General features: G+C 55.0%; 15 protein-coding genes and 2 non-coding genes across 29 annotated transcripts in view; 9 read left to right on the forward strand and 8 right to left on the reverse strand.

Moving 5' to 3' along the window:
* Nucleotides 1-142825: 142825 nt before the first annotated feature.
* On the reverse strand, nt 142826-143839 carry LOC117008235 (basic proline-rich protein-like). The gene has a single exon (XM_033081912.1). The coding sequence runs from the start codon at nt 143837-143839 to the stop codon at nt 142826-142828; it is 1014 nt and encodes a 337-aa protein (XP_032937803.1).
* On the forward strand, nt 142952-301768 carry PTPRS (protein tyrosine phosphatase receptor type S). The gene is made up of 38 exons (XM_033082031.1): nt 142952-143002; nt 200363-200530; nt 222489-222634; nt 223512-223653; nt 231183-231371; nt 235217-235225; nt 238774-238791; nt 241166-241276; nt 244777-244788; nt 255249-255518; nt 258027-258608; nt 259411-259544; nt 259692-259836; nt 266610-266915; nt 269629-269822; nt 271030-271056; nt 272881-272998; nt 275291-275881; nt 276537-276634; nt 276769-277022; nt 277405-277498; nt 277670-277885; nt 279370-279527; nt 280149-280160; nt 281838-281950; nt 284378-284425; nt 287699-287796; nt 289845-289968; nt 292230-292405; nt 292944-293063; nt 293195-293349; nt 295297-295582; nt 295943-296121; nt 296759-296885; nt 297001-297126; nt 298287-298441; nt 299068-299203; nt 299614-301768. The coding sequence occupies exons 2-38, from the start codon at nt 200443-200445 to the stop codon at nt 299680-299682; spliced, it is 5826 nt and encodes a 1941-aa protein (XP_032937922.1). The 5' UTR covers nt 142952-143002; nt 200363-200442; the 3' UTR covers nt 299683-301768.
* Nucleotides 301769-312576: 10808 nt separating this feature from the next.
* Nucleotides 312577-381235, reverse strand: KDM4B (lysine demethylase 4B). Of its 2 annotated transcripts, XM_033082029.1 has the most exons (23): nt 381198-381235; nt 372373-372523; nt 369501-369676; nt 368326-368440; nt 366917-367110; nt 351977-352026; nt 349358-349461; nt 346874-347011; nt 339076-339272; nt 338600-338632; nt 335579-335748; nt 330550-330974; nt 329495-329615; nt 326704-326882; nt 325251-325461; nt 322416-322492; nt 321723-321778; nt 321146-321254; nt 316788-316973; nt 316156-316320; nt 315357-315476; nt 314494-314586; nt 312577-313845 (listed from the first exon to the last, which is right to left on the reverse strand). In XM_033082029.1, exons 2-23 carry the CDS (start codon nt 372511-372513, stop codon nt 313660-313662), a joined length of 3246 nt encoding a protein of 1081 aa, XP_032937920.1. In that variant the 5' UTR covers nt 372514-372523; nt 381198-381235; the 3' UTR covers nt 312577-313659. The 2 variants fall into 2 exon arrangements, with proteins under 2 accessions (XP_032937920.1, XP_032937921.1); XM_033082030.1 differs by lacking the exon at nt 338600-338632.
* A 1166-nt stretch (nt 381236-382401) lies between these two features.
* UHRF1 (ubiquitin like with PHD and ring finger domains 1) lies at nt 382402-398884 on the reverse strand. 4 transcript variants are annotated; one of them, XM_033081963.1, is made up of 17 exons: nt 396343-396392; nt 395332-395494; nt 392523-392786; nt 391622-391794; nt 391024-391239; nt 390185-390291; nt 389831-390014; nt 388970-389093; nt 388789-388896; nt 387938-388042; nt 387305-387411; nt 386015-386177; nt 385781-385918; nt 385325-385433; nt 385046-385203; nt 384710-384808; nt 382402-383834 (listed from the first exon to the last, which is right to left on the reverse strand). In XM_033081963.1, exons 2-17 carry the CDS (start codon nt 395482-395484, stop codon nt 383688-383690), a joined length of 2355 nt encoding a protein of 784 aa, XP_032937854.1. In that variant the 5' UTR covers nt 395485-395494; nt 396343-396392; the 3' UTR covers nt 382402-383687. The 4 variants fall into 4 exon arrangements, with proteins under 4 accessions (XP_032937854.1, XP_032937855.1, XP_032937856.1 ...); XM_033081964.1 differs by lacking the exon at nt 396343-396392 and adding an exon at nt 394535-394589 and having other exon boundaries at nt 395332-395408; XM_033081965.1 differs by lacking the exon at nt 396343-396392 and adding an exon at nt 394535-394586 and having other exon boundaries at nt 395332-395384.
* Nucleotides 398885-404714: 5830 nt separating this feature from the next.
* LOC117008279 (perilipin-3-like) lies at nt 404715-410724 on the forward strand. The gene is made up of 9 exons (XM_042780030.1): nt 404715-404744; nt 405955-406150; nt 406665-406785; nt 406891-407437; nt 407876-407989; nt 408119-408215; nt 408617-408816; nt 409002-409130; nt 410140-410724. The coding sequence occupies exons 1-9, from the start codon at nt 404715-404717 to the stop codon at nt 410722-410724; spliced, it is 2019 nt and encodes a 672-aa protein (XP_042635964.1).
* Nucleotides 410725-411963: 1239 nt separating this feature from the next.
* On the forward strand, nt 411964-415956 carry TICAM1 (toll like receptor adaptor molecule 1). The gene is made up of 2 exons (XM_033081969.1): nt 411964-412000; nt 413584-415956. The coding sequence occupies exon 2, from the start codon at nt 413724-413726 to the stop codon at nt 415791-415793; it is 2070 nt and encodes a 689-aa protein (XP_032937860.1). The 5' UTR covers nt 411964-412000; nt 413584-413723; the 3' UTR covers nt 415794-415956.
* A 2643-nt stretch (nt 415957-418599) lies between these two features.
* On the reverse strand, nt 418600-422437 carry FEM1A (fem-1 homolog A). The gene has a single exon (XM_033081967.2). It carries the CDS (start codon nt 422399-422401, stop codon nt 420398-420400), a length of 2004 nt encoding a protein of 667 aa, XP_032937858.1. The 5' UTR covers nt 422402-422437; the 3' UTR covers nt 418600-420397.
* Nucleotides 422438-423042: 605 nt separating this feature from the next.
* On the reverse strand, nt 423043-446121 carry LOC117008236 (translation initiation factor IF-2-like). Its single transcript, XM_033081913.1, has 6 exons — nt 445908-446121; nt 445611-445807; nt 442236-442574; nt 433717-433844; nt 433343-433467; nt 423043-423169 (listed from the first exon to the last, which is right to left on the reverse strand). The coding sequence occupies exons 1-6, from the start codon at nt 446119-446121 to the stop codon at nt 423105-423107; spliced, it is 1068 nt and encodes a 355-aa protein (XP_032937804.1). The 3' UTR covers nt 423043-423104.
* An 11492-nt stretch (nt 446122-457613) lies between these two features.
* Nucleotides 457614-457686, forward strand: TRNAV-CAC. Its single transcript has one exon. It is a non-coding gene; the product is annotated as a tRNA-Val (tRNA).
* Nucleotides 457687-458054: 368 nt separating this feature from the next.
* TRNAG-UCC lies at nt 458055-458126 on the reverse strand. Its single transcript has one exon. It is a non-coding gene; the product is annotated as a tRNA-Gly (tRNA).
* A 625-nt stretch (nt 458127-458751) lies between these two features.
* Nucleotides 458752-478345, forward strand: DPP9 (dipeptidyl peptidase 9). The gene is made up of 21 exons (XM_033082400.1): nt 458752-458810; nt 460392-460479; nt 463357-463610; nt 466200-466312; nt 467001-467174; nt 467674-467842; nt 468000-468113; nt 468394-468522; nt 469001-469062; nt 469564-469664; nt 471011-471188; nt 471376-471541; nt 471619-471698; nt 473437-473589; nt 473740-473875; nt 474604-474749; nt 475241-475387; nt 475508-475660; nt 476137-476279; nt 476551-476662; nt 477068-478345. The coding sequence occupies exons 2-21, from the start codon at nt 460424-460426 to the stop codon at nt 477158-477160; spliced, it is 2679 nt and encodes an 892-aa protein (XP_032938291.1). The 5' UTR covers nt 458752-458810; nt 460392-460423; the 3' UTR covers nt 477161-478345.
* Nucleotides 478346-483480: 5135 nt separating this feature from the next.
* On the forward strand, nt 483481-486425 carry MYDGF (myeloid derived growth factor). The gene is made up of 6 exons (XM_033082209.1): nt 483481-483675; nt 484503-484553; nt 484840-484901; nt 485181-485262; nt 485807-485879; nt 486161-486425. Exons 1-6 carry the CDS (start codon nt 483496-483498, stop codon nt 486238-486240), a joined length of 528 nt encoding a protein of 175 aa, XP_032938100.1. The 5' UTR covers nt 483481-483495; the 3' UTR covers nt 486241-486425.
* Nucleotides 486426-487966: 1541 nt separating this feature from the next.
* TNFAIP8L1 (TNF alpha induced protein 8 like 1) lies at nt 487967-494376 on the reverse strand. Of its 3 annotated transcripts, none has more exons than XM_033082494.1 (2): nt 494296-494376; nt 487967-489243 (listed from the first exon to the last, which is right to left on the reverse strand). In XM_033082494.1, the coding sequence occupies exon 2, from the start codon at nt 489239-489241 to the stop codon at nt 488681-488683; it is 561 nt and encodes a 186-aa protein (XP_032938385.1). In that variant the 5' UTR covers nt 489242-489243; nt 494296-494376; the 3' UTR covers nt 487967-488680. The 3 variants fall into 3 exon arrangements, with proteins under 3 accessions (XP_032938385.1, XP_032938384.1, XP_032938386.1); XM_033082493.2 differs by lacking the exon at nt 494296-494376 and adding an exon at nt 492073-492763; XM_033082495.1 differs by lacking the exon at nt 494296-494376 and adding an exon at nt 491210-492048.
* Nucleotides 494377-518786: 24410 nt separating this feature from the next.
* On the forward strand, nt 518787-539502 carry SEMA6B (semaphorin 6B). Its single transcript, XM_033082125.1, has 17 exons — nt 518787-518815; nt 530940-531088; nt 531479-531608; nt 531852-531912; nt 532026-532088; nt 532405-532506; nt 533452-533542; nt 533616-533735; nt 533814-533902; nt 534111-534328; nt 534520-534651; nt 535526-535675; nt 536241-536435; nt 536924-537064; nt 537288-537365; nt 537523-537581; nt 537660-539502. The coding sequence occupies exons 2-17, from the start codon at nt 530974-530976 to the stop codon at nt 538619-538621; spliced, it is 2706 nt and encodes a 901-aa protein (XP_032938016.1). The 5' UTR covers nt 518787-518815; nt 530940-530973; the 3' UTR covers nt 538622-539502.
* A 1924-nt stretch (nt 539503-541426) lies between these two features.
* LOC117008347 (perilipin-3-like) lies at nt 541427-544657 on the forward strand. 3 transcript variants are annotated; one of them, XM_033082130.1, is made up of 8 exons: nt 541427-541895; nt 541971-542166; nt 542416-542498; nt 542582-542768; nt 543206-543345; nt 543400-543585; nt 543672-543785; nt 544001-544657. In XM_033082130.1, exons 1-8 carry the CDS (start codon nt 541845-541847, stop codon nt 544421-544423), a joined length of 1380 nt encoding a protein of 459 aa, XP_032938021.1. In that variant the 5' UTR covers nt 541427-541844; the 3' UTR covers nt 544424-544657. The 3 variants fall into 3 exon arrangements, with proteins under 3 accessions (XP_032938021.1, XP_032938018.1, XP_032938019.1); XM_033082127.1 differs by having other exon boundaries at nt 543206-543585; XM_033082128.1 differs by having other exon boundaries at nt 543218-543585.
* A 1289-nt stretch (nt 544658-545946) lies between these two features.
* On the forward strand, nt 545947-548826 carry LOC117008346 (perilipin-3-like). The gene is made up of 8 exons (XM_033082126.2): nt 545947-546032; nt 546282-546336; nt 546549-546744; nt 546996-547078; nt 547165-547645; nt 547745-547935; nt 548017-548139; nt 548214-548826. The coding sequence occupies exons 2-8, from the start codon at nt 546289-546291 to the stop codon at nt 548556-548558; spliced, it is 1467 nt and encodes a 488-aa protein (XP_032938017.1). The 5' UTR covers nt 545947-546032; nt 546282-546288; the 3' UTR covers nt 548559-548826.
* Nucleotides 548827-549118: 292 nt separating this feature from the next.
* HDGFL2 (HDGF like 2) overlaps nt 549119-556957 on the reverse strand; it is a 9739-nt gene continuing 1900 nt past the window's right edge. The window contains exons 3-16 of one of the 5 annotated variants that reach the window (XM_033082474.2): nt 556943-556957; nt 555183-555362; nt 554697-554813; nt 554495-554566; nt 554123-554264; nt 553293-553368; nt 552927-553212; nt 552095-552183; nt 551706-551776; nt 551318-551388; nt 551082-551183; nt 550776-550989; nt 550037-550160; nt 549119-549894 (exon numbers count right to left, since the gene is read on the reverse strand). The exon at nt 556943-556957 is cut by the window's right edge and continues 124 nt beyond it. In XM_033082474.2, the coding sequence (XP_032938365.1) occupies nt 549801-549894; nt 550037-550160; nt 550776-550989; nt 551082-551183; nt 551318-551388; nt 551706-551776; nt 552095-552183; nt 552927-553212; nt 553293-553368; nt 554123-554264; nt 554495-554566; nt 554697-554813; nt 555183-555362; nt 556943-556957 (1653 nt within the window). In that variant the 3' untranslated portion in view covers nt 549119-549800. Of the gene's footprint in view, nt 549895-550036; nt 550161-550775; nt 550990-551081; nt 551184-551317; nt 551389-551705; nt 551777-552094; nt 552190-552926; nt 553213-553292; nt 553369-554122; nt 554265-554494; nt 554567-554696; nt 554814-555182; nt 555363-556942 lie in introns of all 5 variants that reach the window. The other 4 variants (XM_033082473.2, XM_033082472.2, XM_033082476.2 and 1 more) reach the window with 4 other exon arrangements.

Raw genomic sequence — 556957 nt, forward strand, 5'->3', positions numbered from 1 at the left:
CACGTCCTGCTGGAGCCCAGGCTGGAGAACAGGCTGGAAAGGAAGCAGCTCCTCCTGCCCCAACACCAGGGCTTTGTGAGCTGCAGGGCAGGGGCAGGGGGCCATGGGCTCCCCTCACACCCCACACATCTGCTGCCTTCCCCATCCAGCTGTGGAGGGAGCTGGGAGGGCTGGAACGTGTCCGAGCGTGGTCAGCCCTGTGCCTCCCACAGGCAGGAGAAGAGGAAAACATGGAACATTCTCCTAAAAAAAACCCCTGGGACTTTGAAATTGTTTTTTTCCAAAGAAATAGTTTATTTTGCAAAAAAAGTGTTATGAAAGGACAAGTTTTTAATTTCAGGAACATTTGATCTTAGGATCTTTCTGAAAGCCTCAAACAAAAGTTGAGAGGGTGGTCTGGGCACTACTTTTCAATACTTTAAAATGAGAATTTCCGCCACCTTTCATTCCCCTCATCATAAAAGATTTATTTCACAGTCCATTTGGAAAGTACTGCTGTTTAGTTTTGCTCTCTTTTCTTTCAGACTCAGAACCATCCCCACCTCTCCACAACTCGAGTGTTCCCTCTCCTGAGCTGAGACCTCCTCGTGCCTCCCGAGCCCCTTCTCGCCAGCACCAGGCAGGGATGGAGCCTGCAGGGCAACAGGGAACGTGGTAATTCTCCAAGGATTTTGTTTAGAGTTTTATAGCATTACACACCAGCCTTATTGGATTTAAATGGCTTAAATTAACTGGGTTATTTAATGGATTGTCCAGATTAGGGAGGAATCTGCGAAGGCTGTTACTTCAAGAAGAGCAGCTGCATGGGAAGAGAAGATCTCCCAGTAACATTAATATCCTGGAGGCTCACGAGTCCTGACAGGCCACTCCTGTCCTCTATTGACATTCTCTCATACGCATTTAGCCAGGTTTGTGTTTAGTTTTATAATCTCCTGAAAGTTTAATTGTTGCTTTATTCATCCATGACCTTTCCTTCTCATCTGGAGACATATTATTGCTAATCTACAAATTTCAAGAACCAGATTTATTTGCAAAACCAATTATTCTGCTATGCAAATCTCTTCTCTTCCTGCAGCCTGCCTGAGCAGGGCTTTTTACCTCCGCCATAATATATAGACACTATTCAAATATTTAAATGTAAAATTTATCTATATTTCTTTTCAAGCATGCCCAGGTTCTGTGTGGTGCAAAGTTAATTAAAATCTTTAGAATCAAAAGCAGGTCCCCTGACCTTGATTCAGACCTGACAGACTTTAACCTCCAGAGTCCTCACTCAAGCACAGGGGACCTGGAAAGTGGAAACCACTTGGCTGTCAGTGAATTTCTGGTGGAGAAACACATCTGGGCCAGAGGTGTCAGACAGGAGAGCAGCAGTGCAGACACAGACAGGGCCTGACCCAGGGAGGGGCAGGAAAGGCTCAGGACGAGGGTCTTGGGTGCAGATCTTACCCCAGAACATTGTCCCCACGTGTCCCCAGAGTGATGCCTCCCCTCAGGCTCAGGATTTCTAATCCTGGCACAGCGTGGGATCAGGACACTTCACGGAACCCTGAACAGCCTGGGCTGGAAGGGAATTGAAATATCTTCCTGTTCCAACCCTTGCCATGGGCAGGGACAGCTCCAGCAGACCAGGTCCAGCCTGGCCTTGAGCACCTCCAGGGCTGGGGATCCTGGAACTTCATCTCCAGATCCAGGAACTTCATCACTCTTCCCAAATAATCAGTGGCTATAATATTTAACATTAGTCATCATTTCAAAGTATCAAAAAGTTGTGTCCAGACCACTCAACTTTTGTTTGGGGCTTTCAGAAAGATCCTAAAATCAAATGTTCCTGAAATTAAATACTTGTCCTTTCATGGAACTTTTTGCAAAGAAAATAAAGAAATTATTTCTTTGGAAAAACAATTTAAAAGTCCCAGTGGTTTTTTGAGGAGAATGTTCTATGCTTTCCTTTTCTCCTCCACTCTGCTCACAAAGAATCAGCTTTAGCTGTTCTGTGCCTCAATTTCCCCACATTCATCACTGGCAGGAGCATTGCCTGTCCCAGGATTTGAAGTGTGGAGCGTCACCCCTGTGATCCTCCTGCCCAAAGCCACTGTCCTGTGGCCACAGAGCCTCCCTGCCACAATTACAGGCAACCAAGAAATCAACACTTTATACTAAGCCTCATGTCAGTCAATGGCATTATCAGGGAAGCTCACACAATTAAACCATAATTCAGTGATGTCAAGGACTTTACCCATGAGCAAATTAAGGGAGCATTAGCCATGGGATTAGAGGGAGAGGCACCGTGGGTGCCAGCCAGGGAGCAGAGACATCCTGCTTGTGCTCCCTGCACTCACCCTGGGGCTGAGCCTGCTCAGCCAGCACCCACCCTGCACTCAGGGCTCTGGGACCACCAGGGGCTGCCCAGAGCCCAGGACCACTGGGGAATCTGGGGAGAAGAGAGCAGAAATTACATGGGGAGATTGTGAGATAGAGGCACAGTACATAATGCAGGGCTATCTTTGCTGAGAAGGACAGTCTTTATCCTTCCATATGAAATGTTTGCAGTCCCAGGTCTGGATAAATCAGCACGAGCTGCAGATGGATCCCGTGGGGACAGCAGAGTGCCCAGACTGCCAGGACAGGCCACGGCTCCCTCAGCTACAAATCCACTCGGACCTGGCTGAGAAAATGCAGCTCCTGAGCCCTTTGCTCCAGGTTGATAGGACAGAAATAGTTCTGTATCTCACCAATAAATCATCAGTACCAGACTGATGGCCGGGGAGCAGAGACACCGTGCTTGTGCTCCCTGCACTCACCCTGGGGCTGAGCCTGCTCAGCCAACACCACCCTGCACTCAGGGCTCTGGGACCACCAGGGGCTGCCCAGAGCCCAGGACCACTGGGGTCTCTGGGGAGAAGAGAGCAGAAATTAGAGGGGGAGATTGTGAGATAGAGGCACAGTACATAATGCAGGGCTGAGAAGGACAGTCTTTATCCTTCCATGTGAAATGTTTGCAGTCCCAGTTCTGGGAAAATCAGCACGAGCTGCAGATGGATCCCATGGGGACAGCAGAGTGCCCAGACTGCCAGGACAGGCCACGGCTCCCTCAGCTACAAATCCACTTGGACCTGGCTGAGAAAATGCAGCTCCTGAGCCCTTTGCTCCAGGTTGATAAGACAGAAATAGTTGTGTATCTCACCAATAAATCACCACTGCCAGACTGATGGCCAGGGAGCAGAGACACGGTGCTTGTGCTCCCTGCACTCACCCTGGGGCTGAGCCTGCTCAGCCAGCACCCACCCTGCACTCAGGGCTCTGGGACCACCAGGGGCTGCCCAGAGCCCAGGACCACTGGGGACTCTGGGGAGAAGAGAGCAGAAATTAGAGGGGGAGATTGTGAGATAGAGGCACAGTACATAATGCAGGGCTATCTTTGCTGAGAAGGACAGTCTTTATCCTCCCCCAACATGTGAAATGTTTGCAGTCCCAGGTCTGGGAAAATCAGCACGAGCTGCAGATGGATCCCGTGGGGACAGCAGAGTGCCCAGACTGCCAGGACAGGCCACGGCTCCCTCAGCTACAAATCCACTCGGACCTGGCTGAGAAAATGCAGCTCCTGAGCCCTTTGCTCCAGGTTGATAGGACAGAAATAGTTCTGTATCTCACCAATAAATCACCTCTACCAGACTGATGGCCAGGGTGCAACTCCAGCAGCCTCTCACTGAAATGGAATTACTTGTGCACGTGGAAACAGGGCTGGGGATATGGGAACAGCCAGCTCCTGTCCTGGGCTGAAGCAGGGAGGGAAGGAGGATGAGGATGGTTTGAAATGTATTGGAGTGAGAGCTCTGCTTTAGACATGCAGCCACAGATGGGTCTCAGACACTTGTGTTGGAGCAGCCCCTTTTCCTGGATGCCTGCAGGGCTCAGAGCAGGGACTGTCCTGTCCTGGCAGCCAAACCCTCTCCTTCACTAACTCACACCCACTGGCTTCTGTGAGCGCTGGCTCAAGCTTTCTGTATTTCAGATATGAGTGGCTTTAAGCTGTTTTTCACAGTCTGGAAATTGTTTCTCCTGCTCAAATAATTTAGCTTTAACCTGAGGCTGTGGGCTCAATCCTTGCTGTCAAGACCCAGTGTGTAGCTTTGCATGCAGCTCCTGAGGGTGTGGGGGATACAACATGAATCTCCCTGGCTCCTTCCAAGTCTTGCAGAGCTGCTTTATGTGTGCAGGAACCGGCATAAATAAAAATAAACCTGACAGGCTTTAGTCTGTGTTTCTCTGGTGTATCTGCACTGGATTTACCCGGGTTGGTTTATATGAACAGCATCGACAGGGGATGTTTACAGTGGGGCAGACTCCAGTAAATACCAGCAGGGATAAGGCTCCTCTCACAAATATCTCCAGGCCAAGTAACAAATAACGTGCAGCCCATGGCCAGGGGAGTCCCCAGCAGTCCCTCCACTGGCCCCAGCTCATTTCTGGCTGTGCACACCAGATCTGCTCAGGGTGCCCCAACCCCACTGTGCAGCATCCCAGGCAGCTGTAAATACCTCTGTGGAGGGGAGCTTCAATGCAAACCGCTCTGTTCTCACTGCTAGCTCCACTTGAGTTAAGAATTGCCTTTTGTTCTTCTTAGTAGCTGCAAAAAACTCACAAAACCCTGCAAGAGTGTCCAATTACAGCTGGAGCTGGAAGCATCAGAGTTTTAGTGAGAAAAGAGGCCACATTCCCCTGCTGCTGTGGCGTGGAATGTAATGAATGACACCACTCTCACCAATGCAAATGATGACACGGGAGCTGCAATCCAAGGTGAAGTTGAGCCTTTAGTAGGTTTATTTTAAGCTGGGACACCATTAAATAAACCAGAAACAGGAAAGAAACTTTCCCTCTGTGACATTTGGATGAAAATGTGTCTGATTCTAAATGATTCTAGGATTTTCCGGTGCCCTGCAGCTGGACTCTGGCACCTGCTTTGGGCTGGCCACAGGCACCCTGTGCTGGCACAAATGCCTCCATGAAGATTTGCTGTACCTGGTCATCCTCATTCTGCCACAGCTGTTTGATATTTTCAGCTTTTCATCACAAACTGGCTCTCATCTTGTCTCACAAAGCTGCCATTGAGGCAGAACTCCGCTGAAATCCCACTTCTGATCTGAGTGCACGTCTGATCCATTGACACTGAGCCCTCTGCAAAGCAGTGGGTAGCATCACTTTTCTCTGATGCAGATTCAGGCAACGAGAGAGCTGAGCTGAGGCTTTGGTTGATGCAAATTCAGCCACTGCATCCAGGCTCTTCTCTCCATCCCTGTCCTCTGCTCCTGCACTGTGCTGACCCATCCTGGTGTGTGGACAGGCTGGGAAAGTGGATCAGCTGAGAAGAAAAACTGGCTCTTTTTTTTTCTGGGTCGATGTTCAGGCAGAGCAGCTCCACACCCCACTCCAGACCCCCAGAGCCAGGGCAGGGCAGGGCAGGGTGAGAGGGAGCAGCAAGGAGCAGGGACACCCTCGGTCTGTCCTTGTCACCACGGGTTTTGGTGCATGCTCCAGGCCTGGCTTTCCAAAACTGGTGTCACTCTCCTCCCTTCCCAAAGTCACCTCTGAAATGACATCAGCACTCAGCTCCTCTGCCAAAAATCCTGGGACACCAGATCCTTTGTCTCCAGATTACACCCATCTTTTCCACGTCTTCAAATAATATGGTTCTTATAATTTGTCACATAGCTGGTGGTTTCCAAACATCATTTACCCAATGGAGGCTGAGGGGGGAAAGCTATTCTTCAGGTCAACTTGTGAGTCATTTGGCTTGCCAGTCAACCAAGTCTCACTCACTTGGAGACAATATATCTGAGCTATAAAACCTCAGCTCGAAACATAACTCACCAAATTTAGTGAGTAGCCTGTCATCACTGAGAGCAATGATCCTTAACCCCTTATCTAGCTCCAGGGAATCATTATCTGCAGCTGTTAATTTAAGCTTGTTTTAAGTAATAAAAAAGCATTTCTTGCTGCTAAAAATGTCTGATTCTACTGCTGCTTCATTATTCAGTTTCATACTAAGAGTTGTTTTGTTTTTTCTTTAATTGATTTCTGTTCAAATTGACATTTAAATAAATACCTAACATACTAGCCAATTAACACAGTTACTGGCCAAATTCCCAAGCATCTTTGCTAGCCAGGCAAGAGCTGGAGAAGCCTCTGAAAATAATGAAGCTGAGTTTAATCCCCCCTTGTTGAGCTGTGATCCCAGCCCTTGCAGGGGGAGCCAGGCAGGGACTCCAGGCTGCACAGGGCACAGGGCTCTGTGTTCATTGGCCTCCCCTCATCTGCACCTTTCAGCACAGAATCCTTCAAATTCTGGTTGGGTTGCAGTGCTCTCTGTACATTTATGTGCAGAAATGAAAACGGGCAGGTGCAATGGTGCAGTGCCTTGCAGGCTTCAGCTCCTATTCAGGAATCCATTCCTCACGGAGCTGCACTGAGGCTGGGGCAGCTCCTCACACTGATATCAGCCAGCTCATGGGTAACAGGGCTGTTCCCTCCCAGCTGGGCTCCAGCAGGATGAGAGGGGTCGGGCTGAGTGCTGGAATTCAGTCACTAACACACAGAGTGGGAAAAGAAACATGCCAGAAAGCAGCAAAAGCAAGGTGACCAGGTTGGGAAAACAAAAACCCCCAAAGTTCTGAGGCTGCCACAGTGACCACAAACCCTCGAGCAATCCATCTGTCAGCTGGGAAGATGTGATTCAGACAGTGAAGGGAGTCACACCAGTGGGCAGCTCTATGGGAACCAATTTACTTGGAGAAGGAAGAAACCTTAATCAGTCAGGGTTCAAAAGGCTGTAACTCATGTCAGAGCGGAGCAAATCTGATTGTACACACATCACAGGTGAACAAAAGATCAGAGAAGACAAAACAATTACAAGCAGATAATGAACTGGGTAGTCAGCAGCACAAAGAGTGAATCCAAGGTAACTGTGCCCCGAAGAGCAGGAAGGAGAAGCAGCAGGACTGGCCTCATCCCCCATGTGCTGCAGCCCCCAGCCCTCTCTGGAGCAGGGCACAGCCCAAACCTGACCCTGGACATGCTGTGGTTTGCCAGCCGCTGCTTCTCCAACCCCTCTCCTTTGTGGCTTGTGTGGCAAGCACCAAAATGTGAAGGGAACCTTGCAGGCATTTCCAGTTCCTGGGTTCCAAAGCACTGTTTTAGGATGGCTGCTTCTGCCCTTGCTGCTCTGCTGGAGACCCGACACTCGCCTGGCGGGGTATGAGCGATTGCTCTGCAAAGCAGCAGCTCTGGAGGAATAATTGCCCCAGGGAGCCCAGAGCTGTGCTCGTGGGGAGAGGCAGATGAGGGGAATCAGTCTCATTTTGCACTGGAACAGCTGGGAATGTGCAGGCACTGTGGGTGACTGTCTCAGATGAGACAGGTTATGAGCAGCTGACAGAAAGCAAAGTCTCCAACTGCTCCGTGTGCGAGGCTCAGACACCAGCAGGACTGCAGCTCCGCTCTTCCAGCCCTCTGTGGAGCAGGGAGAAGGAGAAGGGGATCTGAAATCCCCCTCTAGCAGAGGGGTGATGATGCCCCACACGAGGGGGACGATGTCCAGCCCCACATGGTGTCAGGGTCCTGCAGGGTGTGAGAGCCAGGCTGGGCTTGGGCTGCCCCCACTCACACCCAGCACCGCCTGCACAGGCTGAGGACACCAGGCACCAACTCCCCTGGGTGCTCTGCTGTGCCCATCACAGCTGGGAGCACTCAGGGGAGCTCCAGGGGCCTCTGGGGTGGGCACATAGTGAGAGGAGCCTTGCAGAGAGCAGGAGAGAATTATTTCAGAATAAACCCTAACAGCTTCTTAGAGAGCAACACTTATCTTTCCATCTCTCCTGATGATCCCTTATCATTACCCAATCCTCCTGGGCTTCACAGACATTAGCTAATCTTGTGATAAGAGATTAAGAGAAAAGCCAAGCCAGTTCCCAGCCATGAAGGCAATTCCCCCAAAGCCTGTGTGAGAGCACAGACCCGGAGATGCCTCACAGGCATTGCTCCGTGCCAAAGACAAAGGCAGAAACCTGATTGTTCCCCAGTGACCTGCTGGGTACTTAGTCATGGTTGTTCGAGTTGTTTTAAGATGAGAAAAATATTATCATGAGAGGAGCTGTGCTCGATGGTAGAGCAGCAATAGCTGGAGCTTGGTTATGCCCATGGAGAGAGGAAGGCGCAGAGGGTAATGCAGAATTCTGGGGATGTTTCCTGCATTCAAAGCAGAACCACCTCTCACAGGAAGGTCAGGCTTTCACTCCAGATTGGGGCAAACCACACTCAAACTGGTAGGCTTTGACTGTTACTCCTCAATAAGAGCTGCAGTTAAGCACATGCACTCACTGAAAATAGGAAGGAAATACAGAGCTGATCTGAGTGGAATAATTTGAGGAGAATTCCTGGTTTAATTTGGAGAGGGAGAGATAAAAGAAGTAGCAGAGGAAAGCCAAACACAACCATGTGTGTCTTGTGGGGAGGCAGAGGCACAGAACATGTTTCTGAGTCGTGTTTATGCATGAAAAGTTTGGAGCTGTTGCTTTAGGCTGTGGGATTTCCCCCCTGAGCTAAAATCCTTTGTACACCCATGTAAGAAACTTCAGCATTAGCTTTCTCCAACAGGAGCAGTCTACAATATCTCCAACTCAGCCTACAGCACCTCCTGCTGTAGTCAAAAAACCCAGAGCACTGAGCAGCAAAATGCAGAATTGCCCACCCTGGGACATCACCCGAGGTTCTGTGGAGGTTTGGTGTCACAGCACGGCTCTCTGTCCTGGGAACCAGCCCTGGGAAACTGCTCTACACCCAGAACTTGTGGCTCTAGACCAGCAGAAATCCAGGATCCCCGCCACAGCTGCATTTTCCGATGCTCCAGTGCCGTGCACTCTTTCCTGCCCACAAGCAGCGAGTTCCATTAGCCCAAATCGCTTCTGCTTTCACAAAGACGCACAGCAAAGAAGAAAGAACAAAAACAACATCTCCTGCCCAGGACAACACAATGTGTGTGTGTTTTCTGGCTCACTTTCTGCAATGGCAACAGTTTTTGAAGACAAAAATATCGCAGAGATGGTCTGTGGTGCACAGAGAACATTTGATACAAGGACCACAAACGAAGTGATGTCTTTGCTGCAGGATCAGAGGGCACTGGGGAGAGCGACTTCCTGAGACACATCCTTCTCCACCAAGAGCAAAAATAGCACAGAAAACCTCTCTCCTTGACTACATTTCATTCTGCATTAAATGTTATGGTTTCTGAGAGCTGCTACTGTGCAAAACCAACACTGTTACTTATGAAACAATGCATCAAACCCACAGATGGGAATTGGCTCTCCTGGCAGCACAGCCAAAAAAATTCCCACTTTCTCTCTTTTCCCTCCTGTAACAAATGGCCTCTTTCCCCAGTCATCTGTGTAACATTTAATGATTAATGTCGTATGTGGCACGACACCGAGTCGTTTGCCTCCTTTTAAGAAAGCTTAAAGCTCTTTGGAGACTGGGTTCCACTTTCAGAGTTATCTGTCTGCAGAGAAAACACATCTCAGATGTTCAGCCACTTTCTTTAAAGAAAAGGCTAAATGGAGAGTTACCAGGGATGATCTTAATGGACTTTGCACAGTTTCTGATTGGCTTTCATCTGATTCATCATCTCTTCTTTAAATTTGCAGATGGCTTGGGCTGTAAGGAGAGCCTTGGACTGAATTTGGACAATCTGCCTGCAGCAAGGGGGGCTGTGCTCTCTGATGGGCAGGGGACTCAGGAAGGCTGAATGGAGATGTTCCACTCCCAGATCTCTGCCTGTCACTTCTCTGCTTGTCTTACATCCATAAAACGAGGGTGAAGGTTCAGTTCCCAGGAGCCCCACCTACCAAATCACCTGGGAAAAGTACCACCAACCTTTCACCCTAAAAAAGACCAGGAATCCACGTGCTCTCAGGTCCCCACACTACTACTCACCCCCACAAAACAGGACATCTGTACTCCAGGAGTTTGTATTTCTCACCTTTGCTGACAAGGAAAACCTAAACAAGTATTTTAGGTTAAAGTTCTTAACTTCCAGCTCACTTCTACCTTCAGCACCTGCCATTCCTCGTCTTTCCCATTTGGTGCAGCTGCCAATAGCACAGGTGAAACACCTGCAGGAGCCCCAGGCACAAGTTCCTGCTGGGACATATTAAGGATTATTCTGATTATTCCATCAGAACGACAGGATGGGCTGAGTGACAAAGTCAGGCCACACACTGCCTGTTGCAGTTGCTCTGTGGAGACCTGTGGTGAAGCACAGCAAATGTACCAGCAAATTCCTTGGAGACTCCTGGATGTTAAACAAGAAAGAAAAATAAGGGAGGAGGCTGCCAGACTCTGGCTGCTTTGAAATGAAACAGTCTGATAGCTTCTCAGCATTTTTCTGGTTGGGACTGGTCTTTTCCCTTCCCTGGGATGTTTTGAAATTTACACCTTTGTTTGAAAGAGTCCACAGCTGCCCTTGGGATTTCCCACAGAGCAGAGGCTCCCCTGGCAGCCCAAAGCCTGGTGCCAGCCCTGTGTGAGCCAGGAGCTCTCCTGGGCAAGGCAAGCTGGCAGGGCACATTTCCAACCCTCCCAGCACCTTTGTAGGCTGCCAGAGTGAGGCAGAGGGGTGTAATGGAAACCCTGAACCCAGAGAGGAAATGTGAACAGAATCCTGCCCTGCCTGAGCCCCTGGGCTTTGGGGGAAGGTGAATTACTTTGTTCAGTTGCAGTTACAGGAAGCACTCAGTGAAAGAATGAAATAAAAACCAAGACTCTTTCCCTCAGAGCTCCATCTTTGTCTTGCAAGTCTGATTTCTGACAGAGGAATTGTGCTGATTCGAAATGCAGCTCCTGGAAGGATGCAAGGGTCTGCTCTGGGTTTTATGGGGACAGAGTCCCTGGTGTGCCCAGCAGAGCAGAACCTGCCTGGGCTGAGCCTGCCCAGCACAGTGCCTCAGCCTAACCCCACTGGGTTCAGAGGGTTTCTCCTGATCAGCATCATCAGAGTGGGAGCCTGGCCCTTCTCCCACAGCCTTGGCCCTTCCTAGAGCAGAGGCAGGATCAGGTCTGGGCAGGAGCTCAGAATTCTGTGAATTCTGTGAATTCTGTGAATTCTGTGAATTCTGTGAAGGAGCAGACTCAGACCTGATGCTCTGGCTGAGAGAAGGCTGCAGGATTTGCCCTCTTTGCCACCAGTGATGAAGGTGCTTTGTGGTTTTTTCCCCCCTGTCTCTTGCCATCTGGGAAAAGAAGACTTTGGAGAGTCAATGATAGAATGGTTTAATGTAATAAACACGAATCTGCCCAACTCAAGTGCCCTAAAATATTCCAAGCTGCAAATGCAGGACCAACAGTGAGCTTGTTGATACAGCCCCAGGCCAGAACTAATCAGACATAGACACCTTTTGCTTTCAATAGAAATCATATCCAAGAGGGCTGTGCTTCCTGAGGCAGGGAAGGATGGGAAGCAAAACTGTGATGTGGCACACAGAAAGGAAAAAGTTCTCTCAGCATCAGAGGGTTTCAATGTCTTCAGGGACAGAGGCTCCCTATTTGACTGGAGATCCTGCTGACTCAGCTCGTGGCTGGAGATCTTCCCGGGAAGCAAAAACACACAAATAAATAAACCAGACCTTGTCGTGTGCAGGGCTGTAAATAACAGGTAGTGAAAGCAGAATCAGCAGCCAACAGGCTGGGGCTGTAAAACTGCACGTGTTGGTGCTGCATCAGGACAAGAAAAGAGTCCTTTACCTCCTCAATCTGGCACTGAGATAACATTAATTTGCCTTTGGAGCCCCCCTGATGCCCAGGAAGGACAATGTCACTTGGTCCTGGAGTCTCTGCTGGCAGGAATTCAGTGCAGAGGCTTTCCAAGCTCTGCTACCCCAGGTGTGAATCCAGCCCAGCTCGCTGGCAGGAGAGAGGTGACTCACTCTGGTGAAGATGAGAGTGAGATCCGTTGGAAACAGCCCTGAGATGTTTGCTCTGATCTCCAGGGAGGGATAACTGAATCCCATGAGCCTGGAGCCTCCCCAGCCCCACTCCAGGAGCTGCCTCTGAGTTAAGCAGAGCTCTGACTTTGACTCAACATTATTATTCCCCAGGTGTGCTTTGCTGTGCTCCTTCCAGGACCCCTCTCCTCTCACTCCAAGCAGCACACACGTTCTGGCACTTTTCCTCTGAGGACCGTAGATCCTGGGAGTATTAAACTCCAAGACCTGTTCTTACAAGATCAGCAGCTTTGCTTTGCAAGCTCAAGGACTTCAGCAAACTTGGAGGGGATCCAGGTTCAGAGGAACTCAACATAGATGTGACAAGGGCTCCCTGGTGCTGGAGTAATAAATAATAATTAATAATAATTAATCATTTAATGACGAGGTTCCCTGATCAGTCATGATCACAGCTTCATGGCTGATATCACCATGCTTTGAGACAGATATGACAGGCTTGACCTTTCCTCCTCACTGGCTTTATGCTGTTATAATTTTGTTAAGGCAAACCTTCAGCTTGTGTAAATCAGCCCAGCTAGAGTGACTTCTGATTTATGTCAGTACAGGAAGGGAATCACATCCCCTACATATTTTACCAGCCTAACAACCTAACACATAGCAAGGCAGAGTCAGAGTAGGACTCTTTTAAACTGCTGTCTCTCACCTGCAGAGAGGAAAATAAAATCAGCTCTCAGGCTTCTAGGTATGATTGCTTCAGGGTCAGGAAGGGGAAACTCATTCTGTCTCTCCTCCTATGCACTTGGTATTCTCCTCCTTCAGCATATCACATGGCAGCTGAATTAGTACTACACTGCCTAATTACATTTTATCACCTCTGGAACATCAGATCTCAGGCAGTGAGAGAGGGGCCGTTTATTTGTAGCTGCATCCAGAATCCTACCCGACTTTACATGGGAAAAAGAATGGGAGAGAAACACTCCTTCCACCCCCTGAAAAGCTTTTAATATTCCTTTCTTCCTCCTCCTGTGGCTCTTTTCACTTTTCCGGAGGCTGCAGGAACTGCCTCCCCAATTGAAGTGAACTCCCTCTCAAGGCTTTATCTCCTGAACAGGCTCGAGATGTTCTGGCCCAGTGCTCTGCTGTGTGGGCACCCTCCCCACTCCTGATGTTCTCATTATCCTCATTGTCACTGGCCTGAGTCATCGTGGGCCCTTTTTGTTACACTGCCTGCAATGGCCTGTGATAAAGACCCTTCCACATTATTATTGCTTTTGCAAAGTTCTTTTCATTTCTTCCACGGCCAAGCAATGATCTAAGGAGCCATATTGGAGGTAAGGCACTGGAAAGTGCCTGCTTTATTATCAGCACAATATGGGCCTGTAATCTGATAATGATAAAAATCTGCCCCTTTGCTTTGGCTCTTATCATTTAATTGGAGCAAAGGAGCACATTCGTTTGTTAATAATTTTATAATTGGTGCTATCTGCTGAGACCCATCAAAGGAACCCTGCACAACAACCTCTTTCAGTACAAACCATCTCGCTGACAGAACGAGCTCCATGGCATTAAAATGTTCTGTTATTGTTTGCAGGGCCCCAGGGCACAGAGCCCCCGTGAGTGCCCAGCTCACCCCGAGCTCACCCCGAGCCTGTGCTGCTCCTGGGGTTCCCTTTGCAATCCCTGCTGCTCTGCTTCAGCCAGACATCCCAAAATCCTGACAGTGCAAGGGTGAGCTCTTCACCCCTGTGTCTGTGTGCCTCACCTGAGGGTTCTGTGCTCTGGCCCATGTGCAGAGCCTGCAGGAGCTGCAGGGGTGAGGGGTTTGTGTCCCCCAGGTGGGAACACCCAGGGCTGTCTGCCCTGACAGTCACACAGCAGCCAGGGCTGCCCCTGGCCCCAGAGCTGCTCCTGCCGGGGCTTTGCCATCTCCAGGCTCCTGCAGGTGAGCCCAGGTGTGCCCAGGTGAGCCCAGGTGAGCCCAGGGGAGCCCCAGGTGGGCCCCAGGTGAGCCCCAGGGGAGCCCCAGGTGTGCCCAGGTGAGCCCAGGGGAGCCCCAGGTGAGCCCAGGGGAGCCCAGGTGAGCCCAGTGGAGCCCCAGGGGAGCCCAGGTGAGCCCAGGGGAGCCCCAGGGGAGCCCCAGGGGAGCCCAGGTGAGCCCAGGTGAGCCCAGGGGAGCTCAGGTGAGCCCAGGGGAGCCCCAGGTGAGCCCCAGGTGAGCCCAGGTGAGCCCAGGTGAGCCCAGCTCTGTGCCCAGGCACACTCGGTGCCCCAGCAGCTCAGGTGAGCCCCAGGGGAGCCCAGGGGAGCCCAGGTGAGCCCAGCTCTGTGCCCAGGTGAGCCCAGGTGTGCCCAGCTCTGTGCCCAGGCACACTCGGTGCCCCAGCAGCTCTGCCCACCCCGGGCTCCTGCTCTGGGCAGCTCCTCCCCACCCACGGGCACTGGGCTGCAGCTGGAAATGCAGCGAAGCAAAACAAGCAGGACACGATTGCTCTTTTGCCTGAGGGTGAATAGCACTGCCTGCCCCACTGCAGCTCAACTCTTCCTCTTTCATCCTTGCTGCAGCCCGTGTCTTTTGGAACCAGGTGTCTGTCAGGAGCTGATGCCAGCCCTCTGCCCAGCCCTGGTGAGCCACCCTGGAGCCCTGTGTCTGGTTCTCCCCCTGAGGGGTCAGGAGCTGGTGCCAGCCCTCTGCCCAGCCCTGGTGAGCCACCCTGGAGCCCTGTGTTGGGTCCCCCCATGAGGGGTCAGGAGCTGGTGCCAGCCCTCTGCCCAGTCCTGGTGAGCCACCCTGGAGCCCTGTGTCTGGTTCCCCCATGAGGGGACAGACCTGGAGCTCCTGGGGCTGCTCCAGTGAGGGCTGTGAAGGTGATGAAGAGACTGGAGCACAATAACAATCTGGGGCTGATGCATTCACTTGGCTCTACCTCTAGCCAAACCCAATATATCAAATAAAGGTGAAGGATAAATCCTGCACCAGCCCCTCAAGGGTGGCACCTCAGCGCTGCTCTGCAGGAGGGAAGGGTGGCTCAGGGATGGGTTTGGAGCATCACTCTGCTCAGGACATCATCATTCCACCTCCAGCGTGGCTGCAGGTCCTGCCCACCCCACTGTTTCACTGCTGTGTCTGGACCCCAAAGTTGTGACCAAATGACTCAGCAGCCAAAAACCCATCAGCCCCATCAGCCTCCCACGCTGCAGCCTCGGTTTGCTGAGCAGAAGAGAAATCAGAAAAACCATCTGAGAGTGGTGACCAGCACCAGGCACCTGCCTTTCCGCAAGGCCCCTTTTTGAACACCTTCACCTCCCAAAAGGGAAATTTGGGAGCACGAGGCAGAGCTGAGGGCAGGATGCACAAACCTTTGGCAATGTGTCCTTTTCAGACCTATTTTAGGGCTGGATCTGATGCTGTGCTGTGGAAAATTTGCAAGAATTTTCTGGTGCTTTCCAGGAATTCCTGGGTCTAAAATCTCTTGTGCCCAGGATTTCCTGCAAAGCTCTGGAACCCCACAGTTCAGCAGTCTGTCATTAAAATTATTTGGACAGAAGCTGAGAGAAAGTTATTAGAGGTTCCCCCACTGCCAGCTTCTTTCCAACACTCTGATCTGTTTATGCATCACACAGGAATTAAAAGAAAAAAAAAAAACCAAAAAAACAAAAAACAAAAAACAAAAAAAAAAACAAAAAAAAAACCCTAACCAAAAAGTGATTAAATTTACATTAGACCTTATCACATCTGTGTAGGTCTGTTCATGCATCAGTCAAAGGGAGGGCAAAAGAAAACCAACCCCTCAATCTTTAATAACCCTTTACAACAGCTCTGTATCAGCCATCTGTGCATACAGGGATGGCAGAACGACAGGGGGAGAGGAAAAACCCCTCAAGCCTCGTGTGCCACATCCAGGAGGCTGCCAGGGCGTGGAGGGGTGTCAGGAGCCTGGTGCTGGGCTGGGACCTGCACAGAGCCCTGGTCCCCAGGCACGGAGATGTCCCTGGCCCTGCCAGCTCCCTGGGCTGGCACAGCTGTGGGTGCAGGTCCTGTTCAGGCTCTGTGCCTCATCCCCAGGAGAACTGAGCAGGGAACTCTGTGCTGGAAAGAGCCAAGCAAGGACTGGGCCAGGCAAACACAGCCCAGGTGTGCAGCCAGCCCTGCCCAGCGCTGCTCTAAAAGCTGAGCCCAGCCCACCAAAGCCCCTCCGGACAAAGGGAGGAGCAGAACTAACCCAAAAGTTCCGAGCACCACCTAATCCAAAACTCCCGTTTCCTTCCTTTAAAAATAGACATAAATTTCCCTTCCTGCCCACTTCCCAGGGCAGTTCAGAGGAGTAATTAAACTTGGACACATGTTTGGGGCTGACACGCTTTATAAGCAGTTGGTGTTAATCAGATTGGGTTTGACCAGCTCTGGCTCAGCCCTTGTCACCACTGTCACACCCCTGGCTCAGCACAGCTCTTGTCACCACTGTCACACCCCTGGCTCAGGGCCAGCCCTGGGCTACCTGGCAGAGCTGTGTCCGAGCCCAGGACTGACCCTGCAGCACTGAGCCACTGCCCCTTGGGCCACTCAGCATTTCCCCACCCATCCACGCCGTGGGATATCCACAGAACAGCCGGGGCCAGTGGAGCTGTCCCTGCCCATGGCAGGAGCGTCCCTTCCGACCCAAACCGTCCTGGAACCCCAGCTTGGATGCAGCAAAAGCCACTTTTCTGGCTGTGAGGTCTCTGCTGAGTGTGGCTGTTGGCACTGGGGGAGCTCAGCAGGGTCTGTGTGTCCTGTGTCCCCCTGGGTGGTGTGACACAACAGAGAGGCAGCTCCACAACTGCTCTGCATTTGGAGGAGACCCTGAAGGTGCCCACAGGAGTGTGAGCAGCAGGACCCCAGGGAGCAGCTCCTTTTCCATCACACAAACACAGCAGTGAATCACCAAGGGGAGCAGGACCAGCCCCCTGAGGGAATGGACCTGGGTCAGGATTTGGGCTGGAGGGACCCTCACCCTCTGCTCTTCACCCAGCTGAGGGACCTCAACAGGATGCTTTCCTTGCAGGGGACTGATGTCATTTTTCCCTGCTTTCTGTCTGAGTGAAAAAAAAAATCTTTACTGGCTGTTCTGTTGTACAGTTTCTATTGCTTCAAGCTAGAAATAGGAGAAAGTAAAACCATGTGAGGTGCCAGACTGGTGAGGGAGGAACTGGGACCTCTTTACCCCACTTTCCCCTGCAGTAAGGCAGAACAAGCTGACTTTCCCTGGCTATAGATAGACCAAGGCATGTCCTATATCCTGCCTGCAGAGCCAAGTGATGCTGGCTCAGCATTAGCCTGGCTATCCTCCAAAATTGGATTTCCAATTAATAGCGTCGACTCATCTCAGAAAAGAGGGAGCTCAGGTCTTAGTTGAAGGTCAAGGATTCACACAGCACCCAAGCTCCAAATCACCTGCAGCTCACAGGGGGATGGAGCTTTTTGGACGAGCTCAGGGGGGCTGATCCCAAACCCAGCAGCACTGCAGAAATGGGAGAGGGACAAAGACACAGAGAGCTGCACTGGCAGCCAGTGGGATGAGGAGCATCCTTACCCTCAGCCAGCAGAGGCACAAACCCCCGTGCACTGGGGCTGGAAGAGCTGTAGCAGCATTCAGATAATCTTGAGGAGGCTCCACCTTCCCTCCCTGCATGCTGAAGGACCAGCCAGGTGTGCTCAGTCCCTTGGAAACAGGACACAGCACAAACATCACCTCGCAGCCACCCTTTGCACTGGGAAGAAATTCCCGTTCTCCTGCTCAGGCAAAGGTTCACGGTTTGGGGTTGGAGGGGAGAAGGGGAGGAGTTGGTATTTTATTTATAACCGTACATTCATTTGATTAAGAGCTGTTTCTGAAAGATTTGCCTGAACAATGTGAAGGGAAGGGGTGGGGCAGCAGGGAAGGCTGCAGCACGGTTTAACCCCTGCAGCACCGCTGGGCTGGCAGGGCAGCTCTGTGCTCACACACCTGCAGAAACAGCTGGGCTGAGCTCATCTCACCAAAGGGCTCAGCAGCTCCTGGAAAACGCTCTCTTTCCACACAGCCTGGGGGCCAGGAGTCTGTTCTGCACTGAGAGGGTCCCAACCAGCTGCAGAAGAATGAAATTCCCAAGGAAAGGACCAAAAACCCACCTGAGGCTCCCCAGACCACTCCTCTCCAGCAGCACAATCACCTTACCAGTATTTCCCTGTCCTATAAATTCACACACACAAAAATCAATTAACCACCAGTGTTGCTGATTATAAATCAACTATTTACATAATTAATTACTATATTTTAATAAATGGTATGCAGGAAAGGAAGCCGGCAAAATATAGCCATTCTTTTGGTGCCATCAATTATTTGGAAGGGAAGGCAATTATACTAAATCTTTCTTCCACCTAGCTCTCTTGTCAAGGGAAATTCCTCCCCCTCCTTCAGCTGATTCAAAGCCTGGAACTGAGCCTCCAACATCACATTACTAAATTGCTTAAGCAGCATTTTAAATAACAAAAAGGGATATCATTTAATTTTTCTGAAACATGAAAATCAATAAGCTGTCCTTCAGCCTCCCTGAGTGATTGGCCAGGGTTGTCTCCCTCTGAGCTAATTCAATTTTCAGTCTTATTTAGAGGAACCAAGGTTTCAAAAAATAATCAGGCTGATCTTATGGGCCTATCTAGGATTTCAACAAGGAATTCCTTTCACTGAACTGGGTACCCTGTCTGTTTGGAGGGGAGATGCATTTCTGTCACTATTTGGAGGCAGACCCTGATCAATAATCCTCTCTGATGTTCATGGATGCTCTGTGGTGCCATTCCTGGTGTACCTGGGCACTCATGGAGGAGGAGCCCGTTGCCCTCATGGGCGAGGATCTCTCCAGGGCTGGATGCCCCAAGTGCCAGCAGAGCTCCCTCCCTGGAAATTCTCAACCTCTGGGTGCTTGTGGGGAGGAGAGCTCACAATGCTGAGCACCTTTTGTCAGAGAGCAGAGCAGAGAGCAAAGCCTGGCCCTGGGTGGAGGAGAAGCAGCAGCTGGGGCAGGGGCTGCTCCCTGCCCTGCTGAAACCCCAGAGGTGATTTCCAGCACTGGAAAACGCCTCCTACCTCCTGCAGCTGTGTGATGGAGTCCCCAAGCACTGCCCATCTGCAGAGGGCTCAGCTCCATCCCCAGCTCAGCAGCTCAGCAGCCTGGCCCCTGCTGCACCTGTGCAGAGCTGTGCTCAGGGACCCCAAGCTCAGCTGTGCTTTCCATTCAGGGAGGGGAGAGAGCCTCTGATAGTGTTTGTAAAAGTGCTCCTGACCAAAGTGCTGATGAACTGCCTTTGAGGTCTTGGTCTTGGTGCCCTCAGCCCACTAATTCAAGGCTTTGCATGTTGTAAATAAAGTTAGCCTGGCGATGTGGTTTTGGCAGCCCATCTCCAGGAGTGGCCAGCAGAGGATGCTTGGGGAAAGAATAAGAAACAAGCACAGCATGAATTTTTACCTTACCAGCAAGTCAGTGAGATGAAGGCTGAGCCAGCTCTTACATCTGGAACATCCTTTCCAGTAGTAATGCTCCAGGAATTTTTCTGATGTGGAGCTAGCATCTGCATGCCCTTCCTCCTGCGGGAGGAGTGCATCTCCCTCCCTCCGGGGCTGGTGCAAGGTCCAGATGTGACAGTGATGGGGGCTGCACCAATACCAGAGCAGGGCAGACAGAAAACAGGTCATTTCTTTACTACAGCTTATGAGATTCAGCGGGAAATGATCACTCATTAGAGATTTCACAGGAAAATCAAGCAGAAGTATAAATCTGCTCTGCAGATCTTGACGTCAGCTCCAGCATTAGGTCATGCAGCACAGAGGGAGATCCCTGTTCAATTCACTGAGATTACAGGCTCATCCATCAGAGCCTCGCTGGTTCCATCTCATTACAGCCACCCAGCCCAGAGCACAAACGATGCCGTGGCCATCACCTGGTGAGCAGCACTGCCCCACTCCACAGCTGGACAGACGGGGATGGCAAGGTCACCTCCCCAAGGGCACAGCCTGAGAACAGAAAAGAAGTCGCCCACTCCCTCTTGCTTTACCCACGTGGGAGATTTCTCCCTGCACACACACACACGTCTGTGTGTTTTCCTGAGTGTGTGTTTACATGGAGCTCAGTCATAACAGAGCAAATTTGAACATCCACCGAACCACCATAAACAACACTCGGTTTGAAACATTTTCTCCATCTTTCAAGATTATTGCAGCATCTGTTGATCACATTAAGTTGTAAGTGTGCTGTCTCCATGGAGACTGCCGAGTCTCCCTGGGTTTCCAGTTGCTGTTTGTGGCTCCAGCTGCAGGCAGAGTCACCGTGAGTCAGTCCTGGCAGGGAGGGGTGGCACAGCTGACGGCTGCCCAAGCTGGGTGGTGGAGCTGGATTTACCACTGCTCCCTCTAAAGGGACATCAGCGTGCAAGGGACACCTCACATGGGGATTTGTGTGAGGTTTTGGTACATGACACTCCTTCAAAGCTGCAGACATCCTTCTTCCTTGAAAAGATCTCCATTCATCCATGGGGAAGCTCTCCCCATGAATTTGCACAATAACTATGAAATAACCAGAAACTCTCTTGTGAAACAAGCAGCAACAGATAAAAGCCACCTTTCAAGGGGAAAAAGAGTACAGTTGAAATCCCTTTTGCTTTCAATCAGCTTGAGGGCCCCTTGCAAGAAAGGTAAGGACAGGATTTCTGAAATGGATCAGGGCTGAATGCAAGAGCATTCAGCCAGCACACAAAGTGACACCAGTAATGAGGAAGCTCAGTTAATTTGGCTCACAGACTTCATTCTGTCAAATGATTGGAAGCCCTGGAATTCTGTCTTTTAACGGTGCATTTGCTTTTAGTTCTGGTAAAGGGAAAAAAAACTCCCATCATAATATTTGAGTTCAAATCCTACAGGAGGCAAATTAGACAGCAAAGCACCAAATGACAAGAAATGAACCACCTCTTACTGCAGATGCATTACAAACAAAAACCCCCAAAAAAATCTCTTTTTTCCTGTTCTCCCAAGCTAAGAAGTCAAGAGAAGCTGACCAGACTTCACTGAGAAGCTTGATTCAAGAGGCTTCCTGCAAGAGCAGGAGAATTTGTGCTGATGAAGGTGCAGGACCCTGGTTCCTCCCCATAATCACATTCCCAGCTCGTGCATGATCCTTTTTACCCTTTTCTCCACTCTGTGCAGACCTTTCTCTGTAGTGCACCTGCAGTCCCTGCACGAATTGGGAATTTCTCCTCTCTGAATTCCCCTGCTCCAAGAGCCCCCAGTGCTGCAGCACTGTCCTGCTGGTGTGGGCAGGCAGAGGCTGCTCAGGGCCAACACCAGCCCTGCCCCACTGCCCACCCTGCCTTGGGAAGATCCTGCACCCAAAAAGGGAGCTGGCTCTGTGTGCCCAGCTGGAATAATCTCCCCATTCCCCTTCCCAATGCCCCAGCGCTCACAGCTCTTGATCCTCCCTTTCCCAGAGAAGGGATCACTCCTCCCTCACCCCTCCTGCTGCCAGGAAAGCGAGGCACAGAGGGGCTGGGGCAGCCAGATGTGCCAGGGCTCTGCCTCGTTTGTTCTCAGCCACAGCAGAGCCACGGATCCACCAGGCTGAGCCGTGCTGGAACCACGCTCTCAGGACTCTGCTTTCCCCTGCTCACCCCTCCCAGAACAGCCCCCAGTGCCCACCCGAGGACGAGGGGCCCTTGGGAGCTCTGCTGCGCTCTCAGGCTTTGCACAGAGATGATTGAGTGTGGCATCCCAAAAGGAGGGGAGGGAACACAAATAAACAAACTGCTCTGCTGTAAATGAAAGAGCTGCTGGATTTAATGTGACAGGGCCTGGGATGCTTCGTTTGACACAGACTGGCAGCAGTCTGGTGATTGGCAAGAGCTTGCAATAATGGCTCTCTGGACTGTCATAACATTGCAGGATCATCTGCAGAGCAGCCCAGCCAGCCTCCAGCTAAGTGTGGGATCTGCTGGGCTGTGCTCAAACACGGAATGAGCTCAGTGGCTCGGGACTCTCCACTGCCAGGACCTGCAAGGAGGCAGCCTTGCAGGATGCAGAGCCACACACCCTTTGGGCACTGCCTGCTGGCCACACCTGTGGGAAGAGCAGCTCCTGGGCCACTCACAACTGCAGACTTGCTGCTTCACGTGTTTCTCCATGAACAGAAAGGCAAGAAGGAGAAAAGCTCACCTGAGCAGCCCTCAAGAGCACACTGCAGAGCCCTGACTGCTGCTGGTGTAGTGGCAGCATCCCTCCTACCTGTCCCCAGAGCTGAGTGAATCTCCACCCTGTGCCCAGGAAGGTCCTGGAGAAGGGTGGAGGCTCCAGCGCTGCACACAGAGCCAGTCCCAGCTTCTTTAGCTCCAGAGGGATTAAAAATTATTTTTAGAACAGGAGCAAGAGGGAACTCCCAAACATGGGCTCTCTTGGACACTACTACCACCCCTGGCAAAAGTCTTGAATACACCAGAGCTGTGCCTTTGTACAGAGGAGAGAGCAGGAGCATGGCAAAGACAAATCTTCCCCCAAAGGTCGCTGTTCAAACCCAGCAACACCCCAAAAATCTCACAGGACTTGGAGGCAGGCCAGAGATTTCTCTGGGAATAACAGACTTGCTGCTTCTAAAACACTTCACTATCAGGAGGCTGCAAATAGCTGAAATTGCTATAAAAATGTCCACCCTTGCAGAGTTCTGGAGGCAGTGCTGGTCCTGATTCACCAAAGGGGGTGCAAACACACTGAGAGCCTTGTGGTGATTGTCCCAGCAGTAACACAGCCAGCAGGACCTGGAGGGGCTCCTGTCCCTGTGCTGGGCTCTGCTGAGGCTGTGCCTCCAGACCTGGGCTCTGCTCTGGGCTGGGGAGTGTCCAGGAACAGAGCTGGGCAGGGGCTGGAGCCCCAGGAGCAGCTGGGGGGGCCCAGGGGGACACTTGGTGTGATGATCTTGGAGACTTTCTCCAACCCAATGAGGCTGTGGTGCCACTGCTGAACCTCTCAGGCAGTCCTGGAGCTGCAGCTCTGCTGGGGCAGTTCTCTGCCTTCTGCTCTTGGCTGTGGCAGTGGAGCAGCTGTTTGGGTGGGAAACACGTGTGTGTGAGCAGTGGTGTGGCTCAGGTGGTGGCCAAGCTGTATTTATGGTTTCCAAGGCTGGAAGCTGGCACTGTCTGCCTGAACAGGCTGCTTTAGGAGCTGTCTGCCTCCAGAACCACACTCAGTTTGCAGCAGTGGATCAGGATATTTCCAAACAAGGCAGGCAGGGGCTTCCTTCTGGGTTAATCCATGCAGCTCTGCCTTGTGTTTGGGAATATTCACAGTCCCCACAGCTGCAATGCAGTGCAGCAGCTGCCAGTCTTTCCTGCTCGCCACTCTCGTGCAAGAAAGAAAATAATCAGATCCTCTTGCATTTTGATAACCTGTGGCTGCATCAGCCCCAAAAATTGCTCAAATTAGAGGGGGGAAAATATGCACTGAGGTCCAGCACTCACAGCAGATGACCCAAGGGGCTGTTTTCTTTCTCTGCAAGATGCCAACGTTTCCTCTGACCAAAGTCTTCCAAGTCAATGGGTGTTAAGAGCACTTGGAAAAACATTACTTAAAGATAAATAATTTTTTTTAAGGGCAGCTGGTGAAACCTACAACCCCAGTTGCTAAAATCAGCATCGTCTGTTATTTCCCATACTGTCGCAAAATGTTCCATTTTATCTGAACTAAAAACAGCTTTTCTCTGCTGGAAACATGCAAATATCATTCCTTCATAAAGAAGCCACCAGATGGGAACTTAATAACTGTAGACTCTAATTCGCGTTGCCTGGAGTTGCTAAAACCACCAAACTTTGAAAATTCTTGTTTATACGCTGCCTGTTCAATGGTTTAAATATGTTTCCATGTTCAGGCATCTGGCCCACAGCCAGGCTGTGTTAATACCAGGGCTCTTTCTCCACACAGGACACAAACTGAAGTGAGTGGTGGTGGTTTTCACCCTCCCTGGCTCTTTTTTAGAAAAGGGAGATGCACGTGGGGTGATTGCTCTGCAGGTGAGCTGGTGGGAGTGCGCCAGCTCTGCCAGAGCTGCCCTTTTTCTCTGTGCTTGTTATTTCACTCACTGTTCATTTTCTTAACATAAAGTCTGTTCCCCCCACATCAAAATGTCTGTGATGTGAAGGAGACATTTTTCTGCTCTTGCAAAAGTTGTGGGAGAGAAAATTTTATGGGAGTTTTATGGATGCCTAAATGGCTCTGCTGTAGGAGAGAAAGAAAAAGTGCACAGGAAGGAGATGGACAGCAAAGCACAAAGCAAGAGTGATATCCCTCTGTGCTCCAAAACGTAAGCAGAGGAATACAGAACCCAGAAACAGCACAAGAAATAAATTCTTCATGGACCCATTTATAACCAGAACAAGTGTTTGCAGTGCAGGGAATAAGAGCAGGCACTGACAGGGCAGCTCTCACATTAACTCTATCCATCCTCCAGGGCTCTCTCAGAGCATTTTGGTGCACCCAGCTGGGCAGGGCTCCTCTCCTGCTCTGGGGGCAGCCAGCCTGCCAGCACTGGCCTAGACCTGGCTCCTGCTGTGCAGGGGCTGAGATGGGCCCTTGCAGCACCTGCACAGGAGGTTTTTCCTGCAGATGCAAACACTGAGCTGAGAGCTGAGAGCTCCTCTGTCCTCCCAGCAGAGCCCTCCTGCTGCAGCAGCATTCCACTGCTGCACTCCTACAGGGCAATCCTCCAGTCCTGGTGGATGTTTGACTCTCTTGAAAGACAAGCACAGAGGAAGGAACACATAAACTCAGGTTCTCGACCAACAACGAAGAAAAACCCAGCTATTAAAAGGAGGTCCATCAACCCTCCAGCACTGAAGTAGAAACTCAGGAGGAATGAAAGGAACTCACAACTTCTGTGGGGAAATATGTGCCTCAATCACCCACTCACCTCAAGCAGGTAATGAGAAGTTAAGACCCATTCTTTAAAGATGAACCCAGGAGGAGAGGCTTGAGATTTCACCCAGGCAGTAAATGATAATTAAAACCTGCTAAATCTACCATCATTTTTTTTCTCTCTGGGTGTACAAAGAAGAAAGAAGAGAGAAGCAGGAAGGGAGGGAGGCATTTTATTCTTGCATCTAACCTGTTTTCCAGATGAGTTTTTCAATGATCAGATTCAATCTACTGTAAAAACTTCCCAGGGAGAGAAAGCCTCAGCGCATGAACCAAAAATGTAATGATCTGGGAAATGTATTCCTCTTTAGGGGGAAGGAAACTGGTTTCAACTTTGTGCTCCCACTTTTATTGTTCACAAACTATGAAAATGTCTTTGCCACAGTGTGGAGAGGCAGTGACAGAGCCGTGGCACTGAGCCAGCCACAGGCACGAGGAGATCAGGTCTGTGTCAAACACACTCCCCTCGGAGGGGCTGCCAAGCTGCATCAGATCCAGTGTCTGTCTGCTCGTTCTCCTCACATTAAACACCATCCTGTACTCTACCAGGAAGAGACTGGCCTAAATGTGTGGTGTAATAAACCTGCAGCAGAATTTATCACTGTATTTTTATATATTCTTCCATTCTGTAGCAGCTCATGCCTTTGGTGACTCTTGTCAAGTGCCCCAGTGGCTTCCCGTGGCAATGAGTTTCATGGTAATTATGCCCTATGTTAAAGAGCACTTTTAAAATCAGTTAATGCAGTTCTGGCTTCATCTGTGCTCCCAGCTTGTGCTGAAAGGTCTGGTCCCCAATTGCTGCTGCAGTGAACCAAAAATCCCCTGTGCCCACAGCAGAGCCCTTCCCCTTCCAGCACTCAGGGACATGGTGCCACTGGAACGAGGGAACTGGGATAGCTGGGATAACTAACTGGGATAACTGGGATAACTGGGATTAGGGTAAGTGCTGCAGCATGAGCAGACTCACAGGTGAGAGCTCCCAGCTCCACAGCAGCTCTGGAGGCAGAGCTGCTCACCCCCGTGCCCTGAGCTCAGGGCTCTGCTGTGCCAGAACAAACAGGGTGTGAATGCCACCAGCACTCTGTGCATGCATGTGAGCAGCCATGCAGGCTGATGAGTAACAGAGAACGAGGTCTCACAGTCCAGCCAGCCCCTGGGGGAGCTGCTGCTGCTCAGAAGGAAACACATGATCGTGTTTGTCACTTCTAAACATTGCTCAAAAAATGCGTCCTTCAGAACTTTATGACTTGGCAGTAGCAAGAACCTTTATAATCATGGCTGCAACATGATTTAACATGTGAGAAAAATTTATCAGGCCAGCTGAGGCCACCAGAACAGGCAGCTACAGAGACCTGTCACGCTCATTGCACTCAGTGCTTTCTGCAGGGCAGTGTAAGACAGCAGAGGAAAATGCAGGGCACAGGCAGGCAGGGAGGTGAGGGGTTTGGACATCACTCCCAGTTAAATAATTGAGATTCTGCCCCTGCTGATCAGACTCCACTGCTCTTTGATTGCCAGAGGAAACGCTCCTGTTCATCACTGGGCACCAGGGCAGGCTGCAGCCACTGCAGAGCCACCCAAACACGGCCAGGGTTCAGGGTCTGTGCCACTCCAGGGTTCAGGGTCTGTGCCACTCCAGGGTTCAGGGTCTGTCCCACTCCAGGGTTTGGGGTCTGTGCCACTCCAGGGTTCAGGGTCTGTCCCACTCCAGGGTTCAGGGTCTGTCCCACTCCAGGGTTCAGGGTCTGTCCCACTCCAGGGTTCAGGGGTCTGTGCCACTCCAGGGTCTGTCCCACTCCAGGGTTCAGGGTCTGTGCCACTCCAGGAGGGTTCAGGGTCTGTCCCACTCCAGGGTTCAGGGTCTGTGCCACTCCAGGGTCTGTGCCACTCCAGGAGGGTTCAGGGTCTGTGCCACTCCAGGGTTTGGGGTCTGTCCCACTCCAGGGTTCAGGGTCTGTCCCACTCCAGGGTTCAGGGTTTGTCCCACTCCAGGGTTCAGGGTCTGTCCCACTCCAGGGTTTGGGGTCTGTCCCACTCCAGGGTTCAGGGGTCTGTCCCACTCCAGGGTCTGTCCCACTCCAGGGTTCGGGGTCTGTGCCACTCCAGGGTTCAGGGGTCTGTCCCACTCCAGGGCTCAGGGTCTGTGCCACTCCAGGGTTCAGGGGTCTGTCCCACTCCAGGGCTCAGGGTCTGTGCCACTCCAGGGTTCAGGGTCTGTGCCACTCCAGGGTTCAGGGTCTGTGCCACTCCAGGGTTCAGGGGTCTGTCCCACTCCAGGGTCTGTCCCACTCCAGGGTTCAGGGGTCTGTCCCACTCCAGGGTCTGTCCCACTCCAGGGTTCAGGGGTCTGTCCCACTCCAGGGTTCAGGGGTCTGTCCCACTCCAGGAGGGTTCAGGGTCTGTGCCACTCCAGGGTTCAGGGGCTATGCCACTCCAGGGTCTGTGCCACTCCAGGGTTCAGGGTCTGTCCCACTCCAGGGTTTGGGGTCTGTCCCACTCCAGGGTTCAGGGTCTGTCCCACTCCAGGAGGGTGGCAAGCCTGGCCCCGGGCTGCAGAGCTGAGCCCACCTTGGCTCAGAGCTCTCTCCAGGACAGCACTGACCCACTTCACAAAGCACTCTCTGCAATACCCAAACGCTGCTCTGTCCTTTAGCACTGGCCATGGACTCATTTTCTCCCTCAGGGACAGCAGATTAGATCCCACAATTTCTCTCTCCCCCCGAGTTTTCAAAAGGTCTTTCAAGCGTAATAAACTCAGGTATTTATATATCAATCTGCGTTACCTGAGGCACACATTGCAGAGGCCTGGGTCACAGCAACATCATTACAGTGAGTTTTAAAGAGAGCAATGGGAATAGGAGAGATAAATAATTCTCTCTGTAGTGCCCTTTCTATTTGTATGCTGAAGCTTAGAGCAGTTCCCTGCCTTGGACACACACCTTCTGAAATACAGCATTTCACACCAGAGCTGGAAAAAATTCAAGGTAAGCAGCAACCAATCCTCCAGAGCTAAAAAACCCAGCCTTTCCCCCTTTAAATTACAGGCACTTGTACTTCACCTTGGCTCCTGTCTTCTGCTGCTTCCTCCCACTTCTTAATCCCTTGAAGCTGTTGCACACCTGCAGTCACTGCTTTTCAGAGCATTTGTGCTGCATTTTTACATTGCCAGGGATATCACAGAGTGAGAAAAGAGGTCATGGCTTGGCTGCCTTCGGGAGCAGCATCAGCCCCTCTCTGTGGCATTGGGGCTCAGCTCCAAGAAATCTATTCAATCATAGACATTGAAGGAGAGCTCTCTTTAAACACTTGCTTAATATTTTCCTGGGCTGGAGGTTGAAACTGGGCCAAAAAGAGGCCTCTGAACACCCACAGAACTCCTTGGTACAACACTTCTCTGATATCACTTCACCCAGTTCCTAAAGAACATAGTAGGCACTTCTGACTGAAGAAAAAAGCAAAGCACATGAAAGGGCTGCAGAAGGGTTGTGAGCTCTCTTGCTTACTCACTCGCTGACACAAGCAGGTCAGATCATTCCAACAGCAGCAGTTTATTGTTGTATTCAGAGGCCAAGTGAAAATCAGGTTCCTCTGGCACTGGTGAGGTACAAAACCGCTGCAGAAGCTTTATGACAGCTTGGGGCTGTGGAATTGAAGAAAAACACCGGGAGCCACCCAGGAAACACCACGGACTCAGAGGGTCTGACCTCAGCCTGGGGCTCTGGCCACGCTTTCACCTGGGACTCACCACCCTCCCCTCCAAATCCCTGCTCTCCATGTGCTTCATTCTGCTTTATAAAGGCATTTTAATGCACTGACTTTCTGAGGAACAAAGTGCCTGGTGCTTGTTTAACCGTCTTCATGAGACCTGAAACAAATACCACATCATTTAACTTTGAGGCTTTTGTTGCTGGTATCAGTCGTGTACTGCAAATCACAGACTGAGGCTGCATCCAGCCCCTAATAAGCAGCAAACTGCCACTCGTCCACCGCCCTGCTTTCCCCCAGCTGCTGTTATCTCTGTGTGAGATGGGGAATTGCAGGAAAGAATGACCCAGTGATTGTCTAAATCAGCCCAGCTCTAATTTACTGGAATATGGTTTGAGCAGCTAATGTAACACCTACTGTGAGCAAGATGGAGCTATCTCCAGGACTTCTGTAGGCTAGGAATATTCACTTAAATGGCATTGTCTGGCTGCACTCACTGGAGGGCTGCTGTACCACAGAGAGCAGTTAACCCTTGGAGTGTGAAATTAGGTCAAAGGAACCAAGCTTTCAATGGCAATCGGAAAAGTTAACTTTCCACTGAAAATTGGGTGTCCTGTTTGCCTCTGACACTTTCTCAACTCCTCGAGTAGCAAACAGCTTGAGCAATTACAGTGCTCAGGTAAATAAACAGGCACTGGCAAGGCGTGCTCAGGATGCCTCAGTCTGGCAGGATCCTTCCAGCCCTCCCTGAACAGTTACATGCCGTGTTTCCCATGGCTGGATTAAGCAGCTGGTGTCTCATTGGATAGAAAGGATGGGATTTTTTTCTCCTTTAAAATACTGCCTGTGACACAGAGAAGTCAGCACCTTGCCTGGTGCAGAAGCTGAGCTCCCCAGAAAATTACCTTTGCCTCTGTCCTTCTGCTCCTCACAATGAGGTGAATATTTCCTCCTTTGCTTATTGTCTGTGAGCATTTCAAGGCAGACACTGAATTTTGACTGAGCACTTAAAGCACCCAGGACCCCACAACAGCAGTACCTGATGGAGCAGGAAGATGCTCATCATACAAATAGCTTCAGTTTCAACAGCAAGGTCATCTCCAGCTGTTAGGCAGTCACAAACCTGCAAGTATAAGACAGAAATCCTGTTTGAACTGGGTTTGGTAGAAAATATATACAATTTGACCTTCTTTTTAAGTGGAAGGGTAGATTTTCAAGCAGCAGTGCTTTCCAATCAGGTGCTATGGAGTTTATAAATATTACTAAATATATAATTCAAAATAATACCTGAACCAAACTACTGATCCCATTTTACAGCTGGGGAAACTGAGGCACGGGAAAGTGGCGTGTAGCTCACTGGGCTGTGTGCAGGTAGCACAGACCCGTCAGGGCAAGCCTGCCTGGTGGGAAGCACAGCTCTGGCACCCTCAGCAGGCAGGAGCAGGGAGCTCCTCCAGCCTGGAAAGGGCAAGAGCAGAAATCACCCTGGTGCTGCTCCCCTTCTGTGCTGGGAGAGGCTCCTGTCCCCTGCAGAGAGGAGCCACTTCAGGAGTCATTCATGGACTGACTGATGGACTGATGGACTGATGGACTGACTGATGGACTGATGGACTGACTGATGGACTGACTGATGGACGGACTGATGGACTGATGGACTGACTGACGGACTGACTGATGGACGGACTGATGGACTGATGGACTGACTGATGGACTGATGGACTGATGGACTGATGGACTGACTGATGGACTCATGGACTGATGGACTGACTGATGGATTCATGGACTAATGGACTGATGGACACATGGACTGACTGATGGACTAATGGACTGATGGACTGACTGATGGACTGACTGATGGACTAATGGACTGATTGATGGACTGACTGATGGACTGATGGACTGATGGACTGACTGATGGACTGATGGACTGACTGGTGGACTGACTAATGGACTGATGAACTGATGGACTGATGAACTGATGGACTCATGGACTCATAGACTCATGGACTCATGGACTGAGGGACTGACTGATGGACTGATTGATGGGCTGATGGACTGATGGACTGACTGGTGGACTGACTAATGGACTGATGAACTGATGGACTGATGAACTGATGGACTCATGGACTGACTGATGGACTGATGGACTGACTGATGGACTGACTGATGGACTGACTGATGGACTGACTGATGGACTGATGGACTGACTGATGGACTCATGGACTGATGGACTGACTGATGGACTGATGGACTGACTGATGGACTGATGAACTGATGGACTCATGGACTCATGGACTCATGGACTCATGGACTGACTGATGGACTGATGAACTCATGGACTCATGGACTCATGGACTGACTGATGAACTGATGAACTGATGAACTGATGAACTGATGGACTCATGGACTGACTGATGGACTGACTGATGGACTGACTGATGGACTGATGAACCCATGGACTGATGGACTGGCTCATGGACTCATGGACTCACTCACTCCCTCACTCCCACGAGCACACGGGGATCAGCTCCAGCTGCAGGAGACATCCCTGTGTTCCCACAACACCCTGAAATTGGTGGAGGGTGCCTTGGCCAGCAGCAGATGGAGGCTCCTGTGCTGTTTTGGGTACAGCTGTGAACTATCCACCCGGCAGGACCACGGCATCTCCTTTCATTCCCTTCTGCAGCAAAGCGTTGCCTTTCCTATAAAAAGTCAATCCTTTCCTAACACTGGCCTGAAGGCAGGCAGCAGGAGATTAAAAGCCACAGGAGGAACAACATTAATGAGTGCAGCAGCACCTCTGGAAACAAGAAGAGAGAAAGCAAGATTAAAGCGTGGGAGGCAGATGTGAGGTCAGCTCAGGAAGAGCCAGAAGTGGCTCCTGATGGAGCAGCTCAGGCGTCCTGCCCTGGCCAGCTGGGTGATCCCAGAGCTCAGGGGGCAGCGGCTGTGCCCCTGCTCCTGCACAGCCAGAGCCACTGGGGAACAGCCAGAGCCACTGGGGCACAGCCAGAGCCACTGGGGGACAGCCAGAGCCACTGAGGAACAGCCAGAGCCACTGGGGGACAGCCAGAGCCACTGAGGAACAGACAGACCCACTGGGGAACAGACAGAGCCACGGGGAACAGTCAGAGCCACTGAGGCACAGCCAGAGCCATTGAGGAACAGACAGACCCACTGAGGAACAGCCAGAGCCACTGAGGAACAGTCAGAGCCACTGAGGAACAGTCAGAGCCACTGGGGAACAGTCAGAGCCACTGGGGGACAGTCAGAGCCACTGGGGAACAGCCAGAGCCATTGAGGAACAGCCAGAGCCATTGAGGAACAGACAGACCCACTGAGGCACAGCCAGAGCCACTGGGGGACAGTCAGAGCCAGTGAGGAACAGCCAGAGCCACTGAGGAACAGACAGAGCCACTGGGGAACAGCCAGAGCCACTGAGGAACAGACAGACCCACTGGGGAACAGTCAGAGCCACGGGGAATAGCCAGAGCCATTGAGGAACAGCCAGAGCCATTGAGGAACAGCCAGAGCCACTGAGGAACTGCCAGAGCCACTGGGGAACAGCCAGAGCCATTGAGGAACAGCCAGAGCCACTGAGGAACTGCCAGAGCCACTGGGGAACAGCCAGAGCCACTGAGGCACAGACAGACCCACTGGGGAACAGACAGAGCCACTGAGGAACAGACAGAGCCACTGGGGAACAGCCAGAGCCACTGAGGAACAGCCAGAGCCACTGGGGAACAGTCAGAGCCACGGGGAATAGCCAGAGCCATTGAGGAACAGCCAGAGCCACTGGGGAACAGCCAGAGCCACTGAGGCACAGCCAGAGCCACTGAGGAACAGCCAGAGCCACTGAGGCACAGTCAGACCCACTGAGACACAGCCAGAGCCACTGAGGAACAGTCAGAGCCACTGGGGAACAGCCAGAGCCACTGAGGAACAGTCAGAGCCACTGGGGAATAGCCAGAGCCACTGAGGCACAGCCAGAGCCATTGAGGAACAGCCAGAGCCACTGGGGAACAGCCAGAGCCACTGAGACACAGCCAGAGCCACTGATGCACATCCAGCCCCACTGATGCACATCCATCCCCACTGAGGGCCGAGCTGCCCTGGGAGGGCTTTGGGATGTTCTCCTGTGCCCTGGGTGCCACCACTCCTCTTCCTGGATCACCTCCACGCCCCACCCCTGGCAGCACAACAAGCTCAAGAAGGGTGATGGGTGTGAGGGGTTAAAAATCTCCCTGCCACACACCTTGCCTTGCTCTAACTACACCTAAAGCCCTAAATTTTTAGTTATTGTAAAAAAAATATCCCCAAACCACACAACCCTTCCCCCCCCCACCCCAATCTTTATCCTAATTCTCCTGGGAAATAATGACTTTCTGTTATTAAATAATGTGAAATGATTGAGGTGAGCCATAAAGCATTTGTATTAACACTAATGGATCCATGATTAATTTTTTTCTTTATTTTCTTATTATAAAACTTGTCTGTGTCTTCCCTTCCCCCTTTCTCTGTCCTCCCCATCACATTTGGTTCTCAAGGGAGGTAATCAAGACTTCACTTGAATTTCTCATTACTTGAAAGGCTCCACATCACAATATGATAATGGGACAGTTTCATAATTACAATTTTAAAAAGTATTGGAGCCAGAGAAAACTGGAGAGGTTTTCAGATGCTTTTGTCTTTGTCACCCAGAAATAAAAGGGTTGCTTTAAAACATATTTTAAAAACAAGAGGAGAGGGCAGTTTCATCTTACTGTTATGCAAAAATCATTGTGCCCAAGCTTCATTTTGGAAAGTCCATCCTCCCTTTTTATTTCCTTAGACCACCTCCTCCGTCCATTTCTTTTTCCTTTTGATAAAGCACCAGGCAACATCAGCTCCAAGATGCAAAACTGGACTGGTAATTAATTCTACCCCTATTTCCCCTAGAGGCAAGTTATTGTGCCTCAGTTTCCCATTTGCAGTGGAAGTCACTCCAGGAGCTAAAGCTATTTTTGTATTTCTATCCAGAATGCTACAGGCTTGTACCAAGTATTTCAGGGCTGCCTTTAGGAGCAGGGCGCAGGTGGCAGAGATGAGCAGAATTAGCCCTGTGCTCTGCTAACAAGCCCTGAGATCCCACAGGATATAAGGTTGGATTAGATGTGACAAATAATAATGATTACTCTTATTATTCCTCCTAGAACTGGTCTAAGGCATCATCAGCTCGGGATGTGTCAGAGTGGCAAGACATCACGGTTTATGTGGAACTCTGAAAAAGCTGGAATTTCTGTCTAAAAATCAGAGTCCTTTGCTGGATAGAAAACCACACATTTTCTGCTGAGAGCGTTGCTCCCTTTGGCCCCATTCCCTGAACAGCAGGAGCAGTGACCCCAGTTCTGGGATCCCTTCTTGGACAGGTTTGTGACACCCCTGTGAGCAGGGACACCTCGCAGGGACCACACCGTGCCTCAGTTTGCTGCTCCCTCCCCATCCCAGACTCTCAGACAGGCACCCAGGGCTGGGAAAGGCTGCAGGAGGTGAGCATCCCATCCCATTGATCCCATCCCATCCCATCCCATCCCATCCCATCCCATCCCATCCCATCCCATCCCATCCCATCCCATCCCATCCCATCCCATCCCATCCCATCCCATCCCATCCCATCCCATCCCATCCCATCCCATCCCTGTATCCCATCCCTGTATCCCATCCCTGTATCCCATCCCATCCCTGTATCCCATCCCTGTATCCCATCCCTGTATCCCATCCCATCCCATCCCATCCCATCCCATCCCATCCCATCCCATCCCATCCCATCCCATCCCATCCCCATCCCATCCCATCCCATCCCATTGATCCCATCCCATTGATCCCATCCCATCCCATCCCATCCCATCCCATCCCATCCCATCCCATCCCATCCCATCCCATCCCATCCCATCCCATCCCATCCCATCCCATCCCTGTATCCCATCCCATCCCTTTATCCCATCCCATCCCATCCCATCCCATCCCATCCCACCCCATCCCATGGATCCCATCCCATGGATCCCATCCCATCCCATCCCATCCCATTCCATGGATCCCATCCCATGGATCCCATCCCATCCCATCCCATCCCAGGGGCCACCACAGCTCCCTTCCCTTGCCCTCCATGCCTGGTGTCAGATGGGTGTCTCTGGGCACTCAGCCATCCCTGCTCAGGCTCCTGGCTCTGGGCACAGCTCCTGGAGGCAGGAGCAGCTCCCTGAGCACAGCACAGCTCCAGGGCCAGGCCCCTGGCAGAGATTAGGTGCTCCTCTAAAGCAAATAATGCCAAAATGCAAACAGCGGCAGCAGCAAATTCTTGATTAAATATGAACAAGCGCAGAGAATTGCTTATGTCACTCACCCCACTCCTCTCTGTCCTCCATCTGTCTGCTGCTCTCCTCTTGCACCACCTCTCCCCCAGCCATCTGTTCAGCGCTCTCCCTCCTTCTCTCTCCCCCTGTCCCTGCTGCCCTTCCCCTGGTGGCTCCTTGGCTCCGGGGGGTTCCCAGTTTGCTCTCCCTGCTCCCAGCTCCGGCAGGCTCTGTGCTGGGAGCTGGGGGCCGGGGGGATGTTCTGGCAGATGGTTCCTGCTCTTCTGCCCCCCTGGGAATGTCTCCCTGGCACCCTGCTGGAAGGTGGCTCTGAGACCCCGACAGCAGCACCAGCTGCCCTGCAGAGGAGCCTTTTGAGTGGCCCTGGGGCCAGAGGGTTTGATAACCAGGGATGCCTGGCCTCAGAATCCAAAGGCAAAGTAAAACTAAACCAGTTCATGTTTGGCCATACACAGAGGCAGTTAAAATATTCAGTGGACATGATCAAACCATCCCACGTGCCTGCTGCCCATCCTGCAACACCTGAGCAGTGTTTGCACAAGCTGCTCTGGAATCAGAATAATGGCCTTTTAGCCACCTTGATGGGATTTATTTGCTTTCCTCTGGAGTAAACAAAAGCACAAGGCCAAAGCACTGGATCGATGGGCATTAAAATCTCCAGAAAGGACATAAACATCATTGCTGCAGTGCCCACACCTCCCCGAGGTGGGAAGGGTTCCTGCTGCCTGCCTGGGGTGCCACCAGCTCCAGCTCCAGGGGATTTGTGTGCTGCCATGGAAGCAAAACTGCCTGCTGTCACAGACAGAGATTGGGTTTGATCCAGACTGGCAAATCCTGGGTTCCTGTAAAAGAGCTGAATAAGGGCCCTGTGTCTGACAAGAAGCAAATAAAACTATTGGACTGTTGGCTTTGATAAATCCTTTCCCTGACACATTCCTCTGTCTTTGTTTCAGCAAAGGATAATGGGAGAGAAAGGGAGAGAGACACACGGTGTCCTTTTTTCTGATAATTTAAATACAGTGAAACAATAACCCAATATCAACAAAAAGCTGTTAGAGGAATAACCTGACTGTGCACCTTTTTTCTAGAGTCTCCAGGGTGAAATCAGTTTAGATTGATGCACGATAAAGGAACGAACCTGTTGCCTGGACGGGGCTCTCAGTGCAGTAGCAGCGCTGTTATCAGCCCTGTTAACCAAATAAAGCTGTGAAGTGCAGACACATTGTCTGAAGCACACGGCTTCCCAGGCAGCCAGATCTTCTCAAGGAATCCTTGATAAAGGAACAAGCCTGTTCACGTTAATGGATATCCTCGGGTGCTGCTCGGAGAGGGAGCGTGCAGAGATTGGGGATCTCTGCTGTGGCTGCTGCTGCTCATCCCTCCCTGGCACAGGAGCAGGAGGGAGGGGAGGGGGTGTGGAGGGAGGGCAAGGGATGGGGATGTTCCACATGGGGCAGAAGGGATGGGGATGTCGTGAATGGAAGGGATGAGGATGTTCCGCATGGGGGGAAGGATGTTCTGCATGGAGCAGAAAGATTGGGGATGTTCTGCATGGAGGGGATGGGGATGTTCCACATGGAGCAGAAGGGATGGGGATGTTCCACATGGAGGGGAAGGATATTCTGCATGGAGCAGAAAGATTGGGGATGTTCTGCATGGAATAGAAGTGATGAGGATGTTCCACATGGAGGGGAAGGAATGGGGATGTTCTGCATGGAGGGGATGGGGATGTTCTACCTGGAGCAGAAGGATTGGGGATGTTCTACATGGGGGGAAGGATGTTCTGCATGGAGCAGAAAGATTGGGGATGTTCTGCATGGAACAGAAGTGATGAGGATGTTCCACATGGAGGGGAAGGGATGGGGATGTTCTACATGAAGCAGAAGGAGTGGGGATGTTCTGCATGGAGGGGAAGGGATGGGGATGTTCTGCACGGAGGGGATGGGGATGTTCTACCTGGAGCAGAAGGATTGGGGATGTTCTGCATGGAGGGGAAGGGATGGGGATGTCCTGCATGGAGCAGAAGTGATGAGGATGTTCCACATGGAGGGGAAGGGATGGGGATGTTCTACATGAAGCAGAAGGAGTGGGGATGTTCTGCATGGAGGGGAAGGGATGGGGATGTTCTGCATGGAGGGGATGGGGATGTTCTACCTGGGGCAGAAGGGATGGGGATGTTCCACATGGGGGGAAGGATGTTCTGCATGGAGGGGATGGGGATGTCCCACATGGAGCAGAAGGGATGAGGATGTTCTACATGGGGGGAAGAGATGTTCTGCATGGAGCAAAAGGGAGGGGGATGTCGTGCATGGAGCGGATGGGGATGTTCCACACGGAGCAGAAGGATTTGGGATGTTCTGCATGGAGCAGAAGGGATGGGGATGTTCTGCACACCCAGGGCAGAAGGTGCTGGGGGTGAGCCAAGGGGAGCAGCCCCAGCCCTGCCCAGCAGTGGCTGCAGAGCAGCTTTGGGTTTGAGGTCCAGGGGTGCTGGACCTCAGCTGGGCCTTTGGCCAAGGACTGCTGTCCTGGAAGAGTCATGGAGTGAGGAGCAGTGCAGGCTCAGGGTCTCACCTTCTCCAGATTCCTTGCAGAGGGGAAAAGGGATGATACAGGGTTTGGTTTGTCCTCCAGGTGAGCATCTTTCAGAACCTTCAGTCTGAGCTACTCAGCTGTGCCACTGAGCAGCTCCACCCTCAGTCCACAAACAGGGCCCTGACCCTGAGATCTTCCATCTGGGAGCAAGAACCAGATGCCAAACCTACCCCTCAAACCAGCCTCACACCTCCCTGTCACAACCATCTTTGGACTCTGTCCTGATTTGCCCCAGCCTGAGTGAGAACAACGCTGGGCTCCCTTCAACTGAACTTCTGGCAACAACAAGAGAATTGTAATTTCACTGCAATGTTTTTCCTAAGGAAAAAAAAACCAAACAAACCAAAAAACAACACAATTTGTTTGTCTGCCTGTGACAGGGAAAATTTTTCATGTTACCATCAGCCCTGGAGTTCATTCACCTATTGGAAAGATGTCTAGCTTTGAGAGATGTTTAATCTTAGTTGAAAGGCGATAATTAGGAAAACACACACAAACACATGTGCCACACACTCCCAGGCTCATTAGAGCCTCCTTCTCCTGCAGCTGAGGGCAGGGGATGGCTCTGCTGAAGGGGATGGACGTGGCTTTGTGCTGGGTTAAGGTGTGTGTGCACATGTGTGTGCAGAGCTGTAGGGGCACATTAACATCGCTGGAGGGGAGAGGTGTTTAACCTGCTGGAACCTGTGAAATTCCCATCCTGGCTCCTTTTTGGAAGCAGGTTTTGATGAGATCTCTCCCGTCACTGCACAAGAGAGGATCTAATCACGCCGCACAAAGACAGCCACAACTGACAATACATCTCCCTCTACCAGGAGAAAGGAAGAAGGGAACAAAATGAATAATTCAAATGATAATTAGCAGTGTAATTATTCCTGTTTTTAGAGTAACCTACAGGACAGAACATCAGCGCATGAGTCACTGGCAAAGTATAAACAGAAATAATTTGGAAGATGCTGTCCTGATGCTTTACAAAGAGACTTGTCAGAGAGTTTCTCTTTTGATCTCACACTGGCGTCAAGACTCCCCTCCAAGTGCTCCCTGTAAGGTCAGAGCTGGAATTTGTCATCCAGAGCTGGGCTGAGGGACAAGGCAGCTCCAAAAGCAGCACCGAGCAGGGAGGGCTTGCAGGGGGACACAGCCTGGGAGAGCAGAGCTGGATCCAGGGCAGGGAACAGCGTTCTCCTGCCTGCACAGCCTGGGGCAGCAGCTCCAGGGTTTGGGGGATCCAGGGCAGGGAACAGCGTTCTCCTGCCTGCACAGCCTGGGGGATCCAGGGCAGGGAACAGCATTTTCCTGCCTGCCCAGCCTGGGGTAACAGCTCCAGGGTTTGGGGGGATCCAGGGCAGGGAACAGCGTTCTCCTGCCTGCACAGCCTGGGGGATCCAGGGCAGGGAACAGCATTTTCCTGCCTGCCCAGCCTGGGGCAGCAGCTCCAGGGTTTGGGGGATCCAGGGCAGGGAAGAGCCTGGGGCAGCAGCTCCAGGGTTTGGGGTGGATCCAGGGCAGGGAACAGCATTCTCCTGCCTGCACAGCCTGGGGCAGCAGCTCCCAGCCCTGGCTCTGATGTGCCCCAGCCCTGCAGATACCCAGGGATGGGATCCCTGCAGGCACCAGAGACTCTCAAATCGGGGCTGAAGCACTGGGAAGGAATGGGGAGGGGTGCTGGTTGTTTCAGGTTGGACAGGGGAGAAGGTAAAATCTCAGTCTCAAGGTGTCCCACACTGTTCTGGCTCGTGAACAGGAGAGAGCTGACACAGACCTGGTGCTGCACTCATCCCTTCTGAAAGGGATTCCTGCATTCAGCTACAGTCCAGAGATCTGAACCAACAGCCTTTGCAATCCTTCCACCTCACACTCACTCTTGCTTTCCTTAAACCTGGAGAAGCTCTGGCAGGAAGCCTTGGTGGAGGAGCAGATCCCACCCAAGGAGACCCTGGGGCAGCATCCTGTGAGAAAGAGCAACGGGAACCTCTTGGCACTGCAACACAAGAGGAAGAAAAGAAAGATGTCTTTAATTTGCCTGGTGATGATCAATATAGAATCAAATCCGACCTTGAATTTTAATGGCTCTGTGCTAATAGGAGCCACTCAGGGATGGAAGAGGAGCAGAGGAGCCTGGCTGGGCTGTCCAAGGCACGGCAGGCTCAGCACCCTGTGTGGCCACTCCCTGCCACCAGAAATGGGCTTTTTGGGAGCTGGAAGAGGGAAAACCACTCTAGGGTGGCAGTAGCTGTGGTGGGCACAGGAGCTGGCACAACCCAGGGTTCCAGGGCTGCCCCGAGCTCTAATTCACCCAGCAAGTTCAAAGCACTCTTTTAAAAACAAACAGAAAATTGGGGAAATGGAGCCAAGGTTCAGCTGCAGGTCTCCCAGGCCCTGTGGCCCTTCCCTGTGACACTGGGGCCTCTTCTGCTCCCTCTGTCATGTACCAGATGCTGAACAGACAAAATCACTCAACTTCTAACCCAAGGCACTGACAGCATTTGCAATTGGCAGAGACTCCTTAAAAAGTGAAAAGGAAAAAAAAGCATAATACATTTATATATATAAATAAATAGAGATTGACCAGTTGAAATTATATAGTAGCTGTTCACATTGGCATCTTTATTTGCTGCATCAATTGTATTTGATTTAATCTTGTTCCCACAACGCTGAAAACATTTGACTCATCTGCTGGGGGTTCTTTTTGTTGATATAGAATCATTTTGACAGTTATCCTGTTGGCTGTTAATAAATATATGCACTTTCTATAATCAATCATAAAACAAATCCAATTGCCTTTTCACTTTTTATTTGACCTTAATGCTAACAAATGTCCCACAATTTTATTGAATTTACTCATGAGGCAGCAGAAGAAGAAAGAAGAAAGAGAGGGTATCCACTGATGCCTGTCCACCTGTCTGAGATGGAGAGTCAGGAGGAGCTGAGATGGAACCAGGGAAATGTTCCCCCATAGTCTGGGGCTGCTGAACCTCCCCAGGCAGATCCTTTGGCTCTGTGTGTGCAGAGAGCACACAGGGCAGGGCAGAACTGAGCACCCAGCCAAGGGTTCACAGCACCTGCAGGAAAGGGAATTGCTCCTCCAGGATTCTCCTCCTGAGCAGTGTCACCTGCAGGGTCACCTGAGGTGTCACCTGCAGGATCACCTGAGGTGTCACCCGGACCTTTCTGTGCCCGAACTCTGCAGGTTCTCCCTGCCCGGGGGCACAGCTGTGCCAGGGGAGGCTCTGGCTGCAGAAATGCAGCAGAAATGCAACAGAAATGCAGCAGAAATGGAGGGAGGGAGTGCAGGGCAGGGGTGTGGGACAGGGGATCCAGGGCAGAGGATCCAGGGCAGAGGATGCAGAACAGGGGATGCAGGGCAGAGGATCCAGGACAGAGGATCCAGGACAGAGGATGCAGGGCAGAGGATCCAGGGCAGAGGATGCAGGGCAGAGGATGCAGGGCAGGGGATGCAGGGCAGAGGATGCAGGGCAGAGGATGCAGGGCAGGGGATGCAGGGCAGAGGATGCAGGGCAGAGGATGCAGGGCAGAGGATGCAGGACAGAGGATCCAGGACAGAGGATGCAGGGCAGAGGATCCAGGACAGGGGATCCAGGGCAGAGGATCCAGGGCAGAGGATGCAGGGCAGAGGATCCAAGGCAGAGGATCCAAGGCAGAGGATCCAGGACAGAGGATCCAGGACAGAAGATCCAGGGCAGAGGATGCAGGGCAGAGGATCCAGGGCAGAGGATGCAGATCAGGGGATGCAGATCAGGGGATCCAGGGCAGAGGATCCAGGACAGAGGATGCAGGGCAGAGGATGCAGGGCAGAGGATCCAGGGCAGAGGATTCAGGGCAGAGGATGCAGGGCAGAGGATGCAGGGCAGAGGATGCTCCACCGGCCTCCTCTCCACGTGGCTGCTCCTGCTTTGTGACGTTTGCGTTTTCCCCTCACTCCCCTCCCACACTTGTGCCTGCAAAACCAATCCACTGAGCACTTGGGGACTGCCAGCGAGATGAGGTTTGCCTCTCACAATCCCGTGTCATGTGGTGGGGAGGAGGGATGCAGGAGCATTTTTCTGCTCTTAACTCAGGCGTGGGTCTGCCCTTGCTTTCCAGCGCCCAGGAGGCACAGGGATGCTTTACGAGCAGTGCTGGTACAGCTTCTGCTTTGCCAACATTTCCGTTCCTCCGCCTCCGACAGAACATGATGCAGAGTTTAGACATAAAAACACAAAAATAAAAACAACCCTGCAGTTAAAGAAGAGGAGAAAAGGATAAAAGCAGGAGAAGCAGCTCTGTGCTTTGGTGGCAGCAGCAGCAGGCTCCTGGAACCCCGAGGAGAACCGAAGCATCTCCGTCATTATCGGGCTTTTCCGAGAGCAGGGAGGGAACCGTGGGGCAGGGAATTAAAATGTGGGCTACAAATTGGAAACAGCAGGGCGTGCGGGGGGATTCGGCGGATGCCCGGTGTGCTCCCCATTCGTGCTCTGCAATGACTTTGTTCTCAAGCAGCTCGCAGGAAAAGGAGAGAGAAATACGTGTGTCTATATATAATCTCTGCTTCTCCATATATCCTGCAGCTTGCCTCGGCCCAGGAAATTCCTGCAGAAGCCAGTGGCAGGAGGGACTGCAGTGCTGTGGGTCAGGGTGATGCAGCACTGACAGCCTGCAGCCAGGAGTTCCCTGCCCTCCTGACTGGAGAACAATCCTGTGCATGAGGATGGGGAGCAGGATAGCTCAGCAGTGGCTGTGTCCCCTCACAATGCTGCAAACCCCACACGAGCCTGAGCTGACCAGGGCTGATGTCCACTCAGGGGAGCCTGAACTCAGATTTATACCTGTATATGCCCTTGGCACCTCTGAGTCTCAAATTCATACCTGTATATGCCCTTGACACCTCTGAGTCTCAAATTCATACCTGTATATGCCCTTGACACCTCTGAGTCCAAATCCATACCTGTATATGCCCTTGGCACCTCTGAGTCTCAAATCCATACCTGTATATGCCCTTGACACCTCTGAGTCTCAAATCCATACCTGTATATGCCCTTGACACCTCTGAGTCTCAAATTCATACCTGTATATGCCCTTGACACCTCTCAGTCTCAAATTCATACCTGTATATGCCCTTGGCATATCTGAGTCTCAAATTCATACCTGTATATGCCCTTGGCACCTCTGAGTCTCAAATTCATACCTGTATATGCCCCTGGCACCTCTGAGTCTCAAATTCATACCTGTACATGGCCTTGGCACCTCTGAGTCTCAAATTCATACCTGTATATGCCCTTGGCACCTCTGAGTCTCAAATTCATACCTGTATACGCCCTTGGCACCTCTGAATCTCAAATTCATACCTGTACATGCCCTTGGCACCTCTGAGTCTCGCTGTCCTGCCTTTAGAAGGGAATCAGTGCCCAACAGGACAGGATGAAGCTGGAGAGGGGCAGAGTGCTCTGGCAGGTCTGCAGTGGGGCCAGCCTGCCCTTCCCAGCGGGACCCTGCCCTTGTCGGTGCCTCTGTGGCCCCAAATCACCCCAAACCCGGCCAACAAGGCTGCCCTCAGCACGGAGGGCACGGGAGGGAAGCAGTGCCTGAGATCCTCCCCTCGACAGCCCAGCCAGAAATGGGAACACGGCCATGAATTAAACACGCTGCGATCTCTGTGTCTGCAGCACGAGGTTCAGCTCAGGGCAGAGCTCTCCTCTGCCTGGATGGACTCAGGGTGCTTGCCTGGGGAGGCAGGGCATGGCCCAGCAGCTGTCCTGCTCCTCTGGGCACTGGGAACCACTCCTGGGAGCTCCCTGTGCCACCCTGGCTGTGCTGGCACCGGGACAGGGCAGGGGACACAGGCTGGGCTCACCCTGCACTGCCCAACCCCTGCAGGCACAGTGACAGCTCCTGACGGCTCCTGCACGGCTCTCAGGGTGGCACAGGCAGCAGGAAGGGCCTGGCCCTGGAAGCACCAACCCTCAGCAATTGTCTGGATTGCCTTTGGTGGCACCGAGGAAGGAGCAGCCCTTCCCTGGGAGCAGCGCTGGGCAGGGGATGCTGAGCCCTGCTGGCAGCTGTGATGTGGTGGATGTGATGGATGTGATGGGTTTGATGGATTTGATGGATTTGATGGATGTGAGGGATGTGAGGGATGTGAGGGATGTGAGGGATGAGAGGGATGTGAGGGATGATGCCTCAGCCTGCCCGAGTCCATCCATGCTCTGAGACACCAGAGCTCACCCAGGATCAGCCCCTGTGAGCCTCTGGCCCCGGGGCTGACAGTGCCAGGAGTGACATGGAAAATGAAGGAAGTAATTTAGAGCCTAACGAGGGGAAATCCAAAAACCCTGGCTCAGCCTGAAAGCCAGTGGCTTGAGAAGGGGCTTGATTTCCTTCTGGCTTTGCAGATGCTCTGAGCACATTTTTCCTGACTCACAGAGGGATTCAGCATTGGGCTGACTTCTTCCTCCCATGTCCAGCATCACTTCATGACCTGGCCTTGCAGGACACCAGAGCTCCCAGATAAAAGGTGTTTGCTGCGTGGCTCACACCTGGGGCACATCGGCAATGCTGTGTCTGTGCCACTGCCACCCCCTCAGGCACACCAGAGCACGTCCCCAGGGGTGGCCCCGCTGCTGTCCCTGCTCCTCTGCTCCCCTCAGTGCCCACAGGCAGCTCCTGCCCGTCCTGGTGCCCATGGGACCCTGCCAGGTCCTTCCCATGCGGGCACCCCCAAAATGTGAGCACAGCCACTGAAACACCACTGTCCCACACACAGGGATGGATTTTTGTGATGTTTGTGGGTTAAACAGCCACGGGATCACAGGGAACCACAGCTGGGATGTGCAGAGACATCTGGGGAGTTTTGAGAATTTCTGGGAGTTCTGGGACAGTGTTTTGAGAACAGGAACAGGGAATCTCAGGACAGGAGTCGCAGACGCTGCTCTCTGTAGGGACAGCTGAGGTCAAGAGTCCTCTGAACCCCCAGGTCACACAGAGTGGGGCTCTGTGGACCCCGGGATTGTCTCTGCTCCTCTCCCTGCCCCTGCAGAAGCCCTGGCTGATCCATCTCCCTCCGTCTCATCGGGCTAATTGGAGATCCCAGCCCCGAGCTGTGCTCAGCAGGCTCCAGGAGCTGCTCAGGGAAGGGGTTTTACCCTGTCACAGAGGGGAAAGGAGCAGGACTTGGCTGCCTCTGATTGCTCTTTGTGCAGAGATGCCTTGTTTATTCGATTAATTTGGAGCCATCAAATACCAACACTCAACAAGCAGCTCCTGAGTGGGGGGATTTTTGCCTCTCCAGAAGGTTGGGGTATGCAAATCCCTTCTTTTCTTTTAAGCAACAGCAAAACCCCTTCCTAAAAACCTCAATTTCTGGGTCTTTATAGGCATTAAAACTCGTTGTGCCCTTAGTGGGAGTTGTGCTGAAACATGTCTGTAATTTGTGTTTTCCACTGAAGTCACCCAGAAGGAAAGGCCAGAGCAGGGGGGAAATGCAGGTCCAGACCAGGAGTTAAATCCTGGAGGCTAAAGGCCAAAGGAAATGCTTATTTCCACTGATAAATTAACGTGAAGTAACAGATATTCCCCCTTCAGAAAGGCTGCAAATCCCAGACCCAAACTCTCCCTGTGAGCAAAAAAAATCCCATCCCCTGATCTCTGGGTGACACAGCAAGGAGCCTGGCAGGGACTGGAGGACTCCCTGCTCTGAGCCATGGAAGTGTAAATCAATGAAAATCAATGTAAATCCGTGTAAATCCGTGTAAATCTGTGAAAATCAGTGTAAATCCATGTAAATCAATCGGAGAAAATTCGTGTAAATCAGTGTAAATTAGAGTAAATCAGTGTACATTGGTGTAAATCAGTGTAAATTAGAGTAAATCTGTAAATCGGTGTAAATCAGAGTAAATCAGTGTAAATCCGTGTAAATCAGTGTAAATCTGTGAAAATCTGTGTAAATATGTGTAAATCAATTGGAAAAATCCGTGTAAATCAGTGTAAATTAGAGTAAATCAGTGTAAATCAGTGTAAATTGGTGTAAAACAGTGTAAATTAGAGTAAATCGATGTAAATCAATGAAAATCAGTGTAAATCCATGTAAATCAATCAGAGAAAATCCGTGTAAATCAGTGTAAATTAGAGTAAATCTGTGTAAATCAGTGTAAATTGGTGTAAAACAGTGTAAATTAGAGTAAATCGGTGTAAATCGGTGTAAATCAGTGAAAATCAGTGTCAATCAGTGAAAATCAGTGTAAATCCATGTAAATCAGTGTAAATCAGTGTAAATCAGTGAAAATCAGTGAAAATCAGTGTAAAACAGTGTAAATCCGTGTAAATCAGAGTAAATCAGTGTAAATCAGTGTAAATCAGTGAAAATCAGAGTAAATCAGTGTAAATCAGTGTAAATCAGAGTAAATCAGTGTAAATCAGAGCAGGACCTGCCTCCTCTGCCAGGATTTCACAGCCCTCTCTGGTTAATTTGGCTGCTTGCACTCTCTGCTTGCATCCTGCTGGGAGCCTCTTCCAGCAAGGTCCAGGATTTAGCTTTTTAGAGAAATAAAAATAATACATAAACCTTGTTTCAGCTTGCCTGTTCACATCAAATTTTCCCAAGCATGGGCAGCAGCCTTATGAGCCATTTCTGTTTGATAGCTTGGGCTTTATTCACGTAGATAATGAGTTTGGCAGGAGGTTAATAAGTGTCAACTGAAAGATAATTTAAGAGTTGTAAAGATAAATTTGTTGTGGGCTCTTTTTCTGGGTCTGTGGCTAATATCTCAGTGCCTATACACATGCACACACAGAGTGCACAGCCTGGTTTCCAAGTCCATAATCCATAATGGCTTTCTTTATTCCTTGAGGTACTGTAAATATCTAAAAGCTCCAGTGAAAATCCTGCTGCATGTAAATTCCCATTGCCTTTTTTCCCTGACTTTCCTGTGCAAGGAGATTGGATTAACATGGGGGGAAGGAGGAGAAAGAGGAAAAGAAAAGGAATAGAGTTTTAGAAAAGTGGCTTTTCCTTCTGACAAGATGCTCAAGCTGAGAACTTCCTTGCAGGCTGGATGGAGATGTGTCCCTCTGCAGAGTTTGGAGACAGAAAGGGAATATTTGGCAAGGTTTAGGTATCTAGGGTTTTTTTATCCTCTCTCACTTTAAAAAAAAATCATTAAAATAGACTTTTTTTCCTTAAAAATACCCTGAGATCTGCCCCACTGTAGCTGAATTAGTGCATTATTCCAGTGGAGGTTGGTGCAAACCAGCTCAGGGCACCTGTGCCCAAAAATCCCTCAGCACCAAACCCTCCCTGCCCTCGCTGTCCGCCCCCCTTTTCCAGCCCCTTCCCAGCAGGAGGGTCCAGGGGGATCTGGATTTGGTGGATGCTGGGCAGGGAGGCCAGCAGGGCTTTGTCACAAACATCAACAGGATCCCCGTTCATGAAAACCCCGTGAAGTTAAAGATTATTTACATTTTGGGTACGGGTAACAACCATAATCTGTTTGATGAGGAGAGGCTTGGATTAAGCACCAAATTTATCTCTTTACATTGTCAAACTTAATAGTAGTTTAAAGCCAAACCTCATTGAAACTCTGCCTTCCCTGCTGGGCTAATTAACACCCATTTTAGGCTCTTAAACCTTTGATGGGTGTTTCTGCTCCAGCTCTTTGGTAATAGGGGAACTACTTTAATAAATCAGACAAAAATCTGGGCCAAGCAGTGCAGACCAAAGGCTCTGCCCAGGTGTGATGGGTTTCCAAAGCAGAAGGGGAGATAAAAGCACTTTCTTGATTAAATACTGCCACCAGGTTGAACCCCTGAGTTTCCTGGTGCTGCTACTGATACCAGTGCTAATGTGATACCACTGCTGAGTGTTTTATTTCAAGGTTGGTCCTGCAAAATGGGCCAGATTAATGGGGAAATGCAGCCAAGAGTGCTGAGCTCAGTGGGTCCTGCCTGCGTGTTTGATGGCTCTGGGTTTGGGTTCACAGCAGATTGTGATGACTTCAGACTCTCCCGGGTGGGGAAATGTTCTGGTAAAGCAGTGCCTGTGTTAGGGGGAAATGGCAACTCGAATGGCAATTCAAACAGGAATTCAAGTGCTGAGAAGCCCCCAGAGAAATCCTGTCCAGCTCCCAGTGCCCCCAGTCCTGTCCAGCTCCCAGTCCTGTCCAGCTCCCAGTGCCCCCAGTCCTGTCCAGCTCCTGATAACCCCAGTCCTGTCCAGCTCCTGATAACCCCAGTCCTGTCCAGCTCCTGGTGCCCCCAGTCCTGTCCAGTTCTCAGTTCCCCCAGTCCTGTCCAGTTCCCAGTTCCCCCAGTCCTGTCCAGCTCCCAGTGCCCCCAGTCCTGTCCAGCTCCTGATAACCCCAGTCCTGTCCAGCTCCCAGTTCCCCCAGTCCTGTCCAGTTCCCAGTGCCCCCAGTCCTGTCCATCTCCCAGTGCCCCCAGTCCTGTCCAGTTCCCAGTGCCCCCAGTCCTGTCCATCTCCCAGTTCCCCCAGTCCTGTCCAGTTCCCAGTGCCCCCAGTCCTGTCCAGCTCCTGATGCCCCTAGTCCTGTCCAGCTCCCAGTTCCCCCAGTCCGGTCCAGCTCCTGATGCCCCCAGTCCTGTCCAGCTCCTGATAACTCCAGTCCTGTCCAGCTCCCAGTTCCCCCAGTCCTGTCCAGTTCTGGTGCCCCAACCCCTCCCCAGGCACTGTCTGAGCCCCCCTGGTGCATTTGCCCAGGGCTGCAGCCACCAGCTCTGCCCACTGGAGCCCCAAAGAGCTGCCCAGACCCCAAAAGGCTTTGGGGTGCTGCCCTGACGAGCTCTGGGGGCCCTTTGGAGGCTCTGCCGCCCCAGGAAGGGGCTGGGGGGTCCCTGCTGCAGCTCCTGGAGCCCCAGAGTGAAGAGAGGAGTGAGAACAGGGCAAGGAGAGATGGTGCCACATTTAATTAGCTCTCAGCAAACCCAGATTATTCTTAACATTAAACTAATCTTCAGAAAGGGAACCCTTTAAATGAAAAGAAAAAGTGCAAGGCTAGGAAACCATTAATTGATTCCTTATTCATTAACCTTTGCAAACCACTCCAAAGAGCTGGAAAACGACTTCCTTTGCAGCAAGGGCTTGTGCAGGGGCTGGAAGGAGCCTCTCATAACCTGCTCTGCAGAGGGCAAGAGAAGGGCTGGTCCCAAACTCTCCTTGCTTTGCTAATCAGAGCCAATTCCTTGCAGAGAAATTGCTGTAAACACTGAACACGCTCTTGAAACCACCCTGAAGCCATGACAGCTTCCCTGATATTTAATCTGTAAACCTCAAATTTCTCACACCCATCCCTGAGCCCAGCTCAAATCTCATGACAGTTATTTTTCCTTTTTCAAACCAGAGCTTCTGGAGTCCAGGGATTTGCATTGAAAAAAATCCTTGATAGATGAGAGATTGTGAAAAGCAGTTTGTAAAGGGCTTTTGGGTTTGAAAAACCCAACCACCCAGAGACAAAGGAAGCTGACAACAGACACGAAAAATCAGATCTAAAAATCTCCAGTTTAGTCACTAAAATTAATCAGATGGGGAGGGGAGATGGTCACTGCCTGGTGAGCACCAGCAGTGTGGCCACTCAGGCTCAGACCAGAGAAAATCAGAGTGGTTTGGGCTGGGACAGACCTTGAAGATAATTTCTGATAAAGAACTGATAAAGATCAGATCCCGAGGGATCACCCAGAGAGTGAGCAGGGCCCCATCCTGTCCTGCCCCATGCTGTGGGTCCCTGTCCCTCCCCAGCCCCTCCTGCCCTTCAGGGCCAAGGTCTGTGCTTGTGTTTCATTCCCTGGGGAGCTCTGCATCCCTCCTTCCTCAGCAAGGCACACAAACCACGCAGTTTCCATAGCCACAGGACGGGGAAGAAAGGAAAAGCCTGCGTGGTCAACGGCTGCCAAATCCCTTTTGTCTGTGCCCAGCAGCACTTGGATTTGCCCTGATGTGAAATGACACTTTTCTTCCTCACTGGGGGCTTGTTTTCTGAGTATTTGATTCTTGTGCCAGGACTTGGACAGAAACCAATGGCTAAAAGCTTCCTCTTATAAACTCTGGAATTAACAACCTTCTTTCCCTGACCTCATCAGCACAGTGGGGTAAAAAAAAAACTAGACACATTTTCTTTTTCCAGACAGTTTAGGCAGAAGGGAATCAAACTCTGCACAGGAATGCCTGATCCAACCTCTTTCAGAGGCACAACCTGGAGATACAGTACCTGTAAAACTGAGGTGAATTTTGATGCTCCCATCAGGGGTAGCTTTTACAAAATCACGGACTGGTTTGGGTGGGAAGGAGCTCAAATCCCACCCAGTGCTGCCCTTACCATGGCAGGGACACCTCCCACTGTCCCAGGCTGCTCCAGCCCCAGTGTCCAGCCTGGCCCTGGACATTCCAGGGGTGCAGGGGCAGCCCCAGCTGCTCTGGGTTTCTCTCTGTGGCTGCAAGCATTAAAAGATTTGTGCCCTCCTTGAGCATGGGACATGCAGGTCACGCTCACCAGCAAATCTGAGCTGCTCTTTCCCCTCAGCATGGGCAGGAATTACAGCCTTGCTCAGCAAGAGAATCAACTTTCCCACACAGCCCCTGGCAGAGATCAGTGCTTGGCCAGTCTCAGCTTCTGATCCTGAACAGAACCCCCAGAGCATCCCCTGAGCACAGGGGCAGCTTCCCTGGGGCTGCTCAGCATCCTCCCCTCTGCCAGGCTCTGTCCCCCTGCCCTGGCTCCTCTGGCTTTGCTCAGAGCTGGCTGCTCTTTAAAGCAGTGTCTAATGATACTGCATTGATCTCAATTACCCAGAGACAACTCTCCCTTATCCTGAGGCCGATTAAGCAGGTTGCAGATTAATCATACCCTGCTCAGTGGCCCCTTCATCCTCCTCACTGGTTCCTTACATCTTGATTTTGTTCACAAGCCACTGTGTGCTCCTGTTTCCCAGAGCAGAACTCAGAGCAGAGCCTCTGCTCCATCTGCCTTCTTCAACCTGGTAATAACCTGGACAGGTAAGACTCAGAGGGTATTTTTATTCCTATTTCTTATTTCCATCACTAAGAGAAAAAAAAAGTCCCCAAAGAGAGTCTTTTCTCCAAATTCAGCACATTTTTTTTTCTGTTGAAATGGAAATGTTGGTGCTGGAAAATACCAGAGCCCCAGGGAATTTTTCTCCTGTGTTTCAATGTTCAGATGAGGCTCATCCCAAACTTGCACTGGGTGGTGGTGCCTGGGAGGAAACCTCAGAACCTGAGTGAGGAACTGAGGTGGTTTGGGATGCTCCTGCAGGGAGAACTCGGAAGGAACAGGAACTTTCTGGACACCTGGGCAGCACCAAGTGAGGATTTCTCCTCCAGCTCGGATGAGCCCCAGGCTGAGGCACAGCCCTGGTCGGGGAGATGCTCCCAGGAGACACACAGAGAATCCCTGGGGCTGGAAAACCCCCAAAGCATCGAGCCCAACCACCAAACCAGCTCTGCCAACCCACACTAAACCCTGTCCCCAAGGGACATCCACACATTTTTTGAACACAAGAAGGAATGGGTGACAGAGAAGGGTTATGCCATGCTTGGGAATTCAGAATATTAGGGCAAAATACAATCTTTTTACACTGAAAGAAGAGGAAAAAGGGTCACCTGTAGCACACTGTCCTTGAAAACCTGGCTGGGTTTTTTTGTTGCCTTTTTTTTGGCTCCAGTTTACCTAAAAGGAAGAAGGGGGGAAAGGTAAAAAAGGTAAAAAAGGTAAAAAAGGTGCAAAAGGTGGCAGTGCTGCCCTGCTGGGGCCGGCTGGCACAGCCAGGTGAGGGGCTGAGGGTGTCCCTGCAGCCTCCAGATTAAGCACAAGTGCTTTGTGCAGATAAATTGAAAACCCTCAGCCCTGGAACAGCGAGTGGTGGAACGGCGCTGTCAGCTTCGAGAGGGAGACAGAGAGCAGCTGCCTATGGGAGAGAGATTAAAAGCTGAGAGAGAGGCTGGTGTGCCTTTATGTCTTGAACCGTGAGCCAGAGATGGCTTTGAGACAGGAAAATGCAGAACCCTGAAACACACGTGTTTATTTGTATATCACACACCCACACACGCAGCTCCACGTATCCCAAACACAATTCCCAGGCAGCACACGAACACACAGACATACGTGCTGGGATATTCCACCCCTCAGAGCTCCTGGCTCCTGCTGGGCATGGCCTGGGCTGGCTCAGACACCACAGGATCACACCCCACGGACACACAGCCATGCTTTGGACCTGGCTGCAGCTGCTCCCTCCAACTCGGTGGCAGCAGAAAAAGCCAAGGAGAAGCCCAGGGCAGGTTGGGGATGAGCAAGAGAATGGGGGTGACATTCCAGCACCCCCAGCTGTACACCCTGAGGAGGAGGAGGAGGAGGAGGATGGCTCCTGGCTCTGTGCTTTGGGACTGAATCAGGTCAGGGAAAAGCCAACAGCACAAATGGAATTATTCCCCACCTCCTCAAGCCTGGCTCACCTGCTCACACCCAGCCCAGGATCTTGACTGGCTTTCATCATTACTTGTTCAACCTAGTCAATCAAAATCTCATTTAATGGCAGGGAGTTGTTATTCCAGCCAGCACAAAGGGGGTTTTGTTGTGGTTTTTTTTCAATATATTATAAAGTGGCTGTGGTGTTGCTGATTCCAGCTGCCCCTCAGCACCTCCCTGCCAGCACAGAGATCCTGGGGGCTCTGCCCTCCCACTGCTGCTTCTTACAGGGAGAAACCACTGACCCTGCTGATAATTTACATTTTTCCTCCATTCCTAATTTCCCTGGGTGGGATTTCTGTGTGCAGAGCCCAGAGGAAGGGCAGCAGCTCGCCCTGTGATGGTGAGAAGGAGAGGGCAGGGGAAGGATGGAGGCAGAGCAGAAGAATCCATTTGTAATTACTGAAATAAACACAAGTCGCAGAGAAATGCAAATGCCTCGTGTTGTGAATTGCTTGACAGAAGAAGTGACAGCTTTTTATTAGGGTGATAACAGCAAGGAGTTTTAAAATAGAATAATCGGTGCAACAAAAGCAATTTTCATTCTGAATTTTCATTTTAAATGGATGATCTCGTTTTAATCAAGTGAGTCATCACAAAATGCTTTTAATTGCCGAAAGTCAAGAGCTATATTGTAATTTTGATGTCTACTTTCAGGCTGATGGTTCGATTTTTATAAAATGGGGGGAGGGCGGTTGTGTTGTTGCCCCATCCCTGTTTTCTGTCATTTCCCCCTCAAGTGAACACAAGATCTGAATTCACCATTCCAAAACCTAAATGGCTTTTTGGAAAGTGCACTCACCTTGCCAAGTGCAGAACGGGCTTGAAGCAGAAGATGTTTGATAAAATCTGGGTTTGTTTATTTTCTCCCCCATCTCCTTCTGTGTTATTTGAAGCAGCTGAGCTGCTTAACACAAAGTTTGACTTTTTCTGCTTTTAAAGGCATTCTGGGATGGAGCTGGGAGCTTGGAGCACTTCCCACAGACTCAGAGGAGGATCCACCACTCTTGCAGGGAACAGGACAATTCCAGGCTTCACTCCAGGCACAAATCCCACCCCTTCAGAAGAAAAGTGGCTGAGGCTTTGTGCTGAGAGCCAAGACTGCACAGCCAGGTCCTTGCTGGCACAGTGAGGACTTCCCAGAATCTCCTCAGGTGAGATTTCAGAGAGTGGTTTGTACCATGCAGGTTTGTACCAGGAAGGAAAGGGAAAGGAAGGAGCTCCTTTTTGTCCCCACCTGCTAAAGCACTTCTCCATGTAAATGTGGAAGGTTTGAGATGGTTTGAGGAAGGTTTGAGGTTCATTTGAAGAAGCACAGCTGCAAAAAGAGGAAGGAATCCTGGCCAGCCCTGCTGGGTGTCCCTGGACTCTCCGTGCCCAGTGAGGCTCGCTCAGTGCCTGGGGGACCTGGAGTCACAGGCTGGGCTCAGCTGGGCTGGGCAGGGCTGGGCTGGGCTCAGCTGGGCTGGGCTCAGCTGGGCTGGGCAGGGCTGGGCTGGGCTCAGCTAGGCTGGACAGGGCTGCCCAAGGTCCTGGCCAGGCTGGCCTTGCTGTTCTTGGGGAGCTCAGCTGAGTCTCTGGGCTCTCTGGAGAAATCCCCCATTCTATTTACACTGGACCTGTGTGCAGTAATGTCCAACAGCAGAGATGGCTCCAGACCACGAGCCAGAGGAACTGCAGGATCCTGGGCAGCCTCAGGACCCAGCCAGGGCTCACATCAGCGTGGAGCTGCTTCCCATTCAGAGAGCTCAGCTGCAGCTGCTGGGAGCTCACCTGGAGGAGCACTCAGCGAGAACAAAGAGCCTGTGCTGAATTCATGCTTTGAAACCTTCCCCTGTCAAGTCCTACCCTAAAGTCAGAGAGAAGTGCTGTTGGCTCCTGCAGAAGGAATGGTTCCCTCACCCCAAGATCCCACCAGATGTGATCTCAGTTCAGAGGATGGCTTGAACCTCAGAGTCAGGAGAACATGCCCAGCTTTGCACCTGCTTCCCAAATCTCCCCTTCAAGTCCTTTCAAACTCCAAATATACTGCCCTGAAATAAGGAAAGGTACCTAGAACACCTTTTTCTTTTTTTACTTTAACAAGAAAAAGCACAGTGAGACCTGGAGGCCCTGGCTTTGGAAGGGGGGTGTATCAAGGCTCCTCATCCTTTGGTTTGGTGTCCTTCCCTCCTGTGCTGCCCCTTTCCCGCTGCTGCTCAGACCCAGCACGGTGAGAGGGGACAGAAGCCATTTGCAAACATGTTCTCTGAAGAAAATCTGCTTTTCCCCCACCAATTTACAAAGTGATTGCTGCTGCTGCACATTGTGTGCGTGCAGGGATTAAAAACGCCCCAGAGCCCAGAGCAGGAACGAGACATCACATCTCAAAATCCTCCACGAAGGCGTGAACGAGGACACAATGCAGAGCCAGTGCTGACATGCACAAACAGCTCATTATGTGGGAGAAAAACCAGCACCTTTCACCTCTGGCAGGCTGGAAAAGAGAAAATCCCTGCCAGATCACCTCAGCACGGAGAGGTGTGAGCCTGGAGCTAATTGGGAGAGCCTGCACCACCCTGAGCAGCAGCAGCACTGAAAACACGGCCCTTCGCTGTGAAATAAATAAAATATGCCAGCATTAGTCTCCTTGCCTGCCCTCCCAGCCCTGCCAGGCTCCAGCCATCCCATCCCTTTGGAAATTTGGGTCAAGGGCTTTGTTTAGTTTGGTCTGGAGCCATAGCTGATACTTGGAGGGGATGAACTTCAAAACTGAAGCTCTACCCAATCCTGCTCAGGATCCACCAGCCTTAACAGGGCATGTCAAGGGCTTCTTTGCCATCTCCAAAATTAATATTACTCATGTTTTCAAATAGATCCTCTGCTGTATCTGAGGGCTGGTTTGTTTTCTGGTAGGAACAGCCAAGTAGGGATCCCTCTCCCCTCATCCTGGCCACCACACTCATCTCCTGACTGAGAGCTAAGGCAACCCTCACGTCTTTGTTTTACAGAGAATTTGCTAAAGATCCTAAAATATTCAAACAGCACAAGGATCCAGCATGGAAATCAGCTGGGCCTTCAGAGGCCAGCTTTCTCCCTTCATTAATATCTATAACAACCGTGGAGCTTAATTGGAACTCTGAGTTCCCTTTGGGAAGCTCAGAGCAGCAGGAGAAGCCTGGGCTGGTCAGTGAGGCTTGGATCCCCCTGATCCCCCTGATCATCCTGAGTCCCCTGATTCCTCTGATGCCCCTGATCCCCTTGAACCCCCTGATTCCTCTGATCCCCTGATTCCTCTGAGCCCCTTGATCCCCCTGATTCCTCTGATTCCTCTGAACCCTCTGAGCCCTCTGAACCCCCTGAGCCCCCTGAACCCCCTGATCCCCTTGGAACCCCCTGATTCCTCTGATTCCTCTGAACCCCCTGAGTCCCCTTGAATCCCCTGATTCCTCTGCTCCCCCTGATTCCTCTGCTCCCCCTGATTCCCCTGATCCCCCTGATCCCCTGAGCCCCTGATCCCCCTGATTCCTCTGATTCCCCTGATCCCCCTGATCCCCCTGATCCCCCTGATTCCTCTGATTCCTCTGATTCCTCTGAACCCCCTGATCCCCTTGATCCCCCTGATTCCTCTGATTCCTCTGATCCCCTTGAACCCCCTGATCCCCTTGAACCCCCTGAGCCCCATAAACCCCTGATTCCCCTGCTCCCCCTGCTCCCCCTGCTCCCCCTGACCCAGGGGCAGGGGTCCCTGCCACGGCCCTGGGGGGAGCAGGAGGGTCTCCAAAGTCCTTTCCAACCCAAAACATCCCCGTGGTGCCTCCTCCTGCAGCTCTTACCCCAAATCTGCTGGCCCAGATCTGCAGGGAGCCGTGGGAGATGGAGAAAACTTGCCAGCCTGGGAGAGGCAGAGAGGCAGGAGAGATGAGAGTGAAATGGATCCTGCAATGGCTCTTGAACCATTTCCAGCCCTGCTCATGCTGGGGATGAGCCCTGGGGGAAGCAGGGTGGGCTGGGGCTGCCCCTGAGCCTCTGCCTTGGTCCCTTCCCACCAGAGCTGCTCCAGCTCTCACCACTGCTCCAGGCTGCAATTTCAGAACCTGTGCTGGGCTGAGCTGGCCCTGCTCTCTGGGGGAGGGCTCACGATGCTCCACAGCTTTTTGATCGAAGCAATCTCTCTCTTGAGGTGCTTTGTTCTTTGCACAGGATTTAAAAAAAAAAAAAAAAAGCCCTTTTTTCCCCTTTTTCCCATCTCTTTCCCCCATTTTCTTATTTTTGCCAAAGAGCAACAACTTGAGGTGAAATATTTTCCAGTGCTGACAAAAGCTTTGATATTGTAATGGCAAACCCATCAAGCCAAAGCTTTTAACTCTGGACTGTTCTTTTTTTAAAATATTGGATTTGTGACGTTTGTTCTCCTTGCTCTGGCCCACGATTGATCTGCCTGTCCTATTTATCTCCTCTTCTCACCGGGCCATGGCCTTGAGCCCACTGGAGACTTTGCATGGATTGCTTGGGATTCTGGATTAAGCCAGCCAGTTATTTTCCCTTCCCCTCTTCACCTCTGTTACCTGTTGTTCATCCTCTAACCAGGCCTGGGTGAGGTTATTTTCTGCATCCAATTGACCAGAAAAAGCACATTACACTTTGGTTAAACAATAATGGGAACATACCAAAGTTCTTTCAGGAGTCAAAACTCTTCCTCAGCATTTCAAAACCCAACATTTCCCATGGGAAGACGTGAAAAGCTTAACCTAGAAATTGATTACATCAATCTGTGAAGTGGCTTCCAAAGAGCATGGAGAAGAAATAATTTTGGTTTTCTCCAACTCACCAAAAAGATAAATCTCAGGTCTGTTTTAAATGATGTTTTCCGGCACACTGGTGCACCCTACACATTGGTTAGGGAATGTCAGCATTTGTTTCTCCCAGCCTGTCCCTCCAGACCTGCCACCCCCAGTCCCCAAGCATTTCCCTGAAGTTCTCCCAGCACTGACTCTTTGGTGTTTCTAAATTAACTACTTATTTTCACTACTTTTCCCTTCAGTCAACAGAGAGGAACGATCTTCCCCAGAAAACAACTGAAGCTAAACTCACAGAGACAGATAAAACCAGACTTTGTTTGGAGCAAGAAGGGGCTGCTGCTGAGAAGGAGCTCACTGCAGCTCCAATGAACCAGGCAGGGTGGCAGCTCTGCCTGCAGACAGGCAACAGCACCAGGGCTGTAAAGAGTTAGAGGTTAAACTTTAACCAGGGCTTTTGGCATTGAGGGGGTTGGAAACACAAGGAGAAGGAGCAGAACAGGTCTCTGGGGCCTCTCCTGCACTCTCACCCTCCCAGAGTCTCTCACTGGGTGTTTGCACCCATCAGCTCCTCAGGGTCATCTGGAGATCAAGAATTACATTAAAATGTTGTTTGGCAGCCACGAGTCCTGAACGAGCAGATTTCCCCTTGTTGAGCATTTCCCCCTCTCCCACCTGAGGGCTGGAACTCCCTGGGTTTTGTCCTCCATCCCTCCTGCAGGATTTCAGACAAACCCCAATGCCACACCTGATCCCCCAAGTCTAATCCCACTATTTCAGATGGGGACAAACAGCAGGGAAGTTTCTCCAAACCTGTAATTATGGATCACACAGGCTGTAGGGAGGAACAGCTCCAAACCCCAAACCTGTCCTTACAAAATGCTGCAAAACCTTCCCCTGGAAATCCTTTGAAGCCAGGAAGGGAAGTGCTCACAACGCTGACTGAGCACCCTGTGATAGAAATGTCCCTCAGCTCGTTTCTGCCTACTTGAACACTTAATTAGTATTAAAAGCCCCAGGAAGTCTGAAGATTATTTATGGAGAACGTAGCAGTGGATACGACCTAAGGAAAAAAGGAGGTAAAGCTGAACCACAGAGCCTGTCCAAGGAACTAAATCTACATTTTTACTGCTTCACTCCCTAATTTAGGTGCAAATTTGGGTTTTTTTCCCCTCTCTTGCCCAAAATGTCAAGGTATTGCAAAGCTTTTCAAGCCTGGAATTGGGACAAAGAAAGAAAGGTCAAAGCCCTCAAAACAATTTGGAGAAATATTGGCCAAGATGTTTCATTTTCACTCTGACAGGTTTTTTTATTAACTTGCACAATCATTTAAAGCAAAAATTGATCTGCTAAAAGACACCAAGAAGCCATTAGCTCTGTGCAGGGGCTGCCTTGCTTGTGTTGATCCCCCCAGCTTTAACAGGCCTTTGCTAGCATTAATTAACTCAGAAATTCCTCGTAATTTACAAAGAAGAATAATTAATTCTCAGTAATTAATACTAACATTTTTCTTCCTAATTAATATAACTATTTAACTAAGACTTTTCTTCATACATTTCTTTATAATTAAAGTCACTGAATCCCAACCCTTTCCAGATAAAAGATTAGTGGTGGGGGGGAGAGGGGGCTTTCTGTTGATTTAGGTAAAACAGAAGCTGAAGACATGGATGGTTATTTACAGAATCAAGAAAATAAATAAAAATATTCCCCTCAGGTCCCTGCTTGTCTGGAATGTGCCAGTTCCCATCTCCAAAGGCACCAGAGGGTCAAGGCATCCCCAATATTGGAGGTGTCCATCAGGACAGGCCCTGGCTGAGCCCTCCCCTGCTCACCCCTCAAAGGATTCTGCCTTCAGTGACCCCGTCCCAAACCCCTCTGGGGCTTGTCTGACCTTTACAGAAAAGCTCTAATCCACAGCCAATTTCTGTCTCGTTTTGTGACAGCTTGTTTCTGCTGCCAGTCACAGGTGAGTTCCCCAGGAGGGTGGGCAGCCTCCCCTGCAGGGACTCCAGGAATTCCACCAGGACAATGCCTGCAACACCAGGAATTCCTCTACCTGCTGTTTCCAGCTGCTGAAAAGGCACCAAGGGTTTTCACTGGGAGGAAATTGGAGAGGAATCTCTGTGGAGCCCAGGGGAAGGTCCAGGAGGAGCTGGGGCTTTGGGTGGTGATTCCTGACACGTTTTCAGTGACCAAATCTCCCAAAACCACACCTGGGATGGACCCCTGGGTGGGAGGGACCTAACAGGAGAGGGCTGATGTCACACAATCATGAATTTTGGACAAGACCCCTAAATACATCTGGCCCAACCACATGGATTGATGTGGAGCCTCCTTCCTCAGTGAAACGGTACAAAATGGGAAAAAATGTGGATAAATACACGTGGGATAGCACAGAGCTTTGAGGAATCGTTTGGGATGCTTGGGAAGGTGGAGAGAGGCATTTGGTCACGGTCTGACCCGTTCTAGGTCAGAATGGGTCACAGCCCTGGGGTCAGCACTGACCGCAGGGGATGCAGTGGGGCTGCCCAGGGCTCAGCAGGAACCTGCTCTGCTGAGAGAACTGCTCAGGCAGCTCAGGACAAGAGTTCTGCTTCACCCCAAACTCAGACACCAGAAAAGGCGTTTGTCACTCCTCCCCCCTCCAAAACCAGGAAGCTTAAACAATCTGCATCATTTATGCACCTCAAGAAGCAGAGAAAACCCGAATTGAAAACAGGCTGGTGCCTCTGTCTGCATGTGTCTGCATGAAATATTGAGCAGGAACGCCAGGTCCTGCTGTGTGCCAGGGCTCAGGAGCTGCTCTGCAATCAGGAACCAGAGCAGCTCCAGGAGAAGGAGCAGCTGCAGCACAGAGCAGACAGCACAGAGCCCAGCTGTGCCAGGATGGAGAGGGGCTCTGCAGCGCTCAGACCCAGGGTGAGACACATGGAGACCCAGGAGCTGGGTGCCACAGGAGAAATGGGATCCTGAGGGAGCAGGAAGGGTGGGCAGAGAACCCCGGAGCTGTGACTGCTGCTCTGCTGGGATTGCAGCCAGGCATGGGCAGGGAGGATGCAGCAAGTTCTGAGAATGCAGGAGCAAATGAACCCTGCCTGGGTCCTGCTTGTGCAGCTCTGTCTGTGCAGGCAGCAGCCAGCAGGTTCTGGTCCCTCCAGCACAGAGATGAGAGCTCAGATCCTCAAACCTGCCCTGGCTGCTGGCACAAATCCCCCAGGGCAGCTCTGCAGAGTCCCTGAAGGGTCGGGATGTCCCCCTCGGCAGGGCAGGGCTCCTTCTCAGGGGCAGGGCTGGATGAAGCACCAGGCATCCCCAACATTTCCATCACACAGAGGCTGATTCAGCTGCTAACCCACCCTAGGAAAGCACAGACTAACGCCTTCTGATTTCCAGTAGCAGAAGGATGCTAAAACAGACAGAAAAATCACTGACACACAGGGCTCCTGTTGAATTCCAGCGACCCAAACAGAGACCAAACAGCCAGCACTGGTTTGGCTTCTGGTGTTTTTTACAGATCACAAAGCAGCTGGGAGAAGAGAGCAGGGGAAACATCCTCAGCACAAACTGTCCCAGTGCAAACCACCCCTGCTGGCACTGCTACAACCGGGCTGAGATCTCTGCGTTTGAAACGTCAGTTGTCAAGCATCCCCTGCCTGGGAGCTGCTTCCCACACCCCAGTGCTCCCAGTCAGAGACAAACAGAGGCCAGATCTCCTCTGCAGTGAGGGAAGGGAGGCAGTTTCCCAAGGGCAACTGCAATTAAGTTTATGGTTGAAATCTGGGGTTCTCTCCTTTTAATCCCCTCTCTATCCCCTCCCTGGGACTCTGAGCATGGTTTGCATTGCCCTTGTCTGCTCTCTGTTTGGAGCCCTTCAGAGCAGACAGAAGCACTAAAAATAAAATCACCTGTCAGGTTCCCCAGTTATTATAAACAAAACGTCCTCTGCAAAAATGCAACAAGTGAAACCTTCATATTGTGTGTGCTTATTCACATAAAATATTTAGAAAGCTCCTAATGTTTTTATGGCTGTAATTAATCTTGTGTCATGTTAGGGAAGAACAGCACATAAAAAATTTCTTTGGCATTAGGCAGAAGCCTGGGCCTCCCAAGGCAGACCTGTGCCTCCAAGGATGGAGGGGACTCGTGTGGGGTTTGGGGATGTGCTGTGCCAGGAGATGGATGGATGGATGGTCCTGGGGGATGGAGGAGGGCTGTGATGTTCCCTGTGTGACTCAGATGCTCACAGCAGCTCTGGCAGCTCTGTGGCCCTGTGGAGGAAGGAGTGAGCCCATGATTTACCCTGGCTCTGCTCCCTGGGGCCAGCAGCACCCCTGTGCCAGCTCTGCTGGGCCAGCAGTGGGGCTCCCTGTGTGCCTACCTCTGGGGAAGGCTGATCCCACATGGCAAGTGCTCCTTTTATTGTCTAAAATCACAGAGATTTTAAGAAAAACCTCTCTGCACATTCACTGCAGCTGTCTGGAGGACTCTGGCTAGCACAGGAGCCTGAACACATAAACTGTCACCAGCCAGAGACTCCTGGCCCAGCCTGCCTTGCCAATAAACTCCTTGATGGGAATATTCCCAGAAATAGGATGCTTTAAAAATCTGATCCAGCCCTTGCTATCTACAGCTTCTCAACGATGAAATTTTGGCCAAGATGCAAGAGAGAAGAGCTTCCAGCAGCTCCTGTGCCACGGATGGAGCAGAACCACCCATGGGGAAGAAGCAGGTGGCTGCTGGCTGAGCTGCTGTGTGAGAGGACAGCACAGCCCTGTCCAGGATAGTGCAGACCCAGCATTTCTGGTAACTCAAATTGTGTCATCATCAGAGCGTGGGAGAAGCTGTCTCACTGCACCAGGGCCTGAAGGAGCTCACAGTCCACACCTGAGACCAGAGACAGGCAAGCATTTAACCACAGCAGCAAAGAAAGGAGGATGTGACATTTTAATCTTGATCCTTACACTTCCAAATTGCCCTTTGGAGGAGGAAGATAATGTGTGAAGCACAGGGCTGCCCATGAAATACTGACTGACATCCCGATGGAACCAAGGGCCACAGACCCTGCCCAGCCCAGGGGTTTGGGTCACCCAGAGGAGGGCTGGGCTGATGGAAGCCCTGGCAGGGATTGAGCTGAGCACTGGTACCTGGGCAGATGGTTTCCATCCCTGGGGGGAACCTGCTGTTGATCCGGGCTGGGAGCTCAGACCCAACCAGATCCAGCCCTGGTGCTCACCCCAAACCTGCTGGGGCACTGAGGAGGGACAGAGGGGTGGGCAGTCCTGCCAAGCCCTGCTCCAGGGGGCTGTGCATTCACCACGGGGATTTACAGCCCTGTTTCTTATTCAAAGCAGCCTGGTTTTTAACCCTGCCCGGAGCAAGAAGGGTTCAGGGAGCAGCACCCGTGGCCTGGGTGCAAAGCTGGCACATGCTGGCACAGAGGGACAGCAGGGAACGTGAAAGGCTCAAGGGACACAGCAGGGCAGGGGAATGGGCAGGCACTGGGCTTCAGCTGAACCCCAAATCCATCAGCTCCCTGCCGCAGCCACCCCCAACTTCTGTGTGTTTCTGCACAAGGCTTTTTATCAGTTGACTTTGAAAGCAGCTGCCCTGCCAAGGCTGCCCATTTCGCCTGCAGATGCTCTGCACTGGCGGGCTCCAAAGCCCTGTGAACAGCCCCAGCTCCATCCCAGCTCTGTCAGGCGATGCTCTATTTAACAGAGCTGCCCGTCTCACGCAGCAGCCGAGCCCAGGAATCTCCTCCCGAGTCCATTTGCTCGGTGAGTGGCAGCAATAAATAAAATCCAGCCAGTTGGTCCTTGAAATGCTACCATGGCTTGATTACTTTTGCCCAGGACTTTGCCAACTGTGCTGCAGCCTCCTGCAGATGCTGCCTCCCTCCCTGGGCTGCAGGGCGAGGAGGCAGCGCTGTGCTCAGCCTGGGGTGGGATCCCCGGGGGGCTGCAGGAGGCAATTCCAGAGGGATTTGCCCCTGGCAAAGCCCCCTGCCCCAGAGCTGTGCAGCCAAGAGCCAGGTCCTGCCCAGGAAAGCTCCTGGGCTGCTCCTCAGAGGAGCAGGAACGCTGCCCCTGCCTTGGCCAGGCTCCAGGGCAGTTAATTGCATTCTGCCTGCCCAACATTAATTAATTTGGTGTCGTGCAGAGACTGCTGTGCTGGGTGCATCTGGGAGGAAAACAGGAAAATCCAGCACGGCCCACACCAGTAAATAAAGGAGGGGGAGGGAGCCAGGCTGGCTCAGGGGGTCACAGGGCCCCAGTCCCATGGGAAGCTCCTGACAGGATTCAGGATCCCTCAGTGCTGGACCTGGCCCTGCCAGCTCTGACCCTGATTTGCTTTCACCTAGCAGTGAGCAGAGCCAAGTCACACTCAGGGGTCACCTCCAGTTTGCTCCCTGAGCCCGTTCCCAGGGCAGAGGATGCCCGTGTTTGCCAGGAAAGTGATTCAGAGATCAGCTGTGGACAGGCAGGGCTGAGCACCCAGCAGCCAGACTGGTCTCACAGGAAACTCCTGGGGCTCAGTGTGCTGCAGGATCTGTGCAGGTCCGGGGATGTTTGGGCTTCCTGAGCTGCCAAAGGAAACTCAGCCCACCAGGGCAGCCCCAGGGAGCAGAACACACAGCTCCCTCAGGGCTGGTCTGGGAGCAGAGCCCTGGCAGATCCCTGCTCACACAAAGAGCAGATGCCTGTTATTTCAAACCCTACTGTTACCTCATTAAAGCAGCTGTCTGCTGTCCCCCAAAGACAGACAAATTAGGAGTCAACTCAACCAAGAGCACAACAAACACAAAAAATATGTGAGTATGAAATGCTAACAAGGCTGCTCCCACCGTGCTGGGCCCGGGAGCTCAGACAGGGGCTTGGGGAAAGAGGTGAAAGGAGGCAGAGCAGCAGATTTGTTTCTCAATGTCAACTTAGAGCCCAGCCCAGCTGTTTCCCAAAACAAGCCAAAGTCATGAGCCGTGTCTCGTTTGATTTTTTTTTTTTTTTTAATTATTGCAACAATGATATCTCAGATTCACTTATGGGATCTCAGCTGGGATTGGAAATCTCTGTGTGCCCTTCTGCGAGTTACTTCTCTGACCTGCCCTTCCCTCCCTGGCTGGGATGATCAGAGAGGAGGAAAGATCCTCAGCCATGCCCAGGGCACACCACCCGACAGGCAGACACACATGGCACATGCACTGTGCACCCAACACAGCACAAACACCATCCCCACACGGGGCTGGGCTCCTGGAGCCACCCTCAGCATCCCAGAGCCACATTCCAGCCCCTGCAGAGCCCCTGAGTCCCTCGGCACACCTCACCCCATTTCCCTGCCGGGGTCTCAGCCTCGGTGCCCCAGCACAGCAAACCCTGCTCCGATCCCAGGCAATCAAAGCAGCATTCCCCTGGAACCCAGAGGCAGCAAGGCTGACACAACATCCCCCCAGAGCTGGAGGCACATCTTGTTCAGGCTCAGTTATTAGTCAAAGGATCCAGGTGATTATTTCCCACCTCCTGTGAGTGACAGCAGATGTTTTGGAGTGATTTGTAATCTAACAGAGACATTAACCTTTTAAAGCATCTCCCGGTGTCCCCGGGGCTGTCCAGGGACACTCCATTGTGCTGGGGAACAAAGAGCCCTGGATATTACTCAGGAGTGAACGGCAGGGATGAGCTTTACATAAAGGAGATCAATAAAAATATATCAACACCCACGCAGAGCTTGGGGAAGAGGTGGAGGAGAGGTCTGGGAGGAGAGGCAGCGTGGCTGGTTAGGTCACAGCAGTTACTGAGGAGCAGATGAAAAGATCCTGGTTGGGCTTTTAATCTCTGCTCAACACACAGGGCCTGGGCCAAACACACACTTGGTTGTGCTGCTGATGGGCAGGGGCTGCTGCCCTGCTCCTGCTGGGCTTGTGCTGCTCCATCTCCTCCCCAGGGCATTGCTGGGGGACCCCAGACTGTCCTGGCTGTCCTGCAGCCTCACCCACCCAGCTCCAGGGCTCAGCTCAGAGCTCCCTGCTCACTCACAGCAGGTCTGGCATCAGTGTCACCAGAGCTGGCATCAGTGTCACCAGAGCTGGCATCAGTGTCACCAGTGCTGGCATCCCCAGAGCCGGAGTGGTGGGGGCTGCACCGAGAGAGAACAGGGGAACCCCTGAGTCCTGCAGGGATTCCCCAGCACAGGGACACTGGGCGGGTGAGGCAGCCCTGAGCACGGAGCCTGGGGAAGGCTGTTCTATTTCTGGGCAACACTTCCCTTCAGGGAAGCACCAAATGCAGCACAGGGAGCCTGGCAAGCAGATGGTCCGTGGAGGTGAGTCCCACTGCAGTTGTACAGCAAGTCTGACACCCTGGGGACAAATCCCACAGACAGGCAAGATCCCCAAATCCTCCCTGACAAAACTTTTGACTGGAGGGACAAAACAACCTGTTCAAACCCAGATATGTTAGGAACAAGTTCCCAAGTTTGTTCAGTTTCCATGTTAATTGTTAATGTTAAATTTCAAGCCTCACCCTGTTCTGATTCCTAATTAATGTTAATTGTTAATGTTAAATTATTGGCCTCATTCTGTTCCAGTCCCCAATTGTCTCAGCTCTGTTCCCATTCCCTTCTGTTGGGTAACGCTGCTGCTGCTCCCCTGAAACGGCGCCAGTGAGGAGGGCGAGGTCATCGAGCTGCATGCAAATGAAAGGGGTGCAAAGGACGCTGGGACACGATTCAGAGTGAAAAACTCCTTAAAACAACGAGCCCAAATAGTGTCTGCAACTAAAAATAGTGTTCCCAGATTGGGAAAATAACTCAAAACACTAATTTATCATTTGGAGCTGGTTTGTTTCCTCACCATGACCTCAACAGCACCCTACCAAATGGCCCCTCTGGACTAGCAACCCAAGTCGTGTTTGTTGGGATTCTCACAAGGCTGGGAGTTCCAGCGCTGCCTGAGCGGACCAGGATCCAGGCAGAACGTGGGGTTGGGGCTGCTCTGATTTCTGCACTGGTGGGGCAGGAGCAGAGCGGGAGCTGAGCCCCCAAACCCCAGCAGCAAAACCAGCGTTGTTTTATCAGTGGGCTGTGCTGGGCAGAAAGTGGAGTCCTGCTTCCTGGGAGGGTGCAGAAAATGACACCGTGGGAAGGAGTCTGCTCGGAAATTCGACCCAAGAACGGCACAGATGTGGCATCTGCCTCTGGCCCCCGACTGGCAGAGCAGCTCAAGGCAGCAAAGCTGCTTCCCAGAACCTCTCACCACTGCATTTGTTTCCTTCTAGAGGTCAAAGCCTTTCCAAAGCTTGTGCAACACAGGGTTGTGTTAAAATGTCCATTTTGGGCTCAGCTGTTCTCTGGGGGCTCGCTCTGCCTCCTGGTCATGAAGTAGCAAAAATGAGCCACCAAAACACAGAAATGAGCACCATGAAAACCAAAACCCCTGCACAAAACCCCCCTCCTCACTGGGATCCACACCAGCCAGCAGGCATTGTCCCTGCTCGTTGCAGTTATGGTTTCTGGATGTCCTTTCCAGCCCAAACCCTTCCAGGATTTCTGAAAACACAAAACTGGGCTGCAGCAAAACCCCACATCTGACAAAGTTTCCCCCTTGGTGGAAAGGTCCCAACCAGCCACATGCCAACAACCATTCATGACACCTCTACACAGTAAATTCCACTTTCTTTCCCCTTTGAGGAGTGCAGAATCACATATCCCAATGTTCCTCCATAAACTCCCTCAGTGCAGCCCTTACCCAAACCAGGCTGAAACCCCTGATTAACAAGGGGATTGCACTGTCCCTGCTCTCACTGCAAGGCTTGTCACACCAATAATACCCCAAAACCAGCACAGCCCTTCCAGGAACCTGATTTTTGTATAAGTTGTTACAGTTCTTCTCAGTAACATTAATTTTATTCAAATGCCTGGCAAACACGGGAGGTAACGGCTGAAGTCTTGGTTCCTGCCGGACCCTTAGGGCAGGAAAATATTCAGTTAATATCTTAGCCATCCAACCAGACCATGTGCTGCAGGGGCTCCTGCTCCTCATTTTATATAATGAAAAATACAAAGCATAATTCAGAAGAAGAAATACATTTTAAAATACGGCATGAAAGGACTTCCATTCTGACAGATCCTTGGTGTACTTTGATTTGCTTTTCCTTACAAGCTCTCTCTCAACTATTATTTTCTTTCCCAGTGGTGTCATTCTAATTTTCAAACTCAGGCAAAGAAACTGTTCATTGCTTACCTCTGGCCAGCAGCCACCTCTGGGGTGGTTCCTGAGCTCCTCAGCAAACTCAGCTCAGCAGAGCCTGCTCACATCTCCCAGTCCTGAGCAGTTGTTAATCAGCAGCCCCAGCTCAGGTGCACCAAACAAAGCAAATCTGGAGACCTCCCCCGCCTCTGGCCCGGTGTGTTCGAGGTTTGCTGAGCTGGGAACGTGCAGGGAAATGCAGAACTGTGGGGATTTCCCTCCAGAAATGGAGTTTGGGCTGGGGCAATGGTTGAGGGGGCGCAGAGCAGCCTCATGTCCCTCAACAATTGGTCCCAGTTGTGTGTGCAAACTGGGACCAAGCAGGGAGCACTGGGCAGCACTGGGAGCACTGGGCAGTGTTGGGAAGCACTGGGCAGTGTTGGGCAGCACTGGCAGCACTGGGAGCACTGGGTAGTGTTGGGCAGCACTGGGAGCACTGGGAGCACTGGGCAGTGTTGGGCAGCACTGGGAGCACTGGGAGCACTGGGCAGCACTGGGAGCACTGGGCAGTGTTGGGCAGCACTGGGAGCACTGGGAGCACTGGGTAGTGTTGGGCAGCACTGGGAGCACTGGGCAGCACTGGGCAGTGTTGGGAGCACTGGGCAGCACTGGGCAGTGTTGGGAGCACTGGGCAGTGTTGGGAGCACTGGGCAGCACTGGGCAGTGTTGGGAGCACTGGGAGCACTGGGCAGTGTTGGGCAGCACTGGGAGCACTGGGCAGCACTGGGAGCAGTGTTGGGAGCACTGGGAGCACTGGGAGCACTGGGCAGCACTGGGAGCACTCGGAGCAGTGGGCAGCACTGGGCAGCACTGGGCAGTGTTGGGCAGCACTGGGCAGCACTGGGAGCACTGGGCAGCACTGGGCAGAGTTGGGAGCACTGGGCAGCACTGGGAGCACTGAGCAGCACTGGGAGCACTGGGCAGCACTGGGCAGTGTTGGGAGCACTGGGCAGCACTGGGAGCACTGGGCAGTGTTGGGCAGCACTGGGAGCACTGGGCAGCACTGGGCAGCACTGGCAGCACTGGGCAGTGTTGGGAGCACTGGGCAGTGTTGGGAGCACTGGGAGCACTGGGCAGCACTGGGCAGTGTTGGGAGCACTGGGAGCACTGGGAGCATTGGGCAGTGTTGGGCAGCACTGGCAGCACTGGGCAGCACTGGGAGCACTGGGCAGCACTGGGAGCACTGAGCAGCACTGGGCAGCACCTCCAGCCCAGCTCACCTCACACCTGCGCTCGGGGCTCCTCCAGCTCCTTCCTCCCATAAATAAAGGCTGTTCACATCTCAATCAGCCCAGTTTTGTTTCCTTTTCCCCTCGCTCTGAGACGTCCCTGGGTGTCCCACGCTGAGCCCAGACTCTCGGTGCAGGTTTGCTCCACGCCTGCTCTGACGAAGCTGCACAAAAACAAACTTGGGAGACTTTTAATTTTCCAAGCTTTAGATGAAAAGGATTCATTTAAAGCCTTTAAAAAATTTAGCCCACTTCACAGCTCCCTCCAAAGATCAGTGTTGTGCTCTTTAAATAGGAGACATGTTTTAAAGCTACTGCCATAATTTATTAAATTAGCCTCAGACTTGCAAATGCAGCTCCCTCTTATTGAATCTTGTAATATTTATTTGCCAAGTTGTGATATTTGGAAGTGCACACGTTACACACATGGGGGGAAGAAGGAGGTGACGGGGACAGGGGGAGGAAACCACTTCTACTGTAAATTGTGTAAATACATTTGCACATCCCAGGAGGGGTAGGGAAAAGGCATTGTAATTAAAATGACTGCCAGGGTATTTTAAACAAGGGAGAATAAATAGACTTTTCTCTGCATGGCACAGGCTCCTTTAACTTGGAAACTTCGTGACAGAAGATGATTAAAAATATCTTATGGCGTGTCTGAAATCTGCAAGCTTTGATGAGAAAAATGTTCTTGGGAATGAAAGGAGATCAAGTGAAGGAGGAACAGTCTCCTACACAGTGTTTTATAGGCCCAATTCATGACTGCAGATGTCACAGAAAATAATAATAAAAAGCCTCTTTTTTTGCTTCCGAACAGAAGAGAAGAAAAGCACTGAGCTCTTCTCTGCTGTAGTGAGAGGATCCCTTTTCTGAGAGGATGCTCCAGGGAACCACGGCAGTGCCTGAGGAGCTGCCACCTTGTCTCCTTCCCAAAATCCCACCCAGCCCTGCCCTCTGGCAGGGGCAGCCATTCCCCCTTATCCCATCACTCCAAGTCCTTGTATAAAGTCCCACTTCAGATTTCACCTGTTTCTCTCCAGAATCCCCCTCTAAACCCTCCCAGCGCTCGGGGTGTGAGCTCTCCCCTGTTCCCATGTGCCATGAAGAGTTTCCCCTGAAGAAGCAGATCACAGAACCATTAAGGCTGGAAAGCAGCTCCAAGATCACAGAGTCCAACCTTTGATAAAATAAAAAAGAGATAAAACAAATAAAACATTTTAAAAGTAAAATATCAAAAATATTAGAAAAAAAATAAAGGAAAGATTGAGCCTCCCACTCGATCAGAAACCCTGTCCCAAGGTGGCAATGCCATCACAGTGTCAGTGCTGGATGAAATTCCCTGGAACCACAGCCTGGCTCCAAGGGGCTCTGGGATAAAACCTCATTGAGAGATTTCTTTGAAGACCTTCAAACTGGGAGTGCCTGATTTGCAAAATGAGATATTCCAGATCATTATGATCAGGCTTTTTTTTTTTTTTCTTTTTTTAATGATTCTAATTTTTCTACTGCTCAGAGCCCTGGACCTGGTAACCACGGAAACTCAAGTTCCCAGGAAGAGGGATTCAGGAACACAACCACCAAGTACAGAATCGAATCATCCTCCCTAAGTGTGACATGGAAACAAGCATGGTGAGGCACGGTGGAAGAGGATTTTGTTGGTGTTCCCTCCGTGAAACACCCTCCCTGATAGCAGTGCTGTCGATGGCAAACCTGGAGGGTTTCCCAAGGCATGTGGGAAAAAATGTCCTGACACGTTCCTGCTGCTCAAGACAGGAAAGCAATGTGGACAAAGGAAAAAACGGCGGGAGATGTCACCAGAGAAGGTTCTATTGGCAAACACTGAATGCAAACTCGTGCCTCAGTTTCCCCAGCTGCAGTAATGATCCAGAGGCAGCAGAGCAGGAGGCACAATCTGGCCCTGCTGGCTGCTGCCACAGCTGCCCATTGCCCCCCAGAGCCCAGGAAAAACCTCCCCCCTGGCACTGTCAACCCCTGGTGTGACAAAAATCCAAGGAGTGACCCGAGTGACAGGCAGGGTGCCTGGGAAGGAGCTGGAGACACCTCTGAGCCCGGTACAGGGCAGAGCCTTCACACCTCTGCCTGCTCCCTCCCTGCTCCCTCCAAGAAATTTCATTTTCCCCCTCATCTCTCAATTTTTTAGTTGCTGCTTTAAACCTCAGGCCCAACCTCCAGCTGCCATTTAGAAAATAAACCACAAATGTAATCAAAGCAATTACTACCTCCACTTCAAACATTACATTATCAAGCCAACCAGCTCCCCATTGAAGACAATTAATCTGCACACAGTCACCAAAAGAAACTGTCAGCAATTAGAAGTGGAAGCGCAACTTTATAGTTAATTGGGAATATTGCACCTCTGATACATGTTTAATTAGTTGATGGAGTGTGTCCCTTCTCAGACATTTTTCTTTTTAAATTATACCTGAAATTCATTCCTTATCCTTCCCCCCTACTTTTTTTTTTTTTTTTTTTTTTTTCAATGCAAAATAATAAAGGGAATAAATAAAGCATGAGTAATCTGAAACCTGATTCTGGCTCTCCCTTAGTTTGCAGCTTGTAATGTGTACACAGGAGTTTAGAGACCTCCAAGAGATAAGGAGGAAAAGATCTTTCTTTTCTTTCAGAGCTTCTCTTTTTTCATTAATCTGATTTTAAGACCTTGCTTGTGCATTTTCACACTTCTCTCATAAATCTCATTTTTGTCCTGTTTCCCTCGGGATTATCAGGTGAACGAATGGGAGGGCCCAGAGCTGAGCAGAGCCAGGCACACGCTGCGATACATTCATTTCAACACTTATTTTACAAAGGTTCTAAATTTTATCTTTGCATAATGATGCTGCTTTGCATATCTATAGCTGCTTTCATCCCATGATCTCAGCGCATTCTGCAGACTGTTAATTAAGTCTCAAAACACTCTGGTGAAGTCAATAGGAGGGCTTTATTGGGGTGGGTTTATCTAATTTGTTGAAGAAAAGGGTAAACTGAGGCAGGGGGAGACTGAGGAGGTGTTTACAGGCCTGGAACAGCGCAGCAAAGGGTGAGAGGAGCCTTGTCTGGGGAACCAGAGGCAGAATCAGGGTCAGTCCAAGCCCTGCACAGCCCTGGGCTGCTCAGGGCCGGCCTGGACGGGCCTGGGGGTGCCCGGCCTGGTGCCCGGCCTGGTGCCCGGCTTGGTGCCCGGCCTGGATGGGCTGGGGGTGCCCAGCCTGGTGCCCGGCTTGGTGCCCGGCTTGGTGCCCAGCCTGGTGTCCGGCCTGGTGCCCGGCTTGGTGCCCGGCCTGGTGCCCAGCCTGGATGGGCTGGGGGTGCCCAGCCTGGTGCCCGGCTTGGTGTCCGGCTTGGTGCCCGGCCTGGTGTCCCGCCTGGTGCCCAGCCTGGATGGGCCTGGGGGTGCCCAGCCTGGTGCCCGGCTTGGTGTCCGGCTTGGTGCCCGGCCTGGTGTCCCGCCTGGTGCCCGGCCTGGATGGGCCTGGGGGTGCCCGGCTTGGTGCCCGGCTTGGTGCCCGGCCTGGTGCCCAGCCTGGTGCCCGGCTTGGTGTCCCGCCTGGTGCCCGGCCTGGTGCCCGGCCTGGTACCCGGCCTGGATGGGCCTGGAGGTGCCCGGCTTGGTGCCCGGCCTGGTGCCCGGCCTGGATGGGCCTGGGGGTGCCCGGCTTGGTGCCCGGCCTGGTGTCCCGCCTGGTGCCCGGCCTGGATGGGCCTGGGGGTGCCCGGCTTGGTGCCCGGCCTGGTGCCCAGCCTGGTGCCCGGCCTGGTGTCCGGCCCGGTGCCCAGCCTGGTGCACGGCGTCCCACGGCAAGGACGGGACTCTCATTTATAACAGGATCATCTGCAAGGCTCCTCCCAGCCCAAAGTTCTGCAGCTCTGTGATCCCTGGGTACCAAAGAGCCCGGGCAGGCTCAGAGCAGCTGTGCTCAGGGCTGGGGGCACCCAGAGCCCCTCCAGCCCCGTGCCCCCGGTTCGGTGCCACCCGCTGCTCTCGGCACCACCCTGGGAGCGCCCCTTGGCCTGGGCTTGGCGTTTGCTTCTGTCATCCTTGGCACCACTTTCCAAATGAAAAATGAAAACATTTCTATACCCAGCAGGGCCATTGCTCATCACCTCAGAGCAGCATCAACCAAGAAAAACTGTGCTGGGAGCGAGCAGGGGCAGGGGTGGCCCCAGGAGGAGATTGAGATTGGGATTGGGGTTGGGGCTGGGGTTGAGGTTGGGATTGGGGTTGGGATTTGGGCTGGGGCTGGGATTGGGATTGGGGTTGGGATTTGGGCTGGGATTGGGGTTGTGTTTGTGTTTGCCTCCCCTCTGCAGGCAGCAGGTGCAGCTCCTCAGCTGTGCTCTGCAGATGGGATCAGATGGGATCAGATGGGATCAGATGGGACCAGTTGGACCAGGATCAGATGGGATCAGACAGGATCAATGGATGGCACAAACCCCGTGCAGCAGTGGCACCGCTCTGTGCTGTGGCCCAAACACAAACGGTGCTGAGTCCCAGGGAATGGATCCACCAGGCTTTGGAGCAGCCTGCACAGCACATGGAGAGCGTGGGTGCTTTCTTTTCCTGCCAGGGACAATCCAAGCAAAGCCCAAGCTCCTTCTTCCTTCAGCTGAAAGAAAGCATCAACAGAAGACAGAAAATGTGGCCTGAAAAGCAGCCAAGCACTGCTGAATGCTGGCCTGTGGTCCTTGCAAGGGGGATAATGAGAATTGCTGAAGTGCCTTTGGAAAGTGCCTTGAGATTGTGCCATCCTGTGTGCTCCTGCAGCTCCGGGGTGAAGAACAGCAGAGCTGGAGCAGGGCCAGTGTCCCATGCTGGCCATGAGCCGCAGTCCTGCGCTGGCTGCACCACTGCACTGCAGCACTGGGGCTGCTCGCCCTGAGCCCCTGCAGGGCAGGGAGCCAGGCTGCTCTGGGAGTTGTGCTGGGGTGGGGAGCAGGGAGATGCAGCCGTGGGCTGCAGTGCAGCTCCCCCATCCCATAAAGGCATCCTCAGAACGAACCCTGACAAAAGATCCCCCTGTGCTCCTGACACTCCTTTGTGTGCAGCAGGCATCTGAGACCTCCCTTGGCTGCTCCATCTCCAGCACCCCATGGGATCAGCTGTTGCAGGCAAAGATGCAAATCCTCTCCTATCAAATCAAATACCTTTTTGAAAGTTTTAACATAATCTTCTCAAAGGAAAATTTCCATCTTGTCCCCTCCTTTAAAGCTGAGCTTGTGCCCTAAAGCAGGAGGACTTCACCTCAATTCCAACACTCAGAGATGCTTTCAAATCCTTACTTTGCAGCTCTGGCCACTCCAGTAACTCCTTATGATAAAGGGAGTCTCTTTGTGGAGAACAGTTCTGAAAGGCAGCCGCACACTCACATGCTTGACCTGCTTTTCTCACGACCTGCAAAGCCCCAGGGCTGGCAGAGGCAGCGCAGGGGGACAATCCTCAGCTCCATCCTGGGAGCACCAGGCGCAGCTCAGCTGTGGGGAGGTGATGGAGCGAGAGTGCTGTGCCAGGGGGAGGAGAAGAAAATAATCCAACTTTTCCCTTCCTGCTCCCAGTTTTGTTTTCTGTGCAGGCTGGTGCCCCTCCTCACCCACCCTGCAAGAGGGCAGAGCAATGGCATCGCCCCCAGCATCACCTGAATGTGCCAGCATCCCTGTCCCGTGGGGACATCCCTCCCAGCACTGCTGCTGCGCTCTGCCGAGCCCAGGAGCTCCCCTGAGCTCTGAAATCCAGTGCTGGGACCTGCCCCACCACACTGGGAGTGCTGGGGAAGGGGCTGCTCCATCTGCAGAGCTCTGAGCCTGGGCCCATCTGGAAGGAATTACCAGAAGAGCAGTTTGTCAGCTGCTTCCACACGGAGGAGGGGTTGGCATTTTACACCATTTGCCTCGCCCAGAATAAAAACCAGATAGGCAAGGAATTTATTACACACAAATCTCGCAGGATTACAACTGCCCCATGGAAGGAGACCTGCCTGAGAGTTTTCCCACTGGCATGCAAGAACAGAGCAGCCTTGCCAAAATTACCTTGGAGCATGGAAAATGGAGCAGATCCTTGGCTGGATTAAACAATGGCATCAGCAAATGCCTAGCTGGAGAAAGGAGGGGCAAAGTGGAGATGAGGGCTCTGACTTAGGGACCACCCAGGAGATAAAAGAGGCTGGAACTGCTGCCGAGCTCTGCAGCCTCAGCTGGTGCCTGCATCAAATCTGAGGACTGTGATGATCCCCCAGCCTGGTCTAGTTGCAAATTACTTCAATGGGATTTGACACCCCGGGGACTGGGATCTGGTCTCATTCCTCCCTTCACCAAAGATGTGTTTACATGTGAGAAATCATCCCCAGGGATGACCATGGAGTGTTTTCATCGATTTTTAATACCTCTTGTTTACCTGTTTCCAAATTGCAGCAGTCATTTTTATTTCTTTGCTGCTACAGTTTCCACAAAAGCTTTGCTAAAAGAATCAAAATTGTCTTTGAAACAGATATCGAGCATGTTTTGTTTCCTGACAACCACACGTAGAGATTCAATTTGTACACGCTCCTCGGTGGGTATGTCATACTGTGATTGCTCACACATTAACTGACACAGCAGAGCTGGGTGGGAGATACTTTATCTATTCCTCAGGAATTTCAGAGACTAATAAAAACACCAGTGCATCTAAAAGAGACCTTGATGTTTCATAATGTGTAAAACAAAAGGGTTTCCTATTTAATTAGCCAAAATGTTGGATCAAAAAAGATGCCTTAGATTTTGAAATGAGTCAGTACTGAAACTTACAACTATTTTCTTCTCCCAGTTTAAAAGGATTTCAAATAGGGAAAATGAAAAAAATAACTTTGGGGCGATGAATTTTTGTCTCATGAATGAGCTGTACCAAACTGAACATTTTCTGCTGGAGCCCAAATCAAAGCTGTGACCCTGATCCAGCTGCTCTTGCAGAAGCATCACCCCAACCACTCCTGTGCTGACAAAACTGGCTCATTTCCTCTAGAAAATACAGATAACAACCAACTTCCACCCAGTGTGTACAGACAGAGAGTAAACTTGCACTGCCTATTATCCTGCATGCAGGGACATAACTCTGCCCTTGATCTCCATTCAAGGGAGAAGGGAAATTCCACCATTCCAGAGCCTTTGTTATTATCTTGAGAGCTGGGGCAGCAACCAGAGAGAGCATCCACAAGAGAAGACAGAGGAAGGGTTTTGGAGCCAGGGCACAGCAGCTGACACAGGTGAGGCCTGTGAAGCTGAGCTGGAGAACTCCCAGCAGCCAAGCTTTCATCTGCCCATCAGCATTCTGCAGTGGGAATTGCAGAGTCAGAAAAACCAACAGAAAAGGGAAAAAAGAGAGAAGTGTAATTATCAAACCCCACATTCATGTTCATGTTATGAACACCAGGTTTGCCCCAAACACAGATCTGTGAGCAGCAACTTTCAGAGCAAGGCAGTGTGAGTTAGAGCAGGGTGCTGAGGTTCTGGGTTTGATCTAATGGGTAATTTATTTAGGAGCTGCACTCAGATCCTTGTGGCTCCCTTACTACTCAGAATACTCCGTTCTTCTGAGGCAGATTTGCCCTGGCTGCACCTTGTGCTGCCCTGTGGAGGAGAGGGCTGATCCCTGCCTGGCTGCACGCTCGGGGACAGCCCCACCCCTAATTACACAGCAGCAGCCCCACTCCAGAGTTACACACCCACCAGACCCCGGTCACCAGGGCACTGCTCTTACCCCCTCAACCTGCCCGAGCCTCAGTGCACACACGTTTGGCACATTCCTGGGATGGAGGGGGGATGCAGGGGGCTGAGGGGGGATGCAGGGATGCTCAGATGGGAAGCAGGGATGCTGAGGGGGGATGCAGGGGTGCTCAGATGGGATGCAGGGATGCTGAGGGGGGATGCAGGGATGCTGAGGGGGGATGCAGGGGTGCTGAGGGGGGATGCAGGGATGCTCAGATGGGAAGCAGGGATGCTCAGATGGGAAGCAGGGGTGCTGAGGGGGGATGCAGGGGTGCTCAGATGGGATGCAGGGGTGCTGAGGGGGGATGCAGGGATGGTGAGGGGGGATGCAGGGATGCTCAGATGGGATGCAGGGATGCTCAGATGGGATGCAGGGATGCTCAGGTGGGATGCAGGGATGCTGAGATGGGATGCAGGGATGCTCAGATGGGATGCAGGGATGCTGAGGGGGGATGCCATGCCCTGCTGAGGGCAGGCAGGTGTGCAGAGACTGAAGAGGAGGAGCAGTCCCGGTGTAGGAGGGGAGCTGAGCTCTGGGGTAACTGCATGATGGATGGTGCAGGCGGGTGCTTCACCACGCCCTGCTCTGGCCCTGCCCACGGCGCTGCTCCAGCACCAGAAATGCTGTTTCCAGGCTGCTTAAGCGACAAATGATGTTATGTGTTTAACAGACAATAACACCCACCCACGGCTTGCTCATCCTCTTCATTTATTTTCCCCTTGCAGGTGCGTGGCCAGGAATCTGCTCCAGCTTTCACCTCGTTGTGGGGAAGGAGGGGCAGAAAGAGCTACAGCTCAGGAATGAAAATAACAGGGGTCAGATCCTCCAGCAGCACCACCTGAGTGTGCTCCAACAGTTCTGGGTGCTCTGTTGGTTTGTACCAGCCATGGGTCTGCTTTCTGCAGCACAGAATCACTGAAGGTGGAAAAGCCTGAATTAAACCGGGTTCAGCACTAACCCACATCCCCAGTGCCACATCCGCTCCCTTTTGAACACTGACAGGGATGGGGACCCCAGCCAGCCTGTCCCAGTGCCTGACCACCCCTTCTGGGCAGAAACTTTCCTGAAAATCCCCCCCAAACCTCGCTTGGTCCTGTCACTTGAGAGAAAAAAGCCACCCCCGCCTGGCTGCAGCCTCCTTTCAGGCAGCCTTGGAGAGCTCAGCTCTGCCCTGAGCCTCCTTCTCTCCAGGCTATCATAAAACCGTCAGTGGAAATGTCTGCACTGGGTGCAGACATGAGATAAAAGCCACAGGGGACAGAGGCAGAGCTGCTGAAAGGGAAGAGTGATGTCCCATCTGCGCTGCAAGCTGGAGATGAAAAGGAACTGAGGGTCTGATTCCCACTCCACTTTTAGCTGTGCATCAAGAGGGCTCAGTCACCCCTTCTCCTTGGTGAGTCTGGGTACAAACAGCAAATTTTAGTGCTGGAGAAGTCTTTTCATCCAGAAATGGGCACTTCCTTCACCAAAAAAAAAAAAAATCCATGATAAAAAATAAACCTGGGAAAACCATTAGGATCTTTACCCAGGAATGGAGCAACTTCACCTGCTACAGGCTGAGGAGGGCCAAGCCTGGAGCTACCTCAGCATCTGAAATAACATTCCAGAGTCAAAAAGCAAAACACATTTTGTGGACACACACGAAAATTTGGCCTGAATTTGAAGGTCATGTGGTAAATTAGCAGGAAGACCCAGATGTCCTGAGCACGATCCTTCCTACCCTGTGAGGCACGGCCTCCCAGAACCATTTGTGCAATTGCCTTATTTCCCAGAGTGACTTACAGATGCTCTTGTAAGCACATGCAGTCAATATATTTATTTTCCTTTTGATATACAGCTACAATAGGAAGCCATGCATGAAGTTTATTAAACCTGGCTAATTTTCTATCAGTTCTGCAAAATATCGATTCTGTGCATTCAGTTTTCTGGCTCGGACTAACCTGGAAAGAGAATCATTTAAAAACAACACAAAGAAGCATCCAATTCCTCTGAAATAACCCTAATCTGAGCGTGCAGAGTGTCCCCGTCCTCATGGGCAGAGCCCTTTGATCGACTGAGCCAAAGACAACTGTGTTATTTAGGAGCCATTTGCAAGCTGGCAGATTAAACAAGGCTTCTCTTTTTTCTCCCCCTAAAGGGTGGGTGGGGAGGAGGCAACAGCTTTACAGTAGCAGTAAAACATAAACGATTGTTTTTTTTTCCTCTGACAGCCAAATTGTCCAGGTTAGATGGGCAGGAGAGCTTTGCTGCTCTGCAGGGACGCTCTGGGGCAGAGCCCCTCTGTGCACCCAGCTGTGCTGAGCTGAGGGCTCAGGGCAGGATCCTGACACAGGGAAAGCACACAGGAGGCACCTCAGGGATGCACCTGCAGCGTCCAAGGCTCACAGGGGTGTGAGCATCCTGATCAGGAGAGAACCTTGCTCTCTTCCTGGCCCTCAACAGCGTCTGCAGATGTCTGCATCTGGAGGGCACAGGACCGGTCCAGCAGGCAAGTCTAAACCTCAATCCCTGTCTCTCCACCTCTCCCAGGGAATTTAAAATCCCAGAATGGTTTGGTTTGGAAGGAACCTTAAAGATCACCTGGTTCCAACCCCCTGCCACGTGCAGGGACATTTTACATTTACATAATAAAATCAGAGACAGGAATTTTCTACCTTTAAACTGATCTACACAAAAAAACTGTTTTTGTGCCCAGATTATGATGGAAGCCAGCAATAAATACGAAGAAGCATCTTAATCTAAGCCAACATGGCAGTGTTTTACCACATCAGTCTCAGGGAGCCTGCCCTCGGATCCACACATCAGGCCAGCTCTCAGCGACCTCCTCTGCTGCAAACTCCACCTGCTGCTTCCCCGGTGCCGCGGGCTGCTGGGGACCAGCTGTGGAGCATCATCCTGCAAGACAGAACATATGCACCAGTAAACAAATTACAGCCATCTCCAAAACAACAGGCCCCTGGCTTCCTGGAAGAGCTGCAAGAGAAACTTAATCAACAGCAGCGGTGAAACGGTGGAGGGGAGGAGACGGACGGGCCTGGGCTGGGGCACGATGGGCTGGGCTGGGCTGGGCTGGGGTAGGATGGGCTGGGGGATGCAGGATGAGCTGGGGGATGCAGGATGGGCTGGGATGGGGGATGCAGGATGGGCTGGGCTGGGGTAGGATGGGCTGGGGGATGCAGGATGGGCTGGGCTGGGGTAGGATGGGCTGGGGGATGCAGGATGGGCTGGGGGATGCAGGATGGGCTGGGGGATGCAGGATGGGCTGGGCTGGGGTAGGATGGGCTGGGGGATGCAGGATGGGCTGGGGGATGCAGGATGGGCTGGGGTAGGATGGGCTGGGGGATGCAGGATGGGCTGGGGGATGCAGGATGGGCTGGGGTAGGATGGGCTGGGGGATGCAGGATGGGCTGGGCTGGGGTAGGATGGGCTGGGGGATGCAGGATGGGTTGGGCTGGGGGATGCAGGATGGGCTGGGGGATGCAGGATGAGCTGGGGGATGCAGGATGGGCTGGGCTGGGGTAGGATGGGCTGGGGGATGCAGGATGGGCTGGGGGATGCAGGATGGGCTGGGGGATGCAGCAGTGGGGACGCAGCAGGGCTGCAGTGGCAGCAGGAGGAGGGCATGGAGCCACAGCCTGGATGGGTACCTGGGGCTCAGGTTTGTCCAGAACAGAACCACAGCCACGATGGGTACCAGGAGCTCTGGTTTGCCCAGGAGAGCATGGAGCCACGGCCACAATGGGTGCCTGGAGCTCCAGTTTGACCAGCACAGAGCACACAGAGCCACAGGTGGGCTGAGTGCCAGCAGCTCTGGTTTGTCCAGCACAGAGGCACAGCCCCACTGGTTCCCAGCAGCTCCAGTTTGACCAGCACAGAGTCACAGCCCCACTGGTTCCCAGCAGCTCTGCTTTGCCCAGCACAGAGCTGATGCTGGGAGAAGAACAAGGAGCTGAGCTGGGCTCGGCTCTGGCAGGTGAGAGCTCAGCTGGGGAGGCTCAGCCAGGCCATGGAACCATCCCTGGCCTCCCCAGCTCCCTCTCCAGGGGCTCATTACGAGGATGGACCTGCAGCAGTGAAATCAGCTGAATTCCAAGGCAGGTAAATCTCTGCGCACCTCTGCTCTGGTTCAAGCCTCCCACCACCGCAGCTCAGGTCTTTACAGGAGGGACTGATGTGGGAGAAGGGAACAGCAGAAACCTTTCCCTTCCCAGCTGCAGGCAGCTTCACCCCACACCTGAGGAACCTCCCCTGCTAGAAAACTCTTTCCTTGACTCTACAGTCCCAGCCTGTGCAGTTGCTTACAACAATTCCCCTTGGGAGCTCACAAGCAGAATTACACTAAACCAAATTTTACTGCGAAGTGTGATAATTTAGCATTGAAGAAAATCTGTGTTTTTAAAACCCTGGCTGTTTGTTCCTCTCTAGCCTCACATTATGATGACCAGCTGTCCCTCCCTGGTTTTCCTTTCACCCCAAAACAACCAGACAGTCAGCCCGTGCTCCCTTTAGCAGCCCTGGAAGCCCTCTGAGATAGCAGAGTTTCTCAGGCAGCCTGACTCCTCACTCAGCATGCCAGACTCATCCCCCTGTGCCACAGAAAGCGGCTGCAGGAACAACTGGGAGCCCCAGCTCCTCCTTAGCCCCGGCCCAGCCTCAGAGCAGAGTCTGGCACTGAAGTCTCACACAAATCCCCTGGTGTGATAACAGGCAGCCAGGGCATCTGACAGCTAACAGAGAGTACTTAAAATAACTGGCTGATTTAAGACAAGTGTCTCCTTAATCCTAAGCAGTTAGAGGTTGTTTTATGCCCTGCATGACAAAGGTTTGTATAGCTAGTTTATCATATGTTTAAAGCTGCCTTGATGTACCAGCAGAGGATCTGCTATTCATCCCGGGCAGAGCAGGGGGAAGCTGGACTCACAAGTCTGTGGGAAGAAATAAGGGATGTGTAATAACCAAGAGCTTCTTATTGAACAGCCTGAGATCCACCAGAGGCACATGAGAAGAAAACAGAGATCATTGTAAAGCTGCTGGAAGTTCTTTGCTCTGTCCTCTTTGTAGGGCTCACATCTGGGATGGAAACGTGGAGAAACCTGACAGGACCAGCAGCAGGAGGATCACTGCAGGGAAAGAGAAAAAGACGGGGAAAAAGCAAAAGAAAGAGGGTGCACTGGCACTGGTCACACCTGAGTTTGAGGTGCCAGGATCCTCTCCACGGCTCCTGGGAAGGAGCTGCACGTGCAGTCTCCTCCAGAAATGGATCTGGCACTTCCCTGTGCCCAGCTGAGATCCAGCTCGGATTTTGGCTGCTGCTGCCCCATCTCACTCCCCAAGCCCAGCAACTCTCAGATCTGGGTTCTGCTCGGCTCTCATCGCTCATCAGGAGGGGATTGCAGGAGTTAAACTCCTTGCTGCAAAGCAGAGATTCCATTTTCCCCTGGTCTTAAGCAGCTTCAATCCATCTTTCTGCGTTACAGACCCGCTCCTGGCTCCACAGGGCAGGTACACATCTGCCCAGGCTCCTCCAGAGAGGGAACAGCACACACAGAAATTTGGGAGGGAAGGTGTCAGGAGTGACACCAGAGTGTGGCTGGTGGCCACGGGGAAATTGGGGTGCCCAGTCCTGTGAGGTGTGAACGTCACAGCACGGTGGGCACAGAGACACTGGGGGGATATCAGGATTTTTTCCCTCCCAAAAGCTGCACAGAAGGTTTTATCCAAAGGAATCCAGTCCCAGAGTTACTAGCTCATTTTTACCACAAGACCCACGTTGATGGAACAAACCAATCTCTACACTTTTTTTTACAAGCAGATAGTTAAAAAGAGAAAAAAGGCCCTGCTAAACAGAGATGGCTTTGCTTTATGTCTAAGTTTTGCAAGGCATTTTGCCAGAACTAGAAAAGATATTATTTCCAGCACCAATATTTAATAAAGATGTCTTCTACTGCAAGGCCAACAGCAGGAACTGGAATCCATTTCCAGACACGGGCACGAACTTGCAATGGCCCAGATTTGCTCAGCTGCCTTTTTTAATTGTGGGCATTAGCAGATTACGGGGCCTTTTGCAGCAGGTCCATAAAACTCTGCTTTGTAATCTCCTGGACGCATTAGGGTCCAGATTATGGTGCTTGTAGCTGATAATAACAGAGAGGAGATTGCCTGGACCCTGGGGATGCAGGAGAGCACCTGTGGAGCGAGGAGCACACGGGGGGACACGTGCAGGGAGGGGAGCACAGGCAGAGCAAACCTGCTGCCCACGGTGACAACACTGAGGCACAAACATCTCCATTTCCCTTCTTCCCTGCTCACATTTGGGGTGGGGGCTCTGGCTGCTTCAGCTTCCCATCCTGTAAAGACGTGGGTTATCCTTCTCTTTCATCCCAGATGAAAGGAGGAGGTTACATGCACCAGTTTCTAAATCAGCTCCTAGCAAAATAAAAATCATTAAGAGGGTGCAGGTCTGCCTTGGAGCCGAGCTGGGACTTGCTCAGTCAGCAGCAGGGAGGAAACGTGTCCCACATACCTTTTATGAGCAACTGGGAGCACTGGAAGCACAAAGTTTCCAGTGGAAGGTCACTAGATGGCCCCAGATCTTCCCCTGCAGCCAGCACAGCGTCCCAGCTCTGGGCTGCACCCACCACAGCCTGACCCCGAGGAGCAGCAGTCCTGGAGAAGGCACCAGCGACAGCCAGGGGTGCTGGCCAACATCTCCCCAGCCCCCTGACGGCTTTTTCTGCTCCCAGCTGTGGCTGGTGAGGGCAGGAGAGCCTGGGCAGTGTCTGGGCAGTGCCAGGCCAGAGGGACACTGACTTCACACAGATGGACAGAAATCTGATGGTGCACGGACTCACAGCATCCCAGGCTGCTGCAGACCCCTCCGAGGGGAAAAACCCATCTCCCCTGATTCCTCAAAACCCATCTCCCCTGATTCCTCAAAACCTGTCTCCCCTGATCCCTCAAAACCCATCTCCACTGATCCCTCAAAACCCATCTCCCCTCATTCCTCAAAACCCATCTCCCCTGATCCCTCAAAACCCATCTCCCCTGATCCCTCAAAACCCATCTCCCCTGATCCCTCAAAACCCATCTCCCCTGATCCCTCAAAACCCATCTCCCCTGATCCCTCAAAACCCATCTCCCCTGATTCCTCAAAACCCATCTCCCCTGATCCCTCAAAACCCATCTCCCCTGATTCCTCAAAACCCATCTCCCCTGATTCCTCAAAACCCATCTCCCCTGATTCCTCAAAACCCATCTCCCCTGATCCCTCAAAACCCATCTCCCCTGATCCCTCAAAACCCATCTCCCCTGATCCCTCAAAACCCATCTCCCCTGATCCCTCAAAACCCATCTCCCCTGATCCCTCAAAACCCATCTCCCCTGATTCCTCAAAACCCATCTCCCCTGATCCCTCAAAACCCATCTCCCCTGATTCCTCAGTGCTGGCTCTGCTGGAGCTGTGGCCGTGTCCTCTCTGTTTCGGTTTGAGCTGTTTGGGCAGGACCAGAATTAGATTCTGTGAGCAGCTACACGGGTCTCAATCACCACTAAATTCCACTGGATGGAGCAGATGTTTCTGTGGAGATCATGCCAAAGGAAGGGCTGGTTTTGTACCCCAGCTCCTGCCCTAGGAGGGGCCCCAAACAGAGCACAAAGTGCACGGGGGCTTTGGGAGCAGGGGGTAAGTGAGCAGTTAATAGAGGCAAATGATCTTTTCCTTCCTCCTGGCTCAGATCTTTGTTCAAGTGGTGAGATGGGACCCGTTCCCTGTAATTGCTCTGCTCCTGCACACAACTGCTGCCTCCATGTGTGGCTTGTTGACATTTAAATAAATTGCAATTATTCCGACAAAGTAAATTGCAGGGACTCCAGAGGAAATGGGTCAAAAATGCGTCCAGGAGCATCTGCAATGCATTCAACACAGGATTACAGCAGGGCAGGAGGAGGAGGAGAGTGGGTGCAGCATGGGGCTGGAGACAGCCCAGCTCACCTTGGTGGGACCCCTGGGCCAAGCTCAGCCAGCAGGAGCCAAATCCTGCCAGCCCTGGGATGGAGCAGACAGCAGAGGAGCAAGTGGAGATTCCAGAGGGGATGGGAGCGAGCAGGGCAGCCCTTGGGCTCTGAGTGAGAGCAAAGTCCTCAGCTCTGCTCTGCTCCCTCCTGCACTCAGGGCTCCCAGAGGAGGCTGAGGGCTCTGAGCTCCCACCCCACACTGGCCAGGAGAGGGGTGCCCTGCTGGCTCCCCCCAGGCTCCAGCTTCTCTTTCCTCACTCCCTGGAGCCTTCTCTGCACCCCATTCCCTTCTTCCTTATCCTCCCATCTTCTGCAGAGGATTTGTCCTTTTGCCCACATCAGTCTGAGCTCCTGAGCTCCTGCAAACCCTGGATTTCTCCTTCCCTCTGAGGGGCTCCATGAGCAGCCCAGGATGGTGCTCCCTGGAGGTGCTGGGGCAGCCAGGACACAGCAGGATCCTTGATCCCACACCTGCCCCAGCTCACCCAGACACAGCTCCTGCCCCAGCCCTGCCCCTCGTGCGGGTCCCCGACTGCAGAGCTCAGATCCGAGGCAGAGATTTTAGAGAGCACTGCACCAGGGTGGATGCCAGCACAAGAACAAGGCAGAAATGCACCTTCAAAAAGGTGTCCCAGTGTACCCCCCCACCTTCCTTATCTCCCATTCCCCTGGAAAGCCTTTGCCTTCTCCCCACTCCACAAACCTTTTCCTTGTTTTGCTTCCCAATACATCAAAATGTCTCCCTGCAAGTGTAAAACTCTTTAGATGAGGGGAAAATAAAATCGATTTGAAATCCCAGCTGCTAGGAGTCTCTGGCACACACACACACTGTCTGCTGACATTTTCTGTAGCTCTTTTCCCAGTGAAATCTGTCTCAAACAGAGCCCAAGGGGGCCAGTAACAAATCAGTTGCCTGCTACACAAGTGATTTTTTTAACTACAGGTCCAACACAACTGCACTGGAAACCACAGGTTTAGTCTCACATGGATCATTAAACAAAAAGAGCTGTTTGTTAAAAGGTGCAGGGTTTTAGGGATTTGTGGTTCTGAACCAACCTGGGTTCATTGCATATTCAGTCCTGGTGTGTTCTGACAAGCAGAGCTGCTGCATTCCCATCAGGCTGGCATTCCTCTGGGCACGGAGCAGTCACCATCTGAGTGGGGAATTGCCTGAAAGCTGGGAGCTTCTGCTGTCAAACACCCTGTCAGGGAGGGACAACACTTGTGCCTGATGCTCTCCTTTTTCAGCTTTCTTCACCATTACCAGAATTTCAAAGTCGGGTTTTCTAGATGGAAGTGAAAGTCCTTTTAGCCATTTGATTTGCAGCAGCTGAAGTTTCACAGGAAGGTGAAAATCCTGGAGTCCCTCCCAGGATCAGCCACTCCTGCTGTGGGGATCCAGGAGTGCAGAGGCTCAGCTCAGCCAGTCCCAGCACTGCTCCCCTCCTGGAGTCTGGGTGATGGCAGAGCGAGGTCACACAGCAAAAAGGGACTCTGAGCTCCTGCCATCCGAGTGGCTGATTTCACATGACAGGAGCCAGAGGGAGATGAAATGAGGAGCTGAGTGCGTGGAGCAGCCCAAAAAGGAGGGGGAGAGGTTTGGGCAGGTTGGCTGTGAGTGCTCCCAGCCTTGGGACAAAGCCAGAGGTGATGCCACAGGGCTGCAGACACCAGAAGGGACAAGTTTGTTCTGTCCTGGGAGCCTCCACACAAAACAGGCTCTGATTCCTGTCCTGCTGTGCTCCAAGCCCTGCCAGGGTGGCAGTGCCCAGCTGGGAGGGTCTCTGTGACTCTCACACCTTTCCTTTGGGGAAGGCTGGAGATCTGGATGCAGAGTGCCCACCTGCACCCAGCAGGAATGTCCAACCCCAGGACTCCACAGTGTGAGGAGGGGACCCACATCAGATCCCACCCCAGAGCCTGTGTGAGCCCCTGTCAAGGCAATGCTGCAGGAAATTCCACAGCCCCACATTCCAGGGACATCCCACAGCACTGCTCCACGATCCCAGGGGTTCTGGGCTTGGGCTGGGACAAGAGGGGCTTGCAGGACAGAGCTGCACCTGTGTGAGCAGGGACCAGCTCGGGGCTGTGATCTGCAGGGGAGGATCGGGGAGGATCCTTTGCTGCAGGCTCTGCGGTGACACCAGTCCCACATCCAGCCCTGGGAAGGCACATCCTCCCTGGGAGCAGCCCTGAGGTCACCCCTGCAGAGGAACAGGCTGGGAAGAGGCATCATCTTCCTCCTCAAGGTGTGCAAGCACAGGGAAGGGTCTGACTTGCTGGGGGACAGCACCTTTAGAGCAGTGACAGATGTGTTATCACTAAACCAAAGGAGATTTTGCTGTGCTTCCTTCAGTCCTGTGCCAGGCTGCCTTTGTTGGGAAATAATTAACACTGCAGATTTGGGTCCCTTCCCCTGGACCCACAACAAAGAAAAACAGCTGGAAATACCAAAATCTCCTTGAGCCAGAGCAACAGGGGGAAGCAAAAAAGGAGGAAGGAATCAGGGATTAAAAACCATTCGGTGTGGGAGCTGGTTTACATCTGCTAAAACGCTTCCTCAGTTCCCTCCCAAAACACACACACACGGACACAAACACAGACTGCATCTTGCTTTTCAGTGTTACCTGAGGGCAGCTCCTCACCCCGAGCCCTGTAATTCCAGCAGGAACCATTTCCCAGCCTGATGAGGAAAGAGAGGAAAAAATATGGGGCAAAATAGGAAGTGATTGCCAGCAATTCCCCCATGTCCCACAAGAGCAGAGCCTGGCAGCCCCAGAACACAGAGGGAGTGCCACAGGCTGTCCCTGAGCACAGGGCAGCTCGGATCAGTCCCTGCAAGGGAGAACACAGCTTTTCAGTGCAGCTTTGCACACTATCTCCTCAGACAGGAGGTGATGCCAGCGGGAGGCAGAGGTCTCTGCAGCAGGATTCGCTTTGTGGAGCTGGGGAGATGGAAGAGAGAATGAAAAGCTTCTGAGCGTGGCATAATTGGCTGCTCTGCCTGCTGCTGGCAGCGTCCCCGCTCCGCCAGGCTGCCGTGACAGGTACATGGAACCTCCTGCTACCCAGGTTGTTCCAGGTCATTATCCAAATGTGCCCAAGCACCTTAAGGGGAGCTGGATTTATGTACTAACACGGTGCAAACAGATCCTCATCGTTTCTGCAGGCACAGCAGGCACAGGAGCCGTGTCTGGGCAGGCTCTGGCGGCTGTTCCAGCCCTGCTGGGAGCTGCAGGAGGCTCTGGATCCCTGGGCTGGCTCCTGTGGTTCCAACACCCACTGGGGATGGGGCAGGCGGCCAAGTCCCAAACTGCACACGGGGAGAGGGAGCTGGGAACGCTCACAAAACCACTATGAGCGTTTAATCCCATATAAAAGGCATCAGCCGTCTTTAGCAAATGCCAAAATTAAGAAAATGAGCAGCTCTAACATACTTTGACCAAGACATCAAACCTGCAGAGCCGTACCAAGGCTGAGCTCCCAAATCAAAGGCTCTTCTCAAAACATAAACCACCTGGTTCATTATTTATGGTTTCTTTCTCCTGGGCACTATCCAAGGAGTGGGCTGTCTTCAGATCACTTTTGGACCACGCAACAAGATGACACAATTATGGCCATCAAGTGAGGTTCTTGTCTTGGATTATTTCCTTTTTTAGTGGTTACACTAGTACTCAAAAGGCCAGGAGTTCAGAAAAATGTGGTCTGAAAATATCATCCTGCAAAACTGGGAAGAAAGATCTCTGCAACACAGAAACCTTTGTGACTTCTGAAAATAACAGTGCCCGGGTTACTGGGCTTGGAAAAGATCCATGAATACATGCACTGGCCCTTGACAACGTGGACCTGAATCCATCACTTCTGGCCCAAGGCAATCCAGACAGCTTCAGGTGGGAGGAAGAAAAGAAAATGTAGTTTCAGATTTTTTTTTTTTGGCAGTGGAGAAGTTTCAAACCAATTTCTCCTGGAATGAAACATGACAGCATTTTCAAGGGCCTGATGGAAACAAGTCTTTCTGCAAGTCCTCAGACTGAGCTGTTTCATTTCATTTGTGGAACAAATGGGGAAAAATGATTTTTAAGTCAGTTCACAAGAAAACTGCCTTCTTCTGCAGGGTGTGGGAGCCACGAATCACCTCCCTTGCACATGAGGGGAGAGGCTGCTGTCTCCTCCTGAGGAGGCAGGCAGGTCCTGGATGGTGATTAGAGGCAGGCAGCTCATTTGGTGCTTTAATTGCCTTCTGGAGGTCACTTCTGTCAGCAGCTCAGGAGGGGACAGGACTGAGCTGCACCAGCATCCTCTCCTTGCACTGCTGAGCATCTGGGGCTGACCTGGAGCCTTCCCCGTGCTCCCCAGCCAGGTCCCAAGAGGGCAGGGAGGTGCTGGTGGCTCCCCCAGCCCTGTCCCCCTGCCCTTGCTCCCCCTGCCCAGCTCTGGGACAGCAGGAGCTGCTCAGAGCAGCTGAGAGCCAGGAGTGCTCTGGGGGTGCCAGAGTCTCACTGGGGGGAGAAGGGGCTCAGCAAGACCCCAGAGCCAGACCTGGGGATGGTTCCTGGACACAAAAAACCACAGTGCAGAGTGCTGGGCTCCAGGAGAGTCCTGGGGGAAATTCCCCAGGCTGTCCTGCGTGAGGTGAGATGAGCTGTCCTTAATATCTGTGAATTCCTTTCCATCTTCACGAGCAGCGTGTGCTCTAGATGGGCTGAAATTTTACTGAAATGGGTCAGCAGAAAAATAGATCCTTCTTACAACACAACACTGCAGTGCCTTAATTTACAAAGGAGCAGCAAAAAAAGGGAACAGCATCTGGGTGAGAGAGAAACCCTTTGCTGCATTTAATACCATCAAAGCCCTCTGTGCTGAGATCTGAAAGGTGCCACAGTGAGCCTGACCTGCAGCCCTGGAGCTGCCAGACCCACAGCCCTGCACCAGCAGCACTCCCAGCACAGCTCACTGCCAGCCTGGACACAGCCTGGCAGCTGGAGCAGCATCTGTGACTGTCCCAGCATTTAAAACAAACCACAGAGACAGCACACCAGAGGGGAGAGGGGAACAGGGCTCTGGGTCCTGCTGGGGCAGGACGTGGGAACAGTGATGGAGCTGTGTGCCCTACACCCCAAATCACCCTACATCCCATATTTATTATCCTAAATCCCAAATTATCCTACATCCCATATTTATTACCCTACACCCCATATTACCCTACATCCCATATTTATTATCCTACATCCCATATTTATTATCCTACATCCCATATTATCCTACATCCCATATTTATTGCCCTACATCCATATTACCCTACACCCCATATTATCCTACATCCTGTATTTATCACCCTACACCCCATATTACCCTACATCCCACATTATCTTACATCCCATATTTATTACCCTACATCCCATATTTATTATCCTACACCCCACATTATCCTACATCCCATATTTATTATCCTACATCCCATATTTATTACCCTACATCCCATATTTATTATCCTTCACCCCATATTACCCTACATCCCATATTTATTATCCTACATCCCACATTATCCTACATCCCATATTTATTACCCTACACCCCACATTATCCTACATCCCATATTTTTCACCCTACATCCCAGATATCCCACAGCAGCTCGGGGATGGCTCTGGCCCAGCCCAGCAGAGCTTGGCAGCCCCACAGAAGTGAAGTTAAGGCAGGTTAGGAACAGATGAGGGCTGGAAAAGGCCACGCTGGGAGGTGACACAGGCAAGGCTTGCAGAAGGATCCGTGGCTTCTGCAGTGAGTTAATTGTCACCAAATCGCTCAGAAGAGCAAGAGATGAGAAGAAAGCAGCTCCTGGGAAAGGAGCCCTGGTTTTTCTATGTCCCAGAGCTGAAGCAGAAGGGAAATGGTATATGCAGAGCTTCAATTTATGCCAAAAAAAGGATAACTTGAAATACTTGATACAAGCCCTGTGCAGAAAATTACCTGGGAGTGATGGGGAAAGGGAATGCAGTCTCATGGTTCAGCCAAAGCCCTAATGAACCCAGCACAGCCTGGCTGCTCCACACACATTTCTGATCCCAGCAGCAGTGCAATCCCTGTGGAACCCCCTCTGGTGGCTCTGCCTTGGGGACACCCCACACTGTGCTGAGCTGAGCTGCCAGGAGCCTCCCCTCCTCTCAGCAAGTTCCTAGCCCATAAACCAAGCTCCACTGCACCCACTCAGTTAAGCAATAACCAGGTTCCAGCAGGCCTCAGAGGATGACTTACAGACCTCATTCATCAGGCAGCTCTTTGCAGTTTCTTGCACATTTTATTGCAGGCTTTTCCTGCCCAAACACAGCTCAGTTTATTGCTGGGAGAGTCACCAGCCTGTGACCCAGAGGGGAGCAGCTGCTGATCCAGCACTGGGAGCTTTGGCTCCACCAGAAAGAACCAAGGTGAATTCAGTTGTCACCTTATTTAATTCACAGATCACCAGGAGCAATTGGGGAGTGCAGCCTGTCCACTGGAGACATTTTCCCCCTTGCAGAGACCAGTGATAACAACACACAAAAACCACTTTGAGAGCTGAGTGAGACTTGAGTGATCTATAGATCCTGAGCAGGAATTCTAACTTCGAGCTCTCACACTTAATATTGACTGTAATTAAAAGGAGAGAGCCAGATTCCCTGCAGCACAACCCAACTGACATCAGCATCAGAACAGAGCCTTGCCTTTGGTCTCCAAAACCCCTCTGGGATGAAGGACACAATTCACCCTTGGGGCTCTGCTCTCCAAAGGCTGCAGCAAGCCTGGAAACCTCCCCTCCCTCCCTCTCACACAATCCCAGTGCAGGATGTTCCTCACAAGGCACACTCCATCTCCACTGCCCTGCAGGACCCTCCCAGGGATGCCCCAGCCCTCCAGGGATGCCCCAGCCCTCCAGGGATGTCCCAGCCCTCCAGGGATGTCCCAGCCCTCCAGGGATGCCCCAGCCCTCCAGGGATGTCCCAGCCCTCCCAGGGATGTCCCAGCCCTGCAGGGATGTCCCAGCCCTCCAGGGATGTCCCAGCCCTCCCAGGGATGTCCCAGCCCTCCCAGGGATGTCCCAGCCCTCCAGGGATGTCCCAGCCCTCCAGGGATGCCCCAGCCCTCCAGGGATGTCCCAGCCCTGCAGGGATGCCCCAGCCCTCCAGGGATGTCCCAGCCCTGCAGGGATGCCCCAGCCCTCCAGGGATGTCCCAGCCCTCCAGGGATGTCCCAGCCCTCCCAGGGATGTCCCAGCCTTCCAGGGATGTCCCAGCCCTCCAGGGATGTCCCAGCCCCACCAGGGATGTCCCAGCCCTCCAGGGATGTCCCAGCCCTCCCGGGATGTCCCAGCCCTCCAGGGATGTCCCAGCCCTCCCAGGGATGCCCCAGCCCTCCCAGGGATGTCCCAGCCCTCCAGGGATGTCCCAGCCCTCCAGGGATGTCCCAGGTCCTGCTCCCTGCAGCAGCACGGGGCTGGCTCTGCAGCCCCATCTCACTGCAATGGGCTCAGGGAGCTCTGGGCACCAACAGCCTCACCAGCACAGTTCCTGCCGTGCAGTGAGGTGGATTGAAGCTGCTTCAGAATAGAGGAAATGGGCTCAGAGAAGGAGAAGCAGCCTGGCTCCCCAGCCCTGTGTGCCACGGCAGCCCCAGCTCACACAGCCTCTGGTGCAGGGGGAAACCCACACTGGGAGCTGCAGCTCCTCATCCCCACGGAAATAGGAGGTGTTCCCATGCTGAGGGAACAAGGAGCAAGGCTCAGCTCTGCTGGGCTGCTGCTGCTCCTTTCTCAGCAGCAGAGATCACACTCTCACTCCCTCTTGCACCAGAACAATTCTGCTCTCTGCTTCTTTTCCCTTTCAGATGCTCTCAGAAAATAAAGACCCAGCTCTCCCCATCACCTCTGCACCAAGACCTGAGCAGACTGCAAAGTCCCAGAGGCTCTGAGCTACCTGCTCTCCCACTTAATCACAAAGATTGATTCCACACCTCCCTTGAAGAGATGAGGCGTGAGCAGGTACAGCACTCCTTCCCTGACCCAAAAACATTCTTTCCCCACAAATCTCTCCGCTGCTTTCTTGAAATCAGCAGAGGCACTCCAGAAATTTCAGAAATGATCTATCAACAAGATAAAAAGTCTCCCTGTGCCAGAGCCCACAAGCCCCAGGAGCTCTGGGGAGGAGGGCACACAGGTAGAGCTGGCCTGGCACCAGAGGTGTTGGGAAATATCCTGCACAGAGGAATCTCCTGCCTGGAAAGCCAAGACCAGCATGTGACAGTGAGCTTAAAAAAAAAAAAAAAATGCTTCTGTGGAGAAGCCCAAGAGTCTGGCAGAAGGAACAGAGAGAAATCCAGGGACAGCAAAGCAGAGGAAGTCACACACTGTAGTGGTGGAACTGAGGAGAGCAGGGCACATCCAAGGCTCCCTGTTTACCCATTCCACAAAGCACCTCCTTATTACTCTTGTTTATTGACTAAGTGTAAACCACTGCAGTAGCTCAAGGATGGAGATCTGAGTGGATTTTTTCCTGACCTCTGTGCCCCTCTGCCACAAGGCTGCAGCAAAGAGGGGGAAAGCCTGACCTGGTCCCGACTGCTGCAATTAACTGGAACCCTGATTGATTTTGATATGCAGCCCTGGCCTCATTCATCAGCACATTCACCCAGACAAGCAGAGGAGCTGAGCCCAGGGGCCCTGAGTGCCCCTCTCCATGAGGAGAGACCCCAGCACCTCTCCCATTCCAGCCCCTCAGTATTCCACACCTTCCAAGGAAAATCCTGCACCCCCTTTGGGCACACAGCAGAGATAATCGGGCTCAGCCTTGCTAAACTCCAGGTTTGGCTGCAGGAAGCCTTGGCCCCAGCAGGAGCAGGGGCAGGGGCAGTGGCTGCAGGGGCCAGGTCTCAGCTCACCCCTGCAGGACTGGGTGTGCAGGAGTCAGGACAGGGAGGGCACAAACCAAACAGGAACACTGGAGACAGGCTAAAACGAGGCTTAAGATGGAGATTTGGATTCAGAGAAGGAAGGGAGAGCCTCAGCAGAGTCCTGCAGTCCAAAGGAAGAGGCTCCAAGCACTTTGCCCATTGGATTTGAAAGCCCTTTCAGCTGTCAGTTTGATTTTGCTCTCCTTCAAGCATGTGATGGAGAGAGAAAATGAATGCAAGAAAAGAGTTACTGTTGTTTTAATTGGCCATATTCGTCACTGGAGCAAGAAAAATAACCCCAGCAGCAGCCCTAGCTGAGTGACATAGATTTAATTAGTATTTGAGGGGAATTTGCTTTGGTCAATGAAATAAAAATATTAAATCTTCATCTTGACCTGACCTTTCCAGGAGAGCTCTGGTCTGACCAGCCCTGCCCAGTGCTGCTGACACCCACGGGGTCTCTGGTCAGAGGTTTCCAGCTCAGCTGCTCTGCTGAACCTTCCTCAAATCCCTCCTGGGTGGATTATTTGGGACAGAGCCCTGGAACACCCAGGCCAGTGGTGCAAAGGCAGAGCCAGCCAGAGCTGGTGGGGTGCAGTGTCTGCCCACTGCAGGAAAAAACGCTCCAGGGATCAAATTCCATGGAGCTGGAGCAGTGACACGGTGCTCGAGGAACAGCATTGCACAAATATTTGTCCAGGTCTTTGAAGAGATTGGCAAGAGGCAGAGCAGGCAGAGTTTGAGCAGTAAATGGTCAGTGTCCAGCCAGGGGGATGGCAGGAGAGCAAAGCTGAGCACTGAGCCCATCTCCAGCTCCAGGCTCACATTTCCGTGGCTCCCTGGGCACCATTGGGAGGCTTTGAGCATCTCCTCCTTCCCAAGGCTCGGGTTTATCCATCTCCTCCTTCCCAAGGCTTGGGTTTATCCGTGTCCTCCTTCCCAAGGCTTGGGTTTATCCATCTCCTCCTTCCCAAGGCTTGGGTTTATCCATGTCCTTCCCAAGGCTCGGGTTTATCCACCTCCTCCTTCCCCAGGGTTGGGTTTATCCATGTCCTCCTTCCCAAGGCTTGGGTTTATCCACCTCCTCCTTCCCAAGGCTCGGGTTTATCCACCTCCTCCTTCCCCAGGGTTGGGTTTATCCATGTCCTCCTTCCCAAGGCTCGGGTTTATCCATCTCCTCCTTCCCAAGGCTCGGGTTTATCCACCTCCTCCTTCCCCAGGGTTGGGTTTATCCATCTCCTCCTTCCCAAGGCTTGGGTTTATCCATCTCCTCCTTCCCAAGGCTCGGGTTTGTCCATCTCCTCCTTCCCAAGGCTCGGGTTTATCCGTCTCCTCCTTCCCAAGGCTCGGGTTTATCCATCTCCTCCTTCCCAAGGCTTGGGTTTATCCGTGTCCTCCTTCCCAAGGCTCGGGTTTATCCATGTCCTCCTTCCCAAGGCTCGGATTTATCCATGTCCTCCTTCCCAAGGCTCGGGTTTATCCATGTCCTCCTTCCCCAGGGTTGGGTTTATCCACCTCCTCCTTCCCAAGGCTTGGGTTTATCCATGTCCTCCTTCCCCAGGCTTGGGTTTATCCATGTCCTCCTTCCCAAGGCTCAGGTTTATCCATGTCCTCCTTCCCCAGGCTTGGGTTTATCCATGTCCTCCTTCCCAAGGCTCGGGTTTATCCATGTCCTCCTTCCCAAGGCTCGGGTTTATCCACCTCCTCCTTCCCAAGGCTTGGGTTTATCCACCTCCTCCTTCCCAAGGCTCGGGTTTATCCATCTCCTCCTTCCCAAGGCTCGGATTTACCCTGCTGTAGCTCCCTCAGCTTCACCAGACAGATTTTGGCACTGTTGCCTCTCTTTTCTTTTCAAAGTCCTTTCCTACAGCACGAGGAGACACCTGCAGAAGCGCTCTGCCTGGAAATCCATCCTGGATTGTTTTATCTCTATTAGTCCCCGTGAGCAGATGACAGGGGAGCACGAACAGAGACAGCGTGGGATGAGACATTCACCCAGCTGCTGGTTCAAAGGCACAGCATCATTTATAACACTCCCAGCTATTCCAACTCTACCCACTTGTTCTCACTTGAAAGAAGGAAAGAGCAGCGAGCTCTAGTTCCGGGTGTTTAATTTTCATGGATGTTGTTTATTTTGGTGCCTTTGCTGTCAGGTGGAGCAGTTTCCCCAGCTCCAGGGGGCATCCCTGTTCCAGAGCAGCACTGCTGAGGTGTGCTGGAGCCCCAGAGCATCCTGGCAGTGTGACAGTGACAGAGCAGGAACAGAGGGAGAGGGAGAGGGAGACGGAGAGGGAGAGGGAGAGAACAGGGAGAGGGAGAGGGAGAGGGAGAGAACAGGGAGAGGGAGAGGGAGAGGGAGAGAAAAAGGAAGAGGAAGAGGAAGAGGAAGAGGAAGAGGAAGAGGAAGAGGAAGAGAAAAAGGAAAAGGAAGAGGAAGAGGAAGAGGAAGAGGAAGAGGAAGAGAAAAAGGAAAAGGAAGAGGAAGAGGAAGAGGAAGAGGAAGAGAAAAAGGAAGAGGGAGAGGAAGAGGAAGAGGAAGAGGAAGAGAAAAAGGAAGAGGGAGAGGAAGAGGAAGAGGGAGAGGAAGAGGAAGAGGGAGAGGAAGAGGAAGCTCTCTGGGCACCCCTTGGCCCTGCCTGCACATCCCAGCTGGGGCTGTGCAGCCCTGCTGAGCTCCAGGGACCCTGTCCCTGACAAGCGAGCCTCCGCTCCCCTGCACTGGGAACGAGTTCAAAACCAATATTGAATCAATCTGCTAAAAGGTTTTCTCTGCATTGTGCCAGAATTCCTGTGGGGCCAAGCCCACGCACACCTCACTGAGATGAGTGACCCCCCCTCCCCAAAATCCAAGCCTCAGCCAGCCCAGGGCCTCTGGAGCCAGAGCAGAGGGGCAGGAAGGGAGGCTGAACTCCTCCACCAGTGGCACCCAGCCTGAGGGTCCCTGAGCACGGCTCCACCGTGTCCAGGTCAGAGCCAGATCTCGTCCTGCACCGCCCCAGCTGGGCTCAGGAGGATGGAAGTGCTGCCTCCCCACCTCCCATGGGTGTGATTCCAGTGGGTCTGCACAGCCTGGCAGGACCCTGGGCCTCGCTGCAAACCCAGGGAGCTCAGAGGAGCCCCAGGGACCCGGCAGACAAACCCCTGGAACAGCCTGGGCTCCATTCCAGCCCATCCCCGGGACTCATCCCCAGAGACTGCAGGCGGTCTGATCCCAGCTCCTCTGAACCCGCAGCAAGGCTCATTACCTCCATCTGGCACCAGCTCTGCCTCTCTGCTCACAGAGCCCTGGGAAGGAGCTCCAGCACAACCAGCTGGGGATCCCCACCCTGAACCACCCCAGCCCCAAACCCTGTCCTGTCCCCAGCCATCCCCTACCCACAGCAGCTCCCTGCCCAAACCTGCTCCCCAGCTTTGGGAGGCTCCATCCCAGCACCAACAAAACCATCCCCCAGTGAGCCAGCACTAGGGCAGGACTCGAGCTCAGGAGAGAAAAAGCAAGACATGGTGTTGAGCTGAGACTAAATTACCTCCACATTAGGGGAACTGTGAGGAAAAGCTGTGTGTTTCTGTTTGCCCCTGAAAGCAGCAGCTGACACAAGCTGGAGCTGCAGTTTGACCAAAGCAATTCCTCCCACCAGCAGCTGCTGAGCCCTGCTCAAAGTCCCGAATCCAAAGGCTTGGCCGAGAGCCTGGAGGACAAGCTCGACTCTCGCTGGGGATGGATTTGTTGTCAGCTAGATTTACACGATGAGATGATGAGATCAAAGCAGCTGCGCTGAGGTTGGACAGGATTTGCTGAGGGCAGAGCTCTGGGGCGTTTGGCTGCAGAGTTTTGCCCCATCCCAGTTCCACCTGCAGGTCCTGATCTCTGTGAAGGATGAGCTGGGCTGATTTTCTGGAGCCCTCTGCACCCTGTGTGCACCCAGTGCCGCTCACCTTCCAGCCCCAAACTGCCTCCACACAGCAATCTGTGCCAGAATATCCACAGGGAGCTCCAGGGCTTGTACTTGGTGTCTGCTCAGGGGATGGACAGACTGACACCAGGAACAACTGCAAGCCCAGGGACCCAGCAGGGACTGGACACTGGTGTGAACACACTCAGGTTATTTTTTCAGGCTGGGGACATTGCCAGCTTTGCTGTTCCAGAGGGATGGTGCTGGTGCTGGCACAGCCTGGTCCCACAGCAGGACAGCCAGTTTGGAGCCTCTCTCACATCTCACCCACTCAGATCTCGGATCTCCTCCACACAGCAAACACCCAGCGCTCCACACGAGGCCCTGGCACGTGGTGCTGGACCAGCCAACAGCCAGCCTGCCTCTGCAGTGAGGGAAGGGCTGATCCTGTGCTGGAACACAGGGCACACACAGGGCACACACAGGGCACACACGGGGCACACACGGGGCACACACGGGGCACACACGGGGCACACACAGGGCTGATCCTGTGCTGGGACACAGGGCACACACAGGGCACACACAGGGCACACACGGGGCACACACGGGACACACACAGGGCACACACAGGGCACACACAGGGCACACACAGGGCACACACGGGACACACACAGGGCACACACAGGGCACACACAGGGCACACACGGGGCACACACAGGGCACACACAGAGCTGATCCTGTGCTGGGACACAGGGCACACACAGGGCACACACAGGGCACACACAGGGCACACACAGGACACACACAGGGCTGATCCTGCGCTGGGACACAGGGCACACACAGGGCACACACACAGGGCACACACAGGGCACACACAGAGCTGATCCTGCACTGGAACACGGGGCACACACAGGGCACACACAGGGCACACACAGGGCACACACGGGGCACACACGGGGCACACACAGGGCACACACAGGGCACACACAGAGCTGATCCTGCACTGGAACACGGGGCACACACAGGGCACACACAGGGCACACACAGGGCACACACGGGGCACACACAGGGCACACACAGGACACACACAGGGCTGATCCTGCACTGGAACGCAGGGCACACACGGGGCACACACAGGGCACACACGGGGCACACACAGGGCACACACGGGACACACACGGGACACACACGGGACACACACGGGACACACACGGGACACACACAGGACACACACAGGGCACACACAGGGCACACACAGGGCTTCTAGAGCTGGTCCTACACTGGCACACAGGACACACACAGAGCTGATCCTGCACTGGAACACAGGGCACACACAGGGCACACACAGGGCACACACACAGGGCACACACATGGCACACACATGGCACACACATGGCACACACATGGCACACACATGGCACACACAGCTCCCAGAGCTGATCCTTCACTCACACACACACACAGAGCTGCCAGAGCTGATCCTGCACTGGAACACAGGAAATACACAGGACACACACAGGACACACACAGAGCTGCCAGAGCTGATGCTCCAGAGCTGATCCTGCACTCACACACACACACACACAGCTCCCAGATCTGATCCTCACTCAAACACACACACAGAGCTGCCAGAGCTGATCCTGCACTCACACACACACACAGGGCTGCCAGAGCTGATGCTCCAGAGCTGATCCTGCACTCACACACACACAGAGCTCCCAGAGCTGATCCTGCACTCACACACACACAGCTCCCAGAGCTCCCAGCTCCTCCAGAGCTGATCCTGCACTCACACACACAGAGCTCCCAGATCTGATCCTGCACTCACACACACCCAGCTCCCAGAGCTCCCAGCTCCTCCAGAGCTGATCCCACACAGCAGCAGCAGTGCTGGGAGCTGTGATTCACTCGGGGCTCCATCACCACGGTGCATGACACCCTCCCACAGCAGCTGTGGTTACACCGGGTCCACCCGAGCAACCTCCTCGGCACCCAAATTATTAGGGCTGAAATTTGGGGGAGGCGCTTTAAAGAACAGATGGTCGTGCTTTAGTATCGCAACACACTGCCAGTTAATTAATGCTAGCTGTAATTAAACTTTACACAAATTAGCTGTCAGCTATGCTAAAGGGAATCATTTCTCTCAAATGCCACCTTGAATCGCTGAGTTGTGAGACTTTTCTACAACGTAATTAAAAGCAGGAGGCTGGCGTGGAAGGGGCGGGTGGCAGGGGAGGAACGAGCAGGAGATGGAAGCTGCAGGCTGGGGGGCAGCTGAGACCCCCACCCTCACCTGCAGCAAATCTTTGGGCTGCAGGACCTCAGGGACTCCACCTGGCTTTTATCCAACAGAGAGGTTCCTCCAATGAGCCAAAGTTTGAGCTTGGAGCTGAATTTTTGACTCTGGGAAGGAGAAATGTTTGAGCTGAAGATGTGGTGGGACCTTGGCAGGATGGGGAAGAAGTTGGGTCGGGAGTTGTTGCTTCCCCTTGGCAAAGCAGAAAACAAGATATGTTCAGAGGGAGAGGGCTGGCTTTGACAAAGCTGCTTAGATGGAAAAAAAGTCTGTCAAAACAGCCATGTTGACATTTTCCAACAAGTCACATTTTCTTCTGAGTGATGATTTGGAAATTTTAGCTCATTCCTTGCTTTCTGTGTTTGCAGTGCTCGTTGAGCTGTGAGATGACTAACACAAGAGCACCATGACCAAGCAGGCAAGTGCTCCCTTGGGCTGCTGGAAACTGGGAATATCAAGGTTAATTTATCCCAAATTAGCACAGATTTTGGCTGGAAATAAGTGGGGAAACAGACAACAGTTCTCTTAGCATGGATGGTGATCAGCAGAGGTTTCCAAACAGGGTCTTGTTTGCACACAAAGGTTCAGGACACCCTGTGGGTGACAATCCAGGAGAAACTCCAGGGGCCTGAGAGGCAGGAGATGAGCCTGGAAACAAGGCAAGAGGGAATCCACAAATGAAGGAGAGCTGGAGCAAACTGAGAACAGCCCGTGCTGGGCTGAAATAGCTCTTGTGGTGAGCAGGTGGGGTTCAAGGTGAGGCTGCTCAGCACAATTAAAGCCAATTAGTGCGCTCAGGATCCATTAAGGCAAACCACAGCCTAAAGCAGTAATCTCAGGCTTAACCTCAGTTGGTCCTCAGGATTATCTCCCCACTGTCCAGTCCTGTGAGGCACCTGAGAGCTGTGCATGTGCTGTGGATGGAGCATCCCCAGCCCTGTGGGGACAGCCCCAGGGTCTGTGCAGGGCCCCAGGGCTCTGTCCCAGGCACTGCTGATGCTCAAGGCTCCTGCAGTCACAGTCATTGACGTGCCCAGATGTTTTCCACTCTGTGATACAGAGGAAGGCAAAAATCCCCGTGGTTCCTGCCAGAGCGACATGTGGAAAATTCCTTCCCCCTCTCAAGCCTGTGAATCAAATCAAGAACTTCAGGGAGATTTGGCAGGTGGGTGTGTGCTGGGGAGGAGTCCCCACCCCCCCATGGCCTCTGCCCAGCCAGCCCCAGGTTGTACCTGCCGTGGTCTGGGCACCTGGGAGCACAGCTGGCCAGATGTGCCGAGGAGCCATTCCTCCTGGGCTCTGCAGACAGCTGGAGGAGGCTCAGGATGAGTTACAGCCACGGCCTCGTGCAGAGCTCCAAGTGCTGAGAACATCTCGAGGGCAGAGCAGGACGGGCTCTCCTGCAGGGCAGAGCAGGAGGGATTGATGGGCTCGGGTCAGCAGGGGCTCGGTGCCTCTCCCTCCTGCTCCTCCCCAGCAAACGCCGCAGCCATTCCTCTCCTCCAGCAGCTGAATTAAAGCCTCTGCTCTGTAGCAATACCAAATCTCGTTTGGTAGGCTCTGAGCAGCAGTAAATCCCTGGTCCCTCACTGCCCTGCGCTGTGTCCTCCTCCAAGGTTGCCTTCCAGCAGTCAGAGCCTCTCCCCGTTTGGCTTGGCAGGCTCTGGGCTCTGCCTCCAGCCCGACACACACAGAGGAGCTCAATTCCTCTGCACCAGGGCTCTCCATCCTCTCCTGGGAGCCCCAGGCCCCCCCTGCCCAGGGAGGCCCCTTTTCCCTCTGTGTGATGAGCAGCCGTGGCCCAGCCCCGGGGCAGATCCCCTCAGTCGTGCCCTGCTCACTGTGCACGCTCAAGAACACTTCTCAGCTTTTATTTCCTTTATTTTTTCTTTTTTTTTCTATTTAAAGCTCAATCAAGGATCACATCAACTTCTCTTTCTCCTGCAGCTCTGTGCTGGGAGTTCATGATGAGGGAGCTCTACACCCCTGACCCTAAATCCTGTTCTGAGTCAGAGCTCTGCTCTCCCACCCCAAACAATCCAGCTCCTTTATTCCCAGCTGAGCCACAGTGGCCTCACACAGAGCAGCAAAGCCGTGGTTATTGCACACCTGGGGAGAGCTGCTCCTTCCCCAGATCAGCACTTGGCAGCTGTGGCACAGCTGGAGCGCCCAGCACAGACCTGGGCACGGAGCTGGGCGCTGCTGAGGGCTCTGTTCTACTGCAGCAGGGATGGAAAGGCTGCAGCTGCCTCTTGATGTGAGCCTGCACCAAAATGTTTTTTTCTTTCTGGATTTCCAGGCTCCTGGAAAGAGGAGCAGGTTCCCAGCAAGCTGCTCTGTGCACGTGTGTTCTCACGTGTGTTCTCACGTGTGTTCTCACGTGTGGGGTGTCCTGTGCTCACAGGTGTGCTCTCTTCCTGGAGAAAAGCCCAAACAAAGCCCACACACATCTCCCCCTGCCCAGGTAAAAGCTCTCAGCTGTCACAAGAGGCCCCAGACAATTTGTAGACGCCACAAATAAAGCTGACAGCGTTGACAGGGAACAACTCGAGGACATCACCTGCACAGAGACCCCACCGGAGCTGCAGGCATCAACTGGGCTGAAATTGTTCAATAAATTCCTGGGTTTAAGGCCAGGAGAGAGAGTTCAATCATCCTGGCTGACCTCATCCATCATAATTCCTGCCTTGCTCTGGGAATTGTGGAGATGGGGTCATTAGAGGTGCTCCAGAGTGGTACCTGGAGGTGACTGGGCAGGAATGTGCAGCTCTGACACCCGAGATGCATCTCCCTGCCTGAGTCAGCTCTGCCTCACACATCTCTCACTGAATCAAAGGTCCCTGTGCTCCCAGAGGGAATTGCTGTGCTGTGCTCTCAGCAGGGAGCTCCTCACAGCCCCCACTCACCCGCTGGGGTTTCTCTGAGGTCCCCGTGCCCTGTGCCAGCCCTGGGGATGGGTCAGGCTCTGGGGTGCAGGGAGGGCTCCCCCCACCAAATCCTGCAGGAGGGGATTTGTCCTTCAGGTGAATAACTGCAGGAGGGCCACAGAGGTGAGTGGAGGGGTGGAACACCTCTCCTGGAAAATGAGAGAGTTGGGATTGTCCAGCCTGGAGAGGGGGAGGCTCTGGGAAGGGCTCAGGAGAGCTGCAGAGGGACAGGACAGGGAATGGCTCCACTGCCAGAGGGCAGGGCTGGGTGGGATTTGGGGCAGGAATTCCTCCCTGGGAGAAGGGCAGGGCCTGGCACAGGCTGCCCAGAGCAGCTGGGGCTGCCCCATCGCTGCAAGTGTCCAAAAATGATCTCCTGCAATTTGGTGACTCTGTGCTCTGCCCTCTCTGCCTTTGCTTCCTGTGGTGCTCGGGGGGCTGTGGCTGACAAGGACACTATTCTTCTTCTTCTTGTTATTATTATTATTATTACTATTATTATTATTTTTGTTGTTGTTATTATTATTATTATCATCATCATCATCATCATCATCATCACTCTGTACTCCTGCATGTGCCTGCCTGCCGTGGGCCCAGGTGTCTGTGGGCTGGAATAAATCACAGAGGGACAGTGAGGGGAGATGCTGTGTTTCATTAAAGCCCTGCTTTCCGTTTGCTCTGGGACTTGCTCTGGTTAGAAGTCAAACTGCACGCCCGCCACTTGCTAATTGCGCTCTGCAGAATCAAAGGCTTTCGCCAAAGGGATAAATATATAAAATTGTCAGGAAGGAAACATTTTCTTCTTGAATTCCAAGCAAAAACTGAACTAATACGGATTTCTTTTGATAATAAGAGCAGCAGAAGGAGATATCAGATCTCTGTGGCTGAAGGCTACTTGAAACAGAAGTAAAAGATTCACTTATCAGGCCAGGACTGTTCTGAGCGACTGAAATTACATTAGGAAAATCATGTCCTTGTTTTTTTTCTATAATTGTCTTGGCTGTTTTAGCCTCTTTTCCCAGGTAACTCTGTCACTGAGATATTTGTTCAATCTCTGCTTTTCTGACAGCAAAGAGCATCGATGAGACAAAGCGTCTGGGCACCCCAAACATTTGCATTTTGGGGGATTTGTGGGATACCCCAGGCCCTGACATCCCTGGATTTCCCATGTGAGCCTTTCCCAGGCAGTGAGTGCTGCTCAGCCCAGGGCTGGCACAGGGAGATGGAGGCTGGGGCCGGGCGCTGTTAACCCCAACTCGCTGTGCTGCCGTCATCCATCACGGGCAACGGGGCTGAGGGGAGCGAGGGGAGCTGAGCTCCATCGCTGTTCCATCCCAGTCCATCCCAAATCCATCCAAATCCATCCCTGCTTCACCCCTGCTACATCCCAAATCCATCCCAAATCCATCTCTGTTCCCATCCCAAATCCATCCCAAATCCATCCCTGCTTCATTCCAAATCCATCCCTTTTCCCATCCCAAATCCATCCCTGTTCCCATCCCAAATCCATCCCAATCCATCCCAGCTCTATCTCAAATCCATCCCTGTTCCATCCCAGCTCCATCCCATCCCAATCCATCCCTGCTTCACCCCTGCTCCATCCCAATCCATCCCTGCTTCACCCCTGCTCCATCCCAATCCATCCCAAATCCATCCCTGTTCCCATCCCAAATCCATCCCAATCCATCCCAAATCCATCCCTGCTTCATTCCAAATCCATCCCTGCTTCATCCCAAATCCATCCCATCCGTGCTCCATCCCTGCTCCATCCCTAATCCATCCCTATTCCCATCCCAGCTCCATCCCAAATCCATCCCAATCCATCCCAGTTCCATCCCAAATCCATCCCTGTTCCCATCCCAAATCCATCCCTGCTCCATCCCAAATCCACCCTATCCCTGCTCTATCCCTGTTTCCATCCCGGCTCCATCCCATCCCGGCTCCATCCCATCCCATCCCAAATCCATCCCTGCTCCATCCCAAATCCATCCCATCCCTGCTCCACCCCTGTTCCCATCCCAGATCCATCCCATCCCAAATCCATCCCAATCCATCCCAAATCCATCCCTGTTCCCATCCCAAATCCATCCCTGTTCCCATCCCAGCTCCATCCCTGCTCCATCCCAGCTCGGGGCTGGTTAATCACCCGTTGCTTGCTGGGTGAAAAAGCAGAAGGCCATGGAGTTTTATTTATTTCATTCCTTGGTTCTTAAAGAGGAAAAATATTTCCATTTCATATGGGGCAGCTTGAAAGCAGATCTGCAGCACGCCAGGGTGCTCAGCCTCGGGCACAGAGCAGAACTGCTCCCAGTTGTGGTTTCAGACACTTGGGTGCATTTGGGGGTGAAACAACTCCCTCACCTCCTGTGTGTGCCCCATATTTGTGTATTCTCCTCTGGTTTCTGGATCAGCTTTCATCATCTGATTTGCTTTTTACCCTAAGAATCGAGTTAGTTCACTGATTAAAAAAAAAAACAGCAAAAAAAAACCCCTGATTACTAATTAAATAAATAAATAACAAGAATAAAAAAAGCCTCAACTGGAAACTGCAGCTTTTTGCAAAACCGACTGTGAAATTTATGGAACGACAGCTAAATTGAATGAAATTAGCAAGAAAAGGGCCTGTCTATTTATGTGAAGAGTTTTCAGAGTTATCATAATTAATGATAACAAACATTTCACATTGCACATTAAAGCTCCAGCTCTCTACTTTGGCAGGTTCCTGACACTCAGTTTGAGGGAGTTCCTAACACTCCTCCTGCCCAGGACTTCAGTGGGGTGGGACGTGGAGCAGAGAGTGCCCCTGCACTGAAACAGAGCCAGAACCGCACTAAAATTTCCTGTAAAAACTTAGTGGGCAGGTTTGGCTCAAGAAGCCAAAGCTGCCCCATGCACCCCACCAGCTCCAAGAGCAGCTGCAGCCAGGTGTGCCCAGGTGTCCCCAGATGTGCCCAGATGTGCCCCAGGTCTGACCCAGGTGTGCCCCAGGTATGCCCCAGCTGTCCCCAGATGTGCCCAGATGTGACCCAGGTGTGCCCAGGTCTCCCCAGATGTGCTCCAGGTGTGTCCCAGGTGTCCCCAGCTGTGCCCAGGTGTGCCCCAGGTGTGCCCAGGTGTCCCCACGTGTGCCCCAGGTGTGCCCCAGGTGTGCCCAGGTGTCCCCAGGTGTGCCCCAGGTGTGCCCCAGGTGTCCCCAGCTGTGCCCCAGCTGTGACCCAAGTGTGCCCAGGTGTGTCCCAGGTACCCCCAGGTGTCCCCAGGTGTGCCCAGATGTGCCCCAGGTTCCCCCTGTCCCTGCAGCCCGAGGGGTTCTGGATGCCCCCGGGGGGATGTGGAAGGTTCTGGATGCTCTGCAGGACCCCTGGAGGGGGGGTGTGGAAAGTTCTGGATGCCCCTGGAGGGTGTGGAAGGTTCTGGATGTCCCCAGGGGGTTGTGGAAGGTTCTGGATGCTCTGCAGGACCCCGGGGGTTCTTTGGTGCAGGGTTTGGTTTGGAGCAGTTCATGAATTCAGCTGCCGGCCAAGGATGCCCACAGGGACCCACAGGAAAAAAGAAAAATAAAGAAACAGAAAGTGAGATTCCTCCCAGACCAGGAACTACCTCAACACTGAAGTGAAAAAAGGCCGAGTTATGCCAATGCAACTCGACTGAAAATTTTTTACTTAATCTGCTGCCATGATTGAGCCAGATGGATAAAATTAAACCTACTGGGGAAGAGCCACACGTGCTTTTCTTCATTTGCAACCAATATATCAACTCAGCCTTCCTGCATGGATTATGAAACACAAATCTTCTTGCTTTCAGAGCCCAGAAATAAAGCAATAATGGCATAGAATTAATATAAATATTGGGGGAAATCATGTTTCCTGTCATTTAAAGAAGAAATCTTTATACAGCAGAAAAGCTGGCGGGTCCATCACGGTGCTGCCAGGTAGAAAAAATAAAATATCATTAGACAGGACCAGGAATCATGAGACTGATGCAGAACAATTCTATTTTTTAAAGCAGAGGTTAAATTGCACCCTTTGATTTGCAGCCACAGGTCCGTGGGGATTTTTGGAAGGTAAAGCCAAGGCTCCTGCTCCTACCTGGGGAGCTGTGGGTTTGCTTTGGCACCTCAAATGCTGCCTCAGTAAGTATTTTGTGTGTTTGTACACACCCATACATATGTGTAGCTATGTATTTATAACCTCTGTCCCTCCATCCCGTCCCCTGGGGCCCGGGGAGGTGACAGAGCCATCCCTGCCCCCTCCAGGCCACCAGCCCATTACGGAGATGGAGCTGCCTTTGACTCATCAGCCTGTACCCTTGATGCGTTTTGGCAGAGAAACATCATTGACTCATATCATAAATCAAATATTTCTCCCCATGAAGCTCCAGCCAGGCTGTGAATGCTTCCATTAGGGTTGGGGACACCCTGTCCTGGCCAGCAGGGCTTGGACCCAAATCCTCCCCTCCTTCCATCCTCGTCCCTTGCATAAGCACAGGGGAGGCTCTGGGGGCTCAGGGCAGCCCTGGGAGGGTGATTTGGGGACAGGGCTGTCCCTTCAAGGTGATTCCTGCAGCCCTGGTACAAGGGATGGAGGGACAGGGCACAGGGAACGGCTCCCCCTGCCCCAGGGCAGGGCTGGGTGGGGTTTGGGGCAGGGATTGTTCCCTGGCACAGCCCCTGGATCCCTGCAGGGTCCCAGGAGGGTGATCTGGGGACAGGGCTGTCCCTTCAAGGGAATTCCTGCAGCCCTGGTACAAGGGATGGAGGGACAGGGCACAGGGAACAGCTCCCCCTGCCCCAGGGCAGGGCTGGGTGGGGTTTGGGGCAGGGATTGTTCCCTGGCACAGCCCCTGGATCCCTGCAGTGCCCCAGGCCAGGCTGGAGCAGTGGGACAGAGGGAGGGGTCCCTGCCATGGCAGGATTTGGGGGATTTGGGGTTTGAGTCCTCTCCCAGCCCAGCCCATTCTGTGAATGTGCAGAGCTGGGGTCTGCAGGGGAGTGAGCCCCCCATCCCAGCCCCTCCCTGCCCCAGAACCGAGCCCACAGCTCCTCCTCAGCCCTGGAGCCTCTGCCAGGACCCAGCCACCACTGCACAGGCTCCTTCAGGAAAATTCCAGCCCAAGGCTCTAAAAGCAAGTTAGGGACAGGGGGGAAAAAAAGCAAATTAATTTAATAAGAGCTTAATTGGATTCTCCACAGCAGAGAAAGCTGCTGCTTCCCAGCAAATGTCCCCTGCAGCAGCTGATGAGGCCACAAGCTCCAGCAGCAGCCCAGGTCTGACCTTGCAGCTGGGCTTGTCCTTACCAAGCCCGGCCCAGCAATGCCCAGTAAAACCCTGGCTGCCCCTGCTCCCTGGCCATGGGCTCAGGCACAAAAAGGCTGAGTTTGTCCTCAAACACTTCACCCAGCCCCAAGCAGCAGCTGCTCCCTGCAGCCAGAGCCCAAAGCTCCTCCAGGACGGGTCAGTGGGGTCCTCATGGGTGCAGAGTGTGGGGTGCAAGTGAATTAAATCCATCCCTTCAGCTGGGATGTGGGATGCAGGTGAATTAAATCCATCCCTTCAGGTGGGATGTGGGGTGCAGGTGAATCCATCCCTTCAGGTGGGATGTGGGGTGCAGGTGAGTCCCTTCAGGTGGGATGTGGGGTGCAGGTGAATCCATTCAGCTGGGATGTGGGGTGCAGGTGAATTAAATCCATCCCTCCAGGTGGGATGTGGGGTGCAGGTGAATCCATCCCTTCAGGTGGGATGTGGGGTGGAGGTGAATTAAATCCATCCCTTCAGGTGGGATGTGGGGTGCAGGTAAATCCATCCCTTCAGCTGGGATGTGGGGTGCAGGTGAATTAAATCCATCCCTTCAGGTGGGATGTGGGGTGCAGGTGAATTAAATCCATCCCTTCAGGTGGGATGTGGGGTGCAGGTGAATCTCTCCAGGTGGGATGTGGGGTGCAGGTGAATTAAATCCATCCCTTCAGGTGGGATGTGAGGTGCAGATAAATCCATCCCTTCAGGTGGGATGTGGGGTGCAGGTGAATTAAATCCATCCGTTCAGGTGGGATGTGGGGTGCAGGTGAGTCCCTCCAGGTGGGATCTCCTGCCCCACCTCAGCCTGGGCTCTGGGCACTGCCAGCTCCTCTGTCCCTGCTGTCCCTGAGCGCCCTGCCCCAGCCAGCACAGCTTTGCTGCCTCCTGCTCCCCTCTGTGCCTCTCCAGCCCCGGATAAAAACTCGAGTGAGGCTGCAGGGAGCAGATGAGCCCAGGGGCTGCTGCTGGAGCAGCTCAGCTGCAGGGTCTGTGGCTCTGCCCTCGTTCAGAGGGCTCTCAGAGCCTTGGGGGAGCTCACTGGAGCCAGGGGTAGTGCTGGATGTGTGAGCTCCCTGCACCCCTGCCCTGCTGACACACCAGCCCTTCAAAAATAAAATGCTGTTAGAGAGGTTTTAATCAGGATTGCTCCAGCCCAGGCAGGGAACCCCTGAGTGTGGCAGAAAGGAGCACGGAGGGATCAAGCGATGATGGGAGAGGTGATTTCACAAACCCAGCCGTGTCTGTCTCTGCTGAGATGGACCTGGAGCTCTCGTGGGGCAGACCCAGGAGGACAAACCCAGCCTGGCTGGAAGAACAAATCTGGATGAGGATTTGGGGATCCAGTGCAGTTCTGCCTCTGGTGGGGTTTTTCTTGTGGCAGTTTCTCCAAGGCTCCATCCCCAGCAATCCAAGGAGTTTCTGCTCCTCTTTCCTCCTGCCCTGGCTCCCTGCTCAGGCTGTCCTGGGGTGTTTGCAGAGCTGCATTTTGATCCCAGCTCCACCAGCGCAGTGCAAGCAAGGAAGGAAATCGGGATGGCAGGCAGGGATGGCAGGCAGGGATGGCAGGGCCCCTCAGAAATCAATCCCAGGGGCAGCGTTTGAGGAGCAATCCCGGTCTGTGGAGCCCAGCTCCCCTTGGGCAGCTCTGTAGGACCAAGGCTCAGCTCAGGGCTGGACCCAACACCAGGGGCTGCATCAAAACCTCTGTTTCACCCAAAATGTGGCACAGCTTCACACACAACGAGGTTTAAAATGACATTTTAAAAGGTGATTTTAAATTTTTTTTTTTTTTTACTACACTCCATCTAGGAGTAGTTAATTTTCCAGAGCCTGAGATTCTGGTTTTATTAGGGCAAGTATTAACCTTGTGCCCTCAGGAGCCAGAGGATCAGCACAGAGCCCCCCAGCCTGGGCAGGAGGGCTGAGGGTCCCTGCCAGCCCCAAATCCTGGGGGAATATGTGGGAGGGGGGACCTGGAGTGGCTCACTGCAAACAGATGCTTCATGGCCCTGAGACACAGGCAGGCAGCGAGTGGGGACAGCCAGCAAAAACCGTTCAGGATTGCTTGAATAACCTTAAAATACACTTTTCCTTGTAATTCATAAATTGCTGTGAATTGCTTTTCTTCCTCTGTTTCAGCAATTCTGGGAGGTGTGAAGGCTCTGCCTGATCCATCCCAAAAGGAGGAGCAGGCTGCCCCGCTGCATTTCTGTGCTTTTCAGGAAATTTGGGGTCCAGCCCTCACTTTTCTCCAAAAATTCCCTTCCCCTCTCACCTGGAGGCTCCCAGTTCCCCTCCCAGGCCCAGGCACAGTGCAGCGTTTGCTGGACATCATCCCCAGCAGGTTCCTGTCCATGGAAACGTCACGGCCCCAGATTTAATTAAAATAAAATATCCCACGCCAACAGGAGCCTCGTTGTCTTTCAGGGTTGTCCTGATAATTATAAAATAAATTGCATTTCTATTGCGCCTTTCATCCCTGGATCTCCACGTGTTTTACAAGCGTTAATTAATTTAGTTTTCAAATAGCCCTTCCCTCTGATGCCACATAAAAATTGAATAAACAGGTGGTGGGAGAGGCAGGGACCTGCTCTGGGACAGGAGCTTGGGCAGTGGCCAGCAGAGGGAAAGCCCAGATCTCAGAACCTGAGAGAAATGAGTGTCAAAAAGGAGGGGAAAAGCTGGGAATTGGGGATCTGACCTCCCATTCCCCTCTGGGACCCCAGAGCCCCCCGTGGCTCTGTGCCAGCGAGGGAATTGCTGCCAGGAGCAGGGAAAACCCAGGCTGGGAGTGCCAGGAGCTCTTGAGGCACATGACATATTGATGGAATTAAAGCACATTTAGGGAAATCTCCAAATAGGGCTTTTTCTTTTTTCCTTTTTTTTTTTGTTTCCTTTTTTTCTTCTGTTTCCTTTTTTTCTTCTGTTTCCCTTTTTTTAGCTTTAAAGAATAACACTGACTGTCTCAAGCTGTGGTAATGTATTCAGGCAACACAACTGAGTCAGAGCTAATTGAATTTAAAAGCAGGTATTACATCTGTGCCTTCGGAGTGAGTACATCCTGAAAATCACTTCAGTGATGAAGTGTTTTACCCAACTACTACTTAATCTTTTTACATAGAAAGCAGAATTAACCCCGCTGCGCAGCCTTCATTAAGGAAACCAAATGAAGTTACCTGGTGAGATTTAAATGTGCTCCAAGTGGTGAAACTTCAGCTGAAGTTTCTTAAATCTGGAGGGACTTTTCTTTCTTTCTTTTTTTTTTTTTTTTTTTTGGTTAAAAATGCTACAAAGTGGTTTAAACCAGGTCAGGTATCTGGGTGCTGTTTCTGTCGTTAAGGCAGAGAGGCCACGAGCACAGCAGGCTGTGTGTAAATTTGTGTGGCTGCAGAAATGGGTCAGGGTCCTGCCCCTGAACTCTGCTCCTGCCCCTCTCCCCACTCCTGCCTCCCTCCCTCCAGGAGGAGAAAATGAGTTCAGGAGAGAACACACCTGGAAGAAAGCTCCAAAAACAATCCCAGCCCCCTCTGAGCATCACCCAGAGCCCCTGGAAATTCCTGGGACAGAGAAAAGCAGCAAGACCTGGACCCTGTGTGGGCACAGGGAAACCCACAGCTCCTGTAGAGACAGAACCATGAAGTTCTTTGGGTTGGAAAGATCTTAAAGATCATCTAATCCCTCCTATACTGGAACCTCCTATATACATATATAATATATGTATATGTATGTATGTATATATTAATATATGTATGTATGTATATATATGTGTGTGTAATTTATATATATACACATATATTATATATATAATATTTTTATATATACACACATATGTATAGATTCAAGTCTATATATACACACAAGCTTATACAGATATTTTTACTTTATATTCTATTACTTTTTATATTTGGTATATTACTATATACACACACTTATACAGATATTTTTACTTTATATTCTATTATTTTTATACTTGGTATATTACTTTATGCATATATCTGTATCTATCTCTATCTATATATATCTCTCACATGTATATATCCCTTTATATCCTTGTTCTGTCACTTCCCACCAAGCCAAGCCCAGAGCAATGAGCTGAGCTCAGACTCGTTGCTGCCATCCTGGGGAGAGGCAGATCCTCCTCTCCGGGCCAGAAAAAGAGCAGGACAAACACCCCAAAGAGCCATCTGTGTGAAACTGTTCCAGCAAACCAACATTTTTGGCTGGCTGAATTTATCCATCAGTTCCCAAGGCAGCCACGAGGGAGCTGGGAAAGCTGTGGGGATCCCCACGACGCTTCATGAATTTCAAGCACAGACAATTGATTTACATCAGCAGAAATTTGCATGGGGAGAAAAAAAAAAAAAAAAACTGGGAAAAAAGAAAAAAGACTAAAAATGAGCTCTTCACCATTCATTAATTTTCTCAAAAATTCATTCATCCAATTAGGCAGCTGAAATGGTGCGTTGTAATTTAGATACCCTGTGACACACCGTGACTATTGATGGCTCCTGATTCAAGGGGAGCAGAAATGGAATAAATCTCAGGCTACAGGCTCTTCAAAACCTAATTTCCTTCCAGTTATGAGCCAGGAAATCACCCGGAGGAATCAGGAGAGGTTCAGACAAGTTTGGGTTGGGCACCAAGGAGCGGAGCAGGTGCTTTGCTGCTCACAGCTCTAAACCCGGGGGAGTTTTTCCTGGATGGAAATCTCTTACCGTGGGTGGATCGGGGACAGGGGCACCCACCCTGAGTGCCCACCGCAGGGATCCTCTCCCACAGCATCCCCAGAGCTCACAGCTTCCATTGCCAACCTCTGCATTACACCAGCAGCGAGAGTTTATTTTGGAAGGGAAGGTGGGCACAGGTGAGTGCTGCAGTGAGCGGGGCTGATGTCGCCTGTGTGTCACCCAGAGCGGCCGCAGTTTGCTGCCCGAGGGCAGGGTCGTTATCAGGGTGATAAAGCAGCGCTGGGGCTGCTCCCAGCCGGCTCTTCCCACTCCCAGAGGTTTGACCCATTTTGGGAAGGACAGTGAAGTGCTGAGCGTGTTCAGGTTTGTCAAGGTAAGAAAGAAATCTCACAGAGACCCTAAAACAGGCGGAAATTTTGTTTTCCCCAGTTTCTCTTACTCACCTCGCTGGGAGTGGGGACACTCCGCGCGCTTGTCACCAAATTGAAGTGTCCCCATTTAGCACAGCTGAAGAGGGAAACCAGGGACGGTAATTTGGAGACCTACCAGAAATCTTCCACGAGATTTCCAGTCACAGGCTCCGGAGGATTTCGGGTCCCCCCAGGGATCCCCAGCCCGGGGCTGGGCTGCAGGAGCACGGAGCGCAGACAACACAGCGATAAATCCTGCGGGCAGCTGGCTCCAGGCTGAGGGAATGTGGAGATAAATACAGGGACGTGTTGGGATAATTGTGGGCACCTCATTAACAGAGCGTGTGAGCACTTATCGAGGTTCCCAGGTTGATGGTGCCAGGTGGAGACGGGGCGGGGCAGCGGCGGGCACACCACGGCCACGCACAGGTGGGACGGAGGTGCGTAAATACTGCCCTGGAGTCATGGACAGGGAGCAGGGCAAACACCCAAAAAAAGGGAATAAACACGTGTGGAAAAACACGTGTGGAAAAACACGTGTGGAAAAACCACGCGAGGAATAATCTCCTGTGGAAAAACACGCGTAGAAAAAAACACGCGTGGAATAATCTCGTGTGGAAAAAAACCCGTGGAAAAACACGTGTGGGAAAAACACGCGTGGAATATTCTCGTGTGGAAAAACACGCGTAGAAAAAAACATGCGTGGAATAATCTCGCATGGAAAAAAACACAGGTGGAAAAAAACGTATGGAAAAACCACGCGTGGAATAATCTTGAGTGGAAAAGTCTCGGGTGGAAAAGTCTTGGGTGGCAAAATCTCGCGTGGAAAAAAACTCGCGTGGAAAAAAACTCGTGTGGAAAAAACTCGCGTGAAAAAAATCTCGCGTGAAAAAAATCTCGCGTGGAAAAAACTCGCGTGGAAAAAACTCGCGTGGAAAAAACTCGCGTGGAAAAAACTCGCGTGGAAAAAACTCGCGTGGAAAAACTCGCGTGGAAAAATCTCGCGTGGAAAAAACTCGCGTGGAAAAAACTCGCGTGGAAAAAACTCGCGTGGAAAAAACTCGCGTGGAAAAAAACTCGCGTGGAAAAAACTCGCGTGGAAAAAACTCGCGTGGAAAAAACTCGCGTGGAAAAATCTCGCGTGGAAAAAACTCGCGTGGAAAAAACTCGCGTGGAAAAAACTCGCGTGGAAAAAACACGCGTGGAAAAATCTAGCGTGGAAAAAACACGCGTGGAAAAAACTCGCGTGGAGTGCTGTCGCGTGGAAACCCGCGTGGGATGGTCACTAGTGGGTGGCCCCGCGTGGCCGTCCCGTGCAGGTCGCGTGGCGGTCGCCCTGGGGGGGGGGGTGGTGCGTGGCTCGCGTGGTGGTCGCGTGGCGGTTGTGTGGCGGTCGCGTGGCTGTCCCGTGGCGGTGACGTGGGGGGGGGCGGGGCTCGCGTGACCGTCCCGTGGCCGTCGCGTGGCCGTGACGTGGCGGTCGCATGGCGAGACGGGGGGCTGCTCGCGTGCCGGTCGCGTGCGGGTCGCGTGGCAGTCGCGTGTCGGTCGCGTGCCGGTCGCGTGGCAGTCGCGTGTCGGTCGCGTGCGGGTCGCGTGTCAGTCGCGTGCCGGTCGCGTGTCAGTAGCGTGTCAGTCGCGTGCCGGTCGCGTGCCGGTCGCGTGCCGGTCGCGTGCCGGTCGCGTGTCGGTCGCGTGTCAGTCGCGTGTCAGTCGCGTGCCGGTCGCGTGCCGGTCGCGTGCCGGTCGCGTGCCGGTCGCGTGCCGGTCGCGTGTCGGTCGCGTGCCGGTCGCGTGGCGGTCGCGTGCGGGTCGAGTGTCAGTCGCGTGCCGGTCGCTTGGCGGTCGCGTGCGGGTCGCGTGTCAGTCGCGTGGCGGTCCCGTGTCGGTCGCGTGCCGGTCGCGTGCGGGTCGCGTGTCAGTCGCGTGTCAGTCGCGTGTCGGTCGCGTGCCGGTCGCGTGCCGGTCGCGTGTCGGTCGCGTGCCGGTCCCGTGTCGGTCGCGTTCGGGTCGCGTGTCAGTCCCGTGCCGGTCCCGTGCCGGTCGCGTGCCGGTCGCGTGGCAGCCCGCGGGACACCGCGGTGACCCCCCCCCCCCGTGTGTCCCGGTCGCTGCTGGAGACCCACGACGGGAACCAAGAGCAGACAAACGTGTGTTTGTTGTCTTACACTCCCGCTAAGAATAAAAACCCCCGAGCGGGTCCCACAGCAGCTGCCCGAGGCTGGAAGGCGATGGGCAGAGCCCGGGTGGGGATGAGGATTCCCGAGTGCAGCGTCCCCACCCGCTCCCTGTCCGAGCTCGGGCTCAAACCTGCTCTGCATCAGCTCCCTGTCCGAGCTCGGACTCAAACCTCCTCTGAATCAGCTCCCTGTCCGAGCTCGGGCTCAAACCTCCTCTGAATCAGCTCGCTGTCCGAGCTCGGGCTCAAACCGCCTCTGAATCAGCTCACTGTGGCGTTGCAAAAGGGGCTCTTACCCCGCACAGGTATCAGGGGAGCTCCTTGTTTGGGTTCCTTTGGTGCAGGGCATTCGTGGAACCCCAAGTTTGAGTTCTCGGGGACCTCAAAGCTCACTGTGTGCCTGGGCAGTCACTGAGCCCGGCCCCGAGCTCTCAGCCCTGCAGGGATGGCAGAGGGCAGGAAAAGCCAAACTCCACCCCTGGTGCTCCAGCAGGAACTTCCCCAGGAGCCCGGGAGCAGCCCCACGGCTGTGACATTTGCGATGCATTAAGTTTAAACATTTTCAATAAAGAAAAACAATCCATTCAGACTTGCTTTATGATTCATAGTAATTGCAAATAGGAGCAGTTAATATAATTGTCCAGCTGAGACCAGCAGGCTGGGAACATGTAGCAGTGAGATGTACAATCAGGGAAGGTTGGGAGGGAATTTAAGTGCAGGTTAAGCAAATGCATTACTTTAATAACACACAGAGACAGCCCTTGTAGTTATAAAGAGGATAAAATAAATATTGTACCAGAAATCTACAGAATGGGAGGTTTTATCACCAAGAACTGCCCGCTCGCTATTTACTTTCAATTTAGATTTTACAAAAGCTGCACTTGCCATGTTTTTTATGTATGGAGGACAATGACTTGAATTGACAAATGACCTTATTTCTCCATAAGTTTTACAAGGGAGCCTCAGTTTCTCAAAGAAAAATGATCACCTCCCAGCAGTCATCCTGGAGACAGAAAAAGGTTTGGTTTTTTTTTCTCCTTTTATTTTTTATTTCAGAAAGGGAGGGCTGTAATTCAAAGAGGAGAGGGTGCTGCTGCTCCTCTCTGCTTGGAGGTGGACCCGACCCCTGCTCTGGTTCTGTGTCTGAGCTTCAGCCCTTTCTTTGCCTCACTCCTGCTGCAGGTCTGGGAGGGCAGTCCAGCTTTAGGGCACGGCTCTTGTGCATGACCCTACTTCAGCTTTCCCAACCTGGAAATTAGAATTTCCTCCCTTTAAAATAATTAGCTTGAGCTGGTTCAGTGTGGAGTAGAGAGGAGGGGAGAGGAAGGAAGAAGCTCTTGAAAGGCATCATCGTCATCATCATTTATCCAGCTTAACCAAACACTGGCTCTCCAGAGAAGAGCTACAGTGCTTTATTAAAAGATATTTTTGAGGGCAACCCATTAAATTAAAGTATCTTGTTCACAGACTTAATGACACATAAACAGCCAAACAAAACAGAGCATCGGCTCATTAGAACTGTTTGTAAAATATTAAGGGTCCTAAAAAGTAACTATTTCATGCACCTTTCTCTTGGTGGTGGGGAGGATGAGGATGTCCAGGCTTGAGGGAGCTGCCTGCAACACAGAAACAGAAATCCTGTTGTCCAGCTCCTTCCACCTGTGTCCTCTGCTGTTCTGGGGTGATGGATCCCTGCAATGGATTCATTCTGGGGTGATGGATCCCTGCAATGGATCCATTCTGGGGTGATGGATCCGTGCAATGGATTCATTCTGGGGTGATGGATCCGTGCAATGGATTCATTCTGGGGTGATGGATCCGTGCAATGGATCCATTCTGGGGTGATGGATGCGTGCAATGGATTCATTCTGGGGTGATGGATCCGTGCAATGGATTCATGATGGATCCGTGGAATTGATTCATTCTGGGGTGATGGATCCCTGCAATGGATTCATGATGGATCCGTGCAATGGATTCATTCTGGGGTGATGGATCCCTGCAATGGATCCATTCTGGACTGATGGATCCCTGCAGTGGATTCATTCTGGGGTGATGGATTCATTCTGGACTGATGGATCCCTGCAATGGATTCATTCTGGGGTGATGGATCCGTGCAATGGATTCATTCTGGGGTGATGGATCCCTGCAATGGATTCATTCTGGGGTGATGGATCCGTGCAATGGATCCATTCTGGGGTGATGGATCCGTGCAATGGATTCATTCTGGGGTGATGGATCCATTCTGGGGTGATGGATCCGTGCAATGGATCCATTCTGGGGTGGCAGTGCCTGGCTGCTCTCACCTCCCCAGCCACCTGAATATTCCAGCATCCTCCATCCAGGTGATGGGGGGAAAATGCAGGATAAGACAAGGAAAAATTATCAATTCCCCTCAAAAAAACCTCAGCCAAACCCAAAGGAACAGCATCCCTTCCAGGGCCCCCATCACACCCCGTGCTGCAGGTAAACACGGAGGGATAAATTCCACCAGGAGGAGACAGGGAATGCAATTCTAAAGTCACAGAATTTAGCATAAGCAGGTAATGGGATTGCAGTGGCTTTCCAGTAAATGTCATTTCTGTAATTAGGAGAACAATTATTGTCAAGCGGCAGAATTGTCCCCTATCTGTCATTCCAGCAGGAGCAGCCAGAGCCGCAATTAAACCTCGCACGGGTGGGTCGGGGCTCCAGACCCGGCTCGGTGGGGTGGGCGAGGGTGGGGCAGCCCCCGGGGACAGGGACAGGGACAGGGACGGGGACAGGGACGGGGACAGGGGGTCCCGGGGGATCCTGGGGGGTCCCTTCCCGCAGCCTCTGCCCGTCCGGCAGGATGTTCGGACACAAACTCCGTTTATCCCAGCACCAGCCCGGGGTCCTGGGCTCGCACAGGGGAGACTTTGAGCGACTGCTCAGCTCCGGAAACAACGATGAGAACTGATTTACAAACGTGGGGCCTGGGAGGCCAGAGCTCTCTCCAGCGACAGCAGCAGGCAGCCGGAGCAGCGCGGGGAGAAGGATGAAGGATGCTCTGGGGATGGAGCCAGCCCGGGAGCCCGTTTGTGATCCCCAGGTCCCGTTTGGGATCCCCAGAACTCGTTTGTGATCCCCAGGTCCCGTTTGTGATCCCCAGGTCCCGTTTGTGATCCCCAGATCCCGTTTGGGATCCCCAGAACTCGTTTGTGATCCCCAGGTCCCGTTTGGGATCCCCAGAACTCGTTTGTGATCCCCAGGTCCCGTTTGGGATCCCCAGGTCCCGTTTGTGATCCCCAGGTCCCGTTTGCGATCCCCAGATCCCGTCTGTGATCCCCAGATCCCGTTTGGGATCCCCAGATCCCGTTTGTGATCCCCAGACCCCATTTGTGATCCCCAGATCCCGTTTGTGATCCCCAGGTCCCGTTTGCGATCCCCAGGTCCCGTTTGTGATCCCCAGGTCCCGTTTGCTCTCCCCAGGTCCCGTTTGTGATCCCCAGAACCCGTTTGTGATCCCCAGGTCCCGTTTGCGATCCCCAGAACCCGTTTGCGATCCCCACGATCCATTTTCTCTCTCCAGATCCCATTTGCTCTCCCCAGATCCCACTCTTTCTCCCCAGGTCCGTCCGTTCTCCCCGGTTCATCCCCGCACGGATTTCTCGGTTCCAGCCCATCTCGGTTCTGTTCCAGCCCATCTCGGTTCGGTTCCGGCCCATCTCGGGTTCGGTTCCAGCCCATCTCGGGTTCGGTTCCAGCCCATCTCGGTTCGGTTCCAGCCCATCTCGGGTTCGGTCCCGGCAGGTTTGGGAGGTGGGGGCTGCAGCCGTGGCTCCCCCATCCCCGGGCCCTGATCCCCAGCCCTCCTGCCCCATCTCTCGGCCCCAAATCCCCAAACCCCTAAATCCCCGAATCCCCGAATCCCCGAATCCCCGAATCCCCAAACCCCCGAATCCCCGAATCCCCGAATCCCCAAACCCCGAAACCCCCAAACCCCCAAATCCCCGAATCCCCAAACCCCGAAACCCCCAAACCCCCAAATCCCCAAATCTCCAAACCCCCAAACCCCCAAATCCCCGAATCCCCAAATCCCCAAACCCCCGAATCCCCAAACCCCCAAACCCCCGAATCCCCGAATCCCCTCCGGCTGCATCCCCGTGTGCAGGAGCTGCAGCTCCCGCGGGGCTCGGCCCTGCCCCGGCTCCCTCGGTGCCACCGAGGCCAGAACGGGCACAACCAGAAATGTCCAGCGCCCAAACCTCCCAACCTGGGCAGGGAGGAGAATTCTGCGTGAAAGGAAAAGGGGATGCAGCGGAGGGGAGGAACAGGGGGGCAATTATTCCACTGAAAGCATTTGCAGCATCCTCGCAGCTCGCCGTGATTAACCGTGGCCAGAGTGCTATTAGCAGCCCGGGATGATGATTAACAGGCTCTCCTAATAGCTGTTTTTAAACCTGCTTTAAAAAAAATAAAAAATAGAAGAGGGAAAAAAAGCCGGAGCAGAGCTGGAAGGGGGTGGGGAGGCCGGGTGGTATCTCCAAGGAAACCAGAAACAAAATGGGCTTTGGCACATCGCAGAACCAGGCGGGTAATCAAAGATTACAAGCAGTTTTAATTTAAGGTTAATTATTGTTTACTCTCTGGAGCCCGCCCCACCGGGAAGCAGCGGTCGGTCCGACCTTGAGCAGCTCCTGGAGGGCCCCTCTGGCCCGATCCCCCCGGAAAAAACCCGGGATGGAGGGGGAGCCAGGCGAGGGGATCGATGGAGGGGATGGTCCGAGGGATGGAGGCACCCGACGGGCGGATCCTGCCCCAGCTGCGGGCTGAAAAGCTCCATTCAGCTTTATTTAACTGCTTGCCCCAACTGCAGACACGGTTAATTAATTTCGGACTCCTATTGATTTTCCATTTGGAGGAATCACAGTGGCATTTTCACTCAAAGCCAGCCCCGTTTTTATCAGTGAAAATTCTGTGCAGAGGCACCTTCCCCTGGCGAGACCTTCTGCCCCCACCGAGGAGAAGAGGCTGCAGCAGGGATGGGGGATCTGTCCAGGGATGGGGGATCCTGCCCGGGATGGGGGATCTCTCCAGGGATGGGGGATCCTGCCCGGGATGGGGGATCTCTCCAGGGATGGGGGATCCTTCCAGGGATGGGGGATCCTGCCAGGGATGGGGGATTTCTCCAGGGATGGGGGATCCTGCCCAGGGATGGGAGATCCTGCCAGGGATGGGGGATCTGTCCAGGGATGGGGATCCTGCCCGGGATGGGGGATCCTTCCAGGGATGGGGGATCCTGTCCAAGGATGGGGGATCTCTCCAGGGATGGGAATCCTGCCAGGGATGGGGGATCCTGCCCAGGGATGAGGATTCTGTCCAGGGATGGGGGATCCTTCCAGGGATAGGGGATCCTGCCCGGGGATGGGGGATCCTGCCCGGGGATGGGGGATCCTGCCAGGGATGGGAGATCCTGCGCAGGGATGGGGGATCCTTCCAGGGATGGGGGATCTGTCCAGGGATGGGGGATCCTTCCAGAGATGGGGGATCCTTCCAGGGATGGGAGATCCTGCCCAGGGATGGGGATCCTGCCCAGGGATGGGGGATCTCTCCAGGGATGGGGGATCTCTCCAGGGATGGGGGATCCTGCCAGGGATGGGGATCCTGTCCAGGGATGGGGGATCTCTCCAGGGATGGGGGATCTCTCCAGGGATGGGGGATCCTGCCAGGGATGGGGATCCTGTCCAGGGATGGGGGATCCTTCCAGGGATGGGGGATCTCTCCAGGGATGGGAGATCCTGCCAGGGATTGGGGATCCTGTGCAGGGATGGGGGATCATTCCAGGGATGGGGGATCTGTCCAGGGATGGGGGATCCTGCCAGGGATTGGGGATCCTGTGCAGGGATGGGGGATCATTCCAGGGATGGGGGATCTGTCCAGGGATGGGGGATCTCTCCAGGGATGGGGGATCCTGTCCAGGGATGGGGGATCATTCCAGGGATGGGGGATCATTCCAGGGATGGGGGATCCTGTCCAGGGATGGGGATCCTGCCCAGGGATGGGGATCCTGCCCAGGGATGGGGGATCCTTCCAGGGATGGGGATCCTGCCAGGGATGGGGAATCCTGCCCGGGGATGGGGGATCTGTCCAGGGATGGGGATCCTGCCAGGGATGGGGGATCCTTCCAGGGATGGGGATCCTGCCAGGGATGGGGGATTTCTCCAGGGATGGGGGATCCTGTCCAGGGATGGGGATCCTGTCCAGGGATGGGGGATCCTGCCCGGGGATGGGGGATCCTGCCAGGGATGGGGGATCTCTCCAGGGATGGGGATCCTGCCAGGGATGGGGGATCCTGCCAGGGTTGGGGATCCTGCCCAGGGATGGGGGATCCTGCCAGGGATGGGGGATCCTGCCAGGGATGGGGGATCTGTCCAGGGATGGGGATCCTTCCAGGGATGGAGGATCCTTCCAGGGATGGAGGATCCTGCTCAGGGATGGGGATCCTGCCAGGGATGGGGATCCTGTCCAAGGATGGGGATCCTGTCCAAGGATGGGGGATCCTGTCCAAGGATGGGGATCCTGCCAGGGATGGGGGATCCTGCTCAGGGATGGGGGATCCTGCTCCAGTTCCACCTCCTGCTCCAATTCCGCCTTGCACTTCCCAGGCTGGACCCACCCTGCTTTTAGACACCGAGGCGGACTGCAGAGATGGGACATTCCTCAAAGTCTGTCCTGGAAGAGACTGCTTACCCCCAGCCCTTTCTCTAAGTGCTGTGACAGCGCTGCTGAGGAATGGCAGCTGAGATTAAGGATGGTGACAACTCCCCCGAGCTCTCCTCCCTTTGCTCGGAGACAGACGTATTTAATTATGATAGAAAGGAGATCCTGGTGCGTGCTGCAAATACTTAAGGTGATTTGAAGCGTGAAGCTGCATAAGGTTTGTGAGATTTGATGTTTCCAATCTGTTTGGGCTTGTTTAGACTGTTTCTGCTGTTTATTCCCTCTGTATTTCTACATGTTCACCAGCACACGGGGACTTCAGCAGCAGACAAGTCTGAAGAAATCAGTGCAGAAGGGTTTTGGTAACTTAATTTTCCATTTGATGCCATCACTGAGAGTGACAGGAGGAGATCCCAGAGATCCCAGAGAGAGATCCCAGAGAGAGATCCCAGAGATCCCAGAGGTCCCAGAGATCCTAGAGGTCCCAGAGAGAGATCCCAGAGATCCCAGAGATCCCAGAGGTCGAGGGCTGCCTTGGGACCAGCCCATGTCGTGTCCTTCTGTTCCTGATCCCGGCAGGAACTGACCAGTGGCAGATTCCAGAGCTTGATAAGAGCAGGTTTAAATCCTGCCTGGCTGGGAACACTTCAGGCATTTGGAGAATATAAAACAAACGGCTTTCCAGTGTTAGCATTCACCTGGGAGATCAAGTGATTAAACTACAGTCTGCTCAGAACTTTTCTTCTAAGTTGCCTTTGAAAATATTTATCGCATTTCCCTTCTGCAGCAGGGCTGTCCCTGCATCCCCCAGTGTCCTCCCATCCCAGGGAGTCCTGCCCGATGCCACCAGGGAGCTTCAGGACAGCAAAGCATCCCAATGCTGCTCCATTTCCCACCAGAAGTGGGTCCTGGCTCCTCTGCTGTCCGAGGATGCTCTGGAGCAGCGTGTGCCACCCCGGGGGGTTTGGAGAAACCCCCTCCCACTGTCACAGGGCAGATGGGGTGGCCCCAGGTGGCCTCACAGAGCCCTGTCCCTAAAAGCTGCCCAGGTCTCTGCAGAGCCCTCCAGCACAAATCCCCCCTTGCAGACTGATGGATGCTCTGTCCCCAGCGCTCACTTTGTCACTGCTCCACCTTCTTTCCCAAACCTTCATTCAATCAAAGCAAACTCTCCGTGTTCACTTCCCACCAGGTTTTAAAATACTCAGAGAAACAGAATCAGATCTTCATGGTCCTCCAGCATTTTACAGATTCATTTCCTACAGGAGATGGGCTGTTTTCCCTGCGGGATCATTTCTAGGGACACCCATTGGTTTTTATCCCCATTGACTATTACAAGCATCTCCTGGGATTTCTCTCGTAAGAACTCACTGGGATTCCCAAGGGAGCAGCTTGGATCAGTTTGAGCTCTTGACTGCAGCTCCCAGAGCAGCCCTGGAGCCTCCTCCGTGGGGCTTTCCTGGGAGATCTGGCCCAGGCTGGTGAGAAGAGAGCACAGCCTGGCTTTGCCTGAGCTGGGCATTCTGACCCAGCCAGTGAGGACTGATGAAGGTGAAAAGGGGAATATTTCCTGTTATGAAAAACAAATCTCAATTTTCAGGCAAACAAGAAGTCATCGTGTACATAAACACAGATTTGGGCCAGACCAAACACCCAAAACCTGTGGCTGTGTCACCTGATGCAGGGAGTGCCCAGGTGCATCCCTGGGGATGCTCCTGGGGCAGGGCAGAGGGTCCTGCAGGAGTGGGCACTGCCCAGAGAGCTCAGGGTGGGACACTGTGCCCTCCAGGACAGCAAGGGCTGGGGCTGGGGGTCAGTGGCATTTCATTTTTGGGGTGGGTATTTCCCCCTCTCAAAGCAAGGAGCGCACCCCAGGCTGCAGTGGGTCGCTGGTCGAGGTTTCTCCTCTGCACTAAGGAAAGTGCAGACATGGGGGGAAATTGCAGTTTTGATAAATGCACTCACAGCAGGATCTGCTTGAGGCCTGGGCAGAGGCAGCTCCTGGGGACCAGGGGGGTCACAGGACAGCCTGGGGTGAGCATGTCACCGGGCAGGGCCGGCTCCTCAGCTGAGAAAAAACAGAGAGAAAAAAACAGAGAGAAAAAAACAGAGAGAGAAAACAGAGAAAAAAAGCAGATTTCTGTGGGGAACAGGGCGAGGAGGGCGCCTTGGGCTGGGCGCTGTGGAGGAGCTGTTTGTTTGGGGATTTCTGCTGCAGTTTTGCATCCTTGGTTGCCATGGCAGCACAGGCACAGCCTCGAGCAGGGCCAGCACTGGCCACACCCAGCGGGGCCCAGCCTGCTGCCAAAACTGCGGCCCCAAAACCGCAGAGGCAGGGCTGGGAGCAGAGACTGGGCAGGGGACACAGCATCCCCAGCCAGGGCTCCTCCTCTGCCTCACGCAGGGGGTCTGATCACCATTTCCAGAAGGTTCTTGGTCACCATTTCCAGAAGGTTCTTGGTCACCATCTCCAGGTTTTTGGTCTCCATTTCCAGGTTCTTGGTCACCATCTCCAGAAGGTTCTTGGTCACCATCTCCAGGTTCTTGGTCACCATTTCCAGAAGGTTCTTGGTCACCATTTCCAGGTTCTTGGTCACCATCTCCAGAAAATTCTTGGTCACCATCTCCAGGTTCTTGGTCACCATTTCCAGAAGGTTCTTGGCCATCCCTGTCCAGTGTCTCCTTTGGCCACAGTGCCCTGCAGGGCCCAGCTGCCTCCCTGGCTGCCCCAGGCCAGACCCAGCAGTTTTGGCACCGATTGGCAGCAGCACTCGTGGAAAATCTGCGTTTTCCCATTCCCACCAGTGCTCGAGGAGTGACTCTGGCCCCTTCCCTCAGCCCCTGGGCGTTGAGGAGCCGCTCCCTCGGCTGTCCCTGCGTGGCAGGGGGATGCAGGATCCCAAACTTCATCCCCCCACATTTCCTGGCTGCTGTTTCCCCCAGCACAGCTCCAGAGCCTCTGCTCCATCTCCAATCCGCGCTGTCCTCTCTGGGTTGTGTTGAGTGTTTCTCTTTATTGCCCTGTTTGTCTCCTCTCCACAGTGTAATTTTATCTTGTTAGAGAGGCACTGGGCAGTGTTTACTTTGTTTTACTTTTGTGGTGCTTTTAATTCTAAACTCTCTTCATCTGGGGCAGCACTTTATCAGCCATGGGAAGCTGAAGGAAGCTATCTTTCATCCTTATCAAAATTCCTCTCCTTTCATTATCTGCAGTGCTGCTACAAAGCATCAAAAGGGCATCTTTGTTCTTGCAATCTAATGTAATTCCAAATACAGCAATTGGAGACTTTTGAGAAAGTTATGGACACAAACAAACATCCATTACCTGCCTGGGCGCCCCAGCACTGCTCCCACAGGAGCCCTGCAGCTGCCTGGGGGCTGCCCGGTTTTAAGGGGTGCAGAGTGGAGGAAAAGGACATTTTGGGGTTGGAGATGAAGGATGGGGATGGGTCAGGGCAGGTTGTGAGCATCTCTGGTCGTGCTGTCCCTCTGGGGGACGTGGGCAGAGTTTTCCACGGCTGATGTGCTCAGCTGGAGTCACTGCTCCATGCCAGGGAGGTGGCTCAGAGGTTTCCTCCAGCTCTGTCTGTGCCAGAATCATCTGCACTCACTGATCTTGGGGTGTCTGAGACACCTGGGCCCTACCTGGGCTGGGGGCCACCAGCAGGGACAGAGGGTGCTGAGCTCGTGGCTGGGGTGACAAATCTTCCCTTGCCAGATGTGACAGGGCTGGAGCAGGAGAGGCAGAGGCAAAGTCAGGGGGATTTGGAGTCTGGGAGCATTTTGTGGCTGGAGGGAGCTCTGGAGAGGCCAGAGGGGACTCTGGCTGGAATTCCTCCTATCCCTCACAGCCCCACTCTCCCAAGCCCCAGCCAAAGAGAAAATCCAAGTTTTGCTCAGCCACCAAACTCAGAGCCACTGCAGGATTTCCTCCACACCTCAAACCCTCTTGTCTCCCCAAGTGGTCGGTAAAAGCCATCCTGTCACTGTCCCAGCTCAGAGCTCCTCCTCTCCCCAAGCCCAGCAGAGCCCTGGGTGCCCCCAGGGTGGCACAGGCACCCCCTTCCCCTTCCCCTCCACACCCCTGGTCCCTCCCCAGCTCACCCACATTTCACTGATAACCAGGTGTGAAGGTGGAAAAGCTTTTTAAAGCTCCTGAAATTAAGGAACATGAGGGGGCTTCGATAGGTTTTGGAATAAATTGCCCATGAAAGTGCTGGGGAAAAACTATCTAGGGAAAAAAAGAGAGAAAGAGGTTGAGATAATGACATATCTAGGAAGTAGGAGAGGAGAGATCGGGAAGCGACTGGCTGATTGTTCCATAAGCACCTCTTAAAAGCAAACACAATAGACATGAGCAGTTTTTAAAATGACAGACAATACAATGGGAGATAATATATTTAAAACCCATATCAGTTGTTAACAGACCATAAAAACGCCGGTACATTAATCTGTGCTGTCTGTCATAGACTCATGAAGCAGCTGTGTTATTTTATAGTATCATTCCTGCGGGCTTCTCTGACACTTCCACAAATACATCTCAATTTATTTGGGTAAGAACAAATAGAAATATTGAATTCTTCTCACTCTGCTTCTGCTGCTCTTCTATTCCCCCCCAGCCCCGACAACTTGTGGAAGATGCTTGGTACAGTGAATTTTATCTGCCACAGTGATTGGTTCAGCAGAACTGCTCTGCAGACCCACAGACATCCCACAAACTCACTGGAGACGCTCCCACCCCTTCCCTGCTCCCTGCACAGCCCAGGAGCGAGGGCAGCTCCGGCCCCACAGCAGCACAAATGTTTAACATGAATTATTCCAGGCAGTGACACGTGGTGGGTTCAAAGCTCCGAGCAGGCTTTGGTGTGGGCCCTTCAAAGAGGAGCCATCTCTGGTTTGGGTCCCAGGGGATGCTGCAGAGGAGCGGCTCCAGGAGCTGCAGAGTGCTCAGAGTGTCTAATGAGGGTGGAGGGAGGGCCTGGGAAAAGCAGGGCAGGGCTGGAAGGGGCTGGGGGGGCTGGGGGGGCCCTTTCTAATCCTGAACCCAGAGCTCTGATCTCCCTTGAGATGTGAGCTGACCTCCGGTATGAGCTGAGTCCTGGTGTGATCTGAGCTCCGGTCTGAGCTGAGCTCCGGTCTGAGCTGAGCCCTGGTGTGAGCTGAGCTCCGGTCTGAGCTGAGCCCTGATGTGAGCTGAGCTCCGGTGTGAGCTGAGCTCTGGTGTGAGCTGAGCTCCGGTCTGAGCTGAGCCCTGATGTGAGCTGAGCCCTGGTGTGAGCTGAGCTCCGGTCTGAGCTGAGCTCTGGTCTGAGCTGAGCTCCGGTCTGAGCTGAGCCCTGATGTGAGCTGAGCTCCGGTGTGAGCTGAGCCCTGATGTGAGCTGAGCCCTGGTGTGATCTGAGCCTTGGTGTGAGCTGAGCCTTGGTGTGAGCTGAGCCCTGGTGTGAGCTGAGCCCCGGTGTGAGCTGAGCCTTGGTGTGAGCTGAGCCCTGGTGTGAGCTGAGCTCTGGTCTGAGCTGAGCCCTGATGTGAGCTGAGCTCCGGTCTGAGCTGAGCCCTGATGTGAGCTGAGCTCCGGTCTGAGCTGAGCTCCGGTGTGAGCTGAGCCCCGGTCTGAGCTGAGCTCCGGTCTGAGCTGAGCTCCGGTGTGAGCTGAGCTCAGTGCCAGCAGCGAGGGCAGTGCCACCGTGCCCAGCCCGACCCCAGACTCAACCCTGGCAGTGTGAGGATCCCTGGGGCCACTTCCAGCAGCAGCCGAAGGAGGAGAAACCTCGGCATTGGCAGAGCAGCCGAGTGCCCACCCAGCAGCTCCCAGGGGTGAGCAGTGCCCCGAACTGCTCAGCTCCCATTTGGACACGGCCCCACGAGGAGATCACTGGGCAGATCTCCATCACTGCCCTGGGAGAGGGAAAATCTGCAAACAGACGGATTGTACAGAGATGAGAAAACAAAATTATCATCATCATCACCATCATCATCACCACCATCATCATCATCATCATCATCACCATCATCATCATCATCACCATCACCATCATCACCATCATCATCCTCCTCCTTCTTGTGCAGCACTCCCCCAAAGCAGAGCTGGATTCCAGCCCTCTCTGTGCCCTGCCCCACGGGAGGAAGGACACACCTGGAGCAGGATTGCCATTCACCTGCCAAGCCAGCACAGTAACTTCCCTCTGATCAGAAGAACGCACAAATGAAATCTGCCATCCCCACAACCTCTGGGCTGTCTCCTGGCTCGGTGCTGCTGTCCCCGGGTGTTTGATTCCCAGCCCAGCCCTGCCAGCCCAGCTCTCACTGCTTCACTCAGCTGCAATTTCCCTCTCTGGGCGCTGTGAATCCCCTGACACTGTCAGGATATCATTAACCTTTGCTTTGGATGTAAACGTTCCCTTCCTGGCAGTGCCCGGCTGTGCAGGGATTCACCTCCAGCCTCCCTCCTGCACCCTTGGGGCAGCTCCTGCTTGGTCTCAGTGCAATGAGGGTGGAGCTCGCCCGTGGCCACATCTGTGCACATCTGTTCCAGCCCTGGGAACGCCCCGTGGTGTCCCCGAGTCTCTCCAGCAGCTGCAGCTCCTTCCTGTGCTGGGGGACACATTGACTGGGACTGGGGACAAAGGGGGGATGGCTCCCAGTGCCAGAGGGGATGTGGGGCAGGAATTGTTCCCTGGGAGGGTGTGAGGGCCTGGCACAGCTGGGGCTGCCCCTGGATCCCTGGAATGCCCAAGGCCAGGCTGGACACTGGGGTTGGAGCAATGGGACAGTGAGAGGTGTCCCTGCCATGGCAGGGGGGCTCTGGGGGGGATTTAAAGTCTCTCCCAACCCAATCCTTTCTGGGATTGTAGTCACGGCTAAATTGCAGCCTGGGAGTTGCTCAGTTGGGCTGCTGGACAGGCTTGACCCGTCTAATAAGAAAAAATAAGAAAGAAGAAGATAAATAAAAGCCAGAAAAGCAGAACGCAGCTGAGCTCGGGCTGTGGGAAGCAGCACGGATCAAATCTCCCTCTGGAGGGCTGGGAGGGCTGAGATCTCCGTGGATTATTGAGGGGACAGGGCTGGGCTGGCCCGAATCACTTTGCCATGGTCAGGAGAAGCCAAGCACATTTTGGGGCAGAAATTGGCAGCTGGGTGGTGGAGTCAGAGATCTCTGCCCACGCGAGCAGTCCCTGTCCCCACGGTGCCATCCTCCCGGATCGTTAGGAGAAAACAATTACTATGCAAATCTTAATGAATCAAGGCCAGAGCCCGCAACTGGGAGCATAAATATCAAAGTGCAGCCTTCGACTGAAGGCAGAGGAAGAACTGTAATTAATTCCATCACGAACCAGGAGCCAGGCTGAGACTCAGGGTGGGCAGGACAGGGATGGATGTGCCCACGGCCGGTCCCAAACTGGGGCTCTGGACCCCGTCCTGTCCCGCAGTGCCCCTCCAGAGGACACAGCTCCACGGATCTGGATCTTGGCTTCCAGTTCAGAATTAAAAGGTTATTTGAGACTTTGCCAATTGCTTTTAATCTGGTGATGAAAGACGATGATAAATCTTAAGAGACCCAAATTAATAGAGAGGAAATTGATTTTGTAACGTGTGGACTTGTTTTATTAGACTCCTGCAGGCTGGATGGGATTGGGGAGGCAGTGCTGTAGGGCTGGGAACAGCTCTGGCAGCCTTTGCCATCCCATCCCAGCCCCAGATCCCGCACAGGCAGCCCCTCCAGCCCCCCTCAGGTGGATCCAGCCCTGAATTCATCTCCAGCCCCCGCTCCAGCTCAGCCCCAGCCCTGCCCTGGTGCCTGCAGGTCCCAGCCCCTTCCCCATCGCTGCCTCCTTCCATTTGCTCCTTCAGGCTGTAGATCCCGATTGTTGCTGCCCCTCCCAGATTGCCCAGACCTGGAGCGTGACCTTCGAGCTGTGAAGATCTCAACTGCTGCAGTGACAGCCTTGCAATTAAGGGAGCTGGCAGCCGAAGGACCGGGCGCGTCTGCTTATTAATTATAACGACGTGGCTTCGTTCATTAAAAGCTGGAACGCATTTATCAGGAGAGAGGCGGAGTGGCAGCCAGCACTAGGCTGGGTTTGGCTTTGGGAGGTGCCAGAGGAGCTCAGGGGTTGGGAATGGCTCCGGGCGTTGGGCAGGAGGGAGATGAAGGGCTGGGGTGAGAGGGAGCAGATTGAGATCCATGGGAGCAAACGCACCTACACATTATTATTGCAATATAATTTGAGCAAAGCTTTTTCCTGGGATCTAGAGCATTTGCTACAGTTAATTGAGATCCCCAAGTTCAGTGCCTTTCATTATTGCAGAGCTCTGGAGCGGAATGCTCTCAGCTAATGATCAGAGCGAGATGGAAAGGGCATTTACCGGGGCTGCAGCCGGGAGGGGCGAGCGCCTGCAAACTGTGCTGGGAACCTGCAGCGGGCTGGGAATCCCTCCTGGGGGCGAGCAGAGCTGAGCTCGGCCTGCCGGGGTCAGGGGCTTGCATGGGGAACCTTCCCTGTAGATTCCCTGGGCAGGGTCCGCTCCCAAACTCTGCTCCCAGGGCGGTCCTGCCTGCTCACCATCCCTGCACTGTCCCCGGGGCTGTACCCTGCAGTGTCCCCAGAGCCCCGGGGACAGCAGCACTGCACTGTCCAGTGTCCCCAGAGCCCTGGGGACAGCAGCACTGCCCTGTCCAGTGTCCCCAGAGCCCTGGGGACAGCAGCACTGCACTGTCCAGTGTCCCCAGGGACAGCAGCACTGCACTGTCCAGTGTCCCCAGAGCCCTGGGGACAGCAGCACTGCACTGTCCAGTGTCCCCAGGGACAGCAGCACTGCACTGTCCAGTGTCCCCAGAGCCCCGGGGACAGCAGCACTGCACTGTCCAGTGTCCCCAGAGCCGTGGGGACAGCAGCACTGCACTGCCCAGTGTCCCCAGAGCCCCCTGGGGACAGCAGCACTGCACTGTCCAGTGTCCCCAGACCCGGGGACAGCAGCACTGCACTGTCCAGTGTCCCCAGAGCCCGGGGACAGCAGCACTGCACTGTCCAGTGTCCCCAGACCCTGGGGACAGCAGCACTGCACTGTCCAGTGTCCCCAGACCCCGGGGACAGCAGCACTGCACCCTGCAGTGTCCCCAGAGCCCTGAGGACAGCAGCACTGCACTGTCCAGTGTCCCCAGGGACAGCAGCACTGCACTGTCCAGTGTCCCCAGAGCCCTGGGGACAGCAGCACTGCACCCTCCAGTGTCCCCAGAGCCCTGGGGACAGCAGCACTGCACTGTCCAGTGTCCCCAGAGCCCCCTGAGGACAGCAGCACTGCACTGTCCAGTGTCCCCAGACCCCGGGGACAGCAGCACTGCACTGTCCAGTGACCCCAAAACCCCGGGGACAGCAGCACTGCACTGTCCAGTGTCCCCAGAGCCCCCTGAGGACAGCAGCACTGCACTGTCCAGTGTCCCCAGAGCCCTGGGGACAGCAGCACTGCACTGTCCAGTGTCCCCAGAGCCCTGGGGACAGCAGCACTGCACTGTCCAGTGTCCCCAGAGCCCTGGGGACAGCAGCACTGCACTGTCCAGTGTCCCCAGAGCCCCTGGGACAGCAGCACTGCACTGTCCAGTGTCCCCAGACCCCCGGGGACAGCAGCACTGCACTGTCCAGTGTCCCCAGAGCCCCGGGGACAGCAGCACTGCACTGTCCAGTGTCCCCAGAGCCCCCTGGGGACAGCAGCACCTTCCCTGCCCTCTGTCCCAGCTGCCCAGTCCAATGCACGGCCACAGCACTGCCCAAGCAACAGCTTCTCTCTGCCTTCCTCCATCTCAAACTAATCTAAACTAACCACAGGAGCAGTTATCCTAATAACCTCCACCCTGCTGGAGAAATAATTGCTGCAAGTCCAGAAATAAATGTTAAAAAAGCAATAACAGAGCTCAATAACTCATGGGATGGGAGCCCAGTGAGGGCAGCAGCAGCAGCTCAGGCTCTGAGTGTCGCCATCCCCTGCCCAAAACCCACCAGGGACAAGCTGGACATTCCAAAGGATCATCCCAGTCCATCTGGACATTCCAAAGGATCATCCCAGTCCATCCCCTCCTGCTGGACAAGGCAGCTCCAAGCCCTGTGCAGCCTGGCCTGGGCACTCACAGAGCTCAACTGAATTCATTTCATCCTTTTCTGGGGCTGGACTCCAGGTCAGGACACGCTGGCACCAAGGAGGAAAATCCCCCTGGACCCTGCTGGGGCCCAGCCCTGACCCTGCACTGAGCTCACGGGTTGTGTTTGTGCCCCTGGCACGAGTTTTACCCCAATTCCTGCCCCCAGGAGCTGCCCCCAGAGCTGCCCCAGCTCGGGGAGCAGCAAACACAAACCAAGGCTTGGCTTGGTGCAGCCCCAGCCCCTCCACCCTCCCTCCCCGACACAGAGGGGGGTTTGTGCCCAGCCAGGCTCTGACCCATCAAACTGGGGCTGGGGGAGTCCCCCCCTCCGCCCCGAGAGCCTCCCCCGGGAAATCGGAGCCCTCAATCTTTCTGATGTGTGCACCTCAGCGCCTGCCATCCGTCCCACTCCACCTGTGCACAGCAGGCTCCGCTTTTCATTAGAAATAAAAATAACCCTTGTCAGAAGGTGTTGGGGGTTTTTTCCGCGGTTGAACGCCGAGACGGCAGATGAGTGTCGGCTGAGCCGGGGCCCCCTGGCAGGGCTGGAAGCTGGAGAATTTCTCTGGAGTTTTTCTAGGTTTAGCGAGGTGGAAAATAGACAAGGAGAACACAAAAGCAAAGGCCGTCACTCAGGGTAACTTTATCTCGAATTAATCCTGCCAAACCGTGGCAGCAAGGGAAGCGCTGGGAGGGGAAGGGGAAAATAAAATCCAATGTAATATGGAGGAAGTTCTAATCAAAAGGTGTTTTTTTCCTGTGGCCGGGGCGTCGGGCAGCTCCTCTGACACAGCTCCCCAGGTGCCAGATTTTGGATTTTTTCCCACTGCTCTGCACGAGGTGCCCAGCACATCACACACCCTGAGAGGGGATGTGCCCGTTCAAGGCTCTGCAGGAACAGCTCCAGATCCTTTAGAACCAAGAGCTGGGTGGGGCGGAGGACCAGCCCCAAAAATGCAGGAGGGATGTGCTGGGGGACCAGGGGTGGCTCTGCCTGGAGCTGGGGGTTTGCACAGGAGCTGGGACACGCAGAGAGCCCAGCCTGACCTCTGCTCCTCCCTGCACCGTTCTGTTCTTTGGGAATTCGGAGTTTAAAAGCACCCAAGAGAAATAGCACTGGATGCTTTGGCACCGGGCTGCACCCCGGGGATCTCCCACTCCTCTCCTCCTTTCACCATCACTCTGCTTTCCACCAACGCTTTTATTTTATTTATTTCCCCTCTCAGCTTTTCCCAAGCACCTTCACGTGGTTGCTATAGCACCTCCTGTGCCAGAAATGTCCTCCTTGCCCACAAATCTGAATGATTGCAGCTCGAAAGGGTTTGGGGGCTGCTCAGCTGAGGCAGCCAGGGTCTCCTAGCCACTGGCTTCAGGGTGCAGTTTGTAGCTCTGGCACCATCATCCCCTCTCCTGGTGCCTATTTTAGCTAAACGGTTTCTCACTGGAAAAAAAAAACAAAACCCAACCTCCTGATTGCTGGAAAATAAAAACTCCACATCTGCCCGGGGTTAGCAAGGTGTTATTTTAAGGCAGAGTTATTTTGAGGTGGTGCTGGTGCCGGGGGAAGTGAGGCAGAGTACGAGTGTTTACGTGGGGAGCTGGGGGAACCTGAGCCGTGTCACCCAGAAACATCTGGGGTTTAATCCCCGCACCAGAGCGGGGCTGAGAGCTCTCCCTGCCGCTTCCCAGTGAGCAAACTGGGACCAGTTGTGCTGGCAGAGGGTGCAGAGTGAGGGGTGGCTCAGCTCCCCCCGTGTCCCTGTGCCAGGGAAGGTGACATCCCCACCCAGGGGAGGTGACATCCCCACCCAGGGAAGGTGACATCCCCACCCAGGGGAGGTGACATCCCCACCCAGGGAAGGTGACATCCCCACCCGGGCCCGGAGGGAAGCCAGCCTCACACACCACGGTTTTTGTTGGGCAGCACCAGGGAAGAAGAGGGTGTGAGGTAAACCCCACCAAAATCCCTTCCAGTTATTTCCTTGTCTTGGCCCGATTTTCCAGGACGTTGAGGAGGATCCCGGGGTGCACAGGGCAGCACCTGCGTCCCCTCTGCTGCCCCTGGTGAGACAGCGAGGGTGAGGGGGCAGGGACACATCTGGCAGGTTGGGCTGGCTCAGCCCTGACACATCTGGACAGATGAGCTCGGTCTGACAGAGCTGGAGCTCATCGGGCAGGGAGCATTAACCCCGTGGGTGCTGCAAAAAATCCCAGCTGGGGAAAAATCAGCAAATGCCAGGGATGGCTCAGCTCTGGCTGCTCATGTCCAGAATGGCTGGGTGACCCTGGAGAGGGGCTGGGTGACCCTGGAGAGGGGCTGGGTGACCCTGGAGAGGGGCTGGGTGACCCTGGAGAGGGGCTGGGCTGTGCACCCACCTCCCTGAGCACCCCTTGGCAGGAGTTAGAATCACTTTATTTAGAACCAAGGGCTGAAAGCCGTGCAGGTGATGTGGACAAATGGACAAAGAGCTCCAAGAGCTCTGGCATGGCCAGAGGAACATCAGCCAAGCCATTTGGCAAGCATCCAGGTGGCAACCTGGAGCTGGGAAGGGGCTCAAAACCCAAAAGATTTATGGTCACCCTGCACTCTGAAACCTTTTTACATGATTAGAGCCGTGGCCACAGGGGAGGAGCAGGACTGCTTGTACCCAGTGTGCAGCCATGGGGCATCCCAGCCCCGTGCCAGGGAAAGGGGAGACAGCCTGAAACCTCTGGGGGTGTCTGGAGGCTCATCTGGGCCAGAGAGAGCATCCTGTGAGCCCCTGGTGGCACCCAGGTGTGCTGGTGTGACTGGGGGTGCTGGGAGAACATTCCAGAGCCAGGGGGTGCCCATGCCTGGGGCTGTACCTGGTGTCCCAGTGATCCCACAGATGTGTTTCCTCTGAGGTTATCTGCAGGTCACTTCCCAGTGCTAGCAGAGAAAAAATACATTTTTTTTCCCTGCCCAGTGACCAGGCTGAACCTCCCGAGCTGTTCGAGAGCCTGTGCGTGAAAACTTCAGCTCATTAATTAAGCCCAGAAAATTAGAAACTGGCCTAAATATAGTGGTCCAATGAGACTGAAAAACGAAAGGAAAACATCCTTCCAAGAGCCTCGCCCGCCCACCCGCCTGCGCTGGCAGGGAAATAAAAGACAGAAATTCCCTTTTAAACTCTGCTTCCCCCGTGCACAAGCAAAGCGTCGGGACCCGCGCGGGGGAGAAATTCAATTAGGAAAAGAGCTGTTTGCAAAGAGCTTGGGCCTGTCTCCCTTCCTGCCGCTCTCTGGGACGCAGAAACTTCCTCCAGGATGGGGAAACTTTCACTTCACCGTTCAGCAGTTCCCAAGGAAGGCAGGAAGGAAGGAATGTGCACTCACACATTTCCTCGGGATGGGCTTTTCCCTAACAAGGCACCAGTTCCATCAGGGAGCGGTGCTGGACCGAGGGCTCTGGGGCTGGTGGAGTTTCATCTGCTCATTCCCACAGGCAGTGGCAGGCAGTGCCACCCGGGAGGTGACACCGCTCTGCCCTCGGTGCCTGAGCCCGAAAACAGCGCGGGGAGGGCAGAGCAGAGCGGCCGGGACGGAGCTGCGGCCGGGATGAGGATGCTGTGGTGGTGGGGCTGGATAAACACGGGAATCCCCCGGGCCTGACGGGCTGAGGAGAGCAGGGTGTGGGCGAGTGGCAGCCCCGGGGCTGGGGGTGCAGCTGGACCTGGAGCAGGGCACGGAGGGATCCCCTTGAGCCCTCTGAGCCCTCTGTGCTCTCTGTGCTCTCTGAGCCCTCTGAGCCCTCTGTGCCCTTTGTGCCCTCTGTCCCCTCTGTGCCCTTTGTCCCCTCTGTGCCCTTTGTGCCCTCTACGCCCCCTGAGTCCTTTGTGCCCCCTGTCCCCTCTGTCCCCTCTGTGCCCTCTGAGCCCTTTGTGCCCTCTGTGCCCTCTGTGCCCTTTGTGCCCTCTGTGCTCTCTGGGCTCTCTGAGCCCTCTGTTCCCCCTGTCCCCTCTGTCCCCTCTGTGCCCTCTGAGCCCTCTGTGCCCTCTGTACCCCCTGTGCCCTCTGTACCCTCTGTCCCCTCTGTGCCCTCTGAACCCCCTGTGCCCTCTGTCCCTTCTGTACCCCCTGTGCCCTCTGTGCTCTCTGTCCCCTCTGTGCTCTCTGTGCTCTCTGTCCCCTCTGTGCCCTCTGAGCCCTCTGTTCCCCCTGTCCCCTCTGTTCCCCCTGTCCCCTCTGAGCCCTTTATGCCCCTTATGCCCTCTGTCCCCTCTGTGCCCTCTGTCCCCTCTGTCCCCTCTGTGCCCTCTGTCCCCTCTGTGCCCTCTGTCCCCTCTGTCCCCTCTGTGCCCCCTGTCCCCTCTGTTCCCCCTGTCCCCTCTGAGCCCTTTATGCCCCTTATGCCCTCTGTCCCCTCTGTCCCCTCTGTGCCCTCTGTGCCCCCTGTGCCCTCTGTGCTCTCTGTCCCCTCTGTCCCCTCTGTGCTCTCTGTTCCCCCTGTCCCCTCTGAGCCCTTTGTGCCCTTTGTCCCCTCTGTCCCCTCTGAGCCTTCTGTGCCCTCTGTTCTCCCTGTGCCCTCTGTGCCCTCTGTGCCCTCTGTCCCCTCTGTCCCCTCTGTCCCCTCTGTGCCCTCTCCCCTCTCTCCTCTCTCCTGTGTCCGGCCGAGCTGCGATGTTCTCCCTTCGGGAATGACGAGCCCATTTCTCTTCCTCCTCCTCCCTCTCGGTTTCCAGGGCCATGAGGATGACCCCAGCGGTGGTGGCGGTCGGTGTGACACCCATGAGCACGGCAGGGGGGTCGGACAGGGGCTGCGGTGACTCAGCCACAGCAGCACCTGAGAGCCTCAATTAGCAGCAGCTCCTGAAGAAGGCGAAATGACTAATGACTAATCTGCTCGCACCGTTCCAAGCAGTTTTGTTCTCATTTCATTCAGACAAAAAGCCTCTGCTGCCGGCTCTGGCTGGGGAGGAGCGAGTCTAATGAGCAGCGAGTGTAATTCCCGCAGCAGGAACGGGGGCGGCTCCTGCTCCTGCTGAGCTGCCCAAGGGTGGCATCTGGGGGGATTTGGGGGATTTTGGTGGCAGCTCCGTGGGGTGACCAGGCTGGACGGGGTTTGGAGCAACCTGGTCCGGTGGATGATACCCCTGCATATCAGGGGGCTGGAACGAGAGGATCCTTGGGGTCGCTTCCAACACAAACCATTCTGTGATTCCAGAGCCCTGAGCACCGGGGAGGAGCAGCGGGGCCGCTGGAGCTCAGCAGGACCTTGGGGTGCGGTGGGGAAAGGGATTTAGGACTGGCTTGGCTCAGTCCTGCAGGGATCCTTCTGTGCTGGGCTGGGGAAAGTGAGCGCGGCTTGGGAGCGAGCCCAGGGGAAGCGGGAGGGTGAGGATGGAGCAGGAGGGTGAGGATGGAGCAGGAGGGTGAGAATGGAGCAGGAGGGTGAGGATGAAGCAGGAGGGTGAGGATGAAGCAGCAGGTCCAGCTGGTGGCTGGGAAGTCCCCCTGGGAGGTCCCCCCGCCGTGCTGGGGCTCCTCAGCAGCTCTGGCTCACGGTGGGGAAAGCCAAACGCAGCGTGGGCGAGCTCGGCCCCTCCATATGGAGTGGGTTACATCTGCGGCGAGGCTGTTTGCAGCATCCCACACAGCTCTTCCTTATTTAGCCCCATCCATATTTATCCCTCAGTCTCCTGTCCCCACACCAGAACCGATCCCAGCGCGGCTCCCACGGCACAGAGGGCGAGCTGCAGCCCCAGCGAGCAGCTGGGCTCCGAGCAGCCCTGCTGGAAGCGGCCCCGCAGGGGAAGCAGCTGCTGCGATATTTCCCCAACACGGCAATTCCCGGGTGTAACAAGTTACTACCAGCGCTGGGCAGGAGGATGCTCCTGCCTTCATCACCGCGCACACGTTTGCACCCAGCCAGGCTGGAAACCAAAGAGCTGCTTTAGGCTCCAAAGCTCAAAAGATTCATCAAGATTTTATAGCTTTTGCTCTGCAGTTATGAAACGGTGACCACAAGCCAAATTCCTCTGTCCTTTACCTTCCCGCAACACCGGTGACTTTGGTGCAATGGAGAGCAGAGCCCAGCCTGTCATTTTTCACTGCACGGACAGAACTCAGCCCATAATGTTCTTGATAAAGCAGAGTACCAATGACACAGCTGAAAAACATCAGCGGAGCAAAGAGCGGAGAAAACTTCCCTGGGCTTCCATATGGCACCGCTCCATCTTGGACCGCTCTGTTATTGCATTCCGCCCAGCCCCAGCCGCTCTCTGTGTGATCTGACGCGGGGAAAATGTTGATGGGAGGACTCCGGTGCAGACACTCAGATTCCTCTCCCACCGGTGCCTGCCACATTTGTATTCTCCCCAGGACTGCGCCGTTTTCAAAATGTTTTGTTAAGTTAATTTGTATCCGCAGCCACTTGTGAATTTTTCAGATTATTTGATCTGTAACTGAACTAACATGAAGAGTAACTATTGTTCTGCAGGAGCAGACGGTGCTGGAGTGCCTTCCGTGCTTGACACGTGCCTGTCTTCTCCGAACCCCAGTGAAGTCCCCAGGCACCAGTAAAGCCGCTGGAAACCAGTCTGGGGATGGCACTGGTCCCAGCGCTGCTCCAGCCGGAGCTGCCGCCCTGCGAGCCCCAAAACCCTCCCTGGGAGGGTTTGTCCCCATGGCAGAGGAGCCCAGGCGGGGCTCAGACTCATTCCTGCAGCCCAGGGAGCCGCTCCCTGCCTTCACAGGGCTTGGGGCAGCTCGTGAGAGGGGCTGGAAGAGCTGGGCGAGCTTTGCTGGGCTTGGCACAGGGACAGGAGGGTGTCCCTGCCCACGGCAGGGGGGAATGAGAGGGGCTTTGTGGTCCCTTCCAGCCCAAACCACTCTGGATTCTCAGGGACTCTGGGGGTGCTGAGCCTCGCAGGGCACCCCTGCCTCTCTTTATTCAACCCCAGACGAGGGTTTCCATTTTCTGTAGCAGCTCTGTGCTCTGTGTTTGGGCAGTGCCGGGCCGGGCTCCCTCCGTGTCCGTGTTTCTGCAGGGATCCATCCCTCGCTGCTCTTCTGTGAGAAACTGTGTTAGGGACCTGGGAGCACAAAGCTCGAGGGAAAGCTCCCGGCGGTGAGCTCAGCTTTACCCTTCAGCCTCGCTGTCTCGGTGCCGCTGCTGCGTGGGAGCCAGGATCCAGTGGGATGACAGCAAGGGAGGATTTCTCCATGAGTTCCATCAGGAGTTTGTGCCTCACAAAGACCCCAGGCTCAGAAAGGGATGCTCTCTCTGAAGTGGTTTCTCAGCTGCTGCTGAGACCTTCTCCCAGGCAGGTTCTGGAAGTCAGGGCTTGTTCTGACCTGCCAAAATCTTCCAGTGAGGTGAAGGGAAATGGGAATGGAGCAGGTCTGAAGCCATTTGGCCTCTGCAGGAGCGGTGGCAGCAGCTCCCGGGGCAGGATCCGGGTTTATGGATCGGCACCTGCCCGGTGAGCCGGGAACGAGCCGGGATCGATCGGCCCTGCACGGGCTGGAGCTGCTGCCTTGGCAGCGTTATTTAAGAACTGAATTCAAACACATCAAGGGCAGATCAATAGCTTTGCTCACAACCCACCAGTGACCGTGTCTGGGCACGGCGGCTGCAGCTCAGACTCCCTCCTCACAGCTTTGGCACGGATTAAAACCCAGCGGAAACAGAAAAGGGCTGGAGGAGAAGCTGGGAGTAAAGCTGGCTCCAGCACAAACCCCAGGCGCCAAGATCGAGCCCAACCCAATTCCTTCAGGTGATGGGAACTGGTGCTGGATCTCCAGGATAACAATGCTAAAATGTCTCAAGGCACTGGGCAGTGAGTGAGTGAGTGAGGGGCGAGGCAGGGACGGGGTTGGAGCGGCCTGGGGCAGCGAGGTGTCCCTGCCAGGGCAGGGCTGGGATGAGAGGATGTCTGAGGTGCCTCCAACCCAAACCCTTCCATGAGTCCATGACTCCATGACTCCATGATTCCATGATTCAATGGCTCCATGACTCCATGACTCCATGAGTCCGTGATTCCATGATTCCATGACTCCATGACTCCATGATTCCATGATTCCGTGACTCCATGATTCCATGATTCCATGACTCCATGACTCCATTATTCCATGAATCCATGATTCCATGATTCCATGATTCCATAATTCCATGATTCCATGGTTCCATGACTCCATGACTCCATGATTCCATGACTCCATGATTCCATGATTCCATGACTCTATGATTCCATGACTCCATGATTCCATGAGTCCATGACTCCATTATTCCATGACTCCATGACTCCATGATTCCATGATTCCATGACTCCATGATTCCATGATTCCATTATTCCATTATTCCATGACTCCATGACTCCATGATTCCATGATTCCATGACTCCATGATTCCATGACTCCATGAATCCATGATTCCATGACTCCATGAGTCCCTGATTCCATGATTCCATGACTCCATGATTCCATGATTCCATGATTCCATTATTCCATTATTCCATGACTCCATGATTCCATGATTCCATGACTCCATGATTCCATGACTCAATGAATCCATTATTCCATTATTCCATGATTCCATGATTCCATGATTCCATTATTCCATGATTCCATGACTCCATGATGCCATGATTCCGTGACTCCATGAATCCATGATTCCATGATTCCATGACTCCATGACTCCATGACTCCATGATTCCATGATTCCATGACTCCATGATGCCATGATTCCATGACTCCATGATGCCATGATTCCGTGACTCCATGACTCCATGATTCCATGACTCCATGATTCCATGATTCCATGATTCCATTATTCCATTATTCCATGACTCCATGATGCCATGATTCCGTGACTCCATGAATCCATGACTCCATTATTCCATGACTCCATGACTCCATTATTCCATGACTCCATGATTCCATTATTCCATGACTCCAAGACTCCATGATGCCATGAATCCATTATTCCATTACTCCATGACCATTTCACGCCGCAGGAGCACTGCAGAAACTTCTCTGCGCCGACCACTGCTGGGCTCGTGGGATGCCGTCATCGGCTCCAGCAGATCGGTGAAAAATCCCAGAGCGGGCAGGATTTGGGGCACATCTCCACAGGCTCCACGTGCACCTGAAAACTCACCATTAGTCATGAGGCCCGGCAGGAATTGCGCATCCCTGCAGTCATTCACGGCTTTATGGCAAGTCATGAGATATTTGGTATTTTCCTTCGAGCAAACAAAAGCAGATGATTAAGGAAGAGGCGCAGCTTGCTCGCTTTCAGGAGGAAGACAGCTTGCAAAATGCAACTCTCAGAGCTTCAATAAAACTCCAGAAAGCAAATAAACAGCCTGGCTGAGAGAAGAGCGCTCCCAGTTTCCTGAGTTTGAAGCCAAAATTGGGATTTTGGGGGGAAAGATGGGGATTACCTCCTGCAAAACTGGCACCAGTGAAATGTCAGGAGAGCGTGGATACCGAAATGCCAGGACAAATGCGTGTCACAGCCCCAGCTTGACTTTTCAGGCTGCACAGACACCAGAAACTTCCAAAGCTTTGAGTGGAAAACCATCTCCAAATGGGAAACCACAAAGAAAGCAACTGAGTCTCATCTTTCTTCTAATTTTATTTCACTTCTTTTGTTATTATTTTCGTTTTGAAAACCCTTCTTTGCCTAAGGCAACGTGTTTATACAAATTGCCTCACTCTCACGAGAAAATAATAAAAAAATAGAACTATTTGCAGACGGAAAAATATTCTGTCAGAAATTTCCTGGCCACCTCTCCATTTCATGCCAACGCTCTGAAGGGCTATAAATGACTCCAGAGCAGCAAATTTGGCTACTGAGATTTTGAACCATGGTGTAGCAGCTCTCTACGCACAGGATTTAAAACCCCCCACTTATTTTACACTTTTCTGCACAACTATCTCTCCACTATAAAATATACATGGAAACATCGATCGCTCTAGTGATCAAATATCTCCCCCTTCAAAAATACAGCCCGTCCAGAAATGCAAGCACCCAAATTAAGAATGAGTTGGAGAGTTGAATTGCAAATGAATCAATTCCTTCCTCCAAAAAATAATAAAAAAATAAATATCCAGTCAAGCAAGACCAGAATGGGCTGGTTAATAATTGATATTTACATTTCTCCCGTGTCTGATCAAAGGATTTGATTGCATGACAAATGAGGAAATTACTGTAAAATATTATACATCCATTAGGAACACAGATGCAGCAGATAGGACGTGCAGCCCCGGTGATGCAGAGTTTGCACCGGGCCCTGCGGAAATGGGCTGGGCTGAGGGGAAAGAGAATTCCTGGATGGGGCAGAGAATCAGTGATTGACCCCTGGGCTGGAGGAGAGAAGGGGAAAAGGTCGGGGACAGGCCTGGGACCCTCGCAGAGAGGAGGAGACGGGGCTGGACTCCACAGCAGCGTGGGGACACCTTGGAGCCGCTCTGGGGGTCCCTGGGGGTCTCTGCGGGATTGTACGGACTGCTCTGGATCTCTGGGGCTCCAGTCCTTGGAAAAGGCCTTTTCTCACAGAGGAGAATTGTTTATAAAAATCCAGGTGAAGGTTCCTGGTGCTGCAGGCAGGGCAGCGCTGGGTCTGGTGGTGTTTTCTGGGAAAGCAGAGCGGCTCCCGTGCCCGAGAGTCCTTCCCAAGGCTGAGCAACAGCGGCTGCTTGGTTTTGGGCTCTTGGCATGAGGAAAAACGAGCCAACCCCAGTGGATGCTGGCACCCCCAGGCTGTGCAGTGGAGCGGCTCCTCGCTGCCCTGGGAAGGGAAATGTTCCCAGATTTCTGCCGGGTTTCCCAGGAGCAGTCAGAACTCGCTGGGTTTGGTCGGTGTGAGGAGGCACAGCGGGAGCAGGGCAGGTCTGGAGCAGCACGGGGGGCAGCGACAGCTCCATGGCCCCAGCATGGTCCGGAGCTCCGGGAAACGAGGGGAGAAGCATTCCTGCATTATTGCTGCGGATGTATTAAACACGGGAAATATGAATAATCACATATTAAATGTATATTAGACATTAACCGCGGGCGACAGGGCGAGCATGGCGAGTGCTCTGACCACGGGAGTGTGTTACGGACAGGGGGTGCCGGCCATTCACCGAACGCGCTGACCGCACCCAGCACGGGGGGAGCGCCCCCCGACCCCCGCGGGCCTCGCGCCTCCGCCCCCACGTGCGCGGCCCCTTTAAGGCGCGGCCGCGCCCCACCCGCCCCGCGGTGACGTCACGGCCCCCGCGCCCCCCGCCGCGCGGGGCGTGTCCGGGGTGTCCCGCCCCGCGGTGACGTCACGCGGCGGCGGCCCGGGGAATGACATCACCCGGGCGAGTGGCCGGCGGGCGGGAGCTCGCCGCAGTGTCCCCGTGCCGCGGCCCCAGCGCAGCCCGGCCGGAGGCGGAGGGACAGCGGGAGGCGGAGGCGGAGCAGGGCGGGGAGCGCGGCCCCGCGCAGCCCCTCCGCCGGCAGCATGGCAGCGGGCGGCCGCGCCGGCAGGTACCGGAGCGCTATAGCGGGGCCGGGGTCTGGGGCGGGGGGCGCCGCGCCGCGGAGGGGCCGCGGTGGAACGGGGGACAGCGGGAGCGGCGCGGGGAGCGGGTGCCCGGAGAGGGGCGAGGGATCGCGTTCGAACGGGGAGCGCCCGGGAGGGGCCGGGCGGGCGGGGGGCTCGCTATAGCGGGGGGGCGCGGCCGGCGGCCGTGGGGGGGGTCGCGGGTGGGTGGCACCGAGAACGGGAGGCGTGTTGTGGGGGGTGTATGGGAGGGGTGCGGGGGGAAGGGGCCGCGCTATAGCGGGGGGGCGCCGGACCGCGGGCACGGGCGGCGGGGGATGCGCGGGGATGCGCGGGGATGCGGGGAGCGCCGGGGCGGCGGCCCCGGGACCGGGCGGGGGGCACCGGGATGCGCTGGAGCCCGGGGGGCGCAGCCCGGGCGGGGGGTCCCGGGGCAGAGCCCGCCCCACGCCCCGGTGCCGCTGCCGGGCGCGCCCCGCTCCGTCCCCGCCGCTCCGGCTCTGTGTCCCCGCTGTCGGACCCCGCTCCCCGCCCTGCTCGGCTCTCGCTGCCCCCGCCCCGTCCCTCCGGCGCCTCCCGAGCGCGGTCCCGGCGGGGCCGCTGCGGGTGCGGGGCTGTGCGGCTCCGGCATCTCCCCCGCGCCCGGGGCTGCGCTCCCGCGGAGCAGCGCCGGGGCCCGCCCGTGCTCGGTGCCACCGTCCGTGTCTCCGGCACCGCGCGGTGCTCCGGGCGCGCCGGGATGCTCCGCTGGTGGAGCCGGGGCATCGCCGCGTGCGGGTGTCGGAGGAGCCATCGGAGCGTCCCTGTGTGCGGTACCGCATCCTGGGGACGCCGCTGTGTCCCCCCACATGTGTCCCCCAACATGTGTCCCCCCACATGCTGCCCGCTCCCAGCCCGGACAGCGGGGGTGCCTTGTCCTCCCCCACCCCTGAGCCCCCCAACCAGTGCGCCCTGCCCCGCTGTCATCGGCTGTGGGGCGGCTCAAGGAACACGAGTCACCCCAAAACCACCCGGGTCTCCATGCTGGGGGGCACAGGGGAGCGACACAAAGCTCCCCCTTCTGAAAGGGGAATCGGGCTCCGGGGTGGGGACAGCCCTGGAGTCACAGAGGGACAGCCCCCGGGTGACAGCAGGTGGTGTTTTCCATCTGCCCTCGGGGATTTCAGCTGAAATCTCGAGCCCTGGGAGGTGGGGATTTACACAAGAGCTGGCCCCGGAGCCTCCGTGTCACCGAGCCAAAATTTGTCACAGTGAGGGTGAACCCTCCACCCCTTCAATAACAGTAATGATTTAAAATGTTGGTGCTTCCCCAGGAGGATCCCATTCCAGTCCAGGGACAAATGTGGGATGAGGGGAGCAGTGCGGGTGTGGAGGTGACGCCCCTGGGATCCTGTTGGGATCTGCAGGATGGGATCTGGACCCACAGGGGCCATCTCTGCTCTTGGGGTTCACCCTCTCCACGTCCCGGGGGGCTGTGCTCCCCCAAAAGCACTCCCTGCAGGTGGGAGGGAAGAGCAGTTTTGTCTGGGGGGTTCCAGCCCTTCCTCGGAGCGGGAACACCCAGGAGTGAGGGGAGTGTCCCTGGAGTGTCGCCTGTCCCCTCCCAGGCAAACCCCTGGGATCTGCAGGGATGTTCCCATGGCACTGCTGCTCCTGCTGGCAGCGCCGGCCGCAGCTTGGCTTGGCCAGGACAAAGTGCCAGGGATTGATGTCATTTTTCCCTATAAATCGCGTTTTGGGGCTGTGTACCTGTGCCAGGAGAGGGGAGCTGTTTGTGTGACCTGGGCTGGGGATTGATCTGCTCATCCCTGTGAGGGAGGGAGATGAGCTGGACCCGGGTGCTGGGCACGAAGGCGGCTGGGCTGGGCAGGGCAGGGCAGGGCTGTGCTGCTGGGGGGACCCTCCTGCCCTCCCCCTGCACACCCAGCACTGGGAAAGCTGTTAATTGTTCCCTGCCAGATTGACTTATAAATTAACAGGTTTGCTGGCACTCTCCTCCTCCTTCCTGTGCGTGGTAGAGGCCCATATTTCAGATGGGGAAAAGTCATAAATACTTTGAGTAATGCGAGAGGAGCCTCCAGCTGAAGCTGTGCCACCGAGGGGTGTGGGGGCACAGGGGTCCCTGGCAGCAGAGCCGTTCTGAGCTCGGGTGTGGGGTGATGGAGGGGTCAGGCTGGAGCTCCTCGTGTCCTTCTGTGCTTGTGTTTTGGCTTTGGCCTCGCTGGCAGGACAGGGCTGGGCTCTCTGTGCCCCCGTGTGCCTGTCCCCCGTTCCCTGGTGATCCTGAGCTGGTGAATGGAGCTTTGGCAAACAAACCCTTCTGTCCCTTGTGTCTCGTCCCGAGGGGAGCAGGTTTGCTCTGCCTTTTTCTGGATTCTAGGGAGTAACCAGTGTGACATCTTCCCTAAGCAGAAGAAGAAAATACGTGTTTGCTCTCTCTCCAGCAGTGTGGATTCCTGTCAGACCCTTAATTCTGCTGCTGCCTTGGGAACAGAGGTGGGAATGAGTTGGACAGAATGAGTTGCACAGACAGCTGAGGTGTAGCCAGGTGATGTCCAAGGGGATGGAGCTGAGGCTGGAGCGGGGAGGTGTTTGTGACCCCTCAGAGCCCAGGAGCAGCCCCGAGGAGCTCGGCCGTGCTGAGAGACCCCAGGGCTGACTTTGGGGGGCAGCCCCCGGCCTGAGGCTGCTCTGAGCTCTGGGGATCCCTCCTGGGGCGGGTCCCCAGGCTGGCACCGTCCAGCTGCTCTCCCGGAGCAGTTACTCCAGGTAGTAAACGCCTGGGGAGCTGTTTATGCGCTCCCCACGTGGCTCCGGGTGCGTGGGTGGCGAGTGCCGTGATGGATGCGAGCTGTGGCCTGTGGGCTTGGTTTGAACTCGCTCTGTTCCCGACTGAACAGCTTTCCTTTTGCATTGCAGAGATAAAATTGCCAGTGTAGGAATCCGAGCTAAGCGAAGGCAGCTCCAGCCCGAGCCAGTGTGGGCAGCGCGAGCGGATGGCGAGCAGAGAGGTTACTCAGTTGTGTTAAAAAGATGCTGCTAAGGAGTTTAATCCACAGTTGCTGCACTCTGAGCTTTAAATTCTTCTTATAGGAGTTGATAAGAACATACATATTATTCATAACTCTCCTCAATAAAAGGGAAATCTGTAAATGACTTCTGTTGAATATCAGTGCTTCGACAGTGTGAAGAATGTGCCTGACTTGTACTTGAAATAATCCCTTCCCTTGGCCAGCTCCCTGCGTTCTCTGCTTCCTGCACAGGCTGGTGGCAGTGGGGTCAGGAGCTGGGGGCTTTGCTCTGGCCTCTCTGGGCAGAACCCCCAGGACTTATATTTTATTTTTTTTATATTTTCAAATGGAAGGAGCCGGCTGGGCTGGGCAGCTTCTGGCTATGTCAGTATTGCTTTTTAAAAAGTGTGGTCGATTTTAGACCTGTGAGCCCTGAAGTAGTAACACTCAGACCAGCTTCCTTTCTGTGAGGTTTATTACACAATAAGCTGGAACAATCTGCAGGCTGTGTTTGTTAGATCTTTCTTTTTACTCTTGTCCTCTCTTTCTGATTATTTTCTTTATAACTTGACCAATTCTTTTTTTTCCTTGACATCAGCCTAGGAAACTGAAAATTGTCTTTTATTTCCCCCATCTTTCAACTCATAAACCCTACAGAGTTCTGGGTCTGATCCAACACAATTCTTTTGTACTTTTTTTTTTTTCTTTTGGGTATCACAGTCTTGCCTTGGTAATTTACTGAGTTTGGTGTTCCTGTTGCAAAGGCTGCCTGTGCTGGATTTTTGCTCATCCACCAAGCCTGTGTGAGCTGCAGGTCCTGCACACTGATGGCTGTGTCCCCCTGCAGCCCCAGCATCCTCCAAAAAAAGAGAAATTCTCAGAGCCACTTTGTCTTCTTGACATCACTCCTTAAGGAGCTGGTTGGGAGGTGTGAGTTTCTTTGAACTTTGTTTTGTTTTTTAATAATCTGTGAAGCCTCTTGGCTCCCAGCAGCTCCTGAGGGCTCCAGGCAGGCGTGGGGACAGCCCAGGGGGGAGGCAGAGGTGGGAGGGGATGGGGAGGTGAATCCCCCTGGCATGCCCAGGTGGGAGGAGGGAGCAGGTGCAGGGTGGAGGAGCATGGCACGGGCTGTGCACACACCTGGGGGAGCAGCACCGAGGTGCTCAGAGGTGTTCAGTTCTATTCAGAGGTGCTTAGTTCTATTCAGAGGTTCAGTTCTGCTGCCTCTGGAGCCAAAGGGTGGGACAGCCCAGCTCCTGGGAAAGGGGGACACAGCAGGAGCCAACCCAAAGCTGGGATTTCTCCTCTCTGTTCCCCTCCCCAGAGACCTGAGGCTTCACCACATCCTGATCCTGCCATCCTGCTCTGGCCCTGGCTCCTGGAGCCTCCCCTGGGCTTGTGCCTGGGGGTTTGGAAAGCTTTGGGAATGGCTTTGCACAGCTCCTGGTGCAGCAGGCAGGGTTTGGAGCCCTGAGGGAGATGGGATTTCAGCTCTCCTGCTTTCCATGCACTGCTATCGCTCGGGCTGATGCAGGGTGAGTGGTGTTGTACAACCAGGATCCATCAGAACCTCCATGCTCTAGTTCCCTGGCAACATTTGCACAAAATAAGGGCTGCTCTAGATTAGACAGCAGATATTAGTTTGTCTAAACAGGTTTAAAAACCTATCAAATTAAACTGGGCCAGGCAACTCGTACAATGTGTACACCTAAATTGGTTTAACATTTGCATAAATCAGATTAAATCGGGGCTGTGGGATGGTTTGGGTTGGGAAGCCTGTGGCTGTTTGTGCCCAGCTCCTGGAGTTCTCCCCTCCTGCTGCCGTGTCAGGGCTGTTTTTGCAGCAGTCCCTTGTTCTCAGCCCCGTTTTGTGGGGCACTGCTCTGTCAGGGCTGGATTCAGGGGTTGCAGGGACTGTGACCTCTGGCTGCTGGGATGTCCCCACCCTGTGCACGTCCTGCAGGGGTTTGCAGGAGGGGTCTCCCTCTCTCCAGGAGGATTTTGAAGCCTGTTGGGGTTTGAGGAGTGAAGGGCTCACAGGTGAAGCTGGGGAGCTCCATGGACCCTGCCTCTCCTGCTGCTGTCTCTGCAGCCTGGGGTGTCTTGGACACGCAGGGATGTGGTGGGGATGTCCCACGTGTCCTGTGGAGAGCACAGAGCCTCCCCTGCTCAGCCTGTTCACAGCACAGCAGGTGAAAACTGCTCTGCTCCAGGGAGGTGAGGACTTACACATCACCAGAGGTGCACCAGATCCAAACTTCACAGCCAAGATCCACCAGCTCCTCACTCCAGAAGGGCCCTGACCTCACCTGAGGCTGTCTCAGGGCTTTCCCCTGCTCTCCGTTCTCTCTGGGCAGCAGTGCAGGAGGTGACGTGGAGTCCCACGGGTGCAGAGGGCACAAAGCAAAGTGCTCTCACAGTGAGTGTGAGGGGCAGGACGTGCTGTGTGTGGCTCCTCAAAGTGCAGTGATCCATCCTGGGAAGAGAGCTGCCTGTTGGGAGTTCAGGGCTTTGTCTCTTTGTCGTGCCAGAGCTGAATCTCACCATCTTTCCCTCTGATCTGTCGTTTAATTGTTTCCTTCGCGGTGCCCCTGCACCCAAATCAGCGATGTGAGTAATTCCACAGCTGATTAAAGTCTGAAAGCTTTTTTCCTTGAGCTTTGATCGTGCTTCCCTCCATTTTGCTGTTGTGATCCAGCAGCGATGGACAGACCTCGCGCTCCCGTGCTGCGACGCGCGTGTGTGCGTGCGGCAGGACCCGCAGGAATTCTGCATTTTGGAGGCTTTTTGAGCCACTCGTCAGCTCTGACATCATCAAGTGTTTGTTCTGGTTCCTGTGAATCACAGATGGGTGCTGCTGCTCGGGGCTTGCACTGCTCAAGGCTTCCCTCCTGCTGTCTCTCCTTTGTTTCCCGAGGTGCTGCTGCTCGCTGGCAGCGGCTCCAGCTCTTCCCTCCCTGCTGCCGAGGTTGGTGAAGCTGAGCAGTCCCACCCAGCTCCTGCAGTCCTGTGCCCAGCACGGGTGGGGTGTGCAGGGTCAGATGGGCACTGCTGTGTCCTGCTGGGCTCCCCAGGGCTCTTCTAGCCCAAACCATCCCCCAGTTCTGGGCAGGTGCTGTGGTTCATACCAACAACTTGCTGCTCCTTGGGGTTGTTCCTGTCCCTGCAGGCACCCAGGGCAGGGGCTGAGCACCTCAGCCAGGTGCTGACAGGTCCCTGGGGCAGGCAGGGTGCTGTCACCTGGCTGACCTGAGCATCCTGCAGAGGGCAGGGGATGCTCTGGAGGGCTGGGCAGGACTGATGCAGAGCGTCCTGTGGTACCCAGCACAAACCAGCGATGGCCCAGCTGCTGTTTCTGTGCCCTGGCCAGCAGTGGAGCTCAGCCCTGTGGCATTTTGTGCTGGGCCATCACAAGCCACAGCCCAGAACCTCCCAGCCATGTCCTCCCCTCCAAGTCGCCATTTTATTTTCTTAAACCTTTATGTATAACCGTACACTAACCTATAAAAATTAGTTTAGGATGGCTGCCAAGAAAATCTCTGCGGTGCCTTGTGGGTAACTCCCAGTGAATTACCATAAAAGCTGGAGTGTGAGGCTGCGGTGGCAGTTGTGAGGATGCCAGTCATCACGCTCTGTATTTAAAATTCAGATGAATGTGTAATGCCTCCGTGGCTGCATGGCAGCAGCTCGGAGCCTTCTGGTGTCCCTGCCCTGCACACTCTGCGTTTTTAATGTCCTCTTAGTTCTCCCAGTGTTTTGCTTGATTGTGAGATGCAACAGGTAGCAAATTGTGGGCAAGCCATGCTGGGAGGGAGAGTGGTTTCTGATCGCTTCCTCCCTGGAGAGAGCAACCTCCTGCTTCCACTGAGCCACTGCAATATTTCACTTAAGGGAACAGCCACTCTGAAACCCTTCCCCTCCACATCCTGCCCGAGCCACGTCCTTATTCCAAGGTGTTCTGATCCTGGGGTGTTCTGATCCTGGGTGTGCTCTGTGGGATCGGGGCTGGGGCTCACTCATTAATTCTGGGTGTGCTCACTCATTAATTCAATTCTGGGTGTGCTCAGTGGGACTGGGGCTCTCTCACTGATGTCCCCTCGTGCTCAGGGATGTCTCACTGGGGAAGGATGTGGTTCCCTTCCCACCGAGCCAGTTGCATGTTGCTGTTTGTCCGTGTGCCCTTGGAAATCCAAAGTGCTTCTCTTTTTCTGTCACCAGTGCTTTTCCTCTGCGCCCTGAGCCGAGGTGACTGTGGGGCTCCAAAGCAAAGCTCAGCCCTGGAGCTGCTCTGAGGGGCTTGGCAGGGCTGGTGCTGATCTGCTGGGCATGATGGATCATTTCATTTAAATTTTCCTGAAATATAATATTCATCTTGGTGTCACTGTCCCACCTTTATTATAGTTCACTGATAAACATCTGTAATCTGAGAGCGATCCCACCCTGCCAGACACAGCCTGGTTGTAATGAACACATTTCTGGAGCCAGGAAAAGGTGTCTCAGGGATGTGTCCCTGCTCTCCCAGCCCTGGCTGATAAATAAAGCAAGAAACAAATCTGTTTTTCCCAGGTGTATTTACATCTGACTGTTCTGGGCTCTAAGATGGTGGCAGTTGGGTGTCAGCTGGTGTCCCTGTCCGTGCCCAACAGGGATTTTGGGATGCAGCCTCTGTCCTCTCTCTGCTGAGGTTCAGGGCACCACCCCAGTGAATCCCCCCATGCTGGGCAGCCTTTTTCACCCTGTGGTAAATCCCTGCCCCTGTCCCAGCTGGATTTTAGCAGAGGGGATGCAGCTGTCCCAGGGTGGTTTTACCTTCCCCTGCGAGTCAGAGCAGGCACAGGAGCTGCCAGGAGCCATTGCAGCCCAGGAATGGTTCAGCCCTGGCAGCTCAGTGTGATCCTGGGGGACAGGCTGCTCTGGGGCTCCAGCACAGCCTCTGTGTCCCCTCAGTGCCTCCATCAGCTTGCTGCTCCGTGCTGGTTTTACCCCAAGGGCTGAGCTCTGCCTGGGGGAGCTGGGGGTCACCTCCCTGCCTGGCACAGCCCGGTGGGCAGCACGTCCCAGCTCGGCCACCCACCCCAAAGCAACGCTGATGTGACATCTGCTGAGCCCAGGATGGATTTTCCTGCCATGGAGCAGTGGGAGGGAACAGCTGCCGGTCCAGTGCCACCAGGACTGCTCTGCTTCCACAGGGAGAGTTGTTGGCTAATCATCCTCCTGGGAGCCAGCTCCTGACCTTCTCCAGGGCTCTGAGCTTCAGAGTGGAACTGCTGTGAGTGCCCAGAAGCCTCAGACAGACCTGACCCCTTGGGCTGCTCTCCTGGAAAGGGCTTTCCTCTGCCTCTGCTTGTGCCTGCACTTCCTCCTCTGCGTTTGACCCAGGACAAGCTGAATTTTCTGCTGCTTTGGGATTTCCTACCTCCTCTGTTCCCTTCTGGCATCCAGGTCCTGAGACTTGCAGCCTTTTTCTGTCCTTTTGCAAAACTTGTCTGGAAGAGGAAAATCCCTGGCTGTGGAGTCTCCCAGCACCATCCATCTGGAATTGACAACTGCTCCACCAGGCAAGCCTGGCTCTGCTTTGGGATGTGCTCAGAGCCCCGAGGAGAGCAGCCAAGCAGGATCCTCGCTGCCTCCTTCCTGGAAGGACCTACTGCACCATGCTGATGAGAAGATTTTTTCTTTTCCAGGAGCCCAGAGCACAGCTTGGCACTCCCAGGGGCTGAGGCTGAGCTGGCAGGGAAGCTCTGAGCAGGGCTGGCTGCAGGCAGGAGCACGAGCCGCCGTCCCCACGTGTCCCAGTTGCTCAGGGAGGGATGGGGACCCAGCTCCAGCCCTTGATTCGTGTGTCAGCACCTTGATTCCAGCAGGCTGACGTGTCCCACCCCGAGGTGGGAGCACCAGGGATGCTCCTGCTGCTGGAGCTGCTCATGGGCTGCGTGCCCCAGGGGCTGAGCTGGTGTGAGGGGATGGGGGTGAGCGTCTCTGGGCTTTGGGAAGCAGCACAGACCTGTGTGCTGTCAGGACAGCCTCCCCGTTTCACCCAGCCCTCCCTCTGGGAAGCAGCCGGAGCGTCCCTGGCTGAGCAGCTGTCCCAGGGCGTGGGGAGCAGGAGCATCCCCTGGCACCGCCCGCAGCCGAGATGTGCCGAGCTAAAAATACCTGTAGGGCTCCTTTGAGAAGAGGAGAAGGGAGGTGGGAGGAACTGAAGCGTTTCTTAGAAGTGAGAAAGGTGAATGAAATTCTCCGTGGCCCTCACAGCTGAGGCTTCCCATCCTCGGGGAGCTCAGCCGGGGACACGCGGGTGCCTTGGGCTTGTGCTGTGCAGGGAGCTGGGTTTGGGCTGGGGAGGAGTGGGGTGAAGGGGACACAGGCAGGTTTCATACTGGAGTTTCCATTTTCAGCTGGCAGGGTCCCTGTGTGACCCAGCTGGGCACGGTCCCCAGTGCCACCCTGTGCTGTGCTGTCCCCTCGTGTGTGGCTGGGTGGCATGGCCGAGTCTCTGCTCTGCATCCAGGGGGGCTGGGGCAGCACTGGGGGAGTGGGGGGACAGGCAGGTCCTGTCTGCGCTGCCTGGGGTGTCCCCAGGCAGGGGGAGGGAGGCTGGGGAGGAGCTGCTGCCTTCCCTGCCCAGCTCTGTGCAGGGGGACACGGGGCTGTGACTGATGGGACACAGGGGACACACACAGGGCTGTCCCTGAGTGTGACACACACAGGGCTGTCCCTGAGTGGGACACAGGGCTGTCCCTGAGTGTGACACACACAGGGCTGTCCCTGAGTGGGGACACAGGGGACACACACAGGGCTGTCCCTGAGGGGATACACACAGGGCTGTCCCTAAGGGGACACAGAGCTGTCCCTGCGTGTGACAGACACAGGGCTGTCCCTGGGGGGACACAGGGGACACACACAGGGCTGTCCCTGAGTGTGACACACACAGGGCTGTCCCTGGGGGGACACAGGGGACACACACAGGGCTGTCCCTGGGGGGACACAGGGGACACACACAGGGCTGTCCCTGAGTGTGACAGACACAGGGCTGTCCCTGGGGGGACACAGGGCTGTCCCTGAGTGTGACACACACATGGCTGTCCCTGGGGGGACACAGGACTGTCCCTGAGTGTGACACACACAGGGCTGTCCCTGGGGGGACACAGGGCTGTCCCTGAGGGGTCTGTGCCCCACAGCCACTGTCCCCAGCGCTGAGCTGCCCAGGCCAGCTGGAGCTTGGGTTTCTCCTGTAACCCAGCAGGGCCAGGCTGTAATTAGGCTGTGCTGTAATTAGGCTGTGCTGCCGTGTAACCGGATCTCCCATCCCAGGGCTTTGTTCTTGACTTACCCTTGACGTTTCCCGTGTCTCTGAGCGAGCTGTCCCTCACCATGGCCCATTTTCCACCCTCCTTTCTCCTCCTGCACACAGATGCTCTCGAGGCAGGGCAGGGCAGCCTGGCAGTGTCCTGGGCACTGTGTCCCCCTGGGAGCCTGGTGCTCCTCTGGCCCTCTGAACCTTCTCATCCAGAGCGTTTATGGGTGGCTCAATTGCAGGTTTTCCTAGGAAGTATCAGAGGAGCTTGTGCTCCTCACATCAGGGCTCTGGAACACTCTGCAGAAAGCTTTAATCTTAAAATAAAATCAAAGCAAGGCTTTCCACTTGGATTTTCTTTGGAAGTCACTTTATTTTAAACCCATTTTTTTTCCTGAGTAGTCCTTTGGGAGTGAAAAAGCCCCATATCATGAAATCTTGCCTATGTAAATAATTTTTGAAGTCACAAGAAGAGTGTGCTGCTCATTGCCCTCTGCCAAGGCACTGCCAAAGGTGCTGGCATCACTTGGAGTCCTGTCTGTCCATCCCACTCCGTCTGTGTGAGCATCTCTGCTCAGAGCCACCGCCTGGGGTGTGGGCCATGGCAGGGCAGGGCAGAGGGACCTCCTGGGCTGCTGGCACCCAGAGAATCTGCAGATATCCCGAGCTGGAAGGGACCCACAAGGATGGCAGAGCCTTTGGAGGGGCTTTGGCACAACGGGCAGGAGACAGGAAAAGCCACAGTGCTGGGGAAGGGATGGGATGGGATGGGATGGGATACAGGGATGGGATACAGGGATGGGATACAGGGATGGGATACAGGGATGGGATGGGATGGGATGGGATGGGATGGGATACAGGGATGGGATACAGGGATGGGATACAGGGATGGGATACAGGGATGGGATGGGATGGGATAGGATAGGATAGGATAGGATAGGATAGGATAGGATAGGATAGGATAGGATAGGATAGGATAGGATAGGATAGGATCGGATCGGATCTATGGGATCCATGGGATGGGATGGGATCCATGGGATGGGATCCATGGGATGGGATGGGATGGGATGGGATGGGATGGGATGGGATGGGATGGGATGGGATGGGATGGGATCCATGGGATGGGATGGGATCCATGGGATGGGATGGGATCCATGGGATGGGATCCATGGGATGGGATCCATGGGATGGGATGGGATCCATGGGATGGGATCCATGGGATGGGATCCATGGGATGGGATCCATGGGATGGGATCCATGGGATGGGATGGGATGGGATCCATGGGATGGGATGGGATCCATGGGATGGGATCCCTGGGAGGAGGCAGGATGAGCAGGCAGCAGAGGGTGCGTGGGACAGGCTCTGGGGAGGAGGCGGTGGCAGGGACAGGAACAGCCCGTGCTGGAGCCACACGTGGCCCCTGCTCAGCTCGGTGCCAGCTGCTGCTGCCACCCCCTCCAGGAAGGGAAGGAGCCCTGTGCTGGGGGAGTGGGAGCTCCCTGCTGCCTGGGAGAGTCCAGGCTCCATCCTGTCCCTGTTCCTGTGGCACTGGGCACAGGCTGGGTGGCTGCTGAGCCAGCCCTGACCCCAGTGCTGCCTCCCAGTTCCCTGCTCTGGTCACCCAGAGCCAGCCTTGACTCCAGTCCTGCCTCCCAGTTCCCTGCTCTGGTCACCCAGAGCCAGCCTTGACCCCAGCCCTGCCCGAGGGGAAATGTCCTTGCTCTGCACCACCTTGGGCACAGAAACCAGCCAGGGCTGCTGCTGTGTGCTCCAGCACCCCCAGTGCCCTGCTGAGAGCTGCACTGGGAGCACTGGGCTGTGTGGGCTGCTGGCCTTGTCCCCAGCAGTCACAGTGGCCCTGTCTGCCCCGTTCCCCTTCCCTTCAGACTGAGCAGGGGTGACTCCTGGAGAGCTCCTCCCGACCTTTCCAGCTCTGTGCCCTCAGCTGCCACCAAGTGACATGGTGACATTTCTAGTCTTGAATGTCTGAGCAATTTTACAAAAAAAAAAAAAAAACCAAGCAGGAATGAAATGCTTTGGCTTTTTGTCTCTGACAAATTGGATTTGTTAACCTGAAGCTTCATCTGTCAGCTGGCAGCCGATGGGATGGTGGAACAGGAGTGAAAGTGCGTGGGACACGGGAGGAGGGAGGGCTGTTCCAGCAGTGCAATATTTGCTGCATTTTCAGCAGTGCATTTCTGGAGGCCCTTTTGGAATAGATGGGGCAAGGTCAGTCATGGAATCACAGGATGGTTTGGGTTGGGAGGCACCTTAAGGTGCTGCTCCCCTTGGCTTTTCCTTCTTTCTGAAGGAACAAAACAGAGAAGGGTGTGCTTGGAGGTGGGGAGAGCAGCTCCAGTGAACAGCAGCTCCAGTGGACAGCAGCTCTGTGTGGACAGCAGCTCCATGTGGAGAGCAGCTCCAGTGGACAGGAGCTCCAGTGGACAGCAGCTCCAGTGGACAGCAGCTCTGTGTGGACAGCAGGTCCAGGTGGACAGCAGCTCTGTGTGGACAGCAGGTCCATGTGGACAGCAGGTCCAGTGGACAGCAGCTCCCTGCCCAGGGGCTGCAGCAGCCTCTGGGGACCAGCCCAGCAGTGCTGGCAGCGCCAGAGCTGCTGTCCCCACTGTGTCCCTGTGTCCCTGCCCAGGAGCTGCTGCAGCTCCCTCCGTGCTCTGAGCCTCGCCCTGCCCAGCCCTGGATTTGCCCTGCAGATCCCCGTGGTGCTGGGGGCAGCTCCCAGCCCTGCATTTGCCCTGCAGTTCCCCGTGGTGCTGGGGGCAGCTCCCAGCCCTGCTGGGGTTTGCGGCTCTCGCTTGGCTGCTCAGCAGCTCCAGTGTGGGGTGGCTGCAGGCTCAGCAAGACTCTGCAGCGCTGCTCATATGGAAAACACTCTCAGCAACCACAGAGAATGGAGATGGAGCTTCAGAAATCACAGACAAAGGTCATCAGCAGGGCCCTTATGGGATGAAACTGCCTGGCCTGGTGTCTGCTGGGCTTGTGTGGCTGGGGAGCCCCTTCCTGCAGGGACTGAGGCAGGGCTGTGCAGGCCATGCCCTGTCCTGGGGATGTCCTTGGCCTGGGCTCTCCCTCTGCTCCCTCTCAGCCCTGCAGCCCCCAGGAGATCATCACAGAGCACCCCAGGGGCCTTTTCTTCAGGAGGATGCTGGGGTTTGGTTTATGAGTCCATCAGCTGCTGCTTGGAGCAAACCCATGAGAAGGCAAATAATGAACCTTGAATCCTGAACAACCCCATGAGAAAGCAAACAGTGAATCCTGAATCCTGAATCCTGATCATCCCCATGGGAAGGCAAATAATGAATCCTGAACCCTGAATCCTGATCAGCCCCATAGGAGGGCAAACAGCAAATCCTGAATCCTGAACAACCCCATAGGATGGCACACAGTGAATCCTGAACCCTGATCAACCCCATAGGATGGCACACAGCGAATCCTGAATCCTGATCAGCCCCATGGGAGGGCACACAGCGAACCCTGCACGCTCCCACATGAACAGCACTGGGACAGGAGAGCAGCTTCAGCCTGGATGTGGGCACGGGGCTGGCCCCAGCTTGCTGCCAGCCTCAGAGGGATGCACAGAAGAGTCCCAGGCCAGGGGCTGTGTTGGAGGTGCCCAGAACCTCCCTGCACTTCAGGCAGCCCAAAGCTCGGGCACGGCGGGCAGTGGATCTGTCAGGAGAAACCCAGTGGAGTGAAAATCCCTTTGTTTGGTTTTCCCATGTCTGAAGGGAGAGTGGATGGCTTGGGCACAGCTTTTCCCAGTGCAGAGAAGGAGCTGGAAACCTGTCCAGGTGCTGGAGCCGTGGATGTGTGTGGCATCTCCTCCCAGCTCGGTGAGAGGATTTGGTGCATTCTGCTGCTTAAAAATGAACAATGAGTTCTTTTGGGCCAGGAGACAAACAAATCAACAGCCACTGGATTTCCTCCCTCACCCTCCATGCTGCAGAATTAATGAAGTACCTGCCAACCCCGGAGTGATTTGTTGAAGGCAGTGATAATGATGGGCAAAATGGAGTTCCTGCCATGGTCCTGCACGTCTCTAAAACATCTCTGTTCTGCCAGACTCGTCTGCACTCTGAAAATTGGGGCCTTTTAGGTGTTTTGGGATACATGAGAAATCTGGATTATCCACAGAGTCGCTGTCCTGTGGTTACTGTGCAGTTTTTGGTGGATTTGGGCCTTTGGAGGATTTTCAAGGCTCTTCAGGAACTGTGCCCAGCATGTTCCAGTGCAAACCACTGGCCCTTTCCAGCTGGGTTCATCTGGGGGCTCTGGGTTCCCCTGTGCCCATCTCTGGGTGTTCTGGACCCTCTTTGCAAGCACAGCAACGCCTGGCCTTTGAAATGGAAAAGCTTTGGTCTGCAGAGATGGCAAAGAACAGAAATTTCACTGCTCTGGAGGAGTGGGAGTTGAGGGACGCCCATCTGCATGGATGGAACTGTGCAAGGCCAGCCTGGGTGGAGCTGGGTGATCCTAAAGCCCAGCCCAGCCCAAGCCATGGCTGTAACCTGCTCCATGCTGGGTGCCAGCACAGGGTTGGATCCTCAGCCTCATCCTTGGGCTCTGTCTGAGGCTGGAATGTTCCAGGGGAGCCTCTGGGCTGTGCTGGAGCTGCCCCATCCCACCAGGCAGGGCCCTCACCACCAGCCCTTGGTAGCCTGGTGTGGCTGCGAGCAGCCCAGCCCTTCTCTGGCACAGAGAGGACAAATTAAATAAACATACTTGATTGCTTAAACATTTGTTTTTTAAATTAGCAGCAGCTTTTTTATATTAAAGTCTGTGGGTATGCTGCTGGAGAACACTTTAGCAAGTTGTTTTTTGATTCCTGGTGCTACTTTTCCAGAGTGGTTCGTGATTTAGAAACCAAATGCAAACTGCAGGCCAAGTTTGAGGTTTAATCCTGTGGATGTTGATGGGAAGGAACTGCAGTGCTTGGAGCTGTGGGGCCCTGTTTGGATGCGTGATGGGACAGGCCTTGAAGGCAGCAGCATCTGTAAATTGTGCTGTGCAAGTGCTGGAAAGGAGTGTCTGAATTGTGGAATCACAGGATGGTTGGGGTTGGTTGGAAGGGACCTCAGAGATTCTGTTTTTCCAGCCCCCAACACCTTCCACTGGACCAGGTTGGTCCAAGCCCCTCCAGCCTGGCCTTGGACACTCAGGAGTGGCTCAGGGCGCTCCATGACTGCCCTCAGCTCCCAGAGAAAGTTTCAGTTGTCCATAAATTGTCCAGATGCTGAAATCTCCTGCAGGAAGGTGTTTGGAGATGCTGTGTGTGGGTCTGCAATTGTCTGTGTGTGGGTCTGCAATTGTCTGTGTGCTCACAGGGAGCGGATTGCAGCCCCTGCTCTGCTCTGGGTGGGCTGGACTGGGACACCAGCTGGGCTGGATGTTCTCTCCCTGCTGGCAGGGTTGGTGTCCCTGCGCCCAGCCCTGCCCTGGCTGAGCCCTGCTGCTGTTTGCTGGCAGGGTTGGTGTCCCTGCACCTGGCAGGGTTGGTGTCCCTGCAGCCAGCCCTGCCCTGGCTGAGCCCTGCTGCTGTTTGCTGGCACAGTTGGTGTCCCTGCAGCCAGCCCTGCCCTGGCTGAGCCCTGCTGCTGTTTGCTGGCAGGGTTGGTGTCCCTGCACCCAGCCCTGCCCTGGCTGAGCCCTGGTGCTGTTTGCTGGCAGGGTTGGGGCAGGGTTGGTGTCCCTGCAGCCAGCCCTGCCCTGGCTGAGCCCTGCTGCTGTTTGCTGTTTGCAGTGTCTGTCCTGACAGGAGCCAGCACTGCTGAATGGCATCTCTGCGAAGGCAGAATGCAGCCAGTGAGCAGCTGAGGCTCCAGATTGACCTTGCTTGGAGCATGTGGGGCTTGGGCAGTGTCCTGAAGCTGCTTTGTGCAGGGGATGACCCAAACCAGCGAGGCTGGGTCCCTGTGTGCACTGCAGGAGCTCCATCCCTGCAGGGCTGCCCAGTGGGGCATTGCACAGGAGCTGTGCAAGAATAAACGGAGTTCCAGAACCCCACTGCTGTTTGTGTCACCCCTCTGGGTCATTCAGGGACCAGCCTGGCTTGGGGAGCCCACGGGAGAACCCTGGGCTGGCGCTGCTCATTCTCCCTTTGCACAGACTCCAGGGCACATCCCTAATTTTTTAATTAGTGGATGCATCCCCCGTGAGCTCGGCTGAGTGTCCATGCATGGATGGAGGATTGCCTCCACGCACTGCCCCCTCCCAAAGGGGAGCAGTGGGCTTTATTGTTTTGTTTTTATGTATTGAAGGCTTAATAAATGGAATTAAATACTGTGAAACTTAAGGTAATTAAATGTGGAAGCAGAAGGAAAAGAATTGTAAAGCATCCTCTCCAGGAAACTAATAGGCTCCATGCCTCCTTATCTTAATGATTTTCATAATTTAGCTGAATGCAGAGATAATGGATCTGATGAACCTTTCTGGAGCTGATTTGAGATTTAATGGGCGCCTTGCTGGGGAGCAGGGTGGGGGCAGGTGCAATCAATGCTCGAGGAGGGAGAGGAGAGCAGGAGAGGCTGGAGGAGAGGCAGACGGGTTTTCCTTCATCGCCGAGCGCTCCCTCCTTCCCACCTGGAATTAACCTCGGGAATCATTTCCAGGGCCGCGTGTTTTCCTGCAGCTCCGCGCTGCCAGCGGGTTCTGCCTCTCCGCACAACCCCTGACCCCGCCCGGGCCCAGGGAGCCGCAAAGCCGGGATCATCTGTGTTAATCTGGTCTCACTGAGGCGGGATCAGTGAAACCACCTCGCAGATTCACTGTATTATGGAGCAGATTGAGGGACTTAGAGAGCAAATTTAATAAATATCATTTCGATATTACTTGGCGGGAAAAAAAAATGAAATCTCTGAGAGCGGCTGGTGCTGGAGCAGCCTGTGAAGGTGGCTGGTGGGGAGGAGGAGTGAGAGGGGCTGGGGCAGAGGGGATGGGACAGCCCTGGGCGCTGGCACGGGGTGCTGGGGACAGGAGGGGACATCCCTGGGGCTGGGTGACAGCAGCACGTCCGAGAGGATGCAGAGTGAGCCTGGGAAGGTGGGATGGGGAGGTTTGGCTCAGGGTGCAGCCTGGGAAGGTGGGATGGGGAGGTTTGGCTCAGGGTGCAGCCTGGGAAGGTGGGATGGGGAGGTTTGGCTCAAGGTGCAGCCTGGGAAGGTGGGATGGGGAGGTTTGGCTCAGGGTGCAGCCTGGGAAGGTGGGATGGGGAGGTTTGGCTCAAGGTGCGGGCTGGGAAGGTGGGATGGGGAGGTTTGGCTCAAGGTGCAGCCTGGGAAGGTGGGATGGGGAGGTTTGGCTCAAGGTGCGGGCTGGGAAGGTGGGATGGGGAGGTTTGGCTCGAGGTGCAGCCCTGCTCTGTCCTGGCAGGGTGCAGAGGGCTCCAGCAGCTTTGGGGTGATGCTGCTGCAGCTGAGCCTGCACCCAACAGCTTTGCTGTGCCAGGGCTGCTGGGGATGCAGAGCTGACCCAGCCCAGGTCCTGTTGGGATCCCTGAGGAGAGCAGGGACCGAGCAAAGCCCTGCCAGGGCACAGGCACAGGAGGGAGAGCGATGGCAAAGGCCACAGCTCCTGCCAGCGGGGCTGGGGCCGTGCCAGGGCAGGGATGGGCACTGGGGGATGTCCCTGATGGGGACAGGGCAGCGTGGGAGCCAGCACAGCCCCAGGGGCTGCTCCGGCTTTGTCCCCAGCAGGACCCCCTGCCTGCTGCAAAACACTTGGGTTAGGAGAAATGTGTGACCTCTTGCTAACCCTCTTCCCTTTCCCCTCTCGCTCTGCAAGATGTTAAAAAGAAGTGGGGGGGAAGAAAAAAAAAAAAAAAAAGAAAAAACAACCCCACTCTGGGGCCAATCCAAGGAGGGTGAAAGCCGGGGACCATATCATTAAAATGCTAAAAATGAGCGTGCTGAAAACAGACACAATTGGGTATTTAAAGCTCTGAATGAAAAGAGTGAGTGTTAGCGGCTTGTGGAGAGCCGGTCTCCCAGAGCCCTGGAAAATATGTGGTCAAGCCCACACCATTAACTTTTTGTTTCTGGTTTGTAAAGTAGCTGTGAAATCTTGGGGGGGACAGGGACGGGGACCCCAGGTCCCTGCCAGACCCCCGTGCTCTGCTGAGGGCACACCAAGCCTTCTGCAGTCCTGCAGTGATTTCTGTCCCGAAACGGGGGAAAAATCCCCCTGATCACACAGACCCGTGTGTCCCTGCATCACCAGGGACCCTCTGCCCCTTCTGCTGGGGTTTGCAGCACCGGGGAGGAGCAGGGGCTGGGTGGGAACAGGAGCTGTGACCCGCAGTGGCTCCTCAGCCCTGCCTCGGGCCAGCCGCAAATTAACCCTGGGTGAATCACGGCAGAGCCACTCTGGGGCCGTTGTATCGTTTGTTTCCAGCTCAGAACCGTGGCATTTTTGAGGTTGGAAAAGCCCTCTCAGACCAGCGAGTCCATCCGTTCCCCCGGCACTGCCAAGGCCAGCACTGGTGTCCCCAAGTGCCACCTCCCCGTGGCTTTTAAACCCCCCCAGGATGGGGACTCCAGCCCTGCCCTGGGCAGCTGTGCCCGACCACCCTTTAATGAAACCTGACCCTCCCCTGGCACAGCTCGGGGCTGTTTTCTCCTGTCCTGTTGTCCCCTGGGACCCCCCCTCACTGTCCCCTCCTGTCAGGAGCTGTGCAGAGCCACAACTGAGCCCCCTTTTCCCCTTCTGAGCCCCCTTTTCTCCCTCCTGAGCCCCCTTTTCCCCTCCTGAGCCCCCTTTTCTCCCCCTGAGCCCCCTTTTCTCCCTCCTGAGACCCCTTTTCTCCCCCCTGAGCCCCCTTTTCTCCCCCTGAGCCCCCTTTTCTCCCCTTGAGCCCCCTTTTCTCCCCCTGAGCCCCCTCTTCTCCCCCTGAGCCCCCTCTTCTCCCTCCTGAGCCCCCTTTTCCCTTTCTGAGTCCCCTTTTCTCCCCCCTGAGCCCCCTTTTCTCCTCCCTGAGCCCCCTTTTCTCTTCCCGAGCCCCTTCCCAGCTCCCTCAGCCTCTCCTGGGGCTCCAGCCCCTTCCCAGCTCTTTTCCTTTCTCTGAACTTTCAGCATCTTCATGTCCTTAATCCTGGATTCTCAAACCTGCACACCTTGGGCTGCTGGTGGCCACCAGCTCCGGTGCCCAGGGCTGTGCCAAGAGGTGTGAGCTCCTCCAGTGTTTTACGGTTCCTTTTTATGTGGAAATGTGGATCTTTGCAGCCCCAGCCCAGCACGTTTCTCCATCCCAGCTCACCCCTGGCTGGAGGTTGTGCCCTCTGGGGTTATTTCTGTGCACGGACACGGGTTTCCCTCCTGAGCACACGCAGAGGGATCCGTGGTGGTGCAAAATGCCCCTAAAATGTCTCCCAGGGCAAGAATTAGCTGCCAGGCTGGGCTGGGCTCCAGCAGGCAGGAACAGATGAATCAGACACTCACTGGTAAAATCGAACCCCTCCGAGGATAAAAAACATCTCAGTTCCAGCGGGTTCCTCCCGCCGACCCCAGAGCCCCAGCCTGGAGAAGGGATTTCAAACCAAACTGGGATTTTTTGGGGCCCCCCCACCATATCTCTTGGCTGCCAGCCTCTCTGAAGGGAAGTTTCACCCCGCCTCCCGCGGTCTCGGATGTCAGGTTGGCAAGAAAAATCCCATCTGTTTTCAATCTGGATCCTCACTTCCATCCACCCCGGCTCTCTCCTCCCCGCTCCCCCGCTCCCAGCCCCCAGAGCTGGCGTGTGCGCCAGGCAGGCCTCGCTGACGCTTTTTTTTTTTTTTTTTTTTCCCCTCCTCGTTTTTATTTTTTCTTCTAAAAATGTCTGTGGCCTCTTTTGCCCCCCGCAGCCCCCCTTCTGGCAGCACATGCTCCAGCACAGCCCTCTCTGCGCCGGGGCCTGCCAAGAACCGCTCTGTGCTCAGCCCCGCTACGGCCGCTGGCTCCGAGAATTCCCAAATGACCCAGGATTTTCAATCCAGAGCTTTCAAAAAAAAAAACATAACAAAAAAAACCCCCATCAAAACCCAGCAAAATATGTCTCTGTGTGGAAAAGGAAAAAAAAAAAAGGGCAAAATTGAGAGGGGAGCAGAGGGAAGAAGGAATTTTGTTGTTGTGATTTTTCGTTTTTTTTTTTTTCTGGTCGGGTCCAACTTTTTGGTATGATTAAAAGAGCAAGTACAGCGTGTTTTGTTCCTGCCTGGAGATAACAGAGCTGCTCTGAAATCCCATATAGAGTCAATGCAAAGGCGTATACGTCGTGATATCCTAATCTCCCTCTGAAGAAACCCTTTTGTTGCACACCCCCTCTTGCCGCTCCCTTTGCTGTCCTCTCACGCTGCATTTATATCTTATTTCAACTCTAAAGTCCTTAGGCTAGGAATTACCTTCTCCCTTTACAGATGGCTGCAAGAGCTCAGCACGGCTGTGCAGCTCCATGAAAAATAAATGAAGAAGGTTGTGGCTTTTGTTGATGGTTTTATTGCCTTTTATTTCCTTTTTTTTTTCCTTTATCCTTTTATTTTTTGTGTGTGTGTTTTTAGAGGTTAGAGTTTACCTCATCACAGATTGAGTGGTGCCGGGTTTTGTATGGCCGTGAGTCTCAAGGCAAGGATTATCCCAGCAGCCCTGCCGTGCCTCAGTTTCCCCTGTGGGCACGAGGCTGCTCTGGGGCGATGGGGACCTGAACGGGGGCACAGCAAGGGGGATTCTCCTTTGGCTCTGGGGAGTGCTCCGGGAGCTTTTGGAACGGGGGTTCTGAGAGGATCCAAAGGGTCTGGAATGGGGGGAGAGACCCCCAAAGGGTTTGGAATGGGGGACAGATCCCAAAGGGGGATCATTCCCCCAAAGGGTTCGGAATGGGGGATCAGCCCCCAAAGGGAGATCAGCCCCCAAAGGGTTCGGAATGGGGGATCAGCCCCGAAAAGGGGATCAGCTCCCGAAGGGTCCGGAATGGGGGGACAGACCCCAAAAGAGGGTCAGATCCCAAAGGGTTCAGAATGGGGGACAGCCCCCAAAGGGTCCCGATTGGGGGATCAGACCCCAAAGGGGGATCAGCCCCCAAAGGTTCCGGAATGGGGGATCATCCCCCAAAGGGTCTGGAATGGGGGACATCCCCCAAAGGGTCCGGAATGGGGGATCAGCCCCCAAAGGGGGATCAGCCCCCAAAGGGTCCGGAATGGTGATGATCCCAAAGGGTCCGGAATGGGGGATCAGCCCCCAAAGGGTCTGGAATGGGGGATCAGCCCCCAAAGGGTCCGGAATGGTGATGATCCCAAAGGTCCGGAATGGGGGGATCAGCCCCCAAAGGCTCTGCCGGACCCCCGGGGCGGGCTCGGGGGCACCAGGCTGCGCTGATCCCGGGGCCGAGCCCTCGGCGCTGCTGTCAGGGTCCCCCCGGCCGGGCCCCGCTGCCCCCGGAGCCGCCCCCGCCCCGCCCCGGGCCCGCCCCGGGTCCGCCCCTGCCCGGCCGGGCCGCCGTGGGCTCCGCCGAGGGGTCGCGGGGTCCCTCCCTCCGCCCAGGGGTCGCGGGGTCCCCGGGCCGCCCTCGCCGCTCCCCGCCGGCGCCGGGACGAGTCCGAGACGGTCGGTTTGATTTCAAATTTGAATTATTTAACGCGTTTGTACCGAGGGAAAGCTGCGTCCCCATGGCGCACACGCGGGGGGGGCGGGCGGGGGTCTCGGGGAGCCGGGGGGACCCCCGGGATGGAGCCGGACCCGGCGCGGTGCGGGCGGTGGCACCGGGGCTGGTGGGGACCGCAGCGGGGCTGGCACGGACGGCAGCGGGGCTAGCAGGGATCGCAAGGGGCTAGCGGGGATCGCAAGGGGCTAGCGGGGATGGCAACGGGGCTAGCGGGGATCGTAGCGGGGCTCGCAGTGAGGGCAGTGGGGCTAGCAGGGCTCGCAGGGATGCTGCGGGGTTCGCGGGGATGGCAGCGGGGATGGCTGCGGAGCGGCGCTGGGCAGGGAATTCCCTTCCCTCTCCCGCTCCCTTTTCCCCTCTCTCCCCTCTCCCCATCCCTCTCCCCCTCCCCTCGCTCTGCCCGGCCCTCTCCCATTTCCTCTCCCCTCTCCCCCTCCCCAGCCGGGGGCTCCCAGGAGCGTTTTGCTGCGTTTTGCTGCGAAGCGAGAAAATGTGAGAACCAGCCCCAGCATCCCCCTGCGCTGGGGCGCTCGCCTGCCGTACAAAGGAGCAGCTCTGCAGCTCGCCCTCTCCCCCAGATTGCCCCCTTGTTTCCTTTCCGTTCTGGAAATTCCTTTTCTTTTTAATGAGCCCAAGGCTCGGGAGTGCGCGGTGCTCGGAGCGCGGGGCAGGGGCCTGTGAGTAACGGGCAGAATTTGTTCACTGTAAACATTGCACAACTTCTGTGCTCCGCTCCCAGGATTACATCGAACTCATTTTCTCGGCTTTACATGACTTGTTCGCTGGTGCTGTTAGGCTGCTGCTCAAGCTCAAGATGCAGATTTGTCTAAAATGTGTAATTTTAGAAACATAATAGACAGGGGGAAAAAGGCTCCATTTAACTGCGGGAACTGTGTAGCTGGAACTTTCATGAGAAATAACCACATTTTATCCCTTTATTATTCTTTTCTCACTTTGGCAAAAGCAAAGAACTTTTCCGTTGCAGGTAACTCAGGTAACTTTTGTATGTCAAGGCTCCGACTTGAATTCGCAGCAGTTGGTCTGACTGGAGGCAGTTATAGCAACAGTTGAAATTAAATTTAAATTTATATTGTTCGTTGTTGGAGAACTCTCCTGCAGCTAAGGAAAGAAGTGTAAAGATTAAGCTGATCATTGCTATATATGAAAAGTGGTTTCTAACATTAACGTTATGGTTCTTCTCCAAAAAAAAAACAAAAAAACAACCAAAACAAAAAACCAAAAAAGAGAGAGAGAGAATTTTCTAGTCTGTACAGCTCTAGCTTTCTTTAGTTGCATCTTGTTATCCTTCAATTTCCCTTTTCCTGAACGCGTCACTTAGCAGAGGAAAAATCGCAAATTCAAGCGCGCTGGGATTGCCACACATGGTACAGGGGAACATCTGCTGGAAAGAGACTTTCTGAGAATAACAAACCACCTGCACGGAGAGGCTTTTCTCCTCTGGAGCCAGCTCCGTGTTTGCTGGCGTGGGGCTGCAGCCCACGGGATTTACTGCCGGCTCCGCAGGGGCTGCCAGCCCTGGGATTTTGGGGGCGAGCGCTGTGCGTTGGGGTTTATTTAGGGGTTTTTGCTTCGCCAGAAAGGAGGACGTGAAAAATCTGCGTCTGAGTGAATCAGGCTGGTTTAGCAGCTCCCTCGGGATTTGCGTGTTCTCGAACGCAAGGAGCGTCTGGGGGGGGTTTGGTGCCTTTCGGCCGCCCCCTCGCATGTTCGGGGCTGGGGATGGAGAGCGGGGCCGGCTCGGGGGCACCGGGCTCGGGAGGGCTCTGCCCGGTCCCTCTCAGCGTTCGGGGATGGGGATGGAGAGCGGGGCCGGCTCGGGAGGGCTCTGCCCGGCCCCTCTCGGTGTTCGGGGATGGGGATGGGGAGCGGGGCCGGCTCGGGAGGGCTCTGCCCGGCCCTTCTCGGTGTTCGGGGCTGGGGATGGCGAGCGGGGCCGGCTCGGGGACACCGGGCTCGGGAGGGCTCTGCCCGGCCCCGCTCGCCTCCTCCGCCGCCCATCCCCTGCTCCTTTCTCGGTGTCCCTGCTCCGAGAACCGCGTGGAAGGGAGGGGAAGGGAAGGGATCTTTATCTTTTATCACCACGGAATGTGTCGTTGGTCCCTAGCGCAGGAGCAGGGACATCATCCCCCGGGGAATCCTCCCGACCCTTCCTGCCGAGTCCGAGCGGACACTGAGGCAGGGCCGGGGCTCCAGCTCGGCTCTCCTGCTGCCCTGCAGCCGGAGCAGGGCTTTATCAAAGGCACTGAAACCAGAGAAGGCCCAGTTGTACTTTTGACTTGGAAGAGATGCACATCGGTTTTTTTGGGAGGTGGAGGTTCCAAAATAAACCGGCTGAAGGTTCAGTGTGCAGACGCAGAGTGAATTTCGTATTAAGTACTAAATTCCTGCGAAGGTGACAGTTGCAGCAGATATATGAGGAAATCCCTCATTACCCTGAAGAGCTGGAAAAGCAGGATATGGTGTTTTATTATGTTTCTTAACCTTGATCACAGCGAGTTTCAAACACCTTCTTTACCCTGGCTGTTGAGTCTGCCCTGTGGGTACAGATTCTTGTAAGGCAAAAGCTATTTCACTAGATTTAATCTCGAAGGAGCGTGCCAGGAAAACAGCCTTTGGGGGAATGGCAATCTGCTGGCTTCCTTGTCTGCAGAGTGGGAATAGCAGCGCACAGCTCCTGCTGGGAAGAGCTTTAGGGTCCCCCGGTGAAAAAGAGCTGGAGTGCCATGGCTGAATCATTCAGCCAAAAGGAGGAGACAGCAGCGAGGCGCGGCTCGCCCAGCTCCCGGCAGGTCAGGCGATGCCAGGAATAGATCCAGGCTCTGGTTCCTGCTCCCTGTCCCCGTCCCTGTCTGCGGCGTGTGGGCACAGGCCAGCAGGAGCAGCAGCGCCGGTGGCTCTGGCTACGTGCTCAGGGGAACGGGGAGGTTGCACAACCCCATCCCCGGTGCTTTTCTGGGGCTGCCCTGCGGTGCCAGGTGTAGGAGTGACAAGCTGTCTGACAGCGCTCAGCCAAGAGCTGGAGGGAAGCCACTGAGCCTCATTTCGTGCTGGCTCCTGTGCAGCCCTGGTGTAGTACCAGCTTTGAGGAGGCTGCTCACCTGGGCTGGCCTGGGACTGCTCACCTGGAGATAAAGGGTGCTGCATCCCATCACCACTGCCCCCAAACCGTCCTCTGCCCTCTGTTTGGAGACATTTTGAGCCCTGGGTGTGTTTTGTCCCCATGCAAGGCTTTGCTGTCGGAGTGGGCAGAGTTTGCAGTGCATCTCATGGCACCAGGGAAGCGCAATCTTGTTACATTGGAATTTATTTCATGCTGCGTTTGCGGGTGCGAAGAATGAACTGGTGAAATTAGGGACTGTGGAAGGTGTGAGACACCGTGTTTGTTCAAATGCTGACGGTGGGAAAACATCTGTTGGAAGCTCTCTTTGAAGGAGTAGCTGCCCTTCCAGAGCTCTTCTGTAGGAGTAATAACTGTTGTGGTAGGTGAAACTTCCTGCATCAGGAGGCACCTGGGAGCTGTGGACGTGCACAGGCTGGGGCAGGGATGGAGATCTGAGGTCTATCAAACACAGCTCTACAAGACCTTGATTCTTCTTGTCTGTTTTATGCCACTTCTGGAGTGATTTCTGCCTTAATTTTGCATGAGCTCGTGTGCACTTGGGTGAGCTTGGATTCTTGAAGAAGCTGTTCTGCCCTCCCTTGCTATTTACAGGTAACTTTTATGGGGTGCTGAGGGTAAGGGTGTGTTTCCATTTCTCCATGTACTGATTAGTGCTCTCGTTAGCACTTAGTGCATTGCACTTACAAATATTAAATCTGTGCGGAGGTAGATTTTATTTGTGTGATGAAGCCACAGAGTGCTCGGTTTCAGCAGCAGCTCCCAAATCGCAGGATGACTTACCTGCTAATTTTGACTTGCTATCTATTTCTGAGCGGGCAGGAAGCAGCCGAGGGAATTGAGGCAAAGCCCCTGGTTATGGTAATCCTTAAGTAGTTCATTTGGGTGTAATGCCTTTTTTTACAGTTGCTTCCCTATTACAAACAGATTTTCTGATAATGGCACCTGTGCCATTCAGATGGGATCATTATTATAATAGCAGCAAGTATTGTTAGGGAATCGGGATGTGGAATTTATGTAGGGTCGTTACAGCGGTAGAAGCAATACCATAAATAAAATGGTGCTGTAGCAGCCGCACTAAACCTGGGTTTAGAGGGAAGATGACAGTTCGAATTTCCCCCGGATTTGTGGGAAGGGCCTGCCTGCGGAGGTGGGAGCGGGCGGCCGGGGCTGTCCCTGCGGCGCAGGGATGCGTGGGAGGGAGGAGGGATGCTCGCCGTGCCTACAAACCAGAGCTGGAGTCGTTTCAGAGCCCAGACAGGGAGATTGGTGCAATTAATGAGTTGTAGAAACGGGGCGTTGTTCCTATTCTGGGTGTTGCTCCTTCCCTGGGTGTTGTTCCCGGCTCGGCTCCGTCAACGCAGATTTTTGGGGATGGGTTTCAGGAGAGGCTTTTGCGAGCCCGGCCCGTCCCTCCTGCGGGGCTGGGACAGTCTGTGCCCTTCTCCCGTTCCTCTGGAAATGTGGGAAAGTTTGGAATCGCATTTGTGAATTGATGGGGGCTGAGAAAGTGAGCAGCCCAGCAGGAGCTGCAGAGGAGGCTGCTGTAGTGACGTGCCTGAATGCTGGCAGCAATAGCACCAAAGTGAAGGAAAAGGGTAAAAATTTGGTGCATTTGAAAGGTTGCTGAGAGGTGGAGTGGAAATTATCCTCCTCTGTGCCGCTCTCCGTGAGCAGATCCCCGGAGATGGGTGTGTTGTCTCGAAGGCCGGGCTCAAAGGCGCTCGGGTTTAGCAGAACCCGATAATCCAGATGGCTAATCTGGAGCGTGGCTTGGCCAGCAAAGCCCTTCTGGCAGGCGCGGAGGGGGCCGGCAGCAGCAGCAGCGCTCTTTAAACAAAGTCCTTGCTAATGCAGCTCCAGCGTCGTGTGGACAGAGCACAGATGTCTTGCTCAGGGTTTGATTATTTTTTTTTTTTACATAAAATCCCTTTTGTTTTCCGTCAGTGACCCCTGGTTTAAATCCCTGATGCAGGAGGGGAGTTGTAACCCTTCGGTGGGCTCGGCGTGGCCCGGCGTTGTCCCGGCTCGGTGTCCCGGGAGGATGCTCGGGCTCTGACCTCGGGAGGATGCTCCGGTGCTCTCGGGTGCTCTCGGGCTCTCGGCTCTGACCTCGCTCTCTGCCCGGGGCCCCGCCGGGACACGGCTGATGGGCAATTGCTTTTTGATGCTTGGCCCGCCTTTGTCAGTGGACATCTGGTGCCAGGATTGCTCTGCCGGGCTGGGGGTGGGCTGCAGGGCCGGGAATTTGATGGATTAGTGTGGTTGGAGGGCTGGGGGAGGGGACGGGTTGGGTTTCAGCTCTGCCTGCAGGTAGAGAGAGAATTCGGGGATTAGGGGCACTTTGCTGCAAGCTGTGAAGGGGTGAGGATTCGGAGAGGGGGAAGGGTTGGGAAGGAAATGATGTTTGCAGTTTTCCCGAAGAAATGACATTCGTTTGCTCTGTGTCCGGAGCAGGGGAGGGAAAAAATCCACAGCAAATCTGGTGCTGGTCTGTCCCCCCAGCTTTGTCACCCTTGGGAGCCCTGGCTGCTCGTGCCTGGCTTCAGGGTCACTCAGTTCATTCCCTGCTGCCTCCTATGGATTCAATAACCTCCTTCTCTCTCCAGAGATCAGCTTAAATTAAAACTTTATCCTTTACTTAAGGAAGCACGCAGCAGCCTCTCCCCGGGCTCTGTTACAGGATCTGGGTACTTTGCAGAGCCCTGTCCATCCCTCTTTCCCTGAGGTCACCAAAGGGCACTTGGCAGCTCTGGGGCAGCAGTTCTGGGGCATCTTCTGCTGCTGATCCTGAGTGAAGGAGAAGGAAAGAAAAACTTGATTTTAAAAGCTGCCCTGAGGGCAAATAACTTGATATGGCCTGGCCTGGGAAGGGGAAGCTGTTTGCTTTTCCTGATGTGGGAGCAGCGTCCTGGTGGCATCTCTGGGATGCATCACACGATCCTTTCCTGGGGTCACTGTGCCAGCCTGTGACCATGGAAATGTCACTTGGCAAGAGCAGGAGCATTTTCATAGCCATGAAGGCCACCAGGAACGGGCCAAAATGGGGACCTCGAGGAACAGCCACGGTGAAATCCAATCTTGGACAGGGGCTGTGTTCCAGGATCCAGTCCACGTGTAAAATCTGCCCAGAAGGTTTTGTGTCTGCTGGCTTTGCCTCCTGGCAGGGCTGTAGGAGGGAGGTGACCTCAGGAGGTCAGGAGGCCCTGGACTGGTGTGGGGGTGCCCACAGGTGAGTGCTGAACTGGGATTGCTGAAGAACATGGAACAAGGAGTGTTGGGACTGTGGGAGCTTTGGTCCTTCTTGTGTTGCCTTGGGAATTTTGGTTTCTTCTCTGTGTTGAACAAAGTGTTGGTCAAGGGCCATGGCAGTGCAGCAAACCTCATCTGCAAGGTTTCTGAGGACACAAAACCTTTAAATATTGGTCTGAAGAAGACAGGGGAATGAAAAATAAGGGATAAAGTTACAGCTCCCATCCTGAAAATGTGTTTATTTAACTTCAGCAGCAAAAGGCAGAAAAATTTGGGGGAGGGGGGAAGGAGGGAAGAAGTGACTGTAAAAATGCGTGCAGGGAAGTGAACAGCTGTGTCCTGTGAAATGGGAGCTGCTGGGATTCAAAGGATTATGTCACTAACCAAGACCTGGTGTTTGCTCTGGAGCTGAAGGCTGGAGCCCCAAGCATGCAGGCAGGAGGAAAAAGCAGAGTCACGCGATGGGTGAGGCTGGAAGGGACCTGCAGAGCTTCAGGCTGCTCTGAGCTGCCCAGGTGGGCTCTGTCCTGCCCAGGTGGGCTCTGTCCTGCCCAGGTGGGCTCTGTCCTGCTGGGGAAGGGCTCCAGCAGCCAGGAGGGCTCTGGTTTTGCAGTGTCCTGTGGGTCCTGTTCTGGGAGTGTTCTTGTGCCATCTGTGCCTTGTTCCTGGAGCACTGAGCGTGTGTGGAAGAGAGAAAGCTTGGTTCTTTGCCATTCTCCATAGGTTTGGGGTCTGAATGCCACAGAAAGCCACAGGTGCCCCTCTGTGTCCCTGTCCCCTCCTGCTGCAGGTCCTGTGCCAGGCTCTGCTGGCTTGGAGCTGGGAAAAGCTTCACCCAGCCCGGTAATTCCTCTGAAGCTCTGCTTTGGGTGCTGCTGGATGAATCACGAGCCTGCAGCTGCCGTGTTGGATGGTTTGAGGGCTGCCTGCCTGCAGGAATTGCAGTCCATCCCCAGGAGCCCATTCCCCTGGGCTGGAGCGCCGGGCCCCGGCTCTGTGCCACGGAGCGCTGTGACAGCGCTCGGAGCCGTGCCCTGAGGGGTGGCCATGGCTGGTTTGTGCAGTGCCCAAGGGGTGAGGGATGGCCCAGAGCTGAGGGGTGGCCACGGCTGGTGTGTGCATTGAATAGAGCTGAGGGGTGGCCACGGCTGCTTTGTGCAGTGCCCGAGGGGTGAGGGATGGCCAGACCTGAGGGGTGGCCAGGGCTGGTTTGTGCAGTGCATAGAGCTGAGGGATGGCCAGAGCTGAGGGGTGGCCTACCCTGCTTTGTGCACTGCATAGAGCTGAGGGATGGCCATGGCTGGTTTGTGCAGTGCATAGAGCTGAGGGATGGCCCAGAGCTGAGGGATGGCCAGAGCTGAGGGATGGCCAGAGCTGAGGGATGGCCACGGCTGCTTTGTGCACTGCATAAAGCTGAGGGATGGCCATGGCTGGTTTGTGCAGTGCCCGAGGGGTGAGGGATGGCCTACCCTGCTTTGTGCAGTGCCTGAGGGGAAGGTGAGGGATGACCATGGCTGGTTTGTGCAGTGCCCAGAGCTGAGGGATGGCCCAGAGCTGAGGGGTGGCCATGGCTGCTTTGTGCACTGCCCAGAGCTAAGGGGTAGCCTATCCTGCTTTGTGCAGTGCCCGGGGGGTGAGAGATGGCCATGGCTGGTGTGTGCACTGCATAGAGCTGAGGGATGGCCATGGCTGGTTTGTGCAGTGCCCAGAGCTGAGGGACAGCCCAGAGCTAAGGGGTAGCCTATCCTGCTTTGTGCAGTGCCCGAGGGCTGAGGGATGGCCCAGACCTGGTTTGTGCAGTGCCCATGAGGGATGGCCTAGAACTGGTTTGTGCATTGCATAGAGCTGAGGGACGGCCCAGAGCTAAGGGATGGCCCATGCCTGTTTATGCACTGCCCAAAAGGTCAGGGATGGCCAGAGCTGAGGGGTGGCCATGGCTGCTTTGTGCAGTGCCCAGAGCTGAGGGGTGGCCCAGAGCTGAGGAATGGCCATGGCTGGTTTGTGCAGTGCCCAGAACTGAGGGATGGCCTACCCTGCTTTGTGCAGTGCCCAGAGGTGGCAATGTGTAAATTGAATCGTGTAAATATTGCAGTGTGTAAATTGCAATGTGTAACTTGCAGTGTGTAAATCGCAATGTGTAAATTGCAGTGTGTAAATTGCAATGTGTAAATTGCAATGTATAAATCGCACCATCCCAGTGATTTAGCCCCAGGTGCAGTTGTGATTAAAAATTAATTTCTGTCCCCAGTGCGGTAACAACTCGTTGTAAGCCAGGAGGAAGCTGCAGGTCCCCGGTGCCAGGAGGATGTGGCTGTCCCCTCTGTGTCCCCTGCCAGCCCCGGGTGGGTTTGGGATCAATCCCTGTCTGTCCCTGCGATGGAGAGACCCAAATCCGTGTCTGTGCCTGGGCAGGAGCCGTGGCACAGATTCCACTGGGCTTAACGGGGAAGATGAGTGGCACGGTAAAAGTGGCTTTAGGTTTTATGCAAAGCCAGTGGTGCTTAAGACAGCTGGGGGATTTTAGGGTTTTCAGCAAGTTTTGTTGGGTAAAAAATTCCTTTGGAAAGTGTCTCCGGTCCAGTGTGAAGTGTCGGTGGATTCAAGGTGATGGCTGTGGGTGACTTCACACCTCATTGCCACTCTGGGGAGTTGATTTTCTTCCCTCCTGCTTTGGGGAAGAAAATGTCAAAGTCAGGAGAAAAACATATTCTTCTTTGTGGCAAGGAATGAACATTAATATTAAAACTTCTGGGGATTTTTTTTTTCTTCTTGATTAGTTTTGCTCCTTGGCTGTACTCTGGTTTAGGTTGGAATTGCTGTGGAAATGCAAGTTTAGGCAAACACAGAGAAAAGGTGAAGTGTGGGCTCCTCTGTGCTGTTCTCCTGGTGATTTGCACAGTTCTGGTTCTTCTCCATTCTCCTGGCTCTGCCTGATGTCCAGGCCTTGGTTGTTCCTGAAAATTTAAAGGTCAGCAGTACTGAAAAGGGATGAACCCCAATCCCTGTTCAAAGGTTTGGCTCTCCTGACACAGACATGGTGTGGGAGATTTCTTACAAATTCTTAAATATTCGTTTCCCTCTTTCAAAGTGAAATAATTTTTTGAGAAAAATCTGCATTTGCTGTTCCTGTAACCAAGCGTGGTTTGTGGATAACCAAATAAAATTCTCAGTTCAAAGTGTTTCAGCAATGTGTTAAAGTTTATGAAGCATTTAACAAACTTTTTTAGTGTGCAATAGTTTATAGTGCCAGCAAACAGCCAAGTGTCACATCAAAGTTGTAGTCTTTTCTCACTTAATGGCTCAGTGTTTAGTGCTCTTTTGGTTTATCTTGGGTGGCTTTTCAGCCCACACTCAGAATGGCTTTTTCTTTCTTTTTTTTTCTCCCCTAGAAACTAGGAAAGTCAGATCATGGATACTGATTTAGAGCCCACAATTCAAGCCAAGTGCTTGGATTTATTTTTATCTTTAAAGAAAGAAAACCACCAAAGGCAAATAATCCCAGTGACTGCAGGAGTTCTGCCTGGGCAGTTCCCTGCTGGGCTGCAGAGCAGAGGAGCAAAATGGAATCTGCTCCCATCGGAGGCAGGGATGGTTTTACCATCAATTCTTGCAAATCTTTAGTGATTTTTCTCTTCCCCAGGAGCTGGGATGTGTCTGCAGCTGAGCCTGAACCCACTGACACCAGTGGGGCTCCAGTTTGTGGCTTTTTGCCCAGATTTTGGGAATTGTTCCCTTTCTGGACTGGAAGAGGATGGGCCTGAGGGAACTCTGTAAGGGTTTTCCTCTGCCCGGGTCCTGTGGGAGAGGAATAAGGAGAGAATGTGCAGGAATCTGAACCTGCAGAGCAGCTGCTGCCATTGGGAATGTCCTGGAGCTGGGGGCTGTCACTTCCACTAAACTCCAACTAAAAACTCAGCAACAGTTTCTAGATACTGCGTCATAAACCATCTGATTTTCTTTATTGTGGATTTAATTATGATAATGCACATATGTATAAAGGTGTCCATGCACAAGATCTGTTCAGTAGCAAAGGGTTTATGTAATGTTATAAATAATGAAAGCTGAGCTGTGCAAGAGCTCCCTGCAGCATCCTTCCTCATGCCCTGGGAGTGGGAAGTCTCCTGTTCCCTGTGAGTGCCCAGGGCTGGCTTGCTGAGCTTCAGCCATTTCCAGGGTTGTGGCAGGGTGTGATTTTCGTCACAGCGCCTGCGTTCGTCTGAGTTTGCTTTGGAGATTTTCCGTGGAGTGGAAGACGGAGTAAAATGTCTCATGAATGCAGATGGGATCTGGCACTGGCATACCCAGAACTGGTGTATGAGAGGCATGTAAACAAATTTGAAACCGAAATAATCTGCCTGTGTGTTATTAAAAACAAGCCAATATGCAGCGATAGAATGTGAGGAAATGCCATTCTGAGTTTCTAACGACAAAGCTTTCGCACGTTCCTCCCATGATTTATATAATTGCAGAATCACTTTGATGGCTTGATGGAATTACAGCTCTGCATTACAGGATGGATAATCAATCAGAATAAACGGTGTTTACCCCTCTGCTGCAGCGTGTGTATGAAACAGATAAATCCGAGCGGGAATTGTTCTTTAGCACTGGCGTTTGTGCGGAGTTTCGGCTGTGATTTTGGGATCTGATATCTGTGTAAGCCTGACCTCACCTTGCAGGCTTCAAAATCATGCTGGCTTCAGCAGGGGCTGTAAGAACTTGCTTTTTCTGTGGTGCATGTAGGAACATTTCTGCCTAAATATGCAGTGGGCTTGTTTGTTTAAATATCACAGAAAATCAAACCGCAGCGAGGAGACAGGAGGTGCCAACACCTGAGCTCTGTGTCAGGGCTGGGTGAAGCTTGTGGGCTGAAATTCTGCCTTTCTAGGCAGGCTTGGAGCTGGTCCTGGCTGATACTGAGCGGGCTCTTCTGCGCCTCGTTGGCCACACAAGTTACTGGAGTTTTAGTGCCTGGCTCTACAAGAATTTCTCACCCTATTTACCAGATGTGCTGTTGTGGAACGTGAAAACCCTTTTCTGCAGGATTTCTGGAGTAAAAATTAAACCAAATCTTTGTAGCCAGCAGTGGCTGGGATAATGTATGGGTGGTTGATATTTGTATTTAAAGAGGTGGCTGTGCAGGAGGTGCTGCTGTTTGTTTCTGCAGAGCTCAGTCCTTTCCTCCAGTGGGTCTTTCCCTCTTGCCTGCCCCTGTTTTCAGTCCCTTCCCCAACACCAGGGCTTTGGGGAGGCTCTGTGGGTTTAAATGGCACTGCAGAGCTGGACTGGGGTCCTGCTCCACGAGATCCCGAGGAGATGGAGATGGAGATGAAATGGAGATGGAGATGGGGATGGAGATGGAGATGGAGATGGAGATGGAGATGGAGATGGAGATGGAGATGGAGATGGAGATGGAGATGGAGATGAGATGGAGATGGAGATGGAGATGGAGATGATGAAGATGGAGATGGAGATGGAGATGGAGATGGAGATGGAGATGGAGATGGAGATGATGAAGATGGAGATGGAGATGGAGATGAGATGGAGATGGAGATGGAGATGGAGATGATGAAGATGGAGATGGAGATGGAGATGGAGATGGAGATGGAGATGGAGATGGAGATGGAGATGGAGATGGAGATGGAGATGGAGATGGAGATGGAGATGGAGATGGGGATGAGATGAGGATTGGGAGGAGAGGCTAGGCAGGGCTGTGGGCACAACCCCAGCCCCAGCACTCACCCCCTGCCCTGCAGTGACCCTGGCTCTGTGGTTTTGGTGTCTGTCCCCATTGCTGTCCCCAGAGGATCCCTTCTCCTCCCCCTGCTCGCCTCGCTGTAACGGGATCACAGCTGCTGAGTAAATGTTAAGATAATGGTGTTATTACGGAGTAATTATACTGCGAGTTATTGAATTAAAAGTGATGAGGCTGCCGAGGGGGAGGGGAGTGAGGCTGGGTGGGAGAGGGAGGAAGGTGCACTACGGGAAAAGCTCATAAATTTCCTCTTGTCGAGAGCCCCTCGCTGCCGGGACTGGGACTGGGACTGAGAATGAATGAAAGAGAAGCTCAAAGAGCTAATAAATAAACCATTTCCCTGAGAATAGAGGGTATAATTAGAAACCGTGGCCCTGTGGTTTTGTGTCTGCCCTGGGGTGGAATCTGCTCAGCGCTGTGCTGTGGCGATAAAACAGGGAGACAATGTGGAGATGATGTCGCACAGTTGTTAACTTTTGAGGAGGGAGATGCTTTGTTCCCCTCTTTTTCTAGGAAAAAAAATATTAATAATAAATAATTTAGGCTTTATGTTGCAAAACTTCAATAACTGACTATACCTTGGGGCCTCTCCATCAGCAACTCTGGCTGATCCTGCATTTTTCTTTCTGTGTATTTTCTTGGAGGGGAGGGTGATTTTCACTGTAGACCTTAGAAAACTTCACTTTTGAAAATTTTTCTTCTTTTTCCACTCAAGACAGCCAAACCTGTTTGTTTGTTGGGGTTTTTCCTGTCTCAAGCTGAGGTTTATCTGCAAATGGAACATCTGCCACTCCTGTCCAGCCTTGTCAGAGCCCCAGGGATGCCCAGGCTGGGATTGCTGGGGCTGTGCAGGGCTGGGGGCTGCACTGGGGATCTCTGCGGGTCCTTTCCAGCCCAGGGGATTCCATGGTGCCGTCACTGCGGTTTTTGTGCCTTTTCTGCCTTTTTGAGAACGCGGTGGCAGAGACAGGAGCGCTGGCTGCGCAGGGACGGCAGCAGCGATGAGCGGATGGAGAGAGCGGGGACACCGCGCTGTCCTGGGCTCCGGGCAGGCTCTGACAGCTTCCCGGGCTCTGTATTTATTTATAAATAACCGAACACACAGACAAACCAGCCGCCGTGTCCGTGCTGTCCCAACAGCCCCGTGTGCGCTGCGGGGCCGGAGCTGCTCCCGTCGCTGTCGGGGCTGTGCGAGGGGAGACAAAGGCTGGTGATGAAATCGGGGAGGAGCGGCCAGCCCTGCTGCCTTTCTCTGCTTTTCTCTGCCTTTCTCTGCTTTTTTCTGCCTTTCTCTGCCTTTCTCTGCCTCTCTCTGCCTTTCTCTGCCTCTCGCTGCCTTTAGCTCGGAGCTCCTGGGTGCCTTTGGATGAGCAGGGGATGATGCTCGGTGGGGAACAGGACGGCTCCCCCCTCGCGGGTGTTTGTGGAGGTTTAGTAAATCTTTCTGAGCTCCTTGGTAGGTGTTAGAGACATGTGAGGTGTTTACCTTACTTTACAGTTTAAAAAGCCCTAATAAAATACACAACAGGAGTATTAACAATGAAGCTATTTTGAGGATTATTAAGCTATTATAGAAGAATGGAAGAAAATCTGCCTGGCATTATGTTCTATGCCACTAGATATTTAAATTAATGCCTTCCTATAGCAGCTCCTTCAGAAATCTTTAAGGCACTTAATCATCTTCAGTGAATTAGATACTCGGTGGTGTTAAAAAGCTCTTCAGCATCCTCTGTTCATGGAGCCCGGGAAGAAACTGAGGCAGAATGGTTCGGGCAGTTCATTCACCGCGGGAAGGGTGAAGTGGGAATTTGATTCCCATGGGTTGGCGTGGTGTATAATGGAAAATTATTGTCCAGGAGTGCTTCCCAGGCTGGGCTGTTCCTTCCCTCCCCACCTCGCCCTGCTGCTGAGGAGCAGAGCCCTGCTGTTGGCACCAGGAATTCCTGGTGGATTTGCCTTTTGCCTGGTGGCTGCAGTGCAGTATTTACAGCTCTGCCCATCTCAGGGAGGCCCATAAACCCTGATATAATGGCATTTCCTTGTAAAAGGCAATTTGTAAAGATCTGTCTGTGGGCTGCTGTCACCATATCCATGGGATTTATTTGCAGTTTATTTACGGTTTGTGCTCATGTATATGCAGCTCTTCTTTCCCATCATAATCCAAAACTTGATTGTCCCTTGGACTTGGCTGTCACTTGCAGCATTGGCTGAGCAGGCCCCTGGGCTGCCTCTCTCACACAGGTTGGTTTTTAATTTTATTGTCTGTTTTAGAGGATAGTGAGGCATGTCTGTGGGCATTGCATCAGCCTTAGCCTTGGAATTTGCTTCCAAGACCCCCTGCCCCACAAAGGTTGTGTGTGAAATTCATGGCTTAGATTTAGGCTAATAAATTATTTCCTGACTTTGATGGTGCGCAAATTCTTTGGTTTAGGAGTGGCTGATTTAAGGGATGATTTCTCCCTGGTCTCTGCAATCTGTTTGTGATGGGATTTGGGGACTCTTTTTTCTTTACCTGTTCTTGCAAGTCCTGAGTGTAGGACGTCAATACCTGGAACTGTTCATTTAAAAATAAGGATATGGCATCCAGCAAAGGGCTGCAATACTTTAAATGACTTCAGCTGCCAAAATTTGGTGTATGCTCAAGATTTCTCCTTGCTTTCACTCATCCCACCCAAGAGCAAGGCTCAGCTCTTCTCCACACTGGATATCCCTGGTGGAAGTCAGGAAGGGGAGCAGCCAGTGCAGACCTGCAGCTGAGCTGGGAAAAGCTCCAGGATGTTCAGAATGGAGGAGCAGCCCCTCATCCACGGAGCAAACCTTGAAACAGATCCTGGCACAGCCCTGGCCTGGCAGACATCTGAGGAGCTGCTGACCCAGGGGTGCTTTCTTCAAGGAACAGCTCAGAAAAGGGACCTGAGCTGCTGAATTCCTTTGGTATGCGGAGAACACGCTGTAGATATTCTGAAAAAACCAAAATCAAATGGGAGAACAGGTAGTGGAGCTCTTTGAAAGTTGTTCAAAGAGACTCTGTCAATGTGAAACTCCTATTTATGTTTTTTTTTCTGCCTCCTCTTTTCTTTTGTTGATACAATCTTGGAAGTGGGAGGAGGATTTACAAAAATGCTTGTGTTTTTAAGCTGCTGCTTCAGACACCTTTCTTCGCTTGTAAATATTGTGTAAGAAGCCAAAACGAAAAACACAGAGAGCAAACACAGAAAAGTTCTCATTGGACCATTTCTCCAGTCGCTTCAGAACCTGAAAATCAGCTTTGCTGTGGGCTGTGTTGCAAATGGGTCCCCACAGATGCGCCAAGGACAGACCTGTAAAACTCATCCCAACCTCAGAACCGGCCTGGGGACTCCTCTGAAGGGACAGAGCAGGGGCTCAGCACCACCTGGGCTCTCAGGAGGCACCTCCAGACTCCTTTGGTCCTTCTCCAGTGGATTCCTCAGTCTCTGGCTGGAAGGATTACCAGGATTGTTATGAAATAACCTCGAAGTGAAGGGAACAGGAGCACCCAGCCTGAGCTGTGCTCGACCCCACCAGGACACCCCAGGGCTGGCAATGAGCACGGCAGCAGAGGGGAGGCAGCCAGCACTGCAAGCAACACAAGTGAGTTTTTGGAAAGTTTTCTGCACCAATTTCAGCAGCAGCACTGGGGAGGTGTGAATGGTGTACAGACCTGGCACACAAAGCACGGGGAGCTGAGGAAGATGTGAATTTACTGAAATAAGCACCAGAAGCTCTGTGGATGCTGCTTTTCTCTCTTCTTCAGGTGCTCACTGGTTACTTGGAGGCCGTGTCTGGGCTGAGCAGCCTCAGGAGAAGTTATATCAGAGCAGGCTTAGATTTCCCTGTGCATTAACAAGTGAAGGCAGAACCTGTGGGGTCCCTTGGCTTTTCCTTCCCTGCCTGGCTCATGGGAGCTCCATTGGTGCTTTGGCTGCTGGGCAAACAAGCTCAAGTTAAAGCCGTGCCAGCCCTGGGTGTGCAAGGAGCAGGGCTCCTCATGGTCTGTGTTCCTTGGGGATTTGTGTGGGTTTGGGGTGTGCAAGGAGCAGGGCTCCTCAAGGACTGTGTTTCTTGGGGATTTGTGTGGGTTTGGGGTGTGCAAGGAGCAGGGCTCCTTTTCCTTGGGATTTGTGTGGGTTTGGGGTGTGCAAGGAGCAGGGCTCCTCAAGGACTGTGTTTCTTGGGGATTTGTGTGGGTTTGGGGTGTGCAAGGAGCAGGGCTCCTCAAGAACTGTGTTCCTTGGGGATTTGTGTGGGTTTGGGGTGTGCAAGGAGCAGGGCTCCTTTTCCTTGGGATTTGTGTGGGTTTGGGGTGTGCAAGGAGCAGGGCTCCTCAAGAACTGTGTTCCTTGGGGATTTGTGTGGGTTTGGGGTGTGCAAGGAGCAGGGCTCCTTTTCCTTGGGATTTGTGTGGATTTGGCTGAGCTGTTTGCAGAGGTGCAGGAGGGCAGGGAAGAGGGGACAGGGACACTTTGCTCCGTGCTGGGCCGTGGATCTGTGCTGGCAGGGAGCAGGAGCAGGCTGTGGAGGGTTAATTAAGGCAGGATGTGGAAGGGAGCAGGGTTTGCCCGAGGTCTGGGGAGATGGAGCCGGGCTGGAGCTCGGCAGCTCCGTTCCTGTGCTGAGCACGGTGCTGCTCCTGCCGGGAAGTGGTTTTGGTGTCCACTGCCAATACCTTTACCTTGATTTTTCTGGCTGTCAGGAAACTGCCAGGGCCTGGAGGACTTGAGCTCAGATGCCTGGTGTGGATGTCTCTCCCTGGAAGCTATGGAAAGCAGAACTTGCAGTCCTGTTTGAACTTGTTAGTTGACAAGTTAAAAGGTTGTTTTGACCCTTCGGGATATTTTTTTTAAAAAAAAACATTTCTTTCACCTTCCTTCTTCCAGCTTTATGAGAGGGCCAAGCCAAGGGCTTTGTACCCAGCAGTAGGAGTGTAATTACAGCAAGTCTGGGCGAGTGGCTCTCCCCCAGGGCTGTTTCAGAGTTGGGTTTTGCTTCTCCTTTTCTCCCTCCCCTGCTCCGTGTTGTTGTTCCCGTCCCTCCGCCTCCCCACGCAGGTGCGGTACAGCTGCGGGCCGGGTCCTTGCCCGGAGCCCCGGGCCCGCGGCCGGGGATGGATGGAGCTGGAAGGGACCGGGAGCGCAGGGCGAGCCCGTGCGGGGCTGGAGCGGAGCGGGGCCGGCTCTGACCGCTGCTCCGGCCGGGACAGCGGGAACGGAGAGCGGAGCGGGGCGGAGAGGAGCGGGCAGGAGAGGAGAGGAGAGAAGCGGGGCGGAGAGGAGCGGGGATGAGCGGAGAGGAGCGGAGAGGAGCGGGTGGGCAGAGCCGGAGGCAGCGGGAGCAGCGCCCGGCCGGGATGTGGCAGCTCCCGCAGCTCCCGCAGCTCCCATTTCCCGAATCTTCCGAATCTCCCTCATCTCCTGCATCTCTCGCATCTTCCGCATCTCCCGAATTTTCCCAATCTCCCACAGCTCCCGAATCTCACGTTCCCGAATCTCCCCAGTTCCCGCATCTCCCGAATCTCCCGCATCTCCTGCATCTCCCTCATCTCCCACATCTCCCGAATCTCCCCAGGTCCCGCATCTCCCGAATCTCCCGCATCTCCCACATCTCCCGAATCTCCCCAGTTCCCGCATCTCCCGAATCTCCCGAATCTCCCGAATCTCCCGCATGTCCCGCATGTCCTGCATCTCCTACATCTCCCGAATCTCCCCATCTCCCGAATCTCCCGCATCTCCCACAGCTCCCGCATCTCCCGCATCTCCCACATCTCCCACATCTCCCACAGCTCCCGCATCTCCCGAATCTCCCGAATCTCCTGAATCTCCTGAATCTCTCCATCTCCCGCATCTCCCGAATCTCCCCATCTCCCGAATCTCCCGAATCTCCCGCATCTCCCTCATCTCCCGCATCTCCCGCATGTCCCGCAGCCGGCCGGGCAGTGCGGGTCTGTGGCACCGCGGGGCTCCAGCTCTGCTCCTTCGTGCTGCCCCGTCCCTGACTGTCCGAGGCCGTGCTGGGCAGTGCCCTGGGCACTCTGCCGTGCCGGGGTATTTTTAGCGAAGATAAGAGCGGTGGCAGGAGAGAGGTCTCCATTCCAAGGCACTCGGACTCTTTAATTATGGTTTTGGTCTAGAAAATGATGCGGTTCCTAGAGCATAACTAGAGACCACAGGGAAGGGAAGGGCATTGCGCCTCTGGGTGCTGGCAGAGGCCCTGTGGAGCTCGGGATCAGTGGGAAGAGCTGCAGGGACAGCGAGGAATGAGCTGCTGGGAATTGCCTGACGTGGCACCCCCGGTTCCTGACACCCTGTCCTGTCCCTGGTGATTGTGGGGCCCACAAGGCAAAGGTGGGGACCAGTCCTGAGTCACCCCACTGCCACTGATCCCTGCAATCTGGGGGCAAACCCGCCCTTGGGCCTCCCTGTTCTGCCCACACAAATCGTGGTTGTGCTCTGCCCTTCTGGAATTCCCTTTCACCCACTTGGAGCTGATTTCAGCACAATTGCTGACTTGGCTTTATTAGTTTCTTCCTATCTTTGGAGTCCTGCCAGCTGTCCTTGTGGCCTGTAAATTCTGCATTCTTTGCATCCATTATCAGTGGTACATCCTTCTCCCCAAGCTTTGTTAACCTCCCTCTTGGTCTGAGATCATGAGGAGCATGTCCAGCCCCAAACTTCAACAAGGCAATTCTACCAACAAGTAATTTGTTTTTCTAACACCTGGGTATCACTCAGAGCTTGTTTGCTACTCTGTTTCATGGATTAAATCTCCCTTTTTGTTGATTAGGCTTGAAAGTACACAGAGGCCAAACATCAAAGAACATTCTTACTTAAGAGAATTTTAATATTCCACATTTTGCAGCACCTGGGCACAAAGGCCTGTCCAGGTTTTCTGGAGATGGTGGAGATGTGCCCCTGCCTTTGGCTGGGCTCTGCCCTGACCTGCACTTGGCTCCTCAGGGAGGAAAGACATTTAAAAAGTGTTTCCACATTTGTAATTTCCAACCTGCTCGTGAGTGGAGAACCTGCAGGGAGAGCCTCAGTTTTCTCTGCCTTTGCTTTCCCTTCAGAGCAGCCTTGGTTTCCAGCTGTGATGCAGAAGTGCAGGGTGTAGGATGTGGGCCCCAACGTGCCTGTCTGCCCAGAATGATGTTCTTGTTCTGCAGCAGGAAGGGTGAAGCAGAACCATTTTATTCCCAGTGCCTTATTTTAATACAGTCAGGCTTAATATTTGGGGTGTGCTTTTCTTTTAAAGCATTTAATTAAAAACCCCTGGAGCTCTGTGCTGGCATTTCCTGTGTCCCCACATTTGCATGGATCCCTGTGATTGCACAAGGAGGCTCCTCCAGGTGGGACCTCATTTTCCAGGCACTTCCCTCCCCATCCCTGGAGTCCTGATGTTCTTGGGATCTGGGGCCAGTCCAGCAAACTCTGTGCTTGAGAGGGAAATCAGAGGTCTTGGTGATGGGAGGAAGCCTGACAGCTGGAGCTGGCAGATAGGAGAGGGGCTCTGGAGAAAACAACTGGGGCTGGATAAGGAAATTTGGGCTTCAAATCCATCTGCAGCTGCAGTTTGTGGAGCAGTTTTGCAGAGCCTTCCCCCAGCCTCCCTCCTCTGGTTTAACCCTGCACAGGGCAGAGTGCTGGGGATGGGGGATTTCCCCTCCTCCTTCCTCACCGTTCCCAGTATAAATACACGGAGCAAAGCCGCCAGCTCTGTTTATTGAACACAAATAGAAGATAAAATAGTGGAAAACTAATTTTTTCATGCTCATTGGTGGGAAAGATTAAAATTATGCAAATCCTCGGCAGCGAGCTTGGTGCAGAGATAAGGGGATGTTGGAGTCAGCTGGCTGCCTGCTAATTCACTCATTGAAAACGAAATGAGCAGGAGAGCTGTGAGCGGCGTCACCGGCCCCTCACGGCGCGGGGTTTCTGTGCTGGGAGGAGGCTGAACAAAGAAAAACCCTTTTTGGGGCGTGCAGGATCCCTGCTGGGATGCTCAGCCCAGAGCCACGTGCCTGGGGAGCTCTGGGATGCAGCACCTCCACCCTGGCCAGGAGTGTGCGCTGGCCTGGAGTCCCCTGGGTGGTTCTGGGGTGAGCAGGTGAGATCTGCCTCCTTCATCCCTCCTTGGATATCTACAGCAAGGCTGGGAACTGAGTGGGAAATAGGGGCAGGGCTGGTCTTGGTGCCATCTCCCCCTCTCCCCCCTCTCCCCCCTCTCCCCCATCTCCCCCATCTCCATCTCCCCATCTCCCCCATCTCCCCATCTCCCCCATCTCCCCATCTCTCCATCTCCCCCCTCTCCCCTATCTCCATCTCCCCCTCTCCCCTATCTCCATCTCCCCCTCTCCCCCTCTCCCCCATCTCCCCCTCTCCCCCATCTCCCCATCTCCATCTCCCCCTCTCCCCCATCTCCCCATCTCCCCCTCTCCCCCATCTCCCCATCTCCATCTCCCCCTCTCCCCCTCTCCCCCATCTCCCCATCTCCCCCTCTCCCCCATCTCCCCATCTCCATCTCCCCCTCTCCCCCTCTCCCTCATCTCCCCATCTCCCCCTCTCCCCCCTCTCCCCCCTCTCCCCCATCTCCCCCATCTCCCCCACCTCTCCATCTCCCCATCTCCCCATCTCCCCATCTCCCCCATCTCCATCTCCCCATCTCCCCATCTCCCCCATCTCCCCATCTCCATCTCCCCATCTCCCCATCTCATCTCCCCCTCTCCCCCATCTCCATCTCCCCATCTCCCCCATCTCCCCCATCTCCCCATCTCCCCCATCTCTCCATCTCCCCATCTCCCCCATCTCCCCATCTCCATCTCCCCATCTCCCCCATCTCCATCTCCCCATCTCCCCATCTCCCCATCTCCATCTCCCCATCTCCCTCATCTCCCCCATCTCCCTCTCCCCCATCTCCCCATCTCCCCCATCTCCCCCATCTCCCTCTCCCCCATCTCCCCATCTCCCCCTGTCCCCCATCTCTCCATCTCCCCATCTCCCCCATCTCCCCATCTCCATCTCCCCCATCTCCCCATCTCCCCATCTCCATCTCCCCATCTCCCCCATCTCTCCCATATCCCCATCTCCATCTCCCCATCTCCATCTCCCCATCTCCCTCTCCCCCATCTCCCTCATCTCCCCCATCTCCCTCTCCCCCATCTCCCCATCTCCCCCATCTCCCCCATCTCCCCATCTCCCCATGTCCCCCATCTCCCCATGTCCCCCATCTCCCCATCTCCCCATCTCCATCTCCCCATCTCCCCCATCTCTCCATCTCCATCTCCTCATCTCCATCTCCCCCTCTCCCCATCTCCCCATCTCCATCTCCCCCTCTCCCCCTCTCCCCCAGCCTCGCCTGCTTTGTAGTGGGAGCCCAGCCTCGGAATTGCCGGCACGGGCACGTTAGTAAATCCGAGCCGTGCCGAGGGGGTTTTCCCGGGATGAAAGGCCCGTGTGTGTGTCTGGGGAGGAGCAGGGTGTGTGCAGATGTGTTTGTGGTCAGGAAGAAGCCGGTGGAGCAGCACCCCATGGCCCTCTGGCTGTGACTCAGCCCTGAGCTTTGGCTGGAGGGAGCAGAACTCCTCCAGACCGAGCCTGCAGTGCTGCAGAAGCGTGGCCAGCTCTGGAGAGGTGCTGGGGTGAATCGTGGGGGTTCTGCTCGCTGTGCCCAGCACAGGCTCCTTGGGCTGTGTGCTTATTTCTTGGCGCTTCTCAAGATGTTCCAGGCACAGAGGAGACCAAACCCCCCCCAAAACCAAAACCCTGCAGAGCAGCTGAAGCTGCTGGCCGTGCAAAGGCACCCAGGAAATGATGACGACTGCTCATTGTGCTGGGAGAGGGACCCGCTGCCAGAGAGTGCTTTTGGAAGGGTTTGTCTCACTTCCTGTCAAATCAATATTTATTCACAAATCTATTTGTTTGCTTTTGTCATTGAAAACTCTTGTGGGTTTTTTTTGTGTGTGTGTGTGCGTTGTTTTGTTCCCCTTGTGTGTTTTTGGCTGCACAGTGCTGGCGAGAGAGGCTCCACAGCCTTTCCTGGCTCCAGCCGTTCCAGCTGCTGCTCCTGACCCGTGCTCTGAGCCTCTTGTGGAAGGTGGGACCTGCCTGGCAGCTCTGCTGAGCCTGGGCACGGCTCCCTCCCGCTCCCCCCCGTGTCCTTGGGCTGGAGGTGAGGATGGGTACGAAGGGCTGGCCTTAGTGCACATGAGCAGTGTTTTTCCATTACTGTTATGGGTCACGGTGGAACAGGGGTGTGGAAGAGATCAACTACCCCCAAAATCACCGGATCACAGAGTGATTTGGCTTGGCAGGACCTCAAAGCCCATCCCATCCCATCCCCTGCCATGGCAGGACACCCTGCACTATCCCAGGCTGCTCCAAGCCCATCCTTGGGTGCAGCCACAGCTTTGGCCCTGCTTGAGTTTCACCCTGCCCACCAACCTTCCCCTTCACTTCCTCTCCATTGTGCTGTGAGTGAAACAAATGATGGCTGGAGCTGCTCTCTCTCCTCAGCTGCTCTCTCTCCTCTCCTCCTCCATCCCCTGACTCATTCCTGATGCCCAAGCCCATTCTCTGCTGTTTGTTCCCTCCCTGCCTGTGCTCTCATCTCCTGGGGGTTCCTTTGTGCTGCCCTGGTGCTCAGCACTGCACAGGGATGGGGATGGAACCCCCCTTCCAGGGTAGGGATAGGGATGGAGCACCACTGCCTCCCTGCACAGGGATGGGGATGGAGCCCCTCTGCCTCCCTCCTTTTACAGGGATGGGGATGGAGCACCTCTGCCAGGGTATGAATGGGGATGGAGCCCCTCTGCCTCCCTCCCTGCACAGGGATGGGGATGGAGCACCCCTGCCTCCCTCATGAGCAGGGATGGGGATGGAGCCTCCCTGCACAGGGATGGGGATGGAGCCCCTCTGCCAGGGTAGGGATAGGGATGGAGCCCCTCTGCCTCCCTCCCTGTGCAGGGATGGGGATGGAGCCCCCCTGCCAGGGTATGGATGGGGATGGAGCCCCTCTGCCTCCCTCCTGAGCAGAGATGGGGATGGAGCCCCCCTGCCAGGGTATGGATGGGGATGGAGCCCCTCTGCCTCCCTCCTTTTACAGGGATAGGGATGGAGCCCCTCTGCCTCCCTACACAGGGATAGGGATGGAGCACCTCTGCCTCCCTCCTTGAGCAGGGATGGAGCACCTCTGCCTCCCTGCACAGGGATGGGGATGGAGCCCCCCTGCCTCCCTCATGAGCAGGGATGGGGATGGAGCACCTCTGCCTTCCTCCTTTTACAGGGATGGGGATGGAGCCTCCCTGCACAGGGATGAGGATGGAGCCCCTCTGCCTGCCTCCCTCCTTTTACAGGGATGGGGATGGAGCCTCCCTGCACAGGGATGAGGATGGAGCCCCTCTGCCTGCCTCCCTCCTTTTACAGGGATGGGGATGGAGCACCTCTGCCTCCCTCCTTGTGCAGGGATGGGGATGGAGCACCTCTGCCAGGGTATGGATAAGGATGGAGCCCCTCTGCCTCCCTCCTTTTACAGGGATGTGGATGGAGCACCTCTGCCTCCCTCCTTGTGCAGGGATGGGGATGGAGCCCCCCTTCCAGGGTAGGGATAGGGATGGAGCCCCTCTGCCTCCCTGCCCTGCCCTCTGCCTGCCCAAAGCTGCAGGGTGGGGACGGTGACAGAGCTGCAGGTGGAATGGAACTGGGATTTGAGAGCCAGCTGAGGACCTGCTATGCTCCAGGGTGTGGGGAGAGCTTTGCTTCCTCCTGGGTTTGTCTGCTGAGCCCCATAGCTGGAATATTATTTATCTGCCCCCGGCCAAATCACGCAAAGCTAAATTGAGCTGTGGCAGGCGAAAGTGTGAAGCGTATTATTAGGAACAGGGAGCTCTTGTTCCACAGCTGCTGCTGCTGCTGCCGTTGGTAATTAATGTTTGAGGAATTGCAGATCTTCATTAGGAGAACAATTAGATTAACGAGAGAACTCGAGCCGAGGCTGTAGTGGGAAAGGGCTGGGGGGAGGCTTTAAAAACAAAATAAAATCCCTCCCTGGCAGCCTGCCTCGCTGCTCCAGAGATGTGCTGATGCTCTGGGAGGCACTGGGAGGAGACTGGTCCGTGACAGGCACTCCCAGGCTTGTGCTGGGGAGGGAGCATGGGGGCTTCATCCCGGGCAGGAAAGAGGCAATCCATGATTGCCATAAATATTTCAGGCAGCCCAGCACCCACGGCTCGGCACAGCACTGGGTTATTAGCAGAGAGAGCTTTGGGCAGAGGCTGCTCAGGGCTCTGCATCGTTAAAAGCTTTAATTGGTGTCCTTGTTGCTGGAGTCACTGACCCCTTCCTGGCCACAGGTATCACCTGCAGGGCCTGGGCTTAATTCAGGCCAGAGAACAGGCCTGATGTTGGGGAAATTAAGATGCTTCTCAGTAATATTCTTTCAGTGAGAGTTGTTTGGGCTTCCCCCCACCCCCTGCTTTCTTCCCTGTGCCCTGCCCCCGTGCTGGGTCCATCCGTGAACCTGCAGCAGCTTTGCCCTCGCACAAGTGAGGTGCTCACAGCTGGCTGATGAGCAGGATGCAGCAGGAATTCACTCAGGATAAATGAACCATTTAGAGAGGTTGTAAAACCACAGAAAGTAACGACAGAAGGGAGGTTGGAAGGTCAATTAGTCCCTCTCACTGGCCCAAGGCAGCTCTGTGCGTTTGGAAGTCATTGGAGGCAGATGCATGCCTGGCCTTCCCAAAAACCTGCAGAGGAGCTGTTCCCATCCCTGGCTGTTCCCTGGCTGTTCCCTGGCTGTTCCCTGGCTGTTCCCTGGGTCCCCAGTGCTGGCTCAGCCCCACACAGCCTCTCCATGGGGCACCAGCAGTGTCACAGAACCACAGAATGACTTCAAGATCATCAAGTCCAACCCACACCCCAACACCTCCACTAGACCATGGCACCCAGTGCCACATCCAGTCTTTTCTAAAACACATCCAGGGATGGTGACTCCCCCACCTCCCTGGGCAGACCATTCAGTGTTTTACCACTCTTTCTGTGAAAAACTTTTTCATAATATCCAGCCTGTATCTCCCCTGGCACAGCTTGAGACTGTGTGCTCTCATTCTGTTGGTTGCTGCTGTGTCCCTGTGTGCCACCCCTGTGTGCCACCCCTGTGTGCCACCCCTCTGTGCCACCCCTGTGTGCCACCCCTGTGTGCCACCCCTGTGTGCCACCCCTCTGTGCCACCCCTCTGTGCCACCCCGTGCCCAGCTCCTGGTGAAAGGGATGGAGAGAGCCCAAGTTTTGCCTTTCATGGGACAGCAGATTTCTCCCTTGGGTAATTGATGGGGACAAAAAAGTTGCATTTCCTGGCGTCTCCAGATGGTGCAGAGACAATAAAGCCATTTTGTGCAATATGGTGGCTTCTGCATGTCCAGAGGAGAGATTTGTTGCTGGAGCCGTTCCTGTTTGTTGCTGGAGCTGTTCCTGTTTGGCTCGGTGCCCCGAGGACGGACGAGTCACTCCCGAGGGGTCGGGCCCTGGGAAGCTCCTGCAGCCCTGGTGAGCAAGAGGGAAGGAATGTGCTGTGTGAGGCAGAGCTCTGCTGGAGATAGAGCACAGCACAGCACCCTCCCCCCGGCCAGGCACAGCCCTGTGGATGGTCCTCACCTGCCCAGGAAATATTATTGCATGTTTAATTCATGGCACTGCAAAAACATCGCCGTGAACGCTCAGCCAGCCTCCCTGGAAAAATCTCCCTGCCTGAGCCTTCTGATGATTGACTGCTGCAAAGACACCGAGATGATCTCAGCAGCTTGTCAGAAAAAGCCCTGATGTTGGTTTAAAGGAAAATATAAAGCGACGTGCCGAGCAGGTGGAGGCTTTTCGAATGCTGGGTAATGGGAAGGTTCTCCCTTGGTGCTCTCCCAAGCTCCTTTCCTGCAGCCTGTTCCAGCAGGGATGTTATCCATCTCCAAACGCTTGTAAATGTTTGAAGCCACCTCTGGAGCATGCCTGGTGTGCTGGGCTGTGTGTGGGCTGCTGTGTCCCCTGGGAGCAGCCAGCCCTGGGCTGGGAGGGGTGCTCTGACCCCTGCACAGAGCAGGAGGAGACAATTCCAGATCCAGCAGGAGCAAACAGGGTGAGACCAGGCTGTCAGGCAGGAGCTGGGACGATGGTGTTGCTCCCAGTTTCTGCCTAGTTAGCAGCCTCCTAATTTTGCATCTTGAATGGAAGCTGGACAGGGCAGCAGAGCCCTGCCTGGCTGAGCTCTTGGCTTGGGAGCACCCCTGGCTTGTGGCTTGTGCCATCTGGGGCTGCTGCACACTGGCTGGTTTGTGGGGACTCAGTCAAGGCGTGAGGGGAATTTCTGGAGGCACCCTCTGCAGCTGGGGCTCTCTGCAAGGATGTGACAAGAGCCAGAGGCTTCCTCAGACCGACAGCCCAGAATGAAATCGGAGGGAAAGCAAGAACAGAACATGGACGTGGCTTCCTGACCCCGCTGCTGACCTTGAGCAGGGCAGCCTAAGACTCTGTCCAGTCTGTTCTGGTGTCTCCTGGTCTGCAGGGCTCCACCAGCCCAGGCAGTGACCCAGCATCCTCCCAGCTTAGCTCCTAAATTCAGATGAGATCACGACAGCAAATGATGGATGGGGTTTTTTCTTTCTCTCCTCCTTTCTTAATCTCCCCTGGCTGGTGGGTCTGAGACACAAGATTCCTGCCAGAGCAAGGGAAGGGATTTGCTCATCTTGTGTCTTGCAAGCTCAAACCCAAATCCTCTTTATGGAGTTTAACCCCCTGTGCTGGCTGGCAGGGCTGGCACACGGGGAGGGAGTGGATGCTGGAGAGGGGAGGGTGAGCTCCAGAGGGAACCAGGGGTGACACCTCAGTGCCCAGGGGTGCCCTGAGCGGGGCTGGATGGAACACTGCTGACCCTGGCCTGGGCAGGGGGCACTGCTGGGCCCTGTCCTGACACCCAGGAGCACAACATCTCCTAATAACCTCGATTAGCTTTCCTTGCTGGTCACTAATCAGCAAGATGCGAGCCGTGGTGCTGGAGCCAGCTCTGCGCCAGGGACAAAGCAAGACAAGGCTCCTGATCCTTCTTAGCGCGGCTCAGCGCCCCGTCCTCGCCTGCAGGATTTGCTGGGCTGCTTCTGGGGCTGCCACTCACCCCCTCAAAGCTCTGCCTCTTCCATGGGCTGAGGGGAGAGCAAACAGCTCATCAGCCACAACGATTTTCATTTACCATCAAATAGCAATTAGGAGAAACTTTGCGTGTTCGCTTCACTACTTTTATTTCCTGTCGTTTGTTTCTCAGTGATGAGCAGAGTGCTCTGCCCAGGGACTGCAGCCTCCCCTGGCATCTCCAGCCTGGTGCCCAGGGATGTGCAGACAGCAGTGGCCATGAGGTTTAAGGCCGTAAAAAGGAAATTTATTTATTTTCTTTTTAGTTTCCCGAGGCTCTTGGCTGTGTGTGAGTTAGGGGTGTTCTGGGACTGGAATTCATGAGAAAGGAGGGACCCTGAAGATGATAACAGGGGGTTAATTATTTCTTTGTCTTAGTGTAAATCCAGAGCAACTTTGCCATCCTCCATGGAAGATTCTCTGGGGTCAACAGGCTGAGGGGAGCAGGGTCCTTGCCAGTGGCTGGTTAAAGTCCTCCACATTGTGTTTGGAGAGAGTTTTGTATTTTGGTTTGGGTGTGAGGTGTGTGCCTGGTGTAGTTTGGGGATTTTTGGGGTTATTTCACTCATAACTCGTATTGCTGAGACCTGGGGATCAAAACGAGGTGTGAAAAATCTGGGTGAAGCTGGGACTGTTCCTGCTGGGAGCAGCAGGAGGGTGCCCAGTGCCACACCTTGCCCAGGTGGCCATGTCCAGTGCCCAGGTGGCTGTGCCCAGTGCCCAGGTGACCCTGTGACCCCCTTGTCCATCTGGCTGTGCCCAGTGCCCAGGTGGCCCTGTGACCCCCTTGCCCATCTGGCTGTGCCCGTGCCGGGTCTGCTCTTGTCTCTGATGGAGACAGCACAGGAGCGATCGATCAGCGATCGATCAGCGCTGCCGGTAACGAGCGGCTCGCCGTGGCTCTGTGACATCCCACACCCGCAGCCGGAACTGATACAGCACCCTCGTGCTCCTCATTAACTTTTCTCCAATGTTTTTCCTTCCTTTCGATTTTTCATCTGTTTTTTCCTCCTGCTTGGGCTGGCAGGAGATGCTCTGCTGGGCTCTGGGGGAGCAGGTGCCACCCTCAGCCGCGCTCCTGGCATCGCTGTGGGGCAGGGACTGGCCACAGGTTCTGCTGGCCACAGGCTCCACTGGCCACAGGCTCCACTGGCCACAGCCTCTGCTGGCCACAGCCTCCATAGGCTCCACTGGCCACAAGCTCCACTGGCCACAGCCTCCACTGACCACAGGCTCCACTGGCCACAGGCTCCACTGGCCACAGCGTCTGCTGGCCACAGGCTCCACTGGCCACAGCCTCCACTGGCCACAACCTCTGCTGGCCACAACCTCTGCTGGCCACAGCGTCCATAGGCTCCACTGGCCACAGCGTCCACAGCCTCCGCTGGCCACAGGCTCCACTGGCCACAGCCTCCACTGGCCACAGCCTCTGCTGGCCACAGGCTCCACAGGCTCCACTGGCCACAACCTCTGCTGGCCACAGGCTCCACTGGCCACAACCTCCACTGGCCACAGCCTCCACTGGCCACAGCCTCCACTGGCCACAGCCTCCACTGGCCACAGGCTCCACTGGCCACAGGCTCCACTGGCCACAGGCTCCGCTGACCACAGGCTCTGCTGGCCCAGCTGCCGGGGCTGGGAGCCCACTGCTTGTGCTCAGGGGACGCTTTGCACCCCCTGTGTTGTGAGACAGCAGCTAGGTTGTGCTCAGAGCGCTGCAGAGGGATTTGGGAGCTGCAGGAAGGCCGGGCAGGTGTCCCTGAGCTCCCTCAGGTGAGGAGCAGCAGTGCCAGCCCCAGGGAGGGGCTTTGCCCCCCACCTGCACGGGGCTTTTGGGGTGGAGGAGGAATTTTGTCATTGCCTCCTGCTGAACTCCAAGGGAGTCCCTGTGCAGAGCTGGCAGAGCGCTTTGGGGGCTGGAGAAGGTCACAAGATGCAGCAGAAGGCCAAAGCTGGAGGGACTGGCCTGGCCAGAGGGGCTGATGCCATCTGGATGGACCCTTCCCAGCCCAGGTCATCCCCTGCCCTGCTGCAGGCCAGGGAAGCAGCGGTGCCCCATCGCTCAGGGGATTTCTCACACGTTCTGTATTGGACACGCGCAGGTGTGAGGCCAGGCAGTGCTTCCTCCCCAGGAAGGTGGAGCTGATCTGAACCTGCCTTTGGTCTCAGAAAAAGACTTTTCCTTAGCTTGGATCCAGGCATGAGAGAGGCTGTTGCATTTGTGGGCAGCAAAAGCAGCTGCTTGGTTGAGTTTTTATTTTTTGTCTCTTTTTGCGTCTGCTGAGTGCAGTAACCCAGCATCACCATTGGCCCAGGAGCCAGGCTCGGGGTGCAGGTGCTCTGGGAGGGGGTGCTGGTGCTTTCAGCACTGCTCTCTGCCAGGGGATGGATGGTGTTGGCTCCCCTGGCTGAGCAGGGGGAGCTGCAGGACGTGGCTGACGGGATTTATTTACCCAGGCACGGAGATGGGATGCAGCCTGTGCCCCAAGGAGCTCCCAGCCTGTCAGGCAGCTAAGCCGGGGCTAATGATGAATGACTTCCTAAATAAATAAATAAAGCTCAGAGGCAGGGAAAGAGAAACGTGAAGCATTTCCCTGACCACAAGGCAATTCCGCTGATGGTTCGTGATGGGCTCGGCGCAGATTGCCGCGGTTTGCTGGGAAGTGCTGAAGGATGGGGAGAGGTTGTGTGGCAGCGAGGGCAGGGCATGGGGAGCGTGGTCCTGGCTCAGATCCTGCCCTTTGTGCGTCCTGGAGAGCCCAGCCTGCAGGGAGAGGCCACCTGCCCTGTCTGTGCTGGTCCCAGGGGATGCTCTGGGGGTTTCTGGCTGTTCTGGTGTTGCCTCTGTCACGATTTTCATCAGGGGGAGCTTTGGGGTCCCCTGGGCATGGAGGGTGCAGGCAGGCCTGGGCAGCTGTGCTTCCTCCTCCTCCTCCTCCTCCTCCTCCTCCTCCTCCTCCTCCTCCTGCTGCCCTGTGCCCTGTCCGAGCCGGGCTGCACCTGCTGGACGCTCCTGGCTCATCCCTGCCTGTCTCAGCTGTCACTGCTGGGCAGTGACCAGGACATTAATTGGACATTAATTCCTCCTGACCATCCAAACCCAGCCCGAGCTCTCCGCTCCCTTTGTCCTGCAGTGACCACGGCTTAACCCTCGCTGTGCCACCACAGGGAGCAGCATCTCTTGGAGCACACACAAACTGTGCCCCAAAATTCCCCCTGTGCCTGTTGGGGACCGTGCTGGGCACTTGGCACACATGGGAGGACCAGAAATGCCACGGGGGAAAAGAGAGAGAGAAAGAGAGAAAGAGAGAGAGAGGCTGTGTCTGTGTGTGTGTGCAAACACAGCGAGCTGTCTCAGTGTGCAGTTTCCTCTGGTTCCCCACATTGTAAAAAGGGATAATTCTGTCATATTAAAGCACTTGGAGATCTGGGGATGAAAAGCAGCGAAGAGGACCGAGACAGTCCTGATCAAAGCTCTTTTTTTTTGCTCCATCTGTGTTTGTTTCCCCGTGGAAGATAATACTCTGCCTCTTTCTTGTAAATATTTTTTTAGGATCTAAGTAACTCTGTGTAGATAAACAGCCATGCTTCACTCTGAAGGATCTCTGCTGCCTGCTCCAGTTGTGTTTGCCAAAGCCCAGCCTGCCTTTGGAGTGGCCAGCCCAGAGGAGAAGCTGTGTCCAGCAGCTTTGGGGTGGAAAACCCTGACTGGGAAAGGCTCCATCACCTCCTTTTACTGGGCAGGATCAGGCATCTTTTGAGATCTGCACATCCCTGAGGTGTTCCAGGCCAGGTTGGATGGAGTCCCTGGTCCAGAGGGTGGCAAGGGGGTGAAGGAGGAGATCTCTGAGGTCCTTCCCAGCCCAAACCATCCTGAATTTCACAACCTGGGCTGTGCAGGGCTCTGTCCCAGCCCTGGTTAGGCTGGGCTTGCCAAGGACAGGCTGTTGGACAGGAGCAAGCTGGAACTGTGGGGTAGTGAATTCAAATTTCATCTCTGCCCTCCCCAGGGGAGGTGACAAATGAGCTGGTGGTTGTGCTAAAAGCTTTTCTTTCTCTCTTTAAAGAGGTTGCTGGGAGGAAATGAAGTGACCCAGTGACCTCTGTTAATACAGGCACAAACTGAGCTGGTGCTGCTGAAGGAGCAGCCCCGGTGCAGCCCTCTGCCTGCAAGGTGTTTGCTCCCATTGATGTGTCTAATGGGAGCAATTCTCCCGCAGCAGCTGCCCAAAATGAAGATATTTAATCATCTCCTAGATCCGAGTGGAACTTTCTGCAGACAATTTCTTTAAAATCGCCCTTCTCCATTTCGCAGGCAGGTGGAACAGAAAAGAAGCCCGGGTGAGCTTTTTGTTTGTGATTTTTTTTTTTTGTTGTCATGTTGTAATGAATCTGAAATGAGTGCACGGTTCCTCCCTCCTGGATTTTTTTCAAATGCAGAGCAAACGTTTCAATTACCAGCTCCATGGGGGCTAAGAACCAGTGACATATGGCCAAATGTTGCCTGGGGAGGTTGTGGGATCCCCATCCCTGGGGGTGCTCAAGGCCTGAGCAGCCTGGTCTAGAGGAAGGGTCCCAGTCACAGCTTGGACCAGCACCATCTGAAATGTGCCTTGAACCCAAGGGCTCTGTGTTTCTGTGGAAATGCTGGCAGGTTCTGCCCCATGCCAGGCTCTGTCTGTGCTGGCTCTCAGCAGCATTTCCCTGAGCACTGAGCCAAACCCCTCCTGCATCCCCCATCCCCAAAGTGGCTTAAGGGAGTTAGGTGTCCAGCACCTCTGAAACGGGAGTTGCTGGGGGGAAAATCTTCAAAAGCATCTTAGCGGCTTAGGCTAAGTCCCTTTGACTCCCAGGGGAGCTTAAGCTCTTAAGAAATGTAGGTGCTTGAGAGATTTCACCCTCTGTGCCTCGCTGCCCCGGTCCCTGGCTCGGCCCTGGCTGCAGGAGCTGCTCCTTGCAAACACTTCTGGTTTTATTATTTTTAATAATGCTCTGCAAGGCCCCGTGCTCGGTGCTTACGAGCTGCACACATGGCCTTGCTCAGAGCTGGAGATTAGGCAGCACACAGGAATGAATGTCTTACAGGAGCTCTTTTACTGTAAGAATTAATCTTATTCCTGAAATGTGACCGTATCTAGCACAAATCTGACCCCACTGGGGGCCATGGCTCTGCTTAATTGCATTCTTTAGCAAGGATTGAGGTCTATTAGGTGGTTTGCTTGTGTTGCAGGGGCTCCTGTGCCAGGGAATTTAGTGGGGGTTTGCAGAGGAAAAGTGCCATCCCTTGGCTTGGTGGGTGCTCAGGGTGAGCAAACCTGCTCCAGGGAGCACAGCAAGGAAAGCTGTGCCCTGAGGGGGCACATCCCTCGGGATCCCAGCTTGCCCCAGAACAATTCCCACGGGATTTCAGCCTGGCTGGGTCCCAGCAGGGCTGTTTGGAGCAGGCAGGAATGGTGCAGGGATGAGTTCTGCTCCATCCCTGGGCAGCCAGGTGGGAGCACATCCCCACCCCGAGCGTGTCCCTGCGCTGAGGGATGAGCTGCTGCATTGGAGCTGACATCTCCTCACTCCTCTGCCAGCACTCCCTGCCTCCGTCAAGGGCTCGGGAAGCACATTAGCACTGGAGCAGAAGTGTCACCCTCTGGCATCTCCTGCTCTCATCTTGGAGCTGCTGCTGGATCCCCTTCACCAGACCTTCTCCATCCGAGCCCAGGATGTGGCATGAAAAGCTCCTGTGTCTGGAGGAGGCAGAACATTTCCCTGACATTTGGTTCCCTGCCTTCAGCTCCGTCCTGGGGGGGCTCTGGGGGCTCCTGCAGGAGCTCCTGGCTGCTCCCAGCATTGCAGGATCACTTGGGGAGCACACCAGGCTCCAGGAGATGGTTGGTGGCATTTTTGGCGCTGGCAGGGGTGGATGTGCTGCTCTGATAAAGAAAAGTAAGAGATTCTGAAATGGTGGCTGAGCCAGCGTGGCTTGTTGGATTTTATTTTAGTGCAGGCACCTGAAATAGTGGGGTGGGATCCTGCTCTCTCCAGGCCAGCCTTGCTGGTGGGAACGGGCACTGGAGGAGGAAGCAGGGAGAGCCAGGAGCTGCAGCAGGGCTCCATTTGCCGTGCTGGCACCGATGCCACATGCCCAGTTTAATTAACAGTTCCCATCACAGCTATTCACGGCGTTCCCACTCTCTGCTCGCCCCTGACAGCCACAAAAGAAACCTCACCACGCTGGAACCCTGTGATCCCTCAGCAGGGCTGGCTGGAGCCTCTCTGTGCTGCTCTGAGTGTGTCTAGAGCAAACATTTGAAGAGATTCCCAGTGACAGGACTCAGATTTTTTCTCTTTTTTGTTTCAGTATTTATGCTGGTTTCTCGTGAGCGCGGTGGATCTGGGCTAGCACAGAGCACACAGCAGAGGCTTTTTAATCCTCAAAGTGCAAGTCCAAAGCTTCCCTCTGAAAAGTTGTTCTTCAGGGCTGAGTACATATGGGGACTTCTTGTTTATCCTGGCTTTTCTTTTAATTCTGCACAGTTCAGCCTTGGAGAGTTAATGGGACAGAAAAAGATTAAAATGCCCCTTCACACCGCCTGTCCCCACCCCGATGTGTGTCAGAAAGCTTAAACAGCCTCACTATCCCCTTAGTCCTTTCAAAGCCTTTGATCATTGTACAATATCTCCTACCTGGCTTTCCTCCAGAAGGTGATAAACCCTGGGTCTGGTTTCTAATTGGAGCAACGATAGCGGGAAGGAATCTGTCAGATCTGCGCGTCCCTCCATCCTCACCCAGCCCTGGCCCATTATCCCCGGGCTCAGCTCTGCCTGTGGCAGCTGATTTCTCTCTGGGCTGCAGATTTCTCTCTGGGCTGCAGATTTCTCTCTGGGCTGCAGATTTCTCTCTGTTCCCAGCCCTGGTGGGGCAGATCTCCCTCTGGGGCTGAGGGAAGCGTTTGCCAGTGTTGACACACGGGGCTGGGGCTAAGGACTGGCTGCCTTAATGCCACTCCAGCTTTGCTCAGGGATCAGCACAAAGCTGGGCAGGGAGCTGCAGGGAGCCAGGAGTTGTCTCCATGGAAATGTGCTGGCAGGGTGAGGGCACAGGCTGGTGCTGAGCTGGACGTCCCTGCCACAGCCCTGCTGCTCCTGTGCCACCTCCTGCCACGGCACAACTGCTCAGAGGAAATCTCTCCCAGCCCCTGTGCAGGGTTTGGTCCATGAGGATCAGCTGTGGCAGCCCCTGCTCCAGGTGTCCTCTCCAGTTCTGTGCAGCTCAGTTCCTCTGTGTGGTGTGAGTGGGGAACTGGAACACCATCATGGATTGGGCTCTGTCCGGGGAACGGGGCTTAACCCACGGATTTGGGGACTTCCCAAGGATTTGGGGTGTGCCCATGGATTTGGGGTGTGCCCATGGATTTGGGATTTGCCCATGGATTGGGGCTGTCCCCATGGATTTGGGGTGTGCCCATGGATTGGGGCTGTCCCCATGGATTTGGGGACTCCCCACGGATTTGGGGACTCCCCATGGACTGGAGCTCTCCGCACGGATTTTGGCTCTCCCCATTGATTTGGGGTCTCCCCATGGATTTGGGCTGTCCCCATGGATTTGGGGTGTGCCCATGGATTGGGGCTGTCCCCAGGGATTTGGGGACTCCCCACGGATTTTGGCTCTCCCCACGGATTTGAGGTGTGCCCATGGATTTGGGGTCTCCCCATGGATTTGGGGTGTGCCCATGGACTGGGGCTCTCCCCATGGATTTGGGGTCCCCCATAGCTCTGCCCTGGGCACTGGGTGGGTGCTCAGTGCCACCGTGGGGAAGGTGCCTGGTGTCCCTGCAGTCACCCTCAGAGCTGTCCCTCTCTGCCCCTAGAGCTGTCCCTCTGTGCCCCCAGACCTGTCCCTCTGTGCCCCCAGACCTGTCCCTCTGTGCCCCTAAAGCTGTCCCTCTGTGCCCCTAAAGCTGTCCCTCTGTGTCCCCCAGACCTGTCCCTCTGTGCCCCTAAAGCTGTCCCTCTGTGTCCCCCAGATCTGTCCTCTGTGCCCCTAAAGCTGTCCCTTGTGCCCCCAGGTGCTGACAAGGCTGGGGAGACGCTGCAGCTGGCGCTGAGCCGGAGCCGTCCCGGCTGGGGCCGAGGGCCTTTGCAGAGGATGAGGATCCTTCCCAGCCCTGGAATGTCTTCGCTGGTGTCCCTCGTGAACGTGCTCTCCGTGCTGCTCGTGGACTGCCTCGCTGAAAGTGAGTGACTGCTCCTTTTCTCACTCTCCTTTCACTGCTCAGGAGCTGAAGCTCAGCCCCTGATGGAGTGTTTCATTTCCAGCACCCTTAATTTTCCCCCAGTGCTTCCCATTGTCCCCAGCCCTCCTCGAGGGACACAGGACAGCTGGGTCTGCACAACCTGTTTGAGTTTTGGGTTGTCCCCAAACTGGGTCCCCACAGCCTGTTTGAGTTTTGGGTTGTCCCCAAACTGGGTCCCCACAGCCTGTTTGAGTTTTGGGTTGTCCCCAGGCTGGAGGGACGAGCTCATGCCAGATCCTTCCCCACCTTCTCCCAGCCCCATCCCCTCCCAGCTCGCCCTCCTTGTTCCACCCTGCTCCTGCCTTTCAGGGTCTGTCACACACTGGTGGCCCTTGTCGTGTTGCTGTCTGGGGCCGGGTTCCAAACGGCATTTCAAGAAAGAGTATTATGTTTCTCCTTCCCCCGAGTGAACCAGCTCCAGTTCAACACAGTTTTTATCTTCGCTGCCTTTCAATTCCTGCTTTAAAAAATGAAAAGGGGAGGAAAAAAAAAAAAAGTGAAAATCTTCAGCGACTTGAATGTAATGTTCCTTCGACATGAAGGCTGATCGCTCGGGATCAGTGGGGAATAGACTTTTCCAAGCTGATTGAATTATGAGGTTTTTTTCCTCCCCAGCAAAGCTGCTTGAAGCTGGTGAGAGGGCTGCTGTGGTCAGTGCAGCCCTTGACAGCTCCCCCGTAATCGTTCGTTATCGGGTTTATTGCGGGGATTGAAGGATCCACAACCTTTTGTTGCTGGGAGATGTTTTTGGAACGGTGCTGTCCGTGCTCTCTGCAGCAGGCAGGTGGGGATGTGTCTGTCCTTGCCTCTCTCCTGAGTTCTGCTGGGTTCGTGCTTAATCCCTCTTTGCAGAGAGCAACACTCGTGTGCACAAAGATAATGTTTTCTTTTATTCTTCTTTGTCTCATAAGTGAGCTGGGCTCTGGGAGGTGTTGGCTGTGGGTCAGTCTGCACCTCAGATGGAACCACTGGTGTCCAGACAGACAGACAGACAGACAGACCCCCAGGGAACAGCCACAAGCCTCTGCCAAGGGTTTATCCAGGCTCCTACTCTGGGTCTTGGGGAGCACCCAGAGTTGGTGGGGGCTGCTCTGTGGGCTCAGGGTGGCTCTGTTGGCTTGTGAAAGAGGGCACTGGGCACTTCCATTCTCTTTGTGCACTGGAGTCAGGAGGAGTCAGTGGAAATCTGAGTCAGGGTCTTGTTCTTGCTGCTGGTTTCCTGTAACAAAGCCTGGAAAATCAGTTTGCAAAGCTGGAGCTCTGCAGGGAGAGTTTGGGTGATCTGCAGCTCTGCAGCCTCTCTGTAAACAGAGCAGAGCCCTGGTTTGTGCCCAGTGACACCCCAGGGCCTGTGGAAATTGGGGTCTGTGAATTTTGGGTGGGCTCAGTGCTGGAGCAGCAGAACCGAGGCTTCCCCAAACCAAGGCTGGGTGACCTCAGCTCTCCTGTGCTTTTCATTTTCCTGGGAAGGAATGAACACTTTGTCTGTCCCTCATCTTTGGGGCTTGCTCAGGGATTCCAGCAGAGATCCCTCGTGCCTTTTGGGGGAATGTGCCCTCAGGAGGGGCTGGTGCTGCTCACAGAACGCTCCAGTGCTGTGGCCTGAGCCTGCTGGAATCTGTCACTGCTCTGCAGACACCTTGCTGCTTGCAGCCAAGTTTCTCTCTCCTGTGCTTCTGCAGTGTCCTTGGATGCTTGGATGTGAGGGTTTGTGCTTTTTTCCCCTGGCTGCTCACAGATGTCTGTGCAGGAACTTTGCAGGCTGCTCTTACCTGCCTGCTGTGCAGATGTTGGGCCAGATGTTGTCTCCCCTGTTGACCTGTGGAGCACGGCAGCACCTCCCTGTGCTTTGGGGCTGCCAGCTGTGTGGCTGGCTCTGGGGCTGCTCCCTCTGCCTGGGGAGGATGGGTGGGCCCTGGGTGATGATTCCTGGCTGTGGAGGGGAGATCCCAGCAGAGCCCGGGCTGGTCCGTGTGCTCCCCACGGAGCCTGGCAAACAGCAGCCAGCTTTGTCTGCCACAGCTGCAGGGGCTGTGAGGGGCTGTCCCTGCTCTGACAATGTCCTCTCCCATCAGATGGCTCTGTCACATTCCTGTAATCCCTTGGCCAGGTTCCACTTGGCTTGGCTGGCCAGGGCTGACCCCGTTTCCTGCCCTAATTCACCCCAGCCCTGCAGCCCCCAGCACACGGGGCTGGGATGGGGAAGCCCTGGGGTTCTGGCATCACCCTCCCAGCTTTGCAGCTCCAGTGCAGCAGACCCAGGCTGAGCTGGGACCTGCTCCTCTCCCAGTGCAGCTCTGGAGGAGCTGTGGCCTCTGCAATCAAAGGACCATTAAAATACTTCCCTTGTTTCCCAGGCTAATTGATCTCAGTCAGTGATTTAAATCTTTCTGTGGCAGGAGCATTCTATTTAAAGGAAACTGCCATTTAAATTAAAAACCCCAAGCACCACACTACTTTCTGCCTGCTGTTCCTCCTTGGGAATCTGAGGAGAACAATAATTGAAAGGTGTGACACAGTCGTGTTCTTTCTCTTTTCCTTTGGTTCCATATGGACATTTTCTTTGTTTCTTCCATGTGGGCAAAGGCAGCCATGGAACTGGAAATTACGACTTCCATGACTATTTTCAGTGATGTCATTAAATGGAAAGCATTATCCTTTTCCTAAGGATTCTGTTTGTGAGCACCAGGAGCTGGCACTGCTGCAGGAGTCAGGGGAGCTGCAGAGCCAAATGTGGCCCTTGGAGCTGGGAGGAGCCCAGGGGCAGAGACAGAGGCTGGAGATGAGTCCAGGGAGAGGAAAAATTCCCAAATTGCTGATGGAGCTGGGCACAGCACCAAGCCTGGCTGTTTCATGTGCACACACCCAGCCTGAGCCATAAACCCTCTGTGGGGAGCACCCCAAAGGCTGTCATTGTGTGTGATCCCTAAAGCATCCAAAGCTCTGTGTGACCCCTAAAGCACCCCAAAACCTCTCATTGTGTGACCCTTAAAGCACCCAAAGCTCTGTGTGAGATCCCTAAAGCACCCAAAACCTCTCACTGTGTGACCCTTAAAGCACCCAAAGTTCTGTGTGTGATCCCTAAAGCACCCAAGGCTCTGTGTGAGCCCTAAAACACCCACAGCTCTGTGTGAGATCCCTAGAGCACCCCACAGCTCTGTGTGACCCCTAGAGCACCCCACAACCTCTCATTGTGTGACCCCTAAAGCACCCCAAAGCTCTGTGTGTGATCCCTAAAGCACCCAAAGCTCTGTGTGTGACCCCTAAAGCAGCCAAAGCTCTGTGTGACCCCTGAAGCACCCCAGAACCTCTCACTGTGTGACCCCTAGAGCACCCCAAAGCTCTGTGTCACCCCTAAAGTACCTACAGCTCTGTGTGACCCCTAAAGTACCCAAAGCTCTGTGTGAGATCCCTAAAGCACCCAAACCTCTCACTGTGTGACCCTAAAACACCCAAAGCTCTGTGTGACCCCACAGCCCTCTCCTGTGTGCACAGACCCCGTCCTGCAGGGCCCAGCTGATTTTGGGCAGTGCTCAGGTCCCCCCTGAGCTCCAAGGGCTCCTCAGTTGCCCATCAGAGCCATTTGCTGCATGGAAATGTGGCCATTTCCCTGACTGGAATCAGCGTGCTGGCTGTTTTCAAGTGGGTTTTTCTCATTGATTAAACCTTTGTGTTTTACAATAGCACTTTGCTAATTGGCACTTTGCATACACAGAGGGCTGGTGCGTGGCTCTCTGCACCCCAGCAAAGATTTAAGGGCAGGGAACATTATTTATTGCTTATGCTCCCTTCCTTCTGTAAATCATGGTATAGAACCCTTACCAGCACACTCTCAAGTATTACCATAAATAATTAAATCTAAATTGCAATTGACAAAATAAAAGAATAAAGCCCCTTTTATGATGCATTACCCTGGCTTTCTTCCCTTTTAATTGCCCGTGCTCCATCATTAATTTGCAGAACACAGTAATTCATGGGAAGGGGGCTCAGAGCATCCCTGGGGCCAGCAGAGCCAGCAGCCAGGTCTGCAGCACGTGGGACATGGAGATGGCAGAAAATGTGTGGGGGGTGGCAGTGGAGCTCCCCCAGCCCCACATTCAGGGCAGCTGGTGCCTTGTTAAAGATGTGTGCTCTGTGCCACAGGGCCAGGAGCTTTGGGGTGCAGGTTCTGGCAGCTCCTGAGACCCAGATCCCAGCCCTAACAGTGTTCTGGTATATCCTCAGACCCAGATCCCAGCCCTCAGAGTGTTCTGGCAGCTCCTCAGACCCAGATCCCAGCCCTCAGACTGTTCTGGCAGCTCCTCAGACCCAGATCCCAGCCCTCAGAGTGTTCTGGCATCTCTTGAGATCCAGATCCCAGCCCTCAGAGTGTTCTGGCATCTCTTGAGATCCAGATCCCAGCCCTCAGAGTGTTCTGGCAGCTCCTGAGACCCAGATCCCAGCCCTCAGAGTGTTCTGGCAGCTCCTCAGACCCAGATCCCAGCCCTCAGAGTGTTCTGGTATATCCTGAGACCCAGATCCCAGCGCTCAGAGTGTTCTAGCATCTCTTGAGACCCAGATCCCAGCCCTCAGAGTGTTCTGGCAGCTCCTGAGACCCAGATCCCAGCCCTAACAGGGTTCTGGCAGCTCCTCAGACCCAGATCCCAGCCCTCAGAGTGTTCTGGTATCTCCTGAGACCCAGATCCCAGCCCTCAGAGTGTTCTGGCAGCTCCTGAGACCCAGATCCCAGCCCTCAGAGTGTTCTGGCAGCTCCTCAGATCCAGATCCCAGCCCTCAGAGTGTTCTGGCAGCTCCTCAGCCCCAGATCCCAGCCCTCAGAGTGTTCTGGCAGCTCCTCAGACCCAGATCCCAGCCCTCAGAGTGTTCTGGCAGCTCCTCAGACCCAGATCCCAGCCCTCAGAGTGTTCTGGCAGCTCCTGAGATCCACATCCCAGCCCTCACAGGGTTCTGCTCCTCTCCTGAACCTCCCTCCCGTGCTCTCAGCCCAGGATCTGCCCCTGCCCAGCTCAGCTCTCAGCTCTGCAGGTCCAGGCTCTGAGCTGCTGCAATTGTCAGGGAAGATGGGAGCAAACATCAAGGAGGCTCCATCTCAGCACTTGACAGGCTAGGTTGACATCAGTGGGAAGGAGATGTCTCCATGGTGGGGAGAGCTGCTCCAGTTGGAGTGTTGGAGGTGGGAGTGCTGCCCCAGCAGAAGGAAGGATCACAGTGAGCTGGGGCTGAGCTCTGCCACGGTTTGGGGAGCCCCAAAAGGGAACAGGAACCTGCAGGGCTCAGGGAGCTGCTGCTTGTCCCCCTTGCTGGCTGGGCTGGAGGGGGAGCAGATTTATCAGTTTAGGGTGGGAGCATAGAGGAGGTTTTGTGGTTGATTTTTCACTTTTGTGGTGGAGTTTTCACTTGGAGTTGGACATTGTCCCTGCAGTGAGTGGAGTCTGAGAGAGGAGACAGAGCTGAATCTGAAAAGGCAGAGATTTCTGAATCCTGAAAAGGCACAGATCTCTGAATCTGAAAAGGCAGAGATAACTGAATTCTGAAAAGGCATGGATCTCTGAATCCTGGAAAGGCACAGATCTCTGAATCCTGGAAATGCAGAGATAACTGAATCCTGGAAATGCAGAGATAACTGAACCCTGGTAAGGCAGAGATAACTGAATTCTGGTAAGGCAGAGATAACTGAATCCTGAAAAGGCAGAGATCTCTGAATCCTGAAAAGGCACAGATCTCTGAATCCTGGAAAGGCAGAGATCTCTGAATCCTGGAAAGGCAGAGATCTCTGAATCCTGGAAAGGCAGAGATCTCTGAACCCTGGAAATGCAGAGATCTCTGAACCCTGGAAAGGCACAGATCTCTGAACCCTGGAAATGCAGAGATCTCTGAACCCTGGAAAGGCACAGATCTCTGAACCCTGGAAAGGCAGAGATAACTGAATTCTGATAAGGCAGAGATAACTGAATTCTGAAAACACCGAGATCTCTGAATCCTGGAAAGGCATGGATCTCTGAATCTGAAAAGGCACAGATCTCTGAATCTGAAAAGGCACACATCTCTGTTTCCCTGCCCAGACCCACCTGCTGCTCCTGCTCCTCGGGCACCAGTTGCCTCTGCAGGCAGGGGACACCTCCCTGTCCTTGTTGCTGCTCTTCCCTTTCCTCCCCTGCCTTCTCTGTCTGCCAGCTGAGGTCTTGCTGAGGCTTCTGGGCTGGTTGTTGTCTCACTCAAGGACACTGAATTAAGTTTCTGTGTCACCTTGTTTAAGTGCCTGATTAAATTAAACCCTGCCTGACTGGATCAAGTGATGTATCTTCTCTTTTCTTTTTTTTTTTCCTTTTTTTTTAAGATAACTCAAACTGGAAAGTTTGTGTCTTCTGTGGGACCCAGAAGGAAATAAATCATGTGTTAAAAGAGCATCCTGGGGACAGGGGGGCTGTCAGCTGAGCCCCACGGTGTGGATGCTCCTTGGATTAATCTCTGCTGAGGAGCCCCTGGGGACAGCAGAGTTTGGGACCCAGCCATGGGTGTCTCTGCTGAAGGATCTTTTCCCAGCCACAGGCTCTTTCTGCTCAGCTTCATTAGATGGCTAAGTTAGGGGAAAAGAGCATCTGCTTGTTGTGTAAACAAGTGGCTTGTGTGAAAATGTCACCTGCAGAGGGCTGGGGTGGAGGAAATGTCTGTCTCCATACCTGGCTGCCAAAACTGGGGCTGTTCCTCTGTGCCAGGCTTTGCCAAGAAGCCAAGACTTCTTCCTTTAGGATTTTCCCCCTGTTCAGTTCTTGCCCTTGGTGCCAGCAGGGACGGGATCGCCCTGGGGTCTCTCCCATCATTTTTCTTCTGCCGTGTCCTGTCAGGACCAGCTCAGTCCAAACCTCCTGGGTCACTGCAGGGAATCTGTGAGGGATTCCTCCTTTTTGTGGCCTGGCAAGCCCAGTGTTATTCTTAGAAGGCGAGCAGAGTGTTTTCCAAGGACGCCTGACCAGAGGAATGTCGTTCCTGCGTGCGTGGGATGGAATCTGGGCTCGGGCTGCCCTGAGAGACACCATCTCCCAAGAACAGCTCTATTTACTCTCTGCCACTCTTCCGCTCCAGTCAAGGATGTTCTCTTGCAACATAATTGGTCCCAGTTCCCACCTTAGAGAGCTGTGATGTTCTGTGCACTGCAGCTGCCTTTCATTTTTGGGGGATTGTTAAAGTTCATGAAAATAATCACGTTTTACACCATCTGCTGTGTGCGAGGAGGTAGCCAGGGCTGCAGGCCAGGGAGTCAGGAGCAGCCTCACCCTGTGCTGCACCTTCCCAAACCTCCTTCTCATTGCCTGGATTTGCTGCTTTGAGCAAGGACTTCTCTTGCTGTGTTGTCCGGGCTGAGAAACCCTGGTGTGGTGAGCAGGTCCTGGTTTGGTGAGCAACCCTGGTTTGGTGAGCAGGTCCTGGTTTGGTGAGCAGGTCCTGGTGTGGTGAGCAGGTCCTGGATTGGTTACCCCAGCCTGGTTTGGTCACCCCTGCCTGGTTTGGATACCCCAGCCTGGTTTGGTTTCCCCAGCCTGGTTTGGTGAGCAGTCCTGGTTTGGTGAGCAGGTCCTGGATTGGTTACCCCAGCCTGGTTTGGTTATCCCAGCCTGGTTTGGTTATCCCAGCCTGGTTTGGTTACCCCAGCCCTGATTTGGTCACCCCAGCCTGGTTTGGTTACCCCAGCCTGGATTGGTTACCCCAGCCTGGTTTGGTTACCCCAGCCTGGTTTGGTCACCCCAGCCTGGTTTGGTGAGCAGGTCCTGGTTTGGTTATCCCAGCCTGGTTTGGTCACCCCAGCCTGGTTTGGATACCCCAGCCCTGGTTTGGATACCCCAGCCTGGTTTGGTCACCCCAGCCTGTTTTGGTTACCCCAGCCTGGTTTGGTCACCCCAGCCTGGTTTGGTCACCCCAGCCTGGTTTGGTCACCCCAGCCCTGGTTTGGTCACCCCAGCCCTGGTTTGGTGAGCATGTCCTGGTGTGGTGAGCAGGTCCTGGTTTGGTTTCCCCACCCTGGTTTGGTCACCCCAGCCTGGTTTGGTGAGCAGGTCCTGGTTTGGTCACCCCAGCCCTGGTTTGGTCACCCCAGCCTGGTTTGGTCACCCCATCCCAGGCTCTCCCCCTGCAAGCCCCAGCACAGCCAGAGCTGTGGATGTGGCAGCGCTCACAGCTCACCCAGACCTGTGGAGGGCCTGGAGAGAGCAGATAAATAAATATATTTTGGATGCCTGCTGCTTTGACTTTGAAAGGGGGTACTGGGATGAATGATTCAAGGCACTGACAGGAGGGACTGTGGGCTGCCCTGTTTTCACAGAGCCCTGAGCCCATCCTGTCCTGGTGCAGACATGAAACGCTCCGTGCAGGGCGGAAAGCAGCGCCCTCGATTCATCTGCAATGCACCCAGTCATTTCTGTTTCCTTTTGAGGCCGAGAGGAAAAGCAAAGCTTTAAAGAAGAAAAAAAATAAATAGAAGGAGCTGCAACTGGTTTAGCATTCTACAAAGTTTCTCCGAGTCCTCCAAATCTTTAATTGACTCAGGAGCATAAAATTGAGAAGGGGAGAGAGTGAGAGAGCGTGCGAGTGGCGCGAGTGATTTGAATAATTTATTGTCCTTTGAAGTTGCAAGAGAAATTTCAGCTGCCTTGGGGAGTAATTTCTCCCCATTCTGAAAGGGTTTCTCCTTATTTTAAACTCATTCAGAGGATGATAGTTTTGCATTTTCTGCATAATTAATGAGCATAGCTCCCCCCACTCTCACACAACCTCTAAAGAGTGGTGGGGTGATGAAACTTGGTGGTTTTCTTAATTAATAAAGTCAAATTAATTTGACTGTGTCCTCATCCTCCCTCACCTCCGTTGGAAGCCATGGATTTATTCATAAATTAGTCTGAGCATGCTGCCAGGAGTGCCAACACTTACAAATCTTTAGCCTGGACTTTGATTTGTTTGGATGAATTTCTGCAAAGATGGTGTGAGGTGTTTTCCATTCATCTCTAACAGATCACCTTGAGACTGGCTCCAGTCACCTCCCAGGGAGCCAGGAGGATCTCCAGCTCTCATTTTCCTTTGTCTGTCTTTCTGGGGAGGACCTGCTCGGTTTTGAGGGGGTTTTTGTGTTTTTTTCTGTATGAGTGCTGTGATACACCCCTTTTCTTCTAGGATCTGCTACTTGTGCTTTGTTCAGTGGCTGCCCCCTGAGGCACTGAGAGGGGAGGGATGCAGGACAGGGCTCCTGGCACGAAGCCATCCCTTGGCAGGTGTCAGACATGAACACTTTTCCTGCTCCAGGAAAGCTCACCTTCCTCAATTACTGTTTGATAGACAAATTTAAGGCGTGGCTGCTGCTTCTGCACGTTTCCATTTCTCTCTCATTCACATCTTGCTCTGTTTTCTGGCTCACTGAGTCTCTAGCTGTCCCAAAGCTGAATTCATCACATTCCCACTGCTGTCAGCTCCCAGCACTGTTGTTGGAGTCTCCTTTTTTTGATTCTTTTGTGCTGCTGTTCCCACTACAAACCTGAATGACGACTAGTGTGGTTCAGAGACAGAAATTGCAGTGACTGGTGTGGTGAGAGTCGAAGTTCATCACTGTTGGAGGTTGTGTTCATCCATTAGTCGTGGCTTTATTAGGTCTTGGTTTCTCGTTTTTGAGACCTCCCATCTCGAGCTCCCTCCACATCCCAGTTCCAATAAGCAGTGCAGGATCATAATAAAATCACAATTCACTGTTTGCACCCAGGTGTTTCCAGCTTGTCTATCCAGAATTTCCTTTTGTTCCACGGAAGGTGTGGGCTGAAATCTCTCACCAGAAGTCAGACAGGAATGGTGTGAGGATCTTTTAAAAACACCCCAAATTCTGGGCTCTAGGAATTGCACCTTGTAAGGTGCAGGAATTGTTCCTGCAGACCAAGAGCCTTCCTCTGTTGCCTGAAGGAGAGAAGCAGTGAGTGGAAGTAATCCAGCTTTTATTTACAGAGTGAGAGAGCAGAGCTTTATCAGACATATTTTATTTGCCTGGTGTGCCTTTCATCCCCACAAGATCCCCACGTGCCCGTGTCAGCTGAGACCCTGGCTGGGGTCACTGCCCTGCTGCAGGGCAGGGTTTCTGTGCCCTGTGTTTCAGGTGCAGAGCTCTGTGGGGTCCCTGTCGGGGCTGGAGCTGATCCCCCCGACCCATCCTGGGCAGGACCGCGAGCTGCAGGGGCTGCAGCAGCTTGTTCTGCCCTGGCTGCTGATTCTGCTGTCACTTTGCAGTGGCACAGGACCACGGCTGGGCTGGATTGAGCTGGCATTGCCCCCTGGGAGCTGCATCTGGGCTCGTTAAGCTTTTGCTTCTTGCAGGCTCGTCCCGTAGGAAATGTTTTTCCGTGTTCTGGTATCCCCTGTGGACTCTGCTCCTTTAGTGACTCAAACAGAGCGGTGGAAGTTGAGCAAAGAGCCAAATCCTTTTTAGCTGGCTCTTTTCTGGGTGGGTGGGAGTCAGGCTGCTCCAGGATGCCAATATCGATGACATGGCTGGAGGAGAAGCTGTCGCAGCGATCTGGCAAGGGAGGAAGAGCTGCCTGCCTGGAGCTGCTCCTGCAAACAACCTGGGATTGCTGTCAGTCACGGACAAGGGCCCTCATTAAGCTGCCAGGACAGCTCCTTGGGTGCTGGCTCTGCTCTGGGTTGTTGTGCCTTGCTATGGGGCAGATCTGGGATGAGATGCTGATGGGCAGCACTGTGTACCCCGTGGTCCTGGCTCCTGTGCCTGATCCTGGGCTGCCACCCTCCATCACAGCGCTGCTCATCTCCCTCACAAGCACAAACTTCTCCTGTAGGGCCAGAAGATGAAGGAGGATCCTGGCCAGAGGCCCATCTGCCTTCCCACCAAGTTCTGCTCGGCCCTGGGGTGGGTTGGTACCAGGAGAGGGTGGAAGCTGAGAGCAGAGGAGAGGGAGAGGGGGAAGCTGAGCCGTGGGAGCAGCATCCCTGTGGAATGGCCACACGTCCCTGTGGAATGGCCACACGTCCCTGTCCTGTCCAGGCAGCAGTTTGCATCCCGTGTGTGTCACTCCACGTGCCTGTCCCTTTGCATAAATCACAGCTGCAAGAACGTTCTCCTGGGCTGTGTCAAGGTGCCACTCACTGCAGCTGGGGCTCATCCCTTTTTGCCATGGAGACAGGTGGATCCTCTCCGTGCACAGGGATGTGTGAGGGCAGCCTGGAGGAGTCCTGTGGGAACGGGATGACTTCATCCCAGCTGCTGCTCCCATGTGATAAGGAGCAGCCCCATCCCTGCAGACCAGCAGTTCCAGCAGGCAGAAGGAAGGATTATGCTTCCCCTCCAGCAGGCAGGATAACGTGGTTTTCCTCACCTTGGAGCTAGGAACAGATTTTTGGTAGCCTCAGTCTCCTCCTGCCTCAGTGCTGCAGGCTCGTGCCCCCCTTCCAAAGGGTCTGGATCCCAGTGCTCTGCAAACAGGAGCTTGAACGTGCCAGATCCCCAAATTACCAAATTACAGCTTTAATGAGTGCTGCTGCCTCATCCTGGCCAAGGGCAGAGGGGCAGCTGGCACAGGGGCTTGTTGGACATGCAGTGCTCTAAAGGTGCATTACACCAGTTCTTCCTCTTCCTCCCCCATTTTCTGTGTGTGGTCACTCTGCTGCCATCCTCCACTGCTGTCCTTCCTCCTCTGGCCCTGCAGGGAAGGAGAGGGGCTGATCCTCGGAGTGCCATTCCCCGAGGGGAACAGGCTGCACCCTGTGGCTTTTCTGAGTCAGGTAAGGCTTTGGTGGCTCAGCAGCAGGGGAACAGACAGGTGGAAGTGTTTCACTCCTAAAAAAACATCCTCGATCTTTTTTTACCTCCTCTGCCCAACCTTGCCAGTCCCGTCTCCCTGAAGGGAGCCAAGAGCTGCTGACAGTCGGAGGAAGTCTCCATCTGAAGGCTATAATTATCCTGTCTGCCTTCCCAGAAAAGGCCAGTTGGGGAGCGAGCGTGCTCCCGTTCCCCGGCCCAGCCCTGCCTCTCCTGCCTCCCCAATTACTGCTAATGGACTTTTTATGATGATAAGACGACTGGGCTGGGGAGAAGTTACTGACGGGGAAATGGAATATAATTCACTCCCTGTTTGTTTGTTCTGTCAGAAAACCCTCATTTTAATTTTATTTGTGAGGCGCTGAGGAACAGCCCTCAGAAGGAAAAAGTGCAAAATCTGTCAGTAAAACCCTGGATTTCACAGGGTCCAGAGTCTCTGCAGGACCTCTCCAAGGGGTGTCCTCAATCTTGTGGAGTGTCTCCATAGAGACTCCTCCCCAGTCCTTCTCCCAGTTTGCAGCTTTCTCACTTGTCCTGAAGAAAAATGTAAATTCTGAGCTCCCTCCCTTGCCTCTAGCCCTGCCTCAGCTCCCCCGCTCCCTAGCACGGACCCATTCCAAACAGCACATCCCTGCTCCCCACTCTCCATCTGTCTCAAATTTGGCTGCTCTCTCCTGTTTTCATCTGCTCTGTGGTTTATCTCCTCCATCTAATCTTCACTTCCTTGCTCAGGCTCTGAGCACCTCCCTCCTCTCCAGTTTGCTCCAGTTCTCTTGCACAGAATCCTGGAATATTGTGGCTATCCAAGGATCCCCAGAGGTTCATGGAAGGGCAGCTCCTGGCCTGGCACACGTCAGCCCAGGATCCACTGGGTCCCTTTTCCCTGCTGGTGGCTTCTCATTCCCACCCACTCTGCCACCCTTCCCCACTTTGCCTCCGTCCCCTGGGGTGGCAGAGCTGCTCCTCTGCCTGTGCCTGTCCCTGTCCCTGTCCCTCTGTCTGTCCCTGCCCCTCTGTCTGTCCCTGTCCCTGTCCCTCTGTCTGTCCCTGCCCCTCTGTCTGTCCCTGTCCCTGTCCATCTGTCTGTCCCTGTCCCTCTGTCTGTCCCTGTCCCTCTCTCTGTCCCTGTCCCTGTCCATCTGTCTGTCCCTGTCCCTCTGCCTGTCCCTGTCCCTGTCCCTGTCCCCGTCCCTCTGCCTGTCCCCGTCCCTGTCCCTCTGCCTGTCCCTGTCCCCCTGCCTGTCCCTGTCCCTGCTCCTCTGTCTGTCCCTGCTCCTCTGTCTGTCCCTGTCCCTGTCCCTCTCCTGTCCCTGTCCCTGTCCCTCTGTCTGTCCCCGTCCCTCTGCCTGTCCCTGTCCCTGTCCCTCTGTCTGTCCCTGTCCTTGTCCCCGTCCCTCTGCCTGTCCCTGTCCCTCTGTCTGTCCCCATCCCTCTGCCTCTCCTGTCCCTCTGCCTGTCCCTGTCCCTGTCCTGTCCCTGTCCCTCTGTCTGTCCCTGTCCCTGTCCCTGTCCCCATCCCCCTGCCTCTCCTGTCCCCACGCTCCAGTCCAGGGCACGGATCTCCCTGTACAGGCAGCACCTGAGTGTAAATCTGCTCCCTGAAGCAGCAGACAAACCCTGGGGCATGGCTGGACCCCAGCCCTGCCCTCCTGGGCAGGAGTTGAGAGCACAGCTGGGCTGTGGTGGAGCCTGGGCTCCTTCTCCAACTGGGAACCATCAGCAGCTGTGGAAAAGGGAGATGGAGCTCCAGCAGAAAGCTCCAGCCCAGGAGCCAAAGGGAAGAGGAGGAGGAGAGGGGGTTTGATCCTGGGCATGGCAGAGGGAAGGGCACCAGAATCCTTCCAGATTGCTCTGGAAATTAGCAGGAGGTGAGAAAATCAGGGAGAGACGTCTCCTTCCAGCTGACACAACTCGGTTATTGGGAAGTTCCAAAAGCTTTTGTCTAGCTTTCAGTTTTTATCTCTGTCCCCCAAGAAGCAGCTCCTGGGGAAGGTCTCTTGTGAGGATTTTGTGGCTGTTTTGTTTTTCTCTTTGCCGAGGCTGCAGCTGTGCTGAGGGCCAGCAGGTCTGATCCCAGCTGCTGCGTGTCTGCACCAGGACAGGCAGGAGGTGTGAGGGATGGGGGCTGTCACCTCCCCCTGGTGTGGCACCGCAGGGAGGGCGAGTGCCCAAGGTCAGCCAGAGCCAGGGAGCTGAATCCCAATTATGGCAGCGGGCTGCAGCCTGAGGAGAACACTGCTGGGCAACCCAAAGCAAAATAGCATCACCCATGAGGGGCTCCATGGCATGAGGGGCTCATGGCCTCAGCTTTAACCTTTGTTCTCAAAGGTGGAGGTGCACGTGTGTGTGTGTGCACAAAAAGGTGAATTTCCTTCTGCTGAATGTTTCTGAGTGAGGATAAAAGTTGGGTCTGCCTCTCATGTAGCATGGACACGCTCCCCAGTGGGCAGCTCCATGGGATGTGGGGTTCAGTTCCACAGGGAATGAGGGGTTCAGCTCCATGGATTGAGGGGCTCAGCTCCATGGAATGTGGGGCTCAGTTCCATGGGGATGTGGGGCTCAGTTCCACAGGGAATGTGGGGCTCAGTTCCATGGAATGTGGGGCTCAGTTCCACAGGGAATGTGGGGTTCAGTTCCATGGAATGTGGGGCTCAGTTCCATGGAATGTGGGGCTCAGCTCCATGGGATGTGGGGCTCAGCTCCATGGAATGTGGGGTTATGCTCCATGGAATGTGGGGCTCAGCTCCATGGAATGTGGGGCTCAGTTCCATGGGAATATGGGGCTCAGCTCCATGGAATGTGGGGCTCAGCTCCATGGGAATGTGGGGTTCAGTTCTGTGGGATGTGGGGCTCAGCTCCATGGAATGTGGGGTTCAGTTCCATGGAATGTGGGGCTCAGCTCCATGGAATGTGGGGCTCAGTTCCATGGAATGTGGGGTTCAGTTCCACAGGGAATGTGGGGCTCAGTTCCATGGGATGTGGGGCTCAGCTCCATGGAATGTGGGGCTCAGCTCCATGGAATGTGGGGTTCAACTCCATGGAATGTGGGGTTCAGCTCCATGGAATGTGGGGCTCAGTTCCATGGGAATGTGGAACTCAGTTCCATGGAATGTGGGGCTCAGCACCACAGGGAATGTGGGGTTCAGCTCCATGGAATATGGGGCTCAATTCCATGGAATGTGGGGCTCAGTTCTGTGGGAATGTGGGGCTCAGCTCCATGGAATGAGGGGCTCAGCTCCATGGAATGTGGGTTCAATTCCATGGAATCTGGGGTTCAGCTCCATGGAATGTGGGGTCAGTTCCATGGGAATGAGGGATTCAGTTCCATGGAATGTGGGGCTCAGCTCCATGGAATGTGGGTTCAATTCCATGGAATCTGGGGTTCAGCTCCATGGAATGTGGGGCTCAGTTCCATGGAATGTGGGGCTCAGTTCCATGGGATGTGGGGCTCAGCTCCATGGATTGTGGGGCTCAGTTCCATGGAATGTGGGGCTCAGTTCCACAGGGAATCTGGGGTTCAGCTCCATGGGAATATGGGGCTCAATTCCATAGAATGTAGGGCTCAGTTCCATGGAATGTGGGGCTCAGCTCTGTGGGAATGTGGAGTTCAGTTCCATGGGATGTGGGGTTCAGCTCCATGGAATGTGGGGCTCAGTTCCACAGGGAATGTGGGGTTCAGCTCCATGGGATGTGGGGTTCAGTTCCATGGAATGTGGGGCTCAGCTCCATGGAATGTGGGGCTCAGCTCCATGGGAATGTGGGGTTCAATTCCATGGAATGTGGGATTCAGTTCCATGGAATGTGGGGCTCAGCTCCATGGGATGGGGGCTCAGCTCCAGGGAATGTGGGGTTCAGCTCCATGGAATGTGGGGTTCAGCTCCATGGACTCTGGGGCTCAGTTCTGTGGGAATATGGGGTTCAATTCCATGGAATGTGGGGTTATGCTCCATGGATTGTGGGGCTCAATTCCATGGAATCTGGGGCTCAGCACCGCAGGGTTGTTTGCTGAAGGTCGATGAGCAGAAGGACGGCTGTGCTCGTGTGCAGGAGCTCATCAAGCAGCCCAGCAGCAGGAAAATGGCTTTCCTGCTGTGTCCCTGCTGCAGCCCCAGCTCCTGAGCCGCTCTGGGCCAGCGCAGAGCTGCTCCTGCCCGGTGGGATAATGAGGGTTAGTCACCAGCGAGGGAGAGCTGCAGCTTTGTGTGGGTCGTGGGCTTCCAGCGGGCACCAGGGCTCCAAAAATGGGAAAAATCCTTCTAAGAGACGTGTTTTGTAGCTGCCTTTCTTTTGTCTCCGTGGATTGCTGCCGCTGTGGGCGAGGGGCCCTTTCAGGCAGCTCCTGCTGCTCTGCTCTGAGGCCAGATGGAAAACAAGGGGGTTTGTCTCTCCTGGCAGCCCTTTGTTGAGCTGCCTTCCAGGGCAGCAGGAGCAGGGGCAGGAGGTGGTGAGGGTGAAGACACAGGTGAGGTGGGTGAGGTTTGTCACCTGCCCTCAGCACCAGTCCTGCTGTGGGGCTGGAGGTGAGGGGACAGAGCTGGGATGGGTCAGGAGGGTGCAGGGGCACCTCTGCACCCCCTCAGGGAGAGCCTGGGGGGCACAGGGACACAGGGACACAGGGACAGAGTCCCACACACTGGAAAACACACACCAAGGGTCAGGGACTGTCCTCCAGCCTGGTCCTTGCCACCTGTGGGCAGACTGAGGAGAGTGAGTGGAAGGGGACACGTCCCCATCCGAGTGGGAGCAGCCTTGGACAGCCCCAGGCTGGCAGGTGGAGGGATCTCTGTGATCCTGCAGCCCAGGGGATGCAGGAGGGATATTTCTCTGTTCCTGCAGCCCAGGGGATGCAGGAGGGATGTCTGTGATCCTACAGCCCAGGGGATGCAGGAGGGATCTCTGTGATCCTGCAGCCCAGGGGATGCAGGAGAGATCTCTGTGATCCTGCAGCCCAGGGAATGCAGGAGGAATCTCTGTGATCCTGCAGCCCAGGGGATGCAGGAGGGATCTCTGTGATCCTGCAGCCCAGGGGATGCAGGAGGGATCTCTGTGTTCCTGCAGCCCAGGGGATGCAGGAGGGATCTCTGTGATCCTGCAGCCCAGGGGATGCAGGAGGGATCTCTCTCTGTTCCTGCAGCCCAGGGGATGCAGGAGGGATCTCTCTGTTCCTGCAGCCCAGGGGATGCAGGAGGGATCTCTGTGATCCTGCAGCCCAGGGGATGCAGGAGGGATCTCTGTGATCCTGCAGCCCAGGGGATGCAGGAGGGATATTTCTCTGTTCCTGCAGCCCAGGGGATGCAGGAGGGATGTCTGTGATCCTACAGCCCAGGGGATGCAGGAGGGATCTCTGTGATCCTGCAGCCCAGGGGATGCAGGAGGGATCTCTGTGATCCTACAGCCCAGGGGATGCAGGAGAGATCTCTGTGATCCTGCAGCCCAGGGAATGCAGGAGGGATCTCTGTGATCCTGCAGCCCAGGGGATGCAGGAGGGATCTCTGTGTTCCTGCAGCCCAGGGGATGCAGGAGGGATCTCTGTTCCTGCAGCCCAGGGGATGCAGGAGGGATCTCTCTCTGTTCCTGCAGCCCAGGGGATGCAGGAGGGATCTCTCTCTGTTCCTGCAGCCCAGGGGATGCAGGAGGGATCTGTGATCCTGCAGCCCAGGGCATGCAGGAGGGATCTCTGTGATCCTGCAGCCCAGGGGATGCAGGAGGGATCTCTGTTCCTGCAGCCCAGGGGATGCAGGAGGGATCTCTGAGATCCTGCAGCCCAGGGGATGCAGGAGGGATCTCTGTGATCCTGCAGCCCAGGGGATGCAGGAGGGGTCTCTCTGTTCCTGCAGCCCAGGGGATGCAGGAGGGATCTCTGTGATCCTGCAGCCCAGGGGATGCAGGAGGGGTCTCTCTGTTCCTGCAGCCCAGGGGATGCAGGAGGGATCTGTGATCCTGCAGCCCAGGGGATGCAGGAGGGATCTCTGTGATCCTGCAGCCCAGGGGATGCAGGAGGGATCTCTGAGATCCTGCAGCCCAGGGGATGCAGGAGGGATCTCTCTGTTCCTGCAGCCCAGGGGATGCAGGAGGGATCTCTGTGATCCTGCAGCCCAGGGGATGCAGGAGGGATCTCTCTCTGTTCCTGCAGCTCTCCAGAGTGGCTCTTGTTGCTTTTGGGAAGTGCGTGGGTGGTGGGCAGGAGTGAAAGCTTCTCTTTGACTTGATGGCTTTCCATTAAGCTGTGGAGCAGGATCACAGGTACACAGCAGCCATCCGGTCTTTTCAACCTTCCCTCGGGAGACCCAGACCCTGCAGGAAGCCTCTTGTAGTAGGAAAATTCTTTTAAGCTCCAGATTTTTCCATTCCTATTTTGATACTGCACAAAAATGGGTTTTTCTACTTTGGAAGCAGAGAAAGGGGGGGAAATTATCTCTGTGACTGCTGGCCTGATGGAGCTCAGACTCAGCCTTTCCAAACCTGCCTTGCTCTCAGCTATCAGGGCAGCTTGGTGAAGTGGTGTAAAATCCCCTGGACTGTCAGTGTGTTGTCTGGAAAATGAGTTTCTTTGGTTTGTATTTATTTATTTAAAGCCACGCTCCTGCAGCCTTGGCGGACGAGGGGAAGCAGCCCAGGCCCTGTGGGTGGGCTGAGAGGGATTCAGCTGGCACCTTGTCCCTGCTGGGGAGGCTGCAGAGCCCTGGGCAGAGCTGGAGGCTGAGCTCTCACTCTGTGAGTCCCTGTGAGCTGGGCTGGCAGGGCTGGGGCAATCCCAGGCAGCACGGGGAGGTGGGCGCCAGTTTAGGGTCACCAGGACCCTGGGTCACCAGGACCTTGGGTCACCAACACCCCAGGTCACCAACACCCCAGGTCACCAACACCCTCCTGGCCAGCACCTTGGATCACCAACACCCTGGGTCACCAGCACCATGCCTGTGCTGGTCTGGCTCTCTCCCAGTTCTCCCAGTTCTCTCCAGTGCCTGTGCTGGTCTGGCTCTCCCAGTTCTCCCAGTTCTCTCCAGTACCTGTACTGGTTCTGGCTCTCTCCTGGCTCTCTCCAGTTCTCTCCAGTGCCTGTGCTGGTCTGGCTCTCTCCCAGTTCTCCCAGTTCTCTCCAGTGCCTGTGCTGGTCTGGTTTTCTCCCAGTTCTCCCAGTTCTCTCCAGTGCCTGTGCTGGCTCTGGTTCTCTCCCAGTTCTCCCAGTTCTCTCCAGTGCCTGTGCTAGCTCTGGCTCTCCCAGTTCTCCCAGTTCTCTCCAGTGCCTGTACTGGTTCTGGTTCTCTCCCAGTTCTCTCCAGTGCCTGTGCTGGTCTGGCTCTCTCCCAGTTCTCCCAGTTCTCTCCAGTGCCTGTGCTGGTCTGGCTCTCCCAGTTCTCTCCCAGTTCTCTCCAGTGCTGGTCTGGCTCTCTCCCAGTTCTCTCCAGTGCCTGTGCTGGTCTGGCTCTCTCCCAGTTCTCTCCAGTGCCTGTGCTGGTCTGGCTCTCTCAGTTCTCTCCCAGTTCTCTCCTGTACTGGTTCTGGCTCTCTCCCAGTTCTCCCAGTTCTCTCCAGTGCCTGTGCTGGTCTGGCTCTCTCCCAGTTCTCTCCCAGTTCTCTCCAGTGCCTGTGCTGGTCTGGCTCTCTCCCAGTTCTCTCCCAGTTCTCTCCAGTGCCTGTGCTGGTCTGGCTCTCTCTCCCAGTTCTCTCCCAGTTCTCTCCAGTGCCTGTTCCGGTCTGGCTCTCTCCCAGTTCTCCCAGTTCTCTCCAGTGCCTTTGCTGGTCTGGCTCTCTCTCCCAGTTCTCCCAGTTCTCTCCAGTGCCTGTGCTGGTTCTGGCTCTCTCCCAGTTCTCTCCAGTGCCTGTGCTGGTTCTGGCTCTCTCCCAGTTCTCCCAGTTCTCTCCAGTGCCTGTGCTGGTCTGGCTCTCCCAGTTCTCCCAGTTCTCTCCAGTGCTGGTCTGGCTCTCCTCCCCGAGGGGAGGGGGCTCTCAGTGGCCGGGGGTGCAGAGATGGAGAGCACGAGGGGGGAGGAATCAGATCTGCAGCTCAGCTCTTGGGCAGCTTTCAAATCAACAATCTGGTTCTGATTCTCACCCATTTTCCAAGTGAGCAGTAAAATCGAATAGGTTGGGTGGGTTTTGTTTGGATTTTTGGTTGGATTTCTGTTTGGCCCCCTGTGTCTGAGTCCCTTAGGCAGCTGGGCATGGCAGGAGCTCAGGAACAGCCTGGACAGCTCAGCTCCTCGTCACCCCACACTGAGGCAGCACCCCAAACAGGGATGCTGAGCAATGACTCCAAGTTCAGTGGTTTTTGGAGCACCATCCCTTTCTTCAGGACGGAAATAGAACCTTGTTTTTCTCCTCGGCTGAGCTCTCATCACGCAGCCTGCACCCATTTAAATGTATACGTGACATTAAGGTTTATTAGGGGCTTTTATTTTAGGAAATGAACTTGCATCAATAAAGTGTTCTTAAAAGCCCTGGATGTTTTTAGCTGTACCTTCAGAATTGACTTTGCAAACTCTTCAGATATCGAGCGGAGGTGAGGAAGGAAGGAAGTCAGGGGCAGAGCGAGCATTTATATTTTAGCCTGGAGCAAAGTTCGGGTTTTACCTTTCTCAGATGAAGACACATCCCCCAGTGCCAGTTCCTCCAGTGGGACTTGCTTGATAACCTTTAGCTGTAACATTGCAAAGAAGACTCTGACCTCTAAATATAGATTTGGGTATTTATAAATGCGGTGCTTTGTACACACAGCATTCGGTGGGACGTAAACAGCTCCAGCAAATTGTATTTACCTCCAGCATGGAAACAAATGCTTGATTGCATCACATGAGCTTGCTCAGTGCCTTTTATTTATATACTGCTGGCCACGCCAGGCAGGCAAGGGGAGAAGGCTTCCTTTTGTCTTCTGACCCCTAAAAGACCCTGGAGACTTCTCCCCAGCTCCCATTTGCCCTCCTGTGGGAGGCTGTTTGCATCTTATTTTATAGACTCTTGAGTGTGACGGGATAAATACACACATTTCAGAGTCACGTGCTCTGCTCTTCTCAAGAAAACAGACGGCAACTTTATGATCTGAGTGATTTTATTTGAACACAGCTGTGGCCTTGTGATTTAAATATTTCAATAAATTTTGAAGTAACTAGATGAGAGGAAACAGTGCAAGGAGAACAGGTTGGAGCACGGGAGGAGGATTCCCAGAGGGTGGGGCAGTGTGGGCTCTGCACAAACGCTGGTCAGGCACCCAGCCCAGCCTCCATCCCTGCAGGATGCTCTGCAGGCAGGGATTGCTGGTGGAAATGAGTGAGGGGCTGAGGCAGAGCTGCTCTGGGCTCAGGGGTTGGGTTTTGTCTCTGGGGTGGCTCAAACACAGCCCCAGCCCCTGTGTGTGCGTTTGGGCATCGCTGCTGCTGCAGTGAGAGGAGGGCAGAGCCTGGAGCAGCAGGAATTCTGTGTGTGCCTTGGGAGGAGAAGGGGAGCAGGCTCTAGGGGGTTGTGCCCTGATCACAGCTCTCAAATCGCTGTTCTGAGGGGTCACACCTGCTCTGTGTGACTGTACCTGTGAGGGCAGGGTCTGCAGGTGAAGGCAGAGGTGCCACAGTCGAGGGGATTTCACATCCTGAAGCCGCTGGCATCAGCCTCTCTCACACCTCTGTGAGCCAAGCCCTGCTCTGGCTGTTTCATGGTGCTGGTCCCACCTTCTCCCTTCCCTGGCTAATTCCTGTAACCCTCCCCCTTTCCTTGGTGTTTTGGTCATCTCCAAGGAGCTGGGAATGCAATTCGCTCTTTCTAAGTGTTGTTTTCAGCTCTACCAGCTTTTGGTGATGCTCATTAGATGGGTTTTGCAAGGGCAATTTCCCCTGTACAAAACAATTTAAAAGTCCACTTTTCAGGAGTAAAAGAGGCTTTGCAACATTGAAATCTCTTTGTAGGATCAGGCCCTTAATCATTTTCTGCTGGAGCTACTTCATATGTAAAATGGAGGTAAATGCTGTTCTGAAAAAGGCCAAGAGGTTTAATTTCAGCTGGGATCATTAAGAATAGCAGCAACAACACCACTATTAATTACAAACCGTGTTTATTAGAGTCTGTGTTCGTGACTGCCACTGATGATGTTTCCTTTTTGTCCTCAAGGTCCCCCAGTGTTCATTAAGAAGCCTGTGGACCAGATTGGTGTGTCAGGAGGGGTGGCCTCCTTCGTGTGCCAAGCCACCGGAGACCCGAAGCCAAGGGTCACCTGGAACAAGAAAGGGAAGAAAGTGAACTCTCAGAGGTTCGAGGTGAGAAATGTCCTTGAAATCTGGTGACTGACACAAAGCAGCCCCTGCTCCTCTTTGGCTGCTCTCAGACCTGATAATAAAGGGAAATTTGGAAGGGAGGAGTTTTGACAGCAGGAGGAGTGAAATGCAAACTCTTGGCCATGTCAACGGCTGAGTTTGTTCCAAAGCAAGAAAGAACTTGGCTCAATTATGTTCCTGAAGTTTTTTATTTTGTTTTATTGGGGTTTTCTCCTTCCTGGGATATAATATAACTTCCTGCTTTCTTAAAAAACCCAAACTAAGCTGGTGGTACTTCAGCCCTGTAAATGTACCTTTCATACCCACCCATGGCTCAGCATTTTAATCCTGGGACAGTCTGGAGCAAACGTTGCAGTTGTTGGCAACCAGAGCCAAGCAATTGGCATTGTTTAGATAGAAATGAGAGCGGAGGAGCAAGGACTGGGAGGTCATCCTGTGGAATTTGCTGTGGGACTCAGCCCTGCCAGGCAGCTGTGTGCTGAGAGGAGCTTTGTGGTGTCAGCTGCCCCTGCAGATGGAGGGACAGGGCAGGGCTTCATTTTTATTTTGTTTTCCTTTGGTGTGTTTCGTCCTCCTTCACCCCAGTCATGCTCTGAACACCCACCCCACACCCTGTCACTGGGGCTCGTTCTTCCAGAGCCTCTGAGATGCTCTCTGGGGGTTTGGTGGCTCAGTGGTCACTGGCAGGGGTGGCTGTGGCAGCTCTGTCACCTGCAGGTCAGTGCAGAGCCAGGCTGGACGTGTTGGTGACTGTGGGGCTGAGGTTTGCAGTGGCTGTGTGCTGGTGCCTGGGGTCTCCTCAGAAGCAGCAACCCAAGGACACTCATGGTGTGTGTCTCTCTTTGCCTCTGTCCCCCAGACCATTGAATTTGATGAGAGTGCAGGAGCTGTCCTGAGGATCCAGCCCCTCCGGACCCCCCGGGACGAGAACATCTACGAATGTGTTGCTCAGAACCCTCATGGGGAGGTCACTGTCCACGCCAAGCTCACCGTGCTCCGAGGTAAAGAACCTGGCCAGTGGCCCCTCAGCTGGGTGGGAAGGCTCTTAAAAATCCATGGCTAAGGCACAAAGCCCTCCTGGGTTGGGTTGGTTTGGTTTGGTTTGGTTTGGTTTGGTCTGGTTTAGTTTGGTTTGGTCTGGTGTGGTCTGATTTGGTTTGGTTTGTTCTGACCTGTCAGATTTGTCTGCTGTTCTTACCCCAGAGACATAAAACTGTGGTGTAAGAAACTGAGGTAAAACTGGACCACTTCAGGAGGTGTGACCTGAATTGCCCTATGACTCCTATGGTCTTTCACCCCTCCAAAAATTCCTTCCCCAGATTTAGGAACAGCACCACGAGCTCCCCACACAGAAAATTGGCTCCAGGAAAGCCTTCACTGAGGAATCACTTAATGGGCTGGGGCTAAGGTCATTATGGATCTGCATGGGCTTGCACACATTTGGTAGCAGTGCAAACATTTTTCCTTGTGCAGGATACCTACTGTGCCTTTCTGGGCTTCTCCCCTCTTCCCAGAGGTCCTTGGCTCTCTGCACTCTCCAAGAAAACAATTCCATTCTCCATTTTGTTCTGGTTCTTTTTCCCACTTGTCCCCGTTGGAGAGGATGTTTACATGGATGCCTCCCTCATGTCATCTGTTTGAAATATGCTCCCTGAACTGGGTGTGGGGGAGGGAACAATATGCTGTTGCTCTGGATGCCTCTGGATGTTTGCTGTTCTAGCCCTGGAGATCCCAAAAATCAGTGTGTGAAGTGCTGAGTGAGGCTGGGTGCTAAAGCTGAGCCATGTAGGGTTGGAGCCCCGTGAGTGATGTTCTCTGTTCCAAGCACAGGGCAGTGCAGGTGATCCTGCTGGCAGTGGGGTGGTGGAGGGAGAGCTCCCACGGGGAATTCAGCTTGGCTGGGGATGAAGCCATGGCTGTAGTAGCACTGGCAGCAAAAGCCCTTCTCTCTGCAGTGAACAGACAACAGCTCCAGGTGCCCCAGGCAGGAGCCCACAGGGCCAAGGGGTAGCTGTGCCCATGGGCCAGCTGCTTTTCCTTTTCCTTCAGCAATTCCAGCCTTCCCTCCGGGAGCAGCTTCAACCCTTTTGTTTGAACAGGCAGCGAGCTCGTCCTTCAAAGGGCAGAGCAAAGCTGGTGTGTGACTCCCCAGCGTGCAGCAGGGAATTAACAGCAGACATGAAGGGCACAAGGCAAAGCCCCAGCCTCCCTTTTTAGCTGGGAATATCCCTGCTGTGGGCTCGGTGCTGTCAGGATTTTGGCTGCCTGGCAGCGTGGGGGCCCGTGGTCCAGTCATGCCTGACAGATTTGTGTAGGTGCCTTAGATGTGTGTGCAGCTCCTGTGCCTGGCATGGCATTTAACCTTCTGTTGGAGGAGCGTGGTGGGATGGAGCTGTCAGGAGCTTGGAACAGTGCAGTGTGACAGGAGTGTGTCTGCCTGTGCTTATCCCAGAGGGTGGGAGCCTTATTCTTCACACTTATTCCCATGAATTCCCTTGGAGCTGTGACAGTCTGGGAGAAGGGCCCCTGCAGTCAGATTTAAAGTTTGTACCCCTCAAATTTAGCTACAAGCAGTGGCAGGGGAAGGTCTGGTTGTTCCTTGGGCACTTTCAGGGATGGGCACTCCAAACCTACCTGGGCAGCCCCTTCCAGTGCCTGAGCACCCCTTCCATGGAGAAATTCCTGCTGATGTCCAGCCTGAGCCTCCCCTGGCACAGCCTGAGGCTGTTCCCGCTCCTCTCTCCGGCTGCCCCGACCCCCAGCTGGCCACAACCTCCTGTCAGGGAGCTGGAGAGACTGAAGGAGGAATGAACTGAGCTCAGGGGCTGTCCTGAGAGACCAGGGCTCTTTGTACAGCTGGGATCAGCATCATCCACATCAGCCAGGACAGCTGGCAGCACAGGGGCTGCATCTGCCCACTGCCTGCCAGTGCCCCCTTTGCTGGTCCCACCAGAACATTCTGGCTGTGATCTGCTCTGTTTGCCTGATGGGACCTGCTCTGGAGTCTCCTGGGGCAGGGGGGGCAAGGCAGTGCTGAAGAGCATCAAGGAAGCAGATTTTGTAGCATATCCTCCCCTTCCCTGCTCAGCTCGAGTCTCTCCATCCTCCATCACTCCTCAGCTCGCACACAGCAGTTTCTCTCCTCTTTATCAAGTGCTGGGCAAGTTAAAAGCACCCAGCCAAATGCACTGATCTGCACAATGACAAAGTGAGCATGCTGGCATCTACTCCTCTCCTGCTCCTCCCCTCTTCTGCACCCACCCACTCTCCTGTTTGTCTTTTCTCTCCCTGCTCAGCCTCCTCCTCTCTGTCTCTGCTCTCACTTGCTGGTGCTGAGCGGAGGGAGGGGGCTGCTCCTCAGCCTGGAGATGGATGGGAGCTGTCATCTGCAGAACCTGTTACCTTGGCACACTCTGGAGAGTGGAAACCTGGGCCCAGCTGCTGCAAGCTGCACGGGGGGCTCTGGGGTAGCTGTGCAGCCTGTTGCTGTGCTGCTGTGATCCCAGACATGCCTGTGGGTACCTTCCTGCAGCACCATTGCAGCACTTCCTCAGCACCAGTTCAGTCTCCTAACAGCAAATAACAGAAAATATTTCCTCTTTCCAGAAGAGAATAGAATACATTCTTCCCTACTAGATGCAGCTGCTGGAGGGATTGAGCATAAACCCCTCTTGCTTATGCACATGATTACTCCTGGAACAGACCCGGGTAGAAACCCACATGCCTTCACTTGAAAACAGGAAACTGCAGGAGAGGGAACCTTGGGGACCTTCTGAGAACAGGGCTGTGATGGACACTGTTCAGCTCACACAGCCCCTTCTCACCAGCTCTGCTGGCTTGTTTGTCCTTCCTGCTCTGCTCCTCCAGGGATCCTGCTTTGCTAGGGCTGTGGAGGCTGGCTGTTCTTTCCACAGCTGGCTAGACAGAGTGCCTGCAAACCTGACTCCTGCAGAGAAAAAGAAAGAAAGCAGATTTGGGAAGCGTTTTCCAGTTGTTTTTGACTCCAGCTGCTGTTGTTTTTCGTGTGACTTAGGCAGGAAGGAAGGTCACTGGCACAGGCATGCCAGCTCCCCGTTGGTGTGGATTCTCTAAGCTGCCCACTCCCGAGGAAGATTTCATGTGTGTGTGTGCACCTCTGGGGATAGACACAGACAGAGAGGTTGTGGGATCCCTCCTGGGCTGTCACTGGGGCTGCTGTGGACAGACTTTCACAGCTTCTAGTGTTTCCCTCTTGGTTTCCTTGCATGAAGTATTCAGACATTGCTTTAACAATTCCAGCCTGAAATCTCCATCTCACGTTTCCGACTCCAAGAGCACATCTGGTGTGGGAATGTGTAAAGTTCTAGCAAGATCCCTGCGGTTTGTTGGGGTTTTTTTTGTAGCTGTTGGCTTTAAATCACAAAAGGCAAACAAGAAGCAGCTCTGGATGCTCAGCAGAGTCCCACGGGAGCACACAGGAAAGGAAGCTGCCCCCTCTGAAATGTTACCTTGCCATTTGGAAAATTCCTGGCAGTCTTTCTTCAAACTTGACTTGCTTTGCTTTGCTTGTAGTGACCTGAAAATTGGGTGACATTGACAGCAGATTAATTCTGTAGCTTCTGAATAACATCAAAGTAATTTTAACTGAGATGCCTGTCGAGGGAGGGTACGTGGGGACACGTCGGTGGAGGGAACACAGGCACTGCCTGCACTGCTTTGGGGTGCAGCACACACATCTATTGCCTGTGAGCCACACATTTTAATAACATTGCTAGGCTATTACTCTTTTCAGAGTGAAACTTTCAGCTCAAAGAAATGGAATCAACAGACAGAGCACATTACTGAGACTCCTCCCTGCATTGAAATTGTCTTAGGCTGGGCAGTAATAGAGAGCTGAGACACAGGTACAGACACAGGGGTGGAAATGACTTGTTGATGTAATTTCACAAGGCACACAGCGCCAGGATACCTGGGGAGAGGGCAGCTCAAGTGTTCATGAACATAATGAAAGGAACAGGGACGGGTTCAAGAGTGCTGGATTTTGATTTTGATCCTGATTAAAACTTGTGTCACTCGAGCTGCTCCATCTGTGTGTTCCTGCTTCTTCCACCCTGAATGAGGACAGTCAGAAGAGCCAGCATCCCTGTCTCCAGAGGAGAGTGAAAAATCCCTCCTCCTCTTCTCTTCAGAGCATCCTCGTGGCTTTCTGCACCAACTCCATGGCACGTCTGCTCACGCTCACACCCTCCTCCTCTAAATTATTAAACAACTGTGTACACCCTGCGGGAAAAAGAGCAGCAGCAACACCCGCTTTATCTTCCTTAATCATCCTCATTTCCAGCACTGCTAATTAGCTAAACCCAGAGCTGCCACCTTCCAGAGTGACAAGGGGACAGGGCAGCCCTGTCCCCTGGCTGGGGCTGGGGACCCTTGCTGTGTGTGGCAGCCTGAGCTGTGTCCAGGCACGTCCCCAGGCACAGAGTGTGTCCCTGGTGGGATTTATTATAAATGACAGCCAAAGTGCTCCTCTCTCTTCCCCTGCCTCTCCCCATCCCTCCTCCCCTGTTCTTTCTCACCCTCCTTTGCTCAGTGAGGCCTTGAGGTGATTCACCAGCTCGGGGGGGCTCTGAAGAGCTGGGTCTAAGGCAGGGATGAACAAGGTGTTGGGATGCTCCCTTCCTATGGCAGCTGCCCCTCAGGAGAGGCTTTGCCTGCGTGAGCCAGCACGATTCCAGCAGCAGCAGCTGCCCAGATGTGCCCTTGAAGCATCTCCAGCTTGTGCCTGGTTCTTTTGTTCCTGCAATTGCCTGAGCTGCTTTCAGAAAGAGGATTCACAACCTGAAGCATTGCTTGTTTATTCGGGGACAGGTCTGGGGTGTTTGGGGATGGATGGGGAGGGTGGCAGGGCACGTGTGTGCACGTCCTGTGGGGATTGCAGTGAGGTTGTAATTGCATTGTTGCAGGGAACCCAGCTGTCAGGGCACGGGGGAGTTTTACTTCCCTGACAGGAAGGAAATCTGAGCGCTCGAATCGGAGCAGTCTGTGATGTTCAGAGACGCTTCCTCTGCTCATCTGATCCCCAAATCTGATCACGCCTCTAGTCGCAGTTGTTTTAATTAAACTCAGAGGAATTCTGCACATTGTGCTGCAAGATTAACATTTTTGTTTAATTAGAAACACTCGGTAATAACGGTTGTAGCCGGCCTCCCCCGGCACACACACACACACATGTGCACACACATCCCACCAGGCACAGGTTATTCCCTCTGAGCATTAACTGGCTCCTGCAGGGAAGGGGCAGGGGCTGGAGGCAGGTGGAGCAGCATCACCAGGGACAGGATAAAAGCAGGGATCAATAGTGATGTCATCTGCAGCCAATGCGGCTCCGGCTCCTCACCCTCCCACGGCTGCTGGGAGAGAGGAGGGGAGGGAGGACCATTAAAGCCTGGCTGAAAGCTGTGCTCAGGCACAGCAATTCCCAGAGCCCCTGTGCTGGCCTGACAGCACTCCTGGCAGGCTGCAGGAACACACGGTTTGGGGGTCCTGCAGTGCCCCAGCACAGCCCAGGCAGCCCAGAGGGCTGGGCCAGTCCCCAGTGAAAGGTGTGTGTCAACAGCTCCAGTTTAGGATACAAAATTCTGATTTAGAGGTGCTTCAGATGCAACAAACTGGCTTTAGACTGAAAGAGTGCAGATTTAGATTACATACGAGGAAGAATTCCTCCCTGGGAGGGTGGGCAGGGCTGGCACAGCTGTGGCTGCCCCTGGATCCCTGGCAGTGCCCAAGGCCAGGCTGGACATTGGGGTTGGAGCAATGGGACGGTGGGAGGTGTCCCTGCCATGGCAGGGGTGGCACTAGGTGGGCTCTGAGGTCCCTTCCAGCCTAAGCCATTCTGGGATTCCATGGAAAGGCACCCAGCACAGCAAGGCTGCTGGGTTTCTCCCTTGTCCTGCTGTCTCTGGGTTCTGCCATTTGTATTTGGCTCCGTTCCTCCTTGCCCATCACGTGCCAGCCTCAGGAAACAGCTCTGGTGTGTTTGCAGTTGGCAGGGTGGTTCCCAGCCAAGGTCAGCCCCATCCCAGTGCCACTCTGAGAGCTCCCATCAGTGGGGGACTGGTTGTGATGGATGTTCATTTTTTAAGAATCCCACCTTTTTTAATTCCCTGCATTATTTCCCTTCTGTTCACTCACCTGCTTTTGGGATGGATTCCACACCACAGACTCCCAAGGCTGTGATTCCCTGACACGGCTCATTGGAGATGACAGAGGATCCCTCCCAAATCTCACCCTGCTGCTGGCATCCTCCTTCCAAACGTGTTCTGAGGGGGAAAATGGCACGTTCCTGAGCTGTGGCAGCCAGCATGAGCCAGCTCTCCCCATCCCACGGGAGCAAGGGGCTGTGTCAGACATTACTGGGGAAGCACTAGGGTTTCACAGGAGTTACCACAAATTAGTCAGCACTGTTGGGATTGCCCTCCTCACCCTCATTAGTGAAGGCAAAAGCAGGATTGAGAGGAGCAGGAAGCTCAGCTGCAGCTCAGTTGAGCCTCTCTGCTGGATGCTGGTGCCACTGTTCATGGAGAGCAGCAGCACTCAGAATTAATAAATCTAAAAATCACACCCTGGCTGACAGCACTTGGCATGTTGTTGTTGTTGTGGGTGTCCCCTCTGGTCACTGGTGCTGAAGGAGGAGATTTTCCTCTCCTTTCTCTCCCAGTCCCACTGTCTTTGACAGCCCTTTCCACGTGGGTCCTTCCATTATTTCTCTTGTGCAGTGTGTTTTGTGCTGTGAGGTTTGGAGGGGGAAGGTGAGCCCTCCCTTTTGGCTGTGACTGCTCAGAGTGTTCTGTGCCGTGCTGGGATCCCTGCACAGCCCCTGCTCTGCAAACCAGCCAGTGCCAGCCCCTGACCTGGCAGAGCTTCCGTGCAGCACCTGGAGAGGCTCTGACACAGTGATTCCTACACAGGAGAGGGAGCTGGGGGGCTCAGCCTGGAGGAAACAGCCTCAGGAGGGACCTTCTCACTCCCTGCAGCTCCCTGACAAGAGGGGGCAGCCAGTGTGGGCTGGTCTCTGTCCCCAGGTGACAGCACAAGGGGAAATGGCCTCAAGTTGCTCCAAATTGTTTAGGCTGGATATCAGGAAAAATATCTTCACTGGAAGAGTGATTGAACACAGAACAGACTGCCTGGTGGAGTCACCATCCCTGGATGTGCTCACAAAACGAGCTGACGTGGCACTGAGGATGTGGTTGGGTGGGCAGGGGGACCTGGGCATCTGGGAGGTCTTGTCCAACCCTAATGATTCTCTAATTCTATTCTGCTGTTCCCCAAAGGGTTTTAAAAGATTGCATTTAAATGTAGAATCTTGTGGGACGTTGAAATAGTGACACAAAATGGACAGGCTGGTCAATCTTGCTGTGCTGCGTGTTTTCCATTTGGGGCAGTCAGTGTTTGAACTTGCAGTGCACAGGGCAATGCCCGGTGCTTTCCTTGGGCTGTTGCACTGAACCCTGGCAGCTGTTTGAGCCCTGCCCTTTGTTGTCCACCCCAGAGGACCAGCTACCTCCTGGCTTCCCCAACATTGACATGGGGCCGCAGCTGAAGGTGGTGGAGCGGACGCGCACGGCCACGATGCTCTGTGCGGCCAGCGGGAACCCCGACCCCGAGATCACCTGGTTCAAGGATTTCCTGCCCGTCGACCCCAGCGCCAGCAACGGCAGGATAAAACAGCTGAGATCAGGTAAGGGCTGGGGCTGGGGCTGGAGGAGTTGAGAGCAAACAGAGACGTTTGCTCAGAGGGTCCTGAAGCAGAGGAGAGGGCTCAGAGATGCTGCTGTGGATTGGGGCATTTGGGATTTTTGGTTTTTACACCAAGAGGGGTTGGAGTTTCCACTTGGAGCCCTGCTGGTCTTCTCTGCTGCCCAGCTGGCGTGAAGGGAATGGCAGCAGGGAAGCTGGTGCCCATCCAGACGAGTTCCCTGGATCACAGTACTCTGGAGCTCAGGGGAGACTGGGGCTGGATGGGGCTGAGGGTTTGCTCCTCAGAGCACGAGCTGGCAAAGGAAGAAAGAACTGCTCTGGCAGACACGGCTTTTTGGGCCACACACACCTGGTGTAGGGCCCCTGGCTCAGGCAGCCTCTCGCCCACGGAGCCTCTCGGAGCTGGTGATGAAGAGCAGCTCCTGCAGGGTGTCCCCAGCCCCACGTCCCTGCAGCCACGGCTGGAGAGCGCTGGGGCTGTTCCGGAGTGACCCTCGGTGCCTCTGCCCATGGAGTCCATCCCCACCAACAGATGTACCCCAGCTCTGTGGCTCTTGTCAGTTTTCCATCTTTCCCCATCTGCTTGTCCATCTGTCTCTCTTGTTTGTTTTCTGTTTGCTGTTTTGTGTGTGTGCCAACGTGACATCTCTTAATAATTCACGTTTCAGGAGCTGTTTTTGTACTTGTTAAATCTGCCAGTTCTCTGTGTGAGAGTGTGTGCAGGGAGGGCATAGGTGGATTTATTTTTGAGTACTACTGATAAAATACTTCCATTGATAGCTGCAGAAACGAAACGAGTTTTGCAAGTTCTGCCTTTTGACAGAAACTAACCCAAGAAATAATCCTTTTCACAAACTGCTGGGGCTGACTGCTTTGACCCGGCCTTGAGGAAAGGTGTCCATGGTTCATTTTAAAGTATTCTTTGGCAAAAGAAAGGAGTTATAGTAGGCACAGGAAAAGCAGAGGCTTTGCTGAGGCAACTGGAGTTGATTTGTTCATTCTAGACCTTTCACAAGCTCTCCAGTACAGTTATAACCCCAACTACTCCTGCCCAGATCTCTGCTGGCCCTGGAGAAATCAGAGTTCTGACTCTGTCCTGCTGGATCTGGACAGCAAGGCATGGAAACACCTGGTTTTTCTCTCGCTCGGTTTGGCAAAGATTCTACATCAAGGTTTTTAGTTCTGTGGGCCACCAGTGGAAAGCTTCAGCATAACTCCAGTTTAATGTACCTTTTACAGACCTGCATAAATGCCTCCTTGTTCAGTGAAGCAAAGTTACAAACAGATCCTTAAACTGCTTTGTTGAATTAGAATGGCTTGTTGAATCCCACGAACGCAGATGAGATTGACCTCCCTGTTTTATCATAACAACTGAGGCAAATGCAAATAAAAAAAATCACTCAGCATAAATAATGAGAGGTAAACTAGAATTATATCATGCTCTGTGACCATGATCTGAAGTGTGAGTAATGCACAGGCAGATTATTTTTAATACATTCATCATCTTGCTAGAATGCCTTTACTCTTTAGCTCGGTTTGATCTGGTGTTTCCCTTGAAGCCACCTGAGTTCTGCCTTTTTATTCCAGTGAATTTATTAACCTCAGAGTGAACCCTTGACCCTTCTGATAAATAGAAGATACCTGCTGAGATTTAATCTCATTTACAGCTCCTTAAATGAGTAAACTGGTGAAGCCCTGCAGCATCCCTGTTGTCTTCAGGGCACAAACCTGTTGCCTGTGTCAGCCAGGACTTCCCAACTCTCCGATTTCACCCTGCAAACCTTGCATGTTCTGCAAAGAAAGTGCAAAGTATTGGCATGAGGGTCATTAATATGCAATTATTGGTCGTTAATATGCCCAGTGTCAGCACTCGTGTGTGTGGGAGGGAGACGAGGCCAAGTGTGGGCCCGAGTGAGGCCTGCTCGGGCTGCCACCGTCAGATCTCCATTTAATGCGTTCATCTTTCCAGAAAACAAACTCTGCCACTGGAAAACAAACTCTGCCACTGGAAAACAAACTCTGCCACTGGAAAACAAGCTGTGCCGCCAGGAGGGTGGCACTGGCACAGCTCAGGGCTCTGGGGGAGCTCCAGGACACTGCTGATGTCTGCGGGGCCTTCAGCCGCGCGTGCGACCCCACGAGCTGGAGGGTTCGAGGGCTTTGGCCCTCCAGAGCAGCTCTGCAGCTGCATCACTGCTGCACTTGTGCTGAGGTTTGGGAAGATTCAGGAAGAAATTGTCCCTGTGAGGGTGTGAGGGTGATTTACCAAAATATGAGTATTGGTCTAATACCGATACTCAACTGTGACGGACAAAAGACTCTCTAACAATTTAAAGTTAGAAAGGGTGTGTTTATTCAGCGCTGGGCAGCAGCGTGGGGTAACCCCCTAATACGAACTGCAAAATCACAGATGATCACAGAGTCTATTTATTGACAAAAGATTCAGACAAATACATATTCATAATACCAGCCCCTCCCATTCCCTGCTTCCTATGATAATTAGCTTGAATGGCTATTAAGCATGCGTAAATGGCTTCCTAAATTAAGTCTAGGGTCGTTTTTGTGAGGAGGGGTCCTAAAAGGAGGAAGTAAGGTGAGTCTTCCTCACCCTGAACATTCGACCCTTTTCTATTAATGACAATACAAATGATTTCTGGGGATATTCCAATTTTTCAAAGAATAGGTTTCTGGTTGCGATTGTTCGTGCTTCTTCAGGCCTACCTACCAGTTTCGTCTTTTCCCATTGTAAGCACAGCTGAGCAAACATGAGATGACAGACGATCAATCAATTATTTAAGTTTAACTAAAATCTAATTTTTCTAATATTATGTTTCAAGGGTGTGAGGGCCTGGCACTGGATCCCGGCAGTGCCCAAGGCCAGGCTGGACGCTGGGGTTCGGAGCAGTGGGTCAGTGGAGTGTCCCTGTCACAGCAGGGGTGGCTCTGGAGGGACTTTGAGGTTCCTCCCAACCCAGAGCAGTCTGGGGTTTAGTGATGTGAGCCGTGTGTGGCTCTGGTGGAGCTGGGGGAGCAGCAGCACAGCACAGACACCCAGATCCCCTGGAGATGGAGCCATCAGGATAAGGGCCAGGGAGGACAGGGGGTGGTGGGAACTGAATTTTTATCAATATATGAGTTAGTGGCAAATACACAAATGAGCTCGTTAAAAGGAGCAAGTGAAATGTCAGACAAGGAGCTCTGTGAGCTCGGGTTCCAGGCCCGGATTTGGTTCTCATTTGTGTTAAATCTGAGTGTTTGGCTGGCAATACAAACAGACCTCTGAGACCATGGTCATTATATTCCCACCATCCCAGGAACCCATTTGGAATGTGGGTCTTCAATCAAGACATGGCTGGTACATCATTAACCGCAGTGGTTTTCCTCTATCGGATGTTCCTGCTTCCCCTTTCCGTCTCCAGATAAAATTTCCAAGCAGTTGGGAATCTTTTAACTCTTGGGGGTTTGGGCTGAGTGCAAGGCTCAGTTGTCAACCAGAGGAGAATGGGAGGAAGCTCTGTCCGGGCTCCTGCTTCCCACAGACATCATCAACATCTCAGCCTTAGAGATCCAGGTTGGACAAGAGTTTAAGTGGCCTTGGAAAATGGATATTTCTGCTTATCTTGGGACATTTAAAGCAGAAGGAAAAGCCAATGTCCTCTGCTCAGCTGCCATCTAGGGGGGACATGGGAGGCAGCCTTCAGTCACCTTCCTCAACACTCAAACTCTAAAACCTTTTGTGTCTTGTGTGTGTCTTCTGTTTTCTAAATAACTGGCTATAACAAGCTTTTCTTTTCTTTTCTTTTTCACTTTTTATTTAACATTCAGAGACCTTTGGTAAGTTTGTTCAATTAAAAAAAAATTTTTTAATCATACCAAAAAACCCCAAACCTGCTAATGTACAGATTTGTAACCCTTGCCCTTTAAACTAATTCCTTTGTAACAGCTTCTTGAGAGGCATGCTCTGCATTTCTTCTACTAACTCTTTCAGTAGGGATGTTCTGCCCCCCTAAATTAATTTCTGCAGGGGTATTGCAGGCTACAAAAAAAAAAAAAAAAGAATAGTAATAATAATTCTAATTAATTTAACTATATAAAGAGATAACAGCTAAATATGAACCTCCTAACATTGGATAGATTTTTTTTTTTTGTATCTTAGCAACAGTTGTCCTGGAATTCCCCAGTTACACAATAGCTTGTACCCTGGAACTGTGATAATTGTGTTCACACCTGCAGGAGGTCTTGGAGTTTCACATCTAACGGGGTTATTGGCGTTTTGAGGAGGGAGAATTGGGGGTGCAGCATTTCCAAACCGAAGCTGTAAATCACAGGTGGCTGAGGGGAAGGGTTGGGGAAGGGAAGAGCCCCCCACAGCCCCTCTGCAGCCCCGGGAAGGCAGAGCTGCCCCAGAGCTCCTGTCCCCATTCCTGCAGGGCCAAGTCCCCTCTGTCCCCCTGTTCCCCTTTATTCCAGTCCCTCTGTTCCCTTTATTCCCCTGTTCCCCCCATTCCCAGGGACATGGGGGCTGCAGCTGCCAGGACCCAGCACTGCAGAGCTGCAGAGACCTCGGTGGTTTCCTGCTCGTCTGGAGCCCAAAGCTGCTCCAGCCCTGGGGAGAGCAGCTCAGCACACACATGTTCCCACACGTGGCCTGACAGAAGGTGGGGATGTGTGTTCTGTCATTGCCATGGCAATGGTGACTGTCCTCTCCTCCTCTCCTCCTCTCCTCCTCTCCTCCTCTCCTCTTCCCCAGGCTCAGAGAATCCGTCGGCAGCTCGCATGTGGGGAGCCAGGGAAGGGGTGGTGGGAGAGCAGACCCCATCCTCAGTGACAGAGGGGGACACCTGCACGGGGAATTCTGCCTGGCACCACCCTGGCCCTTTCTAATCCAGAGGCAAGGCCTTTAAGCTGCCTTTTGCCTCCGATGCTGAACCCCAGGCTGGCCATCTGGGCTCATGCAGCCTCAAAATTCGCCCTAAATAGGCAGATCTGGAGATCCAGGGAGGCTGTGCAAGGCAGTGTGAGAAGTCTGCACGTAGCATCTCAAAACCAGCTTTTCACTCCAAAAGTCAGCATCCAGTGTGAGCTTTTCCTCCTGCAGTCCTGCAAAGCTGGTGCCCCAGACCCTGGCAGCCCCTGCATGTGCTCATGCCCTGTACAGGACACCAGGCAAGCCAGGCACTGCAGGTGCCTCCCCTGCACCCTCATGAGCCGTGTCACAACCCTCCAGGACCTGTCAGAGCTCCTCAGAATAACTAGTGGAGTGAATATCCTCTTCCAGCCCCGCTGCTGCCCCTGTGTTGAACGTGGAGCTGGTTAGATGTGAAACTCCAGCAGTGAAAATCTCCCATCTGTGTCTGTGCCCCCACCCAAGCGCTCACTCAAATTCTGCTGTGGGGCATCATCCCAAAGCTGTCCTGCCCCTCCCCATGTGCCAGAGCTGGAGCTGGGGAGCGCAGGGTGGCACTGCCTGCCCTCCCAGAGCCCTGTCCCCAGGCCAGGCTGTCCCCAGAGCTGGCAGCCCCTTCCAGGGCAGTGCAGGTGCTCAGAGGAGCAGGGAGTGACAAACCTGCTGTGACACAAGAGATAACGCTGATGTTGTGTCTGGGCTTGCACAGCTCCAACTTCCAGCATGTTTCTGCTGTCAATTAGAGTGAACTTTTGCAGGAAACTGCCAGGCTTAGCCAAGGCCAGAGAAGCTCTTGAGCCATGGGTGATGTTGGGTTCTCTTCCCCTCCTCTACCCTCTTCCCATTAGCCTTGTTCCGTATTGGTGCCACAGATGGCAGATTTTCACTCCAATTTTGAGACAGAAGGATGTATCAGAGGCTGGTTTTATTTCCACTGAATTGATCTATAACCTTTTGCTGCTTTTTCTCTCTCTCTCTTGCTTTTTAAACCTTCCTGCCACCTCCTGGGTGGGGATATGCCCAAGTCCATGCTCCCCCACCTCTTCCAAGCGCTGTCTCTCCAACCTTTGTCCTGAGAGCTAACAACCTGCTTCATTAACCTTAGCTAGTTCCTAACCCTAACTAGATGCTAACTTTTCTCTAGCTAATAACCTAACCTCATAACTAGAAGCTGAGTCTAACTAGAGTCTAATCCCTAACACTATAATGCCTCTGTTCCCTTAGCTCCTTTGAAAAATAAAGGTGAACTCTAATTAGTGTCTCTGTATTTTTACCTTCTATCCTGAGAATGGAGGACTGAACCGCAGCAGAAGGATGAGCAGGGCTGGAGGATAAGGAGGGAAGGGGTTTTTGGTGACTAAGGCAGAAGATTGGCACGGAGGAGGCTTTGACTCCTGTTCTTGCCTCTGCCAGTCTTCCCTCCGTGACCTTGGGCAGGTTGCTTCACCTCTACCTCAGTTTCCCCGTGTGTAAAGCAGGATCAGAGCTCTGCTGTTCCTCCCCAGGGGAGAGGAGAGGGTGAGGGCCGATGTTTGTTAATTAATGTGCTCCAGAGCCCTGGCAGGGAGTGCTGCAGGGTGGCAGCAGTGTCACCACTGCTCGTGCATCTCTCCCCAAGGAGAGGCAACGCTTGGCACTGTGGGATCCGCCCCGTTCTCAGGATTGGGGTAAAAACACCAACGAAACCCCTTCTGTGATGAGTTCTGAATGCCGCTGTGAGCAAAAGGACCTGCCGTGTTTTCAAAGGAAGATGGTTTGGATGCAGCCCCGGGAGGTCAGGCGGGGGACACACCTGACACCTGTCCCCAGGCTGGGCACTGGGACACAGCAGGGTGGCTGGAAATAAAACAGCCCAAGGGAGAGGGCTCTTCTCTCCACACAGCCCCTCCTGCAGGAGGTTCCTGTCACCTTTTCAGTGCCAGACCTGCCTCAGTCCCTGTGCACAGCCCTGGGGATGGCCAGAGGTCCTGAGCAGGACATGCACTGAGCTCCCCACATCTGTGCCAAGAGCTAAAGTGTGGATTTGCTGGCCAAGGTGGGATCAAACCTGCAGCTTAATGTGGGGCAAGGTGCCCAGGTGTCCCTGTCCCCGCCTGGGCTAACACTGCCCTGATGCCAGCCCTGTCCCAGGAGCGGGAAGGAAATGCAGGGTCATGGTGTGTTCAGTGAGTAGCAAACAGTGATGTCAGCTGAGGGGTTTCTTTCCGTTCCCACAACAAAATGGAGCCAGTCTCAAGCCTTTTGAAGCCAAGAGCCACAGAGGCTCTGCCAGCAGCCAGCTGGATTGGGCTGCTTCAAAGGACACCCCCCCTAAAGTACCCCAAGCCCTCCTCAGTGTCCTGTAATTTCAGATGAGATAGACCAAGAAGTTTCCTACTGGGAACTGTCTTCCTTGACTCAGGTCCTTTTCCCACAGGCAGTGCAGGTGTTTGGGGTTTTGCAGTCATTTCACTCATTTTCTTTGTTTTCTTTGCAGAAGGTACACCGATCCGAGGTAAGACACCCCCAGCTCACTCACTCACCCACTCTCCAAACACTTCTCTCCACACAGATCCCGTTCCATTGCCCTCTGCTCAATACAGATTCGTGTTGTTGTTATGTTTTCTTGTCCTGCTTCACCTCTGGATATTTCTTTTTTTATACCTGTCTTTATTTTATCTATGGTTATAATGTCCTTTTTTGTTTGCTGGGTGCACTTGGTAGTACTGATCCTGTTATTCTAATAACGTCTCCGGCTGCGCTGCCTCAGATTTATGGCAGAGTTTTAAGAGCTAATCTCTCCAGGACTATGAAGGACTGAAGTTTATCTCGAGCATTAAATGCTATCAAAGCTTGGTAAACACTTAGGACTTTCTCTTGATTGGTGCAAAGTGCTCCCGAGCTGCTGATGGTGATGAGAGTTTTCCAGTCCTTTGCTCAGGCAGATCTCCAGCACTTACCATCTCAGCGTTCTCATTTGTTTGGCTCCAGAGCCTCTTTCCACCTCCTCCCCACTCTCTTACCCTTAGGTTTCTCTGGGAAAGAGCCACGGTAAGTAGCTTCTGCACTGTCTCTTTAATGGAGTCAAAAATTGACCTCAAGCTGAAAGGCAGGAGGAGTTGGGTGTGCACCCCTTGGAAGACCCTGCTTTGGTTTTACCTGCACTGGCACATTTGAAATTCCATAATTCTCTGCTGGTAAAAGCAACAGGAGGTGCTGTAGGTGAGATTTACGTGTTCACACCTCATCTCTGCTGGCTCCTGACAAGTGCTGAACACTCCTCACCCTCTCTGCACCTCATTTCTGCCTTTGCCTTGACCAGCAGGGGTGAGGAGGGCAGGGAGGGAGGGCTGAGTCCCCATTCCCCAGGGAACGCTTCCCACTGCAGTCCCTGCTTCCCTTCTGCTCTGGAGTGAGGCTTCTTCTCCCTTCTCACACCAGCGATGCTCATGAGCAGCACAGAAAATGTGTCTGGAACCAATGGAAACAACCCACAGATCTGTCCAAATTAACAGAAGTTTCTGGGAAAACTCACCAGCCAGCTTTCCACCCAAGTGGAGCTCTCCAGCAGCAGAGCTGGAGCTGTAATTCCATATGAAATGTGCTCAGTGGGAAGCTCCAGCCAGTTTGGGGTTTAACTCCTGCCCTGCTGAAATATCCACAGATTCTGGATTTTGTTTGGTTTTCTGGCCTGGGTGGGGGTTTGGGGGGTTTAATTCCCTCTGTTTGCCTTTGGGAGCTGCCAGGCACGGGGGATGCTGTGGGGAATCACACTCACAGCCCAGCCTGTCCCAAACCTGTCCCAAACCCTGTCCCAGTCCCCCCAGCATCACTCCCACACACGCAGAGGAACGTGAGCTCTGTGTCCTCTGTGAGCACCCTGCTCTTCCTGCCTCAAAAGGCTCTATCTGCAACCAACAATGATCTCATTTGCACTCCTCTCACTTAAGATTTTATCAATACTATTACACTGAGCTGGAATTGTTTGGTTTTCATAGTTAGGTGGGGTTTTTTTCCAGAGATGGGAGTTAGGAGTCTTACCACATGTGAGCTCTGTCCATATCTGTAGTATAATCATGTACTCCTAATACATAAAACATTTGAGAGCCTGTTGAATTATTTATGTAGTATGTATTTTAACTGGAGTTTTGCAGGGATGAAGCCTTCTGAGGTAAATGAGGCAATTTTCTTCCATGTAGTTCCATGCTGCATCTCTCTGCATATTTGCTGACAGGAATCTTTAGTTTGGGCTCTGGGTATATTCTTGTAGCCTGCAATAATATACAAGTTTAAGAAAAACCTTAATCCTTTTGGCCCAGATGATGTAAACCATGCAGGCAATTTTGAAGTTCCAATGCAGTATTTACAGGGTTTTCCCTGGGGAATATTTACTATCAGTAAGGTGCTTTTCACAGGGGCTCTTATCTCCCGTAGGCTTCCTGAGGAGCAGGTATTGGGCACAAAACAAAGGCAGCAGTGATAGAAATTCCCCAGGCAGTGGGTGACAAAGCCTTTCACTTTTATGGTCACTGCCTCAAATTGAGCAAGGGAAAGTCAACTGCCTGCTGATGGATTTCTGGGGATCACAGTAATATGGATTATTGAGGCTGATTTCGGGAGTTCTGGTGCAGAACGCCTGCATTGCAGAAGCCACAAAACTTGGTGCTTGTGCTGATGAGTTCAGGACAAAGAGCAGCACCGACTGGAGAGGGGGGATTCGATTTTCTGCGCTGTCGGGTCCGTGCGGGGCCGGGGTCCGGTGTGCGGGGCCGGGGTCCGGAGTGCGGGGCCGGGGTCCGGTGTGCGGGAGCCCGGGGGGCTCTGGGCTGCCTGCCCGGCCAGCAGAGCCTGACCGTGTGTCTGTGCTGCCGCCTCTTGTCCCCTCACAGGTGGGCTGCAGATCGAGAGCAGCGAGGAGACGGACCAGGGCAAGTACGAGTGCGTGGCCAGCAACAGCGCCGGGGTGCGCTACTCGTCCCCCGCTAACCTTTACGTGAGAGGTAGGGAGCACAGCGGCTCAGCGGCTCAGCACCCCCGGAACCTGCCCATCCCACCCTGCCGAGGGAACTCAGCACCCCCAGACCCTGCCCGGACCTTCCCGAGGGAGCACAGGGGGCTCAGCACCCCCGACCCTGCCCATCCCACCCTGCCGAGGGAGCTCAGGGGGCTCAGCATCCCCAGACCCTGCCCATCCCACCCTGCCGAGGGAGCACAGGGGGCTCAGCACCCCCAGACCCTTCCCAGACCCTGCCCAGGGAGCACAGGGGGCTCAGCATCCCCCGAACCCTGCCCGGACCTTCCCGAGGGAGCACAGGGGGCTCAGCACCCCCAGACCCTGCCCATCCCACCCTGCCCAGGGAGCACAGGGGGCTCAGCACCCCCAGACCCTGCCCGGACCTTCCCGAGGGAGCACAGGGGGCTCAGCACTCCCGGACCCTGCCCATCCCACCCTGCCCAGGGAGCACAGGGGGCTCAGCATCCCCGACCCTGCCCATCCCACCCTGCCCAGGGAGCTCAGGGGGCTCAGCACCCCCAGACCCTCCCCAGACCTTCCCGAGGGAGCTCAGGGGGCTCAGCACCCCCAGACCCTGCCCATCCCACCCTGCCCAGGGAGCTCAGGGGGCTCAACATCCCCCGGACCCTGCCCGGACCTGCTCGGACCTGCCCAGACCCTGCCCCAGCCCATCCCACCCTGCCGAGCGAGCACAGGGGGCTCAGCATCCCCCCGACCCTCCCCAGACCTTCCCGAGGGAGCTCAGGGGGCTCAGCATCCCCCGACCCTGCCCATCCCACCCTGCCGAGGGAGCTCAGGGGGCTCAGCATCCCCCAGACCCTCCCCAGACCCTGCCCAGGGAGCTCAGGGGGCTCAGCATCCCCCCGACCCTGCCCGGACCTTCCCGAGGGAGCACAGGGGGCTCAGCATCCCCCAGACCCTGCCCAGACCTTCCCGAGGGAGCACAGGGGGCTCAGCACCCCCAGACCCTGCCCAGGGAGCTCAGGGGGCTCAGCACCCCCAGACCTTCCCCAGACCTTCTCGAGGGAGCACAGAGGGGCTCAGCACCCCCAGACCCTGCCCAGACCCTCCCCAGACCCTGCCCCAGCCCATCCCACCCTCCCGAGGGAGAAGGGCGGCTCAGCTGCGCTCCCCTCCCCGAACCTGCCCCGGACCCCTCCCGGGGTGCCCCCAAGTCCCTTTTGGGGCCCCAGGGCCGAGCAAAATGTGACCCAAGAGAGGGCACCCCAAAATCTGCCAGGGTCAGCCCTCAGAGCAAATCCCTTGGGCTGAGGAGGGTTCCCCTTCCTCCCGGAGCATCCCCGCTCTCTGCAGCAGCTCCTTCTGGTTCTGGCTCTGGTTCTGGTGTGAGAGCAGGACCCAACCCTGCCAGCCCTGCCAGCCCTGCCTGCCCCCCTCGGGCTCTGGATCCCCCCAGACCGCAGCAGAGTGCACTGGCACTGCTGCCCTCAGCCCCAGCTGCTTTTCCCTCTGCCCCCAGTCACTTGTCCCTGGTTCCCTGGGCACAGAGCTGGGGCCACCAGCAGCCACCCCTGCCCCAGGACATCCCCTGCAGCCATCCCTGTCCCAGGACAGCCCCTGGGGCCACCAGCAGCCACCCCTGCCCCAGGACAGTCCCTGGGGCCACCAGCAGCCACCCCTGCCCCAGGACAGTCCCTGGGGCCACCAACAGAGCCATCCCTGTCCCAGGACAGCCCCTGCAGCCATCCCTGCCGCAGGACAGCCCTTGGGGCCACCAGCAGAGCCACCCCTGTCCCAGGACAGTCCCGTGGGGCCACCAGCAGCCATCCCTGCCCCAGGACAGTCCCTGCAGCCATCCCTACCCCAGGACAGCCCTTGGCCCCCACAGGGGACACAGGACAGGGCTTGGCTTCTGCTCGATGCCCCTCAATGTTCTCCCACCCCGTGGGCCAGCAGCCTCTCCACCTTCTCTCACTTTGATCTCTCTGACCTGTAATATTTTGTGTGTAGCTTTGGTTTAACATCTTTCCACAGCAAAAACGCTTTTGCTAACGAGAGAGCAGGGCTGGTCCTTCTCAATTAAAAAAAAAAAAAAAAATTAAAAAAATATCCTTGGGAGGAAAAAAGCAAAGTTCCATCCCAGCAATGTTCCCATTTCCATCCCATCGACAGAGGAGGCGCCTCCCACCCACACTCCCGTGAATCTGCAGTCCAATGCAGAGCCATGCTCCTGTGTGCACTCCTTTCTCTCTCTCTTTCTCTCTCTCTCGTGTCTCACGCTCACTAAATCACATGCACATGGAGAGAAGGCTTTTAATAATTTAATGTTTCCAAGCTAAATTTTTAAATAGCCTTTTGTGGCCAGCTGGAAAATTGCGTTTGAAATTTGCCCTGTCGCCTGGGCCCCGAAATTCTGCTTTTGAGAACATAAATCTGGATCTGATACTAATTCAGGGCTGAATATCCATTGCAGACAGCTTAGCTGGAATGGTTTGGGTTCTTTTTTTGTTTAAAAAAAAAACAACTGAAAAGAAATTAAACAGGAAAAATGCGGGGATTTTTCATTACTGTTTTGTTTATAAATTTCCTCTACTTTTCTGGCCACTCGGAAACTGCCCAGGAGACAAAGGTTGTAACTCGGTGTTGTCTCCACACCTGCATGGGAGGGCTCAGGTGCAAGCCCTGGTCCCAGCCCAGTTAGGCTGAGTGTCCCTGGGCCTGCCTGCAGACCAGCAAAAGCTGCCGAGAGAGTGCAGAAAACAGCGAGTGCCAGCTCGGCCTGTGGTTTGGGTGCTTCTCATGCTCTTTAATTCCTTGTTTCTTGTGTGTTAATATCGTGGAAAGGTAACAAATTTCTGAAATGGATTTGCTTTGGTGGGAGGGAGAGTTCATGCACATTTTTTCTTCCCGTTTTTTGTTTTGGAAGAGTCCCGAGCACTCTTGTGTTTCCAATTGACTTGTTTCTCCCATAACATGCTTGTCTCTATAGACCACCTGGGATAGGAGTTGTAAGTTTGAACATTGCAAGGAAATGGTTTGGTTTGGTTTGGTTTTGCTTTTCTTTTCCTTCTTCTAATGATTTCTGTTTTTTTCCCGGTTGAGTCCCGTGGAGGAGGCAGGGCGAGCAGGGCTGGGCGCGGGGCTGGGGGGAGCTGGGGAGCGGGGGCTGCTGTGCCCAGCTCCGCTCCTGCGCCGCGGGCAGGGCTGCAGGCAGGGAGGGACAATCCTGCCTGGGCTCAGCACCCCTGGGGCTGGCTCTGAGCCAGGATTGCTCCCAGCCCGGCCTCCCTGCGCGGGCCCAGGGGATGGGAGGGGGAGCCGTAGGAAGGCAGGAAGGAGGGTCGTTACTATCTTCATTTTTTTTTCCTTTCTTTTTGTTTTGGTTAAGAGAAAAAAAAAAAAAATCAATCAATTTGCAGCTGACAGCCTTGAGAAGGCCTTTTTTTACTCTCTCTGTGTTTCCCCTATTTTTCTCTTCTCCTCATGTCATTGTGTTCCGCATCAAACCCCCTTAACATCCCTCAGAGCTACGAGAAGGTTGGTGTGGTTTTTTTCTTTTTTACTTTCTTTACCCACATTTTTACATTCGTAAGAGAAAAAAAAAAAATGAAAAAAAAAAAAATTTAAAAATGAAAAGAGAAAAAGCAAGAAATCTTTAAGATGAGCGAGACCCGCGCATTCCCGGGTCTCACGGAGATGAGTTGAGTTGCATTGTGGGCCTCTCTATGCATCCTTTGGTAATGTTGCTGAGTTCTTGCACTTTTTTGTCGTCATGGTTACCTTGCCGTTTGGACATTGGGCCTGATGCATGATAGGAGAATGTAACAATCTTCTTTGCATGCCACTTTTTAAATTTATTATGAATTATTTTTTTCGGTATATAAATATGTATCGTTTCTTTTCGTTACACAATTCTGGTTTCTTTGAAGTGGATTTACTCTTACTTTCCAAATTTTGGTTCTGTTGGGTTTTTTGCTTTCTCTTGATTTCCCGTTTCTGTTTTGATTGGTTATGCTGTGCTGTAGTTTATTCCAAACGCATTGTGAGAAGCCAGTGTTCCTGCCCACCCGGTGGTAATGAACTCCTCAATCCCTGCAGGAGGAAAGGAGTCACACAGCTCTAACGCCTGTCCATGGAAGCCCTGCTATTTGGGACAAGCCTTTGTTTTGGGGGAGGGAGGGATCTGGGAAGTGGAAAAGATGGTGAGAACCCAGGGGGTCATTCCAAGAGCTAGAGCAGACCCTGGGTCACGAATTCTTATTTATTTCTTGAGGTGCGGCTCTTGTTCCGCCTCCTGCACACAAAGAAAAGCCCTGACCCTGCTCGAGGGCTTCCCCAGCCATGGGAGCTCTCCCTGGTCACTGCCCAGTTCCCTGCAGGAACAGCAGGAGCAGGGGCTGCCAGCCCAGCGTGGCTCTGGCAGAATTCCTGCTGCTCCCCAATCCCTCTCCTGGAGCACACGAGTGGCCAGGCAGGGCCCCAGCCCCAGCCGGGCAGAATCCCGGGCAGAAGGTGGCACCTGGAACTGGGAGTGCTGGGAGGGAAGGGCAGCTGCCTCCTGGCTCTGCCTCTCCCCGTTTTCCTGCTCCCCTCCCTGGTTTATTTGGAATCCCAGGCAGGCACAGCCCAGGCAGAGCGTGGGAGCAGAACGCAGCTGTGCCGGCCCTGCAGCGGGGCTGGGGCACATCTGGAGCTGCAGCCACTGCAGGCAGCAATGTGGCCAGTGACAATGGAGCTGAAAATGCCTCTTTTCCCTCTTCTCACCTCCCTGTTGTCCCCACGAGGCTCCTGTTGGCTGCCATGTGAGCATCCCGCGGGGGAGGCACATGGAGCCCAACAGGGGCCGTGCCGTGTGTCGGTGGTGCCAGTGGTGCTTGGTGCTCCCCCCGTGCCCAAGTGAATGCCAGCCCTCCCCTGGCCTTGCCTTCCCCTGCCCTCACCTCTCAACCAGCTACCAAAGGAGTGGCTCTCCTAGGGCACAGGTATTAAAGCTGTGTGATTTTTGAGAAATCCAGTGCAGTATTGACACAGTTATCTGTCTCTCTCTTTCTCTCTCTCTCTCTTTCTCTCTGTCTGTCCTTCTCTTTTTTCTTGAAATGCTGAGATTTCAGTGCTCGGACCCTCAGTGCTGGTATTCTCCCCTCCCCTTCCGAGTCTCCCCCTCCCTGCAGGCACCAGGGTTCCCCTCCCAAATGCTGCACTCCTGATCACTCTCTGGGAAGAGACCAGCTGTGGCTCTTCTGACCTGGATACCAACAATAGCCAAAAACCATCCCCCAGTCCCAAGGCTCTTTTTAAAGAAAGAAAAAAAAAAAAAGAAAGAAAGAAAAAAAAAGACAAAACGCTTGTTCTATTAAAAAACAAAGGAATAGCATTTGAAATTAGATTTTCCCATCCCACCTCCCTCCTGCCTAGGACTAAAAGGTGATAATCACTCCTAATTACAGGATTTTCCTTCATGACTAGGAGTTTGAGTTTCAGGATTCAGGTGCAATTAAAAAGGGATTTATACACCATTATTTTTTATTTGTTTATTTTCTCTTGTATAAAGTATTTCTAACATGGCCAAACTGCACTGCTGCTGCTAAGAATCTCTTGTGATCTGAGAAGGCTTGAAGATTAAATTCTTCCTCAAGAGCCAATAAAAATAACAGTAATGATAATGATATCAACAACAATAAACTAAAGCTAAATGGGATGCAATCATGATAGGCTGGAATGACACTGGGTGAGGAAATAGAGACTTGATGCCTGCCTAGAAGAGGTTGTGTGGTTTGCTAAAGTTACAGACTCTGGGCAGCCTGGTCTAGGGGAAGTGTCCTGTGAGAACTGGACGGGCTCTAAGGTCCTTCCAGCCCAAACCATGGGCTCACAATGACTGGAGAAGGGTTTGCCTGGAGGTTCTGTCAGGTCAGATCATGCTCCAGAAGAACAGAGTGCACCAGGGGATGCCCAAGGTCACAGCATCCTCCTGGACACCACAGAAGCAGGGCAGAAGCAGGTGAGGTGACCTCTGTCCCCAGCCCAGGTGTGTGGCAGGTCAGGCAGGGCCAGGGTTCACCTGTGGTTGGTGCAAAGGCAGCTGCAGTTCGAGGCAGCACCTCGCTGGAGTCCTGCTCTTATGGGAGCCATTCAGCTCACCTGGCTCCTCTGTATCCCTGGGGACACAAATGCCACCAAACCTGTGACCCACAGTGATTGCAGGAAAGGATGGATTCAAAATCCTGCAAATCCAGAGCTGTCTGCCCACGGTGGTGTTTGAGAGGCTGCCCCTGCATCCCTGGGATGTCCAGGGCCAGGCTGGACAGGGCTTGGAGCAGCCTGGGACAGTGGGAGCTGTCCCTGCCATGGCAGGGGTGGCACTGGACGGGCTTTAAGGTCCCTCCAGCCCAAAGCACTCTGTGGTGTTTTTGTCTGGAATTACATGGGGGGCTCAGCCAGGATCTGTGTTCGTCCCCTCAGCCAGGACCTGTGTTTGTCCCCTCAGCCTGGACCTGTGTCCCTCACCAAGGACCTGTGTCCCTCAGCCTGGACCTGTGTGTCCCTCAGCCAGGACCTGTGTGTGACCCTCAGCCAGGACCTGTGTGTGTCCCTCAGCCAGGACCTGTGGCCAGAGCTGCTTTTCCCCCTGGAAATGGAGCCTTTGCTGCTCTCCTCTCGATTTGGGGAGCTGCAGGCACCCACCTGGATGGCTCTGCTGTGATCCCAAATCCAGCTGGGCTGGAGCTCTGTGTGCCAGGACCTCGTGTCCCTGCTCCAGGACCTGGTGTCCCTGTGCCAGGACCTCGTGTCCCTGTGCCAGGACCTCGTGTCCCTGCTCCAGGACCTCGTGTCCCTGTGCCAGGACCTCGTGTCCCTGTGCCAGGACCTCGTGTCCCTGCTCCAGGACCTCGTGTCCCCGTGCCAGGACCTCGTGTCCCTGCTCCAGGACCTGGTGTCCCTGTGCCAGGACCTGGTGTCCCTGCTCCAGGACCTCATGTCCCTGCTCCAGGACCTCATGTCCCTGTGCCAGGACCTCGTGTCCCTGCTCCAAGACCTCGTGTCCCTGCTCCAGGACCTCGTGTCCCTGCTCCAGGACCTGGTGTCCCTGCTCCAGGACCTGGTGTCCCTGTGCCAGGACCTCGTGTCCCTGCTCCAGGACCTCGTGTCCCTGTGCCAGGACCTCGTGTCCCTGCTCCAGGACCTCGTGTCCCTGTGCCAGGACCTCGTGTCCCTATGCCAGGACCTCATGTCCCTGTGCCAGGACCTCGTGTCCCTGTGCCAGGACCTCGTGTCCCTGCTCCAGGACCTCGTGTCCCTGCTCCAGGACCTCGTGTCCCCGTGCCAGGACCTGGTGTCCCCGTGCTCCTGCATGTCCCAAGGGCAGGGGGGATGAGCTGGGTGTCCCAGATCCCCCGAGTGTGCAGAGCTGCTGCTGTACAGTTCACGTTGTCGTGGTTGAACTTAGCAGAATTCAGAACTTTGCCCACTTGCACACAATGTGGTTTACAAGAGGCAGCAGTTGTGATGCTGCAGGGATAATCCTTCCTGCTCTCTGCTCCAGCTTCTCTTGGCTCTGCTCTTTTCCAGCCCAGGGAGCTGTAAATGGCTCTCAGGCATTTAAAGCAGCCCAGCCCCTGCTCAGGCCCTGCCTTTGCTGCTTGTCCCCATCAGCTTTGTCACCCTGGGCCAGGCTCTGCAGCCCAGGTCCTGCTGAGAACATCCCCAGGAACTCCCAAGGCTCCCTGGAAAACCTCAGCTCATTGACAGACCAAAGATGAAACCAGGCCAGGGCAAAACATGTAAGAGCTGAACTAGTGGAAATCAATTAAAATAAAAACCCACAGAAAGGGCAGGGATAGTGTGCTGAGCACCTCAGGAAATAAAGCTTCAAAATAGATTAAAATGGGACTAATTTAAGCAATAATTTAGCCTGTAGCCTGGGTCAAGTTTGGCACATGAATAATTTGACCATCAGAGCAGAGCTGCTGGTTGGTTCCAGGTGGAACCATTGCTGAGCTTTTCCCTTTCAGACCCATTTAGAGGGTGAAGGAAATAATTCCACATGCACTAGAGATTTAACAAATATCCACAAGGTCAAGACAGTCACTGGTATTTTAAACTGTACAAATTTTAATACCTTGTTAGACTAGATTGATAAATTCTTTCGTGGAGAAGGAGGGAGGCAGAACCACCACTGGGTTGTACAGCTGCCTCTGCAGTGCCCAGATTCCAGGTGGGAAATTGAGGGATGGAGAGTTCTGGGATGATTTTTAAGGGTTATTTTAGCACTTCTGTGGGTGGGGGAGCGCCCTGTCCGTGTTTGGGGTGTCCTCAGCTCTGAAATTCTAGTTCCAAAGCAAACAAAGCAAACAAAAATTCACTGTGTTTCTGCAGAAGGATTTCTCAAGGGTATCAGGAAATGGAAATGGATACAAAAAGCCACCCCAAAAAGAAAAAAAAAAGACCAAAAAAAAATCCAAACTGTGTATATATCTATGTATATACATGACTATCTCTCTATAGAGGGCACTTTGCAGGAACACTGTGCTGTACTGATCTCGAAATCTCTGCCTGCCTGTGTCTCTTACACCTTTTGCATCGCTGTTCTCTTTGTTTTAGGGGAAAAAAATTAGATTACACCTTGTCAAATTAAAATAACAAAAACTAAAACAGTCAAGTCTGTGTTTAAAATTACAGAGCTGTTTCAAAAACAATTGGAGTCTGATTATTTTCTGTTCAATCCTGTAAAAAACAACAGAAAAAAAAGAAAAAAAAGAATTGCAAAAAGACCAGAGATGTTCAGCCAGCCTGTCGCTCAGCTAATGCGGTTTTTTAAGTGAAAAGTAACAATTATTGGGAAGGTAATGGATTTCCTGCAGACCAAGTCCAAGCCTTGGTCTCATTCTTTATTTATCTACCTATTTACGTATTTATTTCATTTACTGTGAAGGAAATGAGGAAGGAGCTGGGCAGGAGGAGGGAAGCTCGTCCTGTGGAGGGGCAGAAATCCGAGGTTGGAAATCCAAGCCCCGAGAGGTCTGAGCCCAGGAATGAGCCTGGAATTGGGAGAGGGAGGAGGCAGAGGCGGCTGCACGGACACAGGGACAGGGACAGACCACATTTGGGAGGGGAGGACAGGTGTAATCTAAGCTTCACTAATAATGTAGAGGCTGCACATTATTTTGGCACCCTTTCCCCTACCCCTCCTCATTTTGGAGCAAGACGGAATGACTCCTGTCTCCCCAAAATGGCCAATAATGTCCGCCTTCTCACCTCATTTGGAGCAGCAGCTTGCTGAGTGTCAAAATGTTTAATACCATTTGGTTTTGTTTGGTGCTTTCAACCAGTCACTTCACTTTCTTTTGTTTCCTTTCTCAATTGATTTCTTCTTTAAGGTATAAGATGCGTTTCTCTTTGAGTTGGTTTAATGTGAATCGGGGTTTGAAGTGACAGGTTCTTGTCCAGGACATTCTCCTTTCCCCACCTCGCTCCTCCTCCAACATTTTTTATCTCTGAGGGAATCTGGAAGGGGCTTTAAAAGAGCAGCTGGAGGGGTTCCTCAGCACAAACTGGTTGGTCCTCAGGTTTCTCTCATTAGCAGCATCACGGGAACACATTTTAAAGATGAGTTCTGGTGTTGCAAAAGTCAACCCTGGATCTCCCAGTGTCTCTTCCAATCAGGTCTGTAAATCTTTGCAAAAACACCTCTCACCTTGTGGACCCCGAGTGGTGGTGGGGAACCTGAGCCACAAAATTGGGACCACAAAAGCCAAAAATGCCACTCACAGAACACAAACTGGGTCAGCCTCTGCCTCCGGGAGCAGCAACAAAACCAATTGGATCCCAAGGGTGTGAAAAGTTATGGATCTGTTCTGTTTCTAAAAGAGAGCACAATTTGGTGTGCAGATTTGCAGTGTGAAATGCTTTTCCAACGATTCAACAGACTCATAACTAACTGCACTTCAGAAACTTTCCTGTGCCTCCGAAATGGCTTCTCTGCATTGAAATCATTTAATTGCATCCCAAACACCCAGCTCCAGTCCTGGAGTCGGGTTCTGTCCGTAACAAGCTGTATCCTTGTTTGAAAAAAAGCTCCTGAGAGTTTTTTGGCCGTGGACAATGTCTGTTTGTGTGTGCCTGCTTGTGTGTGTCTGTGGGGAGCTGCTGCACATGGAGCATGCACGTCCGTGTACGCATGCGGGGTCTGCCAAAGCTGTCCTGAACCAAACACCCCCGGAGCTCAGGGAGGGTCCTTCTTGTACCAGAAACTGGGAAAAGGGGTATTAGACAAGTGTCCATAAAGCAGAGCCCTGACTGCCCCATCCCAGCGTTTCCCTTCCAGACAGGGCAGTTCTGTTCTTTGAAAGTGTTGGATGGCAAAATGGAAGGAATCTCTTCACACGATTTTTTTTTTCCTTGTAAAATTCCCCTCCTGCAGCTGCTGTGGAGCTGGACCCAGAGCTGAAATTGGTCTTGATTCCATCTCCAGCTTCCTTTCCACCACAGCTCTCTGCCTCCTGGGCCTTGACCTAAAGGCTGACCTAGAGATTCTCAACTCGACAAATTCCCTGTCTGCAGCCAAATGCAAATGTTGCAGCAATTAAAATAAACAGCAGCCTGATGGCCCTGGGTAGCCAGAGATGAACCCTGTGCCTGTTGTGGTTGTCACAGCCCTGAGCCATTGCAGGGCTGTATCCAGGGAACTCTCTGAGGTCCCCAACATTTAATTGGAGTTCTTTTCCCATCCTAGATCAGCGTGTGGATGTTGGTATATCTGTGCACACAGGAGAGCCTCGTTTTTTTTAAACCAGGATGCACCAAGGAAGTGCTGCTGCCTGTTTTGGGCCCTATCAGCCCTAATCCAAATTCTGCCTCCCTGTGGAGCGGGCGGTGCTGGGGCTGGCACCCGGAGGTGCTGGGTGCTCCCCTCGGAGGGTGATGCCAAAGTCAGGATCCCTGCACCCCCAGGGCTGAGCTGCACCCCTGGGACATCGGCAGGAGGGCAGGGCTGCTCTGCAGCGTTTTGGGAGCGTGCTCTGCACAGCCCCTGAGTTGTGTTTTGTGAGTGGATTTCTCCTCCCTGCCCAAAAGCACAGCCAGGAACAGTCGGTTCCCTTCAGACTCCGATTCTCAGCACTCCGCCCTACATCAGATGATGCTTTTCAGTTATTAAATTCTGGTTTGTTCTTTCTTTTTCTTTCCTTTTCTTTGTTTTTTTTTTTTTTTCCCTTTCTCTTTCAGTTGGGTTTCATTTCTTTGCGATTAGCTTCGGTTTGGATTAATTGTCTTGTTCTGTTCCCATGACAACTCAGTGTTTGCATCCCACCTGCCGTTGTTTGTTGCTGTTGATGCTGTTTGCTGACCGGATCTTGTCCGGATGTGTCTCCCCATTCCTCCTCACCCTTCCCACCTTGCCTCCCCTCTCCAGAAGGTCACCAGCCCCCCTCAGAAGAGTCATCCCCACCCCAGATCTGTCTGCATGTTGACCCCACTTGTTTCTTTCCGAGTTCTCTCCATCTTGTCTCAGACTGTGACAGGCGTGGTTTCCAGCTGGCTCCATTTTCTGCAGTGTGGTACCCCTGGGAGCAGTGGGCAGCAGGATGGAGCAGGAGGCAGGGATGCACCCTCTGCTAGGGCAGTGTTCTCCCCATAGCAGGAGGGAGCAAGGTTGCCTGGGGTGGAACAAACACCGTGGTACCCCCTGTCCCTCTCTGCAGGTAGAAAATCATCTCCTGGTGTCAGTGACCAGGTGAGTTGGCAGCTCCCCCATCCCCATCCTTGTCCCAGCTGAGGGCATGTCCCCGTTCTCTCTGCAGATCCGTGCATGCAGGAACTCCCCTTTGCCACCCCCGAGCTCCTAATGCCACCAGCCTGGAAGATTTCTCCCCCTTCCCTCCCAGTGCTGGTTCCTGGCTGCTCGTTCCCAAGAAAAGGGTCTGACAGCCCGATGGGGATGGCAGACCTTGCTGTGACACTGTCCCTTGTCACCTTGCAGGACGATGCAGGGGCTGCAGGTGGCTTTTGTTTGCCAAAGCCCCACGAAAAGGCAAACAGCCTCCACCTCTCCTGGCAGTGCCCTTCCCCTTGGAAAAGATCCACCAAGCTGGAAGATAAATACTGGCAAGCCCCAAGGCAGTTCCAGGGGACACTGCAGGCACTGGGAGGGACAATGGCAGGCTCAGCTCTGCTGTCCTTGGCTTTGCTTTGGCATGAGGCAGCCCCAGCAAGCTCTGGAAGGTTGTGCAGAGGTTCCCTGGGAGCAGACAGCAGGGCAGGGGGCTCTCAGCCCCCCAGCACTCCAGACCCTCCTGCCCCTCGCCCGCCCTGCCTGCAGCAGGTCCTGCATGGCTGTCCTGAAGCTGCAGGAGTCCTGCACTCCTGCTCCCCTCCAGCTGCTGCTGCTCCTGCATTTTCCCCGGGTCCTGCATCCTTTTGTCTTTCTGTGGGACGAGACCCTGCCCTCAGCCCCCTGCCCAGGCCCTCTCTGACCCACACAAGTTCTCCTTTGTCCTTTCCCCTGCTCTGCCCCCCTAGGGAAGGGCACCCACCGTCCCTGCAGCCAGCCCAGGGAGCTCAGAAAATGGAGCCAAGGAAACCACAGCCTCCCCCTTGCGTCCATGTTCTTCCTGTGTAAGGTCTGGAAGCTGCATCCACCTCTCTGCTAAGGAGATGCACAGAACATGTCACTGTTTTCTCAACGTTAAAAGTTTCATTACCTTGTTTTTCTTATTAATTCTATTCTATTTATTATTCCGCCAGGGCTGAGATGTGACAATGTGAGCCACCACATTGAGTCACATCAGCTAGAAAAAGTATGCAGCATTAAAGTGGGTTTCCCCCTCCCCTCCCTCTCTCTCTCTTCTTTCTCCCTTCCCCTCTTGTTCTCCTTCTCCTGGTCTTCCTTCCTTTCTCTGTCGCTCACTTTCTATCCAGTATCCATGTGGGCATTTGCTGCCGCCCAGAAATTATATTTCTCTGCATTTTCCTCTCTCTTTCTCTCTTTCTCTCTCTCTCTTTTTTACCTATTTTGCATGATGTTTGTGACTCTGAGAGCTGCATCTATCGATGGAACCGTGTCAGATCTTAAAGAGGCTTCGTTAGGGTTTCTATACCCGAAAACCACAAAAATTTCATTAGAGTTTCTCATCTTTTCCACACTGTCTCTCGCTCCAGGGGGGCTGTGTTCCCCTGGACGCTCCTCACACACAGACACCAACTAAATTCTGTCCCACTCCGGGGCTCCCTCTCCTCCCTCGTTTATCCTTTTGCCTTTCGCTTCTCAAGCGGAGCGTCTGGAATCGGGGGATGCGATACTTCTCTCTTTGTTGAATTCTCTGGGTCCAACAAGGCAAAACGTTGAGAAGTTTCCATCTCCATCCCAACCTTCTCCCGGCCCCACCCCAGGTGTGCAGCAGCCCCGGGTGGGAGAGGGCCCCTCCGAGGGCACCTGGACCACGCCGGGGCCGGGCTGTTCTGGGAGAAGGGAGCGGGACCAGACCCCGCTGGGGAGGGAGGAGCAGGCTCTGGGCTGGGAGAGCGGAGCTGGGGGCCCCAGCGGCCGCCGAGGAGAACTTTGGGCGCTCGCCATGCCAGTAAAGATGAGAAATTGCTAATAAATTTTTGTGTATTTATCTGTGCTGTGATGGGTCTAATCTTGATCAATGGAACCCTGTTGCTATGAAATATCGCTTTTATGTCTATATTCTATATATTGTTTGTGAAGTACAAATTTATTTGGAGTTTATTTTTTTGGTTTTTGGTTTTTGATTTTTTAATTTCTTTGGTTTTTTGTTTTGTTTTTAATGAAGGAAGAAAATAAACGATGACAAACCCCATCTATATTTAAATTATCTTTTACTCTTTTTTCTTTTTCTCCTTTCTTTTTCTTTCCTTTCTTTTTTTTTTTTTGGTTTTGTTTTGTTTTGTTTTCTTCTCTTTGTTTTTTTGTTCGTTCGTTTGTTTTGGTTTGGTTTTCCGTTTTGTTTTTTTGTTACCTCTGTGCGTCTCGTCCACAGTTCGCCGTGTGGCCCCTCGCTTCTCCATCCTCCCTGTCAGCCATGAAATCATGCCCGGGGGCAACGTCAACATCACCTGCGTGGCCGTGGGGTCCCCCATGCCCTACGTGAAGTGGATGCAGGGAGCAGAGGACCTGACCCCCGAGGATGACATGCCCGTGGGCAGGAACGTCCTGGAGCTCACGGACGTCAAGGACTCTGCCAACTACACCTGCGTGGCCATGTCCAGCCTGGGAGTCATCGAGGCCGTTGCCCAGATCACGGTGAAATGTAAGGGAGGGGGAGCAGGGTCCTGGCTGCACGTTGGGAGGGGGCACGGCCAGAGCTGAGTGTGAGCATGAGAGCAGGGCACGTGTCCTGCTGGTGCATGGGAGCGATGGTGGGACCTGCCACCACAGAGGGAATGTCCCATGGCTTGTGCCTGTGTCATCGTGTGTCTGCATGGGGAGAGCCTGGCACTGCCTGACCTGCTCAGGGACACAGCTCTGCATGTCCAGGTGCTCCTGGGATGTGTGTGCATGGACAGGGACAGCTCTGCATGTCCAGGTGCTCCTGCACGAGTGGGATGTGTGTGCATGGACAGGGACAGCTCTGCATGTCCAGGTGCTCCTGCACGAGCGGGATGTGTGTGCATGGACAGGGACACAGTTGTGCATGTCCTGGTGCTCCTGCATGACTGGGGTGTGTGTGCATGACCAGGGACAGTCCTGCATGTCCAGGTGCACCTGCACGAGTGGGATGTGTGTGCATGGACAGGGACAGTCCTGCATGTTCTGGATCCTGTGCCTGACTGGGATGTGTGTGCATGGCCAGGGACAGTCCTGCATGTCCAGGTTCCTGTGCCTGACTGGGATGTGTGTGCATGGCCAGGGACAGTCCTGCATGTCCAGGTTCCCGTGCCTGACTGGGATGTGTGTGCATGGCCAGGGACAGTCCTGCATGTTCTGGTTTCTGTGCCTGACTGGGATGTGTGTGTGCATGGCCAGGGTCACCATGGCTGTGTTGTGAGCACCTGGCTGCAGGAGTGTCAGTCCCTGTCCTTACCTGTGTGCACACCTGGAGCTCTGTGAGCACGAGCAGCAGGACACACCTGTGCACCAGGAGTGCCCCGTGCTGGGATCTGTGCATGTGTCCTTGGGGATCCCACACTGGGAAACCCACAGTGGAAGGGAAGCTGATGGCTGAAGACCTTCCCTCACTTTAGGACACCTGAGGTGGTTGTTATGAAGAAAACTGTGACTAAATCCCCGCATGCTGGGTCTGTGCTGACACGTGAGGCTGGCTGGGCACTGTGCAAGGAGCCTTGGATGGCTTGAGCCTGCATGCCATCCTGTTCCAAGGCCTGAGATTCAGCCAAGGCCCTGAGGATCTCTGGCATGTGCACCCTTGCAGTAGAGCTTAGTTCCAGCATCTCAGTGGCCGTTGTTGCCTCAGCAAGATGGGGAATAAGCCCAGCTTCCAGCTAGTGATCCCCAAGAGGAGCACGGGTGCCATCTTCAATCTATTCTGTCCTCAGCAGGGAGTATTAACCCAAGCAGGAACCCCTGAGGTTGGGTGAGTGTAGAGCTCTGTGTGAGCTGGTGTCTGCTCCAAGCACTGGTGCTGCCCATGAGGGATCTGGGAGAGGGGGGTGGGAAAGCATCCATGGGTGGGGGAGAGGAGAAACACTTGGGAGAAAGGGAGGGATAAGGAAAACAATGTGTGAGAAGACAGGAGAAACGAGCAGGGACTAGAGAACCTCAGCCTGAGCCGTTCTGAGCTCCTGCACAGCAGTGGGGCTCTCGTGCCGGCCGAAGGACTCCTGGGGCTGGACTCACGTCCCTTTATTTTCCTGAGTATTTCCTTCCTTCCCTTTTTTCCCTGTCTTACCCTCTCCATGTGAAAAGCTGCTGTGTAGGGCAGATTGCTTCTGCTTCCAACTCCCATCTCCTCACACAGGGAATCTCTGGTACCTTCTGTCTTTTGTAATTTTGTTTGGATCTTGTTCCCTGCTCTGTTCTAAGGGTGAGCACCTGTGGCTCTCCTGGGAGGTGAAAGGAGAAGCTGGAGCTTTACTGTGATCAGGTCTAGAGAAGTTTGGTTTCAAGGCCAGGTTGGACGGGGCTTGGAGCCACCTGGGCCAGTGGAAGGTGGCCCTGCCCGTGGCAGAGTGGCACTGGATGGGCTTTAAGGCCCCTTCAACCCAAAACATCTGGGATTCCTTGATAAGAAGAGATTGAAAAGGTCTAAAGTGTGCAGTGAGGACGCAAAGCTCGAGAGCAGGTGAAGTTAGAACACATGAGGTGCAGTTGAAGTGTTGAGCAGCGTGCAGTCCCCAGCAGGCTCCTGGGGACTCCCTGGCTGAGGGAGAGGGCAGATGGGGATTAACTCAGCTCTGTGCTTGGAGGGGAGCCCTCCCAGCATTTCTGGGGGTTTGTTCTGGGGAGCAGAGCCCGCCCTGTGCCGTTCCCTGCCCGTGAGGCTCAGCAGGGAGATGTGACGTGCTGGGAAGGAGGTGCTGAGGAAGGAGCTGCTGTCCCTCCCTGCCCCAGGAGCTGGGGATGTGCAGCTGAAGCTTGTGCTAATGGTTCCAGATGTTCGGCTGAACACTTTGCCTTTGATGGAGCAGTTTAGGAGGATAATAGGGTGGATAACTAGGTTCATCATATTCCAGCAGCACTTTCCTGAGCTGCCAGGATTGGTGCTGTGCCTCCGGCTCCTGCAGCCCGAACCAGACCAATTAGGCACCATTTCAGCATCTGTGGTTTTTGTTAAAATCCTGTTCTTCCTGATTCTCAGCACTTCCCAAGGCTCCTGGGACGCCAGTGGTGACAGAGACAACAGCAACGAGTATCACCATCACCTGGGACTCTGGAAATCCAGACCCCGTGTCCTACTATGTCATTGAGTACAAGTCCAAGAGCCAGGACGGGCCCTACCAGATCAAGGAGGACATCACCACCACGCGCTACAGCATCGGGGGGCTCAGCCCCAACTCCGAGTACGAGATCTGGGTCTCTGCAGTCAACAGCATCGGGCAGGGCCCCCCCAGTGAGTCAGTGGTCACCCGCACTGGGGAACAAGCTCCTGCCAGCGCCCCCCGCAACGTGCAGGGCCGCATGCTGAGCAGCACCACCATGATCATCCAGTGGGAGGAACCCGTGGAGCCCAACGGGCAGATCCGCGGCTACCGCGTCTACTACACCATGGAGCCCGACCAGCCCGTCAGCAACTGGCAGAAGCACAACGTGGATGACAGCCTGCTGACCACCGTGGGCAGCCTCCTGGAGGACGAGACCTACACCGTGCGGGTGCTGGCCTTCACCTCCGTGGGGGACGGGCCCCTGTCCGACCCCATCCAGGTTAAAACACAGCAGGGAGGTGAGCACCTGTCACCTGCTGGTGATCTGAGCTGGGCTGTGGGAAGGAGAGCTGCTGGGTAGATCTGGAGATTTAGATTCGATGTTGGGAAGGAATTATTTGCTCAGAGGGTGGGCAGGCCCTGGCACAGGGTGCCCAGAGCAGCTGTGGCTGCCCCTGGATCCCTGGGAGTATCCAAGGCCAGGCTGGACAAGGCTTGGAGCAGCCTGGGATCATGGGGTTGTCCCTGCCCATGGAACTGGATGAGCTTTATGGTCTCTTCCAACCCAAACCATTCCATGATTCTAAATGTCTTTAACAAATGTAAAACTGCCCAGGCAGTGGTGACACTTTAACTCTCCCTAAAGTACCCAGGAGCTGCTTTGTCAGAGATGAGTGGGGAATGTGTTATGTGTTGAGCTGCAAACACAAGGTGCTTTACCATGGGCTGTCACCCAGCACATTTTTGCTGTGGTGTATGGAAGGAAACCCTGTGTCCTCAATGTGCTACTCATGGGCTTCCTATTTCCAGAATCTTGTAGTTGATGGGAAGGGTTGTATTCTGCCCTGCTGAGAAAGAGGAGATGATCCACTGGGATCCTTCCATCTCCAGCAGCTCTGGCCATGCTGGAATCCTGCAGTGGGATGTAACTCCACAGCTTTAGAGGCAGGACCTGCCCACGCTGCAGTGTGGCATTTTGCTGCTGACGTGCTCTTCCCACACAGACTTTGAAGAAAACAGGCCGAGAGCCTCCTGATTAGCCAAGTTAACGTGGTTTCTCCTGTTTCTCATCTTGCCTCCTCCGCTCCCTGTCCGCGCCAGTTCCAGGGCAGCCAATGAACTTCCGAGCAGAGGCCAAGACCGAGACGAGCATTGTGCTGTCGTGGAGCCCCCCACGGCAGGAGATCATAGTGAAGTACGAGCTGCTCTACAGGGAAGGGGAGCACAACAAGGAGGTGAGCGCGCGGCGGAGCAGGCCCCGCGTGTGGGAGCAGGCCCCGCGTGTGGGAGCGAGGGCGGCGGGGCCGGTGCGGCGGGGCAGGCCTCACCCCTGCTGCCTTTGCTCGGGTTTATTCCTGCTCTTCCCCCCTCGCCCACCGCAGGTGCTGAAGAACTTCGAGCCCACGACGTCGTTCACGGTGGAAGGCCTGAAGCCCAACACTGAGTATGTCTTCAGGCTGGCCGCCCGCTCGGCCCTGGGGCTGGGGGCCTTCACCCCGGAGGTCCGAGAGCGCACCTTGCAGTCTAGTAGGTGTCTCTCCTTTGCCAGCCTTCTCTGAGGGGACCACGGTCAGGGAGCCACACGTGGTGGGCACGGGGTGCGAGCTGGGGGCTGGCCCTTCACCCCTGGCACCTGCTCCCCTCTCCCTTCACCTTCCAGCTAGCTGAGATGTGAGCCAGGAGCAGAGCTGGGCTTTGGGGGGCCGGCAGTGTGAGCTGGGCTTTGGGGGGCTGGCAGTGTGAGCTGGGCTTTGGGAGGCTATCAGTGAGCTGGGCTTTGGCGGACCAGCAGTGTGAGCTGGGCTTTGGGGGACCAGCAGTGTGAGCTGGGCTTTAGGAGGCCAGCAGTGTGAGCTGGGCTTTGGGAGGCTAGCAATGAGCTGGGCTTTGGGGGACCAGCAGTGTGAGCTGGGCTTTAGGAGGCCAGCAGTGTGAGCTGGGCTTTGGGAGGCCAGCAGTGTGAGCTGGGCTTTGGGAGGCCAGCAGTGTGAACCAGGAGCAGAACTGGGCTTTGGGGGACCAGCAGTGTGAACCAGGAGCAGAGCTGGGCTTTGGGGGACCAGCAGTGTGAACCAGGAGCAGAGCTGGGCTTTGGGAGGCTAGCAGTGTGAGCTGGGCTTTAGGAGGCCGGCAGTGTGAGCTGGGCTTTGGAGGACCAGCAGTGTGAGCTGGGCTTTGGGGGACCAGCAGTGTGAGCTGGGCTTTGGGGGACCAGCAGTGAGCTGGGTTTTAGGAGGCCAGCAGTGTGAGCTGGGCTTTGGGGGGCCGACAGTGTGAGCTGGGTTTTAGGAGGCTAGCAGTGAGCTGGGCTTTGGGGGACCAGCAGTGTGAGCTGGGTTTTAGGAGGCTAGCAGTGAGCTGGGCTTTGGGGGGCCAACAGTGTGAGCTGGGTTTTAAGAGGCTAGCAGTGAGCTGGGTTTTAGGAGGCTAGCAATGAGCTGGGCTTTGGGGGACCAGCAGTGTGAGCTGGGCTTTGGGGGGCCAACAGTGTGAGCTGGGCTTTGGGGGACCAGCAGTGTGAGCTGGGCTTTGGGGGGCCAACAGTGTGAGCTGGGCTTTGGGGGACCAGCAGTGTGAGCTGGGCTTTGAGGGGCTAGCAGTGAGCTGGGCTTTGGGGGGCCAGCAGTGTGAGCTGGGCTTTGGGGGGCCAACAGTGTGAGCTGGGCTTTGGGGGACCAGCAGTGTGAGCTGGGCTTTGAGGGGCTAGCAGTGAGCTGGGCTTTGGGGGGCCAGCAGTGTGAGCTGGGTTTTAGGAGGCCGGCAGTGTGAGCTGGGCTTTAGGAGGCTAGCAGTGAGCTGGGCTTTGGGGGGCCAGCAGTGTGAGCTGGGTTTTAGGAGGCCGGCAGTGTGAGCTGGGCTTTAGGAGGCTAGCAGTGAGCTGGGCTTTGGGGGACCAGCAGTGTGAGCTGGGCTTTGGGGGGCCAGCAGTGTGAGCTGGGTTTTAGGAGGCTAGCAGTGAGCTGGGTTTTGGGGGACCAGCAGTGTGAGCTGGGTTTTAGGGGGTCGGCAGTGTGAGCTGGGCTTTGGGGGACCAGCAGTGTGAGCTGGGCTTTAGGGGGCCGGCAGCACCGTCCACTCGGGCTGGGAGCCGCGAGGGCTCGCGGTGGCCACGCTGGCCGTGTGCTGAGCATGCTCAGGGGATGGCAGCCACAGCCCGTCCCCACAGCCCCAGGACGGGGACACGGTGGGGAAAGGGAGGGAGAGGAGAAGGGAAGGTGATTGTTGACAGGCCCGACCTTACCCAGCCTTTGGGGAAGCTGTCCCCATGCTCTTTGCCATGAGCACTCCACAGCCAAGGCAGGAGCGCCTGGAGCTCTGGGAATGGCCCCGTTTGGGCTCCCAGGGTGGAGAGAGGAGCCCTGTGGAGGCTGGGAGGGGGATATTGATGACACCAGGATGGAGTGTGTGCAACCAAAACGTGCTGGTTTTAGTTTAATGGATTGTCTCCCTTCGCTGTTGCCCTGGGGACAATAACCCTGGATGGCAATATTTCAACCTGGGCTTTTCACAGATCTTTGCTTTTAAATGAGGTGTTTTTTCACTGCATGAGTGGCTGTGGCAGCTGTTCTTTGTGTTTTCTGTCTCCTCTCATCTCTACTAAATCACTCCGCTGCAGTTTGGAGTAGCCAGGAGCAGAACTAACTCAGAAGTGGCTCTGGTCACCAGTGTGAGGAGGGAGAGCCCTGCTCCCATCCCTCAGAGTCCCTAACAAGGGGGAGCAGCAGGCTCTCAGCTGGGCTTTTTAATTGTCACATCCTGCTGTCTCTCCCTTTCCCTGTCTCCTTCTCTTTCTGTCCCCTGAGGAGTGGGAAGAAAGAGGAGTTTGTTTCTGCACAGACAGAATGCCTCACTGGGGCTTTCTCAGGCCTCCACTCCATTCAAAGATTTTTTGGTTTTTCTTTCCTTCAAATGTTTTCCCCCTTTTTTTCCTTCTTTTCTTTTTCTCCATACTGTCTCTACGTTTCATAGGAAAATCCTTTCCTGACTCTGCTGCACATCTGCTGGCTCTGATCCCAGTGTGGTACTGTCAGAGGGAGCATCTCTGTGGGGTGGGGGAAATGAACTGAAAGGACCTGAAAAATAAGTGTTAAACTTACACTCTGCTTCTGTTTTCCAAGGGGTTTCTCTCCTTGAGACCTGTGGGGATGGGAGGCAAAGATGGGTCTGTGGATTTGTGCTTTCTGGTTCAATAAAACACACTGGAAGAGGGGTGTGGGAGCTGGTGGCAGTAGGGCTTAGTGAAAAATTGTCCCTTAAGGGTAAGGAAAAGGGGATCTGGGAGAAGGGAAGGCTTTGGGGCTTTTTCTAACTTGGCATCTGCCCAGAACACGGACGGGTTTCTCTCTCTGTAGCTCAGCTTTCATAGGGAGAGTTCTCATTAATTTAACGCTCTTAAGAACATCAGCTGGGAGCTGTCAGTGTCCTGTAACACGGTGAAACATTTTTTCCTGGCTGGCTGTTGGAGGAACGAGTCAATTCTCCCTGGTCCGGGTGACATCCTGCGGCTCACAGACCTTCTGGCTCGGGACAGGCTTTTGTGTCTTCCCTCCTCAGCTCCTTTTCCGTTCAGCTCCTCCTTGGCCCGCTCCATGCCTCTTCTTTCTTCTCTCTTCTGCTCTCTGCTTGCCTGCCTGCATGCCCTGCACCCGATGAGCCAGCTCCCTGCTGCCCCTGTCCCTCGCTGGCGATGTCACACCACGATGGCATCTTGTCTCTGGAATGACAAAGCCTCTCCCCGGCCCTCCTGCGCTCCTGCTGTCCCCCCAGCACCCACCCGCATGCGGCAGCCCCTCCCTGCACCTCCCTGCCAGGGTGGCTCCTCCTGAGCATCATAACCAAAGTAAAATCCATTAAACTAAAGGTAAAGTATCTTTTTCTTCTTGAAGTAGCTGGGTTTTAACTCTTCAAGTACCAAAGACATAGCTTGTAAAACTGGCGGGCTCTCATGGCTGGGAGAAGCTGGTCTGCCCTTCCTGGTTGGCCGTGACCTTCCCGGGCTCCCTGGCAACTCTCCCGCTGGGAAATTCCAGAGGGCAAAGTGTGGTCAGCAGGCAGGGGTGGCAGGGTGGGTGCTGGAGGCTGCATGTGCAGGTGTAGAGGAACGATGAGGATTTCTCACCCTCTGTTCCTGCCCAAGGAAGGATTTCCCCCCCATAGCTCCACTCTCCCTCCTGTCCCCCTCCTCACAGAACGTGAAGTGAATGAAATACCCAAAGTCTATGGTACCTAAAGGGTTAAAAAACATGATATTGTGCAAGGTCAGTAAGGGTCATTCTTGTGGCTTGGACAGTCAACTTTAAAGCATGTAAAATGTGCAGCTCAGGTGAGTACTGGCTGGTCTCAAGCAGATTCACAAATACAGTCCACCCTGTGGCTGCAGACAGTCCCGGATGTCCCGGAGCCCTGGGAGGGTGGGGAGGGTCCCAAAACGCTGCTGGAAACAGCCAGCAGGCCAAGGCAATGCTCTCCTGGCCGGGGGCTCCCTGCCCAGGGAAGGGCTGCTGGCAGAGCTGAGCTGGCACAGCTGGGGTTGGTGGCACTGGGCTCCTGCCGCAGCTCCCGGCTCCGGGCGCTGTCCCCAGCGTGCCCAGGGTCACACAGGGTGGGCTGGATTGTGAAGGAATCAGTGCCATGAGCTCCCAGAGGCGAGTCCAGCCAGCAGCCCTGGCACAGGTTGGGCTGGATTGTGAAGGAATCAGTGCCATGAGCTCCCAGAGGCGAGTCCAGCCAGCAGCCCTGGCTGTTCTCCTCCGCTGCTGCAGTCCAGGGGTGACGGGGAGGGGGCCGGGCAGCACCTGGGCCTTCTCCCCCATCACCCACACCCCCCCACCCCACCTTTTTGACCAGAGAAAGTGCAAAACCCTGCCAAAAGGAGGCCTGACCCCAGGGCCTGTCAGTAGGTGCCTGTGCTGGAGCGTAGAGGGTGAGTGAGCGAGCGTGGCAGCGCAGACAGTGCCCCCAGTGCCAGCTGGAGCTGAGCTCGGCCCCTGGGGCTTTCAGAATGAGGTGCAGGATGAAGGGTAGGTCAGGTCAGACCCTCTCTGCAGTGGGTTTCTCAGCTCTGGTGGCTTTGGCTGGAACTAAGCAGGAAAGGTGGGTTTTAATATGCCCAGCCTCTGATGAGGATGAAAAAAGAAGGGAATGGCACCATGGCAGCAATGGGAGAGGGCTGAGCCTGCCCCTCCATACCCTGAAACCATCCCTGAGCTGGTTCTGGGACATGAGCAGTGCACCTCTGTCCTGGAGAGGTGCTGCAGCAATCACAGCAGATGGAGAGCCAGAGGGGAGGAGATGTGTCACTGGGAATGTGCTGGCCTGCTCTTCGTGCTGACAGTTTAGCAAAAGAGAACAGATTGGGGTCCAAAATTGCCATTTCTGCAGTAGCTGGGGTTCTGCTGCTGGGGGTGGGCTGGGGGGGCTAATGAGCAGAGTGGCATTTTAAAAGCCAGTCATGTGCAGAAACCCACCAGGAGCTTGGTCTGGCCTCGTAGCTCAGTTCCTCTGGTTCTCTTGTAAGAAAGTCTTATAAGTTAGCAGTTGAAACGTGGAAGGTAGGTAAAACAGACTGGGAATGTTCTGGAAGGAGTCACTTTTTATATCAGTATTATTTTATTATTATGATTTCCTTTCTGGTGTTTTTTTTTGTTTGTTTGTTTGTTTCAAATTATTGGCCTGATTTATGTTTTATTTTCCAGTTTGTTCCTTTTGGTTTGGTTCATTTGACATCTTCTGTGTTGTTTTGCGTGGCCAGCCATGGCCAGGGCTTGTCAGCCTCCTCACTGGGAGTGCTGGGGAGCAGGGGGTCATTCTGCCAGCTTAAAGACAGCAATAGTGCACAAAAATAGAAGGAAAACACCCAAGATGTCCTACTGGGCAGGGTGCTCAGACAGCAGTGGAAGGATTATCTCTGCCCTTTTTGAAAAGCCACTTGCCTCTGTCTCCTGGAGGCTCCTGGAAAGTGTGAGGCTCTCACTGCAGTGCCAGCTGGGCTAAGTGTGAGTGGATTTAGCAGAGTCCTCCAGGCAAACTGGGCCTAAACATCTGGGCTTGACTCAAGGATAGGAATAAGAGGTTTGAAAACAATCATTCCTCACTAAAAGAGCTTTTTGTTGATTAAAAAGCATCAGAGGAATGAGAAGCAGTGACCAGCCCTGATCTAGTGCTCCTTGCAGGTGATGCTTGGGGGGCTTGTGAGTTCAGCCCAGCCTGCAGAGAGTTGAAAGCTCTCCATGGCAGTTGGGTGATATTGGATTTATTGATTTGCCCTGAGAATGTATCACACTCTGCTTCCCTGGGCTGATCAGTGGTCATTAGTGACTGGCAGCAGAGTGATCTCATCCCTGGCAGTGCTCAGGGCCAGGAAGGAGCTCCCTGGATGGGGGAAGCTGTTCCTGCCCAGGGCAGGGCATGGAACGAGAAGAGCTTTAAGGGACAGCTCTGGGTTCCACCTTCCCCACCCTGAGAAGGTGCCTGGGCAGGGCCACAGCTCCCGAGGTTTTCTCAAGGATGTTCAGAAACACCCTGGGGTAGTTCAGGCAGAATGCAGTGGGAATTGGACCTGCTGCTGCTTTGGAAAATCCCCTGGATCCCTGAAAACCTCACCAAAGCCACTGCCTCCCTCCTCCTGCAAGTGTTTTCTCTGAACCCTCCTCTTTAAACACCATGGCTTGGCAGTGTCCTGGGCATTCCCACTGTGGGATTTGGCCTCCTCCAGTCTGGGGACAGCTAATCACTTCCATCTGGAGGTACAGACTCTTACATTTAAGCGTCCTGGCAAAAGATTTGCTTTTCTTGCTTAATTTTCACAGAAACTTCAAAGAAATTCAAGATCCCAGAGACTGAGGTTGGACAGAAGTGCTTTCCCAGCCAGAGCAGCATTTGCCAGGCTGCTGTAAAACAGGGAGCCAAGGGAAAGGGCTTTTATAGGGTGCAGCTGGGTGTGTAGCTGGTGCCAGCTTAGTGGAAGCAGCAGGACCTCTCTTGGCTGGCCCGCTTGCTGGTTTAGTCCTTTGCTTTACACCATTTCAGTTTTGATGCCCCATTTAATTTCTGTTGGCTTTTTTTTTTTTTAAATACCTCTTCATTTCGGAAAAAAAAAAAAAAAAAGACAACAACAAAAAGCTCTCTTCTCTTTTAATTTTATCTTCCTAAACCAAACTTTCGTACGTTTTATTTTAGATTTTTTTGTTATCATTTTTCCTTTTTTTTTTTCTTTTATCTTTCCCATCTTTTGTTTTTTTTTTCCCCCTCCCCTCTCCCTTCTTTCCCTTTTCCCGCTCCTGAATTTTCCCCCCTCGTAGAACCGTCAGCCCCCCCTCAAGATGTAAAATGTGTCAGCACCCGCTCCACCGCCATTCTGGTAAGTTGGCGGCCGCCTCCGGCCGAGAGCCAGAACGGCGTCCTGGCCGGCTACAGCGTCCACTATCGAGCGCTGGACTCGGAGGACACGGAGCTAAAGGAGGTGAATGATATCCCCCCAACCACCAGTCAGATCCTGCTGGAGTCCCTGGACAAGTGGACCGAGTACCGCGTCACCGTGGTGGCTCACACGGAGGTGGGGCCGGGCCCGGAGAGCTCGCCGGTCATCGTGCGCACGGACGAGGATGGTGAGTGAGCTCCGGGGGGTCCTGCTGGGCTCCTGTCCCTGGGGGTTGTTCCTGAGCTGGGGGGACACAGCCAGGCCCTTCCCGAGGCTCTCAGTTGTGCCAGACAGGGATCCAGGTCTGCATTGTGCAGCATCCTCTGGTGCCATCACCCCAAGCCCTCTCAGCCCCCTGCTTTAGGGCATTTCCTGGGTTGATGGTTCTGCTGGGGGTTCCTGTCCCTTGGGGAGTTGTTCCCATGCTGGGGGACACAGCCAGGCCCTTCCCGTGGCTTTCAGTGGTGCCAGAGAGGGATCCAGGTCTGCATTGTGCAGCATCCTCTGGCGCCATCACCCTGAGCCTTCCAAGCACTGTGGTCTGTAGGGTTCTCCTGCCTGCTTTAGGGCATTTCCTGGGTTGATGGTTCTGCTGGGTTCCTGTCCCTTGGGGAGTTGTTCCCATGCTGGGGGACACAACCAGGCCCTTCCCGTGGGTCTCAGTGGTGCCAGAGAGGGATCCAGGTCTGCATTGTGCAGCATCCTCTGGTGCCATCACCCCCAGCCCTCTGAGCCCCCTGCTTTAGGGCATTTCCTGGGTGGATGGTTCTGCTGGGGGTTCCTGTCCGTGGGGGTTGTTCCTGAGCTCAGGGGACACAGCCAGGCCCTTCCCAAGGCTCTCAGTGGTGACAGACAGGGATCTGAGGTCTGCATTGTGCAGCATCCTCTGGTGCCATCACCCCGAGCCCTCTGAGCCCCCTGCTTTAGGGCATTTCCTGGGTTTATGGCAGCTTTCTTCATAGCTCTGAGTCTTGACTGCACCACTCCCCATGAAACGATGCTCTCACTGAGCCAGGAGCAGCCAAGGCACCAAAACTTTGCTCTGAGGAGTCCTTTGCTGCCAGAACTTGGTTTCCTGGAATCGTTCTATATCCTGAGTTGGAAGGGACCCACAAGGATCAGCCAAGTCCAGCTCCTGGTCCTGCATGGGACAGCCCCAGGAATCCCGCCCTGTGCCTGAGAGCACATGTTTTACAATATTAAAGAGTTCTTCCCACGCATTCCTTGTTACTACCTCCTCCTTAAGTCTGAGTTTTTGTCAGTTGTAGAAAGGAGGAATCTGTTAAACTTTCAAAAATCTTGAGTGACAACAGTTCAGTGGCCCCTCTCAGAGACTTGAATTTTCCTGGTATTTCTACAGTAAAATAAAACCAGAGGAAAACATTAATGGGTGCATGAAAGGAGAAGAGCACCCTCACTGTGAGGGCAGGACCTCAAATAATATAGGTCAAGTAAATAACATATGGAAATCCCGATTTTTTCAGGTATTTAATAAAAGGAATCTTTAAAAAGCAGCAGGTTTGTCCCCAGTGTTGGTTGTTTCCCTGAGCTTCTGCCCACATCCAAATATAACAGTGTACCCTGCTCAGAAAGTGTGATTTCTGGTAGAAGAAGCTGTCATGCCCTGTAGTAGTAGCAGCAGTAGTACTAGTAGTAGTAGCAGCAGCAGTAGGAGTAATATTTCCAAAGATTCAGCCCAAATTCCATCCAAGACATCGCTTGTTTCCTGTCCTGAGATTCCACGGTGGTTGTAGCCACCAGGCCCCTGTCCTGAGAGATGAGGGAGCTCCAAGGAGAAGCCCTCTCTTGATCCTCTCCACCCTGACCTCCCACAGGCAGGACCAGAGCTCTTCTGGCTCACTGGACATTGGCTTTGCCCTCGGAAGGAGACCTGGAGCTGTAATGGTTCCTTCCATCTGAGCAAACTGGGCACAGAGGAGCCTGTGGAAGGCTGGGTACCCCATCCCTGTGTCCAGGCCATAATGGGATGATGAGAGGAGACTGTTCCATCCCTGTGTCCATCCCTGTGTCCGGCCATGACAGGATCAGATGGGGCTGTTCCATCTCTGTGTCCAGGCCATGACAGATCAGATGGGGCTGTTCCATCCCTGTGTCCAGGCCATGACAGGATCAGATGGGGCTGTTCCATCCCTGTGTCCAGCCTTGACAGGATCAGATGGGGCTGTTCCATCCCTGTGTCCAGCCATGCCTGGGTGATCAGATGGGGCTGTTCCATCCCTGCGTCCAGGCCATGATGGGATGATGAGAGGAGGCTGTTCCATCCCTGTGTCCATCCCTGTGTCCAGCCATGACAGGATCAGATGGGGCTGTTCCATCCCTGTGTCCAGCCTTGACAGATCAGATGGGGCTGTTCCATCCCTGTGTCCAGCCATGCCTGGGTGATCAGAGAGGGCTGTTCCATCCCTGTGTCCAGCCTTGACAGGATCAGATGGGGCTGTTCCATCCCTGTGTCCAGCCATGCCTGGGTGATCAGAGAGGGCTGTTCCATCCCTGTGTCCAGCCTTGACAGGATCAGATGGGGCTGTTCCATCTCTGTGTCCAGGCCATGACAGGATCAGATGGGGCTGTTCCATCCCTGTGTAGAGCCATGACAGGATCAGAGAGGGCTGTTCCATCCCTGTGTCCAGCCATGACAGGATCAGATGGGGCTGTTCCATCCCTGTGTAGAGCCATGACAGGATCAGAGAGGGCTGTTCCATCCCTGTGTCCACGCAGATCAGGCCCCACAGAATTCACCCCTGCTCACTGGGACACCAGGGACAGGTGAGGGGGTCTCAGGTCTGCAGTGTCACCCCGAGTGATGCCCCAGACCAGCAGGGACAGGCTCCAGCCAGAGCCCCCAGTGACTGGAGCCCCTGTGTTGCCTCCCGTGCCCGCAGTGCCCAGCGCTCCTCCGCGGAAGGTGGAGGTGGAGGTGCTCAACTCGACGGCCATCCAGGTGTTCTGGCGCTCGCCGGTGCCGAGCCGCCAGCACGGCCAGATCCGCGGCTACCAGGTGCACTACGTGCGCATGGAGAACGGCGAGGCCAGGGGGCTGCCCCACATCAAGGACATCATGCTGGCCGACGCCCAGGTGAGGCTCACCCGCCCGGCCCCAGGGCTGGGAGGGAGGGGATGGTCCAGCCAGCCTGGCTCACCTGGGCAGTGTGACTGCTGGGGGGACACGGGGACACATGGAAACATGGACATGGGGACACGGGGACACAGAGACACGGGGACGTGGGGACATGGGGACACAGGGACACGGGGACACGGGGACACAGGGACGTGGGGACACAGGGACACGGGGACATGGGGACGTGGGGACAATGGGGACATGGGGACATGGGGACATGGTCCCTGTGACAAGGACTGGGTGACATGGGGACATGGTCCCTGTGACAAGGACTGAGTGACATGGGGACATGGGGACATGGTCCCTGTGACAAGGACTGAGTGACACGGGGACATGGGGACATGGTCCCTGAGACCAGGTGACATGGGGACATGGTCCCTGTGACAAGGACTGAGTGACATGGGGACATGGGGACATGGGGACATGGGGACATGGTCCCTGTCACAAGGTGACATGGGGACATGGTCCCTGAGACAAGGTGACATGGGAATATGGTCCCTGTGACAAGGACTGGGTGACATGGGGACAGGGGGACATGGGGACATGGTCCCTGTGATAAGGTGACATGGGGACATGGTTCCTGTGATAAGGTGACATGGGGACATGGCCCCTGTCACAAGGTGACATGGGGACATGGTTCCTGTCACAAGGGGACATGGGGACATGGTTCCTGTCACAAGGGGACATGGGGACATGGTCCCTGTGACAAGGACTGGGTGACATGGGGACGTGGTCCCTGTGATAAGGTGACCTAGAGACCTGGTCCCTGTGACAAGGACTGGGTGACATGGGGACATGGTCCCTGTGACAAGGACTGGGTGACATGGGGACATGGTCCCTGTGACAAGGTGTGGCTGTGTCTCTGCAGTTCCTTTGTGCTCCCAGACAATATTACTGTGACAGAGTGTGAAGTGTTGTCCCAGCACTGAGATAAAATCCCTCCCGTCCATCCTCACTGTGCCTGGGAAGTTTTTTAACCCAGGCCAAGGCCACAGTGGAATCTACTAATTTCTCCCACTCTACTTCTTCCCTCATGCTTGCCTGGTAACTTCTGACCTTGTGTGGCTGCTTGCTCAGGGATTCCTTCCTCATGCTGTGTCTCTGTCTTTCCCTTCTTTCCCCTCTTGTATTCTCACGTGCCAAACCTCTCTTGTTCTCTGCCCAGTGGGAAACAGATGACACTGCTGAATACGTAAGTAAAAACATAAAATCCTCAAATCCTCCCATGCTGGTTCTGCCTCTTCCCTTCTCCCACTTCCTTTTGTGGTGTGATATTTTCCTTTTCTTTTCTTTTTTTTTTTTTTTGCAGTGCCAGTGTGCCTGTTTTAGAGCCTGTTTTTGGTGTTCCCATGCATTGTCCCCTCCCTGTCACTGCTCTGTGACCCTCTGTGACCGTGTCGTTCGTCAGCACGCAGCAATCCCACAGGGTTTTCCCTTTGGCTCTGAAGGAAAGCTGGATCTGCTGCTCCTCCATGGGGAAGCAGATGGAATATTGAATTTGGGACTGCTTTGAACAGATGAGAATCCTAAAATAGCCTGGATTGGAAGGGACCTTAAAGGCCATCTTGTTCCACTTCCAGCCAGGGGCAGGGACACTGTCCCCCAGATCAGGGAGCTCAGATGGGCTGAGCTTTGCAACACCTCTGCCCCTGGAAAAGATAGCCTGGGAAGCACTGGGAGAACAGGATCCAGAGTCCTGAGCTATCCCTGCATGAACAAATGCTTTGTACTCTCAAAGGGCCAGGATTCTTAGAAACTCATTGATGCAAAGCACTGAGTCATTATTGCTGCTTTTACCTTTGAAGTTCCTTAAAATCAGCTTGGCTGTTTGGCATTGGCTATTTCTGTTAAAATTATAAATGTTTTCCAAAATCCTGCAGCAGTACAGCAGTAGGAGAAAGCATTTTCTCCTTGGAATGACAACACAGGACTAAACTGGCTGTGTTTGTGTCCCTTTGAGGGATGGAGAATGAGTCTCAGGGGAGGCAAGGCCCCTTGCCTAAAATCTTAATAAAACTCAGAGGCAGGTGTGAGAGCAGACTGGTTCTGGTTTCTTGACTTCCAGAAGCCAGACCTGTCCCTGCAGCTGAAATCCTCCAAAGTCACTGATCACAATCCCCCTGTTCCAAAGTCACTGATCACAATCCCCCTGTTCCAAAGTTCTGCTGTTCCAGCTCACCACTGGGGAAATAGTTCTTTTCAGGACTAACCAATTCTTCCCAAGTGCTGCCCTGAGATTTAATATTGAAAAGCACAGAGGGGTGAGGAGGGGGGAAAGCCATAAAACATGCACAACATTGCCATCTCCCTCCTTTCTGGGGCCTTGGGGAAAACCCTGCTGCATGTGCTGCCATCCTGTTTGATTTAGCACGGGTGTTCCTTTTCCAGCACAGCCCTTTGAAAGGCTGCATCCCTCCTGGGGGAGGGCTGTTCTTGAGGCCAGTGTTCCAACAAAAGCTCCTGGGAGCCAGGTGTGGGGAGGCTGATAGAGGATGGGGAAGGAGGGGGTGGGAGTTAGCAGGGAGCTTTAGCGTGAGCAGAATGTGTCGTCTTGCACTTTGCATTCAAGCAATCTCTTTAATATTATGAAGGCATTAAAAATATCTCCGAGGAGTGAAGAGAGGGGTAATGGTGAAAAAAATGTAATCTCCCTGAAACCTCTGAGCCTCCTCTGAGGCTGCACAGTGGAGAGGAAAGCTTTGAAGGGAGCGACAGCATTTGGATGCTGAAGTGGTTTTTGTGAAGACAGGGAGTGTGTGAGAGGCAGATGAGGAGGAGGAGGAGGAGGATGCTTTGCTCAGGGCCCTGCAGAGCCAGGCTGTGTTTGCAGAGCTGGGAGTGCCCAGGGGAGCGGGGCTCTGCCCCTCTGCACTTCCAACAGACACCCAGAGTGTTTGTCCTCCTGGATTCGGTGTTCCTGCATGCTGGAAAAGGGCTGAGACTGCAAGGAGGAGGGAGCTGCTCCTGGGTTGGGTCTGAGTATTGACTCGATTTCCCTTTGGCCTGTGGCAAACAGGAAATGATCATTGCTGGGCTGCAGCCGGAGACTGCCTACTCCATCACCGTGGCCGCCTACACCATGAAGGGAGATGGAGCTCGCAGCAAACCCAAAGTGGTCACCACCAAGGGTGCAGGTGAGAGCCTTTTCCTCAGCCAGCAGGATTCACCTGCTTCCTAAAGCCAAGGAGCTTCTCCAGACTCACCTTCTTTCATCCCACTCCCTCCTGGAAGGACAGACTTGCAGTAAGAGCCAGGCTCCCCAAAGGCAGAACTGGGTTTAGTAAGGCAGAAACCCCTTCATTCCTCACATGCAGCCCTCACCAAACGTCACCATTTTCTGTCCAGTGCTTGGGAAAGCCCAGGCAGACCCAGAAACACAACAGAGGGTGAATTTGTCACTTGTAATCTCTTGGGCTGTAAATTCCAGTGCATCAGGAGGAAAGTGGCTCTTCCTGGTGTGGCTTTGCAGGTGGCCCAGGCAGGTGCCTGGGGACAGGAGAGCTCTGCTGGCAGGGTGTGACTTGCACAGACCTGAGGAGCAGCAGACAGACACTGTAACTTGTCCTGCCCACTGTTCTCCTCTGGCACCATGGCTGGATGTTCCTCCCCTGTGTTCAGCACTGGTGGAGGGAGAAACTCTGACAGCAGTGACCTTTCCTGGCTCCCATTTCTGCACTAGCAGCCAAAGCCTTTCCCTTCACTCACCCTCTGCTCTTCCCCTCCAGTTCTGCCCATGTTTCTCCTCGCTGACTCCCTGGTTCCCTGCCTGGCTCCCGTGTCACTCTGCCTTGTCACCCTCCCTCATCTCTTCCCATTAGGGTTTGCAGTGCAGGTGATCAGCCACAGAGGGAAATTTTCTCCAGCACAGCAGCTATTACCCAAAACTTAATTTCCCCCGACTTGAAATAGCCATTTTTTTAAAAAAAAAATCTTTCAAATGGCTCTGTAACATTCTTACCTTTGCAGTGTTGAGTCAATACACGCTCTGAGAGGAGAGATTTCTTTCTTTATCATTCAGGGCTGGGGGCTGAATTTAAATACAATAATACATCTAATTTTCTCCTTTACTGTCCAAACCAATTGCAAAACAAAGCACTTCCCCCTCTCTGCACTTTCTTCTCACCTTTATTCTAAACAATATTTGTTGTGCAGATGTAATACTTTCAAGCTCAGCTGATTACAGTAACATTTGTGATAAAAACCGAAACATAAAGGTAATGGCACTCTTTTTCTCTTTAATGTGTTGCTTAGGCATTCCCAAGGGAGGAGGCTGGCTCTCCCAGCCCGTCCCTGCCGTGCCTTGGCAGTTTGGGAGGAGAGCAGGGATTGTTTAGAGACAGCCCCTGATGCCCTTGGGGCTCCCCAGTGTGACCCTTTGAGTCCTGCCCTGCTCCAGCCTTGCAGCCTCACCCCCTGCCCCTGCTCCTGCTGTGGGAGTGGGCTGGGATCTCTCCAGCTCCATTTCCTCTCCTCCTGTCCAAGCAGCAGAAATACCGAGGCGGAGAGAAGGAAATGAGATCTCTAATAGCGGAGCTGAGTGTCAATGACGCGTGAGCTGCTGGAATTAATGCTCTGCTTTCTCCGGCTTTGGGGATCTCAGGGCCTGCACGTGTCATTTAACTGTGGCTGTGGGCTTGCTTAGCAGTCAGGCAGTGCCAGGGCTCATTAGGCAGAGACACGGCACTGCTGAGCTCCCCAGAACCCCCAAATGTGGGGCAGCTCACTGAAAATGCAGCAGCGCCGAGCTCCCTTCCTCCAGAGCAGCACAGAGCCAGCAGCAGCTCTCCCTGCCCTCGGCCTCACACACATTCTGGACTCTGGCTCCTCTGCCTGTGCTTCCTTCTGTACCCAAGTGGGCGATGAGCTCTCTGCCAGCCGTGGGAGCTGGCCCTGTGCCTGCTGCTCAGGACCTGGGGCTGCCCAGACCTCCTTCCATCCTTCATTGCTCCATCCTCAGCTGCTCCGGACTTCCCAGCCTGGGCCAATCTGTTCCACTCTCTTTCTGCATGAGTTGGGCTGTGTAATGGAGAGAGGGAGGGAGGTTGGGGCTTTGGGGACTCCAGGTTTGTTTTTCCCTGCCCTGGGAAGCAGCTGGGACAGGAGGCTGGAGTCAGGACTGCCGAGCCTGTTCTTCCCAGCAGTGGGAGGGTGAGCAGTGCAGGGACAGGGAAGGAGCTGTGCACATCTTTCCATCCTGAACAAAGGGAAGAAAATAAATGTAGGGATGTGTCAGCACCTCTCAGCACATTGGCAGTGCTCCTCGTTTCCCAAACTGTTCGGGGCCCATCCAGCTGTGCAGGGTGGCAGCAGTTTGGGTTCCAGGGAGCCGAGCTGCAGCACTGCTGCTGACCTGAGGAGCTGGAGAGTCCCTGCAGCTCCTCTCCCCCGCCCCAGGCTCGGCTGAAGGTGTCTCTGTTCTCTCCCAGTCCCAGGAAAGCCCATCCTGTCTGTGCACCAGACAGAGGAGAACACTCTGCTGGTGAAGTGGGAGCCCCCGCTGGACGCGGAGGGCCAGGTGCTGGGCTACCGGCTGCAGTTCGGCCGCAAGGACGTGGAGCCTCTGGCCACGCTGGAGTTCTCGGCCCTGGAGGATAAATACACGGCCGCCAGCATCCACAAGGGCGCCACGTACGTGTTCAAGCTGGCCGTGAAAAGCCGGGCTGGCTTTGGGGAGGAAGCCGTGCAGGAACTCACCACCCCCGAAGACATCCCCAAGGGCTACCCCCAGATCCTGGAGGCCAGCAACGTCACGTCCATGTCGGTGCAGTTCGGCTGGCTGCCCCCCGTGCTGGCCGAGCGCAACGGAGCCATCGTCAAGTACACCGTGGCCTACCGGGAGGCCGGTTCTCCCGGGAACCTGCTGGAAAAAGAGCTGCCCCCCTCCCCAGAGAACTCGTACACCCTCAACGGCCTCAAACCCAACACCGCCTATGATGTTAAAATCCGTGCTCACACCAGTAAAGGCCCCGGGCCCTACAGCCCGACCGTCCAGTATCGGACGTTCCAGCTGGACCAAGGTAGGATTTACCGGTTTCTGCTCCCTCTGTCCCCTTGTATCCGGGGCTGTGCCGGGAGGCAAGAGAGCTGGAGAGGTCAGGCCGGGCTCAGCCAGGCTCGTGAGTAAATGCAGAGCACTCTGGTGTCACACTCAGTCCCTCCGCTCCTCTCTGCCTTGGGCCAGGTAAGTCCCTTTACCGCTTTCTTCTAAGTTAAGTCCGGACACCTTCTGTCTCTGGCGCCTGAAGGGGGGGGCCAGTCGCTGTACAGGTGGGAAGAGCGTTTTCTTCAGCTTTTGCAAACAGCCAAAAGAGCAAAAATTCTAAAAAGCGAACCCTCAAGCCGTGACCTGGGATGGGTTTTTCCTCACCTGAGCATGCTCAGCCAGGCAGCACCTCGTTCCTGCAGCAGCCACCCAGGCCCAGAGCGTGGGGGCAAAGCCACGAGCCCTCCTGGGGTTAGGCATGGGGACAGGGAGCACTGGGAGATGCACCTTGGCAAAACTCAAGCACAGTGTGGAGGAGGGAGCAATCCCTTCCGTTCCTGCAGCCAGACCCAGCCTGGCAGCCCCTCTTCCAGCACTTGACATTCTCTTCCTTCTCTTTCCTGCTCTTCCTTCCCTCTGCTGCCTTTTCTTCTCCTTTCTCCCCTTCCTCCTCACTTTTTTCTCCACAGTTTTACCCAAAAACTTCAAGGTGAAGATGGTGACAAAGACATCTGTCCTTCTGAGCTGGGAGTTCCCCGAGAATTACAACTCTCCTACCCCATACAAGGCAAGTGGAGTGCCGGGGTTTTGTGCCCAGCTCTGCAGGGCTGGGTGCCCCTGTGCCCTGCACACTGAAAGGTGGGGAGGAGGGGGCTGGAGCAGTGCCAGCCCCACTCAGGGAGCAGCCTGTCCCCTCCCCAGATCCAGTACAACGGGCTGCACGTGGACGTGGACGGACGAACCACCAAGAAGCTCATCACCCACCTGAGGCCCCGCACCTTCTACAACTTCGTGCTGATGAACCAGGGCAACAGCATGGGGGGGCTGCAGCAGAACGTGGCAGCCTGGACTGCTGCTGACATGCTGTCCAAGAAGCCGGAGGTGACCCACAAGCCTGATGCTGATGGCAATGTGGTGGTGATTCTCCCCGACGTGAGGAGCTCTGTGCCTGTCCAGTAGGTTTCTGTTTTACTGCAGGGGTGGGGTGCTCAGTTCATGGTTTGGGGTCAGCCCTGGTGGCTGGAGACCATCACAAACCCACAGGGCAGTACCAGGAGGGTGATGCCTGCATTCCCAGCCTTCCTGACCGTTCCCTTTTGGAGGCACTTCCAGAATAAACAGGGAAAGGCAAAGGAGGGTGAAGGGAGTACACAAGGAGACGTGGAACTCCCACTGAATCCAGCTCATTGCAGGAGCTGTGGAACATTCCAGAACTGTGCTGAATGAAAAACAGGGAGCTTGGGCCAGTGGGGCAGTTTGGGCAAACACATCAGTGTGTGCACTCCCTTCTTCCATGGCTAACTCCCTCTGTTTCTTCTCATCATCCCCAACATTCAGAGCTTTCTACATCGTGGTGGTGCCTCTGAGGAAGTCCCGGGGAGGACAATTCCTCAACCCCCTGGGCAGCCCTGAGGAGATGGACCTGGAGGAGGTGAGTGAGGTGAAACTGGGCTCAGCTTAGGGGGAGAGAGAACAGCCGGAATGGGATGGGGACCTGAGGGCTGGGAGGGGATTTGGGGTCCTCATTGAGGGCTGGGAGGGCTGGTCTGGCTTTCCCTGCTGCTGCTCTGCAGGCTCTCAGGTGTTGCTGTGCTCCCTGCAGCTGGTCCAGGACATCGCGCGGCTGCGGCGCCGGAGCCTGCGGCACTCGCGGCAGCTCGACTTCCCCAAGCCCTACATCGCCGCCCGCTTCCGCTCCCTGCCCTCGCACTTCATCCTGGGCGACATGAAACACTACGACAACTTCGAGAACAGAGCCCTGGAGCCAGGCCAGAAATACGTGCTCTTCATCCTGGCCGTGCTGCAGGAGCCCGAGGCGGTGAGTGCGCCCGAGCCCAGGGGCTGCCACAGCCCTGGCGCCCTCCTGCCATCCCCCAGCGCCTTTCCTGCCCAGCTCTGGGGCTTTTGGATGTGCCTCTGGTGCTTGGTGAGCTGCTATTTGTGCCTGCACCAAGGGCACGAGCAGCTGCCATTGTCCCAGTCTTTGTGGACAGAACTGGTGCATTCGTGGCTCCAGACTGGAGCCAGAATGGGGAGGAACTGAACTGTCCCTCAGGACTGCACAAGAGTTCAGAGAGCCCTGGGTCAGACCCCTTTTTGAACAATAATTTCCTTTAAAGGCTGTTCTCTAACTCCTCAGAGCAATGACCCAGACATCCTGCTCCAATGTCACACTCTGGGCATTGCCCAGTTCCTCTCCAAGCACAGAGGAGAGCATTTTCTTATGGAAAACTACAAATTCTCTCTACCAATTCAGCATCTCTGCTGTTTTCACTGTGCTTGGCTTTATGAAAACAACTGTTTTAATATTTACCTGCCTCCTCCCTCACTCACAATGGGAAGCAGCCTAATACTTTGTTGTTTTTAAATCCCCCTACGGAATTGTAGCAGGGAGCTATTGGAAATTAAGGGTTTTCAGAGGTTTTTCCCCCAATAAATATTTAGTTGTGTATTTGATATTAAAGGATTAGGCTGACATGCTCCTGAATGGGTTTCTCAATCGGATTACTGCTGCTTGAGGTAATTTCTGCTTTAGAACAAGGTGCTGCAGACTCACTCCCAGTGCCTGGATCCACAGCAGCTCCTGAGTGTGGAGCAGCACTCCAGCCTGCAGAGCTGATGGAGTTCAAGGACCAGAGCCCCTGTTCTGGTCCTGTCCCTGGCTGCTCTCACAGCCAGTTCTCTGTGCTGTTCCGTTTCTGGAGTTCCTGTGTAGGATGGGAGTTCATCCTTACTCAGGACTCTGAAGGGTTTGAATGTGCCTCTGATCCTGCTCAAGAACCCAGCTCAGTGCAGAGGCAGCAGAGGACACACACAGTGTTTTACTACTTTATATTTATTGTCAGGGTTGGTTTTCTCAGTCACCAGACCAAACGTTAATTCTTGTTTCAATTCCTTCCCTCTTGCTCTGTAATCCCATCTGAGTGCCAAAACCCAGATGGTTGCAGGAGAGCTTGGGGAAAGTGTTTGTGTGTTTGTGGCAGTGGTGAGGGCTCAGGGCTGTGGTGGAACAGGAGCAGCTGAATCTCTCAAACAGGCACAGGGCAGCTACACCTTCACATGAGTGTGACCTTTCCATGCTCTGATTCACTGGAGCTTTGGAAGTGGAAGACACCCCTGATGTGAGGCTCAGGAGCAGGGCATTTTCTTCAGGCTGAAAAGGGCATTTCCCTGTTACCATTTGGGCTGTGCTGCAGAGAGCTCACATCCTCCCCAGCAGCTCCTCCTGTGGAATTCCGTGTGCTTGCCCACTCTTCAGTGCCCATCCCAGCTCTGAGCTGTGCTCTGCTCCCTGTCTTGCAGACCTATGCTGCCAGTCCCTTCTCTGACCCCATCCAGCTGGACAACCCTGACCCCCAGCCCATCATCGATGGTGAGGAGGGGCTCATCTGGGTCATCGGGCCCGTTCTGGCCGTGGTCTTCATCATCTGCATCGTCATCGCCATCCTGCTCTACAAAAAGTAAGAGCTGCTCCCTGCCCACACCTGAGACGGTTCTGAGTGTCCCCAGGGCTCCCCAAAGGGAATTTCTGTCCTGGCCAGCTGAGGGAAACTCCTTCCTGGGGCACAAATGCTGGAATGGGAGAGTGCCCAGCACAGGAGGGATCAGCAGGGGCTTGCAGGGTTTGCTGTTGCAGATTCTGCCCCGTGGCACTGCCAGGAAAGCTGTGCCTGCCCCAGGACACTGTGCTGGCCCTGTGTGCAGTGAGTGTGTCAGGACTCCAGCCTGGCTGCTCACCCCTCTCCAGGCTCCCTGTGGGCACTGAGGGGAGGCAGGGAAGGCACCTCTCAGCCCCCACTGCTCCCAGAATGGTTTTCTGCTGGAGCTGGGGGTGAGTCCCCAGGAGACAGAAGGGAAAACCCCTGGAAGTGTCTCCCTTTCCCTTGGCTTTCTGAGCAGCTCCTGGTGTGTGGATGAGAACTGGGGGTCCTGCTTGGTGTCCCTCTGGCTGGGGGACGTTTGCTGGTCCCACCTCTGCTGCCAGGGTTAGAGCTCAGCAAATGCTTCCCCCTCCCTCTGCAAGTCCTTTCTAACCTGGACATTTGTCTTGTCTTCTCTCCATTTACTGCTTTCCTGGACAGCAAACCAGACAGGTAAGAGCACCAGATTTGCCATTTATTCAGGTTCTTGCTTGCTGTGTGTTAAGCAGTGCTTGCTGTGTGGTGTTGGGACTTTGTTGGTGCAGTTCCCACCTCTAGATCTGTCCTCACAGAAACCCCATGTCAGACTACCATGTTTGAATTGAGACAGAAAAGGCAAAGCAAGCCCAGTTTTCTCCTGTTTGTCCATTCCTAAATAAAACCACTTCTCAGGTCGAGCAGCAGTGGCAGTAAATGGCTCACAAAGTGTCAGGCTAATGGAGCAGAGGAGCTCTCATTTGTGTGGCAGGCAGAGGTGAGAGTGGGTTTGTGCATGCCTGGCTGTCCCTGAGCCCCTGGCACTCTGCAGGATTGTCCCCAGCTGAGCTGTCCTTGTCCCATGGCTGAAGCTGCTCTTGCCCCTCAGCCAAGGGCTTCTGACAGAGTCTGTTTATGGCTGCAGAAATGAGACTTTTCCCCAGCCATTTCCAGGACTGGAAGAGCTTTCACTGGAAGTACCTGGTGGGTTCAGTCCATGAACTGTTAACAGCAGTTTGGAGCTGTGGCAAAAATAAACTGCTCCCAAACTGCAAAGTGGTGTCATTCCAAAATGCTGCCCCTTGCAGTGCTGGCAGGGCTCAGACCACTTCTTCTGGCTATTAATGACATCAAGAGACAGCTAAAAATGTCCTGAATAACCTCCTCTCTGCCTAAGTAATTGCCATTGCTGCTGCAGGCAAATTACTGGAGGCTGCTGTGCCCCCTAAGCAGAGGAGGTGAGGAGCTCCAGAGCCCCTGGCTGGAGGGGCTGGGGGGGCTGCACCCCCTGTCCAAGCCTCAGAAGTTCAGCTCCCAGCAGCTCATCACTGTTTCTTTGCAAGGAGTTATCACATCTCGAGGTCAGCACTGAGCTTTGCTTCTAAATTCTCTTCAAGGAGAATGAGCCAGGTCAGCAAAGACTTTTTCAACTGCCTAAGCTAACCTAACCCATTTGAGGAGATGTATGAGGAAGCAGTTCCATGTGCAGCTCAGCTGGCAGGCTGGAGCAGGCTCTGGCTCCTGGCAAGGAGAGGTGGATCTCAGCAGGCACAGCTGTGCTGGGAGAGGATGTGTCTACACTGTTTGTTGAACCCAGATTTTTAGAGTTCCGCAGTTCAAAAAAGATTGAAAACTGCTGCTCTGACTTCTCTGTCTGCAGCAGGGCAGCTCCTGAACAAGCCAACAGCAATATCAGAGCTTGACACCCAAGGACACAGCCAGGAGATTCTGTACTTTTCCAAATGATTCTGCTGGCTCCGGTTCTCTCAGGCTGGAAATGGCTTGGCCAGAGTTGGAACATTTTTGCTCTGCAGAGTTCAGTGGAGTTCAGAGCAGGGAGGGTGAGGTGTGAGTTCACAGCACCTCAGCTGCTCCTGGGAGAAGGGGGGAACTTGGTGACTTACCTGAAAGCTGCTGAGGGGCTCCCAGCTCACTGTCAGCCCCTAAAACACTGCACTGGCAAGCCCCCCAGACCTCAGCCCTTTTCTGATGTGTTTTATGTGCTTACACCTTTGGCTGCACCTTTGGTTTTCGGTGGGAGCTTTGCTCGTGCCTGAACATGAGTAGCTGAGAAGTAGCTAAGATCACAAGGCCCAGAATTAATCTGCTTTTTCTTTCTGGTCTCTTTTGTTTCTTTTTGGGTTTGTTGTGAAGCAAACGGAAAGATTCAGAGCCACGGACCAAGTGCCTGCTGAACAACGCTGAAATCGCCCCCCACCACCCCAAGGACCCCGTGGAAATGAGGAGAATCAACTTCCAGACTCCAGGTAAGCAGCTGCTGAGCAGCCTCTGTGCTGGGAGGGCAGGAAGGAGCCCCTGCCCCTCCCTGAGCCCTCCCTGAGCCCTCCCTGAGCCCTGCCTGCAGCTGCTGAGGCACTGAGGACACCCAGGGCTACCCCTGGGCACAGCTGAGCGACCCCAGCCCTGTCTGTGCTGAGTGGCAGTGCTGGAAGAGCCTTTGCTGGGATCCTCAAGGACCTTGCACAGGCTGTGCCCAGCACTGGCGAGTCAGAAGAAGGGTTTTCCTGGATTTCCAGATAAATTGGTGCATTCTGGGCTGAGCTGCAAGCACCATGGCTGTGCCAGAGCTCCAGTGCTGCCCCGTGCCCCAGCTGGGAGCTCCTGGGTGGGCAGATGGAGCTGGGCAGGCTGCCCAGCACCCAGTGCTCCAGCCACAGCTGGACCTGCTGCTTCTGGTGCCAAACCACTCCTGCTGGGAGCCAGGCCTGCCCCTGGGCCGTGCCAGGAGAGAGCTGCTTGGTGCAGTGGGACAGCATCTCCTGGCCTAGTGCAGATGCTGCCATGGAATCCCAGACTGGTTTGGGTGGGAGCACCTCAAAGCCCCCTCAGTTCCACCCCTGCCGTGGGCAGGGCACCTTCCACTAGCCCAGATTGCTCCAAGCTTTGTGCAGCCTGGCCTTGGGCACTGGCAGGGCTGTCCCTGCAGCACTCCCCTGCACACACGTGTCCCCATGTCCATGCATGTCCCAGCTGCCTGCATGGCACCCCTGCAGCCACCACCCACCCGGCCTCACGGAGGGACCATGGCCACGCTGACCCCGTGCTGTCCACGCCTCTGCCTCCAAGCTCCTGGTGCTCGAGGATGTGGAAGGGAATTTATTGTGCTTTTTGGGGCTGGCTGTTGTTTTCAGTTTGTTTGTATTTTTTTTTTTTTTTGCTGTTTGTGCTCGTTAGTAATGTTTCTGTAGCTCCTGTTTCCCCTCCCATCCCAGTCCTGTCCTCAGCGTTGTTTCCTTAGGCTGGGGCTGGCAGCAGGGACCCCGAGGGCAGGGGTTTGTAGGGAGGCACAAAGGCAGCCTGAGCTGAGGGACTCTCACCAAAATGAGTTGGGAAGCACCCCTGGGATCAGCCCAGGCCCAGGAGATGCTCAGCAGGTTCACTCCAGGGACAGCAGTCCAGCACAGGTAGGTTCCAAACCAGCCCTTAGTGCTGCAGGAGAGCCTGAAGGTGCTGGAGCTCTTTGGAGTGCTCCCAGCTGCAGTTTGTCCTTGTCTGGGTGCTCCCTTCAGGAGCCTTCTGGGGTGCTCCAGCTGGAGGGAGGTGGGAGACCCAGGAGAAGGAGCTGCACTCCCTCAGATGAAAGGACTGTGCTGAGATAAAAATAAAACCTTCCAGCTTGGTCTTGGTGCCAAGAAGCAGCTGGAGGTGCTGGTTCCTGCATTTCCCTGGGTGGGAGTTTCTCTCAGGACAGCAGAGCCAGCTGAGGGTGCTCCCATCAGGAGTGGGGTCAAGGGAGGAGGGAGCCACTGACCCTGCTCTGGTCATGCTGTGCCTCTGGGTTCTGCCTCTGGGAGGTTTCCAAAGGGCAGCTCAGACACCAAAACCTGCCTGAAGGCTCTGCAGATCCCAGATGACACTGCCTGTGTCCTGAGAGGTTTCCAAAGGGCAGCTCAGACACCAAAACCTGCCCTGAGGCTCTGCAGATCCCAAATGACACTGCCCACATCCTGAGAGGTTCCAAAGGGCAGCTGGGACACCAAAACCTGCCCTGAGGCTCTGCAGATCCCAAATGACACTGCCTGTGTCCTGAGAGGTTTCCAAAGGGCAGCTCAGACACCAAAACCTGCCCTAAGGCTCTGCAGATCCCAAAAGACACTGCCTGTGTCTGGTCTGGCTTTGGGGGATGCTGCCCTTCCCTTCCAAGTTTATCTGGCCAGAACTGACCTACCTGTGTTACTCTGCTCTGTAATTTGTGAAGCACTCAAAGATTTTAAAGGGTTTGGGGGAGTTGATCACCTGCCTCCCACAGAATTTTGGAAACATTGGGTGAAAACTGAAATGGGTGGAAAGATGAGCTTGGAGTGTGCTGGTGATGATGGAGAGGTTGTGGTGCAGTTTGCAGGGGAAGAGTCCACAGGTGCTCTCTGAGTTAAAGGCATTTAAATTCAATTTATTGTGGTTCAGAAGGGGCCTGTAGGCTCTTCTCCAGACAGGTGAGCCTGTGTAGAATCTCCATTGTGTCCCCAGCAGTGAAACAGAGGAGGGACATGGGAGTGGGAATGTGCAGCTCAGAGAGGGGAAAGCATAGCTCATCTTAGATATCCTGTCCTAATCAGCACAAAAAATACCTTTCTTTTCCTCTTTAGATTTATGTTGGTTTTTGTTTTTTTATTAGCATGAAATTTTTACAAAAGTGTATCTTTTATTTATTTATTTTTTACTGTTTTCTGCAGATTCTGGTCTGAGCAGCCCTCTCAGTGACCCTGAGTTTGACTTGGAAAGTTAGTTCCTGTGTGTTTTTGTTCCTGTTGGTTTCATTTTTCCCCCCATTATTATTTTCCTCTTCTGCCACTTTCCTTTTCCAATTCTTGTTCCGTTCCTGTTACTATTTTTTGATTTTCTGCCGAATTCTCCGTGTTCCTGCGGTGTTTGCCCATCTCATCCCTTTTCTGTGCCATCTGTTTGTCTGAACTGCGCTTCCAGTTTTACAGTTTGCTGCTGGAGGCCTTTGGGGGCTCAGAGCCGGGGGCTCCCTGCACCCCTGGGTGTCCCCAGGGCTCTTCCCCAGGGGTGATGTTCCACAGCTGCTCCTGCTCAGTGTCCTCCTTGTCCCTGTGCTCCTGCCCTGATGTCACTGGGGGCTTTGGTGTTTGCAATGCAGGGAGAGAGAAAACGGAGCTGCAGCTGCTGCTGCCCCTCTGGAAGGCACACAGCCCCTCGTCAGCCTGGTCAGCCCTTTCCCAGCTGGGCAGTGCCTGTCAGGAGCACCAGGAGCAGAGGCCAGCCCAGGACTGCCCAGCCCAGGAGCACCCAGCAGAGCCACAGCCACCCTGGCTCTGCTGCACAAACGGGCTCTGCCCCACGGAGCAGATGTCAGGGTGACGTTTGTGGAGACTTGGCTGCTGCACACAGAATCAAGTCTTTTGTGATAAGATTAGAGAGATTCCAGTGATTGAAATGTTAGATGAGACTGGCTCGAAAAGATTTCATCCCATTAGGAGCCAAGATCCCAGCCTTGCTGGGTGGTTTGGGCTTGGATTTTTTTTCTAATGCTGGGCAGGGAAGGATGTGAGGTTTCAGCTGACAAATGTGAAGAGTCACAGATGCTGCTTGGGCTCAGAGATGTGAGGGCTGGGATATTTCCCTGAGTAGTTTAATCCAAATATTGGTCTCTTTGGTATGGAACATGTCACAGTTGTCCCCTCATTGTAGCAGAGGGGTTGTGGGTATTTTCCTGGCTGAACTCAGCCCTTCCTGCCCCAAAATGAATTTCTGAATTAAAGAAGAGCAGCTGAGCTGAGGCAGTGCCACTCCTGCCTCGTTTCCAGCAAACCCCTGGATCCTGTTGGAACCCCATGCACTTGGCATTTTGACCAGGGAGGTGTTTATTGCTGCAGAGGTTCTTTTATTCCAAAGTGCCCTAGAAATCAATCCCAAAAGTGGTTTCTGTCCTTAACAGCAGCAGAGCAAGGTGAGTTCCATGTGCTGCCAGGCAGGCTCTGTGCAGGGAGGGCTGGAGGGAAGCAGGATGACAAGGGCAGAGCTGCTGGGCACACTCTGGGTTTTTCCAGAGCTTTTATGAAGGAAACTCGTGAAATTCCTTCAAGGGGAACGTGAGTCCTCATCCCAGATTGGCACAGTGGGTGTTTCCCACGCTGCCCACTGGCTCAGAGGTTGTCACACGTGTTGCTCCATGAGTTCTGAGCCAGGGACAATCTGGGGCTTCTCTTGCTTGTTATTACTGGGGTTTCAGAGTGTTTATTTTCTCCTTTTAACCTGCATGTCCATCGAGTGTTGGTGGTGTTAAACTGGTTTGGTGTGATCTGGAGCACCCCAGCCAGGGTGGCCTCCCCATCCCACAGTGGGAGAGGAACAGCTCCTCCCAACACCCAGACTGGGGAGGAGGAATAACCCTCCAGGTGTGATGGGACAGGACAAGAGACTAAATGGGAGATTTATTCCATGAGCTGAGAGCTGATCCCAGCAGGCTGGAATGGAGCCAGCACAGCGCCCAGGATAGTTCAGGGTTGTTTTTTGAGCTTTTTTGCTGTATTTCCCCTCTTTTTCTATTTTCAGCCGTATTTCCTTGTGCTGAAAATAGATGTGTGGTGAGCCTAGGAGAAAGCTGTGCAGGTATGGCAGGCTCATCCCGTGCCCAGGCCTGGGGGAAGCAGCACCTCTCCCGAATCACTGTAAAACTGAGGATGTCATGCTTGCTTTGCCATCTCTGTGCTGAGTTTTCAGAGTATCTGACCATGCTGCTGCCACGCCGCTGCTTTGTCACCCACCAACACCACGGGGCTCGAAATTCTCCCTGGCTTCCATCTCTTCTCCACTCCTGTCCTTCTCATCGGGGGCACTGCCCAGGGCTTCTCAGGATGCTGTTCTCCAGCCTGCAGGGCTGGCAGACAGCATGGGAAGCCTCTGGGAGAACACCAGCGATGCAGATGAGCAAAGCACGGAGCGCTTTTCCCCCGCAGCCACTCAGGGACTGGGGCCAGGGAAGGTCCCTGCTCCTCCCAGAGCTCCAGCTGCCCCTTCAGAGCAGGATGGGCAAATCCCAGGCTGAGAGCTGAGTCAGCCTGGCTGCTCACCCAGGGGTGGCTGAGCTGTGCCCCAGTTGGACCAGTCTGACCCAGTGGGACCTCCCAGTACAGCTCCAGGAGTTCCCTGCAGCTCTGGCTGCCTCTGCACCAAAGTGCTGGGGGGATTGCAGGGGCAGCAGCTGAACCAGCTCAGGGGCACCAGTGCCTGCAGCAAATTGTTCCAGACCTGTCTGAGGGGGATCTCCTGCCTGTCCATCCCAAAAGGTGACAGCAGTGACAGCAGAGCCTGAGGGGCCGGGGCAGCCCGAGCCACCCGGGGCACGGAGGGCTGTGCTGGAGGGGGGACATCACCCACCCAGCCGGGTGCCCCCAGGCCTGGCTGCACTCTGGGAATGCTGGAGGTCAGAGCTCAGAGTCCATGAGCACTCCAAGAACCTCCAGAGTTGTGCTACAGACAGCCCAGAGAATCCCTGAGGTCGGGAAAGACCTTGGAGATCACCAAAGAGATCCTGAAAAGCCTCCCCTGCTTCCCCCCATCTGCATATCCCCATCTCCCCATCTCCTGCCCACGCTCCATGGCTGGCTGGATCCTGCCCTGCCCTTTCTGCTGGAGCTGTTCCTGATCCTGGTGGGGCTCTGCCATTTGCTGCGTAGGTTCCTCTGGCAGCGTTTGCTCATTCCAAGTCCACTTTGGAATCGCTAACACGCATCTGCTCTTCGGATTTTCCTTTTTGTTTTGCTCTGATTCCCACATTGAAAATGGGGCCATCACGGGAACACTCTCATTTTACTGTTATTTTTTTTTTTATTTCCTTGATTTTTATTTTTTACTTCCAAGGACACAATTTCGAGCCCTGAATTCTTCTCTTCTAACCTCCCTACTTTCATTGCAGATCTTACATTGTAATTTATTTTCTTTTCTTGTTCCTTCTTTCTTATAAAATGCGCAACGGTTGTGAATTTTAGTTATTATTAAATGAGATCCTTTCCTGCTATCTTGTCTTTTAGGTATGCTCAGCCACCCACCCATCCCTGTTTCCGAGCTGGCTGAACACACAGAGCATCTCAAAGCTAATGATAACCTGAAATTATCCCAAGAGTATGAGGTATGAGCAAGAGTGAGTGCTGTGCATGGGTTTGCAGAGCCAGGAATTAGGGAATTCAGACAGCCTTCATCCAAAAGAACACCTTTGTTTTAAAGATCTGGTTAGCTGACATTTAAAAGCTATTTATATATTGGAAATTAAGTGCTTGCTGAACGCTTTGCTGGGTTCAATTCTTGCTCATAAAAAGAAAGAGGTTGGTCCATGAGCTGCTCCTGTTGGGGCAGCAGAGGCTGAGCTCCCTCGGAGAAGGGGATGCAGTCCTGGAAGGGGGGATGAGGCTGTCCTGGGGTCCCCATGTCTTCCATGGACACAGGAGACCAACAAAGGGCTGTGACACCCAGTTCATACAGCTGGGCTTGGGTGACAGGAGCAGGGAGTGCTCCACAGCTGATGCCACCAGCAGCCACGGAGCCAGAGAAGGGAAAAGAGGATGATTTGTGCTTCCTTCTCGTGTCTGAGGGGGTTGTGCACATTCTCCCCATCCTGGTGGTGTTTGGTTGCCTGATCCCAGACTGGTCTGGGTTGGAAGCACCTTAAATCCCCCCAGTGCCACCCCTGCCATGGCAGGGACCCCTCCCACTGTCCCACTGCTCCAGCCCCAGTGTCCAGCCTGGCCTGGGGCATTCCAGGGATCCAGGGGCAGCCACAGCTGTGCCAGCCCTGCCCACCCTCACAGGGAGGAATTTCTTCCTAATATCAATCTAAAACCTCTTTCAGTTTAAAGCCTCTTGTCCTATCGTTCCCTGCCCTTGTAAAAAGCCTCTCTCCACTCTTGCTTTTGTCGTTGAAGGCTGTCAAATGCTGTGATATTTTTAGCCTAATGAGGAGTCTAGACTGCCCAGGTGTGTTCGCAGGCAGGGAGCAGGGGGATGTTTTCCAAACCAAGGGATGCTTTCCCAACAAAGGGATGCTTTTCCAAACCGAGGGATGCTTTCCCGACAAAGGGATGTTTTCCAAACCAAGGGATGCTTTCCCCTGCCCTGACCCCGGCTCTCCCCAGACCCAGAGCAGGGCTCACCCCTTGCAGAAGCTCATTTTGCTCTGCCGGGGTCGGGGGGCAGCAGCAGCTCGTTCTGTGCTCCATCCACATTCCAGAGGCTGATGTGCACAGTGCCACATCCCTGTGCCCTGGCTCCGAGCCAGCCCATCCTCCTCCGGAGGGAGAGCCAGAGCTGAACAAACATCGCTAATGAAGTGAAGGCGAGGCATGATTAGAGGGATGGAGAGCAAACAGACACATTACAATAGTATAAATACCCATTAGTTAGGAATTCTCCGCAGCCAGAGTGTTCTGTGGGAGGTTTTGTTCCAGCTGTGCCCAGGAGCTCCGGGGTGGGCACGGGCAGGGAAGGCAGCAGGGCTGGCCCAGAGGGGTGGGTTTGGGCTCTGGGACCCTGTCCCCAAAGGGTGGCAGTCAGAGGGAGAGCAAGAGCAGCAAACACAGCCTGGCACGTTCCTGCCAAGCCTTCAATTGAGGCAAACCCCAAGGGCTCTGCAAAATGATGAAGGAATTAAGCCCTTGTTTTATTTAATTCTCTGGCTGAGGATTTAGAGGTAAACGTAATTAACCTAATTTCCATATCTGGGACAGCTGGACTTCAGAGAGAAAAAAAAAAACCCAACCACCAAACCTGGCATAAATCACTAGGACGGGCAGAGGGGATTTTTTCTCTCCAGTGCATTTCATTGTTTATTCCTTCATCCCTTCTAGGAAAAATCCACATTGATTGAGTGTCCTAGGGCCGGGTCCTCACCCCTGCCTTGTGCTGGGGGATGCACTCTTGTCCCTGCCAGGCTCCCGTGGGGCTCCCTCCCCATTTGCACTGGGAATCCTTCAGTGCTGAGTCCAGAGGGAGAATGACCTCCCCTTGGGGCCAGGGAGATGGGTCAGGAGCTGTTCCAGGGGCTGAGGGTTCCCCACAGCAAAGCTGGGTTCCTGTGGGATGCGAACAGCCATGGCTCCATCCTCCCCCAGAGCCGTGGGGAACAGAACTGCATCTGCTGCTGCCCTCCCCTCTGACCCTCCCTTTTCTTTCCCAATCCTGCAGTCCATCGACCCCGGGCAGCAGTTCACCTGGGAGCACTCCAACCTGGAGGTGAACAAACCCAAGAACCGCTACGCCAACGTCATCGCCTACGACCACTCGCGGGTGATCCTCCTGCCCATCGAAGGTAGGAGCAGCCCCACGGCCAGCAGAGCTGCCATGGACTGTGCAGGGAGCACTCCACACACTCCCCTCTCATCTCCATTTATTTCCTTCTCTAACTCTCCCTGGGGTTTGGCAAGCAGGAGGCACCTCTGTAAACCAGGCATTTGTTACGTTCTGGTGACTGACACGTTCCCCTGGAGCTGCAATCCCTCATTTCAAGGGCTGCTTTATCAAGAAACTGCCTTCCCTTTGCTTGGAGAAGCCTGTTTGGTACATCTCTAAGAGGAAGAATTCAGCCCACACCGAGCTTTAGAGGGAGCAGGGCAGGCAGAGAGCAGTGGGGCCGCACAGGGAGCACGGGAGGAAAGCCCAGGGCTGGTTGTACAAATGTGAGAGGCAGAGATGTGGCTGCTGAGCTGTACAGGCTCAAAGAGCACTTGATATGCAGCCCCTGCTGCAGCCCTGGCCCCTGCAAGGCTCGGGATAAGAAGGGGTTAGTGAGAGCCTGGCGGGTCATAAATCGTTTCCTGAGCTGCTTATGTGAGCGATGGTGCAGTCAGAAAATTTACATTAAATTTCACAACTCGTGGCTCTTGACAGAGCTGCTCCAGCGCACGCCAGGATAAGAGGGGCTTGGATGGAGTTGAACAGGGCACCTGCTTGGGTTGCTGCTGCTGAGATAATGTTGGAGTTTCATGGGCTCGGGATGAGGCTGTGCCGGGTGGATAAAGCGCTCAGTGCCAGGCTCGCGTTGCCAAGGGCTGATCATCAGAGCAGAGAGGATGTGGGATGTCCTGGTAACTGCCTGGTGAATGGAGAGGTTAATTCCGAAGCCTTTGAGACCAGGCAGTTGCTAAAATAATCTCCCTGTGGCACGGCAGCTCCGAGGGGAAGGGGGAGAGCTGAGGCAGCAGCGGAGCATGGTGATTTGCCAAAAAACTGCACAAATCTGGATTGCTCTGGTCTGCTATTAGAGGGCTTTAAATGTTTCTCCCTGTGAAGCTGACTGTGTTCTGCCTTGGTTTAATTCCGAGATTAATATTGTATGAGCCAAGGAAAGCAGAGGCTTTAAAAAGTTGCTTTGTCATTCAGGGGAAGGGAGAAGAGCTCGGGTGTGGGAGTGAAGGACACTTGGGCTGGTCTTGGATCCAGGGCTGGATGCAGGCAGCAGTCCCAGCTCTGCCCAGGGCTCCATGAGGGACCAGCAGTGCAGGGCTGATGGGCCAAGGTTGAATTTTCAGGCATCTGAGAGGTTCTGACACGTCTTGGCCGCTGGTGTGCTCCTTCCTACCAGGCTCTATTTTATGCTCAAGGCTGGGAGATGAAAGGAGCTGGAGGAATTAAGTGTTGTTGCTTTCTCTTTGTTTTAAATCTGGATTTGTCAAGGCTGCAGATTGTCACTTGCTGCTTGGTCAGGAAGAAGTAGTGGCTTTAACTCTGTGACTTCTCTTGGCTGCCCTGGAGAAGGAGTGCAGGGCTGTGCACCGAGTTAATCCTGGCTTTGCAGATCCTGCCAGCCCTGCCAGGCGCTCGCTGTGCTTGGGAGCAGCTGAACCAGCCCGTGCCAGGCGCCAGCTCTGGAGCTGAACCTGGGCAGCACCGTGTGCCAGGGCTGTTTAAACTTCAGAGCAGCTTTCTCCTGCCACGTCCCAATCAGCCTCTTCACTCTGGCAGTGCCTCCTGCTCATCCCAAACCCTCAAGCAGGGAACCAGGCGAGCAGCTGGAACTCAATAGCCTGTAACTCATAAGTAGGGAGAAAAAACACTCTTAAAAATGACAGCGGGCAATTTACAGCCAGTCTAAACCTGTAATTTCAAAGCCTTCATTGGCTAAATCAAGCCTGGCTTTATTCTTGACTCTGTCCAGCTGTAGCTCAGTGCCTGGGATTAGACTGTGGACCACACAGCCATGGACCAGGTGCGTTTGCTGCCTGGGCTGGGGCAGGCTGGGACAAGGACTCGGGTTTGTCCTACGGGACACTGATGCAGCAGGAGCCCTGGGCCAGGACTTGGCTCCTGTTAAGCACATGAGTAAAAACACCACGGTTGCAAGGCCTGATATTTGATCTCTTTAATATCTTTTGCAAGGAGTTTGTCTCTCTGCAATGCAGGAGCTGGAGCTGGGGAAGCCTTGAGCCTGTGTGGTTCTGACCCACCGAGCCACCAAGGCTCTGGTGCTTCTGCAGGGGGCTTCTCTCTGACAGCATCCCTGCACAAATCTCCTCGAGCCTCCAGCTGTGTGAAGTCCTGTGCAGTGCCCTGATTTTTGCTGCTTTGCCACAGGGATTGTGGGCAGCGATTACATCAACGCCAACTACATCGACGGGTACCGGAAGCAGAACGCCTACATCGCCACGCAGGGCCCCCTGCCAGAGACCTTCGGGGACTTCTGGAGGATGGTGTGGGAGCAGCGCTCAGCCACCATTGTCATGATGACTAAACTGGAGGAGAAATCACGGGTAAGACGCATGAGAGGGATGACTGGTTAGTCATAATCCAGGGGGATTGCAGGGGAGAGTTGGGGGAGCAGCAAATCCCTTTGATGTGCAGCCAGGGGGGGATTTCTGCCTGCTCTGCCAGCACCCTGAAAGTTCAGTGATTCATTGCTTTTTAAAACACAAAGAATTCACTCTGGAAAGCTGCAGCCTCCTTGGCAACTCCAGGAGGAGAGGCTGCAGGATCCCACTGGATGTCTGTCTTGGAGTTAATCATGTGGCAAGCTTCACATTCAGTTCTCTTGTTTAACAAGCCCCAGTACATTCCCTCTAATCTTCAGGATCATTCCAGTCTGTTGTCTATGGGACTGATGTACCATCAGAGTCTGTGCTTAGTGTGAGGTTTTTCTGATGGTCTGTCCCTGAACTGGTGCTCTGCAAAGACTCTTCTTACTCCTCCCTGCCACCAGCCCAGCTTCCCCAGTAACAGGGCACTTTGGAATGAGCATCCCCTGCAGTGAAGGGTTTGTCCCAGCACTGAGCCGTGCCTCGTGCCTTGCAGATAAAGTGTGACCAGTACTGGCCGGGCCGAGGCGCAGACACCTACGGGATGATCCAAGTGACCTTGCTGGACACCATCGAACTGGCCACGTTCTGCGTCAGAACCTTCTCCCTGCACAAGGTGAGCTGGCCCTGCTGCTGTGGGCCCTGCAGCTGGGCTGTGGCACCTGTGCACACACAGCACAGCAGGTCTGGGTGCTGCTGCCCTGACCCTGACCCTGCTCCTGCCCTGACCCTGCTCCTGCCCTGCAGAACGGCTCCAGCGAGAAGCGCGAGGTGCGGCAGTTCCAGTTCACAGCGTGGCCCGACCACGGCGTGCCCGAGTACCCCACGCCCTTCCTGGCCTTCCTCAGGAGGGTGAAAACCTGCAACCCCCCGGATGCTGGGCCCATCGTGGTGCACTGCAGGTACAGCTCCCTTCCCCTGGCTCGGGGCCACCTGGGAGGGAGGCAGAGCTCAGCAGGGTGCGGGTTTACCTGGGGACAGGGACAGCTCGTAGCCAGAGGAGGATCCCTCTGAGAGGGAAACCTGGGGATTCCATTGGCCACAGCATTTCCTGAGATGTAATTTGTGCCAAATCGCTTGGATCGAGTGTTCCAGGCCAGGGACAGGGCTTGGAGCTCCAGTGGAAGGTGTCCCTGCCCATGGCAGGGGTGGGACTGGAAGGGCTTTAGGGTCCCTTTGAACCAAAACCACCTGGGATTTGATGATCCTGTTAATCAGTGGGAGGTGCCTGGTGCTGTCCCAGTGCCTGGTTCTGTGTGGTGGGGCTGTCTCTGGTCACAATGTGGAAGGAGGATCAGGTGTGACCTCGGAGGGTTTGGAGCTGTTTGGGAGGCAGAGCTGCCTCAGCAGCTCAGGGCAGAGCTGACAGTGATTGACAGAGGGTTCCTGAGTGCTGCAGCCTCTCTGATAATGCCAGGCTGAAGGCAGGTAACATCCCCTAATTCAATTTACAACCCAGTGAGGAATCCTTGAAGGCTCAGTGCAGATAAATCCCTGTGTTCCTCAGGAGGGTGTGCAGGAGCCTGCAGGTTCCTGGGCACTGGGGGAAGATCTGAATTGTGCAGGCTGCTGGGGAAGCTAATCCTGCCTCTGCTGGAGGATGCCATTTAAACAGTCTTTGTGAGTGGGCAACTTATCACTACCCTTGCAGATGGCAATTATTGTGCACCTCAGAAAATGAATAAAGAGCTGTCAGCTCACAACCAGCTCCCAGATCCGCTGTTAAATTCTTGCCAAAGCTCCAGTCACCTGCTTGGTTCAGGTGTTAGGCAGTCTAATTAACAGAGATCAAGGGGGCTCGATGAAGAAAGGGACAGCACTGGAATGGTAAAAGGAAGCCCTTTATTAGCAGTGGCACCAGAGAGCACAGAGCCCTGCTGAGGCACAAATGCCATTACACACAGGTCTGATGTTACCTGATGCACAAAACCATTGAGGGAGAGAGGTGACGCATGTTACTCATTACAGCATCAGAGCTTGTTCAGCTGCTGAGATGGGAGAGATTAAAGAGGCTTTTTCAGCCTTCAGATCCTCCCAGCCCTTTGCTGGAGCCACAGCTGTGCCTGGCCTGGGGTGCCACAGGGGAGGGGACACAGGACAGAGCATCTGGGGGGGACAGAGTGGTGTGGAGGGGACACAGAGCAGTGTGGAGGGGACACAGGACACAGAGCAGTGTACAGGGGACACAGAGCAGTGTGGAGGGGACACAGAGCACTGTGCAGGGGACACAGGACACAGAGAAGTGTGGAGGGGACACAGAGCAGTGTGCAGGGGACACAGAGTGGTGTGGAGGGGACACAGAGCAGTGTGCAGGGGACACAGGACGCAGAGCAGTGTGGAGGGGACACAGAGCAGTGTGCAGGGGACACAGGACAAAGCATCTGGGGGGGACAGAGCACAGTGGAGGGGACACAGAGAAGTGTGGAGGGGACACGGGACACAGAGCACTGTGCAGGGGACACAGGACAGAGCAGTGTGCAGGGGACACAGAGCAGTGTGGAGGGGACACAGAGCAGTGTGCAGGGGACACAGAGCACTGTGCAGGGGACACAGAGCACTGTGCAGGGGACACAGGACACAGAGCAGTGTGGAGGGGACACAGAGCAGTGTGCAGGGGACACAGAGCAGTGTGGAGGGGACACAGGACAGAGCATCTGGGGGGGACAGAGCAGTGTGCAGGGGACACAGAGCAGTGTGGAGGGGACACAGGACACAGAGCGGTGTGGAGGGGACACAGAGCAGTGTGCAGGGGACACAGAGCGCTGTGCAGGGGACACAGAGCACTGTGCAGGGGCAGTGGGCACCTGCCCAGGCCAGGACAATCCATCACCTGGCGGTGCCGTCCCCAGCGCGGGCGTGGGCCGCACCGGCTGCTTCATCGTGATCGACGCCATGCTGGAGAGGATCAAGCACGAGAAGACCGTGGACATCTACGGGCACGTCACCCTCATGAGGTCCCAGCGCAACTACATGGTGCAGACAGAGGACCAGTACAGCTTCATCCACGATGCCTTGCTCGAGGCCGTGGCCTGCGGCAACACCGAGGTCCCGGCTCGGAACCTCTACAGCTACATCCAGAAGCTGGCCCAGATCGAGGCCAGGGAGCACGTCACGGGCATGGAGCTGGAGTTCAAGGTGAGCTGGGAGCTGGGATGGGACAGCAGGGCCTGGCCAGGTGCTCACACAGAGCTGGTGGCACCTTATTCCATTGCTGAGCTATGCAGTTCCCAGGGGACACCTGCCTGGCACCAGGCAGCATCCCTGCTATTCCAGATGCAGACTGAATTCACTCCCTCCCAAACTGGAGGGGTTTTTAACATTTTTAGTGTTAGTACAATTTTCTGAATGTTTTGCTTAGGGAAAGGCCTCAGTGTGAGTGCCCAACCCCAAAAGCAAACCCCAGGAGGGCACAGGAGGGTGGAACGGGCTGGGCTGAGGGGCTGGCTCGGGGTCAGGAGAGCCCCAGCTGAGGGTGGCGGCTGTCCCTGCCCGCAGCGCCTCGCCAACTCCAAGGCCCACACCTCGCGCTTCATCAGCGCCAACCTGCCCTGCAACAAGTTCAAGAACCGCCTGGTGAACATCATGCCCTACGAGAGCACCCGCGTGTGCCTGCAGCCCATCCGCGGCGTCGAGGGCTCCGACTACATCAACGCCAGCTTCATCGACGGCTACAGGTACCAGAGACAGGGGTACCAGGGCCAGGGGTACAGGTACCACAGCCAGAGGTACAGGTGCCAGAGCACCTGGGCTCCCTGTGCCCTGGGCTGGGCTGGATCCTGCTCAGGGAGCCCTGTTGGCCATCACCTGTACACCAGGAATAACCCCATGGGTTCTGTGTGCCCTGGGCTGGACCCTGCTAAGGGAGCCCTGCTGGCCATCACCTGCACACCAGGGATAACCCCATGGGCTCTGTGTGCCCTGGGCTGGACCCTGCTCAGGGAGCCATCACCTGTACACCACAGATAACCCCATGAGCTCTGCGTGCCCTGGGCTGGACCCTGCTGGGGAGCCCTGCTGGCCATCACCTGCACACAAAGCCAGACCAGCAGTGCTGGACATAGCTGTGGCACTGGGATTAGGGCAGCTCCATGCCTGGAGGTTGGATTTACCCCTTAAAGGTGATATTTAAGAGAGTTTCATTGCTGGCTCTGTTTTTTCTGACCACTGGCACCAAAGACATCCCAGCCCCTTTAAGCCTCATGCAGTTCTAGCCCTTCCCCAGCATTTCCATTTGCTCTCCCACTCTCCAGCCTGTCCATGCACTTCCCAAAGCTGTGCTCCCCTGACCCCTCCTTGCTTTGGGCTCCCCAGGAAGCAGAAGGCCTACATAGCCACCCAGGGGCCCCTGGCCGAGACCACCGAGGATTTCTGGAGGATGCTCTGGGAAAACAACTCCACCATCGTCGTGATGCTGACGAAGCTTCGCGAGATGGGGCGGGTGAGTGGGGCTGGGACGGGCTGGGAGGGGAGTCCTGCAGGACAGGGAGTGACAGGGACTGACAGAGAGTGACAGGGAGTGCCAGGGACTAACAGGGACCCGTTTGCCCTGGCAGGAGAAGTGCCATCAGTACTGGCCCGCGGAGCGCTCGGCACGGTACCAGTACTTCGTCGTGGACCCCATGGCTGAGTACAACATGCCCCAGTACATCCTGAGGGAGTTCAAGGTCACGGATGCCAGGGTAGGTGCTGGGCTGGGCTGGGCTGGGGCAGTTCAATGGGATGAGAGGGGCTGGCCCAAGACACGGGGTTTGTGGGCTCGGCTGAGTGTCCGGTGTTCTCTGGGATTGTCAGTGGGGGAGAGCTCATGGAATATCCTGGCTGGAAGGGACCCACGGGGCTCATCGAGTCCAAGCCCAAGGTGTGGGTCAGACTCTGCTCCCAGGACAAGACAAAGCAGCCTCAGGCTGTGCCAGGGAGCTCCAGTTGGACATAAGCAGGAATTTCTTCTGGAAAGTGTGGCCAGGTGGTGGAAGGGGCTGCCCAGGGAGTTTTGGGGTCCATGTGCCTGAGAGCTCAGTTGTGATGAAGAACAGAACACACACACACAGATTGTACTGGAATATTTGTTGTTACAAATTGAAAGTAGTTTCAAACCTCTCTCACTGCCTTGAGTGGCTTTGTTAGAGATGTGCCTGGCTTTGGGTTTTAGCTGCAGTGAAAGCAGAGTGAATTTCCCCCCAAAAGCTGATAAAAATCTTGCAAAGGTTTCTGTTCACCCCACAGAAAATGAGCACTGCTATGGCTGGGAGAGGAGCCACTGTCAGTCATGTTCAGAGGGACAAATTCACTCCAATAATCTTCGATTCAATGTCAGGTTCCTCATCCGAAGGAACATTTCAATACCTTCTCGAATTTCTGTAGCAAACATAACCCTCCCTGTCACAGCACAGCTTTTGAGGTTGCCAAAGTATTCCAGAACCTGATAATTCAATTTGCAAGGTTGAGGAGGAGGATGCCTCATCAGTCCTCGTAGAACAAGATTTATCTTCCTGTCAGCTGTAATTCTGACACTGTGGCAATTCTTTGTGAAGATTGATTAGAGAGGCCAACACCTCACCTTGAACGTTCCTGTGCTGAAGACTCCATCTGTGCTGTCTGCAGTGGTCAGAGCTTTCAGCACCTGCCAGGATATGGATCTGTGCTGACAGCCTGGCTGCAGCACAAGCAGCTTCATCACCGTGGGGCTGGCCAATAAATACGTGTGCACTCGACTACAACACTCACTTGCCTCAACTTTCCATGCCCTTTAACAAACCAGCAGCAGAACTGGGGGAGTTCTCTGCCTTGCCTGTGTGTCCTCACAAGTGCAGCTGTGTGACTGCTGTGTTTTGTCCCCCAGGATGGTCAGTCACGAACTGTCCGTCAGTTCCAGTTCACTGACTGGCCCGAGCAAGGTGTGCCAAAATCAGGAGAAGGTTTCATCGACTTCATTGGGCAGGTACACAAGACCAAGGAGCAGTTTGGCCAGGATGGCCCCATCTCTGTCCACTGCAGGTAGGCACATGGACACCCCTCACCCATGGGATGGAAGGAGTTAAAACCCAGGTATCCCCCCTTTCCCACTCATCTTTGCAGGGAGATTTCTCAGCAAACACTTTCCTGTGCCAGCCAAACTCATCTCCCTTCAGCCCTGGCACTGCCCACAAGGTTTGAAATGCTCTGTAGGAGATGAGAACCACAGTGTTATCTGCAGCATATCTACAGAATATCTGTAATACTTGACCTGCAGAACTAGAAGTATTTTTTGCCAGCCCAATTTACACTCCAGCACTGCTGGGCTGTTTTTGCTGCTAGCAAGGATTGCACCTCCTTACCCACAGGCAGGACAGGATGATCCATTCTTACTAAAATTGTTTAATTTCAAAACCCCAGTATTACATACTAGGAATAATTCTTCCACTGAGTGCTGTTTACCCAAAGCTGTTAACTTTTTAAATCTCCCTTTCCCAAACATTTTTTGGGTCGCACTCTGGCACTTGGGTTATTTCTGGGTCTCTCTCCTGGAGCCTGACCCAGGCTCTTCAACGCTCCCAGGGCACAGCTCAGCCCCCCAAGCAGCATTTACAGGACATTTGGGCTCTGCAGCACACAATTCCCTGTTTGTTCCCTGCCTCCTGCAGCGCTGGCGTGGGCAGGACCGGAGTGTTCATCACCCTGAGCATCGTCCTGGAGCGGATGCGCTACGAGGGCGTTGTAGATATTTTCCAGACAGTGAAGATGCTGCGAACACAACGACCTGCAATGGTGCAAACAGAGGTGAGGGGGCCTGTCCTGTGCCAGGAATCATCACATGGCTTGGCTGGGCAATGGTTTCTAACCATTACCAAACCCTCACCTGAGCTCGCTCAGCTGCACTGCTCACTTCACCAAAGAAATACAAAATTATTTTTTTAAAATAATTCCTATTGTTGGAAAGTCTCTTAAAGATTCCATAACAGTGTGCAGCCTCAGTTCTTACCCAAGAGGCAGAATCTGGCTGTGGGGCTGGTGGAACAGTGGGGGATGTTCAGGCTCAGACACAAAGGGAAGAGCAGGAGCTTCCCTGTGCTGGGAATTCCCAGCTCTGAGAGCCCCAGAGGCTCCTGCTCAGCCTGGAGCTGTGTGCAGAGAGCACAGGGACCCTGGGAGCCATCCCACCTCTGAGCCTGCTTCTCTTCTGTTGGCAGGATGAATACCAGTTCTGTTACCAGGCAGCTCTGGAGTATCTGGGAAGTTTTGATCACTATGCAACATAAAAAGCCATCGTTGTGCAGACTCTACCAACCACTTCAGTCCTGGAAGGCCTCTTCTGACCCAGGAGGAGCGCTTGAACTTACAAAACTGACTCAGAAGAACCTTTTCATCTGGACAGTGCATCGGGAGCAGGGGGGAGGATTGGAAGGAACACCCCTTGGGGAACTCCACGTTGTGACCTGGCCCTCCAGGGGCAGCTCAGGCTGCTCAGAACTGCTCTGGACCCTCAGGAGGTGTTCGCTGGGGATGGACACGGGGAACTGATCCAAAAGCTCCAACACACCTTGGGAACTGTTTCTGCTGGAGAAGGGAAGGAAAAACCGACTTTGGTTACATCATTAGAGTTCAGTTTATTTACTAATATAGTTGGCAGTCTTTAAAGGAAGTCACTTGCAGAATTGGAGGTGTTCTGTGAAAGAAAAGGAACTAAATCTCAACACTTAGGCAAACTTAGGGTCAGGAGTTCTTCTAGCTGGAGTCTTAATAACCTCAGTATCAGCATTGGGATGATTCTGGGCTTGCAGGCACCTTGCAAACAGCATTCACGGGATGCCCCTGCCATGCCAGAGGTTTTATAGCTCACATTTTGAATACTTGGAACATTCCTCATTTCTTCTAATTCCAAAATTTATTTTTTAGGATATTTAAAAAGGATAGAGAAAGAACGAGAGTTACAACCCCCAGAGCTGGCTGTGGGGGCAGCCCCTGCCCTTGGGTGGGGTCTCTGTGCTGGGTCTGGGGTCTCTGTGCTGGGTCTGGGGTCTCTGTGCTGGGTCTGGGGTCTCTGTGCTGGGCCTGGCCCTTCCCAGCACTCCTGGCTTTCCCTGGAGCAGGGTGGGGAGGAAAGCAGCCCCGTGCCCACTGCACACCCAGCCCTGCTGCCCTGGGCTGTGTCCCTGGCCCTGCAGGACCCCCAGGAGCTGATCCCAAACCCAGCTGGTCCCTGCTGAGCCTGCAGCTCTCGGGAGCTCTCTCAGGACTGGCCCAGCACCACGGCACCCCTTGCACACCTCCCACATCCCACTGTCCCCAGCTGTAAAGAACTGGGAAAGATCCAGGAAGGTGAATCCAATGGCAAATACTGTGAGTGGCTTTCTTTAAAGTATCGATGTAACTGTAACAAGTGACATTACCTTTTTTTTAAATAGTGTATTTTTTCCTTTTTTTTTTTTAAAGACAAAGAATATCAGTCAATGAATTTAAAAGAAAAATTTGCTTATTTGTTCATATTATGTTCAAAGACAGTCTATTTTTTCACTGTAGAAATGTTACGTGTAATGGCTGTGATATATAAAAATGCAGTGCAAATTGCTACTTCTACATATTGCTTTTCTACCATTTAAAAGGTTTAACTTGCTCATGTAAGAACAAAATGTCCTTTCTGGATTTTTTTTTTTTTATTATTAATTTTTTTGGGTCTCTTGTTTTCGGTCACAGACATATCCCAGGTCCCTGGCAGGTGGGGAGCAGCAGCTGGGGGTGGTGGCAGTGCCAACCCCTCCCCTCCAGCTGTGGCCATCAGGGCCAGGCTGAGCTGGGGCATCCAGCACCACCAGAGGCTCTTGCTGACTGCAGACTGAGATGAGATTTTGGAACTTTGGCACCACCAGGTGTTTGAGCATCCCAGCCTGGCCTGGCTCTGCTGCTCTGGCTCTGCCCAGGACTTTTCCTGCACAGAGCACAGGAGATCTCAGAAAAGCCACCCTGCCCCAAACTCTGCTCACCTCTGCCCTCTCCTTTTTTTTATTTTTCTAGAAGGGGTAATCATGGCCATCAAGTGCTGCCCAGAACCCCCCACACAACTCATTTCCTGTCTTTAACTGAAAAAAAGAAAAAAAAAAAAAAAAAGAACCGACTGAAAGGCTTCTTCGAGATTTTACTTATTTGTGTGAAAGTTGCCCAAATTTCTAAGTATGTTGCAGCAAAATCTTACTGGACGAGTTGGGGGGAGGGGGGAGGTTTTTTTCTTTGTATGAGAGCAAAGTGCTGTTGCTTTCACACTGTTATTTCAAACTGAAACAGTAAGTGGTTTTCATACCACGGTGTATGTAGATATATTGACTTTGTATTAAAGGAAGATTGTCTGAACGTGCTGCAGCCCTGTGTGTGTGGGAGGGGCAGGGGCTCCCAAATCCACCCTGGGGCTGCTCCTCTCCCTCTGCTCCCCCAAATCAGCCCCTGCACGTCCCAGACCTGGCTGCAGCAGCTGCTCCTCTGGGGACCTTTGGGCCCAGCCCAGGCTGCTGCTTTCAGGTCCTTCCAGCCCAAACCATTCTGGAGTCCCCTGAAAACCCCTTGTCCCTCTGATCCAGACCCTAAGCCCAGCCAAAGGCTTTCCTAAGCCTGGCTCCTGCTCACAGGTTCCCCCCTCACCCACCTTGGGCCAGGCAGGAGCAGGCAGGGTCTGGAGAGTGATGGAAGAGCTGATCTGGGATCTGGGATCTGGGATCTGGGATCCTTCCCTCCCTCCACAGCTCCCCTCTCCCTGCTGCACTGACACCAGCTGAAAGAAAACAACAAAAGATGAATTAGCATGTTCACAGAGAGCCATGCTCAGCACCACGAGCTGAGAGCCCAGGCAGTGACACCCCCAAAAATGTTTAACTCCATGTGAGAGACGGAGCAGAGGGAGCCAAGCACACATCAAACAGCAGCAGCCCTGATGGCACAGCAGGAAACAGAGAGGAATAAAACCCAGAACCCTCCTGGTTTCCAACCACATCTCGTGGACCCGAGTCCCTCCAGGCAGGCTGGGAATGGTGACGAGCTCTGACTTCAGCTGGGCTCAAAGGACATTTGAGCACGAGTGGTGGCACAGGGGACAGGAACCTCAGTCCCTCACATCAGGAGGGGATTTTTGATGCTCACTTTATGTTATCACTGAAGAGTAGAAAGGAAAATCTGATTCTTGTTCTAAGCTCTGTTCCTCAGCCCTCCCTGCACGCCCAGCTCTGCTGTCCTGACTCTCTGTGGTGATAATCACTCCCATCACTGCTCTCCAGGCTCTCACTGTTCCATCCTCTCTGAGCTGCTGGGTTGAAATGCAAACCCCTCTCAGAACTGAAATTAATTCCACATGGAGCACAGGAAGGTGAGTGCAAAGAGAATTGGAACAACAGCTGGGAACTCAGTAAATCTTTCCAAAAATCCAAACCTGCTCCAGGAAGCCAATACAGGATGAGATCACAGACTCATGGAGTATCTTGAATTGGATCTCACAGGGATCATCCAGTCCAGCCCTGTCCCTGCACAGACCCCCAAAATCCCACCCTGAGCAGCCCTGGAGCTCCTCAGGCTGGGCCATCCCAGCAGGAGGAGGCTCACAGGGAGCAGCCCCAGGAGAAGCTGCTGGAATTAAATCCTAGTGACAGGTTCTGAATGTGACAGGTTCTCAATGTGAGAGCCTGACCCAGGAGCCCATCCCAGCTGCAAAGAGCAAACAAAACAGGAATTCCTGCCCTGAGCTCCGTCCTCCAGCTCTGCTGTGCCAGACAGCACCAGCCTGAAACCTGGCACGGGGCTGCCTTTGGTTTTAATTAAACTCCAAGTGATGGCCCATTAATGCCCGCTTACAGCAGGGCTGGGGGAGGGCTCTGGTTCCTTATTGATCCCAGGGATTTTTCCCTCTCTGGCTCTCTCTCCTCTTTCCCTCACACGAGCTCCACATGACAGCTTTGACAGGAGTTTATTGGAGATGAGAGCAGGGTGGAAGGAGCAAATCATTGCAGGAAATGTTCTACAGAACAGGGCTGGCACAGGGCTCCGGGTCTGGCTCTCCACAGAGACCATGGACAGGGATTTTAGGTTTTACAGGGATCTCAGAGCCTGTTTTATTAAAGGTGAGAAGGGCACAGAGCAGAGCCAAGCCCATCCCTGTGCTGGGATTTTCCTTGGGGAGTGTCCAGGGCTCAGCAGGAACGTCCTGGAGGGCTCAGGGCTGCTCCTGAGGAATCCCTGGCGGATTCTCCTCACTCTGATCCAGGTCTCCACAGCCCAGGCTCTGCCCAGGGCTCACCCAGGGCTGCTCCTGAGGAATCCCTGGGGGATTCTCCTCACTCTGATCCAGGTCTCCACAGCCCAGGCTCTGCCCAGGGCTCACCCAGGGCTGCCCCACAAAGCTCAGACCAGCAAAGCCCTGCCCAGGGGCTTGTCCCAGTTTACTCCACACTGGGCAAACCCAGTTTGTGCCTCAGCTGGAATGTGCAGCAGCCTGGATGCCAAATCCCTGAGGGATTGATTTGCAGAAGCCCCCAGGCCCCTGCACAGCCCTGAACCAAGAGCCCCAGTGCCCTGCAGCACAACAAAGGCTTTAAAGCAGCTGGAACCATAATTTACATTCCAGAGGAAAAGGAAAAGCTTTTCTTGGTTTACAGAATTACCCAAGTGGCAAAGCAGTTCCCAGGCCGGGAGAAATTCCTCACGTTGCAATATGCTTTAATTATACCAGGAGCAGCAGTAACAGAGCGAGAAATCAATTCCTTCTCCTCAATAAGATGGTTGCAAGTTCCAAGTCGGCAAGTGAACAGATGTAGATCTGAAATGGAAAAAGTAAATACCCTCAGAGGTGCTGGGAGAATTGTCTTAGTGTTGCTGTAAGTTCATCCTCTGGGAAGGGAACTCGGGGAGCTGCTCCCAGATTTCTCAAGGAGGGAACCCCGAGTTCATCACAGCTGGGTGTGATGGGGAAGTGACAATTCCTGGCTGTTTCACCACCCTGTCCCAGCCATGGGATGTGTTCTGATGTATTCACCATCTGCACTCACCCAGCCCAGTTCAACCTCCCTGGTTTCCCTGTCTGTGTCTCCCCTCCACCTGCAGAGCAGAATTTGGGATCTCTGAGTTTGCCCAGCCCTGGTGCCACCGAGCCCCTGCAGCCCCAGAGGGAGGAATTCCAGGCTCAGCTCCTGAATTCCAGGCTCAGCCCAGGGAGGAATTCCAGGCTCAGCTCCTGAATTCCAGGCTCAGCTCCTGAATTCCAGGCTCAGCCCAGGAAGGATTCCAGGCTCAGCTCCTGCAGCCCCAGGAATCCCAGGCTCAGCTCCTGAATCCCAGGCTCAGCTCCCAAATTCCAGGCTCAGCTCCTGAATTCCAGGCTCAGCTCCTGCAGCCCCAGGAATTCCAGGCTCAGCTCCTGAATTCCAGGCTCAGCCCAGGAAGGATTCCAGGCTCAGCCCCAGGAATTCCAGGCTCAGCTCCTGAATTCCAGGCTCAGCTCCTGAATTCCAGGCTCAGCTCCTGCAGCCCCAGGAATTCCTGCCCAGGGGCTCTGGGCAGGGTGCAGATGGCAGCCCCAGATTAATGGGTTACACAAGGGCTTTAGCCTGGGTTTACTGGGGATAATAAACCCCTCAGGAAAAAAAAACTGTGTCCAAATGATTAAAAAAAAAATCTCTTCTCTTTAAATGTGTTCTGCCTGAGCTGTCAAGGTGTTGTTCAGGAAATTGCTGAGCATCAGGGGTTGGGTTCTCCTGCTCAGCCCAGGGAATCACAGCAAGTGGGGACGGCACCTGGGGCTGCTGTGGGCAAACAACAACCAGAGATGCATTTCTGCATCCTCAGCACAGTGACCAGAGATGCATTTCTGCATCCTCAGGACAGTGACCAGAGATGCATTTCTGCATCCTCAGGACAGTGACCAGAGATGCATTTCTGCATCCTCAGGACAGTGACCAGAGATGCATTTCTGCATCCTCAGGACAGAGAACACCCTGCCCAAGGCTGGGCTGGAGCAGTGGAAGGTGCTGCAGGGTGAGGAGGAGGAGCTGGGAGGGCCCAGGTGAGAACCCAGCGGTTCTGTGAGCTCTGGATTCACACCTGGAGCCCCAGGCTGGGCTGGGACAAAACTGCTCCTGCAGCTCCTCCTGCAGCTCCCAGGGCTGGTCCCTCTGCACAGAACAAACCCTCAGGGGAACTTCCCACAGGTGACCCCTGCAAACACAAATCTGACTTTTTAAGCAGCAAGAAATGTTTCCACAATTTCTCAGCCCCAAAGGTCTCACCCCCCTCTCCCACCTCCCTCTCCTCAGGGCTCTGGGGCCTGCAGGAGGGGTCAGATTTTGGGGCATCCCCTTTTAGCTGCAAAGAATTTTTTATGTTGAAACCTAAAGATAAATCAAATCAAATTACTATTCCCTTAGGAAAAGAAGATTCAAATTGCTATGCAAGTTTTTATCTAAATAATGTTTAAATTTTAAAAAGGGGGGGAGAAAGAACTAATTACATCTTTGTGTGGAAGATCATAAATCACATAATTACAATGGGAACCTCTGCATCTTTCCAACAGACCAAAAGCAGACTACACAAGTTCTTATCTCATTACTGTTTAATTAAGAATTATGTTTGAGCATCTTCTTTTTAATTATCACAGAGCCCAGATGACTTCTAATCTCCTTTTTACCCAAAATGAGGGAAGGTGCAGTCCAAAACGGGCACTAATGAATTTACAATTTGCTCTTTGGGGAACTTTAATAAAATTTACTCCACACAGAAGATGAGCACTGATAAAGTGAACTTCCAGAGAGAACATTTGGTTCCTTTCAGCTGGCACCAGTGAGTGTCACAGAGGGGTCACCGTGAGTTCCACACACGTTCTGCACCCCAAAAATGCAAAAATACCAGGGGCAGCAGAACCAGGACCAGAACCAGAACCAGAACCAGAACCAGAACCAGAACCAGGAGCTGTGTCTCACCAAGGCAGGGGCAGCTCCAAGCCCCAATGTCCAACCCTGGGCACTGTGCCAGGGCCTGACCCCTCCCAGGCAGGAATTCCCTCCCAAAATCCCACCCAGCCCTGCCCTGGGGCTGTGGGAATTCCATGGCCCCCCTCTGAACATCAGGGGAAACCTTTCCCCTCCAAACCTTTCCCATCCCAAACATTTCCCATCCAAACCTTTCCCATCCCAAACATTTCCCATCCCAACATTTCCCCATCCCAAACATTTCCCATCCAAACATTTCCCATCCAACATTTTCCCCATCCCAACCCTTCCCCTCCAAACCTTTCCCATCCCAACCTTTCCCATCCCAACCTTTCCCCCCCGAGATCTCTGCTGGCCCTGTGACCCCAGGTGACCAGAACACACAAACACACACAGGTACAAATTCATAAACATGTGAGGAGTTGTTTAAGCCCAGCACACAGCAAATACCTTTTAATTCAATTGGCTGAATCGACACAGAGAGATTATTAGTTTTCAGTAAGATTTGATTCAATTAATTAGCCTGAAAATATCAGCACAGCCAGGCGAGCAAAGGAAAACAGAGATAAATCCCTGCCATGGTGCTGCTTCATCTTTTAAAGGCAATTAACTCTTAGTTATTAGCTTTTAATTAGGGAATAATAATGACACCATTAATACAGTTTATTATAGTTGTCAGCAGACAGCTGTTCCAACCAGATTCCATTATCAGATCCTGGCTTTGTCTGCTCCTGGCAGGGGGAGCAGGGCTGGGGGTCCCTGAGCTCCCACCCAGGCTGGGCAGGAGCCTCAGCTCAGGGGGCTCCAGAGCTGTGGGATGACAATTCCCAGAATTATGGAATGACAATTCCCAGAGCTATGGAATGACAACTCCCAGAATTATGGAATGACAATTCCCAGAGCTATGGAATCACAATTCCCAGAGCTATGGAATCACAATTCCCAGAACCAGGGAATGACAACTCCCAGAATTATGGAATGACAACTCCCAGAGCTATGGAATCACAATTCCCAGAGCTATGGAATGACAACCCCCAGAATTATGGAATCACAATTCCCAGAGCTGTCAGAGCCCAGCCCTGGCTGTGCCTTTGTCCCTGCCCCTGATAATTCCTCAGCCTTCCCTCCAGCTGGGCCAGAGGAGATTTCACACCTGAGATGGATCCCAAGCCAAAACACCACCAGAAACTTCCCTGCTTTATTTTCTTTTCCTCTTTGGAAGTGCTGAGCAAAGCTGCCTTGGAAGCAAATAATCACCTTAAAGAAATGAAGGACTTGGAATAATTCACCATTCCTAATCTCATTCCACCCCACTGCCAGGTCCCTGTGTGCAGGCAGGGTACCAGAACCACCTTGGAATTCTTTCTTTTTGCTCCAGATTTATTGTGGAACTTCAAATCCTGCTGTAAGAGCAGCAGCCACGACCTTGGCAGTGGCCAAACGCCTCAAGCTTTCATTTCTGTGTCTGCTGAGTCACCAAAATAAAATCTCCAGAGGCCAGTGATTACACAGCAAACCACATTTCCATTATTTTTCCCATTATCCTGTTTCACCGTGTTCTAGCAGAGCCTGGAATCCATTCCCAGGCACAAGCCTCTTCACTGTGGTGTTTTTATTCCTTTATCACACAGGAATTAATCTTACCCCGAATTATGCACACAGGACGCTCCAGCAACACAAGAACACAATGCCATAAATTTCTCCCATCTACTCTGGAGTTAATAAATCACCAGAATAAGTGTAAAATATTCTGGTGGGTTCCACCACCTTGGTTTTAATTTGTTTTCCTTGCTCTGGACTGGAGGGAGCCCTAAGGGAAGCATCAGGAGCTCCTTGAATTTTCCTCCTCCCCTCCCCACCAAGTGCAGTCAGATCCTGAGGAAAGAAATGAGCGTGGAGCAGGAACAAAGAGCTGGGGGAGCCCATTTGCAATTTTCCACAGGAAAGCAGAGTTATTAAATTGAAAGCAAAGCTGTACAAAAGGAAAAACTTCCCCCACTGAGCGCTGACATAAAAATAAGAAGGAAGAGGATGAGAGGAGTGGAACCAGGAGCAGCCAGAGCTGGAACTGCAACAGAGGGGCTGCACTGAGGGGAGAAGGAACAGGGAAAGGGGAAAAGGGAAAGGGAAAGGAAAAGGGAAATGGAAAAGGGAAAGGGAAATGGGAAAGGGAAATGGAAAAGGGAAATGGGAAAGAGAAAAGGGAAAGGGACAAGGGAAATGGAAAAGGGAAGGGAAAAGAGAAATGGAAAAGGAAATGGAAAAGGGAAATGGAAAAGGGGAAATGGAAATGGGAAAGGGGAAATGGAAAAGGGAAGGGAAAAGGGAAATGGAAAAGGGAAGGGAAAAGGGAAATGGAAAAGGGAAATGGAAAAGGGGAAATGGAAAAGGGAAATGGAAAAGGGAAATGGAAAAGGGAAATGGAAAAGGGGAAATGGAAAAGGGAAATGGAAAAGGGGAAATGGAAATGAAAAGGGGAAAGGGAAAGGAGCAGAGGGCTGGGAAGCTGCAGCAGGACACGGCAGCTCCTTGGTTTGGGAGCATCACAGAACTGAGAGAAATTGCAGCATTTAACCAGCAGCCAATTGTCTCTAAGCTGAATTAGTGAGGGATGAGATGATGAATTGCTCCTGTTACCAGCCCCATCCCCAGCACGGGAATCTCAGAGTTGTGCTCAGGCAGATTTTTCACTTTGTGCTGACAAAAATCTCACACTAATCACCCAAGCCAGGCCACAAAGCTCCTGATTGCAGCGTTAATTCCGTGTTAGGGCTGAATCCCAGATTAACCAGGCACGGCTCTGAGCTCTTCAGGTACAGAGAAGGGAAATCCTCAGCAGAACCAGAGGAATCAGAGCCACACAGGGCCCGTGGATCCTGCACAAGAAAAGTGCCCAGGCACCTCCTGCACCTCGGATCCATCTCTGACTCAGGCTTCTCTTTATTCTCTATTACCTGAACCCACATCCTGGCCTGCACCGTGGCTAACTGGCCATTCACTCCCCAAAGACAATTTGCTGCATTTTCCAGAGCTGGCTCTGTTCAGTGAGGCAGATGAGCAGCGGGTCTGGCCATCTCTTTATTTTTAAACCCTGATCTGGGGCACAGGGAGGGGATCACTCGAGTTTCAGAACAGACTGGCTGCTGGGGGGTATTAGCAGCTGGCACTGAAATGGCAAGGCTGGGGTGGAGGGGTAAGCCAAAGTGAACTGTGCTGAAACTGAGCCCAAATCCTGTTTGTTCCACAGGAAAAACGCCGAAGCTGTGGTCGCTGTGCAATTCCAAACAGTGTTTGCACAGTGACCTTTACATTTCCCCTCTTGGAAACCAAAAAATTTAATTGTTTTGCTGCTCTGATGCAGAATAAATAACTCCCAGTGATTTTCTATTGGTGAGCAAGTAACCCAAGGACTCCTCTCCTTCTGCTATCAAAGCTGCCAAATGATTCTGTGTCAACAGCTCCAGCTCATTTGAGTCTCACGGCTGTGCCAAAACTGCTTTTTGTGGTGCCTGTGCCAGCTCTGCTGTTGATGGGACAAGAGCTGACCTGGAATCAGCAGCCCAGGGAATTTTCCCCCGGAGTCCCGAGCGATTTTTCTCTGTTCAGCTCCGGGGTCACCGCAGGGTGATCCTTCCCTCCCTCCACTCCTCCATCCCTCCCTCCATCCCTCTTTCCATCCATCCCTCCTTCTCTCCATCCCTCTTTCCCTCTTTCTATCCATCCCTCCTTCTCTCTATCCCTCTCTCCATCCTTCCCTCCTTCTCTCCCTCCCTCCTTCCCTCCTTCCATCCCTCTCTCCCTCCCTCTCTCTATCCCCCCTCTCTCCATCCCTCCATCTCTCCATCCCTTCCTCCCTCCATCCCCCTTCCATCCATCCCTCCCCCCCTCCTCTCTCCCTCCCTCCTTCCATCCCTCCCTCCATCCCTCTCTCCCTCTTTCCATCCATCCCTCCTTCTCTCCATCCCCCCTTCCATCCTTCCTTCCTTCCCTCCCTCCCTCTCTCCCAACCTCCACCCCTCCCTCCCTCCATCCCTCTCTCCATCCCTCCATCCCTCTCTCCATCTCCCTCTCTCCCTCCATCCTTCCATCCATCCCTCCTTCTCTCTATCCCTCTCTCCATCCTTCCCTCCCTCTCTCCCTCCATCCCCCCTCTCTCCATCCCCCCCTCCATCCTTCCATCCCTCTCTCCCTCCCTCTCTCTATCCCCCCTCTCTCCATCCATCTCCCCTCCATCCATCTCTCCCTCTCTCTCTCTATCCCTTCATCCCTCCCTCCATCCCTCCTTCTCTCCCTCCATTCCTCTCTCCATCTCTTCCTCCCTCTCTCCCTCCCTCCCTCCATCCATCCATCCCCCTCTCCCTCTCTCCCCCCTCTCTCCATCTCCCCCTCCCTCCCTCTCTCTATCCCCCCTCTCTCCATCCCTCCCTCCTCTCTCCCTCCCTCCATCCCTCCCTCCATCCCTCTCCCTCTCCCGAGCAGCTCCGGGCTCTCCCAGCCCCGAGTCCCTCCCTCCCTCCTCGCACCTGTCAAGGCCAAGTTGGAGATTTCTTTCCTTCCACACAACCTGCAGCATCAGCCTCATCCTGCAAGAACTGGAATTTATCAAAAAGCTCAGGGTGGGAAATTTAAGGAGTTTAAATGAAGTTTCTGGGAGATGCTGTTGGAGGAGGTTCATCGACCTCCTGCTGCACAAAAGACTTTAAACTTGGAAATTAAGAGACTTAAACCCCCAAAAAGTGTCGTTCTGAAATGCTCAACAGCCTTTAATTCATTTTGAACCTAGAGGCAGAGAAAAAAAATGGCAAAAAAATACATCACAGCCTTAATCTAGGGGGAGAAAGAAAAAAAAAATCATTATTTTTATAGCACATAATCAGACACAAACATATTTCACTGGAGGAAGGGTAGGAATGTGCATTTCCTATTTCCTTTTCAATATGGCCACTATCCTGAATCTGCACAAGTCATTCCCAAACCAAAAAAAGGATTTAAAAATCAACAAAGAGAGAAAAACCCTTGCACTAAGGAAGGGCATTCGACAGTTCCAGGTTCAAGTTTCAACAAAACTCAGCACCTGAATGGGGAGAGGGCACACACTTCTGTTTGTACAATGTAAATGGGATTTGGGAAGGTTCTGCTGTGGCACAGCAGGACTGGAGCATGCAGAGGAAATTCCTCATCGCTCACAACCACCCAGCCCACCCCTCCCACCTCAAAAAAAAATCCTCTGCTGGTTAAATTTCTCTTTCAATTGTTTTAAATATTTCTCTCGTGGCCTGGCAACATTCTTAGTCTCTTATACAGCAAGTTTTCTATTTAATCACATTTCAACCGACAGGAGACAGCTCTGGAGGAGGAACAGCCGAGGCTCGGGAGAACTTTGCCAATTTTTTAAACTTTTGTAAGTCTCAGTTTGGTTTTATTCGTGGAGACATCTACTGAAACATCAAAAACTCAGAAATAAAAACACCCAAAAGCAGAACCCCGTTTCCAAGGCCTGACAACCACACACAGGGAAAGGACCCGTGGCAGAGGCAGGAAGGGAACTCCAATCCCCAAGGGAGAACAAAACCAAAGTTAAAAAAAAAATTAAATTGCTTTTATTCTATCTCCACTCTTTCACTAGGACAGTTTAATACCCATGGAGTCTCTTAAGATGCTAATCTGCCATCTGCCAGCCCACAAATCCTTCCCACTTACTCCTTTAAGATCCAGCCAGAGCGTTGCTCAAGAGCCTCTCCCAGAACAGCGACCAGCTCGCAAAGGGATCAAAAATAATCCTGAGAACGAGAGCAGTGTCTGCCTGCATCCAGCCATTTCGGGAATTTAGTGGGAAAGATTCCAGGTGGCCTCTCCCTGCACCTGAACCTTCCCAGCTCTGCCTCCTCCTCTCCCTCTGAAGCGCCTGAGCTCCTCCAAAGGGAGAGGAAAACTTTCAGTGACTTCCCAGTGACTGTGCAGAGAGTTCCCAGTGACTTCCAGTGACTTCCCAGTGAGTTCCCAGTGACTGTGCAGAGAGTTCCCAGTGACTTCCAGTGATTTCCCAGTGACTTCCAGTGACTTCCAGTGACTGCAGCAGGGTGGCACCAGCCTCCTCCCCAAGCTCTGCTCCCCATCAGCTCTTGGGGCATTGCCAGGGTCCCGCTGCCCCTCGCCCCTTCAGGCTTCACACAAGGAAAGGATGTCACGACAATCAGATGTTTGGGGAATTTCTTCTTTAATAGGATAAAAGTAAAACATACAAACACCTCCCAAGCTTCTGTCATGGAATGATTCTCACACTGTAAGGAGCACAACTCAAAAAAAAAAAAATTTAAAAAATAAAGAGACAAAGGAAAGAGAAAGGTTCCTAAGGGAGAAGTGCTGTTGGGGCAGCCCCTGGAGCTCTCCTGGGGAAATCACACAAGGAGCAGCAGAACACCTGCCAGACCTGGGGCACACAACTCAAAGCCATGCTGATCCTCAACTAGAAAGCAACTGTGATGGCAAAGATGGGGAAGGGAGATGACAGGAATGAGCCAAACCTGGCATTTCTTGCCCAAGCCCCTCCCTGGTGACGTGGCAGCGACGCCAACATCCACCCCAGGGCTGGCAGAGACTTCCCAATGTGAACATTTCTCCCCCACCTTCCCCAGCTTACACAGACTTTTGTTTCTTTACAAAAGAAGAACCCAGAACATCCCAGGACATCTGCTCTTGCTGTCCCTCTCCCCGCTGTAACATCAGTCATGATTCATTTGGGGGTGAGGGGGGAGGATTTCATTTATTTTCTGTTTTAAAGCCATAATCTAGAAAAATGTTTTGTGGAAACTTTCGTTTTCCTGTTTTTGCTTGCTTTTTTTTTTTAATAATGCTCATTCATAGAAAACTTCACAAAGGTGGCGTCTATGTACAGAAAACACGATTCCAAAGGCTGCTTCAGTAGTCAATGTAATAGCACCTTGAAAGACAAAAGTTTGACAGGTTTGAAAAAGTCATTTTGTTAAATTTTAACCCTTTCCTCATAAAAAAGAACCAGTCACAAAGCTCCATCTGTAGAAACTCTTCCAAAGTCTCCGTGTGAAAAGCTGAAGGGCTCCCAGGCTCCCCAGCTCTTGGTCAGCAACTCCTGGCAAGGTCGAGGTAGCAGCCAGACAGGGATTTCCTGCAGTCCAAACCCAGAGGAGATGAAAGAAATTCACAGCAGACTATTGCACAGGGCTGGTCTTCCATTCCACAGTTTCCTATTTATGTTTCCATGATCTCAAAAAGGGTTAAGTGAATATTTCGGATGAATCCTGGTTAAAACATGTTGCTCTGAGTCCCAGGCTGGTACTGTGTCTGCAGCAGGCTCTCCATGAAGGCCAGGTAGTCTGGGCTTTGTCCATATTCCTCAGCACTTCTGGCATTCCCCAGCCGGGGACGCTTGGCTGCTCTCACTTCATCTCCTGAAAATGCATCTTCCTGAGGGGCCCCAGTGCTGAGGGACTGCAGGAGACACAAACAACCATTAGGGGCACAGGGACAGACCCCCAGACCCCCTGGAGCAGCCTGGGCATTCTCCAGCCCCAGCAGTGAAATGGCTTTAGAGGACAAAGCACCAGGTCTGAAATCATCCAGCAGGTCTGGAACCAAAACGCTGTGAAATAAATCCCTCATCTCCTCTAGGCTCAGAAATTCCACTGTGTGCACTTAAAGACAGCCTGATCTGGTAGATTAAGAGATTTATAGGCAAGAGCCACACTCTAAATCTCCAGTTTGGTGAGAAAAGGGGGTTTGGTCCCACAGTGATAATCTGTTCTCCAGAAAGCCCTGAGCTGCAGCCCAGCTCACCTCACACTTGGACAGGTTCACTCCACAGAACTGAATTCATGTGGTGTAAAATGACCTGAACTCAATCTTTTAACCAGAAAAAATAAAACTCTGAGCTGAACACATGCAAGGGAAAATCATTTCTGTGCCTCTCAAGCATTCATGGCCAGCATTTCTTCCACTCTGTGTGTTTTGGGAATGACAAGCAGATTTACAGGCACAGAAATGGGAGGCTACATTCACCTAATGTCTAAAAACCACATGAAGATGTGAAGGGGCTCTGCAAGCTGCAGCTGGTTTGTTGTTTGCTATTTTGGTACCCACCAGGCGAGACTTGACTCTCTTGGGAAGCTCTTCCTCCAAGGTATAAATATCCCCACGCTTCACCATGAGCTGAGAGCCATCTTCAAACTCCACCTGCAGGGAGGCACAAGGTGAGCTCAGAGCATTTGCACAGCCCATTCCCATCCTGAGCCACAGCTGGGCCCCCCAGGAGCCCCAGGGGCAGCTCCATGGACATCTCCAGGGCTGCAGTGCACTGAGCACTCCCAGGCTCTCTGAGGATGCTGAACCCAACAAGTTCTGCTTTCAGTGCAGGCACCTCTGCCTCATCCAAGTGGATTCATTCAGTGCTCCATGGATCCCAAAATATCTGTACTCCAGCTGGCCCAGCACCTCACATTTCTACTGATTTTTGATTCATATCCTGAAAAAAGCAGCTTTTCACTTATAATAAAAGCAGTCCTCTATTCAGGCCAATATGGTAATAAGAATTTCTTTCATCTTAAACAAAGCATTTTCACAGGTCACAGGGAAACAACTCCAGCTACTAAAGCACATTTGTATTTCAACCAGCAGAAATAGTCAGCCAGGTACAAAAAACTCCTCCCATGAAACCCTTTTTGCTAAGCACTGATTATATCATGAATTATGCATCAGATGTTCCAGGGATGTTTATTCATAGAAACGTGCACAGCAAAATGTTAAAACTATTAAAAGTTTTTAAGGGATTCTTATTTCCTTTGCCCAAGACTTTAATACACTTTTCTGTATAAGGCAGAAGGACACAGAGCACAGTTTAATGGGGGTGTCAAGTTCAGGCTGGACAAACTCAGAGGGAATAAATCATCTGAGCTGCCAGATCCTCCTGCTCTCCCACCCAGGGTGGGTCCCTGTGCCCCACTCACCTGGTAAATCTGGCTGATCTGGGCTGCAATGAACTTGGCCTTGTAGATGATCCCGTCCGTCCACTGCAGCTGCACCAGCTCCCCCTCCGGAGGGGGCCCCAGCTGGATGCAGTCCCTGCTCTGGGGACAGAGAGAGAGGGTCAGAGACACAGCTGCAGCCCAGCCAGGAGCCAGAGGTGTGCTAGGATCACACAGCATGGCCATGAGCAGCAAGAGACATTTCTGCACTCGTGATTAATCGCGGGCATCTCAAACAAAACCAGACTGAGAGAGCAGCAACCAACTCTGGCAGCTCCTTCTGCTGCCAGCTCCCAGCTCATGGACATTTCTCATTACAAACCCCACAACATCACATCTCCTGTATCTCAAAAACAAGCAGGGCAACTCAGTGAATCAGTGGCACAATCAGGAAGGCAGTGCATGAGCTGACAAATCAGCCTCTTCTAGACATTCCCTCTATTAAGTGAATTCCCTGTTTTGCACCAGATCTGCTTACGGACAATCTGCTTCCCCCATGAATCACACTTGTCAGTTGAAAAATAAGATTATTCAACCACAAAACAAATAGGATGGAATTTAGAACAAACACTGCTTTCTGTGAAGTCATCTGCATTCAGCAAGACCACATCTTTGTAAAGCAACCAAAAAATAAATGAGATCATGTCAGAAACAAGATCTGTCATGAGGAGCAGGATGAGATTTTCTAGGCGAGCAGCAACTCAAGAATTAAAATGAAAAGGAGAAGTTTGGCTTTGCTGTGCCCCAGGCACAGAGCAGTTGTGGCCCAGAGCTGCCTTACAATGATGCTCTCGGGGTAGACGTTGTCGCTGTAGGAGCCGTCGTCGAAGTTGACCTCGTAGAAGGTCTGGGTGCTGCTGCCGATGACCCTGCAGCGATAGTAGAGCCCGTTCCTGTTCTTGGTGATCACGGCCTGCCCCAGCGCCACCTCCCTGCGGGACACGGCCTGCGGGACACAGCAGGGTCAGCTGCCAGCCACAGCTGCCAATGGCCCAAATTCCACGGGCTCATGGAATGGGCTGGGCTGGAGAAACACCCAAAGCTCAGCCCAAGCCAGCCCTGCCATGGCAGGGACCCCTCCCACTGCCCCTCTGCTCCCAGCCCAGTGCCCAGCCCCCCCTTGGGCACTGCCAGGCACCCTGCTCTGGGCACCCTGGGCCAGTGTTTTCCCCTCTTTACAGCCAGGAATTCCTCCCCAATATCCCATCCAAACCAGCCCTCTTGCAGGTTAAAGCCATGCCCAGCAATGGCTTCCTGGGCAATCCATCTGCATTAAATGCACAAAACGTTTTGAGCCAACACAAGCGGGGAGAAACTATCTTAAAAAACCCCAGAAACAAAACAGCCCCACAGAACCCCAAACCCCAAACCCACCCCCCAGGCCAGGAGCCCCCAGCCCAGCCCCCAGCCTACGTTCTGGTTTGCTGCTTTGTGCTTGAAGCAGGTGATGGACACGACGTAGGGCCAGTCGTCGGGCTCCATGGGCACCCCGGCCGCGTGCGCGCACGTCACGTGGAACGACGTGGAGCAGTGCTCGTAGGAACACTGCACACAGGCCCCAGAGACCTTCTTCATCCTCTTCCTGCAGTACACACACCTCTGCAAGGGAGCACAGCTGGGGTGAGAGACAGCTCTGCACGGGAGCACAGCTGGAATCACACACACCTCTGCAAGGGAGCACAGCTGGAGTGAGACACAGCTGGAGTCACACCCAGCTCTGCCATGGAGCACAGCTGGAGTGAGACACAGCTGGAGTCACACCCAGCTCTGCCATGGAGCACAGCTGGAGTGAGACAGCTGGAATCACACACAGCTCTGCCATGGAGCACAGCTGCAGTGAGACACAGCTGGAATCACACCCAGCTCTGCCATGGAGCACAGCTGGAATCACACCCAGCTCTGCCATGCAGCACAGCTGGAATCACACCCAGCTCTGCCATGGAGCACAGCTGGAGTGAGACACAGCTGGAATCACACCCAGCTCTGCAAGAGAGCACAGCTGGAGTCCATCAACTGCAACAGCAGCTGCATCCTCACAGCCAGCACTGCACCTCCACTGCATCAACTGCAACAGCAGCTGCATCCTCACAGCCAGCACTGCACCTCCACTGCATCAACTGCAACAGCAGCTGCATCCTCACAGCTGCACTGCTGCAAAACACCATTTCCATTTTCTGAAAGAACAGAGCCCAGTAACTGGGTGCCAATCTGCTCCACTGTATTTAATGGGACATTGTATCGATTAGAGCTCCTGGAATACAAAATCCTATAATGGAACAAAAATACTGTGTGTTTATTTTAGATGCATAAGCGTATCAACCATAAATATTTTATTGGCATCCATGTCAGATAAGCCACTGTAGATAATTCAGTCAGTTTTGCAAACAAAAGAAATAAAAACATTGCACAAAAACACCGGATTTATGGGGGGAAAAGGTCTGAAGTCTTGGAGACATTTTCACACTCATTTTCTGCAGAGCAGACCCAGTTATTAGGTAAATCAATGTAAGACATTTGACTGCTTTAAAAAGAAATTACATTTTCTCAAAGCTGGAACTCCTGAGCCTGCTGGCACTGACAGTGAGCAGCAGCTGTAGAGGGAACAAAATAAACTTCCTCACTCCCTATAACAGCACCAGCTCTTGTTTCCAGCCCCTGAGAAATACAGAAAAGGAGATTTTGGGAATCCCAGGCTAAAGAACGGATGCTTGGGTAATGTTTCCAGGGATCCATTTGGAAACACCACCCAGTTTTTAACGTTTCCAGGGATCTGTCACTGATCAGCAAATCCCAGAAGGGTCTGGGCTGGAAGGACCTGGACACCCTGGAGCAGCTTCTTTACCTTATTTGAGGCTGGGAAAGGCAAACCAGGGCAAAATTAATATCACACCCACGAGACAAATGTGCCTTTGAACTCCAAAGCCTTCAAGGTCCCATCCAACCCAAACCCTTCTGGGATTCTGAGATTCCTTCTCCAGGAACACTTCTCTTCCTTGAAAGCAAAAGATGCCAAAGAACAGATTTGCTCTTCCTTATTCCTGAGCAACACCCCCTCCCTGCCTGGCTCTGCCCCACATTTACATGAAATGAGTCCCAATCCTTCCTCTGCATTAACTGAGGGCACTTTGTTTACACCAAAGATTAATTTGGCCTTTTTTACACAAACGAACAAAAGCCAGGAAATTCAAAGCCAGAGCCTGAGTGCTGCCAGAACGTGGGTTTAGCCTTTAATAAGCTGAGCCTTTATCTCTCTGCAAACCATGTTCCAGAGCAGATAAGCACCAGGGGAGTGCCCAGCAGGACTGAGGGGAGCCAATAGCACAGATGCCATCATGAACCTGGCGATATCCCGGTGCCAGCAGCAGGGACAGCTGTGGCACACAGGGCTCAGGGAGCATCAACCCTCCCAGGACAGGGATCTGCCCCTCCTGATGCCAAGCCAGGACCAGCTCCCACCCAGAGCCACCCTGTGCCCACACACACTCCCTGTGACAGGCACACAGCTGCCCCAAAGGGACATTCAGAGCAAATATGATCAGAAGATAAATGTGAATGACAGTGAAGTGCAAGGAGTGGTGGAGGAAGTGACAATTCTTGGCTGTGAGGGTGGCACGACACTGGCACAGGGTGGCTGCTCCACCCCTGGAAGGTTGGGATGGCTTGGAGCACCCTGGACAGTGGGAGCTGTCCCTGCCCATGGCAGGGGTGGCACTGGCTGGGATTTAAGGCCCCTTCCAACCCAAACCAGTCTTGGTCTGTGAAAAATGCAGATCTGGAAGTGTGGGAGATGGGATGGACAGGAACAGCAGTGCCAAGTGCTGTGGCAAAGCTGCACAGGGAGATTTAAAGGCATTTTCTGTGGGAGGGAAAAGAGTCCAAAGCACAGGAGAGAAATCTTCAGAATAAATGCACACCAGAGTCAGGTCACAGCTGAGAGTAAGAAATGGGCTGTCTGCTGCATGATGAACACTGCAATTCATTTACTCCACTGAGGAATGACAGCTAATTATTCCAAATTTCCACGTCATAAATAATTTACGTGCACAGGCCTGTAATGTGCCATCAATCTGGGAGCAGGAAACTGCAGTGCTGAAAATGGTGCCACAGCCACAAATGGACTGAAGGGTCTGTGCTTGCACAGGGACACCTGGGCCAGGCTCAGAGAACAGGCTGTGCCTTTCACCAGACCCCTGGGTACCTCAGCCCTCATCACAGCAACTTAACACAATACAAACATATCAAAAATCAAACAAAAACCATGGATAACCCTTGTCCCTTCTCTCCTCCACTGCCTTCATCCATTCACATCAACTGTCCTCACATCACATCCCTTCACATCCCTCCTTCTCCACATTTGCCAGCCACAAAGGTCATCCTCCCACTTTTATCAAGCACTGCACCAAGCCCATCATTGCTGGAAGAAAACACGAGGTGCAAATGGGATACAACAGAAGAAATCAAACAAAATTTCCTTCCAGAGCTCCAGGAGCGTTTGGACAATGCAGGGTGGGGTTGTTGGGGGTCTGTGCAGGGCCAGGAGTTGGACTGATGCTCTTTGGGGACCCTCCCAACTGAGGATATTCTGGGATTCTATGAACCTTGGCGGTTTTAATTGAGGAATGAAGGAGAAATGGGTGCAGTGCAGAGGCTCTGGTAGGCACAGGCTCTGCTCTGGAGCAGTCAGACACACACAGACACTGCCCTGGCCCTGCAGGAGCACAGGCAGCCAAGGAAGGGTTAAAGAATTAAGTCATGTTTCCTTGTGAGGCTCCATTAAGCAATACAAGTGAGTGTTGTGTAAAAGGATTTTAAGTTCAGCGTTACAAGTGCTGGTAATGAAGAGGATGCACGTTGGAAGTGTCAGCTGATCCATAAAGAGCCAGGCTGCAAGATTTATCACCCTGGCATTGCACTGCCCCATCACTCCTGCTGAATAATGAATGCTTTTTACATTCACATTTGTGTACAGAACCCATTTGCACAACAGAGAAATAACTCTGGAAGCAGGGATAGGTTCCTCCTAATCTCTCACCCGGGCTGGCTGCACTAAGTAGCAGCTCTGTTAACGAATCCATCAGCACTAACCCATCTATCACTGCTCCAGCACCTTCCCCATCCCACACTGTGTCACCCAGCTGACTTCTGCACCGAAAAAAGCAGCAAAAGCACAATTTATTTTGCAATAACACACTATAGTGATGGAGCATTAACTAACATTAAGATAAATTGCTCTGAGCTAATGAATCGTCCATTACTAATCCCTCGGATGAGGCCACACAGCTAAATAACAACTTGGAGCTGGGCTTCTATTAAAATCCTTGCAGTCTTGCCTTGCAGTCAGGGTCACAGAAATGTTTATTCATTTCTGCAAGAGATTTCTTGATAGAAAAAGAGAAATTGAAAGATGAATTAGAGGTGAATAAGTCAGCTTCTCTCCAGTCACCACACCCTTTGCACTCCTGATGTTAGTGCCTGGAGTAAACGGAGCTTTCAGGCAGTTTACACCTGAGTGCAGGTGGGAAGGAGTCCCAGGCTCTGCCCAGGGCACAGCACACTCCCAGAGAGTAAAGGCACATCTGGAATCAGAGCTGGCTGTGTGTCAAAGCACTGACACAGAGCAGACACAAACAACGCAGCTCCTGTTTGAAATGAGAGCGAGAGCCCCTCCAATCTCAGCTGCTTTGTGACCCCACACAATGATTTCTGTCTAGTTACAGCTTTTCCCCTCTGGCTCTTGTTCCCAAGCACTGTCCCCAGTAAGAGACACCCACCAGTTTCCACCTCTGCTCAGGGATGGCGCTGATGTCCACAGGATGACGCTCGATGACATTGAGGAACCGCGCCTCGGGGACAGCGATGGCACAGATCACGTGCACCCACCTGGGGAGCCAAGAGAAGACACAAATCAGGGCCTGCCATGACTGCAATGCAATGCTCAGGAGGGCAGTTAACATTTCCCTGCCTCCCTCAGCATCCAGGCAATTTCCAGGGGCTGGCAGCCTTGGCAACGCTCCCAATCGACTGCTAATCAGGGTGGCACAAGGTAAATGTCTCTGCAACAACAGAGAGCAACTTCCTTTGCACCTGACTTTGCACAATGCTAAACGTTCTCTGAGAAGACTTTCCTCTGAGAAACAACCACATCCAGCAGGATTCAGCAGCTCTGCTGTTGAGCAGCCTGGTGCAGCAGGGCAGTACAGGCACTTGGGCTCACCCTGCCCCATCAGTGAGGAGCAGTTCCCTCCAGAACCCCAAAATTGCTGCTACACTGAGCACTAAGACCAAATTGCCAAGACAAGGAGATTGGGTGCAGTACTGAAGGAACATCCACCCAAAGGCAGCACTCACCGGCCATCAGTGGTCATCTGGAGAGCTCCTCCCCTGAGATTGCACAGGCAGCATTCCTGCAGGAACACAAATCCTTCAGAGAGGGACCCAAGAGCTCTGCCAGGCTGCTCATCCTCCCCACAAAGTCACTGCACCCCCTGGGATGCCAAAGGCAAGCTGGAGCTCCCCAGCCATCCCTGGCAGCAGTTGGGGTGTCAGTCCTGTCCCTGTCCCAGTCCTGTCCCTGTCCCAGTCCCAGTCCTGTCCCAGACCCACTCCTGTCCCAGTCCTGTCCCCATCCCAGACCTAGTCCCACTCCTGTCCTGTCCCAGTCCTAGTCCCAGACGTGTCCCAGACCCAGTCCTGTCCTCAGCCCAGTCCTGTCCCAGTCCTGTCCCCGTCCCAGTCCCAGTCCTGTCCCAGACCCAGTCCCAGTCCTGTCCCAGACCCAGTCCCAGTCCTGTCCCCGACCCAGTCCTGTCCCAGTCCTGTCCCAGACCCAGTCCCAGTCCTGTCCCAGACCCAGTCCTGTCCCCGTCCCAGTCCTGTCCCAGTCCTGTCCCAGACCCAGTCCCAGTCCTGTCCCAGACCCAGTCCCAGTCTTGTCCCCGTCCTGTCCCTGTCCCAGTCCTGTCCCAGACCCATACCCAGTCCTGTCCCAGACCCATACCCAGTCCTGTCCCAGACCCAGTCCCCCTCCTGTCCCATCCTTACCGCTGCCCAGGCGCCGGCCGAGCACCGCGAGCACGCCCAGCTCTCGTTCACCAGCTCCGGGCGGATCCCGTAGCAGCCTGCAAGACACAGAGCCAGGCTGGGCACTGCAGGGCTGCACTGCACTGCTGCCCTGCACTGCTGCAGGACCTGCACTGCCCTGCCCTGCTGCACCCAGCACTCCCCAGCTCACAAACAGCTCCAAAAGCTTTTCAGGGACTGCATTCAACAGGCTCTGACTAAATCGGAATTGGGACCAGCAGGCCTGGAAACAAAAACGTGAAACTCCCCACAGAGGTACCCTCACACTGGTTTTTCACTTTTCTAAGGACTGCAATAGCAAGACTTTGTTTCTCTAGGCTGGAAATGGGCTCCAAGGTGTTGCCACCACTGCTGGAGTGCTCTCACACATCAAAACAGGGAAGGACACTCAACTGTGGCAAGGCTGAAGTTCCTTTTGCTGTGTGGTGTTAAGAGGAAGGACAAGCCCAATAATACTGCAAGGAAAATAAATACCTGCATTCCACATGGTTAATAGTATTTAATTTATGGTTATAGGAAGTGTTAAAAGCATCTCATTTTACAGAGCATCAACTACTGTAATATGCCAGTACCAAATCCTCCTACACCACCACCAAAACAGTAAAGTGGCATTATAGAGACAGGGAAAGAAAAACAAAAAAAGTCCTCAAAATTCTATAAAAGGCACTGAGTTTTGTCACTGAAAACAGTGGGGAAAAGACACAGATCCAGTTTTGGAAAAGTAGATCTATGTGATTCCTGCAAGCTTGGAAAGTGAATGGAAAATTTAAGATAAGAATCTCAACTAACACACAGCTCATTCCACCCATTCCATCCTTCCCAACAAAATCCCATCCAGCCCTCACCTGTCCTAACAAAGTGACCAGAAAATTTCAGCTAGGAACAACAATCTCAAATTACCAAATTAAACTTAAAAGAAGACATTCAAAAAGCACAGGGACTGCCACCACAGCCTGATTTATAAATATCATCCACTTAACCAGATAAACAGCACGTCAAAAAAAGTCAATACTATGGATCTGCAGCTGCTCTCCACTTCTGAGGTCTCTTTTCATCATATGGAAAATCAGGGAAGCAAATTCCACCCAGGCCTAGAACAGGGACAGGGGTGTTCAGTCCAAAACTGAGCTCAGGGAGAGCCAGAGCCTGAGCACAGCCTCAAGCTGCACCAGGCAAGGTTTAGATTGAAAATCAGGGAAAATTTCTTCATGGAAAGGGTTGTAAAGCATTGGAACAGCCTGCCCAGGGCAGAGGTGGAGTCACCCTCTCTGGAAGTGCTCAGAAAAGTCATGGATGTGGGGACAAGGCTCAGGGTGGGCAGGGTGGTGGTGCTGGGCTGATGTTTGGAATTAATTGACCTCAGTGATTCTGTGATTCTGGGAGGGCAGAACAATCCCATTTACTGAACCCCAGGCTGTCCCATGAGGATAACTCAAGCAGACCAAGAAAAATTTGCAGGTTTTCTGGATTTTGTCAGTGCCTCAAAAGCCCAGAAACCTCCCCAAACCTTCCCCTGGCTGCTGGAACCCAGCACAGCTTGAGGGCACTTCCCAGGAACACACAGGCTGCCAGCTGGTTTTACAGCCAGCCAAAACACACCTCACCACTGCAACCCTGCAATAAAAGCAAATGGATTCTCTGCAGCAAAGTCAAAGGGATGTCACAGACCCAGGGAAACGAGCAGGCACTGGAGCCCCCATCAGACTGAACACCTGGGCTGTCCTGCCTCAAGGGGAGAGCACAGCCAAAACAGAAAACTGATTTCTCTAAGAAAAAGATGGCTCTGAGGTCTGAGCCTGCAGATACTTCACCTTGCTCACACCCCTCTGTCCTTACACAGAATTTGGCCACAGAAACCATTCTGATAGACTGGACTACTGCAGGCCTAAGGCTGGACAAGATGCAGCAGCCCTGGGTTGTGAAGGCAGGATGGAATCTTCCTCCTCACACCCACTCTGCATCCCATGGTTGATTAGCCAGAAATGACCATAATTAGGGATTTAGCACAGAAACAAAAGTTGCCTTCCAGTTCCCCAGCCCTGCTGAGCTGCACGGGGACCTGCAGACTCTAAAATTGGAACAACAGAAGTAATTCCAGCTGATGCAAGTCAAATAAGATTCCCCATCTGTCAAGATCAAACAGCTGAACAGTAATTCGTCACAAATGTTAACTGGATGCTGCACAATCTCCACTGAAGGTACACTCCACCAGGATTAATCAGATCTTCTTTAGACATAACTATCAGGGAAGCAAACAGACATATGTTCCCTTTTGTAATCAAGTGCCATTACTACAAACACTATCAGAGCACTAATAAAATATATCTCAAACTACCCCATAATCTCTGCTGCACGCAGAACAATACAGCCTCCCCCAGCAGAACAATATTGGAAGGAAATATGTGAGAGAAAAGAGTGCAGTAAAGCCTTTGAGTTCTGCTTTATTACAAAAAATGAAAGGTATCAAAAGAATCTTTTCTGTGAGACAGAGAAGAATCAGCCCACAAAATACGCAGTACAAAGAATATTGGTGTGTATTTTTAAGATCAGTGAGTGCCAAGATGGACTTGAATCCACAGATGTGCTTTGACAGAAAGGTTCCCTGCCCATGGCAGGGGATGGGAACTGGATGAGCTTTAAGGTCCTTCCAACCCAAACCTTTCTGCTCTCCTCGTACCAAGGAAGATAAAAATGGGAGTGACAGGATACAAACCTGCCAAGAAGGAACTCAGCCACAGGCACACACACTCCTGAGCTTGTCAGGACCCAAAGGCTTTGGGAAGGTCAAACACTCACTGGCATGGACCTGCAGGCAGCACTTGGCACAGGAGATCAGGGGGCTGGTTCCATCCTCTCCAATGTAGGAGTTGGAAGGGAGGGGCTCGGTGTTCTCTCCACTGGAGGTGAAGCACATCTCTGGGATCAGGGGCTTGCTCCTCTGCCCACACTTGGAAAGGTGCACGAAGGAGGGAGGCTCCCCTGCAGCTTCCCTGTCCACCTGTGAGGACTGCAGAGAAAACCTCATCACTGAGCAGCCTGGGGCTGGCCAGGGCTTCCCTTGCAAAAATGTCACCCAAAAGTCACCAAAAGTGGCCTCAAATCCTGACTCCCACCCCTCCCTTGCTTCTCCCCCTCCTCAGGCATCAACTGGGATCTGTGATTTGTTGTGAAAGCTCCAAGAAGCTTTCATTCTTCGTTAGAATAATGAGCAGCTTTTCCTGTGTTTCTTCTGCAAAAATCTAAATTCCTAAATTGCAGCTGAAAACACCAAGGAAAAATAAAAAGGGAAATATTACTAAAAGCAAGACCTTCCCTCCCCCTCTCCCATCCCTCTGGCATCCTTCCCTACTTTTCCTGCACGAGGTTCTCCTGAAGGACATTTCAAGGCTTCTGGTAGCAGACAGAGTTAAAAGCAATGGATAAAACCAGCTCAGCTGCACCCAGCTCTTCTCACAGCAGCCAGCAACCAGAACAGATATTTTATTTTCAGTCCATATAATGAATCAAGAGATTTTATTGAAAGGGGAGGTGGGTTCTGCTTTCCTCAGGAAAAGCTTCCAACACAGCTACAAGTATCTAAGGCACGAATTCCTGGTGGGCACACAAAGCCAGATTTGGCTTTATGTGAGAACAAATCAATGCACAACTGCACAAATAACTAATTCATCTGATGAATTTCGCCTTTCCGCTCATAACATCTCCCAAAGCATATTGGTAGTTTCCAAAAAAAGGTGATGGATGTGCTTACTCAGGAAATTTGTATTTTGTGGCTTGTTTGCATAAATTCAGCAACTCGGGCCCGCATGGAAACAGGACCTGGTGTGACTTTTCTCTGCATGGAACAGTGTTTGCAAAGCTCCTCCAGTGTGATTTCAAAATGAACACTGAGCAAGCCAGAGAAGCCAGGAAAAATAACAAAAAAGGCTCCAAGCACTGCCAAATCCAAACACATCTCTTTGGTGTGCAAATTTGTATGGGTTTGTCTCTATCAGAAATGTCTGCATCCTAACCCATCCCTCTGAGCAGTGCCAGAGGTTTAGCTGAGACCTCAGGGGAAATCTCTTCAGGGAAGGAGTGCTCAGGCTGCCCAGAGCATCAGTGGGGCCACCATCCCAGCAAACACCAGGATGAAAACACAGGGGTACAGACTGGGGACTGGCTTTGGGGTGAACACAGAGCTGGGGGATTCACAGCTAGACTTGATCCCAGAGGTTTTTTCCAACTGCCTGGCTCTGTGAGCAGGAATTACCTGGTTGTAGGGGTAGAAGAGGGTGCAGACAGCACAGTATGGCTCACTCAGGGCTGCAGCTGCATTGAACTTCCTTTCAGCTGGGAAGTTAAGTGCTTTGTTCTTCCACTGGAAGGAAAGTAAAGATTTCAAAGCCTCTGGATCACTCATATCTTCCTCTCCAGAAAATGGAAACATTTCTAGAATGAAAAGGAAAAAAAAAATCCCAAAACAATGGGCAGTCAGTAAAGGCAAAAGACTTTATGGTTAGAAGAGGCAAAAGGAGCAAGGGTGAGATAAAGAGCTCAGGTCTCAACAACACAAGAATTGCAATAAATAAAAACACTCAACTCCTCCATGGTCTCTCATATGCCCCAAATGCTTCCTTAAATATCAGAATCTCCCCTTTGAGGACAGGATACCCAGACAGGGACAGCAGTGACCAGAAGGAACTGGCCACAAGGAAGCAGAGGATGGAGATTCACTCCCTTTGGAACTCCCTCTCCCTTCTAGCTGTGAAACCTCCACCATCCTTTTGATGAAGACTGAACTTCAGCAGGTTCAAAACACAGGATGCCATGCAAGGACACATCCCTTCCTGCCCCCAGCAGGGAGCTGCATGCTCTGGGAGCTGTGCATTGCATGCAGCTGGTGCAGCATGCCAGGTTGTGCCAGGCTGTGCCTGGGGCTCAGGGCTCTGCTGCAGCCACTCCCACAGCACTGACCCCCATCTGAATCCCCCTCCCTCTGCAGAGCTCTGCCAGGGACTGCTCCTGCTAATTAGTCTGCTAATTAGTCTGCTAATTCTCTATTTTATAAACCTTTAAAAGGTCCTTGGCATTTCACAATTAAACCACTGCAGAATCCATTTGTGGCAGTCTGGGGGTCCAAGTTTCTCACCCTTCCTTATGAAGGACTTTTGAGTCACTCTAAGTGTTAAAGAAATTTTCCACACAAGGTTGAGTGTAAATCACTCCCTGCATCACCAATCTGCAAAGTTTCCAAAAGAAGAGGGAACTCAAAACCATCTTGGAAGAACATTATCCCCAGAGCTCAGCACATTAAACCAAATTGTTCACTGCTTCACTGTTAATTACTGGAAATAAGCAGTTTATGTTCTGCACTACAAGTCTAAGTCTCCTCCTCAGTTCTCCCTCCCTTTGAAGATTTTCTGACTCTTGGGTCACCTGAAAGGATAAAAGGAACTTGGAGTAAAATGTTAATGGCTGAGTTTACATCTCAGATTTTAAATGTTGCCCATATTTGCCAGACAATGTGGAATTTTTATTGTGTTTAATGAATCCCTTTTTTGAAATGATGAGTGCTGGCTGTGTGGCTCTGTCACATTTCATATGAGGGTTACTTCCTGAAAAGTGTCTTATCTTCTTTATTTTTAAGACATGAATCAAAACCCGCTTTTCTCCAAATTTCAGTTGAGGCCCATCAGGTGACAGGCCAGGATTTCTGATACCAGAGAAATCAGTGAAAGCAGCAGCCTGATGCAGAGTGACAGAGGGAGAGAAGGAAGGGAATGACTCATGTGCTGTCACCCTGGCTCCTGCCAGGATGGATCCAGGGGGACACAAGGCATTCAGGATGGCTCCCACATGGCCAACTATTTGTCTGGGCTGAACCTTTGTGTCACATGTGCCTTCCCTTCATTTACAGGCTCCCTGTTCCTGCTGCAGCCTGCAGATCACTCCCTGGAACAGCCCGGGGTGCAGGGAGCTGCCTCCTTTCCCTGGAGGGGAGGGAAGGATCTGTTTGATCAGACTTTGCCCAGCAGAGCTGTAAATCAGTCCCCAGGAAATGCCAGTTCCACAAGAGCTGCTCCTGCTCCACCAGCCAAGTCCCCAAACACCATCCAACAAGTCAAAGCAGTGAGAAGAATTTGCCTAATGAGGATCCTCCAGCACAGAGCTGGTTCCAAGGTCTCACACCACAACAAGATAAGTCTCAGCTGCCTCTGCACACTTCACTCCACATTACACACTTGGAAGGCACCAAATGCACCCTCCTTGGCAAGGAAAGGAGCTCTGGGTGCTCAGGAGAAGCCCTTCCTGCAGGAGGCTGCTCCAAAATCAATGCATGCATTCCTGATGAGAGTGAACAGGGAAGATGTTGTCCTCTGGATGAGGAGCTGTGAGCAGGGACTGCCTTGTGCCCGACCCAGCACACAAAAGCTCCTTCCTGGGGCTTGTCCATATTCTGGGTAATGTGGGAGAGGCCCCAGAGTGGGAAATCACACAAAACAGAGTGAGGGGTAAGAATCTTTTCTTTCCCCTTGGCCCAGACTGTTGGGGCCTGGAATGTGGGAATAGAAGAATCAGTGATGTACAGTCAAACACCAAAAACATTTTAATTCTCATTTCTGCATCTGCCAAGGAAAGCTGGACCCCAACAGTGACGTGAATTAGGAGCCAAGCAGAAGGTTAGGACTGACCTTCCTCACACGAGGGCAGACCTGACCTCCTCTGCCTCCAAGGGGAACAGATCTCATCCCACTGCACTGCCCAAGACACAGCTTTGCCTTTAAGATATTATTTTCTGCAAACTCTTTTTTCCCTTTGCCCAAAACGCTGCCTCATTCTGCAGCCAGTAAAATATTTTTCTTGAGTGAAAAAAGGGTGGGAGGTGAGAAGTGACACCTCCCACGGAGGAGTTTTGTTTCCAGCTGGGTTATCAAAACGGGAACACGCTGCATTCCCTACCAGCTACGTGTAACACAAGAGTTTCAGGACACCCAGTTTTGCCAAAGGTTTCAGCAGTCCCCAGGTCAGACAGGACCCCCATGCCCATGCTGCTCACTCACCCTCGTCACTGGAGGTCTCCTGTTTGACCACGGACAGCGGCGAGCGCGTCGGGGGCTTGCCCAGCGGGTGCCGCCGGCTCTTCTTGATCTCCATCTTCATCTTGGAGAAGGCAGAAGCAGCCTGGAAGGAAGCACAAGGAGCTGGAAGGGCACCCCGAGGGAGGGAACGGGAGAGGCAGAGCCCCTGCCATAGAGGGCTCTTGGATTCACACAGCAAACTTTCCTCTGCCTTTTGGCTGAACCACTGAGGCCGCCTGAGCCAGCTCCTGGAGCAGATCAAAGCCAACACTAACTCTTCAGAAGTTGGGTAAACTGCAGAGTTTCCTTCAAACCAGGCCAGCCTCAGAACATCTACAAGCTGCCAATTCCATCAGCTCATGAAAAGTCTGCTCAATCACACACCCAGCTGGGGACTCCACAGAAACTGTGAACCACGGAATCCCAGCCTGGTCTGGGTTGGAAGGACCCGAGAGCTGATCCAGCTCTAACCCTGCCCAGGCCAGGCTGCCGCCCTCTAGGCCAGGCTGTGCACCCAGTCAGCCTGCTCCTGGAGCCGTCCTCATGCCGGCCACTGGCCATTAACACGGACCCTGGCCCATTAACATTGACCCTGGCCCATTAACACTGACCTTGGTCCATGACCACTGACCTTGGCCTGTGACCACTGGCCCTGGCCCGGGACCACCAACCCTAGCCCATTAACACTGACCTTGGTCTGTGACCACCGACCCCGGCCCATTAACACTGACCTTGGTCTGTGACCACTGACCCTGACCACTGACCCTGGCCCATTAACACTGACCTTGGCCCGTGACCACTGACCCTGGCCCATTAACACTGACCTTGGCCTGTGACCGCTGACCCTGGCCCATTAACACTGACCTTGGCCCCTGACCCTGACCACTGACCACCAACCCCGGCCTGTGACCGCTCACCTTGGCCCATCACCACTGACCCTGGCCTGTGACCGCTCACCTTGGCCCATCACCACTGACCCTGGCCTGTGACCGCTCACCTTGGCCCACTAACACTGACCCCAGCCCCTGACCACTGACCTCTGTGGTGAGCGGGCCGTGCTCGGCCTCGGCGCCGTCCTCGTCCTTGGCAGGGCCCGGCTCGCGCCAGCCCAGCCCCTTCTGGGTGGCGAACTGCTCGAAGGCCTGCTGGCAGGACATGTGCTCCTTGTCAAACACCACCTTCTTGCTGCGGGGCACCACGTACAGCATGGGGATGATGGGCCGCGGCCTGAAGTCGTCCTCCTCGGCGGGCGCCTCCGAGGGTTGCACCACGTTCAGCGGGGCCGGCGGCCGGGGCTGCGCCGTGGCCGGGGCTGGGCCGGGCCCCGGGGGCCGCGCTGGGCCAGGCCCGGCCTCGGGGGGCTGCTGGGGGGGCAGCGCAGGCGGCTGAGGGGGGAACAGCGGTTGCTTCTTCTTCCGCTCGCCCTTGGCCTTGGGGGGCCGCGCCCGGGCCTTGCACTCGCCTGGAGAGAGAATAGGCAACAGCTCCTGGGAACTCAGCATTTCTGTGCTTCCCCAGTGGGCCAGCATGGAATTATTGCATTTCTGTGCTGCCCACTGGGCCAGCATGGAATTACTGCATTTCTGCGCTGCCCAGAGTCCAGTGCTGGGCTAGCACGGAATTACTGCATTTCTGTGCTTTCCCAGAGCTCAGTGCTGGGCTAGCACGGAATTATTGCATTTCTGTGCTTCCCACTGGGCCAGCACGGAATTACTGCATTTCTGTGCTTTCCCAGAGCCCAGTGCTGGGCTAGCACAGAATTATAGCATTTCTGTGCTTTCCCATAGCCCAGTGCTGGGCTAGCATGGAATTATTGCATTGTCTCCTTTCTCAGAGCCCAGTGCTGGGCTAGCATGTTCCAGCATGGAATTATTGCATTTCTGTGCTGCCCACTGGGCCAGCATGGAATCACTGCATTTCTGTGCTGCCCACTGTGCCAGCATGGAATTACTGCATTTCTGTGCTTTCCCAGAGCCCAGTGCTGGGCTAGCACACTCCATGGAATTATTGCATTGTCTCCTTTCTCAGAGCTCAATGCTGGGCTAGCACGGAATTATTGCATTGTCTCCTTTCTCAGAGCTCAGTGCTGGGCTAGGACGGAATTACTGCATTGTCTCCTTTCTCAGAGCTCAGTGCTGGGCTAGGACGGAATTATTGCATTTCTGTGCTTTCCCAGAGCCCAGTGCTGGGCTAGCACACTCCGTGGAATTATTGCACCATGGAATTATTGCTTTCCAATGGGCACTCTGAAAGCTGCACACACTCAGCTGTGCCTCAGCACTGACCTAGAGAAGAAAGAAAATACTTGTGTCATTTCTATGGACTATTAAATTCCTGACTGGAGCACAAGGGCTGCTAAAAAGAATGTTTCCTGGAGGGAAAATATCTAAATCCCTGGGAAACTGGACAGTGTGCAAAAAAACCTTTAATATGTCACATGAGCCATGACTGTGTTTCAAGGTTTTAGCCTCCAAAGTCAGGGGTACAAAACCATCCACCAGTGCAGGAATGAAATCTTTTTGTACCATTCATAAAATAAATATTTTAAACAGTATATTTTTTATCTTAATGCCTTCATTTTCTAATCTCTGTTTTTCTGTACATTCATAATGAGCATATTATGCTATATATGAATAAATGTGTAAATAAATAAATAAAGACATACATCAGGAAGCAAGCTCAGATGGTTTTTGCTGATAAGGAGGAGCAATCAAGGAGTTTGGAGACCCCCACTCTGTATCAGTAGCTTGCTGCTCCCTGTGTTTGCAAGCACAGCTCTTTTCTGGGTATTACTGTGTGTCAGTGCACCCAGCAGCCCCAGGAAATGAAGAACTGACAAAGACACCTGGATCATTATTACCCAAAGATTTCTGCTATCAAGCTTTTTTTAAAAAATGCTTTTAAGGCATAAATCAGGTGCAGCACTCAGCTGGATCCTGAGATATCCTTTACTCACACCCATGTCCTTGTTTCTCCCAGCTCACTGCCACTCCATTTATCTGCTCAGCCCTCCTGGATGTGACAACACCTCTTGAGCAGATAAACATCTCAGTATTGTCACCAGAGGCAAGACTGCCCTGTCAGAGGCTTCCCCACCTCTCTTCCCTGTGAAGGGATCCACACACTCCCATTTTACAGCAGTGATTAAAATTCCTGCTCTCCACTCAGGGGAGACTCCAGGCTGGGAGAATCAGGGACAGCCTGACCCAGCCAGACCCCTCCAGGCCACACCAAACCTGACCAGCCCAACCCACGAATGGAAAATCACAATAACCATCACATAATGGAGAAAATATCCAAAATAGGATAAAGTGCCAAAATCCCTGATGAAATCCCCCAGGGACCACCTTAACCCCAGCATTCCCCAGAAGTCTGATCACTTTATTTACACTAACTTATAAGAATGGGAACAAGTCCAGCTCCAATAATTATAGTTGTACTCGTGTAGGCAGTGCCTCAGATAAACTGGTTTGTTCTATCACAGAGAAAGGAATATTGAATTTCCTTGGAGAAACAAACATATTGAATGAAAGGCAAATTGGATTTCTCCCCAGTTGCACAAAACCAGATCATATTTAGTCTCTATACACTCCAAGAATTCTCTCCCCAACAGCACCACAACTGCCATTCACCAGCTTTTATTGACTTCTAAAGGGTAATTTGACAGCAGCTGGCACAGAGAACTGTGCTTCAAAGTTTTTGCATTAAGATGAACAAATGAGTTTGCAAGTGAATCTGTGGAATCAGAAGCCAGGAAAAAGGGAGGCAAAATTCCAAGAGCCCTGAACACTCCCAGGAAGGAAAAGGAAGTGAAGGCACAGGTAGGGGAAGAGAGGAATGTCTGTCTGTCCTTCCCCAGGAGGGACACCAGGGCTGTGCTGCCTGCAGGGACAACCTGAACCCTCAGCAGGGCTCAAGAAACTGGGGAGAAGCTGAGGGAGCTGGGAGGGGGCTCAGGGGGGAGAAAAGGGGGCTCAGGAGGAGAAAAGGGGGCTCAGAGGGGAGAAAAGGGGGCTCAGGGAGGAGAAAAGGGGGCTCAGGAAGGAGAAAAGGGGGCTCAGGAAGGAGAAAAGGGGGCTCAGGGAGGAGAAAAGGGGGCTCAGGGAGGAGAAAAGGGGGCTCAGGGAGGAGAAAAGGGGGCTCAGGGAGGAGAAAAGGGGGCTCGGGGGGGAGAAAAGGGGGCTCAGGGAGGAGAAAAGGGGGCTCAGGGGGGAGAAAAGGGGGCTCAGGGGGGAGAAAAGGGGATTCAGGAGGGAGAAAAGGGGGCTCAGAGGGGACAGTCCCAGGAAGAGCTGCTGGCCCAGGAGGATTCCTGCTGCAAGGGCAGAGCCTCAACACTCTCCTTCCTAATGCCCCAAGACAACCTGCTAGGAATTCTACATATATTAATAGCAACATCATAAATTATGAATACAAAGCTGAGTCACAAAAACAAAAAGTAAACACCATAAGGGATCTGGGTCAGAAATCCTGAAAACCTCGAGTTATAAATACTCAGCTTGTCCAAATAACCAACAAAGCACAAGACCTACTTTGGAACCATGGTTACTCTGAAATCTCGTTCTTTCTCCTTCTCAAGGTCATCTAACAGAAAATGAAGTGAAATTAAAACCAGAGGAATAAAGAAATGAAGTGCAGGAGGTGGGGAGCAGGACTGCCATGAGCAGGGCCATCCAAACAAATGCTGTTTTCTTCTTCAGGATGGAGCCCTGAGACACTGGTGAGAGGCAATGCAGACAGCAGGATGTGCAAAACAAGAGGAGCCACTGGGATTTAATTGCTGGATTGCAGCAGGAAAGCTGAATATTCACGAGCAGCCACACCAGGTTGGAGTTTGCTCCAGTGGCACTGAAAATAAGCTTTTCCCTCCTGAGCCAACAGTCACAGAGCTCTTAAGAAGTACTGGAAGTGTATGATTTGGAAGCCACTCAGCTAGAACAGAGTTTTTATTATTCCTGGGCCATTCTAATGATCTCAGATCTGTCCTTGTCACTTATCTCTCTCTCCAAAGAAAAATCAGCATTTTCGGGCCATTTATTACAAGCATCAAGTGTTAAACATGTACAAGAGCTAAGAGCAGACAATTTAACACACTGCTGATGCTCTCCAGCTTAGGGCAATAGAAATTAAATATCTGCACTGTGCAACAATGGTTCTCCAACTCCTTATTTCCCACAAAAAGAGAAAACACACTGTCTAGCTGAAAGAGTCTGAACAAAGCCCTCAATTCTCTTCCCAGAGCTTCCACAGATTTCCTTTCAGATCATTATCGAGGTTCTCTCAACACTTTGCAGCATCAGTTTCTCCAAACGCCAAACAAATAATGGATATATACAATAGATGTAAATGGATTCCCTGTAAGCAGTGCTGGAGAGGGAGTGAGTGTGTCACAGACACAAAAACCACTTCAGCACACGTTGGGGAGAAAATCAGCTTTTTCCCAGCAAGAACTCAACCCTTTCCTGCACACCGAGGAAAAGGTGCCACAGGAGAGCCAAGGGTGTGCTCAGGGACTGGATGTGCAGGAGCAATCCCCAAGGACTGGGAGCTGTCATGGCCTGTCCTCATTGTCAGTAAAGTTTTATATTTCCAGCAGAGGAAGCTGAAAAGCCTCCCTGCTCCAGCCCAGCTTGAAGAAACCCAAGAGGGACTCGTGCAGCAGCTGTGGATCCCACCCAAACCCTGGATCCAGACTGAAAAATGGGAATAAAGGGAGGGGAAGAGGAAAGATGAATTGCACAAGGCAGTGCACAAATCATTCTTTTTCTGAGCAGGACACAAAAATACATCTATTTGTTTCTCTGTGAAATAATTTAAAATATTCCTCACATAATATATATTTTTACAATCCTGTAATAGTTTGGGCCTATAGAATTTTCGAGCCCTGCCAAAAAAGCTATTTGGATTGAATCCTTAAAGAGAGGGAAAAATCAATTGCTGCTGTGAATGATGACATATTTCAGTGAGCAGAGATTTAATACTGGGGAAAACTCTGCTGATATTTCAACAGCAATAAACAGCAGTAGACAAGTTATTCACAGAGGTGTTCTGGAGCTCTGGCCTCACCTTCTCCCTCCATCCCTTTGCTCCTCTCCTCTTCCTCCAGATCCTGGCCCCTTTTCAGCTCCTCTTTTACTTTCACATCCTCCAAGGCAGTTTCAATAGCCATGACATCCCCAAGGGACTTCTGATCCTCTGTTTTGTGTCTTCTGGGTTGACTCCTTTTTCTGTGAGACCTGGAAGTACAGAAGTGTTATTTGACATAAAAGAACAGCCTTCAAAATAGAAAACCATCACTGGTTTAAAATACAAAACAAAAGGATCTTCTTTGGAGAGAAAACACAAGGTAGCTAAAATAGCTACAGGGTAAAAGAGATATCTGAAAGGGAGCAGATGAACCCTGCATAACACAACATTTAAGATCCATTCACAGCAGCCATTAATTGTCTGGGTTTCCTGAAGAGCTTTTTCCTACCATTACTAATGTAAGCTCACAAGCTGCAGTTAAAGTGATTTTAATTGTGTTTTCCATCTACTTTGCTTGTATTTCAAAATACAGATGAAAACTTGTTTAAATCTCTCTTTCATCCTCTGCCTCCATTCCATTATTTCCTTTCATTCTGCCCGTGCCTCCCTTTGGCAAACTGCTGGAAGTCTGCAAAACATCATCTTCCAGCTCTGAGACATTACCCAGCACTGCCAGCTCCCAAAAACACCCCATAATGAATGCTCAGGGCAAAATCAATAGGCAGTCTATGGTTTTGCAGCAGTAAATTCAGAAGGTCCAAGGCCTTGAAGAAATCCAACTAAAAATATGCATATTAATAAGAGCAGACAAATACTAAAGAGGCCACAGCAGTGCTGTTCATTCTTTTTAATCTCAGTGCCACTAAGGCAAAGATTACAGGAGCCACAGTGCAAAGAGAAATGGAAACTCAGAAGTCAGGACAAGATTTTTGGGTTGGCCAAGCACCCTCAGACACTCCCCACTGCTCAGGAGGGACAGGGAGGGAAAGTTGGAAGAACAAGAGCCAGAACCTTGCAAGTCAAGACAAATGCAGTTCAATAGGTGAGGGAAAGAATAAAAAAAGGAAGAAAGAAGCCCAGGAAATCCACTCAGCAGCTCCCAGGCAGAGCAGTCCCCAAACACAGCACCTCAGAAACCAGACCCCTCCTCTCCCCCAGATTTTATTGCTCTCTGTGAGTTTTATGGCACAGAATTTCCCTTTGGCCACTCAGGGCCAGCTGGGTCCCCTCCCCAGCTCTGCCCCAGCCCCAGGATGCCCTGGGCCAGGACAAAACTCTGGCTCTGTGCAAGCAACAGCCCAAACCTGTGAGCCCAGTGAGCCCTGGGGCAGTAATCCAGCACAGCACAGGATTTACAGAATCTGCAGAACTGCTCCTTGAATTTCAGGTTTAAATCTAAAAGTTCTCCTTTTCCAGAAGGACTGATTCAGAAAGTTGTGATTTTTACCCCATTTTTAGCATGTAGGCAGCTCTTCTTTGGTTGAAACAGCATTTTCCTCGTGGCCTCACCTCCACCATCGTGTGACAAAGACTAAAACACACTTTACTCATCAGTCCCAAAGTCTAGAAAAGCCAAGAAGCAGCTCCCCATCCTCAGAGCCCAGAAAACTCAACTGCTAATTAGATTTGGAGCACAACACAGTTAAGAGCCCTTAATCAGCCTTTAAACTGACAAAGGAGGGGGAAAAAAATTCCCCCTGAGATGAATGATGAATAGAAAAGCAAGTTGATCCATATGCACAGGGAGCTCTAATTGCCAGCCCCTGAGCAGATGGTGGCCCTGCAAGAAGGGCTGGAGCCTTCACACCTGCAGGACATCATTAGCAGGAACAGGGGCTGAGCCCAGAAGGATCAGCTCTGCTCCTCACCCCTGCTCCAAGCACGCAGCACCTTCCCTGCCAGGGGAACGTGGGCTGGGAGGGGAGGATAAAGCTGTAAGACTTTGCCACTGCAGCTGGAACATTCCAGAGCTGAAGGAGGAGCACAGTGAAGTGTAACAAGCTGGTTTTAGCAAAGTGTGTTTTATTCCTGTGGTGTGGAAATGCCAGGCAAAAATTACAGCACAGAGCTTTGTACTCACAGGAGAGAAAAAAAGATTTGTTTTGCAGTGCTCTTCTCTCTCAGGGGTGTGGGGGAGAGAGGCAGAATGCTCAGCATTTAAAGGAAGTGCTTCCAGAACTACAGGCTGAAGGCTGAGCACTTCCAGAAGAGAAGCTGTTCTGTGTCTGACAGAATTCACACATCAGAAATGGGCTGGTGGGGACTGGACTAAAACAGCCTCCTGCTGAAGGCAAAAAGTAAACAACGTTGGGTTTTTTAAGGTAACCAAGTCTGGCTGACCTGAGAGAAGAAATAACACCTCTCTGCAGAGTTTAAAAGCTCCCTTTTTCCAAGAGAGCTGACAAAAAAGCAGCGTTTGTACTCTTTGAAGAACAGACCACAAAGTGATTTAAATTAAGTAGCTACAGCTGTGAAGGTTTGGGCAGAGGTGAATCCCATCCCTCCATCCTGCTGAGAGAAGTCAGGCTTCAAGTAAAACCATGTCTTGGAAAGACACAAGCACAGGAGAAAATGCTGCTGAGGAGCAGTGAACAGCTTCAAAACTGCTCCAGGATAATGCTGGAATAATCCAGGAAACACTGAACAGATAAGCAAAAAAAGTACCTGGATCTTTAGCAATAGGCTCAGGCTGAGAGAGAGGCTTGGTAATAGGCTCAGGGAGGGAAAATAATCCCTGGTGTTCATACAGTGCCTTCCACTGTGCAAACAGCAGAGCATCAGCACCCTGAGCAGCCACAGAAACACAGCAGCACTTCCACAGCCCAGTTCCCCTTCCCAACCAGAACCACAAGAGCCAGGACACAGCTGAGGTTCTGCAGAGAAGGAAGAGATCACAGAAATCCAAACCAAGGTGAAACCTGAGGAACCCCGAGGCCTGAACATTTCCTGGGGGCTTTCACAAAATCCTCAGTGGCAGAGGAAAAGAGTCCCAGGGCTGCTATTTTAAGACACTTGCCAGGAGAAAGAATGAAAGATTGAAGTTGCTGGGAAGTCACATACCGGTGTTTGTTGTCCTCTTCCTCATCTCCTATCCTATAAAGCAAGATTCCAACAGGAGAAGGTTAGCATGCCAAATTTTCAATTCAAGCATGCTGTAACACACAAAAATCACAGACTTGTAGGAAATTAATACAAAGATCAAAGGAAGCACAGAAAGGCATGCATAAAATCCCCTTTGCAACTGATGGGCTTTTTTAAACTCCTGCTTTCTGATCAGTGAAGCTCTAAATGCTCACTACAGATTTTTCTTGGTGTTCCAGGGTAAGAGATGAGAGTGAGGGGGCACAGAGTGTCCCACTTGGAAAAACGTGCTCTGATAACACGGGAAGGCAACAGGACCATGAGGGACACACTACCCCAGACAAATGGCAGAGGAACTGCATGAAGAGAACAAAGGAGGGAAAGAAAAGAGTTTGAGTTTATTTCCAACCCCAGCTGGGGCCAGGGCAGGCTCAGAGCAGCCCTGCCCTCCTCACCTGCGCAGCAGCTTCGCCTTCAGCTCTGCCTTGGTCTCGTTCCAGGCGTCCAGCTCGGGGCTGCTCAGGGCCGTGGGCTTCATGTGGTCCAGCACAGCGATGTCCTTGCCCTGCTTCCAGAGCTCGTAGCGCTCGGGCTGCAGCACCCTGACAAACACATCCATGGAGATCTTCACCATGTCCTTGCGGCACGTGCACTGCGAGGGAGAGAACAACACAGCTCTGAGACCCCAAACACCACAGCTCTGAGAGATCCTAAATATCACTGCCAGAGACCCCACACGTGCACTGCGAGGGAGAGAACATCACAGCTGAGACCACAAACATCACTGTACTGTGAGAGACCCCAAATATCACTCTGAGAGACCCCAAACACCACAGCTGAGACCACAAATATCACAGCTCTGAGACCCTGAACATCACTGCCAGAGACCCCAAACATCACAGCACTGAGAGAGACCCCAAACATCACTGCCAGAGACCCCAAATATCACAGCTCTGAGAGAGACCCCACACATCACATCACTGCCAGAGACCCCAAACATCACAGCACTAAGAGAGACCCAAATATCACTGCCAGAGACCCCAAACTTCACTGCCAGAGACCCCAAACACCACAGCTAAGACCCTAAACTTCACTGCCTGAAACCCCACACATCATAGCTCTGAGACCACAAATATCACTGCCAGAGACCCCAAATATCACAGATGAGACCCCAAATATCACAGCTCTGAGAGAGACCCAAACATCACTGCACTGTGAGAGACCCCACACACATCACATCACTGCCAGAGACCCCAAACAACACTGTACTGTGAGAGACCAAACATCACAGCTCTGAGACCCCAAACATCACAGCACTGTGAGACCCCAAACATCTCCAAATCTGCCAGGCCAAGCCTGAGGCTCTCAGGGCCAGAGGTCTCCAGAGCAGTTTCCAAGCAGCAGCAGCTTCAGGATCTCCCCCAGCTCCAGGATCCTCCCCAGCTCCAGGATCCTCCCCAGCTCCAGGATCCTCCCCCAGCTCCAGGATCCTCCCCCAGCTCCAGGATCCACCCCAGCTCCAGGATCCCCCCTTGCTCCCCTGGCAGAGCTGGAGGAGCCCACCCTGAGCTCTGGGGCTGCTGCTGGGCTGGACTCAGCACTGCCACCGTGGCCCCCACATCCCACAGCAGCCAAGCTCCTTTCTGTCCACAAATCTACCATGATGCATGTTTATACTTCAGTTTTAATTTAATTCTATTGCTTTCACACCAGCCAGCATGAATAATTGACAAAGCCTCTTTCCTCTGGGGCTCCTTCCAGCCTGTGCAGGGATATTTCCTCACAGCCACACTCCCAGCATGGCCAGGACTTTTCTCCATCCCCTCCCCATCAGCAGGAAAAGGGGAAGTTCCTGTGTGGGACAGGGACAGTTCCTGGGTGGGACAGGGACAGTTCCTGGGTGGGACAGGGACAGTTCCTGGGTGGGACAGGGACAGTTCCTGGGTGGGACAGGGACAGTGGGGAGCACCAGGGGAGAGGGAGGGGAGAGAAGGGTCAGAAATTGCCTTGGCCATAAATTCCCTGCCCTGCTCCATCCCAGCAAGGCTGTTCCCTGGCATGGGCTCCAGCCCCACACCCTTCCCCTGCACAAAGCTGTCATTATTTCAAAGCATTTTGCTGTTGCCAAAAACACATGTATTTCCTAAAAGACATCATGCCCACACCCCCATCTCTGCCCATTCCTACCCCAAATTCTGCAGGATCTCTCCTCCCAACATCCCTCAAACTCTAACACTTCCAGATTCCATTATTATTAAACCTTATAGAAAAAAAAAAAAAAGAAGAACATGTCAACACTAAAACAGCAGCACTAAGGGGAGACACACAACCTCATTTCCTGTGTGTGAGACCAAGCTGAACCACAAAGCTCCAGCCTGGAATTCACAGAATTCCTCTGGATCAGCAGCAGGATTCCAGGGTGACAAGATCCCAAAGCAAACAACAGGAGAGGTCCAAACAACAGGAGAGGAGCTCCAGGAGCTCTGAGATCTCCCCCAGCTCCTTCCCCTCCTCCATCACCCCAGGCTGGAGCCAGACCAAACCCAATCAACAACAGAATATTCACACCAAACCCAATCAACATCAGAATATTCACACCAAGGACCCACTGAGAGTCCTGGCCATGGCACTGGAACTAAACCAAAACTCATCAGCTCCAGGGTCAGCTCTCTGCCTTTGGTCACAGGGGAGCAGCAAGGGAGGAGATTCCACATTCACCAAATCTCAGGAACTTTCCTCATTCCACCCCTGGAGGCTTTTCCCAGCCCCATCTCTCCTCTTCCATAAGTTCATGCCTTTATTAACTTTATTAACTATGGAAAAACACTGTAAGGAAATGCACAATTAAACCTTTTTCCAGCCTAAAACCCCGACATTCTTCCTTTCCTCATTATTTTATTATCTGCAACCCTAATTTGGAGCCTGTGGTAAAATATCTGACCACAGCAGGAGCCCTGTCCCATCAATTCTAACTGCAAGACTGATAGGGGGGAATTTGTGGCTATTGAGTGTACAACCATTATCTTCTTTGCAATATTTTTTAACATAAAAACACAAATAAGTCCATATAAAATAACAGTCAAATAAAATGCCTGTCTCCTCGAAGTCATAAAATCAAAAGATTTATGGAAAAGTGCAGACTCACTCAACTCCAACCTTCAGCAAGTTTTGTGAGGATATTTCCCTCAATTCCCAACTATTAACACTCAACTGAACCTCAGCAGTTCCAGCACACAGGAAAGGTTAATGGAAAATAAGCCTTTTCCTTATGCAGAAATAGTCACCAAAATTACATATTTAAAGTGGCACCTCTGGTTTTCATGGAAAAAATGACTCAAATAAAAAAAAAAAAAAAAACCTTCACATTCAGATAAAAGCAGTTGGGAGACTCAGTTGAGCCTCCCACTTGGCCTTAATGGAAATTTATCCAGCACAGAAAACCTGACGTGCTCCAGACTGAAGTTCTTCAATGCCAGACCAAAATAATCCCTGCTAAAAGCTTTCCTGCCTCCCACAGCAGGGAAGGAACTCCAGCTCTGGGGAGGGGGCTCAGGGGATGGGGCAGGAGCTCTGGGAGGAGCTCTGGGGATGGGGGCTCTGGGAGGGGCTCAGGGGATGGGGCAGGAGCTCTGGGAGGGGCTCAGGGGATGGGGCAGGAGCTCTGGGAGGGGGTAGGAGCTCTGGGGATGGGGGCTCTGGGGATGGGGGCTCTGGGGATGGGGCAGGAGCTCTGGGAGGGGCTCTGGGGATGGGGCAGGAGCTCTGGGAGGGGCTCAGGGGATGGGGTAGGAGCTCTGGGAGGGGGGCTCTGGGGATGGGGGCTCAGGGGATGGGGCAGGAGCTCTGGGAGGGGGCTCTGGGGATGGGGCAGGAGCTCTGGCAGGGGCTCTGGGGATGGAGGGCAGCACAGGGGCTCTGGGAGGGGCTCAGGGGATGGGGCAGGGGCTCTGGGAGGGGGCTCTGCTGTCACAGGACTCACAAACCTCCCCAGCTCCCCCTGCCCCATCCCAGCACAGAGCTCCTACACCCCCAGTACAAACCAGTGCTCAAGGCACAGGAGCCCAGGCTGCTCCCACACTCCAGATGTGCTGCTGGGACCCAGCCAGGCTGGGCTGCAGCCTCCTGCTCCTGGCAGGTGAAGGCAGCAGCTCTGTGGGACAGTGAGCAGCTCAGGAGGAGGAGGAGGAGGAGGAGGAAGAGCCCCGAGTGCAGATTTGTGTTGAATGGCTGTGGGGAAGATGAGCCTTGGCCCCCCGTCTGCAGAGTCATTACAGCATCAACATCAGCCCAGCTCATTAGCAAAGCCACTGGAAACCCTTCCCAGAGCTTGACAAACAAAACCATCAGCAAAGATTCCCACGGGCTGGCTGTCCCTGCTGCAGGGCACCTCCCTCCCTCCCTGCTGCCCCTCTCAGACACAGAACTGGGGACACAAACACTCTGGGACTGCTCCCAGCCCAACACCAGCAGGGTCTGGAGCCCAATCCAGCCCAGGGACACTCACTGGACATCCCAGCATCCAGCCCTGGACATCCCAGCAGAGCAGGGACTGACCCTGCTCACACAGCTCTTCCTTCACCAACAAAAACTCTGCCCACAACCTGGGAGCAGCTCAGGAAGGAGCTGATAAAACTTCCAGACAGCTCCCAAAAAACAAACAAAAAAATCCTTAAAGTTCCTTTTTCTTGCACAGAATCAACAGCAGGGCATTAGGGGTGTTTACAAATAATATAAAAATATAAATATGAAAAAAGGTGGAAGAATTTGTACAAGAGCAACTTTGAATCTGTCTGATGGAAATAAACCATGGAAATGTTGCTCCATAATAGATTTCTTTAATGTATTCTAAGCTTAAAAGGTCTAATTAGACTAAAAGAGCAATTCTGAATGTCTGACAAAAATAAACTATGGAAATGCTATTTCATAATAGATTTTTTTATGTGTTCTGAGCTTAAAAGGTCTAATTAGAGTCAGTTGAGGCACAGACACAAAGTGATGCAAAAATACAATTCTGATTTGCCTTATTTTGGGGACCAATTTTGCAGTATCACCAAACAGGTTTCTGCAAAAACCTCACAGGTTTTATTTTCGTGGGAAATGCAGATATACTGAAGGGAAAAAAATCTACTAAAATGTAAATTTTGATGAAAGCTTCAATTTTACCTGGAAAATTATATGCACATTAAATGAAAGAAATTCCAAGTGTAAATTTGAGATTATCTCTATATTGTACATATGGCACAGAAAAAAAAGAGTGAGCAGAAGGTCTGGAAGGTCAGAAACAGGAAACCAGGAACTGCAGCCTCATGGTGCAAAATAAAAAGAAATTAAAAAAAAAAAAAGGTAGAGAATGAAAAGTATAATTTCCTGCCTTTCACTCAGCAGTTTTTTTTCAACCACCAAACACAAAAAAAATCTGACAAATGGAAGACAAACGACTGAGGGACTCCAACTCCAGAGAACAAAGGGAAATATTTCTCCCTAATTTCTAAGCTCTGCCTATGCAGGCAAACATTAACTGCAGCATATACAAATAAACCCAGCCCTCCTCAGCTCCAGCACTGGATCTGGAATGCTGAAGGCCAAAGCAAATATTTGGATTGCAGCTGACTCTGAAACTCTGTGCCAGGATCTCCAGAGCTGTGAGAGCCCTGTGAACTCCTGAGACACCCCAGGAGCATCCCCTGCCCTGAAGAGGGGCTGGGACCTGGGGGGATCCCCAGAAGAGCTGGGACAGACCAGGAGGGTCCCTGGTGGCCCCAGGAGGGTCCCTGGCTGCCCCCACGAGGGTCCCTGGCTGCCCCCACGAGGGTCCCTGGCTAGCACAGGAGGGTCCCTGGCTGCCCCCACGAGGGTCCCTGGGGGCCCCAGGAGGGTCCCTGGCTAGCACAGGAGGGTCCCTGGCTGCCCCCAGGAGGGTCCCTGGTGGCCCCACGAGGGTCCCTGGCTAGCACAGGAGGGTCCCTGGCTGCCCCCAGGAGGGTCCCTGGTGGCCCCAGGAGGGTCCCTGGCGGCCCCAGGGACCAGCCCTGCAGATTCCTGCCCTTGGAACTGGTTTGTCACAAACCAAGCACTGGGGAAGGATCAGAAAATCAGGCCCAGGAAAAAAGTCCTGCTCTAACTAAAAACCCAAGGGGAGAAAGAGTCCAAAACCCCCCAGCACATCCTCAAAGAGCTTTGACAACTCAGATTGGTGCTCACCAAACCAATCTCCACTGGAGCTTTTAAGGATCTGCCCATCCTGGTTACAAATTCACAGACACAAGTGGATTTACCCCTGGTACTTTCCCACACTACTCTGCAGCCATTGCTATTTTTTTTTTTGCTAATCCTGACACTTGTTCTACAATTAGAGCAGGACCAGTGTCCCAGAAGCAGATCCTCACACTCCAGGCTGCTAATTGTGTGTTTTTACAGCCCAGGGAGGTTCTCTGTGGGATGCAGAACATTGCACCCATCTGGCAGCAATCAGCACAGCCCTGCTGAGCCTCTGCCTGCCTCTCCTGCCCTGCACCAAACACACAGCTCAGAGCAGAGCACCACGTCCAGGAGATCATCACACACTGATTCCCATTCTCCTGAGTGCTGGCAGGACAAGGGAAGGAGGGAATTCACCAGCTCAGACTTCCCAGGAACTTTTATATGGCAAAAAAAACAAAACCCAAACCTGCCTGCATGTGAGCAAGGATAATCTAATTGTGCCTGGGAGCACATAAATCAATAAAGCCATTTTTGGAATATAGGAAAGCTGTAGTAGTTAACTAAAAATCACACACTTGGGAATTGGGGAATGGTGTGGGTTGGGATGGACCCCAAATCTCAACTCCTGCCACCCCTGCCATGTGTCCCACACTGCCCCAGGTGCTGCAGGGGACAGCCTGGGACACTCCCAGGGATCCAGGGGCAGCCACAGCCTCCCTGGGAATTCCAATCCAAGCCTCCCCACAGAGCTGAGCTCAGTGGGATTTAACCCAAGCTTTGCCCTCCCAGTGTAACAAACCCCCAGGCAGGCATGCCAGGGTTAATTATTAGGGTTAATTAATGAGCACGTGCTTCAGAGCCATGTGAGGCAGGCAGCTCAGAACAGACAAGTGCCAGAGTGCAGTGGGAATAAATTGGGCATCTCCTGCCACACTTGCAGTCTGTGTCCCCAGATCTGCTCCCAGCTCTGCTGCTGCTTGTTCAGTAATTTCACGCTACGCTGCCTGACAATGTAAGCATGGAGGCTCCATCTAAAACTGCACTTCCCAAATGTCACTTGTTTGTGAACACATGGCTGAACCCAAAATTGCTTTTAATATTCGAGTGGTGCCTGCTGGCTCTGTTGTAGTTAAGGGTCTGTCTGAATTTCCATGATAAACCCCATTTTCTGGGGTGTAATACCATGACCACAGGAACCTGCTGTACAAGGTCACAGCAGGCAAACACCATTTTTTACTTTTTTAAACCAAGGCTGCTTGGCTACTTTGAGATTCAGACACTTGACACTGATTTGAGGCCTCTTACAGTTTAAGGTTTTTCTTTCCATCCCTTTAACTCCAGAACAAATCCAAATGTCTGCCTCATCCCTGAAGTGCCCAGGGCCAGGCTGGACAGGGCTTGGAGCAGCCTGGGAGTGTGGGAGGTGTCCCTGCCCTGGTAGAACTCCCCAGGTTCTCCTGAAGGAGCTTTGCTGGTTCTTCTGCAGACTCCAGAGCAGGGCAGCACCAGTGCAGCCACAAACCAAAGCACACCAGGCACCTGCCCTGATGAGAAATAACACAACTCTCCAAACTTAACTGAGTGCACAGATTAGAGGAATTCAGGTATTTTCAGTGTTATTACCACAGTGCTAATAAAGTATTTCCAGCTTGTTCCTTCCCCTCCAGCGTGCACCTAATGAGTTGTGTGAGGTGACATCAGTCACCTCATCCACTGTGAAACACAGCCTGGATGCACAGAAAAACAATTCCAACTTACCAAGCCCAAAACAACCTCTAATTCCAACTTACCAAGCCCAAATCAGCCTGTTCAAGGTGAATGCAACACCTGAGAAAGTCACCACTCCTAAACCCTTCGAATAAACAAATTACCAAGAGGGAAAACGGGACACAGAGAGCACAGCCCAAAGCAGGGCTGGTTCCCATGGTGTCCTCGGGACCAGGGGCAGACTGCAGCCCCATCCATGCCCTGGCCCAGCCCAGCTGAGCCCAGGTGAGCCCAGTTAAGCCCAGCCCAGCCCAGCTGAGCCCAGTTAAGCCCAGCCCAGCCCACCTGCGTTGCCATTTTCCCGTAGTCGATCCAGCGCAGCGTGGCGAAGTTTGTGGACTCGGCGCAGTTGAAGCCGTGGTTGAAGCCGGCGTGGTAACCATAAGGAAATGTGATCATGAACTCCCCGGCTTCCTGGGTGATCTGAAACACACAGGGAAAGCAGGAGACACCCCACAGGTCACTCACTGCAGCAGCCTGAGAACAGGCACCCATTAAAAATCCCCACTGCTGAATCTCTGCCCGCTGCAGGGTCGGCACTGCCAGCTCCTGGCTGAGCCTGGAACGCTCCTGGAGCTGCAGGACACCCAAGGATTTCTCTTAAGGGAAAAACTCACAACAGTGGTGGAAGGGGTCTCATGATCTGAATCATTTACACCTGCAGGCTCCAGTTACAAAAGGGTCTCAGGCTGATCAATAAAGATCAATAAATCTCTGATGTGGTCACTTTGGCTCGTGGGAGCCCCAAGCCTTCATTCCCAGCCCCAGCCAGAGCCTGGATTTCCCTCCTAACAATCCCTCTGCCCAGCAGGGTCCTCCTGAAGCTCCTCCTGCCCTTCCCTGGGGTTATTTCCCCACTCACATTTATCAGCCTCACTCACACCTGTTCACCCAAAACTCAAACACCCCAAAAATTCCAGCCCAGCTTTTGTCTGTTTGGGAATTGTGGCTGCCCCATCCCTGGGAGTGTCCAGGGCCAGGCTGGGCTGGGACCACCCTGGGACAGTGGAGGTGTCCCTGCCCATGGCAGGGTGGCACTGGATGGCTTTAACACAAACCATCCTGTGACTCAACTTTGATAAAATCAAAACAACAATAAGTGTTACAGACATTACTAATAAGGGCTGAACTCTACAGATCACAGCTAGAACCAGAGGCAAATCAATCTCAATGCTTCTAAAAACCCCTCTTTTTATATCTTGTGCAGAAAAAACATTGGGAAAAAAAGTTTAATTGTTCAGAGCATGGCCTGAAACAGGAGCAGCTCCCAGCCCAGCTGCCCCTCCTGCAGCACCTCCCAGCATGGGTGTGCAGGAGGCAGAGCTCGACCTTCCCTGTCCTTGCAGGGCTGGCAGAGCCCTCCCAGCTGCACAGCCCAGCAATTCCAGCTGGATTCCTTCCCACAGCCACAACTCCCAGCTCCCAGAGGCTCCACTTCCAACCCCACCGTGGGGAAATGCCAAATGCAAACAGACACCAGTTCAAACGCTCCCCCTCAGCTGGGCCAACAGCTCAGCTTGCTGATGTCATTAATATCAGAGGAACAACTTTTAAAAGAGGGAATAAAAGCTGCTGTGACACACAAGGAGTTCCTGCAGGGTTTCAGGAGGGGGTGCTGAAGTCCAGCCTGCAGCCAGCTCCACACACCCCAGCAGTGCCACCCTGCTGCTCCACAGGACAGCAGATGATGTTCCTGTCACTGAAAGCACATCCTGGTGTCTCCATTTCAAGCCCCCTTCATCCATGGCACTGCTGTCAACATTATCCCACAATAAATTAGAGAACACTCCAGATGATGGATAGGCCATGCAGAAAAGTAATAACTATTGAAGGAAAGCCAGCACAAACTGCCACTCATGAAGAAAGCCCCAAATTTACTGACTTCTGCAAGCTCTTGAGGAATAAATGGAGAAATCAATAGGAGATTACAGAAATACACATTTTTAATTATTAAAAAGCCCTAGTATTGATCTGTTTCTTCTTTTCCAGAACAGCATTATAGAGATTTATAAATGCTGCCTATTTCAACTTCATTGAAATCTGCCAAGAATTCGGATGAAGGGATCCTATCTCTGCTCCTCAGGAAAAGTGGCACTTGTTCCCAGTTTGTGAATAACAGGGATGTTCCAGGACAGGGCTTGCAGCAGCCTGGACAGTGGGAGGTGTCCCTGCCCATGGCACTGGAGGGGATTTAGGGTCCCTCCCACTCCATGGAAGCAGTTTTGAAGCTCTGACACTTCCCACATGCCCAGGCAGCTCTGGCTCCTGTGCTGGGAACAGCCAGCAGCAGCAGCAGCAGTTTGAGTGATTCTGCACAGATACAAATCCCTGTAACCACCCTGGGCTGAGGAGATTTACTTCTTGCCACAAGACTTTGAGAATAAGCACATTAAAACGATCACACCAAACAAACATGACCCCTCTCTTCAAATCAGGGCTTAAGAGCTGCAGGGATCCTTCCAGGCTCAGAGCAGCTCGAGCTCTTACACAACAGCAACCAGCACAGCCAGCTCCACTTTGGGTCCTGCTGGACCCACAGGAAAATTAAAAAGTGTTTCTGAATCACCTTGGTGAGCCAGAACATCCTCACAGCTCGTCCCTCCCTACCTGAGAGGATCCCCCATGGCCAGACTGTCCAGTGACAGCTTTTCTTCCCTTCAGCATCCCAGGCAAACCAAACCCTCCTTTCTGCAGCAATGCCCTGGAAATGAAGCCATTCCCCAGGGGTGCTGAGCTGCTCCTCAGGCAGAGCTGCTCTCCTGCACCTACCCTGTCAAAGGGGATCCCATATTTCTTCAGGATGGAGGGAGAGATGAGAGTCATCTTGTGCCGGAGGAAAGCGTCACAGCCCTGAGAGCTTCCTGGGAAAAATCCTGTGGAGACACCAGAGGAGGAGCATCACTGCTGGGCTGCTCCAGGGAAAACAACACGACTGCCAGAGCCCACAGCAGCCTGCCCCACACACCCCCTGAAGGGAAAAAATGTCAATGGGGAAAGGGAAAAAATGTCAATAAGGGAAAGGGGAAAAGAGAAGGAAGGGGAGAAGGAAGGGGAGAAGGAAGGGGAGAAGGAAGGGGAGAAGGAAGGGGAGAAGGAAGGGGAGAAGGAAGGGGAGAAGGAAGGGGAGAAGGAAGGGGAGAAGGAAGGGGAGAAGGAAGGGGAGAAGGAAGGGGAGAAGGAAGGGGAGAAGGAAGGGGAGAAGGAAGGGGAGAAGGAAGGGGAGAAGGAAGGGGAGAAGGAAGGGGAGAAGGAAGGGGAGAAGGAAGGGGAGAAGGAAGGGGAGAAGGAAGGGGAGAAGTCTCCATCCCCACAGTGGTCACCAACCAGTGGCAGAGGCAGCAGGACCTGACCCAGTCACCACCTCAGCACCATCAATGTGTTCAATTCTACCCAAGGTCCACGCTGAGTTATTACAACAAATCACAAATAATTAATAAAACTGAATCAGTGGTAAACACTGACCAAAGCCCTCCATGGCAGCTCAGCCAATGGAACCTGATTTCTCTCAAGATCCTGTCCTTCCCTCCAAGTGGTGCTTCCATAACAAATTGTGTGTTTGTAGGGACTCAAACCCAGCACAGTTTAGGAAAACAAATAACCCAAGCTCTGGAACCAAAACTAATTGATGAGACATAATGGAAGGGGTTTCAGAAAGTCAAAAGGATTACTGGATTCCAGGTTTTCTTATATTTTTGTACTAAAAGCATTTCAATTAAAATTATGACTGTCTGCTACCCAGTCTGTCGTCCCTCTCTGCAGTTCCTCTTTTTAATGCACAGTTTAAGTGGCTCTCATTAAAGCCACTAATAAAGAAGCACATTTTAAGTGATTAGCACCAATAACATGGCAACACATTAACATTCTCTCCATGGGCTCCATGGCTCTCCCAGTGAGCCCATTTACAGCTCAGCTATTCATTTTCCATATTAATTGCACACTCATTTCTCCATAGCAAACTTCTCCCCACTGATGCACAGGACAGGGGAATGGCCAGGCAGCAATTCTGGCTCTTTGCAGAGTTAAATCATCAGCCACCCAGCTTCCAGAGAGGAAGTTAAAATAAAGACCAGATCATTGATAATTTGCTCCTGGTTTTACAGCACAAGCCATCTCCGTGCCTCAAAATTGATCATCCGTAAAAATTAGTTACAAACAGCAAGAAACTTATTATTGCTCCTGTCAGACTTGGAGTGCTATTTCAGAGTCTGCAGAACACAAGTCATCTGATTGATTGACTTCTTATAAAAATTACTTTTTTCATCTATTAAAACCTGGCAAACGACTGAGCTGCAGCTTTGAAATGCAACATTTCTGAGCAGCCATTTGCAGTGTCGTTTGTATTTTGAGTGCCCAGGAAAACAACAGCACCAAGCCCCAGGACACTGATCCTGCATTTACCCCACAGCAGCTGCTCCCCCTGACACCCTGGGGCTCAGCAGGGATTTGGGTTTTGGGGAAATCAGCATTGGAACTTCTCCTCTCCCTGCCTGCTCCCACCCTCCCCACCAGATTTAAACCACCCCAGTTGCCTCTCTGGAGATAAACCACAGAGATTTGGAGTTAATTACTCTGGGACAGCAGCTTTTTTTAGCTGGGCAGCTCCTTGAACCTATGCAAGTGTGAACAGAAATAGAAACAACACCAACAAATTAAAACTTCCCCACTTCTGCAGCCAGACATCCTCCCTGGAGCTCGAGGGGGGGGAGTTGGTCACTGCTCCAACAACTCTGCCCTCCCCCACCTCCACTCCCCTTTTCTTTTTCCCTCCCTTACACTGGTTTGGGTTTGGGGGTTTTTTTAATATTATGGCACTAGAAAATTTTTATTTTATGGCACTAGAAAATAAAGGAGGATGAGGATAAAATAAAAGGAAAAACACCAAACATAGCCCAGGCTCAGTCCCAGTCCATCCCAGGCTCAGTCCAGAGTCAGTTCCAGTCCCAGCCCAGCCCAGGATCAGTCCCAGTCCAGCCCAGGCTCAGTCCAGAGTCAGTCCCAGCCCCAGTCCCAGCCCAGGCTCAGTCCCAGCCCAGTCCCAGCTCAGTCCCAGTCCCAGGCTGAGTCCAGAGTCAGTCCCAGTCCCAGCTCAGGCTCAGTCCAGAGTCAGTCCCAGGCTCAGTCCCAGCCCAGCCCAGCTCAGTCCCAGTCCCAGTCCCAATCCCAGGCTCAGTCCCAGTCCCAGCTCAGGCTCAGTCCAGAGTCAGTTCCAGTCCCACCCCATCCCAGGCTCAGTCCCAGCCCAGTCCAGTCCCAGTCCAGGCTCAGTCCCACCCCATCCCAGGCTCAGTCCCAGCCCAGTCCAGTCCCAGTCCAGGCTCAGTCCCAGCCCATCCCAGGCTCAGTCCCAGCCCCAGCTCAGTCCCAGTCCCAGTCCCAGTCCCAGCTCACCTTTGGCCAGGCGTTCCAGCCTCTTGCCGTGCTCTGGGGGAATGGCATACCTGGGGGGACAGACAGAACCAAAAATCAGATTTCATGTAAAAACAGTGAAAGGAAAAGGGGGCCATAACCCTGAGCACAGCCCTCCATGGTGGCAATAAAAGCACAGCTCTGTGTGTCTGAGAGGCAGCAGTACCACACATCCATGGAAATATCAGCTTTCCACACAAGCCCTCAGACATCTTACACCAAGTTTGTTATTTCCCTGATGTTTTCTCAAACAGCATCACCAGACTGCACAGGGCAAAGGAAAATCGAGGAGTCAGAGTGATGACACAGCTCTGGAAACCCCAGAAATAACTGAGTGCAGGGAACAGCAGGTGTGCTCTCATGGGGGGAATATCTGCAGAATAAAACTGTGCTGGGTATTAATAAGCAAGAAATGGATGGGCTGAAAAGGTGAGAAGGAGGGTCTGTGTGCTATGGAAAATAAACCTCCTTTTATTCAAAAAAGGAAATATTCTTCAGCACAGCTCAGCAGTCATGGCTCAGTCCTTATGTCCATGCTGGATTTTATTGTCTGATGTGAAATGATGGAATTAAAGTGTTCAGTAATTTTCTTGATGAGGTGACCCTGAAAATGCAGGGTGTGCTGATGAAAACACCATCAAAGGCTGTAGGGAACAACTTCTGCACTTCCTAAAGACAGTTTTTTACATTAGGGGTCAATAAAGTACAAAAGAATTTGACTGGAATTTTTTTTTTTTTGTGAATTCTTTTTTTATTATTGAACAGATTTCTGGAAAAACAATCAAGGGTCCCCCAGGTCTGAGACAGGGCTGGGTGTGCCCAGCACGTACAAACAGCAGGGAGGTTCCAAATGATTTTTTTTCTTCCCAGGAGCTGGGAGTGCTCTGAGGTTCACAATATCCTCAGGAGCAAAGCCCAGGTGACAAAGATTTATGTGCTCCGTTTGCAAGAAGGGAACTGAATACCAGGACACATTTAAACGTGTTTAACATGATGACACACAATAATATTGCCAATGGAAATTTGTAAATCACTGGCTACATTCTGCAGCAAATTAAATATGGCTCTCCCTGCTTTTTGTGACAGAGAATTCTGAGAATTTACATTTGTGGGAATGGCATTTATTGCCAGCTATAACTTCTCTTCAAAGTGAATAATAAAAAATGCATTATTTTTGCTATTTCCAATAAAGATGTCAAACCCATCCCTCTCAGAGGATGTGGCAGGAGGGACTCAACAGGTGCCCAGCACTGCCCCTCTGGGCTGGGGGCTCAGAATGCCCCAGTTTGGGGGATTTCAGCCACATCCTGCATTTCCCCAGCCTGGAAAATCAAACCCACCTGAGCTGGCCTGGCAGGGGGAGCAGCACACAAATCACACAGGGGGCTCCAGGCTTTGGGCACTAAGCTGATTTAAACTGAGGGCTTAAAAAAAAAAATTAAGGCAAAACACTGTGTAGCACCTAATCTTGTAAAATAATAAATGCAGCAATGGACTCCCAACATCCCCTGACCAAAGTTTGACAGTGCCTTAAATTGCATAATTGTCAAACAATTCAATTTCATTTGTCTGGGACAAAGCTAGTGGCTTTTATTTTACAAAGACCATTCATCACTTACATAAATGTGATAAAACTAATCCCGATCCAAAGCTCCTTTGTGGGATTAATGTCCCTTAAAACAGGGAAATGAGACATTCCATTCCTTCTGGGAAAAATGCTGAAGGATTGGGAAAGAACTAATTTATGGCTACAAGGCTGCTGATGATTAATGTAATATCCCCAGTCTACAATGCAACCTTCACTTAATTAGTGCCTGTAATTGGGAGTTGTAAAGATAAGATTAATTGAATCTTGAGGATGTTAAAAGTTTAATACATTGGAACATGGTTATTGTGTTATCTGAAACTGCAGCCTGCAAAAAGCCAAGCGAGGCTTCAGAGAACAGCCCATGGAGAGACAAAGAAAAAAGACTTGCTTGGATAGAAACCAGGCAGAGAGGAGGAATTTCCAGCTTATAAAAAAGAACTATATGTAATTATACACAAATCAAAATACCCCAGCACAGAATGGTAATAGCTGACTCCCATTTTAGAAATTAACTTTTTTCTTTGGGCCAGTCTTTAGGAAGCAGAGCCTACACATCCCTCTGCATTTATTCTTAGGAATTCAAAATATTAACTGCAGAAGAGAATTAAAAGTAGGTCAAATTCTGCTTTAAGTTATGCTCACAAATCTGACTGATTTACATAAAGATAGGCAATAAAGACAGAATTTGGGCTGCTATTTAAAGGCAGGAGGAGAAACAGAAGGCTCGTGCACGCACGGCACAGACTGAGCTCCAGCCACACACCAGTGATTGATTGCAAGGCACAACAACAATGGAAAGATTAAAAATTGCTGCAGCCCAAGGGGAGCAGCCCCTGGGCAGGGCTGGCTCTGTGGCACTGGGGACAGCAGCCCTGGTGTCCCCATCCCCACGGCCGGGGCTCAGCTCAGCTGCAAAGCCCAAATTCCACAGGGACCCCACAGCTCTGGCATGGGAAACAACAAACAACAATTTCCTGTTCTACAGACACGGCTCCAAGAGCCCAGGAGGAACTGAGCTGGATCTGCCCCTCAGCCTGAGCCCCAGGGCAAGGGACAGCCATGGCCAGAGCCAAACCATGGGGTGAGGAGGGACCAAACTGGGAGAGGAGGGACCAAACTGGGAGAGGAGAGATCAAACTGGGAGAGGAGGGACCAAACTGGGCGAGAGGAGCCATCAAACTAGGAGAGGAGGGATCAAACTGGGAGAGAGGGTCAATCAAACTGGGCAAGGAGGGATCAAACTGGGCGAGGAGGGACCAAACTGGGCGAGGAGGGACCAAACTGGGAGAGGAGGGACCAAACTGGGCGAGAGGGTCAATCAAACTGGGCCAGGATGAACCAAACTGGGCGAGGAGGGACCAAACTGGGCAAGGGGAGCGATCAAACTGGGCAAGGAGGGACCAAACTGGGAGAGAGGAGCCATCAAACTGGGCAAGGAGGGATCAAACTGGGAGAGAGGGTCAATCAAACTGGGAGAGGAGGGACCAAACTGGGAGAGAGGAGAGATCAAACTGGGCAAGGAGGGACCAAACTGGGAGAGGAGGGACCAAACTGGGTGAGAGGAACGATCAAACTGGGAGAGGAGGGACCAAACTGGGTGAGAGGAACGATCAAACTGGGCGAGGAGGGACCAAACTGGGCAAGGGGAGCCATCAAACTGGGCAAGGATGAATCAAACTGGGCAAGGAGGGATCAAACTGGGCAAGGGGAGCCATCAAACTGGACGAGAAGGGATCAAACTGGGCAGGGATGAACCAAACTGGGTGAGGATGAACCAAACTGGGTGAGGATGAACCAAACTGGGCGAGGATCAATCAATCAGATTGGGCAAGGATCAATCAAACTGGGCCAGGATCAATCAAACTGTGCCAGGATCAATCAAACCTCCCAGCCCTGGGCTTGCAGAGCATCCTGCAGGCTCAGCCCTGCACAGGGGCTCCAGACCAGGGCCAGGCTTCACCCAAACCCTGCACTCAGCACTTTGGGGATTACAGCAGGAAAAATGTGCTGCTGCTCTGCCAGGCAGCTCGAGATTTACTGGGGAAAGAAAAACCAGCTCAAGAGAAGTTATAGTTCTGTGGCTCAAATGTCATCTTACCCCCAAGTCAACAACCTGAAAGTAATATACTGAGCCTTTTAAATTACCTTTTTCTGCTTTCCACCAAAACAACAGAAAATCCCTGAAGTGGATCAAGTACCACTTGTGCACATCCAGAACTTGCTGCTCTGTGGGAAAGACTCTCAGCTTCCAGACCTATTTCATCAAACCCAATTCCAGCATTTCTGATCTCCACTTCCATGTAATTTCCTGAGTTCTTGGGTCAGGATCACAGGTCCAGAAGGTTTTGCCCCAGAGCTATAAATGAGTTAGGAAATGATCTTCCTGGAGTGGTGGCTTGCTTGTGTTACAATGGAATCATGGAATCCCAAAATGGTTTGGGTTGGAAGAGATTTTAAATATCCATTTAAAATCAGGGACCCCTCCCACTGTCCCACTGCTCCAGCCCCAGTGTCCAGCCTGGCCTGGGGAATTCCAGGGATCCAGGGCAGCCCCAGCTGTGCCAGGGCTCACACCCTCCCAGGGAGGAATTCCCTCCCAGCAGGAGCTGAACTGGACAGTCCCCTCTCCATCCCCAACACAAAAGAGAGGTCTGTCCTGTTTGCCATCATAGGATATCATTAATAGAGTAATTTTCTTGGTGTTTTGTTTATTCCCCTGGAATGGGGCTTGATGGATGTGGATAATTATCAGACTATAAAAGCCAGCAAATGTGCTATTTTCTATCGCTCTAAATCATCAAACAAATAAAGTGTGAAACAGCATTTCTGAATACAATTTTCCCCTCTAATGGCTTAGAATTATTATCAGGAACAATGAGAATAAATAAGCAAATGTCTTGTGAATTAAGAATTAAACAAGTGTGTCAGGGAAGAGGACACCCTGGGATCAGGGACCCCTCTGGAACAGGGAATTCACTTCCAGACCTGCTGCTCCTCAGGGATCTCCCAGCCCCAGGTGCTGCCTCCAAGGGACTCAGCTCAGTTTTGGCTGCCAGTGGCCAAAAAACTAAAACTTCAAAGGCTCACAGCTCTTTCCTCCTGGTTTCAGAGGAATCCTTCTCACCTGAAGCCATCCCTACCTCTGGCAGAGGACCAGACCATCCTGTTCCTGCATCCAACATCCCCCAAAGCTCCCTGCTCCCACTCCAGCTGTGTCCCAGAGTTTCTGACAGCTACACCTGTTCCACACCTCATTTACACTCCTGCACCAACACAGAGCAATTAGCAGTGATTATCTCACAAAACTCACACCCACTCTGCAGCCTGGGCTCCTGGGCAGGGAGGTTCAACCACCACACTCTGGAAATGTCACTCTGCCATTGCTGGGAGAAGGGAAGAAACTCAATTTCACAGTGTCTGCACAAGGTCTGCCCAAGCAGGCCCCACACAGTTTAACACCCCATAATTATGGAGTGAGGAACACAAACAGAACGGGAGCAGCACATTTAAAATGCCCAGGCCAATGTGTCACACTGGGGTGAGTTATCTGTCTTCAAAGCAGATTTAATTGTGCCAACAACAGTGACCCTTGGAGATTCAAATGCCAGCCACGACAGGCAGAATGAAAAGCTGCTGTTGCAGTCTCTGCGAGGCAAAGGCTGCCCATAAACCCAGAACCTGAACCCTGACCTTCAGCATCCTGAGCCCCCACAAGCAGCAAGGCCTCCCAAGAAAAGCCCTGGAACATTTATCATCCAGCAGAACCATTCAGAACCAGCATCAGCACAGGCTGGTCCCTCCCTGCAAAGTTCAGGTCCTGCTTTTTCTGCAAGGTAAAACATCAAACAACATCTCAGTGTGTGGGAGCAGAGCTCAGGGTACAAGTGGGGGTTCTGTTCTCCCAGAATATCCCGAGCTGGAGGGGACCCACAGGGATCAGAGTCCAACCCCTGCTGTCCAACACTATTTTTAAGTTGTTTTTCCTGTAGGAAAATAGAAAAAAGGATTTCAACAAGAAGTGATTGCTCCTTTGTTGGCCACCTCTCTCTTCCTCACCTTTATCCTCCTCCATAATTAACCTCCCTTCATCCCTTTCTCCCAGCAATTTGTTAAAACACTGAAATCAACTCCCTTTCTCCTCATCAAACCTGAGGCTGCCCACACTGGCTGGGCTGGAAATCTCCCATTTCCCTTCTCTGGATCCTGGCTAGGACAAGAGAATCTCTGTCCTCCTCCCCAGGAATGCAAACACTGCCTGGAGATAAGATCTGAGATCACTCGGGGACCAGAGAGCTCCTTGCTGCTGGCAAAGAACCTTTATCAAGTGCTTGAGTTTTATCACAGGGTGAAGGAATTCAGTGTCTTTAACCAGCAGTGTCAATGGTTTAAATAATGACATTTTTATTGGAATACACCCAGAGCGAGAGATAAACACAGAGGTTAGGGAGCATCAACTGCAAAAGCCATAATTAGGAGTAAATAGGTGATGACAGGAGCAAATCACAGCCCCAGAACACCCCAAACCCAGAGCTGCTCAGGAGGGGCCTGGGGAACCAGCACAGAGAGAAAATCAGGGCAAAGCTGCTCAGGAGGGGCCTGGGCAGCAGCAGAGAGCTCCAGCACTCATCCCAGGGCCCCTTCCCTGCACACAATCCCTCTGCACACACAGAAAAATCCCTCTGACCCACCCACAGAACAATCCCTGCTCCACACACAGAACAATCCCTGCTCCACACACAGAACCTCCTGACCCACAGCAAGAATCAACAGCATCGAATCTGCTGCCAGTGGGACACCAGGATGGAAAACTTCCTCCTGCCCAAAGAAACTGAGGTGGGAATTGCAAACTCTCCATTTGTTTTGCAGGATGGGCAGAAGATCTCAGATCTGAGGCTGGGATCAAATCCCTGGGGATGGAGAATGGGGAGATTAGAGTCGAGCCTAACTTGTGCCAATCATCCACTTCTAAAAGACTCCTCAGCCCTTGGAGTTGCCTTGAGCTAGAAATAGGATTAAAGAGCCATTAGTTTCAAGAAGTGACATTAGACAGGAGCTTTTTAAAATTCTGATTTTAAAGCAATATGAATTTTCAAGAGGTACAACTGAGTTCCAGGATTAGCACAATGGGCTACTTCCAGTGATTCACTCACCCCCAACTCCACGAATACAAAGAGGAGATTTTTCCAGAACTCCAAATGTAATTTTTTTAAATACATTTTTTTAAAGCAGAGAATTTAATGTGAACAACCATCTGCTCTTGGAAGGACTCTCAGTGCCCAGTCCATCAGCTCCACAGCACAAGTGCCCAGCACAAAGCACAAAATTGCAGAGCACATTGGAGTGTCTCTCCCTCCACTGCAAAAATAACCCAGAGCCTGCTCTGCCTGCAGTGAGAGCAGCATGAAGGAGCCATTCCACTAAGAAAAGGTGTTTGGGGAAAAACATTATGAAGTCATTTACTCATTCAGTTTAGCCAAGAAGATAATTAGTACACAATTCAACAGAGATGAATGACTACAATATTCATCGCCTTGCCATTCCCCGTTATTTGTTTGGAAGATCCTGTTCACATCAGATTTGTTTCCCTAAACTGGCAATCAGATTATTAATTACTGGTTGTTTTTGTAGTGGATACCATACAAATAGAAAGAAAAGCAAAGATTATGTTCAAAGAGCCTGTATTCTAAAATAATAGCTCATTTCAGCTCCAGAAGCAAGGAGAAGAAAGGCAAGCAGGGGGATCAGAGCTCTGTGAGCCTGCACCAGTGACCTGTGTGAGCTGCCTCCCTCCTGGGCCCTGCACAGGAATTCCTGAAAAACCAAAAACCAGGGCTAATTGCCTGCAGCAGAACAAAAGAAATTTGCTCATGAGTAAGGAAAGATATTCTTAGATTAGGAAACCCCTTGTGCTAGAGGTGCAATGCCTCTACACACACTCTCTTTTCTTTTCTGAGGAGAAAAAAAATCCAGCATTCCAAAGGTTTAATGCTCCTCATCCATCAAACTGCAGTTCCCCACTACAACTGCTTTGAAGTGGGAGCTGTGTTCTTGTCAGCATCAAAGCCACAAGTGTTGTAGCTGAGATTTGATAAAGATCACTGCCACAGTTTGTAAAGTTTCCTTTATTTCTTGTGTTTGATCCCTTTGTGTGGCTGATTGGGCAGCTGGGAACGGAGTGGATGCAAGCCCAGCACATTTCTCTCTTGGAACATGAAGGGGTTAACGAGAGCACAGCTCTCAGACAGCACCGAGTGCCATTTAAGTGCTGTCATTACTACAGGCTCCTCTTATTTTAAAACTCACTTGTGCTGCACTTGGCATCACCCCTCGACAATTTTCTCTGCTGAGTAAAGAAAGAGGAAAAAAAAAAAAAAAATCCCCGCTGATTTGTGCCAACGTGTTAACAAAATGTGAATAAAGACAAAGCTCTGCAGCAGCACTCCCAAGCCCTGTGCCAGGCTGGGATTTGCAGCTCCCTGTCCCAGGGGCAGAGCAGCTCAGCTGGAGGAGGAGATGGAGCAGGGAAGCACAGCTCAGTGCCCAAAGCCTCTGTTACTGAACCGACCTGAGATCCTGTCAGGCTTGCACAGATCTTCATTCCAAACCAGGCAGACCCTCCAGAGGGTGGGACAGGACCCTCCTGCACCCAAACCCTGCAGGGCAGAGGGGCAGGAGCCACCCCAGGCTGTGGAAATGGGGACTGAGCCCACACCAGCACCTCCCCTGCCAAAATCACCAGGGAAAAGGAGCCACAGCTGGGAAGGGTCAGCTACAACCCCAGCTCACAGCTAAACCTCTGCAATTCCTCATTTCAGCCAAGGGAACAGGCTCAGTAAAGGTGGACATAAAATGCACAGACTGAAAACTGAAATGGCAGCAAAGCACAAAATAATTCCGTGCCTTTTGCAGTGGGTTTGGGTGAGGATAAAAACCAAAGAGGGCTCTGGAGGGGAAGCACGAGCAGGGAGCTGAGGCTGGGACCAATCCACTGCCCCTCCTCACACCATCCCAGAGCTGATTCCATCAGCCCCAGTCTGGCTTGACCTTCCTGGAATTTAGATTAGATGAGGGTGAGTGAAGAAAGGCAGTGCTTGAGTCCTAACCCCCCAAACCCTGTGCCTCCTCTGCAGCAGAAAAATGACCTTTTAATAATCTGTCTACAACAGCCTAATGAAAGACCACAAAAACCTGAGTCTATTAAAAAGAGAAATCTCCACTATTCCAATTGCAGCACCTGATGGGGAAGATAATCCAAGCCAGAGCTCGCTCAGGACAAGGTGGTGACCCCATGGATTCTGAGAGAAGGCAGCAGTGAGCACTGTCCCCTTGCTGAGGGGACACTGGCCCTTCCTGAGGGGACACTGGCCCTTCCTGAGGGGACACTGGCCCTCATCCTCCTCCCCCAGCACCCTGAGCACGCAGGGCTGGCAGCTGGGCACTGGCTGCTATTGATGAATTATTGATTGCAGGGCTGGATTAATGACTCCCTGCTCTCAGTTATTGGGAATTCCAGGGGACACAGCTCTGCACCCCAACAATCCCTGCACCTCCCCAAACTCTCAGTGCAGAAAGCCATTCCAAAGCAGATTTCACCTTCATTTCAGGAGAGTCAGGAGAGTGAAAAGCTGTTCTGCCTGGCCATACTTTATCTCACTTTCCTTTTATCCCTTTTAATGAATATCCCTGTTCCTTTCTCTCTCCCTTTTATCAACAGAAAAGGGTCTTGCTCTGCCAAATCTGCCTGAGAGCAAATGGTGTTGCAGCTAATCTATAAATCAACCATCACCATAAATTCTGCTCTTTCTCCATCCAGAGCTGCAGAGCTGTAAAACAGATTACACAGGACAGCAGAGGCAGGAAGGAAATCTGGGGGCTGTGAGGAGCTGCCACCACGGCCAAATGGCCTTCCCTGCTTCTCCTTCCTTCCCACTCCACCAAAAAGCCTCCAAACCTCTGCTGCCAGGCCTGGAACACTTTTAGGAGCCAGGACAGCTCACACACTTCCCATGGAAGATGATGCAGACCTTGGGGACTGAGGGAGGAAGGGATGCAGAATCTTCTCCTGAATTCCCTAATACCAAGAAACGGGAAAAAACAAAACTCAGAAAAACAAAAATTCTCAGTGTGGAGCATCAGCTCCCTCAAGGACAAACCTCAGCTGTGGTTCCAGCTGAGGAATCCCAGGATCTCCAGAGCCCAGGGGCTCCTGAGAGCCCAGGAACAGCAGCTGCAGGGAGCCCTGACAGGAGGCAATAAATGGAGAAGGGACAATGCCCTGGCCCTGCAGCCACACAGTTCTGCTCCAAACACCCCAGTCTGCAATGGGATTACAGCAAACCCATGGAACATCTGGAGTGTCAGAGCAGGGGGACAGAGCAGAACATGCCAGAGGTGCTCAGAGGGTGAGAGCAGCACAGAGCCTGGGAGAGTTAATCTCCATGACTGCATTAGCCCATTTTCCTCCTCCAAGGCAGTTTTCCAGGGATTAACATTTCCTGTCCTGAGGGGAGGACAGGACAAGAGTTCAGCCAAGAAAGCTGCAGTCCTTGCAGGCCAGAGGGAGAATTAAACAGGGAGATGCTCAGCTCCTGGGATGTGCTGCTGCTCCAGGAGGGGCTCCTGGAGAATCCCCCAGCCCTGAATGTCCCCTGAGCCCTGCTGGGAACGGTGACAGCAGCACCAGCAGACACCACAGATGCACCAAACTGAGGGTGCCACAGAAAGCCATGGAATTCCCTGAATTTGGCTTGGAAGGGACCTTAAATCCACCCATCCCACCCCTGCCATGCAGGGACACCCCCCCCTGTCCCAGCTGCTCCAGCCTGGCCTGGGACACTCCAGGACAGCCAAAGCAGGACCTGCCCTCCTTGGCTGGACATGCCCCACCCAGGAACCTCGCTGGGCACCTGCAGGGAAGAAAGCAGAAACTCTAAAATATTTTAACCAACAAAGATTTGGGGTAACTCCATGCACTCTCAGGTTTGCAGCCCTCAGACTTTGACAAGACAGAATTCCAGAAGTGTTTCTAGATTGTAATTGTATCTGTGACCAGTGCTTCCAACTAATCATATTATTTTAAAGTTCCTTTGGTAATTTGTCCTTAATTCCACATAAACTGCTGCTCTGGCATAAAGTGTACTTTGTGATATCAAAGTCAAACAGATTAGGCATGATCCACTTCCAGCGAGGGAGTGTTTTGGAGAGGAGATGATATAACTTAAAAGCTAAAGCTGGCTCCCTGTTTTAATTAAAGGGGATTAAACATCCATCATGATAAGGGAAAAGGGACATTTTATAAAATCAATTACCTTCCTTGGTGTCAGCCTGCCTTAGCACCTGCAGTTTCTGAGAGAAGTAAGAGTCTAACATCCCACCAGCACTCAGGTGCATTAAACACTGCTACAGTGCAGCAAGATTGCTAACAAAATACCTGAGAAAAAGAACTTTATTACCCAATCAGGTGGTGTCCACACTGGTGACAAAAGAAGATGTTACACTGCTCAAGTGTATCTGGCAAATTCACAATTCTGAGGTTCAAAGTTCACTTCCCCACCCCAGGCAGGGGCTGCACGTCTTCATGGAGATGAAAGAAGTGATGCTGGAGCACCTCAGCATCTAAAAATATTCTTTTGGAATTGCAAAGGCTGAGCCACATCCACTCCTCAATAAAATGCCATAATAACCATGAAGAATGAGGCCTGGCACTCAGCTTTGTTGCTTCTGTCATTATAAAATCACTTTCTGCTTGCACCGTTTGACAATATGCTCAATTTTAGATCTCACACAGGAGTGTGTGAGGTAATTATACACAAAATGTATAATTGATACAGCAGAAATTCCCACCACGACAGGTTTAATATGGGGCTGCAGAATTAAATACATTTTGGTTTTTTTCAAAAGTTTGAGACTGTGGAAAGGTGGCAATTAAATCCCTGACGTGAGGGGGACATTTTACTGTAACTGGAGAAAAAAAAGCAAAAAAAGGTTGGAGCTGGAGCTCCCAGGAGCTCACACAACTGGGGGTGCCCACACCTCCATCCCCCTCCTCAAGCTGATTTCCAGCTGGGAGCAGCAGGGTGAGGAGCAGAGCTGTGCCTGGGAAAATCCCCTGGATGGGGCTGCACACCCCAAAGCTCGACAAGGAATGCACTGCAGTGCCCAGGCACAGAGAAGCCATTCACTGAGGCTGCAAATGCAGAATGCTGCTCTCCATCACCCCCTTGCTCTGCCCATCCCTGGGTGAGCTTCCACTGCCCCACTGCTGCTCCTGGAGCTCAGCCAGGGGGGAAACCCAGCAGGGCAAACACAGAAATGAGACACTGAATACTCAGTAATGACCTGGCCCAGCAGAATGATTCTTTTTTCCACCCAGAGATGGTTCTTTGTGGTCCAAACATTGCACCCAGAGCTCCCTGAAGAATTCCAGCTCTCCCACAGCATCTCTCCTGTGAGAGGGAGCTGCAGGAGCAGGGCCTGGACAGGCTGAGAGAGGATCCCACCAATCCATAAAAACACCAATCCATAAAAACACCAACCCATGCAAACACCTCACCAATCCATGCAAACATCCCCAGGGGCTGCCAGAGGATGTGTCCCACCCCAGCCTGGAATAATTTCTTTCCATGAGGGTGGCAGAGCTCTGGAAAGCTGCCCATGGAGCCTCCCTCTCTGCAGACACCCCAAACCCACCTGGGCACATTCCTGTGTCACCTGGGGAGCCTCAGAGGTCCCTTCCAACCCCAGCAATTCTGGGAATCCCAGAAATGAGCACAGGTTTTTCCTAAAGCCCACTCAAAGGAGGTTTGTGAGGGAAGCACTGCTATCTCCCTCCCCTCCAGAGGCAGCAGGGCTGGTGGCTCCTCACCCTTCCCACAGCCTGGAGCACCCCAAGATAATTTATGGGAGACACAAAGAAAGAGTTATGGTTTCTTACAGGCAATTCTGAAGCAGATACTACCAATATACAGAGCCCTTGGTTCCACTGAATAAATATCTCTGACAGCCAAACAATAACTCTGCCTCCTATTTTAGAGCTCAACCCCAAACTGGTGGAGTTTGTAACTCTCCACACTCCTGCTATTCCCCGAGGTGCTTCCAGGATGATCACTGTCAGAGCCACGGAGTCTATAAAAAGGATGAAGGCAGCTGGGAAATTTCCACAGAGGTGGTGCCAGCAGAGCAGAGTGAACACTGCAGGCAGGCTGAGCAGGGCCAGGCTGCAGCACTGCAGCTGCACAGAGCAGTCCAAGAGCTCCCCCAGCTGAGCCCTGCACTGCCTGCAGCCACCCCACAGCATCAGCAGCCTGGAAACTTCCAGATCTGCTCCAAGGGGACTCACATCCACTCTGCAGCCAGTGCCTGCTCAGGGGAGAGCCTGGGAGCTCCCAGGAGGAGCTGGCACAGGGCAGAACGAGGGAGGAGAGGTTTGGAAGGGGCAAATCCCTGCCTGGTGCCCCAGGGAGGGGCAGGGGGGCTCTGCCAAAGCAGCAGTGGCATCCTGGCACAGCCCACCCCTCTGTGTCACCCTGCACCCACCTGTGAAAACTCCACTGGGGGAAAACCTTCTGCTCCAAACACAGCCTCAAAACCTCTTCAAAATCCTCATTGCCCCAGCTGGGGCAGCTTTAAAGAACCAGTGACTCCCACAGCATGGCTGGAGAAAGGATGGAACAACCCCATCCAAACCTCAGGGCAGCTGCTCCTGGGGCAGCCCAGTCCTGCTGGGACCAGCCTGGGGTCCCTGGGCCCCTGCTGGGACCATCCTGGGGTCCCTGAGCTCCTGCTGGGACCATCCTGGGGTTCCTGAGCTCCTGCTGGGACCATCCTGGGGTCCCTGGGCCCCTGCTGGGACCATCCTGGGGTCCCTGGGCTCCTGCTGGGACCATCCTGGGGTCCCTGGGCTCCTGCTGGGACCATCCTGGGGTCCCTGGGCCCCTGCTGGGACCATCCTGGGGTCCCTGGGCTTCTCCTGGGGTCCCTGAGCTCCTGTTGGACCACCCTGGGGTCTCTGGGCCCCTGCTGAACTATCCTGGGGTCCCTGAGCTCCTGCTGGGACCGGTCCAGGGTCCCTGGGCTCCGTGGACAAAGGGGATGAGGAGCTTCCCGTGGGCTGTGGCACCATCTGCTGGAGATGGGACCAGGAAAACGGGCAGGAATTAAGGGATTCTGGAGATAAAAACTGACAGGGTCTAAACTGAACCATGGAATATTCTAAACTGGAAACCCACAGGATCATCATCCAACCCCTGGCCCTGCACAGGGCACCCCAACAATCCCACCCTGTCCCAGAGCAGTGTCCAAACACTCCTGGGATCAGTCCCACCCCTCACAATCCAGAAATACATTTCTGGAGCTCCTGTTTACCAGAGATTCTGCAAAACCCTCGTGCATCTCCAGCCCAAGGACCAGGAACAGTGGGAAACAGATCCCAGGACATGCTGGAAGGATTTTAAAAATTCCCATTCATGTTCCACAGAGTCAGCCCCTCCCTCCACCCCTTCCAGGCCTGGAAAAGAGCACTGGAGCCATTCACTTACAGCTCCTGGGGGCTCTGAAGTGCCACAGGCAGCAGCACTGGAGCCACTGGGAGTCCCCAAGGAGGTGGGAGGAGGTGTCTGCCTCTGCCAGGGTGACAGCACAGCCCCCGGGGACACTTCTGCTCCCATCTGCACACAAATGTCACTATTTATTAGTCACATCAACATCTTCAGCAAAGCTCCCCTGGGCTGCTGAGTCTCTGCACTTACACTCTTAAATTGCTTTAAAAGAAGCATATTGGCTCTTGGTAACTCACTCCAGACTTCCCACATTCTCTGTTTCATCCTTAACTGTTTTGTGGAAAGTTATTTCCAACCAGTCCATGCATCCACAGTGTTGAAAAATGCTTTACCACCATGCCAAAAAATGACCATGGAAAAGTAACCTTTTCACTCAGCTTGTCCCTGGAGCTGAGAGCATATTTGTGTATTTAAATAATGGAAATTTAAAAGCAACAGATGTTTCCTGCCCAGAACAACAGTGTTTCACTATTACAGTGCCTCTGAAGCATCCACACAATCCCATCCCCATTCGCTCTCCTGTGCATTAGTTTGCAAAAATCCCCAAGTGTTGAAATCTGGTTTTAATCGTGATGTCAACAAGTCCCCTAATCCTGCTCAAAGTCAGGAATTAGGCCTCTGAGCAAGCCAGCATGAAAGAAAGTGAAATTGCTTTTAAATGTAGAGTAGGAGGCAAGAGGAGAGAAAAAATGGGAATTGAGGGATGAGGCAAACCTGATGGAATTTGGTAGGGCTGGGGAAAGGAGAATTTAGTGGTGTGCAGGAGCCCTCACTCACCAGGACTTGGGCTCCCCAAAATGCAGGTAGTTGATGCTGTAGAGATCCATGTCCTCTGTGTGCCAAGCAAAAGTTGTTTTCCACATCCCAAAGTAGAGGTAGGGAGTGTTCACACCCTCGATGATGATGCCACACTCGTGCTCCACCATGTCCAGCAGCGTGTTCAGGTTGCCAATGTTCCACTCATCCACGTCCTGCAGGCCAGGAGAAATTCCTGCTGGGAATGGCAGCAGGCAGCAGAGCCACAGCCCCTGCCAGGGCTCAGGGGCACCCCTGCTCCAGAATTGGTATCTGCTATTATTATTTATTTGATTTTATTTATTGCTATTTATTGATTTTATTTATTATTATTTATTGATTTTATTTATTGCTATTTATTTATTATCATTTATTATATTATTATTATTTATTATTATTTTATTATGCATTTATTATTTATTTATATTTGTTATTTATTATTATTTATTGTTATTTATTACATTATTATTTATTATTATTATTTACTGGATGTTCCTCTCTGCCCACAGGCAGGAGGGAGCTCCAGCACTCTGAAGAGGCTCCTGCACTGTGCAACAGCCCAGCATTAATTAACTAATTAATTAATTAACTAACACAGCACAAACTCAGGGTAAATCACTCCTCTCCAACAGCCCTGCTTATTCCAATTAACCCCCCAGGAACCTCCCTGACAACAAAAACACACTGGGACATTCACACACCATCACACAACACTCCAGAAAAGGTCACTTCCACCACTCCAAAGGAAAACTACAGAGGAAGAGATTTAAATTATCTGCCTAAAGAGTAAGAGAGAAACCTTTATCATTCACAGAATGACTTGAAGTAGAGGATGAAATTTCACCATGGAAAAGCTTAAACAATTTGAATTGTAAAATAATTCTGTGTGCAGGTGCATTGTATCCTAATGGAGCTTTTACAGAGAAAAAAATCCAAATGCAAATCATTTAAAATCCAAATGCAAATAATTTATGTTAAGAATCAAAAAATACTTTGACAAAGCACCATTTCCTTGAAATTCTGTTTTTTTTCCTGGCTTCCTAAGGAGCTTCAGCAAAAATCTCCATTTCATTCCCTTAAAAAAAACCAAAATCCAAGGTATAGACAATTTTTTTTGCCACAGTCTGCATAAGAATTTGTTTAAATCACACTTTTCCTCATTTTTCTACTAAAAGTCAGCTTTTCACAGCTTCCACAGACAATTATCCTGAATCTCAGGGGAAGTTTAGTCCCACTTTTGTAATGAGGGGGGGAAAAAAACCAAAGGCTTTGGGTTTGTTTTTTTCAGGTGGCTACATCAATGAAAATCTGAAATTCTCCTTCATGAGAGAAGTGCAACAAGGAAATCAGTGTCCATGCTGAGATAAATAAATCAGAAGCACTGCACTTACTGCATCATACAGGGAGCCACTGATGTCAGCCCCATAAATGGGGGACACAAAGGTCAAATTCTTCCAGTACTTGCGCTCCAGGTCCTCGAAGTCCTGGTGCCGAGGGGTGCAGTACCTGCCAGGGACAGGGCAGCTCAGCACTGCTGGGACAGCTCAGGGGATCCCACCCTGATCCCACCCTGAACTCTGCCCTGCCCACCCTGCACAGACCCCTCTGCCAGGGACAGGGCAGCTCAGCACTGCTGGGACAGCTCAGGGGATCCCACCCTGAACTCTGCCCTGCCCACCCTGCACAGACCCCTCTGCCAGTGCTGACAGCACAGCCCACCCCAGAACTGAGCTGAGGGCAGAACAACCCCAGAGCTGATTATCCTGGCATGGCTGGGGCTGGAAAGGACCTTAAACCCACCCAGTGCCACCCCTGCCATGGCAGGGACACCTCCCACTGTCCCACTGCTCCAGCCCCAGTGTCCAGCCTGGCCTTGGGCATTCCAGGGATAGCCCCAGCTGGTCTGGGCACCTGAGCCAGGGCTCACACCCTCAGGGAACAATTCCTGCCCCATATCCCATCTAAATCCACCCTCCCTCAGCTCAAAGCCACGAGTGCATAAACCCAGTGCTGGTTAAAAGCCAGAACTGCAGGAGAGCCCAGGCTCTGGAGCAGGATGACTGCAGGAGGCTGAAGTGCCCTGCAGACTCCCCAGCCTCTCTGGGGGACCCTCGTGTCACCAGCACCATCCCAAGCCCTCCAGGAATTTGGATTTCTACCCCAGCCATCACCTAACCATCACCTTCTCCAGAACAGCAGATCCTGTGCTGGTCCCAAGCCAAATATTGACCCTGAACAACCCAACCAACTCCAGAACATGATCTGAGACACACCCAAACCCACCAAGCCACAAACTCGTTTATGACTCAAGGAAAAGCAGTTTCCCCAAAAAAGCTCCACATTGAACACGGCTGCATTGTCCTGTAGCATTTTCTGGGAAGGAAAGTCCCCCAGGAGCCCCCCAGGACCCCCAGGAGCCCCCCAGGAGCCCCCCAGGAACCCCAAGAGCTCCCAGGAGCCCCCCAGGAACCCCCTAGGAACCCCAGGAGCTCCCCAGGAACCCCAGGAGCCCCCCAGGAGCCCCCCAGGGACCTCCCAGGAGCCCCCAGCCCCCCCAGGCACGCACTTCTCGCTGTTGGCCAGCCGCCGGTACTCGCCCACGGTCATGGGCTTCTTCTGGATGTTGTACTGGGTGAAGAGCCCCGACTGGCCCGTGACCACCTGCTGGATGGGCGCTGGGATCACCATGTCATCGATGTCATCGTACGTGCGCCGCGGCTTCCACTCCTTGGGGGGGATCACCTGGAACGGGGGACCAGAGAAATGGGGAATGGTGCAATCACAGAAATGAGGAATGGTGCAGATGTTGGGGGTGGGGATCATCTGGAACAGGGGATCACAGAAATGTGGGGTTGGTACAGACACTGGGTTTGTGGGGGAATCACCTGGAACAGGGGATCAGAGAAATGGGGAATGGTGCAGATATTGGGGGTGTGGGGATCACAGAAATGTGGGATCACAGAAATGTGGGATCACAGAAATGTGGGATCACAGAAATGTGGAGTTGGTGCAGACAATGTACAGACAGGTTTGTGGGGGGATCACAGAAATGGGGATTGGTACAGACAGGTTTGTGGGGATCACAGAAATCTGGAATCACAGAAATGTGGCTTGGTACAGACACTGGGTTTGTGGGGGGATCACCTGGAACAGGGGATCACAGAAATGTGGAGTTGGTGCAGATATTTGGTTTGTGAGGGATCACAGAAATGTGGGACTGGTGCAGACAATGTACAGACAGGTTTGTGGGGTTGATCACAGAAATCTGGGATCACAGAAATGGGGATTGGTACAGACAGGTTTGTGGGGGATCACAGAAATGGGGAATGGTGCAGATATTGGGGGTGGGGATCACAGAAATGTGGGATCACAGAAATGGGGACTGGTGCAGATACTGGGATTGTAGGGATCACAGAAATGTGGGGTTGGTGCAGATATTGGGGGTGGGGATCACAGAAATGTGGGACCACAGAAATGGGGACTGGTGCAGATATTGGGGGTGTGGGGATCACCTGGAATAGGGGATCACAGAAAAATGTGGGGTTGGTGCAGATATTTGGTTTGTGAGGGATCACAGAAATGTGGGACTGGTGCAGACAATGTACAGACAGGTTTGTGGGGGGATCACAGAAATCTGGGATCACAGAAATGGGGATTGGTACAGACAGGTTTGTGGGGGAATCACAGAAATGGGGTTGTTAGACACTGGGTTTGTGGGGGGATCACAGAAATATGGGATTGGTACAGACAGGTTTGTGAGGGGGATCACAGAAATGGGGATTGGGGCAGACACTGGGTTTGTGGGTGGATCACAGAAATGGGGATTGGGGCAGACACTGGGTTTGTGGGGGATCACAGAAATGTGAGGTTGGTGCAGACACTGGGTTTGTGGGGTTTGCTGGGCAGCATGGGCTCGACTTCCCAGCTCTGAGCTGCAGCTGAAAGAGGCACAAAACGGAGCTGGAACGCTCAGATTAATCCTACAAGTAAAGTAATTTCTTTACAGCATCTGGAAGCCACCAACAAGCTTTATTAAAATAATCTCCCTAGCACAGTCCTGGAAGGTAATTGCTTGTACACTTGAGTGGACAAGGAAACATTCCACAGAGAGCTCTTCATCAATAGCCAGCCCTCTTTAGAGCAGCAATAAACCCAGTAATTGACCTATGTTTTAGAAGAAATAAGAATTATTTCATGCCTAACAGCTTTATTTCTCCACTGTGCTTTATTAGGGCCAGCTAAATACCACTCCTAACAAGTCCTTGTCAGAACAAATGATCTCATCAGCCTGTGGTGACACAGCCACAGAAACACCTTTTCTAATCACTGACTCCTGGAGCTTAGTCCAGGACTGATCATTTAGTCCAAGCAGTTCTGTGTCAGGCACTGGAACTGAGAAGCTTCACAGGAAAAGTTCTCATAGCAGAGGGCACTGGGCACTGCCAGCTCCCAGGAATTGGTCCCTGCCAGAGCTCCAGCAGCTCCCAGGGATGCTCAGGGTGGGATTTTGGGGTGTCTGTGCAGTGCCTGGGGCTGGGCTGGTGATCCTCTGGATCCCTCCCAACTCAGGGCATTCCGTGGCTCTACAAAACCCCTGTGAGCTCCTCTCCTTTCCTCTCTGCACAGCCAGACAAGAGATTCCAGGTGTGCTTTTCCAAAGCTCTCTGTGCTCAACTCCAGGAACACAAAAACTCCAGGTACAAAAAAATCCAGAACACAACAACTCCAGGAACACAAAAACAAGGGCTCCAGGAACACAAAAACTCCAGGAACACAAAAACTCCAGGAACACAAACTCCAGAAACACAAAAACAAGGGCTCCACGAAGACAAAAACTCCAGGAACAAAAAAATCCAGAACACAAGAACTCCAGAAAACAAAAGAGTTCCAGGAACACAAAAGGGCTCCAGGAACACAAAAACAAGGGCTCCAGGAACACAAAAATCCAGAACACAAAAGCTCCAGAAAACAAAAGGGCTCCAGGAACACAAGAACTCCAGAAAACAAAAGGGCTCCAGGAACACAAAAAAAGGGCTCCAGGAACACAAAAAAAGGGCTCCAGGAACACAAAAAAAGGGCTCCAGGAACACAAAAACTCCAGGAACAAAAAAATCCAGAACACAAGAACTCCAGAAAACAAAAGGGCTCCAGGAATACAAAAACAAGGGCTCCAGGAACACAAAAATCCAGAACACAAACTCCAGGAACACAAAAGGGCTCCAGGAACACAAAAACAAGGGCTCCAGGATCTCAGCTCCTCGGAAGGGAGCTCCAGCCCCAGTCCCAGCCCAGCCCCAGCCCCTCTCCCAGCCCCTCACCTTGGCCAGTCTCACCCTCACCCTGGCCAGTCCCAGCCCCTCTCCCAGTCCCAGCCCCTCTCCCAGTCCCAGCCCCTCTCCCAGTCCCAGCCCCTCTCCCAGCCCTCTCCCAGCCCTCACCTTGGCCAGCCCGGCCCGGTGCGCTCCCTGGGACTCCATGTAGGCGATGAAGCGGCCGAAGTCGCGGAACTCGTCCAGCGAGGGCCGGAAGGTCATGATCTTACAGCCGGGGTTCTGCGGGCTCGGGTTTTCCGACCCCATCGCTCCAGTCCTGCACAGGCGAGGGAAAGAAGAGCCTGGTTAAAACCTCAGGGTTTGAACTGCCAGCTCCAGCGAGCTCCTCAGAAACGGGAGACTTTGCTGGACAGATTTTCCATTTTCTCCCCCTGCTCCTGCAAGGGGGATTTTAAGAACTACCCACCACCACGGATAAAACGAGCTTCCAGCCAAAAATCCACTCAGCCAGAACCCCAGGATAAACCCAGGAGCTCAGACAGAGCAGGGGTTTGACATCTCCCCAGCTCACCAGACAGGATGGTGGCACACAAATGACAACTCCTCACCACCTTCAGCTCTGCCAGGTGTAGAACTTGCCACCCCACAAGTTTTCCACCGAAATTCCACCATTTTCTGTTTAGGTTCAAACCCAACTGTTTTTTCCATTTTGGTTTTTTTTTTTCATGTGCTACACTGCATTAAAAATTATAAAATTAAGGTGTTTTGGTCTTTTTTAATGTAGCCTCATTACACTTTGTATTTGCAATGCACATAAATAGAACAAAGTCAGGCAAGTCTCAGAAGAAACGCAGATGAACAATTCCAAAACATCCGAAGCAAACCCTCAAACAATTCAGGATGAAATCACCGTTTTTAAAACGGACTTTTCTGAGGCTGTGCTGGAAATCCTCAGGACAAACGCAAGGTTTGAGCACACTGGAGGAGCTGCAGCAGCTCCCAGAGCACGCACGAGAGGGCAGTGCCGGGCTGGGGATGGAGCAGGGAAACGCTCAGGTGAGTGGAACCTGCCACCAGTAAGGACCAGTATGGACCAGTACAGACCAGTATGGATGATTACAGACTCGTACAGGCAAAATACGACCTCCCAGTCAGCCCCAAACACCCTCCCAGTACAGCCCAGTTTATCCCAGTTACCCCAAACGCCCTCCCAGTACAGCCCAGTTTATCCCAGTTACCCCCAAACGCCCTCCCAGTACAGCCCAGTTTATCCCAGTTACCCCAAACACACTCCCAGTACAGCCCAGTTTATCCCAGTACCCCCAAACACACTCCCAGTACAGCCCAGTTTATCCCAGTACCCCCAAACGCCCTCCCAGTACAGCCCAGTTTATCCCAGTAGCCCCAAACACACTCCCAGTACAGCCCAGTTTATCCCAGTACCCCCAACTCCCCTCCCAGTCCATCCCAGTCCCTCCCAATTCCATCCCAGTCCCCTTTCAATTCCTCACAATCCCCTCCCAGTCTGCCCCAGTCCCATCCCAGTCCCCCCAAACTCCCTCCCAGTCACTCCCAGTCCATCCCAGTTCCCATTAATGAACCCTCTGTGTCTCCCTGTCTCCCCCTGGTGGCGGCTTTGGGAACTGCACCCTGTTCCCAGTCCCTCCCAGTGCCCCGATAACCCCTCCCAGTCCCTCCCAGTGCCCCGATAACCCCTCCCAGTCCATCCCAGTGTCCCGATAACCCCTCCCAGTCCCTCCCAGTGCCCCGATAACCCCTCCCAGTACATCCCAGTGCCCCGATAAGCCCTCCCAGTACATCTCAGTGCCCCGATAACCCCTCCCAGTACATCCCAGTGCCCCGATAACCCCTCCCAGTCCATCCCAGTGCCCCGATAACCCCTCCCAGTACATCCCAGTGCCCCGATAACCCCTCCCAGTACATCCCAGTGTCCCGATAACCCCTCCCAGTCCCTCCCAGTGTCCCGATAACCCCTCCCAGTACATCCCAGTGCCCCCAGGACCCATCCCAGTGGTTCCCAGTTTCACCAGTAGCGCTTGGTCAGCAGGCTGTGCACTACCATAATTCACCGTGTATATGCGTACTCTACTGTATTTACCCTAATATAAGCGCACCCCAATAATTACCGTATTTACCCTAATCGGAGCGCATTCAAAAAAAATAAATAAATAAATAAATAAAAAATAATAATAATTAAAAAAATTTACCGTATTTACCCTAATATAAATGCACTTAAAAAAAAAAAATTACCGTATTTACCCTAATACAAGCGCATTCTTAAAAAATTACCGTAATTACCCTAATATAGGCGCACTCTAAAAATTACCGTATTTACCCTAATATAGGCGCACTCTAAAAAATTTACCGTAATTACCCTAATATAAGCGCACTCTGAAAATTACCGTAATTACCCTAATATAGGCGCACTCAAAAATTACCGTAATTACCCTAATATAGGCGCACTCTTAAAAAATTACCGTAATTACCCTAATATAGGCGCACTCTAAAATTACCGTAATTACCCTAATATATGCGCACTCTAAAAAATTACCGTAATTACCCTAATATATGCGCGCTCTGAAAATTACCGTAATTACCCTAATCTAGGCGCACTCTAAAAATTTACCGTATTTACCCTAATATAAGCGCACTCTAAAAAATTACCGTATTTACCCTAATATAAGCGCACTCTAAAAATTACCGTATTTACCCTAATATAAGCACACTCTAAAATTTTACCGTGTTTACCCTAACATAGGCGCACTGCAAAATTTACCGTATTTGCCCTAATATAAGCGCACGCCAGTAAATTACCATATTTACACTGATATACGCACACTCCAACAATTGCCGTATTTACCCTAATATAAGCGCACTCTGATAATTACCATAATTACCCTAATATACGTGCACTTCCGTAATTCACTGTATATACGCTCCCAACCGTAATTTACCGTATATGCGTGCACTCTGCCATATTTCACCGTATATACGCGCACTACTGTAGTTCACTGTATCTATGCGCACTACCGTAGTTTACCATATCTTGCCGCAGCTACCGTAATTGCGCGTATACTGCCGCTGCCGCCCAAATTACCATAATTACCATAATTACTGCGATTACCAACATTACCGTAATTACAAAAATTGAGTGCCCCCACAACGGTAATTGCGGCAATAGTGGTAATTACGGCTAAATACGGTAATAGCGGTCATTACGGTGATTTCGGTAATTACGGTAATACAGATTCCAGCATTTAGACAAAGTGTAAATTTTTAAGTTTGAAGTTTGCTGTTGCTCAGCCCAGTTTTAAACAACTGCACAACTAGAGCAAGGATTTAAACTAACACCTTTCCCTTCAAAAACACTGATATATTCAATTAATTACATTTTAAACATTCAAATTGCTTTGAGTTTTGTATATCCTCCATAAAGGTTAAGTAAACATGGCAGAGGAAATATCTGGGAAAGAGGAGCAGAGACAACGTTCCCATCCAGCACAGGGATGAAGATCCACAGTGCTTGGGATTTGACAAATTGAGAGTTATTTTCTATTAAATTTTGCACTCCACAAGGCTCCTCTGCAATTCCAGATCCTCCTGTACTTGAAATCAAGCAGCATATGTAGCTCATTAAGGGAAAATAAAATTTTCCCCCAAAACACCCTCTTTGCTGTAGAAGTGCACAGTTACTCACACATTTCTCCAACAACAAAATTATTTAGTCACAAATGGTATTTAAAAGAAAAAATAAAAGCGGTAACATTTAAGAGCAATAAATTTGGATTATTATAAACCAGTTTATCATTGCCGGAGGCAAGGTAGTTAACATGTAATGGTTATTTCTGACTAAATCTAGGTCAGAACCTCAAAAACTCAAAAGTTTGACTGAGCAGGCAAGATAAACTCACCCTAAAACCACAGAAATCAGTTCTGAGCCCCAGCTTGCTGCACAGCAGAATTATCTCTGCTGCATTTCATTATCTCCACTGCACTTACTGCAAACAACTTCAGAAATAAGCATTAGAAAAGGCACTTCATGTGGGCTGAGCCACTGAATCTGAACAAGAATTTCAAGTTTTAACCCACAGCACCTCAATCCAAGGCAGCAGCGCTGCAAATGTCAGATTAAAGCATCCCACATCAGAATAAAGTAAATTATCCCAGGTCAGAATAAAGTAAATTATCCCAGGTCAGAATAAAGTAAATTATCCCGGGTCAGAATAAAGTAAATTATCCCAGGTCAGAATAAAGTAAATTATCCCAGGTCAGAATAAAGTAAATTATCCCAGGTCAGAATAAAGTAAATTATCCCAGGTCAGAATAAAGCATCCCACAGTCTCTTATCACTATGGGAAAGGACATCACAAACCTTGCAGAGCAACAGGAACCTGGAGCACTGCAGATTAGATTAACACCTTAGTAACACCTAAATAACTCCCAGTTTTCCTTCCACAACCCTGCCAGGAGCTCTCAGTACCTTGCTCGACTTCTCCAAGCTCCTTTAGATTTTTATAACAAAAAATCTGCACCAGTGGGGCCCTCAGAGGTGGTTCTGCCCAGCCTGCCCCAGCCCAGGCTGGGTGTGACACACTGACCCCGTTCCAGCTGCCAGCACAGCCCAGGAGCCCTGAGCAGGGCCAGGGGCACAGCCCTGCAGCCCCAAAGCCTGGCTCACCTGGCACAGGTACCCCTGGATCACCTGGCACAGGTACCCCTGACCTCACCTGGCACAGGTACCCCTGGCTCACCTAGCACAGGTACCCCTGACCTCACCTGGCACAGGTACCCCTGGTTCACCTGGCACAGGTACCCCTGACCTCACCTGGCACAGGTACCCTCAGCTCTCACCTGGCACAGGTACCCCTGGATCTCACCTGGCACAGGTACCCCAGCTCTCACCTGGCACAGGTACCCCTGGATCACCTGGCACAGGCACTCCTGGATCACCTGGCACAGGCACCCCTGGGTCACCTGGCACAGGCACCCCTGGATCACCTGTCCCAGGTATCCCTGACCTCACCTGGCACAGGTACCCCTGGATCTCACCTGGCACAGGTACCCCTGGATCTCACCTGGCACAGGTACCCCAGATCTCACCTGGCACAGGCACCCCTGGATCACCTGGCACAGGTACCCCTGGCTCACCTGGCACAGGTACCCCTGGATCTCACCTGGTACAGGCACCCCTGATCTCACCTGGCACAGGTACCCCTGATCTCACCTGGCACAGGTACCCCTGACCTCACCTGGCACAGGCACCCCTGGCTCACCTGGCACAGGTACCCCTGGATCACCTGGCACAGGCACCCCTGATCTCACCTGGCACAGGTATCCCTGGATCACCTGGTACAGGTACCCCTGGATCACCTGGCACAGGTACCCCTGGATCACCTGGCACAGGTACCCCCAGCTCTCACCTGGCACAGGCACCCCTGGATCACCTGGCACAGGTATCCCTGACCTCACCTGTCCCAGGCACCCCCAGCCCCCCCAGGTTTCTCCCATTTCACACCTCTCAGCCAAACCTGAGACTCCAGGAGTGCCAGTTTAGAACCAGAACTAAGCCCCAAGCTGCAGGTGAGACAACCTGAGCCTCCCCCAGGTTTTGTCCTCTCTGGAAGCTGCAGCTCCAAACCTGCCCCTCCCAGGCACAGCTGTGCTGCTTGTGCTGCCAACAGAACTGAGATCAAATATGGGAAACTTCACTAAAACTTCTTATCTGCACCAAAACCTCACCAAAGGCCACCCCACTGCCCTGGGGTGTACCCAAAACAGTGAAGGAACATCAGAAAACCTCAGAAATCACCTCAGCCCCAACGCCCAACATTCACTTCTTACTCTACAGCAGGATTTCTGACAGATTTAGGAACAAAAGCACAATCCTGTATTCTCTAAGGATCTGTGAACTTGCTCATGAGCCTCATGAAACAGCAAAGAAATACAAAAATAATGAAGCTTCAGGTCACTCCTGCCATGAGTGAGGCACACAGAGAGCGGGAACACAAATGTGTTCTGTGCAACCCAGCAAGAGCACGACTGAGGAACTGCCTCATTTATACAGGAGAGTGATTTATCCCATGAAAATATAAATGAAAATGAGCACCTCAACCAAGCCATGGTAGCAAATGACTCTGTCCCTAAGTTGTGACAAGACAGAACACGTTTGGTCCAGAACAAAGGTTAAAAACAGAAAATCTTATTAAGCAAGGATCAGTTTTGTGGAGAACACTGAAAATGGGAAAACACCTTTCTCACCCCCAGAGACATGAAAATCCCCCAACCTGTGGCAGTGCCAGCACTTCTCCCAACACTTTGCAGCACTCCAGAATTCCAGTTGCTACTGCAAAGGGACAAACCCTCCCGAATTCCTCACCAGATGACAAATAATTATTTCCAGCAGCGCCTGGTGCAGCCCCGGAGGATCCCGTGGCATCCAAAGCCATTAAGCAAATCCCTCACTTGTGGTGACATATTTAGCTGTCATCCATCTTTGCTATTAACAGATGCTCCAGTGAAGGAACGTGGAGCAGCACAGGCCCTGCACACCCTGAGCTCTGAGTCAGGAAGGGGAAATCACCAGTCCCGAGCCCTCCTGACTGCCCACAATTAATTAATTAACACCAAGTTTCTCCTGACCACCCAGAGCCTTCCCTCCCTGCTGCCTCATGGCTCACCGTGATTATTTCTGCTCTCAGGTGGATTCCCTGCTCTCAAAAATGAGATTTAAACCTGCAAGGTGAAGCAGAGCCCCCTGATGCTCTGCTGTTTGCTGTAGTGCAGCTGGACATCCCAGCAGGAAATAAAACACAACCCTGCATAAATGCAAAATCCCCACAGAGCTCCCGTGCCCTTCCAGCAGGGCAGGCCAAACTGGTTTTTCCCAACTCACATCAAATTTCTTGTGACCTTTTATATGGAAATAGCTCAAAGTTTTCAGGAGCTGTCTGCATTTTGGGTGACCTAAAACACCTGCAGAGCTGTGGAACTCTCACCTGCTCTAAATCCTTCCCTGGTGCAGGTGAGAGCAGCTCTGTCCCCACAGCTCAGGTAAAGCTGAGCACCTCCCATGGATCAGCAGCCAGGATTAGCTAAAGGAAATGGGAGGACTCTCCCTGAAAGTGAAATTTGTTGTTGAGTTCCCATCAAAAGCTGGTGAAACCTCTCATGAGTGTGAGGTTTTATTTATAAAAGCCAAAATTCATCCTAAAGCCAAACTTGGAACCTGTGTACTTTAGGTCTTCACAAAATTGTTCTTAGTGACAAAACTGACTCTCCTATATATTTTATATATATAAATACATTTTATGTCCTTTCGTATGCATACTACTTATTTTATACATAATGTTTATATATAGGACCATAAATATTCTGGTCCCACTGGACCAGTCTCTTTCCAATCAGCATAAAAAGGAGAAAGAACAATCCACCACAGAGTGTTAGACAGAATTTTCCTGTCCAAAGATGCTCCAGTGAGCGTTTCATCCATGAACAGCAGCTCTGGAACAAGGAATCACTTCTCATCCACCCACATCTCTGCATGGGAGGAACTCCTGCCTCTCGTGGGACAGGAGCAGCCGTGGATTCCTGCAGGATTCCTCCAGATTCCTGCAGGCACTGCAGGGATGGGCCAGCCTGCCCCAGCTTCCTCCTCCTGCTCCAGGGAAAGCCAAGAACTGGGCACAGAGCAGCCACTGGCTGCCCCAGGAGTCACTGGGTGCAATCGCTGAAATGTAACTGCAAGTTACAGCCCGGGCTCCCCGACCCCGGGATCTCAGTGAAACAGACAAGGAAACTGACGGGAAAGAAGCAAAAGTTCCCAGGAAAGCAGCAAGGCTGAGGAGTAAACACTAGCAGGTCTCAGATGGGCAGAGCTCCTTAAAATTAACTCTTTTTGGTTAAAGGAAACTTAGTTTTGGGAGGGTCAAGCTCCACACAACTCAGATTTACACCGGCCCAGCACAAACGAGTTCCAGAGCAAAAACCGAAGTCCCAGGCCAGAGCAGGCTCAGCAAAACACAGAGAGAGCACAAACGAAACTGAATCTTCCTGGTGCCTTCCTTCCTCAACACAAAGGGGTCCAGAGCAGGCAGCACCCCCGGCTCCCAAACAGCTCCAAAACCAAGAGCAAAGCCAAGAACCACAGAATGTCCTGAGCTGGGAGGGACCCAGAGGAGCAGCGAGTCCGGCACACACAGCCCCAAACCCAGCTGGAGCTCCGCAATGTGCCATTCCCTGGGAGCCTTTCCTGACTCCATCCCGGCCCGGCACAGCCCAGCCCGGCACAGCCCGGCCCTGCCCCTCCGCAGACCCTCGGGAAGGGCTCCAGAGCCCTCCCAGCACATCCCACCCCATCCCTGCCCTCCACCCCGCACCGAGGCGAGCCCGGCCACACAGCCCGGGCAGCTCCCGGGGCTCGGGGGTCCCGCTGGGCCGCACACACGGACAGACAGACAGCACGGTAGCGGAGACAAAAACACAGGCAAGGAGCTGCGCTTCGGCCCCGCACTTTGACAGGCTCCGGAGGAGGAAGGCAGAGATAAAAGAGCCGAACCCCACGGCGCTGTCACGCTCCTGCCCCCGGATTTCCCAGCCCGGAGCCGGCTCCTGCTCGCCCCCAGCCCCGGCCCCGGGCCGAGCCCCCGGAATCGCCATTTATCCGCGTCCGTGCCCGGATCCCCGCCGTGAATCCCCGCTGCCCGAGCGGCCCGGGGGGCTCGGGGGTGCCACCCACGCAGGGCCGGGGCTGCGGGCCCGTGCGGGCCGGCCTGCGGGGGAGGCCGCGCGGGGGCTGAGGGAGCGGGGCCGGAAGGGAGCGGCGGGGACGGGGCCGCGCCGGGAGCGGCGGGGACGGGGCTCGGGCCGGGAGCGGGCCCGGCGCGCCGAGGGGGGCGCAGCGCGGGGAGCGGGGGCGGCGGGGCCCGCTCGGGCCGGGCCGGTGCCGGTGCCGGGGCGCGGTCCGGCCGTACCTGCGCGCGGGGCCCTCGGCGGCGCGGGGGGCGCAGCGAAGGGGGGCGCCCAGGCGAGCGCAGCGCCCCGCGGCCACCACCTGCGCCCGCCTCCGCGCCGCGCCCATTGGCTGCGCGCGGCGCCGCCCTCGTGCCCATTGGCCGAGCTAAAGGGGACGGACGGCGGGCCCAGCCAATGGCGAGGCCGCTCGCCGAATAACAAGGAGAGCGCGGGCGCTGATTGGTCAGCGGCGCGGCGAGACGGCCCGGCCAGGGGCGGGCAGGGCAGCGGGGAGCGCTCCCGTCGCTCAGGCGCTTTCCGCCAATCGCGCGCGGCCGGCGGGTACCGGCGGCCCGCCCCCAGCCGCCATTGGGCGAGGCGGGCGCCGGGCGGGCGCTGATTGGCGGAGCGCGGTGCCCGTCGAGCGCGGGGCGGGGCGGTGAGGACGTGAGGAGCCGCACAGCGCGGGGCGGGGGCGCTGCGGCCGCGCTGCGCCAATGGGGGAGCGGAGAGCGCGCGCGCCCCCGCGCGGCCGGGCGGGGCATGGCGGGGACCGGAGGGGACAGCGGGGACCGGGGGTGACCCGGGATATTGGGGACCGGGGATGTTGGGGACCGGGCGGACAGCAGGGACCAGGGCGGATATTGGGAATTGAGGGGCACAGCGGGACCATCGATCCCAGCCCCGCAGCCCCCGGAGGGGCCCTGCCCTGTCCCCGTGCCCGTTCCCCCGCTCTTCACTCGCCCCTTTGCTCTCCGTTATCGCCCAGCAGGTCCTGGGCTCTGTGCCCGCCCTGGGAATTCCAGAACAGAAGCGGATCCCGGGGGTTTTGGTGCTGTCACTGAGCCAGGACCCTTCCCCTTCCCGGCTCTGGGCACCAGAAATCCCTTGGTAGCCACAGCCAGACCCTTGGTAGCCACAGCCAGACCCTTGGTAGCCACAGTCTCCCGCCCGGGCATTTTCCTGCAGGGCTTTGGAATTTGGGACACACCATCCTGGCAGATCTCACCAGAAAGTGTCCAATTTGCAGAGGAATTCTAATTGTTGCTTTAAAAAGCCACTGACAGAACAGTAATTGGCACCTATGGAGGAAACAAAGTTTGTTTTTCAAGTTCCAGATAACAACAAAACCAATAAATGAAGGAAGTCATTGCAGTTATTGCAATTTAAATGCAAGAACACTTCCTCGCTTTCACTCACTCACCCCCAATGAACAGTCAACAATTAATTTGAAAAGATATTTATTTTGAAAACATCAATTTGCACATTATACAAAAAAATTGACAAATTCATCAAAAAAACCTATAAAATGTCGTGGGGTCTTTTTCCCTAACATATTAACATAATCACTTTCCAAGGGGTAAGAGTTGAGGAAACCAAAAATAGGCACGTTTGTTCCAGTCTGTCTGCAGAAAAGTGTGATTTAAACATCCCTGTCTTGCTGAGGTATCAAACTGCAAACTTTGGTGATGATAGAGGGAGACCAAGGGAGACCAAGGGAGCCTTCTCGAGGCGTGGCCGATAAAAAACAATTAATTCAAAAGCCAGAATTGATTATTTTTTCATTTCCAGATAGAAATGCAGTGAAACAAATAAAAACCACCCCAGTAAATCTATGAGTAGGAAACCTGATCCTCTGCAAATCCCCACTAATCACACCCAGCTACAGTGATCCACGCTCCCAAAAACCCGGCTGGCAAGGCCCAGCTTTTCAGTGCTTCTGAGAAAAAAGAGACCTTGATGGTGATGTAGAGCCCAGTCTTCCAGCAAAGGACAAAAGGCACTTAAGAATGGCTTTAGGATATTCCACAATGGCATTTCGGGATGGGGACAGCGCCTGGCTGAACAAATCCTTCCCTAAGACAAGTCCAGTGAGGTAGTACTGCATATTGCTCCAACCACTTGGCTCTAAGCAAGCAGCCTTCTGGTTCTGAGATACAAAATTAGCAGGAAATGGCTTTTTGTCAAATGTATAAAACCCAGTTCTTACAAAAAAATAGCAAAATCCCACTTGTGGTACAAAGCCAGGAACCATCTTGTACAAACCGAGTATCAAAACGCTGCCAAGGTGATGCACAAGTCTACCTTGATGGCCAAATCCCCAGACAGTGAAGATTGTTCTAGCAACCAAGCCATTTTTGGAATAAAAAATAAAAACAAAGGGGGCACGGGGGCACTCTGAGAACTTTCCTCACCATTAGCAGCCTCACCGGAAGCACTTTCAGTTCGTTACAAACAAATAATTCTGTGCTGATGAATGGCAGGTTTGAGGGGATGGGAAAAAAAAATAAAAATGCAAAGTTCAACATAGAGAACAAAAATAAAACCCACAAACATACAAAAGGATAATCCTTGGGAGTTTACATTTGTTTTTAAAAACAAGGAAGACTTTAACTCATTTTTTGCGGGGGGTGGGAGAAAACACAGACTACCTTTTTTTTGTTTTAAATTAAGCCCGGGGCAGGTGTGGGGAGGCAGGGTGGGGCAGGAGGGAGAAGTGCTCTGGGGCATCACCGGCCACTGCCATAGCCAGGGAAGAGCTGGGCCAGGACGCTCTGCAGGGCCTCGTTCACCTCCATGCTGTAACTGCGGCCCAGCTCGTAGCGGCACGCGGGGCAGCTGAACACCGAGGCCTTGAACGACCTGTCCAGGCAGTCCTGGGGAAAAACAGAGATGGGTTTGTTTGGGTTTGTGGGGCACAGCAGGGTCAGGGATGGGAGATGGGTTTGGGACAGGGTCAGGGATGGGAGCTGGGTTTGGCACAGGGTCAGGGATGGGAGCTGGGTTTGTTTGGGACAGCAGGGTCAGGGATGGGAGATGGGTTTGTTTGGGACAGCAGGGTCAGGGCTGGGTTTGTGGGGCACAGGGTCAGGGATGGGAGATGGGTTTGGGACAAGGTCAGAGGTGGGAGATGGGTTTCGCACAGGGTCAGGGCTGGGTGCTGGGTTTGGGACAAGGTCAGGGCTGGGAGATGGGTTTGGCACAGCAGGGTCAGGGATGGGTTTGTGGGGCACAGGGTCAGGGATGGGAGATGGGTTTGTTTGGGTTTGTGGGGTACAGCAGGGTCAGAGATGGGAGCTGTGCTCCTGTGGCACAACCCAGGCACACTGAGCCAGCCCCAAGATTCTGGGAACAGCCCAGACAAAGCTGGGCACAGCAGAGACCAGGGAATCCCAGCCTGGCTGGGCTTGGAGGGACCTTAGAGCCCACCCAGTGCCACCCCTGCCATGGCAGGGACAGCTCCCACTGTCCAGCCTGGCCTGGGGCACTGCCAGGGATGGGGCAGCCACAGCTTCCCTGGGAATTCCATTCCAGGGCCTCACCACCCTCATGGGGAACAATTCCAGCCCAGCCCAGCAGAGCCCAGCCCAGCCCAGCCCAGCAGAGCCCAGCCCAGCCCAGCCCAGCCCAACAGAGCCCAGCCCAACAGAGCCCAGCCCAACAGAGCCCAGCCCAGCCCAGCCCAGCCCAGCCGAGCCCAGCCGAGCCCAGCCCAGCCCAGCCCAGCAGAGCCCAGCCCAGCCCAGCCCACCTTGCAGACGTTGTGCTGGCACACGGTGGTGACAGGACGGAACACGACCTCCTGACAGCAGATGCACAGAAACGCCTCCTCCACTTTACTCAGGAACTTCTGCAAGGACAATGTTTGACTCAGCTGAGAGCTGACAGACACATAACACAAACCCCCACCATTAAACACAAGGATTACTTTGATCATTGAAAGATTTTCAACAAATCTTAATATGCACAATCTGTCCCACTAAACCTGCTGGAGGTGTTTACACTAAAATAAATCAGTTTATTTAATAAATCTGTTCTTTAACTGGGGGCACAGCACAAGCAGAGCTGGGGGAAAAGCCCAAGGTACCGGTCCATCTTTGAGAGCCTCTAGCACTTCATTCCACAGTTTCTCATTGGCTTCATCACTTTTGATAAGAGATTTCTGCTGGGATGTCAGCTTGTATGGCTCAACTTTAGTTTTCTTTGGAGACCCTACTGGAGAGGTGATGAGGCTTTCCTCCCCACCTGAAAGAAAACACAAAGATTTTTTTAAAAAACCAACCAAAACACCCCCAGAAAAGAGTAACCAAGTAAAATGCACAAAAACCTCCAAGGCTTTCTACATGCACTTGCCTACTCCACAAACCTGATTTCCTTTTCCTCTTCCCTTTCCCCGGGGTATCAAACTCATCATCTCCATTATTTTCTTTTTCCTTATCTTTGTTTGCAACAGCTTCCAAATATCCTTCAGGATACTGCAGGGAAGAAAACAAAGAGCATCCAATGCAAACACATCGGGTCAGACCCACAGAGCAGGACAGGTCCAGGAGTGACCTCTGGAGAACTGCTCCAGGAGCAGTTTTAATTTGAATTAACAGATCCCTGCTACAGGGAATCACTTCACAGCCTACAGAAATTCCATACAAAGGGTGATTTTTGTCCTTGTAGCCTCCTAATGTATAAAAACAAACCCAGCAGGCTGGAAGCATTTGTGCCTCCCTCAGTCAATTCTTAGCTAAGGATCACCCCCAGTAAGAACACATAGCAGAAAATCCCTGCTCTCCACCAAGTCCAGAGTCCAGGTGATGTCCCAAGGCAGTACCTGCATTGTCAGGCCAAGCTTTTTCATCCTGTCCTTTCCCTCTTTGGTCCAAGGAGCAGGCTCCTCATCGTCCCTCCGGAGCAGGTACCGCCACACCAGGAACCCCGACTTGCCCGTCTCAGGCCAGTATTTCACCACCTGGAACAGCCACAGCAGGTCCATGGCACTGAGCCACAGCCCCCAGGGACAGCCCAGCACCCGTGCCAGCCCAGGCAGAGGTGCAGCCCTGCTCACCTTGTAGATGCCGTCGTATCTGTTGCCCTCCAGGGGCGCGTACTTGCTGTGCTTGCCGCCCTTGACGCTCCTGACCACGCGCACCGGCTTCCCCGCGCGCCAGTCCTTGGCCTCCGCGCCCTGCTTGTCATTGATGGGCGCGCTGCAGTTCAGGGCCAGGGCTCTGCAGGACACACCAGAGGCGCTGGCACGGCCTGAGCACAGCGCAGGGCACAGGCGACATCACCTGGGTGGCCCTGTCACTTGTGTGACCCTGCCATGGAACACCTGAGTGACCCTGCCATGGAACATCTATGTGATCCTGCTGTGGAACATCTGAGTGACCCTGCTGTGTCACCTGTGTGACCCTGCCATGGAACACCTGTGTGATCCTGTGTGTAACACCTGAGTGACCCTGCTGTGTCATTTGTGTGACCCTGCTGTGTAACACCTGTGTGATCCTGCCATGGAACACCTGCGTCACCCTGCCATGGAACACCTGAGCGACCCTGCTGTGTCACCTGTGTGACCCTGCCATGGAACCTGTGTGACCCTGCCATGGAACATCTGTATGACCCTGCTGTGTCACCTGTGTGACCCTGGCATGGAACACCTGTGTGATCCTGTGTGTAACACCTGTGTGGCCCTGCCATGGAACCTGTCTGACCCTGCTCTGTCACCTGTGTGACTCTGTCATGGAACCTGTGTGATCCTGCCATGTCACCTGGGTGGCCCTGCTATGTAACACCTGTGTGATCCTGTGTGTAACACCTGGGTGGCCCTGCTGTGTCACTTGTGTGACCCTGCCATGGAACACCTGTGTGACCCTGCCATGGAACACCTGGGTGATCCTGCTGTGGAACACCTGTGTGACCCTGCCATGTCACCTGAATGACCCTGTGCACCTGAGCCTCCTGATGGAGGTTTCACACATTTTACACAGCTGATTATCCACAGCATTTCCCTAAGGCACCAGCCCAGGGCACCTCCTCAAGCCCAGCTCATGTGTGAGAGTGAGAGCTCAGAATTACCAATGGCCTGGTGTCCCAAGGGGACCAGAGGCTGCAAAGGTCTCCAGGAGAGCAGAACCCCTACACCAATTCACTGCTCTAAGTTCCAGGCAGCATTGCACGTGACACCAACAGCACTCACAGCTCTGTGCCACTGCAGTGCACTCAACTCAAGGGAGCGTTCCCCTAAAACCAGCCCAGCCCCAGTTCTGACCCTTTCCCAGCCTCTGGGAGCTGCCTGCAGGATGCAGAGCCCCCCCAGCCTCTGGCAGAGCCAGTGCAGGGGCAGCAGGGCACAGACCTGTTCATGTTGGTGAGTTTTTGGTCACAGGACTGCTCTGCCGTGCGCTTGTTCCCGGACAGGTCTCGCCCGCCGCTCCCCGTGTACGTGAAGGAATTCCCGTGGTCCTGCAGGGAGCACCCGTGGGTGTGACACTCACAAAGAGAATTCCACAACAGCACAACAGTCTTTCCACCAGGTAGGTTTGGGCAATCTCAAACAAAGGAAAGCTGCTTCCTGTATTTAAGCTCCCAGTCTGGGCCAGTCTCAGGCTCTCCCTCAGCTGCCAGGAGAGGCCAGGGTGACACTGCTGTCACATCCCTGAGCACCTCAAGGACCCTGAGCAGCCCAGGCTCACACAGGACCTGCTGGAGGTGAAGAGCAGCAGCACAGCCCACGAGTCTGTGCAAGCTGGGGGTGTAATGCAGACCTTGAGAGGCTCTGGGATCAAAAGCTGACACAGGGACATGAAACTGGGTTTGGATGATCCTGTGGCTCAGCTTGGCACACATTACTGCAGCTTTTCCTTGCCTCATTTGGAAACAGGTGAAGCTGGGCAGGTGCTTGGTGTGGAGTGCAAACAGTAATGAAGGCCAAGGCTTTGTTGTACCAAGTTTGTTTGGTTCTGTGCACAAAGAATCAGAATGCACTCACGATGTCATCCTCGTATCCTCCTGCCAGCACCAAGGAATAGGCTCCATCATTGCTCCTGCCATGGATCCCTGCCACGTGGGGCCTGTGCACCCCAGACTCGCTCACCTGGAGACAAAACCAGCCCTGGAGGGAGCTGCTCCCACAGCCCACAGCCCTGGGCTTGGAGCTGAACCACATCTGCTAGCCCACATTTGCATCCATGCTCTCATGCTCCAAAAAAGCTCCAGGTAGAAAAAAGAAAAATTAAAAATGCTTCTAAAGAAATAAGGCACTGACTGTATCAGCAAATTGAACACATGGATAAGGTTTGTGGAGCAAATCTAACAATTTGGATATTTCTTACTGAAACTGCTTATTAAAGGACTCCAGGTATTTAAGAATAACACAGATATTAAATATTTGTATAAAGTTTTGAAAGAGTTACAGTAGCAACCTTCCCTCAATACTGGAAATCAAGACCTGGATAAGCCAGTGCTTTTTTCTGCCCCAACTTTTTAACAGGATGGGAAACCTTCTGTTCCATAGATGTGGATGTTTGAAACACCCTTGCCAGGGTACAATACACACCTCCAGGACAAACTACAGGGAACAAATCTGTTTGCTTTGGGGTTTTTGAGTTACCAAAAAGAGCACTAAAACAAAATAAACCAGCATCGATGGGCCCCAACAATGCAGCATTAGTTATGGAACACTTGATGCACACAAAGCCAGAATTCTTTTGCTTCTGCCCTTCCATACATCCAGCAGCACACACATCTCCACTTTAACTGTTTCAGGTTCCTTCTAGGAGCTGGAGCATTTGGATCATTCCCATTTCTCCCCACAGGTCAGGCCAGGATTCAGCTTCCTACCTGAACTCTGAATTTCCACATGGTGCCCACGGGGATGCCAGGAATGGGTCCGTAGTGGTTGGAGGGGACGATGGTGCATTCCTTGGTGCGCCCCACGCACGCCATGCCCTGCGCAGAGAGCAGCATCAGCCAAGGGCCCAAAGCAACAAACACAACTCCAACAAAACACCTGTGCACTCACCTTGCCCCAGTCTCTCCGGGAGGAGGAATTAGCAGATGCCATCTTTTGTTTCTTTTTACTTTCTTTTAATTTCTCTCCGGCTAAAACCACCTCACTTGCATCATTTCGACATTCAGGGCAATACCTAAAGTCAGTGAAAATTAACAAGTAGCAAAGCCTTCAGTTAGGAGCATTTCCTCCAAACACAGTGAGTTATGTTACAATTTCCCCAGGTGAAACCACTCAGGACATGGAAATATTCTCCACTCTGGAATTTGACCTCCAACAGCCCCTGTCCTTGCAGCAGCCCCTGCAGATGTGTCAGTGTGCAGATGTGCCATAAAACCATTGTGTACAGGGCTGAAACAGGGCAAATAAATAAAGCAGTGCACTCCACTATGTCAGATGCATTTCCCTCCCCACATCTCTCACTGTCCATCCCATGCACAAAGCAGCCTGATCTGAGGGACCTGCCTGAGTGATCCCCAAGAGCCACTGCACAGCTGAAGCCTCCCAACATGAAATTCTCATTTGGAACCCTTTGAACCCCAGGCTGGGTTGGGTTGGAAGGACCTTAAAGCTCATCTTGTTGCACCTTCCACCATCCCAGGTTGCTCCAAGCCCTGGCCTCAGGTACACAAAAAAGGCACCTAGATCCCAAAACTAGGAAATGGAGTGTGCAAGCCAAAAAAAAAACTGCTCTCACTGAACTGCAAAAAAGCTGTGAAGTTTTACCAAAAACAAATCCCCAAGCACACATCCCTGTACAGCTATGGAGTAGGGCAGCCTCGAGCCCCAGCCCTCTCCTGCTCCTGATGTCACTAGGACAGATGTCCCTGCTCCTGATGTCACTGTGACTCCCTCAGCCCTCCCCAGACCTACCAGTCCTCGTCTGGGATCCTGCTGAGGGGAGGCTGCAGGCAGTAGATGTGGAAGGCCATGTCACACTCGTCACACATGAGCTGCTTGTCTGGGTCCTGCTTCCCCCCACAGATGTGACAAGCACAGACCCTGCAGGTCTTGTTTGGGTTGTCCTTGCAGGCCTTGCACACAGGTCCACTCTGTCCTGTGGGCAAACACAAACTCTGCTCACAGAGTGCCACCAGCCACTGGATATGGCCACAGGAGGCACAGCTGGACAAGTGCTGGGACTCTGGAACCTCTGATCCCCACAGACACAGCTGGCAGGACAGCACAGGCTGGGACAGACATGCAGGAGCTCCACACCACACTCACGTTTCGGGGTGCCAGCACTGATGGGAGAAGCAGTGCCTGGCTCTTCAATTTTATAGATTTCATCCACTAATATAATTGTGCAGTCATTCAAGGAATCACCAGTTTCCCTAGAAGTTGAGAAAAGATCAGAGGTTGGAAGTGTCCCACAGCTTGAGTTCACAGCTGTGCATGCATCAGACTGCCCTGGTATTAAAAATCATTTTCAAGCAATTAGAATTAACCCCTTCTTGTCTCAGGGACAATCCAGGTACTTGTTGCATTTCAATTACAAGAGTGGCTGTTGCCCCTGGCCCCAAATATATTTCAGACTAATGCTTCTCATATTTTATAGTAAAAAAAGTCAAAATCCCTGTGGTGAGAAGAAAAAGGAGGAATATTCTGGCAACCCTGTGAAAATGACCTGAAATTTTTAAAAAATACATCTTTCACTCCTCAAGTTAAGAGTCTCCTTCAGGAGAGAACTGGAATGATTTTTCATCACCTTTATAAAGTGAAAGCTCATTCTACATCATCCTATCTCCACAAAATATTACACAGCAGTTGTTGTAAAGCCATGATGGATAATTAACACATGAACAGTAATTTGCCTCATGGTGAATAAGGGGCTCTGCATCCTTTCAGCATTAAGTGAATCCGTGGATCAGCATTCCTTGCAGTGGCCAATTCCTCGGTGGAAGTTAATCAGAACTGCAGAATGCTGAAGTTAATCACCCAAAAAGGACAGGCCACTTCTCCTCTGCCCCCAGCACTGCTGTGGTGCCATTGTTTGCCAGCAGAGTCACTCAGACCTCACAGAGGTTGAGCAGAGGAATTCAGTTCAGTCCCCGTGAGCAGCTTACCCAAGTAATATCCTCGCATTGAGCTCCCTGGTCATTTTTGTTTCCCTTTTCTGCAGGATCTCAGCATCGTACCAGAATCCCCTCTCCTTGGGCTCGTCAGGGTTGTAGTTGACCATCACCACCTGCCCCACCTCCAGCTGGTGCCACTTGAGGATGGTCCTGGCGCGAGCGCGCACGTTCCCGGAGCTCATCTGCACCACGCCGTTCTCGGGGTAACTGCAAGGGAGCCACAGGACAAGAGGCACGTTCAGCAGCTCAGGAGAACAGCTGTGATGCACACAGCTTCATTTTGCTGTGCAGCACAAGGATAACAGCAAAATAAAACCTCAGATTTTCACCAACCAGCCTGGCTTTCCTGCTATTGCCTCCCTTTAACATTTGAACATTTCCTATAAATGCTGGTATCCACAAAAACATGATTCCACCCCCTGGAATTCCAACTGTAAAACAACCTTTCAGTTGCCAGGGCTCAGTGACATAATCACTGTGTCACTGCCCAGTTCTGCTTTAATTTGTGCAATATCTGCAATAAAACTTCCCATCAACATCATGACCTGAACGACTTTATTGGCCAAGAAGGCAACAAAACAAAACTCACTCATCGTATTTCACATGATAAATTACATCTTCTTCAGGGACAGCTGTGGGCTGGTCAGGACCTGTGCAGCTCTCAGCTGATTGACTGCTGGGTTTTTTCCTGGTCACATTCACAACCTTGGCTTCAAACCACGCTCCCATGTCCGTGTCCCGAGCATCCACCAGGTCATTGATCTACACAGAGCACAGAGCACAGCTCACCAGAAGGGGTGTGCAAAGCAGCATTCATTCCCAATCCACTGGAAGATTTAACCAACTGCACCATTATCAACATATTTAACTGATCATCTTAAAAATTAAGATTTCCTCTGCTTTTCCTGTGCAGCCCTACAGTCTTAGGTTGAATTTGTAAAGTTATAAATCCATTCTACACCAGCACACATAAACCCAGCCTTGTTAGCCAGCCCAAACCATTACTGGTTAGCCTGTAACAGCTTCAGTGTCTTGCTCATAACCTGGCAAAGACAACGCTGGATTTGTAATAAAATCCATTGAAACAGAGAAGTAAAATCATTCTGAACAGCTGCTCAAGATTTTCTTTTGTTCATTCAAGAAAGTTTCGACTATGACAAATGTAGGGACTCCAAGCAAAAATAGTGGGAAAATTTGTCTAAAAAATCAAACCAGACACTCTGAATGCTTTTTTTTAAAAATCAATTAATGTATTGTAGTTTAGTTCAAAGAACAAAATGAAAAAATTAAGTATTTTGACCTACAGCATGCTGCATTGAATTGGTTTGTGGGTTGGTTGGTATTTTTGTCTTTGTTGTTGGAGGGCTGGAGAGGAAGAAAGGAACTGCCCACACAACTGGGGTGTGAAAGATTTTCAGCAATTGTGCAGCGAGGAGAACAATTCCCCTGGCAGGGCGCAGCTCCGGGGGCTCTGGGCTGGCAGGACCCACCTTGTAGAGGCCGAAGCCGGGGTCGGTCCAGTGGGGCTGGGCTGCAGTGCCGGGCTGTGCCTCCAGCTCCAGGGCCCCCTCCCCGTTGTGGGAGCTTTTGTCCGACTCGCTGGGGCCGGAGCCGCAGCCGGAGTCGCTGTCCGAGAGCTCCGAGTCCTTGTCCTTGCTGGCCACGGGCGGCAGGGCCGGGCTTTGTCTGACCAGCAGCTGAACGATGTCGTTCAGCCCCACGCTGTAGTCGAACAGGGAGTGCCCATCTTCCATCTGCAGGGAAAGCAGAGAAGCAGCGTTCAGCGCCCACGGCCGCGCCGCCACCGTCGCCACGTGGCCTCGGAACCATCGCCGCCCGTTCCAGGCCCTTCTTCCCTCCCATCCTGCTGCTCCAGGGCTCTTTCTTCAGCCACCCCACAATCTACCACAGCCAGGATTCACGCTGCCCTGCCTCTGTGAGATCTGGGAAAGTTTGCAGCGCATTCCCTGAAAACATCAATTGAACAGCTACAGACCCCCCCCATTCCCGTCAGGATTCAAAGATAATCCCACATTACCTACAAATTCAATTATTTCTTCCTCAATTCAGACACATCCCAAATGTTAATGCAGACTGTCTGTATATTTTAATTGTGTGTGATCCAGATTATTGTTACACCATCTCCACTAATCATAGCATTAAGCAGAAGCCAGAGTTAATCACACACTTCTCTCCCAGCAAACACACATTTTTTCCATTGAAACTAAAATCAGAAAAGATTCAATTCAACTTGAAACCACCCAACCGCTCTTTGGCGTAGCCAGGCGTGCTCTAATTTCACACCCTCTCTAATTCTAAGAGTTTATTTGGCAAGTCTGGCACGGTTTGTAGTCAAATCAAGACCCTGCCCCTGCAAAAAGAGAAGTGCAGAGGGAGAAAGAGGTCCCTCAAAAACCTCTCAGGCGCTCCAAGGAGCACAAACATTTTAGAGTTAACGTGTAAGGCTGGAGCCCACGGAGCAGTCAGAAGTTCAGACAAGCTTCCCCACATATTTAAGGTCTGACTAAGAAATTATACAGGAAATGATCATCCTCTTCCAGCCCAAACCACCAGAAAAAGCAGTCCCTGGAGCTTTGTTCTCTATCAGGGGGAAGCAGAGCAAAACCACAAAAATTTACACTTCACAGGAATCACCATGATAATTCAATTCTGATTTACGGCATCAAATGGCTGTGGAACAATCCCTGGAAATCTGACTGCACAGGAAGAGCTCTGAGCTTTTTTGCTGGTTTGGATGAAAACTCCTCGAGGTGCAGAGGAACACACCAGAATTGGGTTTGGATGAAAACTCCTCGAGATCAGGGGAACACACCAGAATTCGGTTTGGATGAAAACTCCTCGAGGTGCAGAGGAACACACCAGAATTCGGTTTGGATGAAAACTCCTCGAGGTGCAGAGGAACACACCAGAATTCGGTTGTTTCTTCTCAGCCAGGACTCAGTGTGACAAACAGGGACCGAGCCCAGCAGAGGACACGGGTGACAACAGGTGCAGAGCAAAAGGGAAGAGCAGAGGAACGGGACAGGAAACCACAGGAGCTCAAAGCACAGCCAGAACGAAGAGCCCGGGACTCAACCCTCCAACAAAGGAGGCAGGTTTTAACCAACAGCCAATTTTCCAGCCCCATTTCAAAATGTTCACGAGTGAGAAATGGAACATTCGCAGGGATTCCAAGAGGCAGACAAAGCACAATGGGAGCGAGGCCCAGGAGGGGCTGGACCACGCTGGGAGCGCTCCAGCCTGAGCCAGGGAGGGATTGATTCCCTCTGTAGGGCAGGGGCACCCTGAGATCCCCAGGGCTGGAATGTTTGTCCCCAGGGTCTGCACAGACCCAGGTGCCACCTGCCCCAACCAACCCCCCCTCCTCACCCGATTTACAAACGGGTCATCAGTGCACCCAAATCTACTCTAACCCAGCAGGGAACACCCCTGGCACACGTTACACCAGCCTAAAAGCCTCTTCTTATGCTAGAACTGGTACCTGAGCTTAGACTGAGGCTATCCAGGTGTATTTCCATGTTCTACAGCCACACCTGCTAATTACAGAGCACAGTTAGCTCAAGACTGCCTAAAACAGAAAGAAAAGCAGCTAGAAAAAAACTGTCCATCTCCAGCCAGCTCAGCATCCCACTGCTTTTCCTGAAATTAATCCTGTGATCAGGAGTTTCTCCAGCATAAAGGTTTAGCAGCACAGGACTGGGCAGAGCACAGTAATTGGATTTTAAAATTGTTTTCATTGATTTCAGCGCTAATTCAGTTATATTATTAACTCGCAGGAAGAAAACAGTGGTACGACAGTAATTGTAAACTTATTATTGAGAATATAACACAACACAGAGCCACTCAGGTGCTCTGTACCTAGTGAAAATTTGATATCAGAGCTGAGGAACATCAAAACCACGAGCTGCTTTTCCTAATTTACAAAGAAAAATGAGATCTTTACGGCTTTCAGAGCAGCGAAAACTTGCAAGGCTCAAAATCATTAAGCACTTTAAAGACCATAAAATCACTGGCAGTTTACAGACACTTCATAAAGGCGATGTCAAGGCAGAAGAGCAACACATTAGGTGGAAAACAGTAAAGAAAAGTAGGAATCAAAGCTGTTCTGCAGCTGGCTCCCGTGCTCGCACACCCACGGCAGGAGCAGCGCGGGACGGAGCCGGGATCACTAGATGGCAGCAAAACCCCTCATTTCCATGCAATTAAAAATAAATAACTTAAACCACCCGTCCTCAGCGGACGGGGCCGGGCGGGGTGAGCCTGTCAAAGCCCCGGTACCTGCTTGCCGCGGTAGAACAGGCGCTGCCGCTGGGGCTCCACGCCGAACACCTCGTGTATCCGCAGGCGCAGCCCCTCCACCTTGGTGAGCTTGGAGAGCGAGTCCACGCGGTGCGTCTGGCTGCCGTCCATGGTGCGCACCTGGATCCACATGGCGCCGGTGCTGCCCCGGGAATGGGCCCGCGCTCAGCGGCGGCACCGCCGGGGCGGGCCCGGCCCCGCGCCCGCGCCGCCCTCACGCTCCCGCCGCCCGCCATTGGCCCGCGGCCCGGCCGGCTCGGCCGCTGATTGGCTGCGGGGGGCTGGCCCCGCCCCCCCCACGCGGGAGCCTAACGGCTCCGCTCGCGCCGGCCGTGTCTCGCGCCACAATTGAAACCCGCCCGCCGCGCCCACGCGCCAAGTCTCGCGCGATCATGCAAATGACAGAGGGGATAAAGGGGCTGGGGGGACGCGCGGGCTCTTAAAGGGGCCGGCACCGGCACCGCCCGCGCCCCCGGCGCGGCCCCGCGGCACGGCGGGCACGGCGGGCACGGCCAACCGCGCATAACGCGGGCCCTCGGCCGCACACCCAGCCCGGGACAGCAGGGGAATCGCGGGGTGCCAGCGACCCCCGCCGCGCCCGGACCCGCCCCAGCCCGCCCGCGTCATCCCCGCGCATCCCCCGGGGCGATGCCACTCCCCGGGCCCGCAGGGCACCGGTGCCGCCGGCACCGCCCCTGACGGCCACACCCCCTCCCGCGGGCCCGTTCAGGGGCGGGGGTCGGTCCCGCTATCGCAGCCCCGAGCGACGCGTCCAGTCCGGGACACCGGACCGAGCTGTCACCGCCCGGGCACCGCGGAGCGCTCCCGCACCGCCCGGGAACGGGCACGGCGGGGAACCCCTGCGCCCCTCGCTGTCCGCCCGCTCCCGGTGCCACCGGCCGCTCCCCGGCCCGCGGCGGATCGGGGTTGAGAGTCCCGGCGGACCCACCGGGGTGCGGTGCCGGGGGTCGGGGGTCCCGGCGGACTCACCGGGTGCGGTGCTGGAGCCGGTGCCGCGCGCGCTCTTCGCGGGCTTTGGAGTTTGGCGCGGAAAAGCCCCGCGCGCGCCCCGCTCGCGCCCATTGGCCGCCGCTGGCGGGAACGCGCGGGCGGGGCGGGGCCGTCACCGCCTCCCGGGGCCGCGGGGGGACCTGGAGGGGGAAACGGGACCGGGAAAACACCCCCGGCAACCGGGGGCGACAATGGGGATCCCCCGGCAGTGAGCCAGCCCCGCGCTCCCGCTCCGCTGCCATGGTGGGGGTGAAACCCCAAAATCCCCCAGGGCTCCATCCGCCCTCCACCCCCCGGGCCATGAGCACGGTACCGGTTATTGTCCTAAAACCTGGTCAGCCCAGTAGGAGAGGGGACTCCAATGACCCCTCTGTGACAGCCACCCTTCCCCAAGGTGTCCTGTCCCCCTGGGGGCCTCCAGGCCCTACCATGGTGCGAATAAACCGAATAAACCGAATAATCCGAATAAACCGAATTCGAATAAAGAGAGCAATCCAAATAAACCAACCAATCCGCAAAAGGGCTCTAACTCCCCAGGCCGTTAGCTCCACAGGGACTTGTGGCACTGTGGCACTTGTGGCAGGGCCCGCTGGTGACAACGTGGCCTGGGTGACACGGCAAGGCCATGGCATGGCCGAGCGAGCCAACAAAGGGCTGCTCCGGCAGGATGTTTATCCCCAAAACCACCGATGCTATGAGGAACTTAAAAGTGATAATATTTGCTTAGAACAACCATTGGATGGGGGAAAGCGTGGCCAAGAGGCCCCGGAGAGCAGTCTGCTCAAAGCAGAGGGTGAAAGGCCGAGAGTGGCGATCGTGGGGGAGAGGCCGCGCGGGGATGGCGGCGGCTTGGGCCGGAACAGCCCCGCCGAGGCTGCGCCCGCCAGTCCTGCGGACAAAGGAACACGAGGCGCGGGAGGCCCCGGCACACCCGACAATCCCCAGCAATCCCCGGCAAACCCCGTTAAAGCCCGTTTCCCGTGCTCCCCTCCCCGCCCCCAGCCCCCCCTGGGCACTGGAACACAGAAAGCGGCAGGACGCGGTGCAGCACACGGTGCAGGAGCAGCGCAGGATATGCAAGACACGCAGGACGCGGTGCAGGATATGGTGCAGGAGTAGTGCAGGACGTGGTGCAGCACACAGTGCAGGATGCGGTGCAGCACACGGTGCAGGACATGCAGCACATGGTGCAGGATGCGGAGCAGGAGCAGTGCAGCACACAGCGCAGGATGCGGTGCAGCACACAGTGCAGGACACAATGCAGGACATGGTGCAGCACACAGTGCAGGATATGCAGCACACGGTGCAGGACGTGGTGCAGCACACAGTGCAGGACACAGTGCAGGAGCACAGCAGGATATGCAGCACATGGTGCAGGAGCAGTGCAGGACATGCAGCACACGGTGCAGGACATGCAGCACACAGTGCAGCACACAGCGCAGGACGCAGTGCAGGACATGGTGCAGCACACAGTGCAGCACACGATGCAAGATGTGGTGCAGCACACAGCACAGCACACAGTGCAGCACACAGCGCAGGACGCGGTGCCCTCCCGGCCCGGCTGTGCAGGCCATGGCACTGCAGGGACACAGGGCAGCGCCTCTGCCCTGTCCCTCTCCTCTCTGTGACCAGCCCCGAGCCCAGGACGAGCCACGCCAGGGGCTGGCAGCCAAGGCCCGGGTGGGCTCGCTGCCGCAGCCCGGGGGGTGTTGGGGCGCTCAGGCCGCGTCTCTGACCCGCAGCAGCCAGGCTTCGCTTCCTCCCAGGGCCCAAAGCCGTTCCTTGCCCTTGTAGATGTGCTGGAGGGTTTACCTGAACCCATCACAGCACTTCCTGCAGCCTGAGAGGGTTCTGGGACATTCAGGAATTCCTGCCAGACAGGTCCCAGCCCCAGTTTCTGTACTGGCAGATGTTCTGTGCAATGGAATATCCCTCTGGCCAGTCCAGCCCAGCTCTCCTGGCCATGCTCCCACACAGCTCCTTGTGCCCCTGCTCACTGGCACAGCCTGGGAAACTGCAAAGTCCTTGACTTGGAGTAAGCACGACTCAGCCACAACTACAACATCAATTTTATCGACATTATTCACATGCTAAACCCAAAACACAGCACTGGATCAGCTACTGGGAAGAAAATTAACTCTATCCCAGCCAAAAGCAGGACATGGGCAGTGGCATTTATGCTTTTATGTGCATAAACACATATTCCTGGCATAGCTGTTCCCTAGGACAGGTGATGATTCAGGCCTGCCACACGCAGCACAGCGAGAAACCTGCCCCCAGGTGAGGCAGTGGGGCTGCAGTGGGGCAGCAGTGCAGGGCTGGAGCAGCCCCACGTGCTCTGGGATGATCCAGAGTCATGCTGCACCCAGGAACTCTCTGCATTCCACATTCCCCTCCGTCCTTGCAAAGCTCAGGGTGAGGGGACACATTCAGCAGGCCCAGGTGACAATTCCTCTCCCATCCACCAAAACCAAGCCCAGCTCACCTGTTCCTCAGGCAAGAGAGCAGCAGCAGAGGGAGGAGCAGCCAGGCACAGAGAAAAGCATCCTGAAAAAGCAGCAGAAAGGTGAACTGGAATAGTGGGAGAGCAGCCAGGAAGCATCAGGCTGTTCCCTGCTGTGAGGGCAAGGGGCTGGAGGGGGAGCAGGAACCTGCCAGCACCTGTCCTTTGGGAGGGACACAGAGGGAACAGGGGCTGGGAGCTGCTGGGATGGGAGCAGGAGTGGGGACCCTCAAGGTGAACAGGGCAGGCACAGCAGACAGGAGGGTCCTGCAGGGCTGAGGCAGCAGGAGGGCAGCACAGACCTGCAGCACAGACCTGCAGCACAGACTTGCAGCACACCCTGAGCCAGCCCTGGGGGCACCAGCAAGGTTTTGGGCTTTGCACAGCAGGGAATGACAATGACACCAAGCTGTCCCCTCTGCCCGGGCAGCTTGGAAAGCCCAAGGGTTTGCTGAGGAACAGAACCAAACCCCTTCATGCCACAGCCCTGAATCATCATTTTCTCATCATTCTCATCACTTCTCGTGCCCAGGGAAGGGGACATGGGGAGGGTGACATGGGGAAGGGGACAAGGGGAGGGTGACCGTGGCACGGTGGCAGGTTACTCATGGACTCAGTGCCCAGGGAGGTGCAGCAGATAAACACCTGCAGTGGGAACTGCAGTGTCTGTGTGGCCTCTGGGCTCAAAGGGACAAGGCTGAGCTGTGACATGGAGCCCTCCAAACCCCCCCACACCTGCAGGGTTTGATTCAACACAAAGGCCACAGGCAGAGGCAGCAGGGCTGAGGGACAGCCAGCAGCAGGGCTGAGGGACAGCTGAGGGACAGCTCCTGGCTCCCCCAGCTGCAGCAGGGCTGAGGGACAGCCAGCAGCAGGGCTGAGGGACAGCTGAGGGACAGCTCCTGGCTCCCCCAGCTGCAGCAGGGCTGAGGGACAGCAAGCAGCAGGGCTGAGGGACAGCTCCTGGCTCCCCCAGCTGCAGCAGGGCTGAGGGACAGCTGAGGGACAGCTCCTGGCTCCCCCAGCTGCAGCAGGGCTGAGGGACAGCTCCTGGCTCCCCCAGCTGCAGCAGGTGGGGTTCACACCTGGAGGATCCTGCCCTGGCTCTGGATGCTGCAGCTCTGCTCAGGGCTCCTGTGCTCCAACCAACACAGCTCCTCCTCCTTCCCCAAACGTGTTTCTCCACTTCCTCCCACGCCTACCAAACCTCTTAGTGATGATTTTATCTCGGATTTAAATCTGTGTCTTTCATACAGCACCAAGGGTCACAGGAACAACCGTGCAAACCTTTGCTCTGCCTCTGCAATCCCCCAAATGCAGCGTCCTGTCCTGATCCTGCAGCCAGTTCTGCCACCCAGCAGGAAATCCCAGCACTGATATTCCATCCCAGTATTAAAAGCACACATTAGATATTAAACATTGCCTGGCTAATTTTAATGAGTGGTTATCACTTCTCCCATTGCCCCGTGCCCCAGCACAGGCACATGAAGGTGCCTCATGCAGACAGAGCTCAGACAGAACCTGTCCCATGGGACTTTCACCGTCCCACCACAGCTGAGCCACCGGGGCACCTGACAGCCACGAGCACCTGGATCACTGACACATTACCTGAGGGTGCAGCACTGGCTGTGCCAGCACCCCAAAACACACAGGACTCATTTCTCGATTCCCTGTTCCTGTAAGAAACCCTCCACTTCATCAACTCTTCACAGGACAGACAAGAACAACTTCTATTTCCCTTACAAACATCACAATTGTTAAAAGCCAACACTCCCAGCTAAGTCAGGGTGAGGATTCCCTCCGGCCCCAAAGCTGAGGGGTGACAATTGTCCACATTTTTGTCAGCTTAACAGCACATTTTTCAAAAACCATCGGCACCCCCCTGCCTGAATGGCAATACAGAAACAGAAGCGAGGTCTCCTGCATTGCAGTGGCCCAAAACAAGGTGACTCAACCACTGTAATAGCGTTGGAAGACTTCAGATAATTTTTACCTGTGCCTCAGTTTCCTCCCCCGCTGATCTGGAAAACAGACAACAGGAAGCTTAATTGATGTTTTCAAACCAGTTTTTGAGAGCTGAAGATGAAAAGGCACAAATGGGAAAGAAAAGCATTAACTGGAGTTTTCAGTATTTGTTATAGCTGTTAAAAAGCCCTGAGCTCCCTGGAGTCCTGCTGGGCCCTCTGCGAGGAGAAAAACATAAATCAGCTCCCACCCTGAAAATCCCAGCAAACGGGAGAAGAAGAAATTTCATCACCAGGTGTCTGCTGGCATGTCTGGGGTGGGAGAGCACGTCTGACTGCTCTGGGAGAGACAGCAGCCTGGCGTGGGGAGGGGGAGCTCTGCCAAAAAAACACCAGGAGGATGATGATGGTGATGATGGTGATGGTTCACAGCACAGCCTCATGTCCTGCTTCCCTGGGACTCGGTGACATCTGTGACCCCGTGCCAGGAGCAGCCCGAGGGCACAGGGGGGACACAGGGCTCAGCTCTGTGCAGCTCCGGGCACGGGGGGGTTACTGGGGGGTCAGGGACCCCTGCGGACCCCTCCTCACTCAGGGCACCCCCCGATTCCGTGAGCCCAAAGCACGGGTGGATGGGCACGCTGTGACAGACCCACCGTGCCGGGTGTGTCCCTCCTGGGGGGACAAGGAGCAGCTCCCAAAGAGTCCCGAGCGCCCCCAGCCCCTCCCCGCTGCCCCCCGCCCCCGCCGCTCCCCATTGGCCCGGCCGGCCCCAGCACCCCGGGGTATTTAACTGGGGCCGCGCCCAGTGCTCCCAGTGCCTCCAGTGTTCCCAGTACCGCCCAGTGCTCCCAGTACAGTGAGGTGCAGGCAGGTAAGGCTGGGCTGGGGGCGGCCAGGGCGGGGGTTTGGGGGGCTGGGGGTCTGTGGCTTGTCCGGGGGTCTGGGGTGACCCCCCCAGGGCTGGCCCTGCTCTCCCGGGCTCTGCAGCCCTGGCCGGGGGAGGCTCGGAGGTCCCTTGGCCCTGGATGTGACAACAGGAGCTGGGGCTGGGTCCCTGCTTCGCTTGCTGGGACCAAAGGTGACATTTTCTGGTGTCACGATGTGTCTGCCTTGGGTAGCAGAGCCAGGCTTGGGGGCTGGAGGTCGGTGATCTTTAATGTCCAAGCCATGGTGGCATTCAAACCCTTCCCGCTTTGAGAGGCTCCTCTGTAACTCCATGGATCTCTGACCTGGGGTTGATTTAAACGCTCTTTTTCTGTGTCTCGTCTGCTGAGGATTCTGGCTGGGGGGCTCCCAGGAGGTGACTCCCAGCAGTCACCCTCACATGCACAGCCCAGCGTTGTTTGGGGCTGGTGGGGACAGGATGGATGCTCCGGGGGCAGGATGGATGCTCCGGGGGCAGGATGGATGCTCCGGGGACAGGTGACAGTCCGGGGACAGGTGACAGCCCCGGGACCGGCCGGGCATTCCCTCCCCGTGACAGCGCTGCCAGCCCAGCCCGGGGCTGTTTCTCGTGATCTTTGTCACACACAGAACCGAGTGATGAGAGCTCTGGCTCGGGAGCACCCTGTCCCTGCAGGGAGCTGTGCCAAACGGGAATGGTGTTTCTCAAGACTAACGAGGCTTTAAATGTGGTCATGACTGCCCTGAGCTGTGGATGGCAGGGAGGGATTTCAGTTTCTGAAGCTGGTTCTGCTGAAAATTCCAGATGGGAATGTGCTGAGCTGCTTGCTCTGCAAGCTGCAGCTTCCAGGTGAAGCCAAGGGCTCTGTCCCCATGGCAGGATGGGGAAGTACTGAGAAGCTGTTTTAACTAAAACTTCCTCTCCTCTTCCCTAAAATGTCTCTGCTCCAAGCAGTTACTGACCCAGTGGTGGCCACGTTGAGTTCAATTTCTGCTGGAGGTGTGAGGGGAAAGCCCTGCATCCATCAGCAAGGGTGGCTTTGATCTTTGAGGTTTCCCAGTGCTGCTGGTTCATCCAGAAAGGTGAGATGGGCACCTCTGCCAGCCCTCCCAAAAATACTGTCCTCAGGCCAGAGCTGGGAATCATCTGATCTTCCTCCCAAAACTGATTCTGTCCTCAGAGCATTTGCAGCCCACTCCCCACAGACATCCCATGACCCAGTTCTGCGTTTTTGGGAACTGGGTATCAGGGGCAAATCTCGACAAGAATGTAAATAGGTCTTTAACCACAATTGAATTCCTCTGCCCTGATTACCCTCCCTGCTGTAAAGCACCAAATTTAGCTTTGTCCTCCTCAGTGGTGATTAAGGAATTGCCAGTTAAGCCACCGAACCAGCCGTGCTGGCTGGGGCTCAGTTGTTTCCCAAGGTACAACCCCTTTGGAAGGGGGAGAAGCTTCCTGAACGTGAAAATCCTCCAGGAGCACACAGCAGCAGCCTGCTCTCATGGAGCTGAGCTGCTTCCCACAGGGAAACCTCCCAGCCAAGGGAGTAAAGAACCAGCTTTAGGTGAGCCAGAGACAGCAATGAGGGAGGTGCTGATGCCAGCAGGGCAGTCCCTGGCTCTTCTGCCAGGCCAGGGAGGGATGAGGCAGGAAAAGGAGCAGCTTCTGGTGCCACTGTCCTGCTGTTTGCTCTTTCATGACTCCAGCTGGGCAATGCTCAGTTCAGCTCCTCATCCCAGACAATCCCTTGACCTTGCTGCTAGAGAAGAGCACTGAAGTTTCATCCTTCTGAAACCACCCAGCTGAAAAGCTTTCTCCAGTGCTGACCTAATGTTTCAGATGTAGCAATGGTGTGAACTCATCTGATCATCACTTTCATAGGAAGCAAACCACAACCAAAACAAAGTGCTGCTGTTTCTGTTCCTCTGCCCACTGGGATTTCCACTCCCAACCATCCTGGCTTGGCTGTGGCTTCTCCAAAGGATTCAGAAGCACCTGACCCAGAGTTGCCAAGCACTGGGCATTCCTGAAATCTCCCAAGTAAAGCAAGAGCTGCTCAGCACTTCTGCAGGGAAAGAGAAAATAAAACCTTGCCGTGGAGATCTGCCCACACTGCAAATCTGGGCATTGCAAAACATGGATTTCTCCCACACAGCGGAGAACAAACCTTGTTCCAACACGACTGTGCAGGAGGATTGTCCCTGGCAGGCTGCATCCACCTTTAACCCAGGATCCCTGCACTTCAGAGGTGCAGTCTGAAGTATAAACGAACTTTATATCAGTTTTTACATCAGCCAAAGAGTTATTCCTGAATTACCCTAACCTGAGTCCTCCCCTCTTCCTTTTGCTGCAGGGTCTCTGTGCCAAGGTCACCACAGTGTCAAACTCCACAGTTTGAGCTTTTTCCACCTGTCCAGAAATAAAACAACTGAGCAGAGGGGTTGTTTGTGGTGGTGTTGAAAGAGCTGTGCTTTGCCCCTAAGCCAGCCCTGCCTGGCTCCAAAGGAATGACAAACCTGAGGCAGAGAGGGGCAGCCAAGGGACAGCAAACCCCTGGACTTTGGGACTTGGATTTGATATTGAGCCTTGCTTTGTTTGGAGCAGGTTTTTACAACTTCTCCCAGCCTGGTGAGCATCCCCTGGTGTTTTTAAATGGGGAGGACTCCCAGGGGAGCACTGGAGAGGCTGGAGGTGACAATTGTGTGACAGCTTGTGCTACAGGCACGTGGCACTCAGCATCCCTGCCCTGCTCAAATCTCACTGAATTCTGACTAATTCCATGGTTTATGCAGCAATATTTGGTGGCAATATCTGACTTGAGTCACCTCCTGAGATGTGCTGGGCAGAGTCAGAGCCCAGCCCAGGGCTCACAAATGCTGGTTTCACTACTTCTCTCCATCTCTCTGTTCCTGTTTCTCAGCAAAGAAAGGCAAAGAACATGAGAAACAAGACAATGGGCTCCACCACAGCTCTGATGGCAAGTTTTTCAGGGAAGAGTCTGCCAGTGAGCCTGGAGCAGTGCATGGCTTGGAAATCCACTTTGGGAGGAATTTTGGTTTGAGGGTTTTTCGCTGGAAAATGTCACAGCAAATCTAAGAATAGGAATTAACTGGTAAAGGGGAGAAAAGCAGACTCTGTCCTGAAGAACAAATGCACTGAAATCCCTGACTTGGGCCCAGAGCAATCCTGGGTTTATCACTCTGGATTTAACACCAGAGTCAGATACCACAGGAGATCTGTGCTGGGGAACCAGTGACCCTTCAGATTGTTGCAACATTTTCTACTTCTTCAATCTCCCAATGTCATGAGGGTGTCTCAGCCTGGTTTCACAGGAAGTGAGATTTCCTGCCTTGCTGCTCAGGAGGATGGGAAGGCAAGTCCCAGGTAGCCATGGAATGCTGCAGCTGGGAAACCTGGCCCATCCTCCAGGGAAACCTCCCCAGGATTTCCAGTCCTTCCCAAACTGGTTATACTGGTGTATTTTATCTCCCCTGCCCAGCTGAGGAGTTGGTGATGGAAGGTTTTGGTGGGTGCAGGCAGAGTCATCCCACCCCACAGAGAAAACACAAAGATAAAGCAGTTCTCACCTATTTCTAACCTGGACCTTCCCAGGAGCAGCTGAATGGCAGATCCCAACGGATTTGCTGCCCTCTGCCTTTCCCCTGGTTTGGCAGGATTTTATTTCTTTGGAGGCAGTGGAGCTGTGCTCGTGACACTCCTGTTTTCCCTTCCAGCTGAAGTGAGCATGGCCTCAGGAAAGACCCCGACCCCAGAGCTGCTGAAGGCTGAGGAGCAGCACACTGAGGTAGGTGCCACAGCAACAAATCACACACCCCAAACCGGGCTGGGGGGACAGAAAGGTTAGCCCTGGGAAGCTGTGGCCAAATCAGAACCCCTCAGTACAGAAGACAATTGTTTTGCTCAGGAGACTTCAGGGCTGGCCAAGTGATGCAAGCAGTTCTGAACCAGGAGCTGTTACAGCTCCACTTCCACACCTGGTTTGGTGTTGAAACCACTGGGACTGAATTCAGGAGCACAGAGTTCAGACTTCTTAGCCCTGGCTTGCTCACTTGGTGAGGCCTTTGGCAGAGTCTCCTCAGCTCTGAGTGGAAGGAGGGTGGAGATGGATTTGCTGGGACCTTTCAGGACAGGCACAGGGCTGTGTCCCCCCAGCTCAGGCTGGGCTCTAATGTCACCGTTTCTCTTGGCTTCAGAGCGCTGTGGATCGAGTCACCAGCCTGCCCTTGCTCAGCTCTGCCTTCAACCTGGTCTCCTCTGCCTACAGCCACACCAAGGAGTCCCACCCGTGCCTGGGGGGTGTCTGCAGCGTGGCTGAGACCGTGGCTGCCGTGGCCATGGGCAGCGTGGTCGGGGGGGCACAGCCCATCCTGAGCCAGCTGGAGCCGCAGAGTGAGTGCAGGGCTGGGGACAGAGTGACAGAGGGAGGGGACCCTGGTGTGCCTCCCACAGCAGCTTCCCCTCTAGAACTGAGCCTCCCACCCTGCAGCTCCCCACTGGAAGGGAGTGATGGTGTTTCCAGCAGAAACAGTTTGATTTCTTTGGGTTACCAAGCAGCAGCTCCCAGTTTGCTCTCCCTCACTCCAAGTTCTGACCATCCCAGGCAGTTTGGGACAGAGCTCAGTCTGGCTTATCCCAACCCTTTAAACCCAATGCCCTGCCCACCAAGGGCAGGTGCTGCACTGCACTTGGATTAAAGTCTGCAGTTAGAAAGCTGGAGAGGTGAAATGGAGATTATTTGAACCTGCTGAGTTAGAGGGTTTGCTCACTTTCAACACATCCCACCCCAGAATGGTGATTTGTTTTTCTGGGGGCTTGTTTTCATGAGTGTGTCCTGAACTGGGCATTGTAGGCTCAAAAAGCCACCTCCAAATGTAAGAATAAACTGGTGCCTTGTCTCTTCCAGTCGCCCTTGTGAATGAATATGCCTGTAAAGGTCTGGATCAGCTGGAGGAGAACTTGCCCTTCCTGCAGCAGCCAGCAGACAAGGTAAGGACAGGCTTTTCCAGGGGAAGCTGGATGGAACTGTGATGGGTGCAGAACGTGGGGAAATAAATAAAGCTCAGCAGCACAGGGAAAGCTGGAAAGGCTCTGAACACACCCTGTCAATACAGGTGTGCTCACCTCCCCAGCCCTCCCACAGACTGCCAGCACAAACCCAAGGGGAAAAGCTTTCTCAGGGAGGGAAAACACTTTGGAACAACAACAACAACAATCTCTCTGTGCCTGTCCCTGGTGCAGGTAATCTCGGACACCAAGCAGCTGGTGACCACCAAGGTGACATCAGCCATGGACGCCGCCTGCGAGGCCAAGGAAGCCGTGGCTGACAAAGTCACTGAAGCTGTGGACCTCACTAAAAACGTTGTTGGGGACAGTGTGAAGCTGACCAGGTCTGTGGTCAGCTCCACTGTCAGCAGCGCTGTGGAGGCTGCCCAGGGGGCCAAGGAGCTGGTGACCAACAAGGTGACCGAGGCCGTGGGTGTCACCAAGCACATGGTGGAGGACAGCGTGGACAGGACCAAGCTTGCAGTGGCCTCTACGATTGTCAACGCTGTGGAGGCTGCCCAGGGGGCCAAGGAGCTGGTGACCAACAAGGTGACAGAGGCTGTGGACCTCAGCAAGCACCTTGTGGAGGACAGCGTGGACAGGACCAAGTCTGCTGTGACTTCCACCATCACTGCAGCTCTGGGGGCTGCCCAGGGAGCCAAGGACGTGGTGGCCAACAAGGTGACAGACGCTGTGGGCAAGGTCACCAAAGCTGTGGATGTCACCAAGCACATGGTGGAGGACAGTGTTGACCTGACCAAGTCTGCAGTTGCTTCCACCTTTGTCAGTGCTGTGGAGGCTGCTCAGGGCGCCAAGGAGCTGGTGACAGACAAGGTGACCAAGGCTGTGGACCTCAGTAAACACATTGTAGAGGACAGCGTTGACCTCACCAAGTCTGCAGTGGCCTCTACGATTGTCAACGCTGTGGAGGCTGCCCAGGGGGCCAAGGAGCTGGTGACCAACAAGGTGACAGAGGCTGTGGATGTCACCAAGCACATGGTGGAGGATAGCGTGGACAGGACCAAGTCTGCTGTTGCTTCCACCATCACTGCAGCTGTGGGGGCTGCCCAGGGAGCCAAGGAGCTGGTGGCCAACAAGGTGACTGAAGCAGTGGACCTGACCAAGGGGGCTGTTCAAGACAGTGTTGAAAAGACCAAATCCGTGGTCACCTCGACGGTCAGCACAGCTCTGGATGCTGCCTATGGCACCATCACCAGCAAGATCAACACAGCCCTGGAGCAGGGCAGGGAGGCTCTCCAGGAGGGTGTGGAGATGACCAACTCTGTGGTGACCAACAGCATAAGCAAAGCCAAGGCAGTGAGCCAGGCAGTGGCTGGAGGTGTGGAATCTGTGCTGGGAATGTCAGAGGATCTGGTGGATCATTACCTCCCGATGACTGAGGAGGAGCTAGGTAAGAAAATCCTTACCTGGCGCTTGTAGGTGCAAGTCCTTTCCCATGAGAGTACAGAGCACCTGACACAGCAAAGGCTCCTGCTGAAGCACACAGGTAGCTCTGAATTCATCACCAAGTTGCCACATGATATGGGACTGAGTTCAAGCATTTGCTGGCTGGTCCTTGTCCATCAGCCTTGAAGTAAATAAACACATGGGCTCACACTTCAGCCTCTCCATCAAGTCTGCTTACCTGAAGGCTGAGCAGGGACTAACCTGCCTTTAACACACGAGCAACTACAAACCTCCTGCTCCCACAGCAAGCTTCAACCTTCCCGTTTTCCAATGGGTGATCCAACCTGTCCCACCCCTCCCAGCTGGAATGGAGCCCAGCTGCAGCTGTGTTCTTGTTTCCCCCAGGTAACCTGGCCACCTCGGTGCAGGGCTTTGGCGTGGCCTCGCTGGAGGAGCAGAGGAGGCAGCGCAGTTACTTTGTGCGCCTGGGCTCGCTGTCGGGCAGGCTGCGGCACCGAGCCTACCAGCACTCCCTGGCCAGGCTGCAGGGCTTCAGGCAGAGCACCCAGGACACCCTGGCACGGCTGCAGCTGGCAATAAAACTGGTACCAACTCGCTTTGCCCTTCTTCTTCCTCCTGCCTAGCCCCTCCTGCTCTGCTATCCAGCTGGAAGCTCTTCCTCCATCCCACACCAGCCCCGTGTCACCTTGGATCCTTCCCTGGCAGAGAAGCGCTCGTGCCTCTCCAGCTGTGCTTGCACTACAACCTTTCCTCTTGTTTTTCCTGTCAGATTGAGTCTGTGAAGCAGGAGGTTGGCCAGAAGCTGCTGGAGGGGCAGGAGAAGCTCCATCAGCTGTGGGTGGACTGGAGCCTGACACAGCCCAAAGGAAACCAAGTCAGAACTGCGTGCCAGCCAGAGGTACCCGCGAGGGGCCTGGAGCAGCCCTGCGGGGTCAGGCTCTGCTGGGCCCTCTCTCCAGGCTGAGCTGGCTCTCTCCTAGCTGGGTTCTCTTCAGGATGAGCTGGCTCTCTCCTAGCTGGGTTCTCTCCAGGCCGAGCCCCCTCCCCAGGCTGAGCCAGCTCTCTCCCAGCCGGGCTCTCTCCAGGCTGAGCTGAGCCCCCTCCCCAGGCTGAGCTGGCTCTCTCCTAGCTGGGTTCTCCCCAGTCTGAGCTGTGTCTCTCTCCCAGCCAAGCCCCCTGCCCAGGCTGAGCCGAGCCCTCTCCCCAGGCTGAGCCGTCCCTCTCCCAGCTGAGCTGTCTCTCCCCTAGCTGGGCTCTCTCCAGGCCGAGCCCCCTCCCCAGGCTGAGCTGTGTCTCTCCCAGCCAAGCCCCCTGCCCAGGCTGAGCCGAGCCCCCTGCCCGGGCAGAGCTGTGTCTCTCCCAGCTGAGCTGTCTCTCTCCTAGCTGGGCTCTCTTCAGGCTGAGCTGTCTCTCTCCCAGCTGAGCCCCCTGCCCAGTCTGAGCTGAGCCGAGCCCCCTGCCCAGGCTGAGCCATCCCTCTCCCAGCCGAGCCCCCTGCCCAGTCTGAGCTGTCTCTCCCAGCCGAGCCCCCTGCCCAGTGTGAGCTGAGCCGGCTCTCTCCCAGCTGAGCTGTCTCTCCCCTAGCTGGGCTTTCTCCAGGCTGAGCCCCCTCCCCAGGTGGAGCTGCCTCTCTCCTAGCTGGGCTCTCCCCAGTCTGAGCTGTCTCTCTCCCAGCCAAGCCCCCTGCCCAGGCTGAGCCATCCCTCTCCCAGCTGAGCTGTGTCTCTCTCCCAGCTGAGCCCCCTGCCCAGGCTGAGCTGTCTCTCCCAGCCGAGCCCCCTGCCCAGGCTCAGCCGTCCCTCTCTCAGCTGAGCCCCCTCTCCAGGTTGAGCCGAGCCCCCTGCCCAGTCTGAGCTGTGTCTCTCCCAGCCGAGCCCCCTGCCCAGGCTGAGCCGCCCCTCTCCCAGCAGGTGGAATCCCGCACTCTGGCCATGCTCAGGATCATCACCCAGCAGCTCCAGCCCGCCTACGAGAGCCTCCGGCTCAGCACCCACGGCCTCCCCAGCAGTGTCCAGGAAGCCGTGTCCCGGGCCACTCGGCACATCCACAAGCTCCACAGCTCCTTCTCCAAGGCTGTGTCCTTCCAGGACCTCTCCAGAACCACGCTGGCCCGCTGCCAGGACCGGGTGGCAGAGGCCCGGAGGTCCCTCGATGTCCTCCTGGAGTATGTCACCCACAACACCCCTCTGAACTGGATTGTGGGGCCCTTCAGGGCCATGGCCAGGGGGGAACAGCACAGCAGAAAGCATGAGAAGAAGGAGATGAGGAGTGATAGAAAATTACCGGAGTTGGAAAAGGCTGCGCTGTCACAGGAGGTGACAAAGGCACCTGAAGAGCCAAAGGGAGGCACCAAGCTCTCAGAAAAATGGTGTGAGGTGCTGGAGAAGCTGGAGGAGAAGGTGGGGAAGCCAGAGGAGAACACAAGCAAGGACACAGAGGTGGCCCTGACTGCAAAGGAGATAAAAACCAGTGCACCAGAGGAAGATCTCTGATAAATTCCAGCTCTTCTGGCCAAGGCTACTTGGCTAGAACAGCACTGGATCTTCTAATTTTGTGCCCACTTGTGCCGTGAGTGCTTCTGCTCTCTGAATTTAGAGTCAGATGTAGTTGTAAGGAGGTTTGATAACCACGGTGGGGAGATTCTGAATCTTGATTTGCTGTTTTTAATAAAATCAAAGGACCTGCACTTCAGCTTTTTAACTCAGCCCAGCTGTAGCTGTGAGTGCCTAAATCTCACTGAGACAAGTTGTGGGAGAGATGGGATCTCAGTTTATTTTTAATGCTGGATTTATTTTTAATTTGCTCAATGCTGTGCTTGACCTTTGACACCATCTTCCGCCTTCTCCATGTTTAAAAATACAAGTTTAAAACACACAACTTCCTTTGTGCCTGTTGTGCTTCCGGGGAGGCTCAGCCCTGCAGCACAGCTGGCACAGCTGGGGCCAAGGAGCTGCTTCTCAAGAAGAGAATTCTCTTCATGGATCAGCCAAACACTTTTTCCTTCACTTGGCAGTGTGGGCTTTTCTTTAATCTCTTTCCTAGTTCTGTGAATGACTTCAAGGATTATCTGTGAGTACCTCTATGGATAAAACACTTCCCAGCTTTTCCCAGGGGTTACTCTGCCATGGGATTAGGATGTGCTGTTATTAAAATAGGGGGGATTTTAATCCAGGTGCTGGTTCTTTCCCTGAAAACACTGCTTTGTAACAATTCCTGATGTAACTTATTTTGTCCCTGTGCCAGGGCTGGTGAGCAGACACTGCAATAAAGTGAGACCTGTGTTCAAAGCCCTGTGGGTTTGTTGTCCCTGAAGCTGGAGCTGTGTTCTCCCTGTCCCTGAGCTCTGCTGGAGCCTTGCCTTTACCAGTCTTGCCCCTGGCCAGCGTCTCTGTTCCCTGCTCTTGCTGGAGGGGAAAACAAACTCCCTTTAGCGGGCCCCATGCTTTCTTAGATAGAAAAATACTTTACTTATTTTGTACCCCCGACTTTTGCCTGCACTCCTGAGGTGTCCGTGCCCCCTCTTCCTCCTGCCCCAGGGCTTGGCACTGCCCGTCCCTGTCCCACCTCCGGCACTGTCCCCAGCGCTCGGTGTCACCTCTGTGTCCTGGGGGCACACGGGCAGGGCTGGCCGTGCCTGGGGAGGTCAGGGCCAGGCCCAGGGCCGTCCTGCTGAGCCCGGGCTGTGCTGGCCCGGCCCGGCCCCGGTTCCGCCCCGCTCCGCCCCGCCCGGGCCAGCGCCGCTTCCGCCAGCCCCGGCACCGGCCGCAGGTAGGCTCACCCTTCCTTTTCCTTCCCTGCTGATCCCTTCCCTTCTTTGGCCGGCTGATCCTTCCTTTCCCTTCCTGGCTGATCCCTCCTTTCCCTGCCCGGCTGATCCTTCCCTTCCTGGCGCTGATCCCTTCCTTTCCCTGCCCGGCTGATCCTTCCCTTCCCTTCCTGCTGATCCCTTCCTTTTCCTTTCCCGGCTGACCCCTTTCATTTCCTTCCCTTCCTTTCCCGGCTGACCCCTTCCTTTGCCTTCCCGGTTGCTCCCTTCCCTTTCCTCCCTTCTTTTCCCTTCCTGGCTGCTCCCTTCCTTTCCCTTCCCTTTCCCGGCTGCTCCCTGCTCCCTTTCCCTTCCTGGCTGACCCCTTTCCTTTCCTTCCTTTCCCTTGCTGGTCCCTTCCTTTCCCTTCCTTTCCCAGCTGCCCCCTTCCTTTTCCTTCCCTTCCCTTCCTGACTGTCCCCTTTCGCTTGCTGATCCCTTCCCTTTCCTGGCTGATCTCTTCCTCTCCCTTCCTTTCCCGGCTGTCCCTTTCCCTGTCCCGTTCCTCCCTTCCTTTCCCGGCTGTCCCCTTCCCTGTCCCGTTCCTCCCTTCCCTTCCCTCGCTGCTCCCTTCCTTTCCCGGCTGTCCCTTTCCCGTTCCTCGCTCCCGGCTCCGCCCCGCTCCATCCCGGCCGTGCCACCCCCGTGCCAGGGGACACACAGGGCAGGGCTGCCCCTCCGGGCCCCGAGGGCAGTTGGGCAATTTCAGGGTTTTCGTGAGACAGGAAAACAAAACCGAAATTGGAAGTTTTCGCCAGTTCTTTCAGGGCGCCTTTAAATAAGGAAAGTTTCTGCAGGGGCTCGGGCAGCGCCTGGAGCAGGGTCACACCGCCACCATGCTCCTGCCCTCCAGACTCTCCTGTTGTTTAATTAAAATCCCATCAGAGGCCCGGGGTGAGTGCAGGGATCACCTGGGGACGGGGATATAAAGTCTCCCAATGAAAGCAGGACGTGGAAGGGCTGGACAGAGTCCAGAGGAGGCCGTGGAGCTGCTCCAAGAGCCCTCTGCCCCGGAGCCAGCCCGGGAGAGCTGGGGGTGCTCACCTGGAGAAGAGAAGGCTCCAGGGAATGCTCAGAGCCTCTTGAAGGGATCCAGGAGAGCTGTAGAGGGATTGGGGACAAGGGAGGGAGGGACAGGACACAGGGAATGGCTCCATGCCACAGGGCAGGGCTGGGTGGGACACTGGGCAGGAATTATTCCCTAACACAGGTGATCGGCTGGAAAGGGTTTCCTCTACAGCTGCTTTATTCCTTGACTGCCACCCTAAGGAGCCTGAGAGAGCCCTGGCAGCAGCTGCCTGGAGGAGACGCTTGGATGTACCTAAATATAGCATTATTTCATCCATTATCTTAAACCAGTTGTAATTAATGTGAAATTAGCACAAAGAACGTGCTCTCTGCTTAATCACAGAGTTGGAATAACGCACGGGGCACTGGCACAGCTGCAAGCACGGAACAGATGCAGAAATAGTGGGGAGGTGTGGAGAGCCTGGCAGCTCCAGGAGCCCAGATCCCCTCTGACCGCTGTGCTCTGCTCTCCTCACAGGTTCCCAGCACAGAGAGGCCCCGGGTCCGAGCCCTCTGAGCCCTGGGTGGCTCCGGGAGCGCGATGGGGACACCACGGGCACACCACCCTTTGCTGTAAGATGCTTTTCCCAGCCCTGCCCCAGGCCCCAGGCTGCTGATATGGCTCAGAGCGCTGAGCTGCAGCCCAGCTTCGAGGAGCTGCTCGCCATCCTGGGCCAGGCCCCTCCAGAGAAACTGCTGAGGCTCAAGCTCAGACTGGAGCACTCCAAAGCTGCGCCCTGCAGCAAGGTCCTGCACGCTATGGTGCTGCTCGCTCTGGGGCGAGAAACGGATGCAAGGATTTGTCTGGATGCCCTGAGGGACAACCAGGCAGCCCAGTACATCCAGCAGACCCAACTGGGCGCTGCAGGAGTGCAGGAGGACGGGGGGGCTGTGCAGCCTCCGCAGCTGGATGCAGGGGCCATGGCACTGCTGGCACAGGTGTACACGGTGCTGGCACAGGAGAAGCTGTGCAGTGCTGAGGCCAGGGACAGAGCCTGCCAGGCTGCCACCAAAGCCAGCAAGGACACGCAGCGGGGGACACTCAACAGCTTTGTCCCCGAGGAACAGGACAGAGAGGGCTCTGCAGCCAGCGGGGGCTCAGGGGTCAGGTTCTGCACGCTGAGATCCCAGGAGGACGCAGGATTTCCCTGCACTGCCACCCCCCACTACGTGCAGAGGAGCTCACCGGTGCCCATCGGTGCCAGCTCCGGCCTGTGGGGCCCTCGGACCTTGCGCTCTGCGGGGAGCTCCTCCCTGTCCAGCTGCTTGGAGATCAGTGCCTCACCGACAGTCGCTTTTCACACCCAGCCCTCTGTCCCCGAGTGTGTCCCTGGGCCCAGCCGTGCTGGACACCCCGGTGGGGACACACAGAGCCATGGCCCGCAGGAATGCAGCTGGGCCAGCACAGCCAGCTCTCCTCCTGGGCAGGACACAGCTGCCCGAGTGCCCAGTCCCTGTCACTGCACCCCGCTCCCCATTCCCGAGACCCCGCTGCCCTCGGAGCCTGCCCAGAGCAGTGACGTGTCCAGCACGGTGACAGAGCCTCACACACCAAGAGATGAGCAGCATGAAGAGCAGCGTGAAGAGCTGAAGAATGAAGAGCTGAAGGATGAAAGGATGAAATTCTCTACTGGTGTCCCTGAGCCAAGGGCTGCAGTGGACACTGCTCCTGCCCACAGGTCCATAGAGGACTCCTACATTCCAGGCATTCCCCCTAACTCTGCACCTGCTTCTATTCCAACCTGTTCCCTTCCTCCTCCTACTTATTCCTTCTCCTCAACTCTTCCTCCTCTTCAGGAATCTCACTCCAGCCTATTACCTCCCCCCTCTCCAGCCTCTCCTGCTCTGCAGGATCCAGCTGTGGATCCATCAGAGCCAGAGTTCTACTCCTTTGTTGTCCTGCACGCCAGTGAAGATCTGCTTGTGGCCCGGCGGGTGAAGAACCTTCTGGAGAGCCTGGGGGTGCGTGACGGTGCCACGCTGAGCGAGGAGTTCCTCATTGCAGGCTGCAGCCAGATGGATTGCTTCCAGACAGCCATAGAAAACTCTGCCTTCATCATCCTCCTGCTGACCAAGAACTTCCTGTGCAAGCTGTGCCTGTTCCAGACGGACACTGCCCTGATGCAGTCCATCCTGGAGCCCTCCAAGCAGAACTCAGTCATCCCCTTCCTGCCCAGGACGGACGCCCTGGAGAGCAGCGAGATCCCCAGGATGCTCAGTGTGCTCGTGACCCTGAATGAGAGCTCTCCTGCCTTCTCCACGAATGTGCTCAAGACTTTTGACCCCAAGAGGATCAGGGAGAAGAAAGCCCAGTGGGAGCAGGAGCAGAGAAGGAAGCTCCAGGCACGTTGGGAACAGCTCCAGGCCCAGCAGAGGTTGGCTGCCCTGAGCCTGGGCTCCCGTCCCTGGGTGCCACCAGCCCAGCCCTGGTGTCCCCCTGCCCCCATGGAGCCCCCTCCTGCTCAGAGGGGTCCCCCTGCCCCAGCACAGCTCCCCCCAGGCCACTACAGCATCAGCCCAGGCCAGGGAGGGATGCCACCCCTGATCATCCAGAACGCCCGCATGGTGCAGATCGGGAACCACAACGTGATGGAGGTGAGACCTGCCCCAGCTGGGCCAGGCACAGCGTCTGACCCGGGACAGCCCAGCTCAGAGACCCAATCGACTTCAAATCCTGGATTAGAGTGATCCTGCTGGGAATGGGACTATTACTCTGTGCACCAAGAGTGCCACTTTACTGAACCACTAAAGAAAATTCTATATTTTTTGTTGGAAAAAAGATGTGGCAATCTTTTGGAACTGTTCTTCCTTGTGCCTATTTTTTAGAAACTGAGAAAATTATTTTCCTGATTGTCTGGAGCTACTTGAAGATTTTATAAATAAATTTTAATTAATTTATTTGTGTTCCTCTGGTACTTTCCTGTAGAATTAGAAAAGGGATAGTCAGGGATAGATGGAAAATTATTCTGCATGTTGGCTGGAGGGGCTGGGAGATGGCACTGAACAAACAATTTGAGGGACAATCTCCAAGGGATGATTTGGGAAGAAAGAAGTGGAATGAAAAACCAAAAGCAGTGAGCAGAGTAGTGCAGAAGGGTGGAGAAATCCCAGAATGGGGAGTGGGAGGGGAACAAGGGATGTACCAGGCTGGTACCTGCTGAGCTTTAACACCAGGAGGGCACCTGGAGCACAGCCCTGCTCCTCCTCCCTCACTGCAGGCACAGCCACGTCCCTGATCGTCAGCAGAGGTCACCCAAAGCCACCGGGAGATGGAAATGGGGCTGTTCCCTCCAGAGCCAGCTCAGCTGGGCAGAGCTGGAGCCCAGAGCCGGCTCAGCGGGGCAGAGCTGGAGCCCAGAGCTGGCTTAGCTGGGCAGAGCTGGAGCCCAGAGCCGGCTCAGTGGGACAGAGCTGGAGCCCAGAGCCGGCTTAGCTGGGCAGAGCTGGAGCCCAGAGCCGGCTCAGTGGGACAGAGCTGGAGCCCAGAGCCGGCTCAGTGGGACAGAGCTGGAGCCCAGAGCCGGCTCAGTGGGACAGAGCTGGAGCCCAGAGCCGGCTCAGCTGGGCAGAGCTGGAGCCCAGAGCTGGAGCCCAGAGCCGGCTCAGTGGGGCAGAGCTGGAGCCCAGAGCCGGCTCAGCAGGGCAGAGCTGGAGCCCAGAGCCGGCTCAGCTGGACAGAGCTGGAGCCCAGAGCTGGAGCCCAGAGCTGGAGCCCAGAGCCGGCTCAGCTGGGCAGAGCTGGAGCCCAGAGCCAGCTCAGCTGGGCCAGCAGTGGGGCAGAGCTCCTGAGGAGCCACTCCCTGAGATCAGCCCAGGGAAGTGACCCCCTCCCAGGTCCTCCTGCAGCTCTGTGTGTGCTCCTCTCACTCCTTGGCTTCCCCAGCAGGTCCCCAATGTCTGTCCCAGCAGGTTCCAGCAGGATCTGAGCCCAAGAGGCCATCTCAGGCCTGGGCCTGGGCCCTCCCAGGGCCTCACTCCAGACTGCAGCCTTGGTCCAGGAGCCCTCTGAGCCCCAAGCCAGCCCCAGAGTGACAGAGATGTCACCAGATCCTGGGAGCAGACTGAGCTGCCCCCAACACTTGGCTTCCAGCTCTCAGACTGGATTTTAACTCTGCAGGAGCCATTGACAATGGATTAACTCATCTACTCCTTCCAGAGCCTGCTGCCATCCTCCAGGAGCTCCAATTCCTTTTCCTGTCCCTGTTCCTCTCCTCCAGAGCAGCATTAAGAGGTGTTGTGTTACTGCAGCTCCTGTCCCCTGCAGTTGGTGCAGGACAGTCCCTCCCCTTGGAGCACCCACATCCCTCCTTCCCCAGCTCCTCTCCTACTATAAATAAAAACAATTAGTCAACTGGAAGCTGCTCCAGCTTGTAAACAACCTCAGCACGGCCACATCCAGCGTGCCTGGATCACACAAAGGGGAGGGAGAGCTGTGTCTGGGGACAGGAGGGGCTGCAGCCACCACACTGCAGAAACAACTCCTCTCTGTCCAAGAATTAACAAAACAATCCCTGAAACACTGCCCTGCTCCCCACATGGAGCTGGCCCTACAGTCAATCAGGCCTGTTCAGTGTAATTACCCCTAAATCATGCAGTGATTTCTCCCACCCTGTAATTACTATCAACATTTAATTGCTGGGCCCTCTGTAATTACAGATTATTTACGTGTTTAAAAAAAGTGAAGCCTTTTTCATCACAGGGAATGCTCTCCTCCTTGGGGCTGTGGCACCTGACTGGATCCCCCAGCCCCAGAGCTGCTCCAGCCTGGAGTAATTCCCTCCCCAGCTCTGCTGCCTGCAGCCCTGGGAGCAGAGGGAGCTGCTGTGGCTCCTGAGCCCACCTGGCTCCCTGTACCTGCTCCCCCCACACCTGGGGATCACCTGCAGCAGCACAGCAGCAGTGTCTGCATCCCCAGGCTCCACAGACACTGCTCAGATGGCATTTGGGGCACAGAGGCACCATCATCCACCACAGCACCAACAACTAAGGATGGAGCAATCAATGACAGGACAAACATTCAAATATTTTACCCCCCGCTCCCTCCCTGGGAGCATTTCTGGGATCCAGGTCCCTGTGTGGAACTAACTCCAGCACCATTAATTCCTCTGTTTTTACCACCCCTGATGGATTTGGGGCTGCAATCCAAACTGATGACCCTGAGTCTCTCTTTCTTTCCCACCTGTGTGAGGCAGGGAACACCCCAGCCAACAACAACAGATCCTCTCACACTGTTTGACTGATATCAAAATGTAAGAAAACACAGAAGAGGTGTCATTTTGTCATTTCAGTGTGTGTTACTCTTCCAGGGGAAATGTTTGGCCACTGCAGCACAGATTCCTTTTTCATAGAGAAACCATGAAATGAACCTCACACCTGTTAAGTGCAAACACCCCAGAATTCCATACCCAGTGTCCCATCCCTGGGAACAAACTGAAAACAGAGGAGAACACCTGAATAGAGAGGCTTATCAGGAAGAAGTCCAAGGCACTTGCACTCTAGCAGCCATTTTTTGTTTTATTATTTAAAGTTAAGAGCGCTCATCAGCTCACAAAGGAACAAATCCCATTCCTGCAGTTTAGTTCAGGTTTCAGCCAAAAGGAAAAAAAAAATAGAAGGCAGCTAAACTAACTGTGCACTTTACAGCTCAATTCAAGTTAAACCTCCTCGCTTTATAAATAAATGTTATAGTTAACACTGCAAATGTACTGGCAGATCTACAACAGGGGCAGAGCGTGGTTATTGAGGCTGATAAATACAACAAGAGAAGCTTGAGTAGCACAGAGAGCGAGGGTGGGGCAGGGGTCTGCTCTCCCAGCTGGGACCTTTCCCAGAGCTCCAGGCAGTGCTGCCCCCTCAGCTGTGCTTCCCACCCTGCTCAGGGCCAGGGAAGGAGCCAGGGCTGCCCATCACTGCCTGCACAAGGACAAACTGCTGGAAATTCTTTGTTTTCCACCACGGAGGGCTCTGCTCATGGAGGAAAACAAGGTGTGTGCAGAGCCTCATCAAAGGAAGGAGCTTGCCCAACCAGCAGCCAGGTGAGATTTCAAATTCCACCTTGGAAGTAGCACCATCCTCAGTGAAGTTACAAAAAACAAATAAAAAAGGGGAAAAAAAAAAAAAAGCCCAAACCAGCTGCTAAGAACCCACTGCATGAGGTTTCAGATGGGGCAGTAACAGAGCCCAAGCAGGTGACACTAAAACCTCAGAAGGATAAGGAGGCACCTTGAACCTTCATTTCTTGCTTCTTCCTTCAGCCCACCCTGGTGCAAACCCACCTCAGACACTCACTTGCTCTCATAACCCCCTCCAAGCACCTCCAGCCTGCAGGTACCTCCTGGCCTAAAGGGCTTGCAAGAGCTCAGCCTCCAAAGTGGCTCCAAATGTGCTGTTCTGGCTCCCCAACCATCCACATTCACTCAGCCCCTGCTGCCCTCTGGGGCCAAAGCACAAACGTGCTGGGAATGGAGTGAATGGGTGTGGGATGGACAAGCCAAGGGCCTCAACACCACATCAGGATTTTGTTCTTAAAGCAGTTTTTTCCTCCCCATTCATAAACTACAATATCTATGGATGAAACTGTATAACCAGAACTGACCTTCCTCTATCTTACAGGATTGGAGAAGTCTTGCAGCATAGATAGGGCCTGGCTCTACAAGAGAAAAAACATCCCAGCTTTATGCACAATCATTGAAATCTCAGGCCTTTAACACCATCTGCTACTTGGCCAACCAAGAGAGAGACAAACCCCATCCTCAGCACACCCAGCCCTGTGCCATCCCAGGGCAGAGCACGAGCCCTTGGCTGTGGGGCATGGGCTGTCCCAAACATGACAGGAGGGAGGGGAAGGGCTTAGCTGGAGGGTATTTTATTCCTCACTCACTTTCTATCTGTTGGGTGTGTGGGGTGGGAAGGGCCAGAGCACGTGGGGGATGTGTAGCTGCTCCAAAGCTGAACACTGAGTTAATCCAGCACTAATGGGAGAGGCAGCAGGTCCCAGGGAATCTCCATTTCCTTCCTCCTCAGGACACGATGGTGGCACGGGGAAGGGCAGGGGCTGTGGCCTTCTGTGGACAGAGTGCACTGCAGAGAGCTGGTACCTGAAGGTGACAACGAGGGACAGCCACGAGCTCTGGGGCCTCCTCCTCCCCTGCACACGCCAGCTGGGTGGTGACAGATGGGGACAAAGCTCAGCACAGCGACGGCCCTGGGCACTCTGACCCAGCCAGCCCGAGCCCTCCAGCCACACAACCTCAGGGGGGTGGGACAGGCTGGGGACCCTCGGCTGTCACGCCCTAGTGCAGCTCAATGAAGGCTTCCAGCTCCTCAGGGATGAATCCCTTGTAGGGAATCTTGTGCTTGTCCAGGGCGCGAGCAGCAAGGCACTGGAGGGTGATGTAGTTGAAGGGCTGCATGGTGCTCTTGGTGAGCAGCTTCTCGTCCAGCAGCTCGTAGGCCGTCTGCTTGAAGGCGTTGGTGGCGTCCATGTGCGCCCCGGCCTCCATCAGGGCGCTCATGATCAGCGGGCAGTTGTTGCGGGCGGCCACGTGCAGGGGGGTGTTGTTGTCATAGTCCCGGCTGTCCGGGTCCGCCCCGCACTCCAGCAGCAAGTTCACCACGTGCAGCGAGGGGAATTTGCCCACGGGGTAACGCCCCACCGTGGTGGTGTCCTTGTCCACGGCCATGTGCAGGAGGGTGAAGCCGTTCTTGGCGCGGGGGCTGCACTTGAGCAGGCGGTAGATGGTCTGGCGCTTCTGGTGCTCCTGCTCCGGGGTGCACTCCACCTTCTCCAGCAGGAAAACCAGGTGCAGGATGATGGCCAACGTCTTGGTGAACTGCGCCGAGTCGGCCACGGGGTCCTTGCCGTGCACCAGGGCCCTCTCCACCTCCCGGACCCCCTTGCTCAGCACCCCGATGAGGTCGGAGAAGCCCAGGTGGGTGGCTAAAGTGCCTTTGGAACGGTCCTGGAGCACGTAGGAGTAAAGCTCGGCGAAGGAAAGGAAACTGCTGGCAGTCATGGGGCTGAGGGGCTCCAGGTTGCCTTGCTGCATGTCCAGGGCGTACTTCCACAGGTTAATGCAGCGCTCGAAGTTGCCGGAGTCGGCGTAGACGGCGCCGCGGTAGCGGATGTAGTAGGAGGTGTCGGGGTGGGAAGGGCCCAGGATGCGCTCGCGGATCAGCAGCGCCTGCATGCGCATCTCGTCGGGGTCAGTGATCAGCGCCTCCAGCTCCTCCAGCGTGCTCACCTCCCGCGAGTAGTCGTAGGCCAGCACCAGCTGCCGGGGCTCGGGCTTGGGCAGGTACTGCCCGCCCTCGCAGCGCAGCTCCATCGCCCTGCGCCAGTACTTGTGCGCTCCCAGCAGGTCTCGTTTCTTGTCCACGAACGTGGCACCCAGCAGCTCCAGCGCTTCCACGGCAGCCTCTCGAGTGCAGAACACGTTCGGGACCTCGTCCTCACCGGAGGCTGCAGCGCCGCAGCCCTCACAGCCCTCCTCACTGCAGCCCCTCTGATGGCTCCCCGAGGCACAGGTCCCGCTCTGGCTCCCCGCGGCCTCGTCCTGCTGCAGCCCGCCCTGGATCAGGTACTCCACGATGTTGGTGTGGCCGGTGACGCTGGCAGCGAGCAGAGGGGTCATGCCATAGCCGTCCTTCTCCATGCGGGCCTTGGAGCGCAGCAGGAGCTGCAGGATCTCCAGGCTGCCCGACTCGGCGCAGTCGTGCAAGGCCGTGTTTCCCTTCACGCTGCGCCGGTTCACATCGGCCCCTTTCTCCAGCAGGTACCGCGCGATCTCCCGGTGCCCTTTGTAGCAGGAGATCATCAAGCACGTGTGGCCGTGCCGGTTGGCCACCTCCAGGTCGGCCCCGCGTTCTCCCACCAGGTACCGCACGATCTCCAGGTGCCCATCGAAGCAGGCGGCCCGCAGCGGGGTGGAGTTGGTCAGCGTGGTCTGGTTCACCGAGGCGCCGTGGTCCAGCAGGCTCCGCACCACGCCCAGGTGCCCCGCGGCCGAGGCCGCCCACAGCGGCGGGGCCCCCTCGATGGTCTCGCCGTCGAAGCTGACGGAGCCGCCCTCCTCCACGCGGGCCCCGCAGTGATCCAGCAGGTACTCCACCACCTCCAGGTGCCCGTGCCGGGCCGCGATCAGCAGCGGGGTGCTGCCGGCCCCGGGGCCGCCCCCGCCGCCGGGCCCCGCCGTCAGCGCCTCCAGCTCCTCCCGGCTGCGGCTGCCCAGCAGCTTCTGCAGCAGCTTCAGCTTCCCGTCGCGGGCCGCATTGTACACGGCCGTGCGCAGGTCCATGGCGCCAGCGGCCGCCTCCAGGCCATGGACCGGCGGCGGCGGCGCGGCCCCAGCGCGGCGCGGGGCGGGCGGGGGTCGGCGGGACCCCCCTGCCCTCAGCGCGGCGGGACCTTCACCGCCCGGGCCCGGCCGCCATCTCAGGCTGCGCTGCGGAACAAAATGGCGCCGCGCGGGGCGGAGCGGGATGTGCGGGTGGTGATGGGAACTGTAGTTCCGGGGGCGGCACCGCTCGGCCGGCGCTGCGCCGCGCGCACTCTGTTTCCCAGAAGGCAGAGCGGGTGGGGGAGAGGTGGGAAGGATGTGCACCTTCTCCTCGCGGGGCATGCTGGGCACTGTAGTCCCCTCGCCCCGCAGTTGGTAGCGCCGCTAACGGGGATGCGGCAGCGCCGGGACTACAGCTCCCAGTGCGCCCCGCGCGCCCCAGGCGCTGGCCAGGGGTGTCTGTGACCCCCAGGGCGTGCTGCTTTCATAGCGGTTTTATTTCTCTTAAATTCCTTGTTGTTGTGGAACTTCAAAATACTGCGGCTGCACAGCATTAAGCTGATGTGGTCTAATTGCAGGTTTTATGCAGTCACAATGTCCTGAGCTGTACCAGGGATGACGCAGCGCAGCCCACGGCCCTGCACAGTGTGGTGGTGAGTTTAAAGTACGAGTTTCCTGCCTTGGAGGGGGCAAAGCCTCGTCCCCACCAGCAAACACAGATTTATTCGCTCCAGTCCCCCCCATGGGACATCACGTCCAGTTCACTCCGTCCTTGAATGCCAATACCTGCCCGGAGTGAGGGAAAACACTCAAGCAATAAATAACTCAGCTTAGATGAGCAAAGCTTTACTCACCAGAGTCTATTTTTAGGGCATAAGTTGAGTTTAAGTGCCCCTAATCTTTATACAGAGAACGGGCACAGGGTTTCTCTCATTATATTTTATTTATAGCTGGGTTTCTCCTACCCAGGGAAATAAGCTTAGTCTCATTATTTCCATTATTATTATTCTGTCTGTCATGATTATTATTCAGTCCATCCGCCCGTTTTAGGTCTTGTCTGGAATTACAGTGGATTATCCCACTGATGCTTGTTGCCTTCACACAGAATATCACTTTTGTTGCTAAGAAACTGCTTTTGCATAACAGGCAGCAGGAGCCCAATTTTCACTTGAGCAGCTTCTGGAAGTCCCTGGGAGCAGCAGCTGCTCCTGGAGCCGGAGTGTCCGCGGCAGAATTCCCACTCAAGGTCTGGGATTGTTCCCTTAAACATGTCCAGGGTGTCTGTGCTGTGCAAGGGCAGCTCCCTGCACGGCAGGACAGGATCCTTGAGGTTGGAAAAGCCCTCCAGGATCACCAGGTCCGACCTGTCCCTCGGGGCTGGGAGAACACACAGCTCTGGGCACGAGTTCATCTCGTTCTCACCCAGAAAAAGCCCCACGAGTTCCATTTGAGCACTGAGAACCCTCTGGGTGTGTCTGGGCATTGAATACCCAGCCTGGGAGTGCCGTGTCACTGTCCCTGTCCCCATCCCTGTCCCTGCTGTCCCTGTCCCTGTCCTGTCCCATCCCTGTCCTGTTCCTGTCCCTGTCCCATCCCTGTTCCTGTCCCTTTCCCTGTCCCTGTCCCCATCCCTGTCCCTGCTGTCCGTGTCCCCATCCCTGTCCTGTCCCTGTCCCTGCTGTCCCTGTCCCTGTCCCATCCCTGTCCTGTCCCTGTCCCATCCCTGTCCCTGCCCTGTCCCATCCCTGTCCCTGTCCCATTCCTGTCCCTGTCCCATCCCTGTCCCATCCCTGTCCCTGTCCCCATCCCTGTCCCTGTCCCATCCCTGTCCCTGTCCTGTCCCATCCCTGTCCCTGTCCTGTCCCATCCCTGTCCCTGTCCCATCCCTGTCCCTGTCCTGTCCCATCCCTGTCCCTGTCCTGTCCCATCCCTGTCCCTGTCCCATTCCTGTCCCTGTCCCTGTCCCTGTCCCTGTCCTGTCCCTGTCCCTTTCCTGTCCCTGTCCCTGTCCTGTCCCATCCCTGTCCCTGTCCCTTTCCTGTCCCTGTCCCTGTCCTGTCCCATCCCTGTCCCTGTCCCATTCCTGTCCCTGTCCCTGTCCCATCCCTGTCCCTCTCCCTCTCCCTGTCCCATCCCTGTCCCTGTCCCATCCCTGTCCCTGTCCCCTCTGAGAGCACCCTGTGCAGACCCACTCCAGGCTGGCTGTGCTGCAGGCCAAGGCACACACTCGGTGACATTTCCTCTCCCTGCTGCCTCTCATGTTGCCATGGTGACCAGATGCACTCGCTCTTTTATCTGAAGTATCTATTAACCAAAGCTTCCTATTAATTTTCCCTCCATAGAATCCATTAGGAATTCACCAGAACACCACACAGGTTCTGAGGTCCCAAACCCAGCTCAGAGCCTGCCCCCCATTCCTGGCTGGGCTCAGGGACATGCAGAGTGCAGCTGATGGAAATGCTTTTCCCATTAATGAGAAATTTCTCAGTAATGAGGGAATAAAGAGCAGGAGGAGAAGTGTCAGAGCAGCCTCTCCCTGGGATGTGCTGGAGCCTCAGACCCTCACCCCAGCCCTTCACAGAGCAGCCTGGGGCACTGCCAGGGACCAGGGGCTGCTCTGGGCACCTGTGCCAGCCCTGCCACCCTCACAGGGAGCAATTCCTGCCCAGTGTCCCACCCAGCCCTGCCACCCTCACAGGGAGCAATTCCTGCCCAGTGTCCCCACCCAGCCCTGCCACCCTGACAGAGAGCAATTCCTGCCCAGTGTCCCCTCCCAGCCCTGCCACCCTCACAGGGAGCAATTCCTGCCCATGTCCCACCCAGCCCTGCCCTGTGGCATGGAGCCATTCCCTGTGTCCTGTCCCTCCCTCCCCTGTCCCCAGCCCCTCTCCAGCTCTCCTGGATCCCTCCAGGGGGCTCTGAGCTCTCCCTGGAGCTGCTCCTGGTGGGCACCCCCAGCTCTCCAGGCTGTTCCAAAGTTGGAGCCTCTTCCCAGGACAGCTCCCACTTCCAACAGCTGGGGACAAAGGATCTGTGCCATCCTCTGGGGGTGACAGGGACATGGGGCTGTCCCCTCTGACCTGTGCCATCCTCTGAGGGTGACAGGGACATGGGGCTGCTCCCCTCTGAGGGTGACAGGGACATTGGGCTGCTCCCCTCTGAGGGTGACAGGGACATGGGGCAGCTCCCCTCTGTTCTGTGCCATCCTCTGAGGGTGACAGGGACGTGGGGCTGTCCTCTCTGACCTGTGCCATCCTCTGGAGGTGACAGGGACATGGGGCTGTCCCCTCTGACCTGTGCCACCCTCTGGAGGTGACAGGGACGTGGCTGCTCCTGGGTTCTCCTGCTGAGCCCCAGCTGCTGCTGCTGCTCCTCCTGGGATCTCAGATCCTCCCGTGCCAGCAGAGCTCAGGATCGTGGGTGATTCCCCACATCTGGGGCAGGCACGAGGGGCTCAAACCCCCCCCGTCCCTCCCCTCCCCTCCAGACCCCAGTCCCACCCAGGGGACACCTGTGCAGGGTTTTTGGGATGACACCTGTGCAGGGTTTTTGGGATAACACCTGTGAGGGTTTTTGGGATGACACCTGTGCAGGGTTTTTGGGATAACACCTGTGAGGGTTTTTGGGATGACACCTGTGCAGGGTTTTTGGGATAACACCTGTGCAGGGTTTTTGGGATGACACCTGTGCAGGGTTTTTGGGATAACACCTGTGCAGGGTTTTTGGGATGACACCTGTGAGGGTTTTTGGGATGACACCTGTGCAGGGTTTTTGGGATAACACCTGTGCAGGGTTTTTGGGATGACACCTGTGCAGGGTTTTTGGGATGACACCTGTGCAGGGTTTTTGGGATAACACCTGTGCAGGGTTTTTGGGATGACACAGAAAAGCCCCAGCCAGGGCTCTGGGAATAAGAGGGGAGTTAAATCCCCAGGGGAGGAAGAGCAGATAAAAAATGAGACGTTGTGACAGGGCTGCCAGGCTGCGTGGCAGGAGGGTTAATTTTTTGTGAAACTGCCATTTCATATTCCCTTTCAGACAAGCTGAATTACACGGTGCTGGCTGCTGCAGGAGGAGCATAATTTCCTTCACAGAAATAATGACAGGGTACTTAAAGAGCAAGTGAATGGATGGCTGAAGTACTGGGCAGAGACTTCAGAAATCCAGGCTGAGCCCTCACCTTTACAGAAGGCTCCTTTGGTGACCTTGGGCCAGTCATTTCATCTTCCTGTGTCTCAATTCCCTGCCAATAACACGGGAATAATAACTGTTCTCTGTCTGCCTGCCTTATTTAGGCTGCAAACTCGGAATTTACAGCTCCTGTTTGCTCTGCTTGGGAGCCAAAGAGCTTCAATCCATGCTGAGGTGTCTGGGACAGCCCCAGGGTACAGTGGGGAGAATAACAAAGGGCTGGGATGGATGGTTTGGAACATCCTCGGCGTGAAAGGCTCCAGAATTCTTCATCCATCACTCCCCAGCTCTTCCTTCAAAATGTGGAGAAGTTTGGAGCTGTGCTAAGAGTTCCAAAAGCATCAAAATAATTTAGGAGCAGAATCTGTACTGATTTATTGAATCCCTGAGTTCCTTCTGAAGCACAGTGGATAATTTAGAAACCTGCAGAAATTTATTTTGTGCTCAGTCAGGGCTGCAGCAGCTCTTCAGGTTGTTCAGTGCAAATTGAGGTTTGCAGGCTCCTGTGTGCTCAGGTTTTATCCATCTCCAGCTTTCAGCAGCTTGTGTGATTTCCTGAAGCCAGGGAAGATGGGTCCCTGCTCCCAGAGCCAGCGAACACCAGATTGTCTCTACAGTTAAGCAATTTGCTGTACAAAGGGAACAATTCTAAAAATAAGGAGAAATGGCACCGTGACACGAGAGGAAGGATGACCCAATCCCCACCTTGCTGCAGGGCCTTTGTCCTGCCAGGGCCTCCAGCAGCAGGGCTCTGAGGACGTTTTCTGTGCTGATGTGGGGCAGGAGGGGGCCTGGGAGGGAGGATTTTGCTCAGCCTGCAGAGGATGAACGCTGGGGAGGCTTCTGGGGAACGCTAAATCAAAGTTTCATTTACATCAGACACCAGCACTTAGGGCTGCACTGCTGCCCTTGGGATTTGGTGTGGGTTTGATGTCAGTGGGGAGGTAAAAGACAGGGGAGAGTGAGTTGTGGTTTGTGAAACCTGGATCTTTTCTTTCAGGCACCATGGAATGACAGCGATTTGTGCAGGTTTAAAACTCTTCTGGCAGCAGATTTGTGGTGCCCCTGGATCCCTGGAGTGTCCAAGGCCAGGCTGGAGGGGGCTTGGAGCACCCTGGGACAGGAGAAAATGTCCCAGCCCATGGCAGGGGTGGCACTGGGAGAGCTTTAAGGTCCCTTCCAACCCAAACCATTCTGGGATTCCTAAATCATCTGGTAAATTGAAAAAAAAAAAAAAAAAGGGGAAAAATGAAAAGTGCTCAACAGCACAAACAACCCAAATTATTAAAGGTATTTCAGTGCTTTTACCACTGGCCCTGGCAAGATTCAGGAGTTTCATTTTCACACCTAAATACCTTTGAGGATGGAGCCTCTGAGTGGTGTTGAAAATTTGTTCTTTTTATGTTTTAAGGCCCTGCTGGAAGCAAAGGGCTCGAGTCTCCCTGCCAGGCAGAGTCCCAGCAGTGTGTGAGTGCCCTGCCCTGCTCTGGGGGTCTGGGGGGGTTCCCTGGGTCCTGTACTGGGCACAATGAATTTCCTTCTGTTCTCAGTGGCTCTCTGGGGCTGTGTTTGGGTTTGTGCTGAGCTGATAACTCAGATAAAACGGTTTTGTCCTTGCCAAGGATTTTCCTGCCCTCGTCCAGCCTCGCTGGGGAGGGGCTGGGGCTGCCTGGGACTGATCCCAGCTGCCCCCAGGGATGTTCCTGACCGTGCTCAGGGTATCAGTGGGGCTGAAGAAGGAACTGGGGACATTGGGGCTGGGGAGCAGAATGAGGCAGGACAGGAGCTGCAGCAGCCAGCACCGCTGCACACCAGGGCCGTGGCAGCCTGGGCTGTATGGCAGGCTATGATTTGTTGTCACCTTTACAAACACAACAACAAAATCACTAGTCTTCCACACAGAGCCAGGCCAGCAGAGCAGCGCTTCCTCCGCAGGGACCTGCACATCTTCTCCCAGCCTCCTTCCTCTGCTCTTCTCCTGCTGCCATCCTGGCTCCTGCCTCTCCTCCAGGGCTGGATGCTGCCCTTTGCAGCGCTCCTCCTGAGGCCACATCAGACCTCCCTGTAATCATCTCTCCAATTTGTGCTGTTCCCGTGAGTTTCTGCTCCATTTTCTCACTGCAGAGACTCTGCAGGGACAGCAGGGCTCAGCAGGGCTCCTCTTGCCTTACCCTGTGATAAACTTCTCCAGGAAGTGCTCTGTCAACCTGCCTGTCTCCCAGCTGCATTTGAGCCTGACTACAATAAGCAAATGCAATATATGCTGGGGAAGGCTGGAGAAAAGGGCTCTGCAAAGAGAAAGATAATGATAGTGCTGGGTTTCCTGGGATCCCACTGAGAGGCTGACTTAAGCAAGGAAAACAAACCTCTCTTGCTGTTCCCCTTCTCTGGATTTGTTGATGAGCAATCTTTGGTTCGGGTCCAGCTTTTCTTTCACTGCCCAGCTTTTCTCTGTTAATCCCTGAGGTGTGGAAGGCCAGGGCTGGCTCACACCCATGGAAAGGATCTGACTTTATTCCTTGTCCAGTAGAGCTCTGCTCACCTCAGCCACTGAAATCAGGCAGGGAACAGCCTCTTCCCATCTTCACTTTTGTAAGCAGGTGGGGAAAAAAGGGAAAGAAATAAAACCATTCCTGAGCAGCTTTGGCTGCTCCTTCCACGGGAGGATGAGGAGGGTGCAGGAGCAGAGAGGGCTGGGCAGGGGCTGTGGGAGCTCGTGGGGAGCAGTCCCACCCTCCTCCCTCTCCTTTTTATAACATATGTGGACACTTTAACTCCAGATGGGTGTTTCAGTCTGGGGATTTGTGCTGCTCCCAGATAAGAGCCCTTTGTGCTGGGCTGGGGAGCTGGAGTGTTTGTGATAGCTGGGGCTGATACCAGGAGATGTCCAGGTGGTCTGATGTAACAGGGAGCATTAGAGATACTGCCATTGTCCAGGAAATCAGATAAAAACGGGCCCAGGTGTTACCCAACACCGTGTTTGTGTAAGGACAGAGCCAACACCGAACGCTGGGGCTGTGTTTGGTACAAAACTGCTGTCACCCCAAACCTCCCGGGTAAAATTTAACCAGGACTTGGGCTGGGAGGATCCCTGTGAGTCCCTTACAGCTCAGGATATTCTGTGATTTCATCTGAGTATCAAGTGGAACAGTAGTGAGTGTGCAGTGAAAATATCTGGGGAGTGAGACAATATTTAGAAATAGAAATTCAGGACAATTCAGTCTTCAGCCCAAGATAACTGGAAGAGAGGATGAATTGTAAAGAAGAGTTAATCTGGGAGAGAAGACAGTTTGGGGAGTGCTAAGCTGGACTGGAATTCCAGGTGACAAGGCCAGTTTTCAGTCCTTGTTCTGGGACACAGCTCCATAAAGGGATTTACCACAAACCACTGCCAGACAGTCAGGTGAAAATCAACAGGAGATGAGTGAGTGAGAGCTGCTGTCCTGGTCCCACAGCCAGCCAGCCCTGCCCAGAGCCAGGTGTTCAGCAGGACACAGAAATCCCAGCTCAGGGGCTGTGAGGGTGTGAGGATTTTGGCTGGACTGTCCCTGTGGGCTGAGTTTCTCCCTGTGATATTTGGCAGGAAGGCAGGAAGGGATCTCTGTCCCTGTGGGCTGAGTTTCTCCCTGTGATATTGGGCAGGAAGGGATCTCTGTCCCTGTGGGCTGAGTTTTATCCTGTGATGTTGGGCAGGAAGGGATCTCTGTCCCTGTGGGCTGAGTTTCTCCCTGTGATGTTGGGCAGGAAGGGATCTCTGTCCCTGTGGGGCTGAGTTCTCCCTGTGATGTTTGGCAGGAAGGGATCTCTGTCCCTGTGGGCTGAGTTTCTCCCTGTGATATTGGGCAGGAAGGGATCTCTGTCCCTGTGGGCTGTGTTCTCCCTGTGATGTTGGGCAGGAAGGGATCTCTGTCCCTGTGGGCTGAGTTTTATCCTGTGATGTTGGGCAGGAAGGATCTCTGTCCCTGTGGGCTGAGTTTCTCCCTGTGATGTTGGGCAGGAAGGATCTGCCACTCCTGCTTTGTCCCCAAGATTTCAGGGATGTGGCTGCTGGTGGCAGCTGGAGCTCGCCCCCTCCCCGGCCCTGGGAGGCTCCTCACTAATTGTTCCTATGGATGGCAGCTAAACTTAGCTCCAGAGCAGGGAAAAATCCTGTCTGGAGAGAGTGGGGACTCTTGGCCTGCAGCTATCTGTGACCAGGCTCATCACAGAGAGATCCCCAGCTGCACTTCCAGGCTGTAAATTAAACAAACAGAATTTCCTCTACACCAGACCACAGGGAGGGCAGAGAGAACAATGTGGCCTTATTGCTGTTATTTCCTTTGGTTTCAATCTCTGTCCTCTGCCCCCCACCTCCTCCCCAGCCCCATGTCTCCCACTTTACCCGATTTGTCATTTATTACCGAGCTTTAAAGAGAGGCAGGGGGAAAAATGCTCAGTGCAAATTATATTTTGAGCTGTTGTGCTTTGCCCCTTTGGCAGATAATAAATCTCTCTGGCAATGCTCCTCTGTATAGGATTTGTCATTAAATGCAATTAAACAAACCCTGCAGGTGTCCATGATCAGGCCTGCAGCAGCCCATTCACAACTGCAATGTTATTATCAGCCTGACAACAAAACACCAGATATTTCCTGAGCTCCTCTGATCGATGAGCGTGCCTGATTTGGAACTGGAGGGAGGAGAGAAGGGAGACCAGAGCAGTTCAAATGCTCTTTAAACTTATTGATGGAAAAGTCAAAAAGCTGCTCAGCAATCAGAGGGAAGGTGGAGAGAGAAAAGGGCTGAGGGACAGGAGGGCTAAAAGGGAAAATGAGAGAGGAGTGTGAGGGAGTCAAAAGGCAGAACAAGGAGAGTTAGCACATGGTGCCCTTCACCCTGGGTGATGCACAGCACTGCAGTTTAAGAGGCAAGGAGGGTATTTTAGGGATGATTTTCTGGCAATTGGGCTTTCAGGGTTGTCATGAAGCCTCCCTGCCCAATGAACACAGCAATTCCTCCCACCCTGGGGCAGCACTGGACTGGCAGGTTATCCTGTTCTCCAGGGGTGTCTGTCTGTCCCCACAAACCCGAGCCAAATGGTTGGGTCAGACACCAGCTCAATTCAAATCCCACCTGGAACAGTCAGTGGAACTGGGCAGGGCTTGGAGCAGCCTGGGGTAGTGGAAGGTGTCCCCAGCCAGGGCAGCTTTATGGCCCTTCCAGCCCAAACCATTTGGGATTCTGTGACTCTGTGAGTGCAAGTTGTTCCCTGTCCTCATTCACACCAGAGCATGTCCTGGCACAGCTTTGGGAAGCTGCAGAGGTGCTGCTGACAGGACTTGTCCAAAGCAGATGCAGCTACATTCACACCAGAATGGCTGTGTGCTCTGACAATCAGGAACAGGAAAAAATCTCCTGTGGTTTCTGTGAGCCATCCCAGGCAGCCTGTGGAGTGTGAAGGTCAGGGATTCACAGGGGACTGGCTGCCATCAAGTCCAGTGAGAGAGAAAAATTTGCCATCACTGCTGGAATTCTTCTGCCTGACTGGTCTGCTCAGCTCAGCCTGGGGTGCTCTGGGGCTGAACCTCGGGGTGCTCTGGGGATGAACCTCTGTCCCCTCCTTTCTCACCCCAGGGACCCTGGTTCAGCCCAGCTCCTTCTGGGGCACACACAGAACTGCAGGGACAGGGACAAAGCCCCCATTACTGTTCTAGTTCCACATGAACAATGGGTTTGGGGGTTGGATAAGGGGAGTCCATGGTAAGGAGTGATCATTTACTCCTACAATAAAAAGCTTTTGCAGGGGTCTTTGACTAAGGTTTCAGAACTCATCTGTGGGGCAAACAGCCTGGGACCTGGTTTGCTGCCATCCGAGGTCACACTGGGATTGTGACAGAAGGAGCAGGAATTCTGTGATCAAGCCATGGGTCTCAGAATGAAAATTTCCCTGGAGCCTGCACCTGGACCACTCTGCAGCACTGCTCTCTGGCCCTTGTAATAACCCATGAATAAAATTTATGAATAAGTGTATTTTGTATGGCCTCTCCTACAGACAGTGGGGCTGTGAGGTGGCCCTGGGGCAGCACAGCTGGGAGACATGGATGGGGCAAACCCAGCACCTTTACTGGGATGGGCATTGCCCACTCCAGTGTCCCCATCACTGCCCACTCAGTGCCCCCATCTCCCCCTGCTCCTGCCTGGGCTCTGCTCTTGGCCCCATCTGCCAGAACCCCCAAACACCAGTGCTGGGGTTTGGGGGGCTGAGGCTGTCACAGGGACCTGCTCTCTGCTGGGGCACAGGGACAGAGCTGGCACGTCCAGCTGAGCTGGGACTGCTGAGTCCTCAGGGACCGTGGGGAACTGAGGATTTGCACCATGGCATTTCCACCATGGCATTTCCACCATGGCATTCCCACCACGGCATTCCCACCACGGCATTCCCACCACGGCATTCCCACCACACCATTCCCATCATGACATTTCCACCACACCATTCCCACCGCACCATTCCCTGTGCTGCTGGGAACCCCCCAGAGTTTTTCCATCAGTGCTGTGAGAGCAGGGAGGGAGCAGATCTGGGGCAGGATGGAAATGCACAATGATTGGATCGACTTCAACAAACCAACAAACACTTTTCCCCCCGTTCTTTCCACTTCTCTTCCTCCCCACCTCCAGCAGTTCCTCTCTGCGCTGCTCATCTCCCTTTGTGCACCTCTTACCCGCACTCTCCTCTCTAAACAGGTGCAGTTGCCACTCAATAGACTTTAATTACCACTTCAAGGGCTCTCACCGGGGTCTGCGGGAGGGTGGAGATGAATTTTCCCGAGGATTATGCGTGTGGCTGAGTTCTCTTCAGTCAGATGCTGATATTGCTGCCAGCCAGGATCCTTCGAGAGATCGGTTCTTCCTTTCTCTCTGTTCGTGTTAACAAAAAGGAAAACTGCTGCTGAAGGGAAAAAAAACAACCCAGCCATTACCTGGATTAATTAGCGGGACAGCAAATGGGTCTGGAGAAAAACATTGCAGAAAATTTACAGCCCAGGAGTCTCAGCTGGGCTTCCAAACCATTATTCCTTGCAAATCAGAAGTGGAGAGCTCAGCATCTCGGAAGATTTCTGGGGGAGACTGGGCTCTAAAAATACAAGTTGTTTTTGAGCACTTTACCTTCCTTTTGCTCCGTGCTCTTCCCAGCACGGCTCGCTGGAGAGACGAGCTGTTAATGCATCCTGCAGGGGCCCTGGGGACTCCTCCCGGGGAGCTGGGGCTTCGTTCCCGGCTCCTGCACAGCGTGCCTGTGATGGAGGAATTATTCCAGTGTTTAACTAGTAACACAACATTATTTTTATTATTAAGATCCTCTTCAAAAGGCACTCCTGGAGGATGCAGAGCTGCCTGGGATTGTTTGCCCAGGATGTGAGCGCACACTTGTGGGGATGCACACAGAAATTTGGAAATGTGCTCCTCTGTGCTGATATATGCAGAGAGGAGCTGGGAATATAACAGCAACTTTTGGGACAAAGGAGATTTCCAAACGTTTTAAAAAAATCATTTCTTTCACTCAACATTAACATTTCTAATTTTTTTTTTTCATAAAATGAAATGTAGGAAGGAGATTTTATAGCAAATTAAGCAACATTTTGTTCTGCTGCAATTAAGCTTGTTTTCCTAAACAAGAAATTCAACAAACTGGGGAAATACTGCAGCCAAATGTGCTTTTGCAGATGTGTTTTCCGTGAAACATTCTGCCTAGCTCCAAAGCAGCTGGGTATGGGAACATCTGAGCTTCTGCCTGGCTTCTGTCCTGGTCTGGTGCCGGCAGCAGAGTCCGTGTGGGCTCTGCTCTGCCAGTCCAGGCTGGGCTGGGGAGGGAGGAAGGAAGGAAGGAAGGAAGGAAGGATGCCAGGAAGGAAGGACTCCAGGAAGGAAGGATTCCAGGATTCCAGGGAGGAAGGAAGGATTCTAGGAAGGAAGGAAGGATTCCAGGAAGGAAGGAAGGATTCCAGGAAGGAAGGATTCCAGGATTCCAGGAAGGAAGGAAGGATTCCAGGAAGGAAGGAAGGATTCCAGGAAGGAAGGATTCCAGGAAGGAAGGAAGGATTCCAGGAAGGAAGGATTCCAGGAAGGAAGGAAGGATTCCAGGATTCCAGGAAGGAAGGAAAGAAGGATTCCAGGAAGGATTCCAGGAAGGAAGGATTCCAGGAAGGAAGGAAGGATTCCAGGAAGGAAGGAAGGAAGGAAGGAAGGAAGGAAGGAAGGATCTGAAGGAATGGTTCATGGTTGGAATTGGTGACCCAGGCTCAGTTTCTCTGTGCAACACTCCAGAGCAGGAGAAGAGTGACCACAGCACACATCAGCCCCAAGGCATCGCTCAGCCCCTGGGAATGTTCTGCTCCTCTCTCCCCAGGCTCAGGATGGAGCTGTGCCCTGAGAAGTGAGGAGGTAGAAGACACAGGGCCTGAGATGGGAAAAGGAAGAGTCACAGGTTCCCACTCACATTTCTCAGGTTCTCTCCTTCTCATATAACTCACTCTTTCAGCTTCTATGATTTAAAATCCTTCTGCCTTCATCACCTCTTCTTCCTTTCCTTGTGCATTTTGATTTCCAGGCCCATCTAGCACATGTTTTCCTGCCATTTCTGCAGGACTGGGATGAACATTGATCACAGCCATCTCAAGCCCATCTCTCCTTTTTCCCAAAGAGCCGATGAAAATGTCACCCATGAGATAATCATCATGTTGCTTACATCCCTTAATTGCTCTCAAAGTACACGTCGAGGCTTCAGAGCCTCTTTGAAAGGCAGGTTCTGGCCTTTGGCACATTATTGACAGGCTGTTGATAGGCCCCTTTGTTGAGAAGCAATTTTGTCCTTTTTCCTGTACAATTTTTTGGCTTTTCTAAAGACAGCCCTTTCAGAGAGAGTAGATTTTTAAAATAGAGCTGAGCTTTGAATGAACAGGCATCAGAGTTATTCCCAAGGAGCACACGTGGGAGAGGAGAGGAGAGCTACCAGCACACTTGGTGCAGGACTGTACAGGAAATCAAACTGGGATGACAAATGGCTTCATCCTTGTTGCTTTTTAGTCCTTTCCCTCTCAGGCCTGATAATTAGATGTTTATTTGCAGGGTATTACTGAAGCATTGGGAGCCCTGTGTGTTCTATGGATTGTTGCATGGTAAACAGGAGAAAGTCGACACTTCAGCTGTGCAGTGACTCATTTGTATCTATTAATGATAATTCCTAGGAGGTTTTATACCTGCTGATAAAAGTGGACTGAGATTTCCTCATCACAGCCGCCCCTCCTGGTCCCCTCAGCCCTGCAGGTCTGGGGCAGGGACAGAGCAGGAGCAGCACAGAGACAGAGCAGTCAGCAGGGCAGAGCTGTGCCTGGGCAACTCCCACCTCTGCTGCTGCCTCCCAGGGGACACACAGCCTTTGAAGCCACCTCTTTAACAAAGATTTATTTTAATGTGAGCCAGGGTCCCTCTGGGGCAGGTGCTGGGGGTCCCTCCCAAGGTAACCCCAGCACAGCCAAGCTCCACGCTCCAGCACAGCCCTGAGCAAAACCCCCAGGCTCCTTGCAAGTCAACCCCGAGCCTGAGAGAAATTAAATTCTTTCCTTTCTGAAACAATGTCCCTTGGAATGATTTTGCCCTTAATGAGCCCCGACTGGCTGCTGTGTTCTGGAGCCACTGGTGTGCATGTTAACGAGGAGCTGTGTCCCTGTGCAAGTGTGGAGATGGCTGGGGCTGTAATGGGAGTCTGTTCAGCATCCTAAATCCCGCATTAGGCTGTGCCTGTAGGAACCCTGGCATGTTCCACGGAGACTGCCTGAAGGTAATCATCTCTGCCAGCTCCTGGCTGTCCCTGCCCAGGGCTCAGCTTGCAGCTATTCCAGGAATCACTGCATGATAAAGTTTAGCCCCTAATGCATTCACCAGAACAAGGTGGGGAAAGAGCCCCTTGATTTGGGATGAAAAGGGAAAAGGCAAAGGGCTGTGGTTTCCAGAGAAGCCTCCACCTCACTGGGGTGTGGGTCCTGAACCCTGTGAGGGACTGGGAGCCCTGGAATGTCATTGTTCTCTCTGAGTGGTTCAAACCGTGAGCAATACTCAAAAAACACCATCTGCCTCAAATTTATCTTCGAGTCCTGCTTGATTCAAACGATGCATCCCAGTATTTCCCATCCCAGAAACCAATTTCACACATCACATCCACTTAAGTACACCTTGTACAACAGGTGTAGATACACACAGCTTGGTGTGTACATGGAATGAGTCCATTCTTTAAAAAGCCCAGAAAAGGAATTCTTCCAAACCCATTCCCTCACTGACAGACCAGCAGAAAGATTTAATACTTCTCTTCTAGAAAAACACAGCAGCTCATTTATTTGTGAAAGTTGTGAATTCATTAGCTGGCAATTAATGTTCCACCCACCCGTGCAGCCCCTCACGAGGTCACACAAACCCTGCCCAGAGCCCCGAGCCCACCTTCACCAGCACAGGGTGAGAACTGAGATAAAATGTTGTCTGAATTAGATGGGGAGGATTAGAGAGGTGATAAAAGCTAAGCCAGGAGAAAATCAGACGATAAATAGGTCTGGCAAGATAGATGGATAATCTTCCTCCCAGGCCAAACCTGACAGGATAATCACCTTTTTCTGTTCTCTGCTTCCATTTGCTCTCCAACCACCAGAGCTTTACAGAAATCACTGAATTTGGTTTTGTGGTACCCTGGAAGTGGGGATCACGAGGGCTGTCTGTGTGGATGAGGGATTTGAGGTACCTGATTTAGGAAAGGCTTTAGATTTCAGATTAGGATTGCAAAAATCAAACCACTGCCTTCTCTTTGTTTCTCAGCTCTCGCTGTGCCTCGGCAGGGCTGAGGAGGAGCTGGGCAAAGCAGAGCTGCAGCTGAGCCAGAGTGGGACTCAGTCCTGTCCCCTCCCAAGGGTGTCCCTGTCCCTGTCACCAGCAGCTGTCACCAGAGCCAGGCACCGTGCAGGGCACAGCTCTGCTGCTGCTCCCTGACCCTGCTGGGGTCTGGATTCAGCCACATCCTGACCATGGGATCAGAGGAACTGATCCATGGGATCAGGGGAACCCTGTGCTCCTGATCCCTCTGTCCCCTTGTCCCCCTGTCCCCTTGTCCCCCTGTCCCCTCTGCTTTCAGGGTACAGATTATCTCTGAGCAGATCCAAACAACCCACTGGAGCACTGAGAACTCTCCAAACATCCTGAGCTCTTTGCCAGTTGGGAAAGGGTTTGTCTGAAGTGGCCTTTGCTCTCCTCACTCCTGAGAAATTCCCACTGCTCCTCATCCAAAGCCCTTCACTGGAGCCTCTGCCCTCCAGGTGGGGACTCCTTGTCTGAGGGCAGGAGCTCAGCAAAGTTTTCCATCTCCCTGTGCCACTGATTTCCCCATGAACATTCAACTGGCAGCACAGGGCAACGGAATGTTTGATTAGCCAGAATTACAGACCACAACATTCATAATTCTGTGAGCTGAACTGAGAAGATTTGTGCTTGATCTCCCTGGGAATGGTGCAATTTTCTCCTTTCTAAGAGAAACTTTGCTGTAATGGCAGGGTGCATTGTCATCCCACGGGAGCAGGTGCTGACTATTGCCTCTGATTCTGGGGGCAATTTTCACCTGGGCTGGAATCTTGTAGGTGGACTGTTCATCATGGCTCTGGGTTTTCAAAAGAAGTTAGCAATTTTGGACACCTTACATTTGTGTTTGAGACACTCTGAAAGGAGCTGATTACAAGAGGCAATGCTTAGAAGTCCCTGAAAATCAGGATTAATTGGAATATGTCATGCTGGGCACCTGAAAACACTAAAATGCTTTGGAAAATCACAGGGGAGGGAGTTGTGTTTCTGAACATGACTTGGGAAGAATGTACAGCCATAAGTAACACAGGATAAAGAGAAGATCTTTGCATAACATTATGGAAACATCCTTTAATCCTCAGTGCAGCCAAGTGCTTGACTTTACTTTGGTTCCTGAGGGAGTTCAGGGCTGAAGTTTGTGTGAGTGCATTTGTATTCTCCTGAAGTGGGGCCTGACATTGTGTAAGTTACTGTAGGTTTATGAAAAATTCTGAGCCTCCAAATTAAAATAAATCAAAAGGCAAAGCTCCCTCCTCAAGGACACGCAGGGTTTGCTGGCTTGCTGCAGGTTCAGTGGCAGAGCCACAGCCTGTGCCATGGAACAGCTTTTCTTTGCCCTTCCCAAACCCCTGAGCCAGAGTCCCAGAGTCAGAACCTTTAAGTGCTGAACACACCTGGAACACAATTCCCATGTCCCAAGGAGCTTCAAGGTCCCTTCCAACCCAAACCATTCTGGGATTTGGGTGAGCAGAAAAACCAAATCCTTTGCTCACACTTCCCTAAGATCTCACTCTGGCCCTGAACTGTGACCTGAAGGCTGCAGGACGGGGCTGGGTGTGGGCTGGGGCAGCTCCTGAGTCCCCAGGGCCCTGCAGGGCTGGGCTGGGGCAGCTCCTGTGTCCCCAGGGCTGGGGCAGGGCCAGGCTGGGGCAGCTCCAGTGTCCCCAGGGCTGGGGCAGCTCCAGTGTCCCCAGGGCCCTGCAGGGCCATCTCCTGTGTCCCTAGGGCCCTGCAGGGCCAGGCTGGGACAGCTCCAGTGTCCCCAGGGCTGGGGCAGCTCCTGAGTCCCCAGGGCTGGGGCAGCTCCTGAGTCCCCAGGGCTGGGGCAGCTCCTGTGACACCAGGGCTGGGGCAGCTCCTGAGTCCCCAGGGCCCTGCAGGGCTGGGCTGGGGCAGGGCCAGGTGTGCCCCAAAGCAGGGCTGGGCTTGGCACAGGCTGAGTGCAGGGTTTGAGAGGTGAAAAGGGGTTTGGGGGGAGTGAACAGGGGTTTGGGGAGGGTGAACAGGGGTTTGGGGAGGGTGAACAGGGGTTTGGGGAGGGGGGGAACAGGGGTTTGAGAGGTGAACAGGGGTTTGAGAGGGATGAACAGGGGTTTGAGAGGTGAACAGGGGTTTGAGAGGGATGAACAGGGGTTTGGGGAGGGTGAACAGGGGTTTGGGGAGGGTGAACAGGGGTTTGGGGAGGGTGAACAGGGGTTTGGGGAGGGAGGTGAACCCTCTGCAGGTGTCTGGGGCAGAACAAATCCCTGCCCAAGGCACAAGCACTCTCCCTGTTTATCCAGGCTCAGCAGCAGTTGCTGTGTCTGAATCCCACTCTCCTTTTCCTGCTGAGATTCCCAAGCACCTCCCAGTCTCCAGCTACTACCAGATGCCACGATTGCAGTGGAGTGGCAGCGACACACAGACAAATATTTGTGCAAGGCACACAGAGCCTGGAACATTGTCTGTGTGAGGGAGGGGGAGAGGCCAAGGAGGCTCCTGCCTTCAGCAGGCTTCCCTTCTATTGAATTTTAAACAACAAAAATCTGTGTGTCTGTATGGTGTTCATTTCTAGCAAAACTTCAAACATTTCCTTCCAGCAGGTGACGTGGGACCCTCCTGGCAGATTGATTTCCAGTTTACTCGTTTTGAAGAATACTTAAAGGGTCAGGAATTCAATTGAATCAAGTTCAGACCTTACCCTGAGTCCCCTGTTCTTCAGAGACCTCTGGGTTGGATCCAGCTATGAGATCTACAGAAAATTGCCAGTTAAAAAAAAAAGTGACAAAATATGCCCTGAACAAATGGAAATGAAACTTTGATTAAGCAAGACTGTACAATACAAAATTTAGTTAGCTTTGAGGATATGATATCATCTGTCCTATCTTTTATATTAAATATGAAATCTAATTATGTGATTTCCCAGATTGTGGAGATAAACCCATAAAAGCAGGAATAGGTACTTGGTGCAATATCATTTTCTGGCTTCTCCTGCACAGCTTTTTGGGGTAGGAGGTGAAGAATGTGGGGTTTTCAAGGGGAAAACCCTGACCTTGGTGTTGGCAGAGCCAAGGCACTGCCCAGACTGAACCTCAGCAGTTGTTGCATTCAGGACAGGTCAGAGTCACATCACAGAACTGATGGGAGATGCCAGAAGATTTCCAGAGGGATAACAAAGGTGTGTCTCCCCTCCAGCTCCACAGGGAAACATCACCCCCCTCACTTTGTTCAATGGCTATAAAATGTGTCTAAAGGCTGTGTGGATAGTCAAAGGAAATAACTTTCTTTTCAAGTGTTTTTCTTCTTTTCCCCCAAAATATTTAATTCTGAAATAACAAATAGGAGTATCCTTAAAATGGAGAACAGCTTGTTTCCTTTTCCTCCCAAGGACCAACATCACTCAGGAAAAATACAAGTGTAAGGACAGGAGATGTGGCCAGGCTGAGCCTGGATTAAATCACCTTGAGCCTCTGTTCAGCAAAGTGTTCAAACACACATTTAGCAGAGCTGGGGGAGAATTTCCAATGAACAGGGATTCATTCAGGGAATATCCCAGTTTCCAAAAATGGAGATTAAACAAATGCAGCAAATCACTTCAGCTGGCAATAGCTCTGTGAAATGCTTAATTTCCAAAGTGCTCCAACACTCGAACATTTTATCTTTTCTATATCAGACCCTTGCTTTAATAATCTAAAGAGGAAAAAAATTGTTTTATTTCAGCTTGAGCCAGAGATAAATACTTTGTTGTTTTAATTTTGTCAAAATTAAAACCAAAACCCAACCACTTTGTTTAATTTGATCACACTCAATTTAATTTTTTTTTTCTCTGGGGGGGAGCATTTTGGGCAAAAATCCACTCTGATTTAGCCATCGAGCACTTCAATATAACACATCCTGTCAATGGACCCAAAGTGTGCCACTACTGCAGGGCAGGTTTTGAGCAGTCAGACAGAATCAGCCATGGAGGAAAAATAATTTCAAATAATTGTTCATGAAGCACCATCTCCCAACAGTACCTCGGTGAAATGTCCTGTTTCTCCTCCAAACTAGGGAATTTTAAGAGCAACTTTCCACATGAACTACCAGTCAGACACATTTTCAAAACAAGAGTGTTGGGTTTTCCAGCATAAAGCTTTGATGTCGAGCACATGGGGAGTGCAGGTTACATTTGGATTCATGGAACCATCCCGTGCTTCCCAAAGGTTTTCACTCCCTGCCCTAGCCGAGGCTGTGTCTCACCTGAGCCTGGCAGGGATGTTGGGAAGATCCATCCACCCCAAAGTCCCTCCCGGCCTCATGCAGCCCTGGGCTCCCGGGCAGACCCCGCGGGCCTCCCGAGCGGACCCGGGGCACCCCTGTCCACACCCGGGAGCATCCCTGGCCAGACCCGGGAGCACCCCTGGCCAGACCCGGGAGCACCCCTGGCCAGACCCGGGAGCACCCCTGGCCAGACCCGGGAGCACCCCTGGCCAGACCCGGGAGCACCCCTGGCCAGACCCGGGAGCACCCCTGGCCAGACCCGGGAGCATCCCTGGCCAGACCCGGCTATCCCTGTCCAGACCCGGCCATCCCTGTCCAGACCCGGCCATCCCTGTCCAGACCCGGCCATCCCTGTCCAGACCCGGCCATCCCTGTCCAGACCTGGCTATCCCTGTCCAGACCCGGGAGCATCCCTGTCCAGACCCGGCTATCCCTGTCCAGACCCGGCTATCCCTGTCCGGCCCCGGCTATCCCTGTCCAGACCCGGGAGCGCGGGCGGTGTCCGGGTTGTGCCGCTCCCCTCTCCCGCTGAGCCCCCTCCGGGCAGGACTCACCTGGCCCGGCGAGCCGTCCGCGGTGACTCCGGGCGGGCGGTGATGTCCCGGAGAGTCCTGCCCGCCCCCGCCGGTTCCGGGTTTCGGTTCCCGGCTCCGGTTCCCGGTCTCGGTTCCCGGTCTCGGGCTCGTGTCCCGCTCCAGCCCCGCCCGGGAGGCGCCGCCGGGCGCTGTCCGCGGTGCTGATCGCGGCCCCGCCGCCGGGACGCGCTCGGGATGTCGCCGGGATCGCCCCGGCCCGGGGGACAGCGGCCCCGTCCCCCGAGCGCTCCCCGCCCGGCAGAGGCGGCACCGGCTCCACAGGTGGCCCTCAGCAGGGTCCCCGCGCCGCCTCCGCACCTGCGGGGCTCACCTGTCCCTGGCCCACCTGAGCGGCGCAGGGAGCGGGGAAGCTGCCCTGCCTCTGCCTCGGGGCTTTTATGGCCCGCCGGGGGGGCGGCGGGCGGAGCGCCCGGGCGGGGACTCCGCGCCTCGGCCAACGGCGGCGGCCGCTCCGGGCAGCTGCGGCAGCATTACATCATGGGACCGCCCGCTTCAGTGTAAGAGTCTCGGCGGCGGGGACACGGCAACAGGTCCGGCCGGGGAGCAGCGAGCCCTGGAAACGGGGCAGAGCCGGCCGAGCGCGCCCCGAGCTCTCCCGGGGAGGGGGACAGCGGGGACAGCCCGGCTGGCTCCAGCGTGGGACGGAAGCTTTGCTTTGTGGGGTCACTTGAGCTGGGTTCCCCAGGAACAAACTCCACCAGCCTGTCCTCTCCGTCCTGCTGGTGTCCCTCGGCCTGGGGGTTTGTACCCTCTGCTTTCCCACTCCAATGGACAAGCCGAGCTGTTCTCGGGCTGGCACAAACCCCAGACCCCATTTCTTCCCAGACACAAACTGAAAGACAGATCTGAGTACCTGGAATCCGTTCGGACCTCTCCTGTGACCAGAGCAAGGAGGTCACACAGCTATTCCCTCAAGTGTGCTAAGAGCACAGCATTCAGCACTGAGAACAAATTTATTTCCTCACCCTCACCTCCAGAAACACTCACGCTCCTGGGTTTGACTGGGGGTGTCAGCAGGGATGGGTTTGAGTTGCACTTCTAAGACACAAAATACACAGGTTGCAGACACCAATTTTTCAAGACTGCCCCAAGTCACCCGAGATGCTAAGGCTGTTGAGCACAGCTTTGTCTTCTGGCACATCCTGTGCATGGGATGTGTTACCACAAGACACCAAAAGAAAAACAATAATTAATTAGATAGAAATCAAAATGGTCCAGAGTTGAAGGCTTGGTCTGGGTAACACTTGAGACCCACGTTCAGGTCTGATTTGGGAACTTTCTGCTATGAATGGATCCCTGAGGGTGAATTTGGGGCCCTCAGGCCTGTAAGAGCGAGCAGATGACAAGAAGGAGCCCATTTTCGAGTGGCACTGGATGCTATTCACATCACAGAGCGATTACAATAAAGCCAGGTGCTCTGTTTCCAACTCTTTTTGTTTGTTTGCCTTCCCCCACTGCCATGGATCACGGGCCAAATCCTCTCCCTGGCTCACGCCAGCCCAGGCCCTGCCCAGCCACAGCCACAGCGTTGTTTTGCCTGAGATAAAAGCTGTTTTGGGGCAGGCTGTACCTGTGTGTGACACAAATCAGAACAGCCTGGGAGGCTCCCAGCCTGCAGCAGGGCAGGAGCCTGGCAGGACCTGATGGCCTTGCCATGAATTAGTCACCACACAAAGAACGCAGATTGGTGCTGGGTAAGAGAAGACGTTACAGCCTTGCTGGTGCCTGACCTTGGATGTGTGTCTGAGAGAGATTTTCCATCAGGAGACAAATCTGGAAGGCACTGCTCTCACTTTGTCCAGGCAAAACAGAAATTTGGGGAAAATACGACAAGAATGAGAGCTGAAGCTGTAAACAACATCTCACAGAAAATGCCGAGGGGTTCCCGAGTCCTTGGACACCTGAATCCCTTTGAAGATCCTACTAGAGAGGAAACCCAGAGAGAGGGAACAGCCCCGGGTGTGCCAGCCTGGCTGCAGAGCAGAGGGGCTCCAGCTCTCTGTATCCACACAGAACAGCCATTTTGAGCATTCACAAGGGATGAGACGTGCACAGGCACTGCCTGTTTCCCTGAGAGCTGCAGCCTCTTCTTTTAGGGCTGTTGGGCAGGACTTGGGCTCAAGTCCTTTCCCTGCACACTAACTGGGGATGCTGGCCAGCAAATTCAATTGAGGCTTCAGAAATATGATTTTCAGAGGGATCCAAGCGATGAGCACAAGCTGTACCTGTCCAGCCCAAAGTGTCTCAAGCCTGATCTACTCACTCCAAAGATTCAATTGAAATGTTTGGCTTATTTTGAGTAGAGAGCTGGGAATTCTCTGTGTCAATGGCACATTCATTCTCCCTGGCTTTTCCACCTTGGGAGACCCCTCTGCTTCACTCATTTGCATTCACGAGTTGTTTTAGAGGAAGAGGGGATCGGACAGATTTTTTTTTTCATGGAGAAAGTCTGGGATGAACTTAGAATCCACGACAAGAAAGGTCACTGTTTGATTTAATTATTCGGAGTTGTTTTCCACCCCGTACTCGGAGCAGCCCTCGCGGCTCAGTAATTAGCAGTGGAGCAGAGGGGGAGCGCGCTGGACTTTGGCCCCATCTGACCTGATTCATACAACATTTCTGATTAATGCACCTGGTCACATGGCAGCTGTCAGCACTTGTTGCTGGGCATCCAGAGGTTTCCAAGGGAACCGCTCCCTCTCCTGCCGATGCTCCTCAACAAGTGCGGGAGAGCCGCGGTTCGCTCCGCAGGGCCCGAGCCAGCCGGACAGAACACGGAGCAAAGATGTGCGGAGAACACCCGGAACGGAAAACACTCGCGTGCAATTCGGTGATGCTCGGGCAGAGCCCTGCGGGCCGTGCTCGCTCCCCATGCCCTCGGCTCAGCCCTTGGGCCGCCGCACCCCATCGCAGCAAAAGCATCACAAAGCGAGCGGCTCCAGGGCAGAGACGCTCCCCGGGAGCTGCACACAGGAGCTCGGGACACGTCTGAGATCCCGCTCCTGAGCTGTGTTTAAAAAGTCTCTTACAGTCACAGAGGCCTCGATGGAAGCTTCCCAGTGCTGCACACACGGATGCGCCCTGCGCGGATCCTCTGCAGGCTGGCACGGAGCTCCCACGCACACCGAGCTCCTGTCCCTCCCCCAGACGCCTTTCCCTGCACATGCAGCTGCAGTTCTGCCCACCCGCGGGCGTGGCAGCCTCCTCGCACAGCTCCTCGCATCTCCCCGCATCTCCCCGCACATCTCCCCGCACAGCTCCTCACACCTCCCCGCACAGCTCCTCACATCTCCCCGCACAGCTCCCCGCACCTCCCCGCACATCTCCCCGCACCTTCCCGCACATCTCCCCGCACATCTCCCCGCACATCTCCCCGCACATCTCCCCGCACTCCCCGCACATCTCCCCGCACATCTCCCCGCACACCTCTCCGCACATCTCCTCGCACCTCCCCGCACCTCCTCGCACATCTCCCCGCACATCTCCCCGCACAGCTCCCCGCACATCTCCCCGCACATCTCCCCGCACATCTCCCCGCACATCTCCCCGCACATCTCCCCGCACACCTCTCCGCACATCTCCTCGCACCTCCCCGCACCTTCCCGCACATCTCCCCGCATCTCCCCGCACCTCCTCGCACATCTCCCCGCACATCTCCCCGCACAGCTCCCCGCACATCTCCCCGCACCTTCCCGCACATCTCCCCGCACATCTCCCCGCACATCTCCCCGCACAGCTCCTCGCACACCTCCCCGCACATCTCCCCGCACACCTCCCCGCACATCTCCCCGCACAGCTCCCCGCACAGCTCCCCGCACATCTCCTCGCACACCTCCCCGCACATCTCCCCGCACCTTCCCGCACATCTCCCCGCATCTCCCCGCACATCTCCCCGCACATCTCCCCGCACATCTCCCCGCACAGCTCCCCGCACAGCTCTCCGCACATCTCCCCGCACATCTCCCCGCACACCTCCCCGCACATCTCCTCGCACACCTCCCCGCACTCCCCGCACAGCTCCTCCCGCCCGGCGCTACCCGCAGCTGCTCGGGCACTGCACAGCCCCGGGCAATCCCCGCCTGTCGCGCACCGACCACAGAAACGAGTTCAAGTTGGAAAAGGCTCTGATATCACTGTTAACTCAGTACTGCCAAATCTACCTACAAACCTTCCAGGGCAAAGGGAAACTGAGGCACGGGCGGTCTCTGCAAAGCTCCGTGCCGTGCAGAGCGCTCAGGACCACAGCTTTGAGCGCAGCAGGAGGAGGCTGCAGGGCAGAGGATTTGGGTTGGAAGATCACCCAGTTCCATCCCCCGCCATGGGCAGGGACACCTTCCACTGAACCATTTAAGATGATGGGAAGGACAAAATTCAGAGTCAGGTTCTTCTACCTGTTAGTTTTACATCGGAACGTTTCACGCAGGAGCTGTATCCGACTGAGGAGAAATGTTACTTGGACTAAGACCAAAGGATTTGCAAGGGAAGCGTCCTGGGTTTGGTTTGGGAAATGTTAATTTTCATTTTACTAGCTGGAGGCACGATCCAAACTGCCGGTGAGACAGTGCAAGTTAAGGACGCACCAGCAAGGTGCAGCTCCAGGAAGGGCAGAGGCGGCTACAAATGAACAGCAGCTCGTTAGAGCCAAGGTCTGCACAGCCTCAGACACGGCGGAGCGGGGCTGAGCTCCCTCCACGCTCCGAGTACGGCTGCGAAAGGACAAGGGCATGTTTGTGTGGAACTGCCCACTTTTAATGAGGTGTCTGCCAAAGGCACAGTCGAGGAGTCGCTGGGCCCCGGGGGAGCGGGGATGTCTCTCCTGCCTTTATCTCGGCTCTGCATTGAACCCCGGGCGCCCCTTGAACCGCTGACATCGAGACCAGCACGAACATAATGAGGAGGAAGAGGTCGCTGCGAGGCGTGTGCCTGTCCTTGGTGGGGTTTGTGCTCGCAGCTCCCGCAAGGGACTCCCGGCTGCCGCAGCACTTAGGAGGAGAATGTTGTACAAAATAAAGCCCGAGCAAACAGAGTAAACAAGGAGCCTGAGGACTGGATCTGTCAGGGAGTAGGGCAGCTTGTAAAGAGAGGTTAAGGGGAAAAAAATTAAATAAATAAAAACAAGCTGAAGAGCAAACAAGAGCACTGGAGGCAATATTTCCATAAGCATTAAAAGTAGAACCTGTGCTCCATTTTCAGAAGTGCTTTTAACACATAGAAGTCATAATCACATGCCCTTCCAATAAAATCTGGGATTCTACTTCCCTCAGGTATTCTAGATGCTGTTCCTCACAACACCAGGAGTCAGTGCCCCAGTGAAATTGCCGGGCCAGTTTAAAACAAACAAAAAGAATTGCTATTTCACACAGCACATAATTAAATTTTGGAGCTCGTTTGCCACAGGATATCTTGTAGCCTGAAAATATAAATAGGTTCAAAAGGTTTTGGACAAGATTATGGAGGTTTGGTCTATCAGTGATGATTAAACTTAATCGTTTGGATGCAAGGTCCAGGCAGACCCCACACATTGCTGGAAGCTACAAAAATAGGAGTGGGAGACGCCTTGTTCTTTATGCCCTTGTGACCTGTCCTGAGCCTCCTCCTCTGATCCAGGGCCAGCACCCTGGGATCAGGGGCAGTCAGACCATGTTCAGAGTCCTCCCTGCACCCCACTCCAACATCCAAGCCTTGTTTTGGATGAAAATGGTGAAAAATAAACCCCTTGTGAGGCGCTGCAGCGCGTGCTCCGCTCGAGAGCAGTCTTATTCATTAAGGGAATGGTCTTGTATGCATTTGGGCCTGTTATCAGTAACACTCCAAAGGGAAATGGACTACTTAAACCTATTATATCACTGCTTTATTCACCGTGTGCTGCCATTTACCTCCTACATGACGCTGGGCTCTAATAGCACCAGTTCTGAGAAACCCTGCACATTAGCCACAAGCAGCTCATTAATCCACTGTTTCCATTCTTGCAAAAAAATGGGCTCCAACCACACAAGAGCTCGGATGCCGAGTGCTCAGCCAGAACCAAAACAGCTCTGTTGTGCCAGCAGTTCTGAGGTACCCCAAACAGAACAGCACTTCCAGCTGATGGGGCACAAAGGGGGATCCTGGGGCTGGGATGAACAAGGGCTGTGCAACCAGGGAATGGGACAGAGCTGCCAGCCAGCAGCTGCTGCAGGGAGATTTGGAAAATCCAATTCCTGGAGGCTCCAAGTCAGCTCTGTGTGATCTTCACCAGGATCAGGTCCCGGCTGTGGATGCAGCTCCATCTCAGGATATCAATTGTCCCAGACAGAAGGAAAAAAATGAAAGGCATGTCTTGAACTCCAGCACGGGGAGTCCATGAGCAGGCTGGGGACTGGCAGAATTAATTCCGAGCAGGTACAATGAGCTCTTCCTCGAGAGCCCTTGAGGAAAATGAAAGGCCCCATGTGGCAGCCCGAGGCACAGCCCCGGGAGTCCTTTGGCCGCTCGGCAAACACGCAGCGGTTGTGGCACAAAGCGGCTGCCACATCTGTTCCATCAGGGACAAGAGCCCTGTAAGGGCCCAGCCTTTCTCTCCCGAGCCTGCTCCTGCTCTGTGCTGAGCCAAGCTGCTCCATCTCCTGGCTGCTGCAGTCCCTGACCCAGCTCCTCTCCATCCCAGGGCAGAGCTCCTGCAGAGCTGCGTGGGTGTCTCCAAACAGGATTATTGCTGCTGCAATCTCCAAGGCTAACAGACAAACCCTTTACCTGGAAGATGGACAGGAGCTCACATGAAAACAACTGCTCATCCACGTGGGAGTGAGAGAACATCTGTGCTCACAAACCAGGAGCAAGGGGCAATACTTTTTCATGAATGAGACTTCAGGAATCTGAGCTTTGTTCTTTTGGTCACTTTTTCCTATCTTATTTATCCTTCCAGCTCTGTCCCCGTCATGGAGCTCTCCCAAAGTCATCAGGGTGCACAAATGTAGAATATCCTGAGTTGGAAGGGCCCCACATGGATCATCAAGTCCAATTCCTGAATGTGTTGCTTTATTTGAGCTGGCTTAGTGAAAAATGTAAGCAGAGAAATCAGGCTTAGAGGGAAATCAGGCTTATTTCTGTTTTTGCATGAGGACATGAGTGAAATGGGAGGCAAGGGGTACAGGGCTGCTGGTGGTGGCAAAATTCCTGCCTGGCTGGGCTCTTAGTCCTCTGCTCATGAGAACTGAGAGCCCCACCATTCACACTGCCCAGGGAGACTGAGGCAGACAAAATCCCTCTTGCCAAAAGGAAATGTGACTCCAGGATCCTGCGCCCTCCCTGTTCCGATGTGTCTGTGCAGAGCAGCTCTCAATGAGCAGGGAGCTGAGAGGCACTTACAGAGGCATTTAGTCTCACACAAAACATTCTCCTGGGGCATGAGGGGGATGGAGCAAGGCCGGGCAGACTCCTCTCATCGAGCTCAGCTCCACTGAAATCAATACATGATTAGGCAGCGACTCCAGCCCTTAATATTCCACCTCTGAACAGTACCATGTTTGTGTTGAACAAGGAAGATCTAGGCTAGACATGGGGAAAAACTCTTTGCAGATATGGATAATGTATCCTGCAGCATCACCCAGCTGCACAACTCCAATCTCTGAGCAGTGTGGGTGCCAGGCCCCAGGTCCAGCCTGGCTCTGCCCCCCTCTCCTCTCCAGCTGAAGCTGCCGTGCCAAGAGCCACGACAAACAGGCTGCAAAGCCCCGTCCCCACCTCCTGCATCTCCCTGCCCCACCTGAGGCCCCGTTTTCTCTCGTGATGCTTCTAATGAAACTAAGTGGCTGCGGGCAGAAAGTTTCCCTCCCTGCCTGGGGGCTGATTAGCGCGGAGCTGCCAGCGGCAGCATCCCGGCTGGATGGGAAGCCTCGGGGGAGGGATGAAGCGCTGCTCCGTGCCCTCTGCTCAGCGAGCACCATTAGAGCACTGACTGCCGAACCTGGCAACCCGGGAGAGCAGCACCTCGCTGCAGCAGGACCTCGCTGCTCTGGCTGCCGCGGCCGAGGTCTCTGGAAAACACGGGCTGGTGCATGGATGGGTGATATCCTCCAGTCCTGGACACAGAGCTGCAGCAGCAGAACCCAGAGAAAAGTGAAGTTCTTTTATCAGGCATGCTGCCACAGTCTTGGCTGGTGCTGCTCAAGGAGAGCTGGTCTCACCAGTTATTTTTGTGTGTGCTTAAAGCTGTCAGGAGACACTTCCCTGCATCCCTGCTGGATGGAGACTCTTTGTGTCCTGACGGGGGAAAAGGGGCAGCTGCAGGTGCTGCTCCATCTCTCCAACGCTGAACAGTGACAGAGATTGGGGTGGCTGATGCCACGTGCCCTCCCTGGCTCTTGGGGTGCACTCCTGCACCTCGGATTTCCTGGCTGTTCCTGGAAATGTGGCCCGAAACAGCAGGCCTGGGTTGCCCCGCGATCACCTTGGGGATGGGAGGGGAAGTAAACAAGATTCTGCTCAGCTCTGCAGAGACCAACTGCTCCAGTGTTGCCTGGCAGATGGGGCCCAAGAGGGAGACCATCTGTTTGCAAGTGAAACCCTAAACTTCTCCCTGTGAGATCCCAGGCTGGAGAGATCCAGCAGAGTTCAGCAGGCACAGGGGAGCAGCCGTGACCTGGAGGGCTCCCTCAGTCCCTGGTGGGCAATTCCAGAGCTGAGCCAGGGCTTGGACCTTGAGCCTGTGGGCTGTTGGGTTCCTGAGCGTTCCTATTCCCTACATTCATTTTTTTTTCTCTCTCTCTCCACATCTCCACCCTCTTTTGCTCTTGGCAGTGCTTCCCGTGTTCGTGCAGTGCTGTGGAGCAGTCTGTGCTCCCTGCTGCAGAGCTGAGCAGGGCCTGTGTGGTTCACAGCTCTGCCCTCTGCCCACCCCACTGTCCTTGTCCCCCAGACCCCACCTGGCAGTGCCAAGGCCACCTGCCCAGTCCCTGGCTGTTGTCACTTCACCTGGCTCCTGCAGCACATCCCGGAGATGCCACCAGGGTTTAAAAAGAGGCACACTGGGGAGGTTGGAGAAATGCTGTTAGACCTCAGGGCAGGGGCTGGCATCTCAGAGAGGAGGAGATGACATCCAGGGGAAGGTGGAGAAGGAAAGAGCAATTTGCTGACAGGCAGCATGTCTGGGGAGCTGGAACATATTGCACTAAAGCCATAATAACACCTTGAGCAGCAGGGTGGTCGTTTCCATCTGGCCTCGTGCTGCGCTCGGGCTCTCTCATTTCTTGCCCCCTGCAGCCAGGGAATCTGAGGCACTGGGATGGCACAGGTCACCCAGGCAGGCTGCAGCTGGAAAGAGGAGAGCTGCCACAGCCTCTTGGCTCTCCTCTTGCCCCAACTCCATCCTTCTTCGGGGAGCGGGAAGGCACTGGAGCTCTTCGCTTAATTAGAAGTAACAGCTGAAGCACTTGAGAAACAAAAGCTCCTTTCTTTCCCTGCCCCACTTTTACTTGGGAGCCAGGGGTTGGGAGCAAATTGCTTGGAAGCCAGAAAGAGCCCTGGATCTTGTCACCATGGCTGCACAGGCACAGCCTCCTGTTATCTCCAGAGGAGCAAAACCCTCCTCCCACCCTCCCCTGTCTCAGCTGGAGCTGATAAAAGGAGAAGAAATAAACAAAACAAATAATAGTAATAATAAGAATAGAAAAATACCCCAGCCCAAACCAGCAAATAAATATTCAGGGAATGAACCAATCTTCTGCAGAACATAATATTTTCTGCAGTGGATTTTGGGTTGCTGGAGAGCTGAAGGACTCCAATGAGCATTTCAGGTTATGGAGGCCATCTCAGGAATCCTGGGATTTACACGGTCACAACTCAGGAGCACCCCAGATGATGCCATAGCTGGAGAAGAACAATCTCTACCTATGTACACATAACTGTATCACTGGTTTATCTATATATATGGATCTAACATGATCAGATGTAACTTTTATGTCTTCCTGTTTGGAACCCACAATGATCACACCCCTGAGCTCCAGCAAGAGCTGGACTCCTGCCCCTTCTGCCTCTGGCCACCCCAGGGGCAGGGACAGAGAGCACTGTCCCATTCCCTGGGAGCACCCTCTGGGGGAAGAACCTTTCCTAATATTGCACCTGACCCTCCCCTGACACACAACACATTTTTGTGCTACCACATTAAACTGCTTTTGGTACCTGGGCACCTCCAGTCTGCACTGCAGTGAGCTCCAGAGGTAAATCATAATGCAAACCAAAGTGGGCTGTTGCTGTTTTCGTTGTGTTCTCACAACTAAACAGCTAAAAATACACCCAGTAGTAGAGCTGTAAAGCAGTGAAAACTAGCAACCATATATTTGTATTTGGAGAGAAATTAGGGCTATTATGGTTGCTCCAGACGGGCTTCCTGCAGGAACTGGGTGGATAATTTCACTGGGTGCCTCTTGCATCACAGCTCTGACCATCTGCTGAAGGGAACATACCTTTTAGCAACATGTCTTGTTTTGGCTCCGTGCCTCAGGGCCACCTCCCTACAACAGGCACTATTTCACTGCTTAATTACACTTACTGGTAAAAAAGGACAACTTATTTTTAGTGCCTGTCTTTCCAATATCAGCTGGTGGCCACCGACTGTTCTGCTGCCTGTGTGTGCCCATGGGAAGCAGGGTGTTTAAATCAGCCTGGGAATTATGTAGGCCATTGGAGCTGATGGCCCAGAGTAGCTCTAAGCTGTCTTGTATTTAAAAAAAAAAAAATTATTCATGTGTGAACAAACAAATGAAGGGGAATAGGAACAACTGATACTTCAGCTTAACCTAGTTTCCTCCTTTTGGCACTGGCTGGCACACTCAGTGCTTCAGCTCACCTACTTTTTTACTATCACTAGTAGAAATGATAACACTTGCAATTTTAGCATGCAAATTATGACTTAGTAATACAATGAACATTTTCCTTAAGTACTGCTTTTTGCCTACAGCCTTTTTTGCAAGTGCAACAGAACATCAAGCTGTCCTTCCAAAAAGACTGAATTTAGTGGCTGATTGTCTTTCCATTTTTCCACATCCACAATTTCCATCACTGATTTTTGCCCCAACTGTAGCACCTGTAAAAATCCAATCTGGGGCACAAAAGACTGTTCCTTTATTTCTGGGAGACTTGAAAGAGTGGACTCTTATTTTTAAACTTACCTGCACTTCCTTTGCATATGGATTTACTTGGATAAATTCATTTAGACCATAACAACAGCTTGCTGGAAAGATCAGGCTCTTGCTGATAGCTCTGACCACGCTGCTCTCGTGTCCTCCCGTGGCCAGATAAACATGAACATCTGCATTGCCACTGCAAAAACAGCAATAAGGATATTAATGAAAATGAGAGGAGAACTGGGATGAAGCTCCAGTGCTCACATCCTCCTGGAAAACTCTCCCCAGGACCTCTCTGAAGGCAGACACTCTGATGGCTTTGAGGATGAGTTAAGAGATCATTTTGAGGAGTTGCTGATATTTCCCCAAACACACCCATCCCTAAAGAAGCCAGGGTAGGATTTCACAGCACACCAGGCGTTCAGGCCAGGCAGGGACTTTTGGGGAACTTATGTGGGGAAAGAAACTGGACACACTGAGGATTGCAACTCAGGTCATGGAATCATGGAATACCCTGAGTTGGGTTGGAAGGGTCCCCCAAGGATCCTCAGGCCAACTCCAGGCCCTGCACAGGACACCTCAACAATCCTCCAGGCTGAGCCCTCTCAGCTCCCTCAGCTGCTCCTGGTGCTCCAGACCCTTTCCCAGCTCTGTTCCCTTCCCTGGACACTCCAGCCCCTCAATATCCTTCTTGGCCTGAGGGGTCCAAAGCTTGTCACCCCTCTGTGCCATAACCCATCATGGTTAAAGACCAGTTCCCCAGGGGCACATGGCTGTGGTGTGGCAGAGCTCCTGCCCAGCCAGTGTGTGACCTCTCTGTCCCCTGCTGACCGTGCTGCCCCTTTTATGCCTCAGCATCGTGTGCTGGGTGAGTGTCAGCCCCTGCAGCACCCCCCAGCACCCACAACTCCAGCATCTGTGCCACTTGCTTGGCCTCTTTTCCTTTATGCTGCTCCCCTCCACCGTCGTGTGACAGCTATTGTGTGGTCCCTGCCACACAAAAGCCAGCCTGACCTAATTTAAATCAGTGCTATTGAAGCCGTTCTTGTTTTATCTCCCAGCACAAGGGCTGTGCTCCCCATTTCAGAGCAGGAGGAATGAATGGCTAATTGGGGGGGTATTGTGCACGGCAGCGTTGTCTCCCGGCCCTGATTGTCAGCTCTCCTGCTCCACGGTGCTTCCAGCTCCCCTCTTGGAGCAGCCACGCAGCCTTTGGGAGTGGAGGGAGGAAAAGGGGAGATGGGACTGTGCAGCCAGGAAACAAAGCCGAGCATGGCCGCTGGGGAGAGCTGGGGGAGGGCTCCTCGCTCACAGGGGCAGATGCTGGTGATAATAGCAGAGAACATCCAGCCTTCACCTCCAAATGAGCCCCTGGGGTCTTTTTTCCCTGCCAGTCCTTTCTCCTCCTCCGTGGGGCACGGGGGGCTCCCACACCCAGCAGAGCCACACGGGTGGGACGTGCTGGGAGCGAGGAAGTGGCAGAGGTCAGGGCCTGGAAGGGAGAGCGCTGCAGGATCTTTGTCCTGCGGGCAAAGTTTGAGCCGTCCCTGACAATGGATCTTTGTCAGAAAAGGCAGAACATCCCTGGGAGCCATTCCAGCGAGCAGGAAGCAGCGGGAAGAGGGGGCTTTGTCTGGGCCCCCAAAGCCAGTGCTGCCCTCGAGGAGCATGCAGAGCCCAGGAGGAGCATGCAGAGCCCTCGAGGAGCATGCAGAGCCCTCGAGGAGCATGCAGAGCCCACGAGCAGCATGCAGAGCCCTCGAGGAGCATGCAGAGCCCACGAGCAGCATGCAGAGCCCACGAGGAGCATGCAGAGCCCACAAGGAGCATGCAGAGCCCACGAGCAGCATGCAGAGCCCACGAGCAGCATGCAGAGCCCACGAGGAGCATGCAGAGCCCACGAGCGGCATGCAGAGCCCACGGGGAGCATGCAGAGCCCAGGAGGAGCATGCAGAGCCCACGAGGAGCATGCAGAGCCCACGAGGAGCATGCAGAGCCCTCGAGGAGCATGCAGAGCCCACGAGCAGCATGCAGAGCCCACGAGCAGCATGCAGAGCCCTCGAGGAGCATGCAGAGCCCTCGAGGAGCATGCAGAGCCCATGAGCGGCATGCAGAGCCCACAAGGAGCATGCAGAGCCCACGAGGAGCATGCAGAGCCCAGGAGGGGCATGCAGAGCCCACAAGGAGCATGCAGAGCCCACGAGCAGCATGCAGAGCCCACGAGGAGCATGCAGAGCCCACGAGCAGCATGCAGAGCCCTCGAGGAGCATGCAGAGCCCTCGAGGAGCATGCAGAGCCCACAAGCAGCATGCAGAGCCCACGAGCAGCATGCAGAGCCCTCGAGCAGCATGCAGAGCCCACGAGGAGCATGCAGAGCCCACAAGCAGCATGCAGAGCCCTCGAGGAGCATGCAGAGCCCACAAGGAGCATGCAGAGCCCACGAGGAGCATGCAGAGCCCACGAGCAGCATGCAGAGCCCACGAGCAGCATGCAGAGCCCATGAGGAGCATGCAGAGCCCACGAGCAGCATGCAGAGCCCACGAGGGGCATGCAGAGCCCATGAGTAGCATGCAGAGCCCAGGAGGAGCATGCAGAGCCCTCGAGGAGCATGCAGCGCCCACGAGGAGCATGCAGAGCCCAGGAGGAGCATGCAGAGCCCTCGAGGAGCATGCAGAGCCCACGAGGAGCATGCAGAGCCCACGAAGAGCATGCAGAGCCCATGAGCAGCATGCAGAGCCCACGAGGGGCATGCAGAGCCCATGGCTCCGTGTGTGCACAGAACCAGGCACTGCTGTGGGATCCAGGCAGGTTTGGGAGCTCACACCCACAGCACGAGGCCTTTCAGAACTGCCTTTGCCTCCACAGGTACCTGCCGAGAGCTGCTGTCTGTTCTGCAGCTCCTCTCACCCCATGGCCAGGCTCAGAGAGGCCTGCAGGAGAAAACAAAAGCCAAAGTGAGTTTCCCGTGGATGCTCTTGGGTTGCTGACAGATTCCCTTCCCCTGCTCGAGGGAGGGCACCTTGCCCCAGGTATCGATCAGCTCTGCCCGGCTGATGCTCGGTGCAAAGGTTGTGACCAGCCCTCTCTGCAGCTCTGCCAGCTGCAGGCTGGAAGGATTTCATTCCAGGATGTTTGACAACAGCACCAAGCAAACAAGTCCCGAGACACCAGGTTTGTCACAGACCTGGATGTAACATTATAATCCTTATTGTAAATCAGATCAGAATAAAGCACTGGCAAGCACTGAAGTTAAAGGACGTGTGACAACCTCTTTTCCAGCCCTTCTGGCCCCAGATCAAAAGATCAGCTACAAAATTGTAAAATGAGATTGTAAAATTAAAAGTAGATTTTAGTAAGAGCAAGTGTTATTAAAAATGAGGTTCTTTTCGCTTTCATCTGGGTTTATGATTCATTTCTCCCTTCTAAGCTTTTCTCTGCAGCCAGCAGAGCATAAAATACACTTCAACAAAGAAAACAAAACATGAAAACATAAGTCTCATGTTACCACCTGATTCCAAGGGCCGAGGTTTTGCCAAAAAGGGAACGATTGCCATTAAGCAAGTTGTTAACATTGCAGTAGGGTAAGAGGAACAAACTTAGAACTGTCGGGGACTGTCAGGTGTTGAGGCCTGGGAATTCCCAGGAATTCCTCTGGAATTCCCAGAGCATCTGTGCCTGCCCCTGATCCCTGGAGTGTCCAAGGCCAGGCTGGATGGGATTTGGAGCATCCTGGGACAGTGGAAGGTGTCCCAGGGGTGGAATGAGATGAGATTTAAACTTCTTTCAATTCAAACCAGTTGTGAGTCTGTGATTGCCAACAGGTCAGTCCTTGGCGATTGTTCCTCTTCCAGCCCCTGTCCCCTGGGCCGAGCTCTCCAGGGAGCTCCACTCCCTGTCGCCACTATTCTACCGACATCTGGTGGCAGCTGCCTTAGGGAGAAGAGACATTTATTTCTTCAGCAGCGCCCTGCGCCCCCTCAGCGCCAACCTCCCTGTGGGGCTCTCTGAGGGGACCCCCGAAGCAGTGCCCGGGACGCGCACCTCAGCCGCCTCGTGAGGCCAGCGGGTCTCTGCGAACTCCAATTAATCACTGGTGATAATCGCTGGGAGCCCCACGTGGCATTTCTTGTGGTTTGCAGGAGGTTTATCCTGAGGTTACCGTGAGGGAAACTCGCTCCCCTCAGCCGCCATGACGGGAACATGGGCCGGCACCCGACAACTCCCCTCATGGCGGGTTTCCGTAGTGTAGCGGTTATCACGTTCGCCTCACACGCGAAAGGTCCCCGGTTCGATCCCGGGCGGAAACACCTGCTTTTTCTTTCCCTCAACTCGTGGTAGCTTTTTATGCCGGTTTATTTTCTTCGTGTTTTGGGGTTTGGAGGGGTTTAAAGGTTTTTTTGTTTTTTAATACGGAGTCATTTATTTATTTGTTTATTCGTTTATTAATTTATTTATTTAATTCCACGCCGTCTCCTGACTACTCGGGCCTCCGCTGCGAGTTGGGAAGAGAAGTACCGGGCACTGTGCGCTGAGCAGCCCCCGCCTCCCGCCGGGGCCCAAGCAGGCAAAAAGCGCAGCCGGGTGGGCGCTCCGCGTGCCGGTGCATCTCAGTTCGGTTCGGATCGGCGAGAAACGGGAAAAAAAAATCATAACATGTGGAGAAAAAAAGCGAACTTGCGTTGGCCGGGAATCGAACCCGGGTCAACTGCTTGGAAGGCAGCTATGCTAACCACTATACCACCAACGCCCGTTGTGAGTGGCGTTCCCGGCTTCCCTCAGCAACACCACCCAGCGGGACCCGACCATTCCCTGGAAACGGGAGGTGAAGCACAATAAGAGATGAGAATGGCTCCACAGCCGCCCCACGACGGGCATTTACAATGCTGAATGAGGGGCCCATCTCTGAGGGCAAGGGAGAATCTTCTCTCCGTGCTTTTTTACCTTGTATCAGCCTCAATTCTCTCTACGCACCGCCCTCTCCATGAAGGCATTGCAACGGACTGCCCAGGGAGGCGGCAGACTCAGCGTCCCTGGAGGTGTTTAAGGACAGACTTAGCTCCATGGTCTGGATGACAAGGTGACTGTCGCTCCATGACCTCAGAGGTCTTTTCCAACACCTCATCTACCCTGTGTGATTTTGTAACATCTCCGTACTCCCGCAGGCATCTCCCCCCCGCCGGAAGCAGTGGTTCCTCCCGCGCCGCCCGGGCGCGCTCCCGCCGCGCGCGCGCTCCCGCCACTTCCGCCGCCGGGTCAGAGGTCGCGCCGTGGCCGCCGCCGCCCCCGCGCCCCCGTTTCCGGGGCTGCCCCGCGCCCGGGACATGGAGCGGCACTGACGGAGCCGCCGCCGCCCCCTCCCTCCCCCGCCCTCCCTCCCGCGCAGGAGCCGCCCCCACCCCCGCCCGGCACGGGGAGGTCGCCGCGCCCCGCGGTGAGTGAGGAGGGGAGGGGGGGATGGCGGGGCCGGGGGGTCCCGCCCCGGTGCGGGCACGGCTGGGTGGGGCCCTCGCCGGTGAGCGGCGGCTGAGGCGGGCGGGGAGCGCTCCGCGGGCCGCATCCCCGCTGTGCCGGGCCGGGGTGCCCGAGGGGCCGGGGTGCGGGGATTGCCCCTTCCCAGCGCTCCGTCCCCCCCCGAGGGATGCGGGCGGCCTCTCCTTGCCCCGGGGGGCGATTGCTCGCCCGGGTTCGCCGCCTGGCCTGGCCCTCGGGGGGTCGTTCGCACTTGCTGCCCCCATGGATGGGGCGATGGGGGCGAGCCCTGCCCTTGGAGGGGGTCCCGTGTCCCCCGCCCAGCCCCGGCGGGTGAGGGGCTGCTCGCTGTCCTTGCAGCAGTGAGGAGAGGGGGCACAGGATGCTCCATCCCCGGGGATTCCCTCTCCTGCCATCCCAAATCCCGGCCTTTCCTCTGCACCAAGGGCAGAGCTCCCGGCGAGAGCTGCAGAGGGACACGGGCTGCTGGCAGCCTTTGCCGGAGCTCATCCCTCTCTGCAGAAATCCCCACCGCTTTATCCCACCCTCAGCTGCTTTAATTTTTGGAGATCTTAAAGCTCCCGGCCACGACAGGGACATGTTGTAAGGGCTCCTGTAGGTGACTCTGTTCCTGTGTTCCATTGGCTCTTCCCGAATGATTCACGCTGGTTCCTGATCTCTTTTGTCTATTTTGCTTAGTTGCTTTTTTGGTTTTTTCCTGGTTCAAGATTTTAGTGTTCCTTCCTTGTGTGAAATGCGTGATCTGGGCTGGGTGCACCGAGGGTTAAGATGTTCCTCAGAACGATTAAAATCACAGAACAGCCGAGCCTGGCAGGACCTCGGGAAGCCTCTGGTCCAACCCGCTGCTCCAGGCAGGGTCAGCTGGGAGCTCAGACCGGGTTACTCAGCATTCCTGAGCATCCCTCCCGCTACCCTTCGTGCCTGCATCAAAAACTGCCCTGAAATTGCTGAATGCAGCTGCCTCCTCCCTCTCTGCTCTCCTCTGCAGCCGAGGGGTTTCTTTGTGATGCTTTGTCTCTCCTGGTCCCCTGTGAGTGCGTTTTTGGCTGTTTGGGGAGGCTGTTCAGGCTTGGAAGATAAATGTGCTTTTTGTGTCCCAGGTGGGACTGTGGCCCTCTGGCTGGCTCCTCATGGTGTGTCCTTTGTTTGGCTCTTCCCTCTAAGTGTATGGACCAGACCTCTGTTTTATCAGATTTTAGTACTTGATATTTGAAAGAATTCCAGGATTTTGGGAAGGGGATGGCAGAAGGGTTCAGTACTCAAGATTCTCAGATTTTGAGAAGAATTTTCTGGGAAAGAGCAAGGCACACCACAGAGTTCACTGAGCCTCGTTGTTCAGGTGAAGCCTCTCAGATTTATCAGGGCTGTTCAAATCCAGGCTGTGCTGACAGAACAGATTTGGACCAAGGAATGAAACCCAAGGATTTATTTGTGCCTCCCTGCTCAGCTGGAAATGTGACCTATGGAAGATCTGTTACCCAGCAGTTGTGTGAAATCTCCTTTCTCCCCTCTTCCTCCCCAGTTTCCTGTCCTGCCCAGCTCTCTGAGTAGTTAATGCAGAAGATAAAGAGGGTTCGTCTGGAAAACGAGACTGCAGGAAGTTGGAGAAGGTACGTCCAGGTCCCTGTGTGGCCTCTGTGTGCTGTGGGACAGAGCAGCAGTCCCCTCTGTGTGCTGTGGGACAGAGCAGCAGTCCCCTCTGGAGCTGGGAGAGAGCAGCAGTCCCCCCTGGAGCTGGACAGAGCAGCAGTCCCCTCTGTGTGCTGTGGGACAGAGCAGCAGTCCCCTCTGGGGCTGGGAGAGAGCAGCAGTCCCCTCTGTGTGCTGTGGGACAGAGCAGCAGTCCCCTCTGGAGCTGGGAGAGAGCAGCAGTCCCCTCTGTGTGCTGTGGGACAGAGCAGCAGTCCCCTCTGTGTGCTGGGAGAGAGCAGCAGTCCCCTCTGGAGCTGGGACAGAGCAGCAGTCCCCTCTGTGTGCTGTGGGACAGAGCAGCAGTCCCCTCTGTGTGCTGTGGGACAGAGCAGCAGTCCCCTCTGGAGAGCTGGGACAGAGCAGCAGTCCCCCCTGGAGCTGGGACAGAGCAGCAGTCCCCCCTGGAGCTGGGACAGAGCAGCAGTCCCCTCTGGGGCTGGGACAGAGCAGCAGTCCCCCCTGGAGCTGGGACAGAGCCGCCCTCACCTCTGCACTGAGAGGCTCCTGAGAAATCCCATCTGTGCAGTCCTGCCCAGGATCTGTGAGTCAGGAAGTGACTCAGGACAATAACTTGTTTCACTCACTTCCATTATCGAGTTTTGCAGTTTTTTTCTGGGTTCTGGTTTCCCACCTGTGCTTGTGGTCCCCTCCAGACTAACACCTTCCCCAGAGCAGGGCTTGGTGGCTCACCCACCTCACCTGGCAGGGCACAAGTGGCATTAAAAGGCCCCCAAGGGGCAGCTCCGTGTTTTTGGGAGTGGAGAGAGCAGTGTTCCTGCAACAGCTCTGAGTCATCTCAGTCCCTGCCTCAGCAGGGGCAGGAGGGACAGGGCTTCAGCAAGGTGGAGACCTTCAATGAATTCTTGCTGCCTGTCTTTAGATAGTTAATAACTGTGTCTTGATCCAACTCACATTTGAGTAATGCAGTCCCCAAATCTACTCTGTGATAAGTTACTTCTTTGTTTACTTTTGTACACAGTGTTATCAAACCCTGACTGAGTCTTTTTCCAGAGGTGGCTGTAGTGACAGAGGCAGAAATCTGAGTTTCATTTTCCTCTGTATCATGTCAGTTTTAAGGTTTTTTTTCCCTTCTAGTGGGAGGTATCCCTGCCCATGGCAGGGGTTGGGAATTAGATGATCTTTAAGGTCACTTCCAGTTCAAACCATTGTGTGATTTTGTGAGTCCAGCAGTGCCAGGGGTAATTCCCAGTGCTCTCCCCTCAGTTTGTGTGGCTGCTTTGCTTATCCCACTTCCCCACTCCTTTCTAGTGTCCAAATCACCAGGAGGAGAGCAGTGCCAAGCTTAGAGCTGTGCTGTTCCCATGATAAAATCATGGCAGTGCAGTTTGGAAGGGGCTCCAGCCTCCAGTTCAGCTGGGGACAGGTACCAGTATCACATCTGTGGACTGGTTTGAAAGCTTAAACTTTGGCTTGTGAGGAGCCAGCCTGGCTGAGATGGATTCATCAGCCTGGTGAGAGTAACCCAAGGGCCAGACTTTGTGAGCTGAGCCAGAGTGTTTAACTGGCTGAGTTGGCCTGCAGTGGGATGGAGTTGGGAGAATTGCACTCAGTTCATGGATTTTCATGGTCTTCCTGTTATGTTTCTGACAAGCAGGACTTCTGCCTTCAGCTGTGATTTTAGCTGCTGCAGTGGAGAACCTGGATCAGGCAGAGGCCACAGACACAGTCTTAGAGCATCCCATGGTGTTCTCTTTTGTGGTTTCACTTGGGCTTCCTGCCTGCCTTTGATTGGAAAATACCTCTCTTTATCCATTTTCCAGCTGTGGATTTACTGCTGGGCAGTAGGTACCAGGACCACCTACAGAATTATTTTGGGAGCTTGTGCCTGTGTTACTTTTGGCACAATTTTGTACAGTTTTGGGACTCAGGAGTCTGAGGGGATGTTACATTTTCAGCCCTTGCACAAGGCTGATTCTGTCTCCTTGGGGCAGAACTCTCCAGGCTAATTCTGTCCAGTAAACTGAAGTTCTTCTGAAGTTCTCTGTAACATTCTTTCAGGTACCTCCAAAACCCCTCCAATGTCCTCTTGGAGGGACATCCTGCTCCTCAAGTGGGCTGTCAGAAACAGGTTTCCCTAGTCCTCAGCTCATTCCTGCTTTGCAGTGATGACATCACTGACCTTGGGCAAGTCTGTGGGTCCACCTCACCCCAAATTAACATTGGAGTTAATGTGGAGGCGGTTCTTGTCCTCTCCTTCCACACCTGCTCTCTGGGAAGTCTCAGGAATGTGTGCCACGTTTCTCAGGATACACAGGGTCTGCTCCTGCTGCCTTCTCTCTCTCTTAGCAAAGCAGTTACACTTTTTCTTCCTGTTTCCCCATCTCTCTTACTTCATTCCTGGCCTCAGGATCTCCTCAGGTAAGTGAATTGCTGTGCTTGGGTTTGAGCCTCTCCCCCCAAGCAATGGCAGGTTTTCCTTTGGGATAGGAAGGGGATTCCAGTTCTGTGGTGTCACAGGGCAGGAGTTTTTGTGCCTTTATGATAGCTGAGCTCTGCTGACATCTCTGTCCCAATTCCTGGAGTGGTTTTCCTTTGAGTTCAGCTGCTCCTTGTCTGCACCAGAATCTGCTGCTTGTGCTTCCTTTAGCAGTTTATTCCTTGAGCCAGCCCTGGGAGAGGGAGTTTGCTGAGGTCACCATCTTCATTTGTAGGATCCCATATATGGACTTTTCCTTTAATGTGTCATCCTTGAGTGCAGAGAATCCCAGCATCTGTAGTTTAAGAAGCACTGCTTGGTTTTTGGGCTCAATTGTGTCCCTCTACTCCTCCCTCAGTTTTTTGCCCAGTTCTGAAGGGGAAGCGAGGATGACTGCAGTGGACACGCTCTCAGACAGCTCTGAAGTGGTGGAGATGGAGGATGTGCCTTCCCAGTTCCAGGTGCAGAAGCATTCTTGGGATGGGCTGCGTGACATTATTCACAGCAGCAGGAAGTACTCGGGCATGATAGTGAACAAAGCTCCCCACGATTTCCAGTTTGTCCGGAAAACAGAGGAGTCCAGCCCGCACTCTCACCGCCTCTATTACCTGGGTAAGCCTGGTGCCAGCAGCTGGGGGAGCCTGGGGCTCTTCACACTCAGCCAGGGAAGGAGTGGGAGGGATTCCCCTTTGTGAGGTGGGGGAACTGAGGTTGGGTAACGTGGCTCAGAGCTTGCAGGATCTTCTGCAGACCTGGGACTGAGCAGGGACTCCTCAACCCCAGACAAGCACAAACCAGGATCAGCTGTGATAGGGGAAGTGTTGGCCTGCCAGCACTTCTGTGTCCTTTGTCACACAGGGAGTGGGCAGGAGAAGGGGCCTCTGGAGCTTGGCAGAAATGGGATTTACTTTCTTCATTAACCAGACTGACTTTCCAAGAAATTTGCTGTCAGTAATGACTAATTATATGTTACAACATATTAATGGCAGGGTGGTGGTGTCTCCTGCTTTATTAGGAGTCGTGAAGGAAGGATGCTTTCAAGAGCAGGGAAGGGAATTGTGGTGGGAGTGAGCTGTTGCTGGCATTTGCAGGAAAATGTCCCTCCCTTGAGTGGGACTGAAAACAGAATCCTGTGTTGTACAGGTCCCTTGTTCCAGATGGAGCCACGGTGTAATTAGTGAGAGTTGTTGGATTTTAGGAACTGGGTAATTTTGTGGCTGGTGACATGGGAAGCTTTATAGCCTATAAAGAGTTTTGTTGTGCTTTGGGGCATGAGCTGATCGTTACTGGGCCAGTACAAAAATTGCCGGATGTGCAGCTCTGTGCAGTGACTGCTGCCCTGAAGTGACCCTGCTGCTCTTCCTTCTCCTCCCAGCTTTGGGCTGTAGGTCACTGTAGGATGCTGGATTTGAGGGACTGATTTCTTCTGTCACTGAGCAGCTCCTGTGTGTGCCAGTGACTTGATTTGTGACTTTGATTTGTGTAGTTCTCATAAATTCCAGGGACACAAGTGCTGCTCTGAAGGGCAGGATCCAGAGCTGGCATATTTTTCTTGTCAAGTCTGAGCAGTGAGGCTTGATTTAAAGCTGGATGTATTTCCAGTTCACTTTGATACTGGTTTTGATCTAGATGATTAAAGAACTAAGTGGCTAATTTTAAATTTTTTTAATGTTCTGCTGTATGAAATGGCAACCAAACCAGCTACTGGGTGGTTGGTGTTCTGCCAGGGTGTGACTGTTCCAGGAGCAGGAATGAGGATACACGAGTGCCTTTTCAGTGTTTCCTTCCTTCAGGAATTGCACAGGGCTTAGAGCAGATTAATCCCTCAGTTAAGATCAGCATCAGCCAGGTAATCCCAGGGTACCTCTTCTCACATGTCCCTAATAAAAGTAAATGCTGATTTAAATGCTGATTCTTCTGCCATGATAATGGACACTCCCAGGGATGGGGCAGCCAAGCTTCTCTGTGAGTTCACAAGTGTTTAACTCAGTGTGCTGGTACTGCCCCAGCATTAAATAACATTTAAAGTGTTTAAATTAAACTGAGGAGTGGATGGAGATCCCTGATGAACTTTGCTGTAGGCTGGAATATTTCACCTGGAAGCAAAGTAAACTGGCTTTGGGGAGGAAGGCAGCATTCTCCTTGTAAATGCCAATTGATTGTAGTCAGCCTGAGGTCACTGGAGAAAGTTCTGGGAGAAGGGGAAGGGAAGTGCAGGTCACAGTGCCTGGGTGTCAGATGTGTGTGTCCAGTCATTTGTTCCTCTCTGCAGTTTTTCCTCTCTGGCCATCTTCAATCATTCCTGGGCCATCCCTGCTGAGTTTGCTGTTGTATGGTGGCAGATGCTGCTTATGTTAAACACCACATGCTCAGCACTTTGGTGTTCCTGCATCTCTGAGGATTAGATCCTCACATATTGCTCTGCTTCCCGAGCACTTATTAATATTTCAGTTTTAATTTGAAGTAACTGCTGCTGGGTCAGCCAGCTCCAAAATCTCTCTGTTCTGCCCAGAACATGTGCAGAGTAGGCACTATCAGGGCACATATCCCTGTGTGAATTTCTGATCCAGGGAGTCTCTACAGCATAAGCAGAGGGCAAGTTCATGGTCTTTGTTTTTGTGGAAACTGTCAGAATCACAGTCAGGATATTTGATGGTTGTTTTGGAAGTTGGATGAAGGCCAGGAGCTCATTTGATAACCACAGTCAAAGGCTTATGTAAAATGACAAGGTCTTTTGACTCTGTAGGATACTGCTCCACATTTGAATGGGCTCTCTGGAGCTTCCAAGCTTTTCCTTCCCCCCTTGCAAGCTGCTGCCTTGGCCTGAAGGAGCTTCCTGTAGCAAATTTGTGTATGAGAAACGTGGAGAGTGATGTTGAGTCACCCGTTCAGGGGGGAGTGCTCTTGGAGAGGAGCTGGGACATGGAGGACAGGCACAGAGGGGAAAATTGGACCTAATACATTCTGGAGAGGTGGGGTGGTGTTAAATCTTGCTCAGGAAAATTACAAACAAAGCAATATCTGAGTGGTTTAGATGTTATTCTGGGATTGATCTGGGAGCTGCTTGGGAAGGAATGTGGGTGAAGCTCTCTGGGCAGCCCCAGCCCCTCTGCTTGCAGAGTTCTGTTTGAGTTTGCCCATGGGCCTCTTTGTCCTGGCTGACTCATCTTAAGTAGGATGATGCTTTTGTCCTCCCAACAGGAATGCCATATGGTAGCAGAGAGAATTCCCTCCTTTACTCAGAGATTCCCAAAAAGGTACGGAAGGAGGCCTTGCTGCTCTTGTCCTGGAAACAGATGCTGGATCACTTTCAGGTAAGCCAGAGTGGGGAGAGCCTGGGCTGTCAGTGCCTGGGGAAACTGGTGATGCTGTGGTGGGGACATCTGTGTGGTGCCTGTCATCCTTCCTGCTCTTAACAAGCTGGGAAAACTGAGTTTAAATTGCTGCTTCTGCCTTACCCTGTTGTGAGTGCACCAGAAAGGGAGGGAGTTTTCCCTTCCCTGGTTTCAGTATCTTCATGTCCTTTGTCACTGACAGCATTGGAGTGTTGGTCTTTTTTCCCTACTTAAAAAGTTCCTGGTGGAACAGAATTTACCTGTCTTGACCCCATTTGGGCTGCCAGTTCTCTCCAGGGTAATTCAAGATCCCGGAAGAACTTTTGTTTGCAGTGTCTGACATGGAAACTGTTTGTGAAGGCTGCAGATAACGTCATTAAGTTAATTGGTTACATCTGATTTGCATAAGCAGCTGTTCTCAGTTCGTGCTGAAGTGCCAAGTGCAGAGCTGAGAGATTCACAGCTCAGCCCTCCTGTACAGGGAAATTTGGGGGTGTGCTGGGTTCAGACTGGATCCCACAGCTGCAGCCTGGAGTGCAGGAATTGGGGACCTGCACCCTGACAGTGCTGCCTGTTTGAACTGGGCTCTTGTGACAGGCTCAGAGCGCTCCTGTGAGCATTCCTGTCCTTGCAGATCCTTTCAGATGTTCCTTCCCTTCAATTCCAGGCCACCCCTCACCACGGGATGTATTCCAGAGAGGAGGAGCTCCTGAGGGAGCGCAAGAGGCTGGGTGTCTTTGGGATAACATCTTACGATTTCCACAGTGAGAGTGGCCTGTTCCTCTTCCAGGCCAGCAACAGCCTCTTCCACTGTCGAGATGGGGGCAAGAATGGGTTCATGGTGAGTGCCAGGGGTTTCATGGACATCACCTCCAAGGGGCTCGCTGGTTTTGGTTGGGGACAGCTGGACTGGGGTGGAAGGGACCTTAAATCCCATCCCAGTGTCACCTCCTGCCATGGCAGGGACACTTTCCATAGTCCCAGAGTGCTCCAAGCCCTGTCCAGCCTGCCTTGGACACTTCCAGGGGCAGCCACCCTCACAAGAGGTTCTCCTGGAGCCCCTTCATGCACTGCAAGGGGCTCTGAGTTCTCCCCACATCCTTCTCTTCTCCTGTGGACACTCCCAGCTCTCCCAGCCTGGCTCCAGAGGGGCTCCAGCCCTTGGAGCATCTCTGTGGTTCCTCTGGACCTGCTCCATATCTTCATGCATCTGGTTATGGTGGTTGCTCTTGTGTCCTGTCAGGCCCCTTTGCCATCACCCCAGTGTCTCTGGGTCAGGATTTTTCTCTGCAGAGCTGGGAGCTGATGTGGCACCCAGCTCTGTGTGTCCCTTGCTGTAGGTGTCTCCAATGAAGCCTCTGGAGATCAAGACCCAGTGCACGGGGCCACGGATGGATCCCAAAATCTGCCCTGCTGACCCAGCCTTCTTCTCCTTCATCAACAACAACGACCTGTGGGTGGCCAACATCGAGACGGGCGAGGAGAGGCGGATGACGTTCTGCCACAAAGGTACCAGGGCTTCCTGCAGCCCCAGCAGGGAATCCTGCTGAGGATCTGCCATTCCCACACTCCTGCCTCGCTTCTTACCAGTGCATTTTGGGTCAGCAGTTCTCAAGGAGATGTAAATGCAAAATGCAAATGCTGTCTTGTGTTTGTCGCTCTCCAGGCTTATCCAATGTTCTGGATGACCCCAAGTCTGCTGGTGTGGCCACTTTTGTCATTCAGGAGGAGTTTGATCGCTTCACGGGCTATTGGTGGTGTCCCACGGCTTCCACAGAAGGTCAGTCCCTGTTCTCATCAAATCCTGGCACTGTGGCTGCTGCCTCCTGCTAGGAATGAGCTGCTGAGCATGGTTTTCCTTTGAGTTCCTGCTGAGTTTTCCTTTGGTCTGGGTTTGGGCTGTTCTGGGGAGATCACCTGAAGGAATCCTGGGGGGATTGTATTGTGGAGTGTTTGCAGGTGCTGAGTGAGAGCTGGGGCTGTACAGGTGCTCCCTCTGCTCCAGGCCAGCCAGAAGCAGCAGGAAATACTGTTCCAAACATTGCTGCTCTCTGTCCCAGGTTCAGAGGATTTAAAAACGCTGCGGATCTTGTACGAGGAAGTGGATGAGTCAGAGGTGGAGATAATTCATGTTCCTTCACCTGCCTTGGAGGAGAGAAAAACAGATTCCTATCGGTACCCCAGGACAGGTGAGTGAAACATGGGGCTGCTGAGGCAGCTCTGGACCCCTGCTGGAGCCAGCAGTGGAATTGGGACTGTAAACTTTGCACCATTAATCTGGGCACTTACTGGGATGTAAAAGTTGAGACCTAATTGACTCTCCGATCCCAAAATCTGCTGCAGGAAAGGCTGAACTTTAAATCCCAGCCTGAAATGAAGGCATTGCTGAGGAAGTGGAATATGTCTGGTGGTGTGTTGTGGAATAAATTCAGAATCCCATCTTTCCTCTGCCTCCTGGGAACGTGCACAGCCAGCTAGGGAAGGCAAAGCAAACTGTTCCCATTCCCAGAACGACTCTGGTGTTTGCTCACATGCATATTTGATATTTGTGAATTCACACAGAGCCATTTCAGTAGGACCAGGGGCTGTTCTCCTTCAGAAGCTGTGTTTTGTGTAACCACAGAATGTTCAACTTGATCATCTTGGTGTTTTTTAACTTCCCTGCAGGCAGCAAAAACCCCAAGATTACATTGAAACTGGCAGAATTTAAAACAGACAGCAAGGGTAAGGTAAGTGATAACTCACAAGGGGACATTGCACAGGAGGGTTTTTGAAGCTCCCTAGAATTAAAACAAGGTCACAAAGAAATCCTACAGAGTATTAGTCTGGGTTTTTTATTCTCTTGTAATACCTGCTTCTCTAATGTGTTTATCCAAGAATTAGAAAGACTTGAAGATGCTGAGGAGAATCATTCTGGGGAAGTGTGGAGGGAAGGGGAAAGTGGGGCTTGCCTGGTACACCATGGCAGAGACAGGAGAGCTGCAGCCAGGTCTAACCCAGGGCTTCAGTCCCTCCTGTGTCCTTTCCTGTGGCTGGATGCCAAAATCATTTTGCTTTGAAGCCTGTTGTTCCCTTCTCTTCCTGCTCTTTGTAGCAGGGCTTGCTTCTCCTGGCCTGACCCTTGCTGATGGCATAGCTAAACTTCCTTGTGCCATCTCCCCGAGCTTCCCTGGGAGGAGGTGATGAGCTCTGGTGCTCTGATTTGATGTTGGGCCTTGGTTTTGCTGCAGATTGTGTGTGCTCAGGACAAAGAGCTGGTGCAACCCTTTGCTGCCTTGTTTCCCACTGTGGAGTACATTGCCCGTGCTGGATGGACCCGGGATGGCAAATAGTGAGTTCATTTTCCTCCCAAAATAACTCCCAAGGGCTCCTCTGCTTGCAGACCCTCGACATGCTGTGTTCATGACCTGCTTTTAAAGCCCTGAGTGCCAGAAATGGCACAAGGATATTTGACTTCTTCAGTGCTGTAACATCCTAAAAGCAGGAATGGAGCAGAGCAGAGTGACAGGCTGTGGGGTTTGTCACAGCCAGGGTTAAATGACATTGAGGCATTAAGTGCCAGTCCTGGGGAGCTCTTTGGAGCTGAAGGTGTTTGACACAGGTACAACGTGTTTCCTGCTGGAAATGGGGGTGTCTGGGCAGTTTTATCTTTGTTCCTTGGCACAGTTTGTCATCAAAGCCTGAATCACAGGGCAGGGTCTGTGGTGCCACATCCTTGGTGCAGTGTGTCCAGAGGGAAGGACTGCTCTGGGACTGCCTGCTGCTCCAAATGGGATACACAGACCTGCCTGGGGAGTTACAGAGTTCACCCAATCTGAGTGAAATTTTAAAGTTCTGAATTTTCCCCCTCCCAAGCTGGCTTGGCTGTTAACTGGTGTGTGTGCAGATTAAGTTAAGGTGACTTGGCTGCCTTTGAAGGTGGCATTCTGTAACTTGTCATTAATTTTCTGCTCTGGAAAGGAAATTTAGAGAGCTTTCCAGCAGGTAATCCCAGAGGTGATTGTGATGTTCTGCACCAGAGCTTATCTAAATGTGCTGAATATCTCAGTTGCTGAAATCCTGCGGCACTGGGGGAGAGCTGGCTCCTTTCACAATCTGTCTTGGATGCTGAAACTGCCCGGGATGCACCCCCAGGCCTTGGGGTGGCCCTGCTTTGCCATCTGTCAAGCTGAGAAGCTGCAGTGCAGCCACCTGCAGGGACTCTCCTTGGAGGGGAGCAGGGCTGGGGCTGCAGCAGCTCCTTCCCCTGGGGTCTGTGTTTGTGTCTGTCCCTGCCAGAGCACAGGAGGAGGTGCAGACAGAGCTCCTGGAGGGTGATCACTTCAGCTGGAGGAGAGCTGGAGCACAGACAGGGCTTCCTGATGGGGGTGCCCAAGGAGCAGCTCCATTCTGCAGACAGGGCTCTGGTGGCAGTGCTCCCTTGGAACAGGAGCTGGCAGATCTGTCAGACATCTCATCAGAGCGATGCCCCTGTGAAATACCAGAGCTGGCTGGCAGGACGTGTGTGTTGGCACAGCTTCCAGGGGATTAGAGAGCAGCAGTGATGAGAAAAGCTTTGCATTCAGATGCCCAAATCCTTTCTGGCAGCAGGAGGGAAGAAAGGGGTTGCATGTTCTGAGTGTTGGAAAGGGACCTCTGTTCTGTGGTACTGACATTCACCTCTGACTTTTTCCCCAGTGCCTGGGCTATGTTCCTAGACAGACCTCAGCAGCGGCTCCAGCTAGTCCTCCTGCCTCCAGCACTCTTTATTCCAGTCCCAGAGAATGAGGAGCAGCGTGCTGAATTTGCCAAATCTGTGCCAGAAAATGTCCAGCCATTTGTGATCTATGAAGAAACCACTGATGTGTGGATAAATGTAAGAGGCTCGGGGCTGGGAGGAGAACACAGGCTGCCCCTTCCTGCCCTCACCAGCCATTCTCAGGCTGATTGGGTGTCCAGTTAAATCCTTGCTTGGGGCTTTGCTACTCAGTGCTCCCAAGTTTGGTGTTGAATCTGGGTTTGATAAAGCAAATCACTCACAGGTTTCTCATCTTGTGTGGCAGGTTCATGACATCTTCTATCCTTTCATCCAGCCGGAGGGGGAGGAGGAAGAGCTCTGCTTTATCCGAGCCAACGAGTGCAAAACGGGCTTCTGTCACCTGTACAGGGTGACAGCAGTGCTGAAGGCAGGCAGCCACGACTGGGGGCAGCCCTGTGTCCACAGTGAGGGTAAGGGCTGCAGCCCTGGCAGCTCCTCTTGGCTCCTTTGGGAGGGCAGTGGCTGATGCTGGTGGTCTCTCTTGCAGATGATTTCAAATGTCCCATCAAGGAGGAGGTTGCCCTGACTGCTGGGGAGTGGGAGGTGCTGGCGAGGCATGGCTTCAAGGTAGGGGTTATTTTTATTCTCTTGCAGTGTCTCAGCTCTGCACTGCCTGCCCCCAGTCCTGGCCTGAGTCCTCCCTCACGCCTGGGACCTGCTGGAACTGCTTAAGCTTCATTTTGTTGCTGTTGTTATTGCTGCCTCTGCTTTCCCCAGAAGTGCTGTAGGCCAGTGCACATGGATCTGATTGCCTTCTTAATCAGACTTCGGATTGCTCCTTAGGCAAACCCCAGGAGTGGGTCAGGCCATAAAAAAAGACACAAGTCTGAGGTTTAAGAGCAACAAAGAACCATTTTGTGGAGGAGCTGGGGATTGCTGCCTTTGCTGAGGCATTTTAACTCCAATGAGTTCTTGCAATGTGGAAATGTGGAAATGTGTCCTGGCACTCGGAGTGAACTCTTGGTCTCCAGCTGATCCCTCAGCAGAGCCTTTAGGAAGAAGGCAGCTGGGGAATATAAAGCAATTTAGAATATGGAGAAGCTGTTTCTGTTGTCGCTTGCAGAACAGCCAGAAATGAATTTTTATTAATCTTGTAGAAGCCTGGTTTCATTTTTGCTTCAGGAATTAACTCCGAGTCTGATCTTTAACACTCCCAGGTGATTTCTGTCAAAATAAAGACCTTGTCTGTTCATTTCCAATTAATCTGGATTTTCACTTCTCGCTTTTTAAAAGACCAACAGCTCCAAGCTTTTGGTTTCTGCTGCTTTTCCTCAATCTGCAATTAACCTGCTGTCCCTCCCCATGTGGATTCTCACTGTACATGCTGTTGATTTTGGCCACAGCTCTTCCCTGCATGTGTTATGGCTAAAATTGTGTTAGCAGCAATTATTTTGATGCATTTGTTGCTCCACAGGGCTCTGCCTGGTTTTCCTGGCCAATTGAGTTGGATGTGTTTTTCCCTTTGCTGTTCACAGGGGTCTTCAAACTGTGGGTTAGCCAGAAATAGCATTTGGAAACTGTAAGGTGGAAAAACAGTTCAGTTACTGTTGCTGGATCAATGCAGGATTTAAAAGCTGTCGCCTCTGTTCCTGCCTGACTGGGTGGTTTTTAGAAACAGCTTTTCTGAACAGTAAAAAACCTATTTTAGTGTCCCAAAGTTTGGTGCTAAGAGCTGTTAGACTGGTCCACCCACAACTGGGAATTCATTACCATGATGGCTGGAGAAAAGGAACCTGTACCTTCATAACCCAGCTGTGTGGCTGTGGCAGGTGAGGGCTGGGCTCTTCTCCCAGGTGACAAGGGACAGGAGCAGAGGAAGCAGCTCAGGGTGCACCAGGGGGATTTAGGTTGGAGATGGGGGAAATGACCACTGGAAAGGTGATCAGGCACTGGCACAGGGTGTCCAGCCCTGGAAGTGTCCAGAAGGGTGTGGATGTGGCACATGGGGACGTGGGTTAGTGGTGACCACAGGGTCAAAGGTTCACCTTGGAGGGGCTTTCCCATTTCCTCACTGATTCTGTGGTTCTGTAGGATGCCATACAAGCACAGAATGTTCCTTGTTAAGAGGATGGCTTCCTCTTAACCTGCAGGGAACAAAGCCCAGCTTATGCCCATTAATGAGCAGATGCTTTGATCTCCAGCAGGAAGGCTGAGGGACTGCTCTGTGTCACTGCTCTGTGCTGTCTGCAGCTCCCAAGTGCTGTGTGTGCTCTCCTCAGCCCCTTTGCCATGCTCTGTGTGCTCTGGGCTGGCACAGGAGCAGAGCCTGTCCCTGCCTGTCCCTGAGCCCTCTCTCCTGGCACAGATCTGGGTCAATGAGGCCACCAAGCTGGTGTACTTCCAAGGCACCAAGGACACCCCTCTGGAGCACCACCTCTACGTGGTCAGCTATGAATGTCCCGGGGAGATCGTGCGCCTCACCACGCCAGGCTTCTCCCACAGCTGCTCCATGAGCCAGGTTTGTTGTTCCTTGGGTTCCCATCTCCTGACTGCCAGGGCTCCTGGCTGGCAATGGCAAGGACTGCTGGCCAGGAACGAGTCCTGAGCCCTGCTGGAGCTGTGGGGAGAGCAGGACCTCGTTCCCTAACTCTGCTGTGTTCCCTGGCAGAACTTTGACATGTTCATCAGCCACTACAGCAGCGTGAGCACTCCTCCCTGCGTGCACATCTACAAGCTCAGCGGCTCTGATGATGACCCACTCCACAAGCAGCCCAAGTTCTGGGCCAGCATGATGGAGGCAGCCAGTAAGTCCTGGAGAACATCCCAGGGGCAGCAGTGGTGGGAGGGAAGTGGTCTGAGTTCCTCACTCTGAGGGAACAGGAGTCCTGTTTTCCTGTAGGGGAGATATTTCTCCTGGTCAGCTCACCCAGGAAATGCTCTGTGGCTTTTGAGGTGTTTCACACATTGAGCAGAAATAATGCTCAGGGTGTACAGAGTTAACACACCCACCAGGATGTGGTTTTATTGTGGAATCACTGAAGGGTTTAGGTGAGAATGGACATTAAAGTTCATCCTGTTCTCATGCACTGCCATGGACAGGGATGTTTTCCACTCCCAAACCCTGTCCAGCCTGGCCTTGAACACTTCAAGGTGTTTTTTATTTGTGATTTGTCTGAAGAGAGAAGGGACAGGTAGCTGGGATGCAGTGGTTGCTCCATTCTGCACTGCAGGGTTTAAAGGTTTAGGTAGAGCTCACAGCAGCACCTGAACCCCTCCTGCAGACACATCCTCCCATCCCACCCTGCACAGGGCCTCGCTGGAGAGCTCCCAGCCAGGCAGGTTTTCTGTGGAATCCCTTCCCTGTGCAGGCAGCTCAGGGCTGTGTTTCCCAGGGAGAGGCTTTGCTGAGCCTTGGTGTGGTTTGGTGTTGAAGGAGGCCTGCCCAGGGTGGGGTTTGCACAGAGCTGGCTCAGGGGGGTGGGAGCAGAGGCTGCTCAGTCCCTCAGCTCTGTGTGTGCCCCTCCTGCTGCAGGCTGTCCCCCAGACTACGTCCCCCCGGAGATTTTCCACTTCCGCACGCAGTCGGACGTGGAGCTCTACGGAATGGTCTACAAGCCCCACGATGTGCAGCCTGGCAAGAAACATCCCACGGTGCTCTTTGTGTATGGAGGCCCTCAGGTAAAAACCATGGGGAGCTGCTGGGGTCAGGGCTGGGGCTGCTGCCCAGGGCAGGGCTCTGTCAGTCACACATCAACACTTGAATTTTGGGTAGCAAGGAACTGTCATGGAATCAGGGAATGGTTTGGGTTGGAGTGACCTTACAGCCCATCCAGTCCCACCCCTTCCACTGTCTTAGGTTGTTCAGAGCTCCAGCCTGGCCTTGAACACATCTAGGGATGGGGCAGTCACAGCTCTGGACACCCTGTGCCAGGACTGCCAGGACTTCACCACCATTAGAGCAAAAATCTTCCTCCTAATAATATCTAATCTAAACCTACTCTTTTTGTCCCTGTGTTTGACCTCTGCTTCAAACCTCAGATGACTTTTCCAGCCTGTGGTTTGATATCCATGGCTCTGCTAGCTCAGTGAGTGGCTGCTGTCCAGCTCAGGATCCTCAGGAAGGCACTGGCAGGCAGCAGCCCTGAAACTCTTCCTCCCTCCTTGTGCAGGTGCAGCTGGTGAACAATTCCTTCAAAGGCATCAAGTACCTGCGGCTGAACACGCTGGCGTCCCTGGGCTATGCTGTGGTGGTGATTGATGGAAGGGGATCATGCCAGCGAGGCCTCAAATTTGAAGGAGCCCTGAAAAACCAAATGGTAACATCCTCCTTGTGCTGGGGAACCTCTGATTGTCCTTCCTTTCCTGTGGGAGTGTTCCTGCCTCAAGGCTCTAAATGTATCCAGTCCACTAACACGAGCCTCCTTGTTGCCTTTTAGGGTCAGGTGGAGATAGAGGACCAGGTGGAAGGTTTACATTATGTAGCAGAAAAATACGGGTTCATCGACCTGAGCCGGGTCGCCATCCACGGCTGGTCCTACGGGGGCTTCCTGTCCCTCATGGGGCTCATCTGCAAACCCAACGTCTTCAAGGTGAGCTGGCACCTTTGGGACACTTGGCTCTCTCAGCTTCTCTCCCTCCCAGCTGGAATTGGGGTTTTGGCTTTTGTGGTGGGCAGGTGGAATGTTCCCCTGTCCTGCCTGACTCCAGTCCTGTGTCCTGCAGCTCATCCCTGGCTGGGGCTGGAGCAGGATGGCTCTGGGATGGGCTTGGTCTGCCATACAGGCAGACACTGATGTGCTGTTCCCCATCCCAAGCCCCCAGCACAGTTTCTGGATCATTCACAAGTCCTCCTTGCAGAGGGTGAGGCCTTTAGAGCTCACTGTGACCACAAGAGGAAGAGCAGGAGGAGGAATGTGGGCTGTGTGTGGGATTGCTGAAGGACAATCCTGCTCTGAGTGACAGGACAGCCCAGAGCCTGCTCTCCCCTCCTCTCCAGGAGGGCAGGGAGCACAGTGCTGCTGAGCAGGTAATGGAGGCTGTGTGGTGGCACCTCTCTGTTTGACAGATTGCCATAGCAGGTGCCCCTGTCACCGTGTGGATGGCCTACGACACCGGCTACACCGAGCGCTACATGGACGTCCCCGAGAACAACCAGCAGGGCTACGAGGCTGGCTCGGTGGCCCTGCACGTGGAAAAGCTTCCCAACGAGTGAGTACCTGCCCCACTGCTGCTGCTGCTGCCAGCTCTGTCAGTCCCAGAGGAGTGGAGGGGTTCTGATCTGGCACAGCCAGGCCATGGCACCCCCAGCCCCTGTGCCAGGCACAGCTTGAGGCCGTGGCACTGCTCTTGTTTGGGTTTGGCTTGTCCAGCTGGCAGCTCTTTGTTCAAACCCTCTGCACAGCTTTTATCTGGTGCCTCATTGTGTTTTCCAGCTGGTTTCTCATCCTCTTTCTTTCCTTATCTCCCACCCCATGTCCAGGCCAAATCGTTTGCTGATCCTCCATGGCTTTTTGGATGAAAATGTGCACTTTTTTCACACCAACTTCCTGGTATCGCAGCTAATCCGGGCTGGAAAACCTTACCAGCTGCAGGTAGGAGGGCAGGAGTGGGGAGGGAAGGTCCCATAAATCTGGGGGAAGTTCCCTGCTGTGTGTTCTGGGGAGGGGAGGAGGTGGAGCAGATCCCTGAGGCAGCTGTGATGTGGGGACAGTGAACACCTGGCAGGGCTGGAGGGGAGGCCGGGAGGTGGCACTGTGGCTGTTCCATGGCTGGCAGCTGTGCCATGGGCAGGCAGGGCTGCTGCCCTGGGGCCTGGAACTTTCCTCCTCCACGAGCTGTCATGTCCCACTTGGCAGGGGTGGCTGCAGGGAGGGAGGGTGCTCCAGCCCTTCCCTGCACTGCCTTGTCCCAGTGGAGCTGGAGGGAGGGAGCAGGGCTGGGGGGAGGGAGCTGTGTCCCTGCTGAGTGACCAACAGCCTGTGTCTGCCCTGGCACAGATCTACCCCAACGAGAGACACAGTATTCGGTGCCCTGAGTCAGGAGAGCACTACGAAATCACGCTGCTGCACTTTCTACAAGAATACCTCTGAGAGCACGAGCCTCTGCAAACTGGACACTGACAGCTCACCTGCCCCGTGCCCTCCCGCTCCCCGGCAGCGTCCAACCCAGAGCACAAGGGGCTGAGTGCCCACGTCGGGCTGGGGGTACCCCCAGGCCAGGGGGGAAAGCTGGAGGGCACCTTCCCTTTGGACAGTGCCACCTTCTCTCACTTTCCAAGCTGGAGGTCTGCCCCTGCTCGGCTGCTCGTCCTCCTCCTCTCCTCCAGCCTGGCTGTTCAATGCTTTTTTTGCTGCTACTCCCTCTCTCCTGGGAATCAATGGACAGTGGTCTGTGTCCCGAGGCTGAGGTTTGTGTCCATCTCTCTCTCTCCCCAATCCTTTTTCCCTTCCACTGCACCTGTGCAGTTCCCAAACTCTTACCTGCAAGAGCTCAGTGCCTGTGTTGGAAACGGAAGAGCCGAATCAGAAGCTGCCTTAAGCCAGGAGTGTGAGGGAAGAGAGAACTACCTACTGCTCACCTGGGGATCTGTCCTGGCCCTGCTGCCACCCTGGAGCCCTGGGAGCTGAAGAGAGGTCTACACAAGCATGCAACACTAGTCATTTTTTTATAGATAATCTATTTTCCAGTTTAAATTTGCAGAGCAGATGGAGGAAGTGGCCGGGTCCTCTGACCCTTCCTCTCATGGCCGCTCTCACAGAGTTGTGCCAACAGGTAGCACTGGCAGCTGGCTACAGCCAGAGCCTCTCTCCAGAGCTCACAGCAGCATTTGGGTTTTTGCAACACAAGATGGATGGTATTTATGCAAACCCTCCCTCCCTCTGTTCTCTGTGCCGACCCCCCGGTCCCTCCCCGAGCTTCCCCACGTGCACTGAAATCGGCTGTGCTTCAGTTCTCTGCGGGTCAGTGACTGGTCCCCTTGCCCGTCTACTCAGCAACGCTCTCTCCTGGTTTTTATTTACCTGGGCAACAGGAACTGCAGTTCTGGGGAGGGGGATCGAGCAATCACACCTCAGGGGAGCACATCCCCCCCTCAAGCCAAGGGTTCTGCCAGGGGCAAAACGAAAACACAAACAAAACCCACCCAAATGAACCACGTTGACTTGCCCTGGAGTATTTTAAGTGCGTATTATGAAAAGAAAATATTTTTATGGATTCTTATTCTTTTATAATTATGAGTGTAAGATGTAGCGACTCATTAAAATATTGGAAAGAGACGTGGTGGCTGCATTGGGGGGCGGGAGGAAGCAGCTGCTGCCACAGCCAGAGCAGCGCTGCTGAAAGCCAAGTGCTCTGTTCTTTCTGTGCCGAGCAGCGGAGAGAATATTAAATCCCTGCTGTTCCTCGGGGGAAGCATGATCCAGGCAGCGGAGGGTTGGGAATCCTGGGCTGTGCTCTTGGCTCAGTGACCTTGGGCGAGTCAGCACCAGCCTGGGGTGGGCACCTCCCTCCGTGCCCTGGGCTGGGGGCACACAGAGCTGGGCCTGCCCCTGCTCGCCCTCCTGGCCCAAACCTTCCCCGTGGAGGGGGCACAGAGGTCCATAAATACTGCGCTGTGGTCATGGACAGGGAGCAGGGCAAACACCCAAAAAAAGGGAATAAACACGCGTGGAATAACATGCGTGGAAAACACACGCGTGGAAAAAACTCGCGTGGAAAATTCTTGCGTGGAAAAACACGCGAGGAAAAATCTCGCGTGGAAAAACACGCGTGGAAAAAACACGCGTGGAATAATCTCGCGTGGAAAAAACTCGCGTGGAAAAATCTTGCATGGAAAAAACATGCGTGGAAAAATCTCGCGTGGGAAAATCTCGCGTGGGAAAACTCGCGTGAAAAAAAACACGCGTGGAAAATTCTCGCGTGGAATAAACACGTGTGGAATAATCTCACGTGGAAAAAACACACGTCAAAAAAAAAACGTGGAAAAAAAGACACGTGGAAAAAAAGACACGTGGAAAAAACAGGCGTGGAAAAAATCTCGCGTGGAATAATCACGCGTGGAAAAAAACGTGTGGAAAAAACACACGTCAAAAAAAAGCATGGAAAAAAACACACGTGGAAAAAACACATGTGGAAAAAACACGTGTGGAAAAACACGCGTGGACAAAACATGTGGAATAATCTTGCGTGGAAAAAACACGCATGGAAAAAACACGTGGGAAAAACAGGCGTGGAAAAAACCACACGTGGAAAAAACACGTGGAAAAAAACACTTGTGGAAAAAAACACGTGTGGAAAAAACACACGTGGAATAATGTCGCGTGGAAAAATCTCGCGCGGAAAAAACTCGCATGGAAAAAACACGTGTAGAAAAAACACACGTCAAAAAAAAAAGGTGGAAAAAAAGACACGTGGAAAAAACAGGCGTGGAAAAAATCTCGCGTGGAATAATCATGCGTGGAAAAAAACACGTGTGGAAAAAAACACACGTGGAAAAAACTTGCGTGGAAAACTCGCGTGGAAAAATCTCGCATGGAATAAACACCCGTGGAAAAACACGCGTGGAAAAAAAAAACACGCGTGGAAAAAACTCGTGGAAAAAATCTTGCGTGGAAAAAGACGCGTGGATAAAACACACGTCAAAAAAAAGCGTGGAAAAAAACACGTGGAAAAAACGCGTGGAAAAAACACGTGTGGAAAAACACGGGGAGACAAAATGTGTGCAATAATCTTGCGTGGAAAAAACACGCGTGGAAAAAACAGGCGTGGAAAAACATGTGGAAAAAAACACGCATGGAAAAAACACGCATGGAAAAAACAGGCGTGGAAAAAAACGCGTGGAAAAAACGTGGAAAAAACACACGTGGAAAAACATTGTGGAAAAAAACACGCGTGGAAAAAACACACATCCAAAAAAAGCGTGGAAAAAAAGACACGTGGGAAAAACAGGCGTGGAAAAAATCTCACGTGGAATAATCACGCGTGGAAAAAAACACCCGTGGAAAAAAACATGTGTGGAAAAAACACCCGTGGAAAAAACACCCGCGGGAAAAAACTTGCGTGGTGAAAACTCGCGTGGAAAAAACACGCGTGGAAAAAATCTCGCGTGGAAAAAATCTCGCGTGGAAAAAACACGCGTGGGAAAAACTCGCGTGGAAAAACACGCGTGGAAAAAACACGCGTGGAAAAATCTCGCGTGGAAAAAACACGCGTGGAAAAATCTCGCGTGGAAAAATCTCGCGTGGAAAAAACACGCGTGGAAAAAACACGCGTGGAAAAATCTCGCGTGGAAAAATCTCGCGTGGAAAAATCTCGCGTGGAAAAATCTCGCGTGGAAAAAACTCACGTGGAAAAAACACACGTGGAAAAACACGCGTGGAAAAATCTCGCGTGGAAAAATCTCGCGTGGAAAAATCTCGCGTGGAAAAATCTCGCGTGGAAAAATCTCGCGTGGAAAAAAACTCGCGTGGAGTAGTTTCGCGTGGCGGTCCCGTGCCGGTCGCGTGGGGGGGGGGGTCGCGTGTCAGTCGCGTGGCGGTCGCGTGCCGGTCGCGTGGCGGTCGCGTGGCGGTCGCGTGCGGGTCGCGTGGCGGTCGCGTGCCGGTCACGTGCCGGTCGCGTGGCGGTCGCGTGGCGGTCACGTGCCGGTCACGTGCCGGTCACGTGCGGGTCGCGTGGCGGTCGCGTGTCGGTCACGTGTCGGTCGCGTGGCGGTCACGTGCGGGTCGCGTGCCGGTCGCGTGCCGGTCCCGTGGCGGTCGCGTGGCAGCCCGCGGTGACCTCCCCCCCGTGTGTCCCGGTCGCTGCTGGAGACCCACGACGGGAACCAAACGTGCCAAACGTGTGTGTGTTGTCTTACACTCGTGTTGTGGGCTGGCGAGGTTTAGAAATTTTTCCCATTATTATGTTAAGCTAGCTGGGATGGCTCCCCTATTAGCCGTGAAGTGCTCAAGACAAAGGAACGCCTGGAGCACCCCGATGGCTCCATTAGGGAAACTGGAGTCCTGCTTTTGTCCTTCGGCGCGAGTAGGAGAACTCTCGCAGCTCGCCGGCCGAACTCGAGGAGAGAGGTTCCTTTCTCTGTGGTTGGGATCCGGCTTCTTGGATTCGGACTGCTGAAGCTTTCCTGCTTCCTCTGAACAACGGGAACTGGGACGCCCACTGTTCTGTCACTGATTTTTTTTTCTTTCATACAGCTGATGCTGTTTTTGTTTGTCTTATATCAGTAAAGAACTGTTATTCCCAACCCATACTTTTTTGCCTGACAGTTCCTGCATTTCCTTTTCCTGGCAATACTGTCCCTTTAAACCAGGACAATTCCCGCTAAGAATAAAAACCCAGAGCAGGTCCCACAGCAGCTGCTCGAGTCTGGAAGGCGATGGAGGCTGGGGATGAGGATTCCCAGTGCAGCGTCTCCCCCGGCTCCCTGTCACGGACCAGCTGGAACAGAACATCCCTGTCACTGTGCTGGGATCTGCGGCTGACCAGCTGGAGAGGTAAAACCCCCCAAAAAGTGAAGCTGTTGGAAAAGAAAGAGTGTAAAAGTGAAGAGTTGTTTTCAACACAGCTCCAGATCTGGTTTATTTCCTATGGAAAGGCGGGACCTCAGTAAATAATTCCTGTGAACATCTGGAAATGCAAAGAGAGATTCAGACAAAGTCCTGCTCACCTGGTTCATGAGAGATGCTCCACAGGGTGGAAGCAGCAGATTTTTGGGAGTGTATTACAGTTTCTTTAGAAAATTAATTAGAAGCCTGAATTAATGCTTTTATATCATGATTCATTGTGGTTTAGCTGCTATAAAGCGCTTCAGCTGTGAGTTCTGAGGTCAGAGGGGTGGAAGGAGGGACAGGTGGAGGAAGCTGCACCTCTCTGAGATGTGTCTGCAAGAGCACCCTGCAGCCCTCGCAGCTGGGTGGGTGCTGCTGGAGGGTAAGAAGCTTCATTTTTGCAGGGTTTGTTTCTGTGCTTCCCCTAATTTAATTTTTAGGCTTAATTTAAACTGCTTTTTCCTGTCCCCGAAAAGTCGAGTGTTTCCTAAAATGTCTCAAACACTCTTGTCTAGGAGAGTTTGCAGAGCTGTTGGCTCCTCTGATCCCCCAGCTTGCTGCAGGATTGTTTGGCACCCTAAAAAGGGGTTGGGGATTGAGAACCCGAGAGGAACGAGCTGGGAAATCTCCCTGGAGATTTCCATAGGGAACAATCTGTGGGGATTGAAACACAAATGATGGGAGAGGCTCCAACCCCACTGTCCTGCGGGAAAGGTGATGGGAGCAGGGAGCAGGGGGGCTCTGGGTGCAGGGTTTGCAGCTGGAGGATGAAGCTGAGTTAATTTCCTGAGTGGTAATGGCAGAGGAAGCAGCAGGTGCTAGGGAAACCAAGCAACAACAACTCTTCCTCAAGAATTTGGGACTGGAGAGTGGCTTGGGAAGCATTTCTCTCCCAAAACCCACCCTGTGGGGCTTTATTTTTAGGTGGATGGTGTGGAGGGAGAACAGATGTTCTTGAGGACTTATTTATAAAACAAAATCACTCCTCAAGCTACAAAATTAGCTCAGAAAAGTCACTCCTTGCCCTGAAAGATGCTCGGATGGAAAACTTCCCGGCATCTCCATTCCCAGAGGGGGTGGGATAAAGGTGCAAGCACAGCTCTGGCTCTGGGAAAGCCACGTCAGTGGAAATTTGGGTGCCTGGGGGGGTCTCAGGCATTTGCTGTCTGTCCTGGCCATGCAGCAGCACCCCAGAATAACTGGAGTGATCAGAAATCCCCAAAACAGGAGCGGGGTGTCCAAGGAAAGCGAGGGCTCTGGGTGTGTCGGTGCTGCCCAAAGGGTGTAAATCGATCTTGGAGAATCCTCTGGGAGGGATTTTGGTGAAATCACAGCTGGATGGACACAGGGAAGGCTTCTCCTGCTTCTCCTGCAGCCCTCTCAGAGCTGGCACAGCTTTCTGTGTCTCCCCTGCCCTCCAATCCAGGATTTTCCTGCTCCCAGCAGCTGCAATTTCCAATTCCACGCTCAGGCCCTGTCTCTGTTTTGAGGGTGACCTGAGGCAGGGCAGCCTTTGGTGAGCCCCTTGCGCAGGGAATCGGGACCAGCCCTGGCACTGGGACCTGGCCCCGGCTCTGCTGCCCCCGGGGATCTTCACTCGCCCACGGGGCCAGCAGAAAGTGACCCACGCTGGTCGTGGGCTACAACACGGCCCAGACGGGCAAGCGCAACGAGAGCTACTGGATCCTGACACAGCGCCTCTTGTCCCGAGGATCCCCGTGCCCTCTGTCCCTCAGCCCCTTGTCCTGTTGTCCCTTGGTGTCCCCACGTCCCTCAGGTTGGGCCTGCCCGGGCTCCTGCCCACACCCAACATGGCGGCGGTGCGTTCGGCCCGCGCTGGCCCCTGCCGGCCGCCATAGCCGCGCTTCCTCTCCAAGATGGCGGCGCCCAGCGGGAGGAGCTGCCGGTGCGTGTGGGCCACGCTGGTGCCCACGGCCCTGCTGTTCCTGGCGGCCCTGGCGGCCGCGGGACCGGGCACAGCACCGGGCGCGACCCCGAGCACGGCTGAGTTCGACGTGCGGCCCGGCGGGGAGGTTCACTCCTTCTCCCGGAGCCTGGTGAGCGGCCGGGAGGGACGGGGCGGGAGGGGAGAGGGTACGCGCCACTCGCTGATTGGCTGCGCCTCGCGTCACTCATAAATCCTGCTGCGGGGATTGGCTGAACGCGAAGGAGGGCGGGGCGAGCGGGTGGGGGGGTCCCCAGGGAGAAAGGGGTCCCCAAAGGGGGGGACAAAGCCGGGGGGACCCCGGGGGGATTCCGGGGGGATTCCGGGGGTCTCCAAGGCAAGGGGGGGCTCTAAAGGCAGCGGATCCCAGGGAGAACAGCGGTACTCAAGGAGGGGATCATCGAGGGGAAGCAGCCCCCAGGTGGGGCTCTCCAGCAGAAGGGGGTCCCCAAAGAGAGCAGGTCCCCGAGGTGGGACAGTGTGTGCAGCGAGGAGACCCCCGAGGATGGGGACCTGCCCTGGATAAGACCCCCCCAGGAGAAGGGGGGGTTCCCAAAGGGATGGGGTACCCCAGGGGCATGGAGAGGGGTCTCAGAGGAAGAAGGATGCTCATGGGAGGGGGCTCAGGGAAAGGCCCCAGTGCAGAGGGGGCTGGGGGTCCTTGGGCCTGGGACAGGAGTCCTCACCCCAGGCTGGATATTGGGGAAGATTCTTCATGGAAAGGGAGGTCAGGCCCTGGCACACTGGCACTGGTGGAGTCCCCATCCCCAGAGGGATTTAAAGCCACGTGGATGTGGCACCTGGGGACAGGGGACAGTGGTGGCCTCGGCAGTGCTGGGTTTGATGGCCTGTGAGGGCTTTTCCAGCCTGAGCATTTCCTGGATTCTGTGGAAGAAAAGCTGATATTAAGTGGGGCTGCTCCTGTTCTCTCTCTGGCAGGGCGATTTCAGCTGCTCCTTCACCTACTCGGCCCAGGGCGGCACAAACGAGGTGAGCCCTGGGAATTCTGCTGGAATCTGCTCCTCTCCCATCCTAAAAGGGACTCTGTGTGACAGCACAGTGGTGGCTGTGGCCGGGAGGGAGCACTGGGGGCCACCAGCGGGTGCTGGGGTGGGTTGGGCTGTTCTGGGGCTCCCGCTGCAGGTGGAGGGGAGGGATTGCCCTGGGAGCTTTTCCCTGCTCTGATCCTGCCCTGATCCTGCCCTGGGAGCTTTTCCCTGCTCTGATCCTGCCCTGGGAGCTTTTCCCTGCTCTGATCCCGGCTGTTCCCGTGCAGCAATGGCAGATGAACGTCGGAGTGAGCGAGGACAGCGGGCTCTTCTCCTGCTCCATCTGGAGGTGTGTGCTGTGCCTGTGGGGCAGGGACAAGGACCCTGCTTCCTCCCTGGGTTTGCATCTTGCAGGGGGGGTTCCTCTCCCAGGGATTTTGTGGCTCTGGGGGCTTTTGGTGCAGCTGCTGGTTTATAAATTCTGTGTTCCCCTCTCCCCCAGCTCTGCACAAAAGCTCCAAGAGATCCCGAGGTGGCTGTGGGGGGAGGGAGGGGAGCCAGGAATCCTTCACTCCTCTGCACCTCCACCCTCTGTGCTGCTCACAAAGGCTCTGCTTTCTCCTTTCAGGCCTCAAGGGAAGTCTTATCTCTTCTTTACCCAGTTTAAAGCTGAAGTGAAAGGAGCCAAGATTGAGTATGCCATGGCTTATGTAAGTCCCAGCTGATCCCAGGGAAGCAGGAGTGTGGGAGGCTGCTATAAAACATGAATTAGACATGGAAAACATTTATTAGACATCTGTGCCATGAAATGTGCTCCATCGTGTCCCTAATTAGAGGCTGGTGGCGGGCAGGAGGGGGCTGCAGGTGGGCAGCCTGCTCCTTTGTGTTCCTGCCCTCAGTCTCTGGGATTTGCTGGGAGGGGGCTCCAAAGGCACAAAGGGAGTCTTGGATTGCCTCAGCAAACTGCATGTGACAAAGCAAATCAAACCTCTCCTGGTGTTTTTGTCTGGCTCATTCTTCCCTTTCCCCGTTTCCAGGGGTGAGGCTTTCACTCCCCCCAAGGACACAATTCCGTGGTTTAACAGGAAATACAAAAACAGACGGAGATTTTCCTTCAGATTTCCTTTGTGCACTTAATTCTGTCACTGCACATAGATCAGACACCCGTTCATTTTCAGAGTGCTGTTGTTTGGTTTGAGTTCTGTGACTTGTTGGATTGCCTCAGCCTCTCACAGCCCTTCCTTCCTGTTGCAGTCCCAGGCAGCCGCGGGCGCCCTGAGCGACATCCCCTTGAAGCAGGAAGAATTTGAGATCACTGAAACAACAGGTCTGTGCCTGAGGGAGCTGTGAGAGAGGGGCTGGGCTGGGGACAGGCCAGGGACCAGTTCAAACTCAGATACTGGTGACAGTGCCGTGGAGCTGGGGGACAGAGCCCTCAACCCACCGGGTTTTGTGGTCCCATCCCAGTTAAATTCCGAGGGTGAGGGGGAATTTCTGCCCTCAGAGGGGAAGAGCAGTGCCTGACACCCTGGAAAGGGCCCAGTGAGGCTGTTTTGTTCCTGCTTTTCCATCTGCTGATCCTGGGCTTTCCTCTCTCTGTCCCTGCAGTGTCTCACAGGGAAGGCAAGTTCCGCTTCGAGCTCTCCAAACTCGTGATTGCAGCAAAACCCTCCCGGGACGAGCTGTGAGCCCAGGCCAGCGTGGCAGGGAAGGATTTCCTGGTCACCTGCAGGGCTTTTCTTTTGGTTGGCCGAACCTTTTATGTTTTCCATACTGAAATGTGCTGGGGACCGACGTGAGTGGGGCTGGGAGGTGTGAGCTGGGTTTGTGCTGCCTGGGGTCAGAGGGGCAGGGAGCTGGGGAGCCCCCAGACCCCCTGTGCCCCCTCCTGCTGGGCTGAGCAGGGCAGAGCTCCCTGCACAGGCTCCTTATCTGCCTGCTGGAGCAGCAGTGCAGGGAGATAAGGGGCTGGACTTAAGCAGGGCTTGCTAAAGGGAACCTGTTAACTCTGCAGTCTCAGAGGGGAGGTGGGATTTCTCTCTCCACCAGCGTGACAGGAGGAAATAATTAATTTAGGGGGAGGGAGGGAGGGTTGGCCAGAGCTCTGATTCCATGGCCAGTGTGGGGCTGGGCTGGGATAGCTTGGATGGGGGAAGGCAGAGCAGCTTATTCTGACACAATCAGGAATCAATCCAGGCAGCACTTCCACATCTCAGCACAACCACGGGACTATTTTATACCTACAGAAAAAGTGATGTTTTTCTTATCCAGAAGTAATAAGAGGGAATGTGCAATTCCTTTCCTGTGTAAATACAGCACAAATAAAGAAATGCATCAATGCTCTGGCCTGAAACTGCTCTGCTCTGTCCCTCCTCCCCTCTCCTTTGTTGCTGCTTGGCCAGGAGGAGCTGAGGTGTCCCATGGGAATTTGGGGGTTCAGGGAGGGCATTCCAGCTGCTATGGACACACACCTTGGGAACAACAAAGAATTTCTGGTCATCCCTCAGCCCCATCCCACCACACCTGCCTGGGATCCCCAGCTCTGGTTCCTGTCCAGCACATCCCAACAGGGACACACCAGCCCAGGGGGGACAGGAGCTCTTCCCAAAGCCCCTGAGGGAGCAGCACCTCGTGGGCTCCTGCTGTTCACACCCCCCTGAGTGCCCAGGCTGTGTCACACAGAGATCCTGACAGCTGCAGCCAGGCCTGTGAAAAGGCAGAGAGGGGCCTTTGTGTCTTTTATTTCATCCTGTGAGATGGGAGTTCTCAGTGCCAGGGGTGCAGAGCAGGAGCCTGGAGCCTTCCAGGGAGCAGGAGGCACCAGGAGGTCACGGAGATGAGGCCAGGGGAGGCTCTGGGATGCCAAAAGGGGAATTTCCAGTGCTCAGAGCCGAGCTCAGCATCCCTGCCAGAGCAGCCCCTGCTCCCAGAGCTCTACTTTTGGGCAGGGAGGGGATGTGGGGGTGCAGAGGAGCTCCCAGAGGAGCGTGGGTGTCTGCTGGGAGCAGGATCTCTCAGAATCATGGAATGGTTTGGGTTTGGAGAGCCCTTAAAGCCCATCCAGCCCCACCTTTGCGTGGGCAGGGACACCTCCCACTGTCCCAACCCCCAGTGTCCAGCCTGGCTTTGGACACTCGCAGGGATGGGGCACCCTGTGCCACCCTCCCAGGGAACAATCCCTTCCCAGTGTCCCAAATCCATCCCTGCCCTCTGGCAGTGGGAAGCCTTTCCCCCTGTCCATGCAGCTCCAGGAGCTGCTGGGCCATCGAGCAGGGACAGCACAACCAGCAGCAATGCCAGGGGACAGAGAGCACAAACCCCAGGCCATGGAGAGCCACCAGCACCTGGGGGACAGCAAAGCCAGCAGCCCCCAGGGCTCATTTTGTCACTGTCACCACTGCTGGAACAACCTCACAGAGCTCCCAGGCCACACAGGTGAGTTTATTTAAATAACTCATCAGGGCTACAGAGTTTGCTAAAAATGAACATCACTCAGTCAGGGGCAGGGAAAAGGGATGAAATCCCAGGGGAGCTTTGGGTCACCACCAAGGACAGCGCTGGAGCTGCCAGGAGGGAGCTGGGTGTGCTGGGATCCAGGGAAGGAGCAGCTCCCCCAGCTCCCCCAGCAGAGCAGGGATCTCCTGCTCTCAGGACTTGTCTTTGAGGACACGCAGCAGCACCTTCCTGCCCGAGGCAGCACAAGTCTGGGCCGTGATTCGCTCCCACCACGTTGTGGAGCTGCTGGGAGGAATCCAGGGAGTTCCACAACGCTCCAGGGAGTCTCAGAGTTTAACCCCAACACCGTCCCAGCTGCTCAGAGACACCTCAGAGGTGCTTCACACTGCAAGTCTTTGGTTCAGTTTCCCCCCAGAGGTTACAGCAGAGTTCAAGGCAAAGAGTCCAAACCCTTGGACTCTGAGCTAAAGGCACTTGGTGGGCAAAAAGAAAATCAAACTGTACAGAGGGGCCCAGGAGAGCACAGGGAGGGGTTTGCAGACCCTGGGCGAGGAGCAGACAAAGTCAAGAGGTTCAGTCTCTTGGAGGAACGAGGAGAACACGAGTGAGCGCTGCAGAGGGGCAGGAGGGACAGCAGCAGCAGAGCCCGGCTGCCAGGAGCCCCCTGGGCACTCAGATGCTCTCCTCCTCCAGCATCTTGTTGACCCCCTCGCAGATCCTCTTGAGGTGGGTGCGGTAGGGCTCGGCCGGGCCGTACAGCGCCGACAGGAACTCGTAGTCCGCAAAGTGGTTGAAGACGTGGTTGATGCGCGAGTGGGACTTGGCCGTCAGGTGCCCGTTGACCGCCTGGTGCAGCAGGTCCCGGCACTCGGTCAGCACGCCGGACATGACCCTGCGGTCGAAGGTGAAGTCTATCTGGTGGAAGCTGACGGCCGTCATGGCCAGCGTGTGAACCTTCTTGCGGAAGCGCTCCATGAGCAGCAGCTCCTCGGGGCTGAACTGCCCGTTGCGGTACAGCACCCCCAGCTTCATCACGATCTTGATGAGGTTCTTGATGATCTTCTGCGCCTCTTTGCGGTTGTGGGTGTACTCCTTGGTGGCCCGGTACAGCTCGTCCAGGATCTCGCTGCTGGTGTCGTCGATGAAGGCGTTGGCGATGGTCTTGGTGGCCATTTTGCTCAGGAGCTTCTTCTGGGCCTGCAGGGCCAAGTTCTTGGTGCTGAAGGTGTCCATCTCTGCGGGGAAGGGGCACACACGGGTCAGTCCCTGCTCTGCATCCACCCCCACCTCACCTGGGCTGCTGGAGTGTCCCTGGCCTGGCAGGGCTGGAGCTGGATGAGCTTCAGGTCCCTTCCCACCCAAACCCTTCCAGGATTCTGCCATTCCTCACCTCCCCACGCAGATCTGTGGCAGGAGAAAGAGAATCTCCAGGCAGCGGGGAGACTGAGGGAGCTCCTGGGTGCCAGGGCAGGTGGGAGCTGAGCTCACCCCCCAGGTTTGGCTGGTGGGATCAGCTACAGGGTGTCCCCACCCTCCTGTCCCCAAGCTCTGTGCAGCGAGGTGTCCCTACCTGAGCACCGCCCGTGTCCCTCCATTCCGGTGTCCCTGCTCTGCCCGACACCACAGGACTCTTGCCCCATCCTTTTAATATTTTTCCTTCCTTCAAACCTGACTCATTTCCTGCAGGGTGAGCTGGGGACAGCCCAGGTGGCAGCTGAGTCACCCCCGATGCCCCGTGCCACATGCACCGCGGTGCTGGCCGCGGCCGGGGCGGCACAGCCGGTTTGCAGCACCCAGCAGCGCTGTGGGAGCTCCTTCCCCTGGCACTGCTCACCCTGCAACACCCACACAGGCTCGGGCTTGTTCTGCTGCTGCCCCGGCCTCCTGTGGAGGGAATAATTCACCCAGACAGGAACCTCACCTAGAGCCCGACTCCCACATCCCGGCGGGAGCAAATCCATCACCTGGGGCAGAGCACGGCTTTCCACCCTGCTGTGAGCGATTAAAACCCGACCCTGCAGACCAATCCTGGCCTGGGAAACCGCAGAGCCACAAATCACGGGGAGGGGAGAGCAGCAGGAAAACAGGAGGGATGGATGGGCAGAGCTGGGAGCTGCTGCTGCTGCAGGAGCTGCACATGGACAGGGGAGGGATCAGCCTGGAGGGGACAGAATTTCACCTGAAGGATGGATGGAGATAAATCACTCGTGGACAGGGAGCAGGCTGAGATTTGATGCTGGGCAGGAATTGTTCCCTGGCAGGGAGCTGAGGCCCTGGCACAGGTGCCCAGAGCTGCTGGGGCTGCCCCTGGATCCCAAGGCCAGGCTGGATGGGCTTGGAGCACCTGGGACAGTGAAAAATGCTGAGCCCCAACTCCCTGAGCATCTCCCATCAGCTCCCAAACCTGAGGGCAGCCAGGGCTCCGTGGGGATGAGAATTCCAGGAGCAATAACAGAGCTGCAGGGTTATTTACAGCCCTCAGGAACAACACTGAGGTTTGGAAGTATTTCCTACGATGGGAAAACGCTGATTTTTGTCAGCCTGAGCCTTGAGCTGAGGCTCTCACACTTCATAAGACAAAAATGACAAGGCAGAGCCTGGTGACAGCAGCTCCAGGTCAGGCTGGTGGAATTCCCATCCAGGAGGAGCTGCCAGGGAGGGAGGGAAGGGCAGGATGGGCAGGGGCAGCTCGGTGAGCTCGGCCCTCGCTCCAGCCATGCCAGGCATCCTGTCCGGAAGGAGCAGGGCTTTGCCGAGGTGTTGACAGCCTGGAATTTCCCCCTGCGGGGCTGTGGGGTGCCCTGGGAACGGTGCCTGGATAAATAGGAATTCCCACACCCCAGCCCTGCCTCGGTGACCACAGCCAGAAAGCGAGCGCAGACTCCGCCTGCAGAGCACATGAAAAATAGGAAGTGCCAAGTCCTGCGAGCTGCCCACGGCTCCCAAATGCCAGCTGGAATAATGGAGCAACCCTCTGCTCCCTGCACCAAACAACTCCCGGCTGCTCACAGCCCTCCCCTGCCCGCAGCATCGCTCCGGGGGGAAACTGAGGCACCAAGCATTAATGGGGGGGGGTCTAGGGACCCCAAAAGTGCTATGGGCGGGTATGGGGACCCCAGAAATGCAACCAGCTCCCTCTCCAGTGCCCAGGGATGGTTTTCCAGGCTGCTCCCTGCAAGCCCCGAGGAAATCCAGGCTCACCTCCTGCTGGCTCCCGCTGCTCGGGACGGTTCCCCCGGACCCTCCGCACCAGAGCCGGCCCGGCAGGACCTGCTGAGTCAGCAGCAGCGGGAGATCTCACCGGAATGAGCCGTTTGAGCCTTTTTCCTGCCGGGAAGGGCCCCACGACCCCATTGTTCACGAGGGGCTGCTATCAGCGCACAGAGGAGCCGAGCCTTGCCCCGAGCAGCCAATGCAGCCCGAAATAACCCACTGCACTTCCTTCCTGTCGCTGCAGTTTCCAGCCCAGCTCAGGGCTTGGGCTCCCCCCCACCCCCTTCTTCTTTTTTAATGAAACCGCCCTAAAAAAGAGTTTCTTCTCCTTCCGAACGGGAGCAGCCCAGCGCTGCTGCCGCCGAGCTCCTCCCTGCTCCGGAAGAGTGCGGTCCCAGCCGTGGCTTTGGGGACAGGTACAGCACTTCCTCGGAGGGTTTGCACCCATTTTGGAGCTTTCTGGGGGAGTCTTGCAGCCCCGAGCGGTGTTGTGAGTCCTGGATGAGGCACAGAGGGGACAGACGTGGTTCCCTGGGGACAGACACGAGCTGTGCCCATCTCCGGTTTGGGGTTTGCCCCGCTGGGGTTGCACCTCACCCAACACCCAGCTCTGACCTGGTTTCCCCAAAAAACCCTCCCACGCCACCGGGGGCACGAGAATCAGTGAAAGCTGAGGGGGAAGACAAGACCCTGTCACCCTGCGGCCACCCGGCCCCGGTGGCAGCGCAGCAGAGCTGCCAGGTGAGCCCGTCCGGAGCTCCTTTGTGAACAGTGACAAACCCAGCAGTGGCATCGTCCCAGTTATCATCTTCACTGCCCCAAAGGCCCCTCTCCCTGCCTGTCCCTCTCACCTGGCTCCCACCGCGGGCTCCCCCCAGTTCCCTGGGCTGCGGGTGAATATTTCATGCAGGAAAGGAAAAGCGCTTCAATAATTCATGGAGCAGCGCAGAGGGGGAGGCAAAGCTCCAGCTCAGAGCAGAGGCACCTCTGCCTCCTCTTCCTCCTCCTCCTCTCCCTCCTCCACCCTCCCACCGCAGTAACTCGGATTCCTCCAACACAGAAACACGTTTCCCAACAGGACAAACATCGAATAACCGCGATCTCCCTGGACTTCCCTCCATGCCACACGCTGCTCCCTGCCCTGTTTTGGGAATCACCCCCGCTCTGCACCCCAGCATTCCCAGCCCCCCGAACCCCGAGCGGGTGGAGGGGACCCCGCTGCTCCACTCTCCATCCCCCGGCATCGCTTTCCAAGCCCTATAAATTAATTAAACCCTCCTGGACGGCAGGAGCGCCGGGCAGTAACCGGAGAGCCCCAGCCCGTCCCCCCCAGCTCCGGGGCCCGTTACCAGCGCCGGGAGGGCCGAGGAGGAGGAGCGGGAGGAAGGACGCGTGCCGGCCCTCGCGGGTTGCCATGGGCGCACAGAGCAGCCGGAGATGCCGGCCCGGGCGCGTGTGTGCCCAGCGGGGCGAGGCCAGGAAGAAGCCGCTGAGTAAACACCTGGCCCGAGGTTTTCCTTTCCTGGGGTGAATCCGTGGCTGCGGAGGGAGCGGGAGAGCCGCGGGGCAGCGGCTGGCTCTGTCCCCAGCGCTGTCCCCTGGCACCGGGATCTGAGCTCCCCCATCCCCAAATCTCCCCTCGCTGGGGCTGCAGATGCGCCCGTGGCGAGGAGAAGGGTTTTTGGTTTTGTCTGATCCGCCCTGGCAGCCCCAACGTGTCTGTGCAAGGAGCCGAGCGGCCCTTCCGAGGGGCAACGGCGGGGCCAAGCCCGGGCACGGGCGGGGAATCCCCGGCGGAGCTTCCCGTGGGAATGGGATCCTGGCATCGCATCCAGGGGAGCTCCACACGGACCGGGAGAACCCAGGGCTGAGCTGGGGACCCGCTGTGGCACCGAGGAACTCCCCCGAGGATTACTGTGCCCCGCGGGGGAGGCAGCTGCCAAACTGGAGAGGAGGAGGAGGAGGAGGAGGAGGAGGAGGAGGAGGAGGAATTGAGGTTATTTTAAGGAGAGAAGGAGGAGGAAGAGGGGGGTTATTTAATGGAGAGGAGGAGGAAGAGCAGGAGGATGAGGAAGAAAAGGAGATTTTATGGAGAAAAGGGAGGAAGAGGAGGAGGAAGGGGGTTATTTTACAGGGAGGAGGAGGAGGAGGAAAGGGGGGTTATTTTGGAGCATCTGTCTCGCCTTCCATTTCCTCCTTTTCTTTCTCCAGCTGCCATCAAGCTGCTCTCTCTGGCAGCAACTTCCTTTCTCCTTCGCTTGGAGCAGACGGAGACTTATGGGGAAGTAGAAAACAGAGGCTGGGAGAGGGGAAACTGAGGCCAAACCACCATCCGTCCGTCTGTCCGGCCGCGGCGGGGGCCAGGGCGCATCACATGCTTCCTGCCCCGGGATCGGCAGGACAAAGTCGCTCTGGGACGGAGAAAAACTCCAGGGGACAATTCGGGTCCAGAACTGGGCCTGAGGTCAGCGAAGGATGGCCCAGCATGGCCCAAAACCCTCCCCCTGCAGGGGAAGATGAGTCACAGTTGGTTTTACACCCAGCTCCTGCCCCGGGAGGGATCTGACCTCTCCAAAGGGATTCGTCTTTCCAGGAATCGAGGGATTTCATCCTCGGAGCGCAGGGCCAAGGGCTGCCATGGGGCACCGGGCACGTGGGGCCGGGACAGCCCCGCGGGGGCGGCTCCGGTGCCTCCCCCAGCTCCCGTTATCCAGCGCTCTTTCCAGCCCCTGGATTTGGGGGGAAATCGCCTTTTCCCCGTGTTTTATCCACCTGGAAAGCCGAGGCACGTCCAGGGGCTGCCGCGAGCAGCTCCGGGCCCTGCCCGCCCGCAGCTCCCGCCCCTCGCGGCTCCCCAAACCCTCCTCTCCCGGGGGCTGGGTGCGGCCCGGTGACACCGGGGACGGGGGACACACACGGATGATTCCCGGGATGGGGGACGAGAGGCTTCGCCCCGCAGTGCAAGCACGAAACGGGCCGGTACCGAGCGCCCCCGCCCCCACGGACCGGGGAAGATGAGAGGAACCGGGAGGAACTGCGGGGTACCGGGAGGTACCGGGGAAACCGGCCCTTACCTGCAGCCTGCCTCGGGGAGAGCGGCTGGGACCGGGACCGGGACCGGGGCTGCTCCGGTGCCCCCGGCGGGACGGGACGGGGCGGGGCGGGGCGGGGCGGGACGGGGCGGGGCCGGGCGGAGGGTCCCGCTTCCCCCCGCTCCTCTCCCCGCCCGGCGGGGCCCCGCAGCCGCAGCCCGGTCTCAGATGCCGGTGCCGATGCCCGGTGATGATGTCCGGTGTTCGGTCTTCGATGCCCGGTGGCTGTTCCGGTGTCCGATGTCCGGTGTCGGTTCCCGGTGCCAGTTCCCGGCTCTCAGCGCCCGGTTCGGGTGCCGGTCTCCGGCTCTCAGTGTCCAATTCCCGGTGCCAATTCCCGGCTCTCAGCGCCCGGTTCTCGGTGCCGGTTCCTGGCTCTCAGTGCCCGGTTCCCGGTGCCGGTGCCCGGTGCCGATGCCCGGCTCACGGTGCCCGGTTCCCGGTGCCTGGCTCTCGGTTCCCGGTGCCGGTTCCCGGCTGTCAGTGCCCGGTTCGCGGCTCTCGGTGCCGGTTCCGGTGCCGGTCCCGGCGGGTCGGGCCCTCCCGCCCGCGGGCTCTGCGGGTCCCGCGCGGGGCCGGGGCGGCGGGGGCGGGGCCGGGGGCGGCTCCAGCCAATGGCGGCGCGGGGCTTGCTACGAAGCAGCCAATGGGAGCGCGGGACGGGGCGTGGGCGGGGCGGGCGCGGCCCCGCGGGTCCCGCGCGCGTGGGCAGGACACGGGAACGCGCATGGGGCGGGCACGGAGCTCCCCGGGGGGACGGGGGGACGGGACAAGGGGGGTGACAGGGACACGGACGGGTGGCAGGGACACGGGGGGTGACGGGGACACGGGGGGTGACAGGGCCACGGAGGAGGACGGGGACACAGGCGGGTGACAGGGACACGAGCGGGTGACAGGGACACGGGGGGTGACAGGGACACGGGGGCACGGGACAAGGGTGGGTGACAGGGACACAGGTGGGTGACGGGGACACGGGGGTGACAGGAACACGGAGGGTGACAGGGACACGGAGGGTGACAGGGACACAGGGGGACGGGACAAGGGTGGGTGACGGGGACAAGGGGAGTGACAGGGACACGGGAGGGTGGCAGGGACACGGGCGGGTGGCAGGGACACGGGAGGGTGGCAGGGACACGGGGGGTGACGGGGACACGGGGGGTGACAGGGACACGGGAGGGTGGCAGGGACACAGGGGGTGACGGGGACACGGGGGTGACGGGGACACAGGGGGACGGGACAAGGGTGGGTGACAGGGACACGAGCGGGTGACAGGGACACGGGGGGTGACAGGGGCACGGAGGGTGACGGGGACACGAGGGGGGAGAGGGACACGGGGGGTGACAGTGACACGCCGGGCAGGGAGAAGATCACGCGTGGGAGCGGCGCGGGACGCCGGGCGGGCGGCGCTGATGCGGAGCTGAGGAGGGCGCTGCCGGACCGGGCTGAGCCGGGGTCCTGCACAGCTCCCCCTCCTCTGCACCAGGGTGTGACACCCGTGGGGACAGGGGGAGGCGCGGGGGCTGCTCCCAGAGCGGCGTGTGCGGGAGCTGAGGCCTGGGGGTCGTGGCCGTGAGCTCCTCCCGGTGCTGGGGACCCCCCGACATCGCAGAGAGTCTGAGCTCCCCAGCGCCGGGAGTGTCGGAGCATCCTTCCTTCCCTCCTCTTCCTCCTCCCGGCTCAGCGGGTAGCAGCGGCGGCACGGGATCCTAATTCCCGAAGGTGGCATTAAACAGATTAAAAATGGGATTTAGAGCGGATTAAAATCCGGATTAACGGGAGCCTTGACTTGAGTCTTGATGTCACGCAGCGCCTGGGAAGCGAACCCCAGATCCTCGCCAGCCACCCCGAGCCTGCTGCCCCCTCCCCACGACACCCCCGGGGCATCGCCCCCACTCCCCATTTCCCTCCCCGGGGATTTGCTCTGGCCCCAGGCCGTGCCGGAGCAGCTGCTGCCACCCTTCCCAAATGTGGCACCAACCCGCCCGGCATCAATCACCACCCGGTCCCGGTGGCCCATCCCTCGTTCCCATCTCCGGGACACCCCCGCAGCCCCCTCCCCTCGCTCAGGGGGTTTGGGGTGTTTTGGAGGGTGACGGGATGGGGTGGGGAGCGCCCAACACCCAGAGCCCACAATTCCCACCGCAGGAAGGATCTCGGGGATGTCCCCACGCCTTGCAGGGCTCTGCCCCTCGCTGCAGCCCCGGGGTCACACGGGGGGAGCCCCCACAAATCCATGTCCCTGCCTGGAGGGCGCTGCCGGGGACGGAGCAGCCGCTGCTGATGGATCAGAGGGGATGGGAGCTGGCGCCGCATGAAAACAGGGAATAAAAAAGAGAAGCAGCAGGATCTGGGCCAGCTCCGAGCGGCCTCTCCCCCCCGTCCCTCCTCTCCTTTCAGGGAAATGAAACGGGGCTTTGCAGCGGCTCCGCTCCTGCCCGCTGAGCATCGCCCGTGCTCGGGGAGGCTCAGGGCTCATCCCTGTGCTCCCCCCGGGCACCAGCGCAGCTCCAGCCCCGCCAGTCCCGGCTGCTCCCCTCGGGGGGCTCCGCTGCGGGCAGGGGGAGATCCCCAGGGAGCGCCTGAATAATTCAGGAGAGCTCAGCGAGCGAAACTGGATCCGCTGCCCAGGGAAGGGCACGGAGCCGCGCTCTGTCCTCCCCCTGTCCCCGGTGTCGCTCTGGGGCCACTCCAGGGCCCATCCTCCAGGGCAGATCGCTGCTGGCACATCCTGGTCCGACAGGACCCAACACCTCGTTTGGCTGAGCCCGTGGGTGTGCAGGGGGACAGGATGGGGACAGGATGGGGACAGGATGGGGACAGGATGGGGACAGGACGGGGACAGGCTGTCCCCAACACCCACCTGTTCCCACGATGGCACATGCCAGACCCCAGCAGCTCCTGGGACAGGGGGTGGCGTGGCTGCCCATAAAGCCACCATTGTCACCGGGCACGTGCGGGGTGGGGGAACCCCCGTGGCGGGGCGGTGGATCCCGCAAGCCCTTCCCTCGGCAGCACTTTGCATTCCCACCGCTCCCTGCCCGCGCCGCGCAGCTGTGCCTGGCCACAATGGTCCCTTCTTGCCGCGTCACCGGCGCCGGCTGCGCTCCCTCGGCCCCTTCCCCGGGCCCGAGCCACCCCGCTGGCAGCCGAGGCGGAAAAATTCATCCCAGTAAAAGAAAAAAAAAAAAAAAAAATCCCTCCTGGCAGGCAGCAGCTCCGGAGGAGAACCGCGAGCAGGGCACTCTCTCCTGACCAGTTATCCCAGGGATGCTCCAGGGGTTTTAGCTGGAATGAAGGGGACGATGGAGGTGTCATTTAGGGGTGCTGGCTGTACCCAGAGGCAGCTGGTGAGACCATGGGGCTGTCCTGGAGCCGTGGGGACAGGCTGGGACTCCTGACTCCTGGTGTTGCATCCAAACCGCGCTCCTGCACCTCCCTCAGGGCAAAGGGGACTCCTGGGTCCCCAGCGCCACATTCCTGAGCAATCCCCTGGCACCGCCACCCTCCCCGCTGCACATCTGGCCCGGTGCCACAGCTGGATCGGGCCCCTTCTGCCTCCGGTGTTCGCTCACGGAGCGGGGAGCGCCGAGCCTCGTTAGTTAATTAAAGCTCGATCGAAGCTGTCAGGCACTGCGAGAGGCTGCGAGCGCTCCCGTCCCCCCGGGAAGGGACGCAGGAGGATGCTCCAGGGCCGAGATGAGCCCTGGGGAAGAGATTTCTGTGATTTCCCTCCCTGCGAGGACACGAACCTCCATCCCTGCCTTGGGGACGCTGCTGCGCGGCCCGGCGGAGTGTGACCCAAATACCCGGGCTGAGCAGAGCCCTGGCTGCTCCATTTGGGGCTGGGGGCTGCCGAGAGGGACCCTGACGTGAGCGGAGCCCAGCGCAGAGCCCCGGGCGCGCTCCGGCCGGGACAAAAGCGAATGTAGGTTAAGCACAAAGTGCTGCGGCTGCGGCGCTCGGGGGGCGGGGGAGGCGCCCACCGCTGCAATCAGCTAATTGCTGCTGCTCCCTCGCAGAGGATGCTGTCACTGCTCCCTGCTGCACTCTCCATCTGATAAAAGCGCCCTGGGGGACACCATGCCCCCCGCCTGCCCCCCGTGCTCTGCTCAGCGCTGGGGGGGTCGGGATAAAGGGACGGGGAGCCCCCCAAACCAGCCCTGCCGGATGTGACATCCCTGGTGTCACCCGCTGGGGACAGTGGGGACCATGCCCTGAACGCCAGGAATGGATCTGGCTGTCCCCAACATTTTGGGGGTGTCCTGCTGCACCCCAAGGCTTCAGGATCCCTCGTGGCCAAATTCCATCCAAGCTGTTGAGTGGGAACCTGGGGGGAGCGTGGGAGGAGCCCGAGTGACAAACGACACCATCAGAGGGGTCCCTGTGTCACCCTGTGGGACAAAGGGACCCCCAAGGGATGGGCGAGGGGGTAGACAGGATGCTGATGACGTCATTAGGATGATCCATGACATCATTAGGCGGTAATTAACAGGGGGCAGAGAGAGGGGCCGGAGCTCGCTGTGCCGGGAGGAGGAGGAGGAGGAGGAGGAGGAAGCGGAGCAGGAGCAGGGACAGGAGCAGGGACAGGAGCAGGAGCAGGGACAGGAGCAGGGACAGGAGCAGGGACAGGAGCAGGAGCAGGGACAGGAGCAGGGACAGGAGCAGGGACAGGAGCAGGGACAGGAGCAGGAGCAGGAGCAGGAGCAGGAGCAGGGACAGGAGCAGGGACAGGAGCAGGGACAGAAGCAAGAGCAGGAGCAGAAAGAGAACGGTGGCCCCACGGAGCGATGTCCCCAGCTCATGGTCGCTGAGCGTGTCCTTGTGCTGGTGACATATTGACTGACAATTCTTAATCAAGTGGATTATTAATTAGCAGCAGAGCTGGCTGGTTAATCCTCGGCCGGGCTGGGAGCTGGTGCTGACACAGCCGGGTACCGTGACAGTGGCACCGTGCTGGGTCCCCGCCGTGCCAGGGCACCCCCGCCGTGCCAGGGCACCCACAGGGAAGGGCTGGGTGCCATCGCCCCGGGGACTCGGGGGTGGCTTTCCCACCGCGCACACCGCTGACCCAAATCCTGCAAGGTTTCACCCCAAATCTGGTGGGTGGCACCTCAGGAATCGCCCTGGCACGGCAGCACCGGTGGGTGCCCGTCTGGGACGTGCCTCCGTGCCATCTGGGCCGCGCGGGGGAGGTGACACGCGTGTCACCAGAGCCACACGCGTCCCCAGCCCTTGCCGTGGAGGGTGCGGGAGCCAGCCCCGCATCCCTGTCCCTGCCGTGGGGATGGAGCGGCTCAGGCCACACGTGTGACCTTGTCCCCGCTGTCCCCACCAGCCCGGGGGTCCCAGCGGGCCCTGCCGGCCGGGGAGGGGCGGAGGGGGCCGGGGAGGGCAGGAGGGGGTTGGGGAGGGCAGGAGGGGGCTGGGGAGGGGCGGAGGGGGCCGGGGAGGGCAGGAGGGGGTTGGGGAGGGCAGGAGGGGGCCGGGGAAGGCAGGAGGGGGCTGGGGAAGCTCCTCCATCCCCATCTGAGCCGGTTCTGCGCCGTTCTCGCCGCAGCTGCTGCCGCCGCCGGCTCCATCCCGCATTTCCCCGCTGTCGGAGCCATCTGCCGAGGTGCCCGCGGGCAGGGGCTGCTCCCCCATCCCCCCCAGCCCGCCCCGGCCCCTCCGGGAGCCGCGCTCGGAGCGTTTTGCTCTCGGTTTCGCTGCAGACCATTTAATTTCGGCCCCAATCCGAGCCGGGTTCGCTTCCCCTCGCGGCTGTCGGCGGCGATTTCCCAGCCCTAATTAAAGCTCGGAGCGTGTGGCGGCGCTCCCTGGGGATGCTTCCTTTGCTGCCCGGCTCCCGTCAAGATCAAGGGGATAAAGCAGCGCTGCCGGTGGAGTTAACGGCGGCGGCAGCTCCGGGGAGCGGTGACAGCCCCGAGCTGGTGACAGCCGCGATCCGGAGGCGAACCCAGCCCGGGCTCGGGTGGGGAAGGGCTCGGGGTGCTGGGATGAGCCGGGCCGGTCTCAGCCCCGCTCTGAGCCCTGTCTGGGGCAGCTCGCTGTGTTCGGTGTCGCTGTGTTGGTGACACCACAAAGCCGCATTCCCTGCCAGTCCCCGGCTCTGGGGAGAGGGGAGGTTTAGGGGTGCCACAGCCCAGCCAGTGTGTCGCTGTCCCCCTCCCGCGCCCATCCGTGACCCCTGATGGCCCAGAGCACCCCGGTGACCCTGGAGGGACAGCTGGGCTGGCACCCGCCCTGGCAAGCCGGGAACGCGGAGCCGCCTCCTGCCCGGCACCTGCCAAGCAACAACAGCCCGGACACCTGCACCGATCCCGGCTGCCGAGCCAGCACAGCCCGGACATCTGCACCGATCCCGGCTGCCGAGCAGCTGCCCCGGGCACCCCAAACCCACCCGCAGCCCACGGGTGCGTTCCCAGGTTCCCAGGCCTGGCAGGAGGAACGGCTGCTGCAGGCAGGGATGCTCCTGCTGCCTGGCACGGCTGCTGCCTGCTTAATTGCGCTGAAAGCACAACAGATGGCAGAAGGGCTTCAAGATGTTCTTTTCCAACATTTTGGGCTCCTTTGCTCGCCTTCCTCCGAAACGGCTCCAAGGAGGGAGGCTGGGAAGAGCCCTGCGCGCCTGGGGAGGGTTGATGACCCCGGGGACGAGTCCAGGGATGGGAATTAAAGGGAATTAAAACATTTGCCGGGCTCACACTGCAGCGCTTTCTTCCCGCTGTAATCCCCGCGCCTGCTGCCCCTTCCTGCCCGCACCTCCAGCACCTGCCCGCTGCTCCGAGGGACAAAAACCCCTTTGGCACAACCCCGGGGCAGCTGGTACAGCAGCTGGGTGCTGGGGGTCACCTCTGGGCTGTGGGGGCTGCAAAGGGACCTCGTGGCTCCTTCCCAGGGATGGGGGTCCTGCCACGCTCCAGAACCAGCCCTGGCTGTGCTGGATTGTCCCGCCAGGGCACCGAGAGTGGCACCAGAACCCCGGGACACAGGGACACCCCCGCCCTGAGCCTCGCTGGGGCTGGGCACCGTCCTGTGTCCTGTGCCAGGCTGGCGCCAGGGCTGGCACCCAGCATGGCTGAGCGGGACCAGGACCCAGCACCCACTCGTGTCCCCAGCGCCCATCCCTGTCCCCAGCACCCATCCCTGTCCCCAGCTGCCATCCCCAGCTCCCATCCCTGTCCCCCTGTCCCCCTGTCCCCAGCACCCATCCCTGTCCCCAGCACCCACTCGTGTCCCCAGCACCCACCCGTGTCCCCCTGTCCCCATCACCCACCCCTGTCCCCAGCGCCCATCCCTGTCCCCCTGTCCCCAGCACCCATCCGTGTCCCCAGCGCCCATCTCTGTCCCCCTGTCCCCCTGTCCCCAGCACCAATCCCTGTCCCCAGCACCCATCCCTGTCCCCCTGTCCCCCTGTCCCCATCACCCACCCCTGTCCCCATCCCCACCCGGGGGTGCCGCTCCCCGCCTGCCCCCGCGGCTCTCGGGCCCGAGGTGTGTCACCACGCGCCTTTGATGAATTATTTATGAGGCAGGTGACCTCATTCATTCAGATTGATTTTCCTCCGTGTCACTCCAATTCCATCATGCTCCTGAAGCGGCGGGCGGGCGGCACGTCAGGTGCTGTGCTGTGGGACAGAGCGAGAGCCCTTTGCCTGCCCGGCAATTATCAGCGTTAATAATAATATTATTAATGATATTAGTACTTTCAGTGCCAGCATTGTTATTATTAAAACTGAGATTTAAAAAAAAATATTATTGCTGTTATCATCATCATTAGTGGTACCTTTATTATTATAATTGATAATTTTGGTATTGTTTCAGTTGTTACCACCCTCCTGTCCCCCCCAGGAGCCCGGGCTGTGCCCGCCCTGCCTTGTGGGGCACACAGACCCACATCTGGCCCAGGGCCACCAAGGGCCACGCTGTGACAGCCTGGCTGCTCTCCCAATGCCTTAAAGATGCGGTAACAAACACACCACGGGGTTAAAACTGGAGATATTCGAGGCTATATTTAATTTTAAGTGTTCTGTGTGTTCAGCCAGTTGCTTGAGCTTATTAAAAAGATATATTTAAAAAGTCATGTGTATTTATTTGTGTACACTTGTCTGCAGCTCCAGCAGCCCCTTCCCTGTCTGAGCTCTCCGTGCCTCAGTTTCCCTCCTGGCCAGACAGGAGGAGCACAGGAGGGGACGGAGCTGGGCTGGCCTTGTGACACGGTGGCACTGCGGGACAGCAGCCCGTGCCCTCCCAACACCCCCTGAATTCCCCAGGCGAGCGTTCCCGGCAGGAGCATCCCTGGATAAACATCCCTGAGCCAGAGCATCCCCCAGCCAGAGCATCCCCCGGATAAACATTCCCCTGGGCAAGCATTCCTGAGCCAGAGCATCCCCCCAGCCCAGCAATCCCTCGGGCAGAGCATCCCCCACCCAGAGCATCCCTCGGGCAGAGCATTCCTGAGCCAGAGCATCCCTCGGGCAGAGCATCCCTCGGGCAGAGCATCCCCCGACTCAGCATTCCTGAGCCAGAGCATCCCTGGATAAACATTCCCTGGAGAAACATCCCTCGGCCAGAGCATCCCCCGGCTCAGCATTCTCCACCCAGAGCATCCCCCCAGCCCAGCAATCCCTCGGGCAGAGCATCCCTCAGCCAGAGCATTCCTGAGCCAGAGCATCCCTCGGGCAGAGCATCCCTCGGCCAGAGCATCCCTCGGGCAGAGCATCCCTGGATAAACATTCCCTGGAGAAGCATCCCTCGGCCAGAGCATCCCCCGGCTCCTCATCCCCCCGGCCCAGCCTCCCCCGGCCTCCCCCAGCCCTGCCCCACCACCAATTCCCATCAGGAGCCGCCGATCGCCCAAATTCCCCCCGCACCGCCCCGCAGCGCGGCTCGGTGGCCGCTGCCCGTCCCTATTGTCACCCGACAATGGGAAGCGCCCAGCGCTGCTCCCCGGGAGCGCCATTAGCCCAAATATTTGCTTCCCGTCTCCAGGGTGACAGGGTTGCCAGCGCTCACCCACATCCCTCCTTTGATCATTTTCCTCTTGATCTTCGCGCGCCGCTTCCCGGCGCTCCTCCCCGGCGGCCTCGCCTCGTGGGGATGCGGGAGCTGTGACACCCCCGGGGCCGGGAAAGGCGGTGGGGGAGCCGGGGAGAGGGAGAGGAAGAGTGGAGGGGAAGGGAGAGCTGGGGGTGATGGAGATGGGCGTGAGAGAGATGGCTGGGGGGTGTATCGGGTTCTGGAATCTGCAACCACCATCCTGCCATGGCCACAATCATTCTCCCATGGCCACAGCCATCCCCTGATGGCCACAGCCATCCCCTCATGGCCACAGCCATCCCCTCATGCCCACAGCCATCCCCTCATGGCCACAGCCATCCCCCCATGGCCACAGCCATCCACTCATGGCCACAGCCATCCCCTCATGGCCACAGCCATCCCTCCATGGCCACAGCCATCCCCTCATGGCCACAGCCATCCCCTCATGGCCACAACCATCCCCTCATGGCCACAGCCATCCCCTCATGGCCACAACCATCCCCTCATGGCCACAATCATCCTCCCATGGCCACAGTCATACTCTCATGGCCACAGCCATCCCCTCATGGCCACAACCATCCCCTCATGGCCACCACCATCCCCTCATGGCCACAGCCATCCCCCATGGCCACAGCAATCCTGCCATGGCCACAACCATCCTCCCACAGCCACAACCATCCCCTCATGGCCACAGCCATCCCCTGATGGCCACAATCATCCCCTCATGGCCACCACCATCCCCTCATGGCCACAGCCATCCCCTCATGGCCATCACCATCCCCCCATGGCCACAGCCATCCCCTCATGCCCACAGCCATCCTCCCATGGCCACAGCAATCCTGCCATGGCCACAACCATCCTCCCACAGCCACAGCCATCCCCTCATGGCCATCACCATCCTCCCATGGCCACAGCCATCCCCTCATGGCCACAACCATCCCCTCATGGCCACAGCCATCCCCTCATGGCCACAACCATCCCCTCATGGCCACAGCCATCCCCTCATGGCCACAGCCATCCCCTCATGGCCACCACCATCCTCTCATGATCACAGCCATCCCCTCATGGCCACCACCATCCCCCCATGGCCACCACCATCCCCCCATGGCCACAGTCATCCCCTCATGGCCACAACCATCCCCTCATAGCCACAACCATCCCCTCATGGCCACAGCCATCCCCCCATGGCCACAGCCATCCCCTCATGGCCACAGCCATCCCCTCATGGCCACAGCCATCCCCTCATGGCCACAACCATCCCCTCATGGCCACAATCATCCCCTCATGGCCACAGCCATCCCTTCATGGCCACAGTCATCCCCTCATGGCCACAACCATCCCCTCATGGTCACAGCCATCCCCCCATGGCCACAACCATCCCTCCATGGCCACAATCATCCCCTCATGGCCACAGCCATCCCTTCATGGCCACAGTCATCCCCTCATGGCCACAGCCATCCCCTCATGGTCACAGCCACCTCTCCATGGCCACAACCATCCCCTCATGGCCACAACCATCCCCTCATGGCCACAACCATCCCCTCATGGCCACAACCATCCCCTCATGGCCACAACCATCCCCTCATGGCCACAACCATCCCCTCATGGCCACAGCCATCCCTCCATGGCCACAACCATCCCCTCATGGCCACAGCCATCCCTCCATGGCCACAGCCATCCCTCCATGGCCACAACCATCCCCTCATGGCCACAACCATCCCCTCATGGCCACAGCCATCCCCTCATGGTCACAGCCACCTCTCCATGGCCACAACCATCCCCTCATGGCCACAGCCATCCCCTCATGATCACAGCCATCCCCTGATGGCCACAGCCATCCCCTCATGGCCACAGCCATCCCTCCATGGCCACAGCCATCCCTCCATGGCCACAACCATCCCTCCATGGCCACAACCATCCCCCCATGGCCACAACCATCCCCTCATGGCCACAACCATCCCCTCATGGCCACAACCATCCCCTCATGGCCACAACCATCCCCTCATGGCCACAACCATCCCCTCATAGCCACAACCATCCCCTCATGGCCACAGCCATCCCCCCATGGCCACAACCATCCCCCCATGGCCACAACCATCCCTCCATGGCCACAACCATCCCCCCATGATCACAGCCACCCCCTCATGGCCACAGCCATCCCTCCATGGCCACAATCATCCTCTCTCCATGCCCACAGCCATCCCCCAGTTCCAGCAGGGCGGTTCCATGGCCAGGGAAGGGACACAGGGACAGCAGGACCTGGCTCAGCAGAAGCCCTGGGCAGGATTGATGCAATTTCTCCCTCTCCTTCCCTCTTTCTCCTGCCCACTCTTCCTGGAACAAATTTTTCCCAGCCCAGGGAGCCAGGCAGACCCACCAGCAGTCCAAACTTGTTCCTGTCTCACCCAGGTCCAACACTGGCTCTTAGGGCAGGGGATGGAGACGGGAATTTTCTCCCAGAATAAGAGGAATTTTGGAGCCAGGTGGGATCAGCTCCAAAATCTCTGGAATTTGGCGGTGGCAGGAGAGGGACCGACAGCGCCGAGCCATTTCCAAGCAGCGTTTTTAAAAAACAAAGCGAAATCTTCGCCAGAAAATGTTATTTCCATCCCTTTGGCAACCACGAGTCGTTTCGAAGCGACGCTTTGTGTTCGGAACGGGACCCAAATCTAAAGGAGCTGGGAATGGAGCTCTGGGAAAGCTGCTGGGAGCTGGGATGGAGCTCTGGGAAAGCTGCTGGGAGCTGGGATGGAGCTCTGGGAAAGCTGCTGGGAATGGAGCTCTGGGAAAGCTGCTGGGAATGGAGCTCTGGGAAAGCTGCTGGGAGCTGGGATGGAGCTCTGGGAAAGCTGCTGGGAGCTGGGATGGAGCTCTGGGAAAGCTGTTGGGAGCTGGGATGGAGCCACACCAGGGATGTGGGGTTTGGCAGACAGGGGCTGGATCCACATCCCCACGACATCCCCGCTCTGTGGGACCTCAGGGGGTGCTCAGGGGGTGCCACCAGCCCTGGTGACAGCAGTTCCCTGTCTCCCTGTGGCCCTGTGGCCTTTCCCTCACGGACCCAAACCCCTTCGCTTTGCAATGTCCCAAATCCCCCAGGAAAAGGCAGAACACAACCCCCCTTCCATGGGGGATCCCATCAGGGACCAGTGGGGATGTCACTGCGGGACCAGGATGGAGGAGAGGGCTTGGAGGGACAAATCTGGAGAGCCAGGAGCTCTGGGGACACCAAAGGACCAGGAGCGAGCGGCAGAACCAGGAGGGACCATCAGGGACAAAACCTCAGGCCCAGGAGCGATGCTGCCACACGGAGCCGGCAGAGACATCATCCGAGGACCGGAGGACACCGGGACGGACACTGCCACCACTGTCACCAGGTGGGAGCAGCCGAGGACACCGCAGGCACAGGGAAGCGGCGGCGGGGGGGTGGGGGCGGCCGGGGGAGACGTGCTCGCCCGCACTTTGCTGCATGACGGTGATTAAGTTGCTTCCCTTGGTTATGGTCCCTCGGGGAGGTGTTAACCAGCTGCTAATAAAGACGGATGGTTCTGAAGTGGCGTCTCCGGAGTCTTTGTATCCGTGGGATTTCGGGAAAAGCCACCGGGGGTGCCCGGAGCCACCGGGCAGAGCCGCGAACAGCCGGGCGCTGGTGGGGACAAATCCGCTCCGTGGGGGTGACAAGGGGGACACTGGGGAGCGGCTGGGGAGGCTCGGAGGATGCCGAGAGCCGGAGCAGCCCCGGGGAGGAAAAGGGCGACCCGAAGGGCTGCGGGGGGCGGGAAAGCAGCGGGAAGAGGAGAAATCCAGCAGCAACTGCCCATTAAAATTCATGAAAGCTGTTAAAAAGCAGAGCGCAGCGCGAGCTCCCGGCTGCTGCTGACAAAGCCGGCGAGGGAGGCGGCGATGCCAGCTCCGTGCAGAGGCAACTTCGGGGTTCAGCCCCCCCTTCCCAGAGCGGTTTCTGCCTGGGTGACCCCACAACAGACCCGGCTCCCCCAGAATCAGCACTGCCGGAGCTGGGGGGGGATGGAGGCTCCGAATCACATCCCCAGCACGGCCACCCCTTCCCTCACAGGGGACCCCCAAACTCCCTCCGCTGCCTGGAGGGGGATTTGCATCTTGGAGCTCATTTATTTCCCTTTTTCCCATATATTTTTAGCCCCCCCTCTCAGCTGCCTGCGAACGAGCCCCGGCGCGATTCCCTCGCCGTAATTAGCAACGTTTCTGCAGGCAAATGGCAGTCGCGAGTGGAGGTGGCATTTCCATAATTAAAACAATTAATTAGGGTGGGGTGAGAGGGAAGATAAAACATCTTCCCCACAGAAAAGCCTCTTGGAGCTGCCGGTGCCTCTCGGTGCTGCCGGGGATGTGGCCTCCCCAGGGTGACAGTGCCACGCGTGTCCCTGTGGGTGCCCACCCTTGGGTGCTGCGCCACCGCTGAGCACCCCGGGGCGGCTCTGGGACCCTCATCCAAGCCCCTCGGTCTGAATTTTGGGCTGCTTGTCCCAAAATGTCGCCGTCCCGGCCACGGCCGGTGCCAGCCGGAGCATCCCGGCGATGCCGGGCCCGGTTCTGTGCCGGGGTATAAATATCCGTGTGTTACTTAGCGACTAATTGCACGGAGCGCAACCGCGGGGGGTGCCAGCCCCTAATGAGGATCTGGAATCAAAGCTGCTAATTACCCCTGTGCCGAGCTGTCACATCGCTCCTGCTGGGCTCTGCCTGTCCGGCCACCGCGTCCCGATGGCATCCCCGGCCCCCCGTGCCGAGGGGTTTGGGGCACCTGAGAGCCCAGATCCAACCATCTTCCCTTTGGGATGGCCCCTCTGAGGCCGGTGCCACCCCGCACCCTGGTGACATCCCTGTGGGTGACCTGGCACGGGCACACCGGTGCCAAGGACCGAGGGCGGCCCGTGGTGGGTGTGTGAGTCCCGGGCACGTGTCTGTGTGTCCCTGGGGGTGTGCAGTGCCAGTTTGGGACAGCGCTGTTTGAAATCCAAACCTTTCCAAGCGCTGGGGGAGCGGCCCCGGCCAGGCTGGCAGAACCCCCCGGCAACACCAACCCCCCCCACTGGGTGGTGCTGACCCCCCTGGCTGAGCTCACCCACCCCGGACCTTTCACTCCATCCAACAGCTCACGGGACGAGGCTCTGGCGTTCCCAGCACAGACAATTTCAGCCTGGGACAGCCCCCACACCGCCCTGTGCCCAGAGCCCCCCCGGTGCTGGGGTTACCCTTCCCCAGCCACACAATTTGGGGGACCCAGGAATATCCCTCCAGGCTCATCATCTTCCCGTGGCGGGGGGATTTTTTTCCTCGGCTCTGCACACCACGTGGATGGTGGGAAGCAGGTCCCGGGTAAATATCTCCCGGCGGGTGCGTGCGGGGATGCTGCCTTCACAGGATTTACAGCTTCAAAGCCTCGGCCTCAAAGCCTGCAGATATCTTTTCATCATTTCAGCCGCGGTCTAATTACCCCGCTGGCCGCCGGCGGTGCCCGGCGCTCCCAGGTACAGCCTCTCTTAATAGCTGGGATTTATTATTTAAATGTCGATTTTCAGCTCCTCGTTCCCGTTCCGGCTCCGAGGGTGCCTGTGCCCCCCCTGCACCCCAAAACCCGGGCGCCCTGATCCGCCAGCACCCGGCGTTCACGCTCTCCGCCTGCTCTGAGCCGTGACGAGTTATTAATTAACGGCGAGGTATCGTTCCCTGCTTCATCTTCGGTGTAATTAGATGGTGGGGATGCCGGGAAGCTGAGCTGCTTAACGCTTGCCGGAGGGGGACGGAGGGAACCGGAGTCCTCCCGACCCAGCCGCTGCTGCCGGATGCTCCCGAGCTGCCGGAATCGGGGGCTCTGCGCCCCCCAGGGCCCCCCTGCCGGCCCGGAGCTCTGGATTGGAGCCCCGGGGCCGTGATTTACTGCGGGCACCAACCCCGCCGGTGATGGATGCGGGGAGCAGCCCCGGCCGCGGCGCCTGTTAATTAGTGGCTTTGGATTGATGAGAAATTGCAGCTCCCGCTAACGGTGGCAGCGGCGGCGGGGCCGGGGTCGGTGCCGCTTCCCCGGCGCTCCGAGGGGCTGCTCGTCCCCGCGGCGGCACAGCCGGAGGATAATTTATGGTTTCGTATCAGTGCCGCTGATCTTGGAGCTTTTCCAGCTTCCTCTTCCCTCTCCCCACATCGCTTTTCCTCGAAAGCCGATCGCCCAGGATGGGATCCAGCTCCTGGCTGGGATATCGCTGTCCCCGGCATCCCCGGCCGTGTCACCCCTCGGGGTCCTGGGTCCCCCCGCGATGTGCTCACGCTGTGCCAGGGCTCTGCAGGGCTCTGCCACCGCCTGCGCTGCCTCCTTCTGCGGCTCCAGGATGCTCGGCTGCTCCAGGCACCGGGCAGGGCGGGATAACGGCATTCCCGCGTTCCCAATTTCCCACATTCCCAAATCCCCACATTCCCAATTTCCCGCATTCCCACATTGCCACATTCCCAAATTCCCAAATCCCCAAATCCCCAAATTCCCGCATTCCCACATCCCCGCATTCCCACATTCCCAAATCCCCACATTCCCAAATTCCCGAATTCCCGCATTCCCACATCCCCCAAATTCCCGAATTCCCGCATTCCCCAATCCCCGAATCCCCACATTCCCACATTCCCGAATTCCCGCATTCCCAAATCCCCACATTCCCAATTCCCCACATTCCCATATTCCCGCATTCCCGCATCCCCGAATCCCCAAATCCCCAAATCCCCAAATCCTCAAATCCCCACACTCCCAAATTCCCGAATCCCCGCATTCCCAAATTCCCACATTCCCACATCCCCGCATTCCCAAATTCCCGAATCCCCGCATTCCCAAATTCCCACATTCCCGCAGCCTGGAGCCCACGGAGGACGCACACCCTCCCGGACCCGCGGGACCGTGGGCAGCCCCGCTCCCCTTTGTGATCCCAAGGTGCCAAATCATCTTTCAGGGACTGGATTGCTCTGTGGAAGCGGAGCGTGAGGATCTGGAAAGGATCTGGAAAGGATCTGGGAAGGATCTGGGAAGGATCTGGAAATGTCTGGCAGGGCGTCTGGGAAAGGATTTGGGAAGGGATCCGGGAAGGGGAAGCTCACCAACGATCAGTGGTGGCCCCCACTGACGGGAATGACCCCAGTGCCACCAGCCGGGCCGGTTTTGGGGAGATTTTGGTGGATTTTGGTTTTCTCTTTGCTGGAGGAAGGGCAGACCCAGGCAGGGGAGCAGAGGCGGTGCCCGGGGGCCCCGGCGGTGGGGACAGGGGGTGGCACTGCCCGGGAGCCCCGCGGCCACCCCGGCACGGGCAGGGTTAAGGTGAGCGCTGCCGGCAGAGCCCTGCCAGGGGGATTATCCACGGCCCTCGGAGCCGGCAGTTCCCTGCCTTGTCCATCGATCCCCGCGAGGTGTTAAAAGAGGCTGGAGCATCGATTGGAGCAGAGCCCAGACCCAGCGAGGCTTCCCCGGGAAGGGGCGCAGGCTCCGGCCTCGGGCTCTGGAGGCCAGAGGAGGCTCAGAAACCCCTCTGGGGACAAAGGGTGGCGGGGTGGGGACGTGCTGGGCCATGGGAAACGCCGCTGAAGCCTCGCCGCGCCTGCCAGGCGCCCGCGGCGTGCGGGCTTGGCAGCGGAGCGCCACAAGGCAGCTCTGGATCCTGTCCCGGGTGCTCCCGGGACAGACGGGCACGGCCAGCGAGCCACGGGCGGGTCCCGGAGCGGGCACCTGCAGCGGGAGCGTCCCCAGCCCGGGCTGTGACACCGGCTGGTGGCACCCATCGGGCACCGGTGCATAAATAACGCCGACACAGAAATCGGGTTCCATCTTCCCGAGCAGAAAGGAAGGGCTAAAGACAAAAGAGGCCGTTTACCGACCGGCTGGCAGCCCAGGGGAAATTGCTATCCAGATAAAAAATCGCAGATTAAGGAAGGAAAGAGCTGACCTTAACTCCAGTCCTTAGGCAGGGAGGAAGGGCAGGATTTTCACCATTTAATTGGGGTTTTTTAACCATTTCGGGCGGTTTGTTTGCTCTACTTCAAAGCCAGGAGTGCATCATTTTCACTCTGTGGCTGTAATAATGGCATAAATAAAGAGGCTTTTTTTTAAGGCAGCTTTTTCGACTCTAATTGTCCTTGAATTAATGAATCTTTTTGAGGCACAGAACCCCAGTTCCTGGGGGTTTATCCTCCTTGCAGAGACAACATCAGAGCCACAGAACTGGGCTGAAAGCTGGGAAAAGCTGATGGAGGGGGCAAAAAAAATCCCAGGGAATGGCAGGATGGGCTCAGCGGCCGGCTCCCAGTGTGTGCCATTATTTTGGGATAATCCTTGTGATGTCCTTGCTGGCTGTGGGGGGATCCCCCTGCCCAGGTTTGTCCCTGCAGCGGGGGCTGCCCGAGCCCCTCCGGGGGTGGGAAATGCTTTGGCTCGGGCTGCGGGGCCGGCGTTGGCCACGCTTGAGGGGAAAATCACAATCGCTGCGGGGCCCCAGGCCAGGAGCCGGGCTCGGATTTTCCTCGGGAGGAGCCGCTCTGCCAGGGGGGATCCACACGGGGAATGGGGGGTCTGCCAGGGTCACTTTGGGGGCCGGGGGTTCGGTTTGGGGGTCTGTGGGTGGGGAAACTGAGGCACGAGCTGAGAGGGAAGGGCTCAGGGAAAAGGTCGGGGGGGGACATGGGGCTGGGGGGGACACGGGACACCCCCCCACGGCCAGCCCATGACCCCCGAGAGGGAAAAAGCCCTGCCCACCCAAAAGCCTTGACTTTGCTCCTCCTCCTCCTCGGTAGGATACGGAAATCTTGAGGATTTTATCCTGGTGAGGAGAAAGGAGGAAATCTGAGCAGGGAGCGGGGATGGGGGCAAATCCTCCATCAGCGAGGAGACAAAACCCCTCACCAGGGATGGGGGCAAATCCTCCCTCAGCGAGGAGGAAAAACCCCTCACCAGGGATGGGAGCAAATCCTCCATCAGCGAGGAGGAAAAACCCCTCACCAGGGATGGGGGCAAATCCTCCATCAGCGAGGAGACAAAACCCCTCACCAGGGATTTGGGGGCACCTCTGTGGGCACCGGTTCACGGTCGGAGGGAGGGGGAGCTGGAATGTGGGGCTGGAATAAAGGAGGTTGTGAAAGTCACAGAGTCCGGATGGAACCGGAGCAGGAGAGAGCTGAAAGGAGATAAAAATAACCCGGGCTCGGTCTGGGGGCACGGGGGTGGCGTGGGGTGTGCGGGGCACGGGCTGCGGGCTGGGGGAACAGCTGGGCTGGGGCAGGCCGGGCTCCGGGGAGCACATCTGGACGGGCAAACTGTGGGAGCGGCTGTTTTGGGAGCCAACAGCTGGATGGTGGCCCCGGGGTGACAGCGGGAACAGCTGGAATGGGGTCACGGGGGGCACATCTGCATGGCAGAGCCGTGGGATCTCGGGGGGCTGTGCAGGGCTGGGAACAGCTGGAAACAGCTGGATTTGGCTTTGGGGTACATCTGAAAGGGGGAGGCCGGTGAAGGCAATAACCGCGGCCGGGTGACACTGGTGGGGACACGGGGCTGTCCCAGCCGGGTCCCCCTGGGGCTCGTGGAGCTCGGTTCCTTCCCAACCCCCCCGAGCAGCCTCGGAGGGTCCTTCTGAGTCCGGATGAACCCGATGAAGTCACCAGCCGCCTCCCGGAGCAGCGAGATGGCAGCGGGGTGGCAGGAACAAGGTCATTAAAGCAGAAAGAAAAATACATTAGAAATGTTCAACTGCTCAGTCTTGCCTGAAATGTGCTTAAATCAGCCCCGAGTAAACAATGAGACGGGATTAATGGCAATTAGTTTTCATTAGAAAGGTGGCATCACCCTCGCCTGCTCCCCAGGGGCCGCTCCCTGCCTTGCGGGGCCCGGGGGAGCTCCGGGCGGATCCAGCCGGGATGGGGCGAGCTCGTCCTGCCGAGCCCCGGCCGCGGGAGCCGCCTTATCTCGGCCGAGGCAGCCGCAGCTTCAAAGGGAACCCACAAATCCGGCACATGCAAAGCCCCAGCTGGCCCTGCAGATAAACACGGGCCGGGCTGCGGTGGCCGCAGCCGGAGCTGGCAGCTGTGACACGGGCAGTGCCCGCTCCGGGGCACGGCGGCCTTGGGAGGGGGGGCTGGGTTTGGGGTCGGGTTTGGGGTCGGGTTTGGGGTCGGGTTTGGGGTCGGGTTTGGGGTCATGTTTGAGCTGCTGGAGCTGCTCAGCCTCGGGGTGATGCTCGGCTTGGAGGTGACACTCAGCCCTGGAGGGATGGCCAGGCCCCGGGGATGCTCGGCCTCAGGGCAGGTTTTGGGGTGATGTTCACTCTCAGAGCAGGATTTCGGGCGATGTTCACTCTCAGGGCAGGATTTGGGGTGATGCTCATCCTCAGGCCAGGGTTTGGGGTGATGTTCACTCTCAGGGCAGGGTTTAGGGTGATGTTCACTCTCAGAGCAGGATTTGGGGTGATATTCACCCTCAGGGCAGGATTTGGGGTGATATTCACCCTCAGGGCAGGATTTGGGGTGATGCTCACTCTCAGGGCAGGATTTGGGGCGATGTTCAATCTCAGGGCAGGATTTGGGGCCATGCTCAGTCTCAGGGCAGGATTTGGGGTGATGTTCACCCTCAGGGCAGGATTTGGGGTGATGTTCACCCTCAGGGCAGTATTTGGGGTGATGTTCACCCTCAGGGCAGGATTTGGGGTGATATTCACTCTCAGAGCAGTATTTGGGGCGATGTTCACTCTCAGAGCAGGATTTGGGGTGATGTTCACCCTCAGAGCAGGATTTGGGGTGATGTTCACCCTCAGGGCAGGATTTGGGGTGATGTTCACCCTCAGGGCAGTATTTGGGGTGATGTTCACTCTCAGAGCAGTATTTGGGGCGATGTTCACTCTCAGAGCAGGATTTGGGGTGATGTTCACCCTCAGAGCAGTATTTGGGGCGATGTTCACTCTCAGAGCAGGATTTGGGGTGATATTCACTCTCAGAGCAGTATTTGGGGTCATGCTCACCCTCAGAGCAGGATTTGGGGTGATGTTCCCCTTCAGAGCAGGATTTGGGGTGATGCTCACTCTCAGGGCAGGGTTTGGGGTGATGTTCACTCTCAGGGCAGGATTTGGGGTGATGTTCACTCTCAGAGCAGTATTTGGGGTGATATTCACTCTCAGAGCAGGATTTGGGGTGATGCCCAGTCTCAGGGCAGTATTTGGGGTGGTGTTCACTCTCAGGGCAGTATTTGGGGTGATGTTCACCCTCAGAGCAGTATTTGGGGCGATGTTCACTCTCAGAGCAGTATTTGGGGTGATGTTCACCCTCAGAGCAGGATTTGGGGTGATGTTCACCCTCAGAGCAGGATTTGGGGTGATGTTCACCCTCAGAGCAGTGTTTGGGGCGATGTTCACTCTCAGGGCAGTATTTGGGGTGATGTTCACTCTCAGGGCAGGATCTGGGGTGATGTTCACTCTCAGGGCAGGATTTGGGGTGATATTCACCCTCAGGGCAGTATTTGGGGTGATGCCCGGTCTCAGGGCAGGATTTGGGGTGATGCCCATCCTCAGGGCAGTATTTGGGGTGATATTCACCCTCAGAGCAGTATTTGGGGTGATGCCCAGCCCCAGTTTTTGCAGCCCCCCCATCCTCAGCAGGATTTTGGGATGGGGGTGAGGCAGCAGAGCTCCCGGGGGTGCGTGGGGCAGGGGGAGGGGACTCTGTGCCCGCACCCCCTGAATTTTGGGGTGCTGCTGGTTGGTGCTGGGTGACCCCACACTCCGGTGGCCGCCACCCCCCCCGGCCGGGTCTCAGCTCACCCCCATCAATCATCCCAAACATTTCCTGGGCAGGAGGGGCGGGAAGGAGCCGCGCCGCCTCCACAATGAGGCAAATCCCGTCATTTTTGGGTCCGGCCCCAGTGTTACACACCGGCCCCACCGGGCGGGACCCACCCGCTGCCACCGGGCTGACCCCCGGTGTCCCCCCAGCCCCCGCACCCCCGGGGGTCCCTGTCCCCCTCCCCGGGGCACGGCCCCGTCATTAGCACCCAGAAAATGTTGGGTTTCTGCCTGGGAAAACACAGCAGATATGTACATTAAACATCGAATTATAAAATTAACAGATTCCAACTGCGGATGATTTGCATGTGCAAATTAACTTAATTACCGCTCTTCCTCCCCGAGCGCCCGCGTGCCGGGAAGGGCCGGCCCCGGCTCGGCCGGTGCAGGTGCGGGGGGAACGGGGGGACCGGGGGGAACGAGGGGAACGGGGGGAGCGGGGGGGACAGGGGGGACCGGGGGGAACGGGGGGAACGGGGGGAACGGGGGAACGGGGGGAGCGGGGAGAGGGACAGGGCCCTGTGGGGAGCGGGGCTGGGAGAGGGGACAGGATGGACACACGGACACACGGATGGACACACGGACACAGGGATGGACACACGGACACATGGAGGGACACACGGACACACGGATGGACGCATGGATGGACACACGGAGGGACACAGGGATGGACACAAGGATGGACATATGGAGGGACACAGGGACACACGGATGGACACACGGACACACGGATGGACACTTGGAGAGACACATGGATGGACACATGGAGGGACACACGGACACACGGATGGACACATGGATGGACATATGGATGGACACATGGATGGACACATGGAGGGACACATGGAGGGACACATGGAGGGACACACATGGATGGATGGACACACGGATGGACACACGGATGGACACACGGAGGGACACAAGGAGGGACACACAAGGATGGACATAAGGAGGGACACACGGACACACGGATGGACACACGGACACATGGATGGACACAAGGATGGACACATGGATGGACACACGGAGGGACACATGGATGGACACAGGGATGGGAACATGGACACACATGGATGGGCACATGGATGGATGGATGGATGGATGGATGGATGGATGGATGGATGCAAGCACATGGACACACACATGGACACACACACAGATGGACACACAGATGGATGGATGGACACACGGATGGATGGACACACGTACACCCAAGACCAAACACACGGACACACGTGTGTGCACAGCCCCACACACACAGAGGGGAGCACCCCGGGCTCCTGCTCCAGGGGTTCTGCCAGGGAGGGGGGGCTGCCGTGCCAGCAGCCCCCGGCTTTGGGGTCCTGTCCCCCACTCACCCCCTCAGGGTGGGGGTCCGGGGTCTGTCACTGGCTGGGGGGGGCTCTGTCAGTGCAGAGGGGGGGCTGTGAAGGCGCCGCTCCCCAAAAACCCTGCCCGGGCCCCAGCAGGGCAGGGAGGGGCCGGGGCGGCGCTGGGCTCTCGTGCCGTGCCGAGCCGAGGCGTGCCGGGACAGGCCGGGGGTCACGGCTCCCACCCCGCGTGCTCGGGATGCACGAGGCCGGCGGGGCAGGGCGAGGGGACACACCCCTGTCCCTGTCCTGTCCCTGTGCCTGTGCCTGTCCCTGCTCCTGTCCCTGTCCCTGTCCCTGCTCCTGTCCCTGTCCCTGTCCCTGTCCCTGTCCCTGTCCCTGTCCTGTCCCTATCCCTGTCCCCATCCCTGTCCTGTCCCTTTCCCTGTCCCTGTCCTGTCCCTTTCCCTGTCCCTGTCCCTGCCCTTTCCCTGTCCCTGTCCTGTCCCTATACCTGTCCCTGTCTCTGCCCTGTCCCTTTCCCTGTCCCTGTCCCCGTCCCTGTCCCTGTCCCTGCCCTGTCCCTGTCCCTGCCCCTGTCCCTGTCCCTGTCCCTGTCCCTGCCCCTGTCCCTGTCCCTGCCCTGTCCCTGTCCCTGCCCCTGTCCCTGTCCCTGTCCCTGTCCCATCGGCTCCCGCACCGAGCGCTGTTCCCTTAAAGGTCACACAAATCCCCAAATCCGGGAATAAATCCCGAGCTGGAGGCTGCGGATGGGAAGAGCCCTCCCAGGGCCGCTGTTTTCCGAACTGCCAGCCAAAATTCCTGCGCGGGAGGAGCCCCGGGACCACCACGGCCGGGGGGTGTCGGGGTCACCCGGGATATTCGGGTGCCACCGGGTACCAGGGTGCCGTGGGGTATCCAGGTGCCGTGGGACGATGCCGGGGTGCCCGCGGATATTTGGATGCCGTGGGATATCCGTGGGATATCGGGGTGCCCCAGCATGTTCAGCAAAACGCGTGTGGACGATGCTCGCAGGAATTAATTCCGAGGAGCGCTGATTAATTGGCCGTAACGAGCCCGAGATGGGCGAGCGCGGGGCCGGGGCTGTGTGAACAGGTCAAGGGGCTCGCGGTGTCCCCTCGATGTCCCCCTGGGGACGGTGATTCAGGCGCTGAGTCATGGCTGTGTTTCCTTCCCCTGGAGACCCCCCCTTCCGCCAGTGTCCCCCCCGGGGTGGCCGTCCCCTCCCGGCCCTGGGAACGGGCAGGGAGCGGAGGGATGCAGGAAGAGGTGAATCACGGCCCGAGCCTCCTGCTCGCCGGGGCGGGCTGGGCCTGGGGGCAGCTCGGGGCACCCGGACGGGGCTTTGGCCCAGTTTGGGGTTTTTCGGGCTAAAACAGCTGGGACAAAGCGACAAAGCGACCAAAGTAAAGCCGTGCTAGGCCCCCACCCTGTGTGACCCCCCCGGGCCCATCCAGACACCCCCGCGGCCCGAGAGGGGCAGGTTCGGGTGGGGAGCACCCCTGGGGGCTCGGGGGGACCGGGGCAGAGGTTGGGGGCTCGCACCGAGGGAGGGGGCTCGGCCTGGGGACAGGGACACGTTCGGCAGCGGTGGAGGGGAATCAGCTTCGAGCCTGCGGGGGAACGGGGTCCCAGCTCCTCACCGGGATGGGAAATTCGGGAAACTGAGGCAAGGGGCCGAGGGGGTTCGGCCTCATTCCCTCTCCGTGCCAGCGATGGGGAAAACGGAGGCACAGGATGGGGGGGCTGGGTCTGAACCCCTCTTGGTGCCGAGGACGGAGGGAAGCCCGGGCAGGAGATGGGGGGGGATCAATCCCAGCCCCTCCCGGCACCCGGGATGGGCGAAACTGCCGGAGGGGCCGAGGGGGGCCGGTCCCAGCCGTGCCGGTGCCCGGGAAGGCGGGGGGAGCGCTGCCCCTTTTCGGGGGGGCCGAGGCGGGCGGGGCCGGCTCCCCCCGCGCTGCCCCCTCCCCGCCGGGGGCGGGGGGCCCGGGGCCGGGCCGGGCCGAGCCGAGCCACCTCCCCGGGGCGGGGGCAGGGCGGGGGGCGCAGCCGCTCCGGGAGCGCCGGCGGCGGCGGCTCCTCCATCGCCGCTGCTGCCGGAGCGGCCCCGGTGCCGCCGCAGCCACCGGGCGGGCCCGGCCCCGGCCCCCCGCCCCCCCCCGGGCCCCGCCCCGCCCGGCCCCGGTACCGGCGCTCCCGGCGCGGCCGAGCGGAGCCGAGCGGGGCCGGGCCGAGCCGCTGCCGCTGCCGCAGGTGCGCGGTGCCCCGAGCCCCCCCGGACCCCCCCGGGACGGAGAGGTAAGAGCGCGACCGGTGCCCCCCCCCCCCCCAACACCCGCCCCCCTCCCGGTGCGGTCCCGTCTCGGTTTTTCTTCCTCCTCCTCCATCCATTGCCCCTCCTGGGGTGGGGGGGAAGGGAGAAAAGGGGTGCTCCCCCCCCCCCCCAGCCCTCCCCCCTCCCGCCGCCGCCGCTGCTGCATTGGGAAGCGGCGCTTTTGTTAGCGGAGCGGGCGGAACCTTGAAGGGTCACGGGCTGGAGGGGCCCCCCCGCGCCCCCCAACCCGCCCCTCTCCGTCCCCTCTCCGTGCATCCTGTGCCCCCCGCACCGCTGCCCCCCCAGCACCCCCATCCCGCACCGCCATCCCCTCCCCGCCACTCCTGGGGGTCCCACCCGCACCCCAATTCTTCTCCCCCCATCTCCCTCCCGTGCCCCCCATCTCCATCCCGCACCCCCAGCCCAGCCCGGCACCCCGCGAGCATCCCGGCACCCTCACCCCGCACCCCCAGCCCCCCCCGGCACCCCGAGACCCCTCAGCCTCCAACCCCCACCCCCCTCACCCTGCTGCCCCCCGCACCCCGATGTGTCCCCCCAGCTCCCTGCTCCCCCCACCCCCCCAGCGCCCCGATCCCGCTCCCCCGTCCCCAGCCCAGCACCCCACAGCCCCCAGCACCCCTGAGCCCCCCCTCCCTCCACCCAGCACCCAGTCCCACCCCCCATCCCCTCCCACGTCCCCCTCCCACCCTTCAGCCCCCCGGAGCGGCGCCCCGAGCCCCCCCAGCCCCGGGACACGCGATGGGAGCGGGATTGGAGCCCCCCCGCGCCGGGCTGGGAGGATGAGGATGGGGATGGGGATGAGGATGAGGATGAGGATGAGGATGGGGATGGAGATGAGGATGAGGATGAGGATGGGATCGGGGGGGGGGTCTCTGCTTCGTCGGGCTCCGTTTTGCCTCCGTTGCTTCTTTGGGAAGCAGCCAGGGCTTGTTGTTTTATTTTTTTTTTTAGGGGGGGTTAGAAAAGGAGGGGCTGCTCTGTGCCCCTCACCCCGGGCAGCTCTGGGGGGTGCTCAGAGATTGAAATGGGGGGGGTCCGGCCAATGCAGCCCCCCAAAGGGCAGCGGGGAGCGGCGAGGCTCAGCCCGGGGGGGCTGCGTGGTTGTGCCCCCCCCCAAATAATCCCGCAGGGCTGGGTGGGGGGCAGAGCGCCCACAAATCCAGGGGGTGCCTGGCTCTGTCTCGGGGCTGTAACTTGGTAGGAACAAGGCTTGGGGGGCAGCCGGCTGAAGGGGGGGACCCGCCGTGCATGGGGGGTGTCAGGGCAGGGCCGGGGGGGCCCCGCAGGCACCGCCTGCCAGGCTGGGGGGGCTCTGTCCCCCTTTTCGGGGCTCGGGACCCCCGCACCGCCGGCAGATTCGGCATGGGGGAACCCGAAAATAACACGGTTGGGGGTGTTTTGTCTGACCCCAATCCTCCCGTCACCCTCACCTGGGGTGTCCCGGGCACCCCCAGACCCCTGAAAACCCCCCCTGCCCCTCCCCCAGCCTGACCTCCATCGTCCCACATCACCCAGAGCACTCGGGGCGCTGGAGCACCCCAAACCCCCCCCCGACCCCCCCATATGGGGCAGAGGGGAGTGGGGACCCCCGCCCCTGCTCAGGGGCTTTGGGGAGGGGGCTCGGCACCCCCCGGTAGAGCAGGGGAGGGGATGCCCGAGGGACTGTGCCGTCGGCACGGGGTGACCTTGGGTGAGCTCTGCTTCCTGCCGTGCCTCAGTTTCCCTCTGCCAAGCCAGGCCGTGAGCTTGGGGGGTGTCACAGAGGGGACCCCCAGTCCCTGGGGTGTGCGGGGGGGTCAGACACCTGCCATGAGTGGGAGCACCCACCTCTGCCTGCCTGGGGGACGGGGGGGTGCCGATGGCACTTGTGGCACCGCCGTGTCCCCCCCGGGTGTCCCCTCTGGGCTCCGGCTCCGGCTCCAGGGACCGCCGGGAGGGGGGCAGGGCCCGGCTGAGCTCCTGTGCTGCAGACACAGCCTTGGCGAGGACTTGTCCTGGTTTGGGGGTCCCTCTGCGTGCCCCCCCAGTTCTCCTCACGAAATGCCACCGAGGGCAGCTCTGGCTGGCCCAGGGTCCGTCCCGGCGCGCCAGGTGCGGGCAGTGCCATGTGTCCCCCTGTCACCGTGTCCCCTGTCACACCCCAGGGTGCTGCGGGTGTCCCCGCTGGGTGTTGGGGTCACATCCCGGCGGCTCCCGGGGTGCTGAGCGCGGATCCAGAGCCCGTTCTGCAGCGTCCCGGGGGTGGCACGGGAACTGGGTCACGGCTGGCACCGCTGGCACCGCTGGCACCGCTGGCACCGCTGGCACCGGGGCACGTGGCTGAGCTGGGGACATTCTGAGCCTGGGGGGGCCGGGGCTCGGGATCAGTTCTGGGGGTGCCGGGGGTGTCAGTGTGGGGGGACACGGCTCATCCCAGGAACCCCCCGGTGGTTTTGGTGCCTTTCCCACAACAAAGGGAGCTGGCCCAGCTCAGCCCGGTGACCCCAGAGAGAGCACAGGAGCTCCCCAGGGCAGGGCAGTCCCGGGGGGCTGCAGGGACCCCCCGAGCTCCCCAGGGCAGGGCAGTCCCGGGGGGCTGCAGGGACCCCCCGAGCTCCCCACAGCCAGGCAGTCCCGGGGGGCTGCAGGGACCCCCCGTGTCCCCATGGCAGGGCAGTCCCGGGGGGCTGCAGGGACCCCCCGAGCTCCCCAGGGCCGGGCAGTGCCGGGGGGCTGCAGGGACCTCCCGTGTCCCCAGGGCAGGGCAGTCCCGGGGGGCTGCAGGGACCCCCTGTGTCCCCAGGGCAGGGCAGTGCCGGGGGGCTGCAGGGACCCCCCGTGTCCCCCCCGAGCCAGGCCCCTGCTGGCTCTGTGTCCCTTCCAGCCCCACCAGGAGCCCCCAGACACGGGACAGGGCAGTGGCAGGGCTGGGTGTCCCTGTCCCCTCGGCCCTGGCAGCCGGCTGCACATCCAGGCGATGTTTTGGCTCCCAGTTTAACCAGTAACTCCTGCGCTGCCAGCAGCGGTGCTGGGGCTCGGCCCGGCCGCGGGGCCCTGCTCGCCAGGCTCCGGAGCTGGATGCAGATCCCTGCTGCAGTGCCGGATGCGGTTTGTATCCCTAGACAAGCTGGAATATTTTTAATTAAACCTGCCAGTTTGGATGCGATTTGATTTTTCAGTGGGCTGAGCTGCGCCGGGCCCTTGGAGCACCTCCCGCGCCGAGGCCGGATCGCAGCTCCCGCCGGGGTTTGTCCCACCGGGAACCGACCCCGGGCTCTCCAGGGTGGTGTTTTCACTCCGGTACCTCCGTCTGTGCCAGGCCGGTGGGCACCGGGGGCAGCCGGCATGGTTTCGCTGTGCTGCCGCTGTGGTGGCATCCGCCGCTTTCGGCGACATCAACACAAGTAAAGAGAAGCAGGAGCAGCCCCGGCTCCATCCGGGAGCTGTTCCGGCCGTACCTGCGAGCTCCCATCGCCACCGGCATCGCCCGATCGCCACCGGCTCTGGGAGCCGCGTCCCGGGCAGCTCCGGCTCCGCTGCCCGTGCCCGGGATGGAGCTGGAGAGGGGCACCCAAAGGCGGCTCGGTACCCCCGGTACCCCCGGTACCCCCGGTACCCTCGGTACTCCCGGTGCCCCCGGTACCGCCGGCACCCCCGGTACCCTCGGCAGTGCCCGGCCCAGCGCCGAACAGGACACAATGGCTTTGGGGACCCCAGGGAGCTCCAGGCTTTGGCGGTGCCCCCCAAAAGGGGCGATGAGGGGTTGGGGTCCCTGAGAGGAGCGGGGGGAGAGGAAGAGCAGTGAGCCGGCACAGAGGAGATCCCGGAGGGGCCGCCGTGTTCGAACGGGATTTTACTCCCTATTTAATTACAATTTTGTCAAATTAAAAAAAAAAAAAGGTGTGTGGGGGGGATAAAGAGATCCCTCTCGCCTCTTTGTGCCGGCTCCCAGCAGCCGGTTAATTAAAGAGCGGCTGCCGAAGCCGCCGGTCCCGGCGGAGCCCCGCGCTGGGGCTCGGTGTCACACCTGGGCTCCAGTTGCTCCCAGTTCAGCCCAGTTCGGGCTGTGGCAGTGGCAGTGGCAGTGGCAGTGGCTGTGGCTGTGGCAGGGGCTGTGGCAGTGGCAGTGGCTGTGGCAGTGGCTGTGGCAGTGGCAGTGGCAGTGGCTGTGGCCGTGGCAGTGGCTGTGGCAGTGTCGTGCCGATGCGCCGTGGCTAATCCTCACTCTTGCCCGTGTAATCCCGCCCGCCGGGATAATCCCATCAAACCCGAGCTCAGCGCCGGGTTTGGCGCCGGGGGGAACCGGGAGGGACACGGGGGGACACGGGGGGGGACACGGGGGGACACGGGGGGGGACACGGGGGGGGACACGGGGGAGCGGCGGCTGCGGGAGGGACCGTGGGGTCTGCGGGAGCCTGCGGGGGGCTCGGATGGGGAAACTGAGGCACGGAGCAGGACGGGAGGTGGGAGCAGCCCCAGGGTGATGGGTGAGGAGGGGATGGGACGAGGCAGCGCTGGCAGCACCCGCGGGTGTCCCCGAGAGACGGGTCCGGCCCTGGTTGGTTTGGGGGGAGCATCGCGGGCTCCTCTGGGCGCCCCATCCATCACCCGCTCGGATAAAGCGCCGGGAAATGAGGAAGTGTCAAGGAGGGGGTTTGGGAGCTGGGATCCAACCTCGCCGAGCGCCCAAAATAACCCGAGCGGGGCTGGGCTCAGTCCCTCGTGCCAGCCCTGTGTGCCAGACCCGGGCACACGTGTGCCAGAACACGCCTCGCACGTGAGGCACGCGTGAACACACCTGGACATGGTGACACACAGGAACACACCTGGACATGGTGACACACAGGAACACACCTGGACATGGTGACATCCGTGAACACACCTGGACATGGTGACACACATGAACACCTGCACGTGTGACATCAATGAACCCCCGCACACGTGTGCCAGAACACGCCTCACATGCGTGACACGCGTGAACACACCTGCACACGTGTGACATCCCTGAACACCCGCACACGTGTGACACATGAACAGCCGCACACGTGTGACATCCATGAACACCCGCACACGTGTGACACCCCACACACAGACACACGAGTGCCACCCGGTGCCCACATGCCGCCACACACCGGTGCCAGCTGGTGGCCGCATTCCTGCACATGTGTGCCACCCGGCGCCTCCTGGCAGCCCCTGCACCCACCCTGGCACAGAGGGACATGTGACACGTGTGACACCTGCTGTACACACCGACACCTGCACACACGGCACACGGTGACACCCCCCGCACGCGCGTGACACCCCGCGCACCCCCCACGCACAGATGGCACCTGGCACACCTGGCACACCTGGCAGGGGACAGGGGACAGGGGACAGGGGACAGGGACACCGTCCTGCCCTGAGGCTTTGGGCGCTGCTGCCTGGGAAGCCGCGCGGTGATGGCGGCGGGGGTGGCAGTGACGGTGACAGTGGCGGTGGCAGTGGCGGTGGCCGCGGTGGCCGCGGCTGTGCCGGGAGAACAAGGAGCGGCTCCGAGGGCGGTGAGGCCGCTCGGACCTTCCGGCGAGGCGGCAGCGCGGAGGCGGCGCTGGGAACAATGGCCCTTTGTTCTGCGCGCTGCTGGCATCCCGGAGCCCGGCCTGCATCCCCAACTGCATCCCATCCTGCATCCCGAATTGCACCCTCAACTGCATCCCGAATTGCACCCTGAACTGCATCCTGCATCCCATCCTGCATCCCCGACTGCATCCCCAACTGCATCCCCGACTGCATCCCCAACTGCATCCCCAACTGCATCCTGCATCCCATCCCACATCCCATCCTGCATCCCATCCTGCATCCCACCCTACATCCCAAACTGAATCCTGAACTGCATCCCGAACTGCATCCCGAACTGTATCCTGCATCCCATCCCACATCCCAAACTGCATCCCACAGCCTGATTTCCATCCCATCCTGTATCCCAGCCTCCATCCTGAACTGGATCCCATTTTGCATCCCACATCCCATCCTCCATCCCATCCCACATCCCATCCTCCACCCCGCATCCCAGCCCCCATCCCACTCCACATCCCACATCCCATTCTCCATCTGCACATCCTGCATCCCACTCCTCATCCCACGCTCCCCCCTGTCCCAGTCCCAGCTCCAGGCACCCACAGCTCCCGTGGGGCTCACGGGGGGGTGTTGGGTGTCCCCCTGTCCCCAGCCCCGCCAGGGGACACTCCCAAAAGGGAGAGCGGGATGGAGAGGACGGCGCGGGGAAGGAGGAGGAGGAGGAGGAGGAGGAGGAGGAGGCCGCAGGGCGAAGGCTCACGTGCTCTCACCCACACCTCGGCACCGGAAGCCACTTGTCACTTTGTCACCCTCTGGGCACACCGGCGGGGGTGGCCGTGGTTCCTGTGCCCTCCGTGTCCCCTCGGTGTCCCCTCCGTGTCCCCTCGGTGTCCCTCGGTGTCCCCACGCCGTGGTGCCCCTGGGAGCTGGGTGGCTCCAGGAGGGAAGGGGGGCACCCTGAGGTGTCACCACCGCCTTGGGGACAGCAGGATGCTGCGGATGGCGAGGCTGAGGTGACACTGAGGTGACACTGAGGTGACACTGAGGTGACACTGAGGTGACACTGAGGTGACCTGCCACCCCCAGCCCCTCTCTGCCCATAGAACCCAGCAGATATTGAACTTTATTTAAATACAAGTTTGAAGATGATCCGAGCGGGAAGCGCCGGTTCCGGGCCTGGAGAGCTGGAGGAGCTCTGGGAGGAGCAGGGAGGGGGGACCCGAACGCCAACAACCCCCAAACCTAAACCCCACCTTTATTAGGGTTAAAACTGACCCAGCTGGGGCTGTCCCCACCCCCGGGACCCTCCCCCGGCTCCTCCTGCTCTGGGTCCGTGGGCTGTCATTGCAGGGCTGCTCTCTGAGGGCTGGGCTGCTTTGGGGATGTTTTTGGGGTGGGTTCGGGGTGTCCGTGGGTGCTGTGGGTGTGTTCAGCATCCTCCCATCCCGGGAATGCCGGGGCTCCGTGTCCTGGCAGGTAATTGCAGGGTTCCCGCCTGGAGACGGATGTAAACACTGCAGGGCGACATTGAGGGGTCCCCTGTGTCACTGTGGGGTCCCATGTGCCATTGTGGGGTCCCCTGTGTCACTGTGGGATCCTCTGTGTCATTGTGGGGTCCTCTGTGTCACTGTGGGGTCTCCTGTGTCATTGTGGGGTCCCCTGTGTCACTGTGGGGTCCCCCGTGTCATTGTAGGGTCCCCTGTGTCACTGTGGGGTCCCCTGTGTCATTGAGGGGTCCCCTGTGTCACTGTGGGGTCCCCCGTGTCACTGTGGGGTCTCCTGTGTCACTGTGGGGTCCCCCGTGTCATTGTGGGGTCCCCTGTGTCACTGTGGGGTCCTCTGTGTCACTGTGGGGTCCACTGTGTCATTGTGGGGTCCCCTGAGACATTGTGGGGTCCCCTGTGTCATTGTGGGGTCTCCCGTGACATTGTGGGGTCCCCTGTGTCACTGTGGGGTCCCCTGTGGGATGGATTCAGGAGCTGGTGTCCCTCTGCCTGCTCGGGGACACCGTGGGGACAGGGATCCGTAAGGGGACAGGGATCCGTAAGGGGACAGGAATCCCTGGGGACAGGGATCTGTAAGGGGACAGGAATCCCCGGGGACAGGGAGGTGCCATCCCGGGACTGGCAGCGCTCGGGGTGGGGGTTCCCAGGGCGGTGCCAGGCTCGGGCAGGAACAGGGGGTTCCCTCTGCCCGTGCCCGAGGGAAACTGAGGCACGAGGCCGGGGCGGTGACTCGGAGCTGCCGGACCCGCTCCTGTCCCGGCCCCGGGGCCATGTGGCCGCAGAGAGGGGACAGGGCGAGATCCGGGGGACCCCGGCAGGGCACGGAGCCCCTGGGGGGGCACAGGAGCGGGGGGGTGAGTGCCTCGGGGGACAAGGGGACATCAGGGGCTTTGGGGACAAGGGGGATGAGGGGAGTGGATGTTTTGGAGGGACGGGAGGGGCAGGGATGCGCCCCTTTGGGGACAGGGGGGGTGACAATCTTTGTGGGGACATGAGAGACGCGGGGGATGTGTGCGAGTGGGGACGGGCGGCGTGGGGACAGCAGCAGGACCGGAGGTGGGACTGGGGGGTGGGACAGGGGGACAAAGCCTGTGGGGACAGCAGGGGACAAGGCTGTGACCTGGGGGGACACCGAGCGCTCCGTCTGCCACCCCCTGTGTCCCCCCTTCCCCCGGAGTTGATTTCGCGTGACGCGCGATCCTCCTCGCTAGGAAACCGTCCTTAATATGCAGATGAGCCCCTATTTAATATGCAAATCACCCTGCGGCTCTGGCCGGCCACCAGCCAGCTGGGAGGGACGGGGGACGTGTCGGGGCACCCATGGGTGTCACCCGGGGGGTGCCGAGGGGACACCCGGCAACCGCGGCCACCTCTGGGCACCCACAGCGGGTGACAAAGCCACCCCGGGGTGACCGCGGGGTCCCCACCATCCCCCGTGCCCCTGGTGGGTTGTGGGGGGCTCGGACTCGTGTGTCCCCACCCGGTGGGCGATGGGGAGGGGACAGGGACAAGGCACAAGGGACAAGGGACAAGGGACAGGGCCCGGGGCTATAAACGGCAGCTGTAAGCGGAGCCGGTAACCGGAGCGGGAGGCCCGCGGGGACATTTGAGCCGCCGCCGGGGCCGTGGAAGCGCCAAGGTAAACGGTGGGGGCTGTGTCCCCCCCCTGGCACCTCTGTGACCCCCCCATCGCTGTCACCCCCCCCCCCGGGGCTCCCCGGTCCCCTCCGCAGCTCTGGGGGTGCCGGTGCGACCCCCCGGCGGTGCCGCTTGGGGAGGGGGGACCCAGGGCAGGGGACAGGGACAGGGACAAGGGACAGGGACAGGGACAGGGACAAGGCCAGCGCGCGGTGCCAGGTGGCCGGGGTGACATTTGCTCCGTCCCTGCCGTGGGGACAGCTGCTTCCTGGCTCTGCCATCTGAACCGGGCCCGGAACGGAAACCCGGGGGGGGCTCAGCCCCCCAGCCCCGGCGGCAGCAGCAGCTGGGAGTGGGGGGGTCCCCTGGCAGCTGGGGGGGCACTGCTGGTGACCCCCAAACCCTCCGTGGCACTGGGGGTGTGACCCCCAAACCCTCCGTGGCACTGGGGGGGCACTGTGTGACCCCCAAACCCTCCGTGGCACTGGGGGTGTGACCCCACCGGGCAAGGGCACATTTTGGGGGGCTGGAGCGTGTGTAAAGCCTCATTAGCACATCTAATTACTGATTTTTTATTGATGTTGGGCGCCTTCTGAAGGAAATGACCCCAAAATGCGGCGTTAGCCCGATGGAGTGGGATGTGGATTTTGAGATTTTACCGGAGACGGGATTCCCAAAAAGTTGTGTGTGAGGGGATTTCATTGTTGGTGTGCTCTGCCTTTCCCACCCCCAGTTCTCCGGTGTGTCCCCCTCCTTCCCAATATCCCCCTAATTCCTCAGTGTGTCCCCCTCCCTCAGTGTCCCCCCCAGTCCCTCAGTGTGTCCCCCTCCCTCAGTGTGTCCCCCTCCCTCAGTGTCCCCCCTTTCCCACCGCCCCCCCAATTTCCCGCTGTGTGTTCCCCTTCCCTGATGTCCCTCCCTTTTTGTTGTCACCACCATTCCCGGTGTGTCCCCGGCCCTTCCCCGCCGCTCTATGAGGATGGGGGTCCCGGTGAGGCTGGGGGGTCCCGGTGAGGCTGGGGGGCCCCGCTGTCCCCGCTCTGTGTCCGGGGGGGTCTCACCGGGGGCTCCGTGCCGGTTCTTTCCCGTGGGGACCCCGCGGTGCCGCTCGGGGGTCCCACGGGTGCCCCCCCGGGTCCCCGGCTGCGGTGACAGCTGCCAGGGTGGGGGGGGGGGGGTTTGGTGGCTCCGGTTACGGTGACATCACCCAGCCCTACCTTCCCACCTGGCGCGGGCGGGGGGCTCGGACCCCCCCCCTGCCCTGGGGGTCGCGGGGGGTTGATGTGACAGCTGAGAGCTCTCGGAGCCCCCAGCGCCACCGGGGCGTCCTGGGGAGGGGAAACCCACCCTGGGGAGGGGGAACCCACCCTGGAGAGGGGGAGCCCGTCCTGGGGAGGGGAACCCACCCTGGGGAGGGGGTGTCCACCCTGGGGAGGGGAGCCCACCCTGGGGAGGGGGAGCTCACCCTGGAGAGGGGGTGTCCATCCTGGGGAGGGGGTGCCCACCCCCCGCTATGGGACAGCGGTGACATCGCGCCAGCGGCGGAGGCGGCCGGAGCAGCTCAGGTGGGCAGAGCGCGGCGCTGGGGGGGGGCGGATGTCACAGGGAAGGGACCGGAGGGGGGGCAGAGTGACCCCCCCAGCAGGGACACCCCTCCCCTGTGGGATCAGAGATCCCGCTGCGCTCAGAGCCCCTGGGAGCTGCAGCGAGGGGGGACACTGGGGCTGCCCCCCCTTCCTGCCCCATTCCCCCCGGGCCGGGGGTCTCCGAGATGCTGGAAAGGGGCGGTGGGACAGATCAACATCTCCCCCCGCCCCCCAAAACTTTGTGTGTGCGGGGTGAGAGCTCAGCGTGCTCTGGGATGGGGAAACTGAGGCACGGAGCAGCGACAGGGACAAGGGACATGCCCGAGGTGTTCGGAGATACCCGAGTGGAGACCCCCCCTCAATCTGGGCACATCCCCCCCTCTCCATCCGCTGCCTCAGTTTCCCCACATCCGCGCTGGGGACAGCACGGGGACCGTGCCGTGAATGGGTCCCTGTTTGTCACCCCCTGCTGCCGTGTCCCCCTCCCCGAGCCCCCTCCTCCTCCCCGAGCCCCCTCCCCGAGCCCCCCTCTCCCCGCTGCCTTTTCTTTTCCCGCACAATCGCTCGCATTTACGGCGCCGGAGGCTCCGCTTACCCTGCGCCCGCTCTCTGTCACTGGGGGACGGCGACACCGCGGCCCCGCTCGGCTTCCAGTGCCCGAGGCAGCGACAGGGCCCCCCCAGCCCCCCAAACCCCCCCCAGCCCCCCAAACCTCCCCCGGCCCGGGCGCGTTCTCAGGTGGACACCGAGCCCTTCTCGGGGTCCCCCCTTTGCTCCCCCCGGCCTTGGTGGCTGCTGTGTGACAGAAAGGACTCATTTCCTGCTTGGTGGGGACACCGCGGGGGCAAAGCTGGGTGGCACCGGGAGCTGTGGCACTGTGGGGACAGGTTTGGATGTCCCTGAGATAGTGGGGACACGGCTGGGTGTCCCTGACACCCTGAGGATGGGGTCAGCTGTCCCCAGGGGCTGTGACACCCTGAGGATGGGGTCAGTTGTCCCCAGGGGCTGTGACACCCTGAGGATGGGGTCAGCTGTCCCCAGGGGCTGTGACACCCTGAGGATGGGGTCAGTTGTCCCCAGGGGCTGTGACACCCTGAGGATGGGGTCAGCTGTCCCCAGGGGCTGTGACACCAGGGTCAGGTCCCACCGGGGTCACCTCCTGCCCGGGGGCTGTGACACAGCAGGGTCGGGGTCAGATGTCCCCGGGGACGGGGCTGGGGACAGTGCCGGGTCTCAGCCGGGCCGGTGACACTACGGAGGGGTTGGGGACACGTCCGCTGCTGGCACCGCCCGCTGTCCGGGCCCCGTGACCCCCGCCCCACACAATGTCACCCGTGCTCGGTCCCCGCGGGGGAGGAGGGCGCCGCTTCGATCGCTCCCGCTCGCTGCTCCCATGGAATTAATGATCAATTAATTCCCTGCCCGGCTGTTAATTACCCAGCCCCTCGGGGATGGTGGCGCAGCGGGTGGGGGGACAGTGGCGGTGGCACCGGGGCTGTCTGGATGGGGGGGTGCTGTGACACTCGGAAGTGTCCCCGCAGATTTTCCAAGACATCCCGGCGGCGTTCTGGGAGGGAGAAGCGCCTCTCTGGCTCCCCTCTTGTCCCCACGTCCTCGTGTCCCCGTGTCCCCCTGTCCAGGTGTCCCCACGCTCCTGTCCCCAAGTCCCCAGCCCTGCCCTGTCACCAGCAGTGGCTTCCCCGCGTGCTGCCGGTGACAAAGCCCCAGCGTGGCTCCAATCCCCGGAACACCGCAGGGTTTGGGGCGCTCGGGGGGTGAACCCCGGTGGGCGCTGCCCCTCCCAGCCCCGCCCGTGCCCGCAGGTGCCGTGGGTGCCCACCCAGGGCGGGGGTCGCCATGGGACCCCCACCCCGCATCCCCCTGGTGCTGCTGCTGCTGCTGGCGGCCGAGAGGACGGCGAGGGGAACGTTCCCCGAGGAGCCCGGGCCCATCGCCGTGGCCCCCCCGGACTGTGAGTGCCCGCCCGGGGCTGTGCCGGGGCACGGGGCAGGGGAAGGGAAAGGGGCGGGTTTGGGATGGACACGGGGCGGGACCACCCTCGGGCTTGGGGTCACTTTTGGGGGCACCCATGGGAAGGGTTCTGGGGTGATTTGGGGTCAAGGCAGGCGGGGGACACCCCTGGGGGGGGATTTTGGGCTGAAGGGAGGAGGGAGGTGCCCCCTGGGCAAGGCTGGGTGTGGGGGTCAGCTGGGCTGTGTGGGGGTGCCCGGCCCCGTGTGACCCCGTGTGACCCCCTGTGACCCTCGTGTGACCCCTCTGTGACCCCGTGTGACCCTATGTGACCCCCTGTGACCCCTCTGTGACCCCCCTGTGACCCCCTGTGACCCCTGTGACCCCCCAGACGTGAAGCACTACCCCGTGTTCGTGGGTCACGGCAGCGCCCGCCCGGGGGGCCCCGAGGGGGGCAGCCCCCAGCGCCTCAACATCCAGCGCATCCTCAAGGTCAACCGGACCCTCTTCATCGGGGACAGGTCTGGAGCCCGCCCCACAAAGCGTCCCCTCCCCACGCCCACCCCTCACTCCGCTTTTTGCTGGGAAGGACCTCACTGACTCCTGGGGCACCCCAAATGTGCCGTGGGGCACCGGGGGGGTTCATTGCCCACCCCAGCACCCCAAACCTCCCCGGGAGGGGGGTGGGGGTGGATCCTGTACCCCCCAAGGCTGGGGGGCTCGTCCCAGCTGCGGGGAGGTGACACCCGTGTCCCCCTCCCCAGGGACAACGTCTATCGGGTCAGCCTGGAGCCCAGCGGGGCCGCTGAGCTGCGCTACCACCGGGTGAGTGCTGGGGGGTCCCCGGGGGTCTCAGGGAGCCCTGAGGGGTCTCAGGGGGGTCTCAGGGGGTGCTGATGGCTTCTCCCTGTCCCCACACTGCTTTTCCCCCCCTCCAGAAGCTGACGTGGCGCTCGAACCAGCACGACATCAGCATCTGCCGCATGAAGGGCAAGCACGAGGTACGGGCGGGGGGATCCGCACCCCATGGGGACCCCCGGGGGGGCTGAGCACCCTCTGTGACCGTGTCACACCCTGTCCCCTCCCACTGTCACCGCCCCGCTCCCTGCCAGTTGTATCTCTGATTTATTGGCCGCTCGGCTGATTTGATTTGTAATTGATTATTGGGGCCAGAAATCGCATTCCCAGCTCCCGTAAATGGGGTGACACAGCCCCCCCAAAGCCATCCCCTCACAGTGAGGAGGTCCCGGTGGGGTGGGATGAGGTGGGGAGGGGGGTTTGGGGTGCTGAGGGTGACGCTCCCCTCTCCCGGCACAGGCAGAGTGCCGAAATTTCGTCAAGGTGCTGCTGGTGAGGAACGAGAGCCTCCTGTTCGTCTGTGGCACCAACGCCTTCAACCCCGTCTGTGCCAACTACAGCGTGAGCCCCCGGGGGGGACACCCACGGGAGGGGTTTGGGGTCAGGGAAGGAGGGGACACCCACGGGAAGGGTTTTGGGGTCAAAGAGGGGACACCCACGGGAGGGGTTTGGGGTCAGGGAAGGAGGGGACACCCACTGGAGGGGTTTTGGGGTCAGGGAACGAGGGGACACCCACGGGAAGGGTTTTGGGGTCAGGGGAGGAGGGGACACCTATGGAAGGGTTTTGGGGTCAGGGGAGGAGGGGACACCCACGGGAAGGGTTTTGGGGTGAAGGAAGGAAGGAGGGGACACCCACGGGAAGGGTTTTGGGGTCAGGGGAGGAGGGGACACCCACGGGAAGGGTTTTGGGGTCAGGGAAGGAGGGGGAACACCCACGGGAGGGGTTTTGGGATCAGGGGAGGAGGGGACACCCACGGGAAGGGTTTTGGGGTGAAGGAGGGGACACCCACGGGAAGGGTTTTGGGGTCACAGAAGGAGGGGACACCCACGGGAAGGGTTTTGGGGTCAGGGAAGGAGGGGGAACACCCACGGGAAGGGTTTTGGGGTGAAGGAAGGAGGGGACACCCACGGGAAGGGTTTTGGGATGAAGGAAGGAGGGGACACCCACGGGAAGGGTTTTGGGGTCAGGGGAGGAGGGGACACCCACGGGAGGGGTTTTGGGATGAAGGAGGGGACACCCACGGGAAGGGTTTTGGGGTGAAGGAGGGGACACCCACGGGAAGGGTTTTGGGGTCAGGGGAGGAGGGGACACCCACGGGAAGGGTTTTAGGATGAAGGAGGGGACACCCACGGGAAGGGTTTTGGGGTGAAGGAACGAGGAAGGCTCTGCAGCATCAACACCTTCAACCCTGTCTGTGCCAGCTCCAGCCTGAGCCCCCTCAGGACGAGGACCCCGGGTCCCCCCGTGCCCGGCTGTGTCCTCATGTCCCCCTGTCACCCCTCCAGATGGACACGCTGGAGCCCGTCGGGGACAACATCAGCGGCATGGCCCGGTGTCCCTACGACCCCAAGCACGCCAACGTGGCCCTGTTCACAGGTCAGTGGTGGCACCGCCGGTGTCACAGCGGGCACGGTGTCCCCCCGCCCCGCTGACACGCTGTCCCCTGCAGGGGGGATGCTCTTCACGGCCACCGTGACGGATTTCCTGGCCATCGACGCCGTCATCTACCGCAGCCTCGGGGACAGCCCGACCCTGCGCACCGTCAAACACGACTCCAAGTGGTTCAAAGGTGCGTGCCCAGCCTGGGCTGTGCCAGTGTCCCCTGTCACCCTGCCCTGGGCCAGCCCTGACCCCGCTGTCCCCGCAGAGCCCTACTTTGTGCACGCTGTGGAATGGAGGAGCCACGTCTACTTCTTCTTCCGGGAGATCGCCATGGAGTTCAACTACCTGGAGAAGGTGAAGTTGGGGATCCCCACGCTCCCTTCAACCCGTTCTGTGACACCCACGGGGAGGTGTGACACCCACAGAGAGGTGTGACACCCACGGGGAAGTGTGACACCCACAGGGAGGTGTGACACTCACAGGAGAGGTGTGACACCCACGGGACACTCGGGGTGGGGACAGGGTCACCCTTGGGCTGGGTGGTGAGCGTGTCCCCCTGCAGGTGGTGGTGTCACGGGTGGCCCGGGTGTGCAAGAACGACATGGGCGGCTCGCAGCGGGTGCTGGAGAAGCAGTGGACATCCTTCCTCAAGGCCCGGCTCAACTGCTCCGTGCCAGGCGATTCCCACTTCTACTTCAACGTCATCCAAGCCGTGACGGACATCCTGGAGCTGGACGGGCGGCCCGTGGTGCTGGCCGTGTTCTCCACTCCCACCAACAGGTCAGAGCCTGCCGGGCCCTGCCCGGATCCCCGGGCTCGGCGGGGTCTGAGCTTGGTGCCGGCTGGGATCTGGGTGGGATCCGGGCTGGATCCTGGGTGGGATCTGGGATGGGGCTCTGTGCCCTCCTTTCCATGTGGGGTCTGCAGGGCCCCTCGCACCCCCTGAGCTCACCCCAGCCGTGTCCCCACAGCATTCCCGGCTCCGCCGTCTGCGCCTTCGACATGACCCAGGTGGCCGCGGTGTTCGAGGGGCGGTTCCGGGAGCAGAAGTCCCCCGAGTCCATCTGGACGCCTGTGCCCGAGGACATGGTGCCAAAGCCACGGTGAGGGACGGGGGGGGGACGGGAAGGAGCAGCTCTGGTGCGGGTGGTGGAGATGGGGATGGGGACGGGGCTGGGATCGGGGAAAGGGACGGGGCTGGGGACAGGGACAGCGGCCAGGACCCGCCGGGACGGGGACAGGGATGGGGACAGGGCTGGGGACAGGGCTGGGGACAGGGCTGGGATCGGGGAAAGGAACGGGGCTGGGGACAGGGATGGGAACAGGGGTGAGGACTGGGATGGGGACAGGGACAGCGGCCAGGACCCGCCGGGACGGGGACAGGGATGGGGACATGGATGGGGACAGGGTGACGATAAGCACGGCCACCACCAGCGGGGCTGGGGACAGGGATGGGGACAGGGGTGGGATCGGGGAAAGGGATGGGGCTGGGGACAGGGACAGCGGCCGGGACCCGCCGGGATGGGGACAGAGATGGGGACAGGGCTGGGGGACAGGGATGGGGACAGGGATGGGGACAGGGTGACCATAAGCACGGCCACCACCAGCGGGGCTGGGGACAGGGATGGGGACAGGGCTGAGATCGGGGAAAGGGACGGGGCTGGGGACAGGGACAGCGGCCAGGACCCGCCGGGACGGGGACAGGGATGGGGACAGGGATGGGGACAGGGTGACAATAAGCACAGCCACCACCAGCGGGGCTGGGGACAGGGATGGGGACAGGGATGGGGGACAGGGATGGGGACAGGGTGACAATAAGCACAGCCACCACCAGCGGGGCTGGGGACAGGGATGGGGACAGGGCTGGGGACAGGGATGGGGACAGGGATGGGGACAGGGTGACAATAAGCACAGCCACCACCAGCGGGGCTGGGGACAGGCTGGGGACAGCGCCACTGAGCCGTGCCGTGGCCGCAGGCCCGGGTGCTGCGCGTCCCCGGGGATGCGCTACAACTCCTCCAGCGCCTTCCCCGACGAGATCCTCAACTTCGTCAAGACGCACCCGCTGATGGACGAGGCGGTGCCGGCCCTGGGCAACGCCCCCTGGATCCTCCGCACCATGACCCGGTGGGTGCCCGGGGGGCACTGGGGGGCACTGGGGGGCACTGGGAGGGCTGGAAGAGGCTGGGAGGTGCTGGAGGTGCTGGTCAGACCCTCCCGTGCTGCTTTTCCGCGCTTGTGCCAGCACTGGGAGCGCTGGGAGAGCTGATAAATCTCATACACTTTGCAGTCAAGATTGTCTCGTCCTAATTAAATCTGCCTTAATTGCTGCTTGATGGGGAATTAATCAAGCGGCGCTCTCGGGCCGCAGCCTCCCGCCGGCAGGGCAGCCGTGGCGTGAGCAAGGATGGGGACAGGGACACGGAATGGGGACAGGGACGTGGAATGGGGACAGGGACGTGGGAATGGGGGGTGGGGATGGGGACAGGGACATGGAATGGGGACAGGGACCTGGGAATGGGGGTTGGGGATGGGGACAGGGATGTGGGGCTGGGGATGGGGACACAGGGCTGGGGATGGGGACACGGGGACAGGGATGTGGCACTGGGTCCCTCACCCTGCCCCAGTTTCCCCCTCCCTGGGGACACCTGGACTCCCCCAGACCCCAGCACTGCCCCCTCCTCCCCCGCAGGTACCAGCTCCGTAAGATCGCGGTGGACACCGCGGCGGGGCCCTGGGGGAACCACACCGTGGTGTTCCTGGGCTCCAGCACCGGCACCGTGCTCAAGTTCCTCATCCTGCCCAACGCCACCCGCAGCCCCGCGCCCGCCGCCCCCGGCAGCCAGAGCGTCTTCCTGGAGGAGTTTGAGACCTACCAGCCCGGGAGGCGAGTCCAGGGGGCCTCAGGGGGGGAGAGGGGGCGAAAAATGGGGTGGGTGGGGTGTTGGGATGGATGGATGGATGGATGGATGGATGGATGGATGGATGGATGGATGATGGATGGATGGACGGATGGATGATGGATGGATGGATGATGGATGGATGGATGGATGGATGGATGATGGATGGATGGATGGATGATGGATGGATGGATGGATGGATGATGGATGATGGATGATGGATGGATGGATGATGGATGGATGGATGGATGGATGATGGATGGATGGATGGATGGATGGATGGATGGATGATGGATGGATGATGGATGGATGATGGATGATGGATGGATGGATGGATGGATGGGGGGGATGGATGGATGGATGGATGGGAGGGATGCAAGGGTGAGTGGAATGGATGAGAAAACCTCCTCTGGACTGGGACGGGCTCTGTGGGGGGACCTGTGGAGCAGGTCTGACAGCTCTGCCCTGTCCCCAGGTGTGGCCGGGACACGGAGGACGAGCGGCGGCTCCTGGGGCTGGAGCTGGACAAGGCTGCGGGGTCGCTGCTGCTCGCCTTCCCCCCGTGCGTGGCCAGGGTGCCCGTGGCTCGCTGCCAGCAGCACTCGGGCTGCATGAAGTGAGTGCCTGGGGCTGGGCAGGGCTCGCCGGCGGGGGCTGAGCGAGGAGGGAGGGCTCGCATAACCTCACAGCCCAGGAATTCACCCCGTGCTGCGATCTGGGCTCAGCACGGCCGGGAGCACGGCTGGGGAAACTGAGGCACGGCACGGGGGCTCTCGGGGGGGCCGGGGTGTTGTGTTCCCCCCATCAGGGCTGGCCCTGACATCTCTGCTCTGTGCCAGGAACTGCCTCGGGAGCCGGGATCCCTACTGCGGCTGGACACCCGAGGGCTCCTGCATCTTCCTGGAGCCCAGCCCCAGGTGAGGCCGGGGGACAGGCGGGGGGGACAGCAGTGTCCCCAGAGAGCATCGGGTCCTGCAGCCCCCAATCGCTGAGCCCCAACAAACTCACTGAAGGGGGCTGGGAGACTCTGCCAGGCCATTTGGGACCCACTGACCCCCCAGTTTTCACCTCCAGGGTGATCTTCGAGCAGGACATCGCCGGCGGCAGCACCTCCCACCTGGGCGAGTGCGAGGGTGAGTGCGGGGCCAGTACCGGGCTGGGGGACGTGGTGGTGGCACCCGCAGGTGCCCTGAACGCGTCCCCAACCCCAGGGCTGGTGACGGAGAGCTTCGTGGACGAGCCGGACGGGCTGGTGTCGGTGAATCTCCTGGTGATCTCCTCCGTCGCCGCCTTCGTCATCGGCGCCGTCATCTCCGGCTTCAGCGTGTGCTGGTTCATCGGGCACCGGGACCGCAAGGAGCTGGCGCGGCGCAAGGACAAGGAGACGATCCTGGCGCACAGTGAGTCCGTGGTGAGCGTCAGCCGCCTGGGCGAGCGGCGGGCGCGCGGCGCCTTGCTGGCCCCGCTCATGCCCAACGGGTGGCCCAAGGAGCTGGGCAAGGTCACCCAACACGACCTGGACTCGGGGGTGCTGCCCACGCCGGAGCAGACCCCGCTGCAGCAGAAACGCTGCCCCGGCGCCCTGCAGAACTGCACCTGGGAGCAGAGTCACAACATCATCAACGCGGCTTTGCGGGACCCTGGCGGCTCCGGCCCCGCGGGCGCCGGGAGGGGGCACGGCGGCTCGGGCCGCCCGCCGCGGGGCATCCCCCTCTCCTGCCACGCCATCCTGGTGGACCAGGAGCTGGAGGCCGAACTCAGCGACTCCTCAGGGGACGGGCATTGGGCTCGGGACCCTCAGGAGGGTCCCCGCACCCGGCAGCACCCACCCGCCGGCGCCCGCCGCCCGCCCCGCGCCTCCTACGGCGACTTCGGCGGGACGCCGCACCCCAGCCCCGAGCGCCGGCGGGTGGTGTCGGCACCCAGCGGGGAGGGGGGAGACTTTACCGAGGGGCCGCCCTGGCACCCCGAGCAGCTGAACTTCAACGCCAACAACGGCACGGGCCGCCCCGGCGCCCACCTCAAGAGGAACCACACGTTCAACAGCGGCGAGGCGGCGGCGGGCGGCTACGGGCGGCACCGGGCAGCGCGGGCACCGGGCACCCCGCGGCCGCTCACGGACCTGCAGCACCTCCTGCGCTACGGCGTGGAGCGGACTCCCTCGGGAAAATAGGGTCCCACCCTGTGTGCGTCCCCCTCGCCAGGACACTGAAGGGACCCCCGGCTCCCTGGGGACAGGGAGGGGTGGCCGGGCAGGAGCTGCGGGCGTGGGCTGAGGTGCTGCATGGGTGAGGGGGGGACTGGCACCCCCTGGGTGCCCCCGGATAGGGTTTGGGGGTGTCCCGGCTGGCGTGGGGCGGTGCCCTGCGCTCCGGCTGCTTTGTCCCACATGCCGGGGGGGGCCGGCCACCGTGTCCCCTCCCCAGGCTGGACCCAGGGCCCGCAGCACCCTGGGACGGGGATCCCTGGGGGGCAGCAGGACGGACACACGGACACGGGCGCTGGGCTGTGCCCCCCAGCCCGCAGCCCCTCGGCCCGTCGGTGGCAGCCGGGGGGATTTTTGGGTGCTGCCAGCCCCTTGGGGACGCCCGGCCGGGGGTGCGCTGGTTGTGGTGATGGAACCTGGTGAACATTTTGGGTGCGGGGGGCTGGGGGCCCCCCGAATGTGGCGTTATCTGGGGATGGGGCACACTCCCACCCCCAGCCTGGGGTCAACCCCTTCCCAGTGCCAGCCTGGGGGTTGCCCATCCTTCCCCCCCCCGGCACCCCCTTCTGGAAAGCACAGCCGGGGTAGGGGGGCACCGCCGGGGGGTCCCACCGAACCCACTCTCTGCTGGCAAAGGGTGCCCTTTCGGTGCCACCCCTGCCCGGCACCCACCCGGGGTGGCGTGTCGCGGGGGAGTGGCAGGTCCCCGGGGGGATGGCAGGTCCCCAGGGGGTGGCAGGCTGTAAATAGGGCAGGGGGCGGCGGGAGCCCCCCCCCAGCGGCCATGCATGCGGCCGCCCGCGGGCTGTACCCCGCGGCCCCAATAAACACCCGGTTACCGGAGGCGACTCCCCCGCCGCCGCCTCGGCCCCTTCTGAACCCCCCGGGAGGCGGGAGGGGGACACAGGGTGGGGGACAGAAGGTGACACCCCCTCCGTGGGGACCCGCACAGCCCAGCGCGCACACAGCCGCACCCAGCCGTGCTCAGCCCCTCCCCGCACACCCAAGGTCCCACCAAGGTCCCCATCCCACTTTCCCCACGAATTCCCCTGGGATAAGGCAGTGCCAGCTCCGTGTCCCTGCTCGTGTCCCCTGCCTGTCCCCTTTCCATCTCGTGCCCCACGAGGCCACCCACGGGGGTCACCCCAGGCATTGCTGTCCCCTGGCCTGAGCAGGCGGGGCTGGGGGACACCTGGCACCTGAGGGGCTCTGGTGACACGGGAACACCTGGGGAAGGGACACTTGATGTGGCACTACCTGACGTGGGCACACCGGGGTTCCTTGGGGACGCCAATCATTGGGTCCCCCTGCGTGGGGACATCAGGGGTGGGGACACCTGGGCTGGTCTTCTGGCGTGGGTTCACCTGGGATGGGGACACTCGGAGAGGGTGGGGACAGCGGCCATTGAGTCCCTTGAGGTGGGAACAAGTGGCAAGGGGGACACGTGGCAAGGGGACACCTGGGATGGGGACACCAGGGGTGGGGATAACGGGGGCGGCGACACCTGGGGCGGGGACGGAACATCGGCCACGGGGTCCCTCGGCGCGGGGACACTTGAGAGGTGACCGGGCTGGGCTGTGCCCACCGCTGTCCCGGTTCTGTCCCCGCATTGTCCCGGTTCTGTCCCCGCCGCTGTCCCGGTTCTGTCCCCGCCGCTGTCCCGGTTCTGTCCCCGCATTGTCCCGGTTCTGTCCCCGCCGCTGTCCCGGTTCTGTCCCCGCATTGTCCCGGTTCTGTCCCCGCCGCTGTCCCCGGACCCCGCCACGAGCGCGCCCCAGCGCCAAGCCCCGCCCCAGACCACGCCCCTCGCTCCTCATTGGCCGAGACCCGGCTCCGCCCCTCCTCTGATTGGCTCTCCCGCCCCCGCGGGTCCGGGTGGGCGGGGCCCGGGGTCGCGATCTCACCCGGGGGTCGCGACAGAAGCCCGGCCCCACCCCCGTGAGTACCGAGCCCGGGGCTTGGCGGGAGCGGGAGGGCAGGAAATGGGGCCGGGGGCGTCCCGGGGGGCTCCGGAAAGGCTCCGGGGGGGCTCCAGGTGGTCCCGGGGAGAGTCCGAAAGTCCCCGGGGGCCTCCGGGGGAGATCGGCGGTGCCGAGGGCCCGGAACAGCCCAGGGACCCCTAGAAACTCAGGGGAACAAACTGAGGGTCCCAAGGGGAACTGTCCCGGCAGTGACCCCCCTGAAGCCCCCCGAACCCCCTCAGAACTCGTCCCCCGGAGAGCGCGGGGGTGCCAAAGGAGACCCCACAGGGCAGGGAGGGCTGCCGGGGCCCGGGGGGGCTGCCGGGGGTGTCGGGAGCCAGACGGGGCTGTCGAGGGAGCTGTCGGGGGTCTGGGGGGCTATCGGGGCTCAGAGGGGTCTGTCGGGGGTGTTGGGAGTCAGGGGAAGCTGTCGGGGGGTCAGGGGGGGCTGTCGGGGGTCAGAGGGGGCTGTCGGGGGCTGTCGGGGCTCAGGGGGGCTGTCGGGGGTCAGGGGAGTCTGTCGGGGGCTGTCGGGGTTCAGGAGGGGCTGTCAGGTCTCAGGGGGTGCTATCGGGGGTCAGAGGGGGCTGTCGGGGGCTCTCGGAGGTGGCTGACGGGGGCTCTCGGGGGTCAGGGGGGGCTGTCGGGGGTCAGAGGGGGCTGTCGAGGGTCAGAGGTGGCTGACGGGGGCTCTCGGGGGTCAGGGGGGGCTGTCGGGGCTCAGGGGGGCTGTCGGGGCTCAGGGGGGGCTGTCGGGGGTCAGAGGGGGCTGTCGGGGGCTGCCGGGGGCTGCCGGGGGCTGTCCCGGCCCGGTTTCCTGCGGGGGTCCCGGGACTCCCCCGGCCCAGGTGGCGGTGCCGGCCCGCACGTCCCCAGCGCAGGATTGCGACAGACAAGTGCGGTCTGGCTGCTGCTGAATCACCCAAAAACCTCCCCCTGGCCCCAAAAGGGGGGTGTGGGGTTCCCGGAGAGGACAGGGGGGTCCAAGACGGGTTGAGGGGAGTCAGTGCCGGCGTTTCCTGGCGGGGGAGAAGGGAACCCCAAAATCCAGATAACACCCCCGTGCGCCCCTCAGAACCCGCCAGCCGCTCCCACTCCGGTCATGAATTGGTGACTCTCGGCCCTCAGGGAGCAGGGGCTGGGGGTTCTGGAGGTCTCATCCCCCGGGGGGTCCCCACCAGCCTCACCCACCCTTGACCCCCCAAAATCTTCCCGCTGCAGCCGCCACCATGTCGGCCGAGAGCGCCGCGGTGCCGGCAGAGGCCGGGCAGGAGATGAAGGTAGGGGAGCACGGGGGGCTCGGGGGGGGCTGCGGGTGGCTCTGGGGACCCCATCTTATTGTCCCCCACCCTCAGAGCGTGGTGAGCCGCGTGGCCAACCTGGCCCTGGTGAGCTGTGCGTGCGGGGCCGTGGCCTCGGCGTACGGGCGCACCAAGGAGAGCCACCCGTGCGTGCGCTCCGTGTGCGCCGCCGCCGAGAAGGGCGTGAAGACTCTGACGGCAGCGGCAGCGAGCGGGGCCCAGCCCCTCCTCACCCGGCTGGAGCCCCAGAGTGAGTGCGGGGCGGGGACAGCACCCCACGGGGATGGGGGACCCCAAAACTGCCTCTCACCGAGCTCTCGTGAGGCAGCAGGAGAGCAATGATCCGGTTTTACATCTCCAGTTTATCAGCGATGAATAAAGGGGTGGAGGGTTGGAGGGGAATCACCCCACAAGTTTTGGGGTACCCCAAACCCTGGCCCTAAGCAGAGCTCCTGCAGGGCAGCAGGGTGTTAAACCCATCTGTGTTTTACATCTCCAGTTTCCACCGCCAACAAATTCGCCTGCAAAGGGCTGGACAAGCTGGAGGAGAAGTTGCCCATCCTACAGCAGCCCCCCGGCAGGGTAACGCCACCCGGGGCACACGGGCGGGGCTCAGCGCTGAGCGAGGAGCGGGGACGAGCTGTCCCTGCGCTGTCCCCTCCCAGGTGGTGGCCGGGACCAGGGAGCTGGTGTCGTGCACGGTGAGCGGGGTGGTGGCGAGGACGCGCTCGGCGCTCGGGGCCGTGGCGGGCACCCGCGTGGGGCGGCTGCTGGCCACGGGCGTGGACACCGTGCTGGGCAAATCGGAGCAGCTGCTGGATCGGTACCTCCCCGGGACGGGCGAGGAGCTGGGTGAGTGCTCATCATCCCCCAAATCTCGGGGTGCCAAACCCTCCTGGGACCCTCACCCTGCTGTTGCTCGGTGCTGCCTTGGCATTGCCCACTCGTGGTGGCCCCACCGTGGTGCCAGAGCACTGAGGCCACCATGACCCCACGCAGGGGACAGTCCCTCTCTGTGGGGGACACGGGATGGCACTGGGTGAACTCTCACCTGGAAACCCAAAGGCAAATATAGTCCCATGTGCCCGCTGGGGTATTTATAGCTTGGCACTGGTGACATTAGGCAGAGCTGGCCCCGTGTCACAGCTGAGGTGACCGCAGAGGCCACCTGGCTTAGGGTGACATCTCCACATGACCTGGTGGCCAAGCATCCTGTGGGTGCTCACGCTGGGCTCCAGTGCCCAGCACAGGATGGCCCAGCCACGCTGCCCTCACCCCTGCGCCCACAGAGGTGGCCACAGAGGTGGCCACAGGCACGGAGGTGACCACGGGCACGGAGGTGACCACAGGCACGGAGGTGACCAGGAGCACAGAGGTGACCAGGAGCACAGAGGTGACCACAAGCGCGGAGGTGACCAGGAACACAGAGGTGACCAGGGGCACAGAAGTGACCACAAGCACGGAGGTGACCAGTGGCACAGAGGTGACCAGGGACACAGAGGTGGCCGTGCAGGAGCAGCAGAGGCGGTGGCAGAGCTACTTTGTCCGCGTGGGCTCCCTGACAGCCAGGCTGCCACACCGGGCCCTGCGGCGCTCGCTGGGGGACCTGCAGCGGGCACGGCTCCGCGCCCAGCGCCTCCTGGCCCAGCTCCACCACGTCATCCGGCTGGTAAGGATGGGGCAGGGACCGTGCCAGCCCCGTGCCGGCCCCGGGTGCCCCCAGGTGTGCTCCCACCGTGCTGAACTTCCCCCCAGATTGAGGAGGGGCAGCAGGGCACGGCCGGGCCCTGGCACGGCGCCCGGGAGCACCTGCACGGGCTGTGGCTGGAGTGGAGCCAGCAGGATGAGGTGCCCATGGAGGACAGCGAGGTACGGGGCGGGGGGACCGTGGGGGACAGATGCCTCCATCTGGAGAGGGTGGGGATTGAGTCCCTTGAGCTAGGGACACGTGGCAAGGGGACACCTGGCGTGGTGACACCTGGAGCAGGGGTGGAAGAGCAGCCACGGAGCCCAGGTGTGTGTCCATGCAGGTGGGGTTGGGGTCCGTCACCCGCAGCCCCCGCTGCTCGCTGCCCATCCCGCAGGTGGAGGCTCGGACTCTGGCCATGCTCCAGGGGCTCCTGCACCAGCTCCACGCCGCCTGCTCCCACCTGGCCGCCGGCGCCCGGGCATTCCCCAGCAGCGTGCAGGAGACGGCGGGACACGTCCGGCACGGCGTGGAGGGCGTCCAGGCCTCGCTGGCCAGCGCCCGCTCCTTCCAGGACCTGTCGGGGCTGGTGCTGGCGCAGAGCCGGGACGCGGTGACGCGGGCGCAGCTGAGCCTCGAGGGGCTGCTGGAGCACGTGGGGCAGCACACGCCCCTGCCCTGGCTCGTGGGACCCTTCGCCCCCGCGCTCGTGGAGTACCCCGAGGATGTCCCCGTGGATATGTCCAAGTGGGAGGGCTGTGTCACCGTGGGGGGGACGCACCCGGTGCCCGCCGCCCCCCAGGTGTGCAGCCAGCACTGAGCCACTGAGCTGGGGGAGCGCCCACCCGGAGCCACGACCCCAAATCCCACCGGGAACGAGGGCACGATGGACTTGGTGACCCGGCGTGGGACCCCAATGGTGGCACATGGAGGACACGGCGTGACTCTGTCTGGCATCCAGGACTGCCCTAAGCCCCAGGAGCACAGGGATTTCGTGTTTTAACAGCTTCAAACCGGTTTTAAGAGGAAGAAAACAACTTTTTTGGCCTTAAAATGACTCCGAGCCTGCAGTGCTGTGGCTCGGGGGGGCTCTGCACGGGCGGCACAGCCGGGGGCGGCCCCGACGGGGCGAGGGTGCGCCAGGGTGGGACAGTGGGACGGGATTCCGTGGGTGACAAGGTGCCACGAGGTGCCAGGACGTCTGGACTGTGACCCGCAGCCGTGTGGCACTGAACTTTGTCCTAGTTGCCACCGTCGAGGGGCTGGGCTCGCCCCGGGGTATCCCCGACGTCACAAGCGCAGCGTGGTCACAGCAGCGACACCGGGCACCCCTGGGCTCGCCATTCTCCTGCCCCCGGCACCCACCGGCACCGGTTTGACCAACTCCAGCGGGCCAGGTGGGGGCGAGCACCGGGACCCCCGTGCTTGGGACCCGCAGGAGGGGAGGGGACGCTTGGGAGGGTCGGGGCAGGGTCTGTCCTTGGGGGATCGGTGCCGGGGAAGGTCGGGGCGGGTGGAACCAGTGCCAGTCTCCAGTTCTGGGCTCAGAATCCCGGGGAACCGGGTCGGTGTAGACCGGTCCCGGGGGCTCCGGTACCGGGGAGGGGCGGGGGTCAGTGCAGCACCGACCGAGGAACGGGGTCCCGGGGGCTCAGTGCAGCCCAGACCCGAGGGATCCGGTACCGGGGAGGGGGACTCGGTGCAGGCGGTTCCGGGGGGTTCGCTGTCCTCCCGGTTCTGGGGTTCGGTGTCCCGGTTCGGGGGTTCGCTGCCCTCCCAGTTCGGGGGTTCGCTGCCCTCCCGGTTCTGGGGGTTCGGTGTCCCGGCTCCGGGGGTTCGTTGCCCTCCCAGTTCGGGGGTTCGGTGCCCTCCCAGTTCGGGGGTTCGCTGCCCTCCCGGTTCTGGGGGTTCGGTGTCCTGGCTCCGGGGGTTCGGTGTCCTGGCTCCGGGGGTTCGTTGCCCTCCCAGTTCGGGGGTTCGGTGTCCTGGCTCCGGGGGTTCGGTGCCCTCCCGGTTCTGGGGTTCGCTGCCCTCCCAGTTCGGGGGTTCGGTGCCCTCCCAGTTCGGGGGGTTCGGTGCTCTCCCAGTTCGGGGGGTTCGTTGCCCTCCCAGTTCGGGGGTTCGGTGCCCTGGCTCTGGGGGTTCGGTGCCCTCCCGGTTCTGGGGTTCGGTGTCCTGGCTCTGGGGGTTCGGTGCCCTCCCGGTTCGGGGGTTCGGTGTCCTGGCTCCGGGGGTTCGCTGCCCTCCCGGTTCGGGGGTTCGCTGCCCTCCCGGCCCCGCTCCCCGCCGGTCGCTGCTCCCGGTCCGCCCCGGGCCGGCCCCGCGGGGCGGCTCCGGTCACATGCGCTCGGGGCGGGCTCCGGGCTATAAAGGGCGGCGGGGCGAGCCCGGAGCCGAACCGAGCGGAGCCGAACCGAGCCCAGGCAGCGGTGAGCACGATCCGGGAGTTCACCATCCTGGTTCCGGTTCCGATTCCGATTGCGGTCCCGGCTCCGATCGAAATCCCGGAACCGATCGCGATCCCGGCCCCAGGGACCCCCCCCTTGTCCCGGGTTTTTCCAACCGCGTGGGAGCTGCCCCGTTCCGGGGAGGGGCAATTTGGGGTCTTCCCTTGGGGTGGCAGGACGGGGGGTTGGGGGGCCCTGACCCCACTCACGGTCCCGTCCTGTCCCCCCCAGCCCCACCATGGCCACCAGCGAGTCCACACCGGCGCAGCCCAAGGAGGAGCAGCAGGTCAGTGCGGGCGAGGGGAGGAATTTGGGGGCGATCCCCGGGGCGTGGTGACAGGGATCGGGGTTATCCCACCCTCTGATGGGCTTGGGGAGCCACGGGACCACCCCAAAACCATCCTCGGGGTGTTGGGAACACGCAGCACACCCCATTCCCTGTGGGATTTGGGGGTCCCTCCCGCCCACGCTCACTCTGAGCCCTTCTGGCTCCCCCAGAGCATCGGGACACGCGTGGCCAACCTGCCCCTGGTGAGCTCTGCCTACGACATGGTGTCCTCTGCCTACACCTGCACCAAGGAGAGCCACCCCTACGTGCGCTCCGTGTGCGACGCCGCCGAGAAGGGGGTGAAGACTCTGACGGCAGCGGCAGCGAGCGGGGCCCAGCCCCTCCTCACCCGGCTGGAGCCCCAGAGTGAGTGCGGGGCGGGGACAGCACCCCACGGGGATGGGGGACCCCAAAACTGCCTCTCGCCGAGCTCTCGTGAGGCAGAAGGAGAGCAATGATCCGGTTTCATATCTGCAGTTTGTGTCAGCGATGAATAAAGGGGTGGAGGGTTGGAGGGGAATCACCCCACAAGTTTTGGGGTACCCCAAACCCTGGCCCTAAGCAGAGCTCCTGCAGGGCAGCAGGGTGTTAAACCCACCTGTTTTTCACTCCTCCAGTTTCCACCGCCAATGAATTGGCCTGCAGAGGGCTGGACAAGCTGGAGGAGAAGCTGCCCATCCTGCAGCAGCCCCCACAGAAGGTACCAGGGCAGGGTGGGGTGGGGTGGGGTGGGCAGCACACTCAGAGCCCCCCCAGTGCTTAACAGAGGTCTGTGTGTCCTCCCAGATCATCTCAGACACCAAACTGCTGGTGACCTCCACGGTGACAGGGGCCAGGGATGTGCTGACCAGCACTGTGGCCGGAGCCAAGGATGCAGTGTCCAACACCGTGGCTGGAGCTAAAGATGCAGTGTCCAACACCATGGCTGGGGCTAAAGATGCAGTGTCCAACACCATGGCTGGGGCTAAAGATGCAGTGTCCAACACCATGGCTGGAGCCAAGGATGCAGTGTCCAGCACCGTGGCTGGGGCTAAAGATGCAGTGTCCAGCACCGTGGCCGGAGCCAAGGACGCGGTGACCAGCAGAGTGACCGGTGTGATGGACATGACCAAAGGGGCTGTGCAGGGGGGTGTGGAGATGACCAGGTCTGCGGTCAGCAGCGGTGTCAGCACCGTGGGCCAGATGGTGGCCAGCGGGGTGGACTCCGTGCTGGGCAAGTCGGAGGAGCTGGTGGATCATTACCTGCCCATGACGGATGAGGAGCTGGGTGAGCAAGGAGGGGAGGGCAGAGCCTGGGCAGGGCAGGGGAGGCTCTGTGGGTGGTGATGGTGGTGCTGGCACCCCCTGAGCAGCTCCTGTCCCACAGCCAAGCTGGCCACGGCCGTGGAGGGCTTCGAGCCGGAGCAGCAGAGGCAGCAGCAGAGCTACTTCGTGCGCCTGGGCTCCCTGTCCAGCAAGGTGCAGCACCGAGCGCTCCAGCACTCCCTGGGCAAACTGCAGAGCGCCCGCCAGAGCAGCCAGGACCTGCTGGCCCAGCTCCAGCGCACCCTCGACCTGGTAGGACCTAGCCCTGTGCCCCCCGTGCCACCTCGGGGTGTCCCCGGTGGGTCCCTCACCCAGCCTGTGCCCCTGTCCCAGGTGGAGCAGCTGAAGCAGGGTGTGGACCAGAGGCTGCACGGAGGGCAGGAGAAGCTGCAGCAGCTGTGGCTGGAGTGGAGCAAGAAGCAGCCGGGCAGTGACAAGGACCAGGTGCCACCGGAGGTAGGAGCGGGGCAGGGGGTCCCCAGGGTGACCCGGGGTGTCCCCCAGCCCTCACCCCCCGTGTCCCCCCGCAGGCAGTGGAGTCGGGCACGCTGAGCATGCTGCAGGGATTGAGCCAGCAGCTGCAGAGCTCCTGCCAGCCCCTGGTGTCCAGCCTGCAGGGCCTCCCCGGCAGCGTGCAGGACACGGCGGGGCAGGTCCGGCAGAACGTGGAGGAGCTGCGGGCGGCGCTGGCCTCGGTCACCTCCCTGCAGGACGTGACCGGCCCCGTGCTGGCCCGAGCCCGCAGCCACGCCAGCAAAGCCCGGCAGCTGATGGACGAGCTGGTGGAGAACGTGGCCTTCAACACCCCCCTGACGTGGCTGGTGGGACCCTTCGCCCCCTCGGGCAAGCGCCCGGTGGAGCTGGAGATGGAGTAGCAACCCTGGGCTGCTTTCATCCCTAAAAATCCTCGTTAGGAGCCTCTGCTAAACCCCCCCTGCCCTCCTCACCCCCAATCTTGTGCCTGCCTCTGTGGGGACCCCCCTGCCTGCCCCAGCTGTCCCTTGTCCCTTGCTGGGACCTGCAGTTTGGTGCCTTGGCTGCCCCAAGTGCCTCTCGGGGGTCCCCCACGTCCTCGGTGCCTTCAAACCCCTCAGCCTTGTAGGGTCAAAACAGCACAAGAAATAAACTCCGGTTAGTTTTGCACTGGATTGAGGTTTTTTTGGGGGCGTGGGAGGGAGGAATTGGGCTCTGGGGACCCCCATGTCCCAAGCCCCCATTCCCCAGGGGTGGGAGGAGAGGAGCTGGCAGTGGGATCAGGAGTGGGGGCCTCCCCCTTCCCAGCACTCGGGTTGTTTTGGGCTTTATTTTGGTCTTGTTTACGAGTGTGAGATCAGGCCTGGAAAAAGTGCAATGTCCCAGGGCAGAGTCACTGCAGCCTGCGAGGGGGGCTCGGGGCATCCCCGGGGTCGGGGCACAAAGAGGAGGCGGCACCGGGTGGAGCCGGGAATTCTTTATTGGACACGGACAAAAGCTCGGGAGTGTTGCAAACGAGCAGAGGGACCAACGCTGAGCTGCTGCCCAGCACGGGCACGATGGTGCCAGGGTCAGGGACCCCTGGCACGGGCAGGACAGATCACACCCTTTCCACCCTGGTTTTACACCAAGAATTCGGTGCCCAGCCCTGAGGCAGAGGGATCCGGCTCCAGCAGCTGCCTCTGGATGGAGAGAGGATCAGAATGGTGGGAAAGGGGCTTGGAGCAGCCCCTGATGGAATCTGGGGACCCCTGGGGTGTTTTCTGACCCTGGGCAGGGGTTAAGGTCCTCCCCTCGTCCCAGCCTCAAGAAAGAGACACTGGGGTTCCTTCTGTTTTTCATTAGAAAACCCTTTATATTCATTTCATGTCGGTTGAAATCACAAGAAATTAGGTAGGAGGGGGGGAAAAAAACAAAACGAAAAAAAAAATTAAAAACAAAGTGGGGAGGACAAATACAGACACCAGCACAGCCCCCCCGCGGGTGGTGCCTCCGCAGGGACGGGACACGGGACAGGACCAAGGACATCGGCTACGGTGGGACTTGGTGAAGTGACTCAGGCAGGGGACGAGGCTGAGGCTGCTCTCCCTTCACAGCCTCTCCTCCTCCTCCTCCTCCTCCTCCTGCAGGTGGGAGCTGCTTCCTCAGCTCTCCTCCTCCTCCTCCTCCTCCTCATCCGCAGCCTCCGACTCCCCGCGAGCTCGCTCCGGCCCGGCCTTGGGATAGTCCTGGACACTGCTGGGGGAGAGCAGGGGCAGGGAGAGCTCAGCCCCCTGCTCCTCTGCCTCCCCTGCCCCTCTCCCACACCCCAGCTCCTTCCCAAGCTGGCAGAACCCACGGGATGTTCCCAAACCACCCCAGCCCTGCTCCCCACACTCACTTGTTGTGGGGCTCCTCCGTGGATGCCTCCAGCTCCCCAGCTCCTGGCCCTTGGCTCTTGTCCTTCTCCTCTGTGCCCTCTGACTTTTGGGACAGGGATTCACCATTCACAGGACCTGATAGGTCTGTGGGGAAGAGAAGCTCAGGCTTTTGGATCTCCTCATCCCTCCCGACCCTCATGGGCTGAGGATCCCTGGCCACAGGCTGTCCCTGGATGTGCAGCCAAGCCCAGGACAGGCCTGATCCCACAGCTGCAAGAAGGGCTCCACACCTCCATCCCCCAGCCCAGAGGCACCGTCAGGGTGGATTTTCCCTGTCAGCTCCTCTGGGAAGGCTCTTGCAGCATCACCAGGACGCCCCAGGCAGAGACCTGGATCCGAGGGTGGAAGATCCCAGCCACCACTCCCTGTGCAAGAGCCTGAGCCAGTGTTCAAGGACATCTCCACATTCCTTCATGCCCAGACCACAGCTCAGGCTGGCAGGGAGGAGCCGTCCTGGCCCAAAAAGCAGCGTGGAGGCCCCCAGAGCCCGGGTGTGGGGCTCCAGGTTTGCCCTCTGCCCTCACTGCGTTCCCCATCCAGCCCTTCCCCACTCCTGGCACTCCAGCAAAGGAGGAGGTGCTGATCCCTGCAGCACGAGGCCAACAGGCACCTCCCCGTGTCCCGTGTCCCCAGCAGGATGGGACATGTCCCAAGGAGGGGCTCAGGACCTGCCCAGACAGGGATGTTCAGGAACGTTACCAGCATTTGTCTCCTCTTCCCCCTTCTCATTCCGTGTCTCCGCCCCCGACAGCTTCTCCTGGCCCTTCTCTGCCTCCCCCTTGTCCTTCTCAGGCCCAGCTTTGTTGGCCTTCTGGATGGATTCCATCTTTGGTCCCAGCACACGCGACTTCAACCGGGTGTAGACCTCGGCCGCCTTTTCCATCACGTCCTTGTTGGCTTTGTAGCGCCGGATCTGCCCCGGGGAGCAGGGGGAGGAGGGAGCCCTCAGAGCTGGGGCCAGGCAGGCTCCCTGCTGCCCCAGGGAGGGCTCAGCCCCAGCTCTACCTTCTTGAGCGTAGCCACCACATCCGTGTGCTTCTGGAGGATGTGGGAAGTGACCTGGAGCGTGCCCAGCTCCTCGAGCGCGTTCAGACACCGCTTGATGTCCTGCACAGAGGGCACCAGGCTCAGGAGCTGCCCTGGGGGCACCCCCAGAGGGAGGAGAGGAGCTCTCCTGGCTATCACAGCCAGGCAAGGACCAGCAGGGATGTCCCAGGCCAGGCCAGGCCCGGGGCACTCACCGGGTTATCCACCTTCAGCGCAAACTTGATCTCGCTGTGAAGTTTCTGGAGTTTCTCTTCCACTGTGGGCTCTGGAGCAGAGACAGAGACACAGGCTGAGAGTGAGGGCAGCAGCAGAGCCCAGGCCCTGCCCAGAGCCCAAGATCTGCTCTTGAGCCTGGGATCACTCCCAGGCAGGGGCTGTGTCCTCCCAAACTTCCAGAGTCGAGCACAGGGGAGGGGATGGGCTGGGGTGTGCCAAGATAGGGAGGGGATGCCAGGGAAGTGATCCTGGGATCACAGCAGGGCTGGGAAAACCTCACTGATCCATCCCAGGGGTGGGGGAACCAACCCTGGAGCCCTCCCCTCTCTCTCCTCCCCTCTGGATGGGAAGTAGGGGCTCCCTCACCCTTTTTCTTCTCCATCCTCCTTTCGGGGATAGAGTCGGATTTCTTCCGGCCTCGTTCCACCTTCAGAGGTCTGTGGGAAGGGAAGGAAAAAGGGAAGATGGTTGTGGTGAACCCTCTGCTCACCCCTGGGCTAACAAGGGGGATGGCACTGGCTGGAGCACCCAAGACCCCTCCACCCTGTGCCCCATGAGAAAGCAAACACCACGGAATCTCATCCTGGGAATCCCCAACAGCTCCTCCAGCCCCTCAGGAGGAGGGGAGGAACAATCCCAGCCCCTCTGCAGGGGCAGAGCCCCATCCCCACCCCAGGGTGCTGGGGCTGGAGCTGTGCAGGAACAGCCCCACTGCCAGGAGCCAAGGGGAGGGAGGGAGATGTGCAGATGCTGACTTGTTCCGTGGCTTCTCCTCTGCTCGGCCCCTCTTCTCCTTCTGATTTGGTTTCCTTGACAACTCCGAGGGCTGTTTCTTCGCAGGCTTCTTTACCTTGGAGGAGAGAACAATGCAGGGAGAGCAGCAGGGCCCTCCCTGCTGCAGCACAGACAGAGCCACAGCCACGCCACAACAGCCACCCCACAGGGCCCAGGGGCACCCCAGACCAGAGCATGTGGTCACCCCATGGCACACGGTCACCTCACAGTCCCATTGTCCTGGCACAGCATCACCCCATGGCACAGTCACCCCATGGCACAGCATCACCCCATGGCACAGTCACCCCATGGCACAGTCACCCCATGGCACAGGCACCCCACACGCTCCCAAAGGCTCCAGGGGACGGTGGAGCAAACCCCGTGACTGTGGTGGAAGAGCATTGTGGAGATCATGGAATGGTTTGGGTTGGAAGGGAGCACAAAGCTCATCCTGTCCCCTGGCAGGGACACCTCCCACTGTCCCAGGCTGCTCCAAGCCTGGGCTTGGACACTTCCAGGGACACCCTGTGCCAGATGTGAGGCCCACAGCTGGATCCTGGGCCAGGGGAAGAGCTCCAGGGTGTGGATATGGCACGGACACAACCCTTCCTACACTGTGTGGGCAGCTGCAGGGTAACCCAAGACCACGAGAGCAGGTCCTGCCTCTCCTGGAGGTGCCTGATGGCCTGGCAGGGGGGTGACAGGCTCTCCATCCACCCCCAGGTCCTGCCACTCCTGGGAGTGCCTGATGGCCTGGCAGGGTGACAGGCCCTCCATCCACCCCCAGACCCCCACCCTGAGCTCTGCCCTCACCTCCTTCTCCTGCTCCAGCTCAGAGTCCGAGGAGGACGCAGCCTTGGCCCGGCCCCTCCGGCCCTTTTTGGCCGTCTCATCCTCGGCGCTGCTGTCCGAGTCCGAGTGCGCCTCCTCGCCCTTCTCCGCCTTCTCCTTCCTCTTCTCCTTCTCCTCCTTCTCCTGCTCCCGGAGCCGCCGGATCTCCTCCTCCTGCTCCCTCTTCCTCTTCTCCTCCAGCTCCCGCCGCCGCTCCTCGTCCCGCCGCTTCCACTCGCTGATGCGATCCACGTCGCTGTCGCTGTCGCTGCCAGGACAGGCCACCCCTGTCACAGCCCCGTGTGACCCAGCCCGGCCCAGGGGTGGCAATGTCCCACCCCAGCTCACCTGTCACTGCTGGAGCTGCTGGGGACACGCTCCGGCTTCGGTTTCCTGCCCCGGGGCTTGGGAGGGGGTTTCTCAGCTGCAAGACAACAGGGACTGCTCAGCAGGAGCCCCGAGTTGCAGAGGCAGAGGGGTTCTGGAATGTTCCTACAATTCGGGATAGGACCCCAGAGCCTTGGGAATGCCTGAGCTCGCACACTCCCATCCCGAGGTGGAGGCAGAAGCAGGAGCAGGGACTGGAGCAGGGGCAGGGACAGGGACAGGGACAGGAGCAGGGACAGGAGCAGGGACAGGAGGAGGGACAGGAGCAGGGACAGGAGCAGCAGAAGGAGCAGGGACAGGGGCAGGGACAGGGGCAGCAGCAGCAGTAGAAGAAGGAGCAGGGTCAGTGGCAGGGGCAGGAGCAGCAGCACCAGTAGAAGGAGCAAGGACAAGGACAAGGACAGGGACAGGAGCAGCAGCATCAGCAGCAGCAGAAGGAGCAGGGACAGGGGCAGCAGCAGTAGCAGAAGTAGCAGGTGCAAGGGCAGGGACAGGAGCAGGGACAGGAGCAGCAGCAGCACAAGGAGCAGGGACAGGAACAGCAGCAGCACAAGGAGCAGGGACAGGAGCAGCAGCATCAGAAGGAGCAGGAGCAGGGACAGGGACAGGAGCAGCAGCAGCAGGAGCAGCAGGAGCAGCAGCAGAAGGAGCAGGGACAGGGACAGGGACAGGAGCAGCACCAACAGAAGGAGCAGAGACAGGAGCAGCAGCAGCAGAAGAAGGAGCAGGGACAGGAGCAGCAGCAGCAGCAGCAGAAGGAGCAGGAGCAGCAGCAGCAGCCCCAGGGGTACCTGGCTTGCGGCCCCGTGGCGCCTTTTTCACCGACACGTCCGAGTCCGAGTCCGAGTCCGACTTGGTCATGTCCACGGTGGCATTGGGCATCTCCAGATCCGAGTCCACCTTGGAGTCAGAGTCAGAGCCAGACTCCACTTTCTGCAGGCAGAGAGCAGGGCTGGGATGGAGGGTGGCTGTGGGGTGGCACTGCCCCAGTCCCAGTTGTACCCCCAAACCCTGTGGTGTGCCCCAGCACCCCAAGCCCCAGCAGGTCACCAAGAGATCAGTGAGGTCCCTCCAGGTGCTCCAGCCCAGGCACAGCCCTGTCACCCCCAGCTCCCCCTGACCCTGATTCCTCTCCAGCCTCCCTCAGATTAGGAGTCCTTCACCTTCTTCTTCCTCCCTGCTGCTGGCATCCTCCGTGGGGCCCGGGCCACTGGCTTCTTCTCAGGAGTGAAATCCTGGAGGAAAACACAAACATGAGGAGATATGGAATGGTGTCATCACAGTCAGGTTCCCTCCAGCCTCTGCCCCACTCCCACAGGGATGCTCTGCCCACCACCCTGCCACTGCATCCCCAGATCCTCTCACCTGGTCACTGTTTTTTTCTGACTCAGAGGACGTTTCTGAGTTCTCCTCCTCTGTGACAGAGGGGCTGCCCTGATCCAAGTCACTGGAGGATTTCCGAGGCCGTTTTGTCACAGGCATCTGCCAAAGGAGAAGTGACAAGATGAGAGAAGCCCATTGCTTCTCCACCCACCATGGACAGCAAATGTTTCCTGGGAAGGGCTTTCTCCACTCTTCCCAACCAGCCCTGCAAGAGCTGCACTCAGATCCACAGCTCTGGATCCTCCTCCAGGCTGCAAACCCTGCCAGGACTGCCCATCCCACCCCCCACAGGCACCATGAGCCATCTGTGAGACCCCAGAACCACGCTGAGCCCCATTTCCCACTGCACAATCCACAGGGAGTTGGTTTCTCCACCACCTCCTGCTGAGGTGGGTTCAGGGAAAGCTCCGTGACGGATCCACAGCGTCCCCAGGCTGGGCCACCCTCCTGTCCCCAGCCCACACTCACTTTCATGGCCAAGGATTTCCTCTTGAGCCCGCTGTGGTCGCTGCCCCGGTCCGAGTCCTCCTCGCTGTCCACCTTCTGGGCAGGCCCCGTGGCCATGGCAGCGTCGTCCTCGTCGTCCCTGGCGTCACTCCCCGCCATGGGGTCGTTCTCGGGGACGTCGCTGTCGGAGGAGCTCGCAGGCTGAAGGAGCGGGAGGACAGCAGGGTTAGGGGGTCTCTGGGGGGCAGGACAGGAGGGAGAGGGGGCACTGAGGGTGGGGAGTGAAGGAGGGCAGAGCTGGGCGTGCAGAGCAGAGCAGAGCAGAGCAGCCTCCCCTCCCCTCCCAGCACGGATCCCTCAGGACAGCACCACAGCCCTTCACACAACACTCCAACCCTGACACATTTCTGGGGTGCTGCTGCCTCGCTGCCCTCTGCCCCCCATCCTCACACCCTGCCAAAACCCCTGGGGCAGCCTGGAGCCGGGCAGAGCCCAGCCCTCCTCTGCCCTGACGGCGCCAGACAAGCCGGGTGGTGGCCGCGTTCAGCTTCTCCTTCTGCCTCCTCTTGGCTCTTCCTGTCCTCTTGACACACCTTCCCACAGGAAAGGTCCACACAAGGAGTCCAGGTGTGCTCTCCCCAGGTGGGATCTCCTGTGTCCTGCCCCCTGAAGGTCTCCTTGTTTCTCCAGCCCATCGGGAGGTTCCTCACACACCCCAGCTTCATCTTCTGGGCTGCTCCTCTGTGTGTGGAGCACTGACACTCCTGGAGCCGGGTTCTTCCAACTGCTGCAAAGCCTCTCCTCACCCTTGGCTGTTCCTGGCACCGTGCTCCACTTAGGTCTCAAATCCAAGGGAACTTCAGAGTCTTCTGCTGCTCCTCTTGCTCGCAGGATGTTGGGTGCTGGTGAACCCTCGGCCTCGCTGGTCCCTCATCCCTGGTGGGAGCTCCTGGTGGATTCCTGGCTGTGGCAGGTGCTGCTTCCCTCACCACACCAATCTCCAGGTTTTCAAGTACCTCCAGAGCCTCAGTTTTAGGTGGACTACACTCACAGTTTTGGGTGGACCAGTTCCCAACCCCTGCCCCTCAAACCACATCCTCACTCCTACCTGACCATCAGGCCTGGGGGGCTCATTCCCTGCTGACCTCCAGGGACCACCTCGACCTTGCTGCCCCCCCTACAAACCTTCCTCTGCCTCTTCAGCCCCACTGCCTAGGAATCCAATGCCTCCTGTGATGATCTTTACAGAATAAACTGGATCCCAATTATGGTCATGAGATGCCCCCATGAGCAGCTGACCAAGAGCTGTTCCCTGGCCTGGCCCACTCCAAATCCAGCTGGAGGGCTCAGGAACCTCAGGAATGGATGGAGAAGGGAACTTCCCAATAGTCCATGAGCAGATGCAGGAGCCAGGGATGAGCAAGCTTCAAGTTCTTGCTCTGACAACAAAATCTCCACAGTTTTGGGCAAGCAGCACAAAGCACGTGGTGGACCCCAGTTCCACCACGACAACAGGGCAGGAACAACTTCCTCCAGAGCAAGTGGGAACTTCCAGCGCTCCTGGAAGCCCAAGGAAAAACCCTCAGTGGAGGAAGATGAGGAGAGCAGACTCCCTGGGGAAGGGAGAGGGCAGGGAAGGAGAGGGGAGCCAATTCCACCCCAAGGAAGCCAAGCTGGAAGCTGGAAGCAATCGGCAGAGCAGCGAGGAGGAGCAGAGACAGGAGGAGCGGCTCGGGGGGCGCAGGGGCAGCGGCCCCACGCCCTGCCCAGCCCACACTCACCGCAGGGGCACTGTA

Source organism: Catharus ustulatus, chromosome 29, assembly GCF_009819885.2.
Source record: "Catharus ustulatus isolate bCatUst1 chromosome 29, bCatUst1.pri.v2, whole genome shotgun sequence".
Taxonomy (NCBI): Eukaryota; Metazoa; Chordata; class Aves; order Passeriformes; family Turdidae; genus Catharus; species Catharus ustulatus.

Coding starts and splice junctions, on each gene's coding strand:
- SEMA6B (XM_033082125.1), top strand. CDS start 530,974: ATGGGACCCCCACCCCGCATCCCCCTGGTGCTGCTGCTGCTGCTGGCG. Junction 532,089..532,404: donor GCATGAAGGGCAAGCACGAG/GTACGGGCGGGG, acceptor CTCCCGGCACAG/GCAGAGTGCCGAAATTTCGT. Junction 537,366..537,522: donor TTCCTGGAGCCCAGCCCCAG/GTGAGGCCGGGG, acceptor TTTCACCTCCAG/GGTGATCTTCGAGCAGGACA.
- LOC117008235 (XM_033081912.1), bottom strand. CDS start 143,839: ATGCGGTACCGCACACAGGGACGCTCCGATGGCTCCTCCGACACCCGC.
- LOC117008236 (XM_033081913.1), bottom strand. CDS start 446,121: ATGTGCGGGGAGGTGTGCGAGGAGATGTGCGGGGAGCTGTGCGGGGAG. Junction 433,468..433,716: donor GAGCACGGAGCAAAAGGAAG/GTAAAGTGCTCA, acceptor TAACACGAACAG/AGAGAAAGGAAGAACCGATC. Junction 423,170..433,342: donor CCACCCTCCCGCAGACCCCG/GTGAGAGCCCTT, acceptor CACTCCGGGCAG/GTATTGGCATTCAAGGACGG.
- KDM4B (XM_033082029.1), bottom strand. CDS start 372,513: ATGGGGTCGGAAAACCCGAGCCCGCAGAACCCCGGCTGTAAGATCATG. Junction 368,441..369,500: donor CGGCTGGCCAACAGCGAGAA/GTGCGTGCCTGG, acceptor TGTCCCTGGCAG/GTACTGCACCCCTCGGCACC. Junction 367,111..368,325: donor GTGGCTCCCTGTATGATGCA/GTAAGTGCAGTG, acceptor CCTGGCCTGCAG/GACGTGGATGAGTGGAACAT.
- LOC117008346 (XM_033082126.2), top strand. CDS start 546,289: ATGGCCACCAGCGAGTCCACACCGGCGCAGCCCAAGGAGGAGCAGCAG. Junction 547,646..547,744: donor CATGACGGATGAGGAGCTGG/GTGAGCAAGGAG, acceptor CCTGTCCCACAG/CCAAGCTGGCCACGGCCGTG. Junction 547,936..548,016: donor TCCAGCGCACCCTCGACCTG/GTAGGACCTAGC, acceptor CCCCTGTCCCAG/GTGGAGCAGCTGAAGCAGGG.
- PTPRS (XM_033082031.1), top strand. CDS start 200,443: ATGAGGATCCTTCCCAGCCCTGGAATGTCTTCGCTGGTGTCCCTCGTG. Junction 296,886..297,000: donor AGCTTCGCGAGATGGGGCGG/GTGAGTGGGGCT, acceptor TTGCCCTGGCAG/GAGAAGTGCCATCAGTACTG. Junction 299,204..299,613: donor CTGCAATGGTGCAAACAGAG/GTGAGGGGGCCT, acceptor TTCTGTTGGCAG/GATGAATACCAGTTCTGTTA.
- MYDGF (XM_033082209.1), top strand. CDS start 483,496: ATGGCGGCGCCCAGCGGGAGGAGCTGCCGGTGCGTGTGGGCCACGCTG. Junction 484,902..485,180: donor TTCTCCTGCTCCATCTGGAG/GTGTGTGCTGTG, acceptor TTCTCCTTTCAG/GCCTCAAGGGAAGTCTTATC. Junction 485,880..486,160: donor TGAGATCACTGAAACAACAG/GTCTGTGCCTGA, acceptor CTGTCCCTGCAG/TGTCTCACAGGGAAGGCAAG.
- TICAM1 (XM_033081969.1), top strand. CDS start 413,724: ATGGCTCAGAGCGCTGAGCTGCAGCCCAGCTTCGAGGAGCTGCTCGCC.
- TNFAIP8L1 (XM_033082493.2), bottom strand. CDS start 492,127: ATGAAATATTCACCCGCAGCCCAGGGAACTGGGGGGAGCCCGCGGTGG. Junction 489,244..492,072: donor GAGCCCGCGGTGGGAGCCAG/GTGAGAGGGACA, acceptor CCTTCCCCGCAG/AGATGGACACCTTCAGCACC.
- LOC117008279 (XM_042780030.1), top strand. CDS start 404,715: ATGGCAAGTTTTTCAGGGAAGAGTCTGCCA. Junction 407,990..408,118: donor TCACCTCGACGGTCAGCACA/GCTCTGGATGCT, acceptor AGCAAAGCCAAG/GCAGTGAGCCAGGCAGTGGC. Junction 408,216..408,616: donor GATGACTGAGGAGGAGCTAG/GTAAGAAAATCC, acceptor TGTTTCCCCCAG/GTAACCTGGCCACCTCGGTG.
- FEM1A (XM_033081967.2), bottom strand. CDS start 422,401: ATGGACCTGCGCACGGCCGTGTACAATGCGGCCCGCGACGGGAAGCTG.
- UHRF1 (XM_033081963.1), bottom strand. CDS start 395,484: ATGTGGATCCAGGTGCGCACCATGGACGGCAGCCAGACGCACCGCGTG. Junction 385,434..385,780: donor AGCTTGGCCTGACAATGCAG/GTACTGCCTTGG, acceptor TCTTCCCTGCAG/TATCCTGAAGGATATTTGGA. Junction 383,835..384,709: donor GCCAGCACAACGTCTGCAAG/GTGGGCTGGGCT, acceptor GTTTTTCCCCAG/GACTGCCTGGACAGGTCGTT.
- DPP9 (XM_033082400.1), top strand. CDS start 460,424: ATGCAGAAGATAAAGAGGGTTCGTCTGGAAAACGAGACTGCAGGAAGT. Junction 471,189..471,375: donor CCACTGATGTGTGGATAAAT/GTAAGAGGCTCG, acceptor CTTGTGTGGCAG/GTTCATGACATCTTCTATCC. Junction 476,663..477,067: donor GAAAACCTTACCAGCTGCAG/GTAGGAGGGCAG, acceptor GCCCTGGCACAG/ATCTACCCCAACGAGAGACA.
- LOC117008347 (XM_033082127.1), top strand. CDS start 541,845: ATGTCGGCCGAGAGCGCCGCGGTGCCGGCAGAGGCCGGGCAGGAGATG. Junction 542,499..542,581: donor TACAGCAGCCCCCCGGCAGG/GTAACGCCACCC, acceptor GTCCCCTCCCAG/GTGGTGGCCGGGACCAGGGA. Junction 542,769..543,205: donor CGGGACGGGCGAGGAGCTGG/GTGAGTGCTCAT, acceptor CTGCGCCCACAG/AGGTGGCCACAGAGGTGGCC.